Consider the following 543,464-nt stretch of genomic DNA (forward strand, 5'->3'; position numbering starts at 1 on the left):
AAACAAAGTTGGAAGATTCACACTTCCTGATTTCAAAACTTACTACAGAGCTACAGTCATCAAGACTAGATCATTCAGCACTGTAAGACAGGGCAAGAAAAAAAAAAAACTGGGTCATACCAGTATAAGAATAGACATAAAGATCAATGAAGTAGAATTCAGATTCCAGAAATAAACCCACTTACCTATGGTCAATTGGCAAAGATACCAAGACAATTCAATGAGGGAAAGAATAGTCTTTTCAATAAACGGTGCTGGGAAAACTGGATATCCACATGCAAAGAAATAAATTTAGACTGTACCTCACATCAAATATAGAAGTTAACTCAAAGTGAGTCAAAGACCTGAATATAAGAGCTAAAACTATAAAACTGTTAGAAGAAACGTAAGTATAAATTTTCATGACCTTGGATTAGGCAATGGTTTCTTAGATACAGAACGTAAAGCAAAAGCAACCAAAAGAAAAAACAGATACATTGAACATCAAAATTAAAATTTTCATGTTTCAAAGAACACTATCAAGAGAGTTAGAAGACGATCCACAGAAAAGGAGAAAATATTTGCAAGTCATATATCTGATAATGGTCTAGTATCTAAATTATATTTTTTAAAAATACTCCTACAGCTTAGCAGTAAAAAAGACAACCCAATGTTAAACATAATGAGATACCAGCTGGCATACTGATATGTGCTAGCCCAGCTACTTGGGAGGCTGAGACAGAAGGATCGATCAAGCCCAGGAGTTGGAGTCCAGCATGGACAACATAGCAAGACTCCCATCTCTAAAAATATAAATAAATAAAATTAAAACCATAATGAGATATCACATCACACCCACTAGGAGGGCTATAATAAAAAATCTGGACAATAACAAGTGTTGGTGAGAATGTGCAGAAATTGGAACCTTCATACATTGCTGATGGGAATGTAAAACAGTACAGCTGCTTTGGAAAACACTCTGGCAGTTCATTAAATGATTAAACATAGAGTTATTATATGACCGCTCCTGGGTGTATGACCAAAAGAATAAAAAACATATGTCCACACAAAAACTTATACATGAATGTTCACAGCAGCATTATTCATAATAATCAAAAAGAGGAAATGACCCAATGTCCAACAAATAATGAATAAAATAAGCAAAGACAGTATATCCATACAATGGAATCTTATTTGGCCATAAAAAAAATGAAGTACTGACACATACTACAATATGGATGCCCCTGACAACATTATGCTAAATGAAAGAAGCCAGATGCAAAGAGCCATATACGGTATGATTCCATTTATATGCAATGTCCACAACAGGCAAATTTATACATATAAAAAATACATTAGCAGTTGCCAGGACAGGGAAAATGGGGAAGACTGCTAACAGTTATGTAGTTTCTTTTTGGGGTGATGAAAATATTCTAAAATTAGACCGTGTTGATGGCTGTACACCTTGTGAATATTCTAGAAGCCACTGAATCGTGCTCTTTAAAAAGGTAAATTCTGGTCAGGTGCAATGGCTCACACCTGTAATCCCAGAGCTTTGGGAGATCGAGGTGGGAGGATTGCTTGAGGCCAGGAGTTTCAGACCAGCCTGGGCAACATAGCAAGACTCCATCTCTACAAAAAAAATTTTACACTAGCTGATGCACATGCAGATGATGGTGTGCATCTGTAGGCCCAGCTACCTGAGAGGCTGAGGTGGGAGGATCATTTGAGCTCAGGAGTCTGAGGCTGCAGTGAGCTATGATGGCGCCACTGCACTCCAGCCTGAGCAACAGAGCAAGATCCTGTCTCTCTAAAAAAAAAAAAAAAAAAAAAAGGTGAAGTGTATATCTCAATTTAAAAAGTAAAAACAACTAAATAATGCTTCATATTTTACAGATTCTAAAACCACTTTTTTTTTTCACTTTTTAACTTCTTAGAAATTGGGCTGCCTCTAACTGATTACATATTACTATTGCTGTTAGCCAGGTAGCAGTCCTGATATTATGGCATAAAAACCTTTTGTTGGCACCTTCCTGAAGAACCAAGAAATTAGCTACATTTATGTGCCTTCATTTTAATAAAATACAGGTACTATTAACCCACCTAATAATATCACCAATTCCGTGCCAGGCACTGTCCCAAATGCTTTATGTATTTTAATTTAATTCTCACAATAACTCCGTGAGGTGGGTACTGATGAAGAAACAGAAGTACAGTCTACAGGATCGACTTGTCCAAGACCACATGGCTAGTATGTGTGAGTCCCATCCGGGCTGTCTGGTCCAGGGGCTGTGCTCCTGACCATTTGGCATCACTGCCTCCCTTACCTGTAACATGCTGGGAGTGCAAGTCAGCCTTAAACAGCCTTTAAGGTTCCCGGAGTCAAAGTGGGCCAAGAGAGTAACTAAAGCTAATAGTCTTGCAATGGTTTCATGATAAAAACACTATTCACTTGGAAGTTTGATTCATATGTCGAAATATTGTTTGGCTATGTCTAAGGAATTTCACGGTGGAGAACTTCGTTTACTGAGCACAGATAAAAGGGAGTAATCTTTTTCTGCTTTGCTTACACGTGAGTAAAGCGAGCTGGAGCCTTAGTCTAGACCCTCATCATTTTTCCACCAGTTGACAGCAGAGACTGACCTCCCTGTCCTGTGAGAAGAGCTGAGTGAGGGGCAAGCCCAGCCAGGCTCAAGCATGGGAATAGATGGACGAAGTCCCTTTTACTCACATGTGAAGGATATAGACACAGAGGGAAAGCCACCAGAAGTCATCCCAGGAAAGAATGCAGGGCCACATCTGGCGCAAACGTTCTACCGCCCTGTCACTGACATCCAATGTTGATAATTTAATGCAAAGTAGATCATAGGAAGATTGGAAGGACTCCTGAAGTTTCGTGGTGTCTGGCATGCCCAGGCTCATGAGAGAAGGTGGATTGTGCCACCTCCAAGAAACTGTAAGCAGAGGGAAAAGATAGTGAAGGCCTTCCTGTCCCCATACCGCCAAGGCTCTTAACACACCCAGTCCTGCTGAGTCCCCTCAGATACCAGATGCCTGTTCAGAATGGTCGGGGAAACCCAGCTGGAGCCTGACTGCTTCCAGTGGCCTTAGTTCCTTGAGGGCAGAGTGGGGGTGAAGTCTGGACTCAGAGGCCTCCACTGCCTCTGCACATCCTCTTATGAAACCTTCAGTGGCATTTTCCAGCCATAGACAATAGTGGCTCCTCCCCTCCAGCCTAGGCCTCTAAGCCAAACACAATCCTATCAGAAGAGAAATGATGGAAGCAAAGGAGACAGCGGAAGACACACTCTAACGAGGCAGGACGCTGGCTCTGAATTGTGTAACAGAAAGGGGTGGGCAGAGGAGCTACCTGGGATCACTATTGTTTAATTCTTTTATTCTTCTTAAATTTTTGTTTGGAAATAACTTCAAACTTTTATAGAAAAGTTATGAAAATTAAAATAGTTTTTAAAATGCCCATATATCCTTTGTTTTTTGTTTTGTTTTATTTTGAGATGGAGTCTCACTGTCGCCCAGGCTGGAGTGCAGTGGCGCGATCTCGGCTCACTGCAACCTCCGCCTCCCGGGTTCACGCCATTTTCCTGCCTCAGCCTCCCGAGTAGCTGGGACTACAGGCACCCGCCACTATGCCCAGCCAATTTTTTGTATTTTTAGTAGAGACAGGGGATCACCATGATGGCCAGGCTGGTCTCAAACTCCTGACTTCGTGATTCACCCGCCTCGGCCTCCCAAAGTGCTGGGATTACAGGTGTGAGCCACCACGCCCAGCCTGTTTTTTTGTTTTTTTTTAAATAGAGACAGAATCTTGCTCTGTCATTCAGGCTGGAGTACAGTGGCATGATCATGGCTCACTGCAGCCTCAACCTCCTGGGTTCAAGCATGGAGTCCTGTTTTGTTGCCCATGCTGGTCTCAAACTCCTGGGCTAGAGTGAGCCTCCTACCTTGGCCTCCCAAAGCTGTGGGATTAAAAGTGTGAGCCACCCAGGTGGGAGCTAAACATGTGTACACATGGACATATACTGAGTGAAATAATAGATATTAGGGAATACAAAAGGTGGGAGGGGGTGAGGGTTGAAAAACCTATTGGGTACAATGTTCACTATTCAGGTGATGGATACACCAAAAGCCCAGACTTCAGCACCACACAATAAATGCATGTAAGAAACCTGCACTTGAGTCCCCTCAATATATTTGAATAAATAATTTAACTTTAAAAGAAAAAAATGTGAGCCACCGTGTCTGCCCCCATATGTCCTTCACCCAGATTCACCTATTGAGATTTTACATCAGCCGGGCATGGTGGCTCACGCCTGTAATCCCAGCACTTTGGGAGGCCGAGGTGGGCAGATCACAAGGTCAAGAGATCAAGACCATCCTGGCCAACATGGTGAAACCCCATCTCTACTAAAAATTAGCTGGGTGTGGTGGTGCACACCTGTAGTCCCAGCTACTCAGGAGGCTGAGGCAGGAGAATCACTTGAACCTAGGAGGCAGAGGTTGCAGTGAGCCATGATCGCGCCACTGCACTCCAGCCTGGCTACAGAGCGAGACTCCATCTCAAAAAAAAAAAAAAAAGATTTTACACCATTTGCTTTATTAATAGCACTCTCTCTCTCTATGTGTGTGTGTGTGTGTGTGTGTGTGTGTGCATGTTTAATTAAAAAAAGATATACATCTACAGTTTTGTTCTGTACCATTTGTGGGTGAGTTACATACACTAAGTACTTTGACTTCTAAATACTCCAGTGCATATTTTCTAAAAATGAGAATATTCAATTGTATAACCACAGTTCAGTTACCAACTTTAGTACATTTAACATTGATACAATAATCTCATCTACTCTCCATATCCCCATTTTGTCAGTTGACCCAAGAATGTCCTTTCTATTACATTTTCCTCACTCCACTACAGGACCCAATATAGGGTCAGGAATTGCATTTAGCTGTCATGTCTCTTTAGCCTCCTTGAACCTGGACATTTTCCTAGCTTTTCTTTGTCTTTAACGACAGGGACATTTTTAAAGAATCCAGTCCCCTATCCCCTGCCTTTACGTAATATAACGTCTTTCATTGTGAGTTTGCCTGATGTTTCTCTGTAATGAGATTCAGGTTCTGCATCCTTGGCAGCAATACTGTATCATGGGTGACATCATGTCCTTCTCACAGAATTACATCTGGGTGCACAGTATGTCCACCTGCCCCTTATTGGTGATGTTATTTTGAGCACATGATCAAGATGTTACGTGATTTCTCCACTGTATAATACTCCAATTGCTGTATATTTTTTCCTCCCTCACAACTTTTCCTGCACAACAATGAGCAGTCAGTGGAGAGACAATTTAGGACTATGCAAATATCCTGCTCCTCAACAAAATTTCCCCCTAGGGTTAGCCCTTAACAAGTTTTCTGACGATCCCTGGGGCTAAATGAGTGCCCCGGCGCCACCTATGGGGCTTGCAGCACACTGCAACACGGGGAACGAACCTCGGACCTCTCTCACTCTGCCACTTGTCTGGAGTCCAGGAACTACTTCAGCCCTAGACATTTTGAAAGATCCTATAGAGACCTAAGTTGCAAGCCTGAGTTCTAGTCCAGACACCGCCAATGACTCATGAGGAATCTTGGACAAGTCTTCTTAAGACTTATGTTCCTAGTGAAATGTAGGGTTGGCTGACAGAGATCTGAGTTATACATTCAAGTAATACTTATTGAGCAACTACAGGCACTGTTCCAGGATCCAAGCAAGACTTCTGCTCTCAGGGAAGCTTACACCCTCTGTGACTCAGACAGTGAGCAAGAACACAAGACGAAGAAAAAGATAAACATACCTCATAGTAAGTGCTATGATGACGATGAAACAGGGCTGTGAGAGAGAGTGCCTGGGTCCACTTCAGATTGTGTGGTTAGGAAAAGCTCTCTGAGGAGGGGTGCAAGCTAAGATCTAAAGGGTGATTGGAGCCAACCCCGACCTTGAGAAGTTTTGGAGGTAGAGCCTTCTAAGCAGAGGGAAGAGTCAAGGATGACTAGGGGTTTGGTACTTCTTCCATATCTATGGCTCTTTGGGGGTGTGGGGGCAGGGTCAGGAGACTCCCAGGTGTCCCTGAAGCAGAGCAAGAGAAGGATAAGAGAGAGGTGTGTTCTCCAGAATAACAGGGAGAAATTCTAGAGGTGTTGACAAATGAAGTGGCTTTTAAAAGATGAGTAAAGATTTTGAAAGGTAGATTATAGAACAGAGAAAGACATTCCACGTAGGAAAGGGGAAGAATGGGAGGCACACAGGAGTCATTGGCTATGGCAATTCTGAAATCCAAGTGGGCAAATATTTTGAGGGCCTCCTAGTCTGGTCGGGAATTATTCATTATTTTCTGATTCAGGTCCCTGGAAGCAGCTCCCTTGCCTGTTGTTCTCCTTATCCCTTGCTTCTGCCCTCAAAGAGGTTCTTCACATTTTAGTGTCCCTGCTGATGTGGGGCTTGAGGCATAAACCTCTTTGGGGGCTGAGCAGCCTTCTCAACTCTTAGGTGTGTTAAGAGCCTGAGCATTCTCTACCATAGATTATTGAAAGCCCAAGAGCCATTTAATGTCTTCAACAGTTATTGTTTTCTGTTAGTCTAGGCTCATCATTCCCCTGGCAATAAAACACTCTAAAAACCTCATTATGGGCCGGGCACAGTGGCTCACACCTGTAATCCCAGCACTTTGGGAGGCCAAGGCAGGCGGATCACCTGAGGTCAGGAGTTCGAGACCAGCCTGGCCAACATGGTGAAAACCCATCTCTACTAAAAATAGAAAAATTAGCCGGGCATGGTGGCAGGCGCCTGTAATCCCAGCTACTCAGGAGGATGAGGCAGGAGAATCGCTTGTGCCCAGGAGGCAGAGGCTGCAGTGAACTGACAGCTTGCCACTGCACTCCAGCCTGGGCGACAGAGCAAGACTCCGTCTCAAAACAAACAAACAAACAAACACACCTCATTATGTGTCTATCTATTGGAATGCAGGCAGCATCACTGGCTGAAAGCTATACCTGCAATTATTTTTGAGAACTACAGTAGTTCCACCTTATCCACGGGGGATATGTGCCAAGATCTTCAGTGGATGCCTGAAATCATGGATGGTTCTGAACCCAACATACTGTATACTGTTGTTTCCCATACAAACATACCTATGATGAAGTTTAATACACAAATTAGGCACAGCCAGAAATTAACAGTAACTAATAATAGAAAAAAACATAACTTGTATACTGTAATACAAGTTATGTGAATGTGATCTCTCTCTCAAAAATCTTACTGTACTGTGCTCACCCTTCTTCTTATGATCTGTTGACCTAATAACCGAGAAGGCTACTAGGGACTAAGGGTGGGTAGTATATATAGTGGATACACCAGACAAAAGTGATGATTCATGCCCCCGGCAGGACAGGGTGGCATAGAGTGGGGTGGTAAGAGATCTCATCACACTACTCAGAATAGTGTGCAATTTAAACCTCATGAATTATTTCTGGAATTTTCTATTTAATATTTTCAGATTGCCATTGACCACAGGCAACTGAAATCACAGAAAGCAAAGCCAAGGATAAGGGGAGTTCACATGCCCATGCCTTGCTCTCTCTCTCTCTCTCTGTCTCTCTCTATCCCTCTCCTCCTCCTCCCTCTGCACAGGCTTTGGTGGAAAAGCCACATCCTTAGAATTTTTTCCCTGGATCTTATCCAGCTAAAAGATTTTACTGGGCACTATATTCTTAATTTGATATTTTCCCTGAAGTACCTTAATCCATTCAAAGGTTTTAACAATGAATATTATGCCCATATTTTTAATATGATCCTTACCTCAAGGCTGAATTTTAATGGGCCTTCAATTCTAAATTTTATCTTAGTCTTCAGCGTCAAGAAGCAATTACCTCTTCAAAACCCTAAGTCCTTGGATTTTTGTATACTATGTATTTTCTTTCACTCCTTAAAAACAGGGCAATTCTTTTCTGAACTCATGTCTTTCTTGAAATAGCTTGATAAACAGAATATCAACCAATGGAGGCTACCAATGTTGTTTTCCAATATCTTCCCCTCTATTGAAATTCATTAAGTACATGATGTGACTCCAAAGTTATCTCAGACTATAGTTTTACCAAATGTTTTTCCACTGCACAACCTGAATCACTATCCTTCTAGTCACCAATGTCGGTTTCCTTGCTACCTGCTTGCTAGGCCAGTGCCTTGGATCTTAGTGTTTTCTTATTGATTTTTTTTTCCCCAAAGAAACCCAAGCTTCTTTGTACTATAGGCTGGCCTATGCTGCAGTAATAAATAACACACAATTCTCACTGACTTACAACAAAAGTCCTCATTCATGCAAAATTTGCTGCAGATATGGAAAATATTGCAAAGCTTATATTATCCATGTATTAGCACAGCACACCAGACTGGTTCAGACTTAAGCATCTTCATATCAGTGCATGCTCTCAGAATCACCTCAGTAAGGGAAGAGAGAAAATAAACAGAGAATCAAGCACTGGCTCTTATTCAACCTAGCAATGACCTACATCACTGCCACTCTCATTGGCCAATTCAAGTCTCATAAGCGCACCTGAAATAAGTAAGTGGCGTGCAGTAGTGCAATCTTCCCATGCACTCAGAAGGAGAGGAGCACTAGAACCATTGGAAGGTAACATTTACGTCTTCCCCTCTGCTGTTGGTAGGATCTTCTCTGTCTTGGGTGTTCTGCAGTTTCACTGCAATATGTTTCAAGTTTCTTTTTATTTTTCAAGTGTATTTTGTTCAACATCTTATAGCTATGAATTCATGTCATTCATCACTTTTGGACAGTTCTCAGCCATTATCTCTTCAAATGTTCTCAATGTCTCATGATGTTTTTAGTGTGTTTAAACCAAGACGCAAGTAAGTTCTATATAGTGCAATTGGTTTATATGCTTTTTAAGGCTCTTTAAGGTTTCCCCTCCATCTCCCTTTTTTCCCTTTGTAATGTAAACCAAGTTGTTTGTTCCATCGGTCCTTGGAGACTGGATTTTGCTGACTGGATCCTTGTGAAGTCATTTAAGGTGTTCCTCTATTCTCTGCATTTCCTGTCAATTGGGAATTAATCTTTAAATTGGTAGATGTAGAGACTTGTTTAGGTTCAGATTCTATTTGTTTACAAACAAATGCACACAATGTCTGATCGTCTTTTTTGGTGATGTGAGCAGCCACAGATGGTCATTGCCTAGATTCATTCATTCATTGAGGGCTAAAAAATGATATTCTAAATCTATCAGTCCTTCAATTACTGTGGAAAACTTTTTAAAAAGAAACTTCCCTCATCAATTATTTGGTTACCAGAGATTCAGTTTATGTAGGAGAAAGAGGATGAATCCTTTACTAAGCTAATTAATAAAATTTACTTTTTATGTTTTCATTGAGACAGGGTCTCTCTCTGTCACCCAGGATGTAGTACAGTGGCACAATTATGGCTCCCTGCAGCCTCAACCTCTTACGCTCAAACGATCCTCCCACCTCAGCCTCCCAAAGTGCTAAGATTACAGGTGTGAGCCACCATGCCTAGCCCTAATTAATAAATTTCAAAAGTCACAGAGGCACTGCCTTGGCAGAATCTTTACCATAAAGCAACATTGTCAGTGGGCCACACCACAAATGGGAACCACTGGAACAAATGAGGAGTCCTAGATACAAACAACTGCTTCCTCCAGCATCAGGCCTTAGCCCTTAGGCTGGGGCAAGACCGAGGCTGTGGTGTTCCTGTTTACAAGCATGAAGGAGATACTTATTTTCTCCACGAATGTGGAGCTTGGCCTCCGCAGGTCTTACATCTCTGACATAGCTGGAAATCAAGGGTACATCAATTTCCAAAAAAGCTTAGGAATATCGTCCCAGCCCAGTGAGCAAATAAAGCACTGTTTTTGGAATACTGGTTACAATATAGTTAGTTGCTGTAAAAAACCAAAAAGAAACAAAAAACACCCCAGACTGGGTGCCCACACCTATAATCACAGCACTTTGGGAAGCCAAGGCAGGAGGATCGCTTAAGCCCAGGAGTTCATGGCTGCAGTGAGTCATGATCATGCCACTGCACTCCAGCCTGGGTGACAGAGCAAGAGCTTGTCAAAAAAAAAAAAAAAAAAAAAAAAAAAGGGAAAACAGATACTGGCAACAATTAGCAGTCTCTGCTACAACTGCAGAGCTGTCTCTAAGGATTGGTTACACCCTCTCATTTCTCAAAGCATATTCTGTACAAGGCCTTCAGGAGTGATGTCTATAGGACAAGGGGTCCCCCTCTCCAACCTGGGCATAACTCCAGGGCCCATGGATAAGGGTGCTTCCCAGAGAACAGGCATTCTTATTCTAGGAAGCCCTACATCAAACATGAAGCTGCACCTACAGTCTGTGGTAAATATAGCTTTTATTGCAAATTTTTGAAATTGTTTTTTATAATTTTGCTTTTTAAATTATTTGGCTAGGAGTAATTCATTTAATTTACATTGGGCTCAGGTTTCTTGGCAATTATCTTGTGTATATAGAATTTCTTATGAAGTGTGAAACTCTAACTTACAAATTGTTTTCAGGTATAACAATTTTTATGAAACTTTATGAAATTGTTATAAAATTAACAATTATAGGTTTAACATGATATATAGACATTTAATTAGACATTTATGTATAATTTGCCATTTTTCATTTTATATTGTTTCAGGACTTTTTTTTCTTCTTGAGATGGAGTTTTGCTCTTGTTCCCCAGGCTGGAGTGCAATGGCGCAATCTCAGCTCATGCAACCTCCGCCTCCCGGGTTCAAGCGATTCTCCTGCCTCAGCCTTCCTAGTAGCTGGGATTACAGGCATGCACCACCAGGTGCGGCTAATTTTGTATTTTTAGTAGAGACAGGGTTTCTCCATGTTGGCCAGGCTGGTCTTGAACTCCCGACCTCAGGTGTTCCGCCTGCCTCAGCCCCTCAAAGTGCTGGGATTACAGGCGTTAGCCACTGCACTTGGCCAGGACTTTTTTTTTTTTTTTTTTTTTTTTTTTTTTGAGACAGGGTCTCACTCTGTTACCCAGGCTGGAGTGCAGTGGCACGATCATGGCTCACTTCAGCCTCAACCCCCAGGCTCAAAGTGATCCTCCCACTTCAGCCTCCTGAATAGCTGGGTCTACAGGTGTGTGCTACCACACCTGGCTAATTTTTTTTTTAAGAGACAGGGTCTTGCTATGTTGCCCAGGCTGGTCTTGAACTCCTAGGCTCAAACAATCTTCCCACCTTGGCCTCCCAAAGTGCCAGGGTTATAGGTGTGAGCCACAGCTCCTGGCCAGGACTTATTTTTATAGCCTTTGAAAAGATCTTAGACCCTGGATACTATGCCTCTACTCTCTAGTGGATAAAATAATCCATAGGCCAGGTGTGGAGGAAGAGGAGGTCAAATACTGCCCTACCTATGAGAGCAAGACTTGCTCCAGGGAGCTGGCCTGACTAGCAGCTTGCCATGGAACCCAAGGAGTGGGGAGTAGAAGGGCTGTGTCCCGAGAACCTAGAGAAGGACTAGTACTAATAAAATTAGTAAGGCAAGTCAGTGTGGTGGTACATGCCTGTATCTCAGCTACTCAGGAGGCTGAGGCAGGAAGATCACAGAGTAAGCAGGGAAACGGTTCACGTACTTGGGCCAGTCTGGAGAGGGGTGAGAGGTCAGAGAAAATTTTTCAGGTCTCATCTTAAGCATTAAAACTGATGATTATCCTTCCCTGAAACACAAACTCCCTTGGCTTCTCTGATACCACATCCCTCTAGTTTTCTTCCCACGTCCTGGCTGCTGAGATGGAGAATATGAGAGGAAGAATATGTTAAGGGGGTAGCTAGTGTGTCAGGTAACACTGAGACTTCCAAGGGGAAGTGTCCAATAGACCACAGGATCGGTGAGTCTGGAGCTCAGAAGAGTGGGTCCATGACTTTTATCACCAAACATCAGTTAGAGTGTTGAGTTGCAAGTACCAGAAACCATTTCTGGCTGATGTAAGCAGAAAAAATGAATTTATTATAAGGTTTTTTACGTGGTTCACAGAGTTGTCAGGAAGGCTAGAGAATTATACTCAGAGCTGTGCAGCCAGGAACAATTCCTGAAATCATGTGCAAAACTGGTCTGCTGAAGAAACTAGCAATGACATCGAGCCCCACGTGCTTCACCTTGTACCGCTGCTGCTGCTACTGCTGCCATGGAAACCCCACCTGCCTGCAACCAACACTGTCACCAGAAAGGAGGTTCTGGGCTTTTTTTTTTTTCCATAAATCACTACCACTAGGCCTGTAACCTGACTTCGACGGATGCCAGGAAATCAAGATTCTAGTATATTTAGCTTCTATAGGGAGGAATGAGCTGTGTCTCCCAAGACTCCTGAGGTGGGAAATTCACCAAAAATAGGAAAGGGGTTCAGACTTTATGCAGCCTAATTGAACGAAAAATATTCGTAACAATGTCCTTGACCCAAAAAAAAAAAAGGCTAGAAACCACTAGCATGGAGGAAGCAGAGAGGACAGCTAGGGATAGGTAACCATCCTTATAAAGAACTATATAAAGAACATTCTTGAAGTGTTTAGCACTTGGAAGTGTTAGGCATTCATATGATGCCTTTTCCCTAACTCCACCACAGACTTGTTGCCTGTGTTTTGAGAAACAGGCTGTGTTAACACAGTAAGAAGCCGAGACATGCTGGCATGTCCCCGTAGTCTCAGCTACTCAGGAGGCTGAGGTGGGAGTAGCACTGGAGCCCAGCAGTTTGACACCAGCCTGGGCAACACAGCAAGACCTTGTCTCTGAAGAAAACTAAAAATAATAAAAATAAGAAGCAGGCTGGGTGTGGTGGCTCACGCCTGTAATTCCAGCACTTTGGGAGGCTGAGGCGGGCAGATCACAAGGTCAAGAGATTGAGACCATCCTGGCCAACATGGCGAAACTCCACCTCTACTAAAAATACAAAAAATTAGCTGGGCGTGGTGGTGCACACCTATAGTCCCAGCTACTTGGGAGCCTGAGGCAGGAGGATCGCTTGAACCTGAAAGGCGGAGGTTGCAGTGAGCCGAGATCGCGCCACTGCACTCCAGCCTGGTGACAGGGTGAGACTCCGTCTCAAAAAACAAAACAAAAAATAATAATAAGAAGAAAAAGCAGAGAGGTGAGTTCTTCCCTAGAGAGAAAGGCTTCCCAGGCTATTCTTCCCCACCTTGAGTTCTTATGATGTAGAGATCTAGGGGTAAGAAGGCCATGTGATAGGTTCAACTACCTTCGCTGAAAAACACTCCAGGACGCAATTCTTGGTAAAGAAAAGTGCTGTTTTTTATTTGTTCTTGAATGTATAGGTTCTTTTAAGATCAGCTATACTTCCCTACTTTAAAATATCCTCCCTCATGCCCCAACCGCTTAGGATCCAACAGCCACTCCTAACAAGGGCCTAGGAGGAACTCATCCTACATAGCCAAGAAAGGGGTGCAGCTTGAGGAATGGGCATATGGCTCAGGAAGCAGCACCAGCTGATAAGAACTTTCCCCAAAGCAGCTCTGTTTGGCTTGTGAGTCTCCTTTCCCTGCCCTGGTCTGGACTCCCCCAGCTGTGTCCCACCCCCGGAATTCCCCTGTTCCTTATGTGGCCTGATCTTGAGAGTTAAAATCATAATTAACATCTTTACAGCTGGAGAGCTGAGAGATCACTGTTCTCAGCCATTCTCCCACCACAACTTTATAGATGAGGAAACTGTATCCAAGGTCACACGGCTCATAATGGAAAGAGCCAAAAATTTTGGTGTTCAGACTCTCAAATCAGATATCTTTCTAGTATATACCTCCTTACCTCCAAGAAAGCAACCAATAGCTGCCTCCAACTCCAGAAACAACCGGAGCAAGCAGGTGGTGGTGATCAGCACAGGTGGGAAAGGCCCTGATATAAGGAGTCATGCTGACTCCAGCTGAGCCCCAGCAAGGGAGCAGCCACCGCGCTCCCTGGTCTCCCTCCATCCGAATGTTATCAGCAGCAGGCACCCACCCTGCCAGGTTCTCCTCCTGGTTAGCAGCACTGACATGCACGGAAACACATCTTACCACAATCCCAGGCTCCTTCCCAACTGCAGCAGGCTCTAACTGGTGCAGGATCATGGTGAGGAGCTGCCCACCAGCCTGGTAATCCAGTTTAGCCAGACTGCGGCCTGGATGCTGTAAAACCTAATCCACACCCTTGGGCTGACTTAGATGGGGTCTCTTAGCAAACAGGCTAAAACCTCTGTGTTGTCTGGGAGAGACAGAGGGAAGGACTCACAGATGCTGTCCTCCCAGCAGGAGCTCATAAACATGGTTGGCATGAGGAGAACTGAGTTCAGGAAAAGGAAGGGACTCAGGAAATAGAGAGACAGACAGAGGAAGCAGGAGCAGCTGTGATTCTTCCTCCCTACCCAACTCCTGAAAAGAAGAGACCACAGACAGCCACAGACATTTCCCCCATCTAGGTTTCAAGGACAGCTCAGCCTGTGTGGGCTGAGAGGTAAGAGGAGAGAATCCAGAGACTTGTTTTTCTGGATTCTCTGAGAATACAGAGACTTGTGGTGTCATAAAAGCTAAGGGAGGAGGTTGTTTCACTGAGGGTTGGTGGGTGGTGTGAAATGCTGCGGAGAGGTCAAGACAGCTGAGCACTGAAAGGTATTCATTCTATTTGGCAACTGGGCAGTCACTGGTGACTTTTATGAAAAAGTATAGAGGGCTGAAGAACAGCTGAGGAAGAATCAGTTTAAAAAGGATCTTTTTAAAAGTAACTTGGTTAACAAGGAAAATGTGTAAGGGGTAACAGACTCTGAGAAATGCTGTTTTAATCTTGCGGAGAACTTGTTTGCAGGCTGTGTGGAGGTAACCAGTGGAGACAGAGGCTGGAGACTCCAGGGAGTGGGAGCAGTGGACTAAGCGAGGGAGCAGTCTTGGAGGACATACAACAGGATTCAAGATATAGAGAATTAAATAGGAGCAAGAATGGAGGCGTTGGGGAGAGTTACAGACACAGATGAATGAGAAGGGAGTGAGGAACAGCAGGCAAGGAAGCTCTTGCTTTAGGGGCTGTCTTCTGTGAAGTAGACAGTGAGCTCAGTCATTTGTGGAGGACAAAGATGGAGGCATGGGTGGGGAAAAAAAAGGGATCACAACAAGTTAAAGAATTTCCAGTCAATACTGAGAGCTCAACTGAGGCTGCCAACTGTGAATCTGTCATGCATAGCAGCCCAGGAGGTGGAAGCAGCAAATATGATGATGCCGAAAATGGAGAATGGCTGATAGTTTCAGCAAAATTGAAGGGGATATGCCTGGCGCAGTGGCTCACGCCTGTAATCCCAGCATTTTGGGAGGCCAAGGGAAGCAGATTGCTTGAGCCCAGGAGTGTTGATACCAGCTTGAGCAACATGGCGAAACTCCATCTCTACCTAAAGTAGAAAAATTAGCCAGGCATGGTGGCATGCACCTGTAGTCCCAGCTACTCAGGAGGCTGAGATGGGAGGATCACCTGAGCCCAGAAGGCAGAGGCTGCAATGAGCCGACATCATACCACTGCACTCCAGCCTGCATGACAGAGTGAGACACTCTCTCTCAAAAAATAAAAAAAAATAAAAAAAATTAAAAAAGTTGAAGGGCATGAGAAAGTTCAGGATGCTGATAAAAACATCAGTGTGTGATAGGCTCTGGGTTCATGCTGGGGAGAGGAAGAAGTCCAGGAGAAAGCTAAAAGACAAGGAGAGGAGAGAGAGGGCTGAGGCCATGGAAATGGACTAAAGGAGCAGGGCAATTTTGGCAGTACTGAGGGACGGAGAAGAAGCCCAGGAGGTGGTGATCCAGAAGGAGCAAAGGCTCAATTCAGGCGTTCAGAAAGGAAGACTATAAGTGACTCCACGGAGTGAGAGAGGGAGCAGAACAGAGCTCAGGAACAAACAAGGAGGCGCCTCCGTCTTAGCAGCCAGGCAAGGAGCTGTTGCTAGAAATGGGTACAGGGAGGGAGCCAGAGTCCGCTGGTGGGGGATGGCAGGGACTGCCATGGAACAGAGCCTATGGAGGGTATGGTTGCCACTCAGGTAGGGGTCCTAGAGGCAGGCAAGGTGTATAGTTAGCAATTGCTAGAAGTCAGGCAGGGCTAACCTAACCATGTTCTGTGGAAGAGTGCTCTGCAAGTTCATCCTGAACCAATTTTTTTTTTTTTTTTTTGAGACGGAGTCTCGTTCTGTTGCCCAGGCTGGAATGCAATGGCATGATCTCAGCTCACTGCAACCTCCACCTCCCGGATTCAAGCAATTCTCCTGCCTCAGCCTCCCAAGTAGCTGGGATTACAGGCATGTGCCATCACACCTGGCTGATATTTGTATTTTTAGTAGAGACAGGGTTTCACTATGTTGGCCAGGCTGGTCTCGAACTGCTGTCCTTAGGTGATCCACCCACCTCAGCCTCCCAAAGTGCTGGGATTACAGGCGTGAGCCACTGCGCCCAGCCAAAAAATAAAATAAAATTTAAAAATCCTGAACCAATTTTTAACTAAAATCCCCTTGCATCAACTGAAGCCATTTTACTGTCTTATTTCTCAGCATACCCAAGAAGTCAATTTTTCCTCTAGGACTGCATGCTGTCCCATAAGAATCTAGAACTCACCGTATTTCCACTGCATGATGTTGTCAAGGACAAAAGGACTTGGCTGACTTCAAAACTGGGCCATTATGGGAATAAGTCAAAAGCAGGATCAGCCCAAATGTTAATGAAGAGCCTCTGCAGGCAGTCACTTGGCTAGCAGGATTTTTTTTTTTTTTTAATTTCTAAGTCATGTTCTGGTTTTTGCATGCAAAAACAAAACAAAACCATGATACAAAACACTGGTGGCTAGGTCTAAAGGAAAAGCCAGCGAGAGGCAGGTGTCTAAAGGGAGCCTCTCAGCATGCAGGCTCTCTATGATGAGAAAGGAGCATGTGTCTCTCTAGCACATTACTAAGACCCCCCCTGGCCCAGCAAGCTGATCCGTGAGCCCAGGAGGCCACACCCAAGCTGGGAGCCTCACTCATATAAGGAAAGCCAAGCTTTTAACAGGTATTTCTGCTTTAAATTTGTGGTCTCCAATTGCTCCTGAGGAAGGATCAGGTCTGAGCCCGTCACAACACTCACCAGTTGCCCAACACCAAGTACAACAAAGTTCACAGGGATGGTGGGAATGTGGGCTGCACAAAGGAAAGATGACCTAGAGCAGGAATTAGTGACATGAGAACAGAGGGTACTTTGCCAAGCCAAGTGAACAGAGAAGGAGATTCAAAAATTGAAAGGGAAATGACCAGACCCCAAACCAGAAAGTCATGTGAGTCTCAAAGGGCAGAAGCCTAAGTCCAAAGATTGCCGGACTAGTAAAGCACTCAAGACTCAGTTACCCCAAACTAGAAAATGGGATCACGGAAGCCCATCTGCTTAGAACGTGGCATGTGCTGCTGAAAGAATGGCAAGCCAAGGGGCATGGTTTGCTTTAAAGTGAAGATGATCTCTCAGGTTGGGTAGAGAAGGAAATGAGCAATACCATCAACTCACAAAGAGAGAAGAAATGTTTTCTAATTAAAAAACTGCTCATTAGCAAAGGCCCTACAAACAAGAACATCCTTGAACTTCATCTCTTAGCAAAAATAAAGCCATGACCTCAGACTCCCCTGAAATTAGCCATGCAATGACAGGACCAGGGAGAGCTGTCTCAGTCCTGGCCACTGACATGTCAGGTTCATAGCTCCCCCAAAAATATGAGCAATGGGTTCCTTCTCAACCAAGCCCTTGCTTGGGAGGTAGCCTGACCTCCAGTATCCTCACAAACACCCTGCGAGGGCCATGCAGATGCATTCAGCATGCAGCCTCGAGCTCCTGTTCCCATGGCTTCCAGAATGCTTCTCTCTGCATTCTAGGAGAACTAAGGCTCTGAGGTTGCTTCACGGTCACCAAAGGACACTGGCTTTTTGCCTCTTGATTTTTCCCCCTGTCCACCTTAGACAAACTTCCCCCAGGAATGTCTAGATCTGGCCCCTGTTGGTCCCTGAGGCCTTCTCTAACCTCCAACAAAAAGGGCTGCCAGAAAAGTGTTGGCTTTTTTGGGGCTGTAGACAGCCTGGAGGCGGGCTGGTCAGAAGACTCACTTCTGATCTTTGGCTCATGAACTTGGAGAGGTTGAGAACTAGAATCTTTAAGCAGGAGGAGAGGCCCAGAGGAGTGAGCTGGTTGTGGGTTACTCTCTCCACCCACGGAACTCTGGACCTGAAGCAGACAGCAGCTGTCTCACAGTATTCACAAGCAGAACTCACGATCCATACCTCTGAATGAGGATGATGAAGGGTATGGCCACTGACAAGCACCAACAGTCACTTCTAGGAAGGCAGGTTCTCACCCTAAAGAAGTGTGATTAGCCCAGAGTAAGTAGCACAGAGGGCGGGCTCTGAAGTGGACATCTTACTAAGTCTGTAAGTGAAATCTGAACCAGAAGATTTAAGTGGTCTCTCCACAGCCACCCAGCTCAGTCAAGAATGTCACACCATCCACAGCATTTTCACAGCAGCCACCTATGTCAACATCAGGAAAGTGACTATGCAAAACAAATACCCTGAAAACCGTTAGAACCCAAATAGGCACAAATTGAGACCTATGGCCTCTAGAAGCCTCCACTAGTCTGCACATGGCAGGTGCCTCTATCCAGACAGGACAAGCAAAGGCAAACAGTGACAGTCTTTGGCTGTGCTGGGCCAGGGATCACAGTCCTGCCATATGTCTAAACCTCTCTCCCTTCTTTTACCCACTTCTGAGCCCAGGAGGAGTTCAGATGTATACATGGCTCCTGAGCCCTGGACACTAAAAGGTTAGACGGGTCTGCTTTCCCAGGCAGAAAAAAATTCACCAAGGAAAGTAGGTCTTCCCAAGCCTAACCAGGTGTGGTCTTGTCAAGTGGAGCCTATACATCTGATTACTCTGGTAATAATAAATACCTTCCTCTTTCCTGTTTATTACTGAAATCTTCTCTGTAGTGGATGTACTACGGCTCCCAAATAAATGCTGTAGATGCAAATGGCAAAGAAGAGCACTACACAGTTCAACAAGACTCATCTACCATCCACACTCTGAAGAGGATAAGCTGCAAGATGGGGAGGAATGGTCGACAGTATGGGACAACAGCTGCCAGAGTGCCCAGTCTCCTTTTGGCTCTCACACCTGAGAGATGCTGTTGGCCAGGCGAAATGACATTCTTTTTGCTCTTTCATTCTCCTGAAAGAAAAATATATATTTAGAATTAAAATAGCCAAATGTAGGATTTATTAACATGAAAAGGCTATGTCAAGATTGCAGTTCTGCCAAGTCAATGTATTTTATTCTACCCTAGGAATGCAGCAGTAAAACTTACTGAAGCCACTAAACATTGTATGCTAAGTACGGTAAACAACTGGGGATGGCTGGTCAGACCCTGGCACACAGTAGGCAGGCAAAATATTTCAGTGGAATTAAACAGCCCTGAATGGACATTTCTGGTCTACACAGGTGGGACCAGCCCAAATATCAGAGGAGCTCTCTCTGCTGCAAGCAATACCTCTCCTTCCTTACCTACACCAAGGGGCTAAGAAAGATCCCTTCCTTTCTCTCTCAAACCCAAATAGAAACCAGGCACTAAGACCAGGTAATTTCCCTTCTCAGGGGCATCACAATCACAGTGTGGTGTAACCAGCACCAAACTGGGAATCAGGACAACTGGTTTCTCAGCCCAGGTCTGCTGCTAAATGCTGGGTTACCCTGGGCAGGGACAGGTACCTTTCTGAATTTCAAGTCTCGTGAGTAACTGGCATTGATGAGTCCTGTACTGCCCTGCCTTCCCTGGGGGCTAAGGGGCTGGAAGTGAGGGTTCGTTGTCACCACCATCTTTTTGCACCACCCGAACAGCTTCACCTTAGGTTCTGCTTGGGTGCCCCTCTGCTTGCCTGATCACCGCCCACCTGCTGCTGGCTGGCAGTAACTCTTTACCATATGTCGTCGCCGCCTCTTGGGTTGGATGCCCTCCTGCATGTAGGGAGGCCACGGGAAGCCCTGGGGAGTGGAACATCCACTCTCACTAGACACCTCCTCGGAGTCTGAGTCCTCCTGCGTTGGCTGGGCAAACCGTTTCTCCGGGTAGATCTCCTTCAACCAGCCCTCAAAGAACACTTCCAGGCAGCGGCCAGCCTCTGCAACCTCGGAGTCAGGCTGATGGGGGAGGAGAGCAGTGATGGTCTAGCCTGTTTTTACCAGTCTATCTCTTTCGGGTCCCTCAAGAGCTACACAGAGCACAAAGCCTAGCGGGGTGTCCTGAGGTGTCTGGAACTTGACATTTTTCTCCTAGGACTCAGGAAAACTAGTTTGGTAGCAGCTCTTATAGCAGAAGTGACCCCAACAGGTATCCACAGATGGCCACTCACTAGTACCTCCCCTTTTTCCTGAGTCCATGCTAAGGCCTGAGTGTGGGAGAGAGCTTTTAAACACTCACCACAGCAGGCCCCCAGAATCTGCTCCCCAGTCCTCATGGCAGCCCAGACCAAACCTAACCTCCCAGCCCTACCCACCCATGACAGTCCTGGGGATGCAGGGAAATAGGAGAGCGGGAAAACAGGCAAGACATACATAATTGAACTTAGCACAGTTCCAGAACATGAGGCGCACATCTGATACCACCTCCTCTGGGGTGGTATAGTGAGCTGGGTCCTTCTTTTGCAGCTTCCTCCGGATGATTGACAGGTCCATGGGCCTCTTGATAATCTGGTAATAATGCCGGGCCTTGGGGGAGGAGACATGAGGAGAAGGAGGCAAAGGGAGTGAGAGAAGAAATGGAGGTGTGGATAAGAAGGAAGAAGAAATGGAAAATGAGGTGAAATATAAGTGAAAGAATAGGAAGAGGAATGATGAGGAGCAGCAGGAAGAAAAGGATGGAGAAAGAAGACAAAGAGCAAGGGAAAAGGAGGAATGTGTCACCTGTCAAGTAGGATCTGATACAGTAGCAGTTGTGGCGGGGGAGGCTGGAATGGCCATGGCCCTACGGTCCCCTGGACTATCCACAAGTTAATATTGTCACTACTCCCAGTGGCCATGCTCTGAGCCCAACCTGGGAACCACCACGCTCCTGCCCCATGGCCTGGGCCCTCTGAGCAGAAAAGACAGTAGCAGGCACAAAATTCAATAACTCAGAATTTTGTGAATCTAGAAAAACAGGGGTTAGGGGAGGCTGGGGTAGCAGTATAGGCACAAATCCACATGCAAGAAGAAGGTGAGAAAACAGCGTGGCCTTGCTTACCAGGGGGCTGACAGGTTCATGGAAGGGCAGGCTGAGGTTATTGCAGCACAAGGACAATACCAGCTTCTCACACTTCTGCAAAATCAGAATTGGCAACAGAGTCACTTTGTTCTGGTCTCACCTCAGTATGAACTAAAGATGGTGACCCTGATAACTCCCTGGCTCTGTCCCACAGGATGCCAGCTGCCATACTAAGGCACAATTCAGGTTCCCAAGCCAGAGGAAAACTGCTAGGAGAAGGAAAATTATCCAAACACCCCTGGGCCAAGTTGTCAGGCATAGGACAAAGAAACGTATCCAGAAAAGCCCCTCATCCCCTCTCAAAGGCCTCAGACCCTGTAGGCAGAAGGGGGCTGCCAAAGGCAGGGAACCTTGTTTCCAAAGACTCCTCCCTACCTTCTGGTCATACATGCTTAGGCCAGGAGATGCCCGCATTCCAGGCTGGTTATAGCGGGCATTCTCACAGTCGTACTCCATCTCGGGCTGGGTCAGGCTGCGGCACAAGGTACACACCCACTCTCCCCTGCAGGGGCAGGTGAGGCCATGTTAGGCCTCAGCACATTGCCCAGAGCACCCTTCCCTCTCCCTCTGCCCTATGGCAGGCATGAGAAACTGAGTCTCCGGCCTTGCCGTGTAAGAAATGGCTTTCTAGCCACAGGCTTGGAAGAAATTCAATAACTCAGAATTTTGAGAATCTAGAAAAACAGGGGTTAGGGGAGGCTGGGGTAGTAGTATAGGCACAAATCCACATGCAAGAAGAAGGTGAGAAAAGAGGTAGAAATGAAGTCAACCAAATGTCAAGCATCCACCTGTCTGTGTGCAGAAGATACCCAGGCCCATTAACTCACAGACCTGCAATTCAAGCAGGTCCAGAAGAGGGGAGTAAGCCCATCCTGGGAGCTCTGTGGGCCTGGCCTGGAATAATCATCCCTGGAAGGTAACCCTACTAGCCAGGTGATGGTCCTGGACTGGCATGACTCACCCTGGGAAGCTGAGCAAGGCTGGCACATGGCAGGAGAGGTGGAACACTTTGGGGCAGCGGTCACAGCACAGTAACTCTCCGCCATTGAGGCAAACAGCACAGAAGTCCTCATTCTCTATTGGGGCTGGGGGGCCCTTCTTGGCTCCTGGGGTTCGAGGAATGAGTCTGTGTTCTTCAGGAGATGTGCCCTCCACTTCTGGTGGCCGCTGCCCAGCCAAAGAAGTGACAGTGACCTTTCTTCCCTCCAGACCTGGGGCCTGGGTGGCCTCAGACAGTCTGTCCTGGCTGACCTTGGGGAAGAAGTAAGTCTGGGCAGCCAGAGCACAGAACCAACAAGCTCTCAAGGGAGGGGAGGGAGAGACTGGCAGGCCCTGCATGCCTACATGAGAGCCACTTATTCCAGGACCCCAAGCCAGCAAGCCCCATGAATGCTGGGATACCTCACTCCTGATATGCATCTCACAGGACCTTGCAGCAGGGGACAACGTCTGGCCAAGCTGCAGCCCCATCACAGACTCAGGAAAGGTCCCAGAGTCAGAATTCGGGCAGTAGCAGAAAGAATAAGCTCTTAGGCTGCGCCAGGGTTTGAGGCCAAGGCAAAGCAAAGTGGTACCTTAATGGACATGCTGGAGGACTCAGTGCCACACTCGATGATCAGCAGGAAGCTCCCATCCTGATCATTCTTCTGTGGCTTCAGTTTGAACACAGGCATCTCTCCTGAGGAGGCAGCACAGATCTTGAGTCGCTCCAGTCGCACATAGGGAATCTTATGCTCACTATTGAAGGCTCTGCAGCAAGACAGACACCCCGGGGTCTTGGTGGGATCCTCCTCTGGTCCCAACCTCTAAGTCAGAAACATCCATGATCCCTGTGATGATTAATATTGAGTGTCAACTTGATTGGATTGAAGGATACAAAGTATTTATCCTGGGTGTGTCTGTGATGGCACTGCCAAAGGAGATTAACATTTGAGTCAGTGGGCTGCGAAAGGCAGGCCCACCCTTAATTGGGTGGGCACCATCTAATCAGCTGCCAGCAAATATAAAGCAGGCAGGAAAACATGAAAAGGAGAGACTGGCCTAGCCTCCTGGCTGTATCTTTCTCCTGTGCTAGACGCGTCCTGCCCTTGAACATCGGACTCCAAGTTCTTCAGTTTTGAGACTCAGACTGGGTCTCCTTGCTCCTCAAGCTTGCAGACAACCTATTGTGGGACCCTGTGATCATGTGAATTAATACTTAATAAACTTCCATATATATATGTATATATATGTGGGTGTGTGTATATATATGGAAGTATACACACACACACACACACACACACACACACACATATATATATATCCTACTTGTTCTGTGCCTCTAGAGAACCCTGACTAATACAATCCCCAGCTGAATTGCTACTCCAGATCCTCTTGGATTTGGACTCTGAATGTGGACTCTACAGGTCCACATTCTGTCCTCCTGGCCCACCTCTGCATGGCCAGGCCCTGTCAGCCACTGGGAAGCCCTATGGTGTAGTCCTGGTCAAAGACAGGAGCTCCCTGAAGTGCAAGGGCGGCACCCAGAGCGCATGCCTCGTCGTGCAGGAGCCAGGACATCCTCCCACAACCATCCCAGACATCCACTTGAAGGTTGAGGGGTTGAAGAAGGCAGTTGCAGGCAAATTTCTTCCACTTGTAGTTAATTCATCAAGGATGCTTCATCCCTGTGCCAGCACCTCAGGACGTGAAGTCATGGGTGGGAGGGAGATTAGCCAGAAGGCTGTTACCTGATGCTCTGGTTCTCTTTTGCATCCAGCTCTAGGGCTCCTTGTTCAAAATTCTCACACTCTAAGGCAAAAGACAAACAAATACCTGTGACACACATTTGTGGCAACAAACCCCGTCATGCATATCTTCTACTTATATCTGCTATTCATACCTTTGGCCACACATCTGTCATACAGTAGTTACCTACACTATAGTCATTCATAGTGGTGACAAGTCTGCCATGGATCTCCTTCTTGAGAGGAGGAAGCCCACCTTCTTTTAAAAAGATGAACACAAGTAACACTCAAGAGGCTGCCTATGGGTAAGTGTTGGGTCAGGCACTGATGGGCCAGTTTCTCACCTTCAAGATGAGCTCAGAAATCACTTGTTCTCAGTACACCAGTGTTGCCTCCTCTGAGGAGTCTTTTTGTCCAGCCTCTGCCATGTCAGCCAAGTGCTGGGATTCCAGCAGTGCTTGAGAATCCAGCTCACACTCCATGGAAAAGAGGCTCCCAGGGAGTTCTCCCCTGAGTAGGCAGTCTATGGAGATGGGCAGGAGGCAGTGGTGGGGCAAAAGGATGAAACTAGCATCCATTCAGCACCAGGCACAGTCCTAGGCACTGTACATGGGCAAGCAGGGTCTAAAAAGTTTAACTGCATAAAATGCAGAGTTACATTATTGTGTGTAATAAGAACCAATGATTTTTCAGTTGGCCTTTCAGTCAGTGTGAAAAAAAAGGAGAAAAATTATTTCTTTCGTTTTCATTTATTACACGTATAGGAAACAGACTAATCATTACAAATTAAACACGCATCACACACTGAACGAAAAAAGTCCCAAATGATCATCAGGAAGTCACTTCCTGACTTCCCAACTAGCCCTCACCTTCCACAGAAGAACAAACTTAGCCTAGCCTGGTTGGAGAAGGGGCATGGGAAGCTGAGAAGCGAATCAGAACCAATCTCCAATGGTCCAAATTGCCTTCACTATGAGGCACAACACAAATCCACATTAGTGTCAGGTACCAGGAAAATCCTTACTACTCAGAGGAAGTTATCAAATGATTTCACTATAGTTATTGGTCCCAGTAGCCTAAGAAGTAGGTGCGATTGGCCCCATTTAGAGAGAAAGAAATCGGTTGAGGGAGGTTAGATATCTTACCCGGGATCATAGGGAGAGAGAACTGGTTTACTAAATTCCATCTATTGGACTCCAAAGTCAGACATGCTCTTTTCCCTATAACATTTTGTCAAGGCTAGCCCTCCTGGGCTGAGTTCTGTTTCCCCCTAGGTATAATGCAGACCCCCAGGACTCTTTGCATGGGGAGTGTTACAAAAAGAGTAAGTCCTGGCCATGCCTAGATCAGCCATGGCCACAGTGAGGGAAGCAGAACAGGTGTCACTAAGACAGTTCCGGAGGAGAGAAGTAAATTCAGCCTCAGAGAGATGCACTGCTTCCCCAGCTTAGAGCTTGTCTGCTGGCCTCTCTTACCTAGAAGTGCTGAGTCCATCTGCTCAAGTCTGTGGCCAACATGAAGGGCAGGCTGCTTGAGTCTCACCTTTTGGGTTCTGGTACTGCTGCAGAGCTGTAGACGTGCTGACCACTGGCGCCAGTGGAGGTTTCTTCACAGAGAGGTTAATTGGCTCCTCCAGTTCTGAGGGGATGGCCAAGTCCTTGGGAGCATCCAGACCGGGGACTATGGGACCTTGTCCCAGTAAGTCAGTGAAGCGAGTGGAATCCTCACTTTCCATCTTTCAAAAGTGAAATGTCGACAAGAATCAAAGAACTCAGACATGGTTGTCATTAGTGGTCTCAGAACTGTTAAGCTAAGGTCAGAATAAGGGTCCCAGTGGCCAATCTTTTGCCCATTGATGAACAAAGGAAGTTTGGATAGCATTTCCCCAGGACTTACCTTACACAGAGCATTCTCCAGGGAGGGATCAGCCCCATCTCCGGGACACAGGCTCCCTGAAGTTCGGCCAGAACTGGAGCTGGACCCAGTTTCTGGCTGCATGTCAGAAACTGGAGGGATGCTCTGCAGAGGACAAGTTGCCAGACTCGGCACAGCCTGGGTGTGACCAGACATTAGGCTGGGCCCAGCCTGAGGGTGATCACTTGCCAAGCTTGCCATAGCCTGAGGGGAGTCACTTATCAGGTTGGGAATGGACTGGAATGTGTTATGCACAAGGCTGGGCACAGTCTGTAGGTGACTGGTTGTCAGGCTGGGCATGGCCTGGTTTTGAACACTTGTCAGGCTGGACACCATTTTGCGGGGAGCACTCAGCAGGCTTGGTACTGCCTGGGGGGCACCAGCTGTCAGGTTGCTCACACTCTGGATCTGTGGCTCTAGGGGCCTCTCCAACCTGGTAGACGAAAACTCCATCTCCAGAGTGTTGGAAAAGCCCATGATGCTCACCGAGGTGGAGTGCTGCAGGAACAGGGACAAGGGGTAGAGTCAGGCTGCTAGCTGGGAATGGAGGGAGGGAGAGGAGGGACCCAACCCACAGGAACTCCCATGCTCCAATTCCACTCTGGCTTCAGAGTCTGGTAGCTGCCAGGAACTCAGGCAATGCATGAAGCCCTGTTCCTCTTCCTGAAACCAAGGAGGCTGCTAGGCTATGACACAGACAGAGAGGCACAAGCGGAGGACTATTGTGTGTGTGTGTGTGTGTATGTGTGTGTGTCACAGCAAGAGTGAGAAGGAGAACTTATTGCCTGACCTGAGGCATGTACACACACACACAGACACACACACAGACACACACACACACACACAGTTAGCCATATCCCTCACCCCAGTCTTGTACCTAAGCAAAGGGTCAGGCTGTGGGACTGCCCTCTAACTTCAAATTCCCCTCTGACTATACCACCAGTGGCTTCTCTTCCCGTCAAGGGGTGCTATAGAATAGTTTCTGCTATACAACAGTAGCAGGGGGTTGAGAAGGCTCAAACTCTTATCTGCCTCAGACCTTCTTTGAGAGAATGCCAAGGCTCAGAAAGTTCCAATCAGTCCTGGGGAACCTGGGTCAACTGCAGGGCCTTCTTATGGGGTTGTTCAGATCAACTCCAAGCACTACTAGCATTTGATGTAGGCTTTAACCAAGATATTTGAAGGTCTTTTCTGGCCCTAGTATACCTGCCAAAGATATTCCAAACCAGAGGCAGAGAACATCAAAGCAGCTAAATCTTAATATCACCCAATCCGTACAATCATTGGATAAGGCAGTAATGTTCTGACTCCAAAATTATTTTCTTACATCTGAGGAGAAGAGATGTAAAAGGTTTATAAAAAGAAGTTGAAGATACAGATTTCTGTACTGAATCCATTCCATTTTTCAGATTGAAGAGACAGATTTAGGGAAAAGGAGGGAGACTGGCTCTAAATATAATCTTCAGGAATGTGTAAGTTTCATATCCCTGCCCTTTAAAAAAAAGACTAAATATATAACAATTTCACATCTTTTGAAAAACAAAGAGAAAATGGGAATTAGGCATATCTATCTAAGTTTCCAAAATCAGTGTCTTGAACCTGTCATTTCTTCCTCATTCACATTTTCACAGGAAAATAAATACTTCAAATACATTCTCAAGTTTCAATATAAAGTTACTAAAGCTATTTTGCCATGAACACTGTCCTCATCTCAGTGAAAGTCACTCCTAGTCATTCACTTCTGCAAGTCAGATCCTATGAAGGAGGCATCAGTGAAGCATCCCTCCTGCCACACCCAAGCTAATACCAAGCCCCATCAATTCTACCCCTTAAACATCTCTCAAATATACCCACTAATTCTTCCCTCTGCTAATGGTGCCCTAGCCTAACCTACTTTCACATCTCCCTAGACAACAGTAGTAGCCTCTTCAATGGAGAAATATTTTCAAAACACGGATCCGATCACATCATTTCTTTTCATAAAACCCCGCAGTGCACTACATTCTTCTTAGAATAACTGCAAAAATCCTTAACAAGACTCCCGAGGCCCTGATGACCTGTCCTCTGTCCTCCTTTGTAGCCATAGCTCATTCAATAACCCTCTCCTCATTCACTGAACTCTAGTCACTCATTTTTTCCAGTTCCTGAAACATACCAAGCTCTCCCTCCACCCACTATCCTCACCCCCTTCAGATGGACTGCTTTCTCTGCACAGAGAATTCTCCTACCCCTGCCCTGTTCCACTTATCCTTCAGAACTCAGCTCGACTGACATTTTTTGCCAGAAAGCCTTCTTTCATTCTCTAGTCCAGACCAGGTTCCTGCTTTTATGCTCTCATATGCCTTGTACTTGTACTTTCAGCTTCATACCACAATCCGTGATATCATTTGATTAATGTCTGTTTCCCCTACTAAAGTGTAAACTCCATTAGGGTATGGATTTTTATCTATTTTGCTTACCCACCATATTCCTAGACCCAAGAGCAGTGTCTGGATGAATAAATGAATTAATGAGCTGTTTAAAAATTCAAAACAACACTAATACAGGACTGTTTATTCTACAAATCTTTAGCCAAATGAACAGCAGCTTAGGTCTACTGACAACTTAGTCTATGAGTCTCTCTAAAATAATGATTATTTTTATACAGCTAAAGTTTATTGAGAATTTATTATATGCAAGGCAATTTGCTAAATGTTTTACATATATTACTTTATTTAATCCTCACAATAACCATTAAAGGTTAAAAGAAACAATCCATGTGAACATTTAGAACAATATCTGGCATACTGTAGATGCTCAGTAAACCCCAGTTGTTTCTACTGCTGCTTCTATTATTTTTATTGTTATTATTGTTGCTGCAGACCTAGTTTTACACTTGACAAAGATGAGGCTCAGAAGGGCATCTTAAGTTTTTTCATGTTATTGTAAAACATAATTTTGTAGATTTCCATTTCTCTTTATTGTTTGTATACTGTATATAGAAATACAATTGATTTTTGAATATTGACTTTGTATAGAGCTTGCTAAAGTCACTCTGGGATTTTCCTTTGGATTTTCTGTGCACACAAATCATGTGCATCCATGAATAGTAAGTTTTTGTTTTGTTTTTCTGAACAGGGTCTTGCTCTGTCACCGTGGCTGGAATGCAGTGGCACAACCACAGCTCACTGCAGCCTTGACCTCCCAGGCTCAAGCAAGCAATCCTCCCACCTCAGCCTCCAGAGTAGCTGGGACTACAGGCGCATAACATCACATTGGCTAACTTTTATTTTTTATTTTTGTAGAGACAAGGTCTTGCTATGTTGCCCAGGCTGGTCTTGAACTCCTAGGCTCAAGCCATCTTTCCACCTTAGATTCCCAAAGTGCTGGGATTACAGGCATGAACCACCACACCCATCCTGAATGGTAAATCTATTTTTTTTCTTTACATTTGTTTTTCTTGTCTCACTCCACTAGCTAAGACCTCCAGTACAATATTGAATAGAAGTAGTGATAGTAGCCATCCTAGTCTCATTTCTGAACTCAGAGGATCCTTTCAATATTTCATCACTAAGTAGATTTGATGTAGATTTTTGTATAGATTTAGATCCAGATCTTGGTTGGGCATGGTGGCTCACACCTGTAATCCCAGCACTTTGGGAGACCGAGGCGGGAAGATCGCTTGAGCCCAAGAGTTCAAGACCACCCTAGGCAATATGGTGAAACCCCGTCTCCACAAATGATTGAAAAATTAGCCAGGCATGGTGGCATGGGCCTGTGGTCCCAGATTCTCTGGAGGCTAAGGTGGGTGGATTGCTTGAGCCCGGAAGGTTGAGACTGCAGTGAGCCAAGATCGTGCCACTACACTCCAGCCTAGGCAACAGAGGAAGACCCTGTCTCAAAAAAAAAAAAAAAAAAAAAAAAAAAGAGAATCCAGATCTTTGGTACCAAAGCTACAACTTAATTTTGACTTGTCTCCCTCCATACCTCTCTGGGCTTACTCCCCTTCACTATCTCTCATATTCTGTTCTATTTCTTTTCCTTCCCCCTCTTCTCCTCTCTCCCCCCTCTCTCATGAGCTCCTTCTCTCTCTTCCTGTCCTGCTTTCTTTTATCATCTCTTTCGCTTCTTTCCCTACCTCTTTCCCTTATAATTTAACTGCTTTAGTAAGGCTTATATTTTCTATTCTTAATTTTAAACACAGATGAGTTAAATATCTTTTATCTCTCCAAAGAAAAGTATGCTTTTTCTATTTTCCTTAGTAGTTTAATAGTGTTCAGTTTTTTAAAAAGCTTCCATTTCCTCCACAGTCTGAGTGCCAAGACAAGAAGGGTTGAAGAGAAGCAAGGTGGAAAGAATATTTAAACCAAACTGGGTAAGCTAGGAATGAAGCCCAGCTTAAGGGACCAAGGCCAAAAATCAATGGCTATCTCAAACATGCCCAGGCCTGCGTTCCTTAATGTCTCCTTGTTGTCCTGGTTATGCACTACCATAGCTTTCTAATATTCTATATTTCCTTATCTATGAACAAGAACACCCAGTGACTATTTCCTTCCGTTTTGCAATATATGACAGTCTAATCCTTTGCACTGGATTCTTTCTCCTTTCCCCTATTTGACATGTATGTTTAGTGTGGTTTTGGTGCTCATTTAATCTACCCATGCTGGACATTGAGAATTATATAGATGTCTCTTCTTAGTGAGATCCTTGTTGCCAAGCATTAAGAGCACTAAAATCCACGTGAGACCACCCAAATAATAATGGTCAGGTGCCATACGTCACAAGATATGCACAAGATAAAATCCCCAAGGACAAAACTTCCCAGATTAGGGGTAGAGATCATATTCGTGGGAAATTGGCTCTCCTGTCCTAATTACCTATTGCATATGTGAGTTAACATAATGATAGGGGAGAGGAAGACATGCAGACTGAGCTGTGGAAAAATTGCGGAAACTCCATGGCAGTTTATTTTGAGGTGAACCTGATGAACCTGGTCCCGTAATGCCCAGAAGACAATACGAGGTCAGCAATACATCCCAAGATATTGCATACTTGACTGATTTATTTCCTTTTCACAGCCACAGCCAATCTCAAGGAGGCCAATGCTATCAGGAGAGGGGGTGAAGCTCTGGTAGTATTAACAAGAATGTGGAAAATTTCCACGGAGGAAGGGACTCAGAGAAAGTGCTGTGAGAAAGCCATCCCAACCCCATTTTTACAGGCTATGCAGACATAATGGCATTTCTGAAACCTATATATGCTATGTGTTAGTTATTTTTATACTATATCAGCTCTCTAGAGTGAAGGGTTGTAAAATATTAAAACAAAAAGTACGTATTTCATGTACAAAAAGAAAAAGAAGATTTGAGAACCTTCATCCTAGTCTGTTGCTAGTGCTACAAGATGGGTGGGGGCAAGGGTAGGGCCAACCTTCAGAGCAAGGAAAGCAGGCTGAGTCTCCAGGGCCTGGGAGGAGAGGAAGCACTTCTCAAGAACATGATGGGATTGGAAAAGGGCTTGAGAGCGTGGCCAGGTTGTCTGACACTTGGTGCCTCCCATGCAGAAGGGAGCTCACTTGTCAATGGAGATGATACCACCCACCCTCTAGACCCCAGGATTGTTCAGAGGTCAAATGACAGGAGGTGAATGTGTATTTCTAGCTATAAAGTACGTAGAGGGTTATCACTGAGGTTTCTAGGCTGTCAACTATGTAACTGACACCTTGACTTCATCTTTACATACAAAACCTCTAGATTTCATGAAGGAAAAGGTGTATTTTGAGATTCACTACTGAAAATAAACTATTTTCTAGTTCAGAGAGGAAGAGTCAAAATGCCAAAACACATTCACTCTGATAATCAGCTCAGGTCATCTTTGGGGGATGGAGAGAGACAACCCTGAGCCTACAGAGCCCCCTCTTACCTCCCTTAACTAGCATCTCCTCTCGATCCTCGTTTCCCTTCCCCCAAACTGTGTGTCCCTGTCCCTGTCCCTTTCCTCTTGCCTCTTTTTTGTCTCCTTATCTTTGTCTGCCACCTGTCTGACTTATCTGAAATTACCTCACCTATTAATTTAATGGATTCAGTTAACCTATTTAACCTACCTGTCTTTACTACCTAACTTGACAACTTGCCTGACCTACGACTTCCCTGAATTGTCTGACTTTCAACCTCTGCTACTAGTCACCTATGTGACCCTGCACCCATCTAACCTGAATTCTGCTTGACCTGTGCTCTGTTACCTGCTGCCCTCTCTCTCTCCTCACTCTTACCACCCAGATGTGTTTCTAGAGTTCAGTGTGTTGACATTATTATTCTAATGATTGCCACATGGTATTGTCAAAATTCAGATAAAACATTGCTCTTTCATTTTAACAGGAAGGGAAATTGAGACACAGAGGGATTACCTAGATTTCCCAAGCTCATACAGGTCCAAGACTAGGAATCTGCGACCAGCCTTGAAAACAGGCTGGCTGGTCTTGATTCTGTGCCAGAAGCTAGAAAGCTAGTGCCCTAGTAAGAAATGATTGAGAAATCAATAAACAGACACTTAGTGCACATGCCCTGAGTTTAATATAAATTTCAGGTTCTTACAGCAAGATAATATTGCTGGGGATAAAGTAATGCAGATAGGGTGGTGTTCCACATAAATTAACTTTCCAGTTATCTGAAACATACCTCTTTCAATAACAAAATGCAATTGGCTTAAAAACATTATTTCAAATGGGAGTACTTCTAAAACACTTTACACACTCTTCTGTCTTATTAAGCAGAGCATAAGGAGGCTAAGGAGACCATTTCTTAGTGATATCAAGGAATTTGGATGAACCAATAAGTAATTCAGTGATGCTTTCGGGAACTTCTAAGAATGCAGGGCTTAGCTTGTTCTTTCAGTGAATGACCTCATACCGTGGCACTTTTCCAAGTGATGTTTCTTGTCTTCTCCCTTGTTAGCTGCCCTTATAGAAATCTTGACTCCCTGCCTCTACTCTGCTTACTACTATAATGTAGCTAAACTAAAACTTTCCCAAGAAAACCATATATTTAAGCTTGCTAGATCAAGAACACCGACTAGATACCCACATATGAGTTTATGATCTCCTACAGAATATAATGCATGAGTTTTGTGATGGCTGTTTTTGCTGCTGTTCCAAAGCTTTGCCTCATCACTTCTAGTTTCAGATTTCTGTTCTAGTGGTTAAAGTAATCAGAAACTGACCACTGTGTAAATATGCAATAGAAAAAGGGACCAAAGATTTGGGAGTTGTGTCTTGGAAACACACTGAAGGCCTTCAGTCTAGCTAAGGAAACAAGAGAGAGGAAAACAGATTGGTGAATTAAATCCTCAAAATATGTGAATGCGCCGGGCATATCACCTGAGGTCAGGAGTTCGAGACCAGCCTGACCAACATGGCAAAACTCTGTCTCTACTAAAAATACAAAAATTAGCCGGGTGTGGTGGCATGCGCCTGTAGTCTCAGCTACTCAGGAGGCTGAGGCAGGAGAATTGCTTGAACCCAGGAGGCAGAGGTTGCAGTGAGCTGAGATCATGCCACTGCACTCCAACCTGGGTGGCAGAGTGAGATTTCATCTCAAAATAAATAAATTAAAAAAGTGAATGCTTCAACAGCTTCAAGATTAAGTAGACTGGTTTAACAGTAGCAGATCTTGAAACAGAATCAGATGGCTGAGGAAGGGACTAACTTTTCTAGTAAGCAGTTTCACATGTTGATTTTTTTTTTTTTTTTTTTTTTGAGATGGATTCTTACGCTGTGGGCCAGGCTGGAGTGCAGTCAGACGATCTCAGCTCACTGTAACCTCTCCACCTCCTAAGTTCAAGTGATTCTCCTGCCTCAGCCTCCCAAGTAGCTGGGATTATAGGTGTCCACCACCATGCCCAGCTAATTTTTGTATTTTTACTAGAGATGGGGTTTCACCATGTTGGCCAGGCTGCTGGTCTTGAAATCCTGACCTCCAGTGACCCACCTGCCTCGGCCTTCCAAAGTGTGGAATTACAGGTGTAAGCCACTGTGCCTGGCCCTCACATGTTGATTTTTAATGGCAAAGTTGTTGCTCTTATTGACAATGAGTGTTCCTCCATTTCAAAAGAAAGCTCTTGTACTTATTAAGGCTGTCACTATGGATGTAACTATGCAGATATATGATAACTTAGTAAAGCCAAATGAGAAAAGGTTCATGGGTGGTGAAGGGAGAAGTGAAAAGTGCCCAGTGCCCTGATAATCCAGGGAGGACAGAAAAAGCAAAGAGGATCTCAGAATCTGAGGTAGAAGAAAGAGGAAAGGGGTAAGTGGATTCTAGTAAGTCTGAAGTGAAAGCCTGATGAGTGGAACCCTCAAACCCCAAGGCTTGGAGACTCAGGAGAATTTGGTCAAAGGTATTTTGCCCAGGCCAGTGTAGGAAACTGACTTAAAAACGTTATTTTGAATACAAAATTAGCCAGGCATGGTGGAACATGCCTGTAATCCCAGCTACTCAGGAGGCTGAGACAGGAGAATTGCTTGAATCTGGGAGGCAGAGGTTGCGGTGAGCCGAGATCGTGCCATTGCACTCCAGCCTGGGCAACAAGAGTGAAATTCCATCTCAAAAAAAAAAATTATTTTGAATAGGAGTACTTCTAAAACACTTTACACACTATTCTGTCTTATTAAACAGATAGGAGCAAGGACCTGTTTTCTCATGGGCCAGGAGACCTAGACAAAAATCTTAGGTTTGGATGGTGAATGAAATCAGGATAGAACTAAGGAGACAGGCTTCTTAGAGTGTGCTAAGTTCAGGAGCCAGACTTGGGGAGTGTTTGGCCTGACTCTTGAGTAGAAAGAGTGTATAATTCTGCAGATGCTGACCAGGACGCAGGCTGTGCCTTAAGAAAGCTTCACCAGGCCCCGGGAACATTCTGAACAAATGCTGCTGTCAGGGCTAGGCTATGAGGAAAAGATTGTCCCTGAGGTTGAGGACCCACAATCTGATCCATAGCAGTAGCTTTAGAGACTATGGAAGCAGGATGCCTAGTATTTACTCACAGTTACCAGGGTTTAATGAGTTTAAGCAAGTCATTGTCCAGCTCTGGGTTTTAATTTCCTCCTACACAGGTTAATGTAAATCTCACTGAGTTTTTATAAGACTCAAATTAAGAGATCGGGCATCAAAATGCTTCGATAATGGTATAAATACTATCTGCCTGGGTCATTATCCTTTACTCCTCTGTATCACTCTTAATAATCTGCATCACAGGAATGCCTACCGCTTCTGTATCATTTACTGGAAATACATCTCAGGCTCCTAAGCCATGAGCCGCATGCTGGTGGCCTCGAAGTCCTCTCTTGAAGATCTGGGGCTATGTTATGAGCAGCAGAAGAAAGGTCCCTCTTGCAGGTGAACTGGGACCCGGATAGGGCTTTCTGTGATGCCTACAGCTTTGACTCCATGAGAGTTTTTCATTTTTTTAAGACAATCTCGCTCTGTTGCCCAAGTTGGAGTGCAGTGGCGCAATCTCGGCTCACTACAACTTCCGCCTCCCAGGCTCAAGCAACTCTCATGCCTTAACCTCCTGAGTAGCTGGGACCACAGGCATGCACCACCACGCCTGGCTAATTTTCTTGTGTTTTTTTGTAGAGACTGGGTTTCACCATGTTGCCCAGGCTGGTCTCGAGCTGTTGAGCTCAAATAATCTGCCTGTCTTAGCCTCCCAAAGTGCTGGGATTATAGGCGTGAGCCACCATACCCAGCCAACTCCTTTGAGGAAAGGATTGTGTGTATTTTTCGGCAGTTGACTGGTTCAGAAGCATGAAATGAATGCATCAAAATGTCTCCCAGTTTCACTTGAGATGTAAGGGTTGCTGTGGTAGGGTTGTAGCCATGGTCTTTCTTTCAGAGTGGCTGAATCAAGATTAGGAAGCTTAGGCAACAGCTGGTGCCAGGCAAATACCAAAATTCATTCAAAAGGGGTTGCAGAGCTCAAGCCACTAGAAAATCCATTCTAGAACTTTCACATCTCATTTTCAGCCGCAACCTGTTTCCACCATCGGCTCACATAGCACCAACTCCAAGGTACTTGTACACAGATGTTCTGCTTCACCAAAAGTCCTCTTTTGGTGATATACAGTCAGTGTGGAACTCACAGAAAGGTGCGTGGTGCCACAGGTTCTTCTGGTCCATGACCTTCAGATAGATTCTTTTGACTTTCCTGGCACTCACAGGCCAGCACAGGCTGGGAGTGGGATGGAGGACAAAACACCTTTACCAGATAAAACAACCAATACCAAACTAGGCTGGGTCCTAAGACCTCTCCCCAGCAAAGCCTCGGGCTACTTCAAGGATTGTAAAGACAGGAAAATCCAGCAGGTAAGAGGCCAAATGGAGTCCTATTTCTCCCACTGCAGTGCAGAAAGAGAAGCAATTTAACCTAGTCATTGAACACAGAGCTGTCAAGGACCTGTGGTCTGGTCCTAACATTGCCCAATGGGTTAGGTGCATAACTCTTAGGTGGGTCACTTAACCTCTCTGTGTCTCAGTTTCCACATCTTTCAAAGGGGAATAAGAAAGTGGCTTCCTCATAGTATTGCTAGGATAAAGAGATAAAATGAAACAATCCATGTAAAAACCTATGAAAAAATTAGAACGATACTATACAAAGTATTATCACTCAATGGTAAAAGGCTCAGAATGTTGTTTGCTATCCTTGAGCTTCACACCCTCCACCCTGCCCAACCCCAGCTCCAAGGCAACAAATTTCCTCAAAAAGAAAGCCCTTTTCCTTATTGCAGTAGTTTTGTGGACAACCAGTGGCTCTCACTGTCAGGGTTGATCTCTCTCTGCCAATCCAAAGCTTCCTCTAAGCCAGGATGACAAACTTGAGGGTCGTTTTTCTGGGAGTTCAAGCCATGAAAAGCCTATGAAACACATGAAGAATGCCAGGCCATCTGCCCCTCCAAACCTCTACAGGAGTCCCTTTTAATAAGGGGCAGAAGAAGCTCAAAATGAGAAGATAGAGTTCCTAGGACCTTTGCTAACCCCATTGCCAACTTGCAGCCACACAAAAGGGCAGCACCCCTTGCTGCTCAGGGAACCCTGTGGGCCATTCACACAAGCAGCACTGACTCCATGCATGTATGTCGCTCAGCTCCTTTCCTCTGCTCTGTGTATAGGAACAGAACTGAACCTCATCAAATGAGAAGCAGCATTTTCTGCATGGCTTCCACTACAACTGAGCACTGGCAATGAAACCACCTTTGCAAAAATTATATCAATGAGCAAATTATGACAGTGAAAAAGATCTGATCTAACTTACCCACTCCCACCCCTTGCCTTTCCCTTAATCATTCCTGGGCCTATTGTAGACTGGCCTTTTGAGATATCTTCTCAACTTTTCTGCATGTCTGACATCCATGGCTTCACCCAGATCCATCAATCCCACTCCTGTGGCCCCACCCAGAAGCAACTCAGCTCAAATGGACAGCTTTAACGCATGATTTCATCTCCATCCCAACCAATCAGCAGCAAGCACCTATTTATAGCCACCCCCACCCCTTCCCCAAACTGCCTTTGAAAAATCCCAGCCTCACATCAACTAAACTCTTTCTCTACTGCAATGCCATGGTCTTCATTTGTGCAGCAGGCAAGAAGAACCCATCAGGCGGTTACAGCAACTCTCATGCTTGCTTCTGAACTACTGACATCTAGAGCTAGCTGCCTTCATGTCATCTTCTAATGTGTATTCAACAAAAGAATAGCAATAATTCAAAACTTAACTTCTTCCCCTAAATATGCTCTTTTTCCCATGCTCCCATTCCAGTGGGTAAAGACAGATCCACTGGGATGGGAGCATGGGAAAACACCTGGGTGTTAAGCCAAAGGGCTTTCTCTGCCTTACCTATCATCAATTAGACACTGAGGCCAAAACTCCTGTGATCTGATATCTCTTGAAATCTTTGCTTCCTCTCCATTCCTATTGCTATTGATTTCATTCAGCCTCCTGTTTCTCCTCTGTACTATTCTGGTCTCCCTTACCACAGCTAAAGTGATCTTTCAAACTTAATTCAAACCATATCCCTCCTTTCTGGAAGTCCTTCACTTACTCCTCACATCCCCCAAGACTGAATCCCAGTTCCAAAGCATAATTTAGAAGGCCTTACAGCCCCTCTGGTTTCAATCCATCCCATTCCCCAGTGCATCTCGTGATCCTATCAAGCCAAATTACAAATTATCTGAAGCCCCCCTAACTGCCCCAGGCTTTCTCTCCCTTCTGAAGCTCCCTAGTTGCCATTCCTTTTGACTATTTGTTCTACCCCTCTACCCTTCACTAGCCCAACTTCTCCTTTTCAAAATTTCAGCTTAAAATAATGTCCCCTAAGAAGTCTTCTGTCAACAGCCCCCTCTCCCAGAGCTAGATGCTCCAATGGGGTGTACCCCAATGACTATTATAGCACTTTACCACAATTTATTATTGTTGCTTAACTGTCTCTTCCACCAGACTGTACTCTCCAGCATGGGACCGACTATCTTATTCACCAATGTATGCCTGGCACCTAGTAGAATATGGGGCACATACTCAGATATAGATATAACCATCTAATGCATATATATATATGCATTATATATATGCATTAAATGATTAAATAAATGGATGAATGGTTAGGTGGCTGGCCCAAATACAAGAAGTTAAACATCTAAGAGCCACAAAGGGCCAATATACAGTACCTCAAGGGCCTCTATGCCAAGTCATTTTCAACAGGGTAGGACAGGCACAGACAAAAAGCCTCAAGAGTCACCAGCAATTTCCAAGCTGACATTTCATTTTTGCCATCCCTTCTTTTTTCTAAACTCTCCTCAAGTATCACGGAGACTGACTGTTCTAAGACATGCATTGCAATGGTACAGAGCTAGGGAAACTTGGTGAGGGGTAGGTACACTGAGCAACCAGCATAGCTGGGCTGCAGGGTCAGAGGGATGCTACAGGGCCAAGGGTACAGGCTGGGAGAGTTCAGAACACCTGACAGAGCTTCAGGTCCAGGGCTGGGTGGAGGCACTGGAGAGCTGAGGGCACCAGGCCAGAGAAGACAATAGCGTAAGTGAAACAGGGCCAAGGGACACTAGGAGGAATGGGTGGAGGACACGGCACAGCACTGAGGCTCCAGCTAGATGTATGACAGGGGTTGGGGGTGAAGGGGCAGAGGTGAGAATAGATAGTTGAGGATTTGTGGGGTTCTGGGTTATGTCCAGGGTAAGCGAACACTTTCAGTAAGCTAGTAGGTGGGTGGACAGAAAGGCCTCCAAGAGCTCATCTTCAAGAGATCTCTGTGTCTCAGCTGCTCATCTACCTCTGTAGAACATCCCTGCAGACCACTCACCCAACAAATTCCATTGATTCAAATCCTAAGGTATCCAACTCTGGGTTGTGGAGGCCACAAAAAATATTTTCCCCATCTTCACTGTGGACAGAAAAGTTCAAGCTTTGGATTCTAACTGATCTCATTTTAAATAAACCTCAGCTCTCTCGTCTACTAGCTGTAAGGCCCTGGACTTCAGTTTCCTTAGCTGTACAATGGGGATGCTCACTTCCACAAATGTTGGAGGTGAGGTGAGATAATGCTGGTGAAGCAGCACACACGGTTCCAAGCACAGAGTACATGTTCAATAAATTGGCTCTCTTCCCCTTCCTCCTTCCACTCTGCATGAAGCCCAGGAGGTCCCATTTTAAGTGTGCGTGGGGGAGTGGAAATGGGGAGGAGGAAGATCTAGGTTGCTGACTCACTACGGCAGAAGGCATGAATCAGGGCTGTGTAGCGTCCAGGGATGGAACAGGGACGCTCCTCCCCCCACCCTATCCTCCTCCTCCAAGTGCCTGGGGTCTTGGCTGGCAGTGGGTGCCATGTAGTTAGGGAAAACGGGCTCCTTCAGTACCTTTCTCACCACATTTGGAGAGGAGTGCTGGATGGTGCTGTCCACTGGGGGGACACTGAGAGGGGTTTCTTCCCCAGACGCCTGGGGCAAGGCAGCAGCAGTATTCTTGTCAAGAGGGAGAGCCGGCTTTGAGCCCTGAGATGCTGGGGGCTCATCTGTAGCCTGGAGAAGAAAATAAGAACTTGGGTGGATTTTACTGCAGACAGTGTAGCAGCAGCAGCAGTGGCAGCAAAGGCTAGTGCTCACCCTGCCCTGTGCATCATCACCACTTGCACATTGTGGACTGCTTAAACATTTTCCAAAAAGAAAAATACTCTTATCCCAACTCTTCCAAAGACTACATGCTAATGGGAATGTCTTAGGATGAAACCCAAACCAAGAATTCTGAGCTAATTTTGTGATATTCACTTTAGCAATCATAACCTAGTTTTGACTTACATTTTAGCTTGTGGCCCTCTATGAACCCTAGACCCTTCTCTGCCATCACATGGATTATTCTATATCTCCTCAAAAGAACTGGGCCTCAGGGGAAGACATTGAAGCATGATCTGAAGTTGTCAGTACTGAAGCGTAAATGTGAGGCCTTATATTCTATAATAAAGTAAAAATCTGTAAAGCTGCTTTGAAGATATAACTGTGATTACAGATTTAAAGGGGATACCACTATAGAAAAAGTGAGAGAAGGGTAGAGAAAAGAGGATAGAACAGGAGGTTCTGGGGGGAAAAAAAAGAAAATCAAGAGCTAAGAATGAAGATGTGAAATGTAGCAAAGATCCCAGGGGTACAAACTGCACCTCTTCAACTGTCTTTTAGCTGAGAAAAAAGAAGTGCACCATCCAATATCCTCCTATGGAAAGAAGACTTCTGTGGCATTACAGAAATGTCAGCAGACCTGAATCCAAGTCTTAGCTCTATCTCTCAATGTTGTATGATATGGAGACAAACTGCTAGCCTTCTCTAGCTCCCACTTATATACCTATAAAGCAGAGATGGTAATGCCTACCAAACAACACTGTCGGTAGGATAAATGACATGGTGCATATAAAACATACCCAGCTTAGTAGAAGTAAAAAAGTTTAAGTCTATATCTGTGCAGTATTATAAAAGTGCTGCCTGCCAGCATCTAACATGGACCCTCACTCTACTCCTTAAGCTCTGCCCTCCCCCTGTCTGGGATTCATAAGGTCCGGCAAGGGAGCTAGGGAGATGACAAGATAAGAGACAGCCTCTCTTCTGCTCTGGCACTGGCAGGAGTTCAGCACAGCTCAGAAGGTACCATCGGTGGGCAGAGTCCCTACTGTCATCCAGGAAGACAGGGCTAAGCCAAGCTACTCCGGAGTATACTGAGCCTAAATCTAATTTGGGACTGGGTACTATGCTCTCTGGAGCTTTTCTGAGGTGGGAGGTTGAGCCCAGCGTAGTTTTGAAATGTGAGGGCTGAGCTCAAGGCAGCCCTAAGGTGCAGAAACTTAGTATTCCTGTGCTGCCTTGTTTTTGGGGAGGCTGTGTTCCCTGAGTGATCCTAGGATGGGCAGAATATGCATGCCAAGCCACCCTGATGCTTACCTGCAGGGTCTCCTCCTGGCTCTGGGACTGGACAGGTGCTGGCTGCCTCACGATGTAGTTGATCTGCCCCACAATGGTTTGCTGAAGATGCTGAGGAGATTTGGTCTGACTCAGTTGCAGGCTGGGCTGTTGAGCCTGGAGAAGAAGCTCCAAGTCCTTCTGCATTTCCTCCAGCTCAAACTTGTGATGCATTATGTCCATGTTCTGAGAACAGGCAGGGCCAGGAGGGCTCTCGTGCTGACTAGAAGCCAGATGCTGGGATGGAGGAAGAGGTGGGTGTGGCTGCTGTGGGGGAGGGGGGAGGGGAGGTGGGGGACGGGGGAGGGGTGGTGGTGGAGGTGGTAGCTGCTGCTGTGGCTGCTGCTGAAAGTGACTGAGCTTCAGCTTCTGGTGGTGGCCAAACTGGACTTGGATAGAGGGTGTCTGTAAGGTGGGCTGGGCGTGGGCTCCTTGCTGAACATCCTGTGGGGGGACAATGCACACGGGCTGGGAAGTCAGCTGCTGCCCCAGCCGCTGGGATGTGCTCTCCTGCTCCACAGGGGGCTGGGTTTCCAGCCAGGGCTGCAGCAGCTTTGGTGGATGAGGGCTGCAGGCCAGCTCTTTCTCCCTGGGCAGCAGGGCAGAGCACTGCAGAGACCCCAGCTGCTGGGGCACCATCTCAGAGGGCTGCCTGAAGCTGTGGGCTGGGTGTATGCTGGGTGGGGGGACCTGGCCTTTGAGGGAAGGCGAGACTGGGGAGCAGTGGGAGCAGCACACAGATGAGGAGCACACTGCTGGAGACTGGAACTTGTGTGAGGGGTGGCTAAGAGCCTCTTGCTGAGCCACTGGAGACTGGTGGCTTTGATAAAAGGGTGATGACCCCTGTAAGCCTCCATAAGCAGGAGCATCTGCCCTGGACATTTGTCCACCTTCAGTAGTTATGCAGCCTGAAAATGCAGAATAGAGAGTTTTTCAAAAGTTTTTCAAGTTGCTCCCACCTTGCCACTTCCTGCTCCTGGGACAAAAGAACCTCATTCAACAATCCTGTACCAGGAACAGAGATTAAGAAACTCAACCCTTGATCTCCTAGACTCAGTCTAGAATGCTGCCAGTAATAGCACCTGTATGCACCTGCTTTGGGGGCCTAGGATATTTGAGAAATTAGTTCAGCTTTTACCAGATGCTCAGCCCTGACTGTGTTTCTGTCCCACTAGGGAAACCACAAGCTCTCTCAAATAGCACCCACTCATTTTTTTCCAACAGAACAGCCCAGTCAGACTCTGACAAAAAGAATCAACTTTGGGGTTGGGAGGGAGTATGCTAGAAAGTAGCAAAGGGTAGAGAGTCATGCCTGGGACCAATGAACAAGTTCCCAGATACAGGTGTGGGGAACTGTGTGTTGAGCAAGTAGGATGGAAGAGAGTGGGGAAGCTCTAATACCAGGTGATACGGTTTGGAGCTGTGTCCCCACCCAAATCTCATGTTGAATTGTAATCCCCAGTGTTGGAGGTGGTGCCTGGTAGGAGGTGACTGGATCATGGGGGCAGATCCCTCATGAATGGTTTAGCACCATCCCTTTGGTGCTGTTCTTGTGATAGAGGTCTCGTAAGACCTGATTTTTTTAAAGTGTGTAACACCTCCCCCTTGCTCTGTTTCTTGCTGCTCTGTCCATGTGATGTGCGTCTTCACCTTCTGTCATGATTGTAAGTTTCCTGAGGCCTCCCCAGAAGCCGAGCAGATTCCAGGATCATGCTTCCTGTACATCCTGCAGAATCATGAGCCAATTAAACCTCTTTTCTTTATAAATTACCCAGTCTCAGGTATTTCTTCACAATAATGCGAGAATGGACTAATACACCAGGTCAGTGCCAGGCACCGGCACTGCCCCCTGAGGCCTCTAGGTCCCTTGTGCACAAGTAGATTTATGGCTAACTCAGTCTAATGACTCCTTCCTCTCATTATTTTGGTGAGACTTACTTAGAGGAAGTCTGAGCTCCTTAAGGAAAATGTGTTTTATTCACCATTGGTTCTTTGGTGCTCAGCATGGGGCCTAAACAAGAGTAGGTGGCCATCAAAGGTCTGCTGAGTTAAATCAAAGGAAAGAGGGAAGAAAAGAAATAAACCTACATATCATTTGTCACTTTGCCAAGTTCAACAAATTTTCAATAAGATTAACAGCCTCAAATGAAGGCAGCAGCTGGCCATCAGTTTAACAAACTCGTTAGGCTGTCAACACAGGCACAACTTCAAGCTGTCTACATTCTGCCTAAAGACTGAATGCCAGCAAATGATTGCAGCAGGGAAGAAAAATGCACAAGGCCATGAATTATCTGCTTACATCTCAACTCGAAAGGATATGTCTGTGTGACACAAACATGCACACGCAGTCTCACTGTTGCTGAGATACCCCTGCTTGTGCCCACATGTGTATACCTTTGTGTGACCACAGACACACACATTCATCTGTACTGCCATACAGCATTCCGGAGAGCAGGGTGACTGTCTTGTCTCCTCCTCAGCAATAAAACCAATGTAACAGGACATTTACACAGAATGGTAAACTCAGATTTCAACTCATCCTGATACAAAGTCCTATATTGCCATTGTTATTTAATTCCTCATCCTCTCCTCTTCCCCCTCAAAAAAAAAAAAAAAAAAGGTTTGCTGAATGATTCCATGACCACTGGCAGTCCCAGGGAGTGCTTTCTCTTGGGCATATGCTGACCTACCCAGTAAGGTAAGCAATTAAGTCAAAGCCCACAGGGTGGGTAGGCCTGGGTGGGTGGGTCCAAGCTCACCAAGAGAAGCTAGCTGCTTGGTCCAGAAGTTAGGCTCCCAGGTGAATCTGATACTCCAAGGGGAGCCAGGATCTGTGTTACAACTTGTCTCCAGCAATCGCTGCATCTGAAACACAATCTGACAACAGCACCAAAGGTCATTTATTTGGGCATCTTGCACCTAAATGACAACTCCCCTTCCCTTACTCTTTGGACAAGCTGAAAGGCTCAGAGTCATGGCCCTTTAACCTCTGGTCATCCTCCATATTCTCATTCTCTTGCACCTTAGCACCTGTCCATCCTCCCAGCTGATCCCTTTCCTCTTATCAAGGCTTCTGGAACCTACATTCTTTCTTTTTTTTTTTAATTGAGACGGAGTCTCACTCTGTTGCCCAGGCTGGAGTGCAGTGGCGCGATCTTAGCTCACTGCAAGCTTTGCCTCCCAGGTTCACGCCATTCTCCTGCCTCAGCCTCCTGAGTAGCTAGGACTACAGGTGCCCGCCACCACGCCCAGCTAATTTTTTGTATTTTGTTTAGTAGAGACGGGGTTTCACTGTGTTAGCCAGGATGGTCTCGATCTCCTGACCTTGTGATCTGCCCACCTCGGCCTCCCAAAGTGCTGGAATTACAGGCGTGAGCCACCGCACCTGGCCTGGAACCCCTACATTCTTATCTTTTCAGGCCTTAAGTGATTTGTCATTCTCCCTCACGACATCGTTGACTGGCAGCTCCATTCATTCTACCATCACCTCAATTTAAAAGCCCAGTGGGGGCAGGCATTGTCTGAGCTCCCCATTGCTGTACTTCCACTTGCAGGTAAAATACCCTTCTGTCCTACTCAATAGCCCTCTTCCTCTCCCAACACTTTCATCTATTTCTCATCACTAACTCTCCTATTTATCCAGGGCTTTGGCAAGTGTCCAACTTACCCTGCTATCCTCTAGTTAACTAATGTCCCAACGAACATCTTAGCCTCTCATTTCATTGATCTCTTGCATGGCAACCACCTTGTTTTCAGTTTAGTCACCATACCTAGACCCTATTAATCATTTACAACCATTCTACCTATGAGACCTTTAAACTCCAACAACCCACCCTGGTCATAACAAGTTCATGCTCTTTCAGAGTATGTTGTTCAACCTCTCCAAGCCCTGCTCCTTCAGTCCACAGGACTTCCCAGCTTCCTTTCATTTACAGTAATGATATCACTAGTGTCCTAATTCCCTCCCCATCGCCAACTCCTACTCTTAGGTAATCCAGCCATACCAAAGCCATGTTATCTGGGGCCACTTCAGTGATTATTGATTTCAGCAGCACCCCTCAGCCCTTTCTCTTGTCACTTCTTTTCTTGTCATCTTTCTCTTCCACTGCACTCAATGACTATTTAAAATCTTTACTTTGGTGCTACTTACCAATGTTTTAACCCTCTTATTATCACCTCCTATTTCACAGAGAAAAAAAAGACACCATAAAGGATAAATTACCCCAACTTGTATCCCTTCTACCCTCAAACTTAACTACAGCATTGTCCCCTTCCTGTCCTCCCATCTCAGACGAAGGGACTGTCCTTGTGTTTAAGGTCAACCAGTTCACTCTATATCCTTCCTCCTGCTTTCTCAGTGTACTTACCCCACCACACACCCCTCCTCTCTATCTTCAACCTCTTCTCCCATATACATGTGTGCAAATGTTTTCCAAGCTTAAAAAAAAAGTTTCCCCCAACTCTGCCATCTTCTCAGGCTATGTTTTTATTTTTCTTCTTTTCACTTCTGTCTCTACTTCGTCACCACCCATCCTCAGTCTCCTCCTCATTCTAGCTTTTGACCCTTCTACTTCACTGGAGCTTCTTTCAGAAGATAGCCTGATTCCCAGATCCAGAGGCTGCTCGTCACTATTCATCTTCTTTCACCCATGCAGCATTGCCAAATGGACCATTTAAAATTGGAAACTGTTCATTTCTGTGTACCACACTCTGTTTTGCTTCTAACCTCTGACCATTGCTTCTCACTCTCCTCCAGTCATCATCTTCCTCTGTCTATGCTGAAAATGACGGTATTCCCTGGGTTCCTGACTTTCTCTCTTCTTGCTCCACACACTCTTCCAAGGTGATACCACTGATTTCCTGGTGACTCCTACATCTCCTTCTCCAAAACCAACTTTTCTTCTGACTTCCACACCCATATATTAAAACGGCTTTTTAATGGTAGGTAGCTTGGAGTTGGTTTTGGATGCACTACAGGCACCTTAGATTCAAAGTATTCAAATATAAACTCCATCGACTTCTCTCAAAATTCTTGCTCCCTCTCCTGGGTGCTGCCGTCCTCTCAAGCTTAATACTTCAACCTTATCTCCAACTCCTTTTCTCTCAGACCCCCATGTAAACCCCAGTAACTTTCTATGAGATGCCCAGCACACTGCTCATGTCCAGGGTAATGTCTGAATCAATTACCTATGACAAAGAACTACAGACTTTCCCAACTGAGCTACCTTTGGGAGGGCAGGACCATTTCAGCACCTGTGTCCTCTTTGCACTATGGGATTTGGTAAAAGATGGTGTTTACTTACTAACCCAAAAGCAGTGATTGAATTTGAAGGATGGATGGAGCTGCTATGTTATTCCTCCTTCCATCCTAAAAAGAAAAGGCATTTCCAAGGACTGCCTCATTGCCCCTCTGACAAAGGGGATGCTCTGATAAGCTTCAAGGACAGGCTGAGGAGTTGGGAGATTCCTCTTACCAGCTCTTTGCTGAAAAGAAAAGGGACACTGGTTTTGCTGCAGACAGCCCAGTTGATGAAATTCTGCACATGCTCAAACTGACGGTTGAGAACCATGATGCTCTGTAACTGCTGTTCCAGCTTCCGCTTTCTCTCATTAGTAATCCCCTGGGTACAGAGAGAAGACAGAGTCCTTGATCCTGTTACTGGACTGTAATCCACCTGCTTGGGAAGTCTGGTGGCTTGTGTGTGTCACTGATGGAATCAGATGAGACTACACCCCTGAGAGGACAGCAGGGCAGAGTGTTGTCATGGGATGCTGGCTGATGGAAAAGGGGAGGGGGAGATGGTGGGAGATTTTATAGTGCAAATATGGAATGGGTAATAAATGAAAGAGGAAATGAATAAATGTCTACATCTCTTGGGCATAAATTGGTGAAGAAGGTGGTTTGTTTCATGACTTTCTCTTCCAAGACTATAACCCTGAGCAGTTAAGGATGGAAGCTGCCTAAGAGACATAGCATCAAAAATCAGTTTGAACTGATTTTCTAGCCCTTAATGAGCCACCCTCCCAAAATTAGGCTGACATTTTAAAATACAGGGAGCAGCACAGAGCTATGGAAGCTGCATATCTGAATTATAGCCTAGGCTTCCCTAGGTCCTGGGACTAGCTTGATATATGGATGGTTTCTGAACCCAACCATCTGATCCATCTGTCTATACATACCTCTAATTCCTCTATTAGCCCATTGGCCTGTTTGTTCAGCTCATTCATCAGAACCATCTTGGCCATTTTGATCTGGTTTTCCACCTTCCTATGCTGATGCTTCACTTCAAAAATCCTGTAAACACAATGGGACAAACCATGGTAAGCTTTCCTCATGGACTATATGAAGACGAAGAGACAGCAAACATAAGAACCAACTTGGAGGCTGCCTACTGAGATCAGGGCCTAGCAGACACCAAATACAAAAAAAAGAGAGCCTTCCTCCACCATCCCACCTTTTGTACAAAGCCCCACTTGATCAAAGTTCAGCTTGGTTTTCTCTAGGTAAACCTCAAGTCTACACCAAGGTCAACCCAGTAGCCCACCAGTTGACACAGCACTACAGGTAGGACCAAAAGAGAAAGTATGGGAATGATTTACTGTAATTTGTTGTCTTTAAAAGGAGGATGCTCCAATAAATGTCGCCATGAGGTAAAAAGAGGCAGAATGCATACTAGTGGTTTCTGAGGGCCGGGGGGTGTTGGGGGAATGGAGAGTGACTAATAATGTTTATATTATTGGCATAATAACATATTATATAATAAACAAATTATATAATAAACAATAATAAACATATAATTATATAATAAACAATAAACATATAATGTTTACTGTAAACATATAATGTTTATATTAATGTGGCTTCTTTTTGGGGGGATGAAAATGTTTTAAACTTAGACAGTAATTATGTACAGTTGCACAATTCTGTGAATATACTAAAGGCCACTGAATTATACATTTAAAAAGAATAATTTTATGATATGTAGATTATATCTCAGTAAAGCTATTTTTAAAAATTTAAAAAGCATGGGCATTGAAGTCACCACAGACCTACCATCTAAACCCAGCACAGTTACTGGCTAGTTGTGTGATCTCAGATGAGTTACCAAACCTCTATGAACCTCAGTCTCCTCATCAGTAAAATGGAGAAAATCGCTAACTGAAAGAATGGCAAGAACTGAACAAAATAATGCATATATGATACCCAACCCAGTGCCTGCCACATGAGGTGCTCTCAGCACCTACCACTTCCTCTTCCTATGTAAAATACCAATGATTTCATGTGACTTGTAGATTTACAGAGAACACACAGGGAAAGGGGTGATAAAGCACAGATTGCCCCTGGTTTGTTTCACCCTCATAATAAGCAGCACTCTCTTCCCTAGTGTCTGCTTGGTACCCTTGTTCTCAAGCACCGACTTCTGGCTAGTTCATAAGGCATATGCTTTGACCCAGACTCACTCTGATCATCCTGACCTAGCTTGGTCTCAGCCACCAAGTGATGACTTAATGACCCCTCCCTGCCCCTGAGACCTCTAAGGCCAAGACATATGCCTTCTAGGACATATGCCCACATCTGCTTAACCACAGTTCCTCTTCACAGGCACTACATCTGACGGCCTGGTGTTGGAACCCCGGGTGTGCGGGAACAGAGCATTTCCAGCACTGGCAAGGCACTAGCCTGTGCTACCTGTCCTCAATTTGCTTTGCAGATGTCTGTAGACTGGATTTCTTATGTGCCACCTGTGTAGTCACACCTTCCAGAAGCATCCTCTGGTTTTGCAAAACTTCTTCAACATGTCTGCACCTAGGGGATGAGGCAGAAAAAAAGCTGAGAAGGGCTGAGTCCTACTTTGAGCATGCCAACCAAGCGGGAATCTCCACAGAGAACTGTCTCAGCCAGACCCATGGAAGCTGTGATGACTTTTAGGGAAAGTCTAAGGCACCACAGGCTCTTGGCCCATTAGGCCTTTTCCAGGGAAGTCCTACAACAGGAGCAGAGAAAAACTTCAGCCCAGGGGCTGCAGGTTGGCTTGGGCAGGGAGAAGATTTTGATGCACGGGGATTCCCAGAGCTCTCACAAGTAAGAAATCCAGAGCCCTCCCCAGCCCATTTCAGGCAGTCTGTCAGCCCCACCTGTGTTCTTTGTGTTCCACCACTAGGCAGCTATGGCAAGTGAGCATATCACATGTCTCACAGAATAGCTTGAGTACTTCCTGTGTGTGTAGAGGACAATACAAGGTGAAGTCTCCGGGACCACCATTCACTCCTGCCAGAGAAGACAGAGAAAGTGAGCTTCTCTTGCTCAGGTAGACAAACCTCTCAGTTAAGCTTTGCTGCACAGCCCTCAGCCTTCAGAGGACACTGAAGAAATACAGAGCTCGGGGGAAGTGGTATAAACAGAAGATGACTCTCCAGGGGCACAAGGAGGATTTTGGGCTGAGCTTGGCTGGATTTGCCCAGTTGTCCAGAAATAGCACACCATCAAGCCCAAGCATCCCACTACCTGCCAGAGGGTGAGGAAGGCGCTTGCTACTACTCCACATAGATCTCCTGCAAAATAATGAATCCTTCACAATTAACCTTAACCTGTTCATTAATCAGGATTCTGTTTTTAATGGAGCTGAAACCAGCTATCCAGCCTTGCCAGGCTCCAGGCTAGATCACGTGGATCATGAACTCTGGTTCCTGTGGATTTGACAGTTGTAGAACCCCTCCCACAATTCAAGGGCCTTGAGAAAAGACTTTCAAGAAGATTGTCATTTAAAACAGATGGTGGCCGGGCGCAGTGGCTCACGCCTGTAATCGCAGCACTTTGGGAGGCCAAGGTGGGCGGATCACCTGAGGTCAGGGGTTCAAGACCAGCCTGGCCAACATGGCGAAACCCCATCTCTACTAAAACTACAAACATTAGCTGGGCGTGGTGGTGCATGCCTGTAATCCCAGCTACTTGGGAGGCTGAAGCAGGAGAATCGCTTGAACCCAGGAGGTGGAGGTTGTAGTGAGCCGAGATCACGCCACCGCACCCCAGCCTGGGTGACAGAGTGAGACTCCATCTCAAAAAAAAATAAAATAAAAATAAAATAAAACAGATGGTGCTGGATAGACAAACAAACAAGCCCTAATCCAGACTAAGTTAATCAAGTAAATAAATTAGAAGGGTAGCATGATTACTCTAGAGGGGAAAGGCAGGGAGCTCAGCCAGCTTCCACAATAATTCAACACTTTCCTCCCTATACCATTTCATCCACACTCATCCACCCCCACCCCCAACAGGGAGGGACGAGAGTGAGTCACCCCTTTGACTCTGAAGGAGACTTCCTTTGGGAAAGGCTCTGAGACTGTCCCTACCTTCTCCCCCAGCAAGAAAACAAGATCGGAGAGCTATTCTCCAGGGATCTTAGGGTTCAGCCCTGCTTTAGGGCATGGGAGTGGGCAGGGAGAGGTGGGATTGGTACCTGGAGATCCCTTCTGGGCCCGAGGAAAGAATGGGCCCCCGGGGACAGGGCTGTGTCGGTGTTCCTCTGTGCAAGAGCTGCACAGCCAGCGATTGCAGTAGGTGCAGAGGATATGTGCTGCCCTCTTCTCCTTGCACTCAGAGCAGTTCTGGAAGCAGAGAGTTCTGGAGTTACTGATGTTATCCTCATTTGGGTCTGCCTCCACAAGTGGTAAATGCTCTAAAGACAGGGGTCCTGCAGGCCTATTCCTCCACCAGTTTGGAGTGTAATCTATTCTGCAGAGCTGTCTGGGAGTAACATGCCGGGGCTTGTGGAAGGAAGCATCCTTTGTAACCAAAAGAACAGTGGCTACTTCAGGTATGGTGGCTCACACCTGTAACCCCAGTACTTTGGGAGGCCAAGGCAGGAGGAGTGCTTGAGCCCAGGAGTTTCAGACTAGCCTGGGCAACATAGTGAGACCCCATCTCTACAAAAAATACAAAAATTAGCTGGGAGTGGTGGCACATGCCTGTAGTCCCAGCTACTAGGGAGACTGAGGTGGGAAGATCGCTTGAGCTCAGGAGGTCAAGGCTGCAGTGAGCCAAGATCGTACCACTACACTCCAGCCTGGGCAACAGAGGAAGACCCTGTCTCAAAAAAGGAGGAGGAAGAAGGAAAAGGAGAAGGAAGAAGAAGGAGGAGGAGGAAGAGGAGGAGAGGAGGAGGGGAAGGAGCAGAAGGAAAAGGAGGAAGGGAAGGAGGGAGGGAGGGAGGAGGAGAAGGAGCAGCAGCAGCAGCAGCAGCTGTCTCAGGGGCTGTTCACACAAGTCCTGTGCTGAAGCTAAGGATACCCAGATGCGTAAGCCAAGGATCTGATCTCACGCTATCCACAGCACACAGGATGGTACACATTAACTGAGTAATGCTGTAATTAAAAGGATGCAACACATGCTAAGGAAGCACAGGAAGCCTTCCTGGAACTCAGTCTAGGAGTGGCTAGGAAAGGTTTTACAAAAAGGAAACATTTGAGCTGGATACTGAATGACAAGTAGGTTCACCAGGCAGATAAGGGAGGAAAATGTTGTAACAGAGGGAAAGCACTGGCAAAAGCAGGAAATTCAATGTGCTTCAGAGAGGAGAAAGCCCACATATGAGAGTACACAGCAAGATGGTCAAATGCAACCAAGGAAGGGCAAGTATAGACCAGCGTTCAGAGTTGTGCTCCCACACCTGGGCTCTGCCTGATCTGAGGGTACCTAGGCCTCTCCTAGTCCAAATGTTCATTCATTTCGTAAGCAAATATCTTGCCCGGGCTATTATAAAACATCAAGAGAAGGGGAGATTTGGAAAAGTTGGCCTATCTGTGTCTGAATCACAGAGGCCACAAAACTGATGTGAATTCTGAAAGTTCTACTAATTAAACTATGAATTCCTTGAATGTAGAGTATATGGGTCGATCTCCCTAATATCCAGCACAGGGCCTGGCACATGTGAGACATTCAACACAAATCAGATACAGGAACAAGTAAGTAAATTTGTAAATTACTAATTTACTAATTTACCCTAGTGGAAAGAGGAACAGAAGGGCTGCCGGCCAATAAGTGATAAAAATTTCCTTAAGAAACTCAGGAAAAAGGTGATAGTTGTTAAATACAGGCAAGGTTAATAAACCCATTTAATCCAGGCTGGTACATGAATTTCAACTCAGGATGATTAAAAAAATAAAACAAAAGCCCAGTACTGGTATTTTTCAGCAAGAGCTGTAAGAGAGAGAAAAATAATTATATAGACAGTAAGCAACTCTTAATATACCTTAACTTACATTCACCTTCTGCTAAAGGGATTGACACAAAAAAAAGTCAATAATTTTCACTTAATAGAAAACCCCCTCATTGTTTCCCCCAACTCATGCATTTTTATTTTCTTCTAGATGGATGGATGGATGATTAGGAAAACTGATGGAGAAGTAACAAATCAGATGATGGAGTGATGGATGGATAGAAGACTTATGGACAGGGGCCTCACAGATTTCTGAAAAAGATCAGCTGCTTCTTTCCTTGTCCTGACTTACCCTGGCCATCTTGGGTTGCTCAGTAGGAACACAATGCAGAAAAAAATGTTCAGTTACATCCCTGGTAAGATATACTCATTCACACCCAGGACAGGAGATGAGCTCTGTGCAAGAAAGAAAGATAGCAGAGTCAGAGCAACATGGCTGATTATAACTAAGGCCTGGACATAAGGCTTTCTAATACACAACACCAAGATACATGGCAATACCCATGTGTGCCAAAATGAACTACACTTGATGCCATAGCCTGCATTTAGTATGTGGGTACCCTGAACATGACCATCCCATTGGGGCCTTCCCTACAGACCATCTGGTCTCCTCACATTCTTGTCTTTACCTGGTCCTACCTTCCTCCCCGCCCCATAAACCATGCTACTACAGGCCCAACCCTGCTTTGGTTCTGACAATCAGGTGCCTTCTTGCTGCTCCCATTCCTCATTCCACATCCCTGAGAGCACAGCTCCCATCACTAGCCAAGATCCAGAGTCAGTTTAGTCTGGGCACAGTTCCAGGTCATTAAGGTTACCACATAGCAGGATGACTTGGAAGATCTCGAAGCTACAGCCTCCAGGAGGCTTTAGTCAGAGAAAGGCAAGGCCTCCCTGCCCGCTCATCTAGGAGGTATTTTTCTCTTAGTACAGCATATACCAGTCAGTCTGCCTCTGAGGCTCAGAGGTCTTTTGGAGGGCTCTCTCCCCATAGTCCAAGTTAGATGCATCATATATATGTATATTTTACCTATGAACAGCTTGACCTACAATCTCTCCCCAGAGAAATACATCAGTCTCTAACATATTCTTCAGCATAGTGGGCTTCTGGACTATAAAAGCAGCAGAAAACTCCCACCCTGGAGACCACAGTGATTCTGCTGGCCCACCGCAAGGGCAGTCAACCTACTAGGAACAAGAAAATGAGCCTCTGGAGTAGGGCAAGGTACCTGTGTCCAGGGATGAGGGTGATCTGGAAAGGGGTTGGCTATGGCAGTGAATGCAGCAGTACCGCTACAATCTCCTCTGTCTCATCTCTTCAAAATACGAAAGAATGATATGATGGCAGTTGCTCCAGACTTATAGTCAGACAAATGTAAGTCCAAATACCAGGCTTACCAGCCAAAGACCTTGGGCAAAACACTTAATCTCACTTAATTGCCCTGTACCCCAGTTTCTTCATATGTAAAATAGGGAAAATAAGAGTTGCTGTGCACATTAAATTAGATAAAACTTCAGAAATCACATGGTCCTCCATGAATGTCAACTTTGGAGTTCAAAAGATTCCTCATATCCTATTCACAGTAATGCAATAAACTCAATTACCAACTCTCTGGTGATGAAAGTTAGTTTGAGTGGTAGATTCAAAAAATGGCCACAAATTCTTCCCCTCCCTGCATCCATACCCTTGCAATCCTACCATCAAAAGGTAAGACTCTCCACGAGCTTCAGGTCAGTGATGAGTTTTTAATTTTTAAAAGAGGTAGGACCCTTTGCCCTTTGAATCTAAGCTCACCTTGTGACTTTCTTTGGCCAACAGAATGCAGCAAAAGTGACAAGTTCCCCAAGCCTAGACCTCAGTGGCCTTATATAATTCTGCTCTTGTTCTTAGAACTTTAAGAGTGCCATGTGAAAAATCTAACCTGGCATTGAGACTGCTGGAAGATGAGAGATCATGCAGAGAGAGTTCTCAGTTGTCTCAGGCATCCCACCTGAGGCCATCATAGACCAGCCAGCCCCAACTAACCCACTAGCTGAACAGAGATGCAAGAGTGAACACAGTCATAATTAGCTAAGCCCAGGCCAAACCAGAAGAATTACCCAGCGAATCCCAGCCCAAACAGCCAAACTGTAGAATCATAAAATAAATAAAGTTTAGTTGTTTTAACCACAAAGTTTAGAGGTGGCTTGTTATGCAGTAAAAGCTAACTGATACATCCCAGGAAAATAGAAATCCACAAAATCATGAAAAATAATAGTTTAATACTCCCTCACCCCACCAAAAAAGAAAAGAAAAGAAAAGAAAAACTTTCTGAGTTTTTGCAGAGCCATGGGTGTTAATGACAGGACTGTATCTGGAATGTCCTGCATATTCTCCTGCCTGTCAAGAACAATGGCCAGAGGTGGAGAAGGATGCTCTCCACAGGTGACATCATCCAAGGGAATAAGGCTACTGTCCCTCTCTTCCACTTGGCTCACCCTGAGGTGACCTCCTCATCTACAGCAGGACAGAAATGCTGCTCTAATTGTTGAAAACGACTTCCACAAGACGTCCCTGGTACCAGATGCCCAAACATCAGTCATTGTAACATGGCCTCACGAGCAGAATGAAAAAAGAGAAAGAACTGAATAGGTCAAACAAGGCCTCATCACACATCCTCTCTGCTCCCTTGGCCTTAAAGCCAAAGTCCTCAGCTTGGCATTCAATGCCCCTTGCAAATTGACCTTATCTCTCTCTCATCTCATCTTTAGCTTTGCCTAACATACAACCTGTGTTTTTGCCATGCCCAACATCTCTGCTATCTCTTGAATACACCAAACTTTTGCACAACTCTGTGTCTGTGAAAAATGCTGTTTCCTCTTCCTGAAATATTCTTTCTTGCCCCTCTCCTTTTCAGATAAACTCCTATTCATCCTTTCATACCTGTTCAAATGTTCCACCTTTGAGCAGCAGGATTAATTTCCCCCGGGATGAGTTAATTAGTCCCTCTTCAGGGTTCCCGCAGCACCCTGAACATCCTTCCAGTACAACGAATATCACATTGCATTTTAAATACCTGTTCATACGTCTGCACACAAAAATAAACCACAGTTGGTATTAAAGGATATTACCTGGTTTTTAGCAGATTGAACAATTATAGAGTAAGTCCTCACTTAACATCAGTGATAGGTTCTTGGAAACGGCAACTTTAAGTATGATGACATATAATGAAACCAGTTTTTTTCATCAACATTATAACAAAAGTATGTTTACTTAAGGAACTGCTGTACATTGTTTTGCTTAAAATCACAGTTTTTAAGAATCTAGTTGATGATGGTAAATGAGGACTGCATTTCTGTTTTTTTTTGTTTTTGTTTTTTTGTTTTGACGTGGAGTCTTGCTCTGTCACCCAGGGTGGACTGCAGCAGCACAATCTCGGCTCACGGCAACCTCTGCCTCTTGGGTTCAAGCAATTATCCTGCCTCAGCCTCCTGAGTAGCTGGGATTACAGGCACCTGCCACTACGCCTGGCTATTTTTGTATTTTTAGTAGAGACAGGGTTTCACCATGTTGGCCAGGCTGATCTCGAACTCCTGACCTCAAGTGATCCACCCACCTCAGCCTCCCAAAGTGCTGGGATTACAGGCATGAGCCACTGTGCCTGGCAGAGGACTGCATTTTTCGGGAGTTTGTGTGTTCCATGTGTACTCCTTGCACTCACAGCACTGAAAGTAGTAAGAAGCCACCTGGAAGTTTTCTGGAAAAAAAGCCAGTGCAGGTTTATAAGGAAAGCAGAGGTGTGGGGCTTGGGAAAAGCTTTTAATTAAAAAATATGAGTTCTAGGCCCAGGGCTGGCAGTATCTAACTATGTAACCTTGGGTAAGTCACCCCCTTTCACTCAACCTTACTTTCTACACCATTAAAATGAGGGAATAGGAATGCAGGGGAGTACAAATTATCCAACCCATTTACTCTGCCTACAGCAGCCAGACGTTTTTTTCTCCTGGAGGCCAGGCACGGTGGCTCATGCCTGTAATCCCAACATTTTGGAATGCCAAGGCAGGAGGATCACCTGAGGTCAGGAGTTCGAGACCAGCTTGGTCAACATAGAAAAACCCAGTCTCTACTAAAAATACAAAAATTAGCCAGGCGTGGTGGTGGGCACCCTGTAATCCCAGCCTCGGGAGGCCAAGGCAGGAGAATTGCTTGAAGCTAGGAGGCGGAACTTGCAGTGAGCTGAGATTATGCCACTGCATCCCAGCCTGGGCGACAGAGTGAGACTCTGTCTCCAAAAAAAAATTAAAATAAAAATAAAAAATTAAAAAAAAAAAAATTCTCTTGGGCAAGATAGGAAGGAACAGACAGCCAAATGGCAACCTGGCTATCAGCCTTGTCAGAAAGTCAGGGAACAAGATCGTAGTTGAAAGGAATCCTGGATTTAAGAGATTAGCCCTCTAAGAGGGGCTGTGCAGCAAAGAGCAGAGGTGGAGAACCATCACAGTGGTGCAGGCATTGTCCCAGGGAGGCTGCGGGCCCCAGAGTGGATCCAAAGGACATGCACTCCCTTTGTGTCACAACACCTTTGTCCAGAAATTCTTCTCTTCCCTCACAAAGTCCCTAACCCCATCAAGCTGTGTCAACCTTGACTTTTTATTATTTTTAAAGAGATTCTCCATCTTTTAATGAGGATATCAAAACAAAGTTTTACTTTAGACAAGGCATATATCAACTCTTAGAGCTATGTATAATCAAACATCTACTTAACAATATTTAATATTAGTTTAGTTATAAATACATATTTAAATGACACTGCACATAAAATATTATTTAGATATCACGCTTTTTTCTATTTTATTCAGTTAATTATTATTCAAATGACAGCCCTACTCTTGTGTTTCACATATAAGAACACTGATTCTGAGAAATATAGAGACAGGGCCCCAAGTCCACATGATTATCCTCAGGAGATGTGGGGCTTCTGCCTCCAGAATGAGGAAGTCACAGACACCAGAGGTGTCACAAGTGCAAACACTTCTGTTCCTTGAGAGGTGTGGGATAAATTTTCATGTGTACACCACCACTCTCTGAACCAGGCACTTTACATGTGTAAAAAATTCCCCAGGCGAATACAATGTACAACCAAGTTTGAGACCCAGCACCTTAGAGAGAGCATCCCCTTCCCCTGTGGCTGAGCCTGATAGCTGTCTCCTGTATCATGCAGCTGAGAAAGGCAGGCTCACCCCGCTTTAAAAAGAGACTCTAAGAAGTTAGGAAAGACTCTGAATTCAGCTGTGATGTAGCTCCCCTCTGGCAGAGAAAAGGGCAGATTCCCAACAGACAGGTAGTGACCTGATATCCCTGTACCCGGGGATTGGCACTGAGCTGGGAGCCAGACTCCCACAGCTCAACTGCAGGACCCATGAGCAGGCCTAGAGTGCAGCCTGAGGTTTGGCACTACCAAGACCGCTGCTGGGACCTAGAACATGTGCTGAGCCTAGGACTTAGTGAGGCAGCAAGGAAGTGGGGCCCACACATGTCTGTTTCAGACATGAACAGCAGGGCCAGTGCAATACGGACACCAGAGAGGTAGGGGAGGAGAGAAATCCCAAAGAGGTCTCAGAAAGCTGGTATCGGGTCAGCTTAGGCCACCAAGTGAGGACACACTTGTTGCATAAGCCTGAGGCCAATGCTAAGCAATCCTCTGAGGGTTAGGAAGCCTTCATTCCACAGCTCTTGTCCAGGGCTCCAGGCAACTTGAAGCTGGGGTCCGAACTCTGATCCCAACAGAGCAATAGCATCCACTGGAGGAGCCTGATGCTCCTCCGCTAGTTCCAACCCGTAGACCCAAAGCTGGACAGAGCTTCACTGTTCATCCAGCCAATTCCCCACCACACAGATGATGACATGGAAGCCCTGAGACAGGGAGGAGCTTAGCTAAAATCACATGGCCCTTGTATAACATAGGTGATACCGTGAACCACTAAACAGTCCCTGATTACCTCTGTAGCCACAGGTAAGATGCTCTACCTCCCTATGCCTCTGTCAGACACTAAGCAACGAGAAAAAACACTCTAGTTGTATCCTCTGGCAGGCTGGACATCCTCACTAACAGTTCTGCCCTCCCACCCCCGGGCAGCCCCAGTCTACTGAGCACCAGGAGCACCAGCTAAGGCCCCCACCACACAGCCCCTGAAGGCTTCCTCCAACCCACCACTCAGAGCAGCACCACCTTCAAGAAACATGTTGCACCCAATCCCCAAATACCCAGACCCTGCTAGAAAGACAAATTTTTGTCCAAGTCACCCCTAAAGTGACTGCTGCTTCTGCCCCAGCTGCCAGCAGGCTTATCTGTGGCCCTGCTGCCGTGATTAGAGCAACACTGGGAGAGAAGTCAGAGAAGCGACAGGTGAGACCACCACAGGTCCCAGAGGATGGTGCTTACCAAGCGCCCAGGAACACCCACCCTGCATGCTGCAGCCAGGCAGGCTGCAAGGCCTAAGCCTCGGGGAGTGGATACTGGATAGGGTAAGGGGAGCAGCCTGGATCCTCTCCTCCTTTCTCTGATGCATCCTCAGCCAGGGCTGCATTTCTCTAGCTCACCTGAGATACTCCTGCAAGAAAGAGCTTGGTTGACTCCTCCTGTTTCTGTTTATCTCGAAGGCTCTGCAGCAATTTTCCCAAACTGAACAGCAAGAGGGAGACCTCAAAGAGGCGACTCTCTTCCTAGCTGCATCTCCTTCCTAATCCTCTGGGTGCCTTGGAATAGAAGCTCAGAAGGAAGAAAACGACATTTTCAACTTTCAGGAACTAGCTCTGTCGCCCTCTGCACAGCTCGGGAGACAGCACTCTCAGCCTTTTAGGACTCCATCCAAAAATCCTTCAGCCCTCCATGTTCCCCAAAATGACAGTGCTCATGTGTGGCTGGAACCTGCCCCGATCCGGCAGCTCATTTAAATAGAGCTCATCACAACAACAGTGTTGGTGGTGAAGTGAGTAGCTGCAGGGCCCTGGGGACCCCCTGTTTATACGTAGGAAGAATGATGCAATCTGGGTATCAAAATAGCAATCCAGAATGGAATAACAGGCTCACGCAGCAGCGGTGCCTGCACAGCCAGAGCTCAAGTTGACACACTCTGTCAGCCCCACACTGCTGCAGCACGCAGATGCCAGGCACACACTCTCACCGCATCATTTTAAAAAACAGCAGGAGCCCAAGATATCCCTCCATGCCCCCGGCACTGAAGGAGGGTGTGGGGGGGGGCCTTCAACAGACATTGAAATCTGTCTCCTACATACTCACCTGCTCCTGCCACTTCACCTGAAGTCCTTATCCTGTGACGTCACAGTCAGTTGCCATAGTGACCAATTGTCCGTCACAAGCAGAGGATTAGGACTTCGGATGGAGAAGACACACATTTATGATGCACAAAGGTCCTGGGAGGTCTCCCTTGGCAGCTAACTCTACCCACCAGGAAGATCCAGTCACACACAAGCAGGGAGGGAAAAAGGGAAGGATGAACAGGGTTGACTGGAGGAGACATTAGGATGGGGCAAGACTATAAGTACAGCATAATTTCAAAAGCACAGAGCAACCAGATGAGGGGGAGTGGCAGGGATGTGCTTGGAAAGACCGGCAGGAGAGTAAGCTCCTGAAGGGACCTGAATGCTAAGCTCAGGAGCTTGACCTTCATCCTAAAATAAAAGGCAGCCCAAAAAGTTTCTGGAGAGTGACTGAGCTGGGCTTTATGATTATCTTGATGGACTGAACACAGGGAGGTCAGGGTAGTTGAGCATTAATGGGACCCTAAATAAGGGTAAAAATGGAAAAAAGCAAAAGAAGACTCATTTCAAAGAGAACTGACAGGACACAAGCAAATTAGGATGTTGGGGCTAGTGGTGGTGTGTGAAGAACAAGGAATCAAGTGGAGGGGCTGTCATGAACAGAGGTAGGTAACAGGAGGAAGAAGAGAGCAGTGGCCAAATCTCATGTTATCTATACCTTCCTTTCTCTGGCATCCTTGCCCTCTTAATATCAGGCCTCATTCTGCCTTGCCTGGACCAGTGATGCCCAAATCTGGAGAGCTTGTTAGAAATCCTGAATCTACCAAACCCAAATCTCTTGTGTGTGGGTGTGGGACTGGGAATCTGTATTTTTAGCACGCATCACAAACAATTCTTAGGCATTCAGACCAGCACTGGTTCAAGGCCCAGCAATCAGGAACCAATGGCCTGGACAGCTGCGGTTGTCCAGCAGGTCTTCCTGTATCCAGTCCTGTCTCCTCCAATCATTCTTCTCACTGGGCCAACATGAATTGTTTTTTTCTTGTTTGTTTGTCTTTGTTTGTTTTGAGACAGTGTTTCATTCTGTCACCCAGGCTGGAGTGTGGTGGCATGATCATGGCTCACTGCAGCCTCAACCTCCTGGGCTCAAGTGATACTCCTGCCTCGGCCCCCCAAGCAGCTGGGACTACAGGTGTGCAACCAGCTTATTTATTTTTTATTTTCTATTTTTTGTAGAGACAGGGCCTTATTATGTTGCCCAGGCTGGTGCTGAACTCCTGACCTCAGGATATGTGACCATATTCCACTGATCAAAAACCTTCGATGGCTCCACTGTCCACAGAATAGCTTAATCAAGATCCTTCACAATTTGGCCCTAAATTTCCTTTCTGAACAGAATCCCCACTTCTCTCCTTCAAGCATCCCATACTCCAGCCAAAATTAACTCCCTCCTGTTTCTAATATTTGCCTTCCCCTCCCCTGCGTGTGCCTCATCCTAACACTATTCCCTACCTGGGAGTCCCTTGCACATTTTTCTGACTCTGCCTGGTTCCTCCACAGCTATTCCTACTTGGTGTCACCTACAGATTCAAACCACCCAATTTCCCCAGACAGAACCTAAAACAGGGGTCAGAAAACCATAGACTGCCTGTTCTTGTAAATAAAGAATACAGTAATGCCCATTCATTTCCATATTGTCTATGGCTGCCTTCTGCTTTTCTGCTACAATGGTAGAGCTAAGTAGTTGTAACAGAGACTGTATGACCCACGAAGCCTAAAATATTTACTATCTAGCCTTGTGCAGAAAGTTTATGACATCTGGCCTAAAGCAACAGCTCCTTAAATTGTGCTAGCCTCACCCTTTGGAGTTTAATTCTGATTACGGGGATTTTGCTTGTTCCAAGCCCACGTCCATCTTTGTGAACTCTAGTTCTGATAACTGGGTCACATCTGAGCTGGACCTTCAAGTTTGTGTAGGATGTTTCAAGCAAGAAAAGGCATTTCAGGAGGAAACAACATCATAAATGGAGAATTATAGATATGAAAGTGTGAGGTCTCTTTGGAAAGTCTTGTAAGGCTACAACATATAGACAAATGACAGGAGGTAAGGCTACAGCATTAGTTTGGGACCAGATTATGAAAAGACTTGGAGGCCATGCTAAGTGTCTGTTCTAAACTGCAAGCAATTGGAAGCCTTTAGAGAGCTAGAAGTGCAGTCCCGGAGTCAGAGGGAGTGATCAGGGTCAAAGCTAGAGGATTTGGAAGCATAACCACAGTAGCAATAAGTGAAGTGAGGTCAGGAAAAATATCACTGTAGGAAAGAATAGGGAATAAACTGAGGTCAGGCAGATATCCAGGGACTGTGAGGAAGAGCCAGACAGCCGGCCTGAGCCAAGAGTCAGAATCTGGCTATGAAAGCCAGGTGACTGGCTGGGGCTGGAGATGGATGCACGATCCACAGCCTTCAGAGCCCATGCTCCTAGGAACCACCTGGCTGTGAAACAGGCTTTCTGTGCCAAGAAAGTACCCACAGTATAATGCAAAAAGTACAGGTAGGATGAGTCTGGGCTCATTTCATCTGATAGACCCTCACTGACCGAGGTAGCACCTCTGTCTCTTTTCATCCCAAATCTTAAAGTCGATCCAAAAACTGATGCACTGACACACTCCATGCAAAACCACTGATCCCTTTTCCAGCTGGGCCTGGAGACAGAGAGTCATTTGGGGAACCAAGGGCAGCATCCTATTCTGGGTCTGTAGTTTCTACTGGCCCTCAAGCCCAGGAAAGCCCTGGACTGTCAGGCAAAGGAGCTGGATTTTTTTCCTGGCTCTGCAAGTGACCGATTATGTGGTTTTCAGCAGGATCCTAGCCCTTCCTGGACTCCTGATGCTTCATCTATGCAGGAGGGATTGGAGATTAAGGGCCTTCCCTGCCTTTTGGCCTCCACAGCACTCAACCCTAACCGCTCCCCCTTAAATCAGAAAGTTCCAGCAGACAAGAGGCCCCTCAAAGATCCCATCCATCAATCACAGCCATCTCGAGCTCCCTCCCTCAGCAAATCTGTTCTAGCTATAGCCTTCCAAGCAGCACTGGCAGCAGCAAGCACCTCCCCCAAAACACAGCCTGCCTCCTTTCCATTACCGGGGGAATTGCTCTCCCAGTAATGGGTCCTGTTCTGGGGTGCCAGTGCTACTCCCAGGGCCCTAGAGAGCCAATTAAGGCGAGGAAACTGTTCATGAACTAAAAAGCCACTCCACTGATAGGGCTCCAGGCTCCAGCTTCTGCACCTGCTGCACACCCAGCTCAGCAGCCTGCCCTTCACCTGGGAGACTTGAGTTACTGCCCACAACAGACTTTACAAGGCTGGACACACTGCAGCACCTGGAATGAGCAAAGAGTAGTCACCCACCTCCCAGGCTCCTACAGCTGAGATCTCACCTCTGGCCTCCCATTCCCACCCAAGACCATTAGAACCCCTGCAGCTGAGCTGCTCATTAAGATAAGTGTCATTTCCCTCTCTGACTCTAAGGTTGTAGCATCTTGCATCAGTTCCCTCTCTTTGGATATTCCTAAAGTCCCAAGGCCTGCCCACCGAGGGACCGTGATTGCTCCTCCTTTCAGCATTAGTAGTGTTCAGGGGATGCTGTCACTCTTCACTAGCTTCAAGAAGCATGGGACTATGGTAGTTATTTGGTGTTCTAAAATCTCATTAAGTCTAGCCCTGAAAGCCAGAAAGGGCTTAGAATTGCCCAGTCAATTAGTGCTAGTGTCCAGGTGAGCTCTAGGGTCTGTGACTTCCAGCTACATCCTCAACTTTGAAAATGGGAAAAATAAGATACTAAACAAGTAGATTCTGAAATCTGTATCTAAGTATCAAAGTCTTCCAGCCATGATTTGTCTTTTAATTGATTTGAAGAGAAACAATAAGTAATGTTCCTTTTCCTCACATGGGGAAGGAAATATCCAATCAATTCCCTCTTCCCTTTCCTAAAATGACAAATAAAACCACAGCAACTCTGAGAACCTTGAAGACAGAGCCAGCATATGGTAAGAGTCAGTTTCAGGGATGTTAGCTCCCTTCAGAGCTTGCTACATTTACTTAAAGTATCATTTTGGTACTCAGTGACCAACTTTCCAGACAGAATTTGACCTGGGACCATTCTTAATTAGCCAAAAAAGCAAATAGCCCCAAGGAGATATTCTCATTGGCTGAGAAAATCCAATTCCAATAGCTAGCATTTGTGTACCCAGCCATCCCACTGCATGGCTAGGCCACTGTATTCTCACCACATTCCTACCTTTGCTCTGGTCCCCATCATTAGCTTTTGAAGATCTTGCCCAGCTGGTCTCCTCAGTACCTGAGAGGTGACGCAGACCCATCTTCCTAGTTGCTGGGGAGAATCTCAGCTAGGCTGTGGCTGTATTAATTAAAGATTTGCACTTGATCCAGCAATTCAAATACTGAGTATACAATAGTCCCCCCCTTATTCATGGGGGCTACTTTCCAAGATGCCTGAAACAGTGGATAGTACCAAACCCTATATATACTATATTTTTCCTATGCATACATACCTATGATAAAGTTTAATTTGTAAATTAGGCACAGTAGGAGATTAACAATAACTAATAATAAAATAGAACAACTATAAGAATATACTGTAATAAAAGCAACATGAATGCAGCCTCTACTGTCTCGCTCTCGCTCTCTTCCCCCTGCCCCCCCACAAAATCTCTTAATATTTTCAGGCTGTGAGTAACTAAAAACTTGAAAAGCAAAACCTTGGATGCGGGGGGAGGGGACTACTGTATTTCCAAAGAAAATGAAATCAGCATGTCAGAGACATACCTGCACTCCCATGTTCACTGCTGTATTATTCACAATAGCCAGGACAGGGAATCAACCTAAGTGTCTACTGATGAATGGATAAAGAAAATGTGATATATATACACAATACTATTCAACCATTAAAAAAAAGGAAAACCTGTCATTTGTGACAACATGGTTGTACTTACAGCACATTGTAAGTGAAATAAGCCAGGTACGGAAAGACAAATACTGTATAAGCTCACTCACGTAGAATCTAAAAAAACTGATCTCATAAAAGCGGAGAGTAAAAGAGCAGCTACCAGGGGCTAGAGTGGTTGGCAGGGGGCAAGGGTAGTTAGGGAGATGTTGGTGAAAGAATACAAAATCCAAGTTAGATAGCAGGAGTCAGTTCAAGAGATCCATTGTACAGCATGATAAGTATGGTTAATAATATATTGTATTCTTGAAAGATGCCAAGAGAGTAGATGTAAAGTGTTCTCACCACCAAAATGATAACTATGTGAGGTGTTGTATATGTTAACTGGCTAGATTTAGTCATTCTGCAACGTATCTATACTTCAAAACATCATGTTGTACACTGTAAATACATACAGTTTTACATGTCAGTTAAAAATTTTTTTAATTAAAAAATATTTATATTTGCTGGCTCAGGCTGCAGGATTTGTTCTTTCTTCAAAGATTTTCCATGGACTCTCCTCATCAGTTTGGTATTCTAAGTGAGCGTGGACTCTCCCCGTGAGCAAAGTGCCACAATGTCGATCGCAAGCTTTGAAGACAGGTGAACCTGAATTTGACCTTACCGGGCAGTAGTTGTTAACCTTAGTCTATAAATATCCCAATCCTCATATTTTTCATCTATAAAATGGGAATACTAATACCTACTTTATAAGGCTGCTGTGAAGTTTACAAAAGATAATGCCTGTACAGTGTCTGCCAACCAGTAAGTGCTTGATAAATGCATTTTGTAACTCCCACTTGAAGAACAAAAAGGGACACATCACAAGTGAAAAAAGCCTTCTACCCAGGCTTTATTGATTAAGTCATTTATTCTATAAATATTCACTTAAGACCTCCTCTCCTGTATCATGTTCTGTGTTGGGCTGCGGGGTTACAAACATGAAAGGCACCGTCTGGTTGAATGAGAAGATGCCTACCTCATGACATCCCCTCAGTTCCAAGCCCCAGAGCAGGAGTACAGCCCTGGGGAGGCTCTGTTGAAGAATTAGAGTTGAAAACAAGCTGGACAGACCCTGAGCCCAGGCACAGCCCCTCTTCCATTCAACATAGCAACTGCTCGGCTCTGCCCAGCGAGTAGGAGAAACAGGTTTATAGAAATGAACTCAGCCCCATGCAGGGTGGCTCCATCTGGTTGGAGGCATTGAAGCTAGGAACTTGTTTATTCCTCAGCTTCTATCCGCCTCCCCTGCCATCCCTCTACCGGCTCCCACATTTTACTTTAAAAAAAAAAACAGATTTCTGCCCAGATTCACAGAAAGAGGATAAACGTTCCAGAAAGCCTGTGTTCCTACTCTGCTGGACAAACTGACTGCACTAAAAACTCTCTCCAAACATGGCTTCTCAAACTACAGACCAGAAATCTAAGTTCAGGTATTGGGTATTTCACTAGGCTAGCCAGAGACAGGTGACAGCTCTGCCTTTCATCAGACAGCTGATTTGGGAGCCATTCTTTTGACCCTTCAGAAAATATTCAGTGGGCAACTGATATCTGCCAGTCCTAGTACGTGGAGAACTTACCTGAGTTATTGATCCTTTGCTTGAACTTTAAACAATCTTCTCTTCACTGTATTATTATCACCTGTTTATTTGGCTGTCATTCATTAGACTATGAGCTCTTTGAAGTCAAGGGCTCTGTCTTTTCATCTCTGTACCCTAAATGCCATATAGCCTGGTACACAGTAGTCAATAAATATCCATGGGGGAGAGACAGACACACAAACCAACAAATACCACACCACATAGGGTCCTAATAGTTCCAAGTAATAAAGAGGAAGTTAAGCCAGGCACGGTGGCTCATGCCTGTAATCCCAGCACTTTGGGAGGCCGAGGCGGGCAGATCAGGAGATCGAGACCATCCTGGCTAACACGGTGAAACCCTGTCTCTACTAAAAATACAAAAAATTAGCCGGGCGTGGTGGTGGGCGCCTGTAGTCCCAGCTACTCAGGAGGCTGAGGCAGGAGAATGGTGTGAACCCGGGAGGTGGAGTTTGCAGTGAGCCGAGATCTCACCACTGCACTCCAGCCTGGGTGACAGAGTGAGACTCCATCTCAAAAAATAAAAAAAGAGGAAGTTTATTCAACTTTTTACCCATAAATGTAAATGTGGAAGGTAACCATGACCTAGCCAGACTGTAAGACCTACTAAAGAATATAAGAAGCTGGGCGCAGTGGCTCACTCCTGTAATTCTGGTACTTTGGGAGGCCGAGGTGGGCAGATCACCAGAGGTCAGGAGTTTGAGACCAGCCTGGCCAATATGGCGAAACCCCGTCTCTACTAAAAATACAAAAAAATTAGCCGGGCATGGTGGTGGGCACTTGTAATTCTAGCTACTCGGGAGGCTGAGAGAGGAGAATTGCTCGAACCCGGGAGGCAGAGGTTCCAGTGAGCCAAGATCGCGCCATTGCACTCCAGCCTGGGCAACAAGAGCAAAACTCCGCCTCAGGAAAAAAAAAAAAAAAAAAAAGAATATAAGATGCCACATATTATACATATTATATGAGAAATTGACTCTCTGGTTCCAAATTAAGCATGTTTCCATCTAACAGGCTTTTTCCCCCTATTTTACATGTTCTCAAATTCTAAATAACAGCACTTTTGTTTTTTTACCTTTCTTACCTTCTTTCTATAAACGAGGCATAGTACAGAAGGCTTTATGTACATGTCCTCATTTAATCTTCACAACAGTCCTATGAGTTAGTAACTATCACCATTAACCCCATTTTACAGGCAAAAAAAACCTCTTGGGCAGAGAGATGAAGTAACTTGCCTAAATTACACAGCTAGTAATGGCAGGCAGATCAGGAATGACACTCAGATGGCCAAATATACTGACACCAAAGCTTTTGTTTTTATTCTTCATTGCAATTAGAATAACTTGGCAACAAATACTATGATTCAGGTAATTGTCATACATATAGACAGAGATGGAGTCTCACTCTGTCGCCCAGGCTGGAGTGCAGTGGCGCGATCTCAGCTCACTGCAACCTCCACTTCCTGGGTTCAAGTGGTTCTCCTGCCTGAGCCTCCCGAGTAGCTGGTGCCTGCCACCACTGGTACCTGCCACCACACCCGGCAATTTTTTTTTGTATTTTTAGTAGAGACAGGGTTTCGCCATGTTAACCAGGCTGGTCTTCTCCTGACCTCAGGTGATCCACCTGCCTTGGCCTCTCAAAGTGCTGGGATTACAGGCATGAGCCACCAAAGCACCCAGACCATTAATATGAATTTAATGTTCTCCTTTTAGAGTCAAACACAGCCTTGACACATGCATAATTCATTCACATTAAAAACCTTAAATGAGATCAAAGACCTGAACTTAAGAGCTAAAACTATAAAACTCCTAGAAGAAAACAGAGGGGAAAATATTTATGACATTGGATTTGGCAATGATTTCTTGAATGTGACACCAAAAGCACAGACAACAACAACAAAAAACATAGATAAGTTGGACTTCATGAAAATTTAAAACTTTGTGCATCCCAGGACACTATCAACAGAATGAAAAAGCAACTCACAGAATGGGAGAAAATATTTGCAAATCATATATCTAATAAGAGATTGGTATCCAGAATGTGTAAGGAACTTCTACAGTTCAACAATAACAATGACAACCCCATTAAAAAATGGGCAAACTGAAACTCTGTACCCATCAAATAACAACTCACCATTCCCCCAGCCCCTAGAAATCACCTTTCTAGTTTCTATCTCTACGAAGCTGACTACTCTAAACATCTCATGTAACCAGAATCACACAGTACTTGCCCTGTTATGACAGGCTTACCTCATTTAGCATAATGTCCTAAAGCTTCATCCATGTTGTAGCATGTGTCAGAACTTCCTTCCTTATTAAGGCTGAATAATATTCCATTATATGTATATACTACATTTTGTTTATCCATTCATCTGTTGATTAACACTTGGGTTACTTCCACCTTTTGGCTACTGCAAATAATGCTGCTAGAAACATGGGTGTACGAATATCTCTTCAAGTCCCTACTTTAAATTCTTTTAAGCATATATCCAGAAGTGGAATTGCTGGATCATAGGATAATTTGATTTTTAATTTTCTGAGGAACTGCCATATTTTCCACAGCAGCCACACTGTATTATATTCCCTCCAACAGTGCACAAATATTCCAATTTCTCTACATTCTTGTCAACATTTATTATTTTCTGGGATTTTTTTGGTTTGTTTGATAGCCATCCTAATGTACTTGAGGTGGTTTCTCATCATGGTTTTGATTTGCATTTCCCTAGTGATTAGTGATGTTGAGCATTTTTTCTTGGGCTTATTGGTTATTTGTACTTCATCTTTGGAGAAATGTATATTCAAGTCTTTTGCCCATTTTAAAATCAGGTTTTTTTTTTTATTGTTGAGTTGTAGGAGTTCTTTATATATTCTAGATATTAACCCAACAATGCTGGAACTTTTTTTTTTCACGGCTTAAAACATGAGAAGTTTATTACTTTCAATGATTCCATGGGTTGACTGAGTAGTTCTTCTGCTTCAGTGATGTCATCTGGATTACTGAGATGGCCCAGTCCAAAACAGCCTCACTCATGGCTGGCAACTGGTACTGGTTGTCAGGCAGAAACCTCAGTTCTATTCTCCATGTGACTGCCTGGGCTTGCTCATAGCATGGAGATTGGATTCCAAGATGGCATATTCCTTTTCTTTTTTCTTTTTTTTTTTTTTTGAGATGGAGTCTCGCTCTGTCGCCCAGGCTGGAGTGCAGTGGTGCCATCTCGGCTCACTGCAATCTCCGCCTCCCGGGTTCACACCATTGTCCTGCCTCAGCCTCCCGAGTAGCTGGGATTACAGGCGCACGCTGCCACGCCCAGCCAACTTTTTGTATTTTAGTAGAGACAGGGTTTCACCATGTTGCCCAGGCTGGTCTCGAACTCCTGAGCTCAGGTAATCCGCCCACCTCGGCCTCCCAAAGTGCTGGGATTACAGGCGTGAGCCACCGTGCCCAGTCCCAAGATGGCATATTCCAAGCAGCAAACTTAGACATTGCAGATCTCCTGAGGCCCAGCCTTTGAAGTTACACAGTAACATTTCTGCCACATTCCAGTGGTTAAAGTAAGTCATAGGAACAATACAGATTCAAAGGAAACAAATAGACTTCACCTCTTGGTGGGATGGGTGGCAGAAAAGAATTGTGGCTATCTTTAAATCCCTATAGTGATGAAGGGCACCATCATCAAAGCTGACAAAAGGTGCCACCACTGCTGCAGAGGCCCAATATCATTTGGTCCAAAGCATAGACTGCCTTATGTTGATGCATTGAGACTGCCATCTCCTATTGCTGCTAATACCAACAGTGCTATTTACCATTACTGAGGAATTACGGTAAAGTCACAGGCACCATCCTTCATACTGTCAATACTGCTGAAATCAATGGTACCCAATACCTTGCATCCTCATTGTCCAACATGATTTTAATAAAACTCCTTTAGGGCCAGGTGCAGTGGCTCACGCCTGTAATCCCAGCACTTTGGGAGGCCGAGGCAGGCAGGTCACTTGAGGTCAGGAGTTCAAAACCAGCCTGGCCAACATGGCGAAACCCTGTCTCTACTAAAAACACAAAAATTAGCTGGGTGTGGTGGCACATGCTGTAGTCCCAGGTATTTGGGAGGTTGACGCAGGAGAATCACTTGAACCCAGGAGGCAGAGGCTGCAGTGAGCCAAGATCGCACCACTGCACTCCAGCCTGGGCGACAGAGTGAGACCCTGTCTCAAAAAAAAAAAAAAAAAACTCCTTTTGGGATTTTATTCACAACCCCTAGTGGCAGCCACCTATCACTCAGGCCTCAGGTCTGTCCAAGGGCTGTGGGGCCAGGGTCAGAGATTGTTAAGCAACACTGCATTAAGCCTGAGGGACTAACAGTAATTAGCCCTCTCCTCTGCCCTTAGGCACTGGAATTGAACCAAACCTGACCATCTCATTTATTTCTTTTAAGTTTTATTTTAGGTTCAGGGGTACATATTTAGGTTTGTTATATAGGTACATTGTGTGTCATGGGGGTTTGGTGTACAGATTATTTCATCACCCAGGTAATAATCACAGTACCTGATGGGTAGTTGTTTTGTCTTGTTTTGTTTTTATTTTATTTTTTTTTTTTGAGACAGAGTCTCACTCTGTCACCCAGGCTGGCATGCAGTGGTGCGATCTTGGCTCACTGCAACTTCCACCTCCTGGGTTCAAGTGATTCTCATGCCTCAGCCTCCCGAGTAGCTGGGACTACAGGCACGCAACACCATGCCCGGCTAATTTTTGTATTTTTAGTAGAGATAGGGTTTCACCATGTTGCCCAGGCTGGTCTCAAACTCCTGACCTCAGATGATTCGCCTGCCTCGGCCTCCCAAAGTGCTGGGATTATAGGCGTGAGCCACCGCACCAGGCCTGATAGGTAGTTTTTTGACCCTCACTCTCCTTCCACCCTCCACCCTCAAGTAGGTCCCAGTATCTGCTGATGCCATCTTTGCGTCCACATGTACTCAATCTTTAGTTTCCACTTATAAGTGAGAACATTAAGTATTTGGTTTTCTATAATGCTGGAACTTTCAAGATATATTTATGATTCACCATATTTATAAATTTAACTCACTGGATTTTCAAGAGTTCTTTAAGTAATCAGGAATGCCTATTTGCTAGATAATTGGAGTACTTACAAAGAAAATAAATTACATTTTATTTTATAAAAGCCAATATTAACAAAATGTGTAACTAAGTTCGCATATTAATCAAAGGCCCTTTAAATGGCATTGTTAAAATTTATGCCACTTATAAAGAGAGTAAGATTTGTTAATTAAAATTAAGATTAAGGAAAAACTAAGTTTATGTTTAAAAATCATATATTAATGTAAAAAAATCAAAATAGATCATATCTCTCCTGTACTCCAAACTCTCAGCAGACTCTGAGAGGCAAGGTAGCTTGCCCATGGGTTCAGAGGGCTTAAATATGTAGATAAACCAGACTATAGTTTTTAAAACTCTATTATCACAATGAAACACTAATTTTAAAAAATTATTGGACAGGACTCATGAAAATATGGGTGTGGACCTCAGCTTGAGAACATTTCACTAATTAAGAGTGTGGGCCGGGTGCAATGGCTCACGCCTGTAATCCCAGCACTTTGAAGTCCCCATTTTTAACCAGTGCTATAATGCCTCACAGAGAGCCTAGATTTGTGCTTCAAATCACTTGGGAAATACTGCAGAGAACAATACAAACAGAAAAGATCAACAACGGTATTTCTAAGTGTTGCCAACTTATTTGACTTTCTCACTGCATAATTTCATTCAATGGATATTCACTGTACCTCTGTGACATGTCCTGTGCTAGAATAATAAAATGAAGGGACCCGGTTCCCGTCTCCAGTGACTGCACAGTTCCCAGTGAGACCGTTTCCTAGGAAACCTGACATTCTGGAGGAAGACACAGGCTCCTCCCTGCTGGGCAGCAGCTTAAATACTGAATAGTTCACTAGTCAGTGTGATTCTATTCAAAATCTGTTCCTGACTAACCCTGGGAGGCCAGCCATTCTCTCTCTGCCTTGGAGATTTAGTGAGTCAGAACACATCCTCTCCGTCTGGGGAGGCAGCCAAACTTTGAATCAAAACCTTTCCAGGCTTCTTAGTCTGCCACCAATTTAAGGAAATCCCAAACATGAAAAGTTCCAGCTTACAAAACAGATATATTAGGCATCAAGAGGATTCACTCTGTCTCACAGATTCCCCCAAAGATTGCTTTCAGCAATGAGTGTCCCTTGGGCATTTAAATTCTGATTCTTTCTACACCCAAAATTCAGTTCCTATGAAACAGGAAGAGACCTGTTATGTAGTGGGAGGTGAACTTGTGGTGCCTTTGTACTTACCATCTGCAACAGTCTCATGAGCCTTGGCAATCTGCCCTAGCTCCTGTATCAAACCCTGGAAGCAGTCCTTACAGAGCAAATGCTGGCAGGATAGGAGATGAGAGCCCATACCTGGCAGGTCCTGATGGCACAATGAGCAGGTCATTACCATGGCCTCCATCTGTCCACTCTTAGGGCAGTGTTTCTGGCCAGCTAGTGGCAGCCCCATAAAGCTCATGCCCATGTCCACAGCCATGCCTGTGCCCAGGACTGGGGCTTTTCCACTGATATCCTCAGGTGAGAAGCAGCGTGTAGAGCGAGCCAGCTCCACTCCCTGTAAGTGAAGCACAAAGCAGAGTGATCTACTTATTTTGAGCAGAAAAAAATCTTAGGCCAGAGGGGCCTTCGAGAACAAGGCCTCAAAAGTCCAGGCCATGTTCCTCTCCAGAGCTGGAGGCTCATGCCTCAGCCTCAGTTCCTCACCTGGGACCAAAAAGAGAGTCTAGCCATCTCTGTCATGGAAAACAAAGCCTGGAGGTGTCTGCTGTTTGTCTGAAGGCGAACAAACCCTTCAAAAGTGTCCCATACCTGTGCCTCTCCTTATTGGTAGACAAGCTTGACCTAAGTTTCAATTTTGGAAAAAGGAAGAAAATTGCATTATTGACAAGTTTATGACAGGCACTTTACATACTGTATTTCAAAGGGGTTGAGACACTTTTACAAATTAAATAAAACCAAGAGGGACAGGCTGAGGAAACAGTCTTAGAGAGGCTGGGTCACGCACAAAGACAGATGGCAAATGGCAGAGTCCAAATTCAAATCCAGGTCAGTCTGATTCTGGACTCCAGTCTCTCTCTTTTTTTTTTTTTTTTTTTTGAGACAGGATCTCACTCTGTGGCCCAGGCTGGAGTGCAGTGGCACAATCACAGCTCACTGCAGCCTTGACCTCCCTAGGCTCAGGTGATCCTCCCACCTCATCCCACCTCAGCCTCACAGGTAACTGGGATGACAGGTGTATGCCACCACATGCGGCTAATTTTTTATATTTTTAGTAGACAGAGTTTCACCATGTTGCCCAGGCTGGTCTCAAACTCCTGGGCTCAAGCGATCTGCCTGCCTTGGCCTCCCAAAGTGCTGGGATTACAAGCGTGAGCCACCACACTTGGCCCATACTCTTTTTTTTTTTTTTTTTTTTTAAGATGAGGTCTTGCTCTGTTGCCCAGGCTGGAGTGCAGTGGCGCGATCTCTACTCACTGCAAGCTCCACCTCCCAGGTTCACGCCATTCTTCTGCCTCAGCCTCCCGAGTAGCTGGGACTATAGGCACCCACCACCGCCCCGGCTAATTTTTTTTGTATTTTTAGTAGAGACGGGGTTTCACCGTGGTCTCGATCTCCTGACCTCATGATCCACCTGCCTCGGCCTCCCAAAGCACTGGGATTACAGGCATGAGCCACCGAGCCCGGCCCACACTCTTAATTAGTGAAATGTTCTTAAGCTGAGGTCCACACACATATGTTCATGAGTTCTGTCCACTAATTTTTTTAAATTAGTGTTTCATTGTGATAATAAAGTTTTAAAAAGTATAGTGTGGATTATCTACATATCTACCACAATATGATTTTGGGGTAGTGTTAAGAGTCTAGGATTTAGTACACACTAGGCAGTATTACTTGTCTCAGGTTAATGAGCTGAGAGAGGGGCAGACTTAATACACAAATAATGTATTCTTGCCACTTGAAGTCTAAACAACATTGTGGCACAAAATGATGCATGTTTTACAGTACTTGGAACAGAGAAAGGAAGTGGGAAAACTGAGCCATCGTCATTGTGGCATATGTTTGCTGAACTTAGCTACAAGAGTGAGCACCACATTTAAGTCATAATGATAGTTTAGTTTAGAAAAACAGCACATACATGTGAAATTAATATTATTAATTTGATGGCTTTGTAGTTTTTTACAATTTGTAAACTATATTCAGTTTTATAGTTGTATAACAGCTAAAAGCCAAAGGAAGTTGTAGCTAGTTTTATATTTGTACTTATTTAAGAAACAAAATACAAATCATTTAATTCAAATCTGGGTCTCGGTAATTATGCAAGTTTGAGAAAAATTTCACTCCAGTCTGAAGTCTTTAGGAGCCAAGCCTTCAGGAAGGAGGAAGGGTGATGGGGCTGGGAGAGGCCAGGCTGCCTGGGGTCCAGAAAGATGCCACTACATAAAGCTATAGATAGACCTGCACTTCTAATTCCTCCTGGGAATTATTTAACAGAAAACTGCCATAGCAGCAGCATGATTAGAGACGAGGACAGTCTCTATTAGAAGGTTCAAGTATGCCTGAGTTTATTTCACTGGGCCAGTAGTTCTCAAACTTTTTGGTCTTGGGAATCCCTTTACATATGTTCACTCATTGAAGACCCCAAAGAGAGTTCATTTATGTGAACTATTGCTATTTACCACATTAGAAGTTAAAGCTGAGAAAATCTATTGCTATTTACCACATTAGAAGTTAAAGCTGAGAAAATTTTAAAACATTAATTTTCATAAAATAATAAACTTGTTATATGTTAACACGAATAACATACTTTTTGGAAAAAATAACTATTTCCTTTTTTCCATTTATTTATTTATTTATTTTTTGAGACAGGGTCCTGCTCTGTTGCCTAGGCTGGAGGGCAGTCGTGCGAAGTTCACTGCAGCCTCAAACTTCTGAGCTCAACCAAACTTCTTGCTTCAGCCTCCTAGGCAGCTAGCACTATAGGCATGTGCCACCACACCCGACTATTTTATTTTCATTTTTATTTTTGTAGAGACCAGGTCTTGCTATGTAGCCCAAGCTGGTCTCAAATTCCTGGACTCAAGTGATCCTCCACTTTGGCCGCCCGAAGTGCTGGGATTATAGGCGTGAGCCACTGCACCCAGCCTAAAAAAAAAAAATTAACTACTTTCAAAAAAATTAATTTAATGAGAAGAGTCACATTGTTTCTCATATGTGCCAAACTCTTTAACATCTGGCTTAATAAAAGACGGCTGGACTCCCATACCTGTTTCTGCAGTCAATCTGTTATATGTTGTTTTGTTTACAGTATATGAGGAAAATCCAGTCTCACACAGACATACAGCTGGAAAAGATAGGAGTACTTTAATAGCCTTATCAGGTAATTGTGGATATTCTTTGATACCACACCAAAATTCAACAGTGGTAGTAGTTTCTTAAATGTTATTTATAAGGTAGACTCTGAACCAAACTTTTCTTATTCTGTTATATTAAAATCTGCTGATCTTGCTCTTTGAACTAGTCTTTTCCCCAGGCACAGTTTTTTAACACCAAGCATTGGTCATTTGGAAAATACCAGTTCAATGACTTATGCAGATGTTCCAAATATCGACACATTTCATTACACAATAACAAAAAATCACATTCTTTAGAATCACCTCGAATCTCATCAGAAAATTCTTTTAAGCATTGAGAAGCTGCCAAATTCATGGAGGCAGCAAAAACTACCAGAATTCTAACTTTTGCTTGAACGCTTGAATTTTATCATTGGCAACAAATACTGTCATTTCACTTTTGAGAAAATATCGGACAAATTCCCAAGCCTGAATAACCACAGTTTGTCTGCCAGTTATTCTTTTTTTAGATGGAGTTTTGCCCTTGTTAACCAGGCTGGAGTACAATGGCGTGATCTTGGCTCATAGCAACCTCCACCTCCCAGGTTCAAGTGATTCTCCTGCCTCAGCCTCCCGAGCAGCTGGGATTACAAGCATGCACCACCACACCCAGCTAATTTTGTATTTTTAGTAGAGACAGGGTTTCTCCATGTTGGTTAGGGTGATCTCAAACTCCCGACCTCAGATGATCCACCTGCCTTGGCCTCCCAAAGTGCTGGGATTACAGGCATGAGCCACCGCACCCGGCCTGCCAGTTGTTCTTTCGTGTAATACTGATGTTTCACTTTTTATTTTTTTAATTATTATTTATTTATTTATTAATTTTTGAGACAGAGTCTCGCTCTGTCGTCAGGCTGGAGTGCAGTGGCGTGATCTTGATTCACTGCAACCTCCGACTCCCTGGTTCAAGCGATTCTCCTGCCTCAGCCTCTCAAGTAGCTGGGATTACAGGCATGCACCACTACGCCCAGTTAATTTTTGTATTTTTAGTAGAGACGGGGTTTCACCATGTTGGCCAGGATGGTCTCAATCTCCAGACCTCGTGATCCACCCACCTCGGCTTCCCAAAGATTACAGGCGTGAGCCACCACATCGTCCATTATGTTTCATTTTTTAAAAGGCTAGTTTAACTTGCAACTCAATAGCACAAGCACAGTTTCTCACTTTGATATGTAGCAGGAATACTTTTTCTTCACACAGAACATCAAAAAGAAATCTAAAAAAGTACTTAAGAATTTAAGGATTGAGATTTAATAAAAATTGTTACCACTTCATCATGGATGGACATTCTTAAGGTAAACTTCTTTTTTTTTTTTTAACCGGCAGATGCTTAGTGGTAAAGAATATAAGGTTTTGTTCCGGTTTGGGGCCCAAAACATCAGCAGTTTTACATAACATTGCTTTGGCACCATCAGTGCAAATGTCAACCCAGTGAAAAGATCAAATAACACGTTAGCTTTATTATTAAAATTGTTTGACCTGTGAACTCCCTGAAACGGTCTCAGGGACCCCCGACCCCATAAGGTCTACAGACCACACTTGGAGAACTACTGCATTAGACCTCGCATCACAATCCTGGGAATTCAGGGAGGTAGCATGGCTTTCTACCACCAACAAGTACTACACAGGGTAAGAATATAAAGAAACAGGCATCTCATTTATGTCTTAGAAGAGCAATTGAAGTAACTCCATGAAAGTAAATGGTTAATTTAAAGGCACAGCCACACAATGAGTTTCTGATTTGAGAAGACGAAGGGTCAAATGACCCCATTTCTGCCCCCTTCCTATGGCTGCTTTCATCATAACTTAGTTCTTCCCTCTCCTTCTTATCTCCCCTGACCTAGAAGAGTGTAGGGGACAGAGTTTGCAAGACTGTACTTAAGCCAAGGTAGTAAATTCAAACGCCTACAGGGGCTGGGCAATCTATATGAACGAAGTGCTTTACTTAAAAGAATGTGGGTCTAATGTCTCCAAATCTTAGTTTTCCAAAACCCAGGAAATTATTTTTATTTACATTTTAAAATGTTAACAAAAAGTTAAATTTTAAAACATTGCCTTGCCACAAACCACCTCCTTTTAACATCTTACCACATCTATATCTAAGAAAAGGAAAATATTTACTGGAGTACCTTAACCTTGCTAAGGAATGATGGAACAAGTCATTCCACATCACATTGGGAATAAGAATTTCAAAGATTGTTTGCATGAAGGGTACAGAACAAATTATCATAAAAATAACACTCATTTTAGGGAGAAAATGTGAGGGAGAAATAGTAGGTAATGAGAGTACCTACTCTTTGCTAGGCTGTGTTATATGTGATATATTATTTGTTTGCTTGTTTAATGTATGTCTTAGACATAGTCTTAGGGAAGGACTTTTGTTCACAATTGTACCTGCCCTTCGCTTGCCTGGCACCTAGCATAGGAACATAGTACACACTCAATTAATATTTATAAAAGGAATGAATGAATCTCATTATTTTTTCATTATACAGACAAGAAAACAGATTCAAAGAGAACATGCTATTTGTTCAATATAATTCAGTTAGTAAAAACAGAACTAGGAGGCTGGGCGTGATGGTCATGCCTGTAATCCCAGGGCTTTGGGAGGTCGAGGTAGAAGGGCTGCTTGAGGCTAGCAGTTTGAGACCAGCCTGGGCAACATACAAGACCTTATCTTTAAAAACAACAACAAAAAAAAACAGAACTAGGAAACGAACCCAACTTTCTGTGTTCTTTCCATTAATTTTATCCTCTGAAATTAAAGTAAAACCCAAATATGTAACTCCTTTTTTCTGCTATTGTATAAGCTGTTCTCAAAGACTCTAGAATTTCTCTTTTCACGTTTTGTTACTCTGAGTTTAATGGCAACAAGGTTTTCCACCCTAGTTTCCAATAAAGCTTTAGGAATGTAATTGCCATGTAGAACAATCTATCCAACACAGGAAAGAAAGACTCCTAAAAATTCCTAATCTTCCAATTAGATTATTTTTACTTTGTGCTGAAGAAAACCCCGCCTGATCCTATGGATTTCCCCTAAATGCCATATATCAAAAACTACTGATAAAGGCAAACAAAAACCCCCAAGGCTAGGGAGGTTAAAACGAAACTGGAAACTGTACATATTGCTGGTGAATAAATTGGTACGATCCTTTTGGAAAAAATACATAGTAACATAAAATGAATCACAAAAATGTTCATACCATATAATCCAGCAGTCTCACTTCTGGGAATTTATCCTAGACAAGTTATTCAACAGGAGAAGAAAAAATTATATACAAATGCTCATTCCATCATTGTCGCTAACAGCAAAGAATACAATAAGAATTTTTTAAAAAAACAAAATACACAAGAAAGTGGCTTAATAAAAGATAGTACATGCTGAAAATAAATTATTCTTCAGCTGTTAAAAATAATCATGAAGACTGGGTAGTGATACAAAAAACTGCCATGGTATTAAATAAAAAGAATACAAAAGGATTTGTATACTATGATCATTAACTTTGCAGACAGCTATGTCTCCATGTATACAAGGGTTGAAAGGTAATACTCAGAAAAGAAAATGGCATCACAGGGTGGAATGATTTGAGTTGCTTATACTTATATTTTTTTCAGAATTTTCTTTACTGTTGTACTGTCTATTACGTATAATTTTTCAAGTCTTTCTGAAGTAAATTGGGATTTCTGAGTTTTTCTCTAATTCTCACTTGGAAAAAAAGCAGAAACACTGCTTCTTCCCATCTTGATTAACAGTGCTCTACTTAAAAAAGAAAACGAACATATTTCCAAATGTCCACATCTAAAGATGGAGAGCAAGAAAACAGAGCTGGATCCATTCAGGATGCTGCTGCTATCTGAAGGACTGATGTCGAATTCAGGAACCCAGTGAGGAGAGAAAGGAAGAGGGATCACCAGGGCCTTCTTCAGGGTGATGATCTGTTCCCAAGGCCACCTGGAGAGAGGCCTGGGGCAGCAAAAAATCAGCACACTTGCCTGCCTCACCAGGCTGCTGTCTGGTATCATCTCTTCCGTTCATTTCTGAGGTATTTTCTGAGGCCCTCACACTCTGAGGAAGCGCAGATGCCTGAGATGTCACAAAGCCATGCTGTACTTCAGAAGAGATGTCACAGAGAAGGACACCCCTCAGGAGTCATGGCCAAAGGTCATGTCCCATGTGCCTAGTTGGGAGGGACAGGTCCCCTAATGCCAAATATCTGGCTGCTACTCCACTTTGCAGACAGAAAACTCAGCTTTGTCTGCTCTCTCAGACCTCTGTCAACCTAGGAAAAGTGACACACACTGAACAAACACCACATGAGCTGTGTGTTTAAGTCATGTGGTTGCCTTTTGAAGGAGAGGGAGCTGGATAGAAAACTGGATTGAGCCAGACAACTACCCAGGGTACTCCCTCTACAACCAGATCAAGCCATTGATGAGAAGAATGTTAGGTGAGCACAGAACCCAACGGGTAGTGCTGGGTCCACTCTGGGAGGCCTTCTGTTCAGCCGCGTGACCTGAGGGACAGAACGTAGCTCCTCTATAACCAAGGAACCTGGCAAACTATCCAAGAGGAGTGTCTTAGCACCCAGAACCCTACCTCAACCCCTTGCAGTGGTGGTCCTTATTGTAGGCCCCAGCTCTAATACCACTGATGGTTCCCTTTCATTCCCAAGGCCCTGCCCAGCTTACCTCCATTGACAGATCATCTTCCCAAGGTTAGGTTCCAGGTAACCCAGCTCATTTCTTGTGCACTTACTGGCCAGTTTTGATGTCAAATAGACGACGATGTCTTCTTTGATCTCCCCTCCTATTCTCAAGACCCCTCTTCCTGCTGGTCACATGCAGTAAGTGATTAAGGTTGATGGAGGGATGAAGATCATAATGCTGTAAGGCCAGAGAGGGACTGGTCACTGAGGTAAAAGCAGGGGATCTGGAGAGAGAAGACTAAAGGCTAGGCCCAGGCTCTGTACCTGACCACCTATGCAGCGTCTGACAAGTCACCCAATTCTTCTGTGCTTCAGTTTTCACACACGTAAAATGAAGCTGGTAGTGCTGTACCTTCAGGCAGATGTATTTTGTAAATTGCCAAGTGCTCTGAAAATGTTTGTTGTTATCCTTGTGGACTGAAGTGTTCTGGGAAGAAGCAGAATATAAAGTTGGCCTTAAAGGTTGAGGAAGATTCAGGACATGTGGTCAGGAAGAGGATGGGCACTCCGGGATGGGAAACAGCATGAGCAAAGGCAAAAATGCAAATGGGATATACCAGGCATGGCTGCAGTAGAAAGCTTGCGTAAGGGAGAGGCTGGGGTAAGGCTGGAAAGGCAAGTGGGCTATATTCTGTTGGTCATAAGGAGCTATTGAACTTTTTGATCAAGTAAAAGAATGAAAGTCATGTTTTCGGAATACTAACGTGGTGGAGGTGTGAAGGATACAGAAATTGGAGGAGGGTTAGAATGCAGGCAGAGTGAACAAAGGAAGGTGTTGTAAACTCCAGTTAAGAGATATGATGGGGGCCTGAATGAAGGCAGGGGCACTAAGGCTTAAACAGAGGAAGCACATTGGGGAGATACAGAAACAAAAGGATAGGGTGACAGTGTAGTAGAAGAAGAGAAGGCTTGGGGACAATTTTCATTATCTAGGTGGACAATGGTGCCACTCACCAAGATAGAGAATAAAGGAGAAGGCACCCGTGAGCAGTGCAGATTGAGTTCTTTGGATATGTTTACTTTGTCTGTAGAATGTCCAAGGAATACTAACCAGTAATTAAGTGACCATATGGGTGTGGAGCTCAGCAATAAGGATGTGAATTGAAGCCACCCAAGAAGACCATGTACTGTGAAAAGATAAGGACAAGGACAGAAGGCTGAGGAACATCAACATTCAAATGGTGGACAACGCTGGATGGAAGAACCTGAAAAGAAGACTGAAAAGTGACCAAAGAGTAGGAGGAAGGCAAGACTTTTTCTAGAAAAAGACGCCAACAGATTAAAGTACAACAGAAAGAACAAGTGATATGAAGAATAGGAAGAGTCCAATTTGGCAATTCGTTCATTAATGACATTAGTAAGAGCAATTTCACTGAAGTCACAGGCTGTGAGCTAGACTGCAGTGAACAATGGATGGGAAGGTGCAAATGGGCAGGATTTGCAGACTACTCTTTTGGGGAGCTTGGCTGTAAGGGCAAGGACATGGGAGAATTTTGGATTTTTTTTTTTTTTTTTTTTTTTTGAGACGGAGTCTCGTTCTGTCGCCCAGGCTGCAGTGCAGTGGTGCGATCTCGGTTCACTACAAGCTCCGCCTTCCGGGTTCACGCCATTCTCCTGCCTCAGCCTCCAGAGTAGCTGGGATTACAGGCGCCCGCCACCACGCCCATCTAATTTTTTGTATTTTTAGTAGAGACGGGGTTTCACCGTGTTAGCCAGGATGGTCTCGATCTCCTGACCTCGTGATCCGCCCGCCTCGGCCTTCCAAAGTGCTGGGATTACAGAAGTAAGCCACCACGCCCGGCCAGAATTTTGGATATTTTAGCTAAAATATGTTTTAGCTGAAGGGGGCAAGACAAAGAAAAATAAATAAATACACGCTCACACATACACACAGAGAATAACTGAGGGGATGGGATTTTAAAAACGTATTTCCTTTTTCCCATGGGATCTATTAATAGACTAGCGAGGGGATGGGATCTTGAACACTGGTTGAAGGAACCGACTTAAGAGCGAAGACACGCTGCTATTAGCGAAGACAGGGAGGTGAGGGTAAGTTCATTTATTCACTCAACAATCACTAGTTGAGTGTGGATTAAAAAAAACAGTCCTTGACCACATAAGGAATTAGGTCTAGTAGGGAAGACAAACGTAGGTCAATAAGTTACATAAGGGTTATACTAGATTGTGTGGTGGTACAGGTTGGGAAGCGAGCAACTGTCTGCATTGTGTCCAGGAAAGGGTCACAGGCGTGTTATGTAGATTCTGGAGAAAATTCAAAAATAGCATTTATTTTTACTTATTTACTTTTGTATGTGGAGACGAGGGTCTCACTATGTTGCCCAGGCTGGTGTTGAACTACTCGCCTCAAGAAATCCTCCCGCCTCGACCTCCCAAAGTGTTGGGACTACAGGTGTGAGCCACCGCGCCTGGCCTAAATGTGGCATTTAGAAAAAGTATTTACAACATCTGCATTAAAAGGACCATAAAGCAACCAGGCATGTAAGTCCCTGAAGCAATTTAAGTTGCTCAAACTTGAGAGGACAACCAAATGATAGCAAAAGGGCAAAAGAGAAAGGAAGCTGCAGTGCCCACTCAGAAGTGTGAGAGCGGGAGAAGGCATTTCGGGAGCCGCCCGAGCTTCAGGAAACCGAGCGAGACACCAGGTGGGCACACTGAGGATTAAAGAGGGCCTCGCGGTTCCGCACTGCGGCCGGGAGACAAACCAGTAGCCACTATCACCAGCCCGGGGCAGACCACTAAGAACTGTGGAGGCGCGCGGGGCGGCTCAGGGCTGGCGCATTTGGTGAGGAGCTCAGACACCGAGGCCCTTAGGGTCGGCTTAGGCGGTTCCCTGACCAAGGCGCCAGAAAAGGGCCTGGCTCAAGCAAGCACGGGCGGCGTGCAGTACAGCACACCTAGCCCCGATTCTTCAACAGTTCTCGCCCTCCGAGCCTAGCACAGCGAGCCTCACCGAAACCGTACACCGCCACCAGGACACTCCGTGATGGGGGATCACCACCCTCAGAAAGAGGAAGCGACTAGCAGGCGCGCAATCCCGCGAGACCAAGAGGCCCCGCCCGAAGCCCGGCCTCTGTGACCGGAAGTGAGGCGTTTTGCCCCCGCCCCCGTGGCCGATACCTCGCGAGACTTGGCGAAGGCCTTCCTTTTTCGTCTGGGCTGCCAACATGGTAGGTGTTTCGTTTCTTGCCTCCTCTTCCTTGCCGGCGGAGACCCCTAAGCTGTATTCCCATTGCCCCTAGTCATCCACTGTCTACCATGGTCGGGGCTTCCAGGCTGCGCATGGCCGCCTGCAGGGCAGGGTGGCCGGCGCGGGCCCGGGGCGGGGCTCCCGGAGCCGTGTGTTAGGCCCGCGGTTCGGATCTCTAGGACACGCGGGCCCCTGCGCTACCGTGGTGAGACCTCACGGCCCTGAACCGATCGGTACCCTCAACTTTCCCAAACGCTCCAGAAGTTAGGTCTTTGACCCACAGGCTTACAGGACCATCTCAGCTGGCAGGCATCGCCCCCTGCCCCTAATTCCTTAGGCCTTACCACCAAGCTTTTTCCAAACAGCCATCCAGACTGAGGAAGACCCGGAAACTTAGGGGCCACGTGAGCCACGGCCACGGCCGCATAGGTAAGTGCCGGCTTCCCCTCGGGGTGGGCCTTGGGCTCTCTTCGGGTGCTTAGCTAGGCTGGAGATCGGTAGCCTATAAGTGGGTTAGAATAAGACCTTTTTGTGGTCAAGTTGGACAGCTGTTGATTTTTTTCTGAGGATCCTCTAGTATTCCATTTCTAAGGAATTTCACATCAGTGGGGTAATAGGAATTGAGCAGGCACGGTATTGGGTTAGTTGAAGACATGGAGTACTGTGGGAATGCTGTGATGTGGAACCTGAAAAGATGTTTCACCCGGAATCCTAAAGTAATCGCATTGCTGAAAACCGGCATCGGTAGGGTGGGAACAGCGTAAGCGGGACACAGAAGTCTGGGAAACACTCTGCTTTTGTGCGAGGAAGTATTGAGATGCATGAGAAGGCTGTGTGGTGCATGTAGCTTTTTTCTGTGTGTGTGAGACTGATCACTGTCGCCCAGGCTGGAGTGCAGTGGCGAAATCTCGGCTCACTGCAACCCCTGCCTGCCGGGCTCAAGCCATTCTCCTGCCTCAGCCTCCCGAGTAGCTGATATTACAGGTGTGCGCCACGACGCCCGGCTAATTCTTTTTCTATTTTTAGTAGAGTCGGGGGTTTCTCCGTGTTGGCCAGGCTGGTCTCGAACTCCTGACCTCAGGTGATCTACCCCCCTCGTCCTCCTAAAGTGCTGGGATTACAGGCATGAGCCATCACACCGGCCCCACGTAGCTTTGTATTCCTGCAGGCAAGCACCGGAAGCACCCCGGCGGCCGCGGTAATGCTGGTGGTCTGCATCACCACCGGATCAACTTCGACAAATAGTAAGTGTCCTTGGACTGCTTTTATTGACACAGCTTGGGAGGTAGGGGCAGAGAGAGGGCTGGCTTAAACAAAAAGTTCAGAAGCAAACCTTGCCTATTGCTGTTTTTTACCAAGTTAACACTTGGTGTGAACTGAGAACCTGTCATCGAGGCTAGAGTCACGCTTGGGTATCGGCTATTGCCTGAGTGTGCTAGAGTCCTCGGAGAGTAACTGCTGACCTTATTCACTGGCTGTGGGCCTTATGGCACAGTCAGTCACCAGGTTAGAGACATGCTTCACATTCACCTACCCACAAACTAGTGGATGATAAATTTTGGCTATTCAGAAGACGTTTATTATAGGAGTACGTAGATTTTCCATAGAGTGCTGTTATGTGACTTGAATTTTAGTCTCGGCCCTGCCTCTGACATTGTCGGTGGTTTATCCTGGTTCCAGGAAATAAGACTAGCCTTTTCCTCATGATAGTCTTTGGTGGTTTTAAAACAGTTGTTTAAGTCAACAGATGTATCATATGCCTGACACTGCTCTACACCAGTGAATAATTTACACTGTAATAGGGGGTGGTAACTATAAAGATGATAAACATAGCATCTTAATTGGAGTGTGTATGAAGGTGGTTGTTATCTCTTCCTAGCCACCCAGGCTACTTTGGGAAAGTTGGTATGAAGCATTACCACTTAAAGAGGAACCAGAGCTTCTGCCCAACTGTCAACCTTGACAAATTGTGGACTTTGGTCAGTGAACAGACACGGGTGAATGCTGCTAAAAACAAGACTGGGGCTGCTCCCATCATTGATGTGGTGCGATCGGTAAGTTAATTGGATGTTTTTCTATACTTCCATACCTTCCCTTACAAAACTCTGGCTTAATCTAATCCACTTATATAATCTGTACTTCCCAGTTACCTACCAGACATTGATATTCTTCCTGTGGTAGAATTATCATAGGTAGTTCCCTATCCGTAGCAGTGCCTACTGTCACTGCCCAGGTTGTATCAGGTTTGCATTTCGTGCTTGAACTATAGCTGGTTTTCACCGAGCACAGCTCTTGGCCCTTCATGTTCTCCAGATGATAGAATCCTAATATGTTCCATTGATACTCAGTGCCATGCATTATCTGAAGAGATTTTCCCCCAAAACAGATGTATTATGTCTGTCCTTGCGGGGGTTCTGGTCCCTGTGTCAGTCTTAACTCTCATGAATACAGAGGTAGTGTTAAGAGGCCAGAACCCTAGGGACGCTTTAAATTCACTTCCCAGCCTATTTAATGTCCATTGAGTAGTTCTGGTGGTCAGGAAGGTGGTTGTCTTCTTTTGCTTAGCAGGGGGTATTTGAGCAGGAGGAGGCTTATGCTTTGCCGAGACTAGAGTCACATCCTGACACAACTCTTGTCCTGGTGTGCTAGAGTACTCGAAGAGAATCTACTGGTCTTGATTCACTGGTGGGGGCAGTCGGTGCCCCCATTAGTGCCCAGATCAGAAACATACATACCCTGCCTAGGGATTTAGAAAGTGGGTTGGCAGTCTTTCCTCATGCCCATCACGCAGTTGGTACCTACTACAGTGTATTGTAAACTTTTTTCTCTGTTCTTCTAGGGCTACTACAAAGTTCTGGGAAAGGGAAAGCTCCCAAAGCAGCCTGTCATCGTGAAGGCCAAATTCTTCAGCAGAAGAGCTGAGGAGAAGATTAAGAGTGTTGGGGGGGCCTGTGTCCTGGTGGCTTGAAGCCACATGGAGGGAGTTTCATTAAATGCTAACTACTTTTTCCTTGCGGTGTGAGTGTAGGTTCTTCAGTGGCACCTCTACATCCTGTGTGCATTGGGAGCCCAGGTTCTAGTACTTAGGGTATGAAGACATGGGGTCCTCTGCTGACTTCCCTCAAAGTATATGGTAAACGTAAGACCAACACAGACGTTGGCCAGTTAAACATTTCTGTTTATAAAGTCAGAATAATACCTGTTGAACACTGAAAGGCCTGCATGTATTGTACTCTGAATTTTACAGTGAATGAGAGAATGTACCCTAATTGTTCAACAGGGCTCAAAAGGAAATATTCCATTTTGATGGGTCACATTCTAAAGAGGGGCAGTGTGATAGGAATGAGATGGTCCTTTAGGACTTAAGTCCTCAGCCCAAGGTTTTTCCACGTGGCCCCCTCATCTTTTTTTTTTTTTTTTTCCCAAGACGGAGTCTCGCTCTGTCGCCCAGGCTGGAGTGCAGTGGCGCGATTTCAGCTCACTGCAAGCTCCACCTCCCGGGTTCACGCCATTCTCCTGCCTCAGCCTCCCGAGTAGCTGGGACTACAGGCGCCCGCTACCACGCCCGGCTAATTTTTTGTATTTTTAGTAGAGACGGGGTTTCACCGTGTTAGCCAGGATGGTCTCGATCTCCTGACCTCGTGATCCGCCCGCCTCGGCCTCCCAAAGTGCTGGGATTACAGGTGTGAGCCACCGCGCCATGCCTTTTTTTTTTTTTTTAAATGGAATCTCTCTTGCCAGGCTGGAGTGCAATGGCACGATCTCGGCTCACTGCAGCCTCCGCCTCCCAGGTTAAGCAATTCTCCTGCCTCAGCTTCCTGACTAACTGGGATTACAGGCGCCCACCACCATGCCCAGCTAATTTTTGTATTTTCAGTAGAGATGGGGTTTCACCATGTTGGCCATGCTGGTCTCTAACTCCTAACCTCAAGTGATCTGCCCACATCGGCCTCCAAAAGTTCTGGGATTATAGTGTGAGCCACTGCGCCCGGCCATGGCTCCTTAATCTTGATCCAAATTATTGTTACATCCAGAATGTGATGAATCAAAATCTCGAGATGGGGGTCCAGCAATCTGAAATTTCAGTATGCCAGGGCTTTTCTGTATGTCAAAGTGGGTTTGAAATAGTTAATTTTTCTTCTAGTCTGAAATGTATCGGGAAAATTTGGAAATCCTGAAGGCTGGAAATTGAAATAAGTTTTTCTAGGATTTGTGTCTCTTGCTATTGGAAAACTGATGGTGACCAATTCATGTTTACAAATAAGATCCTCAGATCTCAGGGTAAATTATGATTTGCTACAGTTTTATGGTTCTTCCTGTGATTTTGAGCTTTTTTTGACCCAAAATAATACAGTCTAAAACTCTAGACAAATAAGATGGCACTTAGACTCCTGGGCTTTAGTTAGTGGAGGTTTCCTTAGTGCACTGTGGGGTCATAATAAGCCGAGAACCATGGCCGTCCATGGGACACATCTGTCAGGACAACCTTTAGAGGATGTTGGGGATCAAATAGAAGGCACAGAGAAGCACTGAATTGGCTTACATAAGAATAGGCTAGAATTACAAGTAGTGAAACCTTGATTCAGCTGGACAATTTTAAACAAATATATCATTTGGCTTGTATCTTCTGTTGTGCTGGAGAAAGTTAGAAATAAGGGCTCTCCAGACCAGCCTGACCAACCTGGAGAAACCTTGTCTCTACTAAATACACAAAATTAGCCAGGCGTGGTGGCACATGCCTGTAATCCCAGCTACTTTGGAGGCTGAGCCAGGAGAATCTCCAGGAGGCGGAGGTTGCTGTGAGCCGAGATCGTGCCATTGCACTCCAGCTTGGGCAACAAGAGTGAAACTCTGTCCCCCCCCCCCGCCAAAAAAAGTAAGGGCTCTCCATTAGGGCCCATAGAGGACTTTTAATATGGAACCTGAATCCAAGGATCCCACAATAAGTGGTCAGTAGTTCATGATGAATTAAAAGACTCAATATTTGGTCTTCACCCAATACCTGTGTGACTTTTAGTCGTAATTTCCTCATCTTTAAAATTTCAGTGAAAGTGCCTACCTGAGGATTGTGTAGATTAAAGTGGAAACCGTGCACTTAATTTTTTGTTTTGTTTTGAGACGGAGTCTCGCTCTGTCGCCCAGGCTGGAGTGCAGTGGTGCGATCTCAGATCACTGCAAGCTCCGCCTCCTAGGTTCAGACCATTCTCCTGCCTCAGCTTCCCAAGTAGCTGGGACTACAGGCGCCCGCCACCGCGCCCGGCTAATTTTTTGCATTTTTAGTAGAGACAGGGTTTCACCGTGTTCGCCAGGATGGTCTCGATCTCCTGATCTGCCCGCCTCAGCCTCCCAAAGTGCTGGGATTACAGGCATGAGCCACCGCGCCCGGCCCAGGCACTTAATTTTTGTGTTTGACTTAGTAACTTAAGTGCAAACTATTACGGGAGCAGATGGAGTCAATTGGCCTTCATGTGATTGTCAGTGGGAAATTGGTCCAAGCAGAGGGAATCCTGGTTCAGGAAACTGGTTTGGGAAGGTGAGGCAAACGGGAAGTGCTATGGTGGAGAGAAAGATTACTCTGGCCGGGCTGTAAAGGACGGCTACAATGGGAGGCTGAAGGCAGAACCAAGAAAATGGGAGTGAGTATGGAAAAGGTACGATTCAGACGGCATAATGGACGGGACTTGGAGACTGAATTGTAGTGGGCCGACCACAAAATGATAAGGCATGGAAGGAAGTAGAGTTTGGGGGGAAGGATCCCTAGTCCCTTAATGGCTACCTTCTTCCCCAGGAGTTGTTAGGCCATCCGATCCCCTGGCCTGGGAAAGAAACACTGATTTCGTTGCTGGCTTGTTCACTCACCAGAAGCTACAGCTACTAACAGTTCTAAAAACTTTCATGTGATGAGGAACAGACGAAAATAGTTTTGAGCCCTAAGTCCGCCGATGCCAGTGCTTTCTTGAACCCGCATTTACTAAAATATTTTCATGACTGCCAAGCTTTGAATAGCCTGCTGTGTTCATGGAGGCTCATACTGGCGATCTCTCCAGTGGCTGGCTAAAGCTTGAATTGCAAAAGATCTAATTTCTGGTCTAATGTATATATGCCTTAAATATAGTTGCGTTCAAACATGGGAGCTGCAGGTGCAACTTGATTTTATGACAAATGTCTGCCACATAATTTGCACAAGCAGTGCTCGTCAAGGGCAGCTAAATCAGGCGAGCTTTCAATCAAAATAAATGTACTACTAAACCCTACTTAGCGGCTAACTAGCCCAAGAGCAGACAGCCCAGGGACGGACTGCAAGTCGGAAGCGCGGGCGGAAGCTGTGCAGCGCCCACCTGGTGGCTCCATCGGCCGCGTTCATCAGTCAGCACGACCCGACCTCAGTGGCGTCCTCACAACACAGACCGGAGCTTGGGTCTTACCCCGGCACCTGAGAACCACTTCCGGTGAGTAGCTTCTACTTCCGGAGACGATGACTCCCCCGCGTCCCAGACCGGAAGAAGCCCGGCGGAGACCGGCCTCGCTCGGCCACTTCCGGCAAGGGCGGAGCCGGCCAGTGGTGCGCGAGCGCAGATACCTCCCCTGGAGAGGCGGGATGTTCAACTCCACCCCTGGTCCTTGGGCGGCCGTGGGTCCCCTTCGAAGCGGAGGAATGGCCAACCTCGCCGCACTTCGAGCCCCTTTAGGGTGCGTTTAAGAACAGTGGGCGTGGCCTTTACGTAAATCTTCGAGTTGGGAACCTCCAGAATTTGTCTCAATTGTCTAAAAGGTAATGAGCGTCAGCGACATTCAAGGGCACTTTGGGCTAAAAAAGAAAGTGCTTGTACACGGATGGAAATATTCTGGAAGAACATAAAAGGAATTTCCTCTTAGGAGGTTAGGGAAATGAGCACGAAGTATGTTTTGGTGCAGTTTTTTGTTCAACCCAATGCATATTTTCATATTGAGAGGCAATGTAAATGGAGCGAAAGTATCTTGAGAAAAAAAAAAAACTACCAGAACTTGCCGTTGCTGAAAAGTAATATTTTCTCTTTCGAGAGTTTTCATGGCCTTTTAAATTACACCCCCACCTCCACAGGCAAATAAATTTGTTTTGGAATGCATACCACATCATCTGGCTCTAGAAACGTATTTTGTGTAGCTCCCCTAGCAAGAATATAGGTTAAAGCGTAAATTTAATTCCTGGCTCTATTTTACATCCCAATTTTTATTTTCCTCTCATTCCCACTTTACGTTGTTTCAAATAACCTAGTTTGTGTATCCCTGTAAGTCATTTTGGTATAAAGTAGGTTATAAGTGTACATGCGAAAAGATGTTTTAACAAAAATGTAACTGAGCTGTGACTAATCCCACTTATTTTCTTGGGTCGTGCTATGGTTTGTTCTCCTGTGGGGATGAGTGAGTTCTCACTCTGCTGGGAATGGAGAGCAGGTTGTTTAAAAGGCGTCTGGCTTCCTCAGTTTCTCTCTTTTGCTTCCTCTCTTACTACCCGATCTCTTTGCACACGCCCAGCTCCCCTTCTGCTTTCTGCCGTGAGCTGAAACAGCCTGAGGCCCTCCCCAGGTATTGCTGCCCAATCTTTAACTTTTCAGCCATCAGAACCATAAGCCAAATAAGTCTTTTTTCTTTATCAATTACCCAGTCCCAGGTATTCTGTTATAGCAACACAAAATGGACTAAGATGGGCCCTAATTCCACCGATTCCAATGGGAACCAGAGTTTGACTAATGCTGTTTAAGGGCAATTCTTCAAAATATTGCTTTTTAAAAAGCCCAGAATACTTATTTCAAGACTACAGTTTATCAGAGCATTTAGAACCGTGTAATGAAGCGGCCTGCCCTGCATTAAAAGAACTAACTTAATTACAGAATAGAGGAGAACTGACACTCTTATAGGTGAGGGGACTTCCCTGGTAGAGGAGATAGCACTGTTATCCCTGAGCAACTGCCCCAGTGTTGTCAGAAAGCCACTGTTTAAGGATACTCCCTCTCAATGGCCACAATACCATCTTTTACAGGAGTGTTTTGGAAACAGTGGGGTTTTTTTTGTTTTTTTAATTAATAGAAATGGGGTCTTTACTATGTTGCCCAGGCTGGTCTCAAACTCCTGAGCTCCAATGATCCTCCTGCCTTGGCCTCCCAAAGTGCTGGTATTATAAGCATGAGCCACCACGCCTGGCCATGTTGGGTCATTTTTGTTGTCACAGTCATGGAGGGGAAGGGACCAGGGATGCTAAATATCTTGGAATGGATGAGCTGGTCCTACACAACAAAGAGAAATCTAACTTAAAATCTAACTTCATTTACACATAACCCAAAAGTTGGTTTGTTTTTTGTTTTTGCAGTTTTCATATACTTCTGTTTCCTAGGATTCTAACTACTGTTTAAATCAGGGGAAGCTCATACTTTGTTTTGCTGAGAACGTTACCAAAAATTGTTCATTTCAGAAAACTCACCAATAACTACTCAGTAGGATCTGAGATGCTGATACAACACTTTTCTCCATCTGCATATGTAGCTGTTGCATTCACAGTAATTCTGTGTACAGTATAGGCATCTGATTATCTCTTCTAGTACAGTTGTACACAAGCATTTACATATTTAAATATTATAACAAAATATTTGTTTTATTTCTCCCCTTTTATATTACAGTTAAGGTATATTTCGGTAGCTTATATTATCTTTGAATTTCATTTCAGGGTAGTGAAGGAGGGAATTAAAGTATTTGCTATTAAAAAAAAAACTGTTGGATCTGATAGGGATGAAAATCATTGGTTTAGAGGTCCAGAGATCATGTGAAAGAACGTGGAAAGAAGCCCTGAGATCATGTGAAAGAACGTGGAAAGAAGCCCTGAATATTTTTTGTAAACCTCAAGCCAGGCCCACTGTCCACACCCTCCTCTCCCCATAAGGCTGCTGTGCCTTGGCCATGGCAATCACTCTATGGGCCCTTGCAGCCTATTCTAAGCCATTATATGCCAGTACTGATTTTCCGGATTGGGACCAGAGCTGCAGCCACAGTAGCAGGGAGACATACCGCTCTGGTATTCACGCAAGGGCATACTATATTTTAAAGATACATAAAAGTGGCAAAATTTATGAATAAGGCTGGATGTGGTGGCTCATGCCTGTAATCCCAGCACTTTAGGAGGACTGTTTGAGCCCAGGAGTTCAAGACTAGCCTGGGCAACATAGTGAGACCCCGTTAATGCAAATTTAAAAAAAAAATTTACACATATACATCTTGTGATCGGATCACATGTCTAAAGGTTCTTTGGAGCCACGCTGAAAAAGGAGGGGTGAAGGAGAATTGGGGAGGAAGGGAGAGAGAGCGCATGTACCTTTTAGCCTTTTAGGAATTAAATCTGGTTTTTTGGGTTTTTTTTGAGATGGAGTCTCACCCTGTGCCCAGGCTGGAGTGCAATGGCGCGATCTCGGCTCACTGCAACCTCTGCCTTCCGGGTTCAAGCGATTCTCCTGCCTCAGTCTCCCAGTAGCTGGGATTACAGGCGCACACCACCATACCTGGTGAATTTTTTGTATCTTTAGTAGAGACGAGGCTTCACCATGTTGGCCATGCTGGTCTTGAACTCCTGACCTCGTGATCCACCCGCCTCAGCCTCTCAAAGTGCTGGGATTACAGGCATGAACCACCGCGCACGGCCTGTATTTTTCTTATTAAGGAATCTGGTTCTATGACTGTCCTAAGCCCAGGCTGAGTTAAGAGCGACGAGTTCTGGAGGGAACTACTTCCCACTCTGAGTCTTCTGGTTGTAATCCTTGTCTTTTCTCTTGATCTGAACTGAAGACTCATGAGGCTTCAATCTCTGTCCTAGTCCTGGCAAATGGCAGAGCCAGAAAATGACTTTGCCCTCCCAGAAGACAAACCCTCCACTTTATTCTGTGAGGCTGACAGCAGGCCCAAACCATGGGCAGGTTGGGGCCTGTGCAGGCCTCAGTGGAGATGGGGAGAAGGAAGAGGGGAAGGAAACTTAGGATGGGATCATCTCTCAACAAGGGTGGAAGGACAGGAAAACTTTACTCATGGTTCAAATCCTGTCAGACCCAAACACAATACCAAAGAAAATAGTTGCAGCTTAATGCCTCACTTGGGAGTTTGCAAAGTCTCTGCTCTCCGAAAGCCTTGGTGGGTGAAAAGCCTAAATCGTCCTTATTTCCCACCTTGCTTCTCTCCTTCCTCTTCCATGGAATGTAACAGTACTTTCTGTATGAAAACCTAGGGTTCCAATGGAAAAACGATTCACAGAGTGACATGCAAGAGTCACAGGGAGTAGGTCAGGGCTGTGCCCAAGCCTGGGTTGGCATTAGCTGGGCTTTACTCTACCAATGTTAGGACACTCAATGACATCTTAGGGGCTTCAGGCAGAAGAGGAAAATGTTAAGATTTACCTAATAATGGGGCCGAAGGGCAAAGAGCATTCTTTCCATCACTGGAAACACTTAAGCACAGGCTGAACAGTTGAGGGAAGCTGAACTACTGCAATGACTGGGTATCTTCTAACTCTTAAGACCGGTCATGCAACTTAGGCTGGAGAACTCCATTTCAGGGGAGGTCAGTGACTCACACTGAAGCTAACCTCTTAATCTAGTACTCAGTTCCCTGTGTGATGGTGTTTCATCCCTGACTGGCCAGTCCCAGCCCATTCCCAGGAGAGAGAACTAGATAACAAAGCCAAGGAACACATGAGGCTCTGGGCCCAAACAACTGTACATTGTTTATTGAGAACACCCGTAGATGGGAAGGAGGGATGCCCTGTACCGCATCGTGGCCACCACTGACTGGGAGCCAGGCCCAGAGAGCACTGGCAGAGCTGGGGGTGGGCTTCCCATGACACACTGACCATCTTGGAGGGTGGGAGGAATGAGAGGACTAGGCCTAAGACCCTGGTGCCATGCTACAAATGGGGACTGATTGGCCTTTGCCTTTCAAAAACAGAGGGTATGGGTATGCGGACTACCAGAAAAAAATAGAAACTTGATTTTTTTAAAAGGTCCTCCTGTACATAACAAGACAGCATCTGCTCTCCAGGGCCCGGGACTGGCAGCGGGGACCTCAGGCAGGCAGGCAGGCCGAAGGCCTCCAGGGAAGATCAGTGGTTTGGCTGAGACAGTCAGCTGCACAAAACTGGCCAGTCACGAGCACCCAGCAAAACTTCATCCATGCTCTGGCAGGACAGGAAAGCACCCGGCCCCTTGGGAATATACAAATATTTGCCATATTCTCTTTGCTTGTTACAAAAAACAGTTAAGAAAGCTTACAGCAGATTATTTACAAACAGTATCCTGGGATATGATGAAGGCAGAGGTGGGCTGGCTTGGAGGATGGGATCTGTGGGGGCAGAGGAGCCACAGCAGCCCAGAGGGTCCCAGGCTGGGCCTTCTCCCCAGGCTTCAGGCTCTGCAAGGCACTGGACTCTGCTACTGAGAAGGAGGCTTAATTCTTCTTGTGGAGAAACTTCATTTTGTTGCCTGTGGGCCAGAGAGGACAAGAGAGAATGTTCAGTGTTATCCCTTCCAACCTCCACTCCCTCTCCTCCCTGTAGCCCTAACCCTGTCAGTGGGAGAGGAAGGATTAGGAAGACTGGATTATAACTGTGATCTGATCCAGGGTAGTGAAAACACGTGAGAGCTCTAATTAGGGCACCGGTATTAACCACTGTGTGGTTTTACGCAAGCCACTTAACCTCTTTGGTCTCAATTTCTCTTTAAACAGAAACATGCTATGATTCTCTGATCTGGCGGGCTGAGCACCCTGCAGGGAGGGGTGCATTTTGCAGGAAGGGCACTCGCACTGCTGTGTCTGCAGACCTGTTATGGTCTAGAGGAAAGCTCACTGGCTCTAATGGCCTTCATATTCACTCAGGAAGGAGTGCAAACAGAAAGACCTGATGTATGTGGGAACCTGGGATTCCTCTTTGTAATGCAATATGGTAAATACAGCCTGCCCTCCATATCCATGAGTTCTGCGTCCATGGGTTCCATGTTTATAGATTCAACCAACTGGAGATCAAGAATATTTGGGGGAAAAAATGGATGGTGGTGTCTGTACTGAACATATATAGACTTTTTTTTCTCGTCATTATTCCCTAAACAATACAGTATAATATCTATTTACAGCTGGGCATGGTGGCTAACGCCTATAATCCCAACACTTTGGGAGGTCAATATGGGAGTATTACTTGAGCCCAGGAGTTTGAGACCAGCCTGGGCAACATAGCAAGACATCATCTCTACAAAACAGATTTTAAAAATAGCCAGGTGTAATGGCATATGCCTGTAGTCCCAGCTACTCAGGAGGTGGAGGAGGGAGGATCACATGAGGCCGGAAGTTTGAGGCTGCGGTGAGCTAGGATTGCACCACTGCACTCCAGCCTGAGTGACAGAGCCAGACCTTGCCTCTAAAATAAAATAAATAAAATATACAATAAATAAAATAACAAAATTTATATTATATTAGGTATTATAAGTAATCTAAAGATGATCTAAAGTATATGGGAAGATGTGCACAGGTTATATGCAAATACTATGCCATTTTATAGAAGGGACTTGAGCATCTGTGGATTTTGGTATCCTTGGGTATCCAGGAACCAATCCCCCACAGATATTGAAGGACCACTACTGTGCAAAATGCCCTTGGAATTCTGGCTGAGAACCTTCTAGTCACTATGGGATGTCTACATCCTGTTCTGTCTACAGCCCCAGTATAACACATGTTGACATTGATTTAGAGTATTCGGGAACACAAATCTCCCAGCCCCTTCCTTCTTGCTGAACATCTATCTCATCAGTAACAAGGCTACTTACCCAAACCTCGGAGAAACTTATTCATTCCACTCTGCTCAGTGTCTGGGAGTTCTTCTAAGTACTGCTCCACTCGCTGCTCAAAAAGGCCTGGGTAAAAGAAACAGGCATAGGGAAGAGAACAGTCATTGGAGGAAGGGAAGGAGAGGCCTACATGAAGGGAACCATGGAGCACAGATGCCAAAAAAGGAGAAAGAAAACATCTGGGATGATAATTTGCAGGAGCATCTTACTAGAATTCGGGCTGGCTCATCAAAGCGATCATTAGTGACATCTTGCCGGGGTTTGCTGCTGCCACCCTGCCTCCCCATGCACATTCCCAAGCTGCACTAGGTGAGGAGGCTGCTTCTCAGTTCAGAGCTGCCCCAAGTGGACATCTCTAGCTTCCTTCAGACAACTCTACCATGTTGTTCCAAAAAGGTTGTTATACTAAATGGATAGTATTAGAGGACAGAAGAAATACTAACCCTGAGGTTAGACAGAAAAATTGTGATGAGATGAAAAAGCCCTCGAATGAGCTGATGAAATAGCAAAAAACAAGATAACCATCTGCCTTAAATGAAGACTGCCACCAACCTACGACAGCTGGCCCAATGCTCTCTAAGGGAATTCCCAACCCCTGGGTTCTCAGAACCCCCGAAATTGCTCAGTCTGCTCCTTTTCTCTGGATAGAAGGGCTTTCTCCTATCCTTCTCTTTGAGGAGGGGGTGGGCAACCAATGGCATGCTGCTCCTAGGTGGAGACGAGTCCTACCTCAAGCCATGTGGCTTAGCTTGTGCACAGCCTTGTGAAGGCATTTACTGGGACCGGAGGAGAAGAATGCTACCTTGAAGTTTCTAACAGAGGTAAAGGGATGTTAAGAGGCCTGGCCCTAGCTGATGTCCAAGAGCTTCCATCATAGTGCCTGGTTCTTCAGCCCTGCTGTGGGTGAAAAAATTAGAGAAGAGAGCTGATAACCAAGACTTACCCTTTGCCCGACACTTTCTTAGCTCCCTGTCTTGGATGAAGCCAGCAAACATCTGAGACTCCATAAAAACCTCAAGAAAGCGGCGGATGCTTTTGGAGGCCACAGATTTGCGGAAGGCCTCTCGCTGAAAGGCCCTCTCTCCCTTCTCACTCTGTGTCAGAAAGAGGGAGTAGTGCCCAACGGTCTCCACAAAGAACCGGATAAACACCTCCGACACCAGCCCATTGAGGGTATTACATTCTGGAAGGGAAAAGAAAATCTTTGAGGTTCAGGTCAAGAGCCTGCAAAGCCTTCCTCAATCTTCCTGGTGTAGTCTTCCTCTCCCCAACAAGACTTCCAGCCAGTACCACTCTTCTGTTCTGGAAGCTCTTTTTGAGACCGAGTTTCACTCTTGTTGCCCAAGTTAGAGCGCAATGGCGCCATCTCAGCTCATTGCAACCTCCGCCTCCTGGGTTCAAGCAATTCTCCTGCCTCAGCCTCCCAAGTAGCTGGGATTACAGGTGCACTTTTTGTATTTTTAGTAGAGATGGGGTTTCACCATGTTGGCCAGGCTGGTCTCAAACTCCTGACCTCAGGTGATCCACCCGCCTTGGCCTCCCCAAGTGCTGAGATTACAGGCGTGAGCCACCACACCCGGCCTCTGGAAGCTTGCTTTCTTGTGCTCATAGCCTTGTAACTAGCCTACGAGCTGCAGAAGGCCAGAAACTATGTTCTGAACATGGAAGTTGAAACATAATTGCTGGATGAATTAAAGTAGAAACCAGAGCACCACTTTCATCATATCCCTCACCCTAAGTGATTTTTCTGGCTTCCAAGGAAGAGGAAGTGCGTTTCATCTCCTGCAATGGCTTGAGGCAAGGCCTCAGAAGGAGGAATAATTAGTTTTCTGTCAGCAGAAAGTATCTTTGGGGTTGCCACATGTCTTTGGGTTTTCCTTCCTAAACTACCTGGGGTAGAAAAGACACTAGAGTGAGACCAAGGTCCTCATCAGCCAGAAAGGGTTTGGTGTGCAGAGGCAGAGTTCTGGCCCTATGGGGCCCTGACCCAGAGCAGAGGGAGCCTGGAGCAGAGCTGACCGTGCCCGGGCACTATTCTCACCATCGTCGGAGTCGCTGTCAGAGTCCTGGGAGATCAGCTCATTCTTCCTCTCCAGAGCCTGCTCCAGAGCTGCCTGTAACTTCCTAGGTAACAACGTGTCCTCGTCGTCCATCTGCAGGAGAAAGAAAGCACAGTGACAATCATAGCTGACACTGAGCACTTACTATGTGCTAAGACCTGTTAGAAGAGCCTGAGTAGATAATCTCATTTATCTCTCCCAGTAACCCTCATAACTATCATCAACCTCATTTTAAGATGAGGAACTGAAGCACAGAAAGGTTAAGAAACTTGCCCAAGATTACAGAGATTAAAAGTGGTAGAGGGTCAGGCGCAGTGGCTCACGCCAGTAATCCCAACACTTTGGGAGGCTGAGTGGGAGGATCGCTTGAGCCCAGGAGGGAGTTCGAGACCAGCCTGGGCAACTTAGCAGGTCCCTCTATCTGCAAAACACACACAAAAAAACAATTAGTCAAGTATGGTGGCATGCACCTGTACTCCCAGCTACTTAGGCTGACATGGGGAGGATCACCTGAACCCAGGGAGGTCGAGGCTGCAGTGTCATGACTGTACCACTGCACTCCAGCCTGGATGGCAGTGAGACCCTGTCTCCAAAAAAAAAAAAAAAAAAAAGGTGGTAGAGCCAGTGTGGCATTCACTGGCCTTTGTGACCAGGACCAGCCAGGGGTTTCTGATTAGGTCTCCCCAATTCCTCCATCTTCAGCTCCAGGCAGGAGGCACAGTTGGCTTGGGGCAGGGGGACTGTGGCCAGCCTGTGTCTCAGGAATGAAGTTAGACTGTTGTTTCGTCTCTATACTCTGTTTCTGTGTCCACATCACTATGCCTGGTACCCAGGGAGTCCTCAGCTCCGTCACTGGTGTGTAACAGACAATAGGTACATTTCCATAGGGGAGAGCATTGGGTTGTGCTCCTTTGTAGAGAGCCAGGAGGGTTTCCACAACTAACAAAGGCTTTTTGTAGTTGACAACAATGATCGCAAACCTGTACGTTACATAACAATGTGGGGGTTACACAAACATAGTTATTTGTATAACCCCCAGCAAACATTTCAAGGCAGGTGTTGTCACCACCTCTCCTTTAGAGCTCAGAAGAATTTAGAGGCCTAAGACCATGTGGCTCAAAGGGGGCAAAGTCCAGTGGCCAAGTCTATGGACTCCCAGGCCGTGTTCTTCAAATTCCCACACTGCCTTCTAGAAGCTCATGATGTCACTGGAAAGGCAGACCCTGCTAAGGTCAAGGATTCCAAGACCAGCTTCTCCCCATCCTTGACTAGTCTGTGAGTAGTACTGAACCCAGAGAGCTCAACAAACAGGTTGAGTAGTGTGTGTGATGGTGCAGGGTGCTCAGGAGCCCAACTCTAGCAAGCACCCACCCTCTTACCTGTCGGATGAATCGGTCAGATCCCAGATTCACCATCAGCGCCTGAGAAAAGGAGTCATTAGCAGAGTGGCTCAGGGCATGAGTCCCGCAATGCCCTCTGCCAGGCCTCCAGACCTCCCAGGTTCCCAGGGTCAGAAAACAGGAAGTACTCCAGCCGGGGATAGACCTCCCAGGGAGAAAGGATGAGAGCCTGGTAAAGAGGCCGAGGGGCCACAAGTAAGATCCCAGCACCTGCTTCCCCCTCCACCCTTCCCCCCAGCTGGTTCCCCCGGTGGCCCACCTCCTCCACAGGCAGCTCCTTCAGTTTGGGGAGGGAGCTGGAGAGCAGGCCAACCAGGAAGGGGGTGGGACAGCAGACGATGTCAATCATGGAGGCCGGGAGGACAGGAATGAAGGTGTGCTGCCAGGAGAAGGGGTAGAGCAAGGCCACCACCGCGTGGGAGCAGCTGGAGAGGGTACTGATGGGCAGACAGAGAGACAGAGTACCTGAGCCCAGGCCCAGGAACTTAGAGCTCGCTGGAGGCTCAGGACAGCCTTTGATCGTAAACCTCCCAGTGCAACAAAAATGCTAATGGGGCTCAGGGACCCTGCAGACTGGTGAAGTCCCCACTTTCCCACTGCGTAGCGCCTCAAGGACAACAATGCTACTCTCTTAGGGAAATTGTACCTGCAAACAGCCAGGAAGGTATGCAGCAACCCGCAGGACAGTCATCTGACAAAGATCTGGAAAAGGGCTGTCTCGGGTTTGGGGGGCACATCAGTGGGCCCGTGGCTGAGGAGGCAGGAGGTTTTGTAAACCCCTAGGGCCAGTGAATGCAGATCGTGGGTACCCTCTCGCACCCCACATCAGAACTAGGCAAGAGGGACAAAGAACTTGTGGAAAACCTAAAACATCAGCAACGGATCATGAGCTGGCTGGACCTACCCCTCCCCTCTCCAGCCAGAGGCAGACCCCAGGCAGAACAGGAAGGACATCTTTTCCAAGACCCCAGATTGGCAGAACTTGAATACCCGGCCAGGCCAAGAACAAGACCTTGGGATCGTCCCTCCCAGAATGGTCCTGGAATGTGCTCAGAGGCAGCTGCAACCACAGGAAACAATAGCTGTATTCACAGCCCCACGGGAGCTGGGCTGGGGGGGCAGGGTGGCAAAGAGGAAGCTCAGCCCTGAATTAGAGGGTAGAACCTTCAGGAAAAGAAACCTCATGGTCCAGGCTCTCTTAGGGGCCACTAAGGTCAGGCCAGGCCAGGGCACCAAAGCCGGGCAGTCAGGGGCTTTGTTGGCTGACAATGACCATGGCTGGCACACAGGAGGGGCCTCTTGGAACTGCTGTACCCAGCTCATTCCAGCTGTTGGGCTAGATTTCTTCACAAGGGCCTGATGGGCCCACAGAACACCTAGAACTGTGAGACACAGAAGCATTGAGGCTGTGATGGGAACAAGTGAGGGGCAGTTTTCCTTTCTAAACCCTGGTGCTCTATGGAAAAGTCAGCAGCTCTGGTTTTTCTTCCTCCTTTCTTCTCCTGGGCTGAGGATGGGCCTGCGTTCCTGTCCCTCTGAAGGCAATCGGGAGTTCTTTTCTCGGGCTCCTCTCAACTGCTCCCTCATACATGCGGAAGGAAATACCCCAGGGATTCAGGACTTATTGGAGGACAAACCAGAACGGGGATTTTCCTTCACTGCCCTCCTCTGAGCACCTGACATTTAAGGTGGCTTAATCAATGTCCAAATGACCACTCTAGAGAAACCACTTTTTGGGATGGATTCTTTGACCAAAACAATATGTAACATGTTGCCAATAACCCATCCTGTTGTTGTAGGACTTATTAAGAAATTATTTTACGCAGAGAGGAAAAGTTTTTGTTTCCTTTTTTTAAAAAAACTTTTAAATTTTTATTTATTTATTTATTTTGAGACAGAGTCTCACTCCCAGGCTGGAGTGCAGTGGCACAATCTCCACTCACTGCAACCTCCACCTCCTGGATTCAAGCAATTCTCCTGCCTCAGCCTCCTGAGTAGCTGGGACTACAGGCACAGCTAATACAGGGTTTCACCATGTTGGCCAGGAGAGTCTCGATCTCTTGACCTTGTGATCTGCCCACCTCGGCCTCCCAAAGTGCTGGGATTACAGGCGTGAGCCACTGTACCTCATTTCCTTTAAAGCAGCTCAAAAACGTTTCTTGTCTAGAAAGAAAGCCCCGGCTCTTACAGCCAGGCAGGCAACCTTTGATACGCAAATGCAGACCATTAGAAACTGGGTCCACCCAACATGGCAATTCCCACCGTTGTCCTCTTGCCCTTGCCCCCACAGGTGCCTAGCAGCATGGCTGCCCCGCATATTCCCACGTGTGTAGAACATCAGGCGCCCTACATTCGCATATTAAAAGGCTAGGATGGGAGGGCCAGCTTCCGGAGGAGGGGGGGCTACGTGAATGACATGCCTGGTCAAACCAATCCCCTAAGTGCTATGCAAATCAAACACCGCCTCCTCCAGCCTTCTTATAAAACTGGCTGGTATCCACAGCACTTGGGGTTCCCTCTCTCGGCTTTGGAGCCTCTCTCCCTCTGTCTCTGTACTTTCTTCTTTCTGCCTTTCTTCTTTCCTTCTTGCCTATTAAACTCTCCGCTCCTTAAAACCACTCCACGTGTGTCGGTGTCGTTTTATCTAAACCAGCATAAGAACCAAAAACCCTAGTGTTCCTCCACTCATCGGAGCCGTATCACTTGTCCCTTGCCTGTGTCACCCCCTAACCACCACTGACCTAAAACTTTTTTCTTTTTTAAACCTTGGCTGTCTAGAAGAGCTCCGACTTCTTACTTCCTAAACTGCCTCACGTCCAGTGACCATCACTTCTGCCACCCCTCCCATGGCCACCACCAGACCTTCTCGACACCTCTACCTCTAAAATCATAAATGCCAGCATTTCAGACCAAGACCTGTGACCCATCCAGCTCTTTTCTTACTCCTCCTAAACTAGCTCCCCCACTTCCCTGGCACCTCCAGGCCCTGCACATCATCTGTTTCCCGGTGTGGGCTGGCCAGCCTTCCTCACCCACTCTCCTCTCTGCACCTCAATGCCCCCATCGCATCCTTCTCCCCAGCCCTCCCATTGCCCAGCCCTGGGCCACTGCAGTTGCTTTCTCCAGGGGACACCCTCCACAGGACCCTCGCTGGCTGGCTCAGCATTCCTCACACTGTCCCCGGTCAGTGCTCTTGCCCCTTCCTCACAGCAGCTCTTTCCTCAAACTCAGCATCCCATTGAGATGGCTTTGCCTCCCCCTCCAGAAGAAATGCAACCATCCGCCAAAAATCTCAATTTCTTAACCTTTCCCCTTTACATAACCCGGCACCTGCACAGTCTTGGCTGTTGCAAAGGAAGAAATGTCCCTCCCTCTCCCCTCAGGCCAAGCCCTCCACAGGGTTCTCAATCCTGCCATCTGTGTGCTCCCAAACCCTGCTCCCTCACCCACACAGGGGTGCTACCTTTCCACCTAGTCTTCCATCTCCCTACGCACAGCCCCACTCCAGCACTGGTCTCCGGCGCATGCTTAGGCTCCTGAACACTTGCTGATTCGCTTGTGGGCGTGCCTTCCCCCCTCCCTTCTGCTTCCTTGCCCGGCTGGGCCCTACCTGAGCTTATCTGCCACAAAAATGACCCGGCGCTCCAGCAGCAGTGAGGCAAAGATTCGGATGAGCTGGCGCACACTGAGGCAGGTAAAAAGGCACTCAAAGTCCACGTGCTCCAGCCTTGAGTCCATGGGCCGCCGCAGCTCTAACACCTGCAGGAGAGCGATGGGAAAGTGGGCTGGGGCCAGCCAAGTGGGTGCTGCCCTCCAGCCCTCCACGAAGCAACTGGAGGCTGCTTTCCCCTTCCAACCTGATCTTTTCCAGGTCTCTCGTCTACCCTGCTATGCAGTAAACCCCTCTTCTCCATCCCTCGGACTACAGCTCTGCTCTCATAGCACTCGAACACCCAGCCTGTGGGCAAGAGGGCTGCCTGTGAAAGCGGGGAAGACTCCAGAAGGAAGGAGTTGAGGGGCCATCCATTGGGACCTCAGAAAGAGAGGACAGCTGACTGCTCTTAAGAGATAGGGAGAGGAAGGGAACCACACAGCCACATCTCTAGGGTCCTCCTGCCCACCTCCCCAGACAAAGGTCTAAGCCCTCAATGCTGACTAGACCCCACTGCTCTCCAGGCATCTCCGCATCCCAGGACTCTAATCCCTGCCATTGCCTCTGGAAGGGCAATGCTGGGGTCCTTGTTGCCCTGTCCCCCTCCCTTTCCTGCAGAAAGAGTTTCCTTCCAGAGGCTGTTTGTCCTGCTATCCTGGCCTTTATCTCCATCACCCTAAGTCCCGTGCCAGGCACAAGGAAAACACAAGCAAAGGGCTGGCCATTCTGCAACCTTGCCAGGAAGCAGGACTCTTATCAGGGCCAGGCCTGGCCCTCTTTCCTCCAAAGGCTGCTCCCAAGGTGAGTGCCACAGCTCAGAGAGCCACTTCTCTGGGGGAGTCACAGGGGTGGAAGGTAGTGAGTGACTCCAGCGGTGAGGGCAGGAGGAACTGCTGACGCTCAGGCCGTGCCAAAGCAGCTGTCCCTGGGGTCTGCCTGGCCTCCTCCTCGGTCCCGCAGCATGTGTGTGCAGCATAGATGTGCAGGCCTCCTGAAAACTAGGGTGAGAAACCAGTTCTCTCTCATTGCCCCATGGCATCAAAGGTAATGCTTTACAAGGAGTTTTTATACCCACGTCATCTCATTTGTTCCTCAGAGTCTAAGCAAGTGAAGGAGTTCTAACTCCTAACTCAGCATCCATCCTTCTGGGCCCAGAGAAGCAGCAAAATGGGCACAGGGCACGGTAACGGTCTGTGTCCACTGTCTCTCCCACCTGATGGTGTACTCCCAGAAGGCCCAGTGATCCGCCAGATGCTGGGTACACCCCAAATGGTCAGTGAATGTGGGCTCACAGAAAGAAGTACCACAATGATGCCAGAGCCCTTTATACCTGCTCCAGGCCCTGTCCCCGCCCCAAAATTCGCAAGTTCCCTGCATGCAGCCCAACAGGCTCTGCTTTCTAGCACCCAGCCCCAGTCCCTACTGTCCCTGGGGCCCAACCCTCCCCCTTCCCCCAGGGATTGAGAATTCACACAGGCCGCTCCCACTCCCGGCCTTGTTCCATGCATCCCTGCCTTCAAGGAGATCAAGCCCAGGGGGCTGAAGGAGCTGAGCAGTTACAGCCTGGGAGTCCAGTGTCAGGACAGAGGCAGATGTGACCAACATCTGCACAGGGACAGGCAGGACATCTAGAAGGGCAGCCAAGCTCATGTGGGTGGGGAGAGGTCAGGGAAGCCTCTCAGAGCACAAGGTACTTGACTCCCCAAAGAGAAAAGAAGAGAAGTGTCTTCTAGGCAAAAGGAAGTAGGGTTGAGGGAACACTAAGTATCAAGTCAGAAGACGAGAGCCCAGCGAGGTGGCCAGGGCCAGACCATGAAGAGCTCCCAGGCATGATGCTGGGCTATAAGGGAAGGGTCCCCTATCCTGTGCCCCACAGCCACCATGAAGCCTAAAGTTCCTCTAAATGAAGGGGAGAAAAGAGGCGAGGAGAAAGCCCTCAGGCTAGGATTTGCCACTGCTCAGCAAGCCTGGTATGCTTTTTTGGTCAGTCCCTCTCCCACTCTCTACAACTAATTTATTTATTCTTCCCTCTCCTAGAACCCAACATCCACCTCTTACTCTCAAAGGATGACCTTTTCTATTTTGACATATATATTTTTTTGAGATGGAGTCTCGCTTTGTCGCCCAGGCTGGAGTGCAGTGGTGCAATCTTGACTCACTACAATCTTCACCTCCCGAGTTCAAGAGATTCTCCTGCCTCAGCCTCCCGAGTGGCTGGGATTACAGGCATGCGCCACCACACCTGGCAATTTTTTTTTTTTGTATTTTTGGAAGAGACAGGGTTTCAACATGTTGGCCAGGCTGGTCTCGAACTCCTGACCTCAAGTGATTCCCCCCGCCTCAGCCTCCCAACGTGCTGGGATTACAAGCACATGAGCCACGGTGCCCGGTCTGACCTTTTCTACTTTGAGAAAAGCAAAGCCATCAGAAGAGAATCCAAAATCTACTAAGCCACTCCCTCCTCTCCTAATAAACACCAAGCCCTCCATGGAGCCTAACACCCACATCTTCTCAGTACTCTCTGCTAGCCCCTCCTCCTCCTGCAGCTCAGACCTCTTCCTCTGGCAGCCATTCCCACCAGCATACAAACAACCATCCCTAACAAGCTTCCCTAGTTCCACATTTCAATTGCTGCCCTCTTCCCTATTTCTCTCCACGGCCATGCAATCTTGAGAAGATGTCTACACAGGCTGTTTCCACTTCCTCACACCTATCACTTCTCAACTCACTCCAGCCCAACTTCTGGGCCCCTGTACTTGTCAAGATCTTGCCACGCCTCATCCTGACCTCTTGGTGGTTCCTGATCCGGATCACAGCTTCCTTTTTGAGGTGCTCCCGAGCCGCAGTCCTCTCCTGAGTGTTCCTCTCCTGCAGGGCCTCTGCACGTTGGGGTTCCCCAGGACTGAGAAGGACCCCATACTGGGCTCTCTTCTCTTCCCTATTTACAGTCTTTGCTACTAAATACCTTCTTTTGGGGGTCTCATGGGCATCTCAAACTTGACATGTACACATTTGGACTCTTGCTCTTCCTCCTCATTACCTGCTTCTCCTTCACGAGCTCCCATCTCAGTACGTGGCTCCATCATCTAGCCTGGGGCTCCAGCCAGAAAACTGGGAGTCAGCCTTACAGTCTGTAACAACTACTCCCTATTTACAATCAAACACAAAGTGCTATTGGTCCTAATTCTAAAATCCATCTACTTCCCTTCCCCTGTTCTACCACATCTTAATCCAAAGCTGCCATCATCTCTTACCCGTAGTGCCGCAACAGTATACCTGCTGGTCTCCCTGTTTTCACTCCGACCATTATCTACATGGCAGCCACAGTGGGCTTTGAATACATGTATCAGCTGGCCACAGGTGGCTCACGCCTGTAGTCCCTACAGTTTGGGAGGGGGAGGTGGGAGGATTGCTTGAGTCCAGGAGTTCAAGACCAGCCTGGGCAACAGGGTGAAACCCTGTCTCTATAGAAAATACAAAAGTCAGCTGGGTTTGGTGGTGCACGCCTGTAGTCCCAGCTACTCAGGAGGCTGAAGTGGGAGGATCGCTTGAGCCCGGGAGGGTGAGGCTGCAGTGAGCCATGATAGCACCACTGCACTCCAGCACCACTGCACAATATGGGTGGCAGAGTGAGACCCTGTCTCAAAAAAATAAAATGAAATGAAAACATACATCAGATCTTATCATACCCCTGCTTTAGATAAAACCCCAAATCCTTAACTTGGCCTAGCAGGGACATCGTGATTGGGTTCTTGCCTGCCAACCCACCCCTCTACCCCAACCCCATCAACCCTCTGACCAGCATTTGCACTTGCCCAGCTTTTGCCTTTGCAGATGCTGGTTCCTCTACTTGGAATAATCTTCTCCCATTCATATCCTTCTCTTTCCATCTCCCTCCTCCTGCTTCATTTAGTTGCCCCCACTCACCACTTAGGTCTCTGTTAAAGTGTTACTTTCTCAGAGGAGACCTTCCCTGGCCCCTTATTTAAAGCAGACTCCCCTGTTTCACACTCTCATAAGGTCCTGTGCTTTCACTTGGCTTGTAACACATTTAGGAATTATCTATTTATATGTAAAAGTGTTTATAATAGCAGTATCTCCCACTAGACTACAAACTTCATGAGGACAGAGCCACGTCCCTCTAACTCTGACTCTGCTCTGAGGTCTGGCGCAATCCCTGATTGTGAGATGGCACACATTCAGTAACTGTTCAATGAATGAACAAAAGGAAGGCAGGTGGAATGCAGTTTAGTCCAAATGGGTCAGGGAAGGCCCCTGGGAGGAACAGAGGGCTGGACAACATGTACATTCCTATTGTTTGCTGTTTTGGTCCCTAGTGATGGGGTACACCGACATGGTTGAGCAAGGAGGGACCGTGCTCTGCATCCCCCAAAGACTACGACCTTGGCCAGCATGGTCCTCCTGCCACCCCAGCCCGTAGCCCGAGAGAAGAGGGTGCAGAAATCCCTACCTCATTGCCAGCACCTGGCAGGAATGTCTTCACTTTGATGGTCTTCCCTGGGGCTGGGAAGGGCGACTCCATGAGACTTCTCATGAAAGGATAGACCAATGCAGCAGAGATCCCACGCCGGCGCTCCACCTCATCTAGGACCTGTGCCCACCGCCAGCAGCCCAAAGAGGAAGGGTGTCAGGGCACTGCCCTTCCCCCTCCTGGCAGAGAAGAGGGCAGCCAAGCATCTGACCAGGCTAGCCCAGAAGCTGGGAGACGGGAAGGTGGTCTTGCCAGGATCTGCACACTCTACCCTTCCCGTTTTCCTTGGCACTCAGTGACTCCTCTGTTCCCTAACTGGCCTTGCTTCAGTCCCCAAGAGCGGAGTAGCTGGGCAAAGGAAATACCAACCAAGAGTCAGCTCCCTGGGCGCTCCTGCTTCCCCAAGGACTCTGGCTCTGCCCAGGGCCCAGGGTGGGCTGTGACAGAGGCAGACACTGCCAGCACAGGAGCTGGGGAAATGCCAGCCAGCTGGGTAGAGAACCAGGCTGGGGAATGGGAGGGTGTCAGAGAGCTCACTGGTACTTGCTCCTGCATTCTGTCTCCCGCTCGCTCACAGTCACAGGTGGTTTTCTCATCTAAGCTGGCTGCAGATACTCCTGTGGGAGCTGTCAGCTGGGGGACGGGGAGGGAAGCCTGCCAGAGCCTCTTACCTTGGAAAACAAGCCGAAGCAGCCAAGGCGGCTGATGACACAGTACACCTCTGGCAACCGGGGCCCTTTCCCACTTGGCTGGGCCAGGACAAGGAGGAGGAGGAGAGAGACAGACACAGAGAATGCATGATTACCATTTCTGGCTCCTTTTCCTTGGGAACGGAGGAGTAAGGACTGCCCTTCTAGTGGAGGAAGACTCTAAGCCTCCTCTAAACCTCTCTGCAACCAGAGCCCTGAAGGAACAGCCACCACTCTCAGGACAGGCCTCAGCTCTGCAGGGTCTCCCAGCACCAGGTACCAGGCTCCTGCCAGGCTCCACACAGGCTCCACCCTTCCTCCCAGGAGGACGCCGACAGGGGCTGGCAAAGGGCAAAGCAGTTTGGCAGAGGCTACAGGGTATCTGTGGATTCATATCCCTGAGGCTGGGACCCCAGCAGATGGGAAGGACTAGGGTACATCCTTAGGAGCGAGCCATTGTAGCTTTCTAGCCCCACAGGGCACATTCGGCATACCATTCCTTTTTTTGCTTCTTTTCTCCCTTTCTTGATCCACCTCCATTCTAAGAGAGCAAACTGAAAACAAGAGATGGGAGCTACTATTTATGGAACATTTGCTATACCTGACTCCTGGGCTTGGAACTTTACAAGAGATTTGTGAGAGAGGGATTATTATCCCCTTTATAGATGAGGCAACTGAGTTCAAAAAGATAAAGCCATTGCCTAAGGCCACCTATCTAGAAGCTGTGGAGCCAAGAGTTTGCTTTGGCCCTGTTTGGCTGTCTTACCCCTAAAGCCTGCTGCTTTCTGACAGGAAGGAAAGAAAACAAAGACACTGGGTAGAGGTTTGCTATGGAGTAAAGGAGCAAAAGAAGAATGGGACTTAAAAGGTAGGCATGGCCGGGCGCGGTGGCTCACGCCTGTAATTCCAGCACTTTGGGAGGCCAAGGGAGGTGGATCACCTGAGGTTGGGAGTTCGAGACCAGCCTGACCAACATGGAGAAACCCCATCTCCACTAAAAATACAAAATTAGCCGGTCATAGTGGCATGCGCCTGTAATCCCAGCTACTTAGGAGGCTAAGGCAGGAGAATCGCTTGAACCCGGGAGGTGGAGGTTGCAGTGAGCCGAGATCACACCATTGTACTTCCAGCCTGGGCAACAAGAGTGAAACTCTGTCTCAAAAAAAAAAAAAAGGTGGGTAGCTAAAGGGGAGACATGCAATGAGAGCTCCCAGGCCCGGAGCCCCCATGCAGGCTGCAGTGCCTTCTCCAGCAGGACTCAGAGGCCTGGAGGGCCTGGCAAGTCCGAGTGGGGAGGGAGCAGAGCAGCAGGTGCTGGCCCCTCATGCAGGCTGCTAAGCAAATGCAGATGGGGCTATTTCATATTTCAGTCTCCAAACCTGCTGGCCACACGTCACAGATCTAAAGAGAAGGCAGAATCTGTTTTTGTCCATATTAGGCCTGAAACTCACTCCTGTCTCTTTCCCTCTCCCCCGCCTCCCCTAAAGCCCCAAGTGATTAAATCAAGTATGTGGGATTTGGGTTAGAATCATTGTGTCCAATCTGCAGGAATGCCGAGCTAGTGCCAGCCCCCTTGGCAGAGACCCAGCCCAGGCCCTCTCTGAGCACGCCAGGACAAACACGCTCTTCCCTGGGGGCAGCAGCCCCACTGCAAAGGAGCAGCTCTGCTCCATCTATGTTCCAGCAAAGGCAGCCTTCGCAACACTCCTTCCAAGCCTGGGAGGCCCAGGCGGCCAGAGGCGTGCTGGCCTCTGCCTGGCTCACCACCTGGCATCACTCCTGTGCATATGCCCTTTGCCCCTCCATGGGCATTCTACCTCCCCACACCCCCTCTCCCCAGTCCATCCTCTGGGGGTGATCCAAGAGTACAAATTGGTGACAAATGACTTCCCTTCTGGTTCTGTATGACCTTGGGCAAGTCATTCTACTTCTGAGTTTTGACTTCTCAATCTATGGATCAGGGATAATAATAACCCATGGGCTATTGTGATCATTTTCTTTTAAAAGACATACTTGAAGCATCTAGCTTGGAATGTGACAGGTTCTAAACAACATTTATTCCCTCTTATTCCCTTGGCCCTTCCCTCCTGTGTTGAAAGTCCAATCTCCTGTAACAGGCCATCTAAAGTTCCTCGAGAGGGAGATCCATGTTAAACTCATCTTTATATGAGCACGTGCCTGACTCTCAATAGGTCAGGGCTTCTGATAAGGGATGATAAGTGTTTCTGAATGAATGAATAACTGGCCCCAAATCCTTCCTTCAGGGCTCCTGCCCCCTTCATCTACCCTTAGACTGGTATCTGGGGAGGCTTTCTCTTGCTAAGGCCTGGAAACCCCAAAACATTGTCAACAACCCAGTAGCTCCAAGCTGGGAGTGCAGCAGGGGCCAGGCTCTGAGCCTCTACCCAATCTATTTCCCAGGACTAATGGGAAGGGAAATGGTGAGGGACTTCTCTTTACAAAATGGCTAACATTTTCAAAACCCAATCCCTTTCCCCTAGATTCAAGGTATCTCTCTCAGATTCCCAGAGAAGGTATGTCTCTGTCCCTGCCCAATCTCCAGCCCCACCACACCACAGACAGGCCTCCTCCCCACTACAGGCTGGCCAGGTATGGGGGTGAGGAAGGTTGTCCCTCACCTAATCTGATGCATATACACATACTGCTGGGGGCGATTCGATCCTGCAACCAGAGACCAGCAATCAGAGCCCATGATCCCAAGGGAAATGACAAAAAAGTAGAGAAAAACTAAAAAGACATGAAAACCCACTCCCTCCCCTTATTCCAGATAATCTCCGATCCTAAGGCCCCCTCAGAAGCACCACTCTGAGCCCTGCTCTCCCAGGGTGGCCTCACCTGTGAAAGTGTGTGTGTTGGCAGGGGGTTCGGGGTGGCCTCAGGAAGCATAACATAGGATTTCATACAAGCTAAAATTGCAGAAGGGCACACACACACACACACACCCACCCTGGCCTATCCCCTGCCTGCCGGCCTGAGGACCGAATGGCCTCACTCACCAGTAAGCGCCTGCAGTAGCCAAAGCGTCTGCTGCCATCTTCCCCAGTCAGCATGAAAGAAAAGGTCTCACTGGAACAAAGAGAGGTCTGGCATCAGGGAGGTGTGAGAGGACCTAGGAAACAGCCCCCAAGAATAGGGACCGTCATTTTCAGGGTGGGGTGAAGGGCCAGGTTGCTGTAGGAGAGGATGAGACTAGAGCAGGCCCCACTCAGGTGCCCACTGCTATGGGGGTAAAGAAGGCTATGCCCCTTCCTCCCTCAGGCCAGGCCAGGCCTCACCTGCTATACTCTGACACAGGAAGCCAGTCCTTGGCATCAGGGAAGCAAAACTGGGGAATGGCTTTGAGCCTTTCCTCTGCCTCTCGCATCTGCTTGGTGGGTCGGTCCAGCTGCAGGGAAGAAGGAACCAGGAGATGACATGCAACCTGAGGGCGGGTGGTGGTGGCTGAGAAGCCCCTCCTCCCCTGAGGGCCCTAGATGCCACTGACCAGCGGGCATGATCTCAGCAACTCTTGTCCCACTCCGAATTCTTACAGAGCCCAGAGTCATCATTCATTCAATAAATGCCAGTGGAGTGCTTTCTATATGGCATCTGACACGGTGCTATGTGCCAGGGCTCTTGGCTCTCAATGGAAAACAAAGGGGACAAGGTCCCCGACCTTACACATTCTGGTCAGCAGAGTGAGATGGTCAACCACAACATCTCAGAGGGGGGCTTAAAAAAGAAATAAGCAGGGTGGCCGGGCACGGTGGTTCATGCCTGTTATCCCAGCATTTTGGGAGGCCGAGACTGGCAGATCACCTGAGGTTGGGAGTTCGAGACCAGCCTGACCAACATGGAGAAACCCCGTCGCTACTAAAAATACAAAATTAGCCAGGAGTGGTGGCGCATGCCTGTAATCCCAGCTACTTGGGAGGCTGAGGCAGGAGAATCGCTTGAACCCAGGAGGCGGAGGTTGCAGTGAGCCGAGATAGCGCCATTGCACTCCAGCCTCTGCAACAAGAGCGAAACTCCGTCTCGAATAAAAAAATAAATAAATAACAATAAGCAGGGTGATGTACCAGAGCAAGCTGGGCAGGGGAGGGGCTCCATGCAGGCGTCTGGACAGACCTCCTGAAAGAGGTCCTACTTGAGCAGAGCCTGAGAAATGAGAAGGAGCCAGCAGCCATGTGAAGAGCTGGAGAAAGCACATTCCTGGCAGAGGCAATGGCAGAGAGAGAGGGGTTGAGTGTGAGAGGAAGAAGAGGGAGGCCAGGCTGGCTGGCGACAAGCAGGGAAGGCGGAGTGAGAGACAGGCTGGTGGGAGAAGGGCAGAGTGACAGCTAGTGGGTGCAGCGTTTCTCTTTGGGGTGATAAAAATGTTCTAAAATTGATTGTGGTGATGATTGCACAATTCTGTGAATACACCCAAACACTGAACTGTATACATTAAGTGGGTGAACTGTATGGTATTCAATTGTTCTGGATTTTATTATAAGCACATTGAGAGGTTCTTTCTCAGTCCTCATCCTTTGAACAAGCACTGGCCCAAACCCACCCCCGCTGCAGCCCTGTCTTCCCTCCTGGCTGAGAGGAGGCAGGTTCAGGGCTGTGGCAGCTCGGTGAGGACGTATGACGAACAAGATCTCTCTCCTTCCCCAGATAGGCCTGGCGGATAGAGGATGGAAGAGGGGGAATATGGGCAAGGTGGGGAGAGAGAAGGCCTCACCTTGGGAAACTGGTAGGAGACTTCGGGGAGGTAGGTGTTTCGCGATGGCTTCTTCTTGAGGGACACCACCACAAAGTACTCAAAAAGCTCCCGCTCCTGCCACTCCAGCAGCTCCAGCTCCAGCGTGCGATAGCTGGGGGCGCGCTTCAGCATCGACTGGATGTGGACCAGGCGCTGTGTGTGGGCTGGAGGCAGGTTGCACATCAGGGAATGGACCCTCACAGGCCTCATGTTAACTCCTCTACCCCTGGCTCAGGGCTCCATTGCTGTGGAGCACTTTTAAGTACGTGAGCCTAGTCTGATACCACCCCCAGCTCGCAGTGCAGGAGGACCGGCAGGCACAAGGTGCTGACCCCTGCACAAAGACTCTGCCCTGACACAGGAAGCTGCGGGCCTGGTCCTCCTGGAGCCTCTGGAGACTGAGCTGGGGCAGGAGGACTGCCGAGGCCAGGCAAACCCAGGGATGTATCTTGGCACCCACTCTGTCCCTGTACCAAAAGGACCAGAATACACGAACATCCACGAAGGCTTCATCCTTGGGCCCCTAGCAGGACTTGAGCCTTGTCCATGCTCCTACATCCAAAGTCCACTTGCCCATTTGCCTGGGGATGAGAGGATAATCATCCAGGAAGGCCTAGGCAGGGCTTCCCAGTAGAGAAAGCACAAAGATTTATCCGAGGACCCTGGAATGTGAAGGTTCCAGAACCTTTTCAGGCTCCTCTCTGGGGACAGGGGAGATGGGGGGCTGCAGGGCCTCCAGAGAAACAGTTTCCTCAGTCTACGGCACATTTCTTGCCAGAAGAGGTCCTTGTAATCTTCTGTACCCCTCTCTGACCCTCCAGATCTACAATTTTTTTTTTTTTTTGAGACAGAGTCTTGCTCTGTCGCCCAGGCTAGAGTGCAGTGGCATGATCTCAGCTCACTAGAACCTCCGCCTCCCGGGTTCAAGTGATTCTCCTGCCTCAGCCTCCCAAGTAGCTGGTATTACACGCGCCCGCCACCGTGCCTGGCTAATTTTTGTATTATTTTAGTAGAGATGGGGTTTCACCATCTTAGCCAGGCTGGTCTCGAACTCCCGACCTCGTGATCTGCCTGCCTTGGCCTCCCAAAGTGCTGGGATTACAGGCATGAGCCACCGCGCCCGGCTGAGATCTACAACATTTCCCAGGCAAATCTAGCACCCAACTCCCATGGACAATGGCTTGGGACAGTTTGGGCAGGTCACCACCCTTACATTTGGCAAAGGGAGACATCTGGATTTAACCTTGCAGGGCTGAGCTCACATGTCTATAAGGACAGACTTCCCTGTGGCTCCCTGCTCTATTGTTCTGGTATCTGGGCTGTCTGTCACCTCTCCACATCAGGCCGGTTAGGGACACTGCAACCACACATGCATCGGAAGGGAAGGCTGATTCCCTGCAGCCCTGCTGGGAGAGCTTCCGTACTCATGGGAGCTGTGCCTCACCTTTGAACCTGTCATCAGAGTCGCTCTCGCTCTCACTGTTTTCATCTGGAAAAGGAACAGCAGAGTACATACTTGCTGGACCTCACAGCCAATGTTTTTTGCTCCCCCACCACCCCAACTTTTCTCACAGGGGATGGATCTCTACCTTCTCTGGGCTACTCTGGGCCCATGGTCAGGCATCTGCAGGCAGGGAGCTGAGTGGCCTGGGGCCAGGCTCCTTCAGAGCTCACACTGCGAATCCTATATTCAAACCCATGAGGGAAGCTGAGGGCCTGAGTTGGAGGCTGAGCCAGAAGAGGGGCCTACAGGCCTGGAAAAGATGGACCCTGCCTCCAGGAGGTCAAGATTTGAAATGGGAAACAGACCGCAATGCTCAGTGAGTCTGGCCTTTCCTTTTGCAGAAGCCGATTCCCACACCCACCTCCCTACTCAGGGCCTCACAGCCCAAAGTCTGAAGGAACCCATCCCAGACCTTTCTTCCCTGTCTGCTCCTCCCTCCTATGTGGCCATTTCCTGGCAGGGCTCTACCCTCCACAGGTAAATTGATGCCTCTCCCATTCCTAATGCCCAAGGGCCCAAACACCTGAACCAGCTCTGGCACCAAAGCCTACCTCTCAGTGATGCTGTTTCAATGCTGGACATAGACAACTTTTTTAATCTCTTCTTTCCTCTCTTGGCATTGTAGATGGAGTTGATTCTTTGGACAAGCTGGGTGAGAAAAGCAGGGTGGGTGAGGTAACCTTAACACCAGCTGCCCTACTTCCAAGAAGGCTGAGTAGGAGCCCATCCCTGCCCTTAATGGTACAAGCTTTCTGCATTGCACCCGCTGGGTCCAGGACTGGTCTAACTGCAGAACCGACCTCAAGTGGTGACTCACCAGCCATGCATGGTAGCTCTCCATATACCTAGTCCCCCAGGAGTGGTCTCCTGCCCCAAGACAAGGACACTAAACTTAGCTCCCCAGAGGAAGGAACTGTGATCAAACTAGACAGGATGGTAGCTCCTGGGTCCCAAGAGTCATTGAACCAACTGAGACAAAGAGCTTCTGAGATGCAATAACAGGAACAAGGATTCTAGCCTTTCCCCTCTGGGCCATAACCTGGGGCCCCGACAGGAAGAAGCTAAATTCCCGATATACCCAAGCATTGTTTGCAGGCTAAAAATACCATCTGGCTAAATCCTGCTGCGTTGGGCTGGGGATTTGGGCCTGGCTGCCTATGTGTGAAAATCATTGCTGAAAATTCTTCAATGCTGAGAGTTATAGGAAGAACCCTTGTTTGAGTCCTAGGTCCTTGAAAGCCTGGAAATGCTTATGTGTGCGCATACCCCAAAATTCATACACCACACTTACTAACGGGGAACCTCGGCTAGCCTTTCCTTCCTCTAACATCTGAGCACCAAGGTCAGTTAATGCATCTTTATTGATAAGAAAGGGGAATTAATCAGATGAAAAAGAGGCCAGTGCACGGACCCAGAATTTATTCAAAGGGAATCGAGGAAGCAGTCCAGATTAGGGAAGGAAGGAAGCCAGGAAAGAGAGAGAAAGGCTGGCTGCCTGCCCGCCCACCTGCCCGTCTCCAGTGGGCTGCCTCTGGGGAGGGTACCTTGGGAATGCGGCGGGCCCGGCGGCTGGACAGCAGCTCGCTGGTGGTGCTGAGGCTGTCTTCATTGAGGCTGGAGGGTGAGGATGGCAGACTCAGCTGAGCCAGCAGCAGCATGTCGTCATGGCTGTGCCTCTTGGGTAATCGTGGCAGCCGGTGGCTCTTCCTTTCTGACCAGTTCCCACTGCGCAGGGACTGGCTGTTGGGTTTCAGGGAAAGCTGGCGTGGGGGAGAGGACGTGCGAGAGGGGCTCGCCACAGAGGCCTTGGCCAGTGTCTGTCTGCTGGGATGGGGACACAGAGGCCAAGGGCCGGCATCCCTGGCTCCCCGCCATCTTGCCCTGGAACTTCCATCCCTCTCTTAAGACTTTAGCTGCTAATCAGCCAGGTCAGGGATAGATTAGATACTTGCCTTCCCTAAAATAAGCTTCACTACTGCCAGCAAAAAACGAAAGCAGAGGCTAAAAACACCTGTGCTCTCATCTGAGTGGAAAAAGAAGGCTAAGTGGGAATTTTGGGGGGGGTCCTCCTGAGCTTTGGGACAAGAATTACTGGGCCTGGGTGATGGAACCAGTCTTCCGGACCTCTGCTCCCGAGCCAATCCTAAAAGGTTTCTGACAGCAGAGGCCATAACCTACTGGCCAGCCTGCTGGGCTGGGAGATCCTGCAGCCTGGCCCTCCTAACTGCTCCCATGGAGAACACAGGGGCTCTGGGCTCTGACCACCAAAGCTGGGCCAGGCAGGCCTCACACTGAATTGGATCCCATACCCACAAGGCCCTGGCTGCCCTCTCCCCAGCCCTGATCTACTCTCTGCCTCTCTCCATATGCGCTGACCTCTCATCCCACAGCACCATCCTTGTCGCGCACCCTGTCAGGAGGCAGGTATCCCACAGACACCCAACCACTGTCTGGTTCTGGAATTGCCTCTCCTCACTCTTCAGCAAATCCTCCTTCCTCCACAGCCCCCAATTTCCTGTTCTCACCCAATCAATCTGGCAATGCAAACTCAGGGGAAGCCTGTTTGAAAAGAGCCCTAATTAGAGGGTAAATCTTTTTTTTTTTTTTTTGAGACGGAGTCTCGCTGTGTCGCCCAGGCAGGAGTGCAGTGGAGCGATCTTGGCTTACTGCAACCTCCGTCTTCCGAGTTCAAGCAATTATCCTGCCTCAGCCTCCCAAGCAGCTGGGACTACAGGCGTGCGCCATCATGCCCAGCTAATGTTTGTATTTTTAGTAGAGATGAGGTTTCACTGGCCAGGCTGGTCTTGAACTCCTGACCTCAGATGATCCGCCCACCTTGGCCTCCCAAAGTGCTAGGATTACATGCGTGAGCCACCACTCCCAGCTATGGGGTAAATCTTTTATAAAAACAAACACCTTATTCCAAAGCCAGAAGAAATCATTTTTATATTATCATTTTATATTATCTGGCCAATGCTATATAATATCCAGGTCCTTCCATTTGCAAAGAGAATTAGAGTTACCTGGGGAGGTCAGAGAAGCCTCTCCACCTGCCTCCTGACACCCTGGACAAGGACAGAAGGAGCTGAAGTCCAAGAGCTTCCTTTGGCTTTTCACCTTTCCTGTCGTTCTGCCTTCTCCCCATCCATTCCTTAAAGATTCATGCTTACTCTCTCCCACAGGACTGGCTCCAGGTGTCACAGACACCTGTCTGGCTCTCCAAATGTGGTTTGGGGACCTACACCTGGCCCCCTAATGCCAGTACTGAGATGACTTCTGGCAGAGTTGCAGAATGCCAAGACTCCCACTAGGGCCCTGTCTTCCTGTTTCCCACAGGGTGATAAATAATCAGACAGGAGACTGCAAGGGCTCCTGGCTGAGTTTTGCAGCTCAGAGCTTGTGTAGGAAGGGAAAGAAGATAGGACAGGATGCCCCTCAGAGCAGGTGCCAATTGTCCACAGAGGTTTCAACATGGTGGACATCCTTGAGTGCACAGTCCTTTGCTGAGGAGACCTCCCTTATCAGACGAGATCGGGCGCGTTCAGGGTGGTATGGCCGTAGACCCTTTATCAAGTACTAGTGAGGGTAAAAGCCTGAGTGGAAGCTGGGCCCAAGTTTTGGAAGAGCAGGCCCCCACTGTGGCCCTCACGCTAACCCTACAGGCCGATGTCAGGGCTGAGTTACCTGTGTGGGCGGGCTGTTGTACTTCCTGTCCTGAGGACTCCACATCCTGTGCAAAGAGTCCAAGGAGTTCTCAGACAGTTGCTGGGATTTTCGTCCTGCTCTTCGGCTCTTTAAGTCCACATCCTCATATGGATTCTCCTTGGGCAGATCTCCTGCAGAGGAGGAAGAGTTAGAGAAGGGGGAGAAGGGAAGAAGGAAACACACGAACTCACACACACACAAATAAACAAGCAGAATTCCTGTGAACCAAAGAGAATGGCTTCTGCCTGGCCCCTCAGCTCATGAGTCATGCAGCTGCCCGTCTGCAGTGGGGAGGCTACAAACAGATCCTGGCTCCAAGTCCAGAAGCAGAGCCCACCCCCCCACCCCCCCACCCCCAGCCCAGCTCAGCCTGGCCTCTGCTTTATAAATTCAGGGATTGCACAAGACTGGCTCAGCCACCCCTGCCTGTGCCCAGCCAGAGGACAAAGCCAGCACCAAGAGTCTTTCCTTGGCTCCCTTCCCTCTGCTGCAAACACCCCAGAGATAACACAGTTCAAGGTAGGAAGGGTTTTCAGGTCACATGGCTGTCCCTTCACCCAACTCTCAGGGGATCTCCCTGGGGACCTACTTTGGAGGGTGGGCATGGAGGAACTCACAGAACTGTAGAGAGCAGGGCTTCACCAGGCCCCCCTCTCACCTACGATGCCGTTCAACAAGTCTTTTAGGGCAGGGTTTTGTGTTGTTCACTGAGGCAACCTCGGAACGGAACAGTGATTAGCAAGGAGGAAGTGTTCAGTAATGATCTGTTCGATGACTCTCCTACTGTAGTGTCTATTCCCTCTACCGCTGATCTCAGCAAAAAGAGAACCATCAACACTCCCCTTTTGGAACAAACTCTCCTGCTGTGACACAGGGGAGGTGTGAAAGGCTTGGAAGGAGTCTGGGCCAAAGTGTGGGGGTAAGGGGAGTTCTTGCTTCTCAGGACTAGTTCTAAAATCTCTGGCAGCGGGCATTGTATTGGCATTACCAGAAAATCTCAGAAAAGTCCAAAACAGAATCCCTGCCCTTGAAGATGTTGAGTGGCACTCCTTTCCACAAGCTGTATCTCCTGCCCCCACCCCTCCAACACACATTTTCTAAAATAGAGTAACACCATGGGCCGGGTCAGTCCTAGCTCAATCCTGGTGGCAGAATCCGTGGGGTGAACAGGTCCCTGGGGAACTCAGAACACAGCCCTCTCTGCACCCCTTTCCCTATTTTCCTGCTGCAGAGCACGACTCACTCTAGCACCTCTGCTCAGCAGCAGGATTGAGCCTGGGTGACCACTGAGTCCCACACTTGTCCTACAGATGTCTGAATGTGCCTTACGCCCCAGAGGAACTCAGACCCCACTCCTCAGGAAGCAGGCAGAAGAAGGAGCTGGAGGACGAGGAACAAAGGCTGCTGAGAGTGAAGCTTTCCTAGAGAGGGCACGGGAGAAGAGCCAATCCCTATATGCTTGCAGATTCCTCCATTTCCAAAGTGGAGCTCCCTCCACATTGTGGCATCTACTTATGCAGAACCACAACGAATTTAGGAAATGCTCTTACAGAGTTAGGGTGTGGGTGTGAAGAAAGGATTTCAGTGACAGCTAAATAGACTGCAGTGGGAGCAATACAAATCTCTGTAAACTTATGAGTCAAAGATGGGTCATTGGGATTTGGGACTGGATTAAGCTGATTCCCAACTCCAAGCAGAGTCCCCAGCAATGGAACAGACCTTTTCCTGTAACACAGTCATGCTATTAAAATGACTTGTCTCCATTCCAGAGCCCTGACTAAGCGGAGCTGGCCCAGCAGCCCTGTCGCAAGAAGCCAAATAGCAAACCCAGCACCCCCTGCATGTTTTCTCCAGCCTACCCCACTGTGGGGCACTTAGGGAGGTGTTGGGGATGGATTCTCTACTTCTTGATCCTTCCCCAACATATGCCCTGCAGGAGTGAGGAGGTGGGGGAACTAAGAAGGGAGAATGCCAGGACACAGTCTTCTGATCCCCTAAAACAGGACCAGAGCATCACTGTCCACATCACGGCAGGGAGAACATTTATGCCAAGCTCAACAAATCGAAACTGCCTTGGACTGCATGATCAGCCAGGGCCTTTATTATCATCCCCAACCTATAGGAAGCCTTGTCCCAATCCCAGGGGTTTCTCCAAGCCACTGACATTTGGGGTTGAATAATTCTTGTTGTGGTAGACTGTCCTGTCCATTTTTAGGATGTTTAGTGGCAACCTTGGCTTCTATCCACCAGGAGACATTAGCATCTCCTTAGCTATAACAGCCAAAAATGTCTCCAGACACTGCCAGATGCTCTCTGGGACGGACAGAGGGAAGGAGGGAGAGAGAGGGAGGGAGGCAGGAATGGAGGGAGGGAAGAGTGAAGTTGTCCCCCGACTGAGAACCACTGCTTTAGACAGAGCGTTCTAAACTTCCAATGGCTTCTGAGTGTGACATGAGTCCCAAGACTAGCCCTCTTTTTTTCCATCCTTCCCTCCTTCACCTCACTCCCTCCTTCCTTCCTTCTTTTCCCTACAGTAAGAGCTTTGAATATTGATACAAAATCCAAAGCTCCAAGAAAAAGACATAGGATACTGAGGCCCAGGGAAGTAATAGATGTACAAGGCTGGTGCACATCACTGACAACCCAGCGGAAAACAGCCAGCAACATCAGGTTCTCAAGATAGGTCCTGTCTCTGGAAACTCGATTTCAGGAAGGCCTGCTCCTCCCCAGCCCCTTGTGCCAGCCTCTCTTCTCCAGCAATGTTTAACATCCTGTCTAATGTAACAAAGCCACTAATCAGTTCTCCAGCAAATAGACGGCTGGCCGCAGCCCACACGCTGCCTCCCCAGCCTCAGCTTGGTGCCTTCACTGCCCTAACTCATCTCTCAGCTTCCTGGACCATTCCTGACTGCCCCGGAGGAGCTGTCTCAAATAGATTCTCCCAGTCATCTCTCCAGGTGGACAGGGGACCAGGGGATGGAACTGTACAGAGACAAGTGGACCCTGAGTCCTGGACCACTAAACTGAACCAGCTGAGAGCAAATAAGTATCAAAGCAATGGCTCAGAGTTGGAGGAGACGGTAGGCTGGGAAATGGTGTGCAGAACATCCTAGGGAGGACAGAGCTAAAGGAGCCAAGGCTGAATGGGAGATTCAGCAGGGGCATGAATGGGAGACAGGGAGCCTGGCAGACTGCACATTTCTACCTGCATTCCTGCCCACACAGCTTTCTTGGGACAGTCCACATGACCCTTGGAGAGGGAGGAAGAGGTGGACCCTCTTCCCTGAAGGCCTGGCCCTCAGCAAGCTCAGCTGGAGAAGCCAGAGGTCTCAACCTTTCCCAGCTTGGATGATGAAATAAGGGACAAAAGGCATCACCGAGAATTTCTGCTTTGCACTCTTCTAAAAGGGGATTATCAGAGCCCAAAGGTGTCACACAAATCCTCTTAAAGGAAGAATCCAGCCCCTCTGGGCCCTGCTCCCACTCCTCCCCACAACCTCCCACTCCTCTCCACAACCTTTCACTCCTCCCCATAACTCCTTTGGTCTTAACCACACATACAGCACTCCCCCAGCCCCAACCTAACTGGAAAAACCAGTTAGGAAAGGGGTGTGTGTATACGCACAGGCACTGAGAATTTCTCCAAACACAGTCCTAAGCTTCCTGGACCACACCCATTACTAGGGTCCTGGGTCTGCAGCTTCCCTCCCCAACAACCTCCGGTTCCAACCAGCTGTTTCTCCTGGTTCTCAGCCTTTTTCCCTCTCTCAGACAGGACAGAAAGGGCCAGGATAAGAGCCCAACTCCCTGGCAACAGATCGGACTGGGGCCTCTAAGGGGCTGGCTGTTGCCCACCCTCCAAGCCTTGACACCATTTCTCGACAGCCCCGGCACCTTCCCTGGGCTGCACCTCTTGGCTGTTTTGTTTCCCACTGCAACCTCCATCCCAGTGGGTGCCCTCTGCTCCTTACTGTTTCCCAGCCTGGGGGCAAATAAGGGAAGCAACCAGAGAGAGTGGAGGCTCAAAAGACTTTGCAGTCCAGGCTGACTGGCCCGGTCCCCGGCTTGCATCCCACTGAAGTTCCTGGAAACGCTCCCTCAGCCCAGGCTAGCTGATGGGAGTGGGAATCTGCAGGAATGCAGCTCAGGCGCCGAGGCCACTCCACATAATTCCTTAACAAGCTGCTTCCTTGGGTGCATTTTTAAGTGTCAGGCTCAGAATGCAAACATAAGGCCTTGTAGAATAGCAGCATCTTCCAGGGGCAGATGTGAGATGGGACAGGCGGGAAATAGCAGCCCCGGAAGCAGCAAGGCAGTAACTTTCTTTCCGAACTCCTTTTCTGCAAGTTAGCAAGGTAAACCTCAGTATGTTTGGGAGTACCCCACCCCGGCTCCTCAGGCATCATGCCTAGTGTAGCCAGGAGGCCAGCAAACCCCCCACAACCCCCATTCGAGTCCACTGTTCACAGACAGACATGTTTGTCTTGGGGCCAACTGGCCCTCCACCTATGACACACAGGACTCCAGTCCAATCACCAGGACCCAAGATGGAGATGAGCACTAGGCTCTCTGCCTCCCAACAGCTCCATTCCTGCATGCCTGCAGGAGCCTGATCCAGCGGGGTCAGAGTCATCCTTCACCCCACAGAGCACAGGCTGGGCCAAGACCAGAGAGACGGCTCCCAGGAAGTCCGAGCCACTGATCAGTCCTAAGCAAGACGGGAAACTGCCATTCTGAGTTCGGCAATAAGACACCCCCTGAAGCCTTGTGGGGAGCTCCAAACTCTCGGGCCTGTCCCCAGGGAAGGAAAAGGAAACCCACCAGAATCTAACAGAAAGAGAGTATTTTCCTCTGTATTTCCCTCTGGCCTCCCTAGTCAGGTCCCAGAAATTCAGATTGGGCTGCTATGGGGACATAAAAAAGGAAAACACGCACAGGGCACTGTCCTAACTGCAGACTCCGGAAACCACCCCCACCACCCCACGAGGCCAAAGCAAAACCTAAACATCCGATGCAGTATATTCCCAAACTGGTGCCTGGGTCGCTCCCCTCCCTTTCTCCTGCATCCTCCCCCTCTCTTCTTTCCTTGTTCTCTAAGTGCTCCAAAGATCCAGAAGCCAGGTGAGCAGCTACCTCTACCTTCTGCCCACACAGCGCTGACCCCTAGCTGTACTCAGCCACCCAAGAGGCAGCCAAGGTGCTCCCATATTTTTTTTTTAACTCCTCATGCAACACCCAGAGTGGAAGAGAGTCCTCCCTAATGAGTGGGGAGGCAGCTCTGCTGCCCCACCCCCTCCCTACCTCCTGTTGCAGGGTACATTCTAGTTTGGCAGAAACTGCAATGTGTCAGTTTGCTGCCCAGGACCCTGGGAGCACCCAGTGTGGCTGCTGCCGTGGGCAGAGAGGGCTGTGTTTTTCTGATGTCCCTTGACTATGCTGGGTGCTGGCAATCCTGTGGTCCTCCCATTCTCTATTATCTGACAAGGATTTCCTGTGGGGATACGTTCTTGGATCATCTGAACTGAAATAATTTGAGAAAGGGACGGCTTCAACCATTTCTCTCTGCCCAGAGTTCCACCATCCAGGGCTCTGTTCGGGACTTTTTGGGGCAATGTTTGGGGGGCAGAATTTTGGAAGAACTGTTCTGGGCAACACAGCTGTTCCCCAGGCCTTCTTAGGTCAGGTTTGAGAGAAGGGAAAGAGGAGGGCAAGTGTGTCTAGGCCTCTGCCTACTCACTCATTCGGGAGGACTTTCTTCCACTCTGGGATGTTGGTCTTGCATAAGGAGGTGAGAAGTACAGGAACAGCATTGGCTGCCTCTTGGGTGGCTGAGTAGAACTGGGGTATGGGCTGCAGTTGGGGCATCTTCCTTAACTGCCCACCTGGCTTCTGGATCTTTTGTTCTGATGCCCCTAGCTCTTGACCTCTGCTCTGGGTGGCCTATAGGTACAAAGCTGTCTTTTCCCCAGTGGTAAGGGAAAGGGCCTCCCTCCCCAAACTCTTTTGCAGTTCTAGGGACCTCATTCCCACAGTCTTCCTGCTGTGACCCAGTTTTGCATGGCTACATACTATACACTCTGTTCCTGGGAAAGCAGTGTCCCTGCACATCCCAGCATGGCTGCTGTCTCCCCAGAAACACTGGCCCAGCAAGTGGTAAGGAAACGGCTATGAAACCAATGGCTCAGATCAAATGAGGGAACAGACGGCCCTCTCTTCTTAAGATTCCAGGCTTCTGGCTCACGCCTATAATCCCAGAACTTTGGGAGACCGAGGCAGGCGGATCATGAGGCCAGGAGATCGAGACCATCCTGGCTAACATGGTGAAACCCTGTCTCTACTAAAAATACAAAAAAATTAGCCAGGTGTGGTGGTGGGCACCTGTAGTCCCAGCTGCTGGGAAGGCTGAGGCAGGAGAATGGCATGAACCCGGGATGCGGAGCTTGCAGTGAGCCGAGATCGCACCACTGCACTCCAGCCTGGGCGACAGAGCGAGACTCCGTCTCCAAAAAAAAAAAAAAAAAAGGAAAAAAAAAAAGATTCCAGGCTTCTGAGAATCTGGAGGTTTCCCTCTACCCTGGGCCACTTCTCTCTCTCATGTATTAACTAACACCACATTCTTCAGATTTAAGGCCCAAGACAGAGGCAAGACAGGGACATAGAGAGGGAGCCAGCAAGCAGGCAGCACACAGCCTCTCTCCTCCTCACTGACCTACATTGATACGCACACTTCACTTGAGCAGAATCAAAGCCCCTCACTGATGAGGATGCTAATAGAATTGAAATGAACGCCAAAAAACAAAACAAATGCAACCCAGGCTAGAGCATCTATCTTTCATCTGATCCGTGAACACAAGTTTGCCAATACCATGTCTTCCCACCTGTTGGAAGACAAATCCCAATGGAGTCTTGCATTTCTGCCCTTCTTCTGAACAAGAGGAACTGACAGTTCCAGACTGTATTTTAAAGGGTATTTATACAGCAAACAGCCTTGGAAGACAGAGATAGTGTCTCCCTTCAGGGCAGAGGCAGATTTGTTTCCTGACCAGAGTGATAAAGATAATGTCTCCTCCAAGGACAAAGGTTAGGCAGGTTTGCCAGCAGTCTCTGAAAAGACTGGGGTTTCCTACGCTTGGGCTCCCCAGCTGGGACATGGACCTGCAGTGTGTGCAGCTTCCACCTGGGCCTTCTCCACACCGCCCCATGGGACTTAGGCACAAGGGGAAACCCGTGTGAACACGAAGCTCATGCTGCCTGCTGTGCCATAAGTAATAAAGTCCTTTGTGACCCAGGGGTCTCGTGTCTTCTGCCAGCACCATGAAACTGGGGCAATGAAATGTGTTAGCTTGTACAATAGACTGAATGTTTCTGTCCCCCAAAATGCCTATGTTGAAACACAGGTGAGGCCTCTGGGAGGTGATTAGGTCATGAGTGCAGGGCCTTCACCAATTAGGGCCCTTTTAAAAGAGACCCCAGAGAACTCCCTCCGCCCCTTCCACCATGTAAGAACACAGAAAGAAGATGGCCATCTCTGACCAGGTAGCAGGCCTGCACCAGACACTCAATCTTATTTAATTCTAACAATAACCTTATGAAATATTACTTTTTTTTTTTTTTTTTTGAGACGGAGTTTCACTCATGTTGCCCAGGCAGGAGTGCAATGGCACGATCTCAGCTCACTGCAACCTCTGCCTCCCGGGTTCAAGCAATTCTCCTGCCTCAGCCTCCCTAGTAGCTGGGATTACAGGTGCCTGCCACCATGCTCAGCTAATTTTTTGTATTTTTAGTAGAGATGGAGGCTGGTCTCGAACTCCTGACCTTAGGTGATCCACCAGCCTCGGCCTCCCAAAGTGCTGGAATTACAGGCACGAGCCACCATGCCCGGCTCGAAATATTATTACTATTATTGTTGTTGTTAATATAGTCACATCATCATGTTATAAGAGAAAAACAGAGTCTTCACAAAAGTTAAGTGATTTGCCTCAAGGGCACACAGCTAAGGAAGAGGGCCTGCTGGACTTCAGAGCCTTCCAAAAATAAAGGAAAGGAACGATGTTGTTTTCTCCTTCTCGTGTCCCCAAAGGTCCTTTGGATTTCAGTTCATTCAAGAGCCAGGCTTTTAATCACAAAGCCACTCTGTCTAAGCTAAGGTGCTTCCCCTGATGTCCCATTCCAGGAGGAGTTCCAGAAGGTGGGACCATGCCTGCCCACAGTGAAGGAGGTCAATCTAGGTGTCTCCTCCTGTTCCTGTTCTTCTGCAGCCCCCTGAGATGACCCAGGCGCCACCTCTGCCATTGCTTACCCACAATATCTTCATAGGCATTTTCTTCTAAAGTGCTTTTGGATCCAAACTTGGGTTGGTTCTCAGTACCATTCTCAGTGGGAGAAGAGGGGTACAGGGACTGGAGACTGGATGCATCCTCAAACTCAAAGGATTTTCTGTGGATAACAAGAGCAAGAGTCATTCCTGCTGAATCAGATCTCTGCTGCCTTGCTGGGGAATGTCCATGGCAACAGCAAAGACCATAGGCCCTCCTTATAAAGGCAGCTTCTGAAAGAGCATCAAGGTGGGTCCAAACTTACCATCCAAATGAAGAGACAGATGGTCTGAAAGGCCCCAGCCTGGGTGCCTGCAATGTGCCTTATCCTGAATAATACCGCTATTAGATAACAACTACCCCAGCTTAAAAGCATGCTGTTCCAGGTGCTGCGTCAAATCCACCTTTACATGTGTTATCTCATTAATCTTCACAACAGTGCCACCAGTATTGTGACATCTTGTGAAAGAGGAGATGGAAGTGACAGAGGCATGATTCTCCCAGGCGACGTCTCACTCCAGGGCCCGAGCTCTTAACTATAATTTTGGCCTCAAGCCCTAGAGAATATCCTCCCTGAGAAGTGTCTGTGATTCCACTGGAATTGAGTGCCTGGTCTGCCTCTGGGGTCTCACATCCTCATCTGCATCCTAGCTGGGGACTCCTGCCACTGCACTAAGCAGGTAGGAAGGCTCAACACTGGGAGGGTCCCACTCAGGGCTGTCAGGGGGTTGGAAAAGCAGTTGTTGCTGGGTGGTTTGTTGAAGCAGGAAGGGCTGAGCCCTTAAAACAAATAAGACCACTGCCAAGGTGGAGCTGGGAGGACAATTTGCAGCCAGAAGCTGCTTCCAAGACCAAGCTTCCCTTCAGCTAGCTTGCTCCTTCCCATCCTTTGGACAACCTTCCTCTGTACTGTATGATTTCAAGACCACAGCTTGTTGTCTCCTAAGACACCCTGAGCCTACAGCACTCTCTGCCCCTCTCCTTCATGAGAGAGGTACGTCCTTCATCTGAGACCCCAACTGCACCCTCTCCCGCTCCAAGGCAAGTCCCCGCAGGCTCCTGGGGAGGGAAAGAAGGAAAGGCACTGACTGGATCCCTCCTCCCACCCATGAACACCTCCCTCTTCTTTGGGGCACCATCAGACCTTTCAGCCAATAAAGCCCTTTTTCTCTTGTTTACTAACAGCTTCTCCTGAGAGTCCTAGGGTGTAGGTAAAGGGCTAAAAGTGTCCTGAAGGCTACAGCTTGTTCTTAGCTTGCCTGCCCCTGCCCCGCCCCAAGCACTCAGCACAACCGAACACTCTTTATATTGACATCTCCTCCGTGTGCCTCTGTGACACATTCCCTCCTGGCTTTCAACTAACTCTCTGGCCACTACTTTTCAGACTCTTGTGAGGGGTTCTCCTTTTCCATTTGCCTTTTAAGTGTCCAGGTCTCTCAGAGTTCTGTCTTAAAAACTCTTTCTCACTCTGTACTTTCTAGGGACCAAATATCCATGGGCCATTGCCGTATCTACCATCTCTATCTTGATGACTCCCAGATTTCTGTCTTTGGCCCAGAGATTCTCAACTAGTTAAACATCCAATGGCTGAGCACAGTGGTTCGCAGATGTTGGCCCAGGACCAGAGTTAGTGTGAGAGCAAGTTTTCTTTGGCATATACAGTAGACTCAGCATCGTATGCAGGTAGCCCTCAAGTCAGTAAATAAGACACAAATCATGTTCAGTCAAATTATCCTTGAAAATCTCCCAGGAAGGTGTCACACTGAGGACCAACATGCTGTCTCTCATTAAAACTAATAGTTTCTCCCCAGGTTTTTTTTTTCTTTTTGGCTGAATGCCAGAAGAAACACTTGGCTTGGCTTGCATTTTACACACACACACACACACAAATTTTTTTGAGAGATAAGGTCTTGTGCTGTTGCCCAGGCTAGAGTGCAGTGGTGTGATCATACTCGCTGTACCCTCAACCTCCTGGGCTCAAGCTATCCTCCCTCCTCAGCCTCCCAAGTAGCTGAGACTGCAGGCACATGCCAACACTCCAGCTAATTTTTAAGATTTTTTGTAGAGATGAGGTCTCATTATGTTGCCCAGGCTGTCTCGAACTCCTGGTCTTAAATGATCCTCCCACTTTAGCCTCCCAAAGTGTTGGAATTACAGGTGTGAGCCACCTTACCTGGACTGCATTTTTTTTAAAATGAAAAAGTATATTAAATATAAGAATCACACGTGGTATAACAGACACAAACTTACCATCTCTACTCCTCATGGAACATGTTCACTGTGTGAAATGGCATACAGAACAGACTGCACTTCTGGAACTGTTTCTCTTTTTCCAAGAGCACAGATTTAAGTTTGCTAAGTTAATTCTTACATGAAGGGACTTCTCCATATATGGTATATGTGTGTATATATTATATATAAATGCAGTGTGGGGTGGAATATGTGTAAAACCTTCAGGCTGATGAACTCTCCCCCCACTCCCTTTGGTCACCTAGCCAACTGCTTTTGGCTCTTCTAAATTTAGCTCAGCAACTCCCTCTATGAGGAGCCTCCCTTCTCTCCCCCATCTAACTCAGATGCCCCTTCTCTGGGTCTCTGCGGCCTCCTGCACTGCCATGAGTCACGGCACGTATGACATTATCTATGATTTATCTGTGCACCAGACCACAAAGTCCTTGAATGGAAGAACCATGTCCTATTTGCCTCTGCGTCCTCTTGACCAGCACAATCTTGGTGCACAGCAGGCTCTAGAAGAATGTTTATAGAAATGGATGAACAAGGACAAAGCAAACACTCTTGGCAGGCCGTTTAAGAATTAAAGAGCCAGTGAGCATTCTGGGGTGGACTCAAACACGGGATTACCCTTAGCCACGGGCTGTTCCCGCTCGGGGGTCTGAATCTTTGAAATTTCTTCCTTTCTGCACATGGCAGGAAAGTTTATATATGAGATGGGATATGTTAGATGAAGCCTGAAGTGTGGGGACAGACTAAAGAATCCCCGGAAGTGAAACAAACCTGAATACCCATCAGTCGTGGGGTTAGATGAGAAAGGCAGTAAGGTGTAGGAGGATAAGTATTCCGAAGGAAGCTCACTCCCAGCCTACCCTGATTCAGAGAACAAGACGCCTGCCAGCTTTCACCAATTCCAATAGCTCCAGCTCCAAGTTACTGGGGAGACAGCCCTTGGTAATCTGGGGTTAGAAATCCTGAGACTGACCAGGAAACCAACGTGAGCCTCGGAACAGGCTCATTCCTGTTTTACTCCTTTTTTCATCAATCTCCCCAAGAATCCCCTCTTGATATAAGCCCAGGGTTCGTATACGGCCAGGAGGCCCTCAGGAGACAAGGAATTGTGTTAAATTTGCCGACACTACCATGTTAATGATAAAATGCAGTATTCAGATAATGCTTCATTCAAAGAAATTAATTTCTAATGCTGGTACTTCAGGTGGTAGGGAGGCTAAGATCCTACTAGTCCGCAAAGGACTGCCTGCTTTACCTACTCCCAACAGAAGATTGAGGAAGCTACAACAGGGGCAGGACACAGCCCAGCTCTACCCCAAAGGCCAAACCCAGCCAATACCTTCAGTGACCAGCACTCAGGTCCCAAGTATCCTGTAAGCATTCCCACTCATGTCCAAGTATCTTGTAAGAGCAGAACAATCTCATTTTTCACTACCACAACTACCACCTAACAATTATTCAGCACTTCAGAGCTTACGAAGCACTAATGACTGCGACCCATCCTACAATCTGTGTTTGCACTGTCCATTTAAAAGAAAGCCACGGTATTCAGCTACAACACACCGGAGGGGCATGCATTACCTGCTCTGGGACTTGCGGTGACCACGCATGTCCTTCTTGGGTCTCCGGGTGACTGGCGGGGCTGGGGTGGAGGGCAAGGGGGGTGGAGCAGCAGGTGTGGGTGAAGGAGGTAGACCATTACTGGGCTTACTCTTGGGGTTCTTGTCAGCCTCGTATTCAAAGGTGCGCTTGGGTTTGGGGACAGGGTTCACAGCGGGATCGAGGGAACTCTTCGATGGCAGCCGCTGGGAGCTAGGGCTATTTCCAGGGGTCCCGGGCTTAGTGGAACCACTGCCTTCCCTCTCTGGGGGTGGGCCCGCCTCCCCCGCAACACCAGCCACTCCGACTGCCCGGCTGCCAGCGCTCACACTCGCGCCCCCTGCCGGCTCCTCCAAGGAGCCCAAGGTTCCAGTCTTCCTTTTCCCCCGGTCCACGCTGTAGCAGCTGCTGGGGAGCTGGGGGAGCCCCCGGCCTGGCTGCTCCTTCAGGGCCTGTTCAATTTTCTGGATCCGGCTCAGCACTGCTGAGCTCTCCTTCCTGCTGCCATGCCCCCTGAGGAAGGCGCTGGGCTCACTCCGGCCCAGCCGTTTCTCCAGCCGGTAGAAAGAGTCCCGGACAGGGAGCGCCTCTCCCTCCTCCTCAGTCTCTGGGTAGGAACACTCGGAGAAGGTCCTGCTCATCCTCCGGAGGCCCTTGAAATCAAAGGTCTTTTCAGAGCTGCAGGGGGACGGCACCACGCTGGGACAGCCCAGGCTGGGGCAGCCCTCACTGGCCGCCCACTCGCTCCCAGAGCCCTCCCGCTTCTCTCCACACATGCTCATCCTGGGCGACGCCTCTCGGCGACCTTCCCATGCTGATATCTTCTCCCGGATGCCCAGGCTGTGGGCGCGGGTACCGGTACGGGTCAGCAAGACGCCCCGGGGGCCAGCTGCTGGCCCCGGGAATGGCGTGCTCTGGGCAAGGGGGAGGCAGGCAGCTACCCCTGCTACATCCTGGGCTGCGCCTTGGACACTTTCCTTTTGGGCTTCTCTCTTGCACGCCGAAGGGCTTCTGTCCAAATAACCGAAGCTGGCGGTCTTGAAGGGACAGGTGGGTGGGGAAGTATCTGGGGAGGGATCTTGAGGATTCTGGGGTGAAGGAGCTGGGGGGTGCCGGTCCTTGAGGAGCACCCGGGAGCTGGAGTGGCTGGGGTACCTGCAGGCTGAGGTTTCACTATCACTGAGCGGGTAGATGGGACTCCTTGGTGGGGAGAGAACTGGAGGTGGAGAGACTGACTGAGACCTGGGGGCAAAACAAAACAAAGGAAAAGAAAAGAAAATGGCAGTGAGTGGCTGACCAACCAGTGGCATCCTGTTTTATTCTTACAGAACTCAGCATCTTTTTCCTGGAGGACTCTCAAAGAGTATTCTATTCAAGTAATATACCTTGAAGGCTGTCTTCAAGGAGAGCAATAGCTCCTTAATCACAGCAGGCCAAACTCAACAGGCCTCTCTGCCCAAACCATCCCCAGGCACCCTGAGTAATGTCTGAAACAGACACCTGTTCTGTGCCAAGCAAGAGCATCCCAAGAGTCTACATCTGCCAGTAAGAGGACAGAAAGCCCAGTGGTGTGCTGCCACATGCTTAACAACCAGTTCTCAGAAGGTGTGGTGGCTCATGCCTGTAATCCCAGCACTTAGAGAGGCAGAGGCAAGAGGATCGCTTGAGCCCAGCAGTTCAAGACCAGCCTGGGCAACATAGTGAGACGCTGTGTATGGCAAAAAGAGGGAAAAAGGGACCAAAAAACCCAAAACCAAACAAGTCTGAACAACCGGCTCTCTAGGGGCAACAGCAGATTGGTAGCACTTGCCAATTTTGGTAGTATAAATATTCCAACTATGGCTGAGCTACCAATGTGACGTCACTGGCTGTGGAGTTGAGAAGAGATGCCACTAATCAGCTCTTGTGAACTGGTGCAAGGTGGTTCTTGAACACCACTCCCTGAAGTAGCCCCCAAATACACTCAAACCCTTTGATCTTTCCCCTTAACAAGCCTCTGTCTCCCCTGGGACTTCTGCTACTAGACATAACATCTCGCTTCTTCATGTTGGGTTCTGACCAGAATTAGAATCCCTGAGGGCCTCAGAAAGGTCAGAAGCGCCCCTCAGGAGTCTTTTCCACTCTATCATTGAGGAAGCCAATGGGGTGGGGAGGCCAACTCCTTAGGCAGCTCCACCCTCCAGCAGTGGCATCATCACATCCAATAATTGGCATCTACCATGTCCCAGCTCCAAATCCATATGCAGATCTTGGCAACTACAAGGAACACTTCTGAATAAATGTTTTTACATATGTTAACTCATTTAATCTTCCTGAAAATTCTATGAGGTTATCATGTTTATTATCTTCATTTTACAAATAAAAAACACTAAGGCACAGAAAGGTTTAATATCTCATCCGAGGTCACTCAGCTGGTAAGTGAAACCAGGACATGAACTTCCACTACACTGGGCTGACTCTCTGAAGAGGAAGCAGTGCCTCTGCCACTTTCTGAACTGCCAGGGCCCTGAGGCAGCTCAAGAGAAATCCCCACAGCACTCGGCACACCCCTGCCACAGCACTTGTAAGTATCAAGGGACTTCTTGGTCTTCCCTACTAGACCATGGTTTCTTCTAGGCCCAGGGACAAACAGATAGTGTCTGGAAGGTGCTCGGTGAATGATGAAGAGCAAAAGGAAGGGAAAGGTGAGCTTATTGAAGAGAACCATGAGCATACTTCCTCTTGGGCACACTTTTCTAGTTGTCTACTAGAGTAACCACTGTCAACTCTCAGATTTCTTTCCAAACAGTTTCAGTTCAAAAACAGCAGGATTTGCCAACACTGCACAGCACAAGGTCTACCTGACCCTAAGGCCGTGGCCCTCAGCTCTGGGCTGCCCAGCCTCTCAGGCTCCGGAATGCCATGCTATCCACAGGAAGGCAGCCAGCTGCCCCTGAGCCAGGCTGCTGTCACTGCTCGCTCACACACAGAAAACTGGAGTTTGGGTGAGTCAGGGATTGGCTGACAATTCCCTGCTGGGTCACAGGCCTCTGGCTGCCCCCAATCAACAGGAAACCTCAACATGCTTAAGTTGTTTTTCAAAGGGCAAGTCAAACAAGAGCCATCCCATGTGCATATGGGCACAGATGAGAGAAATTCAGTGCCCAGCCAAGCCAATGACCAAAGAGGCTCTGCTCAGTGAGGAGGTGTGAACGGAGTAAGCCTCCGCACTCCCTGGGGTAGGGAGCAGCAGGGCAAGTCGCCAGGCTTGAGGCCGGGGGAGATCCCAACTTCCTCACAGTTCATGGAGGCCTTAGGTCTCTCTTATTTTATAGAACCATAAATACAAAAGGTCATCAGTCTAGCCCCTAAGTGAATGAGTGTCTGTGCTACACAAAGACTCTGTTTTAGTTCTCAACTGAAGATGCATTTGACAGAGGACAATTTCATTTGTTTATTCATTCGACAAATACTTAGTGAGCACCTACTCTGTGCTAGGCCTGTTCTAGGTGCTAGATACAAGAATAAACAACACAGACATAAATTCATGTCCTCATGAAGCTTATATTCTTACTGGGAGATGGCAGGCACCTAATGAGACTCACAATCTCTTGGGAAGCCTTTTTAAACTATACATGCCTCACCTGCTCAGGCACTTTGATACGTGGTTCCCTAGGGCTGTGTCTCCCCAGCAGCCCAGGAAAGAATTCACCAGTCCATGGAACCACTGTTACTTATGGTAGTGTGGGGCATGGCTCCTTGGGATAGGAAAATGATTCAGGGCCTCTGGTCCATCTGATCCCAGCATGCTTTCAGAAAGAATGATTCTATAACTTCCCTTAGTGGCTCCAGCACGAATAAATCCTCACAGGTTAAGAACTTTCTCTCAATGCCTACCCTGCTTCAACTGAGGTTTCATTTCTCCCCTCTCATGCAGCATAAAATAGAGAGTAGACTGGCCCTTTCCTCTGAAGGTCCTGTCTTTGGTGTCACTGCTGACCTGGGACCCACGGCTTCACGTGCTACCCTTGCCCCAGCCTCCCCACACAGGCCAGGCCCAGTGCACTGTACCACAGAGGAACCTGCCTGTGCTGACCTGAAGCCCCATATCACAGAGAAGGCACCAGTCACTCATTCCAAGGTCTGGTAAACAATAAAGATAAGGCCCTGCCCTCCTGGGGTGACATTCTCACTTGAGGGTAGAATTCTCTGTTATCTGTCTGCATGTTTCTGATTCTACCTCTTATTAGCAATGGACTCACACTCTGAACATCCAGTTTCATTTCTTCAAAACTGTTCCATTTTACATCGCAGGGTTGTCATATTGAGCCAATGAGACCATGGATGCAAAATGCTCATGATCATTAGTACTGTTTTTTTTTTTTTTTTAATCAGGTTATGGCTAGCCAGTCAGTCTCAAGAGAGGGTAAGAACATCACAGCCTTGGGGTTCAAGTTTCAGTGTAGCCACTTATAAGCTTCATGACTTTGAGCAAGTAATCTTCTCTCCCTAAGCCTCAGTTTCCTTAACTCTAAAATGGGTGTTGGAAGATCACATATCTCGGCCAGGTGCAGTGGCTCACGCCTGTAATCCCAGCACTTTGGGAGGCTGAGACAGACGGATGACCTGAGGTCAGGAGTTCAAGACCAGCCTGGCCAACATGGCGAAACCCAGTCTCTACTAAAAATAACAAAAATTAGCTGGGCGTGGTGGCAGGCAACTGTAATTCCAGTGACTCGGGAGGCTGAGGCAGGAGAATCACTTGAACCCAGGAGGCGGAGGTTGCAGTGAGCCGAGATCACGCCATTGCACTCCAGCCTGGGCAGCAAGAGTGAAAACAAGAGTCTCAAAAAAAAAAAAAAAAAAAAGAAAGATCACAAATCTCAGAGAATCCCTGTGAGAAATAGTACCTGTCAAGCATTGAGCTTGGGGCCTAACACACAGTGTTCCATCTTAGCTTGATAATTACTAATATTCACAAGGGGCTGACTCTTCAGAGTAATCACCTGGGAAATTTGGTCAGTTTGCCACTGTCAATGGATCCTGAACGCTGTCGGGGCAGGGGGGCGGGAGGGCGGGGAGTAAATCAAATATGACCATGAATTCTCAGCAGCTCAGGCTATGGAAAGGTGGAGTCTATTGCTCTGTCACTCGAATCTTGGTTGATCTTGGTGATTTGCTTTGAGTATAATACAATGTGGCGGTGGAAATTGAAATTGTTCAAATTCTAAACTTGAGGCCTCAAGAGGCCTTGTAGTTTCTCCCTTTACCCACCTGGAATGCTGCCCTGACACCGTCACATAAGGAAGCCAGTCTAGTATTTTAGAGGACGAGAGGTCCCATGGAATGTGACCAAGGCACCTCTGTCAATAGCCAGCCTACAACTGCCGGACTCATGAATGAGGCCACCTTGGACCCAGACCCAGCCGGACACAGCTACATGAGTGCGCCCAGGGGAAACCAGCAGAGGAACCACCGGAAAACCCACAGAAATGTGAGAAACAAGCAACTGTGTTAAGCCACTAAGTTTTGGGGTGATTTGCTCCACGGCAGTAGTAAAAAGATGCAGGTGGGAAAGACCACGCCTGCGTTATCATTGGCCCATCCCATCCCAATGCAGAGCCACTGCCCTGGCCTTCCTTCCCCACTTCCCCACAGGCCAGCTTAGCTTCCATGACGTCTGGATTGGATCTCTCTCTCACTACTACAGGCTCTGATGCTCTTATGGGGGCACCCCCTGGAAGTGGAGCTAGTTCAGCCACCCTAAGAATCAGCTTCCACCAGTCTTTGCTCTCAGGCTGAAGGAGGGTCAGGAGAGTCTCACCTAGAGAGGGAACACTAGGGAGGCTTCAGGAGGGACACAATGGGAGCCAGGTGTCAGGATGTCTAGATCCTCGTGACAAAGAGTTTGCACAGCAGGTGTCATCCCCTGGCATGGATGGGAGAGAGTGCTCATTCCTGGGCTTCAGTTCCTCTCTGTCTAGTTATTTCCTAGTTCCTCAAACTGAGACTCAGAGGGAAAGTAAGATCATTCTCCCCTGTTGGACAAGAGGAGACCACGGCCAAGAGAAGGGCAGGGCCTGCCTTCGGATGCCACCATGGGAGCAAAGCCACTGACAGTCTCTAGCTTCACTTCTTCATGGTTCCTAGGCCAGCTCCTTGCTAGCCTTCTCTGCATCTGAACAAAGGAAGCCACCTATCACCAAGACCACAGTGTGCAACCCCACCAGGCCGGAGATACATTTTGGCTCTCCATCCATTCAACCAAATATATTGAGCACCAAGTCTATTCCAGGCACTATTTTAGGCTGAGGTGGGAGGACTGCTAGAGCCTGGGAGGTCAAGGCTGCAGCAAGCCACAATCATACCACTGCACTCCAGCCTGGGCAACAGAGTGAGACCTTGTCTCAAAAGAAAAAAAAAAAAGGATCAGCAGAGACTAAAAACAGACAAAGTCTCTTTTTCTATAGGTTACATTCTGGTAGAGACACATCAAGTTGCCTTATTTGTTTAGAGTGAGCAGGTAACATATCAACTCTGTGAGATGGTTTGGGGGCCAATAACGAAGAATAAAGAAGGGGAAAGGGATCAGAGATGAGCAGTAGAGATGAGTTGCTGTTTTACATAGGGAGGTCAGGGAAGCCCCTCTTGCCAGGGGACACATGAACACAACCCAAAGGAAGTGAGCAATGTGTCTATCCAGGGGAGGAATGTTCCAGACAGAAAGTGCAGTAGGGCAAAGATAACCGCATGCCTACTGTATTCCAGGGGCAACAAGGAGGCCAGTGTGGCCAGAGTGGAGGGAAACAACGAAGTGTGGGCTGGAGATGAGCCTGAGAGACACCAGAAGCCACATTATGGAAGGCCCCATGGGCCACTGATAAGACTTGGGCTTACACTCTCAAGAGAAGGAAGCTCTTGAATGGGTGTGAGCAGGACAGTGACAGAATCTGACTTCACATCAGAGGATGACAGGCAGGGAGGGGTACAAAGGTGGCAACAAGGAGACTATTTAGAATGCCACTGCAGCAATCCAGACAAACGATTATTATGATGACTTGGATCAGAAGGGTAGTGGTAGAGACGGATCTACTTTGAGGGCTGGGCCAATGCAATTTGCTGATGGGTTAGATGAGCAGTGAGACACAAACGGGAAGTCTAGGACAGCATCAGGATATTTGGCCTGAGCACTGGTAGAATAGAGTCTGGGTTATAAATTTCAATATGGGAGTCATTAGTGGTATATAGAAATATTTAAAACCATGTGGCCAAATAAGATCCTCTAGAGCGTAAGTGTAGCTAGAGAAGTCCAAGTGCTGGGATGTTCCAGTGTGTTGGGGTCTGGACAAGGAAGAAGAACTAGCCAAGGAGACCGATTGAGAAGAGGATTTAGTGAGAAAAGAAGAAAACCATGAAGAGCAATGTCCTGAGACACTTAAGAAACAGGGAGTGACCAACTGAGTCAAACCTGCCAACAACTAAGTAAGAGAAGGACTGAGAAATGATTTGAAACATGGAGGTCACTGTGACCTGACGAAGAGAGGTTTTGGTAGAGAGGTAGGAAGGGAAGCATGACTGGAAAAATTCAAGAAAAGGGAGGAGAAGCAGTGGAGACAGAGTTCAGACAACTCTTTTAGAGTTTTCCTAAAAAAGGAACAAAGAAATGGGATGGTAGCTGGAGAAGAATATGGCATAATGGAAGCATCTTTCTCTCTCTTTTTCTTTCTTTCTCTCTCTTTCTCTCTCTCTCCTTCCTTCCTCCCTCCCTCCCTCCTTTTCTTTCTTTCATTCTTTCTTCTCTTCCTCTCCTTCCTCTTCTTCCTCTCCTTCCTCTCTCTCACAGGGTCTTGCTCTGTCGCTCAGGCTGGAGTACATAGCTCACTGTAACCCAAAAATCCTGGGCTCAAGCCACCTTCCCACCTTAGCCTCATGAATAGCTGGGACTACAGGTTCATGCCACCAGGTCCAGCTAATTTTTTTTTTTTCACAGATGGGGGTCTCACTATGTTGCCCAGATAGGTCTTGAAGTCCTGGCCTCCAGTGATTCTCCTGCCTTGGCCTCCCAAAGTGCTGGGATTGCAGGCATGAACCACCATGCCAACCTTGTGACTGTAATTGGAATGATCCAGTAGAGAGGGAAAGGTTGTCAGTGCAGATACAGAGGGCACAAATGCAGGAATAACATGCTTGAGTAGGCAACGAAGAGGTGGGGACCCAATGCCCGTCTAAAAGGGCTGGCCTTACACTAGCACCCACTTTCCCATGTGCCTGCACTGGATGTCTGCTCTCACAGTCTCGTCCCTATGCTGCTTTATGCTTCAGTTGATCACTCCCTGTTTCTTGAGCGTCTCAGGACATCACTCTTCATGGTTTTCTTCTTTTCTCACTAAATGCTCTTCTCGGTGGGTCTCCTTGGCTAGTTCTTCTTCCTCGTCCAGACCTCAAAACACTGGAACGTCCCAGCACTTGGACTTCTCTAGCTACACTTAACGCTCTAGAGAAACTCATTCCAGAGGGGGGAGAAAAGGTCAGAGTTTGTTCCCCTCCTGCTTCAAGCATCTGGATCCAGCCCTCTCCCCAAACACATTGATCTACTTGATGACTATGTCCTATCAATTCTACTTCCTAACATCTCTCAGATGTGTCCCCCTCCTCCCCATCCCTACTGCTACTGCTACTGCTACTTCTTTGGTCTCTTAACTCCTCTTTCTGCCTTCAGTCTTAAAGCAGTTTTGGTCCATCCTCTCATCTTCTGACATTTTCCCAAAATGAAAAACTGATCATGCTTGAAACTCCTCATATCTACAGAATAAAATGCAAATTCACTGGCATTGTTGACGAGGACCCCATGAGCTGGTCCCTGCCTATTTTCCCCTTCATTATCCCACATTGTTTTCCCTCCATATCAATCTTGTATCCCACCCTTAGGCACATCAAACTCAGCTTCTTCACACCCTACCCCCTTTCAGGTAGAGATGGCCTATGCAGAGGCCTCCACTGGGGAAACATCTGTGATGGCATGTATAACACTGCATTGCACCAGACTGTTTCCTCTCCCTTTACTAGACTATGAGTGAGCCCACCTGAAGGTGGTAACAGTATCTTGTTAATCTTGATAGCCCCCTGCAAAGTGCCTAGAACTTAAAAGGAATTATTATTTGTGTTGAATGACTAAATGAATGAAAATGTAAATAGTTAAAAACCTAGGCCTCTTGTATGCCTGCTCACAACATTGTCTGCAGACTTCCTCGCCTTTCTCTTTGTGGTGTATGAGCTGAAGAACAACAGAGAAGGTACACAAAGCACTCGGTGCAGCCCAGTATCGCCGTCAGCCCCCAAAGCCCTCTCCCACTAGGCACGAAAGCTCCACTGGCTGGGTCCTGGTCCCATCACTTTCTGGGCATGCTCATGGGCAAGCCCTCTAAGTTCTCTGTGCCTCAGGTTCTTTAAACACAGACAACACTTACTCTGAGTGTCCTCACACACCAGCTGTGTGGCTAAGATGACGCAAATCTCTAACAGTGTTTGAACACTATAAATCATTCCATAAAGGTAAAATAAATAATTTTTAAAAGTAAATACAAAGCAGCCATCAGACACCCAAGACTGCTCTTATCCTCTCTCTGTTATTCTACAATCCCAGAGTACGCCCCTGGGAGGCAGACACCGTAGAACTGGGCACTTGTGCCGTGGCCTTGTCAGCAGGCAGCCAGTTCTGCTGCTCAACACAGGCACGGATGCCAACACTGCAGCATGCAACTGGCCAAAACCAACATTTTAAGGAGAGATGAAGTAAGATGAACAGATAAAAGAAAGCAGGGGAGAATGCAAAGGACATTTAAAAGAAACAGAGCACCATAAATGCACACACACACACAAATATGTAAGACACATAATTAGGATGGAAAGAATATGAGCTAAGGTATGGAAAGAGAAATAAATTTAAAGAAAAAGTATTGTGGGCCAGACATGGTGGCTCATGCCTCTAATTCCAACAATTTGAGAGGCCAAGGTGGGAAGATCACTTGAGCCCAGGAGTTGGAGACCAGCCTAGCCAACATGGTAAAACTCCATCTCTACAAAAGAAAATTTAAAAATTAGCTGGGTGTGATGGCATGCCCCCGTGGTCCCAGCTACTCAAGAGGCTGAGGCAGGAGGATCCTTGAGCCCAGGAGGTCAAGGCTGCAGTGAGCCATGGTTATACCATGGCACTCTAGCCTGGGCAACAAAGTGAGATCCTGTCTCAAAAATTAAAAAAAAAAAAAAAAGAAACAAGAAAAGAAAAAGCATCATGTGTATGTGTGCGCATGCACATAGACAGAAAGTGAGAGTTAAAGTGCATAATAAATATTCCCTCTGGCACTGTCTCACAGGAACACGCCCCAATCCCTGGGCTAGTGACACAGGCCCCTCTTTGGTAACACAAGAAGTATTTGTGCTAAGGAATGCCTCATATATTGTCAGGTGCCCCGAGGAACTTTTTTGGAGGGAAGGCTGTCTTTAGTCCTTGATGAACTTGGCATGCTCCAAGTTGCTCTGCTTTTTCTGGTTATAGGGCTACTACAAGTGTTAGTAACAAGAAGGGACTAAGCTGGAGCTAGTTGGGAAAAAGTCCTAGTAGTCCTGGAAACAGCCTGAGAGGTACCAGGATGTGTTATGAGTGCCATGAAGTGAGCCTGTCTGCAGGTGAAGGTTATACAGGGCTCAGTGTCCAAAATGCTTCCATCCCTACTAAGCAATGTCTAGCCTGCTTCAAATGAAACTGCCTGGAAGGTGGCCGGCCATTCAGCATTCTCGGGCTTCTCAACTAAGGGCCCTGTTGGCTTGGCAGCATCACCATCCTCCTGCCACTCAGTGACTGCCCCAATTCTGGGGATGGCATTCTCACTGCGCTACCCTAAAGCCATACTCTTGAGCGTGGAGGAGAAAAAGGAGGAAGAGTGCCTCAGTCAGCAAGTCCAAGAGTTTGTTCCCCAGCCTAGAGCAGAAACTTGCCCAGTAACAAGACATAGACATCCCATTCCAGAAAAGTCCTGAGAAAAAGCCAAAGGACAGGGTGATACTCACAACTTGGCTTTCTTGCTCCCAAACAGTTGTGAGCCCTCAACAGGGTCCAGGGCAGCCTCAGCCCCCAACTGGGGCTATATCTAGGCCACCATCTATAGAGATTCTCCAGGTCCCTACAGCTTGTCAGGGTTAAGTAAAAGGTAGTGAGAGTCACAGCATAAATTGAGTTGCCTTTTCAATTCCAGAAAGCACATCTAAGAATCTACGGAAGCCACACCTGTCTGCCCCCAAGCTGATTTCTAAGGAAGCACCAAGTGGACCGCTAAGCTCTTCTCTGGAAGGGAATGATGAACTTTCTAAGTAGCAGTGGCAAGTGAACACAGAGAGAATAGTGACACTGCAGAAGCCCTCTCTGAGGTTACTGATCCCTGACAGGAACATCCCCAGTGCCCTAGTCCAGTAAAGACTGGGCTGCTGTATAAAGCAGAGCCAGGCATTAGACAAAGCCAAGAGGGAGGCAAATCCGATTCCAGGAAACCATGCCAATGGCACTTGTGGTAGTTTTAAAACGTGGTCCCCAAATTCTTTGACATGCCTCCAGTCAAAATAACCCCTCCTCTTAAATCTGGGCTCTGTTACTGCTTGATTGATAGCATACAATACAAGTGATGTGGTGCTAATTTTCAGGCCCAGGCCTAAAAAAATCAGCAGCTCCTAATTCCTGTCTACCATGCTAGGAGCAAGCCCAGGCCATGTGGAAAGGGTACATGTAGGTGTTCTGGCTGCCAGTCCCAGGTAAAGTCCCAGCAACAGCTAGAATCCCCCAGACGTGGGGTTAAGACATCTCCAGGTGATACCAGCCCCTAGCTACTGAGCCCCCTGCCAAGGCTTGAAGTCTTTTACTTTTTTCTTTTTGAGAGACAGTGTCTCACTCTGTTGCCAGGCTGCAATGCAGTGGCAAGATCTCAGCTCACTGAAACCTCGAATTCTTGGGCTCAAGCGAGCCTCCCGCCTCAGCCTCATGAGTAGCTGCGAGCACAGGTACATTCCAGCACACTGGGCTAATTTTATTATTATTACTAGTTTTTGTGGAGACAGGGTCTTGCTATGTTGCCCAGCCTGGTCTTGAACTCCTGGGCTCAAGTGATCCTTATGCCTCAGCCTCCCAAAGTGCTGGGATTACAAGCATGAGCCACTGCGCCCAGCCAGCCTTGAAGTCTTTTTAGCCAAGGCAGACATCATGGAGCAGGGGCAAGCCATCCCTGCAGTGCTCTGTCTGAATTCCTAATCCATGGAGTCTGGGAGCATAAGAACATGTTGTTTTATGCCATTAAATTTTTTTTTTGAGGTGGGTGGTTGGCAGTAGATGTCTGGAATATATTTTGGCACCTACAAGAGAGGTGCTACTGAAACAAAATCTTAAAACAGTGACTTTTGGGCTGTCAGTAGGGGCGTAAAGGAGAGTAAGGAAATGCTATTAGAAGCTAGAGAAGAAGGAACCCTTATAGTGTTGAAAAGCTTGTCAGCTGTGGTAACATAGATAATAGGAAATATAGCTAATAAATCTGATGAACTACCTAAGGAGATTTGCAGGCAAAGTGCTGAAGGTGCCATCTGACTTGCTCTAGCTGCCTACAGTAAAAAAGAGAAAAGAGGTAAACTAAGAAGGAGCTGTTTCGTTGTTAAAATTTAAAGGAATCACAAATGAGAAAGGGCTTGCTGGTTTTCACTTCCAGTCCCTCTAGGCAGGAAAACATTCTCAAATTAAGAAATGGCTTCCAGATTGTGGTGGCTGGGCACGGTGGCTCACGCCTGTAATCCCAGCACTTTGGGAGGCTGAGATGGGCGGATCACCTGAGGTCAGGAGTTTGAGACCAGCCCGACCAACATGGAGAAACCCTGTCTCTACTAAAAATACAAAATTAGCCAGGCATGGTGGTGCATGGCTGTAATCCCAGCTACTTGGGAGGCTGAGGCAGGAGAATCACTTGAACCTGGGAGGCGGAGGTTGCAGTGAGATGAGATCGCGCCATTGCGCTCCAGCCTGGGCAACAAGAGCGAAACTCCATCTCAAAAAAAGAAAAGAAAATAAATGGCTTCCAGATTGTGGTGATGGTTTTATTGAGTATGTGTGTTTGTGTGTGAGTGTGTGTGTGAAAACTCAAACTGTATACTTTAAATTATATAATTTATTGTACTTTAATTGTCCCTCAATAAATCTGTTTAAAAAAAATCTAAAGTGAGACTGAAAAACCCTTTGTTAAGACCCCAAAAACTGGCCAGGTACGGTGGCTCATGCCTGTAATTCCAGCACTTTGGGAGGCTGAGGCGGGTGGATCACCTGAGGTCAGGAGTTTGAGACCAGCCTGGTCAACATGGCAAAACCCCGTCTCTACTAAAAATGCAAAAATTAGCCAGATGTAGTGGCTCATGCCTGTAATCCCAGCTACTTGGGAGGCTGAGGCAGGAGAATCACTTGAACCTGGTTGGCAGAGGCTGCAGTGAGCCGAGATCACACCACTGTACTCCAGCCTGGGTGACAGAGTGAGACCCTGTCTCAAAAAAAAAAAAATTAAAAAAAAATTACTTAAAGTGTTGCCCCATAGAACAGACAGACAGACAAAAGGCCTCCTAAGAATCTTATGAGTGGGTCCTGTAAATCCTCTCTGAAGACAGTAAGGCTCCTAAGAATCTTAAAAACCTTTGTCCCATAGCAATCTCCCAAGAAATCCAAATCGAAGTGGAGAGGGGCTTATCTGTTCTTTTTTTTTTTTTTCTTTGAAACAAAGTCTGGCCCCCAGGCTGGAGTGTAGTGGCTCCATCATGGCTCACTGCAGCCTCGACCTCCCAGGCTCAAGCGATCCTCCCACCTCAGCCTCCAGAGGAGCTGGGACTACAGGTATGCACTACCATGCCTGATTAATTTTTTTTTTGTAGAGATGGGGGGGGTCTCACTACGTCACCCAGGCTGGTATCGAACTCCTGAGTGCAAGCAATCCTCCCACCTCAGCCTCCCAAAGTGCTTGCATTACAGGCATGAGCTACTGCACCTGGCCAAGGGGCTTATCTTGAAGTGATTTGTATGTGTGCCTTTTGCTATTATAATGGATTATAAAATGATTCATAAGAAACCCATGAAGGTTTTTTTTTTTTTTTTTGGGGACAGAGTTTTGCTCTTGTTGCCCAGGCTGGAGTGCAGTGGCGTGATCTCGGCTCACCACAACCTCCGCCTCCTGGGTTCAAGGGATTCTCCTGCCTCAGGCTCCCGAGTAGCTGGGATTACAGGTGTGCACCACCATGCCCGGCTAATTTTTCTATTTTTAGTAGAGATGGGGTTTCTCCATGTTGGTCAGGCTGGTCTCGAACTCCTGATCTCAGGTGATCCACCCGCCTCGGCCTCCCAAAGTGCTGGGATTACAGGCATCAGCCACCGCACCCAGCCAACCCATGAAGTTTTTAAAGGAAATGTATCAGCTTGGAGTAAAAAGAGCAGAGATAGTACAAAATGAAGAAAAGACTTTGGGCCCTTAACATATTATGGGCATGAAGCAGATGGAGAAACTACTCACCTGCAATAATGAGCTACTTCTATGGAAAAGAAAAGAGGAGTCAGAGGGCAGAACCAAAAGCCCAGAGGGTGCAGCTAGAGACAAGGTAAATGAGTCAACACCTAGTCAAAGAATTAGCAACAGCTGTCCCACTGAATATAAGAAATACATCAAACCAGTGACTGCTGGGTACCTCTTATTTTCCCCTTTTTGAAAAGAAGCCTATTCAGTGGTTACCCTAAGCCTGTCCCACCAGTGTATTTTGGGTAGCAGATATACATTCTCTTTAACTTACAGGTCTTCACAGCAAGAGAAACAGTAGTTAAGGAGCTGCACACAAGGAATGAACCTGCGCCCCAAAAGTCTCATATACATCCGGACCTGATTTTTTTTTTTTTTTTTTAAGACAGGGTCTCAGTCTATGCCCAAGCTGAAGTGCAGTACAATCTTGGCTCACTGCTACCTCCATCTCCCAGGCTCAAGAATCCTCCTGCCTTAGCTTCTAGAGGAGCTGGGGCTACAGGCATGCACCACCACACCCAGCCAACTTTTTTATTTTTGGTAGAGAGGAGGTTTCACTATGTCGTTGCCCAGGCTGGTCTTGAATTCCCAGGCTCAAGTGATCCTCCCACCCCAATCTCCAGAGTAGCTGGGACTACAGGTGTGCACCACCACATCCAGCTAATTTTTGTACTTTTTGTAGAGATGGGTTTTTTCCATGTTGCCCAGGCTGGTCTCAAACTCCTGGGCTCAAGCGATCTGCCTGCCTCAGCCTCCCCAAGTGCTGGCATTAGAGGCGTGAGCCACCGCACCCGGCCCTATCTGTACCTGATTTTGGTGACAAGATTCCATTGTAATAGACTTCAAGCTGATGCCATGAATAAGAGGAGACCTGAGATTTTAGGGGAGAGAGTGAGTGTATTTTCCATCTGGGAAAGATGTGAATTGTTGCAATCAGAGGGCAGACTGTATTTTCCAAAGACAGGAACCACAACCTATCCCATTCCACATACCTTCTTATAAAGAGATGTTGATATTCCTCTCAGCAGGTGGTGGAAATTATCTTCCTTTCTCTTGAACTTGGGCAGCCCTTTGTTACTGTCTTAATCAATACAGCACAATAGAAGATAAACTATCTGACTTTTGAGGCTAGCTCATTAAAATGCCATGCATTTTTGCCTTGTTCTCTTGGGATTCTTACTCTTGGAACCCAGATATCATGCTATGAAGGCATGCTGCCAAGTGTGGAGGTGACGTGCAGGTGTTCCCTAGCTTTAGTCCCAGCTGACTGCCAGCATCAACTGTCACACATGTAAGCCTTCAGATGATTTCAGCCCCTAGCCATTGAGTCACCCATAACTTTCAAGCTACCCCAGCTGATGCTGCAAGGAACAGACACAAGCTTTCCTTGCTGAGCCCTACCCAAATTGCAATTGGTGGGCAAAATAAATATTATTCTAAGCCACTAAGTTTGGGGTCATTTGTTATGTAGCAATAAATAACCAGACCAGTACTGACAGCATCATGGTTGGATTCTAGGCAGCATCTCGAGTAACAGGGGCTGAGGCCACAGGGCCTCCTAAGGGGGGCCTGCCATGGCCAGGACAGGCCCTGCAGCACTATCTTTTACCCACAGCTACTCAGGAGATTTTTCTTCTCTTTAAGCTCTTAGCTTCCCCCGATCTAAGGCACAGGGTCCAAATCTGTGCCTAAATTGGCCATGGAACCTCCAGACATCTCTGGATTTCACTGTATCACAAACTGAGGCCACTCTCTGCATAAAAACCTGCAAATATGAGTTGAAATTAGGGCTCCACTGCCAATTAGCTGTGTGGGCTTACAGGTTCCCCATTTGTAACGTAAGTTACTAAGCCAGATATATCTCAAGATCCCTTCCAACTCTAACATCCCAACAGAGAATGTATCGGGCCTCCAAAGAGTTCCAGCTGAGTAGGGGAAATAAGACCCACACAAATATCCACTTTATGAGATACTATATGATAAGTGCCATTTGGCCGTTTTGAACTAAAGATTCTGAGTGAATGCAGAGGAGGGAGGGATTTGTCTTAGTTGGGTGGTCAAGAAAAACACTGGGAGAGAAGTGAATAATTGTATCCAGATTGGCAGAAATGTAAGGTTTGCATTAGAGAACAGTGAACTATTAGGGCAGAAAGAAAGACCAGGGCCAGATCATGAAAAGCCCTGCAAACCAGGCTAAGTTTGACTTTATCATGGATAGCAGTACTTTGGGGGCAGGAAGATCCCAGGAGTGCTCATAGGAAGGGAATGTGTTGGGATAATAAAATAACAGAAGGATGAAGAGAGGCAGGCTTGAGTACCTCTTCCTACTAGTTTTGTATCCTTAAGGAGTACCTCCTCTTTTCTGTGCCTCAGTTTCCCAATCTGTAAATCAAATGGGTTGGACTGAATGAGCTACAAAGCCCCCTTTCAGCTCTACCTTTCTAAGAAACTACAGACTAGATGAAAACAGAGTCCAAAGCTAAGATGACCCATTAGGAAGGTACTATAAGGACTCAAGTAGTACAACAGCCTATGCTCTAAGAGGCTGCTCTCCCATCTATCTAGTTGACTAATCAACAAATAGCTAATGGCTTCTACCTGCCAGGCATTGTTCCAGGCTCTAGGCACACAGAAAGACATCAAAGTCCTTGCCCTCAAGAATTATATATTCTCACACACTCAGATTTTCAGCATCCACCACAAGCAAAAGTTCTCAAACTCAAGGCTGATACAGTCTGTTATTTCCAAGTTGCAATGACCCAGGTGCGGGAGTTTCATAGTGAAGAAGCTGTGGAGGAAATCAGCAGGTCTTCAGAGAAGAGCCCCTGCTGCCTGCCAGGTCTTACTGCACAAGTGAAACCTCCTGAGAGCAGTAAGTGGCAAAGTTCACCCTATCTACACAGGTGAATTAGCTCTAAACATAATACTTCCTTTTTTGCAAGTTACCAACCTGCTTCCAGTCCCACCCCAGGTCATCAACACCAACACAGTAAAGGCTGACCTCTAGAATTCAGAAGAGGTTTGAGAATCCCACCCCAGACCCCCAGAGTGGGATGCAGCCATATCTTGTGAGCTGAAGTGGGAACAGCCTGTGGGGAGAGTGTATCTGGCAGGTAAGGATGAACAGTATGCTCATTCGGCCTCATCAACAAAAGCGAAGACAAGGAAACCTGCTCCAGGAGACCAAGATACAGCAAAGAACAAAACTGAGGCAGTCACATGAAAGGCTTAGATTTTCCCCTCCTACACATTCCTGCCAAATCAAGACTAAGCTGCAAAGGAAAAGGAAGGGAATAAATTAGCAACACACCTGTGAAAACCTAGGGACTAGAATCCAGGGTCTTTAACCCAGACAGGCTTGGTGGTAGCACCAGGTGAAGTCTTACACAAATTAAGGGTATAGTCCTTCAAATACACACCTTGACAGTTACACAGGGTCCCATCTGCCCACCCCCGCCAGTTTTCCTTGACCAGACCTCCCTCTTCCCCCAAAGCTGGATACAAATGCGTCTTAGAACCACTGGATTCCTCTGCCTTCATGTGGATGATGTGGAAGTCCCCGACGTAGCCAAAGTGTCAAAGGCCCAGCCTTCCAAGGCCCCAACACCCTCCCCTCCCCAACTAAAGCTCTGGTCACACCGAGGAGTCTCCTCCTTGGATTCATGTGCTGGCAATGATAAAAGGGCCCCAGGTCACTACCAAACACCTATTGAAAGGTCAAACTAAGAAACTCAGGTGCCAAGATCATCAATCCAAGTTGTAAATACCTTGGAGAAAGAGAATGGATCATCCCTCTTTGCCCTCCAGTGCCCAGCACAGAGCCTGGCACCCAGGAGAACCCTCTGAGTTCACCGACAATGCCTTCCTAAATGAACCAGTGATTTACTGCCTTAGCCCAAAGAACACACCCAGATGTGGCCAGGGGTGAAGGCAGCCAAAGAAACCACCAGATCACAATGTGTAAATAATACCTACACCCCAGGGGTAGTCTCTGAGAGAAGGGTGTCGCTAGCCACAGAGGCCTGCAACTTCACACCAAAAGCCAGGCTCCCAGGAAAGAAAGGAGGGAGGGAAGGAAGGAGAGAAGCGGAAATGTGGTAGGAAGGAAGAGAAGACTTAGAAGGGAGGCAGGAAAGGTGCTTTTTTTAGGCACATCTGAGGCTCAGATATTTACAATCACCATCTAGCATGTTATGATGGCAAGCATGCTGAGAAGCTAAAGGAAGAGCAATTTCTGAAAACACTTAGAAGTAAGTAGGCATTTACTCCAAAAAGAAACTGCAGCACCTGTCAGCAGTCTCGAGTCTGCTTTGAAACTTGATGTAAATACTGCCCCTCCCACCCCTCTACCCCATTCCTGTATGGTGGAAATTAGAAGGGAAAAAAACGAATATTTAAAGGAGTTGAGGGTTGCTGGGAATGGTAATCTCCATTTCAGGTCCTAAATATACAATTTCTTTAAAATTACAAATAAAATGACACAATCACATATATTTGTTTCACTCCTACAGTAGTGTGATATTCTAAAAAACTGGAACCTTAGTTTTCAGCCCCATCTGCCAGCTCAATCATGGTAAGAATGCCACTAGGCTGACAAGAGCCCAACAACATGGTTCCCAGGAGCAGGCAATGGGAGATAAAGACTCTGAGACCTTGACTTGTTTCTACCTTGGACACCAACATGTTCTGGAGGAGGTCAGTTTCTCCACCTGCTTTGCCCAAGAAGCTGTTCCTTGCCACTCCCAGCCTCACTCAGTACAGGGAAGCTGGTATGCAAACCAAGCCCAGTCTAAATGAGAGGGATTGCCTGGGCAAGGGGTGTTCCTATCAGTCTTGCTGCTGCAAGTGGATAGTCAGTTTGCTTGGCTAAGTCCCAGGATCTTACGTACTTAAGTCAGAGTCCATCAAACCCTGTTTGGCATAGTCCATCCAGACTGTTTCTATTGGGACAAAGTCCTGTATGTATGGTGTGGGGAACCCCTGCCTCCTTCATGACAGTCACTCCCCAGGGGCTACATCCCGTGCACTATTCTACCAACTATATCTGGACTCCAGTTCTGAATGAACCAAATGTTTACCACCAACTCTGACCAGACCCTATTGGACTCAGCCTAGCACTGCACAACCAGATATCCAGGAATGAACTAGCCCTATCCAAACCAAAGCTAAGCATCCTTCTCATAGCTATCCATCTTAGAGGCAGAGGCCCCAAAAGCCAAATTTGTCCACCTGACACTCAGCAGAAAGGGCTATGAAAGGTACACAGCTTTAATAAAAAAGACTAAAGGTTCTTTTAAGATATCAGTGTCCAGCCTTGGCCAAGACCAGAGAAGCCCTGGTGAGAGTACTGTGCATCTATCTGTGCATCTGTGAGTTCTGGAAGCTTTGATCTCATCCTCAAAAGGGGGTTAAAATTTATTGAGTAGCTTTATGTCAGCCATAATGCTAAGCACTGACATATATTATCTCATTTAGTCCTCAGAGAAACTCTGTAAGATAACTATTATTATTATTTTATAGATGAAATAATGAAGATTTTATAGAGCACAGGGAAACGTTCTGAGAGCTCACTATTTGGTAAGTGGTTAGAACCTGGATTTGAACCAAACCCATGATTCCAAAATCCACGGTTTCTCTAAACTCCTATAAAGCCTAGGCTGCTGCTAGGAGTTTGTGCTAATATGCGTAACTGCCTCTCTACCCTTAGCCCAATGTGGTCAGCCTCCCTCACTACAGTGCAGCTTAGCTCAGGCACAGGCCCCAAGCTCTCCCCACCATGGGAAAAGGTTACAAGCCAGAAGAACATCAGCTGCTTCTTGCTGGCCCCATCCTTAGAATGCTAGACACAAAGCAAAGCTTGTTTTAGGGTTACTGTTTGCTATATCACATGGAAACTTATAGAACTAGAAAATATCTTCTGCCTAATGGTCGGCATGAGCTGGCCTAGACCAGTCACCTGGATGACTGTCAGTCAAGATGATGACTATTTACATTTTGGAGGGATCCCACCCAGGACCTAGGTCCCTTGATGCCACCTCCCACAAGTGCTCCCTTACCCACCTGCTCAGAGTCCCCCGAGGGGCCTTAGTGCCTCCAGCTCCGTGGGTGATGCTGGAATTCTTGTTGGCAGTCATGGTCATTTCGGCTCTCTGCAAACCCAGAGCCCTGCAAAGACGACAATGCCGGTAAGCCAAGTTTCTATAGGCAGCCAAAAGCACCTTGAATATCTTCCAGATGACCTCCAAAAGTGCCAAGAGGGTGTCTGTGGCAGGTAGTAGAAACTGCTTAGCCACTTAATGTTTAACTCCATGTGTTACAGCTTAAGAGACCCCAAGAAACCCCTGGCCTGGAATACGGAGGAGTGTGAGCTAATTTGATTGTGAGTGCACCAATCAGCACTCTGTGTCTAGCTCAAGGTTTGTGAACACACCAATCAGCACCCTGTGTCTAGCTCAGGGTTTGTGGATGCACCAATCGGCACTCTGTATCTAGCTAATCTGCTGGGGACTTGGAGAATCTTTATGTCTAGCTAAGGGATTGTAAATACACCAATCAGCACTCTGCATCTAGCTCAAGGTTTGTAAATGCACCAATCAGCACTCTGTGTCTAGCTCAGGGTTTGTAAATACATCCGTCCACAGGCTGTATCTAGCTAATCTAGTGGGGAGGTGGAGAACTTTTCTGTCTAGCTCAGGGTTTGTAAACGCACCAATCAGCACCCTGTCAAAAAGGACCAATCAGCTCTCTGTAAAACAGACCAATCGACTCTCTGTAAAATGGACCAATCAGCATGATGTGGGTGGGGCCAGATAAGGGAATAAAAGCAGGCTGCCCAAGCCAGCAGTGGCAACCCACTCAGGTCCCCTTCCACACTGTGGAAGCTCTGTTCTTTCGCCCTGCAATAAATCTTGCTGCTGCTCACTCTTTGGGTCCACACTGCCTTTATGAGCTGTGACACTCACCGCGAAGGTCTGCAGCTTCACTCCTGAGCCAGCGAGACCACGAACCTACCAGAAGGAAAAAACTCCGAACACATCCGAACATCAGAAGGAACAAACTACAGACATGCGGCCTTTAAGAACTGTAACACTCACCGCGAGGGTCCACGGCTTCATTCTTGAAGTCAGTGAGACCAAGAACCCACCAATTCCGGACACAATTTCACAGAAAACAAAATAAACAAAGAAGCCCAAGAAACTCCATCTCCATCCATCTCTCCTCATTCCTTAAGTTAGAGTTTCCTTAAACTTCTATCATTCTATACAGTCCATGGTTTTTGCCATATTTGCATATCTCCTGACATACTATTTATTCAATATTTTTCTTGAATATACTTGAAACTGACTTCCTTTTCTTAAAAAGAAAAAAGTCACCTCATTCTAAACAATAAACTATTCATTCAACAAATATTTACTGAGCACCCATGTCCAGGGCAAATGTGATCCAGCGAAGAGTAATACAAAGTCTCTGACCTCATGCAGCTTACATCCCAGTGGGGAAAAACAGACAATGAGCACACATGAATTATCACGTGTGTGATAGTAAGTGTACCTTCGTGTATAATATGTAAGGTGATGGTAAGTGGAATGAAAAAAAATTAAGCAAGGTTGAGCCGGGCGTGGTGGCACACGCCTGTAATCCCAGCACTTTGGGAGGCCAAGGCAGGCAGTTCACTTGAGGTCAGGAGTTCAGACCAGCCTGGGCAACATGGTGAAACCCCTTCTCTACTAAAAATACAAAAATCAGCCAGGTGTGGTGGCAGGCAGCTGTAATCTCAGCTACTTGGGAGGCTGAGGCAAGAGAATTGCTTGAACCTGGGAGGAGGAGGTTGCAGTGAGCCAAGATTGCACCACTGCACTCCAGCCTGGGTGACAGGGCAAGATTCTGTCTCAAAAATAAATAAATAAATAAAAGAGAGAGAGAAAAAAACTTAAGCAAGGTAGAGGGAAAGAGAGTGGTGAAGAGGGTATCTTACTTTAAATAAGATGTTCAGGGAAAACCATTACGATAAAGTAACATTTGAGTACACATCATGAAATTGAGAGCTAGAAATGCTCATCATTTTTTCTAATACCCATTAAAATAAAAGTAATATACATTAAGGTATTTAAATATTTAAAAGTAAAAAATGTCTGTTCATGTACCATGTATTCTTAGCTAATATATCACCATGGTAAATGCACTATCCTTTCAGGAACACTATTTTATGCCAAGTAATAAAGGGAAAATGAAGATTAAAATTTAAGGGTACATTTGGGTTGGAAAGAAGGAAGTAAAATTATTTCCATTTGCAAATGGCATGATTTTGTATGTAGAAAATCCTAAGGATTCCACTAAAAAACCTATTAAACTGCTGAGTGAGTTCAAGTAAGTGTGCAGGATACAAAATCAATATTAAAGATCAATTTTGGGCCAGGCGTGGTGGCTCACACTTGTAATTCCAGCACTTTGGGAAGCCAAGGCAGGCAGATCCCTTGAGCCCAGGAGTTCAAGACCAGCCTGGCCAACATGGCAAAACCCCATCTCTACTAAAGATACAAAAATTAGCCAAGTGTGGTGGTGCATGCCTGTAATCCCAGTTACTCAGGAGGCTGAGGCATGAAAGTAACTTGAACCTGGGAGGCAGAGGTTGCAGCAAGCCAAGATTGCACCACTGCACTCCAGCCTGGGTAACAGAGCAAGACTCTGCCTCCAAAAAGAAAAAAAAAATCAATTTTATTTCTATATACTAACAATGAACAATCTGAAAATGAAATTAAGAAAATAATTCTATTAACAATAGCAGCAAAAATAATAAATCACTTAGAAATAAATAAAAGGAATGCAAGACATGTATACTGTAAATTATAAAACATCATTGAAAGAAATTAAAGACATAAAAAATGAAAAGACATACCATATTCATGGATCAGAAAATTTAATATTGTTAAGATGGCAATTCTCCCTAAATTGATTTACAGACTCAACAGAATACCCATCAAAATCCCAGCTAGCTTCTTTTCAGAAATTGACAAGCTGATCCTAAAATTTTATGGAAATGCAAGGGATACAGGACAGCCAAAACAATCTTGAAAAAGATGAACAAAGTTAGAAGACTCTGAGTTGCCAATTAAAGTTACCAAGACAGTGCAGTACTGACATAAGAACAGAAACAGAGATCAACACAACAGAATCCAGAGTCCAGAAATAATCCCTTACATTTATGGTCAACAGATTTTCAATAAGGATGCCAAGACAATTCATGGGGAAAGAAGAGTCTTTTCAACAAACTGTGCTGAGAAAACTGGATATCCATATACAAAAGAATAAAGTAGGGCCCCACCTCATACCATATTTAAAAATAAAGTAAAAAATGTAGTATAGCCCTAAATGTAAGAGCTACAATTACAAAAGCAACGCTGGAAGAAAACAGAAGTAAATCTTTATGACATTGGATTAGGCAATGGTTTCTTAGATATAACACCAAAAGAACACACACACACACACACACACACACACACACACACACACACGACATGAATTGTACTATGTCAAAGTAAAGAACTTTTGTGCTGTAAGCAATACCATCAAGAAAGTGAAAAGACAGCCTAAATAATGGGAGAAATTTTTTGCAAATCATGTATCTGCTAAGAAAATTGTATCCAGAATATATAAAGAATTCTTTCAACTCAATAATAAAAAAGTAACCCAATTAAAAATTAGACAAAGGATTTGGAACAGAAATTCTCCAAAGGTATAAACTTGGCCAATAAGCATACGAAACAATGCTCAATATCATTAGTCATTAGGGAAATACAAATCAAAACCACATGAGATATTACTTCACATCCACTAGGATTTCTATAACAAAAAAAGACAGATAAAAACAAATGCTAGTGAGACTGTAGAGAAATTGGAACTTTCATTCCCTGCTGGTAGAAATGTAAAATGGCACAGCCACTCTGGAAAACAATTTGGTAGTTCCTCAAAAAGTTATACTCAGAGTTACCATATAAACCAGGATGACCCACTCCTAGGTATCTGTTCAGAAGAAATGAAAATATATGTCCACACAATCACTTGTACATAAATGTTCATAACAGAATTACTCATATTAGCCAAAAAGTGGAACTAACCCAAATGTCCATCAACTGATGATAAACAAAATGTGGTATATATCAACACAATGGAATATTATTCAGACATAAAAAGGAGTAAAGTACTGATACATTCTACAACATGAATAAACCTTGATTCCACTTTTGTGAAATGTCCAGAACAGGCAAACCTACAGAGACAGAAAGTAAACTAGGAGCTGCCTAGCACTGGTTGAGGGTGGCAGAATGGGACATGGCTGATAGGAGTACGGGGTTTCTTTTTGGGGTGACAAAAATGTTCTAGAATTAGATAGTGGTAATGGTTGTACAACTCTTGTGAATATATTAGAAACCATTACATTATATCATTGAATTTTACAGCATGTTAATTACATCTCAATATAGACGTTAAAACTTAAAAGCTAAATAAATCTTTTTAAGTGCCTTGGAGAGTGGGTGTGAGTGACAACACAAACGACACATCAAGCACATTTCCAATGTCAAGGTGCACCACAGCCTAGGCGAACACCACCATCACGGAAGCTGAACAGTTTACAAACAGTAGTTCTCTCCCTCTGATTGGTATCCTCCATCACATTGGCCAAAATGAAGTATATCTGGATGTGAAAGTTAAACATATTTATTTATGGCCACTGATGACCTTAATCCTGGAGACCATCTTACCTATTACTTTGGTGCAAATAAGTGATTGGTTTTGATGATAAAAATAAGTCAAGTCCTAATTCTTGATAGCATTTATACTTCCTTCCTAATCTCAAGATGAAATGTACTAGCTCTAATTTTAACTTCGCATAAGCTCTCAGGGTTGTGGTTTTAGTGATGGTGATAGGGAGTGGTATGGTAACTGGAAAGAGAGGAAGCAGCCAGTAGGCAGGGGATGATTAGCTGATGGTGACAGCAATGAAACATCCCTCCAAGGTGAATACGGCAGATGCTTCTGGAAAAAGGAAACCAACTCTCAGCCTCACTTTTACCCTTCATAAAATGGAGTTGGTCCAGCTAACTTTTTTCTTTTTGGTAGAGATGGGGTTTCTTTATGTTGCCCAGGCTGGTCTCGAACCGCTGGTCTCAAGTGATCCTCCCGCCTCAGCCTCCCAAAGTGCTGGGATTACAGGCATGAGCCACCATGCTTGGCCCTATAAATTTAAGTCTATATTAATAGCATAACATTAGTGATGGTGATGATGATGATGATGATAAAGTCAATCTTGCCCCCAGGGCATCTATGCACACTGGCTCTAGTGAGATACTCTCTACCTGTATCAGCCCAGTGCCAAGTAAAGTGCTTGGCATATCATATTGCTATATGTACAACAGAGAAGGGAGAGAAAAGGCAACCTCTGGACATTTTCTCGGGCCAGTTTTCAGGGTCCTCAGGAAGCACAGTGCTATAGGAATCAACTTGCTAAGCACCAGTTTTCAACCGTAGCAGTGGTCACAATAACCATCACCATCCATGAAAACAACATTTGACCTGCTCTATCAGTTCCAGGGCAGGCCCTTGGAGAAAAGGCAAAAGATTTGTGGCATGACCAGAAACTGAAACATGTTTAAAAAACATGATGAAAAACATATTCTTTCTTTCCCTGAATTTCTGCTTTTAGGAGGGTAGACTCACTGCTCTGAAATGCTATCACGCAGTTGTATATGAGAACACAGAGCCAACATACTAAGAAAGAGAAATGTAGTTGACTCTGACATCTGGGTGGCTAAGAAGAAAAATCCTGTGAAGATGTAACCAAGAAAGAAGCGGAACAAAATTGCTTCCAGGCCCATGACAGGGACCCTTAGTCACATTTCTCCAAGAGTGCAGCTGCCATTCTCAGAAGTGGCCTGGGAATTCAGGCATCTTGAGCTGGCACTGCTGAGAACCTCACAAGGGCGCACTAGGTTAGAAACACAGATGCCTACTCACCAGCCCCCCCACCAACTGCTCTCTCTGGGCCAGGTCTATCAGGATCAGAGAATAATTTGGGACTTGAGGAGCTGAAGGCCAGGTTAACCCTTTATACCTGAAGCTCAGGCTTGAGGACTCTCAGCATTCTGGCTTCCTGGGCTACACCATTTCTCCCCACCTCCTACAAGCAGCCCCAGGCCCTCATCTATGCTTTTAGCCTGATATCCTGGCTAGTCAGACTGCAGGGAGAGAAGACGCTCCTAAAGCAGAGGAAATGCCCATGGGAATGGAGCAGAGACTCAAGCATGATGAGAGGCTTCTTTGCTAGTTCCCAGGCCCTCAATGGCAAAGTCTAGGCAGAAACTGCATGTTTAGAAAAGGAAATTGTTCAATTAGCATATACCATCCATCCAAAGTTCCTCAAAAACACAGCTCTGACAAATTATAGACAACTATCTGAAGAGTAACAATCCAGAGAAAGGAATAGAATACGGTACCTCTGGAACTTTTCTACAAACTGCATCCAGACAAACAGGCACAGTCGCAGGCCCCGAGGGGCAGTGGAAAAACACCTGCCTTGAGTCCAGCCCTGCCTCTGACAACTGCTAGTTATGTGACATTGCTCCAGTGAGTGTCAAAGACTCACTTTGTCACTATAACAGCCATAACAGCAATATGACCTACCTCCCATGATTGCCCTGTCTGGCAATAGAAGCTTAAAAAATGTTTGTTCTTCCAGATCACACTTCCCTAGGTATTTGGAAGACAACCTCTCCATTCCCAAGTCTGAGTCATCTTTCAGACTCCCTAGTACTATCATTCCATTCACTGACCCTATGTGAGGCACTGTGCGAGGTGCTAGGATATTAACATGGAAGACACAGTCCCTGCGCTGGAGAAGCTAACTGTGAAGGGAGACAAGAAAGTAAAAAGTGGACTCCAGGAAGCCTCATCAGAAGGTGACATTTGGATTAAGCTTTAATCTGTTACCCACAGTAAGGGGACCTAAGGAAAAGCAAAGGAGCATTTATTATGAGACACGCTGCTAGACTTTTAAACATGTAATTATGACAGCTAAAGTTACAAGCACTTCATGTGTATTAAGTCATTTAACCCTTTAACAACCCTGTGAGGTGGGTACTATTAATATTTCACAGGGTTAGTTACACTTTACCAAGGAAACCAAGATAGAGAGCAGTTAATTAGCTTGCTCCAAGTCACACGGCTAGAAAGGGGCAGGGATTTATGCCCAGGTGGCCTGCACCAGCTCTGGGCCAGGACCCTGTACTGCCTCCAACTGTCTTCTAATTTAGTTCTCACCATTCTACAAGGTAGTGATAATACGGTCTCCTTTTTTCTGATTAGGAAATTTAAATTCAGAGAAATTAAATGACTGGACCAAGATCACTCACCTAGTGAAGGAACAGAGCAGGAATGTAGACCCAGCTCTGTCTCACTCCATTGTCCACTTATTTTCTTTAACATTGATGGGGTGCTTTAAAATGCAGAGTCCCAGGCCCCACCTACTGAACGGGAATCTGTGGGGATGGGGCCTAGGAATCTGCATTTTAGTAAGCGCTTTAAACCAAGCTTATAAGCCCTTAAGTGCAAAAACTTGTGTCCCACAGCATGTTCTCTAGGGACTTAATGGAGTCACGACTCACCATCTTCCCAAGAATCTGCCTAGCTATGTGCAACTAAAAGATAGCACTCAGCCCCTCTTCCTCCTACCCCCATCCCATTAGCTTCTTCCACCACACAGAGAACCACTGGCCCTCAACCACAAAGGAACGCACACACCACGGGATCCAGTGAAAGCATTACCAATGGCTCATCTAAGCCATTTCGTCAGTCTCCAGGTGTGCTCCGTCTTCCTGTATTTTGAAATTACTTTTCCTGCCACCCACCCTGATCCCTTTGCTTGCTTTCTCCTCATTTCTAAGCTCCTGGGAAAAAGAGTTTATATCAGAAGTCATACACTGGTGGTCTGCAGAAGCAAAAACATGTCTCATTTGGCCTTCCTTTTATTTTTAAATAATTTGAAGTAGTTGTCAAGCTTAAGAAAGCAGGTGAATAGAAAGAAAAATTCAGATTCTAGCTTCTTTTGAAAAATGAGAAAATTTACCATCACTGTGTGCACTCCTATATGACAACAGTGGGCCAGAGCTGAGCACAAGTGGCCCAGTTAGATGCCGCAGCTCCCTCCACCGCAGCGCTGTGCCTCCTCATCCATGGCCTCCACCTGGTCCACTCGGCTCTAACCTGACCTCCCAACCAGCAGGTAAGTGTCGCAGCTCTCTAGCCTGCATCCCAGCAGGAAGGGTTAGGAGGCACGGCACTGGCAACAGCCACACAAAACATCCTGGACGGTTGGGCAGAAGCAGTGCAGGGCACAGCCTCCTGGCTGCTTGAAACCCCCATCAATTCCCCTCACTGCCACAGGAGGACAGACCTCCCGGAAGGCTGACAGCTTTTGCTCAGTCCAGCCTTCACCAGACAACTCTCTACCATCCTGAGTGCCCTTTCTCCCTCTGACCCGATCCCATCACCTGATCCACAGAGGCTCTCTCAAAGGTCCAAGAAGGGACCGATGAGAGGTCAGTCTCTGAAGGGAGCTCTTTCTGAGGGGTGCCCCACCTCTAAGAATGGACCTTCCTATCCTAGAGCAAAAAACCTATCTGTCCTTGTTTAGGTGACATTTCTAAATGTCTGTCTGATACTTTTCTGCAGGCATAAATGTGGATGTGACAGTATGCCTTGCTCTTGAAGCAGGAGACAGCTGAGCCCTGAGTGAAGAGGAAGAAATGCAAGCATTTGGAGGAAAGCCTCCCATTCTGCTGAGGTTAATGTCACCACTGAGAGGAAACGTAAACATTGCCCAGCACTCTGGTTTATAGCCGAGGTAAGAAGTCAAGACGCCCGAAAATAGGAAACCTCTCAACCACATGAGAGAATTTCTGCTACATCTATGTTCCACTACTCTCCTAAGCAATTCTGCTCACGTGGAAGTCAAAGTTTAGGCAGCAGCCTAAAGGGACAGAGAAGGTGGGAATGGGAACAGAGCTCTTGTGTGTGTTCTGAGAACATGGTGAGAGCCAGGAGAGGGCCAGCAATACAGTGACAGTATAGTGACCCAACAGTGTGCAGCTGTGGCCTGATTGCCCTGGGACCAACCTGCCTACTCATCCTGCCCAGCAAACATCTCCTCAGACCCTCTTTACCTTCTTGCCAACTCCTTCCTGCACCTCTCCTCATCCATGGGCCCTGGCCAAGGACATGAGGAACAGACTGGCAGCTCCCCAGAGGAGGGCTGCCAAGAGTCCCAGCAACCAATACTGGCCCTCAGATTCTAAGGAGCTTAACAATGCAACTAAATCAGGATGATCCTTCTCCGCATGGGATTCAACCTCACCCTCAGCACTTGTGTCTTCTGGATCCTCCCATCAGCCCCTGTTCTTCCTGAAGCAGCAAGGCCCCCTGCTAAATTCCTGTGGAAAAGCTCCCCTGCTTCCTAGAAAGAGCTAAGCTCACCAATGCTATAAGCAAAAGGCACAGCCCCTCTCTGCCTAACCTCCCGACTGATCGACGACTTGCCTGGTTCTCTAAGGGATAAAAGGGCTCCTGGAAACATACGAAGAACCTGAGCCCCTTTCCTTCTGTCTTCTCAGTGCTGCCTCCATTCTCTCCCTGCCATACCTCCCTTCCCGCCACCTGCCCACACAACCCAGAGCCGCTGCAAGCTTCAGTAACCTTAGATTAAGTTCCTTGTAAGTACCCAAACCAAGATTCTCAAAAATGTGAGCTTTCGCCTGTAATCCCAGCACTTTGGGAGGCAGAGGCAGGAGGACTGTTTGAGCCCAGGAGTTTGAGACCAGCCTAGGCAACAGAGCGAGACCCTGTCTTTACTAAAAATAAAAAATTAGCAGGAGGTGGTGATGCACACCTGTAGCCCCAGCTACTTGGGAGCCTGAGGTGGGAGGATCACTTGAGCCCAGAAGTCCAAGGCTGCAGTGAGCTATAATCATGACACTGCACTCCAGCCTGGGTGACAGAGTCAGACCCTGTGAGAAGAGAGAAGAGAAGAGAAGAGAAGAGAAGTACCAGGAAGGATTTTCTCAAGACTGTCCCATTCCCTACAAAACAGTAAACGCTTTTCTCCTTCACTACTTCTATACACATTGTAAATCTTAGATCTTCTCCATTCCAGCCCCAGGTCCAGAAAGCCCTTCAAGTAAAAATGTAGTGGGGATAGTGAGCCTGGTCAAGTGGAGAGGAACCAACATTTGTTTTGCTGGGAGGTCAGATGATAGATGGGTGTTTTTACAGGTCCCCGTGAGGCTGAAATCTCCCTCAATCAGCCACAGGAAAGACAATTTTTTGTTGTTGCATAATAATCAGAAAAAAAAGTAAGAACTTTTTCCATCTCTTCACTGTCCACTTATCATTCCCACATCCTCTTTCCCAACCCTCCTCCTCAAAGAAAGCCCTTTAAGTCTGCTTTTTCAACCTCAACCATTTTTCAATCCCTTTTCCTGCCAGATGGTCCTTCTCCACTTCAGTGCAGATCCTGCAGAGGTTTAAAGCTGGGTTTACACACTTCCTGAAAGCCTGAATTGGAGTGAGGGCTTGTTAGGCAATTTCAGGCCAAAGGAAATCTAGTTGTTTCTCACATAGTTTTAAAAACCTAGACATGGCTGTTTCTGCCATTCTGGAAACTCAGCCTCTCAGCAAGTGGCTTATCCTAGCTCTGTCAAGACTATGGCACCTACTCTGCCCAATATCTTGTCACCACTTGGAAAAAGAAGGCAGATTGGAAGCCTGATCCATAAAAAACCCTGCTCCTGGGGACCAACCACTGCCCTCTTTCGCTCTGGCAGGGAGAACATGGTGGGTCCTGCAATTTCGATGATCCAGAGGCCATAGTCCTATCTTAGAGCAGCACCTTCACTCTGGCCAGCCACATCTCACTGGATGACATTTCCTGCACATGCCAGGAACGTTCATGCCGCCAAGCTTTTGTTCAACCAATTCCTTTGATTTTCAGTGTCCCTTGCCCCCCATTCTTTCTTAAATATCCAGTTCAAGTGTCAACTTCTTCCTGACTCTAAGTCCTGACCTCCTTCTCACCCTTCCCACGCTCTCTGGTCTAGCTGAGCTCAACCTGACTGATGGCAAGCTGCCTCCTCTGCTCTAGAAGAAACTTATCATCCACAAGCTGCACCTTCTCCGAGTAAGACTAGGAAATAATAAAGGCTAAAGGGACTGGGCAAAATCCTAATACCTCCGTTTTACCACAGATAGCTTACGGAGACTACTCCACCTCTATAATGAGAACACAAAGAACAATGAGGAGCCATCTACAAAGAACAGTGGGTACTCAGAGCCCAGTGGTACTGGAAGTCTCCGGGCTGGGGTTTAGCTTTCCCTCCAGCTCTCAACTTCAACACCTCCTCCCTCATCCTCACTCTTTTAGCTGCCTCTGCTTCCGATTCCACTAAGAACAGATCCTCAATGAGCTACACTCATCACATGTACTCCCCACCAGCATCATGGCTCCTGTCACCCCATCTATTCAAAACTCTGAAAACCATAGCTCCCATTACTCAAAGTAAAAGACAAAATCTTTACAATGACTTATAAGGCCCTCCATTGTCTGGGTCCCTTTTATAACTCTGGCCCCATTTCAACTACTCTTTCTCCTTCACTGTCTCCACTCCAGCCACACTGTCCGATACCATGTGCTCAAACACACCAGGTATGTTCCTACCCCAGGGCCTTCACACCTGCTGTACCCTGTAAGTAGAACTGCCCTCCCTAGATAGGGTGAACAGCAGTTGGGCTCCACAGTCCAGGCCCATCTCTAGTTCCCTCTGGCCTTCCCAGTGAAGGGTCTGACCCACTTACAGCAACCACAACCACTCAGAAAATTCAAAAGGGGGCCTCCCCCTGTGAAAACCCAAACGATTCTGGGCAGGAGTAGCTTCAGCCCAAGAACTCAACTAAAATTGCTCTCTGAAAAGCTTATAAGACCAGGCCCAGTGGCTCATGCCTGTAATCCCAGCACTTTGGGAGGCCGAGGCAGGTGGATCACCTGAGGTCGGGAGTTTGAGACCAGCCTGACCAACATGGAGAAATCTCATCTCTACTAAAAATACAAAATTAGCCAGGCGTGGTGGCGCATGCCTGTAATCCTAACTACTCGGGAGGCTGAGGCAGGAGAATCGCTTGAACCCGGGAGGCAGAGGTTGCGGTGAGCCAAGATCGCGCCATTACACTCCAGCCTGGGCAACAAGAGCGAAACTGCATCTCAAACAAAAAGTGATAACCATAATGAAAAACACTGACAAATTAGACTACATTAAATAAGAACTTTGTTCATTTAACAAATGCCATACAGAGAGTGAAAAGCAAACCAAGAGAGTATAAGACAATGTACTCAGTAGACCATCCAACCAAGAACTCATATCCAGAATATATGAGGAACTTCTACAAATAAATAAAAAACAACTCAAAAGAAGAATGGCACAAGTAGAACAGATACTTCACCAGAGAGGATACCCAAACAGTGAAGAGATATATGAAAAGGTATCCAACTTTATTAGTCATCAACAAAATGCAAATTATAACTGAGATGTGATACCCATTAACATACCCACTGGAATGGATAAAATGAAAAAGAAAATACCTACTGTTGGCAAGGATGTGAAGCAACTGGAATTCTCAAACACCGACAGAGGAAGTGTAAATCAATACTACCACTTTGGAATAACGTTGGGTATTATATACTAAAGCTAAATATAGGTATAACCCATGACCCAGCAATTCCTTTCTTAGTTTTATACCCATCAGAAATGCATACACATGCATACTAAAAGACAAGTATGAGAATGTGCATAACAACACTATTCATAATGGCTATAAACTAAAAATTCAAATGCTCATAATCAGAAGAAGAGAAGGTAAATTTTGGTATTTTACATAATGATTACTATACAGCAATGAGAATGAACATCTGCAGCTACACACAATATGGATAAATCTCTCCATTATTCTGAATAAAAGAGCCAGAAACCAAGAATACATACTAGATGAGCCTATTTATAGAAAACAATAAAACCCAAAAATAAATCAATGCTATTAGAAGTCAGGAGAGTGGTTACCCATAGGAATACTAGAGGGAGATTCTGGGATATTGATAATAGACTGTTTCTTGATCTGAGTGTTGGTTACATGGGTTCAGTTGTAAAAATTTGTTGACTTGGATACATATATACATTCATGTTGTATGATATACTTCATTAAAAAGTTTAATATAGCAAGCAGGATACAGAGCTCAGCAGATTTGGGAACACTGGATCCACAGAGCAAAGTTATTAAGAAGCAGTAGAGAGGCCAGGTGCGGTGGCTCAAGCCTGGAATCCCAGCACTTTGGGAGGCCGAGGTGGGTGGATCACTTGAGGTGAGGAGTTTGAGACCAGCCTGGCCAACATGGTGAAACCCCGTCTCTACTAAAAATACAAAAATTAGCTAGGCATGAAGGCAGGTGCCTGTAATCCTACTCACGAGGCTGGGGCATGAGAATCACTTGAACCCGGGAGGCGGAGGTTGCAGTGAGCCAAGATCGCGCCACTGCACTCCAGCCTGGGCAATAGAGCGAGAATCAATCTCAAAAAAAAACAAAAGAAAAGAAGAGAAAAAAGAAGCAGTAGAGGGTAGAGGGTAACACTGGAACTATAGATCTTAGATCATTAGGGCTCAATTTCCCTTTGGAGGAAAGCCCTTTTTTCCTCAAATTTGGAAGTAGGAGAAGAAAGCACACCTATATAGCCAGGCTCTGCTGGTTCTATGCACGTATTTATATTTAGCTTGTGTAATCTTAGTTACAACTATGTGAAATAGTTGCCATTATCTCCATTTTATGGATGAAGAAGCTGAGGCTGAAAGGTTAAGTAATTTGCCTAGCGTTTCATAAGCAGCAGACCCCAGAGTCTGGAGAGGTTGGCATGAGGCTCTAGAAGTGATACCAGAGCACATTAGTCCTTTGGTCTCTGTCATATCTTGTGGCAGGAAGCCACCCTCCATCCCAAGTACACCCCTGCAGCCCCACTCTATCTGGATAAAGAATTAGAAAAGGGGCTGGGCATGGTGGCTCACGCCTGTAATTCCAGCACTTTGGGAGGTCAGGAGTTCAAGACCAGCCTGACCAACATGGTGAAGTCCTGTCTCTACTAAAAATACAAAAATTAGCTGGGCGTGGTGGTGGGTGTCTGTAATCCCAGCTACTCTGGATGCTGAGGCAGGAGAATCGCTTGAACCCGGGAGGCAGAGGTTGCAGTGAGCTGAGATCGTGCCATTGCACTCCAGCCTGGGTGACAGAGTGAGACTGTCTCAAAAAAAAAAAAAAAAGAATTACTAAAGGATATTAGCAGAAGGTCCAACGCCTGGCCCCTAAATTCTGGTTGTCAAAATCCCATTTTTCTTTAAGACATCTAGCTCAGAAGGCTCTGAGTCAACAACAAATAAGCGTAAGAGATGCCTATCATCATTCTTCCCCATCTAGGGAAAGGGGCTCACACACACAGACCCTGGTCAAACAAAGACCTTCCCCCTAACAGTGCAGTCTGCTGGAGCTGAGACTGCAGAGAAAGAGTCTGTCCATCCACCTGCCCAACTCCTTTAAGGGCCATGATGACGACCGAACTTGCCTCTTCTTCCTCCTTTAAACAGAGCGAGTGCTACTTGGCAGTTTCAGGTCTGTGCTTCTCAGACTGTGTGCTGAGGTGCCCCAAAGCACCATGACGAACTCACAGGGATGCTGCTAAATATTTTAAATCTTTGAGGGAAACAGAGCAACACTCAACATTTGTTGAACACCCCATGAGTTCACAGCTTCAACAACAGACTGCATTACATTCTTTTCGATGATGTCATTTCTTTCTGAGGCTGGGTTTTCAGCAGTTGCTGTGATAAAAAGCAAATACCATGTGAAAAGCAATGTGGAACAGGAAATAAGCATGGCACTAATCAATCTGGTTCCAAGGTCTGATATGCTATGCAGTACCTAGTACATCCCATTAGTAAGTGTGGTTAAGAATGGAATATAAATATTTTTCCTTTCCATTTCTTATATCATTTTTTTTTCAGATGGCTACTCAGTTGTTAGGATATAAATACTTAATTGTTTAAACCTACTTAAGGCCAGGCACAGTGGCTCACCCCTGTAATCCTAGTACTTTGGGAGGCCAAGGCGGGTACATTACCTGAGGTCAGGAGTTCGAGACCAGCCTGGCCAACATGGTGAAACCCTAATTTTACTAAAAATACAAAAAATTAGCCAGAAGTGGTGGTGCCTGCCTGTAGTCCCAGCTACTAGGGAGGCTGAGGCAGGAGGATCACTTGAACCTGGGAGGCGGAGGATACAGTGACACAACTGCACTCCAGCCTGGGTGACAGAGTGAGACTTCATATAAAAACAAACAAAAAACCTACTTATAAAAGAAAACTTAGGTATTTCTTTTGGGCTATGGACACTGTAAAAAAAAAATTACTGAAACACTAAGGCCCATGAACTAAGAAAGTTTGGGAGTCTCTGCAGCAGGTGTTTTTAAGTCTCTGTTCATGGAGCCAAGAGGAGTTCCCAGGGCAGGCCCAACCCAGCCCCAGAAGCGGGCAGGAGTCAACATTCAGGCCTGTGGCAGCACACTCAGGCTTCCCAGAGTGGCTGGTAGAATAGCCCCTCTGCCTGAACAGAAGTGCCTGCACACCAGTTATCCCTCAGCCCAGGCGCCTGCACATCCACATCAGCCTCACCCTAGGCTCCCAGGCACCCCTCTGAACTCCCTCCCTGAAAAGCTCTATTCAGCTCCAACCTCATGAATAAAACCCAAAGACAGCCCAGAAGCCTGCCGGCCAGCAGGGACCTTCCACACACGCTCAGACTTGGGCAATGTCCACAAGCCAAATCATTAATCCAAAGAGACAGGGAGCAATGGGAACCAAGGAGAGGGCTTCCACTGACAGACCATCCACTGAAAGGCCAACTCAGGCTTTCTGGGTGAAGATCTGCATGAAAATACCTTCTTTGTTCCCACGGGGTTTCTTGCCAGCTATGCGCCCCCCCTCCATTCTTCCTTGAAGTCATAATCCTCTGTTGGTGACATCACAGCTGTTGATACAATAGTCAACTGTTGTGATGTCACAGGACTCAACTTTTGTCATTTTAGGTGGGGGTGCTGGGGTGGAGAATGTGACAGAGGACAAGAATAGAATACAGTTATAGAACTGGAATTCGCTTTTTCATGCTAATTTCCCTGGTAATGAAGGGCAGTGACTCAGAAAAGGAAAGGCAAGCCTCTGGCGGCAAGGCTGTGTGTAGATTCGTCTATACCAAGGGAAGGATGGTGGGGAGGCAGGGAGGAGACAAAAGAAAAGAATTTCGAATCCAAGATTGGCCAAATATGAAGATGATCTCAGTCTGGCCACGTCCAGGACCTTCTCTTTCCCTCACCTATCGCCTGAGCCCGGAGTAAGGAGAGGCTCCAGGCTGGAACACTCCATGGAAATTAATGTGTGGGAGGTGGTATTCTGTTGTGGACTCCCAACTGGCAGAGGGACAGACTATCAGTTTGGACCGAGTCCTAAGGACAGTGACAAGGATGCAGAGGGCACTCAGAAGCATGTCACAGGAGAAATGACGGAAGGAACTGAGAATGTTTACCCTGGAGAAGAGAAGGCTGTGGAGCAGGGAGGGTGATCATTGGCTTGGGAATTCGGAAAGGCTCTCGTGTGAAAAAGGGATTAGATGTGTTTTCTAGGGTCCCCCAAGGAGACCTCAGAAAATGAGAGACCCTGAGAGGCCAAAATGAAGAAGAAGTTTTAATTCTTAAATTCCATTTGGAGACTATCAATTCTTTTTAATTCCTTATTTCTCAATTACAGAATATGTTCCAGAGGACAAGGACTGTGTTGTTCATCGCAGTATTCCAGAACTTAAAAGGAACTGGCACATAATTGGAGCTTACTAATATTCGTCAAAAAAATGAACAAATGAGGCAATGACAGTGGTCTTGTGAAGCTGCTGCTATTTACAGGGACTCACTCATTCCGCAAGTATTTTTTGCACCCCCTACCACACTCCACTCAGTTACATGCTGGGAATACCACAGTAAAGGCAGGTAAGATTAGTCCACCCCCTCGCCTTTGAGATGGGCATGGGTGGCACCTAAGGTCGCTTTCAATACTGAGATTCCTAGATTCTTAGAGTTGACTAAAAAGTTTAAAACTGAGAGGAAAGAGTACCTCAAGGGCCACAGATTAACCCTCCCTTCTACTATCACCACTAGAGATCTGGTAATGAAGGGCAGTTACTCAGAAAAGGAATGGTAAGCCACTGGCAGCAAGGGTGTGTATAGACTCATCTATACCAAGGGGAGTTGGGAGAACAGGGAGGGACAAAAGAAAGAGATCTAGATCGAGCTGTTCCTTCTTTCTGAGCTGGGAGAGGCCTCTCGGTGAGAAAGCACTGCCAGACCGGACGAGAGCAACCAGGCTGGGCACTTATCCAAGTACCCCTCCCCACCCGGAGACAGAGTGGGCTCCCTCAACCCAGCAATAAAATCTGTATGGCCCAGTTAGGTAATATAAGGTATTACATATGACCTCACTTCCCTCAAGGATCTTTAATTAATTAATTTATTTATTATTTAGAGATTAGGTCTTGCTCTGTCTCCCAGGCTGGAGTACAGTGAGTGATACAGTAATAGCTCACTGCAGCCTCAAACTTGGGCTCAAGTGATCCTCTTGCCTCAGCCTCCAGAGTGGCTGGGACTACAGGTGCATGCAACCATAGCCAGCTAAGTTTTTAAATTTTTTGTAGAGATATGGGTTTTGCTATTTTGCCCAGGCTGGTCTCAAACTCCTGGCCTTAAGTGATCCTCCTGCCTCCCAAAAAACTGGCATTACAGGTATGAGCAACCGTGCCTGGCCAAATGTGCTATTTTCTAATGTGGTTTGTAAACTGGTCAGGAAACAATTCCCAAAGAGGAATCAGATCTACCATCAGGTGAGCAGACCCCTTTAGTAGGTGTGACTAGCAGGCTATGGTCACAGCTTATACTTTCTCCCTTTTCCCAAAGTCCTCAATCTCCCTGTAGGAAGCTTGGGGAATGTGCCTCCTGCCCTCTTCTGGACTAGTCAGCATGCTCACCAAGCACACTAAAGCCACCCAAGTCACAGCTGACTCATGCCACTGCTCTTTGTAATGAGGTATGACATGTTTCTAAGCTCTTGTATATTTTCATATTTGTAGCCTACAATTAGGCATTTTTGAGGGATGTAGCTGACTAGGGGTTCTGTTCAGTGACCTATAATTATACACTCAGGCATCATGGTCAATCCAGGCAACTCTCAGGCCTGCAGGAACCTCATGGAAGAAGCCACTTGGCTCTAAGAAGCTCCAGAGAATACTGTAGTAATGTGGCTTAGAAGGGCCACGCTGCCCCTCCTTGCTGCTCTTGGAGGCACTCCCCCTATGTCCCCTTCATCTCCCTTATCACTCACTGCCTGACTCAGCAATGCCTGCCAAGCTCAAGTGCTGACACATTTGTGTATCTAGTGCCAGCAGAGAACCACTTTGAGGGACACAGTCTCCACTGCCAAGGTAACAGCAACGTAAAGCAACTTCTTCTTTTTTTTTTTTTTTTTTTTGAGACAAGAGTCTCACTTTGTCACCTAGGCTGGAGTGCAGTGGTGCGATCTCAGCTCCCCGCAACCTCTGCTTCCCAGGTTCAAGTGATTCTCGTGCCTCAGCCTCCTGAGTAGCTGGGATGACAGGCACATACCACCACTCCCAGACAATTTTTGTATTTTTAGTAGAGATGGAGTTTCACTATGTTGGCCAGGCTGGTATCGAACTCCTGACCTCAAGTGATCCACCCGCCTCGGCCTCCCAAAGTGCTGGGATTACAGGTGTGAACCACTGCGCCTGGTCATAAAGCAACTTCTAAAAACTCCCATAAGCGTCTCGTCTTAGAAAAAAGGGGTCACACACCTGCTGCTCATGGGACCCTGCAGTCAGCTGCTGTGCCTCCGCTCTGAGCCAGCCTTTTTGCCACCTGTTGCAGTGGCCACACTGATCCTAATCCTGCCCCATGCAAATGCCTACCACCCAGCTTTACCACTGTTCCCCTGGCTGGGAAAGAAGGACTGGTTTAGCACAAAAAATCTGTCCCTTATGACATTTCACATATACATTTGGCCCCAATAAAACTCATTTCTTGGGCCAAGTGCGGTGGCTCATGACTGTAGTCTCAGCACTGTGGGAGGCCAAGGCAGGCAGATCACCTGAACCCAGGAGTTCAAGACCAGCCTGGGTAACATAGTGAGGCTCCATCTCTACAAAACATAAAAAAGAAAGAAAGGGGCAAAAAAAGATTTCTTGATTTTTTTAACAGCAGCTCAAATCCTGGCATTTAATCAAAGAGACTGCCAGTAGCCCACCTTGTGTAGCTGTGAAGGGCAACTGTGGCCCATGCTCAAAGCAGCATCTGCATTAAGTAAGAGCCCAGTATCTAAACTACAATTACTTTGCAAGTTTCCCTTCTTCCCCAATGCAAAGTACTTTAGAGTACTTTATACTTTTCAAAAACACTTTCACATATTATCTCATTTGAGTCTACCAATAAGCCCAATAGGATTAAATGCAAAAGGTATCTTCTCCATTTCACAAAGGAGGAGGCTGGGGCTCAGGAAGGCTAAGCATCTTGCCCTCAGTTCACTCAATTAGTAAGAGTAGAACCAAGTCTAGAATTGCTCTGCAATCTTCATAAATCAACAATTAGTAGTCCTACTTCATAGAGACATTGTAAGGATAAATGAATTAACATATGTAAAGTGCCTGGAATAGTGTCTGGCTCATAGTTAGGACTATGTTATCATTATTAACAGTATAATCACCACCACCCAGAATCCTCAATTCCAAAGCTACAGCTCTTTTCCTTCTATCCTGCTGCATTTTGCTCAGAAAATAGTTTCATCTCACCTTGAGTGAGTCCAGACCTAATCCCTATAGTCAGTCTATGGAACCCAGAACTCACTGGGCTTTTTTTCTTTTTTCTAATTTATTTAAAAAATCTTTTTATGAGCAGGGTCTTGCTCTGTCACCCAGGCTGAAGTGCAGGGGCATCATTATAGCTACTGCAGCCCTGAACTCCTGGCTAAAATGATCCTCCTGCCTCAGCCTTCCCAAGTAGCTGGGATGATAGGTGTGCACCACTGCACAGACTCTATCTTGCCACTCCACGAACGACTCCATACTTGTGTGCACAGGGAAGTACGCACACCCCACCTTTTCTGCCAGTCTGACACTCATCTCCTAGCCTCTCTGATAGCACTTATGCCATGTTAGACACCTTTCTGTGGTTTGCCCTGCCTGCAGTACATGACCTTCACTTAGATCCAATTCTTCATTCATTTAGTTTCTTTCTTCAACAATCATTTCACAAGCACCTACCCTTTACTAAGCCCCATACTAGAGGCTTTTCCTCGAAAACATATCAAATGAAACGTGCAAGAGCAGTGGGATGCACAAGGAGCTGTGGCAGCACAAAGATGCCAGAAAGTAACCATCAGCAGGCAGCACAAAAGATTTCAGAGGAGGCAAAGCTAAAATGGGTTTTAGAGCAACTAGAGGGCTCTCAGCAGACAAGGGGAGAAAAGGACATTCCACGCTATGGGCAACAGTATATACACAGGAATACAAAGCAGAATCATACAGAGTATGGGGTATACAATCTCACACTACCAGCATGCAGGGGCTGTGAGTGTGTGTGTGTGTGCGTGTGTGCACATGTGTGTTACTGTGAGATATATATATGTATTCCATATATATAAAATAATGAATATATATAGGTATCTCTCTACATATAATAAGGAATATATATATGTATATATATATATACACACAGAGAGAGAGAGAGAGAGAGAGCCTTCTTCCCAGTTCTGGGCACAGCTTCAAAAACCCTTGGCATTTCCCGAGGGATGGGGGTGAGAGGAGCCTACTTTGTGATTCATAACAAGTCCCTCTACCATACCTGAATTTATGCTAATGAAGTGAGGATTTATTTCTTACGGTTCCAGAGGCTTGGAAGTCTTAAGATTGATGGCTGAATCTGGTGCGGGCCTTCTTCCTGCATCATCCCATAGCAGAAAGGCAGAAGGGCACAACAGTACACACAAAAGAGAGAGAGGGCAGGAGGGGGCCGGACTTGATTTTATCAGAAACAAACTCTAGCAATGACAGCATTAATCCATTCATGAGGGTGGAGCCCTCATGGCCCAATCACTCTGAAGGGTCCTACCTCTTAATACCATCACAATGACAATCAGATTTCAACATGAGTCTTGGAGGGGACATTCAAAATATGGCATGCCGACATAGTGAAACTTCCATAAAAGCCCAAAACTTCTGAGTTCAGAGAGCTCCCGGGTTGGTGAACACATCAAGGTGCTGGGAGCGTGGTGCACCCTGAGAGGGAATGGAAGCTCTACACACACACACACACACACACACACACACACACACACACACACACACACACCAAAATTTTGCCCTATGCATCTCTTCCATTTGGCTGTTCCTGAGTTGTATCCTTAATAATAAACTAATAGTAATATAATACTAATAGTAGGGTTAATAGTAAGTCAACTGTTTTTCTGAGTTCTGTGAGCCATTCTAGCAAATTACCAAACCCGAGGAGGGGGTTGTGGGAACCCATCCCTCCAACTTTATAGTGAGTTGGTCAAAAGTATGGGTGGCCCGGACTTGTGATTAGCATCTGAAGTGGGGACAGTCTTGTCCCCACTTAATCTGTGGAGATTATGCTAGCTCCAGGTAGTGTCAAAATTGAATTAAATTGTAAGAAACCCCAGTTGGTGTCCAGAAAGTTTGGCAAATTGGCAAATGTGAGAGAAAAAAACCCCACACATTTGGTGTCAGGAGTGTTGTGAGTAGCAATATATCATACTAATAGTAGAGTGAGTGTGAGAGTGTGGGTGTGTGTGAGAGAGAAGGAAACAGAGAGAGGGAAAGAAATTAGATATGGGATGGTGCAAAATGAGGCTAGAAAGGCAGGGACAGGCCTAGAGTGCCATGACCAGGGGACACCTGGGCGGCTCCAGCGTTCCAGCAACCTTACACACTGAAGCCTCAAGGGCATCTCCCTCCAAACTGCCTGGGGGTGGCAGGCAGCTGGGACAACAAACATCAAGCCTGCCTTTCCAGGGGTGAGTGGCAATCCCAACTCCTTGGGTATGCTTACAGCTCACCAATTTTCAATGCAAAATCCTTTAACAACTGTTTTCTCTCTCTTTCTGTCTTTCCTTCCCCTCCTCCTAAAGAAGAGCTGTTTATCCCTCTTCCCATTTCTGCCCCGCTCTGAGCCCTGAGTTTTAGTGCCAGTGCTTTTACACAAATCCAGCTTTACATCTTGAGTGAAATATAATTTCATAGGAATGTAATTCTGGAATGATCTCATTGAAAAAGCACATCCAGCAAAGGCCATGAGCAGACTTCAGGCCAGCCCATTCACACCCAGAGCCAAGAAGACTGCAGACCCCTTTCCCTTAAATGGAGAATGTGCCTGGGACCCAAAGCAAAGCACACCAGCTACCTAGGGATATTCTCCTGCCTACAGCCAGCCAGCCTGTCTGCCTGCAGACCATGGCCAGGGCCCACAGCAGCGACCACCATGAGCCACTCTGGCACCATACAAGGACAGACTCGAGGGCATCCAAGCAAACAGGCCTCACCCCAGAGACGTTGCCTCTGACCCCCGGGAGGGCTCTGGCTCCATGCCATCAAACATGAGCTGAAAATATTAACACTCCCCTGTCATAGCCCCATCAGAGACCGAAGAGTATCCAGAAGCCCAGCTTCTAAAGATCCTCCCCACACCTACCTGCCTTCCTAACTCTCGGAAACCCAATTACCATCTGACCCTATTGAGAGAGAGTCAGAAAGTGGGGCATTTGACTCTGAAACTAGATGTCAAAGCCAGGCCCAGCCCAGTCCAGCAGAGCTGAGGCAGAGCAGAACTGGGGAAGAAATAATGTAGTCTGATGGACGCTCAAAAAATCCTACTGAAAAAAATTACCAAGTTGGAATCTCTGGAAAAAATGTCCTCATTCCAAATCTGTTCCCCACCCCCAATGAATTCTCATAAAATGGACCAGAAAAGGAGGGAAAAAAAAATTAATGGCTTGCAGGGTCTATGGGAACTCTCTGTCTCTCTGTACTATCTTTGCAACTGTTCTGTAAATCTGAAACTATTCTAAAATGTAACATTTATGAAAAATAATGGCTTATCACAGTTTCCTCTGTAAGAAACAATGGGAAAAGCATGATCTTTGGGTATGAAACTCTGCCTCTACCAGCTATGAAGCTTTGGATGTGTTGCCTACCCTCTGTAAGCTTCAGTTTTCTCATCTGTAAAATGGAGAGAACAGTTCCAACCACAAAGTGCTGTTGTGCAGATTGAGTAAGATAGTGCATGCAAAGGACTTACCACTGCTAAAAGTGCTTTCTTTCTGGGCAGCAGCAGTTTCTCCGCTCAGTCAGCCTTCACGTTGGGTTCTTGACAACTGCAGCTGGAGACCCTACCTCCACCCTTCAGCCCTACCTGTCTTTATGACTAGCAGTCTCTTCCAGAAACGGCAGGACACTTTAATCCCAAAGCACAGTAATCACCTGAAAGGCTGAAGGCTGCCTTATAGCAAGTTCTGACTAGTGAAAGCACACCTTTGTTGACAGAAACATGTTCTCCTTCCTGCTTTCCCTTCCTCCATTAGAATCTAGTGTCACTGCCATTAGCTGAATGACTTTCCTAAGGGTTACAGGGATCCATCAGAAGGAAAGCCAGAAGCTGACAGAGTTGCGCTTCTGACAGAGAGGAAGTGTGCTCTCAAAATCGCCACAGAAGATTCTTCCCCTTCAGTAGCACCACTACCATCCACCATCTCATCGCCACCACCCCAACTCCTGGCTGTGCCCTGCTCCCCATCCTGGCCCCACATGAAGCTGGGCTGATAAACTACAAATCCACAAGTCAAGGGGCACAGCAAGTTCCCCAAAACCAAGACATATGTCTCAAGGCTGGGCAGGAAGTTGCCCCCAGGCCCTGAAGCCCAACCCCGGGGCCTCAGCCACCTTGCCTCTTGTCTATAGGATGCTGTTACTTGCTTCTCCCCTGGGGAGACTGAGATGAGTGGGCAGTCTAGGAACCCTATCTAGGTCTTCTTATTTTTTTCGTTTTTTTTTTATTTATTATTTTCACTTTTTTTTGAGACAGAGTCTCTCTCTGTTGCCTAGGCTGCAGTGCAATGGCGTGATCTTGGCTCACTGCAACTTCCACCTCCCAGGTTCATGAGATTCTCCCGCCTCAGCCTCCTGAGTAGCCAGGATTACAGGGGCCCACCAACACACCTGGCTAATTTTTGTATTTTCAATAGAGACGGGGTTTCACCATGTTGGCCAGGGTGGTCTCGAACTCCTGACCTCAAGTGACCCGCCCGCCTTGACCTCCCAAAGGGCTGAGATTACAGACGTGGGCCACTGTGCCTGGCCCCCATCTGGGTCTTATAAGTGGATGGACTAGAGACCAAGGAAAGAATCAGGTGAAGAAAGGTATAGCTCTGATGTCGTGTTATCTCCTTGAAAATCACTCACAAGAATGTCAAATACTTAAAAAAACAAAAAACTCTCCCAAGACAAAAGAGAAGTCCAATCTCACCCTGAAAATTTACTGTCCAAATAAGGGAGCAGTCAGTGCTAGAACAGTCAGGCTGTTCCAACTCCGAAAAGCCCTGGGAGAGAGGCAGTTCCCGGGCTTCAGATTCCACTGACAGGTTGTAACCCCTCAAAGCCACTAATGGGCACATTCTAGTGGCTAATTCCTCTGACCTTCCAGATGGCTGGGGTGGGGACACACCCCAGCTGAGACCCAAGGACACTGGTTCCTGGCAGGGAGTATGCAAAATCTCAGCAGCTCCAACCAGGCCAGATTAACAGCCCCATGCTCAAGGACAAGCTGCCGGAAGCAGGACCCAGGAGGAAGACGTCCTTGGAGCCATTTCTTCTTTAACCAAATAAGAGCCAAATATAGCCAAATATGAAGAAACAATGTCATCTTCTTTGAAATTTTTCTCCACTTTATCACCTCATACCTAGTTTACTGCAATGGTCTCTGGTTATACAGAGAGCACTTTATCCAGTGCCAGCCCATAGGAGGCACTAAATAAATGTTAAACAGCATTATTGTATGACAAGCTCCCCTTTATTCTTCTACCTCCAGTCCTCTCTGCTCATAAGTGACAGACTAAGCATCCTGGAATGTCAGTATCATCATGTCATTCTTCTGGGCTCCTTAACCGCCAATCACACCAGACTCAGGTTCCCTTAATTGGTTCCAACCAATCTCACTTTCCAATTCTTCCTTCCCTCTTCAGCCAGCCCTGGCCCTACCACCCTCCCCAGACCTGCCCACACAGAGATACACAGACTTGCACATGCACACAGACACACACACACACACACACACACCTACCTCTCTCCAGGCAGGACACCTTCTGCTCCAAACATGTCCACGTGTCCATTTCTGCCCCATGTTTCTGGGCTCAAATCACTGGCAGCCTGGAATGCTCTCCTTCTTCCTCTCTGCTTATCCAACTCCTAGTATGCTCCAAGGCCCAGGCCAAGGTCCCCTGAAGCTCAGGCTGAGAAGCCATTCAATCCACAAACAATGACCAAGCACCTGCCTTGTGCAAGACACTAGCCCAGTCACTGAGGACACAGGAAGGAAAACAACACAGTCCTACAGGCTCCTGACCGGTGGGAGGGGCTTCAACATGAACTGCTCTGCTCACCTGAACCATGCAGGCAGCAGAGTCAACCACCAGACATCACAGGCAGCTTGCTGTGCCACTTGTAGGGGTAAGGTGAGGGCAGCACATGAAACCCAACTAGATGGGGTCTTCTTACCTTTCAAGACTTCAACCTTTCAAAGAAGCCACCACGGCCTAGTGGCTTAGAATATATTCTATTAAAAGAACCTTCATTCTCTGTGACCACCTTGGGTAGCACTGCCCCATCTTGCTTTAGAATTTTATCAGCTAGGCTGGGTCCAACCTCATTCAATAATAGCCATGGTCAACTACCTCTCCTTAGTGCCAGGCAAAAGCCTCACATCCCTGCCCTAAGCCAGGGAACAGAGAGAGAATGATCTCCTTAGGGGTTCCTAGGCCTGATGCTACTTGACTACAGAGATGATGGGGGTCACATGGGAGCCAACCCTTAGGCCTCTTTAGGGAAAAAGGGTAATCTGCAATTCTGACCATAGGAGTAACTCCACCCTTCCCTCTCTTATTTAAGAAAGCTTATGAGAGACTGAGTGGGCTTGCTATTATTACAGGTATAATCTTGCATACCTTCTAAATTATAAGAATAGGTAACCCATTTAAGTTTACTTTGGTCCTTTAACTCCTGTAGTAACAAATGCCACGTGATACATGCCTCACATCTAGTCCTAAGCTGCTAGTGAGTTACAGTGCCTGGAGAGAAGCAGCTGCTATGAGCTTCCAGTGTGCCACCCCCACCCAGGCACCCCACCTTGGATAGCCAAGAGGGCTACCTGGGTAAAAACAAGATCCTAAGACAGACTTGTAAGCTCAACCCAGAGGGTAATCCTAATTCATTTCCCCCTGCCCAGGGGAGACAAATGTTGCTATATCAATGACTGGGGAAAAGGCCCACATATTTTTCATGTCTCACCCTCAGACTGGAGTGGCGTCTCACTGCTTCTAGAAGATTGGAACTATTACTGACTTGGTATTCATATGGACCAAAGGTACTTCCTGTTGGACATTCCTTAGGCCTGTCACATATGGTCCAAGAAAGCAGTAAGATGGAAAAGAGAGACCAGCTAAGAGCTACTCCAAATGCCCACACCATCAGATGATCATCCCAAGTGTCAGAGATATCTGTGAATCAAGTGCTCAAAGCTACACACATTGGGAGTGCTCTAAAATTCCTATCAATACAGTTACTCTTTTTCCCAGAACCAGGAGAGGCTCTCTTGATGTAATCTTAGATACCAGGGAATATAATGTTCAACCCAGGGAAAAAAAAGAGAGAACACCTAACCCATCCCTACTTATATTTCCAGCAGTGGAGACTCACAGTCTTCCTCATCATCCATCCTCCCTGTAATCTACCTGAACCTCAAGTCTCTGAATAAGCTTATCTCACATGTGACTTAGCTGTTGCTTTTTATAGCATGAACTATTCAGCCTCCTACTAAGACCATCTTTTCCAGAGAGGCTGAATGGGTCTCGGTCTCTACTAAGGAAGCTCACATCCTTCAGGAGCTTACCCAAAACAACAGTCACATATTTAGGCATGCTGGCTTGTACAGCTCAGGTCAGCCAGAAAGGCCACAGCAGCTGCTGACCATTATACCACATGTGAGCACTAACGGGGATCAATGAGTCAAGCCTTGAAAGGGCAGAACAGAAGGAAAGAAGTTACCATTGGCCCTTGGATCACCAGCAACTAGCTCGAAAGAGTCTGCCTAATGAGGACCGCATCCAGCCACAACGAGCACCTAGTCTTTGAAGCCTGTGGCATCCAGACAGTATCACTTCCTACTTGACTGCTTTCAGGGGGCCTCCCACACAGCCACCCCTTACACTACACCCACCTCCAAGGCTGAAGAGAAGACCTAGTGCACACTATCTTGAGAGGCTTAGCCACACATTTCAGTCCCCGTCCACATCCACCCTCCCCCTGCCCCTGACAGCTCAAATATTCAGTCTCCACATATGTGTCTATGTGCCTGTGTGTCTGTGTTTTATTTATACTACCCATGTCTGTTGTTAGCAACAGAAACAAAGTACTTTAAGGCAGAAAAGGCAAGTCTGCCAATTGGCTTGCTGCTCCCCGCCTGCTTCCAGCTCAGGGAAGGGCTGGTAAATGATCCCTCCAGCTCCAATCTACCATGTGTGCCTACAGCTCCCACGTACCCGGGGGCTGGGAGGCATGGTGCCAGTTTGGCCCACATTAGTCACTGCTGCATGGGGTGCCGGCCATCACCTCTCTCTCTTCTTCCCTGGAGGGCACACCCTGAACACCTGATTCTCTCACCTGCCTAAATGCTGATTACTGTCGAAAGGCAGAGCTTCAGAAGCCAGAATTCAAGAAATCCATGGTAAAGATGAAAGGGCAGTTCCTCCCCAGACTCAGACTCTGGAGAACTAGCCCAGGCTAAGTTCTACTTTCACGTCTTTCCATTCCCACTTCAGTTTTTCTGCTACTGATAATCTTCCAAGTTCCAATAGCAGGCTCCCTAATAACATTGACAGTAATTACTGATCACCACTTTGTTTTAGCTGAGAGAACAAAACATGAGATGTGATTCTTACATGTGGGGAGCTCACAGACGAATGTAGGGCACTGAGACACAACAGCCAACGATGCAAGTGTGGGACACAAACTAGAAAGACAGGACAATGGGGTGGTCGAGGGGACAGAGCAGCTCTGGACGGGGCTTCTGTGGGAGAGGAAATGTGAGCCAGACTGTAAAGGACAAACAGTAGCTGGACAGAATGAGACAGAAGACTGTTTGAGATGAAGAATGAGACTATGACTCAAGGTCCCAAGGCAGAGAGAGTGGCAAATATCACACCCATAGTGTTTTTCTCACATTCAACTGAGGCTCAGCCCTAGAAGGTATGGAGGAAGGAAAGTGGCGTGACTTGGTAAAAATAGAACCCTCCCCTCTGGGTTACCATGCTCTCCAGCCCCTCTGCACCTACCTCTGCCAAAAGCATGCTCAGGGTTTCCTTTTTCTTTCTTTTCTTTCTTTCTTTCTTTTTTTTTTTTTTTTTGAGACGAAGTTTCATTCTTGTTGCCCAGGCTGCAGTACAATGGTGGAATCTCGGCTCACCACAACCTCTTACCTCCCGGGTTCAAGTGATTTTCTTGCCTCAGCCTCCTGAGTAGCTGGGATTATAAGCATGCACCACCACACCGGCTAATATTTTGTATTTTCAGTAGAGACAGGGTTTCTCCATGTTGGTCAGGCTGGTCTCGAACTCCTGACCTCAGGTGATCCGCCCCGCCTCAGCCTCCCGAAGTGCTCGGATTACAGGCATGAGCCACCACGCCCGGCCAAGGTTTCCTTTTTCTGTGCTACTCCAAAATCCTCTCCCTTGCATGTCATGGAATGCAGCCAGCCTAACTCCCTAAACTCAAAAACATCCCATTGAAATTCCTGGTACTCAAGGCTCCTGCTCCCACGGTAGGACAAGCTTCAGGCTCCCCCAGGTGCAATGTGGGCCAGGAGCTTGAACTATTCCTGTGTTGGCCTGGGTCAAGCTGTGAGTCTGATTCTTTTCTCGCTAGAGCAGGAGAAGGGGGGCAGTATGAAATTGTAACTATGGTTCCTGGAAGCCAGGACAACCATCTTTCCTCCTTCCATTCATACTTACAGTCATGCATTCATTCAGCTAATATACACCAAACACCAACCATGCATAAGCCAATATGTTTAGTGCTGTTTGGACACCAAATGCATCAGATATGGGTCCATCCTCAAGGAGCTTCCACTCTGTAGGGTGAATACAACAGACATATAAATCTCATAAATACCAGGAAGACTATTTTAAGTGCCATTAGAAAGATGAAATTAAGTGCCACTAGAGAGATGCCATTAGAGAGATACAATGTTGAAGCTTAGGTAGAAGGAGATTACTTCCAAATAAAGGATCAAGAACACTTTACAGAGAGGGTGACCCTTGTGCTAGGCCTGGAAGATCAAATGGCAAAAGAATACAGGGATATTCCTACACAGATAGAACTACATGCACAAGGGCTTGGAAACAGGAAAGCAGAAGACGTATGAAGGACAACAAAGTGTTTGTCAGTCTGATGGGAGTTTAATTGAAAGTAGACCAGGGAGAAAGAGAGTTGGAAAGACAGAGACATGTCGGCTCTTAGAGGCCTCTGAGAGCCAAATTAGGGATCTTAGTTTTTCTCTGGGGAATCACAGAAGTTTTCTGAGAAAAGAATGATGGGTCAGAGATTATGCTTCTGAAAGATGAAGCAATACTCCAAGGTCTCGGGGCTACGGCAGAAAAATCTGTTCAAGTGGTCCACGAGGGCTAATGATCACAGGAGGGACAAGGGAGAGAGAGAACTGAGGTAAGCAGCAAGTGCAGGATGAGAATTTCTGCCTTTGAAGCTCAGGCTGAACAGAAAAATCAGTAGGCAGTGGCCAGGGTGGCTAAGAGGCTAACACAGGCAGAGAAGAGCTGGAGAGCCAGCTCTTGGGAGGGGACAGTGAAGGAGTGGGAGGTGGAAATGGACAGGAGACTGGGGAAGGGAAAGGAATCTCCGAGTTCAGCATCCTAAAAATGACACTGCTCCAAGTGATAAAGCCAAAGGTACCCGAAGAGGAACGAAGACGAAGTCCTTAGAGTTGGAAGGACGGAGGGACTGTGAGGCCGGAGCATTGATGGATTCTCAGTATGAATCCTCAAATCCTAATTATGCCAAAAAGAGGACATATGAAGAAGGTTGTTAACAGTTAGCCTGAAGTCAATAGGCAGGTAAGGGCACCAAGAGTGAGCAGAGGAGGGACTAACTTCTCATGGGAAAGGCTGCCAGCCCGGGCTTGGAAGCAACATGGGGAGTTCAGAGCGAGAGTTGGGAGGAGGTGAGGTGGCTTCACTGGAGAGGGTCACAAGGAAAGTAAGATCTTCAGGGAAAAGCCAGCTTTTGGCTATAACAAAGAGGTAGGAATGTTCTAGGAAAAGCCACCAAAGAAGGGGCAATACCACTTTTTGTCTATTACGCTGGGCAAGATGATAAAACTATTCCCAGAGTCAGGCAGGGTGTGGCAAGCTGGGCACTCTCATATACTGTTGGATGTTCTGTAAACCAGTACAATTTTTCTGGAAAACAATTTAGGAATACACACACACGCACACACACATATCCTCACAAGGATAACCTATACAAAGTTAAAAGATAAGCCACAGACAGGAAGAAAATAATTATAGGCACATAACTGACAAGTGATTAAAAATCAGAACATATAAAGAACTTCTAAAGGAAAAAGACGAAAACCCAACTGAAAAATAAGTAAAATATATGAACAGAGAATTCAAAGAAAATAAAATATTGCTCAATCTCTTTGATAAATTGGGAAAATGCAAATTAAAGTGATGAGATATTATATCATACTTAGACTGGAAAATACTGAGAAGCATGGGATCTCCAAGTGTTAGCAAAAATAAGGGGAAATGAACACTTACATACATTGGTGGTAAACACATAACAACTACTATAGAGAACAATCTGGAATTACCTAGTAAAGCTAAAGAATCATACTCCCCACCACATTACTTCCATTCCTAGGTAGCTGGCGTACACAAACTCTTGCACAGTCATTACAATAGTGTCTGTAATACACAAAAATTAGAAAGACTTTAACCATTTCTCACTGCCATATAATGGTGCATTATACACCAATTAAACCAAATGATTTTACACATGAAAACTTTTTAAAAATGACTTTGAATGAAAAAAAATCAACCTGCAAAAGGTTTGCCTGCAAGAATAGTATCATGTGTATAACATTTTAAAACACAATACTATACATTATTTATGGACACATGTATGTAAAAGGATAAGATATGCACAGTAATGAGGCTTTTATCAGTATCAGGAGGAGGAAAGGACTGCAGAAAGCTTTAGTCATATTTGTCCAATTTTTTTTCCTGAGCCTCCAAGCATGAGTACATATTTGTCAAACTTAAAAAAAAATTTATGTTAACAGATCTGAAGCCAATATGGTACAGTGTTACATTTATGAAATTTGGATGATGGGTACATAGATTTTTATTATATTAACCTTTTACTTTTCCATATACTTTTCCAAGTTTTAAAAGATATTGTTGGCCGGGCGCAGTGGCTCACGCCTGTGATCCCAGCACTTTGGGAGGCCAAGGTAGGCAGATCACGAGGTCAGGAGATCAAGATCATCCTGGCTAACACGGTGAAACCCCATGTCTACTAAAAATACAAAAAAATTAGGCGGGCGTGGGGGTGGGTGCCTGTAGTCCCAGCTACTCGAGGGGCTGAGGCAGGAGAATGGCATGAACCCAGGAGGCAGAGCTTGCAGTGAGCCGAGATCACGCCACTGCACTCCAGCCTGGGCAACAGTGTGAGACTCTGTCTCAAAAAAAAAAAAAAAAAAAAAAAAGATATTGTTAAATAATTTAAGTATATTACATAGCTTTCGAACCAGTAATTCCATTTTTAGAAACTTCTAGCAATAACTATCCTGAAGTTATACAAGTAGGCACAGCCATACAGATATGTAGATATTTGCCACCACATACCTTTTTTTTTTTTTTTTTTTTTTTCAAAGAGATGGGGTCTCACTCTATCGCCCAGATTGGAGTGCAGTGGCACAATCACAGCTCAACATAGCCTCCAACTCCTGGGTTCAAGTGATCCTCCCACCTTAGCCTCTTGAAAAGCTGGGACTACAGGCATGTAGCACCACACCAGCTAATTTTTTACTTTTTTCTAGAAATAGCATCTCACTATGTTGCCCAGGCTGGTCTCAAACTCTTAGCCTCAAGCAATCCTCCTGCTTTGGCCCACATAGCTTTTAATAACAGAAACAACCCAAAAGTCCATTGTCAGGTTAACTAAATAACAATTCATCCATACAATGTAATTCTATGCAGCATTAAACATTATAGAGTAGCTCTGTATGTACTGTCTGTGGAATATATCCAAGTAATATTAGTCAGAAAAGTAGGTTACAAAATATAAGTGAAAAATGATGGCACTTTGGGGAAAAAAGCAATATATGTTAACACATATGAAGAAGATCCCAAAGGACAAGATACACCACAAATTAACAATAATTATGCTATAGGGGATTATGTGACTTTTACTTTCTTCCTAATATTTTTTGTTATTGTCCAAATATTCCTCAATGAGCATGTATTTCTTTTATTAGAAAAGTCAATAAAGCTAGTTAATTTCGCGCAAAAAGAAAATAAGGACAATCTGGTAATAGCAGATGAGTTTTACTTGAAATAATGGAAAACGTAAGCAGAAAAAGAGGGAGATATCATAGACAGAAGTATAACAAAAGCTCTACCGAAACGAAGAGCCGGGAGGAAGAGCAAGGCTTAGAGGTTTTCATCCAGGTTGGGCATTTTCAGCAACAAGAACAAAGAAGGCAAGAGTGAGGAGGACAGCTGGGAGAGCTGTTTGTGACTGAAGAGCAGAGAGTACAGACAGAACTACACAGGTCTCAAATTCCACACAAAATTTTAATACGTTTTTCACTTCACAGATTCTGAACCTGCCACCAGCTCCTTTGGTGTAGTGTGAGCGAAGGAAAGATTCTTGGGTAGAACTTCATAAAGTCTGTCATAAGATCAGCCCCAGAGGAGGAGACTTTTCAGATCCCATCCCTCATACATATTCAGAAGGCCAAGGAAACACCCTCAGGATTGAACTATGATAAAGAAGGTGACCAATAGCCTGGACAACACAGGGAGACCCCATCTCTACCGAAAAAAAAAAAAAAAAAACATTAGCCAGGCATGGACAGGGAGGTGCATGCCTGTGGTCCCTGCTATTTGGGAGTCTGAGGTAGGAGGATCACTTGAGCCCAGGAGGTCGAGGCTGCAGTGAGTGGTGACTGTGCCACTGTACTCCAGCCTTGGCAATAGAACAAGACCCAGTATCAAAAAAAAAAAAAAAGGGTGACAAAGGAGACAAAAGCAATGACATCACAGTGGCCTTAGTTTAGCCTACACAACCAGCAACTCTGTTTCTCTAGAATTGGTGAGATAATGAGAAGCTGAAGAAACAGATGGGTAGGTGCAGTGGCTCATGCCTGTAATCCCAGCACTTACGGAGGCCGAGGCGGGTGGGTCACCTGAGGTCAGGAGTTCGAGACCAGCCTGGCCAACATGGTGAAACCCTGTTTCTACTAAAAATACAAAAATTAGCTGGGCGTGGTGGCGCACGCCTGTAATCCCAGCTACTTGGGAGACTGAGGTAGGAGAACGGCTTGAACCTGGGAGGTGGAGGCTGCAGTGAGCCGAGATTGTGCCACTGCACTTCAGCCTGGGTGACAAAGTAAGACTCCTTCTCAAAAAAAAAAAGAAAAGAAACAGAGTGAGAAAAAAAGTGGGCTGGTAAGCCAGCGGGTAATCATAAGCCAATCTTGTGTTTAGGCAAATACGAAACATCTACAACTTGAAACTAAACAGGAAAGTAATGGCTCTGTGGCCACCTATGATGCAGCATGGATGTTCTACTGGCACGTGTCTTCTTTCTGGATGTAGTACCCCCTCTAACACAGCCGCCACATGGTAGAGTAGTTGCGAAGAAGCCACAGGAAGGTACAACATCTAAGATGCCACGGGTGTCCATTGAAATTAAGCCATCCTTTTACTTTTACCCCTAGGCTTTTGGACTTGGACCTCATCCAAGGAGCTGGCTGCCTGCACTTTCACAGACCGTCAGCTTCATCCCCAGGCCCCAAATCCTGAATTTGCCCTATGTCAATGAAAAACCATCATCAGCTTTTCTTTACATTAAAAACTGATTGTGATCATAGCAGTTTTTCCTGTTTTCTGGGATCACTGCTGCAAAGAGGAAAAGTCACAAGAGGATAAAATGACACACACGCAAACTCTTCTGTGGCTGAAATTCCCCTCACTCTTCCTGCCTCTAACCAAAAAGGAGGATACAGACCAAGGAGCACTTCATGAAGGTAGTCGCCTCCCTGCCCTGCTGTTTTTCACCTTCAAGAAGAATCACTCCCTCCCAAGTAGGACCTCTCCCTGGTCACTATAATCCCATGATTTGTAATGTGGGCTTCATTCCGCAAAAGCCCAGGGCTGGTGTTATCTAGGAGTGATGGCAGTCATTTCCAGATCATGAGCAGTCGCACAGATAAGGCAAAGGGCAACTCCTGCCTAGCATGTGTGACCCAAGAGATGACAGAGAAGAGAAGGGAGGAATGCACTCCTTCACCTGGTCCCTCAGCACTGAGCCAGCCTCCCATTTGTACATGGAAGGAAAGGCCAATACCTGATACTTAAGAAAGAATTAACTGTTAGGTCAGCCCCCTTCCCTCCCAGGCTAGTATAAGGATTAAACAAAACAATGTTCTAATAGAAGCAAGAATACAAGTTACATGGCTCTAACTTGGCTCCAATTTCTAGCTGGTAGGAAGTCAATCCTTTTACCTGTTTTCCAAAGTCTATGGGTCTGCCTTTAGTTGGAAATACAGAATACAGAAGCTATTATAGAACTCGGGGTCTTGAATTACTGTGCAACTCTTCACAAAATTCCATCTGAAAGAAGTGATATTTAAGGAAGACTGTCTAAGGGGTATGATATAAATCCATGCCCCTGCATATTTTAGGCTCCATTTTCTAGCAGATCACCTGAAAGCTACACAGATGTCATTAGCTCAGCTCCTCACAGAGTGGTTTTCACTAAGTTGCAGTTTCATGTAAAACATCTGCATTTTGTCTGCAGTCTCTGTGAGAGCTATAGAAAACCAAGACTGCATAAGCACTGGTTATAAAAATAGCAAGGAAACTGTCGCTGTAGTGGTAAAAACAAGAAAAATAAATAAATAAAACATACTTCTTGGTTTAAAAAAAGTAAAAATTACTATTATATCATTCAATATTGCCTTACATATCCATATAAATTTCATTAAAACATAAAACTCATTTTAAAAACTTTGTCCTTTGAGAAAGTGGTATGTTGACTGCCAAGGAGAAGGCCATTCACAGCAATCACGTTAATGAACAGGATTAGGAAGGCCAGGCATGGTGGCTCATGCCTGTAATCCCAGCACTTTGGGAGGCCAAGGCGGGAGGTCTCTTGAAACCAGGACTTTGACATGAGGCTGGGCAACATGGCAAGAACCCATCTCTACAAAAAGTTTAAAAATTAGCTGGGCATGGTGGTGCACCTCTGGGGTCCTAGCTACTCAGGAGGCTGAGGCGGAAGGATCACTTGAGCCCAGGAGGTCGAGGCTTCAAGGCTGCAGTGATCTTGACTGTGCCACTGCACTCCAGCCTGGGCGACAGACCAAGACAATGTCTCAAAGAAAACAAACAAACAAACAACAAAAAAAAACAAGATTAGAACAGCTGCATGCTCTCCTTTTCTTCGGTGCTGATGTTATTTCTGTTTCTATGTTATTAACATGACTAAGGCCTCTCTTTACCAGTTATCTACTGTGTGCCAAGCATTGTTCCCAGGTGTTAATTATGTTAATTCATTTAATACTGTAACACAATCCTATGAGGTAAATGTTACCAATTCTATTTTACCAAACAGGAAAACCAAGGCCCAAGTCATACAGCTAGTAAAAGGAAGAGCCACAATTCAAACCAGGACTGATTTCAAAATTCGCATTCCTTCCACTATGCCATGGAAAGTACAGTAGGGTGTTTTTATGTCAACTGCAGCCAGACACATCAATTTTCTCCTCTGAGAGGACAGGATATAAGTCTGAAGAAACAATGTATATGAAAATATGCTCTATGCTATAAGGCAAGATTTATATGTAAGTAAGTATCATCATCCTCCAGGAGAAGATGCATAAAGCAGAGCTGACAGTTTTCTTTATCATTTTTTTTTTTAAGAGACAGGGACACGTTTCCCAGCCTAGGCTGGACTTGAACTCCTGGGCCAAGCGATCCTCCCGCCTCAGCCTGCTGAGTAGCTGTGACTACAGGCACATGCCATGATGCCAGGCCAGAACTGGCATTTCTACTGCACACACACCAGTAAACTCAGCAGGAAGTGAACTCTAAACATAGCCTAAGAGGAGAACTTTTCTCTCAACACTAAAACTCATAAAAACACGTAAGCAAGTGTGTGGGTCAGTCACTCCCTTAAACACAGGTGTCTGGCAAGATAGTGAGAAATCATCCCACGTCTAACGTCCATGGGCACAGACTCCTGTTTGCTTCAGAATCCAGGAGATGCTGGCATTTGGCCAGGTAGGCCTTCTTTTCTCTCAACTCCCTTTTAATCTCATCTCCTTCAGTGATGATCATTCTCAAAGAATTATTTCAAGAGACACTATCTTTGAGAAGAAGAATTATTTCAAGTTTTAATTTCTAGCTCATCTACAAATCCACGACTTTTTGAAATCAAAGCTCTCCAAAACTCTGGCACCTACAATGTGCTTCTTTCCTATAAGTTTGATGGCTATTACCTAGGAGACATGCATGCCTTCCCTGGTAGTTTAGAGACAAAGTTTGGAATATGATGTGCTCAGAAAAGGGGTCACTCTACCTTTAGTCCTGGGCATCAAGGGCTTTCTAGATGTTTAAGAGGGAAGTGGTCACCAGCAGCAAGAAAATGCTGGGGTGGGTTCTCTGGACCACTGCTTCACTCAGGGACAGCCACCCCTTCTCTACTCAACCCGTCCAAACCCTGTAAGTGAAGTGTAAAGAATGCAACACAGATCTTCACAAAGACTACCTACCAAAACAAACCCCAACCAGAAAAGCACTGGGGTTACTATGCAAAGGGATCCCTCAGGGATAAAACAGGAAGAGGGGCTCACTGCGTTTCCTCTCAAGGGCTCCTGCTTCAACCCCACCTATGTATCACAATTCTCTTCCTCTTCAGTATTAACCCCCTACCTCATTAATTTCCTCCACTCCAACCAGTGGGCAGCAATGTCCAACAGAGCACAATACATTTAAAACTGTTTAAAGTGGTTGTCTTGCATTTTTCTCACCTTGTCTTCTTCCACCACTGGCTAAGCTTTCAACCGATTCCACAGTGCCCCAGCTCTGCAGTAAAGCAACTACCCCACATCTTCAAACTCTTCACAGAATTGTGCACCATCTCCTGCCCTCACACACACCAGGCTCTCCCTGAGGGCGCTCTCTCCACCCTGGCAACTTCAATAGCTACGTGCATGGATCCACTCAAAACTCTTGGCTCACAACTGATTCCCTGACATCAATTCCACTTCCACTTGAGTCACCCACACTTTTGCACAAACCCTGAACCTTGGAGTACCCATCTCAAAACCTTGCCCTCTACTGTCTGACCACAGTTTCCCTTCCTGTCTATCTTTTGACCATTCACTACCTGACAGCTGCTCTCTGAACTTGGCCAGGCCTCTGTTCCCTTAAGCCTTTTTCCTAGAGTATATCAGCCACCTCTTGGCCTTTCCTTCTGCCAATCCAGGCTGAAATCCATGATTCATCACAAATGGATCCGTCTCAAATCCACAGCTCCTTTCTCTTTCCACTGTACCTACCTAAAAAGCTCTAACTATGGTATTCTCCATTCCTTTGTCAGCACACCTAAAAATTGCTAGTCAGATACCACACATCCAATACACTTCTAAAAGGCCTTTTGGAGATACATTCTGAAGCATTTATGGATGAAATGGTATGATGCCTGGAGTTTGCTTCACAAAATTCAGTGGTAAAAAAGGAAGAGTAGTGGACAAGAATAGAAATAAAACAAGCTAGTTCATGTGTTAATAGTCATAGTTATTAGTTAATAGTTACAGATAATGGTTGAAGCTGGATGGTGGACACAGCAGTGGTCATCTATTCTCTCTACTTTGGTTATGCTTGGTATTTTCCATAACAAAAAGTTTAACAATAAAACAACTTACGTGCAAGATTAATGGGGAACAATGCCAAAGGTCACACACAGATTACCTGCTAGTCACAAAATGAAAACTATAATTTCACGATGGAGAAATTTAGCTGATCCTACCTTAACCAGTAATCAAGCTTAGCATCAATAATAATGGGCCAGCCAAACATCATGTGCCTCTGATCTGCTGCATCATTCATAAAGGGTTGTTTTCTCCCTAAAATGCTTAACCTAAATCTAATCAGGTCTCTAGATCTAAGTTACAGTTTATAGAATACACAGGGGAGAGAGGAAGAACCTGAACAATACCCCAAAGAAACAATCAGACAAATCCATAATGTGAAAAGTGAATTTATGTTAAGAAATAAGAAGTGTCTAAAACTGAACTCCCAGCCTGGGCAACACAACAAGAGCCCCATCTCTACAAAAAAATAAAAAATTTTAAAAATAGCAGATTTAGCAGAGTGTGGTGGCACATGCCTGTAGTCCCAGCTACTCAGGAGGCTGAGGCCCCCACCATCTAACTAAAACTATCCAAGAAGACCCCGAGCAAGAACCCCAGAACCAGGCAAGTATTGTGGTTTTAAGCCACTATGTTTTGGGGTGGTCTGGTAGGCAGGACACTGGTAAATCCAGCCTTTCAAGAGCCAGCCCTGAGACCTGTCTCTGGAGTCTTATCTTGACACTCCTCAATCTACCCTGCCAAGGACAACAAACACGACCAACTGGGACTTCCCTGCACACTCTACGCTTACAGCTTCACTCCTGTCTTTGTGCATGCAAATCCTTCTACCTGGAATGCCCCTCCCTGCCCTGTCTCCTTATAAAGAAACTATGCCTCCTTCAAAATCTGTACCAGCACCATTTCCTCTGTGAAACCATGCCCTCCTTTTCCCCACTCTCCTCCCACCAGTAATTCAATTAATCCTTTCCTCCCAGTGAAACATCTAGGGTGGCATAAATTGCAATGCAGTATACTGGCTTTTCATATGTCTTGTCCAATAAGCTATTAAATTCCAAGAAGGTAAGTGCTATATGTCTGTGCACTGGTCCTGCAGGGGCCTAATGAATGTATGCTGATTGGAAGTGGTTTCTCCTGCTTCCTTACTTAGCCTATTTCTACTAAAAACATTTCTGGGCCAGGCACAGTGGCTCACGCCTGTAATCCCAGCACTTTGGGAGGCTGAGGTAAGAGGATCACGTGAGCCCAAGAGTTCGAGACCAACCTCGGCAACACGGCAAGGCCCCATCTCTACAAAATTTTTAAAAATTAGCCAAGCATGGTGGTTCGTGCCCATGATCTCAGCTTCTCCAGAGGCTGCAGTGGGAGGATCACTTGAGTCCAGGAGGTAGAGGCTGCAGTGAGCTGTGATAGCATCACTGCACTCCAGCCCGTGCAACAGAGCAAAGAAAGAGAGCAGTCTCAAAGAAAAATTCTGTTTAAGCCCCTGGCTGATGGAGCAGAAATGATGCTCGCTAAATCCTGCTTTTCTCGGTCTCCTAAACTCTAACTTTTCTGAGTTCGCAAGTTCACAACCCTTGGAAAAACAACCCTAGGTTGATCCAGCACTAAAAGCTGCCTTTTAAAATACAGTTAGGTGGGACCTGACTAGCTTAGTGTCTGGGACATAGGTAGGTACTCAATAAACATTATTTCTTTTCCTTCTCTCACTTCAAAAACCTTCCTGAATCTGTTCGCAAAGCAGCTCCATTTCCTCACACCTTTCAAGCTGCTCTTCTCCAAAAGCCACACCCTTTCTGGGTCTTAATACCTGCTTAGACTTTGGCCTACTGCCTCTCCTCAGTACCAGCTGCCCACCTGCTGCCACCTCAGCCAGGGTGAGCTCATCAAAGCAGGTAAAATTTTTAAGGGAGAAGCTTCTACGTCACAAGATCTAGGTCCAGCGTGTCAATACAATTGCACATGGGAAGCACTGGAAAGTTTTGCAAAGGGGATTCATGCAACTATCCCCAAACATTAACAAAAGAAATCTGGTTGTGTCGTATATAGGATAAGAGAAAACAAACAAAAAACAGGATTAGGAATCAGAAGACTTGGGTGAAATTTTTAATCTGCCTCTCTCACTAAAGGCTTTTTTTTTTTGTAAACTTAATCAGAAATATTCTTTTAAGCCAGGCACAGTGGCTCACACCTTGTAATCCCAGCAATTTGGGAGGCCGAGGCAGGCGGATCGCTCAAGGTCAGGAGTTCAAGACCAGCCTAGGCAACTAGTGAAACCCCATCTCTACTAAAAATGCAAAAAATTAGCCGGGTGTGGTGGCATGTGCCTGTAGTCCCACCTACTTGGGAGGCTGAGGCATGAGAATCATTTGAACCTGGGAGGAGGAGGTTGCATGAGCTGAGATCATGCCACTGCACTCCAGCCTGGGCTACAGAGCAAGACCCTGTCTCAAAAAAAAAAAAGGAATATTTCTTTAATGTCACAGAAAATGTTTTTAATTGTTATGGTACATCCTTAAGTGAAAAGAAGTTTACAAATTTTTAGTAAAGAAAAAATTTAATAGAAAAAAAGGTTATCTTAGGTTTTCTTGTCAACAAAATGTAATTCCTGCTGGGCACGGTGGCTCATGCCTGTAATCCCAGCACTTTGGGAGGCCAAGGCGCGTGGATCACCTGAGGTCAGGAGTTCAAGACCAGCCTGGCAAACACGGTGAAACCCCGTCTCTACAAAAATACAAAAATTAGCTGGGCATGATGGTGGGTGCCTGTAATCCCAGCTACTTGGGAGGCTGAGGCAGGAGAATTGCTTGAATCCGGGAGGCAGAGGTTGCAGTAAGCCGAGATCGTACCATTGCACTCCAGCCTGGGCAACAGAGTGAGAGACGCTATCTCACACACACACACACACAAATAAAGAAAATTTAGTTACTACTCCTCTCCTTACAGCAAAATTAATTACAGTTTAAATGTAAAAACTGGAACCATGAAAACACTAAAAGAAAACATGAATAAATTTTTTTTTGTGATTCTGACAAGTGAAGAAGATTTTTCCAAGTATGACAGAAAATTCAACTCCACAGCCGAGAAGCGAGATGAGGGGAAGCACCTTGAAGGAAAATATTTGCCTAAATAAAAATGTAAAACATGTGAAAGGCAAATAATTAGCATAAACAAAGTCAAAAAAATTTTTTACTGGGGGAAAAATTATCAGCAACACATATGGCAAAGAGTCCTAATGCCGTATGTATGTAAAATCTCTCACAAGTCTACAAGATAAAACAGTGACCAAAGAGAAAAATTAACAATGTATTTGAGCAGAAAATTTACAAAGGAATAAAATCAACTACCAGAAAGATAAAAAGATGCTAATTTCATTAATAACTGAAGACATCCTAAATAAAGTAACAATAAGAAATCCTTTTTCACCTATCAGATTGGCGAAGAGTAAAAAAATGTGTAACACCTGTGTTGGGCCAGGGTGCAGTGGAAAGAGGCACCTCCATACCCTGCTGATGAGAAGTACACTGATGCAACCTCTTTGGAAGGCAGTTTGGCAATATTTATTAACATTTATAATGAGCACACCCTTTGATCAGCATATCTTTCCTTCTAGGAATTCTGCCTAAGGAAATAAAATACAAGTACTAGGACACATGGGCAAAGACAGCTGGATACTGCTGTTCATTACAGTACTGCATATAATAGGAACAACTGAGAAACAATTCAATTGTCCGTCAAAAGGGGCTTGGTTAAATAAATTATGATACATCCCTCTGAAGAAATGCAATGCTGCTCCTTAAAAGCACATACTGAGGTGGGAAAATATCCTAGGTAAATTACAAGTGATATGTTTTTCAGTACAGTATAATCTTTTCTTTCCATTTTTTAATTGCAGTAAAGTATATAAAATTCCCCATTTAAAAGTGTACAATTCAGTGGCATTAACTATGTTCACAATGTTGTGCAACCATTACCACTATTTCCCAAACTTCTCCAAACAGTAACTCCGCAATGATTAAGCAATAACTCCCCATTCTCCCCTCTCCCCAAGCTCCTGGTTTACCTCTAATCTATTTTCCTGTCTGCCTTTTCTAGATATTTTATATAAGCAGAATCACAAAATATTTGTGCTTTTATATATGGCTTATTTCAGTTACGGCAGCATTTTCAAGGTTTATCTACATTGTAGTATGCATCAGAACTTCCTTCCTTTCACAGCTGAAGAATAGTCCACAGTCTGTATTACTGTGTTCATACATTTTCTTTGCACATTGTTTGTACAATTTGTTTATTCGTCAGTCAGTGAACATTTGGGTTGTTTCCACCTTCTCGCTGCTGTGAATAATGCTGCAATGAACACTAGCATGCAAGAATCTGAGTCCTTGTTTTCAATTATTTTGGGCATATACCTAGGAGTGGAATTGCTGGGTCATATGGCAATTTGGGGCTTTTTGGGGAATAATCAAACTTTCCCACAGCAGCTGCACTGCTAACACTCCCACTAACAACGTATGAGGATTCTAACTTCTCTACATTCTCACCAACACTTCTTACTTTCCATTTTTTTAAATTAAGAGCATAAACTTTTCGTGTAAAACTAAATGTACATAAAAATGCATCATTTAAAGAATCTTTATGGCTCAAGGATGTTAGTTTAAATATATAAATAAAAAATATAAATAAATAAAAAATTCAGGGCTACACAACTGTTAACAATAACTATTTTTCTGGGGCATGGGTTTATAGAAGATGCTCATATTCTGCCTTACGTATTCCCCATTTTGCAAAAGTTTTTAGAACACCTGGTGTTGCTTTTGTTATTTTAAAAAATGTCTTAAACAAAAGTTAGCCAGATAGATGGTTTGATGCCTGCCTGCTAATGTGAAACACAGTTTCAGTGTTACATACACAGCAAGGCCCTAAATGAGCAGAAGTGAGAAGACCTGAGTCCCAGTCCCCACTCTGCCACCCTGAGCACTCTGTATTCTTACCTCTCAACTCCCAGGCACCTAGGACTGAATCCAAGTTCCCAGTGAGTATCCGCAAAATAGACGACAGCTGTGTGGACCCACCCACATGGTCCTTCCATCCCGGGGACAGCACTGAGGCTACAGGAGCCCCAGGTGGGTTGTCTCAGGCTATGTATGGGTAGCCGTCTCCCTTTATCTAGTGTGCCTTACAAAGATTAAGTTGGGCAGCACTGTGCCAGGCAGCCTGTAATATCCCTTCCTACATTGAAACAGAATTCTACAGTTGTACTGAACTAATGAAGGAAGGTAAGAAAAGGAGAGCTCGGGGGAAACCTGCGAGTCATGGACTATGAAGGAAAAGGAAGGCCTTCCCCGCAAAGAAAGAAGCAAGCCCAGAAAAGAATTCAAGAAATGATGATGCCAAGGAGGACAGGGCAGCTGACATTGACTAATGCAAGTGTCTCACCTGAAGCCACAGGTGCTGAAGTAGACAGCAAAGGGCAGTGCCTGGAGCCACACTGCTCTGTGGGAACCATCCCAAGGTCACCTGCTCAGGCAGCAACAAGGAGAAAACCCAGCCTCTGTGGGAAGAGGCACTGAGGCCTGGGCAAGTGAAAGTCAAGTGAAATCCTTCCCCTCTTTCAGGTGTTCTCAGCCTTTCGGCTGCCAACTGTGGACTTTGCCCTTGAAATTCAACTCCTGGCCTAAAGAGATAATCTCCCAGGCATGTCCTGTGTAAATTTGGCTAATCAACAGAACACATTCTGTGCAGCCCCTGCTGGCTGTCCCTGAAACAGCCCTGCCAGCCAGTAGCAGTGCTGACTGGCGGGGGGAAGCTTTTCCTGGCAGAAATGCCACCAATCCTAATGAAATCAAGTGCCCAGGATGGGCATTTTCCAAAAATCAGAGAAGCATCTGTTTAAAGACGAGCACATACCTGGAAATCTCATCCAGAAGTGATACAGATTTGGTGAGAAGAGTCATTGAGAGCATGGACCTTTACCAGGCTTTGTTGATGTTTTAGAGTAAGCCACCTAAGAACATCTAAAGTAAAGCTTTGTAGACATGAAATTCTGGGTCAGTAAAAGAAAGCAAGCCAATTAACATCTGGCCCTCACACCCTTATTGGCATCTCAGCTGCCAAGCCTCTTAAGCAGTGGTTCTCAAAGTGGGGTTCCCAGCCAACAGTAGCAGCATCACTTCCGAACTTGTTAAAAATGCAAATTTTTACTAAAAAATTTCTACTAAATTGGTTAACAAGCTCTCCAGGTGAGTTTGGTGCACAGTCAAGTCTGAAAACCACTGCTCTACAGGCTCTAGAAAGCTCTGCAATCTGGAGTTCTGATCCCGCCCACCCTGAGACTTCCCTTACTTTCTGCTCTAAATGAATTTTGAGGGACTGGAATATCATCCTCCAGTTACAGCCAATAAAATAGGCGAGTTTCCTCCCACTTCATTTCCATCTTCTACATGGTCTCCTAGGTTTCTTTTCTACAAATCATATTCAATTGTGTTTCCTTCCTGCTTCCTGGGGAAAGTGATTCCCCGCTTTCTGGATGGTTCAATCCCTTAAAGATCTGACCTCAGCCAGTCTTTCCAGCCTCATCTTCTAACCCATCTGTGTGTCCCTGCTCATGGCAGATGACCATTTAATGTCTGCTCATTGTGAATCAGTGATGAAGACCATCTGAACAACACCCTGTAAAGGAACCTTTCCCAACTACATTATCTTTCCTTCAGAAGCAAGTCTGTTACTGAAACAGACTGGGAAGGGGAGACAGGAAAGCAGAATCCAGTGACTTACCTAAGAAATTCCTCTGTTTTCTAGCAATCTATGCTAAATCTGAAATTCAGTCTCACCCTGCTCTGCCCTTCACAAACTATTCCATCTAAGCAGGCTGATTGGGCTGACCACAGATCTCATGAACACCAAGGAATGAGAGTTTATAAACACTGCATACATTTTCATTTCAGAATCCCGGGCCTTCACTACTGATAGAATCCAAACAGGATCAAACCTTTAAAAAAAAAGAAGTATGGGCCGGACACAGTGTCTCACGCCTGTAATCCCAACACTTTGGGAGGCCAAGGTGGGCAGATCACCCGAGGTCAGGAGTTCAAGACCAGCCTGGCCAACATGGTGAAACCCTGTCTCTACAAAAATACAAAAATTAGCCAAGCATGGTGGTGCGTGCCTGTAATCCCAGCTACATGGGAGGCTGAGGCAGGAGAATGGCTTTAACCAGGGAGGCAACGGTTGCAGTGAGCCAAGACCATGCCACTGCACTCCAGCTTGGGTGACAGAGAATCCATCTCGAAAAAGAAAAAGAAGTATCAACCCATAGAAACTAGTCAATGTTCAATTTCCAAGAAGTGAAATTTGTGGCCTGATACATTTCTTTTCTCAAACATTTCCAATAAACTTGAAGACTCTAGAAGAGATCTGTACACTAGGAAATCAGGGTTTATTTACAAACACTAGTTTACTGACAAATTACTTACTTTTTCCAAAAGTAAATTCCATCTTCTTATACAATAGGGGGAACTGCAATCTAAGACATCTAACTACTTATGGAGCGTTAAGGAGAAAGGCCATTTTTTCCTGCCCAGAGGAAGAGATGTAAGTCAGGTTAACTGCTTCCAAGTCTGGCCACAGCCCCACCCTCCCCAGTTGTTTATATGGACTCGCATTCTCAGTATTTAACCGGGTACCCCTTTCAGAGAAAGCTAAAAAAACTCATTCAATTCTGCAAACATTCAAAATGTGACCATAAATAACACATAGTGATACAAAGGAAAAAACTCATTAGATGTTCTAGATAACCAAAGAAGAGCTGCATTTGATATACCAACCAGAGCGGAAGTGTGGCAAGAACACATGCTTGGAATCAAACAGCCTTAGATTTAGATTTTAAGCACGTTAGCTACTCCACATCCCTGCAGATGTTACAACATCAACAAATTAACTCACAGATCATTGTAAGGATTTACTAAAACAATGAAATAAAAATGCCTAGTATAACACAATGCTTAGAACAAACATTACACTAATGTCTTACCACTAACCTAAAATCTGCAGAAAATTTAAAAATACATAGTGCTTGATCCCAAGAAGTATGCAGACTATATTAATTCGACTTCCTTAGCTAAGCAGATATGTCTATGCCCACTTGCGATCCCTTTTGTTTCCTCATATTCTTATCCCCTTACCCCTTCCCCCTTCTTCCCCCTTCTTCCTCCTTCTTCCCCTTTCTTCCCCTTCTTCCCCCTTCTTTCTTCCCCCTTCTTCCCACTTCCCCCTTCCCCCTTTCCCCCTTTCCTCTTCTCTTCTCTTCTTTGAGACAGAGTCTTGCTCTGTCTCTTCTCTTCTATTCTTTTCTCTGAGAAAGAGTCTTGCTCTGTTGCCCAGGCTGGAGTGGCATGATCATAGCTCACTGAAGCTTCAAACTCTTGGGTTCCAGCGATCCTCCCGCTTCAGCCTCCCAAAGTGTGGGGGTTACAGGCATGAGCCACCATGCCCAGCACCCTACTCTTTTTCCTGATTCTTCTCAATCAGATTCAATGTTCCTCTCTCTCCCTCTCAAATTTCCATACCTTATCCCAAGTTGTGCCACCATCCTCCACCCCGACACCCTCTTGCTCCCTATATGCTAACAATGATGACTTCCTAGGTGTCCCTTCTGCATGTCAAGCTCTTTCCTACCTCAGGAGCTTTGACAGCTGTTCCCTTTTCCAGAAAGGAACTTTCCCCAAATCTGCACATTAACGGCTTCTTCTCATCCTTGAGCTCGCAGTTCAAACGTCATTCTCAGAGGCCTTCTCTAACCTCTCGTCCCTGTTACTCTTTTACATCACCATTATTTCCTTCCTAGCTCACAGCACTATCTTGATCTCATCTATTGATTTGTTTACTTGTTTACTGAAATGCTTCCCCACTCACTACACGTTAAGCTCCATGACAACAAGGACTTCAATGTCTTAGTTATCTCTACCTCCTCGGCATACAGAACAAAACCTAGAACAGAAGGAATGCTCCATAAATATTTATTGGATGAATAAATACATTCAGTTTCCGAAGCAAGAGAGGCAGTTAGATTCCCCCTCACTCCTTCGCTTTCCCTAACTGGTGACAGTGGAAGATGGAATCCCAGGGAAAGATTGTAAATTAAAAAGAGAACAGACTGAGGATTAACTTTTGGGGAACACCAAAAAATAAAAGCCATCCCAACCCCCCCAATGACAAAACATTAAGGGCTATCAGGGACCCAGGAGGATGGCACAGGTGTTGCAGTCTCCACCGCCTTTTTTTGTTTCTACAGCTTTCCAGAAGAAGCTCAGCTTCTTCCTGCAAGGCCATGTAGACATCTGGCCTTCAGTGTTTTTCAGATGAAAAGAAGTCTGGATATCACTGCTTTGAAAACCCATCTGGGCACATAAGCAGAATAGGCACCTACATCTAAATGGAGGGAAAAAAAACCCACCTGGGTTTACCAAACAGTTGTGGGTCCTGCAACTGGAGGGGGTAAGAAAGAAAATAAAAAGGCTTTTCTATTTCCACTTAATGAGATTTAAATAAAACAACAATTTCCGGTTGCTTTTTTTTTTTTTTTAGACAGAGTTTCACTCTTGTTGCCCAGGCTGGAGTGAAACAGCACAATCTCAGCTCACTGCAAACTCCGCCTCCCAGGTTCAAGTAATTCTCCTGTCTCAGCCTCCCAAGTAGCTGGGATTACAGGCACCGGCCACCACACCCGGCTAATTTTGTATTTAGAGACAAGGTTTCACCATGTTGGCCAGGCTGGTCTTGAACTCCTGACCTCAAGTAATCCACCCACTTCAGCCTCCTAAAGTGCTGGGATTACAGGCCTGAGCCATCGCACCCTGCCCTGGTTGCTTTCTTTTTAACCTGGATCCCTGCCACTTCCCCCTGGGTACTTATTAGAGTTCAGTTGACAAAACCAATAGCCCTTCTTACCTCCAATATCTTCACAACTGGCTCTCCCAGCACAGCCAAGCCAAGAGCAAACCCTGAGCATCAGTGATGACTCAAACGCAGAGAGGCAGGGACTCGGAAAGGACAGTGCTACCTGTTCCATTTATGTTTCAACCCAAAGGGATAAGTCAATCAGGAGGTTGGAGAGAGGCAGAGAACATAAGAAACTTCAGTATTTTCTTTCCTTTCTAGATTCAAAAGCCTCAATTCTCAGAACATAGCAGCCAGAGTCAAAGCCACAGACTGCAAACCAAGGTCACTGCCATTGCCAAGCTTGTCTCACATGTCCTAGCTATTTTCTTCTCACACTCATGTACCATCCTCCTTTTTCTCTTTTTTTTTTTTTTTTTTTTTTTTTTTAAGAGACAGTGTCTTGCTATGTTGCTCAGGCTGGAGTGCAGTGTGTATTCACAGGTGTGATCATTGCGCAGGACAGCCTCAAACTCATGGGCTCAAGCAGTCCTCCTGCCTCAGCTTCCTAAGCAGATGGGACTACAGGTGCCCAAACCCAGAGCACACTCCTTTATAGTTGCTGGGGTCATTCAAGTTCCTTAATTTCCTTTCCCTACTGGCATTCCTTTTTGCCAAGTGGCAAAGTATATACACACAAGTCAGACCTTTTTGTCCTAAGGTCTTTGCAAATGAGTACAAAGTTCCACGTGTAGTGTCTACAGTCCTCAGTCTTCACCATGTATTATTTATTATTATTATTATTATTATTATTTTAGAGACAGGATCTTGCTCTGTCACCCAGGTTAGAGTGCAGTGGCACAATCATAGCTCACTATAACCCTGAACTCCAGGGCTCAAGCAATCATTCCACCTCAGCCTCCCAAGTAGCTGGGACTACAGGCATGTGTTACCATGCTTGGTTAATTTCATGTATTTTGTAGAGATGGGGGTCTCACTATATTGCCCAGGCTGGTTTCAAACTCCTGGCCTCAAGCAATCCTCCTGCCCTGGCCTCCCAAAGTGTTAGGATTACAAGTGTGAGCCACTGTGTCTGGCCTTTACCATCTTTTAATTACTCCATCAGAACATATATTAGGTCACAAATTGCTAATAAACTAAATGGGAAGGAGATTCCAGCATAACTCTGCAAGGAAACTTACCTCCACTAAGGAGTACGGGGCACAGTTTTGGGAGCTCTATGCACCATCGAGGCTAAGCTTCTCCTGGTTCTACAAGGAGCTACTGTCGAACCTGAGCCCCTGCCTGTGGAAGCCTGCAGAAGTAAAAATGCTGAAGAACAGGATGTTTGACCATCATCTAGAGTTTGGTCTTCTAAAGCAAAAATAACCTTACATTGTAAACAGCCTCACTCAAAGAGAAAATTTGTGAAGCCTCTACTCTTAGGAACTCCCTATTCTGCCCTAGGCCTGTCTGGGCTCAGCAGGCCCATAAATTGGCACTGTTGATATGACCTTTCCAGGCTGTATTTCAACAAGAGATAACAACAAAGCTCAGAGCTTGGGTAGCACTCAAAGAAGATTTGAGGGACTTAAAACACATTGCTAAATTTGGCAGCAAAAGTTCCTGTTCCCTGAAGTTGCAAAAGAAAATCTCTTTATAATTTACACTTGTAGATAAGGAGCTACTCATTCTCTTTAGAAACAGATTAGAACCTCCTCATCCCAATCCACCACTCCCCTGAAAGAGGAGTGAGACTGCTGGGGCAAGTCTCACCTGGGGCTGGGATCAGGCTATCTCTTGGGAAGATGAAGTACCAGGAACTTACCTTGATGCCTCTTACCGCCTTAGCCACAAATGCCCAGAGACATTTGCCACTCTTCACTATCTAGAGCCATCTATCTCCCTCACCCTCCCATCAGCCTTCCCAATTCCCATTCTGCTCTTTGACACTGGGTCTGCCATGTCCCTATCCCTGTTGTTCATACAACACATATTACTCCTCAGAGAGGGGCCCGCTCAGCCTAGAGGCTCTTTTGATTCAGCCAGACTCCCCTTCTGGTTTATAATTTCTTTACAAAAGCAAGGTACAGGAGCTCCGATCTATATGCTGACTGGGGGACGCTTATCGCTGCTCTGCTGATACCGTCTGCCCAAGACACAGAAGAAGGGGATATGGCCTTGCATTTCTCAGCAGAACAAACCCAACAGACAAGCCACAAAGAAATAAACACAGCTGCCTGGCGTGGTGGCTCACGCCTATAATCCTAGCACTTTGGGAGGCCGAGGCAGATGGAATGCCTGAGCTCAGGAGTTCGAGACCAGCCTGAGTAACATGGTGAAACCCCGTCTCTACTAAAATACAAAAAATTAGCTGGGCATGGCAGCATGCACCTATAATCTCAGCTACTCGGTAGGCTGAGACAGGAGAATTACTTGAATCCGGAAGGTAGAGGTTGCAGTGAGCCGAGATCGTGCCATTGCACTCCAGCCTAGGTGACAGGGCAAGACTTTGTCTCAAAAAAAAAAAAAAGAAAAAAGAAAGAAAGAAAGAAACACTGCTGAGGCTGGGTGCAGTGGCTCACGCCTGTAATCCCAACACCTTGGAAAGCCAAGGTGGGCGGATCACTTGAGCTCAGTTCGAGACCAGCCTGGGCAACATGAAGAAACCCCATCTCTATAAAAAAAATTATAAAAATCAGCCAGGTGTGGTGCACATTTGTTACTCCAGAGGCTGAGGTGGGAGGATCGCTTGAGCCAGGGAGGCGGAAGTTGCAGTGAGCCAATATTGCACCACTGCACTCTAGCCTGTGTGACACAGTAAGGCCCTCTCTTGGAAAAAAAAAAAAAAAAAAAAGGGCCGGGTGCAGTGGCTCACACCTGTAATCCCAGCACTTTGGGAGGCCTAGGCAGGTGTATCACCTGAGATCAGGAGTTCAAGACCAGCGTGGCTAATATGGCGAAACCCCATCGATACTAAAAATACAAAAATTAGCTGGGTGTGGTGGTACACACCTGTAGTCCCAGCTACTTGGAAGGCTGAGGCAGGAGAATCACTTGAACCCAGGAGATGGAAGTTGCAGTGAGCCGAGATCGTGCCACTGCACTCCAGCCTGGGCGACAGTGAGACTCTGTCTGGAAAAAAAAAAAAAAAGGAAATAAACACTACTTGGTTTACAAGAGAATAATAAACAAAACATTAACTGCAAACCTTTTGTTCAGCAAGGAGGCAGGAAGTACTATTCTAGGCTCTTTACATTTAGCATTTAGGCTTTGTTACAGCCCCATGAGATAATGCTACCACTGCCTCAATTTTACGGAAGAGGAACCAGGGCAGGGACAAGTAACTCGTCCAAGGTTACAGAGCTATTAGGTGGCAGAGGCAGAATCTGAACCCAATCTGACCCCAGAGCCCAGGCTCTAAACATTACTCTCCTATTGGATGGCTCTTCCCCTAAGACACAGATTTGCGTCTGGGCACTAACTGGCTCACCCTAAACTCTAAAGGAGAGGGGATTGCTCAGAAAACACTGGCATTTTTCGCCACTGAGAAAAGGAAACAGTGATGGAAATATTTATTCAAAGACCTGGTCTAAGGCTACAGAGCCGAACAAATAAGTACCCCAAACATCTGTTAACCAAAATTTTCCCAGGGTACCAAGAGAAACCTACCTTCTTACTTACTAAAGGCTGAGGCCTCCTTGTACTGCCCTATGCATTGGAGAACAAGCTTCCAGCCTCCGAGTTCTGAGAACCAAGTCAAAATGCTTCCTAGAATCTGCTTGATGGGGTTAAAGAAAAGTTACTCAAATATTTTTTAAGCACCAACTATATATGTTAGCCATTTGGGGAAATAAAAAGTATAAAATATTATACTTGATTTCATACAACTTCAAGGAATCTAGTTGAAAACACAAGATATACACATTTGAAAAGTCAAGTCAGGGCCAGGTGTGGTGGCTCACATCTGTACTCCCAGCACTTTGGAAGGCCAAGGCAAGTAGATCACTTGAGGGCAGGAGTTGGCCACCAGCCTGGCCAACATGGTGAAACCCCGTCTCTACTAAAAATACAAAAATTAGCCGGGTGTGGTGGCGCACATCAGTAATCCCAGCTACTGGGGAGGCTGAGGCAGGAGAATCGCTGGAACCCGGGAGGTGGAGGCTGCAGTGAGCCAAGATCATGCCACTGCACTCCAGCCTGGGCGACCGAGCGAGACTCTGTCTCAAAAAAAATGTCAAGTCAGGATGTCAATGAGAACACTGAATCCATGCCTTCTACTTTCTGGAAGACGAGACTGAACCCTAGAGAAGTCAAGTTACTTCCCCAAGATCACCCAGCAAATTAGAGACAGAGCCAGAACTAAAATTCAGACCTGCTGACTACCTAGCTGGGACTTTCTACCGCTATATGTAGGCAGAGAAATTCACAGGAAGGATGGATTACTAACAACAGCAGCAGCTAACATTTATTGAGAGCATATTTGTGTCTACAACTAAGTCGAGTGCCTTACATAAATTAACACATTGAAACCTTACAATAACCCTTTGAGGTGGGTAATATTATCACTCCCAACTTACAGATGAAAACAGAGGTTTACAGAGATGAACTCACCAGAGGTCCACAGATAGAGAAAAAACCAGACTATGGACCCTCAGAGCTGGCTGCAAAGCCTATTCTATGCTCTAAGCTGCATCTGGAAGGGTACAAGGGCAGTATTTGTGGAAGCAGGGGTAAGGAGGGCTGAGGCAGAGGCCGGGGTCTGGAGCACTGAGAGCAGCTTGTGAAGGGCCTCCAATACCACACTGAGAAAGACCTCAGGGGCTCCATCTAGGCTGGCCAGCAGGAAAGGGGCAGGCGAGAAGCAGTTCTGGATGGACGGGTCTCCCCTGTCTGTGAGGAGTGAGCATCCCACAGCAGGAGGAAAGAGCTGAACCTGTGAAGCTGGGTTGACAAGGACTACCTCAGACTCAGGACTTCTGGCCTCTCCAGTGCGGGCGGCTGCCGTGTCCTCAAAATCTCATTGGCCCCTACTCCTTCCTCTTAAAGGACACTCTCAAGTACCCTCCTAACGTGTAGGCCAGGTCTGAAAGGGCAGTCCTCCTTGGCTGCTGGTGACTTTCCAAAGCAATTGTCTTTCTCTCCCTACCTTGTCCATGGCCCCCTGTGCCCTTTCTTTGATCATTCTGCCTGATGCAGCAGCCATAAGACATGGGGAGCTGTCTGTCAAGTGGCAGGAACTGAACACAAGCAGCTTTGAGAAGTGGGGAGGAAATCCTGTGTTATTAGGAAATCTTGTATTATTACACACCCAGGACTGCACAGACCCCAGACCAGACTACCTGGGGTCTTGACAGAAAGATGAACAAGATGCAAAATAGCAGCTACTTCCTTTTTTTTTTTTTTTTTTTGAGATGAAGTCTTGCTCTGTCGCCCCGGCTGGAGTGCAGTGATGCGATCTCAGCTCACTGCAACCTCCGCCTCCCAGGTTCAAGCTGTTCTCCTACCTCAGCCTCCCGAGTAGCCGGGATTACTGATACACACCACTATGTCCGGCCAGTTTTTGTATTTTTAGTAGAGACAGGGTTTTACCATATTGGCCAGGCTGGTCTCAAACACCGACCTCAAGCGATCCACCCACCTCGGCCTCCCAAAGCGCTGGGATTACAGACGTGAGCCACCGTGCCCAACCAGCAGCTACTTCTAAAAGAAGAATCTGGTTTGTTCCCAGCGTAGTAACATCAACCTGTTTGAGAGACACCAGCCCACTCTCTTCAAAATGCTGCTGTAAGTTGATAATAATACACTGGAAAGCATTGGACATTTACTATGTACCAGGCACTGGCCTATTTACAGGTATCATTTCATTTAATCCTTACCACAACTCTATCGAGTCAAGTACTATTACATCCATTCTACAGATGCCTCAAAGAAGGCTGATGCACGGAGACATTAAATAACCTGCCCAAGGTCACACAGCAAGGTCAGGTTCTAAAGCTAGGCCTCTAAGACCCCTGAGCTATAGCTGTTCATCACTGCAGTGCACTGCAATGCACGTCAGATACTCATATTAAATGCAAATGGTTCCATCAGAATTGCTCTAAAGCAGCACCACGCACTCACTGAGTACCTAAGAGTCACTGAGAGTTGAACAAACACACCACAGGCTAGTTCATTTTAAAACAATCTATAAAACTCAGTTGTCAGAACTCCATAAGGTAGCCTGTGTTCCAAGTCACAAGCACACCAAAAGTCAGTTCCTCGAACAAAACTAGAGTTTTAAAAATAGCTGACTTGATAGTTTTTTTCCAACTTTCCCATTTCCCCTTTCCTATGACTCCCTCCCACATACACCATCCTTTGACACTGTCAAGAGAAGCTTCAACGCAGGCCTAGAATCCTCACCCTCCTACTTCCAGTCCTTCAGTTGGCTCTCTTCCTTCATTCGAATCGTGCTTGAAATCAGTCTGTTGGACCCTCCTCCTTTTTCCCAGCCTAAGAGCATGAGATGGTCATTAACCCTACCATCAAAACTCAGAACTGCAGCAGGTCTACGCTGCTTCTCTCTTAATCACACAGACAGAGTGGGGGAGAGAGGGGAAGAAATAACTACAACACAACATCTATTATAATATGACATAGATGGGAGTAAGGCCCATACTTGATACTTCTGCGTTCCTTCCCAGCTCTTGGCCCAGACACTCCGTATTCACTGACTAAATGGGTGAACAGACCAACACTGCATAGATGGGCACCAGAGACGCCTCTGAGCCAAGAACAAACCAACAGAGGTGTTAACCCCAATGCCAGCCACCCCTACCCCCTCCAGTGCTTCTGAGGGCCTGCACGACACTGTCCCCCTGAGCTCCCTGGGGGCAGTCTGGCCTTCTGCTAAATTGTGTAGGCCTCCGAGGTCAGCCCTTCTCTCCATTACCACCTGCTGCTCCTGAGAACTGCCTCCGCCCAGGGCCCCTTGCCCAGTGCCTCACTCCTGCTTCCTTCCGGTAGTCTTCCTCCTGCCTCAGATCTTGTCTCCCGTAACCCTCAGTTTATCTCATTTTTTCCCAGTTACAAACAATCCTCCATCCACTATGTGATTTCCAACAGTCCATCTCCAGCTCACACACAACCCCTTTGGTGATGACAGGTCACACAGAGGAAGAGTCTGGAGCTTTGAGAAACTGTGGTGGTTTCGTGACAAGCCTGTAAGAATAGGTCTGCTTTGGTTAAGAAGGCTTCATACGCTAACTGCATATAATTCACTCTTTTATAAGGACAGTGAAATCTAACATTCAGGCAGTTTTAGATGAGAAGAGTATAGTGATAGTTTCAACAGCCTCCCCAACAACAGTACATTCATCACATCAGAGCCAAAAAAATAAGAGAAGGGGTCTTTGGAGAAATTCTTCAATAAGGTAGTCTGGACTCATTTAACACCCACCTCTCCCTTCAAAACACACACACACACACACACACACACACACACACACACACCCCAGGAGAGCTTTCTGGAGCCTATGGCTAGAAATAGAGAGCTCAGGTTTTTTCTATCAGCACAATATTATGTGGCATATTCCTCTAAGACAGATGCACCCAGTAGTTCCTCCGACCCACCTACTGAGACAGACACACACAGCACCTCCCCTCCAGGATGAAACAAATGCCTAGCCTCCCCAGCCCCTGCCTCCCCAGGAGAAGGCACACACTAATGCAAGTTTTCCCACAGGCTTTAAAGACAAATCTCTGCAGACTACGCCAGATGGTCTTTTTTTTTTTTCTTTTTTCGCTCTATGCCCTCCTGGCCCCTTCTCCACTTTCCATGGTCCCTCCAACTCAAAGAACTCAATTATCTGCCTGCAGATTTCCCCTTCCCCTCCTCGCAGCCTGCCCTAAACACACCCTCCTCCCAAGCCCATGCAGAGGCACAGAAGGAAGGTCAAGCCAGGGCTCGGAAGGGCTGCTGCCAGGCCTCCTCCAGCCTCAACTATGTGTTCCCCGGGCTTGGCTGCCTCGGCCGACTCTCTTAGGCCCAATGGTGGAAATGGGGACGTTTCCAGGGCAATGACAGTTAACAGCTAAGAGGAGTGACAGGAAGGAAGATGTATTCTTCAATCCTTCAGTCCCACCTGCCCCACAGGGAGGTGCTTCAGAAGGCCCAGGCCTCAGAGCCTCCCATCTCCCTGAGGTGCCAGGTGGACCTCCCGTAATGCAGTTCTTAGAATCAGATGCGGTGGGGAGTGGGGCACAGCCTCTCTCAGGTCTAGGCTACCAGTGGGGCCATGATACTTGGATTGCCCTCCTGAATCTGTACACCCTGCCCTTCATTCCAGGGAAAGAGGCTGAACCAGCAGAACCAAGGGTGTCCTTGGCCTGTTCTCCAGTGTATTTCAAAGTTTCATCTTCCCTGGGTGACTGATATCTAATTTGAGAGAGAGAGAGCCCAAGGGGAGAAGGTACAGGAAGCGGAGTAGAAGGAGGAAAGAGGGAGTGAGAACAGGAATGTTACTTTTTAATCCTTAAGGAACACAGACAGATCCAATTTGTGACTCAGCTCTGGGAAGCCGGACTGATGGGAGTCGGGGAACAGCTGCAGCCCCAATCTAAGCTGTGGGCAGCTTCTCCTTCAGGCCTTAGAGGCTGTTGTGACATGACTCAACTAGAAGGGGAGCTGCTTGTTTTGTTTCATTTTTTTAATCTGCCTACTATGGGTCTGCTCAAGGGCTTCTTCCCAGACACCACTCCGGGATATGGCTGGCAGGTTTTCCCTATCCTACAGTAAAGCTGGGGCTGTGGGTGAGGCGCTCTAGTATGCCATACGCCCTTTCGACTCAATGAGGACAGACCTGGGACTCTCCTTGCCTGGAGTCTCCCTTCCCCTGCTCTTCCATTCCTTGGCACAGTCCCACGGCATATCAAGAATCTCTGCCCTTGGAATTCCCACTTCCTTGTTTCTTTTTCTTTCCCCATAAGCTGTGGCCTTATGAGTTCCTGAAAGACCTGCCCAGCCCCCAAGAAGCCTTTCGGAGCAATAACACTTTCTCCCAGTTAGAACCCTGCCTTCTAAACCCAGAATGAAGGAGAAAGACCCCTTTGCCCACTGCAGAGTGTGCCCAGCAGGACCCAGCAGGATGAGGGAACCAGGCCTGGCCTCTTTTCCAGCTGCTAAAGTTTATGGTGCCACAACTCTACAGGCAGCTGTCGGACACAGGAAAAGCGACGGGTCTTTCGGAATACCTCTCCTCTATACCATACATAAACACATGAGTCAGGTGACCAAGCAAAGCTTCCTCTCTGCAGGATCGTCTATGAGGCTCCAGTTCTATGGCAAACATCACTCTTATGAAATGACCCAACCCAAGGAAAGCAACATTTGTTTCCTTAAACATCCTGAAGAAGTCTTTTCAGATTTTTCTCATGTTTACTTATAAATGCAGAAAGGAAGAAGGCACTTTATAAAATGAGAGAACCAGAACAGAGAGGCAAAGTGACTTTCCAGAAGAGAGTTGGGTCATTCCTCAAGCTTCAATTCACAACACGTTACATTAGATAGGACGTGACTTGTTTCAAACTACTTTCATGGAAGTTATCCCACTGGCTCCTCCCAACAGTCCTGTGAAGTTGTTCTTATTACCTCCATCTCACAGGTAAGAATCTGAAGCTCCTATTAGTTAAGATACTTGCCCGTGGCCACCCTATGGGAACAGAATCTAGCCGTCGACTCAAGTCTAGCAACCCAAATCCATTATTCTTTCTGCTATACCAACAGAAGGAGCACCAGCTCCTGAAAGTGGGTCTCTGCTAGCCCTCTTCACACATGTGGGGATGGTAAAATTGAAGAGCTCCAACTACACACGCAAGTAGAAAAGAAGGCTGAGGTTCTGGATTTACACTGCCAACTGAAGGGGCCACTGGCTCAGTGTTATGCCACATCCCTCCAGCAAAATGTAGGTTTCAACTAAGGAAAGGATCCCTGGAGTGTAGCAAGAGGAATAACTTCAGAAGTGGACCATCTGAGGTCCAGGGCCATGGAGTTCACCCTTGTGGACCCTCAGGCCACAACCATGATGTATACATGTACTCATTTTAGGGAGCCAGAACTGGGGACATGGCCAGTGCTTGCATTGGCAAGCTGACCCGAAGTTAATCAGAATGCCCCCTCATTGTTTTCCAGAATACAAAAGACATTCTGTTCAGAAAGTTCAAGAAGAAAAACTGAAGAACCAGGACAGCAGCTGTTCCCTCATCCCACAGAGAAACCAAAGGCATTTGCAAAGTTCCCTGAGGCCAAGAAGTGAATTTAAGACATAACATGGCTCAAGTGGAAGCACATCCCCTGATGGGTCTCCGTTGCAGGGAGTGTTTGCTGCATTCATCCTCCTCATAATATTACTGACAACCCCACTACCCTATCACCTATAAAACTGCCTTTCTGGGAGGGTCTCCTTTCCTAGGCCACACAGCTCACCATGTACCACTCCTCTAGGTCAGAACAAGTTTTACCAAAACAGGACAATCAGTGTAGGAGTGCGTGCCCTGAGATTTGGTCAAAATGTAACCAAAGGAATCCACCCGGCACAACTACAGTGCCTCATGTTCCCCAGCTCTTAGCAGCTGCTGCTGAGAGCTCACTCTGGGACATCTGGATGAGAAACCTATTTGCAGGCCCCCCAACCCCAAGCCAGCCCCCTCCTCCACCTCTTAGGAAAGTCTGTGATCGACCTTTTAATGTGGGAGGACAGCTTGATTCTTACCAAGCTGCCTGGAAGAGAGAGAGTGCAAGACCCCAGCTCAGGCATCCCTGTGACAGTCCCTCTGTCCTAATAAATGCTCTAGAGGGACTTGGAACTCACCACAGGCTCCTGGCTGAGCTTAATTAGCCTTTTTTTTTTTTTTTTTTCCATTACAGGTCAGACATAGCAGCACCAAGAGACAAAACAGACAGTGTTCACTAGGACGAACAAGCGGCTCAAAAGGCACTGGAGTTTCCCTGTAAGAACTACAAACACCACGGGAGTGATGTTAACTCAGATTTTTCCATATAAAAGATTCTTCCTGTAAAAATATCCTGTGCCTTTGTGCTAAATAAAAGTAAAATGATGCTTTTTAGAGTGAAGTCTAAACACCTCAGATTCAGCAAGAGTGAGATCAGCTAGATTTGCAAAGTCAAGAAAATTGGCTGTTTCCCTCCTCCTTAAGCTAATAGAATCCAACTGTTGGAGCATGACATCATTCCTGAGCCCCAAACCCCGAGCAGAGACTACAGACACTCGCCTGACTCCCAGAAAACAGCCGGAGAGAAGGGCCAGGAAAGGAGGCCAAATGATCCCAGCCCGGAGCTGCCCTTACCTGAAAGTCCCGCTGCTTTCCTGCCCACTCCATTCTCACACCGCAGCCGGCTAGGGAGCCCAGGGCCCCCAAATCCACTGGCTTAAGCTCCGATACCTGCTGCGAGCTCCCCACAGCTCCTTCCTCTGACCTTTCGTGGCGATCCTCGCAGCCAAGTGAGCAGAGCACTGCTAGCCGGCCAGGCCAGTTGTCATGGAGACCCTGTCCTCGCTAGGCGGGCGCGCGCACAGCGGCGCGCTCTTGGCCTAGCGCGTGCACAAGGGCGCTCTCTTTTTCTTTCTTTCTCACTGTCTCTCTCTCTCTCTCTCTCTCTCAGTTCTGGGAGATTTCCATGAAACAGCACTGTCTTTTGATCAGCTCGGTTTTTGCATGCATTCCACTCCTCCTACCTCCCTTCCAGTCCAACAGGGGCTCTGAACTGCTCCTGGGAACTTGCTTGAACAGCTCAGAGGGGAGAAGGGAGAAGACAGTGAGTGGACTTGTTTTCTTCCCCTCCAGTGTCTCATTTTTTATAACTTGGAAGAATCCCTGCCAGGCGGGAGGGAGCTAGCTGAAGCGCTTGAAGGGGAAGCCAGCCCTTCCTCTGGGTCCTGGAGCTCGGGTAGGAGGGACCCTGATGCGCTGCCTTGACTTGTTTGTGCACTTGGGATTTTTCCGGGCAGCAGTTGGGGCGGAAATGCACTCACATCCCAGGAGCTCGCCTGGACTGGCCTCCCTGCTTACCTTGCTGCCTGTCCAGGTTGTGGCGATGGCTTTAACCAGTGCAGGGACTCATGGTACTAGTGGTGGCGCCTAAGCAGTCTCTCATCTTCCTGAAATGGAGAGCAAAGACACTCGGTCAGGACCAGGAAGAATCCTGGGCAAGTCGAGAGTCACAACCCAGACGACAAACCTGATACAAATACAGCCTTGTCTCTCTGCCCTGCTAAGGGTCTGCAGCTAAGGTGCAGGCTTCGTGGGAGCTGCTGTCACAGTCGGTAATAATATTGCTCCTGTCAGACAATGAGCACAGTCCCTGGGACACGGCAGACCCCCTAAGTTTAGTCCCATACCCATCCCCATCCTGTCCCTTCCTCTCCCCCCTACCCAGCATACATTTCTGCTTTGTAACATTCTTTTTACATGTATCATTTTGTTTGATCCTCATAACCTTTTGAAATACACTGCACAGATATTTTTATGACCATTTTTTCAAGTTTATTTATTATTCTTCTTAAATTTCTTTTAGAGACAGGATCTTGCTCCATTGCCCAAGCTGGAGTGCATTGGTGCAATCATAGCTCACTACATCATCAAACTCCTGGGCTCAAACAACCCTCCTGCCTCAGCCTCTGAAGTAGCTGGGACTACAGGCATGCACCACCACGCCTGGCTACTTTTTTAATTTTTATTTTTATAGAGATAGGGTCTCACTATGTTGCCCAGGCTGGTTTTGAACTCCTGGCTTCACGCAATCCTCCTGCCTCAGCCTCCCAAAGTGCTGGGATTACAGGTGTGAGCCAGCATACTGGCCTTATGACCATTTTATAGATGGAAAAACTGAGACTCAGAGAGATTAAACATTTGATCTGCACTTATACAGTTAGGCAGTCAAAGAACTAAGAGATCAGCCAAGTTCGCCCTAGTCCAGCACACTTTCAACTAAAGTGTATTGCCACCTGATTTCAAAAACTGTCAACTTTTTGATAACTGGTTATGAGATAACACTGGGCTCCCAAGGGAAGGTGGAGAATCCTTGTAAGTTGTGGCGAGATAGGCTGACTACCATCCTTTCAGCCTAAAGACCTTAAGACAGCATCTCTAAGATGTAAAACGTCCTGATGCACAGCTCGGAGAAAAAGCCCTACCCTACAGCTATATATGACCTTACACTTTTCTAAACGACTCTCAAAATCTTGGCTCGTCTGTACAACATGACAGGTCTGAAAGTTAGCATTGGCATTATTATACTAATTTAACAGATTTTTTTTTTTTAATTCTACAACAGAAGTAAAATTACTTGCCCCAGGTCATGGAACCAGGAAATAAAATCTAGAAACAATCCCCAAGCCTTTCAAGTCTCTTGAGTACATTAAGCACAGTGGTTGCAACAGCACCAGGGGTCAGAAGACCTTGGCAGTGCCTGACTCCACCACTAACGGGCCATGTGCCATTGGGCAAGTCACGTGACTTCCCCCTTTCCACCTACAGAGCCTACTGACAGGGCTGGGGCTGAGCATCGGAAGAGATGCTGTCCGTGAAAGCACTCTCGAGTCAGGCACTGAACTAAGAACTTTACTCCTCTTGACAACTCCTCACCAAAAACAAACAAAAAACACTGGGACAGTTAATACCCTCCCCAGGATGAGGACACTGAGGCTTAAGGAGGATATTTTCCAATGTTGCTCCCAAAAACAGTGCTAAAGGTCCTGATGTTATTTATTTATTTATTTATTGACACGAGGTCTTATTATGTTGCCCAGGCTGGTCTTGAACTCCTGAGCTCAAGCAATCCTCCCACCTCAGCCTCCTGAGTAGCTGGGATTATAGGTGTGTACTATCACACCCACCCTGATAGAATCTTTAATGCAACATCCTATGCAGAATCTAGTGGGTTTTTTTCATTAATTTCCAGCATATCACAACATTCTCAAAACAAGATTCTGATTGACTTGAGTTTAAAAGGTAAATATATACCAGAAGTTAAGGTAGGAAAGTGTTATAAAATCCAACAGGAAATGACAGAATGGCACAAATCCTAAATGGCAGGCACTACTGCTTTAGTGAAGCAATCAGAGCTTCAAAGGGAGTGAACCTAATCACCCACTATAAATCCCCAACCTCACCCAAGCCCCAGCTGAAGAATCCCAAGTCTACAAAGAAAGACAAGACAGAAGGGCAAACGCAGTATCATCAAATCACTAAACTTCCGCCTCTTCCTTGTCCAAAAGGCATCCCTCTGCTCTCCTCCTGATCCTCAAAATGCACATTCCACTTGCCCAGTCTCCATCCTGAGAAAGAAGGGGTGATCCCACCCCTTTCTATAATAAGATAATATTAATAATACAGTAGTAACACCAATTAACACTTATTGAGCACCTACCATATGCCAGGCATTCTTTTAAGCAGTATGAGGGGCCAGGGGTCTGGACTGAGTACTAGAACTGATACAAGTCAGTTCCTGAAGTAATCCAAACTTAAGAAGCCCTCCAAACCAGACCCAGAATGCGGGCCATGCTCCCCCTAGTGGCATGCTGGAGTTATGGAGGTTCCTTAGGGCCTTGTCCTGGGGGAAGGGACAAAGGAAGGGCCCCATTACTGAGAGAACTGGAATCCCTGCTTGGGTAATGCTACTGTGTACACACTCCTTGAACTGGGCAGAGTCAGGGACAGCTGAATCCCGCCACTGCCTCTGCAAGGCTGGATTTAGACCAATCCTACCTGACCTTTCTGAAGGATAAGGATTTGACAACCTTATATAAGCTCTCTGCTGTCTGCTGAGAGGCCTGCAAGCATACATGTGCCAGAAACCTGGGAGACATCCTCGACTCTCCCTTCTTCTTTCTGCCCACATCCAACCCATTTCCCAACTGCAAACAATTCTACTTCCAAAATATATCTTTTATCTGTCCACTTTTCTCCACCTCTGATGCTACCCATCTCTCACCTTAATTATTGCAAAAACCTCCTAATTGCCCCAGCTTCCACTCTCCCCTCACAAAGTCATTAGAGCTGTCTGAATCACTTTTTTTTTTTTTTTTTTTTTTACACCAGATCAGGTCATTTCCTGCTTAACACACTTCATTGACTTCCCACTACACTTAAGATAAAATCTAACTTCTTACCAGGACCTACAAAGCCCAGCACGATTCTCCTCCTGCCTTGTTTCAGCACACTTCCTGCCCTTCCCTGTCTGTGCATCAGCCACATACAACTGCTTTTAGCTCCCCTGAGGTGTCATATTTTTTCCAGGTTGTTTCCCGTTGCTGGGACACTCCCCTACCAAGCAGTCTTTGCCTGGATAGCTCTTACTCACCTTGCCTCACCTTGACTCTCCTGTCTCTTGACTTTCACAATCCTCCAATCTAAATGAGGCTCCCCACACTTATCCTTCAGAGCACTCACCATGCTGTGTAATTATGCATTTGTACAGTTATCTGCTTAATCTCAGTCTTCCCTCACGAGTTCCTTAGGATACGAACCTTGACTATTTTGCTAACCACCAATATTCCCTGCACTTCGTGCAGGGCCTAGCTCACAGCTGGCACTCAATAAATATCTGCTGAATGAAATGCATAAAACCCCATTTCTTCCTGTCCGACAGGAAGAAGAAACTTAGAGCAGCTATTTCATGTCACTCATTGCCTCTTTTCATAGACTTACGAACTATAATTACATTTCTTTTCCTCATGTGCCTTGCCTGTGGGCACAACCAAAAATTCCTGTAAAGCCTCCCTGTGGTTTGTTTCCCAGAACTTTCCTGGTAAGGTCACTCTCCTGGGGCTGCCCTCCAGGGTTTTACAGCTGCTCCCATTACCAGTCCCCACTCACAGGCCTCCACCACCACCAGGTCATTGCCAGACCACTGTGTAGGAATGGCCCAGCTCCCACGATGACAAGGTTCTCTCAGGCCAGCAGCTCCAAGGACAAAACACCTCCTCTCCCCTCCATGGTGCAAGCCACTGTGCTTGTAAAAAAAAAAAAATTTTACTAAAAAAAAAAAGTCTTATGTTTTATAATTTGGAGATGGTTGTAAAAAGTTCAGAAAAAAAGGGTTCTATTACTAAAAAGAATTTTGAACACTACAGTCTGGAGGAAAAATGAAGGTCTAAGTAACACCAACAGCAGTGTGACTACATCCAACGTTCCCTCTTCTGGCCTACGCTCCCACCCAAATCTGAAATCCTCTGGCTTCATCTCTTGCCCACACCTCCCCTGCTACCAACCACCCCATTACAGGCACAACCACAGTGCACTGCCTGGTTCTTTGAACACTGCCTGCATTTTCCTCTCCCTCCCTCTATGGCTCATGCTGTTACCTTTATCTGAATGCCTCTCCTTCCCCCACTAACAAAATCTTACTGCCTTCAAGGTCCAACTCATTTATCACCTCCTCTGTAAAATATTTTTCAATCTCCTGATAGAATCTGTTTGTCTCTTCTGCAAATCAACAGCAGTTTAAAGATGCCTTTACTATAGCGTTGATATCACTTTATCACTGTTACTTGCACACCTGTCTCCCCCACAGACCTGAGCTCCTCGAGGTGTATCCACTTTAGTATTTCATTCAATGTATGCAATAAGTGTGTGTGAGATAAACGAATCATTGAAAACACTCTCCAAACAAACAAACAAACAGAAACAGCTATTTCCTCTCTAAGGTGAGGGAATTTGAGTGGATGGACCTACATTGTACAAGAAAATACATATATGTAAATCGGATTTTGGATTAGGTCACTAGAGGGGTTTATAGTACTTTCTTGTCTCTTTAAAGACAACTGAAATTCTGAACCTGAAAACACAGGAACAGAGTAAATCTTTTCAAGTCATTCCTTACTTTGGGATCAAAGAAATTCAAGTAAAATGGGCTGTTCTTTCAATATTATTGGTTGGATCTTAGAATGCCTAAGAAATGGCAGTCTAATTTCAAATGCCTCTGGGAAGCCTAGTTTCTAATGCCCACCAGACTGGGGTCCAGTGGTATTCCCACTGAAAACATCCAGTTCTACCAAATTAATGGGTGATCAGGTCAAGTGCAGTGGCTCACACCTGTAATCCCAGCACTCTGGGAGGCTGGGGTGGGAGAATTGCTTGAGCCCAGGAGTTCAAGACTAGCCTGGGCAACATAAGGAAACCCTATCTTTACAAATAGTAATTTTAAAAAATTGGCTGGGCATAGTGGCACACGCTTGTGGTCTCAGTTACTGGGGAGGCTGAAATGGGAGGATCGCTTGAGCCTGGGAGGTTAAGGCTGCAGAGAGACATCATCGCATCACCGCACTACAGCCTGGGTGACAGAGCAAAACTGTGTCTTAAAAAAAAAAAAAAGGTGGGGGGAATCAAACATATTCCTCTCCACCAATTCTCCTACACTGGGTTCTAGCTGCCATTTATAGAAGAGCCCTTAAGGGCTTTACAGTTTTCCTCTTCTGCCTGTGAATGGCAATGTGGTAAAGAGGGAAGCTTTTAAAATTCAAGAGTAGACAGCTAGCAGGCTGGAGCCCAGTCCTGGCTTCCAGCTTTCTGGAATGGTAAAATCCTAGGCAAGTCCCTGTCTCCCTTAGGGCCTTTGCTTTTTCCTCCACATGAGAGGGCTGGACCAGCTGTTCAAGCATCCTTCGGCTTGACTGTCCTACTGCATCATTCTACGCAGTCACCCAGTCCTACTGCTTTCTAAGTCCAAAGCAGCAGAAAGACTCCTTTCAGCAGAGCCCCGGGCTTGGGGCTTTGGGATCAGACAGAGGTCCATCACCAATGAACAGTAGCCTTTTTTAGAAGAAAAGAAAAGGGAGACTCAGGCTTCCTGCCTAAGGAGGGCTGGACAGAGAAGAAAGGTGCTAAATTACAGAATGGGGAAATTAGGAAATGGCCTCGAAGAGGACTAAGGCTCCTGCTGAGGTCCTTGCTCAGACTCACCCCTATCCATAAGTCTGAGACAAAGTTGCCTTTACAAAGCAGACATTGAACAGCTGACAATACCTAAGTTCTCTTGGAAGACAATCTGTCTACTGCAAATCAAGCATTCTCTACCTGGGTGCTATTAGGGCCTTCAGATCAACAAAACAAATGTCTTCCTCAAGATGGCAATCCTGGGCCCCCTCCACCTGGAAGCCACATCTGGCAGGACCTGCACAGTGTTGACCACTGCCACACGAACTTTGCTTGCACAGCCTTCCTAGGAAGGCAGAGAAATACCCATTCTGTGGTCAAGTCCTAGTGTTTTATGATAGGAAGTTTTCCCAGGTCCTTACTCCTGACCTAATTCCCCCTGCCTCTCCTACCACCAGCACCCCACCCCTGACCTTAAGGCTCTGAACTAGGGAAGTGTGGAATTCAGTCTATAATTCTTCTAGACCCCACAGCCCTGCAGTGAAGCAGCTACCACACACCTTCATGCTAGGTTGCACCCCCTCTCCTTCAGTCTGCCAGTCATCCAGCCCTAGTTCACCTCCGCTCAGCTCACAACCCTCCGTATAAAGCTCAATGTCCAGATACTCACAACATAGGTACTCACAGCTTGCTTCAGTTTCTTGGAGTCTCTGTGATAACGTTAATATATAAGCCAATTTTCTGAAATCTCTCAAATCCACAGGCCCCTGACCACTGTCCCTTATTAAGTCGGAGCATGTTAACACTGGGCCACATAAACATAGGCTTCCAGCCAGGAAAGACTGGATCAAGAAAGCAATACCCTAGATCCCCATGAAAGCACCATTTTACCCTTCTAAAATAGGCTTTCTGGCCGGGCGTGGTGGCTCACACCTGTAATCCCAGCACTTTGGGAGGCCAAGGCTGGCAGATCACTTGAGGTCAGGAGTTTGAGACCAGCCTGGCCAACACGGCAAAACTCCGTCTCTACTAAAAATACACAAACTAGCCAGGCATGGTGGCAGGCACCTGTAATCCCAGCTACTCAGGAGGCTAAGGTGGGAGAATCACTTGAAACCTGGGAGGTGGGGGTTGCAGTGAGCTGAGATCACACCACCGTACTCCAGCCTGGGCAACACAGTGAGACTCTGTCTCTAATAATAATAATAATAATAATAATAATGGGCTTTCCAAGCTTAGCTAGCTCAGAACTCTGAGTTCAACAATGACCTTAACCTACCATGATTAAAATCTTCAGGATTGGGGAGGCAAAGTGGAGGGAAAGGGAAGAGGTAGGGTATTAAGAGGAATGTGGACTCAAGCTGCTTTTCTATGATCTACCCAAGAAAATACCTTCAGCCTGGGAAAGAAGTACCCCTAAGAGTAAGATCTGGGCAAGGCTGTAGGAAGTGTGAGCCCAGACTGTGTCAACCTCCTCAATCCTAGCTCCCCTCATTCTCCCCGGCTAGACTGATTCTCTAGCCCTACCCCCCAGTACTCCTCAGAACAGGCTGCCACTCCAATGCCAGCCATGCCCCACTGCCTTGTGTGACTGCACCAAAGCTCATTCAGCTTAATTCTCCTGCTAGCTGTAATATTCTTTAGAGAAAGAACTATGTCTTAACTCTGAATTCTAGCTTAGGGCTGTTTACCACGTACAATTAATAAATTTTTAAATGAATGAACTAATAAAACCAACCAACTAATCAATCCAACTAAAAAGGGTATTAATAATGTCACCACAGAACCTAGACCATTTGATGCTTAACACCTCACAGTAGTCCAGAGTGTCCAAGATGGGGTGTGTATACAAGATGATTATAAGTGGTATATGGACAAACTTTAAGTTTTTAATACTTTTATATTACTTAATCTATAGAAGAACAAAGCCAGCTACTAACCTCATTATTACCAATCTCATTGATTAGATCAATACTAAAGAAGTTACGTTTTTTGTATGCTTTTAGTATTGTTTTATAGCAGGTAGAAGTTTAAGGAGAGGCGGGGCTTGGTGGCTCATGCCTGTAATTCCAACAATCTGAGAGGCCAAGACAGGAAGATCGTTTGAGCTCAGGAGTTTGAGACCAGCCTGGGCAACATGGCAAAACCCCCATCTCTACAAAAAATAAAAAACAGCCAGGCGTGGTGGCACACAGCTGTAGGCCTGGCTACTTTCAACACTGAGGTGGGAAGCTCACTTGAGCCTAGCAGGAGGTCAAGGCTGCAGTGGGCCATGATCATGCCACTGCACGCCACAGCCTGGGTGACAGAGTGAGACCTTGTCTCAAAAAAAAAAAAGTTTAAGATAAAATGGGATATTTGTGTAACCTCAAAGTATCTCTCCCAGAGTATTTATTAATTACAAAGGTAGAAATAACCTCACGGTGGAGAAATTGACACATATCACCTTAATCAAGTGATCAACGTTAACACCACAGGCAATAAAGACATAATGACACCACATACCCCGATACCATGTGCTGAGAAGGGCATTTCACCTCTGTGGTGCTCTTCCCAAATCCATGACCATGATCTAATTATGAGAAAACATGAAGTAAACCCAACCTAAGGGATATTCTACAAAATACCTGACCAGTACTCCTCAAAAGGGCCAGGGTCATGAAAGACAAGGACAGACTGAGGAATTGTCACAGATTAGAGGAGACTAAGGAGACGCAGCAACTAAATGCAACATGGGATCCTGGATTTGATCCTGGAATAGAAAAAGGAGTTTCGTAAGAAAAACTGGTGAAATCCCAGTAAGTCTATATCGATATCAATTTTAGTTTTGATCATTGTACTGTAGTTACACAAGATTAGGAGAATTTGTACTGCCATTGCAACTTTTCTCTAAGTCTAAAATTATTTAAAAGTAAAAAGTTTTTAAAAGCCAAATTTAAAGATAAGTAAATAAAATTATATACAATACATGGTTACAGGAAAAAATCATAAAGGTAGGTAAGACTGACTCAAGTTTGGGAAGCACTAAAGTATTTACCCTACACCCAAGAAAAGTCGCCCCCAGAATGAGAATCACTGCTGTTGAAGAATATTTAGTAAAATAGGGAAATGTTCACTTTATATTTCTTGGGGGTAAAATTAATAAATCATCCCTTTCTGTTAAAAAATATATATATCACATATATTACCCATAGAAAACAGTCTGTGTTAAAATAAAAATAACCTATGCTAAACAAAGCACAGATGACATTTATTAAATAGTAAATGGGATATGGCTTTTGGAAAGTAACTTATCAATTAAAATGCTCATAGACTTTGACTCAGTAGCCTCACTCAGGGAGAATATCCTAAGAGAAAATTGCTAAGTATGCAGAATAAATGTCTGTTTCCAGCATTATTTATAATAATTTTAAGAATTAGAAACAATCTCCATATCAGTCATTCCTAGATTAGTATTTTTTTAAACCGCAACCCAATAAAGAATGTTTTACATTGTAATCTAGCATATGCATGTGTGAGAGGGTGTGTGTGTATGTGCGTGTGTGTAAAAAACTGAACCAAAAAGGTTTCTCAAAACAACACTATCTTTACTGTATGTGATGCTCTCTGCTATTTTCAATCCTAATCTATGTTATTAAGAAATTAAGAAAACAAAGTACATAGAGCCCCACTAAGCTGATTTCCTGACCCAATAATGGATTATGGCCCTTAGTCTGAAAAACTGCACTAGATGGACTATTGTGCAGCCATTGTAAGAGATGACTATGGCTGGGTGCAGCGGCTCACATCTGTAATCCCAGAACTTTGGGAGGCCAAGGTAGGTGGTTCGCTTGAGGTCAGGAGTTCGAGACCAGCCTGGCCAACATGGTGAAACCCCATCTATACCAAAAATACAAAAATTAGCCAGGCATGATGGCGCATGCCTTAATTCCAGCTACTTAGGAGGCCGAGGCATGAGAACTGCTTGAACCCAGGAGGCAGAGGTTGCAGTGAGCTGAGATCGTGTTACTGCATTCCAGCCTGGGCAACAGAGCGAGACTCTGCCTCAAAAAAAAAAAAAAAATTAATTAATTAATTTAATTAAATTTAAATTTAAAAAATTTAAAAGAAACTACTATAAACCACAAACTGGTAGCAGTAATTTGTTCTAAGGAGAAAAGAGGGTGGGAGGAAAAGTTGCTTTTCACTGTGTATCTTTTTGTACCTTTTGAATTTATAACACGTTTTTTATTTAAAAATTAACTAGCTGGCTCACACCAGTAATCCCAGCACTTTGGCAGGCCAAGGTGGGAGGATCTCTTGAGACCAGGAGTTCAAGACCAGCCTGGGCAACATAGAGACCTTGTCTCTACTAAAAATAAAAAAAAAAAAAATTAGCACAAGCCTGTAGTCCCAGCTACACAGGAAGTTGAAGTAGGAGGATCACATTAGCCTAGGAGATAGAGGCTGCAGTGAACAGTGATCACGTCACTGCATTCTAGCCCAGGAGACAGAGAGAGATCCTGTCTCAAAAAAAAAAAGAACTAACTTTAAATGGCAATTACGAAGACTTTATTAGCATGGGAGACAACGCTAATTATGCATAATAAAGCTATAACTACATTAAAATGTAAAGACATATGCAAGTGAAAAAAACTTATACCAAGCAATAATCATGTTAGCAATTTTTTTCCTTTTTACTAAATTCTACATATTCTACACTGCTGCTATTGTAGATTTGTTTTGTCTTGTTTTGTTTTGTTTTGTTTTTGAAACAAGGTCTGGCTCTATCGCCCAGGCTGGAGTGGAGTGGCAAGATCTTGGCTCACTGCAACCTCTGCCTCCCAGGCTCAAGCAATTCTCCCACCTCAGCTTCCCGAGTAGCTGGGACTACAAGTGTGCACCACCACACCCTGCTAATTTTTTAATTTTTTGTAGAGAGGGGGTTTTGCCATGTTGCCCAGGCTAGTCTCAAATTTGTGAACTATTTTCTACCATTCAACATACATTTATTTTCTTAAATTAAATCAATTACTGGTAAGGACACAGGAGATTTTAAAGTTAATAGTAGCATTTTCTTTCTTAAGCTAGGTGGTGGGTCACTTAAACTATACATATAAAAATAGATATTCTACATATTTTAAATAATTTCTCAATTTTTTCCAACTTTACTGAGTTATGATTGACAAAAGTTCTAGATACTAAAGATGTACAGCATGATAATTAGATATACTAATACACTGTGAAACAATTATCACAATCAAATTAACACATTCATTACCATACACACCATTTTGTGTATGTGGTGGGGAGAGGTGAGGACACTTAAGACTTACTCTCTTGGCAAATTTCAAGTAAACAATACAGTATTAACTATAGTCACTATGCTGTACATTAGATTCCCAGGATTTATCTTATAACTGAACGTTTAGCAACATTTTTTTAAAGAAAAGATTTCAAAAGTGGACTCTTTCCCGCAACCTTCCTCTTTGACCTCAGACTCACGGAGCCACTCCAACAAGGTACTGAGATAGGATTTAAAACTGTCAGTCACCTGGATACTTTCCACCTCTGTGAAGAGAATCTAACGTGGACTGTACCATCCCCATGGCTTCTAAAGGTTTCCCTTTCGAACTCTGCAGGTGGGCTAGTTTCGGCGTTCCATTCACACTCAGGACTGTTCTTTTGTTTTTCCTCCTTTCCCTACCAAGCTATTATTCATTCCCTTACATTTTTAATTACATATAATCTCTTCTGAGCATATTCATCTTTGAATTTCCAGCAGGCTGTAATGCAGTACTTTCTTTGTACATAGCAAGTGCTCAAAAAATATTTCTTAATCAATATCATAGGCAAAACTCCAGAAAAGAATATATAAAAAGTGGCAAGGACTCAGAGAAGGAAGTATTGATCCCTGGAGATTAAGTACAAATCGCATCAAGAGACATCATTACTTTTAGTTAATGAGGTTACTATATAATTATTGTAGGGAATAAAATAGATAATACATGTAAAACACTCAGCAATAGCTAGTAAGTGATCCATAAATAACAGATTGGGGACTTAAAAAGTAATATCCACACATATTTACACAATATATATTTGTATATAATATATATATCATAAATAAATACACACATATGCACATACATATGGCAAAGAATGTCAGGGACATAATTTATCTGGACTTCAGAAAAATATCTCTTGATCTTTAAAGAAAAAAAAAATCAGAGATACACCGGCAGCTGGATGGACTGGTAACTCAGGACAGCTGGGTCCAAACAGTGCTATGAAATGAATCGGCATCAACCAGGAAGAGGAGCTCTGGAACTCCTAGAAGTTTAGGCACATCCCATCTGTTTTTATCACATTTATTGATTTGCATATGTTGAGCCATCTGATATGGTTTGGCTGTGTCACCACCCAAATCTCATCTTGAATTGTAGTTCCCATAATCCCCAGGTGTCATGGGAAGGATCCAATGGGAAGTGATTAGATCATGGGGGCCATTTCCCCCATGCTGTTTTCATGATAGTGAGTGAGGCTCATGAGATCTCATGGTTTTATAAGCTCCTGGCATTTCCCCTGCTTACACTCATTCTCTCTCCTGCCACCCTGTGAAGAGGTGCCTTCCACCATGATTGTAAGTTTCCTGAGGCCTCCCAGACATGTGGAACTGTGAGTCAATTAAACTTCTTTCTTATATAAATTACCCAGTCTCGGGCAGTTCTTTACAGCAGCATGAGAATGGACTAATACACAATCCTTGCATCCCAGGGATAAATCCCACTTGATCATGGTACATGAACCCTTTTTTTCCTTTTTTTGTGACTTGAGGCCACTGCTCATTCTTCTTCTTTTTTTTTTTTTTTTTTTTTTTTTGAGATGGAGTCTTGCTTTGTCGCCCAGGCTGGAGTGCAGTGGCATGATCTCAGCTCACTGCAACCTCCGCCTCCCGGGTTCAAGCGATTCTCCTGCTTCAGGCTCCCCAGTAGCTGGGACTACAGGTGCCTGCCACCACGCCCGGCTAATTTTTTTGTATTTTCAGTAGAGGCGGGGTTTCACCGTGTTAGCCAGGATGGTCTCGACCTCCTGACCTTGTGATCTGCCCAGCTAGGCCTCCCAAAGTGCTGGGATTACAGGCGTGAGCCACCATGCCCGGCTCTTTTTTTTTTTTAAGTTCAGGGGTGCATATGCAGGTTTGTTATACAGGTAGACTTGTGTCATGGGGGCTTGTTGTACAGATTATTTCATCACCCAGGTATTAAGCCTAGTACTCATTAGTATTTTTCCTGATCCTCTCCCTCCTCCCACCCTTCACCCTCAAGTAGGCCTTGGTGCCTGTTCTTCTCCTCTATGTGTCCATGTGTACTCAATGTTTAGCTCCCATTTATAAGTGAGAACATGCGGTATTTGGTTTTCTGCTCCTGTATTAGTTTGCTAAGGATAGTGGCCTCCAGCTCCATCCATGTTCCTGCAAAGGACATGATTTCATTCTTTTTTTATGGCTGCGTAGTATTCCATGGTGTATATGTACATTTTCTTTAACCAGTCTACTGTGATGGGCATTTAGGTTGATTCCATGTCTTTGCTATTGTGAATAGTGTTGCAATGAACATACATGTGCTTGTATCTTTATAATCAAACAAATTTTTTTTTTTTTTTTGGAGACAGAGTCTCACTCTGTCACCCAGTCTGGAATGCAGTGGCACAATCTCGGCTTGCTGCAGCCACCACCTCTCAGATTCAAGCAATTCTCCTGCCTCAGCCTCCCGAGTAGCTAGGACTACAGGCGCACACCTCCACACCCAGCTTTTTTTTTTTTTTTTTTTGTATTTTTAGTAGAGACACGGTTTCGCCATGTTGGCCAGGCTGGTCTCGAACTCCTGGCCTCAAGTGATCTGCCTGCCTCGGCCTCCCGAAGTGCTGGAATTACAGGCATGAGCCACTGCACCCAGCATCTTATAATCAAATGATTTATATTCCTTTGGGTATATACCCAGTAATGGGATTGCTGGGTGGAATGGTATTTCTGTTTTTAGGTCTTTGAGGTATCGCAACACTGTCTTCCACAATGGTTGAACTAATTTACACGCCCACCAACACTACATAAACATTCCTTTTTCTCCACAACCTTACCAGCACCTATAGTTTTTTGGCTTTTTAATAACAGCCATTCTGACTGGTGTGAGATGGTATCTCATTGTGGTTTTGATTTGCATTTCTCTAATGATCAGTGATGTTGAGCTTTTTTTCATATGCTTGTTGGCCACATGTATGTCTTCTTTTGAAAAGTGTCTGTTCATGTCCTTTGCCCACTTTTTAAAAATGGGTTTTTTTTTTTCTTGTAAATTTGTTTAAGTTACTTATAGATGCTGGATACTGGACCTTTGTCTTATTAGACTCAGTGTGCTGTTGAATTCTATTTGCTAGTATTCTGTTAAGGATTTTTGCATCTACGTTCATCAGGGATGTTGCCCTGTAATATTCCTTTCTCTTCCCATTTATTCTAGATCTCATCATGGTTACCCTTTTTATCAATGACTTGGATAAGACACAATTATCAAATATGTTTATGATAAATTAATTGGGAGGGATAATGAATATACTAGATATAATCAGAGAGAAAAGCCTCCACAAACTGGAACCATAGGTTAAATATGGCAAGATGAAATTTTTAAAGGGTAAAATATGTAATTTTACACTGAAGCTTAGAAAAATACTGCAAGACAACAGGATAAAGATGGTTATTAGTGAAAAAGACCTGAGGAAAGGTTCAATATGAGTCAACTGATGAGCAAATGTGATTTTGAGTTTAGCTGACAAAACACAGGGCCCAGATCAAATGAGATTCATGTCCTACTCTGCTCCATTCTGGTTAGAACAAAAGTGTTTCCAGGAGACATATATTATATTTGCAGTCCCGGGGTAAATGGAGTCTTGAATAACATTTCAGACAAATATATTGAAAGAAAAAAAGGAAATCAAGTCTTTTGGAGCCCCTTAAACTGAGAAGATAACACGTCTGATTCATGAGGTTGTAAGTTCTCCTGCAGAACAAGAAGATAGAAAACTACCGCTTTTATCCCCACGGAGTCATCTCTGGGGAATAAAGAACGCTCACAGAAAGAAGAGACAGCTGGGCCCTGCCTGACCTGCCCTTTGTCCCTCCTGCTAGTCACATCAAAACCTCCCAGCTGGGGCTCTGACCATCCGAGCTTTATCAAGGATATAGAGCAGCTCAGGAATCCAAACAATTCTGACCCATCATCTCCCCAAACCATGGTTCACTACAAGCAGAATCAGAGTGATATTTTTAACTATCAGAGTGAATTCTTGTGGATCTTTAACCTCCTATACTAAGCTGTCATCTGATAGCTGTTGTGAGCAAGGACTCAGGCTTAAATGCTGTAACCGAAACATTAGATGGTAGGAATGCAGCATTTCAGCTTCCTCAGGGATTGCTGGGATATAGACATACCAGCTTATCTCCTGAAAAGGAACCCTATGATGCTTCTTCTAAGGATCTGGGGAGAGAGAAGAGCAGTGGCCATTCAACATCCGGTTCTTATCCTAGGAACATGGAAGGCGGCCCTGATCTACAGATGAGTCATACTAAATAAACGTCAACATCCTACAGGAGAAGATGCCATTTTTTAAACTATCTTCTTTCTCCCCAAGGTTAAGAACTTAAAAGTTCCTAATCTATGCAATGATTAGCTCCTTTCCTAACAAGACATGCACTGGGCCCATCCTATGTTTCTGCAGAAGAGAGCTAGTTTGCCTTTGTGTAAAAAGAGGTCCTTATGAATGTTCATTCACTTAGAGATCAACATTGAACAACCTTTGCAATAGAGAAATCAATTAGACCCCACGATGCAAGGAAGGGAAGATGAGGGAGATGATGAAAGGAAAAGCAGAGGAATGTGGAGGGAGCGGGGAGAGTAGAAAGCAATTTAAGATCTTGAAGGACAGAAACAGGAGGAAGCTTGTTTGGAAGTCTCAGAGTGGCAAATTTGGGGGAATTCCTGAGCATTACTCCCAGGGATGTCAGGGAACATACTTGAGCACCACTTAGCCTTTTGAATTTGCAGGAAAGAAAGAATTCAGAAAGCCTTTATTCCCTCCCTGTCTGGGGCCCCTTACCCTGGGGTGATACATCTGCCTACACCCCACTTAGCTGGTTGGCTGAGCTGTGAACGACTGAGAGGAGGAAGGCAGAGTGAAAAGAACAAAGGGTCAAGGACTACTGTCCCCCGCACAGCTAGTGCCAGCAGAACACTCCCTTCTTACAAGGCCATGGGACTCCAGAGGCTAAAACTGGTAGATGCTAGCTCATCTCAAACCCGAGCAGATAAAGGAAGTCAACGATTTCACAGTTCTTCTGAAGGTGATGAAAGATTATAGCCACTCATCTCCAATGCAGACAGCCTCTGCCATCAGTAATGCATGACACAGCTCTTCTAAGGTAAAGGCCCAGAGGAGATGAAGAAGGGGTGCATACTCTGGGAAAATTTGGCAAGATGAGGCTTGACTCTCTCTGCGTGCTCCCAAGACAGTTACCAAGTTACCACTGCTTTGTCACAGAGGGTCCAAGACCCAGAGAGATGCGAGAGTTGTCAGAGGCTTAGAGACTTATGTGGTTGGGATTTGGGGGCTTGAAGTGGTTTTTGTTTTGTTGTTGTTTTAGTAAATAAGACTGTCTCAGCAAGCTTCTGAAGGGTGAACCCTGTACCTCTGTTTTATCCAAGATGGCTAGGAAGAGAGACAGCTCAACAACATCTGACTTCACCTTATGCTCTGAGGGTTGGGAGAGAATGGGATAGACTTTCCAAATAAAATTACAATTTGCCAGCCACAAACTTCCTTCCTCTACTATCCAGGTAATCCATTTCCTCCTTAAATCCCTATTGCACCAGACTGGAGGTGGGGAGGGGGAATGGGGGTGGACTGTGGCAATGTTGTGTGGAGGAGACAAGGACAAAAATGTGAGACATGGACCCAACTGCTGGCTATGGAACTTGGGATGGACCCCAAGGCCAAGGCCATTCAGACTAAACTAAGAGCACCATGAAGTTTACTACCTTGAGAACCTCTTGAGTTCTCAAGGAAGAGAGCTGTTCCTGCCTACAGTGGCTGGGGCAGAGATCTAAAGCAAGTAAAGGATCAGACAGACGCTGAGAATCTAGAAGGAGCACACAAAGCCTAATTCAGCCTCATGACCTTGACTTCCTCTTCCAGAAGTGCCTGGACACAGAGCAGTGCACCTTCAACAGCACAACTCGGCCGTTAAGGCTGCACCAAAATTCATTCAGGAGCCCAGCCCTGGGCAAAGCAAAGCCTCCTGCCCCCCAGGATGCAGCACTTCTCTGGTTTGTCTTCAGGGGCTCCAGTGCAGCTGTATCTGCGGGGAAGCTGGGGGTCAGGACGCAGACCACAAGAACCCACTCTGTGAGGGGTCACTGCTTTCAAGGACACCAAAGGGGACCCTCATCTCTGCGTTCCTTTCTTCCACCATGATCCCTCTCTGCTTCCTCTCCTGCCATGTGGGGTGGTGAGAATGGGGACAAGCAGGGCGGACCAAGCACTCTTTTAGTAGGAAACAAGGACTCGGAGGTGACCAGCTGCAGAGGTGAGCAAGGCTCCAGAAGGACTCCAGCTTCTGACCTGGATGGCTGAGTACCACCACCATCTCAGGGAACACTGACCAAACAGAAGATTCCACACTGCTTTGCTGCGGTCATGTCTGAGTTTACCCAAGAGGGGAAGCTGCTCCAACAGAGGAAGTTAATTAGACCAGACAAGAGCGGGGAGCAGAGATGGAAGACAGGGATGAGACAAGAAACAGTGGAGGACAAAAAGTAAAATGAAAGGAAGGAGGGAGGCAGGGAAGGGAGGAGAAAGTGTGTGTGGGGGGGGGTGTGTGTGGGTGTGTGTGTGGTGTGCATGTGTGTGGTGTGTGTGTAGTATGTGTGGAGTGTGTTGTGCGTGTGTGTGTATGGTGTGTTTGTGTGTGGTGTGGTGTGTATGGTGTGTTTGTGTGTGTGGTGTGGGTGTGTGGTGTGCTTTTGTGCATGTGGTGTGTGTGCGTATGTGTGGTGTGTGTGTGTTGTGTAGTATGTGTGGTGTGTGTGTGCACGTGCATGTGCAGCGTATGTTGTGAGAGGAGGTGGGAGAGGAGTGGGTGACACATCAGAGCCGTCACTGCAATGCTGAGCCCCTGGCTGTGGTGATGACTGGCCACAGCGCAATTCAGCAGTGGTGTCCTTGCAGTCAGCTTCCGTGGTCAGCACAAGGCAAAAATCATGTGGAGTCAAGTTATCTTGAAAATTCCCTTAGAAAGGCACCACACTGGAGACCCGCCAGTCTCCGGGGAGCCCCATTCAGTACTATTCATATACATTATTTTTGGGCACTCCTATGAATCTCAGAACTAGAAGGACCCAAGGAGTCCATCTTCTTTCTCTGTGGTTCTCAAAAACAATTCTGAGGAGCTGAACCACTGATACGGTCCGAATGCTTCTGAGTAAGTTTCTCTCAGCTCTCAGAGATTGGTTTATCACCTAATGTTATCCAGCCAGACGGACTTTCTGCCAAGCCCACACTCTCCTCCACGCTGCTGTTGTCTTAAAATTGTCTTAGGAGGGAGAGGCCTAGATCATGGGTCCCGCTCCACCACTAAATAGCTGTGTGTGCTGGGAACAGTCGCTTCCCCTTTCTCCCCCAATCTCCCCTTCTATAAAACAGAGCCAGACTAGATGAACTCTAAGAGCCCAGACAATGCTCTGCTGAATGAAAAAGTGCTTTGAAAAGTCCAAGTACTTCACAAACAGAACGTGTCAGTATTGGTTAGCTCTCACAGCTCAGAAACGTTGGTGTCTTCCATCTTTCCCCTCAAGTTCATCCTTCATGTCAGTCCTGCCTCATCTACTCTGGAATATTCTCTAGGACTCGCCCCCTTCCTCTCTCCTGTTGCTGACCTGCCATGTCCTTTAGCAGGCCTCCTCACTGCCTTTCTCTGGCCTCTCCAAAATTATCCTATTTTCATCGATCTACAGGAGAGATTTCCACAAAACTCCACCTTCACTGCATCACTTCACATCACCTATGTAATGGCAGGACTTCCAGAGCTCAGGTCCCTGGCTCTGCTCTGCCACACCTACCCCTCCAAGGTAGATCATCGCCGTGACACTGGAGTGAACATCTCTCCTTTCCTTATAAAGTTGACCCAACTTTAAAGACCAGAAAAATCCTGCCTCCTCCAAGGAAAGTTTTCTGTGGTTTTAAGATACAACTTTCTTGTTCTGAACTATAAATATATCCATGGTTCGTAAACCAACACAGTTAAGATCTTGGATATTCTCTACTTGTTTAACAAACACTGTCTCTCCCAATAGCTTATAAATTCCCTCAGGTCAGAAAATAAGCTTTATATAATATTTGCATCACAATGTCAGTGGAGCTGAAAATTCAGCAAGGGCTGCATTGCCTTACTGCCTGATGGTGGAAAGAAAGATCTTTGTTATCTCTCCAGCCCTTGACAACTCACAGGGAATGTTGGGGTACAGAGGAAGGAGAGAAGAGGTGGAATTAATACCCTCCCAACTCCTAAAGTATCTTCCCGCCTGTTCCTCCCTGCTTTCACCCACTCTGGTGGGGGAAAGAGCCCCCATCACAGGCTCCAATCCACCTATTCTCTGAGGCTGAGCCTGAGCCCATCAGAACAGCATGCAGACAGCTCTATTTAGCTCCATTCTTCATGTTCTGATCCGCCCGTGTGATAGCAACAGCTGCTCACAGTGCCTGACAGTAGTGGGAAGATAAAAGGAAGAAAGAGACACATAAGAAAGAAAAGCCAAGACCAGTAGTCATCTTCTAATATATATTTCATATCTGGGCCCTGGAGGGAAATCTGCTTCAAATTAAGCCCCATCTGTCCTCAAGCCCCCAAAGAGGCAGAGCACCCATGAGAAGGGCTCTATATCCTGCCAGGGCACAGACACCAGTGAAGATTGGCAGCTGCAAAGAAGGATGGCATCCTTGAGGAAGCCAACAAACTGGGAGGTGGAGCCTCTGGCTGACCAGCCCATTCTTAGACTCAGAGCCTCTGCCCCACAACACATGACCCCAAGACCTCCCTGATAGGTAAGAATCACATAAGTATGTAATGGGTGTAAAATGGGGAGGATTGTCAGGAGATCGGCCCAATTCCCAGAGGAAAGCATTCCTGGCCATCACACCCAAGGTACTCAGCAATGCAAGCATAACCTAGCATGCCTAAACCCACCTTCCCCACTACTCCTGGCTTCTGGCCACTCAGGAGCAAATACATCTCTGCAAAAGTCCCAGCTTTTGTGCTCCCCACAGCCAGCCCCCACCATCGTCTCTCCAGATCTTCTCCTGTTTATAAGATGCATTCACTCCTAATCTCCACTTCCAGACACACACACACACCCTTGGGTAGACACAGGGCAATAAGCCTACCTCTCAGGCTCAACTTCTGGGCTGCACACAGTGGGGTGGCTTGCTCCCGTAATCCCAGCACGTTGGGAGGCTGAGGCAGGAGGACTGTTTGAGCCCAGGAGTTCAAGACCAGCCCGAGCAACACAGCAAGACCCTGTCTCCATAAAAACAAGATGGAAAAATTAAATTCTGTAGGATTCACTCCCTAAATAATTAAAAATTTAAACTTAAATTTTAAAAAACCAGGCTTAACTTCTACCCAGTGTGTGTTCGTGCTCCCTTGGGCCCTTTCTGCTTGCAGGAGCTGATGATGCTGGGTGCACTCTGGAAGATTTTAAACCTGGTAAGGATGGTAATGCCTTCAGGGGGCAGGGGATGCCTTCACAAACCATTCAGAGTGTCAACAGAGCCAGACTGGGGAGACGTCCAGTTATACCAAGACCAAGAGGCCGATTCTCTCATCTGCCTCTAAGCTCCTTCCTCACAAAAGGTATCTGCCACACCCATCTCCAGTGCCAAAGATGGATCACAACCGACTGAGTCGACTGTCTCTCCTCCTACCCCTCACCCCCGCCTTCCAGAGTGACAGGGAGACAGGAAAGCAAGTTGGAAAATTTTTAAAAGAACCAACACCTCGGCCAGGCACAGTGGCTCACGCCTGTAATCCCAGCACTATTGGAAGCCGAGGTGGGCGGATCACAAGGTCAAGAGATCGAGACCATCCTGGCCAACATGGTGAAACCCCGTCTCTAGTAAAAAAATACAAAAATTAGCTGGGCATGGTGGTGCACACTTGTAGTCCCAGCTACTCGGGAGGTTGAGGCAGGAGAATTGCTTGGACCCGGGAGGCGGAGGTTGCTGTGGGCCGAGATTGTGCCATTGCACTCCAGCCTGGCAACAGAGCGAGACTCTGTCTCCAAAAAAAAAAAAAAAAAAAAAAAGAACCAACACCTCATCACAATCCATGAAAAGCTAGCTCCTGGCTATAGGACTGCAAGAAAAGGGAATTCCACCTTCAAACTCCCGGTTACCTTCCATGGCTGGTCTCAGTGGAACTGCGCTAGCATTCCTCCTCACAGAGGCATGAGGCAGCCACACCCCACACAGCCCCAGAGCCCAGAGGCAGAGTTGGGCAGAAAGGAATGCAGATAGTTTCCCAGAAGTGTCTGGCCGAGAAGGAAACCAAGAGCTTACCCACAGCTTCCTGGGCCCTGACCGGGAGGCACTGGGTTCTCAGAACAAGGATTCTGGCAATTCAGGGATGGTGAGGCCCTTGTATGTGAAACCCCACAGGAGGCGAGGACACAGTGGTGGGAAGAGGCCCTGACAGAACAAGCCTGGGCTGGCCCCAGACGGCTTCCAGTAAGCAGCGGCTGCACTTGAATGTGAGCAAGGGTCTTAGGGAGACCCGAAGCAATCCAGTCACAGGGGAGCCCAAGGCAGGCACGCAGATGTGAGGTCGGATCCTCTTAGCATAAGCTTTGGCGTCACCTGCTTTCCAGGAAGCAGGCTTCATTTTCTAACACATCTTGAGGGAGGAGGGCAGAACCGGAGGGGAAGCCCAACATCTGACAGGCCAGCAAAGCTGGTGAGCAGATGGGCTCCAATGCCTCCCAGCTTGATTCTCTCAGTCATGCTTCAGAGGTCATAAGGCTTTTTTCAGTCCTACTGTTAGTACCACAGCTCCCAGAAGCCTGTGCTTCCTCCAAATTATGACCCTGTAAGGCTCTGTTCTAGGATAAGCACAGGAGAAGGAGCAGAACACAGAAAGAGTTATTAAAGATGCCTTCCTGTTATATACTAAGTGTCCACGTGAAGGATATCAAAATAAAATAATAAAATAATTTTAATTTAAAAGTGGATTACATCATTAACTGTTTCCTTTGCAAGGAAAGGGCAATTCCTAATACAGATTCCATAAAATCCAGATGACACTTCCCCTTCTCATATACGACCTGGACTCTGAAAACCTTAATCAGTTGCTAGCATTAATACAAAATACACACAGAGACACATATAGACACACGTCTGTTCTTCAAAGCTTTGTTCGGGAAGCCAAAGATACAAGAACCCTTCCAACTTCATGTCCCTATGGGGATAACAGGAGGCACAGAGTTAAATACGGTTTTTCCCAAGCAAAGACCTTGGCTGCGAATAGGATTAAGAGTGGCTCTGGACACCCCCACAGGCAGGAAGAAGGCTAAGCACCTGGAATCTCCCCTTCCTCCACAGCACCAGTAAATGAACTGATGTCATCTCTCTGGTAGCCAAACATGTCTGTCTCCCAGCCCCTAGGATTTCACCCATCCTTACCTCAAAATTGCATAATAAGGGTCTGCAGCTGGTTAGTTCAGTTACTCACAGCCTGGTGCCAGTAAAGCAAAGGTAAAAAGTTGGCTACTTAGAGCCATTAGTTTCACCTTACCCTGTGGCCACAGATTTTAACTGTTTAAACCTAGATCAAAATGCATGCTGCTTTTTTCAGAGACACAAGACCAAAGATGAACTCAAAAAGAGCATCCCTGGGCACCACAGAAAGAAGGACAAAGATAAAATCAGCTGTGACTGTACTTCTTTGGAACGGGATGACACACGCTGATCCCCAAGCAAGAACATCTGGATAAGCTTTCCCACCCTCACAGGAAATTTTCAGTCACCTGGAACCTAGTACAGTTTGGAAAGTCATTCTATTTTCCTGAACTGTTCATTCCACAAGGAGATGCTGCAGTTTACACACAGTGCACTGGGACATCTTCAGTTTTCATAGATTAGCAGCATATGCGTCCTACAGGAAAGGTCTGTAGCTTTAAATTAGACGCTTTCCATCCTAAGACCTGATACAGCATTGCAACAAGAATGTATTATTTCCTTGTCAAAAATCAGAGGAGATAACTCCACTAACCCCACTAAACAGTAAGTTTAAAGAATGTGATCCTGTCATAATTACATCATGATTTTCAAAGTGGGAGAATTTCATTGGGTTTTAAGCTCAAGTTTTTCCCAGTGTGACACACAGTGCGAAAAAGAAAAGAGCTTAGGCAAAGTTAGGCATGGCACATTCCAGCTCCTCTAGCCGAGACTGAAGAAAACAGACCTAGCTTTCCTGACCTGCTCCCGGAAGCCCTTGGAAGCACTTTTCTTCCTCTTCATGCAATGGGAACAGAGTCAGTCTCTTCTAGAGCAACTTCACCAGCAGGGGCCAGAGGGTGAACAGACTGTGTTTTCACTAAAAGCTCCTTTTTCAGGCAGTCGCCCTTTATAGGTTGAAGACAGTTTTCCACAGAAACAACACCAGACATGGTAGCCAGATGTGCAGACAAGCTCATTAATGAACAACATGGCTGAAATACTGTTTATACATAATAAAGACACAAAACAATACCTCTGTAAATACTAGCAATAACACAAAACGTAAGAGGAATAAAATTATATCATTTTTGGCCAGGCATGGTGGCTCACACCTGTAATCTCATCACTTTGGGAGGCCAAGGTGGACGGATCAATTGAGCCCAGGAATTCAAGACCAGCCTGGGCAACATGGCAAAACCTATCTCTACAAAAATACAAAAATTAGCCGGGCATGGCGGTGTGTGCCTGTGGTCCCAGCTACTCGGGAGGCTGAGGTGGGAGAATTGCTTGAGCCCAGAGGGTGGAGGCTGCAGTGAGCTGAGATCACGCCACCACACTCTAGCCTGGGCAACACAGCAAGACTCTGTCTCCAAACAAACAAATAAATAATAATTTTTACGTATTTCAAATTGTGGTCCTGGAAGAAGGGCAGGTTAATTAAAAGATGGATATCTGGGGGGAATCTTTAAAAGCATTCTCAAGAACAATAGTGATGGCACTGATACTTCAAACCGTCTACTTTCATTCCCAAATGTCTGACTGTCCTTTCAGAAGTATTCTTGGTTTCACACTTTACCAGCTATGATCAAAGCTAGCTTTTATCCCACAGGCAAAAAGGAAAGGGGATAAGGAGGGTTTTTCGGGAGGCAATTAAGCAAAATCATAAGGACAGAAAGAGAAGGAAAGATGGGGATTAAAGAGGATGTGAGTAGGATCTGAAGAACACTTACCTGAGGGAGACCTCAATTACCTGTGATTGGTGAGAGATACAGAAGCCAGCTGGTTCATGACTACTGAGAATCGGAGTGCCAGGGAGGACGCACTGGATATTATGTGACAGATACCAGTTGGGTCACCTGCCTAGGACAACTTAAGATCAAAGAATGGGGGAAAATACCAAATGCCAGACACAGGCTCACAACTCTTATCCAGCCCCAGATCAAACTATTACTTCAACCAGACATCGTTGGCATTCACAAGGAACACGTCTACAGAGCCTACAGGGAATGCTCACTGCCTGTTCTCCTGAGCTGGCTGGCTGAGTACCGATCTATCTAAAGAAAATAAACTACCCCAGAGTTCTATGTCACCTAGCTCTAACAGTCTCAGGAAAGTAGGAGGCATCCTCATCGGGGATGTAGGTCACAGTGGAGTTAGGGCTTATGGAATACATAAAAACATGGTGAATATAGGGCTGGGGATGGTGACTCATGCCTGTAATCCCAGCACTTTGGGAGGCCGAGGTTGGTGGATCAGGAGGTCAGAATTTGGAGACCAGCCTGGCTAACACAGTGAAACCCCGTCTCTACTAAAAATACAAAAAAAAAAAAAAAAAAATTGCAAAATAACAGAGAAGTCCTACTTGAAAGTATACAGAATCAATTATGGAGCTCTTCTGCCCAGAAATATTCTACTTAGCTCCACAACTTTCTCTAGCAAGTTTCAGCAGCCTGAGAGCCTCCCAGGGTTGGGCACAGCAACAGTGAGCATGGGTCCTCATCCTCATCACTAACCCTGCAAAGACAAGCATCCTTCTGTACTTCTTTTTTTTTTTTTTTTTTTTTCTGAGACGGAGTCTTGCTCTGTCGCCCAGGCTGGAGTGCAGTGGTGCAATCTCAGCTCACTGCAACCTCCGCCTCCCAGGTTCAAATGATTCTCCTGTCCCAGCCTCCCAAGTAGCTGGGATTACAGGCATGCGCCACCATAGCCGGCTAATTTTTGTATTTTTAGTGGAGATGAAGTTTCACCATGTTGGCCAGGCTGGTCTCAAACTCCTGACCTCATGATCCACCCGCCTCAGCCTCCCAAAGTGCTGGATTATAGGTGTGACCCACCGCACCCGGCTACTTTGTTGTTTTTGAGACAGGGTCTCACTCTGTCACCCAGGCTGGAGTGCAGTGGCACGATCTCAGCTCACTGCAGTCTCGACCTCCCTGGGCTCAGGTGGTCCTCCCACTTCAGCCTCCCGAGTGGATGGGACTACAGGCACACACCACCACACCTGGCTAATTTTCGTATTTCTTATAGAGCTGGGGTTTCACCATGTTGTCCAGGCTGGTCTGGAACTCCTGGGATCAAGTGATCTGTCTGTCTTAGCCTCCCGAAGTGCTGGGATTACAGGCGTGGGCCACCATGCCCGGCCCTCAGTACTTCTTTAGGAGAATTTCTGCCCGACAAAGGACCACAGAACAGCAAAATACTTAGGAGATTGTCTTTGTCCAACTCATTCTGTACTGGAAGAAGCCAATGCAAATCTTTAACTGGAACAACAAAAAAAGTCTAAACTATGCAAGATCTGATTAAATCTCAGTCATTTCAGAAGGGTACAGGGATAAGGAAGAAATGTAGCTCTGTCTGAGTAAGTGTATTTGGGGAGGAGGGATGGGGATTACATAGGCAGAAGTTAAACCATTTTGTTTCTTCTTCAAAGGCCTGCCTCTCAGGAACACCAAGAGGACACCTACTCAGTTGTTTCCCTTTATTTTTCTTTTTGAGATGGAGTCTCGCTCTGTTGTCCAGGCTGGAGTGCAGTGGCACGATCTGGGCTCACCACAACCTCCACCTCCCAGGTTCAAGTGATTCTCCTGCCTCAGCCTCCTGAGTAGCTGGGACTACAGGCACCCGCCACCATGCCCGGCTAATTTTTGTATTTTTAGTAGAGATGGGGTGTCATTCTGTTGGCCAGGCTGGTCTCGAACTCCTGACCTTGTGATCTGTCCACCTCAGCCTCCGAAAGTGCTGGGATTACAGGCGTGAGTCACCGCATCCAGCCGTTTCCCTTTATTTCTTAGTTCTTGATGATAGGGTCCCCCAAATACCCTCCCCTTCCTTGCTGGAACCAAATCATACCACCCTCAGGGTACAAGAATTTGAACATAGCCATGAACAGAACCAACAATCAATAAATGTAGAGCTTGGACATGTTAGCAAACATCGAAGGTCTCTGGAAGCTACAACTTCCAAGGACCAATCTCCGCATGATGGAGAAATCAAAGCCAGGTGAAGATCTGGGCTGAGTTTCAAATATTCCTGAGTTTATGAAGGAGGTGGAAGGCGGGAAGAAGAATTCTGGAACTGAACCCGCAGAAGGCCAGGCCTCCCACATCCCAAGGGTGACAGCAAACAGGTGTGGACCCGCAGCAAGCCGAGGCATGGACAGGCAGTTATCTCCTTAAGTGATCCTCGTCAGAGAATTTCCATCAGTTTTTCTTACCACGTTTTATACTTTTTCAAAGTGACTACATATATTACTTTTATCTGTTTGGAGTCATCTGAGTTCCCTTCCAGTTCCACTAAGGATGCTCACACTAATGGTTCTCTGCCTCTTGCCTGTCTAGTCTTTCCTGGATCTCCCAGGCTTACTCTTCAGATTCCTATCTCATACCCACAGAGTCCTGTCTTCTTCACCATGAAATAAGTTCCCCTCTAACAAAAGGAAATTCAGACATATAAATGTGCCTTGCGCAAGATCCCACCACAAACTAGTAACACTGCAGGGATTAGAATCCAATTCTCTGAACTCACGTCCACCGCTCCTTCCAACTGACCACAACATCTCCGTTATAGGAGAAACATCTGCCCTACAGCACCACGACCAAGAATCAAAACAGTTTACTGCATGTCTTTTTAAGCAAAACAACACAGCCAGAATGTTTGGCAGGGACTAACTAAATATTTCCTCTGTGACCTAGGCCAGAGAGGAAAACTGTGGGAGTTGGGTAGGCACAGCACAGAGGGAAATCGAAGAGACCACTGCAAAGGCCAGCAGATGGGTGACAAAAGAGGAAAAATGCAATCCTAAACTGAGGACAAGCTGGGAACAAAGGAATCCGAGTTTTAAAAGTGGTTGAGATCTAAAGATAGGATTGTAGGTCTAAATGGGAATGTTATCTAAGAGGGAAAGCATTTACGGAAAACTTAGGAGGACTATCTTCATGACCTTGGGGCGGGAAAGGAATTCTTAAAGGACACAAAAAGTGCTCACCAACACAAAGCTTGATCAAAAGGATATGGAGCTAAAATCTCAGCGCAACATAGAAGCAATGACCATTCTTAGGCCTACAACACAGATGTATGCTGAAGCAACATAACACAGGAATCCAAGCCTACTCCCAGCACCAAGGTCTGGACTGAAACCTGGCCTAGAAAAAAAGCCCAAAGGCAAAACATTAACATTCCAGTGAAGAAAAAAGGAGGAAGAGAGAAAGAGAATAGATACTAATTTGGCCTAACAGAAGCTAGAATAAAGCTTGCAACATGATAAGGTAGACAGGAATCTATGAGAATGAGATGGAAGCCCTGGGAAACCAGGAGCATCATCAGTGGAACCAGAAGGAAATTCAAGGGACCCGAACAAGGATCTTTGCCGGGGGAACTGAAGAAGTCACTGTACGGAACTAGATCCACTGATTTAAAAAACAAAATGTAAAAACCTACCTGAATTATCCAAGAAAGAAACTCTCCAAAGGGTGTGAAATCTGTGAAAAGAGTGGAAAGGTTGTTACCACCAAGTAAAATTCACTTACACTTTCCAGTAACGTTTAAGAAAGGGCTTCAAATAGGATCCCTTAATTGTATTAGAGGCTCTGATATTGAGACTGTTCAACTGAACAAGAAAAGGTGGGCGGGGGGTTCCACAGAAGAGCAAAGAGGTCTGAGGCCAGCTTTCTACCCATGCTCAGGGCAACAGGCTTTCCCTCACTTCTGAGGTGACCACACCAGCAAACTGGGCCACCAGTGGTCCCCCTCCCCAGTGACCCCTCCTGTCCTCTCACAAGCATTACATACAGAGTGGGGAAGAGGGAAGGAAAAAACCTGGAGCTCTTAACCTCAAAGGGTTTCCATTCTACTCAAAGTGCCAGGACACACATTCCTAAGGTCCAGAACCCTTGCATCAACACCTCAGCTCAAGAAGCGCCCGGGAGCAGACCAGACTCTGGGTTGGGAACACTGTTCGTTTTGTTAGGAAGGAGTGCTGATAACTACAGCAGAGACAGGAGAATGAGAAAAGGACTAAGAGAACCCAGGGGAAGGGAATTTCAGGAGACAGATGAATTGCTTCCTGATTATGAACTGATGCACTTACTGGACAGTCTATGAGACAAAGAGTTAAGCTAAGGGGAGTTTTGGGTTTTTTTTTCAAGGCAGCTCTTCCCCAGGTGGAAAAATTGAGAGCACAGACAAAAGGAAGGAGTGACCTCCCTGGAAGCAGGGAAATCCCCCGCCCAATGCCTCATTTGTAATCAAGGGCAGCGAGAATGAGACTAATGTAAACAGGCCAGGGAAGCTAGCATGCCCTTCTCCAGAGAGGCCAACACACACACTTCCCCCAGCACAGTCCCTGGAAAGGCAGAAGTAGGTATTCTCTTGGACAAGAGAGAGGGGACTTGGGGAGTTCCCAAGGTGCTTTCAGGCTTTTCTGTTCCCAGGCACTCAGCATTCACCAAAATTCCAGGGCACCAAGACCACAAAAAAGGTGAAGCTAAGATTCTGCTGCTTGGAGGAAAATGCAGTTTGCAAAAAGACCCCACAAGAAAGGCTCAGAAGAAAATAACAGGGCTGAACGGCAGGACCACTCCCACATCTGAGCACCTAGGCCTGAGTCGGGCAAGCTTCCCACACCCCTCCCAGCACCAACGCAATGAACAGCTGCCCTGGAGAAAACAATGGGGCCTTTGTCTGTGCCTTCTCCTGTAGATCTCTTTTTGGAGAACCAAACAGGATAATTCCTTTACAAGAGGGGCTCTCCTAAATATCAGTCCAGGCCAAGATGAAAGTTTTTACCATCCACAGCATCCCTCTCAAATAAGACTCCTACCCGTTCCATATTGGGCAGGAAGGGTGCTGTGCAGCATCCAGCCCCACCCCCATAGGAAGCACTGGCAGACAGGTCCTTGCAGCCCCTTCCTGCAGCCCTCACCAGTCACACACAGGAGCTGCTACTCCTGCTTTCTTCCTGGCCTGGCCACGGAACTGAAAGCCTAAGAACTGTTCTCACTCCCCTTCTTGCCATCCACCAGAATATTCCATACTGAGTGAAATTACAATGCTTGTTGATACTGTTTTCATCAACATCTGTCAAAATGGACTCCCAACAGTAACTGTGATTTAAAAAAAAAAAAGGCATGAAACAAGCTGGACAGTCAAACTTCTCTTAATGTTGCACTACTAAATAAAAATTCCCAAACTGACAAATATCAAGAAACTTACGCTGTCATTTTCCATGATTCAAACATCTTAAATCTAACCTAACTATATAATAGACAAGTGGAAGGTTCTTTCTTTGCTGTCTTATTAGCCCATTTTCTTGACTTGTTTTTAATTTATTTATTATTTTGATTTGCAAATGTCTCTTCTTATATGTTGTGAAGATGATAATAGATTTGAGGTTTTTGTTTTTAGTCCCTTTGCCTAAAAAAAAAATTTAAAATTTTTCCTATGTTGGTCCAAATTAAGAAACAAACAAACAAACAAAACGTGTGTTTTTGTGAAGCCAGGTGCCTCACACCTGTAATCCCAGCACTTTGGGAGACCAAGCTTGGAGGATCGCTTGAGCTTGGGAGTTCGAGACCAGCCTGAGCAGCATAGTGGGACCTCATCTCTACAAAAAAAATCTAAATATTTAAAAAACTATCCAGGCATGGTGGCACACACCTGTATTCCCAGCTACTCAGGAGGCTGAGGCAGGAGGATTGCTTGAGCCTGGGCGGTCGAGGCTGCAGTGAGTTATAACTGTACCACTGCACTCCAGCCTAGGTGACAGAGTAAGGCCATGTCTCAAAATAAAAGAAAAACGTGTTTTGTAAAATCCCATATGCCACATTTCTCCCATTTTCCTTCATTGGGTAACTGGTAGCAGATGAATTCAGGACCCACTTCTTCCGAACCACCACCATGGACTACATGCCATGGCACAAAATTCCCTTTCCATGAAACGGAAACAGTCTGAGCAACTCCTGGTGTCTCTCTCCTCGATTCCTCTATTCTAACCACCATTCTTCCTCTCCCCAAACACCTCCAGATCAAGGGTACTTGGGTTTTCAGGCCAGTTAGCTGGATACCATGAGTTCCCCAGTTCAATCTGGAGTATCCCCCATTCTCCACGATTTCAGCACAAGGCGGCATCACAAAGTAGTAGAAAGAAATCTGGAATCAAATGAACCAAAGTTCAAATCCTGGATCTTCAGTGATTTACATAATTTCTCTGAGTCATGATTTCCTCCTCTCTGAGACAATCCGTTCACGAAAGTATCAAGTTGTGAACGGCACATAGTAGGTCTCCGGTGCTGACTCATTACTTCCTTGACAGGTTTCTCTCCTGTCCTCCCAAAAGATAGGCTTTTTAGAGACTTTTTTAAAAACAGGGAGCTGGAAATACTGATATCAATAAGACATTGTTCCACAAGGAATCAAAGTCGTGCAGTGTCCCTTACCTTGCTGTGCTGGTCACATTCCGATGACTGCCCTCAATTCCTTTCCAGCCTCTCTTAGGAAAGGCCCAGAACATCTATTTAATGGTATAAACCTCCATTTCTCCCTCTCAAGAGTCTGGAGTTATGAATTATTAGGTGGCTCAGGGTTCTCTAAGGGTAAGGCTTTCAGTGTCATCCTGGAAAATATTAAAATGTGGAAAAACCGCTCATCCCACCACCTCGTGTTTCTGTGTGGTATCGACTCAACCCTTTATGGTTTCTTTTTGGAGTGCATTCAATCTGCCCTGCGCAAACACCACATCAGGTCTCTATCACTGTGCTAAACAAATGTTCCAAATGGGAAAAAAATTGTCATAAATATTTTTTGGGACTGCTCACAGTCTTATTTCACTGCACTTATTTCAAGTCCTTCACTTATTTAAAGTCTCATTTCACTTATTTCATGATGGAGACATCATGAAAGCCAAAGAATTCCCTGTAATTCCCTGTACCAGAAAAGTGTCACACGTGCTACCTTTCCTGAGACCAAAGAGTTTATACAGTTAAATTCTTTACAGTAAGGGTGATTTCGTAAATGCATACATTCAGTTTGATTTAATGTTTAGGACTCTGTAAAGGCTTCTCATGTAAGCAAATTCAAAAATCAGGACAAAAATCCTGTACTGGCCTAAGGATCTCAAATTTTGGCTCCAAAATTAGAGTAGCTCTTCTTTTCTCTCTCTCTCTTTTTTTTTTTTTTTTGAAATGCAGTCTCACTCTGTCACCCAGGCTGGAGTGCAGTGGCGCGATCTCGGCTCACTGCAACCTCCACCTCCTGGGTTCAAGCAATTCTCCTGCCTCAGCCTCCTGAGTGGCTGGGATTACAGGCAAGTGCCACCACGCCTGGCTAATTTTTGTATTTTTTGTAGAGACGGGGTTTCACCATGTTGGTCTCGAACTCCTGACCTCAGGTGATTCGCCCACCTCGGCCTCCCAAAGTGCAGGGATTACAGGCGTGAGTCACCGTGCCCGGCCGGAGTCACTCATCTTAATAACAAGCTAAGGGCCCTAATCGAGCATGTGGCCAATGTGGAACCTTAGGCTGCAGCACTAAGTCCAATCAGCCCATTGCTACTAAGTACAAAACCTGCAAGAGGAACAGACTCTCAGTGGGCCTCAATTTCTTCCTCTAGCAGAATGTAAATAAGAATCTCTGCATTTGTAAAAATGTCCAGAAGATTACTAAGATGGAAAACAGTCACTGGGAAGGAAGCACCCCTTCAGGGGTCATTCTTGGCCTCACTTGCTCATGCCTAGCCCTTGGCAACAGCTACCTCCACAGATCTCCAGCCCCACCACCGCCTCTCCTTTCCAAGCCCTCCTCTCATATGGAATACACAAATCCTGTCACAAATAATACGCTGTCTGGCTGCCGTAAATCACCATCCTGCTCATGCCACACCTGTGCTTTCCCCCAAGGTTGATCCTGATATTCTCTACCTCCAGACCCTTTGCACACACCACTCCCTCTTCCCAGAATGGCTTCCCTCCTCTGTTTGCTAAGCCAACTCCAACAGTCCCTCAAGATGCCGCTCCCACGGCACCTCCTTTGGTTGCTTTCTCTGGCCATGGGCTTCCCTTGCATCTTCTCCTCAACATTCTTTGCTTTCCTCTGGTCAAACATCTGTATCATACTCCATTGTAAATGTCTGTTTATCTTATGTGCCCTAAAAGAATGTTATATTACCCTCCTTACATTTAATACTTAAATTTTTGCATCACAACCAGTAGTAAAGACGTACTTTCTGCCATATTCTAAATATTGGCATTTTATAAATATGTACAGGCCTGGCACAGTGGTGCATGCCTGTAATCCCAGCACTTGAGGAGGCTGAGGTGGGAGAATGGCTTGAGCTCAGGAGTTCAAGACCAGCCTAGGCAACATAGTGAAACCTCAGCTCCACAAAAAATCGAAAAGTTAGCCAAGTGTGGTGGTGCATGCCTACAGTCCCAGCTACTTGGGAGGCTAGGTGGGAGGATGGCTTGAGCCCGGGAGATCGAGGCTGCAGTGAGCCATGATTGCACCACTGTATTCCAGCCTGGGTGACAGCACAGAACTCTGTCTCAACAAAAATGTCTTATTAAAAATAAATAAATATTTACATTTTTAAATTAAATACAACATTACTCTCTTAAATGAATCTAAATGATCCAATGGACTCTAAATGCCATAGTGGATCATCTATTTAAAGAACATACATTTTATACTATGCCTTTTTGTTAACTCTTACTTCCTTTTATTTCATTTTCAGAATTGTATCCTAATATTTATGCTTCAAAATCTTTTACTGATCAACCTATACTTCTCTGCAATATATATATTAATATTATACATATATACATATAAATGCATAAATTTTTAAATTCTGCTATGATTATAACCTCAATTTTTTATTCTATTTATTTTATTTTTTTTTAGAGATAGGGTCTTGCTGTATCACCCAAGCTGGAGTGCAGTGGCATAATCATAGCTCACTGCAGCCTCAAACTCCTGAGCTCAAGCAATCCTCCTGCCTCAGCCTCCCAAGCAGCTAGAACTACAGATGCCCACCACATTGCTCAGCTAATTCTTTCTATTTTTTATTTTTGTAGGAACAGAGTCTTGCTTTGTTGCCCAGGCTGGTTTCGAATTACTGGCCTCAAGTGATCCTCCTGCCTTGGCTTTCCAAAGTGTTGAGATTACAGGTGTGAGCCACCACATCCAGGCTATAACTTGTAAATGTTAAAAAAAAAAATTCTTCTTCTGGATTGGGTTTTCATTATCTTTATTGTTTGAATATGCAAATGATCAAAACATAATTGGTTTAGAAATTGGTACTATTATTAAACATAAAAAGTAAAATTTTATTCAAAATGCATTAATTTTTCATTTTTATAGTGGTAAGCACCAAGAAATCTTGTTCACATAAATAACTAAACAGAAGTGAGAGTCTACAGCCATACTACCCTGAATGTGCCATCTCGTCTGATCTCAAAAGCTAAGCAGGGTCAGGCCTCGTTAGTACTTGAATGGGAGAAGTAAAATAAATTTTGCTATAGCAATATCAGTATCTTTAGAATCACAAGTCAAAATCATGTCATGACCTATAATCAAAAATTATTTTTAATTATCTACCAACTGACAATGCCTTCAATTTTGTTGAAAGCAAGAATTGGAAACCATCTGACTTAGAAAAGGATTTGCTACTCACAGTCATTCACTTTCCTAATAATAGTCCTAATTGTTCCTTTGCTTGTTAATCTGGAGGCTTTCACACATCAGGCACACAAACAGCAAGACTCCAGATTAATAATGACTATGTCTTCCTTTTGTAAAGTGAGAGAAGAGTGATTGAGAAAGGAAACACCTTGAGTGCAACTGAATTCTCAGACAGATCAGCCTTTGGAAAGGGGACATAGAAAGTCAAGGATCTAAAAAATATCCCCTGTCTGAAGACTACTAGCTTATCTGCCTCTCCCACCAAAACAGTGGCATTATCAAAATTAACATTAAATTATGTTTATTCGTGGATAATTACTGTTATATTTTAACAGAAAGAGACTGAAGACAGCCTAAATGTGCTCAATAAAGGTCTGATTAAATAAATTACAGAGTGTCTAGAAACCAAAAATACACGATTTCTCTTCAGGACTGAATCAAGTCCCTTCAGAATCAGGGCCCACACTTTATTCCCACAGCCTCAGCTCCTACAAGCCCTTCGAAGGTCCTCATGTGCATCATTCCCCACTGCAAGTAATGGTTTCTAGATGGGAAACCATGGTCCACAGAGCAACACAGACAGGGACGTGCCAGAGGACATAAGGACGGTAAGACCTAAAGTGTACTGCTGAGGCTTGTTATGAACACTCATGGAATTGCAACCTGGAAGCCTATGTCTGGGGAAAGGGAGAGGGGACAGTGTCTATGCTAAGAGAACAAGTAGCAAGGAGCCAGAAGAAGGCTGAGTGTGGTATGAAGGAATAAATACTCAAGAAGCTGGTAAGGCTGGTGACATTGGAAGGAAGATCCCCCCACCGGTTGCTGGCCCTAGAGGTCAGGGCGCTATCTATCCTTGGAAGAAGACAAGTGGAGGACAGTATCATCCGAACCAAAGCAGCGCCCAGGCTGAAGGGCCCACTGGGCAGACACTCCAAGAGAAGGCTCATGGTCATCACAATGGGGAGGAGGGGAGAAGAGGAGTGAGCCAAGACGCGGCTGCTTGCGGACGGGGCAGAACCTACAGATGGGAACAAATGAACCTGGTTTCATAAAACAGCTTCCCTCCTCTGTGCCCCAGAGTAGTCCTCCCAGTTCAAGTCCCCTTTCTCGTTCTCTTCACCAAGTCAAATCCTGCCAACCTGCCAAGGGCCAAGATGATGCCCCTTGTTCTCCATGCAGCCTCCTCAAACACTTCTGCTTATAGTCAGTTCTTCTACCTCTAAACCCTCATCATTCTCTGTTTATACCAGAGGCGGCCTGCAATATTTCTAAACCGCTCCATGATCCATTTGTATTTTGATATTAATCCTTAGCTCTTTGCTGTAGGTGTTTGATGCCTCTCTGAAGATAAGGCTTGTGACTTAGACATGTTCCTGTCCCACAGGGTGACCCCTCAATGCTTTACTGTGCGGGACACCTACTTGCTTACAGTTCCAATGGACACACTGTCTCCTGCCACTCATCCAAATGTCTATCTCTTTCACAAAATTAAAGGTTCATTATATACATGTGGATTCTGAATTCTTGGGTCTTTCATAGTCTTTGGCTTAGGGCTTCACACTTGCTAACCACTCAGTGCAACTTCTCCAGAGTCAGTCATTCAGCTGCTGCTCTACCTGAGGCTGTAGCACCAATGAGCCAGCTCTCCAGAGACACGCCCACATGGTACAAACCACGTGCTAGTGGAGAGCATTCTCCCATCATGGGAGGCTCTCCCTTCAAGCTAATCTTAACAAGAATGAAATGGGAATTTGGAATTTCGTTTCCCTTATACAAAGTCACTTCCTAAAATGGGGGGATTATAATTAGGTGATCATTAATTACACTCGCCATTACAAAATTCAAAATACCTCAATTCCTTTACCTTTTATAACGAACATAAAGTGGGATCTCAATAGTATATTTAAAAGAATTTCTCACAAATCTCAGTAAATACAATACAAATAAAATAGTTTGAAACTATGAAAGAAAGATCAGTAAACAGAGAAGAATGAATATATAGGAAAAGGGTATAAGCAGTCAAAGAAAACAAAGCTTAACGATAGAAAAGAAAAGAAAAGCTAATCCTTGTAATGGAATGCCTTCCTCACAGCAAGCTCTCAATATTTGTCATCAAATTTACAGAATGGCTGATATTGATTCTCAAGGCAATGAAACAGCCTATGCAAGTGCTGGCTGCAAAACAAACAGAAACGTAAGGTCCATACTAAATGAATTGATGAATGCAATAAAAACAGAAGTGATGCTACAGAAAAAACTAATCAGAAAAAGATATAAAATACAAAAATATATTTTTCAATAAAAGATTCAAAGCACGCACAAGATGACAAGCACAAGAAGGAATGCAGCTCAGAGAACTATCCCGCAAATGATCAAAGTCTTTGAACAAATGGCCTCAAATCTATAAAGTTTAATAGAAAAAAATGCTATCTAAAAACAATAGAAGGATTTGCTCTGAATACAAAAGATGTACAAAATCATCAACCAGAGACTACCACTATGACATTCTCATATTTTTAAGCATAAGAAAAAGAAAAAACTCAGCAGGCTGAGAAGACCCAAATCCAAATTTCTTCCAATTTTGCAAAGGATACAATTAAAGTCCAGAGATGCATATAAAACTCTCAGAGAAAGTATTTTTACCTCCAGTGTAACAAGGTGAGTAGACTCTTTGAGCAAGTGAAAAAGAAATATCTCTTAGAGCTTTGATCATACCTGAAGAAATTTACCCATCACACACTTCACTTTAAATTATGTCCAAGAACAACTTTACATGAGACTTAAACGTTTTAAGTTTTACAAATAAGACCAAAGAACCCAAATCAACAATTTCCCATTAAAAATAATAATAAAATGTTAAATAGCGAAACAGCAATTGTCAAAAAGACATTATTAATAAAATAGGACTGCAGGCACGTGCCACCATGCCCAGCATTTAAATACCAGACAACATTGAGACAACTGAGGACATTTAAATATGGCCTGAATAACAGATGATATTAAGGAATTATTGTTAGTTTGGTTAAATGTGAGAGAGTGGTTATAGATTTTTAAAGTTCTTATCAAATATGCTTCCCAAAATATTATTGGGTAAATAACATAATGTCCAGGAATGGAGGAGAAAGATAAAATTGGCAAAATGTTAATAATATTTGAAGCAGATAAAGAATATATGGAGTTCATTATACAGATGGGAACAATGGCTATCATTATTCATAATAGCCAACATACTGAATCAGTTCTCCTGACTTTTGTGCATATTTTGAAATAAGAAGTTTTTTAAATTAATATTTATTGGGTATCTGCTGAGTACCAGGTATTGCTTAGGTATTTGACACAAAAATAAAATGGCCTCAAGAAAAAAAAAACAGTAAAGCAGATTCTTAACCCAGGGTTTATCCAGGGAAATATCCATGATTTCTATGGGTGACTAAATCACAGGTACTGCCATTACTGCTGTTTTATTGCCTATATTCATAATAAAAAAGAAATACTAAATTTCAATCGGGGTGGATGAAAATGATGTAATTTTTTTTTCCTATCCAAGTTGCAGACCCTTCAAATTCTACCCATGGACCCCCAAGGGTTGCACCATTCTGCAAATATTCACCGAACACTTAAAATAAGACAGTCACTGCTAGGCACTAGGGATACAAAGGTGAAGAGAATACTACAGGCAGGGCATGTTGGCTCACACCTGTAATCCCAGCACTTTGGGAGGCCAAGGTGGGTGGATAACCTGAGGTCAGGAGTTCAACACCAGCCTGACCAACGTGGTGAAATCCTGTCTCTACTAAAAACGTAAAAATTTGCCAGGTGTGGTGGCAGATGGCTGTAATCCCAGCTACTCAGGAGGCTGAGGCATGAGAATCACTTGAACCTGGGAGGTGGAGGTTGCCGTGAGCCGAGATCACACCATTGCATTCCAGCCTAGGCGACAGAGCTAGACTGTCTCAAAAAAAAAAAAAAAAAAAAAAAAAAAAAAAAAAAAAAACCGACAGAAAGACTGAAGAGACTGATAAGGCCAGGCATGGTGGCTCATATCTGTAATCCCAGCACTTTGGGAGGCCAAGGTGGGCAGATCACTTGAGGTCAGGAGTTCAAAACCAGTCTGGCCACATGGTAAAACCCCATCACTACTAAAGATACAAAAATCAGCCAGGTGTGGTGGCAGGCACCTGTAATCCCAGCTACTCAGGCGGCTGAGGCAGGAGAATTGCTTGAATCCAAGAGGCAGAGGTTGCAGTGAGCTGAGATCGCCCCACTGTACTCCAGCCTGGGTGACAGAGGGAGACTCCATCTCAAAAAAAAAAAAGAAAAGAAAAGAAAAGACCAATAAGGCTGGGTGCTGTGGTTCATGCCTGTAATTCCAACACTTTGGGAGGCCAAGGCAGGTGGATCACTTGAGCCCAGGAGTTCAAGACCAGCCTGCGCAACAAGGTGAAACCCAGTCTCTAGAAAAAATACAAAAATTAGCCAGGTGTGGTGGCACGTGCCCATAGTCCCAGCTACTCAGGAGGCTGAGGTGGGAGGATCACTTGAGCCCAGGAGGTCAAGGCTGCAGTGAGCTGTGATCGTGCCACCTCACTCTGGCTTGGAGGACAGAGGGATACCCAGTCACACACACACACTCAAAAACTGATAAATTTCACATTAAATTACTAAAAATTTTTGTATGTGGAAAACAAAGTTAAAAGACAAACTGTGAAAAACATATGTAGTATATATGAGTTGTTCTTAATATTTTAAAAGTTGGTAAAATGCATTAAATAAAATAAAAAACTGCTTGATCTGATAAGGGGTTAATACCCAAAATATGTAAGGAATCAACTCAACAGTAAGAAAACAACTTATTTAAAAATGGGCAAAGGACCTGAACAGACGTTTTTCAGAAGAAGATATACAAATGGCCAACAGGTATATGAAAAAATGTTCAACATCACTAATCATCAGGGAAATGCAAATTAAAACTACACCGAGATAACACTCACACCTATTAGAATGGCTACCACCAAAACGACAAAAGATAACAAGTGTTGGAGGGAATGTGGAGGTTGACAGGAATATAAAGTGGTACAGCCATTCTGGAAAACAGCATGGAGATTTCTCAACAAATTAAAAATAGAACTATCATATGATCCAGCAATCTCACTACTGAGCATATATCCAAAGGATATGAAATCAGTATGTCAAAGAGCTATCTGCACTTCCATGTTCATTGCAGCATTATTCATAATGGCCAAGATATGGAGTCAACCTGAGTGTCTATCAACAGATGAATAAAAAAAGAAAATGTGGTTTATATACACACAATGGAATACTATTCAGCTATAAAAAAAGAAGGAAATCTTGTCACTTCCTACAACATGGATGAACCTGAGGACACTATGTTAAATGAAATAAGCCAGGCACAGAAAGAGAAACACCACATGATCTCACTTATATGCCAAATCTAGAAAAGTTGAACTCATAGAAACAGAGGGTAAAATAACCATTTTACCAGAGGCTAGGGGATGAAGGGATTGGGGTGATGTTGGTCAAAGAACACAAAATTTCAGAGAGATAGGAGGAATAAATAAGTTCAAGAGATCTACTGCACATCATGGCAACTATAGTTAATAACAATACATCACATACTTGAAAATTACTAATAGTGTAGATTTTAACTGTTCTCACCCTCAAAAAAACATAGGTATGTAAGGTAATGTATGTTAATGAGCATGACTTAGTCATTCTAAATATATATATATAAATCAAAACAGCACATTGTACATCATAAATATATACAATTATTTGTCAATTTAAAAATAAAATAACAAAAACATGTAAATCATAAAAGAAATAGAGATTAAACGGCCATTAAATATATGAGAAAATATTCAAGCTCCATAGCAATCCAAGAAATGGAAATCAAAACAGAAATGCAATACCATTTTTATCTTATCAGATTTGCAAATATCGATTATCTTCATTCTTTTTAGTTTGGCAAGAATGGCTGGAAACAGGAACTCTCGCTCACGCTAGTAGAAGTGTACAGTGTACACAGGTTAAAGACTTTCTGGAGGGCAATTTGGCTAAGCACATCAAAAGTCCTTAAAAATGTTCATCCCTTTTACTTCTAGGAATCCCCAAAATAATCAAGGAACTGCACTAAAATATGGGTATAAGGATATTCACCATAGCATTTCTGTAATAGTTTAAATACATGGGGGGGACAAACTAAACAATAACAGGAGATTAAAGTAGATCAAATATTTAGTATTTTGTGAATATTTTTTTATTTGTTTTAAAGTATTCATATATATTTTGGTATATATATAAACACTAATTATCTCTGTGTAGTAGGATTGTGGGTGATCTTTTTCCTATTTTCCAATTTTTCTAGAAAGACCATGAATTACTTGTATGAAATTCAACTAACTAATTAGGGGGGAAATGCCCCATCATCCCTGGGCTCCTGAAAGCCCAAAGCCACCAGTAGAGGAGAAAAACGTTATAGGTATAAAAGCAACTCCCTATAACAGTTGCTGCTTCTGGAGAGCAGAGAAGGCCTTGATTCTGCCTGGAGCTGAGTTTTGAAGGATGAATTTGCCAAAGAATAAAGTGAGGAGGGCAAGAGACTATCAAGTGCAAAAAATGAAAGCGCCTACTATGTTGACAAGCTACATGCAATTTCGGCGTGGCAGAAGGGCAGGGTGCAAGTGGAGGACTGAAGTAAAAGCCAGATCACAAAGACTTCTGAATGTCACGTTAAAGGGTGGAATTATCCTGTCAAAGAAGAATCAATAAAGAGCTTTCGTGGTTCATTAATATGAGGATCAAAAAAAGGTAAAACAGGCCAGGTTCAGTGGCCTATAATCCCAACACTTTGGGAGGCCAAGGCACAGGAAGATGGCTTGAGACCAAGAGATTGAGACCAGCCTGGGAAACATAGCAAGACTTTGTCTTTACAAACATAGTAAATAAACAAGTAAATAAGAGAAAAGAAAAAACAAATGATAACAGAAGAGTAATTGGGATAGGAATGTGGATACTGTCTGGGAAGAGGCATCAGGTGACCTTCTGAGATGCCAGAAATGTTCCACATCTTGATCGGAGTGGTGGTTATAACAATGTATGCAAATGTTGAAATCCATTAAGCTATACATTTAAAATTTGCGTACTTTACTGTGTTACTCCTCAATAAGAAAGCAAAGAGCTTTTAGCAAAGAAGTATCATAATTAAACTATTCTAGAAAGCTCATTTGTTCAGCAGCCTAGAAGACTGAACACCCTGAGGCAGCACTCTGAGAAATGAAAGCTGCATTCTGGCAAAAGAGGGTCAAGACTTTGGCTGGATTGGAGGCAGCAAGACAGTAAGGAGAAGGACGATTCATGACACATTTGGGAGGTGGGACTGATAAGCTTTTATGAGTGTGACTGCTAATGAAACTTCGTGATTAAAATTCATGTGAAAATCTAACCCCAAGGTGATGGTATTAAGAGGTGGGGCCTTTGGGAGGTGATTAGATCACCAGGGCTCTGTCCTCATAAGCAAGATTGCTGTCTTTATGAAAGAAGCTTCGGCCAGGCGCGGTGGCTCACGCCTGTAATCCCAGCACTTAGGGAGGATGAGGCGGGTGGATCACCTGAGGTCAGAAGTTCGAGACCGGCCTGGCCAACATGGTAAACCCCGTCCCTACTAAAAATACAAAAATTAGCCGGGCGTGGTGGCACGCACCTGTAATCCCAGCTACTTGGGAGGCTGAGGCAGGAGAATCTCTTGAACTCGGGAGGTGGAGGTTGCAGTGAGCTGAGATCGCACCATTGCACTACAGCCTGGGCGACAAGAGCACAAAACTCCATCTCAAAAAACAGAAAAGAAAAGAAAGACGCTTGAGGGAGCCTGTTAGCCTCCGCTGACAAGTGAGGACATAGCCAGAAGGTCCTACCTATGAAGAGCAGGCCCTCTCCAAACACCAAATCTTGGGCTTTCCAGCTTCCAGAACTGTGAGCAATACATTTTTGTTGTTCACAAATTACCTGGCCTAAAGTATTTTGTTATAGCATCCTGAATGGACTAAGACTATGGGGAAATCTGAATATGGTCTGAGTATTAGTTAAAATAAAAAGTTACTGAATTAGAAAAGTGAACGTAATTGAAAAATAAGATAGAATAAAAAACAGTATATATAGTATAATCTTACTTTGGTAGAAAAAGAATATAAATATGTACATCCGTATGCGTAGAGAAAGACCTAGAAAGGAGAGGACTAAGATTTTTCTCTGGGTGTTGGGAAAGTGAGGTTTTTATTTTTTTAGAATGTACTGCAAAGCAAACACTATATTTTTAATTTTTTTTTAGAGATAAGGTCTCACTCTGTCGCTCAGGCTCAACTGCAATGGCACAATCACAGCTCACTGCACCCTTGAACTCTTGGGCTCAAGCAATCCTCCCCCTTCAGCCTCCCAAAGTGCTGGGATTACAGGTGAATGCCACCATGCCCAGTTAATTTTTTTTTTTTTTTTGTAGAGACAGGATCTCACTTTGTTGCCTAGGCTGGTATTGAAGTCCTGGCCTCAAGCAATCCTCCTGCCTTGGCCTCCCAAAGTGCTGGGATTACAGGTGAATGCCACCATGCCCAGTTAATTTTTTATTTATTTATTTATTTATTTTTGTAGAGACAGGATCTCACTTTGTTGCCTAGGCTGGTATTGAAGTCCTGGCCTCAAGCAATCCTCCTGCCTTGGCCTCCCAAAGTGCTGGGATTACAGGTGTGAACCACCATGCCTGGCCATATATTACATTTTTAAAAGAACCTATTTATTTATGTATGTATTTATTTATTTGAGACAGGGTCTCGCTCTGTTACCCAGGCTAGAGTACAACAGCACAATCTCAGCTCACTGCAACCTCCACCTCCCGGGTTCAAGCAATTCTCCTGCCTCAGCCTCCCAAGTAGCTGAGATTACAGGCGTGCACCACCATGACCAGCTAATTTTTGTATTTTCACTAGAGACAGGGTTTCACCATGTTGGCCAGGCTGATCTCAAACTCCTGACCTCAAGTGATCCACCTGCGTCGGCCTCCCAAAGTGTTGAGATTATAGACGTGAGCCACAGTGCCTGGCCTAAAAGAGCCAATTTAAAGTTGAAAGTTGGAAATAATTTCTATTCTGTAGTTTTCTATTAAAGGAGCTCACAGACACAAAAAAAGTAGCAGCCACTGGGTATGATGGCTCATGCCTGTAATTCCAACACTTTGAGAGGCCAAGGTGGGAGGATCACTTGAGCCTAGGAGTTCAAGACCAGCCTGGGTAACATGACGGGACTCTATCTCTATAAATTATTTTTCTTTTTCCAGACAAGAGTCTCACTCTGCCACCCAGGCTGGAGTGCAAAGGCATGATCTCGACTCACTGCAACCTCTGCCACCCAGGTTCAACTGATTCTCATGCCTTAGCCTCCTGGGTAGCTGGGATTACAGGCCTGTGCCACCACGCCCAGCTAATTTTTGTATTTTTAGTAGAGATGGGTTTTGCCAGGTTGGCCAGACTAGTCTCAAACTCCTGGCCTCAAGTGATCCGCCTGCCTCGGCTTCTCTACAAAAAAAATTTTTTGAAAAAATTAGCCAGGCATAGTGGCCCACATAGTGGTCCTAGCTATTCAAGAGGCTGAGGTGGAAAGATCACTTGAGCCCAGAAGGTCGAGGCTACAGTGAGCTGTGTTCACACCACTGCACTCCAGCCTGGGCAACAGAGGGAGACTCTGTCTCAAAAGAAGAAAAAGAAAGAAAAGAAAAAAGAAAAGAAAAGGGAAGGGAGGGGGAGGGAAGAGAAGAGAGAAAAGAAAAGAAGAGAACAGCAAACCTCAAACGTGTAGTGTACAAGCTGGCTCCAGATGCCAAGCAAGGAGGAGAAGACTATCTCGCTTGGGCTGGCAATCTAAAGGCTCAATAAAGCACTCCTCTTGGGCGCCCATCTTATGTTCCTCTCTTTTATTCTGAGCAGCAGCCTCTCCAGATGACGGGAAAATTTAGCCTGATGGATCATGATGGATCATGCTAAATTTTCCCATCATCTAGAGAGGCTGCTCATCTGCATCATTCATTCTAAGAAAACAAGACACCATGCCCCTGCCAGCATCCCCACAGTGAGCCAACGGAGCAGGCAGATGCAAAGAGCCCGAGAAATACCAAGTGCTGTGCACCCTGTATCCACACAGTAGGCAAAAGCAACTTTCATAGAAAGAAGGAAACAGCACGCCGAGAAGGCTCTTCTTTGGGATTACATGGCAACAGAGATTCTCCTGGAAGGGTTTCTAACTTTAGGGCATCATCAGGGAAGTGCTGTCCTGATGGAGCTGCCCAAACTTAATACAAAGGAGCTAATTTTCATTTGTCTCAAATTTAAAGACAGGGATTAGGGAGAAGGTGTAAAGGGCAAAGGGAAGGGCCCAATCCAAACAGAATGAGGAAAGGGGATACATTGCTGCTGACTATACTCTCCTCTGGGAGGAATCCCAGCAAACTAGACAGCTGCCAGATCTACCTGGTAAATTCCAGTCAACCAGCTAGAGAACTGGAGAACCCTCTCCAATTCTTGTTCATCTTCAAAACTGTCTGAGCACCCAACATATGTTGCCTGTTACACATAAACATTCAACAACTGAACACAAACATAAGTGAACAGGCTGAACCAACTGAAGGTTTATGGACCAAGCTGTATAACCTTTGGGGCTAAAAGAGCTTAACATGAAATAGAATCAAATGTTAATGTTCCATTAATAACATTTGATGCAATATGATCAAAAGACTGAAGCTCTAGTACCCAGCACAGTATCTGGTGTTTAAGAAGTGCTCCTCAATAAATATCCATTGAATGTTAAATGATCCAGAATTTTTTTCTTGCATCCAAAACTTTCAGATCCAGTAGAAGATATTATTTAAAAGTCTGTGTTCTCACTTTTATGCTGACTTTCAAAGTTTTTTGTTAGAGATGGAAAAAGATTTCTGGGTATGGAAAAATTTTTAAAGTATCATACACTGCCAATTCACCGGCCTGGTACAGGCTGTATCAATCTGTTCTCATCAGCTCTGGTTGAAAACATATGTGGACTACCTGAATGGGCCTAGGCTTGAGCACAACTTATCCGTCTAAAGCATTTGTGGGCCCAGGAGACAGGTTTTACTTCCACTGGTCACACGTGTCCAAAAAAAAATGTGCAAGGTTGGTTGGAAGTCCCTGGATGCCTGACTCCCCAACCACTATATTGGGCAGTTCCCCTGACGGAAAGGCAGGCCCAGGCCCTCTCTGGGCAGCTGCTCCCATTCATTTCCGTCTGTTCCTTCAGTCTCTCCTCACTCTATCACTATTTTCTTTTTTTTTCTTTCTTTCTTCAGACAGGTCTTGACTGTCACCCAGGCTAGAGTGCAGTGGTGCAATAATGGCTCCCTGCAGCCTTGAACTCCTGGCCTCAAGCAATCCTCCCACCTCAGCCTCCCGAGTAGCTAGGACTACAGATGTGTGCCACCATGCCCAGCTAATTTTTTACTTTTTGCAGAGACAGGGTCTCACCATGTAACCCAGGCTGGTCTAGAACTCCTGTGCTCAAGCAATTCTCCTGCCTCAGTCTGCCAAAGCACTGGGATTACAGGTATGAGCCACTGCACTTAGCCCCATCACTATTTTCACACCAGTATAATGTTATCTTCTGTCCCTCCTGTCCTAACCTGGCCCAGGTTTCTTAGAAGAATTATCATCTGGATACTAAAATGTCATTTATAGCCGCATACAGAATTAAGGCAAAATACCAGGTCTCCTCCTTCTTATCCCCAAACTCTATTAGAAAGCTGAGTATACACATATTGCCTGATAATTTTATGTCATCTTCTCCAAAAACCACCACAAATCTCTAAAAACAGAAACAGAAATAACTAAAATGATACTAGGCCCTTAGCAATAATACCTGGATTGTTACAAGGGCCTCCTAACTCCTCTTAGCTTCTAGTTTCCTCCTCAATTCCAATCCATTTTCTATACTATCCATTCTGTCACCATCCCTGTAGAGAAAGACAGAACAATAGTCAAAGCATTTTCACATGCCTCCCACTCATTCCAAACTCAAAGTCTTCAAGATGACATTCAAGATCCCAGAGGATCTGATTCAGCCTGGTCTGTCTCCGATGGGCTCCTTTATAAACCTGCTGATTCCAATAGGACCACCTATTTCCAGCCCATACAAGGCAACATCTTTTCTGCCTCTGGGCCTTTGCTCATGCTGCCCCTAGTTACTCCCCAACCCCCAGAGTCCTCCTGGATTCTGAAGGCAGCACTGTGTAGAAGAAAGGGAACTAAATTAGGAGTCAAAACACCTGGATGCCAGACGTGGTTCTGACATCAACCGGTTGTGTGCCTTTGGGCAGGTCCTGCACCTCTCTGGGCTCAGTTTCCTGTCTATAAACAGAAAGATTGGACTAGTTCACCCTATAGCCCTTCCACCTTTAAAAAAAAGTATTCTTCGATTCCTATATGCTCGACCAAATCCAATCTCTCCTTCAAAGTCTGCAGGTCCTCCAAGAAATTTCTCTGAGCACTTCAGCCCACACTATTCTGTCCCCTCTGTGTGGAATCCAGAACAAATTACACAGTGCATTCAACCAAGATTCAACCAAGATTTTTGAGCATTTTCTTGGCCATGTTATGATAGCAAAGCCTTGGTAATAAACATAAAACCAGTTAGGACCCAGCCTGTAGTTATCACCTGTACCTCCCTTTCCTCTCCACTATTTTTACCCAAGTGAAGTCATGAACAGCAAATGAATGCAAAAGATACCATTTAGTCATTTATTTAACAAATATTTAAAGAAAACCTTCCACGTCCTATTCTAAAAAGTAAAGATATCAGTAAACAAATGGATCAAGTCCCTAACTTCATGGAGTTTATTTATTTGGGAAAGCAGACAGGAAAAACACAGAAATATGTAATATAATTTTAGGAAGAAAAAGAAAGGAGGGGATTAAAGAGTGACTCGGAGCAGTTTTACATAGGATGGGCAGAGAAGGCCTCCCTGAGGTGGCACACTCGAGCCCACACTCAAATGAACTGGGTGACAAACCAGCAATATTCAAGGAGAAGAGCATCCTAGGAGCAGGCAAAGGCCATGAGACAGAAGAGATGGGAGGAAGGCAGGAGCAGATGGGAAAGCTGGGGCTTAGACCACACAAGAACTTGGTAGTAAATGTGCATTCTACTTCTAAGTGTGATAGCATTCCATATGAGGGTAAAAAATATATATATTCTCATTGCTATGTGGAGAAGAGACTGCAAAGACAGGAGCAGAGGAGCCAGGACCAGCTGAGGATGGCTATTCTGAACCAGTCGAGGGCTTGGCTGGTCACCCAAACTAGGTTATTTCCTGGCTCTCCAGCTTATAAGCTGTGTGAGCTCAAGAAAGTCCATCTCTTGCCTCAGTTTCTACACCTTTAAGCAAGGATAATAAAAGTACCTATATTATAAGGTTGTCTGGAAGGCTAGATTAGTGCACATAAAACCCTTACAACAGCCTCTGGCAGACAGTAAACATTCCATAAATGCTAGTACTTCAAAGCCAGGGGATCACCTAAGAAAAGTGAAGACAGAGACAAGAAAAAGGCTGAAGACTGAGCCCTTGGGCGCTCCAAAAGCTCCAAAGGCCTCCATTTGGCCCAAGATTTGCCATAAGCCTGCACGTCCTAAACCTTGTCTGGGGTTCCAAACCCCCTGTATGTATCAGTAACTCAAAATTTAGAGCTTGATGATGTACTGCTTTATATCATTCTTTAGGTAACAATTATATGTTCTAAGTTCAGGTTATCATTTTCCCTCAGTTGTATTGTATATCTACTACCAGGCTTGGCATAGGGTTAGATAAACACTAACGTGTTTTTTTTGTTTGTTTTTTGTTTTTTGTTTTTGTTTTTTTTTGAGACAGAGTCTCCCTCTGTCGCCCAGGCTGGAGTGCAGTGGCGTGATCTCGGCTCACTGCAAGCTCCGCCTCCCGGGTTCACGCCATTCTCCTGCCTCAGCCTCCCGAGTAGCTGGGACTACAGGCGCCCGCCATCGCGCCCGGCTAATTTTTTGTATTTTTTAGTAGAGACGGGGTTTCACCATGTTAGCCAGGATGGTCTCAATCTCCTGACCTCGTGATCCACCCGCCTCGGCCTCCCAAAGTGCTGGGATTACAGGCGTGAGCCACCGCACCCGGCCACGTGTTTTGCAAATACTCATTCATGGATTATATCATGTATATTTCAAAGAAATCAATGTAAGGCATTATACTTCCTTTTAAAAAAAAGAACCATCTTCTCTTCAAGGAATAATGTGAATTATAAGTTATATCCTCAGCACTGCCCCACTACCCCCACTACCCTATCAGTCCCATCTTCGCAGAGACAGGCATGCTGACCAAAGAAGTTACACCATCTGCCATGCCATTTTCCCACCTGACTTCCTGTCCACATGCTTTGTGAACAAAGTTTTCTGTCTCTTCTTTCCTGGAAATTTCTCAAGCTGTAAAAACCTCCCATACCTAGCAACATGTCACACCTGCCCCTGTCCCCAGAATTCCCCATGGCCCTTAAAAAAGCCTAAACAATGAAGCCAAAATATTCCCAGAAAAACAGGAGCATCAAAACTTAGGAAGAAAAGAGGGAAAGAAAATGGGCATAACCCAAATAAACACCTAGAGAATCATCCAGCAGGGTTCTTCCCGCCAAGGTACAGGAATCTCAGTGCCTTCAACTAGTTACTATGAATATTTATAAAATGACCTTAGGAAGTCCTAGCCAGAACAATCAAGCAAGAGAAAGAAATAAAGGGCATCCAAATTGGAAAACAGGAAGTCAAACTATCTCTGTTTGCTAATGATATGATTGTACACTTAGAAAACCCTAAAAGATGCCTAGATCCTCCAAAAGACTCCTAGATTTGATAAATGAATTCAGTAAAGTCTCAGGTTACAAAATCAACGTACACAAATCAGTAGCACTGCTATATACCAACAACCACCAAGATGAGAATCAAATCAATAACTCAATCCTTTTTAATACCTTCAAAAACAAATAAAATACCTAGTAATATACTTAACTAAGAAGGTGAAAGAGCACTACAAGGAGAACTACAAAACGCTGCTGAAAGAAACCACAGGTGACACAAACAAATAGAAATACACCCCATGCTCATGAAATCAAAGAATCAATATCATGAAAATGAGCATACTACCCAAAGCAATCTACAGATTCAATGCAATTCCTATCCAAATACTAACATCATTTTCGAAAATATTAGAAAAAACAATTCTAAAATTCATATGGAACCAAAAAGGAGCCCAAATAGCCAAAGCAATCCTGAGCAAAAAGAAGAAATCTGTAGACATCACGTTACCTGACTTATACTGCAAGGCTATAGTAACAGAACAGCAATGGTACTGGTATAAATGTAGATACACAGACCAGTGAAACAGAATAGAGAACCCAGAAATAAGCCAAATACTTACAACCAACTAATCTTCAACAAAGCAAACAAAAACATAAACTGGGAAAAGATACCCTATTCAATAAATGGTGCTGGGAAAACTGGCTAGCCACACGCAGAAGAATGAAACTGGATCCCTATCACTCACCATATACAAAAATTAACTCGAGATGGATCAAAGATTTAGATCTAAGACATGAAACCATAAAAATTCTAAAAGAAAACTTAGGAAAAACTCTTCTGGACATTGGGTGAGACAAAGAATTTATGACTAAGACCCCAAAAGCGAATGTAACAACAAAAATAAATAAATAAATGGGAACTAATTAAACTAAAAGGCTTCTGCACAGCAAAAGAAATAACCATTAAACAGACAACCCACAGAATGGGAGAAAATATTTGCAAATTATGCATCTGACAAACAACAAATACCTAGAATCTGCAAGGAACTCAAATAATTCAGCAAGAAAAAAACAATCCCATCAAAAACTGAGCAAATGATATGAATAAACATTTCTGAAAAGAAGATATACAAATAGCCACGAAATATATGAAAAAAAATGCTCAACATAACGAATCATTAGGGAGATGCAAATTAAAACCACAATGAAATACTCTACCTTACTCCAGCCAGACTAGCCATTACTAAAAAGTCAAAAAACAATAGATCTTGACATGGATGTGGTGAAAAGCAAACGCTTATACACTGCTGGTGGGAATATAAATTAGTACAACCTCTGTGGAAAACAGTATGGAGATTTCTCAAATAACTAAAAATAGATCTACCATTCAATCCAGCAATTGCACTACTGGGTATCTACTCAAAGGATGAGTCATTGTATCAAAAAGATACTTGCACACATATGTTTATCGCAGCACAATTCACAACAGTAAAGATACGGAACCAACCTAAGTGCCCATCAACCAATGAGTGATTAAAAAATGTGGTATGTATACACCATGGAATACTACTCAGCCATAAAAAAAGAATGAAATAATGTCTTTTGCAGCAACTTGGATGGAGCTGGAGGCCATTATTCTAAGTGAAGTAACACAGGAATGCAAAACCAAATACTGTATGTTCTCACTTATAGGTGGGAGCTAAGCTATGGGTATGCAAAGGCATATCGAGTGGTATAATGGATTATGGAGACACAGAAGGGGGAGGAAGGGAGGGAGGGAGGGGAGATGAAGGGTTACAAAGACTACATATTGGGTACCATGTATACTACTCAGGTGACTGGTGCACTAAAATTTCAGACACAATTCATCCATATAATCAAAAACCACTTGTACCACAAAAGCGATTGAAATAAAAAATACATATTTTTAAAATATAATAATAATGAAACATTTAAAAATAAGTACATAAATAAAATGACCTCAAGTGATAAGGGTTTCCAACAGAACAAAGGTCCAAGTCAGTGAGGGGAAAAAGATTAACTTTTTCACTCTTTTTTTTTTTTTTTTTTTGAGACAGGGTCTCACTCTGTCATCCAGGCTGGAGGTCAGTGCCACAGTCTCGACTCACTGCAATCTCAACCTCAGGTGATCACCTCAGGTGATCCTCCCATCTCAGCCTCCTGAGTAGCTAGGACCACAGGTGTGTGCCACTGTGCCTGCCTAATTTTTCCAATTTTTGTAGAGATAGGGGTTTACCATGTTGCCCAGGCTGGTCTCAAACTCCTGAGCTCAAGAGATCCACCTGCCATGGGCTCCCAGAGTGCTGGGATTACAGGCGAGTGCCACAGTGCCTGGCCAACTTTTTCACTTATTTATTCAGTTTCCACAGAACTATCTGGTCTTCTGTTTTTCTTCCCTGTCCTACCCACCCATGCTCCCACACGCCTAGCCTGGGTGATAAGCTGCAGAAAATAACGCTGACCCACCAGGACCACAGCTCTTGATGTGGCTTCAACCAAGTCTGAGCCTCATATCCTGAGATCTACCCCAGCCCTCCAGGGACCAGAAATAGTGACAAATACATGGGAACTATGTAGGCGACTCAAATGTAGACAGAGCTGGGCACATCATACTGCTCCCAAATTGGCTTTCTTGCACAAACCTAACCTGAAATAGACAAAGGCTGCTAGATGTTATTTTGCCAATACCTTTTGGCAGAGCTGTTTCTAGCTAATTCTGATCACTGAGCTACTCATGGAGCTTTTAAAAATGGTCCATCTTTAATCCTACCATTTTGGGAGGCAAAAGTGGGAGGATTGCTTGAGCCTGGGAGTTCGAGACCTGCCTGGGCAACATAGGGGGACCCCGTCTCTAAAAATAAGTAAGTAAATTAATTAACTAATTAAAAAAAGTTTTAAATGGCCCTCTGCAACAAGATATAAAGTGGCCTCTACCCACGCCCCATGACTCTTAACGCCACTTTCTTTTTTTTTTTTTTTTTTGAGACCGAGTCTTGCTCTGTCACCCAGGCTGGAGTGCAGTGGCACGATCTCGGCTCACTGCAAGCTCCACCTCCCAGGTTCACACCATTCTCCTGCCTCAGCCTCCCCAGCAGCTGGGACTACAGGCACAATGCACACTGCCACGCCTGGCTAATTTTTTTGTATTTTTAGTAGAGAAGGGGTTTCACCATATTAGCCAGGATGGTCTCTATCTCCTGACCTTGAGATCCGCTCGCCTCGGCCTCCTAAAGTGCTGGGATTACAGGCGTCAGCCACTGCGCCCGGCCTGCCTCTTACGCCACTTCCTATGCAAACACTGTGGTCCTGAGTGCTATTCTAATTCAAAAGAGTGACCTGTCAATACACAAATGGGGGAAAAATAGCAAAACGGAATCCTCACAACTGATACAGCTGATTAACTGGACATGAAGGATTCAATTAATACACTTTGACCTTAAGTGCCCTTTTTCCATGTTAACCCACAGCACCAAATACTCATTTGCAAGTTGGGTTTTCTTTATCTCCAGGTATCTATGTACAGATTCGAGTGACTACTGAAAAGTACAAAGCTGTGATTCCCCTCCCATACAATTATACGATTTTCAAGAGAATTTCCGTTCCCCTGGGACTTGGACCCAGTAGAAGAAGCCTTTTGGGCCTAAGTACTTAGAATGCACCCATCCCTGGCTCAAGAGGCAAGACCAGACTTTCAAGAAAAGCTTCTCCAGGCAGTCCTGGAGAAAGACAGCTACTGAGTGGCACTTCCTAATTCAAGGGGATATTATGCTAACTAGAGTTCCCGGCAACAGAAAATGTAATCCAACATGACTAATAGAAAAAATAACTGACTAGGCCCTGTTTACTCACTAGAAAATATATCCCCACACGTTGAGCCTTAACAGAGGTCATCTCAGCTCCCAGAGACCAGAGTGTTGTAAAAACAGTTGCTTCCCAACAGCAACATTTGGATCAGGAGGTACCCAACACTCATATCCAAAACTAATTTCCCATCCAATTTCTTTTGCTGTTGTTGTTATTTTCAGACAGGGGCTCGCTCTGTTGCTCAGGCTGGAGTGCAGTGACACAATCTCGGCTCCCTGCAGCCTTGACCTCCCAGGATCAAGCAGTCCTCCCATCTCAGCCCACCATTTAGCTGGGACCACAGACACGCACCTCCACACTCGGCTAATTTTTGTATTTTTTTCGTAGAGACAGAGTCTCACTGTGTTGCCCAGGCAGGTCTCAAACTCCTGGCTTCAAGCAATCCTCCCAGTTTGGCCTCCCAAAGTGCTGGGATAACAGGTGTTAGCCACCAGGCCTGGCCTCCATCTAATTTCTTAACTTCATCCACTCATTGATTCATCAAACCCCTAACATTAAGCATATTCACTGAAGAAAGATAATAAGAGAATAAACAGATGCCTGTACACACCCCAGTGCTTTTTCCGCAGGAGATATTCAAAAACTGTAGGACACAAGAAAGGAAAAGTATATAAATGATAGTGATACAGAGCACTTCCCAGAGACCAGTGTCTGACAGTCTCAGGACACTGACTCTGATTAAAGGCACTTTTTACCCCACTCTAGTTAGCCGCCTCCAAAAGGAAGAATGGAACAAGACGGAAAAAATTTAAAAAATCTAGATTCAAACTTGTCCTTGGCTAAATTTACATCCAAGATCCCAACTTCACATCAAAGAAAGAAAAAAGCCACCCAAAGTGACCCTTGCCTACTCAAAGGAGTTTCCAAAACATTAACAAACAGGGACAAATTCCCAGCATATTCTAATTACTATGACCTTTTATCATTAAGAGTCCCATAAAAAGGGGCTTATTTCTAATGCTACTAACAAAGGGTTAAGCAGATTATTTCTATCATATTTGCATGGAGATCCTAAATTCCAGTTTAAACAAATGATTCCCAGACTTCTAGATAGGCCTTAATTGGGCTAATCTGTTACTTTTAGTGCAATCTCGCAAAGGCTGGATTCTTCTTAAGCCCTTAAAGGACTTGAGTAAAATTCTTTTGATGGTAATTTTTTTTAAAAGATCATCTCCAGAGTTTACATATATTCCACAATTACTTATGCTGATAGAAAAAAATATATATATTTTACTCCAAAAGGCTCCTTCCAGTTTGAAAGCTCTAATTGCCAACATATCTGATATGAACTTCCTGCATAAAACAAAACACAAAGCAACAAGTATAATCATAGGTCTAAAAAGAGAGACTTGTTAAGGAAAACAGAGAAAGCTCAGCTTGTTTAGCCAGAGGAAGGGAAGGAAAGGATGGGTACAGATGGGACAGTCTGTACATTTGGTAGCTGCCTTTGGAGTCCAGGAAAGACAATTTGTTCACTCTGTGAACATCTGTGCATTGAAGAGGGATAGGAAAACAGTAAAAGTAGGAAACATTAAAAGAAAACTTAAGCTAACTACAAGGAGATAATCTGTGATCATCAATCTGGAAACCTTCCTTAGAAAGTGTTTCCCAGGGAAATTGTGAGATCTCTTTAAGAGAGAGTAAATCTCTTCAGAAAGATTTAAGGATATTTGGAGGTGGAGGAGGTCAAAAGAGTCAAAGTTCTACCATACTAGCAGATTACATCTGAGTATCAAAGGGATATTCCAGTCCTGGGGAATTGTCCAAATGCCATCCCCACTAAAAAATAATTTAGACTATTTTTAAAGAGGATATTGCAGCCCTATTTTTCTTTTTCTTTTTTTTTCTTTTATTTTGAGACGGAGTCTCGCTCTGTCGCCCAGGCTGGAGTGCAGTGGCGCGATCTCGGCTCACTGCAACCTCCGCCTCCCGGGTTCATGCCATTCTCCTGCCACAGCCTCCCCAGCAGCTGGGACTACAGGTGCCCGCCACCACGCCCAGCTAATTTTTTGTATTTTTAGTAGAGACGGGTTTCACCGTGTTAGCCAGGATGGTCTTGACCTCCTGACCTTGTGATCCGCCTGCCTTGGCCTCCCAAAGTGCTGGGATTACAGGCGTGAGCCACCGCACCCGACCTGCAGTCCTATTTTTCTAAGCTCTTAGCTATCTTAGAAAACCTAAATCACCTGTTTAATAAATTATTAAAATGACAAGTACCAAATACAAAAACATTAACTATGTAAGCAATGCATCAAAAATGCAACCAAACATTTCTGACATTTAAATAAGTGCATTGCCAAAGTCTCTTCTTGAGGCCCCAACTCTCAAAACTAGGTTCAAGAGCATTCTCCCAGGAAGACATACCAAATGATCCCCAACCAACAATGAGCTTTGCCATTCTCTGGAGGAATGACCACATAACCTATAACCAGAGGCTACAGAGAAAATAAAATGACTTTCAGGTGACACAAAATACAAACTGGGAGAAGGAACCAAGGTGCTAATCAGGGTGTGACCACCTCTATCTGGCCCTAAGGGATTACCCTGATCTAGAAGAACTAGGAAAACTGAGCTCAGAGATCTCTCAAACATCAAATTCCAGGAACTTCTGAATAAATGGCAAAGCTGGAACTTTAACCCAGGTGTTTGTGCTCCAAATCCCCTACACTAAGAGGGGTCACATTCCTCAGAGGTCCAAAACCCAAACTGAGTCATATCCTGACCCATGTAGAGGTCCTGGTGATAATTTCACCTATCAAAACCCCATTCAGTAAGGCAAGCTCTCCAAGGTGTGAGAGGCTCTTAAAGGTAAAAATGGGTGTGGAGAACTGAGATCATATTTTGATTTCGCATTTTTTATTTGACAAAAAACCATGGGTGACTCTAACATTAATTAAAAGAAAACTTCTTTAGTTGACAAACGTCACTTTTCTGCCTGTCAAGCTGCCCCTCCTTAGTGAGCCCTCCTGCTAGGGGATATTCCTTGGCCAAACAACCAAGTCTCCAGAGCACTAGCAAGTTCAGAGGAAACGGCGTACAGGTTGCACAAGAAATAGCAAGAAATCCAGATTGTATTCAAAGCGGCAGACTAATTCTAGTAAAATGTCTCCACCCACTGCTGCCCTTCCTGAGCCCATTATCTGCCGAGAATCGAAGGGCCTGGCTATAAATGTGGGTGTCCAATGTCCTTATAAGCTCCATAAGCTGTATACATGAACAATACGATTAACTGGTAAGAAATGTGGAGGGGTAGGAAGACCTTTGCACATCTCTAAATCCTGGCTTTCCTATCCCTTCTAAATCCCCACGCAGGAACTCTACAAAGGCCTCCTGTTTTTCCTCCATAACACAAAGTGAAATAAATGTACATTTTATGTTAATCTTTCTCATAATTAAGAAAGGTAATCTAAATTCACTTTTACCTTACTAGTACCAAGTTTTAAAATTCAGCTTTTTTTTTTTTTTTTTTTTTTTTGAGACAGGGTCTCACTCTGCCACTCAGGCTGCAGTGCAGTGGCATGATCATGGCTTACTGCAGCCTCAACCTCCTGGGCTCAAGTGATCGATCCTCCCACCTTAGCCTCCTGAATAGTTGGGACCACAGGCACATGCCACCATGCATGATTAATTTTTGTATTTTTTGTAGAGACAGGGTTTCACCATGTTGCCCAGGCTGGTCTCCAACTCCTGAGCTCAAGCAATCTGCCTGCCTCTGCCTCCCAAAATGCTGGGATTACAGGTGTGAGCCACAGCACCTGGCCAAAATTCAGCATTTTTAAGAAATAAGAGAATATGAGAGGAAAAGGCACATCAACTTACATAAGATGTTTAGGGCGAGGAAAAGGTTTTAAACAAATTACAACATTGATCTACCTCTCAGGGTAGTCATGAAAGAAAAAAACCAAAGCATTGCGAAACATAGGGGAACATAAAGGACAAACCAGCAGTGGCACTGATCCACATACACATTCCATTTCAGCATATGCCTGGTAAGATTCAGCTCTTTCCTGATTCAGAGCGGCCCCGTGGTCACTGCAACTAGCTCTTTACCCAGTGAACCAAGCTACTCGCTGCAGGGTACAGTAAGTGAGACAGGAATTGAAACACCCAGATATCCTGGCTACATTTCCTTTTTGAACCTCCTCATTAGGAATTATGACTTGCACATGACTTGTGATGAGCATGTCACATTCCTGTACATAGATGTCACTCACCTTAATCTTCTAAAATCACTGCTTTACCCATAGCTCCTTTTCTCAAAAATCTTTAAAACCTAAACAATGTCTACAGGATAAAGTTCCAGCCCTTGAGCCAGAATTCAACCTGACCATAGTTCGGCTTCCACTGGACCTCCCACTGCTCTTTGGAGAAGGCAGATGTGAAAGCACCCATGTTAGTCTGAGAGCCAGGCATTGGAATTCCAGCTCTGCCACTTTACCACTTGTGTCATCCCAAGTCGGTTACGTATCTTTTTGATCTTGTCTTTTTAAAAACAAGAATTCCCTCATCTTTAAAACAAGAACAACAATACCTATGTCACAACACTGAAGGATGAAAGAGAGAGCTGGCAGGTGGCATAGAGCAGATGCTATTACTTTTCTCGCTAGGTCCAGTCCAAATGGTCTGCTCTCCATTCTCTTGAACGCTTTCCCCCGCAACTCTCCACCAGTTTCAGAAGCATACTTTGCTTCAAGGCTCTCCCCTCTTCTATGAAACCGCCCTGCCTCAGAATCATTTTCTCCTTGAGCTTTATAATTCTTAGATTCTAAGCCAAGTTTGTCCAACCTGCGGCCCATGGGCCGCCCAGGACGGCTTTGAGTGTGGCCCAACACAAATTCGTAAACTTTTAAAAATATTATGATTTTTTATGCGATTTATTTTAAGCTCATCAGCTATCCTTAGAGTTAGTGTATTTTACATGCGGCCCCAGACGATTCTTCTTCCAGTGTGACCCCGGGAAGCCAAAAGATTGGACATTCCTGTTCTAAGCCAATTGATCTGAAATTATCCTTCACTCAAATGTCACTTCTCTTTCCCCAAGGAGTCCACAAACTCAAGACCAAGGATTTCCCTAATTACCAAGCCAATCCAATCTAAGCGTTCAGTAAAAAAATACTTTTAAGGTAAGAGTTGCCTTGGAGTTGCTACCAAAATGGGTGCCCTTCTGGCCCAATTAGGGGATAACATTTCCCATACATACACTTGAACAATTTTTCTTCCCCCTATCTTGGGGAGTTTTTCCAAAGGTAATATTTGCCAGATAGCCTGGGCCCAGTGGCTCACGCCTGTAATTCCAGCACTTTGGGAGGCCCAGGCGGGTGGATCACCTCAAATCAGGACTTTGAGACCAGCCTGGCCAACATGGGGAACCCCATCTCTACTAAAAATACAAAAATTAGCCAGACGTAGTGGCAGGCGCCTATAATCCCAGCTACTCGGGAGGCTGAGGCAGGAGAATTGCTTGAACCCAGGAGGCGGGGGTTGCAGTGAGCCGAGATTGCGCCACTGCACTCCAGGGACAGAGAGAGACTCCGTCTCGAAAAAAAAAGAAATTTTTAAATAAAAAACATATGCCAGATAAATAAAAAGGAGGGTTACATCTATGTTAGTCACCTAGGAACTCTCTGCCAGACCAGCAGAATTTAAGAAGCCTTCACTTCATGCATTCAACAGGCTCTTCTTGAGTTCTGGCCTTGTGCGGTCCTTAATTCAGCAAGGGAGATAGGCTGAGAACAATTCAGTCTCTATCTTGGATTAGCTTTCTGGACCCCAGATTACGTCTAACCCTTTAGAAACCCCTAATTCTGGCAAAAAAAAAAAAATCAATTAAGGGATTCACCTTCTGAAAAATATTAAAACAAAACAATGCAGCCCTTTGGGTTTTAATCCTGTGGCCCCATCCCAAAATGGCCAGTTGCAGTGTGTGCACCTAAGAGGTAGCTGAAAACAGTCTTGCAGATGGGATAATGACCTCTTTGCCATTCCCAAGACCCTGCTATCCAAACAGCAGAAACACCTGGTTGGTAATAAAAGCAAGAGCTGGACTAAGGCTGTACTAAGGCAAATTTTCTCACTTAATGAAGAAGTTATTTTATTCATATTAATCATCAACTACTTTCATATAAAGATCCCAGGAAAATGCAATAAGCCCTCTTTAGAAACACTTGAAAACATTGTCTCTTGAACTCTACTCAGTTACTAAATTATTGGATAAGGTGCCATAAACGTTGACTAGAGTGTGGACCCTTTAATACTTAGTGCGTGTCTGCACAAGGGCAAAAAGTGAACCATCCACAAATAAACATAGTTTAACTTGCTGCAGTAATAGCATGCAAAGTTAATTTTCCTTTGTTTGAGTTCCGTGTGTGTGTCTGTGTGTGTGTGTTGTGCGTGTGTATGTGTGTGTGTGTGCGTGCGCGCGCGTTCTTCAAGGAGCCTGCATACAAGCTGCAACAGCTCCAGGTAGGAGCTCGAATGCCGCCACCGAGAGGCAAGGCGGTGCGCAGAGCCAGCTCCCAGGACGTCCCGAGATCGGGTCTCCGCTCGGCACCAGGCAGCTCTTCACCGCCGGACTCTGGCCGCGAGGTTCCCCACCCCCAACCGCGCGGCCCCCGCCGGGCCGGAAAGCAGAGCCGGCGGCTACTGACCGCCCGGGAGGGCGGACCCCACCAGCCCCGCTCCTCTGCGCCTGCGGCGGCCCCCACGCGCGTACTCACGGAGCTGGACACCGCCGCCGGGGCCGGGAGTCGGGAGCAGAGGGAAAAGGGCTGGGAGGGCAGGGGCGGGACCCGGCGCGGCACGCGGGAACCGGGGCCACCCGGCCCGGAGGCGCTTACCTCTGCGTTCCCCAGCCGGGCCGGGCGCGGCGCCTGGATGGGGTCTCGCCGGGAGCCGCGCGGCCCGGAGGAGGAGCCGCTCCTGCAGAGAGGGCGGGCGGCGGGCAGGCATCCGCGCCCCGGGCTGCGGCCGGGCTGCAGGGAGAGAGAGGGGAGGGAGCGCAGATTTGAGTGGAGGGGGCGTGGAGGATGTGCGCCTCCACCCAAGACAGAGAGGGTGGGCTGCTGGAGCCCGGCGGAGGGGAGCGCTCGGAGGCGCCGAGGCAGCGAGAAAGCCGCGCCGAGAGTGTGCGAGGGAGGGTAGGGGACAGGGGTGAGGGAGGCGGGGGCCGGGGGCAGCAGGGACGACAAGTTGGCCCCCAAACTGGACGGCCCTCACCTCCGCACCATCCGACCAAGAGTTGTCTGGGTCTGGAGCAAAGCACAACAGGGTCTGAAACTTTATGTCATTTTCTCATACACACGTGACCCCCCTGGAGTCCAGATGGTTTCAATCACTGGAGGAAAAAAGCGGCTCTTCTGGTATGCGTGAAAAGCCGGAGCTGGGAGAGTCTGGGAAAAGCTGCCTGCACCGCCCGCCGGCCTTCAAACAAACCGATGAGCTCTTTCCCTTCTCCCAGTTCTCGGGCCTCGGGGGAGCCCTACAAAACCCAAACGAAATTCAAAGAAGCTACTTTTGGTACTGCAGCAGTAGCAGAACTCCCAAAGCACTAGGGTTCCAAGGAGCCTGGTCTCAACCGAAAGCTCCAAAAGGGATTCTGAAATTTTACTTTAAATACTCCACTGGTTTGCAAAACCAAAAACTAGAAAAGGGTGCCATTTAATAATAAAGCAATGGAATACCAGCACTGAGAATCTGTGATTTATTAGTGGAATTTGAAGGAAATCATTAGCCCAGTATAACAATCAACTTGGAAAAGAAAAATGTAAATTACTTAAGATCCAAACCCATACTTAGGGAGATGTTAGAAAATCGTGTAATCCATTTTTTACTCACGTAAATCACTGTAAATAAAATTTGATATAGAAATGCACAACAGCAGCAATGAAAATTGACTTTTGAAGTTTCAGTTTTACATTGACTTTACAAATTTACATTTCTAAGGAACCAGTGTGTATGAACATAAGCAGGCTCCAAGGCCAGGACATGTTCCAAAATCCAAGCCAGTTCAATTGTCACATATCCTAAAGAGGTATTTACTCAGCTGCAGGGCAAGCATCAAAAATAATGAGTTTAAGATACATCCTGAGGCCGGGCGCGGCCCGTAATCCCAGCACTTTGGAGGCCAAGGTGGGCGGATCACTTCAGGTCAAGAGTTCAAGACCAGCCTGGCCAACATGGTGAAACCCCATCTCTACTAAAAATACGAAAGTTAGCCGGAGTGGTGGCAGGCGCCTGTAATCTCAGCTACTAGGGAGCCTTGAGGCAGGAGAATCCCTTGAACCCAGGAGGCAGAGATTGCAGTAAGCCAAGATCGCACCACTGCATTCCAGCCTGGGCAACAGAGTGAGACTCCGTCTAAAAAAAAAAGAAAAAAAAAAAAAGATACATCCTGGAAATAATTTAACTTGGTCAAGATCGAACACAAGTAATGGCAAGAACCAAACTGATAAAGTCTACTGTTCCTTTGCCAAAAAAGGATATTACACAGGAATTACTAGTATTAACTCTTTGTCTCCAAAATACTGAGGCCAAAGGACAGTTTGGCCTTTCTAGCAGAAGGCCTTATATGCGGTGTGATGCGGTCTGTGCATGAAAAATAAATCAATTCCTCGTTGAGTTGCTTCTACATTAGGAAAGCCCAAGATTTCAGCTGTTGTTGAGGCACATTGAAAACACAAAGGCCAAAAATCAGAACAGGTTTTACTCCAAAAATCAGAACAGTTTTACTTTAATCAGAACAAGTTTTTCTCCAAACTCACAATCTAAGTGAGTTTCTACTCTAGTTCACTGAAGTGCTTAAACACTTCAGGAGACCTGGGCCATATTTGGATGAACTTAGCCCTCTCCAGTCTTTTCCAATCTCTCCAATCTCAAATTAGGATGGTTCTGCCCCAAACGTGGAACAAGAGAACTCATGAATGTAAAGGCAAGCCACAGAATTTAGCCAGCCTCCAGGTAAATTCTACCTGCAGCTCTCTGAGCTCTGTAAGGAGGTTCTTAAGTCTCCCACTTTCAAAACTATTGGAACCTCTACTACTAAACTCCCGTTTTTCTTGTAACATCTCTAAGGAAAGACAACTCAACAGACAGCATCAAGATTTTCTCTAATCAGACCCAGGACAATAATTATTTTCATCATTGGCAGCTGCTGCTGCTGCCTCTTATATGTGCTGAAGCAATGTAAGAGGGCAATAATTAGATATAAATACTTGTTCTTTTTGTTGGCCAATTCCATTGTAAGTTATGCATGGAACTGTTTTAATTCTTAGGAAAAAAACTTCATTAGATCTGCTCTCTCACAAAGAAAAGTTAACATCCCTTAAATTGTCTAAATATAGTCTAAATATAGCCTTGAGTCTAAACTTCATATATGTGACTATTAGTTCATCTTAATACTGGCCAAATATTTATTAGAGACACTGACATCAGAAATGGTGTTAATGCTATATTTTAAATAGTAGTAATTTAGTAATTTGCGTTAACGTAATGTTCACATCACTTGACAAACAAGGTCGACTATGTATAAGAGATGGCCAGCTCTTTGAGGACAGCAACCTAGCCTGTCTTGCTAATAATTACATCCTATCTGCCTAGCACAGTGCCCAGCATGAAATAAGCGCACAGTAAATATATGCTGTCTGAATAAATGAAAGATAAATAAAAACACTCCTCATAAGGTTACAGTCCTGTTGTAGAGACTTGTGACTTATAAACAACAGAATGAAATCGCCATGGAAGGATACTAGCAACAAAAAAGAGGAAGGGATCATTAGCATTAGCCAGCTTTGGACTTTAATCACAGCATATATTCAGAAATGTGCAGAGACTGCTGAAAATAGGAAGCGCTTGTAGGAGGAATTTGGTAAATTTACTGCCTAATTTAGGGGTCTCAGATATACTTTCCCATGTTCCATTATTCAGTCCCATCAACACAGAGCCAAGACAAGATTTGAGCATAAACATCCTGGCTCTAATTTGGTTAGTTATGAATACTGTTCCTTTCATCCTCTCTCATACGTCTCCTCCACCCCCAAGCCATTTCCTCTGTACGGTCTTCTGTCAGTCTAATGAAAGTTTCCTAATCTTTAGAAGCAGTAGCTTTGGTTCTCTTTGTGCAGAGAAGTACAATATGCCCTGATTACATGGTTATATTCCATACAGATGCCTGGCAACACATCTTATAGCTAAGGGTCTGTTTAATATTTTAACCTTGAGAGCCTTATAATTCAACTACTTTGTTATATACCAAAATAGAACTTGACATCACAAAGATGAGCTTTACTTCCTTTTGCTATTTTAAATCCTGCACTTAAGCATGGTGAGTTGTCTGGGTTTTCTGGTTCATGGATTTTGCTTTGGCATGTTTTGTTTTTTCCTTTGAAGGACAGACGGGTTAAGATTTTCTAGGAAGATTTTCAGGTTTGCAGGTCTAGCACTCACGAAACAATGATTTCTTCCTAGGTACTCTGCCTGTAATATTATATGTATTCATTAAAGGGGCAGTGAGGATTGGGTTCAGTGGCTCATTCCTATAATGCCATTATTTTGGGAAGTCAAGGCAAGAGGACCTCTTGAGCTCACGAGTTTGAGACCAGCCTGAGCAACATAGTGAGACCCCAGTCTTTAAAAAAAAAAAAAAAAAATAGCCGAGCATGGTGGTTTATGTACACCTCTAGTCCCAGCTACTCAAGACATTGAGGTGGGAGGATTGCTTGAGCCCAGGAGGTCGTGGCTCCAATGAATTATGATTGCACCACTGCACTTCAGCCTGGGCGGCAAAGTGAGACCCTGTCTCAAAGAAAAGGTGTTGGGGCTGTGGGGCCTTATTTATGCTTCATGATCCAAACAACCAGTTTTCTCTAAAGCAGACAACTGGGAAAGGTGGTTGGCCTAGATGACTTTAAATGTTCTAGGCCGGACGCCGTGGCTCATGCCTGTAATCCCAGCACTTTGGGAGGCCGAGGAGGGCAGATCACAAGGTCAGGAGATGGAGACCATCCTGGCTAAGACGGTGAAACCTCGTCTCTACTAAAAATACAAAAAATTAGCCGGGCGTGGTAGTGGGCACCTGTAGTCCCAGCTACTTGGGAGGCTGAGGCAGGAGAATGGCGTGAACCCAGGAGGCGGAGCTTGCAGTGAGCCCACATCGCGCCACTGCACTCCAGCCTGGGCTACAGAGTGAGACTCAGTCTCAAAGAAAAAAAAAAAAAAAACTACTTAATTTTCTAAATTGCACTGAGTAGGAAGCCCAGAAACCAAAATTTGCATGCAAAAATTTTTGACACTGTGATTTGTTTTTTTAAATTTTACTATTCTTATTTTTTTGAGAAAGAGTCTTTGTTGCCCAGGCTGGAGTGCAGTGGCACAATCAGAGCTCACTGCAGCCTCCCGCCTTAGCCTCCCGCCTTAACCTCCCCAGTGGCTGGGATTACAAGCACATGCCACAACACATGGCTAATTTTTTAAAATAGAGATTTTTTAAAATCTCTATTCTATAGAGACAGGAGTCTCACTGTGTTGCCCAGGCTGGTCTCAAACTCCTGGCTTCAAGTGATCCTCCCACTTCAGCCTCCCAAAGTGCTGGGATTATAGGCATAAGCCACCACACCTAGCTGACATTTTGACCTAAAAAAGATTTTTTATATGTAGGTAAGATATACACCAGGTAAAAACTTCAGAAACAGTTTAAAAGAATATATAAATGATCCCCAATATATGGTGGTTCAACTTACAATCTTTTGACTTTACCATGGTGCAAAACCAATATTCCTTCAGTAGAAAGCATACTTTGAGTCCCCATACAGCATTCCGTTTTTCAGTTTCGGTACAGTATTCAATAAATTACATGAGATATTCAACACTTTATTATTTTATTTAGATCTACACAGAATTAAAGGAGAAAAATAAATGTAGTACTCCTGGTTAATATCGTTAACATAAGTTACAGGGTTATTAATCAAGATCTTAAGAGAATAATTAAGATATACTATAGGCTGGGCATGGTGGCTCATACCTGTAATCCTAGCACTTTGATAGGCCGAGACAGGAGGATCGTTTGAGCCCAAGAGTTCAAGACCAGCCTGGGCAACATAGCAAGACCCCATCTCTATATTATATTAAAGTACATATATATACTTTAATCTTGTCAAGCTGGTAAATCTCATTTGGATTTCAAGTATTACTGAGGTTTTAATATAAAATTAAAAATAAATTATTCATTTTCTTAAAATATATAAGGAATAAGTAAACTGAATTGTGTTACTTATGTCTTTTTTATAGTATAGTAGATTATATTTCCTGCCTTGGATACCATGCAGTGCCTTTTGTTCCCTCCCTACTAAGTGTACAGAAGACAGGATACATCCAATCAAAGTTCTCTTTCTATATCAGCTCACAAAAAGGTTCACTCCAATCCATTGATTTGATTTTATCCTGCTATGTTGTTTGGGGTTTTGTTCCAGATAGCAAGCTGTCTAATACTCATTTAAATAAAGTACAGTGGCTCACGCCTGTAATCCCAGCACTTTGGGAGGCCAACGTGGGCGGATCACCTGAGGTCAGGAGTTCAAGACCAGCCTGGCCAACATGGTGAAACCCCGTCTCTTCTAAAAAATACAAAAATTAGCCAAGCATGGTAGTGAGCACCTGTAATCCCAGCTACTCGGGAAGCTAAGACAGGGAGAATTGCTTGAACTCCGGAGGCAGAGGTTGCAGTGAGCCAAGATTGTGCCACTGCACATCAGCCTGGGCGACAGAGCAAGATTCCGTCTCAAAAAAAAAAAAAAAAGAAAAGAAAGTAATAAGGCAGCTTGACTGCTGATGCTGGGCAGGCTGGATCCGAGAGTAAATGAGAGATGAGAGGAGATGCCAGGTGGCCTTTAGACGGACAGGAGACAAGCTCAGAAAGGCTCATCCAACCTGGATGGTCCCCTCACTCCTCTGTCTTGCTAAGTCATCCTTCTTCCTTCTCTCATGGGCTTGAAGATACTTTTTTTTTTTTTTTTTTTTTGAGACGGACTCTCACTCTGTTGCCCAGGCTGGAGTGCAGTGGTGCGATCTCGGCTCACTGCAAGCTCCACCTCCCGGGTTCATGCCATTCTCCTGCCTTAGCCTCCCGAGTAGCTGGGACTACAGGTGCCCGCCACCGTGCCCAGCTAATTTCTTTTTGTATTTTTAGTAGAAACAGGGTTTCACCATGTTAGCCAGGATGGTCTCAATCTCCTGACCTTGTGATCCACCCGCCTTGGCCTCCCAAAGTGCTGGGATTACAGGCGTGAGCCACCGCGCCCAGCCTTTTTTTTTTTTTTTAAACACTAGTCAAATGAAGCAGTGGGAGCAGAGAAGAAACAAAGAAATCTGTAACTGGTTGTCATCAATTAGTTGTAAACATCACTGCACTTGAACCAGCCTGAAGATAATTTTTTATTGGAAGAAATTAAAGTCTAAAAATTTACTCATTTGAAACACTAGTTACCAATCTTTGTTCTAATGGTATCAGTCTTAGATTTAATGAATTATCTCCAGATAAAATAATGATCTATATTTGTCACTGAATTCACTGAATTTTTTTTTTTTTAAAGTGAAAGCAAGTTTATTAGGAAAGTAAAGGAATAGAAGAATGGCTACTCCACAGACAGAGCAGCCCAGAGGGCTGCTGGTTGCCCATTTTTATGGTTATTTCTTGATGATGTGCATCCCCCTTTTAGGTCATATAGGGTAACTTCCTGACTTGGCCATGGGATTTGTAAATTATCACGGCGCTGCTGGGAGTGTAGCAGTGAGGAAGACCAGTGGTCACTCTTGGTGGCCATCTTGGTTTTGGTGGGTTTTGTCCGGCTTCTTTTCTTTTTTTTTATTTTTATTTTTAACAATGTTTCTTTTTTTTATTTTTTTTATTTTTTATTGATAATTCTTGGGTGTTTCTCACAGAGGGGGATTTGGCTGGGTCATAGGACAATAGTGGAGGGAAGGTCAGCAGGTAAACAAGTGAACAAAGGTCTCTGGTTTTCCTAGGCAGAGGACCCTGCGGCCTTCCGCAGTGTTTGTGTCCCTGGGTACTTGAGATTAGGGAGTGGTGATGACTCTTAAGGAGCATCCTGCCTTCAAGCACCTGTTTAACAAAGCACATCTTGCACCGCCCTTAATCCATTCAACCCTGAGTGGACACAGCACATGTTTCAGAGCACAGGGTTGGGGGCAAGGTCACAGATCAACAGGATCCCAAGGCAGAAGAAGTTTTCTTAGTACAGAACAAAATGAAAAGTCTCCCATGTCTACTTCTTTCTACACAGACACGGCAACCATCCGATTTCTCAATCTTTTCCCCACCTTTCCCGCCTTTCTATTCCATAAAGCCGCCATTGTCATCCTGGCCCGTTCTCAATGAGCTGTTGGGCACACCTCCCAGACGGGGTGGTGGCCGGGCAGAGGGGCTCCTCACTTCCCAGTAGGGGCGGCCGGGCAGAGGCGCCCCTCACCTCCCGGACGGGGCGGCTGGCCGGGCGGGGGGCTGACCCCCCCACCTCCCTCCCGGACAGGGTGGCTGCCGGGCGGAGATGCTCCTCACTTCCCAGACGGGGTGGCTGCCGGGCGGAGAGGCTCCTCACTTCTCAGACGGGGCGGCTGCCGGGCGGAGGGGCTCCTCACTTCTCAGACGGGGCGGTTGCCAGGCAGAGGGTCTCCTCACTTCTCAGACGGGGCGGCCGGGCAGAGACGCTCCTCACCTCCCAGACGGGGTCTCGGCCGGGCAGAGGCGCTCCTCATATCCCAGACGATGGGCGGCCGGGCAGAGACGCTCCTCACTTCCTAGATGTGATGGCAGCCGGGAAGAGGTGCTCCTCACTTCCTAGATGGCATGGCGGCCGGGCGGAGACGCTCCTCACTTTCCAGACTGGGCAGCCAGGCAGAGGGGCTCCTCACATCCCAGATGATGGGTGGCCAGGCAGAGACGCTCCTCACTTCCCAGACGGGGTGGCGGCCAGGCAGAGGCTGCAATCTCGGCACTTTGGGAGGCCAAGGCAGGCGGCTGGGAGGTGGAGGTTGTAGCGAGCCGAGATCACGCCACTGCACTCCAGCCTGGGCACCAGTGAGCACTGAGTGAACGAGACTCCGTCTGCAATCCCGGCACCTCGGGAGGCCGAGGCTGGCGGATCACTCGCGGTTAGGGGCTGGAGACCGGCCTGGCCAACACGGCGAAACCCCATCTCCACCAAAACCAGTCAGGCGTGGCGGCGCGTGCCTGCAATCGCAGGCACTCGGCAGGCTGAGGCAGGAGAATCAGGCAGGGAGGTTGCAGTGAGCTGAGATGGCAGCAGTACAGTCCAGCTTCGGCTCGGCATGAGAGGGAGACCGTGGAAAGAGAGGGAGAGGGAGAGGGAGAGGTCGAATTCACTGAATTTTACCCAACATGCATCCCTGAAACCAGACTTGTGAAATGTAATATCATTTTGTCATTCTCCATCTTACTGGCAAAACAGAAATCCATAGTTCCCCCCCAAAAAAATCACGATTGTATTTGTAGCTCCTTATTCATTTGTTTATTCATTCAATAAGCATTTATTAAACATCACAAAACTGTTTTTGACACTGGGGGGAATAAAAGTAGTAAGTTGTGTAAGCAAATTTAAAATCTAGTGATAAAGGCATTAATAAACAACTACTCAAAAATAATAGCATACAAGAGATAAAGAGGAGGAAATATGGGAATTTGCAGAACTAGTAGAGATTCTTACTAGAATTTAGAGAAAGAGGGTTGGAACTGAACCTTCAATGATTGTCAGAATTTCTATTTCAATCATTAGAAAAGAAGGGGAGAAAATTTTAAGCCAAAGGAATTGCCTAAGACATGAAAATGAGAAACCAGCTGTAAGAACAGTGACTGGTCCTCATTTGACTGAAGTAGGAAGTTAAAAAGGTAAATTAAGTGGGAATCAGTTTGGTGGTTCCTCAAAAAGTTAAACATAGAATTACCATGTGACCAGCAATTCCACTCCTGGGTATATACCCAAAAGAACTGAAAACAACTGTTCAAATACTTGTACACAAAAGTTCATAGCAGCACTATATACAGGACCAAAAGGTAGAAATAATCATGTCCATCAACAATTGAATGAATTTTTTTTTTTTTTTTTGGAGACAGAGTCTCGCTCAGTCGTCCAGGCTGGAGTGCAATGGCGTGATCTCAGCTCACTGCAACCTCCACCTCCTGGGTTCAAGCAGTTCTCCTGTCTCAGCCTCCCAAATAGCTGGGATTATAGGCACCTGCCATCATGACCAGCTAATTTTTGTATTTTTGTAGAGATGGGGTTTCACCATGTTGGCCAAGCTGGTCTTGAAATCCTGATCTCAGGTGGCCTCAGCTTCCCAAAGTGCTGGGATTACAGGTGTGAGCCACCGTGCCCAGCCATGAATGGATTTTTTAAATGTGGTGTATCCATACAGTGGAATATTATTTGACCATAAAAAGGAATAACATTCTGATACATGCAATGTGAGTGAGACTTGAAAACATTATGCTAAGTGAAAGAAGCCAGACACAGAAAGTCACATATTGTATGATTCCATCAATCCATAGAGACAGAAGATAAATGGTTGCCAGGGCTCCGGGAAAGAAAGAAATGGGAGGTAACTGCTTAGTGGGTATGGGAGCTCCTTGAGAGTGGTGAAAATGTTTTGGAACTAGAAGTGATGATTGCACAATATTGTGACTATAATTAATGTCACTGAATTATACACTTTAAAATGGTTTTTATGTTGTGTAAATTTCACCTCAAACATTTTTTAAAAAGGTAGACTCACTAATGCTCACTGTTATACTTCCCAGTCCACAGAAGTCTACCATCCCAGTCACTGTGCAGTTAGGCAGGGCCATGTGACTGTCCAACCCTTGTCTAGCCAACAGGCTGTGAGCAGAAGTGACACGTGTCACTTCCAGGCCAAAGCATTGAAGAAGGGGTAAGAGATGTCCATGCCTCTCTTCTCTGCCACATAAACCCAAAGCCATGTGAGACTGTAGCGGACTGGATCCCTGAATAAACCAACACCTCCCTACTGATCCATGCTGGCCATGCTGGATATGTATGAAATATCCTCATTGTCTTAAGCCACTGAAATGTGAGAAGCTGTTATTGCAGCATAAGCTTAGCTCCTCCTGACTGATACAGGATCAGATCTAGGAAGGATATGAAGGCAATATGAAGGAATTTGAATTTGATTCTGAAGGATGTGGAGAGACAATATTTTTGAGAAGAGTGACATGATGTGCATTTGAGGAAAATAACTCTAGAAACAAAAGTAGCTCTTAACCTTTGGTGCATGTCAAAAATCACCCAAAGAGAACTGTAGTCATCTTCCAATTCCTTTATAAATTCTTTAAAGAATAAAATATTTGTCCTCTGGAGAAAAAAAAATCACCCAAGAAGCTTTCAAAATGCAATGCTCTGGTCCAAGACATCTCCAGATATCCTGAATCAGAGTCTCTATGCTAGGTACATATGATTGAAAAAAAAATTATGGGAAATTCTAGACTAGAGGTTAGAGGCAAGGAGGAGATACCAAGTTCAGTCAGAGATGACCAAATTCACATGCTTAGTGAATTTAAATAAGCATTCTAATAAAATAATGGAATGATAAATGCTTACGGAATTTTGATTCAAATAGTAAGTTATGAAAAGGTTAGTCACATTAACATTTGTACAGTCAGAGTTATTACTTTGAACATTTAGGTACCAATAGAATGGCGGTGGTAGTTTTCATGCATCTACTCTATTGCTAACTAAGCAGCAGCCTACCCCAACATTTCCATTATGCTGGGGAACATGGTTGACATACCACAGACAAAGGACAGAGCCATCTTCAGTCTCCTAGAAGGTCAAACTCTTACATCTCCTTTCCTTCTTTCTTCCTTTTTCCTTTTCTTTTAGGATAATTGGCATTCTACGCTCTTCTTAATTCCTTCCTCCTAGGTACTCATCAGTCAACTTTCAACTATCAAGACTTGAAGAGCCAAAATATTTAAGAGCTCAAAAAGCCTAGGTTACAGATGCACTGGAAGCTGTCACTTTGAACTGTGTGTGTGTGTGTGTGTGTGTGTGTGTAGTTTTTACTACCAAATGTGATTTATTATATGTAATTGCTAAGAGCCTCAGCTTTCCAGAATAGAGATTTCAATACTGTGAAGAAATAAATCATTTTCTGACAATAATTCAGTTTGTGTTGCAAAATGCATCTTCAGAGCATCTCAAGATAAAGTGATCTCCAATAAACAGCACTAAAGCTGCCTGACAGAAAAACTATCTTCATTTCTAAAATTGACAAGCCTTGAAGCAGGAGGATAGCTTGAAGCTAGGAGTTCGAGGTCACAGTGGCTATGGTCACGCGTGTTATCTCCTAAAGGTAGCAAGACTTCGTCTCTAAAAAATAATAAATAAAACTGACAGGCTTCACTACAAACCTCCTCCTAATACTGAATACTGCTCAACAATCCTTTTATTCCTAGTGATTTCGATCCTCTTCTTGTTCCCCACAGCAACTGTCCCAAGCCTGTCTGTTCCCAAAACTTCCAACTACTCACTCTCAGGAGGTAACCTTGCCTTCACCACTGAGAAAGGAGAAATGTAAATTCCCTCAACTTTCCCCTACCATGTCCAAATGTATCTTCATTCCCCCATCTCCTGTCTCAGAAGCATGCTTACTCTACTTATTTTGAAGAACGACCCTTACCCATGTTGAATCTCCTGTTTCCTTCATCTCATGTCTTCCTGTTTCCTGTTCTTCCCCTTCATTTTTTGTGAGTATCTCCTCCAGTGGTTTTCTGTGAAAGGCTGCAGAGGAGGTAAATTTTTTTTTACCAGCTGGGAAATATAATGTATATATTTTTATGTCTTTGGAAGCTTGTAGGATATTTTCCTGAAAATTCATAGTGATGTGCCTTAGTATGGGTACTTTTTCAAAGATCGTTCTAAGGCACTTGTGGGCCTTTTTAATCTGGAGGCTCATGTTCTATAGTTCCAGTAAATGTTCCTGTACTGTTCCTTTAATAATTTCATCCCATATATTTTCTCAAATTTCTCTTTCTACAACTCCTGTGACTTCTATGTTGGACCTCTTTGGTTGACCTCCTAATTGTCCATCTTACTGTCTTTTTGTTCTACTGTATGGGAAATTTTGTAAATTTTTTCTTCTAATTCTTCTATCAATTTTTAAAATTTCAACTATGATATTTTTAATTTCCAAATGCTCTGTCTTGTTCTTTTTGTTTGTTTGTTTTTGAGACAGAGTCTCGCTGTCACCCAGGCTGGAGTGTAGTGGCATGATCTCGGCCCATTGCAACCTCTGCCTCCTGGGTTCAAGTGATTCTTGTGCCTCAGCCTCCTGAGTAGCTGGGATTAACAGGCGCCTGCCACCACAGTTGGCTACTTTTTGTATTTTTAGTAGAGACAGGATTTCACCACGTTGGCCAGGCTGGTCTTGAACCTCTGACCTCAAGTGACCGATCCACCCACCTCGGCCTCCCAAAGTGCTGGGATTACAGGCATGAGCCAGCATGCCCGGCCAGTCTTGTTCTTGTTGTTCCTTTTCTCTAGAGCATCTTGAGCTTCTTACTTAACTTCTCTATTCTCTTAATATCTCTATCAACTCCTGTCTCTATGACCACTCTTTTTCACTGGCCTTCATTTACTATCTCCTTCTCTGTATACTCTTTAATTGGATTTTTTTTTCTTGGCTCTCTTCTACACAGCCCATCCTGGACATCTTATCTACTTGCATGGTTTCAATTAAATTTAGCTGATATTGCGAAACTATTATCTCTAGCTCTGACTTCTCTCTTTTAATTTCTAGACCTGAACTTCCAACTACCTTGTGGATATCTGCACCTAGATGTTCCACAGACACCTCAAACTTTACATTACATTGCTGGCTTCTGGCATCCTATGCTCCAATCTCATAAACAACTTGTTATTTCCCAGAAAATATATGAAAGGTAACATCTCTGATGGGCCCAACTCAAATGTCACCTTTTTAATAAAGCCTTCTCCGACTTCTTCCTACTCCTTGGGAGAATGGATTACTCTCTCCCTTGGCACCCAAGGCTCACTTCATAGCCCATAACCATTGTTCATAAGTATTGCTCACCATGAGCCAATCTGCTGACTGCCAGATTGTGAGCCTCTTGAAAGCATGGGTTATTTATCTATCAGTATAAGTTCCATCTTTAACCTCTAGCAAATGGCTGTTACTCAATAAATAGCTGTTGAATTACAATAATTTCAGGTGAACATACAGTATAAATATTTGACAATGTAATCATTAATTAATCATAGAATGTAACCAGAAACCTAACCCACTAGAAAAATATTATGTAAGTTTCAAAATGCATCTATGGTTATTTTTAATTTTAAAAGATTATCATTTTTTGGTTGGGCACTGTGGTTCATGCCTGTGATCCCAGCACTTTGGGAGGCCAAGGTGAGTGGACTGCTTGAGCCCAGGAGTTGGAGATCAGCCTAGGCAACACAGCAGGGCCCTGTCTCTAGAAAAAATACAAAAATTAGCCAGCAATAGTGGTGCATGTCTGTGATCCCAGCTACTTGGGAGGCTGAGGTGGGAGGATCTCTTGAGCCTAGAAGGTTGAGACTGTAGTAAGCTGTGATTGCACCACTGCACTCCAGCCTGGACGACAGAGTGAGAGTCTGTCTCAATCAATCAAACAATTTTTAAAGATTATTTTAAAAATAAACATTCCCAAGCTTATACAAAGGCGCATTCTTCATAGTAACTTGCACAGAGTTACTTGCACAGAATTCAAAAAGCTAATTCAGTTTTAAATCATCTGCTCACCCAGATGGGTATCTGAACAGCTCTTAGAATACAGAACACATTTTGTTGTTGTTTTCATTTGGGATAACTACAAATAAAACCAAAGAAAAGGCAAAAAGAGATCTCTTTAGAATATATGACCCATATAAAAATATTAATAGTGGTTAGCCAACAAGCATTCTGATAAATTTCTTTTCCAAAAATGTCAGGTGATTAAAGAGTGAAGAAAAGAAAGACACTTCTGAACTCTTAACTAGAGCACTGCTACTAAGGGCATTATGAAGCTGAATGAAAAATGTTCATTCCTATGCAGGGATTAAGTGTCATTAGGGGCTTTTTGTTTACTTTAGTTTGGTTTGATTTTCTTTTTCAAACTAAGCCCTAATGCCAAATCTTACATTTTTTTTTTCTTTTTCTTGTTGAACCGATGCTATGTTAAGATATAAGCACAAACATCTCATAAGTGTTTTAAAACCATCCAATTGTTTGAGAAGGCATACGTGCTGGGCCTATGAAGCCAAAACATTAGAGCTAGGAAATTTGATGAAGATAATAATTGCTTACAGACCAGCTTGTTTTAACTTGCTGAACAAAGAATACAATTTTATATCACATTTTCATCAGAGGCTTTTTCTCTACATAATCACTACTGTAATGAGCACTTTAAAAAGGGAGATTATCTACAGGTTAAGGAGTAAGGAAGTTATCAATTAGATTCCATCGTCTTCAAAATTTCACTTACTCAAACTTCAGATTAATAGAAAAACATTTTTGGCTGACTTAAGCGATGTTTTGAATCTTTACAAACTATTTGTTTAGTGTGCACAGCATAAAATCTAGGAATGAAGACACCCCATTCTTTCCAGTACTGCCCTCAATGGTTCTATAGCCTTGGCTAGGTCAGTAATTTCTTTGTATCTTAGTTGACTTCTTAGATTTTCCTCTATAGAGATACAGTTCCATCTCTCTCACATCTTCAAAATGCATTCAGGCTCTATGCCTGTGTCAGAAGTTGCTCTCTCACTCCTTTCATTCAGTTACTTTGATCACTTGCAGACCCTCTAATTCACGATTCAACCAACATTTATTAAGGGCTTTCTCCATGACAGGCAATTCAGTGAAGGTGGCGATGGGGTCAGTCCCTAAAAGGATACTAATACTAGTTTACTAACAGTAAAAAAAAAAAATCCTCTTTGGACTTCCTCTGTTTTTTTTTTTTTTTTTTTTTTGGTTTTTTTTTGGGGGTTTTTTTTTTGTTTTTTTTGAGACAGGATCTGTCATCCAAGCTGGAGTTCAGTGGTGCAAGCACAGCTCACTGCAGCCTCAAACTCCTGGGCTCAAGCAATCTTTCCACCTCTGCCTCCCAAGTAGCTGAGGGTGTAGGCACGAGCCACCACATCTGATTTAGATTTCCTATTCTTTATTTCCTCTAGTATATTCAGCTAGAAATTCTAAGAATTAAGTTGTGGTAGGTTTACAGGATTGGGTTAAGGCAGTCATTCAGTGATCGATGGTTACAGGACCAGGCAGTCTAGGAGTCAACATGGTTTCAAAACAGAGATAAGTCACAGAATGGAGCAAAGTCACCAATTTCACAAGATGAAGATAACCCTTCATGCATGGTACCAATGATGACCCTTGGTTTGCTGAATCCTTTGGCTTTATAACTCTACCCTTTAAGGCAGAACTCTCTAGACCTACTCTGCAAGCTATGTTGACTTCTGATTCTCTTAAACAGGGAGCCATTCATCTCAGCCCATAAGTCTTCAATATCAGTGTGTTAAAGCCAGAGTCATGTCTTCCAACTAAGTCTGAAACCTTGTAAAGAGAGGAAAGGAAGATGGGAAGAGATCTATGTTGTCCAGAAGTACTAAGGGGCCATTTTCTAACAGCAGAACTTAAATTTGAGACTCCCAACTCTGGATATTTGCTCATTCTTCCCCATCTACCAATCCCATTGGTACCTGTGTGACAACCTCCTCCGCTTTGTCTCTGACCTGTTGCTTGCCATGATCCTTGCCATTCAGAGGCCATTTGGCTCTGATCCATGGCCTTGTTGTAATCTTGGGTCACAGATATGCTACCAATCTGAAATGCTTATCTGGTTCCTGACCCCCAGCCTAGGCCTGATCACAAACTAAATTATTCTCTTGCCACCTGTCCCATGCCATGCATATCAGTCTCATCACAGTTTCTTGTCCTGCTTCCCCACCCACGGCTGCCTATAGTTCTAGTGCTGGCCAAAATTATAGAATCTTTTTTAATTCATTCTGGAAGGACAAAGTAATTAAGAGATGATTAGTTTATGTGACAACAATATGCAGAAAGGATATAAATTTGCTCACAATTAACTGTAGTATGTGCATTGTTATTATATCTTTCCACACCTCAAGCTTTCAGTCTCTAAATTAATACATTTGCCACCACATTCTCTCAAAGATATATTTATGCATACTTAATTAACATGTACTCTGGGAGTGCAATAAAGCTATAATACATTCCTGCATTTCTAACTACATAATGAGTATTTAAAACATTTAGAAACAAATTGGCTCCCAATAAGGAATAAAAATGTTGAGTAACTTATTTTTCAAATATAATGTCTATGCCACTTAACTGAATATTTCTGAAATGTTATATAAAAAGAAAAATATTATAATTGAATCAAGAAAAACATACTATTCTGAAGAAATTCAGTGGTGGGTTCTTTTTCATAGTAAAGAAGGATTTTGGAAATGGTGACAACTATCCCATAATTAATAAGTTTTGTATGTTCAGCTATAATTACATTGAATTTTCTGAAAGAGAGACTAATGTGAACAATATTCCAGGAAAGGAATATTCTTTTTTTTTCTAACTTTTTTCGGGGGGAGAACAGAGTTTCAGCTCTGTCACCCAGGCTGGAGTGCAGTGGTACAATCATGGTTCATTGCAGCCTCGACCTCCCAGGTTCAAGTGATCCTCCTGCCTCAGCCTCCCATGTAGCTAAGACTACAGGTCCACATCAGGCTAATTTTTAAAATTTTTTTGTAGAGACAAGGTCTCACCATGTTCTCCAGGCTGGTGTCAAACTCCTGGGGTCAAGCAATCCTCCCACCTCAGCCTCCCAAAGTGCTGGGATTACAGGCGTGAGCCACCACACCCAGCCTAGAAATATTTTTCTGACTACATCTTATTAGGTTAACTTGCTTTAAGGCTTTGCCTTTTCTACTAGTGAAGCACTAAAATATATCCATTTTCCTTTTAATTTAAAGACACAAAGATTTTCATTGCTCTTACATGAAGAGCATTCTAAAGTGTTAGAATAAAGTATACTTCTAAAATGTAAAAAAGTTAAAGGAGATTCCTCACCTCAATTCTTAGGAGATGCTGTATCTGGAAAGGGTAAACAGAAGCAAACAGTTTCCTGAAATTGTGCCAAGGCTACATGTCAACTGCCTGGCAGGAAATGCTTTGGAGAACCTAGATAAACAGACTATCATCTTTCTCTGGCTTTTTATAAAGCAAATGTACTGAGTTAAACTAGCATCATAGACACAATAAGCAGAAAAGGGCACCGAGAAATTTTAGGTGATAGTACCTGTAGGATTTATGACAATTAAATAAGTGGTCTGTCTGTCACTTTTAACATACATGAACATCACTGCTCAACAAACATGTACTCAATACATGTCTGTTGGATTTTTGCAGTAAATTAAATCTTACCGTTCCATTAATTTTCATCATGATTTTGGTGAAGATTTATCTTTTTTTTTGGCAGGGGTGGAGACAGAGTTTCACTCTTGTTGCCCAGGCTGGAGTGCAATGGCGCAATCTTGGCTCACTGCAACCTCCACCTACCGGGTTCAAGCGATTCTCCTGCCTCAGCCTCCCAAGTAGCTGGGACTACAGGCATGTGCCACCACACCCAGCTAATTTTGTATTTTTAGTAGAGATGGGGTTTCTCCATGTTGGTCAGGCTGGTTTTGAACTCCCAACCTCAGGTGATCCATCTACCTCGGCCTCCCAAAGTGCTGGGATTACAGCATGGTGAGCCACCACGCCCAGCCTGTGAAGATTTATCTTACAATAAATTTTCATTTTGCAGCAGCTCTTAATATTTTGGCATTATAGAATGATAAAGCTTTCTTACATTTATATAGCAAATAATTTTTCAAAATATTTTGCATTATCTTCATTTTTTTCTAACATCTCATTTCACAAGTGCTAGCAATAATGCTTAGGCAGGTTAAACAATTTGGTTGTAGTCAAAGATTAAGTTAGTCAGAGAACCAGGTTTAGAATCAATTTGCCTGAAACATTTGCTAGTATTTTCCCTCTCTCCCCACTGTATAACAGAAAATGGATTTGAAAATCCCTCTACTATCTTTACTAAAATAATCCTCCTACCTCACCTTATTTTACTTTACTTAACTGCAAAAAGGATGATAATATATGTGTTAACTGATAATATCTACTGTCAACCAAATAAATCTGTCTTGCATAAAGTCTACTCAGCCCTTCCATACCTTTTCTCTCTCCACCAGCCACATGTTCTATTCAGCTCCAATCCTAACCACACATCTTCTCTTTCTTCTTTCTCATACTAGAAGGATCCTCTGCCCCACATACCTTATGCTCAGTCTTGCCTGGTCACAAAGGGGAGCAAAACTTCCCTAATCAAAGGAATAAAGTAATATAAAAGGTGACATACCTCTCTACCTGCTATAATATCCTTTAGCCAAGGCACCTCAGATAACAATTTGAGCCACCTCAACCCTGAGGTCCCTCCCCATGATCCACAACCACCATCTGTGACTTCCAGTATACACCCAATCTGCCCCTCCCTCCCAAATGGAACATCTTAGCCTTCGTTACTATTGGGGATGGGGAGAAAAAAATAAACTTTGTGTGGAGGCCAGTTATGTTCTCTGCACAAAATGTGGAGAAGGAGAGAGCATTCTGGTGGAGTAGGAAGCCGCTGGAATGTCTCTCCCCAGCTAGACAACATTTGCACAGCAGCATCTGTCTGATGTAATTATTTTGGAACTCTGGAGTCTATTGAAGGTTTGTGACTTCCAGGAAAAGGCTTGGACCTAAATTGTGGTTAATTTTGGTCAATTTCGGCTCTTAGTGTAGTAGACGCTACCCATGACCACCCCCATGGCAGGCAGCTGTACACATTTCCTGAAACAGCTTGCTGGAGCCAGGATGGGCAAAAAGGATCTTGTCCTTCAAATGTCAGTGATCTGTGCTCTGTCTGCTGATTGCTGCTTCTGATCATAGATGTGCAGAGAAAGAGGCTGGTGGCCATTGTTGCAAGAATGAACTTGGACCCTTACCTAACGCCTATACAAAAATTAACTCAAAATGAATCAAAGACTTAAATGCAAGACCTAAAACAATAAAATTCTTAGAAGAAAACATAAGGCCAAAGCTTCAAAACGCTGAATTGGCAATCATTTCTGGGATATGACACAAACGCACAGGCAGCAAAAGAAAAAATTGATATATTGCACTGCATTAAAATTAAAAATTTGGGGGCACCAAAGGAAACTGTCAACAGAGTAAAAATGCAACCCACAGAATGAGAGATATTTCCAAATCATATATCTGATAAGGGATTAACATCCAGAATATGTAGAGAACTCCTAAAACTCGACAACAAAAAACAACATAATTCGAAAATGGGCAGAGAACTTGAATAGACATTTCTCAAAATAAGATACAAAAACAGCCAATAACAATATGAAAAGATGCTCAACATCACTAATCATTACGGAAATGCAAATCAAAGCTACAATGAGATACCACCTCATACCTATTAGGATGGCTACCATTAAGGAAAACAAAGGCAAAATAAAAGTAACAAATGTTGGTGAGGATATGGAGAAACTGGAACACTTGTACACTCTTGGTGGGAATATAAAGTGGTATAGTCATTGTGGAAAACAGTATGGTGATTCTGCAAAAAGTTATAAATAGAATTACCATATGTTCCAGCAATTCAACCCTGGGTATATACCCAAAAAATTGAAAGCAGGGTCTCAAAGAGATATTTATAAACCCATGTTCATAGCAGCATTATTTGCAATAGCTAAAATGTGGAAGCAACAAAAATGTCCATCAATGGATGAATGGATAAGCAAATGTGGTATGTGCATACAACAGAATATTATTCAGCCTTAAAAAGGATGGACAGGTGGTTCCAAGATGGCCGAATAGGAACAGCTCCAGTCTACAGCTCCCAGCATGAGCGACACAGAAGACGGGTGATTTCTGCATTTCCAACTGAGGTACCGGGTTCATCTCAATGGGGCTTGTCGGACAGTGGGTGCAGTACAGTGGGTGCAGCCCAATGAACATGAGCCAAAGCAGGGCGAGGCATCGCCTCACCCGGGAAACGCAAGGGGTCAGGGAATTCCCTTTCCTAGCCAAGGGAAGCTGTGACAGACAGCACCGGGAAAATCAGGTCACTCCCACCCTAATACTGCGCTTTTCCAATGGTCTTAGCAAACGGCACAACAGGAGATTATATCCCGCACATGGCTCGGAGGGTCCCATGCCCATGGAGCCTCGCTCATTGCTAGCACAGCAGTCTGAGATCAAACTGCAAGGCGGCAGCGAGGCTCAGGGAGGGGCACCTGCCATTGCTGAGGCTTGAGTAGGTAAACAAAGCGGCCAGGAAGCTCAAACTGGGTGGAGTCCACCGCAGCTCAAGGAGGCCTGCCTGCCTCTGTAGACTCCACCTCTGGGGGCAAGGCATAGCCAAACAAAAGGCAGCAGAAACCTCTGCAGACTTAAATGTCCCTGTCTGGCAGCTTTGAAGAGAGTAGTGGTTCTCCCAGCACGGAATTTGAGATCTGACAATGGACAGACTGCCTCCTCAAGTGGGTCCCTGACCCCCGAGTAGCCTAACTGGGAGGAACCCCCCAGTAGGGGCGGACTGACACCTCACACGGCTGGGTACTCCTCTGAGACAAAACTTCCAGGGTAACGATCAGGCAGCAACATTTCCTGTTCAGCAATATTCACTGTTCTGCAGCCTCCACTGCTGATACCCAGGCAAACAGGGTCTGGAGTGGACCTCCAGCAAACTCCAACAGACCTGCAGCTGAGGGTCCTGACTGTTAGAAGGAAAACTAACAAACAGAAAGGACATCCACACCAAAACCCCATCTGTACGTCACCATCATCAAAGACCAAAGGTAGATAAAACCACAAAGATGGGGAAAAAACAGAGCAGAAAAGCTGAAAATTCTAAAAATCAGAGCATCTCTCCCCCTCCAAAGGAACGAAGCTCCTCGCCAGCAACAGAACAAGCTGGATGGAGAATGACTTTGACAAGTTGAGAGAAGAAGGCTTCAGATGATCAAACTTCTCTGAGCTAAAGGAGGAAGTTTGAACCCATCGAGAAGAAGCTAAAAACCTTGAAAAAAGATTAGACGAATGGCTAACTAGAATAACCAGTGTAGAGAAGTCCTTAAATGACCTGATGGAGCTGAAAACCATGGCATGAGAACTACGTGATGAATGCACAAGCTTCAGTAGCCAATTCAGTCAACTGGAAGAAAGGGTATCAGTGATTGAAGATCAAATTAATGAAATGAAGTGAGAAGAGAAGTTTAGAGAAAAAAGAGTAAAAAGAAATGAACAAAGCCTTAAAGAAATATAAGACTACGTGAAAAGACCAAATCTACATCTGAGTGGTGTACTTGAAAGTGACAGGGAGAATGGAACCAAGTTGGAAAACACTCTTCAGGATATTATCCAGGAGAACTTCCCCAACCTAGCAAGGCAGGCCAACATTCAAATTCAGGAAATACAGAGAACACCGCAAAGATACTCCTCGAGAAGAGCAACTCCAAGACACATAATTGTCAGATTCACCAAAGTTGAAATGAAGGAAAAAATGTTAAGGGCAGCCAGAGAGAAAGGTCAGGTTACCCTCAAAGGGAAGCCCATCAGACTAACAGCGGATCTCTTGGTAGAAACTCTACAAGCCAGAAAAGAGTGGGGGCCAATATTCAACATTCTTAAAGAAAAGAATTTTCAACCCAGAATTTCATATCCAGCCAACTAAGCTTCATAAGTGAAGGAGAAATAAAATTCTTTACAGACAAGCAAATGCTGAGACATTTTGTCACCACCAGGCCTGCCCTAAAAGAGCTCCTGAAGGAAGCAATAAACATGGAAAGGAACAACTGGTACCAGCCACTGCAAAAACATGCCAAATTGTAAAGACCATCAATGCTACGAGGAAACTGCATCAACTAACAGGCAAAATAACCAGCTAACATCATAATGGCATGATCAAATTCACACATAACAATATTAACTTTAAATGTAAATGGGCTAAATGTGCCAATTAAAAGACACAGACTAGTAAATTGGATAAAGAGTCAAGACCCATCAGTGTGCTGTATTCAGGAGACCCATCTCACATGCAGAGACACACATAGGCTCAACATAAAGGGATGGAGGAAGATCTACCAAGCAAATGGAAAACAAAAAAAGGCAGGGGTTGCAATCCTAGTCTCTGATAAAACATACTTTAAACCAACAAAGATCAAAAGAGACAAAGAAGGCCATTACATAATGGTAAAGGGATGAATTCAACAAGAAGAGCTAACTATCCTAAGTATATATGCACCCAATACAGAGGCACCCAGATTCATAAAACAAGTCCTTAGAGACCTACAAAGAGATTTAGACTCCCACACAATAATAATGGGAGACTTTTAACACCCCACTGTCAACATTAGACAGATCAACGAGACAGAAAGTTAACAAGGATATCCAGGAATTGAACTCAGCTCTGCACCAAGCAGACCTAATAGACATCTACAGAACTCTCCACCCCAAATCAACAGAATATACTTTCTTCTCAGCACCACACCGCACTTATTCCAAAATTGACCACATAGTTGGAAGTAAAGCACTCCTCAGCAAATGTAAAAGAACAGAAATTATAACAAACTGTCTCTCAGACGACAGAGCAATCAAACTACAACTCAGGATTAAGAAACTCACTCAAAACCGTTCAACTACATGGAAACTGAACAACCTGCTCCTGAAGGACTACTGGGTACATAATGAAATGAAGGCAGAAATAAAGATGTTGTTTGAAACCAATGAGAACAAAGACACAACATACCAGAATCTCTGGGACACATTTAAAGCAGTGTGCAGAGGGAAACTTATAGCACTAAATGCCCACAGGAGAAAGCAGGAAAGATCTAAAATTGATCTAAAACCCTAACATCACAATTAAAAGAACTAGAAAAGCAAGAGCAAACACATTCAAAAGCTAGCAGAAGGCAAGAAATAACTCAGATCAGAGCAGAACTAAAGGCGATAGAGATACAAAAAAACCTTCAAAAAATCAATGAATCCAGGAGCTGGTTTTTTGAAAAGATCAACAAAATTGATAGACCACTAGCAAGACTAATAAAGAAGACAAGAGAGAAGAATCAAATAGACACAATAAAAAATGATAAAGGGGATATCACCACCGATCCCACAGAATACAAACTACCATCAGAGAATACTATAAACACCTCTATGCAAATAAACTAGAAAATTTAGAAGAAATGGATAAATTTCTGGACACATACACCCTCCCAAGACTAAACTAGGAAGAAGTTGAATCCCTGAATAGACCAATAACAGGCTCTCAAATTGAGGCAATAATTAATAGCTTACCAACCAAAAAAAGTCCAGGACCAAATGGATTCACAGTCGAATTCTACCAGAGGTACAAGGAGGAGCTGGTACCATTCCTTCTGAAACTATTCCAATCAATAGAAAAAGAGGGAATCCTCCCTAACCCATTTTATGAGGCCAGCATCATTCTGATACCAAAGCCTGGCAGAGACACAACAAAAAAAGAGAATTTTAGAACAATATCCCTAGTGAACATCAATGCAAAAATCCTCAGTAAAATACTGGCAAACCGAATCCAGCAGCACATCAAAAAGCTTATCCACCATGATCAAGTGGGCTTCATCCCTGGGATGCAAGGCTGGTTCAACATATGCAAATCAATAAACGTAATCCAGCATATAAACAGAACCAAAGACAAAAACCACATGACTATCTCAATAGATGCAGAAAAGGCCTTTGACAAAATTCAACAGCCTTTCATGCTAAAAACTCTCAATAAATTAGGTATTGATGGGACGTATCTCAAAATAATAAGAGCTATTTATGACAAACCCACAGCCAATATCATACTGAATGGGCAAAAACTGGAAGCATTCCCTTTGAAAACTGGCACAAGACAGGGATGCCCTCTCTCACCACTCCTATTCAACATAGTGTTGAAAGTTCTGGCCAGGGCAATCAGGCAGGAGAAAGAAATAAATGGTATTCAATTAGGAAAAGAAGAAGTCAAATTGTCCCTGTTTGCAGATGACATGATTGTATGTTTAGAAAACCCCATCGTCTCAGCCCAAAATCTCCTTAAGCTGATAAGCAACTTCAGCAAAGTCTCAGGATACAAAATCAATGTGCAAAAATCACAGCATTCTTATACACCAATAACAGACAAACAGAGAGCCAAATCATGAGTGAACTCCCATTCACAATTGCTTCAAAGAGAATAAAATACCTAGGAATCCAACTTACAAGGGATGTGAAGGACCTCTTCAAGGAGAACTACAAACCGTTGCTCAACGAAATAAAAGAGGACACAAACAAATGGAAGAACATTCCATGCTCATGGATAGGAAGAATCAATATTGTGAAAATGGCCATACTGCCCAAGGTAATTTATAGATTCAATGCCATCCCCATCAAGCTACCAATGACTTTCTTCACAGAATTGGAAAAAACTACTTTAAAGTTCATATGGAACCAAAAAAGAGCCCACATTGCCAAGTCAATCCTAAGCCAAAAGAACAAAGCTGGAGGCATCATGCTACCTGACTTCAAACTATACTACAAGGCTACAGTAACCAAAACAGCATGGTACTGGTACCAAAACAGAGATATAGACCAATGGAACAGAACAGAGCCCTCAGAAATAATACCAGACATCTACAACCATCTGATCTTTGACGAACCTGACAAAAACAAGAAATGGGGAAAGGATTCCCTATTTAATAAATGGTGCTGGGAAAACTTGCTAGCCATACGTAGAAAGCTGAAACTGGATCCCTTCCTTACACCTTATACAAAAATTAATTCAAGATGGATTAAAGACTTAAATGTTCGACCTAAAACCATAAAAACCCTAGAAGAAAACTTAGGCAATACCATTCAGGACATAGGCATAGGCAAGGACTTCATATCTAAAACACCAAAAGCAATGGCAACAAAAGCCAAAATTGACAAATGGGATCTAATTAACCTAAAGAGCTTCTGCACAGCAAAAGAAACTACCATCAGAGTGAACAGGCAACCTACAGAAGGGGAGAAAATTTTTGCAATCTATTCATCTGACAAAGGGCTAATATCCAGAATCTTCAAAGAACTCAACAAATTTACAAGAAAAAAACAAACAACCCCATCAAAAAGTGGGCAAAGGATATGAACAGACACTTCTCAAAAGAAGACATTTATGCAGCCAACAGACACATCAAAAAATGCTCACCATCACTGGCCATCAGAGAAATGCAAATCAAACCCCCAATGAGATACCATCTCACACCAATAAGAATGGCGGTCATTAAAAAGTCAGGAAACAACAGGTGCTGGAGAGGATGTGGAGAAATAGGAACACTTTTACACTGTTGGTGGGACTGTCAACTAGTTCAACCATTGTGGAAGAGAGTGTGGCAATTCCTCAAGGATCTAGAACTAGAAATACCATTTGACCCAGTGATCCCATTTCTGGGTATATACCCAAAGGATTATAAATCATGCTGCTATAAAGACACATGCACACGTATGTTTATTGCGGCACTATTCACAATAGCAAAGACTTGGAACCAAGCCAAATGTCCATCAATGATAGACTGGATTAAGAAAATGTGGCACATATACACCATGGAATACTATGCGCCATAAAAAATGATGAGTTCATGTCCTTTGTAGGGACACAGATGAAGCTGGAAACCATCATTCTCAGCAAACTATCACAAAGACAAAAAACCAAACACCACATGTTCTCACTCATAGGTGGGAATTGAACAATGAGAACACTTGGACACAGGAAGGGGAACATCACACACCAGGGCCTGTTGTTGGGTAGGGGAGTGGGAGGGATAGCATTAGGAGATATACCTAATGTAAATGACGAGTTAATGGGTGCAGCACACCAACATGGCACATGTATACATATGTAACAAACTTGCACGTTGTGCACACGTACCCTAGAACTTAAAGTATAAAAAAAATTTAAAAAAAAATGGATGGACATTCCGCAATATACTACAACATGGATGAAACTTTACGACATTATACTAAATGAAATAAGCCAGTCACAAGAAGAAAAATACTGTATGAGTCCACTTATATGAGGTACTTACAGTAGTCAAAATCATAGAGACAGAAGACAGATTGGTGGCTTCCAGGGGCTGGGAGTAGGGAAGAATAGAGAATTATTGTTTAACAAGTACAGAGTTTCAGTTTTACAAGATGAAAAGAAGTATAGAGATGGATGGTGGTGATAGTTGCACATTTTGAATATATTTAATACCACTGAAGTATACACTTAAAAATGCTTAGAAAACTATATTTTATTTTGTGTTTTTTTATTTTTTATTTTTATTTTTTGTTAAAGAAAGATTTATTCTTTTAGAGATGGGGGTCTCGCTATGTTGACCAGGCTGGTCTTGAACTTCTGGCCTCAAGAGATCCTCCCATCTCGGGCTCCCAAAGTGCTCGAATTACAGGTATGAACCACCATGACCGGCCTATTTTATGTGTATTTTACCACGATTTTAGAAATTGGAAAAAAAATGTGGAGGGTATGGTATATGACTGGAAAAAGAAGTCACAAAACTGAGGGATATAAATACTTCAATGCAAACAGTAATATAATCACAGTATAACTTACATTTATTAAATAGAGTATACCCATAATTATAATTAGGTAAACTTAGTATAAGCTAGGAGATATAAAATTTTCTCTAGAACTGGTATAATACTAACCCTGGAGATCTGGCTACCTACTCTACTTGTTAGAGCTTCCTGGAGTGGAAATACATTCCAGTATCAATGCACAGAAGAGGTTTAATAAATGTCCATGGAACAAATAAATAAATATTGATGGAAGGAATAAATATAAGCTTTATCCTAAAAGAATATATAAAAGTAAGCCTTAAGAGAGTCCAGAATTATATCACAAAAAAGTTAGGAGGAATATAAAATTGGAAGGGAACAGGAATTGGAATATATTAATTTTTGAAAACTGCTGGATCTGTCGGGAAATACGGTGACCTTTTTTAGGTCACTAAAACTCTACACAAGGAACACTTCCAGAATGGCATAGTGAGGAGGCTGGCAAATCGTTTAACATAAAGCCGCAATAAAACTGTACAGGTAGTCTCTGACTGATAAAGATTTGACTTCGGTTTTTTCAACTTTATAATGGTGCGAAAGCAATATACATTCAGTGGAAACCATATGTTGAATACCCACACAACCATTCTGTTTTTCACTTTCAGTACAGCATTCAATAAATTACATGAGATATTCAACACTTTATTATAAAATAGGCTTTGTGTTAGATGATTTTGCCCAACTTTAGGCTAATGTGAGTGTTCTGAACATGTTTAAGGTAGGCTATGCAAAGATACGATGTTTTCAGATAGGTGTATTAAATGCATTTTTGACTTACAATATTTTCAACTTAAAATGAGTTTATCAGGATATAACTCCTTCCTAAGTCAAAGAACATCTGTACAAAACTGTTAAAACAATCATTTCAGGATTTTGAAAACTGAGACTGGGCTCAGTGGCTCATGCCTGTAATCCCAGCACTTTGGGAGGCCAAGATGGGTGGATCACCTGAGGTCAGCAGTTCAAGACCAGCCTGGCCAACATGGCGAAGCCCATCTCTACAAAAAATACAAAAAAAAAATTTTTTTTTAAAAACTAGCCAGGTGTGGTGGTGCATGCCTGTAATCCCAGCTACTCTGGAGGCTGAGGCAGGAGAATCACTTGAACCCGGGAGGCAGAGGTTACAGTAAGCAGAGATTGCGCCACTGCACTCCAGCCTGGGCAACAGAGCACGACACCATCTCAAACAAACTAACTAACTAACCAGAGGCACATGACAAATTAAAAAGCATTTATAAAGGAAAAAAATCAAACTATTGAACCTTGGTAAGAAAAATATGAATCTATGGTATTTTGAGTTTTTGCAATCCCTACACTCCCTACCCCCAGCTCCAACATAGTAGTTCTATCAGGACAGTAAAATCCATGAAAATCAGCAGCTCTGCAATGTAATTTGGTGCATAGGACATTGTCAGAAACATGTGATCTTGGTAGTAAATGATCAAGGAAAGTCAATATCATTGCTGGTTGAAACTGTAGTGTTGGTTGGGAAAAGTAACAGACCAGCCAGAAATTTAATAGGCAGATCTAGGGAAAAAGACAGCCATAGTGGAACCTGATACCCTTGGTGGTCTGGAAGGCTGTGTACAAGGGCACGGTTATGCACATGCCCAGGAGAGACCACAGTGGGCTACAGATTTCAATGGCTGAATGTGAAGCCTTGCATACATAGAAATAAAATTGGGGCAGACTTGCCTGAACTCTATTTCTTTGTTCTTGTTTTTTTAGAGATAGGGTCTCACATGGTTGCTCAGGCTGGAGCACAGTGGCACAATTACAGCTCACTATAACCTTGAACTCCTAGGCTCCAGCAATCCTCCCACAGTTAGGACTACAGGCATGCACCACCATGCCCAGCTAATTTTTTAAAAATTTCTTGCGAAGACAGGGCCTTGCTGTGTTACCTGGGCTGGCCTCAAGCTGTTGGTCTCATGCAGTCTTCCTGTCATGGCCTCCTAAAGCACTGGGATTATAGGCATAAGCCATAGCCACATGGCCTTGACTGAACTTTAAAGGTGTTCCCCAAACTATACACAGATTAATTAGCAAACAGTAGAGCCTTACTAGGCTCAAGATGTTTAAGTACAATCTCTTCCCAGTTATTAGCCTACCACTAGCTATGTTGACCCAGGGGCAATTCCTAGGAAAGAGATTTAAAAATAAAACCAAATTTGGCACAGCAGCACACATCTGTAGTCCCAGCTACTCAAGAGGCTGAGGAGGGACAACTGCTTCAGTGCAGGAATTCGAGTCCAGCCTGCACAACATAGTGAGACCCCATCTCATAAAAAATAAAATAAAATGAAGTAAAATAAAATAAAAACAAGAATTAGAAAGGAAAAAATTAAGAAAAGATGTCAGTAGCTACACACTAGAGGAAAGAAAGACTACAGAATCAGCCCCGTTAACTCACTAAACAAATAAACCAACAAACAGCAGCAATATCAACAATCCTTAGGTAGGGATGGAAATCAGAATCTGGAGTTGCCATCATACATTATTTAAAACAGCGATCAGCAAACTACAGCTCATGGCCCAATTATGGCCTACTGCTTGTTTTTTAAATAAAGGTTTATTGGAAGACATCTACTTTCATTCATTTACATATTGTCTATGGCTACTTTCACATTACAATAGAGACCACATTGACTACAAAGCCTAAAATATTTTCTATCCAGTCATTTATAGAAATAAATTGTTGACCTCTGATCTAAAATGTTCAGTTTTCAACAAAAAATTGCAAGACATACAAACAAAAAGTGGGGCCCATATATAGAAAAAGGTGCAGTTAATGGAAACTTTTTCTGTAGGGGCCCAAATGTTAGACTTAGCAGACAGACTTCAAGGCAGCTGTTGTAAATATGTTCAAAGAACTAAAGAAAACAAAATTTTAAAAATTAAAGTATGGCAACAGTGACAATATAGAATATCAATAAAAATAAATTATAAAACAAAACAAATTATGGAGTGAAAAGAAAATAATTGAAATGAAAATTCACTAGAGGGGCTCAAGAGCAAATTTCAGATTACAGAAAAAGAATCAGTAAACTGGAAGATAGATAGATCAATAAAGATTATACAATTTGAAGAAAAGAAAAGAAAAAGAATGAAGAAAAATGAACAAGCCTCAGAGATTTGAGAGATACCACCAAACATACTAACATATGTATAAGGAGAGTCCCAGAAAAAGAAGAGAAAGAGAAAGGGACAGAAAAAAATGGCTGAAAACTTTATAAATTTGAGGAAAAACAAATCTACACATCCAAGAAGATCAAAAGAACTCCAAGTACCATAAACACAAAGAGGTCCATACCTAGAAACACCAAGGTTAAACTGTTGAAAGGCAAACACAAAGAGAAAATCTTGTAAGCAGCAGAGAAAAGTGGATCATCATTTACAAAGAAACCACAATCAAATTAACAGATGACTTTTTATCAGAAACAACAGAGACTAAGAAAGCAGGGATCAAAGTGTTTAAAGGAAAAAAAATCTGCCAACTAAAAATTTTATATCCAGCAAAAATAGCCTTATAGCCTTTAAATGTGAAGGTGAAATAAAGACAGTTGATAAACAAAGACTGAAAAAAATTGTTGTTGCCAGCTTGCCTTACAAGAAATATTGAAGGAAGTTTTTCAGGCTGATGGAAAGTGATTTTAGAGTTACTCAAATCTACAGAGAGGAATGTAGAACATCAGAAATAGTAAATATATTGGTTAATATAAAGGACTCTATACATATGTTTCTCACTTTTTCTCATAACTTCTTTAAAAGCCATAAGAGCATATAAAGCAATAATTGTAACACTGTCTTGTTGGATCTGTAACATATATGAATGTAATATAACAGCATGAGAAGGGGGGATATGGAGTTATATTGGACAGAAGTGTCTATATTTCACCTAAATTAAGTTTATATCAATCAGTAGATTGTGGCCAGGCATGGTGGCTCACACCTGTAATCTCAGCACTTTAGGAGGCCGAGATGGGTGGACTGTTTGAGCCCAGGAGTTAGAGGCCAGCCTGGGCAACATGATGAGACACCATCTCTATAAAAAAATGTAAAAATTGGCCCAGCACAGTGGCTCACGCCTGTAATCCCAACACTTTGGGAGGCCAAGGCGGGTAGATCACAAGGTCAGGAGTTCGAGACTGTCCTGGCTAACACGGTGAAACCCCATCTCTACTAAAAATACAAAAAAAAAAAAATTAGCTGGGCGTGGTGGTGGTGCCTGTAGTCCCAGCTACTCAGGAGGCTGAGGCAGGAGAATGACATGAACCCGGGAGGTGGAGCTTGCAGTGCCCAAGGTCATGCCACTACACTCCAGCCTGGGCGACAGAGTGAGACTCCATCTCAAAAAAAAAAAAAAAAATTAGCCAGGTGTGTTGGCGTGTGCCTGTGGTCCAGGCTACTCAGGAGGTTGAGTTGGGGGGATCACTTGAGCCTAGGAGGTGGAGGCAACAGTGAGCCACACTTGCACCATTGCAGTCCAGCCTGGGTGGCAGAGCAAGACCCTGTCTCAAAAAAAAAAAAAGAAGAAGAAGAAAGAAGTAGATCGTGACAAATAAAGATGCATATTCTAATTCCTAGAACAATCACTAAAAAAATTTTTTAAAGGCCGGGTGCGGTGGCTCATGCCTGTAATCCCAGCACTTTGGGAGGCCAAGGTGGGTAGATCACCTGAGGTCAGGAGTTCAAGACCAGCATGGCCAATATGGTGAAACCCTCTCTCTACTAAAAATACAAAAAAATTAGCCAGGCATAGTGGTGGGCACCTGTAACCCCAGCTACTTGAGCAGCTGAGGCAGGAGAATCACTTGAATCTGGGAGGCAGAGGTTGCAGTGAGCCGAGATCATGCCATTGCACTCCAGCCTAGGCAACAAGAGTGAAACCTTGGTCTTGAACTCCTGACCTTAACTGATCTGCCCACCTTGGCCTCCCAAAGTGCTGGAATTACAGGCGTGAGCCACCACACCTCGCCCAAATTTTAATATCTTTTCAAAGAACCAACTGTTGGTTTCATTGATTTTTCTCTATTTTTCTACTTTGTATTTTATTGATTTCTACCTAATCATCATTATACCCTTCCTCCTGCTTCCTTTGGGTTTAGTTTGTTCTTCTTTTCCTAGTTTTTCTTTTTCTTTCTTTTCTTTTCTTTCTTTTTTTTTTTTGAGATGGAGTCTTGCTCTATTGCCCAGGCTGGAGTGCAGTGGTGCAATCTCGGCTCACTGCAACCTCCACCTCCCAGGTTCAAGTGATTCTCCTGCCTCAGCCTCCCGAGTAGCTGGGATTACAGGTGCATGCCACCACATCTGGCTAATTTTTGTATTTTTAGTAGAGACGGGGTTTCACCATGTTGGCCAGGCTGGTCTCGAACTCCTGACCTCAACTGATCTGCCCACCTCAGCCTCCCAAAGTGCTGGGATTACAAGCATGAGCCAGCATGCCTGGCTCCTAGTTTCTTAAGGTAGAAACTTAGGTTATTGATTTGACCTATATTCTTTTCTAATATAGACATCTAAAGCTTGGCACTTCCCTCTAATCACAGTTATAGCTGCCTCTCATACATTTTGATATATCACATCTTTGTTTCCTTTCAGTTCAAAACATTTCCTAGTTTCCCTTGTGATTTAGTCTATGACCCATGGATTATTTACCTATGCGTTGTTTAATTTGCAAATATTTGTAGATTCCCCAAATTGTCTATTGTTGATTTCTAATTTAATTCTATTGTGGGTAGAGAACATACCTGGTATGATTTCAGTCCTTTTAAATTCATTGAGACTTGTTTTATGACCTAATAATGGTCTGTTTTGGAGAATGTTCTGGGAGTATTTGACAAGAATGTGTATTGTGCTATTGTTGGATGGAGTTTCCTATAGGTGTCAAGGTGGCTGACAGTATCGTTTAGCCTTCTATATCTTTGCTGATTTTCTGTTTGTTCTATCAGTTATTAAGACTGAGGATTGGGCTGGGCACGGTGGCTCATGCCTGTAATCCCAGTACTTTGGGAGGCTGAGGTGGGCGAATCATGAGGTCAGGAGTTCAAGACCATCCTGACCAACACGGTGAAACCCTGTCTCTATTAAAAATACAAAAAGTAGCCGGGTGTGGTGGCACGCGCCTGTAATCCCAGCTACTCAGGAGGCTGAGGCAGGAGAATCACTTGAACCCAGGAGGCAGAGGCTGCAGTGAGCTGAGATCACACCACTGCACTCCAGTGTAGGTGACAGAGTGAGACTCCATCTCAAAAAAAAAAAAAAAGAGTGAGGTGTTGAAGTCCCCAACTACCACTGTTGAATTGTCTATTTCTTGCTTGAATTTTGTCAGTTTTTGCTTTGGTATTTTGAGGCTGTGTTGTTAGGGTCATGTACATTTGCAAGTGCTATATCTTCCAGATATAATGATTTGTCATTTTTGTGACTCTGATATGCCCCACTTTGTCTAGTGATATTTCTTGTCTTCAAGTCTATTTTGTCTGATGTTAATACATTTACTTCAGCAATCTTTTTTTGGCAAGGGGAGTCGCTTAAAGCAACACAAGTTTATTATCTTAAGGTTCTGGAAGTCAGATGTCTGAAATGGTTTTCACTGGACTACAATCAAGGTATCTGCAGGATTCTGTTTCTTTACTCCAGCAATATTATGCTTATAGTTTACATGGTATATCTTTTTCTTTAACTTTCAACTTATTTGTGTGTTTGACTATAAGTTCTGTTTCTTGTAGACAGACAGTTGGATCTAAGCCAGTCTGACAATCTCTGCTTATAGAATGGGCTGTTGAGACCATTCACATTTAACATTATTATCGAGATGGTTGAATTTACATTTTATCACAGTGGTGCAATCTCGGCTCACCGCAACCTCCACGTCCCAGGTTCAAGCAATTCTCCTGCCTCAGCCTCCTGAGTAGCTGGGACTACAGGCGTGCGCCACCACACCCAGCTAATTTTTGTATTTTTAGTAGAGATGGGGCTTCACCATGTTGGCCAGGATGGTCTCAATCTCTTGACCTCATGATCCACCCACCTTGGCTTCCCAAAGTGCTGGGATTACAGGCATGAGCCACCATGCCTGGCCATCTGTATTTTTTAAAGTTTTATTTATTTATTTATTTTTTGAGACAGAGTTTCACTCCAGCATAGGCCAACATGGTGAAACCCTGTCTCTACTAAATATACAAAAATTAGTCGGGTGTGGTGGCATGCACCTGTAATCCCTGTTACTTGGGTGGATTAGGCAGAAGAATCAATTACTTGAACCTGGGAGGCGGAGATTGTAGTGAGCTGAGATTGCACTACTGCATTCCAGCCTGGGTGACAGAGTGAGACTGTCTCAAAAGAAAAAAAAAGGATATTACAAGTTGACAAAACTTTAACTAGACTGACCAAGATGTTAAAAAAAAAAAAGCAAGAGAGGGAAGGCACAGATTACCATAATCAGATCTTAAAGAAATAAAAAAGATTGTGAGGGAATATTACCAATAGCTTTTTGTCAACAAATTAGACAACTTAAGTGACTGGGCAAATTCTTAGACACCAAGTATTGAAACTGACTCAAGATGGAATAGAAGATCACTTGAGTTCAGGAGTTCAAGACCAGCCTGGGCAACATGGCAAAACCACATCTCTACTACAAAAAGTACCAAAAAAAATTAGGTGGGCCTAGTGGTGATGCATGCCTGTAGTCCCAGCTACTCCAGGGGCTAAGGTGGGAGAATCACCTGAGCCCAGGGAGTTGAGGCTGTAGTGAGCTGTGATTATGCCACGGCACTCCAGCCTTGGCAACAGGAGTGAGACCTTGTCTCAAAAAAAAAAAAAAAAAAAAAAAGAAGGAATAGAAAATATAAGTAGACCTAAAACAAGGAAAAAAGTTGAATTAGTAATTAAAAATCTTCCCACAAAGTAAAGCCCAGGCCCAGATGGTTTTAATCAAATGCTTAAGAATAATACCAATTCGCTCTCCCTCTCCCGTCTCCCTCTCCCTCTCCCGTCTCCCTCTCCCTCTCCCTCTCCCGTCTCCCTCTCCCGTCTCCGTCTCCCTCTCCCTCTCCCGTCTCCCTCTCCCGTCTCCCTCTCCCGTCTCCCTCTCCCGTCTCCCTCTCCCGTCTCCCTCTCCCTCTCCCGTCTCCCTCTCCCTCTCCCGTCTCCCTCTCCCTCTCCCGTCTCCCTCTCCTTTCCACGGTCTCCCTCTCATGCCGGGCCAAAGGTGGACTGTACTGCTGCCATCTCGGCTCGCTGCAGCCTCCCTGCCTGATTCTCGTGCCTCAGCCTGCCGAGTGCCTGCGATTGCAGGCGCGCGCCGCCACGCCTGACTGGTTTTTGTGTTTTTTTGGTGGGGACGGGGTTTCGCTGTGTTGGCCGGACTGGTCTCCAGCTCCTAGCCGCGAGTGATCCGCCAGCCTCGGCCTCCCGAGGTGCCGGGATTGCAGACGGAGTCTCATTCACTCAGTGCTCAATGGTGCCCAGGCTGGAGTGCAGCCTCCCAGCTGCCTGCCTCCCAGCTGCCTGCCTTGGCCCCCCAAAGTGCGAAGATTGCAGCCTCTGCCCGGCCGCGACCCCGTCTGGGAAGTGAGGATCGTCTCTGCCTGGCTGCCCATCATCTGGGATGTGAGGAGCCCCTCTGCCTGGCTGCCCAGTCTGGAAAGTGAGGAGCGTCTCTGCCCGGCCGCCATCCCACCTGGGAAGTGAGGAGCGCCTCGTCCCAGCCGCCATCCCATCTAGGAAGTGAGGAGCGTCTCTGCCCGGCAGCCCATCGTCTGAGATGTGGGGAGCGCCTCTGCCCCGCCGCCCCGTCTGGGATGTGAGGAGCGCCTCGGCCCGGCCGCGACCCCGTCTGGGAGGTGAGGAGCGTCTCTGCCCGGCCGCCCCGTCTGAGAAGTGAGGAGACCCTCCACCTGGCAACCGCCCCATCTGAGAAGTGAGGAGCCCCTCCGCCTGGCTGCCACCCCGTCTGGGAAGTGAGGAGCGTCTCCGCCCGGCAGCCACCCCGTCCGGGAGGGAGGTGGGGGTCAGCCCCCCGCCCGGCCAGCCGCCCCGTCCGGGAGGGAGGTGGGGGGGTCAGCCCTCCACCCGGCCAGCCGTCCCGTCCGGGAGGGAGGTGGGGGGGGGTCAGCCCCCCCACCCGGCCAGCCGCCCCATCTGGGAGGGAGGTGGGGGGCTCAGCCCCCCGCCTGGCCAGCCGCCCCGTCCAGGAGGTGAGGGGCGCCTCTGCCCGGCCGCCCCTACTGGGAAGTGAGGAGCCCCTCTGCCCGGCCAGCCGCCCCGTCCGGGAGGGAGGTGGGGAGCTCAGCCCCCCACCCGGCCAGCCGCCCCGTCCGGGAAGGAGGTGGGGGGGTCAGCCCCGCCCGGCCAGCCGCCCCGTCTGGGAGGGAGATGGGGGGGTCAGCCCCCCGCCTGGCCAGCCACCCGGTCCGGGAGCTGAGGGGCGCCTCTGCCCGGCCGCCCCTACTGGGAAGTGAGGAGCCCCTCTGCCCAGCCAGGAGCCCCTCTGCCCAGCCAGCCGAACCGTCCAGGAGGGAGGTGGGGGGGTCAGCCCCCCACCCGGCCAGCCGTCCCGTCCGGGAAGGAGGTGGGGGGGTCAGCCCCCCGCCCGGCCAGCCGCTCCGTCCAGGAGGGAGGTGGGGGGGGTCAGCCCCCCCGCCCGGCCAGCCACCCCGTCCGGGAGGGAGGTGGGGGGCTCAGCACCCCGCCCGGCCAGCCGCCCCGTCCGGGAGGTGAGGGGCGCCTCTGCCCGGCCGCCCCTACTGGGAAGTGAGGAGCCCCTCTGCCCGGCCAGCCGCCCCGTCCGGGAGGGAGGTGGGGGGGTCAGCCCCCCGCCCGGCCAGCCGCCTCGTCTGGGAGGGAGGTGGGGGGCTCAGCCCCCCGCCCGGCCAGCCGCCTCGTCCGGGAGGGAGGTGGGGGGGTCAGCCCCACGCCCAGCCAGCCGCCCCGTCCGGGAGGGAGATGGGGGGGTCAGCCGCCCGCCTGGCCAGCCACCCGGTCCGGGAGCTGAGGGGCGCCTCTGCCCGGCCGCCCCTACTGGGAAGTGAGGAGCCCCTCTGCCCGGCCACCACCCCGTCTGGGAGGTGTACCCAACAGCTCATTGAGAATGGGCCATGATGATGATGGCGGTTTTCTGGAGTAGAAAGGGGGGCAAGGTGGGGAAAAGATTGAGAAATCGGATGATTGCCGTGTCTGTGTAGAAAGAAGTAGACATGGGAGACTTTTCATTTTGTTCTGTACTAAGAAAAATTCTTCTGCCTTGGGATCCTGTTGATCTATGACCTTACCCCCAACCCTGTGCTCTCTGAAACATGTGCTGTGTCCACTCAGGGTTAAATGGATTAAGGGCGGTGCAAGATGTGCTTTGTTAAACAGATGCTTGAAGGCAGCATGCTCGTTAAGAGTCATCACCACTCCCTAATCTCAAGTACCCAGGGACACAAACACTCTGCCTAGGAAAACCGGAGACCTTTGTTCACTTGTTTGTCTGCTGACCTTCCCTCCACTAGTGTTCTATGACCCTGCCAAATCCCCCTCTGTGAGAAACACCCAAGAATGATCAATAAAAATAAAATAAAATTTAAAAAAAAATTTTAAAAATAAATAAATAAATAAAAAAGAAAATTAAAAAAAAAAGAATAATACCAATTCTACACACTCTTCCAAGAAATAGAACATCCTAAATCATTCTATAAGGCCAATATTATCCTAATACCAAAAGACACAAAGACCAGAAACAAGAAAACTAGAGATCAATATCCCTCATGAATATACACAGAAAAATCCTCAGTAAAATACTAGCAAACCAAATTCAACAACGAAAGATTGGCTTAATATCCAAAAATCAATTAATTCAACACATGTTAATAGAATAAAAAATAAAAACCACATGATCACATCAATGGACGTACAAAAAATGTCTGACAAACTTCAAAACTCATTCATGATAAAAACTTTCACTAAACTAGGAATAGAAGGAAACTTCTTCTCAACCTGAAGAAGCTAATTAAAAATAATTTTTAAAGATAGATGAGAACTTCCTTAACCTAATAAAGAGTATCTACAAAAAAAACAAATATCATACTTAATGGTAAAAGGCTGAATGTTCTGCCTCTAAAATTGGGAACAAGGCAAAGATGTTCCCCTTGCCACTTCTATTCAACATTGTACTAGAGGTTCTAGCCAGTGCGATTAGGCAAGAAAAAGAAATCCTGATTGAAAAGAAAAAAGTTAGCCTTTCTTTATTCACAGAAGATCTGATCCAGTATATAGAAAATCCTAAAGAATCCACAAAAAAATTCTTAGAACAAGTAAATGAGTTTAACAAGGTTACAGGATACAATATCAATATGAAAAAGTCAACTATATTTCTATACACTAGTAATAATTTCATCTGAAAATGAAATTGAGAAAACAATTTCATTCACAACAGCATAAAAATACTTAATAAATTTGTTAAAAGAAGTGCAATATGTACACTAATCACTACACAATATTAGTAAAAAAAAAATAAAGAAAACTGAAATAAATGGACAGACATTCCATGTTCATAAATTCAAAAACCCAATATTGTTAAGATTGCAATTCTTCCTCAATTAATCTGTGAATTCAATATAATCTCTATCAAAACATCAACAGTTGTTACACAGAAGTTGACAAACTGAATTTAAATTTTATGGAAATAATGACTGTACTAGAATATAAAAATAATTTTGAAAATGAAGAACACAGTTGATATACTTCCCAATTTCCAAACTTACTACAAAACTACAATAATCAATACAGTATAATATGGCATAAGGACAGACATATAGATCAATAGAACATAATTTAAAGTCTAAAAGCTAACTCTTACATTTATGGTGAATTGATTTTTGACAAAGTTGCCAAGGGAATTTAATGAGAAAAGGATAGTCTTTTATACAAATGATACTGAGAAAATTGAACATCTGCATGAAAAGAAATGAATCTAGACCCTTACCTCATAATGCACATAAAAATTAATGCAAAATGGCATAGAGTTAAATGTAAAAACTAAAATATACAACTATTAGGAGGAAACATAGAAAAAATCTTCAAAAAAAATTTTCATGACCTTAGGTTAGGCAAAGATTTCTTAGATATAACACCAAAAGCACAATTTATAAAGGAAAAAAATTAATAAGTTGGAGTTCATCAAAACTTTAAATGTTAGTACTTCAAATTACACCACTAAGAAAATGAAATACATGACACAGCCTGGGAGAAAATACTTATGAATCATACATCTGGTCTGGGTGCGGCAGCTCAAGTCTGTATTCCCAAGAGAAATGAAAACATGTGTCCACACAAAGTCTTACTATGCATTATCAGTCAAAATAGCCCCAAACCAGAAACATTTCAGATGACCATCAACCAGTAAATGGATAAACAAAATGTAATATATTCATATAACGGGATAGTATTCAGTCATAAAAAAGAATGAAGTATTGATACATGCTACGACATGTGTGAGCCTCAAAAACATTATGCTAATTAAAAGAAGCCAGGCAAAAAAAGGTCACATATTATCAGATTCCATCTATATGAATTGTCCAGAAAAGGCGAATTCATAAGACAGCAAGCAGAAGAGTGGTCACCTAGGCCCAGAGGCAGGAGCTGAGAACTGACTGCATATGGTGTACACTAGGGATTTTTCTCAGGTAATGACAGTGTTCCAAAACTGCATTTTGGTGATGTTGACAACTCTGTAAATTTACAAAAAATACTGAAATATACACTTAAAACAGGTAAATTTTATCATATGTACATTATACCTCAATAAAGAAGTCTTTTTTTTCTTTTTTTTTTTTTTGAGATGAAGTCTCGCTCTGTCACCCAGGCTGGAGTGCAGTGGCGCGACCTTGGCTCACTGCAAGCTCCGCCTCTCAGGTTCACGCCGTTCTCCTGCCTCAGCCTCCCCTGGGACTACAGGCTCCTGCCACCATGCCCAGCTAATTTTTTGTATTTTTAATAGAGACGGGGTTTCACCGTGTTAGCCAGGATGGTCTCAATCTCCTGGCCTCGTGATCTGCCCATCTCAGCCTCCCAAAGTGCTGGGATTACAGGTGTGAGCCACCGCGCCCAGCCAAGAAGTCTTTAAAAAAAAAAAAAAAAAACTCTACATAAATTTCAACTGTTTATATTAAATATCTTTCAAATACTATTCCTTTAATTTCTGACTTTTTAAAATGACAAGATTTCAATCATTCCTGCTCTGCAACCAATTTTTTTAACTCCCAGTCAATTTTAAACAGATTGTGAAAGTTAATTCTCAGAAGTTTGATTCATTTTCTTTAATCTACATCATCAAGATGACAATTTTGATAATGAGTTTCTTTCATTCCCCCAATAACCCAGTGAGATGATGTAATCAGGCAAAATGAATGATCTAATGACTCAGTCTGTAATACTACCTTACAAAGCTGTGATGATTCCAAAGCTCTTAAGTCTGCTGGAGAAATAACAATACCATTTGTCAAATAAAATGATTTATACAGTTTCTGGTATGTACAGTATAAATCACTGTCTAACTCTGGCACGGTACCCACTTTTGCATCCTGGGTTTTTAACCCTTTTTGGCCCCCTTCACATAAAGAAAAGGAATTTACATTGCTCTTCACTGGACTTGTTTTTTCTCCTCAAAAAGTCCCAAATACAGCACCAGTCTCTTTCCCCATTTCACAATTAAAGACCTCTTCCAACGCATCTCCTCCAAAACATAGAACCCTGACAACTAACTTTCATCTGTTCTCATTAGTGAATTTACCCTTGTGAAGATAGAAGTCATTAAAAACTCATATCAATAGTTTATTTTTCTGTCAATACTGACAGTCTATTTCCCTGTTGACCAGGCACATTCCTAATTAGTTGCCCTATCTCCATTTACAATTCCATTTTCAGTTCTCACCAGTGGCTTTCATTTGGCGTGGGCTGTATTTGATCCACAAGGGGCCTGATGGTAGGTCATGTTCTATCATTATTCCCAGCCAATCTTAAAAAAGATAAAAAGGAATCTCTCAAGTCTCTCAATCTGTGGTTTACAGGATGAATCTTTAAAATTATAAATATGCACATATAAAAATATATTTACAAATAGAAAAATAAAAACAAATGCAAAGATTTAATTTAGAGTCTTTTGGTTTCAGTTTCATTTCAAGCATCTTCTTTCCCATAAATTTCTAAATGTTAAATTCTGAGAAAATGTAGTTACAATTGAATATTCATTACATTCATTAAAGTTCATGTAGGTAGGTGTTTTTTTAATAGAAAAGCCAACTCTTTTTTTTTCTTAAGATAGGTTCTTACTCTGTTGCCCCGGCTGGAGGGCAGTGGCACGATCATAGCTCACTGCAGCCCCAACATCCTGGGCTCAAGCAATCCTCCCATCTCAACCTCCCGAGTAGCTAGGACTACAGGTATGAGCCACCATGCCAGGCTAGTTTTTTAATTTTTTAAAAAATAGAGACAGGGGTCTCACCATGTTGCCCAGGCTGCTGTCAAACTCCTGGCCTCAAGTAATCCTTCCACCTCAACCTCCTGAACTTCTGGGATTACAGGTGTGAGCCACCACAAAGCCACCTCTTTATCTGGGCTAACAGAAGTCTATTTAACTTAAAAATTAAATCAGAGTAATTTCAACAAATGGCTACTGAACACCCGCTACTTAACAGGCCCTGGAATGTTTAGGGACAAATAAGGAACAGTTTCTGCCTTCAAGGAATTGAAAGGCTATTGGGAGAGAAGAAACCATAACTACACATAATTTAAATTAGATTGGGAAAGTACACAAAAAGAATTTTTTTAAGGCTATGGCAACAGAGGTGGCAACTGGGAACCACTGGGAAAAGTTTCAAAGAGCTGACCTGACAAAAAGAAAGTAGTGCCTCAACTGGAATGACTAAAATAGAATGGGGAAGAGAGACAAATAAGATGACGTGTGGCTATGATACTGGGTAAGTGAGAGCATATTTTGGGAGACCAGGCTGAAGCTTAAGATAATAATACTAGCTAATATTTATTGAGCACCTACTATGTACCAAGTACTATAAATGCACTTTATAGATATTAACTTACTTGATATTCACAATAACCCTATGAGGAATGTGCTAAAACCTTGAAATCCATAAAAAATAAAGAGGACCAAATTCTGTCCCACTCCAACCACACTTATTGTAAAAGCAGTTAACAGGTATCTTATCTACCTCTTCTCTCACTAATTCCTAGGCCATCCTTCAAGGCCTAGCTTGAAAACTACATTCTCTGCAAAACCTTTCTTGATCCTCCCAGCTGAACATAGTCTCCTAAGCTTGATAGCATTTTATCTGTGTCAATCTTATGGCATGTCCGAATATTTTGTTCTTGGTATTATAGATTTTATGCGCATTCTTTCCTCTTTTTTATTCTCCTTTAGTCTGATCCACATTCTGTTCTCCACAACTCCTAGGGCAGTGTCTGGCACATACTAATGCTAGCTAAGTCTATGGAGCACTTATCTTTGCCGGGCACTGTGCTGAGCATTTTACAGGAATTATCTCACAGAATCCTAATGGCAACCCAATTCACACATTCAAGGGCTATTTTTAGTCCTTACTGTGACAGACAAAATAGTAAATACTAGATGCACCTTAAACTCTAAACACTACAGATACAGTCGCTTCCCTCAAGAAGCTCAGTCTAAAGAAGTTAGTACTATTGGAATCCCCAGATATAGAGATGAGGAAAAGTGAGGCTCAAAGAAGTAATATGTTTGCCCAGAACCACAGAGCAAAAAAGTGGCAGAGAGCCTGGGCAACATAGGGAGACCCTGTCTCTACGAAACATTTAAAAAATGTGCGGGGCGTGGTGGCTGAAGAAGAGGATCGCTTGAGCCCAGGAGGTCGAGGCTGCAGTGAGCCGAGATCGTGCCACTGCACTTCAGCCTGGCTGACAGAGTGATACCCTCGTTTCTTTATTAAACAAAAAAGAAGAAGAAGAAGGAAGAAGAAGAGGAAGAAGAGGAAGAGGAAGAAGAAGGAGGAGGAGGAGGAGGAGGAAGAAGAAGGAGAAGAAGAAGGAGAAGGAGAAGGAGAAGGAGAAGAAATGGGAAAAAAAAGATGGCAGAGCCAGAATTCAAACCAGCTCCCCCGAGTGGATATACAGGACCCCATGCACGTATAACCACTACGTTCTAAAGGAGGCACTTGATAAACCCTTATTGAAGGCAATGTTTTGGAATACCAATAAAATGAAAAAAAAATCATCTCAAGAATAATGTAGGGTTTCACTCACTGTTATTCTTTTTTATAAGGGGAAAGCAGGAAATTTGCAAAAGTTAAGTAGCATAGAAGGAGGTCGTATTGCTCGGCTACTACTCACCTGGTACCTGATAGTTGCTCATCAAGCCATCTGTTGAGACTAGGTGAGGATGGAGTTTCTCTCCTTTTTCATGAACCACAGAGGAGACTTAAAGGAGGATTTCTTTGTGTTCCTTAAAGTGACCCCCACTGAGCGTGTCCCTCAAAGGGGACCTTCCTAAGCATTGGCGCTTTGCTTTGCGCTGGGTGGTGCGGCTGAGTCACTAATTAGCAGTGAGAGCCTGGGCTGTATCTCCTACCAAATAACCAGCGGAGTGGAGTGACAGGTCCTTACTTAAACATGGTTTAAGTAAGCATTCACAGTTCCTTAAACATGGTGCAGTCTTCCTAAAAGATGGAGTCAGACCCCAAGAGAACAGGTCTCCAAAAATGTGTGAATCTGTACTTCCCACTGGAGGGGAGAGAGAGCTGCGCTGAGGGATTATGAGAGACCCTACAACTTCTCAGGCGCCCCCTGCCCCGGGGGCCAGGAACATCTGCAGACAGCCCCGCCTCCGTCTCGCCTCAATCCCGAGCTGTTCCCTTCTCCAAAGGCCACCTTGGCAGCCACACAGTTTGGCCTAATCACCTCCTCAAACAAGAGTAGCGACACCCCAAAATGTAGACCAAGCAGAAAGAGGCGCGGGAGGCACTTGCCTTATTCCCCATGATGTTTTTGTTTTGAGACGAAGTCTTCCTCTGTCGCCCAGGCTGGAGTGCAGTGGCGCGATCTCGTCTCACTGCAACCTCCGCTTCCCGGGTTCAAGCGATCCTCCCACCTCGACCCTCCCGAGTAGCTGGGACTACAGATGCGCGCCACCACTCCTACTGTGTGTGTGTGTGGACACGGGTTGTCGCTATGTTGCCTACCTAGCTGGTACCCCATAATTTTTTAGCTCAACAGGAGACCTGCCTTTATACCCACCAAGTTAAGCAGCGCAGTAGCCCTCTAAGGGCCAGCCCCACGCCCAGAGGCTCCTCCGACAGCGTGGACAGATGCCCTGGGCTGCTGGCTCGACTCAGTCCTCAGCCCCCAGCCCCCGACCCCCGACCCCCGGCCCCCAGCGCCCGGCGCCCCGCCTCCGGCGCTCAGCAGTTAACCAGGCAACTCGCGCGCAGACGCCAAGGCTGGGACGCAGAAGGCGTGTTTGGCCGCCCCGCCTCTCCCGCCTCTCCCGCCTCTCCCGCCTCTCCCGCCTCTCCCGCCTCTCCCGCCTCTCCCGCCTCTCCCGCCTCTGCCGCCTTCCGCCAATGGCCCAGCTGCGCCGGCGCCGCCGGGAGCGCTAGGCCTGGTCCCTCTTCCTAGGATAGCGTTGCGCGCATGCGCCTTGACGAGTGAGCCGGGTGAGGGGGCTCCCTAGGTAGCGGAAGGGGTAGATGAAAATGGAAGGGGCGGGCGCGCTAGGCCTCGTCCTGGCTGGGCTCCCGCTGGAGTGTGCGTTGGGGGCGGACCAGGAGCGGTGGTCTCCAGGGAGGTCGAGGCTGGGGCTCCCACCCGGATTTGGAGCAGGGTCGCCGCGGCCCAGCTGACCCGCCGGCGTTTGTACGTTGTGTGCCCACTCAGGGAGCCATGGACAACTGTTTGGCGGCCGCAGCGCTGAATGGGGTGGACCGACGTTCCCTGCAGCGTTCAGCAAGGCTGGCTCTAGAAGTGCTGGAGAGGGCCAAGAGGAGGGCGGTGGACTGGCATGCCCTGGAGCGTCCCAAAGGCTGCATGGGGGTCCTTGCCCGGGAGGCGCCCCACCTAGAGAAACAGCCGGCAGCCGGCCCGCAGCGCGTTCTCCCAGGAGAGGTGAGGGTCGCTGTGCCGGGGGCCGCCCCAGTCCTTCGCGCCGCGGTAGCCCGCTGGGAGCCAGGGGTGCGCAGCGCAGAAGCAGCTGAGGAAACCTCCCCTTAGCGGAAGCTGGAAAGGATCAGGACAATGAATGGAAAAGTCCTTTCAAAACGCTTTACATTTGACAGATTCTTGTTGGGTAGCTGTAGAATAACGGTAGTGTTCAGCCCTGGTTGGTTACTTAAAAAAAAAAAAAAAAAAAATTTAGCCGGGCGCGGTGGCTCATGCCTGCAATCCCAGCACTTTGGGAGGCCGAGGCGGGCGGATCACCTGAGGTCGGGAGTTCGAAAGCAGCCTGACCAACATGGAGAAATCCCGTCTCTACTAAAAATACAAAATTAGCCGGGCGTGGTGGCGCTTGTCTGTAATCCCAGGTACTAGGGAGGCTGAGGCAGGAGAATCGCTTGAACCCGGGAGGCGGAGGTCGCGGTGAGCCGAGATCGCGCCATTGCACTCCAGCCTGGGCAACAAGAGCGAAACCTCCGTCTCAAAAAAAAAAAAAAAAAAAAAAAAAAAAAAAAAAAAAAAAAATCTTACAGCTATCATCTGATAATAGAGGAAAGCCTGCAAACCTGCCTCTTAGATCCTGGATAAATTGCATGTCTATCTTTTAGAGTTGGAATTCTTTCTCAATAACATCGTTCTTTCTGACATAAACTTGCAGAGCCTTTCCAAAAGTAAAAAGGAGACTATTTCCAAAATGGCTTCATTCTCCAGCAGGGAATCCTAGAGCTAACCTGTGACGTGCCATTTATTCAAATAGAGAGAAGAGAGACCCCCAACCCTTAGTGCTTCCTTCAGAACAATGGCTGAATTCATGGACTATACTTCAAGTCAGTGTGGGGTAAGTTGGTGTGAACCAAAGCTATGCCCCATCACCTGCTGATGGACCACATTTGGATCTTTCTGGAATTTACGGAGAATCTGGAGACTACCTGTTTCTCCTGCCCAGCCTTCACGGTCAGATTGTAATCAGTCAAGGACTTAAACCAGGGGGTAAATGCAAGTTAGAATTCACCCAATAAATGTTTATTGAATGCCTAACCCTGTAGCTGACAATATAGCAATGAAAAGTCAGAAAAGGTCTTCTGCCCTCAGTGATCTTTCAGTCTAGTGGGGGGAAAATAGCTTATTTGCCGAATTTCATAGCAAATAAGTTAAATATTAGGGGTTTTTTTTAACTTTTTTTTTTTTTTTTTTTGAGACAGAGGCTTGCTCTGTGGCGCAGGCTGGAGTGCAGTGGTGCGATCTCGGCTCACTGCAAGCTCTCCCTCCTGGGTTCACACCATTCTCCTGCCTCAGCCTCCCTAGTAGCTGGGACTACAGGCGCCCACCACCACGCCCAGCTAATTTTTTTTTTTGTATTTTTAGTAGAGACGGGGTTTCACTGTGTTACCCAGGATGGTCTCCATCTCCTGACCTCGTGATCTGCCCGCCTCAGCCTCCCAAAGTGCTGGGATTACAGGTGTGAGCCACCGTGCCCGACCTTTTTTTTTTTTTTTTCAATTGAGACAGAGTCTCACTCCATCACCCAGGCTAGAGTGCAGTGGCTCAGTCTCGGCTCACTGCAACCCCTACCTCCTGGCCTCCTGGTTCAAGCGATTCTCCTGCCTCAGCCTCCCGAGTAGCTGGGACTACAGGCACATGCCACCATGCCTGGCTAATTTTTGTATTTTTAGTAGAGACAGGGCTTCACCATGTTGGCCAGGCTGCTCTCGAACCCCTGACCTCGAGGGATCCGTGCATCTTGGCCTCCCAAAGTGCTGGGATTACAGGCTTGAGCCACCATACCCAGCCAAGTCATCTTTCGATACTTAGGGAATGTTGAGGGCAGGCCAGAAAACATTCAAGGAAATTACCTGCATGGAAGGCACTGTCTTCTAGGAATTACAGCAGACTCTGGCCTCATGCAGTCTTAACACTTCGTGAGTCCTACATGGTTGTAAGGAGGCTGATCCACAAAGGAGATGGAAGAGAATACCTTGTTTCTGCCCTGCTTTTCAGTTTCATATGTTAAGATCTCAAAAAACTCTAATCTTTCTACATCTTTTATAAGAATCCCTGACTCCAAGAATAGGATTCCAACCAAAGAGGAATACTTCAGGGAATATTTTTATCTTATTTGTGTTGTTCAGTGGTTTTACAAAAATCAATAGCTTCAACTCTACTGTAAAGTGATTAAACCCTTGGTTCATGGTTCAGCAAAAGGAATAATATTTGTCTTTGGTTTGAGGTTTAGCAAATTGGTGTTCTTCATTTTGGTTTTCAGTTCATGCTTCAGTTCAAGTCTCTGTTATGAAATGGAGCCTCAGAACCTCTTGGCTTTCTAGAGATAGAATTAAGAATTGTGTACTGGGTTTGCCTCCACAGTTTGAAGCAGCCACTAAAACACATCTTTAGGTCTGTGTCCTCAAGTGCTTTCCCCAGCTTCTCATTCTTCTGGTCACATGTTTTTTAGACAGTGTCCCTACCCTGTGTTCAAAACAAGCAGGGCTGTGATGTCCTCATCATTAGTCATTATCAAGGGCAAGTCTAAGGCTAACTTTGAGGGGGAGGAAGGAAGCAGACAAGAGAAATGTAACTGTTTTCCGATCTTTCGGAAGACTCTTCTTAAATTAGAGACTTCTCCCTCCACTCCCCCACGCACAGGAAGCACAGAGAAAAGGGCTGCAGAGCAGCTCTTGGGTTTGTTTCATTTCCTGCTGTGTTTCTAAATCTCAGGAAAATGTACCCCTCTTTTCCTGTGTCCTTGTCTGAGACTTAGACAATAAACATGGAACTGTTCATCCACATTTTTTAGGGGAGGAAATGAAAGGATATGTGCATTGGACATGGGGGCAAAGATGTGAAATTTGTTTAACCTGGCAGAGAGCATGGTCCTGCCCACCTTTAGTTAGCCAGGGTTCTTGCCCTATGGAGGCAGCAGGTGGCAGCACGGGGATGCCAAATGCATTTCTTTCTCTGCAGCCACTTTGGGTGGGCTAAGGTTTGTTGCATGACTTCAGAGGCCTGTCAAGAGGGCAGGTAATTCACCTTTGCTCTCTTGCCTCCCTGCTTAACTGCACTTTGCCCAAATATCAGGGTTTTTTGAAAATTTGACAAGACAATTTGGTTAGCTAACATCTTTGACATTACGTCTCTAGAAATATTATTCATCTGTGCCAGAGGAAGGAGGGGCAACCCATGTCTATCGTTATCACAGAGGCGAGTCGAAGCTGCACATGTGCTTGGACATAGGGAATGGTCAGGTAAGTGTACTCAACTGTCCTGCACCATGCCTTCAGTCTACCAAGATATGACACCCTATATTCAAGAGCCCCTGCTAGACTTTGTGTCACTGGATGCCTGTGTGACTTGGCATTACAGTGCTTAACAGAAATGTGTAAATTCATAGCCTTAGAGGACTTACAGCAATGAACATGAAATAGGAGGTTGTCAAAAATATAAGATTGATGCCACTGTAGGATCTTTAGTTGAACCTGCAGTCCTGGGCCATGGGATTCTCGGGCAGGTTTGAAGAAAAAAGCTGCCAAGCCTGGAATGTGGTGTATGCAATGATCGCCCCTGTGACTATCCCCTGCATTCTATCCTGGGCAACATAGACCCTTTCTCTATTTTTTTTTTAAAAGAGCTCCAAATATCCTCTTCTACATCTAGGGATAGGGGTTTTTTTTCTTTTTTTTCTTTTTTTTTTTTTTTTTTGAGACAGGGTCTTACTCTGTCACCCAGGCTAGAGTGCAGTGGAGCAATCATGGCTTACTGCAGCCTTGACTTCCTGGGCAGGTGATCCTCCCACCTGAACCTCCCAAGTAGCTGGGACTACAGGCACATGCCACCACACCCAGCTAATTTTTAATGTTTTTAATAGAGATGGGGTTTTGCTATGTTGCCCAGGCTGGGGGAAAAGATTTTTAATAATTACATTTTTTACTGTAAGGTGATAACTGTCACGTCTTTGGTAATTTTTTTTTTTTTTTTTTTTTTTTGAGAGGGAGTCTCACTCTATCACCCAAGGTGGAGTGGAGTGGTGCGATCGCGGCTCACTGCAACTTCTGCCTCCCAGGTTCAGACAATTCTGCCTCAGCCTCCCAAGTAGCTGGGACTACGTGCACACACCACCAGCCCAGCTAATTTTTGTATTTTTCTTTCTTTTTTTTTTTTTTTTTTGTCGAGACACAGTCTTGCTCTGTTGCCCAGGCTGGAGTGCAGTGGCTCAATCTCAGCTCACTGCAAGCTCCGCCTCCCTGGTTCACGCCATTCTTCTGCCTCAGCCTCCCGAGTAGCTGGGACTACAGGCGCTTGCCACCACGCCTGGCTAATTTTTTGTATTTTTAGTGGAGACGGGGTTTCACTGTGTTAGCCAGGACGGTCTCGATCTCCCGACCTCGTGATCCGCCTGCCTCGGCCTCCCAAAGTGCTGGGATTACAGGCGTAACCCACCGCGCCTGACCCATTTTTGTATTTTTTAATAGAGACAGAGTTTCACCGTGTTGGCCAGGCAGGTCTTGAACTCCTGACCTCAGGTGATCTGCCCGCCTCAGCCTCCCAAAGTGCTGAGATTACAGGCGTGAGCCACCATGCCTGGCCCATGTCTTTCATAATTTTTAAAAAGAAAGTACAAGGGAAGTGTGGGGACAGGGGTCTCTTTTAACAAAATACTTTTTGTAAAGGTAATAACAGTTATGGGCCTCTCACTACAAACTTACCTTTTACCACATGTCATTCTGGGGAAGCCAAAGATTCTGCTTATTGAACTGATTCAAAGGAGGAGGTGGTGGTGGTGGTTTCTGAGGAGACTAGGTTTTTGCTTTTGTTTTAACCTACCCTACTTGTACTCAAAGATAGCAAACCAAAGTCCAGAGTCTATTCTGGAGTCTAAGTTGGATTCCTGACTTCTTTGGCCTGTCAGCCATTTTGGGGTGTTAGAGGGAGGAAGTTTAGGAAAAGGATGGGAGAGTGGGCACAGGGACATGAGCAAGGGCTGAGTGCACACTCGAAGCACCTCCCACACGCCTCCCCTGGCCTGGGAGGTGAGTAGTGGTGCCAGAGCTTGAGTCCTGAGCCCCCTTTTCTGGCCTAGCCTGAACTCTTACCTAAACGCACCTGACCCTAAAGGGTGCACTTAGGTACATGTGGGGAAGAGTCGTTCCCATCTCTCCCTTTAAAATGTAAGTTCCCTCTAAGGGAAATTGGCTTTATCAGTCAGCCTGTTCCCTTCTAGGACCACCCCTACTCCTAGAAGAAGCACAGAAGAGAATGTATTGAGAGCCTAAGTGTCACTTTTGCATTTTAAATTTTCCCTGCAATCCAAGAGTGCCATGTTACAGACTGGAAAACCAAGGTTCAAGAGAAGTTAATCTGTCTTAGTAAATAGCAGAGATAGGACTTAAACTCAGGTGTGTCTGATTCCAAAGCCCATGTAAGGATGAAAATTATAGTAAACACCTGACTAAAAATACCTCACAGAATTCACTTAAAAATGCCTTAATGACTTAGATGACAACTTAGAAAAAGCTGACAGAACAATTACTAACTCCTAATAAGGTAGAAGAGAACTTCTCTTTACAATCCAAAAGTGAAAGCTTGGGCACAAACCAGTGTTCTACTTGTCTCTTCAGAGAAAAGACAGAAAAAAGACATCCCTTGGTCCTGGAGGCAGCTATCAAATATCAGAGCATGCTCCAGAGGCATCCCAGCCTGTGAGTACGGAACTGCTTACGCACTGGGTTTCACCACCGTTGCAACTCCATGAACCAGTTAACATGGTTCTTAGAGGGCTATTTGAATTGAGTCTATAGTATTTTTAAGTTGAGATGTTCTTACACTTAAGAAGGGCACACAAAATTTTGGTTCAGTGTAAAATTAGGTTTTCGTGGTATTCTTCCTTCACTGTAAGCTTCAGGGATACTCTGTGCCTGAACTCATAGTTGTGGTTGGAAAGAATGTGAAGTATTCACCTCTCAGTTCCTACAGCTCATCTGGGCTGGCACTGGGTCCTGCTGGAATTCCACCATCTGTTCAAGCAGCAGGAGGGGCACGATACTCCTGCTAACAAAGTGAAAACCATTGCTGAAATTCCGAAACATACACATTTGGTGAGGTCAGGTTCCAAAACATTTGAAGGCATTTGTTCTTATTTTCCACAAATGTTTCTCTGTAAAAACATATAATGAGTTTTTCATTTTTAGGATAAAGTACTCATTAGTTCATGAAGCCAGGGGATCCTTTTTGGAACTTGGAAGGGCTAGAATTCTGAGGAAAGGAACTTCATTCAACATGGTGCCGCAATACATTTACTTTTTGTTTGTATACAGTTTGCTACGAGTCAGGATTTGGAGTATACTAGAGTTAGTAACAATTAAGAATATTCTGCTTCTAGTACAAATATAAGTTGTTAAGGCTTAGACGCCTCTCAACACTTGCTGACTTTTGGTAATGCTGATGTTCCACCGTGTTGGAGTTCTACAGCCACATGCCAACCTTACCTCTATGTTTCCTTGTGTGCAAATGAAGCATCCTTGGCTTTCTGCAATTCTGATATAACCATATTTTCTAAAAGTGACTTTTATTTACATGGTTGACAACCAATAAATAGTTAATGACATTGTCGTACACATTTACGTCAGTTAAAGGATGGTAGACTTCCAATTTTGCAGTAACTGGACAGGCATGAAAGAATACAACGTAAAACAGCTTTGGAAAAAATTGGCTTCAAATCCATCTGCAAGGTAGGAGGAAGAGGGGAAATTTCATAAAAATGTAAACATGATCATTTATTCCTCTGAGTGCAATTTGCTGGCCAGTAGTTTGGCTTTTCCTGTGTGTGGTAGTGGAATCGACAGCTTCTGCCTGTGGCCCCTTCTCAGCATTAAGCAAGCTTGTAATGGCATCCCAGCTGTCACTCTGGCCCTTAATTACAGGCTCTTTTCTGGTTTGTGACTTTGTCCTTTTACCATTTGAACTGAGACCCATCCTCTGCCTGCACACCTGATGTAATCTACCAGCCATGAGTGAAGTCTACCCTTGGAAGACTGATTGTGCTCAGTTCGGCTCTAAATAAAATCTTTCCATTAACTCTGGCTTCCAATGTTTTGTACTCTGGGAGAACCAGTCCTCCAAGGGAGAGTTTTGTCAGCCAGCTGAATTGCTGCTTCAGTGACAAAATGGAATTCACTCAAATTGTTCTGAGCTTTAGGACAAAAGAAATGCCTGTCATCTTCCTGATAGTGAACTTAGCAAAGCACCGTTTAAAAGAATGGCTCTCATCACTCCCGAGTACCTTGTCATTACTGCTCATCTGTGCTAAGTGCCACTGTCTACTTCTGATCCCCAAAACAGTGGCCTCTAGCCTTTCCTTCTGCCTAACTCCAAGTAGAGTGTTCTTTTTATAATCCTTCATGTTCATATAACACTTTAGCATTTACAGAGCGTTTTCACATGCTTATTTGTGAGGTATTATCACAGTGCTAGAAATAAGGAAAGGCTGAGACCTACCAAAATGACAGTGTTGTACGTGAGCAGGCTGAGCCTTGAAAGCAGGACCTCTGTCTCCCACATTAGCGCTGCATTCCATCACACCTCTGCAAGGACAGGTAGCCTGCTGGGGGGCCATGGTGGCACTAGGGTATAAAATCTCTAAACTGCTAATATCCTCTTTTCCTTCTAGGCTGAGAACATCTCTAAGGACCTCTACATAGAAGTATATCCAGGGACCTATTCTGTCACTGTGGGCTCAAATGACTTAACCAAGAAGACTCATGTGGTAGCAGTTGATTCTGGACAAAGTGTGGACCTGGTCTTCCCTGTGTGATGTTGACCATCACTGCCATCACATCACCTTTTTTTAAGTAGTAAGAATAAAGCCACTGTATGATTCTCTTAATAGCTATACATTAATCCTGTTTTTAGTGCTGACTGGGTCAGCCTTCCCAGGAACTGGAGTCTGTCTCTTTCAGTGCTTTTTTTTTTGGTTTGTTTGGTTTTTTTTTTGAGACAGTCTCGCTCTGTCGCCCAGGCTGGAGTGCAGTGGCGTGATCTCGGCTCACTGCAAGTTCCGCCTCCCGGGTTCACACCATTCTCCTGCCTCAGCCTCCCGAGTAGCTGGCACTACAGGCACCCGCCACCATGCCCGGCTATTTTTTTCGTATTTTTAGTAGAGACGGGGTTTCACCATGTTGGCCAGGATGGTCTCGATCTCTTGACCTCGTGATCCCCCCACCTTGGCCTCCCAAAGTGTTGGGATTACAGGCGTGAGCCACCGCGCCCGGCCTCAGTGCCTTTTTTAACTTGAAGGTGTAGAGGTCCTCCACGCTTGTTTGCCTGAAAGTAATATGATGCTGTCTGAACAGGTTTTACTGCTTGCTTTCCAAGTAAAGGTTAATTATGATAATAAAGAGATTTGGAAATGAAGAGAATTCATTTTTATTAAGAGGTGAAACAAAATGTCACTCATGTACAACTAGGCTTTATGGGAAGGGGGCAGAGTGGCTGTGGACACATTTGCCCAAAGCAGGCTGACCCCCTCTTCCACGGAAGAGGCATCTTAAAGCAGTTTCACCAGGGCCCTGGCAGGGAGCCCCAGGGCAGGACCCCACATTCCTATAGCTCTCACAACAGGTGCCTTCCTGCTGCTTATCTGCAGGGAGGTCTTCGTGGGGTGGAGATACTGGTGGTTATTTGACTGTTACCTGTGGCGTGGCTTCTGCCTCCTTCTGTTGAAGAAGGCCTTGTCAGCCACTCTGTATAACTCTCCTCGAATATTTACCATGTTTATTCTTTACCTGTAAAAGGGGGAAAAAATCCATACATTGTTATGCTGACTGCAATTTTAAGAATCAAAAGTCACTGATTTTAAAAAGTCATTGATTGTGGCCGAGTGCGGTGGCTCATACCTGTAATCCCAACATTTTGGGAAACCAAGGCAGGAAGATCACTTGAGCCTAGTAATCAAGACCAGCCTGGTCAACACAGTGAGACCCTATCTCTACAAAAAGTAAAAAATTTAGTCAGGTGTGGTGGCATGTGCCTAGCTACTCAGGTCCTAGCTACTCAGGAGGCTCAGGTGGGCGGCTCACTTGAGCCCAGGAGTTCAAGGCTGTAGTGAGCCATGATTACGCCACTGCATTCCAGCCTGAGTGACAGAGTGAGATCCTGTCTCAGAAAAAAAAGTCATTGCTGTGTCCCAAATGTCTTGAAGCTGCCACAGCAGTACTGTGACATCTCCCAGTTTCGTTGCCTGGTGATTCTCTCATTTTGAACACAAACCTTTCCTTGGGAAAGGTGCCAGTATTTTATATAATGGAAATAAAGTTTAAGTAGGGCTATATTATCATTCTTAGTGAGGAATAGACTCCATATTCAGAGGGCCTAATAAAGCAGACCCCTACCCAATACCATAGAACAGAGGGTCATTTAAACAGGGATCCTTGCACCCCCAAGAAGCCTGTGATTAAATTCATGGGTTCCATAAGCCTTCTGAAATTATATGCAAAATTGAGGGTATGTGCATTTTTCTAGGACAAGGGGTCATAGGTTTTACTGTTCTCAAAGGGGATGTGACCCAAAAGGTCTAAGACCCATGTGAGGAGTCCTTAGGAAGCCCCTTTCCAGCCATTCTGCTTGACCTAGATCCTCAGGGCTCTTAGTCTAACGGGAATTCTTGTTCCACTGACATATTGCAAGGCTTTGACTGTGCTTTCTGTGTTCAGCTTCCCCTGGCGGGGTCCGCGGTGGCTTCGTGTGGGTTGCTTTCGAGACCAGCTCCTTGGTAGTCCCCACTACTACAGTTTGTGCTCTCTGCTGTTTGTGATCCTTTTCTTCTTTCCAGATGTTGGAATATCTTGTTCCTAAACCCAAAAGTCAATTACTTAGGTTGAATATGCCACCATTTTGATGGGATAAGTAGAACTAAAACAAGGATCACTGAAGTACCTGTAAGCTCAAGCATTGTCTTCTTTTCATTTATTATGTATTTGAGACAGGGTCTTGCTGTATCACCCAGGCTGGAATGCAGTGGCATGATCATAGCTCACTGCAGCCTCAGCCACCCGGGCTCAAGTCATCCTCCCACCTGCCACCCGCTCTTCACTACAGCCCCCAGTAGCTGGGACCACAGGCGCACACCACCATGCTCAGCTAATTGTTTAGTTTTTTGTAGAAACAGGGTCTCACTATGTTGCCCAGGCTGGTCTTGAACTCCTGGGCTCAAGAGATCCTCCAGCCTCAGCCTCCCAAAGTGTTGCAGTTACAGGTATAAGCCACTACACCTGGCCTGTTTTCTTTTGCCATCATGCAATGTGTCCATGTAATGTTTTCTATTTTTAGAGAAAAAAATTGTTATCATTTCTGGACCTTATGCTTTTGGGAAACATTACCTGATACCCAAGATTTGGAGTTGTGAAGAAGTTATTGGATGTGTCTTCTAAACTGCCAGTAGGGCAAGTAAAGGTAACTGACTGCCACCAGTTAAAGGAGCTTCGACACCTTCACTGATCACTGATAACACAGACCACAAAGAAGAGATTACAAGCTGATAGAAAACAAATATTAAGAAATTGAACTGGGTGCATTGGTGCACACCTGTAGTCCCGACTATTTGGGAGGCTGAGGTGGGAGGATTGCTTGAGCCCAGGAGTTTGAGGCTGCAGTGAGCTATGATCGTGCCACTGCCCACCAGCCTGGGTGACATAGTGAGACCCTGTCTCTAAAAATAAAAAAAAATATTGGGGCAAAACAAAAATAATGGGAGATGTGACTTCCTGAGGAATAGACCCATCTAAAAGGGAAGGAATGCTTTTTACGTTTCTTTTAAAACTACAGATTGAATCCTGTTTCAGTCAAAGGAGGCAGAAAGTACCTCCCTGCCAGCAGCTCACAATCTGGCCTCCCTAGGACTATTAGGATCTAATTGTAACCTCTCACTGCCTGTAACTGAAAGTAAGGGAAAGTGTGGAGGACAGAGAAACCTATGCAAGAGCTTTTGTGAGAGGCAAAGCTCAAAATTGAGTGTCAAGCATCAGCACTCGACAGAACGGATATCAAGTCCTGATAGCAAGAACTGATTAAACATCAAGCATGTTTAGGAGAAGCAAAACAGCACGTTTCCTTTAAAAGATACAAAACCTGGAGGGGAGAAAAGCAAAGCTCTGGTGTTTGCCTTGTTTCAGCCCTGACCCTGGTTTTCTGTGCTTCTCTTCACTAGTGAGCAGGTAGTCCCACATGTGTGCTGAGGGTGGGGGATGGCCATGTCTCCACACCCCCTCTCGGGCATGCTCTCCATATATTTGGGAACATACTGATGATGCTCATGGGTCAGCCCCAGGAACTTTCCCTAGAGCATAACACAAGATCCAGTATTTAACAGGAAACCCAGGCCAAGTACCTGAAGATACTATAGTTATCTTCTTTATAGTCAATTATTAGAATTTATTTCAGGGGAGAAAATAACTTTGGAGTGGATCTCTTTAAATGTGATGGAGAGAGACTGTAGGTGTAAGTGGCTTTGGGCAGTAGCAGTAAGAGCTGTGTAAACTTAGGGCCAGGGGAAATTTGTTTGGACTTAATCAGGTTTGGAACCCTTCTAGAGTTTGCTATGGAGCAAGTCACAGCAATGGGAACACAGACGTGGTATCTAGGGTATGTCTGGCCTCCATGGCCCCTCTGGTTGTCCCTCTCCCCTATGCTGGGCTTGGCACTGTCTCAGTTGCTCCCCACAGACCCCTCTCTGTTGGGTAGGTACAGCTCTTCTTTCTCCAAGCTGTGCTGGAGCAAGAGGCATTGGGAGCTATGGAGAATTTAGCATGAAAACTCTAGAGTTCGGTGCCATCTTCTTTATGCCCTCTCTACAAGTGATAATATAAAGAAAATGGTGCCAAACTCTAGAGTTTTCATGCTAAATTCTCCATAACTTCATTTCTTTCGAATGGAGAAAGAAACCGGCATTTCTTTCTTTTCTTTTTTTTTATTTTTGCAGACAGAGTCTCGCTGTGTCGCCCAGGCTGGAGTGTAGTGGCTTACTCTGCCTCCCAGCTTCAACCGATTCTCATACCTCAGCCTCCCAACTAGCTGGGATTACAGACGTGCATCACAATGCCTGGCTAATTTTTGTATTTTTAGTAGAGACGGGGTTTCACTTTGTTGGTCAGGCTGGTCTCAAACCCCTGACCTCAAGTGATCCGCCCCCCACCCCCACCCCCCGGCCTCCCAAAGCGCTGGGTGAGCCACTGTGCCCAGCGAAATCGCCATTTCTGAGTGGCTGCTGCCAAGGCTTGCCATTGCAAGATTGGAGTAACCCATCTCACAGAAGCCCGGGACCCACCTCCCCATTTTATGTTTTCAATACAAAGTTTCCTCCTGGAGAGTGGAGGAAGAGCACAGCTGGGCCTATGAGAGATAGGGGAAAAATCCTCATATAAATCCAAGTGCAGCAGACACACTCCTCCCCACCCCTCCCAAAGCCCAGGGGTTCAGAGGAGTCACCAGGAAAGCTTCTCATTACCAACAATTTCTCAACTTTCTGGAACTGAACACTAATAAAATCCTTACCCTTGGGGCAAGATTGAAATCTTCATTGGTGCCAGCTTGGTGGTTCACGCCTGTAATCCCAGCACTTTGGGAGGCCGAGGCAGGCAAATCACTTAGGCCAGGGGTTCGAGACCTGCCTGGCCAACATGGCGAAACCCCATCTCCACTAAAAATACAAAAAGTTAGCCAGGCATGGTGGCATGCACCTATAATCCCAGCTACTGGAGAGGCTGAGGCATGAGAATCACTCGAACCTGGGAGGCAGAGGTTACAGTGAGCCAAAATCATGCCACTGCATTCCAGCCTGGGCAACAGAGTGAGACTCTGTCTCAAAACAACAACAAAAAAAACCCTCATGGGCTGAGCAGTCCTTCTGGTTCAGTGGCTGTCCTAGAAATAGGGCTATGGTTTCAACCAGGGACCCCCAGTGGGTCCCAGTGTGGGCAGTGCCTAGAGATCTAAGCCCTTAGCAGTGGTGTTCCTTCACCTCACAGCCTCCCTGCCCCAGATACGTTCAGTGACCCCAGGACTCCCAGAATCTTGTCAAGGGCCAGACTTTTCCAGGCCACCTCCTTCATACAGCTGACAGGCTTCTGCTCTTTCCAGACTCCATTGGGAATTCAGATAGGATGGGCTCCCCGAACCTAGCAGGGCCCGCCACACAGTTCTCAGCTGGAGGCGATGCAGTGTGGGGCTGGCTGCAGACTGCCAGCAGCAACAGAACACGGCTTCCCTGTTGGCCATGAGGGATAAGAAGCACATCGCAGTGCCCGGGTCCTCCCTGCTCACTTACTGAGGGAATCAGCAGGAGAGTGGGGCCTCACGACCAATGCTTAAGACCAGTTTCTATGCTTCAGTGCATCAACTCTGATCAACACCTGGAGGCATTTGGACTGTTCATCTAGAGAAAAACCAAGGCCTCCAAGAAAAAAGGAGGGGACTAAAAACAGACAATGGCAGTGCTCTATCAGTAGAGACTAGTGAAGAAAGAAAAAGGCAGGTATTAAATAGGGATGCAACCTTAGCACAAAGATCAGTTCATGCTTCTGCTCCTTTGGACCTCATAGCTGAAATGGAAACCTGCTATTTCCCTCTTGCCACAGCCTCCTCTTCAGCATGACCAGACTCCCAAGGATTACTGCAGTCCCAACAGAGTGGACACGTGCATCAAATTCCTAAGGGACATGTGGGAGGGAAGGGAGCCGGGGCCCCAGCCCCTGCCTTAGAAGGCAAGCCCACTCCCCTGGTATACCTGGCTTCCCAGGGCATGGCTCAGGCCCATTTCTCTTCCAATACCTCCACTCAGGCTGGCAGAGGCCACTCTGCCTCAGAGGCGTCTCAAGAAGGATGGGATCTGTGTTGACTGCACTGTTCACCATCAGTCTCTGGGGAGGGCCCATCTCCAGATCATTCTCCACACCGTCTTGTTCACAGGAGGAGGATGAGGAGGAAGAAACAGCCAGGGGAGCGTGCATTGCTACTTTCTCCTCTTTAGGACTTTCCAGGGGCAAAAGCTGTGCTGTGGGCTCCAACTCTGGAAGTTCTCTGGCCATGACTTCTGAGGTCGTGGTTAGAGGCCACCAAGTCGTGCCACATGGCGGGCAGCCACAGAGGCAGCCCTGGCACAGTAGCTAGCAGCAGGCATGATGGTGGCAGAGAGGGCACCGGAATGGAGCATCCGGAGGAAGCTCATTAGTGATGCGCCCAGTGATTGGCCCTAGCAGAGAGCAGCAAGGGGCCCAGTGAAGGGGCCTGGGGTGCTCCCTGGTGAAAGACTTGTGCAGCCTCTCCACAGCCTTCTTCCAGATGGCCAGGGACACCGACTGGACCCCACCTAGGGGCACTTTAGCAGCTTTGCCATTCCAGAAATGAACAGTGATTTCTTTTTCCTTTGATGCTACATAACAAAAAACAGCAACATTTTGTTATAATTACCAATTATCTCCTTTTTTTCTTTTTCTTTTTCTTTTTTTTTTTTTTGAGACAGGGTCTGGCTCAGGCTGGAGTGCAGTGGCACAGTGATAGCTCACTGCAGCCTCAACCTCCCAGGCTCAAGCCATCCTCCTGCCTCAGCCTCCGAAGTAGCTTCCACGTCCTAATCATGGGATAAAGCCTCTCCTACCCACACAGGCAAAGGCAGAGCTTCAGCCTGGCCCCACTGCTCTGGCTGCCTGGCTCCTCACATGCACCTCTCCGTGGAGAGCCTGCCAGGAACATCCTTCACCTGCACCATAGTTACCTCCACTTCCCAAGGACTTGCCTGAGCCTCCCTGCCTCCTGGACTACAGTGGCCTGCAGGGGCTCACTTTTCTTGTCAAAACCAAAATGCATTCTCAGTAGAAGCCTCATTCTATCATTCTCTGAATTACAGTGGTGCTGACTGACCCTGCAGAAGAGGACTGTCTGGTCCCTGGAGGACCTGGTGAGGGCTGGGTCGTGAGTAGCTAAACCATGGTTTAGCTAACCAACATAGATATGAGAGTTTTAGGCCATTTACCCTGATTACAATTTTTTTTTTAATAATCTGAAAGATACACTGTGCATCTTGAGGCATCTGTTGCTGCCCTCAAGATTAAGCAGCAAGCAAGGGGGAAAAATTCTCTTCTTAATGCCTTAGAAACCCCTAAGCTGTAGACGCAGGCTTGGCTCTCTCCTCTGGCCTGATTACAGCCTGGCTCCTTCTGGGGACTGATGGGTCAGAGCAGCTTATCTTACCTCTCTGGGGATCTCTCATCTCCAAGCCCAAAAGAACAGTGCCAGGGCCATACTGCTGTTGGCCTGGCTCCCAGAGTGCCAGCACCTTATCACCTGGTCTCAGTGAGTATCCTACAGATGGTGAGAGAGGACTGACATCCTCTTCTAAGACCACTGTCTGCTGCTGGGCTGGCAGCTTTGGGCCTGCGACAAGAGGAGCCTCGAATTCCACAAGCAGGACCCCCTGTCTCTCCAGCTGTGGGAAAGAAAACACTCAGAATAAGACCTGGCATTACAAAGTACAATAGGGAGCACCCAGGTTCCCTACGATGCCCCCCAAATCAGGCCCAGGGGCTGCCTTCCAAACAGTGACAGGCACCTAAAGAAGGGACAGGGCAGATGCTGCTCCAAGCCAGTCAAAGCCAAGACAGACAGGCTGTGTGGCGCGGTTGTGCTTCCCTGAATCTCTTCCTGCCTCGGGCAACTCTTGTGGATCACTTCCTGCCTCTGCCTTTCCATTCCCTTCCTTTGCCTGGTTTTCTTTCCTCCTACCAAATTTTTGACCTGCAATTGCCGGGAGTAACCTGGGTCCTCCCTGGACCTTTTCTCAATGCAATCTCCTCCTCCCAGCACCCCCAAGAAGCGTCGCTCCTGTGTCCAAGACCAACCAGGGATGTGTCCAAGACCAACAGGATGGTTGTTCACCTATGAGGCTCATGTAGGCAAGGAGCGATTGTGGCCACAGAGCCGCCCTCAGCACTGCCCTTGCAGTCAACGAGGAAAGGGTTAGCTAAGCAAATGAATAGCAAAAGTGAGAGAACAGTGCTGCAGCTACTTAAAAGTACAAGCTGTTTCAAGTACTCTGTGATTTAGAAGAGAAATAAACTCTGGTTATAAATTATTTTTACCAAATCACTGGACAGAACCTATATTTGAGCAAAGCTTTGCTAGAATTTCATTTTAATTCACATATTAGTTACTTGAAATTTGACTTTTTCTTGTTTTTTTCCAGACGGAGTTTCGCTCGTCACCGAGGCTAGAGTGCAATGGCGTGATCTTGGTTCACTGCAACCTCTGCCTCCTGGGTTCAAGCGATTCTCCTGTCTCAGGTTCCCGAGCAGCTGGGACTACAGGAGCCCACCACCTTGCTCGGCTAATTTTTGTATATTTAGTAGAGACAGGGTGTCACCACGTTGGCCAGGCTGGTCTCGAACTTCTGATCTCAGGTAACCCACCCTTCTTGATTTCCCAAAGTGCTGTTATTACAGGTGTGAGCAACTGCACCTGGCCGAAAACTGACTTTTGATTGGAAATTCTGAAATTCATATTTTTAAAGAATTTACACTAGTCTTCCCTTCATGAATCTACATTCACAAAGTAAGTCTGACTCTGAAAAATAGAAAAAAAAAGAAGTGAGTAGCCACTGAAGTACAGGCCAGGCCTGGCCCCCAGCATGGCGAGAGTGTGCTTCTCTGTGTACCAGCACACACCCGTGCATGTGAGCAAACATATCTCATTCCACCTTTCCCTTAGGCTAGTGTTCATTCAACACACTGAATTTTCCGCAACAAAGTACTTTTAAAGTACATTTTCTTCTCTGTTATGCATTGAATTGTGTCCCGTTACCCACCTCCACCCTCCTCCCACAGGCTGGAGTGCAATGATGCCATCAGTTTGGGGCTCAAGTGATCTTCCTGCCTGAGCCTCCCAAGTAGCTGCAACTACAGCCATGTGCCACCATGCCTGGATCATTTTTAAATTTTTTGTAGAGACAGGGTCTCACTACGTTGCCCAGGCTGGTCTTGAACTCCTGGCCTCAAGCAATCCTCCCACCACCACCTCTCAAAGTGCTGGGATTACAGGCATGAGCCAACATGCCTTGCCCCCTGCCAAATTCATATGTTGAAGTCCTAGCCCCCAGAATGTGACCTTATTTGTGGATAGGGGCATTGCAAATGTAATTAAGATGAGGACTGAATATGGCAGGTCCCTAATCCAGTGTGATTGATGTCCTTATAAAGGGGGAAACGTGGGCAGACACACACTCAGGGAGAAAGCCCCATAAAGGTAAAGGCAGAGATCAAGGCGATGCCTCTATAAGCTGAGGAACACCAAAGCCTGCCAGCAAGCCGTGAGAAGCCAGAAGCAGGGCATGGGAATGATTCTTCTTCATAGCTCTCAGAAGGAACCAACCTTGCCAACCCCTGGACTTCCAGCCTCCAGAAATGGGAGATGACACATTTCTGTGGTTTAAGCCACTCCATTTGTTGCACTTTGTTAGGGAGCCCTAGCAAACTAATACACTCAATGGTATTACATGTTCACTTCTACAACATGGCCATGGGAGAGCTGTGCTTATGCAAGAAACCAGCCTGCTAGATGCACACAGCTAAGGCATGTCAGGTATGACAGGGCCACCCAGAGGAGCACGCCAGGGAGATACTGGGAGTCAGGGACTTGCCTCGGGAGCGGCCTTTATTTGGGCCCGGTAGTAAAAACCATCTGCTTCCCTTCTTGCTAGGACCCATGTGTTGGCAGCATCTCCAGCTCTTCCCAGCCAGCCAGGCCCCTGCCATGCTGGGTCGGCAACGTGGAGACACGGGCAAGAAGAGGCGTGCCTGGAAAAAAGCAAATGGAATTAGTGGATAGAGAGCAACAAGCCCTAAACACATCAAGAAACACGTTTCGCAGGTACATCTGAGGTACACCACAGCACATGAGGCATGCGGAACAGAAATCCATATGGAAAGTGGCAATCTATGACTTCCGGAAGGATAAGGTAAACCTCCGGGAGGGGCAGAAGGAGAGGACAATGAAGGGAACCATCCTTGGTGGATTGGGAGTTGGTTCAAGGCAACCAAAATGTAATTCACCTTGATACATTCAAGTTAATTGATGCTTGTTCCTACACTAGACAACAGACTGGAAAAGTGTGGCTCAAGCCTGTAATCCCAGCACTTTGGGAGGCCGATGTGGATGGATCACTTGAGCTCAGAAATTCAAGACCAGCCTGGGCAACATGGTGAAATCCCATCTCTACCAAAAATACAAAAAAGTAGCTGGGTGTGGTGGTGTGAGCCTGTGGTCCCAGCTACTTGGGAGGCTGAGGTAGGAGGATTGCTTGAACCTAGGAGGTAGAGGTTGCAGTGGGCTGAAATGACACTACTGCACTCCAGCCTGGATGACAAGGTGAGACCCCCATCAAAAAAAAAAAAGAAAAGAGTGCCAGGGGCCGGGAGCAGTGGCTCACGCCTGTAATCCCAGCACTTGGGGAGGCCGAGATGGGCGGATCACGGGGTCAAGAGATTGAGACTATCTGGACAACACGGTGAAACCCCACCTCTACTAAAAATACAAAAATTAGGTGGGCGTGGTGGTGGGTGCCTGTAGTCTCAGCTACTCAGGAGGCTGAGGCAGAAGAATCGCTTGAACCCAGGAGGCGGAGGTTGCAGTGAGCCAAAATTGCGCCACTGTACTCCAGCCTGGTGACAGAGTGAGACTCTGTCTCAAAAAAAAAAAAAAAGTGCCAGGTAGGTCAATCCTAAGGTGGCGTGTGGGATTCCAGGATGAGGCGTGGAAGCTTGGATAGTAATGCCGAGGGTGTGAAATTGTAATGCCACTTGATGCTGTGGGGTCAGAGGGATGAGGAAGTGTTTGGGCAGGGACAACCCAGAGGAGCTAAGGGGCTGTGGGACAGAAAAAGGAGATGCTAGTTCCAGAAAATGTTGTGGTCAGGGCCAGTTGGCCTAGGGGAGTTGTTGAGTCAGGGTTTGGGTTTTTGAAGAAGCCATTTTACTTTGTGGGCAAGGCTGAATGCAAAGGGGGCCTGTCTGCCCCCTGCTGCCATCAACATGCCGTCACTGCACCCAGGCCGTTCGTGCTGAGGAGCTCCTGCAGACCCATGCTGAGCTGCCCTCAGCCCCCCTCAGCCTCCTTCCTGTGCTTGTTGGCATCTAAAGTCCCATGCTTAACTCTAGCCTTGAACAGGATGGTCCACCGGGTGGATCACGAAAGGGAGCCATTAAGGATCACTCAAGCTGGCATGTCCCTAATGTGGGCAGAATGGATCAGGCAGCAGGAATGCGAGTCCCTGGAGATGACACGCTCCACATGTGTATATAGGGCTGTGGTGCCTTTGGCCTCTTGTATTCACACTTTAGAAAGCAGACTGAGGATCCTATTCAGGAAAATCCTGGACAAAGGAGGGGTACCGAGGGAACCTGAAGAGGGACCTGGAGACCCCACATTAGCTGATTTCTCATATGGTGGCTGAGCAAGTCTCATTTTTTTTTTTTTTTTGGTTTTGTTTTGTTTTTGAGACAGAGTCTCGCTCTGTTCCCTAGGCTCGAGCGCATTGGTGCTGTCTCGGCTCACTGCAACCTCTGCCTCCCGAGTTCAAGCAATTTTCCTGCCTCAGCCTCCTGAGTAGCTGGGAATACAGGCATGCGCCACCACGCCCAGCTAATTATTGTTTTTTCTTTGAGACAGAGTCTCACTCTGTCATCCAGGCTGGAGTGCAATGGTGCGATCTCGGCTCACTGCAACCTTTCCACCTTCCGAGTTCAAGCAATTCTCTGCCTCATCCTCCTGAGTAGCTGGGATTACAGTCACCCGCCACCATGCCTGGCTAATTTTTATATTTTTAGTAGAGACGTGGTTTCACCATCTTGGCCACGCTGGTCTCGAACTCCTGACCTCGGGTGAACCACCCGCCTTGGCCTCCCAAAGTGCTGGGATTACAGGCATGAGCCACCATGCCCAGCCAATTTTTTTTGTGTTTTTAGTAGATGGGGTTTTGCCATGTTGGTCAGACTGGACTCGAACTCCTGACCTCAAGTGATCCGCTTGCCTCGGCCTTCTAAAGTGCTGGGATTGTATACAGGCGTGAGCCACTGCGCCCAGCCAAGTCTCAGCGTTGATGGTAAAATGAGCTATAAACTTGGTAACTGGCTATCCCTAACTGCCTTCTCTCACTCATGCCAACTGCAGCATCTGCAACTCTGCTAAAGCCAGATCAACCCTGGAGGACTCTGGGAGCACAGTGTAGGCTGGAGTGACAGACCCCACACAGATACGCCAATCATAGGCCAAACAATGAAGACCCCTTTCCACCTTCTCAGGAAGCAAGTCTGTCCACCAAGGTCTACCACCAACAGCCAAGAACAAAAGAAAAAGAAAAGGGCACCCACTTCCCCCAGAGGGGCAGAGACAGGTACCTTGCAAGGGGCTTGTGCCCGGTGAGCCAGGGTGCTTGGAGGGCAAAGGGGTAGGTGAAGGAGAGGTTCCAGGGTGGAGCAGCACCGTCCCAGCCAGGGGCCTTCAGGCTTGTGGCCACGCTGCAGTATTTGAGCAAAGGCATCCTGGGCCCCGTGGAGGATTCCATGGCCTTCAGAGGATCCACCTGAGAATAGGCACCACCATTACCTGAGCTGCAGCTTGAAGCAAGCGGTGGCCACCTGGGCGAGGCAGGGCTCAACTCTGCAGTTAGCTGCCTCTGGGGACAGTTGAGTCCATGCACGGCCCCACCTGCTCCCACAAACTCTCACAGTTTCCTCTTTGAGTCACCTGCCTTGGGAACCTCCACTCAGGAAACAGGGAAGGGATTGGAAGAGCAAGTGCTGTGAGTTTAGAGCAGCCCAGCTTTAAATCCTCCCCTACAGCGGGCTGGCTGTGTGCTCACTTAACCTCTGCTCTCCAGTTACACTCAGGATAGAATACATGGAAAGCACCTGGCGTATTCAGCAGCTCAACTTAGTATTTTTCCTCCTTCCTCCTCCCCGGCCACCTACAAGGCTAGTTCTGGCCCCAGGCAAGCTGAGATCTCAGGACCGTCCATCCCCTTTCCAGCCCTGTTCAGAGGAGACAGCTGCCACCAGGGCCCAAGATCAAGCCGCACTGCTGCAGCCCACCAGAGCCCCGTGAGGGTCTGCCCCTGCCCAAGTCCACAGGTCTGACCCCACAAGGACTTACAGCCCCAAACTCCCAGCCTCCACCTCAGCCTCAGGCTCCTTCTGACAGTCGGGGCTCAGGGCCTCAGCCCAACCGACTCCTGGTTGCCACGCCGGTTACCATGGGTACAGCCTGGGGACGCTGTCGTCTGTGGCCAGTGAGTGCACCGAGCATGCGGAGAGGGGGACAGGAGGCCTTGGGAGGTAGGGGTGGGGCAGGAAGTGATGGGGGAGGGGGTGTTCTCCAGGTTTCCTTTTGGAGAGAAGAGGAGGAGGAAGAAGGGAAAAAGGCCAGTGTAGCCTCAGTTCTCCGAAGCTCAGGCTGCTCCACTGCTGGAAGAGTCAGTGGTGGTGGGAAGCCCTCATGGATCCCAGGAGATTCCTGTGAGGGAGGAGCCACCTCCGCAGAAACTGAGGGCCTCCTCCCTGTACACACTAGAGGCAGGAATGGGGGAGCCACTGGCGGCCTGGGGACTCTAGGATAGAATTTGTCCCTAGTCTAAACCAAAATAACCAAAGGTGTGGGCCTGTTTGTCTATAACAGGCAGGACTCTGTTGAGGAGCAGAGGTGTTGTGACCATTTGGAGTGAGAGGTGTGGACAATGGCAACAAAGGAACAGAAGTCCAGATTCTGCTTGTGGGAGGGGCTCGTATTTGGAGGCCTCTGCCAGTCACTGTGCACTGGTTATGTGCCTGTTATGCAGGCACGTTTGGAGGTGTCTCCCCCACATTCATACCCCGCTTCTACCAGGTCCTGTTTCAGTTAGCAGATCCATGTGAATAGGGAGTCCAGGGTACCCACCTCCAGGGGTAGAGTGGGTGTCAGTCACCCCTTGCATCCCCGTCCGGCCCCAGGGGTTGGTCAGGCAGTGGCGTGTTCCTGAACCTCTCCAATCAGCAGGAATCTGGAGACTTTGGTTGGGAATCCTGGGATATAGGCTTTCTCTTTCTTCCTATGCCTGAATAAGAAAGCTGATAGTTCTGAGAGCCTCTGACAGCCTTTTGGGAACACTGAAGCTATTCCCAGAGAAAGAGAGGATAGACCTCAGGAAATAGAGGGTTTGTTTGTTTGTTTGTTTGTTTGTTTTGAGACAGGGTTGCCCAGGCTGGCCTCAAACTCCTGGGCTCAAGGGATGCTTTTGCCTCAGTCTTCCAAGGAGCTCGGACTACAGCCATGCACCCCCACACCCAGCTGAAAATAGGTTCTCGGTGACAGTACTGAGTCCTGCCTGCAGGCAGTGCTGCTACTCTAGGCCTCAGCTGTGTGAGCCAGTAATTCCCCTTATTGATTATGCCACTCTGGATTGGGCTGTTTCTTACTTGCAACCAAAAGCCTCTTAACTGATGACTGCCCTCCCGAAGCATCACTTCATAGTCAGGAGAATGACTGCTGCCCAGGACCGTATACCAAGGTGGAGTTATTTGGCACACAAAGAGTCTAAGAAAGACCCATGGCCAGGCGCGGTGGCTCATGCCTGTAATCCCAGCACTTGGGAGGCCAAGGCAGGTGGATCACGAGATCGAGACCATCCTGGCTAACACAGTGAAACCCCGTCTCAACTAAAAATACAAAAAATTAGCTGGGCGTGGTGGCACACGCCTGTAATCCCAACTACTCGGGAGGCTGAGGCAGGAGAATCGCTTGAACCAGGGAGTCAGAGGTTACAGTGAGCTGAGGTCGTGCCACTGCACTCCAGCCTGGGTGACAGAGACAGACTCTGTCTCAAAAAATAAAAAAGAAATTAAAAAATACCCACGAAGTCTCTGGCAGTGAAAGAATGATTCTTGAATGAGACAGTGGGATTCCAGTGGAGGAGGGGAAAAGGAGAATATTCCAGTTTAGGTAGGAAGTAAGAGAGAAGAGAGAAGGATACATTTGCAAGACTGTGATTTTCTGTTTGGGGGAAATGGGTTCAGCACGTGCAAAATCACATTGAACTTGCTTAGGAGTCACATTAAAGCAGACTCACATCAGAGTTTGGGTGTGAGAGTAATTCTGCTTATAGATTACAGAGGCATCATCGCTAATCCCATCAGATGTTATCTTACATATAGGAAAAGGCCAAAACTCGGGTCATTTATCTTTTAAGGAATGTAGTGACTCAGGCAGGAGACGACGGGGTGGAGGAGGGAGAGGGGCGTGTACTCTGTCCTGCCGTGTCTTCAAAGCTTCTTTCTGAAGAGCGAAAGAGCTGCCTGAGGTAAGAGTCAGGGGCTTTGTGAAATGTTGCTGGCAAGGAGAAATGAGAAAACACGGCTTCTTATGTTTGCTGCTTTGTTTTGCAGTAGGGAGCTTTGAAAACTAAGCTGATAAATTTAAACAAGGTGGCGTTCAGAAGGAAGTCATCAGGCAGCTTAAGCGATGAAGTGACATGAAATACTTTCAGAGAGAGTGAGGGTGGAGCCTGTTGAGAACGCATCCCAAGAGGCCAGACAGGAGACTGCTACCAATAACCCAGACACAGGTGACGGGATTGGAATAAGAAAACAGTGACAACAGATATTCACCGACACCTTCCTGATTTGAGGCTCTTTGCTGGGTACTAGGAATAGAAGATGAATAAGGCTGGATGAATTATCTTCAAGGAGCTTGCAGTCTACTGAAGAAGACAGAGACAGGTGTGTAAAGTGTCTAAAGATAGCAGGATAGCAACCACAAGAGAAATATTTATACAAAATAAAGGAAGATGTAACGGCTAGGATAGGAAGTTGGAGAGGACTTCATAGAGGCATAGCAGTGGAGAGGAGTGTGATAGACAGTGTGGGAATCATAGAGGCATAGCAGTGGAGAGGAGTGTGATAGACAGTGTGGGAATCATAGGGGCATAGCAGTGGAGAGGAGTGTGATAGACAGTGTGGGAATCATAGAGGCATAGCAGTGGAGAGGAGTGTGATAGACAGTGTGAGAATCATAGGGGCATAGCAGTGGAGAGGAGTGTGATAGACAGTGTGGGATAGGTCACTGACTGGGCCTTGGGACAGATGGGACCTGGGAGTTAAAGGAGAAGGAAGAGCTGAAGCTGGCCATGGAAGCAGAAATAGACACATTTTGAAGGCAGACCCCAAGATACGGGGCAGGGACTGTCCTTCCCAGGTATGAAGGAAAGGCCTGGCAGCTCCAAGTTTTCTAGCTTAGAGAACCTAGAGAATGGTGATGCTATGGACAAAACAAGATAATGATAATAATAATCAGTAATGATGGCCAGCCACAGTGGCTCACACCTGTAATCCCAAGATTTTAGAAGGCAGGGGTGGGAGGATTGGTTGAGGCTAGGAGTTCGAGACCAGCCTGGGCAACATAGCAAGACCCCATCTCTAAAAAAAAATGTTTTTGGCTGGGAGTGGTGTCTCATGCCTGTAATCCCACCACTTTGGGAGGCCGAGGCGGGTGGATCATGAGGTCAGGAGTTCAAGACCAGCCTGGCCAACATAGTGAAACCCCATCTGTACTAAAAATACAAAAAAAATTAGCTGGGTGTGGTGGTGGGTGCCTGTAATCCCAGCTACTCGGGAGGCTGAGGCAGAGAATTGCTGGAACTCAGGAGGCGGAGGTTGCAGTGAGCTGAGATTGCATCACTACACTCCAGCCTGGGCAACAGAGTGAGACTCCATCTCAAAAAAAAAAAGTTTTTAATCATTATGAATACTTATTACATGTCAAGGTCTGTTAATCATCATCATAAACACATGGGAATTGCTGTTGTTGTTATTCTCATTTTGTGGAGAAGAACCGAGACATAGAGAAGAGGTAGCAGAGTTATACTGCAGATACAGGTCTGGTCTCGCTCTGTCGCCCAGGCTGGAGTGCAGTGGCGTGATCTCAGCTCACTGCAAGCTCCGCCTCCCGGGTTCACGCCATTCTCCTGCCTCAGCTTCCCGAGTAGCTGAGACTACAGGCGCCCTCCACCAGGCTGGCTAATTTTTTGTATTTTTAGTAGAGACGGGGTTTCACCGTGTTAGACAGGATGGTCTCGATCTCCTGACCTCGTGATCCGCCTGTCTCGGCCTCCCAAAGTGCTGGGATTACAGGCGTGAGCCACTGCACCCGATCTTCTTTTCTTTTTTTTTTTTTTTTTTTTTTTTGAGATGGAGTCTCGCTCTGTCACCCAGGCTGGAGTGCAGTGGCGCGATCTCGGCTCACTGCAAGCTCTGCCTCCTGGGTTCACGCCATTCTCCTGCCTCAGCCTCCTGAGTAGCTGGGACTACAGGAGCCCGCCACCATGCCCGGCTAATTTTTTGTATTTTTAGTACAGACGGGGTTGACCGCATTAGCCAGGATGGCCTCAATCTCCTGACTTTGTGATCCGCCCGCCTCGGCCTCCCAAAGTGCTGGGATTACAGGTATGAGCCACCACGCCCGGCCACAGCTCTGCCTTCTTAGACCCTATACTAAGCTGCCTGAAGAAGTCTGCATGCAGGAAAATGATGCATCTGAAATAATTTCAAATAACAACAAGGTTTTGTAAACTACTTTCGCTTTAGCCCCAAGACACTTTCCCATGGTGGTGACTTCTTGTCAATCCCCAATAAATAAAAATCTCCAAATGTTGACAAATGAAGAGAAGTTCATTGTGATTGCTCAGCACGACGCTTCAGCGAAGTGACGACCGGCATCAGGTAGTTAGCAGTCACGCTTCACAAGCTTCCGTGAGAGTTTCTCACAGCTCAGCCTCTGGCCAAGCATGTGAGAAGAGCAGGGTGAGACATGCAGAGACTCTGGGGCCCCCTGCTCCCCTAGAGTTCGTGAAAGAAGCAGAGCAGCTCCTCAACCTACATGAGATCATGTTTAGTACAATTGAAACCCAAGCGAGTAATACCCAGCATAGGTTAGCATTTGAGCTATTTCCTGCCCACATGGAAATTACATTTAGGAAAAACTATTGAATGATGCCGTAAGAGACCCCATTTTGTGATATTATTCATTTCTATTTGGAAACAGCAACTCAAACAATTCTGAACATAGGGTCAGCATGGTGGCTGGTGGTTGCTATCATGGAGGAAACTTTTCCAGGGTTATTCTTGGTCTCAACTTTATCAGGGTACAGAAGAGACTGCAGGTAGTTAATGTACTTGATCGCAGCTCTGAGGGTTTCCACTTTGCTGAGTCGCTTCTCCAAATACTCCTCTGGCAGATGATGGCGGAGCTGGGCGTAGCCTTCATTGACACATTTCACCCGCTGCCTTTCCCGCTCATTCCTTTTCCGGATGAAGGCTGGCCGGTAGGAGTACTCGCACCCTCTGTAATTTGGATAAGGCATCGGGAAAGAGAAGGGGCAGGGTTCACTGTAATTTCCCAGGATAAGGGAGTCGCTGGGAAAAGGCAGCAGTGGCAGCTCCTCAGAGTAAGGGGATGACACCGGGGCCTCTGGGTGCACGTGGAAAGTGACCATGGGCTCCAGATAGAAGGACCTGGTCAGTGGCAAGCGGGCAGAATCGGGGAAGATAGGAAGTTTGTCAGGTAGACTAGAGTTGCCTCTGTTGTCCATCATTTCCTCTTTAACCTGCAAACATAACCAAGTTTAACAATGTGGTCAGATAGAGAGCAGATATGATCTACTTTCTTGGAGATCAATGTTTTATTTTATTTTATTTTTCGAGATGGAGTCTTGTTCTGTCGCCCAGGCTGGAGTGCAGTGGCGTGATCTCGGCTCATTGCAACTTCCGCCTCCTGGGTTCAAGCAATTCTCCTGCCTCAGCCTCCTGAGTAGCTTGGGATTACAGGCGTCTGCCACTGCACCCAGCTAATTTTTGTATTTTTAGTAGAGATGGGGTTTCACCATGTTGGCCAGGATGGTCTCGATCTCTTGACCTCGTGATCCGCCCGCCTCGGCCTCCCAAAGTGCTGGGATTACAGGTGTGAGCCACCACGCCCGGCCGGAGATCAATGTTTTAAAGACTTTTCTGCTTTGATGACCAATTTCTGAGCTCATGTGGACAATGAGATGGTGTTATAATATTCTGTGTGTAGTAAGAGGATTTTTGATGGTACACAGAAACAGCACTAAATAACATTGAATCGCCTTATGAGAAAGTTATTCTCCTTCCGTTCTTTTTCAATCCTTGTGGTTATAAAGATACAACCTTAGTCTGCTGAGAATGTGTCTTCCACACCACACCACTAGAATTCTTTTTTTTTTTTTTTTTTTTCCTTTGAGACAGGGTCTGGCTCTGTCACCCAGGCTGGAGTGCAGTGGTGTGATCATGGCTCACTAGAGCCTTAGCCTCCCAGGTTCATCAATCCTCCTGCCTCAGCCACCTGAGTAGCTGGGACCATAGGTGGCCATCACCACGCCTGGCTAAGTTTTGTATGTTTTTGTAGAGACAGGGTCTTGCCATGTTGCCCAGGCTGGTCTCAAATTCCTGAGCTCAAGCAACCCGCCTGCCTCAGCCTCTCCAACTGCTGGGATTACACACAGGGAGCCACCGTGCCTGGCCTAGAATGCTTTCTAATCCTCCTAAGATCAAAGCCTTCAACAAGCAATAGCGTCTAGTTAGAATTCAGTGTCTTTACTAACTTCTATTTATTGTGAGTTCTAGTAATTTCACATTTATGGTAGCGACATAAAGTTCCTTTTTTTTTTTTTTTTTGAGACAGAGTCTCGCGTTGTTGCCTGGGCTGGAGTGCAGTGGCACGATCTCGGCTCACTGCAACCTCTGCCCCCCGGGTTCAAGTGATTCTCCTGCCTCAGCCTCCCAAGTAGCTGGGATTACAGGTGCCCGCCACCACGCCCAGCTAATTTTTTGTATTTTTAGTAGAGACGGGGTTTCATTATGTTAGCCAGGCTGGTCTCAAACTCCTGACCTCATGATCCACCCACCTTGGCCTCCCAAAGTGCTGGGATTACAGGTGTGAGCCACTGTGCCCGGCCATAAGGTTTGTCTTAAAACTAAATCTACTTGAGTAAGAAACGTGATTTGATTTAAAGACAAAGAGTGAGTAAATAATAGTACAGGTGGAACAAAGATATAATGGTGATCGTGAAGACATGTGCAAATAAAAAAAGTGTGGGAAAGGCTGAAACACCAAGATACTCAAATATATGCAAGGGAAATTATGAATTAGTTAATGATCATGCAACCTCAGAGGCATAGCCTTCTTAAAGAATACCTGATGTGCTAGAGGCAAAACCAAAAATGCAAATAAAAAAGGAATCATTTGCTCTTAAATGTTCACTATGGGACTCCTTTAGGTGAGAAACTCCTACACATTTAAAACATAGTCAATACACAAGTTTTTACATATGTAGAACTGTAAATATATTGAGTAAAGTGCAGCTATGTTTAGGTTTTTAGATTTTTTTATTTATTTTATATTTTTATTTTTAGAGGTGGTGTTTTGTTCTGTCAGCCAGGCTGGAGTGCAGTAATGTGATCATGGCTTACTGCAATCTCAAACTGCTGGGTTCAAGTGATCCTCCTACCTCAGCCTTCTAAGTAGCTAGGACTGCAGGTGTGCACTACCATGCCTGGCTTTTTTTTTTTTTTTTTTTTTTTTTTTTGTAGAGATGGGGTCTTGCCTTGATGCCCAGGCTGATTTTAAACCTCCTAGCTTCAAAAGATCCTCCCACGTCAGCCTCCCACAGCACTGGGATTACAGGCATGAGCCACTTCACCCAGCCTATAATTAAGTTTTGTTGGTTTTTGAGTGTGTGTGTGTTTGTAGAACTCAAGGATGAAGCAGTACAACCCAAGAGGTTCCACAGCAACGCATTTCTTCTTTGTGAATAGGTCTATATCCTTCTCCTGTTTTAAACTACTGTTACTTTTTGCCTTTGCCTGTAATCACGTAGCAACAACAGATTTTACAGAGGCACTGCAGTGTAACCGGTTAACTTGGAGGCGGGGGGAGAAAGAGCTTGTTCTCTCAGTCATAACACTCTCAGGTTTCAATATGGCCTTAGCCCTTCCTAGCTATGTGTCCTTAGGCAAGTGTCTTAACCTCTCTGAGCTTTCGCTTTCCCCATGTCCAAATGAGCTACTAACTATTCTGCAGGGTGGTTGTGAGGATAAAGTGAAAAAACTACAGTTGACCCTCCATGTTGGTGAGCTCCACATCTGTGTATTCAACCAACTATGGGTGGAAAATATTCAGGGGGAAAAAAGGGATGGCAGCGTGGGTACTAAATAAGTACTGACATTTTTTCTTGTCATTATCCTCTAAACAATACAGTGTAACAACTATTTGTATAGAATGTGCATTGCATTAGGTATTATAAGTAATCCAGAGATGATTGAAAGTGTTTGAGAGGGTGTGTGTAGGTTCCATGCAAGTGCTACGTTATTTTCTGTAAGGGAGTTGGACCTCTGTGGATTTTGTTATCTGAAGGGGAGTCCTAAACCCAACCCCCCAGGTACAGAGGAGTGACCGTGCCTATAATGCACCCAGCATTTGCCTCTTTCCTTTCTTTAGAGATGAATGAATCCTTATGTAGCGTTCCTTTCTAAACTGCACCTTATAGAAAACCTGGTTTATGTTTTCCTTAACACTGTAGAGTCACAACACTGATCTATCCTAAACACACGTGTTGAGAGATGAGGAACATACCTAAAATGGAGAAGGGAAAGCAGCTTGAAGTCTAATTGTGGGCCTCCATCAAAGAAGGAAATATGGTGTTAATTTCTCAGCAGGTTGATTTTTCAGCATCTTTAGGAGTGAGGGGTTATTATCTGTGCTTGGCATACTAAACACACACACACATACACACACACACACACACACACACACCCCAGTCCTAATGTTTAGGGCAAGATTAGATAATATTGGCACTTGTTTCTCTACCTGAATACAGCAAAAACTCAGCAGGCTGCACTGTGTAGTGGGAAGAGCAGCCCCTAAGACCAGAATTCAAGTATGAAGGTCAGGGGACTAGGGAAACAGCAAGGGCAGCAGGGGCAGGGGTGCCGGGAGGGAGGAGTGGCCAGGGTTAAAGGGTTACAGTAAGTCATGGTGAAAGAGGCTGGAAAAGAAGTCAATGCCAGGAAAAGCTCTTCTTAAAAGCGTCGGGGCGGGGGGATGAGATAAGTGGGATAGGTCCAATTAAAAATCGAAACAGAGGAACAGGAAACGAAAGATTCCAAATTACTGACCAAATGACCTAAGATAACTAACAAAACAAAAATCTCTGGAAAACTAAAAACTAGCCAGGATTCTGTCAAAAAGAAAAAGTTACTGAGAGAAACAAGTTAGGAAATTCCCAAGCCAGGAATTCTAGAGGGTAAGAGAGAAAGAACGGGTATGGCGGAAGCTGCAAAATGGTGGCAAATGGGTGTGGAGCCCGTATTACTGCACTTCCGACAACAGCAGAGCCATATTGTTGCCTGTAGTTAACAAGCTGGAATTAACAGGCTACCAAAAAGTAAAGCAGATGTCATCAAACCTAACTATACAAAAATCGTTCTTTTGGTGATGGTTTTACCCTAAAAGACCATTTAAACAATATCTTAAATCTTGACCCAGATGAAATCTGAGTAATTTGTATATGCCACAAGTAATTAAAACTTTCTAGGTTTTAACAATACTTTTCGTAATTCTTGAAAAAAGAGCATGGTGTCTCTGGAGGCACATGGATGAGAAGTTTTTTTCTGTTGAGCATTTCCAATAAGTTCACCAATCAATGTACTAGCATTTAAATATGATCACCTTTTATTCAAAGAAGAAAATTTAAGGCAAGAGTAAGAAAATGAAATAAAATGCAGCAACAAGGAGAATCAAGATAGAAAGCCTAGTGGGGTCTGGATGTGTTTGTAGGAATTGAGTATAAGTTTTTAAAAGAAAGCAACACAGATTGGTAGTGCTGGGGCTCCATGGTTCCAGATACAGACACAGCTAACAAACACACCTATGTGGGGAAAATCTCAGATTCTGCCTGAGAGCGATTCTGGGAAATAAATGATGAGGTCTTAATGATAAAATTGGAAGAGATTCTGGATGCTCTGCTGAGCATGAAAGCTTCACATTTCAGAGATAGAAAAGATAGGTAGCATGTAAAAAATAAAAAGCTACAACTGCCGATATGATTGAATTATGGAATGTTAGAGCTAGAAGGAAACTTAAAACCTCCTCATAGGTTGTGATATGTTGCTAAGGTTACAAAGCTAGGAGCAGAGCAGGGGCCAGAACCGAGTGTCCCGACTTCCAAATCAGAACTCCTTCTGCTCTTCTAGATGATTTAATTGCCAGCAAAACCTGGATCTTCCATTATATGGGGAATAATTGGTAGTTTGAAATAATGGAATAATCCGATAGCTGACAAAATTCAGTATTTATCAACTGTACCTAGGGATTTTCTTAAAAATCATGTTCTTATTCTTCCCCACGGGCCACTCTGGAGAATAGTCTCTTACCTGAGTTTTGTCGTCAGGATGCTGTATTTTGGGCTGAGTTGGACTTAACCTGATTTATAGGTGATCATTTAATAACAATATGCAAAGTAGCTTACAGTTAAACAGAACTGCTCAGTTCTGGTTTGGCTGTTTTTCCTATCTAATGTGTAGATATGACAACAGATAACCATACTAAATAGAAAGGTGTGCTTACAAAACTGGATACTTGTAACAAATTCTTTTGTTTAAAGAATGTCCCCCATTCTTCTGGGTTATATGATATTATATCAAAATTATTTATGGAGCAATAGACTCATAATGTGCAAATATTGGCCAGTATTCTTTCAGATAGAGATTAAGGCCAGAACTAGGAAGGTCAATACGAACTTACATCTTTTTTTTACTTTTTATTTTTTTAAAGCCAGTCGGATTTAGCAGTGGGGACTTTAGTGACACAAATGTGGATGTTAAATTCTGATAACCCAGTATCATAGGAACTAGCCAATACCTTTTTCTTAAATAGCCATTTTATTTTTTCTTCTTAAGTATACTTTTATCTTTTTAAAAATATAAATATTAGAAGCATTCCTTCTCTCCTTATTTATTTAGAGACAAGATCTCACTCTGTAGCCCAGGCTGGAATGCAGTGGCATGACCACAGCTCATTGCAGCCTCCACCTCCCGAGCAGCTGGGACTACAGGTGCGAGCCAACCTGCCTGGCTAATTTTTGTATTTCTTATAGAGATGAGGTCTTACCTTGTTGCCTGGCTGGTCTTGAACTCCTGGTCTCAAGAAATCCCACCCAAAGTGCTGGAATTATAGACTGCTGCACCATGCCGAGTTTAATTTTTTTTTGAGACAGAGTTTTGCTCTTTTGCCCAAGCTGGAGTGCAATGGCGCGATCTTGGCTCACTGCAACCTCTGCCTCCAGGATCAAGTGATTCTCCTGCCTCAGCCACCCAAGTAGCTGGAATTACAGGTGTGCACCACCACACCCAGCTAATTTTGTATTTTTAATAGAGATGGGTTTTCATCATGTTGGCCAGGCTGGTCTCGAACTGCTGACCTCAGGTGATCCGCCCACCTTGGCCTCCCAAAATGCTGAGATTATAGGCATGAGCCACCATGCCCAGCCCCAACTTTAATTTTTAAAGCAATTGTAGGTTCACAGAAAAATTGAACACAAAGTAGAGCTAATTCTCATACACTCCCTGCCCCCACGTGTGCATGGCCTCCTCTGCTATGAACATTCCACATCATTATGGTACTGTGTTAGAACTGATGAACCTGCATTGATACATAATCACCCAAAGTCCATAGTCTACATTAGGGCTCACCCTTGGTGTTATACATTTACATTCTGTGGGTTTTGACAAGTATATAATGACATGTATTCACCATTGTGGTATCACAGAATAGTTTCACTGCCTAAACATCTTGTGCTCTGCCTATTCATCCCTCCTCCTTCTCTAACCCCTTGCAACCACTGATATTTCTGTCTCCATGGTTTTGCCTTTTCCACAATGTCAGATAGTTGTTAATTATGCATATAGCATTTTCTTTCTTTTTTTTTTTTTTTTGAGATGGGAGTCTCACTGCGTCGCCCAGGCTGGAGTGCAGTGGCACAATCTCAGCTCACTGCAAGCTCCGCCTCCCGGGTTCATGCCAGTCTCCTGCCTCAGCCTCCCTAGTAGCTGGGACTACAGGCGCCTGCCACCACGCCCAGCTAATTTTTTTTTTGTATTTTTAGTAGCGACGGGGTTTCACCGCGTTAGCCAGGATGGTCTCGATCTCGTGACCTCATGATCTGCCTGCCTAGGCCTCCCAAAGTCCTGGGATTACAGGTGTGAACCACCGCGCCTGGCCGCATATAGCATTTTCAGATTGGCTTCTTTCACTTAGTAGTGTGCATTTAAGGTTCTTCCATGTCTTCTCATGGCTTGAAAGCTCATTTCTTTTTAGCGCTGAATATTCCGTTGTCTGGTTGTATCACAATTTGTTTATCCGTTCACCTACTAAAGGAAATCTTAGTTGCCTCCAAATTTTGGCACTTATGAGTAAAGCTGCTATAAACATCTGCATGCAGGGTTTTGTGTGGACATGATTTCAACTCATTGGGTAATTATTATGGAGCACAATTGCTGGACCATATAGTAAGGGTATGTTTAGTTTTGTAAGGTTGCTGTACCATTTTGCATTCCCACCAGCAATAAAAGAAAGTTCCTGTTGCTCCACATCCTTGAGAGCATTTGGTGTTATCAGTGTTGTAGATTTTGGTCATTCCAATAGGTGTGTATTGGTATCCCATTGTTGTTTCAGTTTGCATTTCCCTGATGACATATGATGTGGAACATCTTTTCATATGCTTATTTGCCATCTGTATCTCCTCTTTGGTGAGGTGTCCAGGACTTTTGCCCATTTTTAAATCAAATTTTTTGTCCCTTATTGTTGAGTTTTAAGTATTCTTTGTATATTTTAGATAGCAGTCCTTTATCAGCTATGTAATCACCACCGTCTAGATCTTCTCCTGTGTTATCTTCTGAAAGTTTTGTAGTTTTGCATTTTACATGTAGGCCTATGATCTATTTTGAGTTAATTTTTGTGAAGGGTATAGGGTATGTAACTAGATTTCTTTGCATGTGGATGTCCAGTTGTTCCAGCACCATTTGCTGAAAAGACTATCTTTTCTCCATTGTATTGCTTTTGCTCCTTTGTCAAAGATCAGCTGACTGTATTTATATGGGCCTATTTCTGGGTTCTCTATCCTGTTCCACTGATCTGTCTTTTTTGCCAGTAGCATACTGTCATGATTACTGTAGTTTTGTAGTAAGTCTCAAAGGTAGTGTTAGTTTTCTGACTTTGTTGTTCTCCTTTAATATTGTGTTGGCTATTCTGTCTTTGGCCTTTTTATAACCTTTAGAATAAGTTTAATATCCACAAAATAACTTTCTGGGATATTGATTGGGATTGCATTGAATCAATAGATCAAGTTGGAAAGAAGCGCCATCTAAACAATATTGAGCCTTCCTATTAATGAATATGAAATATATCTTCATTTGTTTAGTTCTTTGGTTTATTTAATCAGTTTTGCAGTTGTCCTCATATAGATCTTAGATACATTTTACTAGGTTTATACCTAAGTATTTTATTTTGGGGGTGCTACTATGAATAGTATTGTTTTTAATTTCAAATTCCACTGTTTGTGGCTGATATATAGGAAAACGGTTGACATTTTTTAGAGACAGGGTCTTGCTGTGTTACCCAGACTGGAGTGCAGTAGCTATTCATGCAGCAATCATAGCTCACTGCAGCCTCAAAACTCCTGGCTTCAAGTAACCCTCCTGCTTCAGCCTCCTGAGTAGCTGGGACTACAGATACATGCCACTGCACCTGGTTTGATTGACTTTTGTATACTAACCTTGTATCCTGCAAGCCTTTATAATCACTCATTAGTTCTATTATTGTTGTTGTCAATTCTTCTGGGTTTTCTACATAGACAATCATTGCATCAGTAAACAAAGACATTTCTATTCCTTCCTTCCCAATATTTATACCTTTTATTTCCTTTTCTTGTCTCCCTGCATTGGCTAGGACTTCCAGTACAACTAGGACTTCCAGTGCAATGTTGAAAAGGAATAGTAAGAGAAGACATCCTTGCCTTATTCCTGATCTTAGTGGGAAAGCTTCTAATTTCTCATTATTAAGCATATGATGTTAGCTGTGGTTTTTTTGTTAGCTCATTTCTTTATCTAGTTGAAGTTCTCTATTCCTAGTTTCCTGAGAATTTTTATCATGAATGGGGTTATTTTGTCAAATGCTTTTTCTGCTATTGATAAAATTCATGTAATTTTTCTTCTTTAGAAATGTTATTTTCAAATGTTGAACCAGCTTTTCATACCTAGGATAAATCCCACTTGGTCATGGTTGAAATTAAATTTTTTAATACTAACAATAAAATTGATAATTTATATATTTATAGGTGCTTAAAATTTTACTAAACCCCAAAACCCCATTAATGGCTCCTAAAACCTCACTTTTATGAATTTAATTCTGATTTTTTTGGGCCAAGAATTTCTCAGAACAAGTACTCCTTCAGGAATTTGAAATCTCCCAATTTATCAAAATATTAGTATACTTTTCAGAGATCCACCCCCAAATTCATATATTCTGTCTATACATGCAAACACATAATTTACACCAATATTTTACGGTTACATTGGTATAAAACAGTAGTCTCAGAACAGGGTACAAAATGTCTTTATATCTTCAATCTCATTATAAAGCAAAAGAGGGAGGAGGAAAAAACTAGGAGACATAGATACACTGATGGCTGTTTCAAAAATTATTTTTATTGTTACATTCCAAAGAGGACATAGGAAGAAAAAAGCCAGTTATCCAATAATGGTTAGACCTTTCAGAAGAGGCACCCACAACCCCAGCCCTAGTTCAAAGCTGCACACATTGGAGCCCAAACAGCTGCCTCTCAACACGACCGGAAATGCTGACAAATGTGTATATATTATCAATCCAGGGAGGCTTGGGTTTAAAATAAGATTTCTTTATTGCAAGTGTCCAAGTCCTTAGGATTTGTCCTTAAAGGTACCAGAAGATGAGTAAGACCACACACACCAAGACTATGTTTAGTCTTTAGAGTAAACTAGCAAATGGCCAGTTTGTTCTAGGATGCATTGCATCAGACATCACAGTACATGAAGAAAATCTGCTTTTTGTGAAAAGCCACCAGGCATTTTAGATCCCGTTTACCATGAAGTGCAGGCACAGCAGATACCCAGATAATACAGTCAGTGCAAAAGTCAAATGAGTAAGTCAGCTCTTTGATGAGGCTGGCTACACTGCAAAATATAAATGAAACTCGAAAATAGAAGGTGAGGTCTATTTACAAAAGTTTGTTTAGTAAAGTGACTTGAAAAAAGTTGTGAACCACTTCCCAGGCATCCCTCCCCTCTCCCACCAAAACAAACAAACAAAAACAACAACAACAAAAACCCTGAAAATTATCTTGAAAATCAAGTTAAAACTATGTGGTGAAAAAGAGAGTGCTTGTTCCAGGTAAAGGACTTCAAGATAATTTACAGGCAGATTTATTTTTATTAGTAAAAGTCACATATAGGAAAAGACTTATTGGCTGACTTTGAGCTGTGTGCTTTTAAAAATGTCTCTATTATTACGTTAACAAGAAAAAAAAATCAAGCAAGTTTTTGCTTCCAGTTTTGAATCTTCCAGCAACAGTTGGTGAAATCAACAAGGTATTAAAATGAAACCCAGCAAAACCCAGTCAATTCTTTCCAGTTGTCTGCCTGTTTCTTTCTAGTTACCTTGAATTCAATTCCCAATTAGCTGAGGACAACATGCCGGTCAAAGACAGACTTTCGCTGCTCTTGGACTTGAAGCTTCCAGCGCTGCTGGGCATATTCTACCTTGTTCAGCACGTTGGCTCGACTGCGGGAGCGGGCTAGCACATCGTGTGCATTTGCAAAAGGCTGGTGATCCTAAAAGTCCAGGAATGGAGAACATCAGAGATGGCACAGTCAGTGTAAAACATAGACACAAAACAGTGACCAGCCCGCCACAGAAATAGGGGTAGGTGGACTTTTCAAACAACAGAGCATCTATTTAGCTAAGCACTCCTAAGCGCTCAACTACCAGATAGAGTATGAACTCAAGTACAGACCTAGGTGGTTCAAGAAACATAAGCGATGACGGAGTATTTGTGAAACGTTCCCATGGATTGCCATTTCCAAAGATATTTCCCTTAAAGAAGTGGAGACCAAGCAAAAAACAGTGGTCATTTGTGTTAAAGAGAAGCCTTCCTTAACTGATAGGGAAAAGAAAATCTATTTTCATGTTAACATCTCTCCATGTTATAGATACGGAAAGTAGGGTCTTTCCTTGCTTTATTCGATACTATAAAGCTAATCTGTGACAGAGGAAAGATCTGTCTTTTAATTTCCTGTCTCCATTAGAATTGTTTTCTTGCCAGCTTGGGGCCACATCACTCTGGGAGGGTGAGCGACAGAGTCTTATCTTGGGTTGTTTTTAATCTCTCCCTGTACCCTCAACACACACACTAAATGGACTAGCTTCCAAAAGCTTCCTCATTTCCTCACTTCCCCAATGTGTAATGAAAAGAGACACAGCTCAAGTGCTACAATCACCCTATTCAACAAAGATTGAATCTTCCATTGGTAAGCACCCAGTGGCTTCCATGTAAGTTGCTGCCTTGGGAAAGAGGCTATTGAAGGGTTGCCCAGGTATCTCTATAGAAAACCAACCTAACCTGGTCAAAGTAAACGAGTACAACTGGATGTTTGTAGTCATTACACAGGAAACCACCATGCTAATCTATCTATGAATGAGATATAAACACAGCTGTCTAAATGACAAAAAGCATTCAATAGTAATTTATTGCTTTTGTTTGCCTTTTCCTTGATCTCTTTTTCTTGAACCCCGTGTTAGCAAAGCTTCTCAATGTTCCAACAGAAGATCCAAGTCACAAGTTGTACGTCTTATACTAAACTTTGCCTCTAGGAGAGAAACAACATTATTTTGCTGTGCATGTTTGAAAAAGCTCTATTATATATCCAGGGCAGGAGTCAGCATGTATATGGAAAGCTATATACATAACCACATAACTATATATACAACTATAATTATAGGAATTAGAACACCTGGTCTTGTTTTTATAGCAAGGCATTTATACAATGTCTACATTTGAAAGATATCAAAGAGTTTTTATAAAGAATCTTTCCTCCTCTTCTTTGTCAAAATTCCTTCAACTTTTCACTTTATTTAGGTAATGGCTTGTACAAATCCTAAAACTCAAGTTATTTAAAAAGTGGATTTTTTTTTTTAAAAGAGATGGGGTCTCACTATATTGCCCAGACTGGCCATGAACTTAATTTTTTTTTTTTTTTTTTGAAATAGGTTCTACCCATGTTGCCCAGGCTGGAAGGCAGTGGCTATTCACAGGTGTGATCACAGCTCACTGCAGCCTTGAACTCCTGGCCTCAAGTGATCCTCCTGCCTCAGCCTCCCAAGTAGCTGGGACCTATAGCCTATTTTTAAACTTTTAACCTTACAAATGAAAATAATAAAGGCAATTTCATGAGGCTTAAAATGTTTTTAAAAATGTAAGAAAAAAGCTAAAAAAGAAAAAAAAAAAGGAGGCAGGCTAAAGTTATAGAATTGCTTGATTTTCCATTATGGAAATAAATTGACCCAAGGTCATTTAACAAATTAGCATAAAGACTAAAACTTAGCCTGCCTAACCCTGACTTGGTGTTATATTGTCTCAAAACAGATTTTGGTCAGGTAGATTAAAATGACACTATAAGAATATGGTGCTTCAGTGAATTTGTGTATAAAATATCATCCCCTGAGTCAAGGACCAGAGGAGGAAAATATTATCACCATTGGTTTGTTTTCACATAAGCAATACTGGGAAGAAGGATGTACCTGATCAGCAGAGGACCTCTCAGTCGCCTAGTGCTGTTGTCTATTCTTCAAGGTAGGGGAGAAAAATCTTCCTAAGGAACAAGTTCAAAAGACTAAACAAACCAGCTAATCCTTTGGGTCTGCTCTCTATCCATCAGAATGAGATTGAACTAGCTGCTCATGGTCACAGATGCTGGGGGAATGCAAATAGAGATTTACCCTTTTTATGTTTGTTCTTTTCACACCTGGTAAAATTACAATACAAAACATGTTTTACTGTAATGCTTTGGTAATAACGATGATGTGTCATGGATATATGATATAGTAAATATTGTGACTACTTGCAGTGAGCTTAACTATTTGTACTCACTTTTATTTGCTTTAAAATGCTCTACGCTGAACAAAAACAGAAAAAATGAAAACTGATAATTCAACAAAAACATTTTTAAAGTATATAAATAGCGCAGAACTCACATCTTGGATAAGCAACAGTTTTAAAAATTAAAATTCACTTATTTTTGTAGAGTTGTTACCATAAATTCACAGCTCTGGTCAGAAAACCTCTCTGCCTAGAATCAGTTTAAAAGACATCCAAGAGTCAGCCAGGCCTCACAGAGACAGTGTTCTCAAATAGTCAATACACAAGCAGAATCAATCACTGGTGGACAAAACAATTACTGAGCATGTGATCCCACCAATTAAATGCCTGCCCTACATGTTTTCATCTCTACATCCATTTCTCTTATGTTTTGTGTTATTATATTGTCTATTTCTGAAATCAGGAACAGATATTTAACGCTGTAAAGGAAGGATGTCGTTTAAGACTTTCAACGTCTATGCCTATAGATGCACGAGCCATTCCAGGGTAAAAGGACTTTTGACTGGTTGGCAAGGGCTCACTCTGGGTTTGGCTTTTGAATTGAACCTTAAAACTATTCTGAATTTTACCCATTTTAAGGAACATAGTCCAATATAATAATCCATGAGAAAAAGTAATTTCTAAAAAAATAATTATATATAATAATGAAAGAATGGAAAATTCAGCTGGGTGCGGTGGCTCACGCCTGTAATCCCAGCACTTTGGGAGGCCCAGGCAGGGGGATCACGAGGTCAGGAGATTGAGACCATCCTGGCTAACACAGTGAAACCCCGTCTCTACTAAAAAAAAAAAAAAATACGTGTATAAGAATGCTTGTGATTTTTGTACATTGATTTTGTATCCTGAGACTTTGCTGAAGTTGCTTATCAGCTTAAGGAGATTTTGGGCTGAGACAATGGGGTTTTCTAGATATACAATCATGTCGTCTGCAAACAGGGACAATTTGACTTCCTCTTTTCCTAATTGAATACCCTTTATTTCCTTCTCCTGCCTGATTGCCCTGGCCAGAACTTTCAACACTATGTTGAATAGGAGTGGTGAGAGAGGGCATCCCTGTCTTGTGCCCGTTTTCAAAGGGAATGCTTCCAGTTTTTGCCCATTCAGTATGATATTGGCTGTGGGTTTGTCATAGATAGCTCTTATTATTTTGAAATACGTCCCATCAATACCTAATTTATTGAGAGTTTTTAGCATGAAGGGTTATTGAATTTTGTCAAAGGCTTTTTCTGCATCTATTGAGATAATCATGTGGTTTTTGTCTTTGGCTCTGTTTATATGCTGGATTACATTTATTGATTTGCGTATATTGAACAAGCCTTGCATCCCAGGGATGAAGCCCACTTGATCATGGTGGATAAGCTTTTTGATGTGCTGCTGGATTCGGTTTGCCAGTATTTTATTGAGGATTTTTGCATCAATGTTCATCAAGGATATTGGTCTAAAATTCTCTTTTTTGGTTGTGTCTCTGCCCGGCTTTGGTATCAGAATGATGCTGGCCTCATAAAATGAGTTAGGGAGGATTCCCTCTTTTTCTATTGATTGGAATAGTTTCAGAAGGAATGGTACCAGTTCCTCCTTGTACCTCTGGTAGAATTCGGCTGTGAATCCATCTGGTCCTGGACTCTTTTTGGTTGGTAAACTATTGATTATTGCCACAATTTCAGCTCCTGTTATTGGTCTATTCAGAGATTCAACTTCTTCCTGGTTTAGTCTTGGGAGAGTGTATGTGTCGAGGAATGTATCCATTTCTTCTAGATTTTCTAGTTTATTTGCGTAGAGGTGTTTGTAGTATTCTCTGATGGTAGTTTGTATTTCTGTGGGAGAGCCAAATCATGACTGAACTCCCATTCACAATTGCTTCAAAGAGAATAAAATACCTAGGAATCCAACTTACAAGGGATGTGAAGGACCTCTTCAAGGAGAACTACAAACCACTGCTCAAGGAAATAAAAGAGGATACAAACAAATGGAAGAACATTCCATGCTCATGGGTAGGAAGAATCAATATTGTGAAAATGGCCATACTGCCCAAGGTAATTTACAGATTCAATGCCATCCCCATCAAGCTACCAATGACTTTCTTCACAGAATTGGAAAAAACTACTTTAAAGTTCATATGGAACCAAAAAAGAGCCCACATCGCCAAGGCAATCCTAAGCCAAAAGAACAAAGCTGGAGGCATCACACTACCTGACTTCAAACTATACTACAAGGCTACAGTAACCAAAACAGCATGGTACTGGTACCAAAACAGAGATATAGATCAATGGAACAGAACAGAGCCCTCAGAAATAACGCCGCATACCTACAACTATCTGATCTTTGACAAACCTGAGAAAAACAAGCAATGGGGAAAGGATTCCCTATTTAATAAATGGTGCTGGGAAAACTGGCTAGCCATATGTAGAAAGCTGAAACTGGATCCCTTCCTTACACCTTATACAAAAATCAATTCAAGATGGATTAAAGATTTAAACGTTAGACCTAAAACCATAAAAACCCTAGAAGAAAACCTAGGCAATACCATTCAGGACATAGGCATGGGCAAGGACTTCATGTCCAAAACACCAAAAGCAATGGCAACAAAAGACAAAATTGACAAATGGGATCTAATTAAACTAAAGAGCTTCTGCACAGCAAAAGAAACTACCATCAGAGTGAACAGGCAACCTACAAAATGGGAGAAAATTTTCACACCCTACTCATCTGACAAAGGGCTAATATCCAGAATCTACAATGAACTCAAACAAATTTACAAGAAAAAAACAAACAACCCCATCAAAAAGTGGGCGAAGGACATGAACAGACACTTCTCAAAAGAAGACATTTATGCAGCCAAAAAACACATGAAAAAATGCTTATCATCACTGGCCATCAGAGAAATGCAAATCAAAACCACAATGAGATACCATCTCACACCAGTTAGAATGGCAATCATTAAAAAGTCAGGAAACAACAGGTGCTGGAGAGGATGTGGAGAAATAGGAACACTTTTACACTGTTGGTGGGACTGTCAACTAGTTCAACCATTGTGGAAGTCAGTGTGGCGATTCCTCAGGGATCTAGAACTAGAAATACCATTTGACCCAGCCATCCCATTACTGGGTATATACCCAAATGACTATAAATCATGCTGCTATAAAGACACATGCACACGTATGTTTACTGCGGCATTATTCACAATAGCAAAGACTTGGAACCAACCCAAATGTCCAACAATGATAGACTGGATTAAGAAAATGTGGCACAAATACACCATGGAATACTATGCAGCCATAAAAAATGATGAGTTCATGTCCTTTGTAGGGACATGGATGAAATTGGAAATCATCATTCTCAGTAAAATATCGCAAGAACAAAAAACCAAACACTGCATATTCTCACTCATAGGAGGGAATTGAACAATGAGATCACATGGACACAGGAAGGGGAATATCACACTCTGGGGACTGTGGTGGGGTGGGGGGAGGGGGGAGGGATAACATTGGGAGATATACCTAATGCTAGATGACGAGTTAGTGGGTGCAGCGCACCAGCATGGCACATGTATACATATGTAACTAACCTGCACAATGTGCATATGTACCCTAAAACTTAAAGTATAATTAAAAATATATATATATATGAAAAATTAGCCGGGCGCGATGGCGGGCGCCTGTAGTTCCAGCTACTTGGGAGGCTGAGGCAGGAGAATGGCGTGAACCCAGGAGGCGGAGCTTGCAGTGAGCTGAGATCGCACCACTGCAGTCCAGCCGGGGCGAAAGAGCGAGACTGCGTCTCAAAAAAAAAAAAAAAAAAAAAAAGGAAAATTCAGAAACAATTTCATACAGGATAAAGATGAAACAAAAATATCCAGCCAGGCGCAGCGGCTCACACCTGTAATCCCAGCACTTTGGGAGGCCGAGGCGGGCTGATCACTTGAGGTCAGGAGTTCAAGAGCAGCCTGGCCAAAATGGTGAAACTCCGTCTCTACTAAAAATACAAAAAAATTAGCCGGGCGTGGTGGCAGATGCCTGTAGAACCAGCTACTTGGGAGGCTGAGGCAGGAGAATCGCTTGAACTTGGGAGGCTGAGGTTGTAGTGAGCCAAAGTCACGCCACTGCACTCCAGCATGGGCGACAGAGTGAGACTCCGTCTCAAAAAACAAAAACAAAAAAAAATTCTCTAAGCTACACTGAAAAACAGGTTTATGGACTAAGTCAATTTCTGGACATTTTTGAATAAACGAATATTAAAACAAAAAGGAGACCATGAAGCAATTTATACAGATTATGCCAACTATATATATATATATATATATATATACACACACACACATGCTATATATATATATAAACATATATAATGTACACACACACGTGTGTGTGTGTGTGATTTAAAGACAGGAAGAGAATCTGGAGTGATGGTAGTCATGGTTTTATTTTTCTCTAAAGATCTCAGATTTTTTTTTTTCTTTTTTTTTTAAACAGGCTTCTTGCTGTGTTGCTTAGGCTGGAGTCCTATGGTGTGATCACAGTTCTGCAGCCTCAAACTCCTGGGGTCAAGTGACACTCCTGTCTCAGCCTCCTGAATAGTTGGGACCACAGGCATGCACCACCACACCCGGCTAATGCTTTTATTTTTTGTAGAGACAGGGTCTCACCATGTTGCCCAGGGTGGTCTTGAACTCCTGGGCTCAAGTGATCCTCCCACCTTGGCCTCCCAAAGTGCTGGGATTACAGGTGTATGCCCCCACACCTGGCCCACAGATTTTTTTTTTAAGCAGTAGAAAAAAAGGAAATATAAAACATCAGCAGGTTATCAAGTTGTACTTCATTAAGAAAATAACATCATGATCTTCACACTTCCCTTGATGAAAACCTCTCTGCCTTCTAAAATATTTGGTGATATTGACAGAGAAGGTGTTTCAGGCAGGAGAGCTTGGAGAGAAAACCATCTCTGATACTTTTCTCAATGTAAACAGGGAATGGCAATAAAATTGTGCCTTTGGTACTGAAAGCAAGGCCCTGTATAGCATGCTCACCAAAGATCGTCGTTTAAATCACCACATTTATGGCTTCATCAAGCAATTTCTTCATAAAGAGGTATATACTGAAATCAGAGCTGTTTTTAGCTTCTCTAGTTGAGGATCTGCTTCAGCATGTGAACATCTATATATGACTATTTTTCACTTGCACTTCACATCAAATGATGACAGGGACTGGCCATGAGCAGCTAGGGCAGGCTGGGAACTTACCCCAATATCATCATCACTCTGTATCAACTGTGCGTGTCCAAAGAGGCGCCTCTTCAGTATGGGCTCAACCAGAGTAAGATATACCATGTACAGAAGTAGAAGGCCCAAAATGGAGAGATAAATTATAATGGTAACCTAAAGGAAATTGAAAATTAAGTTACATCTTTGTTCAAGCCCATAAATCAGAACTTTGTATGATAATAGTAAAACTGACTGACATATCTGCTAAGCCTATAGGATTTCTATACAAACCAGATAGCAATATAAGAAATAAACTCAACTCTTCACCAAAGTATTATTTAAGAAAAAAGAGGAAAGATCTTTGGGATCTTTTTGCAAGTCTTCAAGACTCCAACTTCACCTACTGCTAATCACCTGTCACCACCACTGCTAGCACAGCAGTTTGTTTCTTTTCCCAGCTGAACATAATGTCCTAAATTCAGCTACTCTTTAGCTCAGTTTAGATATACAAAAGTATTTTCTAGGCCGGTGATTTTTTCTTGTGACCTTAATTCATGTACTGAGAAAAAGTACAGTGTGACACACCCACTAGAAGGACTACAATAAAATAAATAGACAATACCAAGTATTAGCAAGGATATGGAGAAACAGCCCTCATAGGCTGTGGTGGGAATGTAAAATGGTACAACCACTTTGGGAAACAATCTGGCAGTCTCTTAAAAAGTTAAACATAATTTTACCATTCTAAGGAATTAACCCAAGAGAATCGAAAACATATATATCCATACAAAGACATATGTGCAGATATTCACAACAGTATTATTCATAATAGTAAAAACCCAGACATAATCCAAACGTCCATCAACTGATAAATGCATATTCATATAGTGAAATACTATTCAGCAATAAAAAGAAATGAAGTACTGATACATGCTACAACTTGCATAAACATCGAAAACATTGTGCTAAATGAAAGAAGCCAGTCACAGAAGACTATATATTATATGATTCCATATACATGAAGTGTCCATGTATGCAGAGACAGAAAGTAGACTAGTAACGGAGTGGGGCTGGAAATGGGAATTAACTGTAAATGGGCATGAGGGATCTTTTTGGGGTAGTGGGAATGTTCTGAAACTGGATTTTATTTTTTTTTTTTTGAGACAGAGTCTCACTGGAGTGCAGTGGCATGATCTCAGCTCACTGCAACCTCTGCCTCCAGGATCAAGTGATTCTCATGCCGTAGCCTCCCAAGTAGCTGGGACTACAGGTGCGTGCCACCACACCTGGCTAATTTTTATATTTTTAGTAGAGATGGGGTTTCACCACGTTGGACAGGCTGGTCTCGAACTCCTGACCTCAAGTGATCCACCCGCCTCGGCCTTCCAAAGTGCTGGGATTATAGATGTAAGCCACCATGCCTGGCCTGAAACTGGATTTTAAAATGTTTTAAATCTACTAAAATTTATAGAATTGTATACTTATAGTGAGTGACTTTTAGGGTACATAAGTTGTATATTTTTTACAAATCTGTTAAATAATAGTACAGTGAGGATTTATCTAAAGTTCAGCACCCTGCTCGAGCAAGAGCTCTTCCACAGGGTCAATCACAGCAGAAATCTTTGTGACTATTATAACTAACCACCCCACATTCCCCACAGGGCCTTTTGGGGGGAAAGGAATGGGAAGTGCCATGTAAAAAAAATTTAGGCCAGGCGCGGTGGCTCACACCTGCAATCCCAGCACTTTGGGAGGCCAAGATGGGTGGACCACGAGGTCAGGAGTTCGAGACCAGCCTGACCAACATGGTGAAATCCTGTCTCTACTAAAAATACAAAAATTAGCTGGGCATGGTGGTGCACGCCTGTAATCCCAGCTACTCAGGAGGCTGAGGCAGGAGAATCGCTTGGACCCAGGAGGCGGAGGTTGCAGTGAGCCAAGATTACACCACTGCACTCCAGCCTGGGCAACAGAGCAAGACTCCATCTCAAAAAAAAAAAAAAAAAAATGGGAAGAAAAACCATTAGCCACTATAATAAACTAACTGAACTCATTAGAAATACAAATGGTGATGAGAGTGATCTACATCCCATTTACTACAGCAATAGTCCACAACCTTTTTGGCACCAGGGACGGGACCAGTTTCATGGAAGACAATTTTTTCATGGACCAGGGGTGGTAGGGGATGGTTTGGGTATGATTCTAGCACATTACATTTATTGTGCACTTTATTATTATATTATAATATATAATGAAATACTTATACAGTTCACCATAACATAGAATCAGTGGGAGCCCTGAGCTTGTTTTCCTGCAACTAGACGGACCCATATGGGGGTGATGGGAGTCAGTGACAGATCATCAGGCATTAGATTCTCATTCTCATAAGGAGCATGCAGCCTAGATCCCTCACATGTGCAGTCCACAACAGAGTTCATGCTCCTATGAGAATCTAATGCTGCTGCTCATCTGACAGGAGGTGGAGCTCAGGTGGTAATGCGAATGATGGGGAGCAGCTGTAAATAAGATGAAGCTTTGCTCACTTGCCCACTGCTCACCTCCTGCTGAGTGGCCCAGTTCCTAACAGACCACAGACTGGGCTGTGGCCTGGGGGTTGGGGACCACTGTCCTACAGGAAGTGAAGAGGGGAAATCTTAAAATCCAGAAGTAATAGTTCTAGAATAATTACTATATATTTAATTTTTTCAAAGGGCTGGAAAGGCAAGGAGAGGAGGGCTTATAAATGCTGCTCTCTCAGCCTCTGGCACACATGGCCTACACAGAAGCTGGGATATCTTTCTGGAATATGCTAATTACACATAGGGCATTTTTGTGCCATTTCACATATCTATCTAACATACCCTAACTAATCCACAAACCATCTCAGGCAGGCAGAACAGGCCCATTATTGCTTTTGGGGTAGGGGTCCAAATTTTTCTGTCTTGTCTAGAAACCATCCAGAAGCAGAAAAGAGGTAGATAGACAGACAGACAGGTAGATAGAGGGATATATATTTTACCTTGATTGTGACAGAGCTTCTTTCTTCATATTTGCATTCACAGCGTAGACAGTATGCTTCTACATCAGGCCCCCGCACAGGCATGGGCTCCACAACATGAAGGCAATCACTGAAAAAACAAAAATAAAATGCTGCTTAAGCCCAGCTAGCTCTTCTGCTTGCTCTGACCAAAAGTTTCCTGAAATCTAGAATAATCACTAAACTTACCCAATGAAAGAGCATAAAAAACAAATAATCAATAAGATAAAGTAAAATAATTTCTGCTGTCAATATTAGCATTTTGGAAAGTTTTAACCATTTAAGAAGCCACAAAGACACACATATAGTAGTGTCTATTTTCAAAGCTGCTACTGTTAACAGTTACAAAAATGCACCCAAAAAATGCCAAATGGGATGAAAAACTACTTAACAAATCCAGTCACCTTTAGACTTGTTCAGTTACTAAGGAAAACTACTTAAAATGGTTTAAAGTGATATGGGACACTGTTCAAATATAAGATTATCTCTTTTGTGAATTAACATCATTCTTTTTTGTTGTTGTTTTTTAAGAGACAAGGTCTTGCTCTGTCACATGGGCTGTAGTGGAGTGGTGCCATCATAGCTCACTGCAGCCTCAGACTCCTGGGCTCAAGTGATCCTCCTGCCTCAACCTCCAGAGCAGCTATGATTACAGGCGCCTGCCACCATGCCTGGCTAATTTTTAGATTTGTTGTAGAGATCAGGTCTTGGTTTGTTGACCTAACTTGTCTTGAATACCTGGCCTCAAGTGATCCTCCTATCTTGGCCTCCTAAAGTGCCGGGATTACAGGTGTGAGCCACCGTGCCCAGCCAACATCATTCTTAACTGCCAGTGTGGTGTATGAATGACTAACCATGTTTAACAGCCTGGTAAATTCTGAAACTCTGAAAATTGAACCCTCAAAGCCACACACAGGAAGAAACAATCACTTTTCTTAATGAGCAAATCTGAAAAAGCAAGGAGAAACAGAATAACAAAAATATTTTAAAACAAAAACTGGTTATTCCAAAGAACTAAATAAAAACTAACAAAGGGATGAGTGTTTTTGTTGAATGTTACTTATTTCCCCGACCCCATTTTCAAGGCTAATTATTTATGGTTTGTGTAAACACAGTGCTATCAGATTTTTCCTAGAAATCTGTCAATTCTAAGCAATAACTAAATTATTATTCTCCTCAACTACTAAGAGTCTATGGCTCTGATCACCTTCAGCAAAATTAGGGAAAGCTTTCCTGTCCTCCTGCCAGCTGTTGGACAATTTTCTTTCCTTTTGGCATCTCTTCGTTAGGCATTCCTGGCTGCCTCAAGCACTCTACTACACCATCCTATCTTATCTTACCCATTCTCTTGGGGACACCCAATACTCTACAGAGTGATTCCTTCTCTTTCCCTACCAAAATGTACTTTTTGGAAGCAAAGTTACAGCTTGGTGGGAGGAATAAGTTCTAGTGTTCTATATCACTGTAGGATGACTATAGTCAACAATAATATATATTATAGTTTCAAATAGCTAGAAGGAGGATGTTGAATATTTTCAACACAAAGAAATGATAAATGTCTGAGATGCTAAATATTCTGATCAAATCACTATATCTTATATGAATTGAAACATCACTATGTATCCCATAAATATGTACAGTTATTGTGTCAATTAAAAATTAATTTCAGCCAGGTGCAGTGGCTCATGCCTGTAATCCCAGCACTTTGGGAGGCCGAGGCGGGAAGATCACCTGAGGTTGGGAGTTCGAGACCAGCCTGACCAACATGGAGAAACCCCGTCTCTACTAAAAATACAAAAAAATTAGCCAGGCATGGTGGTGCATGCCTGTAATCCCAGCTACTCAGGAGGCTGAGACTTGAGAATCACTTGAACCTGGGAGGTGGAGGTTACGGTCAGCCAAGATCGTGCCATTGCACTCCAGCCTGGGTAATGACAGCGAAACTCCGTCTCAATTAAAAAAAAAAAAAAAAAAAAAAAGCCGGGTGTGGTGGCTCACACCTGTAATCTCAGCACTTTGGGAAGCCGAGGCGGTTGGATCATGAGGTCAGGAGTTCAAGACCTGCCTGACCAACAGGGTGAAACCCCATTTCTACTAAAAATACAAAAAATTAGCTGGGCATGGTGGCACATGCCTGTAATCCCAGCTACTCAGGAGGCTGAGGCAGGAGAATCGCTTGAACCTGGGAGGCAGAGGTTGTAGTGAGCTGAGATTGCGCCATTGCACTCAGCATGGGCGACAGAGTGAGACTCTGTCTCAAAAAAAAAAAAAAGTTAATTTCTAGAAATTCATATTTTCATGTTCTGTTCCCTCTAAACTGTGGCATTAGAAAAAATAACCAAAACGGTATATGATAGAAGTTGTTAGGTTATTCTTTTTTTTTTTTTGAGACAGAGTTTCACTCTTGTTGCCCAGGCTGGAGTGCAATGGTGTGATCTTCCTCAACGCAACCTCTTCCTCCAGGGTTCAAGTGATTCTCCTGCCTCAGCCTCCCTAGTAGCTGGGATTACAGGCATGCGCTACCATGCCCGACTAATTTTGTATTTTTAGTAGAGATGGGGTTTTTCCATGTTGGTCAGGCTGGTCCCAAACTCCCAACTTCAGGTGATGTGCCTGCCTCGCCCTCCCAAAGTGCTGGCATTACAGGCATGAGTCACCGCACCTGGCCCAGTTTATTCTTAACAGGTAATTTAATTTTAACAAAGGTAGTAATGAAAAATTAAATTTCCACTGATGGTATTTCAAATACGGGTAAGGCCCCACAACTCTCACCATAAAAGTGTGTGATATCTGTTCCAAATATACAGAAGACCAGGCATGTACCCAACTGGATGCAGGCACAAAATGGGCAGAGGGAACTATATCCCATAACAGGTGTTACCTATCTGAGGATCAGAGAGCTCATCTAGCCTCAGGCTTAGAGAAGGTCACAGAGTAAAATCGTATTTGAAAAAGGATCAGGCCACGCATGGTGGCTTATCCCTATAATCCCAGAGTTTTAGGAGGCCAAGATGTGAGGATCACTTGAAGCCAACTTGAGACCAGCCTGGGCAACATAGTGAGACCCAGTGTCGAAAAAATAAAAATTAGCCAGGTTGATGGTACATACCTGTAGTCCCAGCTACACAGGAGGCTGAGGCTGGAGGACCACTGGAGCCTAGGAGATCAAGGCTGCAATGAGCTATGATCGTGCCACTGCACTCTAGCAATAAAAAAAACAGAAAGGACCAGAATCCAGGACTCCTGCTTCCTACGTCAGTTCTTTACCTCTGAACCCCGGGAAAATGAAACTGATCTATTTAGTTTCCTACTTCAGCTTCAGAAGCCTTGGCAACAATACCTAAGAATGACTTGGGAATTTTAAGTGCTAAGTAAGTATTGAGTATTTCTTTTGAAGGATATATTTTAATAACAAAAAGATACTGAATGCTGTGCAAAAGTTGTGCCCAGCTGGAGAGAAAGCAGGAAGGTTGATTTTGGCTGACCAGTCATTACAAACAGAGCTAGACCTAGTCAGAGGTTAACCACTTAAGGAACTAGGCAACACCTCCCCCTAGTGCCAAAAGGAACACATCATTAGCTTTAAATCACCCCAAACACAAACTAGAGCACTCCAACTACTCTTAAGTTTTAAGTCAGCCAGCATAAGTCAATGAAGACTTAAAGATAAAAACTGGACAAAATGAAAGGCCTAGAAAACAAAAGGTAAAACTATATCTAGGCCCTCACAGATACTGGAGGCCTCGTAAAGCCATAATCCTGGTGAATCATAACTTGCCTGCCCTTGTAAAGTCAGTTAAAAATTTTCAGTGCCAGCTGGGAACTTATCCCTAGAAAAATGCTAAGCTGCAGAAAAGAAACAAGGGAGAGTGGGAGAGAGGGAAGAAAAACCCCAAGCAAGCCTTATACTCAACTGTTTATTTTCTTTGTTTCTTTGTTTTTTTTTTTTTTTTTTAAACAGAGTCATGCTCTGTCACCCAGGTTAGAGGGCAGTGGCACAATCTCAGCTCACTGCAACCTCTACCTCTGCGGCTCAAGCGATTCTCTACCTTAGCCTTCCGAGTAGCTGGAATTACAGGCGTGTGCCACCATGCCCAGCTAATTTTTATATTTTTAGTAGAGTCGGGGTTTCACCATGTTGGCCAGGCTGTTCTTGAACTCCTGGCCTCAAGTGACCCACCTGCCTTGGCCTCCCAAAGTGCTGGGATTACAGGCGTGAGCCACCATGTCCTGCCTCAACTGTTTTCAAAGCTATTTTTACTAATAACCAGGGATTAATGACATATGGTCCTGAGTCTGAAATAACGAAAAGTTAGTGAAAAGATTAGTGCTAACCACTTGAATAGTGAGTTCATTTGCTACTCAAAAGACAGGCATTGCATTTCATTACTGATAACAGAATAAACTGTAAGCACTGAATAAATTTGGAAAATTTATAGAAGTAACATAAAGATTTATTTGAACTTTTTTTTTTTCTTTTTGAGCTGGGGTCTTGCTCTGTCGCCCAGGCTGGAGTGCAGTGGCGCGATCTCGGCTCACTGCAAGCTCCGCCTCCCGGGTTCAAGCGATTCTCCTGCCTCGGCCTCCCGAGTGGCTGGGATTACAGGCACCCGCCACCAAGCCCGGCTAATTTTTTTTGTATTTTTAGTAGAGACAGGGTTTCACTCTGTTGGCCAGGCTGGTCTCGAACTCCTGACCTCAGGTGATCCGCCTGCCTCGGCCTCCCAGAGTGCTGGGATTACAGGCGTGAGCCACCGTGCCCAGCCTGAACATTCTTGTATCATATAAAGTAACTTCCTGATATAAAACCTTTAAGAATATGGCCAAATCGCTTGTTTAATATGACACCACTTACAGTGGAACATAGAGGTTCACAAGAAGTTCTCAAGAACACACTTAACAAATATGAGACTGAACCTAAATGCATATCAGGGAAGAACAGACAGTGGCATCAGAGAAACTAAACATACTTGAAGGCTGCCTTTTCTTTTTTAAAGTCAGGTTGGAATACTGTTAACTGAATGAATTTAATCTTGCTTTCTAACTCTTCGATGGCTATTTAGCTATGAAATCAGGTACACGTGAAAGCTCCTACCATTTGGAACTATTTTTCCTAAATTCCTATCCCATCCATCTTCCACCGTGGTTACAAACCATAAAACATCACAATTCTATGGGAAGGAACACATTCATCCTGCTGTAATACAACTGCATCCCAACTGCTTCATGGCACACGTAGAAAAAGCTATTTGTCAGGTCTGCTGGGATAAGCAGAGAAGGCTGCTGGTGGCTAGTCAGTCAGGATCCCCCAGTCATCACAGGCCTGCCTGACTGCCCAAGGACTGAACAGGTCCATATCTTGGCACACCTGTAACTTCTTCATTTACACCAAATGGGAAACTCTGACTACATAGCTCATTTCCACTTCTTCTTGAGCCTTCTGACACTTTTAAACATAGCTTCCCATACTTGGCAATACATCATCAAAACCTACAAGTTGTAAAAATTATAACCCAGATAAACGAGGCTTGCTAACCTTCCACTGAAAAGCAAGAGGGAGAAAGGTCCCTCACCAAAACTTGAGGGAGTACAGGAAGATAGCTATGGGTAGTTTAGGTGCCACAAACCCAGTCATACGCTCCCATGAAACTCTGCCTACATGGGTCTTAGTGTTTTGGCTGTATACCTTTAGGCCTGCAGGCATCATGCATGTAGGGCCTCACTCACTTTTTCAAATGGAAGTAGAATTTCACATTTTTGCTTCAAATGAAATACTTAAAAAGAAAACTGTGCATTTGATGAACATTCTGGGATAACACTGACAACCACAGAAACAAATGTGACAGGTAATTCAGTAATCCAGATACTTACCAATCTTTCTGAGATATGTTCTTATTATAAATATGCCCAGAATTTTCTTTATAGGGAGGGCAGATACATTTACATCTGACATCCTCGAAATTCTGTAACCAAAATGGAAACAGTATAGTGCGTTGACAGTTCATCATCAATATTTTTAAAAACTGTACCATATACATTTTGCCAAGCATCCTCTTTAGAATACCAAGTATTCTAAAATCATTCATTTAAAATTTTAACAGACACAGTTTTTAAAAGCCACAGTCCTTTATGGTAATGCCAATGAATCATTATATATTACATGTAGTTATTTTGAAATAATACCTAATACATGATCTAAGACTTATTAACCATATTTATGGGTCACATGACAATCAAATTATGTTAATGTTATTACCATCTATCTGCCACTAGAAAGACACATAGTAAACAGATAGTTGTGCCTGTAAATAAGAATATTCATTACTAAAGGATGGGAAAGAAACTAAAAATTATTCACAAAAAAGGTCACAATTCTACCTATCATCCTTTCACCCTCTGGTAGAAGGCACTGACATTGATAAAAGGGGTTGGGCCAGAGTCCCGTAGAAGGGATGAAATGTTAGAGGCACCCACCTACAACTAGAAAGGAAGTACACACAGGAAGTAGCCTGACTCTGAGATCAGTTTAGTATACTCTTCCCAGGAAACTTTGCTTCTAATTCCTGGTTGACAGACAGAACAACTACCAACAAAACAAGTTTCAAGAGGTGGAGGAACAGGTGACTAAGTATCTGAATAGAGAAAAGAAGAGATGCTTCCTCAGCAAAGGGGAATCTGTTTGAGAAGGAAGTGGCTTATCATTCCCCAGAGGACCTTGCCCACTCCTCCTATATACAGTGATATGTCTGGCAGAGCTATTGACAATTCACAAACGTATTCAGCAACCACTTAGTGAGCATTTGCTCTGTGTTAGATCTTGTGCTCAATAAGGCGGATTCAGATAAGCATAAGACATGGTTTCTGCCCATAATCAGGACACACCCTAGTAAAGGAGACTGAAAAATAAATACATGATCACAATACATAAAGTTATGAGGCAAGATATGCAGAGGGCGCCAGCAATGTTTTCAAAGTCAGGAGACGTGCTGCTGTCCCTGTTTCTGGTAGGAGGTAGAGATGGTTTCAAAAAGAATCTCTGAATCAAAAACATTTGCCTGCCTGTAACCTTTCCCCACTCCTACATTTAAAGATATTATAAATTAAAGCTCTTATTTTTAAAAACGCAATGTCATTCTGTTTTCCCATCATACTAATGTGAATCCCTTCTGTTCTCCCCCAGTGATGAGCTAGCTCATCAAAGAGGAAGCACAGGTATGCATGGAGCTAGGGCAGGTATGGAGAGCTGGGGCACCAGAGAACAGCATGAGGGAACGAGAACAAGAAATCGAACCAGGGAGGCCACAACCTCACCTCTCTTGCAGTTTGGTTATTCCCTTACCCACTAAATTATCAGGAAGAGAGAAAGCAAGAAAGGCACCAAGGGACTCGTGGAGGGAGTTAGGTGAGAATATGAAGCAGGTGAGAGATGCTCTGTAGGTCCTACTGGGAGGGAAGTAGGCCAGGAGGGGCAAGATCCCACCACAGGAAGGGAAGTGTTCAGGGGTGAGCTGAGCTGAGTCGGCCCTTGACAGGGAAGGCTCTGTCAGATGGGGGCTTCCTATCATTCTGGCTTGGGGCATGCAGGGCCTGTGAGGCTGGCGGAGGGCGCAGGTGGGCTGTCAAGAGCTTAGGGTGGAAAGTTAAAGGCTCTCGGAGGTGAAAAGGTTGTCAAGTGTAAGATGCGTGCAGCCGGGGCTGGGAAGGGAAATGTTAAGGCGGTGGGGGGCTGCTGTCCGGACTGTGGGCACTGTCGGGGCTGGGGACGACCGTGGGGCGCTGACTGCCAGGCTGTCGGGGCTGAGGGCGAGAGTGCCGCCGGGCAGTCGGGAGGGGCGGGGCTGGTGGCGGCGGGGGTCTGCCGGAGCTGTGAGGCCAGGGGTATGGCTGTCAGGAATGGGCCAAGCAGCAGGTTGGCAGACCCAGTTTCCGCAAGGCCGGTGGTAGGGGAGGAGCTTCCGTCAGGAGCGAGGCTGGGCGGGACTCACCTTGGCGGCGTCTGACAGCTGCGCCAGCAGCAGCACGGAAAGCGCCAGGCACGACAGGCTGAGCAAGGAGCCAAGCCGAAGAAGGCCTCCCCACAGGGTCGCCATCGCTGGGGGCCCAGCGGTCCCACAGCCCGGAGCCCCCGCGACCGGCTCCCGGCTCGGGCTCAGGCACAGGCTTGGGACCCGGCTGGGGATCCTCCGCCCGCACTTCCGTCTGGACGCGAAGGCGTCACCGGGCGCGCCGGGTCAGATGCAAAAAGCATCCGCCCCGGAAACGGTTACCAGAGCGAAGGGCCGGGAGGCTGGGCAGTCCTGGTGCCCGCCTTGGCCTAGCCCCGGCCCCGGGACGGAAGGGGGCCTCTGGGGTGGCAGCCTGGGCCCAGTAGAGCTTTGCATCTCTTGGATATCTTTCCCGGGCGCAGAAGCTGCGGGGCTTAGGGAGTCGCCATTGCGCTGGAAAGTCCTCCCGCCCACGGAGACCCCAGCAAACTCCGAGTGTCGCACAGTGGCCTCTGGCGACCCGTGCGGGCCGGAGCCGTTCGCGCGCAGGCAGGGCGGGTGCTGAGCGTGGAAACGGGGCTGGAATTGGCCGAGCCATGCCTTTCCGGGATGCCCACCGCCAGTCAAAGGGTTGGGGGTGGTCTCTGCACCTTAAGTACTAACCTGCCGCCCACGCGCCTCCTGACCACAGCACCCCGTCGGCTTTCTAATTCTGAGCTGCCCTCGTGGGCGTGGCCTCCCTGTGGAGCTCCCCATGTACCTCCCCTTGGTCCAGCCTGCAGCTAGGAAGTGGGTCACAGCAGCGGGGCTGGGCTGGGCCAGGCCAGGCTCCGGGAGATGTGGAATTGGCGAAACAACTGCCCCAGTAGTATCCTCCGCCTAGGACTCCAAGAGTTGGCGAATTGGGGCGCTACGCCCCGGTAAGGCAGTGCCTGTTCAGGGCTGCCGACTGGTCTCCCCAGGGCTGTCATTCTCAGCAAGTACTTTAGGAGTGCCTTAGATCGGCACATTCTCCCATTGAAATATTTTTGTTAGTGGAGACAAGGGAGATAATGGCAAGGACACAGGGATCATCACAGCCCCTAGGGATTTGTTGAATGACCTTGGGCAAATCACTTCCCTTCTCTGGGCCTGTAGTTCTTGGCTGAATATGAGGGAATGGATTTCAAATTATGCTCCATGTAATACCCGTGTTTTTACCTCTAAACAGATTTTTTTGTTTTGTTTTTTGTTTTTTTTGAGACGGAGTCTCGCTCTGTCCCCCGGGCTGGAGTGCAGTGGCGCGATCTCAGCTCACTGCAACCTCTGCCTCCCAGGTTCACGCCATTCTCCTGCCTCAGCCTCCCTAATAGGTGGGACTACAGGCGCCCGCCACCACGCCGCCCGGCTAATTTTTTTTTTTTTTTTTTTTTTTTGTATTTTTAGTACAGACAGGGTCTCACTGTGTTAGCCAGGATGGTCTCGATCTCCTGACCTTGTGATCCGCCCGCCTCGGCCTCCCAAATTGCTGGGATTATAGGCGTGAGCCACCGCGCCCGGCCCCAACAGATTTTTAAAAATCGTCTTTTCCCAATTTGTGGAAATGTTTTAACAGAATGCTCTCAATATTTTTCGCCCATGTGATTCTTAGATTCATGTGAATCTAACACAAGAAGGTATCTGATATTGTTCCCAACAGGAACCAGGGTGGCAGGGCTATATGTCCTCTCACCAGACTGCCCAGTGAAGGTGCTGTCACTTTGATGAATTATCAAGGCTTTGTAGTGGTTGTTCTACTGGACAAAGGACAAACTGGAGACTCCCTGGATCAAATGTGTTGGTGAGGTACTGAATCTGATTGCTAAAAGGTGATTCAGCTGCAAGTTAGGCATCAGTTTAGGGTTTTCTAGGCTTGGCGTCTAAAGGGAGTGCCTGCTGTAGCTGAAACCTCATAGGCCTTCTCTTCCTTCCGAATTGTTTTCAAGGCCTTGGGGGTACAGAGACTTAGAGAAAATACATAGTTGTGCCTCAGACTGATGGGCCTCATATGTTTAATGGAGAAACACCAAGCACACTCAGTCTGGGCAGAATTTTAGAGCTCCATAGTATAACCACTATCTAGCTACATGTGGCAATTGAGCATCTGAAATGTGGCTAGACTGAATTGAAATGTGCTGTATAAAATATACACTTAATTTCAAAGACAATATTTTTAAAATGTAAAATATTTCAATAATTTAAAAATATGGTTTAAATATTTTAGATATATTGGGTTAAATAAAATATATTAGTAAAATATTTCACTTGTTTTTTGACCTCTTAAATGTGGCTACTAGAAAATGTTATAGTGCTGTTAGGAAGTGCTGTTCTGGAATACAGAATGTGACTGCCGTGAGTGGAGTGTGACTATGAGATAGTTGCCTGACTGGAGACAATGAAGCCTCAGGCCAAGGTAAGGAGAGGGCTGACAAGGAAGAGCCGAATGTTTGGGGGAGGTATATGTCTGCCAAAAAATGAACATAATTTCAGGTGACTCAATAGAAGTGGAGGGATCAGTTTCTCTTGTTCTGCCCTGCTCTTATCTAGATAACTCTTACTTTTCCTTTAGGTCAGGGTTCTTCTAAGCCAGAAAACCTTCACTGACTGAAGTGCACTCCTTTCTATGTTTGCATAGATCTCTTTCTTAACTTTACCCCATTATAGTAAAATTATGTTTTCACATTTGCCTTTATACCCAAACCTCCACCAAAATATTGTGAGCTCTCTGAGGGTAAGGACTTTGTCTTATTATTGTTATACCTGGAGACAGATTAAAACAATATGATGTTTGTGGGGACCAGGGAAAAGGGGAATGGGAGAGGCTCCTCTGGTTAGTCTAAAAGAAAAGTATCAGGCACCTACTTGAATCCTCATTTGATTTCTTTCTGACCATGAGAGGGGATGCTGAGATGCCCAAAGATGTGCAAATGGCGGGATCCGGCGCCCCATAGTAGGCAGGGGAGTGAAGATTTCTCACCTCGAGTCTTCCTAGACCTTCAGGTCACACGGGAGTTGTTCTGTTTATGGACGGCGCTGGCCTTAGTACTCACTCTCCCTCTATTTTCCTTGCTTCCTTATAACTAGGTTTCCCTACTCACTTCCTCAAAAAGACTGATGTAGGTCCACATGTACCCTCCCAGCTGGCCTGGGTCCTCTCACTTCTTTGTCAGGCCTGAAAAATTCCCTGGTGGGGGGATGGTTAGAAAAGGAAGAGGAACCCTCTTTGTAAGTGTGCAAGTCAGAAGGGGAGGGAGAAAAGTGACAATTTATGTACCTGGGACAAATATATCTTGGACCCAGGTTTTGCCACCTGTCTGCATCCCCCCATGCCCTTTCCCCTCCAGTGATCAAATAGCTCTCTGGATGCCCCTTAATTCTTCCACCCCATCCATTCTGATCTACCCAGCACTTGCCTAGGCAACACCAGTCCAGGAGAACAAATGGAGTTATGCACAACATTGGTGATTTCCTTGTATTGTGGCTCCAGTGGTTATGGCTGGGGACACACACATCCTTCCAGTTATTTCTGAGCATACTCTGGAAACGTCTTATGAGCCCTCTTCTTTATTGTGTGCACCCGCTAGGATGCTCCCTCCTACTCAGCCCTGTTTAGTGGGATTTTTCAGCCCACTGTAATGCCTACTGCTGCCTGTAAAGCCACCTAAGTGCATCACTTGCTGGTGTTCACCATGATAACAACAATGTATGGGGACAGAATATGTTTCTAGAGCTGCTGGTGCCACTACTGATAAGTTACTGGGTTCCCTGAAATAAAACACCACAGTGCAGGTGAGTACCAAAGTGGGGAGAATTTTTAGTTCCTTTCAGAGGTGCTAAATCAATATTGTTGATTTCCCAGTACCTTAGAATATTTAATGAAAACAGGTCAGGTGCAGTGGCTCACGCCTGTAATCCCAGCACTTTGGGAGGCCAAGGCAGGTAGATCACTTGAGGTCAGGAGTTCAAGAACAGCCTGGCCAACATGGTGAAACCCCATCTCTACTAAAAATACAAAAATTAGCAGGGCGTGGTGGCAGGCACCTGTAATCCCAGCTACTCCGGAGGCTGAGGCACGAGAATCGCTTGAACTCAGGAGGCGGAGGTTGTAGTGAGTCGAGGTCACGCCACTGCACTCCAGCCTGGGCGCATGGTGGCTCATGCCTGTAATCCCAGCACTTTGGGAGGCTGAGGCAGTCAGATCACTTGAGGTCAGGAGTTCAAGAACAGCCTGACCAACATGGTGAAACCCCATCTCTACTAAAAATACAAAAAGTTAGCCAGGTGTGGTGGCAGGCGCCTGTAATCCCAGCTACTCAGGAGGCTGAGGCATAAGAATCCTTGAACCCAGGAGGCGGAGGTTGCAGTGAGCTGAGATTGCACCATTGCACTCCAGCCTGGGCAACAATAGCGACACTCCGTCTCAAAACAAACAAACAAAAAAAACTTAATGAAAACAGTCCCTCCTAAGATTTTCAAATAAATGAAATACCACATTAATCATATTGTTTTATTTTTATCATTACATTAAAAATCAAATAGTATCACTAGGTTTATAATGAAAACCAGCAGACCCCGTCCCAGCCCTCCACACTCTCAGTTTCTACTCCCTAGATATAATCTCTGTTCACCCAGCTACCTCTTCTGGTATTTATCTCCGTATTTCTAAATAGCATGCTTATACTACTAGTTCTTAATTTTTCAGTTTGGGCCATTATTTTACTTTTTCTATAGGAAATAAGATATGTGTTTATACTCTGAAGACTGCTAATACACACATGTATTTCTCCATCTTCCATCCTTCAGTTTATCTACATGACCCTATATAGGTAGAGTACTATTCATTATACTATTATAAAGGTATGTAATTGATCCAGTTAGCATAATATGATTATATTTCCTTTATTTTGATTGAAGTTAACTATTGCCTCTTTCTCCATGCAGCTTTCTTAAGTACCTAGCATTCAAGTGTCTATAATCTATTCCAAACTGTCCTTTCAAAACATTGAAACACATCAAGTAGTCTATCAATCAGTTTATTTTTTAAATTGGAGACAACTCTCTAGGAGCCCATCATCCTCCTTCACTCTGGACTAGTTTTTCTCTAATTCTACTGCACAGCTTTTGTCCTGAAATAATTTTATCCTTTCTACCCTGTTTTCCACTTCTTTTTGTTTTTCTGAAAGATTTCCACCTTCCAGCTTTTCTTTTGAATTTTAAAATTTCTGTTATGTTTTAAATTTACCAGAGTACTTTCTTGTCAACCTCTCTTTTAATTAAAAACATTTTTTATTTTTGTAATTTAAAGGTTTATTGTAAATTGAGAAGTACAAATTGGATATATTTATGGGGTACAAAGTGATGTTATATGTATACAATGTGGAAAGATTAAATCAAGCTAATTAACATATCCATCACTACAAATACTTCTTTGTGGTGAGAATACTTGACATTTACCTTCAGCAATTTTGAAATATACAATACACTATTATTAACCATGCTATACTCTTTATCTCAAAAAATGTATTCCCTTTATCTAACTGAAACTTTGTACTCTAACCAACATCTCCTTGTTTCCCCTACCACCCCTTCCCCCTACTCTCTGATAACCATCATTCTACTCTGATTCTATGAGTTTGTTTTAGATTCTACATTAGGAATCATGTGACTTTGTCTCTCTGTGCCTGGCTTATTCCATTTAGCATAACGTCCTCCAGGGAAGCACTTTCTTGTCCACCCCCTTCCCCTTTTTAAATAGCAGTCTGTTCCATTTGGTGGATGCAGTATCTTATTACTCTAAGAATATTTCTAATGTTTTCTTTTGTTTCTTGAATTGTCTGTGTTGAATTTTTAAGGCTTGTTTCTGTTTTGTGTTGGAAGCTTTTCTTAAACGTCTAGAGATCCTTGGCCATCCATTCATATGTAAGAGTGGGGCACTAGAAAGCCGATAGAAAGTTCTGTGCACACTGGCCAGTGAGGTGGCTCACACCTGTAACCCCAGCACTTTGGAAGGCCAAGGCAGGCAGATCACTTGAGGTCAGGAGTTCAAGACCAGCCTTGCCAATATGGTGAAACCCCATCTCTACTAAAAATACAAAAATTAGCCGGGCTGGTGGCGCGCGCCTGTAATCCTGGCTACTTGGGAGGCTGAGGCTTGAGAATCTCTTGAACCCGGGAGGCAGAGGTTGCAGTGAGCTCTCCAGCCTGGGCAACAGACCAAAACTCTGTCTCAAAAAAAAAAAAAGTTCTGTGTACATACTCAGGACTTGTAATTGGTAGGACATACTGCAGTATTTTTCAAACTTCTGGTTGCAAACCCATTAGTAGTTTGTGAAATCAATATAATCAGTTTTATTTCCCCCAAATGACAGAACAGAATAGAAAACACCACCTCAGAATACATCTACATAGAAAGGGAATTATTTTATGAAACTTTGGTTTCTTACACATATCATATATACATATTATGTACTGGTTTGATCCCATAAAATGGGAGGTTTTTTTTTTTATTGTGGGTGTTTTTTCAAAGAAATTTGAAAAAGTACAACTTAGGCTAATCAAAGAGATCTCCAACTGTCAGGACAGGTAGGTCTTTTCTCTTAGAGAGGTTAAGTTCCGGTCCAGTGCGGTGGCTCATGCCTGTAATCCCAGCACTTTGGGAGTCTGAGGCGGGCAGATCATGAGGTCAGGAGATTGAGACCATCCTGGCTAACATGGTGAAACCTCATCTCTTCTAAGAATACAAAAAATAAGTCAGGCATGGTGGCACGCGCCTGTAATCCCAGCTACTCGGGAGGCTGAGGCAGGAGAATCATTTGAACTCGGGAGGCGGAGATTGCCACTGCACTCCAGCCTGGGCGACAGAGCAAGACTCCGTCTCAAAAACAACAACAACAACAACAACAACAACAACAACAACAACAAAAAAAAAAAAAAAAAAAAACGGAGATAAGTTCTCCTGGAGTAAAATTCTCTATACTTTTGCCTGCCTGCTAGTCTGATAGACAGTACTCATTTATTCAGGTATTAGTTGAGGACTTACTATGTGCCAAACACTGTTCCAGGCTCTGGGTATACATCAGACAAAACTGTCTCCTGGGACTAGATTCTAGTGAGGGAGATAAACAGTGGGTTATATAGTATTTAGGTCTTGCGCTAGGTAACACAGCAATGGAAGGGAAAGCTGAACATATGCATATAGATGCTGGTAAGAGGATGGATGTGGTGGATGAATGAAGTAGAAAACAAGGTCATCATCTGAGAGTGAAAATGGGGAGGAAGTGTTGGAAGAAAAGAGAAGGTGTGAAATAATTTAGGACACAGCACAGCAAACTATAGCCTTTGGTCAAATCCTATTTTGGTGCAGTCCACAAGCTAAGGATACTTTTTTACTTTTAAACAGTTGGGAAAAAATTTAAGATGATATTACATCATGGCATGTAAAAAATAAATGCAATTCAAATTTCATTTATTTACATATTGCCTCTGGCTACTTTCATGCTACAGTGACAAAGCTGAATAATTGCAAAAGAGACTATGACCTGCTATGCCAAAAATATTTATCTGGCCCTTTACAGAAAAAGTTGGCTGACTCCTGATCTAGGAGGATGGGAAGGTATATAGAGTAGGGAAATATGATTATCAGGCAGCATTAAGGCCTGAAGGTTATGGACATGAATTTAAAGTAAGACTAAACAGCATAGTTGCTGCACAGAAGTAGGTACAAAGGCAAAGAGCTGGCTTTAAAGTTGTGATTTTGCAAACTGAGAGTGACAAAAAGGGGTAGACTAAGTTAAAAGTACATGCAAGTTGCATGATTATAATGATTGATCCTGGGATTTAAGTTGATTATGACAGGAACAGAAGGAACTTGGAGATTAGGGACAATGAAAAGGTGGTAGTGAAAGGAGTGTTGGAGTTAAGTTACTAGATGTCTGGAAGACAGACTGTGGTGGTCAGATAATGAGATAGATTATGGAGGGGTTACAGTTTTTGGTAATAACGAGAGAGATCTAAGGTATGACTGAGAGTGAATGGATGAGAATAGCAGAGAACAAGGTCAGTGGAAAACTACTCTTCAAAGAACCTATAGTCAGGGTGTTGAAAGATTAAAAATTGCCAAGAATTAAATCAGGAGTAGTGCTGCGGGAAATGAAATGAGCAGTGAACTCAACTTACTGAGAAATGAGAGGGGATGACCCAGGGGTTTGTAGATTTTGTAGATGATAGCAATGAAGAGAAGAGATATTATTTGATAGTATGGAACTCAAAGCTGAGAGTTTTAAGGGAAGATAGGAATGTGTCTAGAAGTAGTAATGAGAAGCAAGAACATCATCTACCCCATCTCCAGGACCAGTAATAGGAGGACTATGGGAGAGAAAAATCAGCTTGAGAGGGCTGTAGTGAAAGCAGTATCCTAAGGTAGCAGCCAAGTTTCAGACTGCTGGGATCCAAGCCAGGGAAAGGTTTCTGACTCTTTAGAATGCTGAGCTTTAGGCTGGGCACAGTGGCTCACGCCTGTAATCCCAGCACTCTGGGAAGCCAAGGTGGGCAGATCACTTGAGTCCAGGAGTTCAAGACCAGCCCAGGCAACATGGTGAAATCCCGTCTCTACACAAAATACAAAAATTACCCAGGTTTGGTGGTTCATGCCTGTAGTCCCAGCTACTCAAGAGACTGAGGTGGAGAATCACTTGAGCCCAGGAGGTTGAGGCAGCAGCAAGCCATGATCACACCACTGTACTCCAGCCTGGGCAACAGAGTGAGACCCTGTCTCAAAAAAACAAACAGAGTGCTGAGCTTTAAATCCCTGTATTCAGTAGGATGTCTCCCCTCAGCTCCCAGTTGTTGGTGGTGGCTTCAACTAGTTCATCTTCCCCAGGAGATAACGAATGAACAAATGAATGAATGAATGAGTTTATAAGGGGCGAGGATCTCAGGACTTTATAGTCTTTCAAGTAATCATCTTGTTTTTAGCCCTCCACCTACTACCTCTTGCTTTTCAGATAACTGATGCCTCCAATTCCTAAGCCTTTTCTGGGGTTCTGTGGTACAAACATGCTTGCTTATTGCTAGTAACACTCCACCAGCCCCTGCCCCAGACTTCTGCTTTCTCTGGTCTACTCAGTTTGTTCCTTGTTTTTCGCTTTCCGGATTCAAAGATTTTGTTGACATTGCCTGGATGCTGCCATCTTTTCTCTCATATTCTTTGTCCTTAATCATTTAACATTCCTTTACTGTCATTTTAATGGCATTTCAGGAGGAAGCCGTGTTTCTAGTCCACCGTTCTTTTTTGTTGTTTTTGAGACAGAGTCTTACTCTGTCACCCAGGCTGGAGTGCAGTAGCATGACCTCAGCTCACTGCAACCTCTGCCTCCCAGGTTCAAGCGATCCTCCCACCTCAGCCTCCCGAGTAGCTGGGACCACAGGCATGCGCCACTACAACTGGCTAATTTTTGTATTTGTAAGTAGAGATGAGGTTTCTCCATGTTGGCCAGGCTTGTCTTGAATTCCTGGCCTCAAGTGATCCACCTACCTCAGCCTTCTAAAGTGCTGGGATTACAGGCATGAGCCACCACACCGGGCCAATCCACTGTTTTTTAAAAAGTTGTCAAGAGTTTTGTTAAGGGGTCAGACATGTCTGACTGGTTGACTTTTCCCAGAATGCTGCTTAGTCCCTCAAACACACAAATTCCTGATGGGTCCACCCACTAGGCTTCTGGTATACACAGACAGATCTGAATCCCAGTGGTGGAAACAACCTAGGCTGATTCTGAGTTTCCCACTGCATTTCTTCTTCTAATTGTCACTCTTTTCCATTCCTGTCCTTTCCCTCATCCCTTACCTGCTGAACATGAATCTTACCATTTCTAAAATTCCACTCTTCCGGGGGCATCCACAGCTGGATCCTCTTCTTCACTGCCATTCCTCAGGCCTTAGAACAGGTCCCCTTCTTACACCCTTGTGCTCCAACTGGTCTTTATGAAACCTGTTCACTTCAATATACTTTTAGGCCAGGCTCACGCCTGTAATCCCAGCACCTTGAGAAGCTGAGGCCGGTGCATCACTTGAGGTCAGGAGTTCAAGACCAGCCTGGCCAACATGGTGAAACCCTATCTCTACTAAAAATACAAATATATATACATATGCCAGGCATGGTGGCGTGTGCCTGTAGTCCCAGCTACTCAGGAGGCAGAGGCACGAGAATCACTTGAATCCAGGAGGCGGAGGTCGCAGTGAGCCGAGATTGTGCCACTGCACTCCAGCTTGGGCAACAGAGCAAGACTCCATCTCCAAAATATATCTTATCTATATATAGATATAGATAGGTATATATAGATCTATATATAGATATATACTTTCAATTCTCCAATTGTTCCTGTATACCATAGAGAAACTCTTATGAGCTCAGTTTCTGCAGGACTTACAAAACAGGGTAATTGCCTCCTCATTATGGTCAGCTCCAGCACCATTCAAATTCTCTGTCCTTACCCATTTCCAGAACAAGCAGGATGAAAATCACTTATCACTATAGCACCCACCCTCAAGCACAAGGTTATCCAATGTTTTCAAGGAGTCCAGCATTTCATAACAGAACCCCCTGATTAGTTTGCTAACTGATGAAAGCAGAGTTAAATTCCTGTTATGCAGGTTTAGAGTACAGGAGATTCTATGTCCCCATATCCTCTGCCCCCCAATCTATCCCTTGGCAAACACAAGTACCTCTACTAGAATAACCATACTCCCTCTTCCCAACCCACTTCTCTTGTTTAAGGGCACTGGCAGTGTTTGTGTATGTCAACAACATCGGAGTATCTGGGGTCCCTGGAGAGTTAGATTTTCTGTATTAATTACAGACTGGGAGATTACTCTGGCTCCAGTAAAAGCAATACCAGGACTGAAGTCCCCTCTCTGATTATGGTGGCTGGGATTTTCTGGAAGAGGCATAGGTCCAGAAAAGAATGTAAAAAAGGTACTAGAAAGAAAGAATAAGGCCTATAGCCATCAGGCTGCTAGAACCTTTGGACAAGTCACTATTTAAAAGCAGGTAAAGACCCAGCTTTTTGTCCATCTGGTCAGGCACCTGGTGGCGTGAGTCTTTCAGAACATACTGGTCAGGCGGTGGCTCACGCCTGTAATCTCAGCACTTTGGGAGGCTGAGGCAGGAGGATCACTTGAGGTAAGGAGTTGGAGACCAGCCTGGCCAACATGGTGAAACCCTGTCTCTACTAAAAATACAAAAATTAGCCAGGTGTGGTGGCGGGCATATGTAGTCCCAGCTACTTGGGAGGCTGAGGCAAGAGAATCGCTTGAACCCAGGAGTCGGCAGTTGCAGTGAGCTGAGATCGCACCACTGCACTCCAGTCTGGGTGGTAAAGTGAGAACCCATCTCAAAAAAAAAAAAAAGGAACATACCACAACCCTTCAATAAAAAGGTCTCTGAGAAAACAGTTGTCACAATGTCCATGTACTTGCACTTGACACCATGTGAGAAACAGCCTCCAGTAGGTCACTGGCCAGACAGGTGAGTATGAAATAAGACAACACTGTATTATAGCTCAGGATGCATTGATAATAGAAGTTTGAAGCAGCAGCTGACAGACGAGTCTAAGCAATAACACACAGACTAGTTTGTCTCTGCTCTTGAGAACAGCAGCCTGCAACCCTTCAAACAAGCCATAATGTGTGAGTCAACAAGAAGCTACATTTGATTGACAATGCCATTTTAATAAAGATGTCCTACAGTCAAAGAATTTGGCATGAGAAATTATGCCCAGGCTGGGGTGCAGTGGTGTCATCATAGCTCACTGCAGCCTCTGAGCTCCTGGGCTCAAGGGATCCCCCTGCCTTAGCCTCTGAAGTAGCTGGGACTACAGGCATGCACCACTGTGCCCAGCTAATTTTTAATTTTTTTGTAAAGATAGGGTCTCATTATGTTTCCCAGGCTGGTCTCGAACTCCTGGCTTCAAGTGAACCTCCCACCTTGGACTCCCAAAGTGCTGGGATGTGCTCAATATTAAATGTCATGAAGATACTGTTAAAATAATAATTGTGCTCAATAGTTGTATCTTTATACTATTCTGAGCCTTAGGTTTCTTTTCTGTAAAACTGAACAATACTACCTTCTTTGCAGGGGATAGCATAGTCCCTGGTTTACAGTAAATGCTTTCCTCCAATTGAATCAAGATATACCTCTCTGCTACCTCCATCTGTTAGAAATGCTTGCCTTCTGGTACCAGAAAAAAAAAAAAAAACACCTTCCACATGACAACTCTGAAGACAATAATCGCACTACCATTGTGTTTTTCTGGATGTGCCACACATTGTATACATGTCCCTGCCTTACAAATGACATCTCCTATACACAGAGTCCTTAATATTTCTACATGCAATGTATAATCAACTAAAACATCAGTATCATCTTAATGTGAATTTCTGTTAATCCAAGTTCTCCCCCACTATGCAAGTGCAATAAATATTTAAAAATGAAGGTAACAATATATATATATATATTTTTTGAGACAGAGTCTCGCTCTGTTGCCCAGGCTGGAGTGCAGTGGCGTGATCGCGGCTCACTGCAAGCTCCACCTCCCGAGTTCATGCCATTCTCCTGCATCAGCCTCCTGAGTAGCTGGGACTACAGGTGCCCACCACCACTCCCAGCTAATTTTTTGTATTTTTAGTAGAGACAGGGTTTCACTGTGTTAGCCAGGATGGTCTCCATCTCCTGACCTTGTGATACACCCATCTCGGCCTCCCGAAGTGCTGGGATTACAGGCGTGAGCCACCGTGCTTGGCCAACAATATACATTCTTAACTGTGTAAATTTTAATTTGTTGGTTTTATTCTTTTGAGATTATTATGAATATTGATTCTGTCATTCATTGCTTAAGGACCAGGCAGGTGAACCACTTGACATTTTTTATCATCAGAATAAATTGACAAAAACAAAACAAAATATTTTGAGGTGGAATGGAAGTATCTTGAGTAGTAGTAAAACCATAATTCTAGATGGTGATAATCATTGTCATAATGAAAGCGTGTTGCTTGTTGACTATTTAACCATGCTGTTTAAGTCATATTAAAAACATCAATACTTAAAAGGTAAGTTTCCATCATCTTGAAAATACATTTATTTGATATGCCATTTGGACAATGACTTTAACTATATATTAAGGTTCATTCAACTCTTTCCCTTCCCAAACCTCTCCTGTTTGAACTAAATATTTCCTTTTTTTTTTTTTTTTTTTTTTGTTTGAGACAGGGTCTTGCCCTGTCACCCAGGCTGGAGTACAGTGGCTCAATCATGGCTCACTGCAGCCTAGACCTCCCGGCTTCAAGTGATCCTCCTGCCTCAGTCTCTCAAGTAGCTGGGACTACAGGTGCATGCCACCACTCCCGGCTAATTAAAAAAAAAAATTGTAGAGAAGGGGGTCTTGCTATGTGGTCCAGGCTGGTCTTGAACTCCTGGGCTCAAGTAATCCTCCAGCCTCAGCCTTCCAGAGTGCTGGGATTACAGGTGTGAGCCACCGCGTCCAGCTATATTTCCTTTTCTAGAAGTGTTCTCTCGGACTGCTGACAGGTCCACCATAAAAGATTGTTCCCGTATATGAAGTTCTGAGTGACTACCATATGCCAACCACTCTATATGGATTTTCTTATTTGACACTGTGAGGTAAGCACTTTAATTACTTCTGTTTTATAGATTACAAAACCAAGCTCAGTGAGGTTTGCTAATGTGCTCGACATACAGTCAATAAGAGACACCTGAAGGGCCAGTAGCAATGGAGGAACAGGAGACCCTAAGAGAAAAATGCTGATGCAATTAGACTTTACCTAGTCTCCCCGACTTTCCAGACTGGGGCCCTGACACAAAGACTTTGTCAGACAAGCACACAGAGGGGAAGATTTCACTTTATTGTTACATCAGTCTCACAAATGAAACCAACACAGCCAGAAACACTGAAAGGATAAAGTGCCAATGCAGAGAGGCCTGGCAACAGAAGGAGGAAGGAATCCAGTTCGTCTCCTCCACGTCCCCACCCTGGCAATATATTTCTATTACACAAGAGTGAGGGCAGCTGACATACCAGGCAACCCATTGTATAGACACTTTGAGCTAAGAAATAGAAAATTGTACCAGGTAGGGTCTGTGCAGGGCAAGAAAATAGAAAAAAGTCAGAAAATGTTATTTTCCCGAGTCAGGCATGGAAATATCAAATGATAAAACCAGTATTTTTCAAACTCTGTTATTTGAGATAGACATCTAATAAGGAATGAGACAGGTCTGGTGCTTCATGCTACTGCCTATTTTCAGAACTATGACACCCTTTCTCCCACACCCTCAATGTAAGGTACCAGAATTTTTTAGGACTCCTGGGAAAAACTGACCTCACCTTCTTACCTTCTCAGCCCCCAAAAATTAGACCCAGTGCTCCCTCATGCACATCAAGGAGATATGAGCTAGGAGAATAATCAACTTGGAGGCATTTAAAGAAAGTGAATGAAGGCCGGGTGCGGTGGTCACGCCTGTAATCCCAGCACTTTGGGAGGCTGAGGTGGGCGGACCACAAGGTCAGGAGATCAAGACCATCCTAGCTAACACGGTGAAACCCGTCTCTACTAAAAATACAAAAAATTAGCCAGGCGTGGTGGCAGGCGCCTGTAGTCCCAGCTACTTGGGAGGCTGAGGCAGGAGAATGGCATGAACCCGGGAGGCGGAGCTTGCAGTGAACCGAGATCGTGCCACTGCACTCCAGCCTGGGCAACAGAGTGAGACTCTGTCTAAAAAAAAAAAAAAAAAAAGAATAAACCAGCAGGAACCTTCAACATGCCTCACTGTGGCTAAGAGTCAAGGCTCAGAGTAGAACTTTCAAGTAGGGAAGTAAAGGGTGAGCTTTACTTCAACTTAGTACCAGGATAAGAGGCAGGCCAAAGTATTGCCATGAAAGGTAGGGAAGGAACATGGAGAGGCCTCAGTGGAAAGGTACAAATCCCCGCTAGGTAAGAGAATGGGGTGTTGCTAGAGGGAGTGCTGAAGGCTGGTAACCCCGGGATCACCCCTCATGAGCTTTAGATGTAGCCTCCCAACCATGGCTGTGCTTAGCTTCCTATCTAGCTTCTTTAGGTAGAGGCTGATAGGAAGGGGGCCTAGGGAATGACCCCATGACAACTGACTGCAGTATGGCTGCCTAGTTGTTCAAATGATAGTCACCAAGTTCCTAGGCTTTAGGGAGCTTCTGTGAGGCCCAAATCATTCAGAGTTCCAAAGGGCTGTTCAGTAGGGGCAGTTGCTGAACACCAGACAAGGTAGTTGGTAGTACTTGGCAAAGTTCAAAGTGGGATCCTTTAAACAAACACTCTGAGAACTACTGCTATGACACAGGGTAGACTTGGGAATATCTTAAAGGGATACCCACAGCTAGCTATTTTTCTGACTTGTCCAAGCACTTCTATGACCAAACTGAAGGGGAGATTCCATTATAGACACCTGTGTGCCTAATGTGACACCCCAGTCAAAAAGCTTCAAGAAACCTTGTATTCTCCCCAACCTTTGACAGGGGTCAGGAAATACTGGGCAGTTATAAAAAGTTGTCCTTAACATTGCCGGCTCCTGCTCTGCCTCTTTCCTTGTATCAGGACAGAACTGAACATCTCAATTCCCTGCCTGAAAATGTCATTCCCTGCCTCCCAGAAAGGTTTATCTAGATAGGCCTCTCCACCAATTGATTCTACTCAGTCTACTCCCTTCTATTCTGGCCTTGCTCTTTTTTTTCCCCCATCTTTCTCTACTCCTGGTTTCCAGCTACTTCAGTCCTTGACAGACACATAATAGGATGGGCAGAAATGCTGATCGGATCTTGGGAGTAATCAATGTCTGACAGTGACACTCTGATTTACTTAAGCCTTCAATTCCATATCAGAGAGGGATTAATATTCCTCTGTCTGTGGTTCCTCCTTTCCTCCAAGAGGTTCACAGTGAGAAACCATTTCATTCATCTTTGTACGCTCGTTTTTAGGCACCAAGATGAGGGCCTAAATGTGACAGTTTGGGGCAAGGAACTTTTAGTGGGCTTGGCACACAGGAGGGAGAGCTACCCAAATCATCCTAGCATCCATCTCCAGAGAATATTCCTCCCATGCTCTGCCTTTTTTTTTTTTTTTAAACACATTCTCACCTCTTTGCCCTCCTGTTAAAGGCTTGAATACAAATGCAGCAGCATGGGAGTCTTGGCTTGGAAATCAGGTCTGTGTTCTTGGTCCCTTCAGTCACTGACCTAATATATGAACTTAGACAATTCACTTGCCTCTCTGGACCTTTAAATGAAAGTTAAACTGTAATGGATGATGTCCCTGGGCTCTTTCACATAATCCATACTTGAGAAATCAATGAATCAATTTGAAGAAACTCTAATTCTAAGACATAGGTATCCTGGCACCTGTTTGAAACAGCTGAAAGGAGGTAAAGGTCAGGTTCCTGTTGATTATACATTTAGCTATAGGAAAAGAAGCACATATATCTATGGAGACACAGAACCTGGCAGCCCCTATACTTGACTAATAAAAGCAAATTCCTGGAAGAAGCAGAGAAATAGGCCACAAGTGAGACTGGCAGTGTCAAAAAAGGTCTATAAGTTAAGTGATCAAAGTAGTAAAAAACAATGGCCATAACCAGACAAGAACTCTAAGCATAGACTATAGTCTAGAGAGGTCTGAATGGGAAGGAGCCCCTGGGGCTTCTATTAGATGGAAAGACTTGGTCCACAGCAAGTCACTACGGCATTTGGTTCAAACCCAGTTTTCTCAATCTGTCAACCCGGTGTGTATGCACACGTGCAGACATGCTGCAGGCTGTAGTTATGCTTCTGAAGTGCTGAAATGAGAAATAAATATCAGGAGAAATAATGCCAAATTCAAAAAAAGTTAAGCTGAAGGCAAGTAAAATTTTGCTTTCAAAGCTAGTCATTTCCCTACCACTCTGTGTGGCATCACCATTGCTCATTCTGATGTGTGCACTACAGAGTTTTGTGGGGTGATGAACTCTGGGTGTGGGGAAGGGTGGATTTGTAGTATAATTGAAAGCCAAAGACAGGATACAACCCCATGTCCTGTCTGAGAACCACCACCACCCTGCTCACAGCTGATGACAAATGGATGTGACTTGATCTGACCCATTTGGGCACTCACTTGTCTTCATTCAAAGAGACTGTCTCCACAAAAGGGATTTCTTCCTTGTCTGTCTTCCCCATGATCAGCCGGTGCTTATCCAAGTTTATGATGCACTGAAAACAGGTAACTTGTCAGTGATACCACTATGAGTTCCTGTGTAAGAGGATACCTGCCTCAGAGAGGAAGTATCAAGGGGTAAGTGGAGTCAATCTTACCTTCAGAGATCGGAGAGTCTGTAGACCAAGGGACAAGTTTTTCTCATTGTCATCTAATAAAAACAAAAAAATGATTAAGATTTAGCCATTTCCATGCTTGCTTAGAAGTTGGCCTAATCACTATTAGGTTCCACCCATCCATCCAATAACATCCAATAAACATATATTGAGCATGTGTTATTTTTATTTTATTATTATTTTTTGAGATGGAGTTTCGCTCTTGTTGCCCAGGCTGGAGTGCAGTGGCGCAATCTCGGCTCACTGCAACCTCTGCCTCTCAGGTTCAAGCAATTCTCCTGCCTCAGCCTCTGGAGTAGCTGGGATTACCAGCACCCACCACCACACTTGGCTAATTTGTGTATTTTTAGTAGAGACAGGGTTTCGCCATGTTGGCCAGGCTTCTCTCGAACTGACCTCAGGAGATCCACCCGCCTCAGCCTCCCAAAGTGTTGGGATTACAGGCATGAGCCACCGCGCCTGGCCGAGCATGTGTTATATTAAGTAATTTTCCTAGATCATTAAACTTACAAGGCAATAGAGCCAAGATTCAAACCCAGGTCTTTTTTACTCTAAAGGACAAAGGCCTTTACACAAAAACCAAGAACTTGGAGTAGTCAAGAGTAAAATGTAGAGAAGTGTGGAAACTGGTGGGAAATTATCAAGGGATTTATGGCAAAGGAGTGAGTAAGTTGCTCTCTGTCTCTAACTAGTTCATGGAAAGCTCTCAAGGGACATTTTCACCTGTACATAAAAATGTGTTTTCTTGCTCCTTTTTTTTTTTCTTTCTTTTGAGACGGAGTTTCGCTCTTGTTGCCCAGGCTGGAGTGCAATGGCGCGATCTCTGCTCACTGCAAGCTCTGCCTCTCGGGTCCAAGCGACTCTCCTACCTCAGCCTCCCAAGTAGCTGGGATTAAAGGTATGCGCCACCAGTCCCGGCTAATTTTTTATTTTTAGTACAGACGGGGTTTCTCCATGTTGGTCAGGCTGCTCTCAAACTCCCAACCTCAGGTGATCTGCCCGCCTTGGCCCCCCAAAGTGCTGGGATTACAGGCGTGAGCCACTGCGCCCGGCCTCTTGCTCCTTGAATTTTTTTTTTTTTTTTTTGAGACGGAGTCTTGCTCTGTCGCCCAGGCTGGAGTGCAGTGGCGCGATCTCAGCTCACTGCAAGCTCCGCCTCCCAGGTTCACACCATTCTCCTGCCTTAGCCTCCCGAGTAGCTGGGACTACAGGCGCCCACCACCACGCCTGGCTAATTTTTTGTATTTTTAGTAGAGACGGGGTTTCACTGTGTTAGCTAGGATGGTCTCGACCTCCTGACCTCGTGATCCGCCCGCCTCGGCCTCCCAAAGTGCTGGGATTACAGGCATGAGCCACCGCACCTGGCCGAATTTTTTTTTTATCTGACCTCCACATTTGTTTTACTGATTGATTCTCAACATGTCTTGAATGTAGCTCAGGGCCCATCTATTACTTTGGAGAACAAAAATTGGGACAAGGTCTACAGTACAGAAAAATGGGAACCATTTTGAAAAAGTCAATATTTACAGGCATGAGATGACATGAGGTTTTGTTGGGGGTAGGGAGAGGGTTTCCGTTAGGGTCCATAGGTCCAGCCCTCAATTCTGCTTACCAACCACAGCTGCTGGGCAGTCCAGGCGGAGGGAGCCCAGTGTGATCACTAGGTGCTCAATCTGGCCCACTACTTTGAGATGCCGGGGTAGAGAAAGCTTTTCTCCTTCATGCTTGTGGGATCTGACATGCTCCTTGAGTCTGTACCAAAGAGGAAGATACCAAAATCCCCTTGACAGAGATTCCTGGTAGAATCCTGCAATGCCTACCTTCTGACCTACAATTGGAATTCTCCAGGGATCTCCTGGGATTAATCTACAGAAAAGTGCTAGCCATCCTACATATGTTGTTCCAGCACTTTGTCCTAAACATGCCAGGGGGATATAAAAACACTAAAGACTCATCTCCCGTTCTCAAAAACCTTACATCACTTATGTGTATTGGTGAAGAGAGGGGAACTGATATATTCAGAGAATCCTATTCTGTATCCTACTGTCCCCACTATTGTGTGAGGCAATTGAGTTGACACATCCTTTTACCCATCTGTGAGTAACAGATACTAGAGGTCAGATTAATCCTAATTTTATAAGGTGCTTTGTTCAATGTGTAATTTTCTCATTGTCCTTTCTATTTCACTCTGTCTTCATCAGTCTGTCTTAGACTATAATGTTAATGGAGGCAAGTACTTATTTGGTAAGTGCACTGATATTCATATCAGCAAGGAATATCATGGAGAAAATCCTTGTTAATTTAACTTGTCTGTGCAGGGGAGGAAGGAAAGAAACAGTACCAAGGTTTCACATGTTACATAAGCTGATTGGAATAGCTAGCACCCGAGCTATTATGGGTTGGTGGATAAATACTTAATTATGGACTTTCTGTGCCAATACTTCTGCTTTCCTCTATTTCCTCTCTTTTGGTGTTATAGCCCATCCAAAAGAAAAATAATTGCAGTTTTACAGATGGTTATTAATTCCTCTGGAATCATGGCAGTCTGCTGCCTAATTATGCACCAGGACATTGTTAGTCTTTCTGGAACCATCATGTTGCACTATACTTCATATTTTTACCACACAAAAAGCTCAGGGCTGGGTGCAGTGGCTCACGCCTGTAATGCTAGCACTTTGGGAGGCTGAAGCGGGCAGATTGCTTGAGCCCAGGAGTTGAAAACCATCCTGGGCAACACGGCAAAACCCCCTCTCTACAAAAAATACAAAAAATTAGCTAGGCATAGTGGCGCACACGTAGTCCCAGTTACTCGGGAGGCTGAGGCAGGAGGATCACTTGAGCCCAGGAGGCGGAGGTTGCAGTGAGCTGAGATTGCACCACTGCACTCCAGCCTGGGCAACACAGTGAGGCTCCGCCACACAAAACAAACAAAAGAAACTACTGGCTAATTACCCTTATGATGGCCCAGGCCCAGTAGCAGCTGCAGTCCTATTCTCAGTTCTGATGGATGTTTCTTGGGGACCTGCAATGCATCCTCCAGAAAGACTCTGAGTAAGCTAAGCCCCACCACATCCCTACTTTTACTCATCTGGATGGAGTATACCAACAGGACAGCTCTTTTTAATTTGCTATCTAGTGGATCAGGGCAGGGCACACAATGAGCCAGAGGTCTCAGGCTCTCTCATTCAAGTTTAGAAGTCTTTGCTCAAAACTTAATAGGGGGAGTTAACAGAAAGCCAAAGGTTTCCCTGCTCACTGATTTCTCCCACTTGCCCGATAACCCACTACTCCTCCCCTCTACTAAGGATTCTGGTTCCAGCTGAGATCTGAACTCTGCATACTTCTCTTTGAGCTGCTGTAGAGACCCTCACCATCTCTAACCATAAAATAGAGTGAAGCGAAGAGTACAGTCACATCTAAGTTCCACTCAGCACAAGTGGCTACTTACCCCAATCTGTCCACACAGGCCAAAGAGATGAGATTATATAGGCAACCTGTGTCAACCAAGGCTTTCACATCCTTTCCAGCACACTGTGGGGAGGAAATGTACTGTTCAATAAGAGCCAGAGAAGCAAAAGGGAAAGGAGATGCTGACAGCAAGCAGCAGATGTCATATGAAAGGCAGGGTTGGAGAGCATCCTCCCAATTATGGGCTATAGTGTCCCATCTTTACCCACTGCTAAGTCTGCCTTTGACTGGCTCTTGTTCCTGCTGAATCCAGAGCTGACAGAAGATCCCCCAAAAACTCTAGGTGTTTCATGCTATACACCAAATAGCTCTTAATCTTTTTTAAAAAAATCACATACCCATTTGTAAATCTGATGAAAGCTTTGTTCCTTCTTCCCATAAAGATGCACATGCTTACAAAATGTTGCATACACTTCCAGTGTTGCATGGAGTGCCCCTTTTAAAACTCACTTATGAATTCCATGAGACCCACACTCTATAAAGTCAGGAGGAGAGGGCCCCACATCCTACTTTGCAGAAAACCCTGGAAAAGCTGTTCTCAGAACATTACCTGGCAAGAAACCAAAATCATGTCATCCTCCTCAGACTTCTTTAGCCCCTCAGACTTAGCCTGATTGAGTTTGTTCGTCTTAGAGGCCCAAGGGACACGGCCGCTTCGGAGCTTAGACAGGTTGGTTTCCATGAGGCGCCTCTGCAGAATATTATGAGGTTGCTTGAGGGATAGAAAGCAGAGACTTCTTAGTGACAGGCCACATCCCTCTTTCCCATTGTCCCCCAGGTGCCATAAAAATAATGAAGGAGCCTCCCATAACTGAGCTCTATCTTTGCTTCTTATTTATACTTCCTTCAAGTGAGGACTTCACTGGTATTGTCAGAGCAGGTACCATAAACCAATTTGCAGTAGGCCACCCTGAATGAATGAATATGCAAGATATGACACTGGGAAATGTGGAGAGGGCCGATAAATATTCTAGGGCTTAAGAGAACTGAGAACCCTTGTGATTTGGACTAACCTAGGCCTGCTACCTTTCTTCCCCTTACAAGAGCATTTCAAGGGAAAAGTGGTCTTAGTCTAAAGTAAGTAATCTCTGTATCTTCCTAGGTGACAGCAAATCACTGCCTTATAGAAAGGGCAGCTCATTTTCATAGGCTGAAGAAACTTAGCTAACACAGGTATTCAGAAGCTCTGCCTACTTCTGTGTCAAGTCTCACTCTCTTATCTTTCAGATGCAGCCTGCAGAAGCCTTAGTGGCTGGCTGTCCTGTGGACTGAGTCACCCATGGGTGGATAGGGTGAAAAGACAGGAATTCACACTTGCTGAGCAAGCCTCTCAGCAGACACACTTTGAAACCTGACAGAACACACAAGAATCATCGATGCTGGCATCCCCTGGACCTCAAAACACTGGTTTCTCCTGCCCTATCTTGTCATCCATTTCCCTTCCCTTCAATGGCCCAAAAAGTGGAGGTATGAAGGGGAAAGACACTGACCAAGAAGCAGGGGACTTAATTAGACCTTATATGCATGCCAGGATGCCTAATGTTAAGAAGCAGAATGAGAAGTGTGAGTTTAAGTCTACACTTTGATAGAGCTTAGGAGAGTTCCTAGGGCAGATATAATCATGCTCCACTGTTTCTATTCAAAGTGGCCTCCAGAAAGTTTAAGATATCTCTTGAAAAGAAATCCTTTGACTGGAGAAATTTGTATACACAAATATCTTATGTCCCGGCTACAATACCATTTAAAATCCCTCAAAGGAGAGTGTTTAACCTAAAATCCCTCAAAGGAGAGTGTTTCACCCCAAGTTTCTATCTAACATATACCAGATGACACTCTCATTCTATGGGGAAGGAAGTCACTCTTAGAAGCCCAGAGCCTAGAACCTTTCAAGGGGAGGGGCTGGCACTGGAGGTCTTCAGTGTATCTGCCACCTTTCAGATTCCTAAGGAAGAATGCAGTCACAGCCATGACTCATTGTAACCCTAGTGAGATGAAGAAATGGATTCCCAAAATACACTGATTCTTGGCAAAGCACATTCTAAATTGGTATCTTTGGGAAAAGTGGAGGGAGAGGCACTTGTAAAGAAAATGAGAGCTTCTTAGCTTGACTAGGAGCTAGAGGAAGTGCTAACTCTGTCAGATTTTGTGATGCAACACTGGGATAATGCTTTGCTCGTCAAAAGAAATGAAAATGTTTCATTCGAATCTCTCTCACCAATAAGAATGGATTCCTAGCTCAAGCCATACTAAAGCAGGGTGTTTGTTTCTGTTACATCCATGATTACCAGGACCAACTCAGATAAAACTGGACTTGTAGAAGTGAAGATTGGAAGGAGTTTCAAAGACCACCTAAACAAAGCCCTCTTACCTAAAGTTTGGGGATGTCTTCCTACATTGGTCTTGCTAAACACTTTATATGGTTCTTAATCTTGCAAAGGAACCTAATCATTAGTGGACAGATGAGACAAACGAGGGAAGTTCTGAAATCATTATGCTTGAATTCATCCCTTTTCTGTATTTTCCTCTCTTTCTACTGGATTCTTCTTCCAAAAGTTATAAAACATACTAAAAGTTCCTAGATATTGGGGAGAAAACTCCTCCACAAAATGTCAGATCCTGCTGCCTTTACTCTACAGCCTCCTTTAATCACCCTCCTTATCTGGAATGGTCTTTTTAAAAAAAGACTAAACCATGACATCTATTTTCTGATATCCCATATTTTCTTCACTGAGATCACTTCTTATCCCATACCAATAATTACCTCTGATTTCCAAATACAATAGACATTTTCAGCCTTAATTTTACCAGACTTTTCTAGTGCATTTGGCCCTGCTGACTATTCCTTTACTTGTTCTTTAGTAACGAAAAAAGGTTCAAACACATGCTCAATGTAAAATACTTAAGTATCACTGAAATATATAAAATAAAAAGCAAAGGCCAGGCACGGTGGCTCACGCCTGTAATCCCAACACTTTGGAAGGCCGAGGCAGGCGGATCTCTTGAGCTCAGGAGTTCGAGACCAGCCTGTCCAACATGGCAAAACCCCGTCTCTACTAAAAGAAAAAATACAAAAATTGGCCAGGCATGGTGGCATGCACCTTTAATCCCAGCTACTAGAGAGGGTGAGACAGGAGAATTGCTTGAACCCAGGAGGCCGAGGTTGCAGTGAGCCTAGATCGCACCACTGCACTCCAGCCTGGGCAACAGAGCAAGACTTTATCTCAAAACAATAAATAAATGAACAAATACATAAATAAATAAAATTAAAAGCAAAAACCTCCCCAATCTCTCAAACCCTTCTCAGTCCCACTCCCAACAAATAATGACCATTAAATTTAGAAATATATCTTTCAAAAAATATTAATACATTTATAAATATATAAAAGACTAACCATACTATAAAACTGTTCTGAAATTTTCTATTTTCATTTAATATATAAAAGCATTTTCTGTCCAGGTGCGGTGGCTCACACCTGTAATCCCAGCACTTTGGGAGGCCAAGGCGGGCGGATTGCTTGAGCCCAGGAGTTCAAGACCAGACTGGGCAACATGGTGAAATTCTGCCTCTACAAAAAATACAAAAATTAGCCAGGCATGGTAGTGCACACCTGTAGCCCCAGCTACCTGGGAGGCTGAGGTAGGAGACTAATTTGAGCCTAGAAGGTGGAGGTGGTAGTGAGCCAAGATCACACCACTGCACTCCAGCCTGGGCAACAAAGCGAGACCCTGCCTCAAAAAAAAAAAAAAAAAAAAAAGTAAGACTAGATAGATAGTGATGAAAACAGTTAATTAAGAAATAGCAGTATCACCATTTACTTGGAGATATGGAGATCCCTAACACAAGCAACAGCTTTAAATTTTTAAAAGTTTTAAATTATTTACATTTTTAAAAATTTTAAATAAAAATATACCCCATGTAGCAGAAAAGAGTTCAGCCACAAGAAAAGCCAACTTACAGTAGTTTAAATGGAGATTTATTTTTCTGACATAACAAGAAGTCTAGACATAGAAGCTGCTGATACTAACTCAGCAGCTTAACAACTTCAGGGCTACTGACTCTGTTAATTCTCTTGGACATTCCTTCATGGTCACAGATGAATACCCCAGCTCCAGGCATTATATCCACATTCAAGAAATGAGGAAGGAGGAGGGACTACACTAACACCATCAATTGCTTTTATCAGAAAAGGAAAAGCTTTCCCAGAAGTTCCTTCAGCAGTTTTTTGCCCATATCTTCTTGGTCAGAACTCATATGGCCATTCCTAGCTCTAACAGACATTGGGAGAGAATTTAGCTTTTATAATCTCTATAGAGGAGTTCAGCATATAGAAAAGGGCTAAGGATGGGTGATAATTTAGCCAACTAACAGTGTCTGCCAGATGCAAAAACTAAAGCATGTGCACACACACAATGTAACTTAGGCAGGTATAATGCCAGGTTATCTTATAACCAGCTTAGCATCTATTTTCTTATGTCTGCCCTACTTTCTGCATTTTAAAACAGCACATCCTTGACAGACAAGTTTGTGGTATAAACATACCTTAACTATTTACTAATGGGCATTTAGATTATTTTCATATGTTTGCCATTAGAAACAATGCTGCAATAAACTCAACATTTCATTTATCCTGAAACGCTCCTCCACTGGCCTCTAAAACCACCTGTTTATTCTGTTCCTGTCTCTCTCACTGGTTCCTTTGCCTATGTTCATTTCTTAAATGTTAGTGTTCCTCATCGCTCTATCTTTGGTCCTTTGTCACTCTACATATACTCCCAGGGCAATTTTATCTGTTTTCATTGCATAAATTACTACCTTTATAATGATGACTCTATCTCATGTCCAGATGTCACCTCAATTCTAGACCCATAGATCCAACTGCCTTTTTCAACTTCTCTACTTAGATATTCCACAGGCACTTCAAATGTAACTTATCCCACTGATATTTTCTATCAAACTTGCGCATTCTCCCTTATTCCCTATCTCGGTGGGTGAAATTCTGCCTCCTCTTATTTTCTTCTTCATTTACGTTACTGCTAAGCCCAATCTCCTAACATTACTTTCATGGTCCTCTTCCCCCACAGTGGTTCTCTTGCTAGTTGTAACAAAGAAAAATCCTCAATTTAGCATTCAAGACCTTCCACTACCATTCATCCTCCTTCCCAATCTCATCTTTTTAATTATTACTCCATGAAGGCTTTCTGCTTTCAGCAAATTACCACTTGTCACATATTAGCTTGGGCAAATCACTAACCTCTATGAGCATTACTTTTCTCCAAACCTTACTCTCTTGATCAGTCATAAAGGAGGTTTGAGCTCCAAAGACTTGTTCAGTTTTAACATATTGGGTTAATTCCTTTCCAGCAACCTTGGTAAGTGGCACCACCATACATCCATTCTTGATTTTTTCATTTCCTGACCTCCCATCAAAAGTGCTATTGTACTCTGAAACACACCTGGAATTGATCTGCTTCTCCCCATCTTTACTACCTCCAATCTAATCCAAACCACTATAATTTCTTATCTGTACTGTCACAGCCTCCTAACTTGCACTCTGCCTCTTCTTTTACCCTTCTCCAGTCCATTCTTTGCATGGAAACCAGAGTAAGCTTTTTAAAACATAAGTCAGGTAATACAGTACTTTACTCAAAACCCTTCAATGGCTTCCCATTGTTCTTCAGAAAAAATCCAAACTTTTTACCCTTCTCTATACAGCTCTGTACCAACTGGCCCTTGCCTCTCCTTCCATATACAAACCACTCTCCCTTTATTCATTCAAATTCAACACCATCCACACTCACTTCCTTGCTCAAAATTTCTTTCCCATTCCAATCCCTTTGCACCGGCTGTCCCCTCTGCCTGAAATGTTCTTCCCCTAACATTTCTAATAATTAGGTCCCTCTTATCTTCCAGGTCTCTGTTCAAATGTCATTTCCTCAGAGATACCTTCCTTGACCATACAACTTAAAGTAGGTAGGTCACCTTTTTAGTTACTAACAAATCTCACTATTTCTTTCATAGTAATTATCAATATGAAATTATTTTGTGTATTTACTTGTTTATATTTCACCCCTGCCCTACCAGCATGTTAACTGCACAAGGGCAGGGACCGTGACTGTCTTGATTTCAGCTATATCCTCAGCTCTTGACATAGTACTGAAAGAAATCTCTACCCCTTCTTTCTTCAAAAAGCCTTTTTTTCCGTTTTTTTTTTTTTTTTTGAGATGGAGTCTCACTCTGTCTCCCAGGCTGGAGTGCAGTGGCGCAATCTTGGCTTGCTGAAATCTCCGCCTCCTGGGTTCAAGCAATTCTCTCACCTCAGCCTCTCCAGTAGCTGGACTACAGGTGCGTAGCAGCACACCCAGCTAATTTTTGCCTTTTTAGTGGAGATGAGGTTTCACCATGTTGGCCAGGCTGGTCTCAAACTCCTGACCTCAGGTGATCCACTTGCCTTGGCCTCCCAAAGTGCTGGGATTACAGGTGTGGGCCATCACACCCAGCCAAAAAGCCTTTCTTGATTAATATCATTGAATTCTTTCTTTCAGAATCCCTTCAATACTTGTATATTAAAGAGTTTGTACTATTTGTATCCCCAGTCTATGACTGTTTTATAAATATGGTTAAGTGGTTCTCATTTGTTTATTGACATATTGGCTTTCCAAGGGCTGTCCTGTCTTTCAAGATACACAGTACTGACCAGGTGCACTGGCTCTTGCCTATAATCCCAGCACTTTGGGAGGCTGAGGCAGGACTGCTTGAGGCCAGGACTTTGAGACCAACCTAGCAACACAGTGAAATTGTGTCTCTACAAAAACAATTTTTTTAATTAAAAATTTTAAAAATTTAAAAATTAGCTGGGCATGATGGCACACGCCTGTAGTCCCAGCTATTTGGGAGCTGAGGTGGGAGGATCACTTGAAGCCAGGAGTTCAAGGCTGCAGTGAGCTATGATCACGACACTGCACTTTAGCCTGGGTGACAGAGTGAGACTCTGTCTCAAAAAAAGAAAAAAGGAGGCCAGGCACAGTGGCTCATGCCTGTAATCCCAACACTTTGGGAGGCCGAGGCAGGTGGATCACGAAGTCAGGAGATTAAGACCATCCTGGCCAATGTGGTGAAACCCTGTCTCTACTAAAAATACAAAAATTAGCCAGGTGTGGTGGTGGGTGTCTGTAATCCCAACTACTGGGGAGGCTGAGGGAGGAGAATCGCTTGAACCCGGGAGGCGGAGGTTGCAGTGAGCTGAGATCGCACCACTGCACTCCAGCCTGGTGAGAGAGCGAGACTCCATCTCAAAAAAAAAAAAAGAAGAAAGAAAAAAGGATACACAGTACTAATTTGCTAGACGGATGCTGCAGATACCCTGGTGGCCATTTAGACATAATTTTTAAGTCGTCTTTCTGACGTGGATTCTGCTTTATGCTAAACTTCAACAAGGCAGCTACTAACCTAAGCAGTCCCTGCTTCTCTACTCTTCCTGAAATGTGGCTGCTAGAGGCATCTAAACTCTAACCAGGCAAGTTCAAATATTCTGCCTCCATCACCATCAAGAGCTTCTAAAGGAAATGAACACTATGGGAAGTGCTGTATTCTGGGTGAAATAGCTACAGTTCCTCAATCTGGCACCCACACTGCTTAAACATCTCTTCTAACCAAACTATAGAGTTTGAAGAAAAGAGAGGTGAGAGGAATCAGACTATAGTGCAGGATACCATAGAATCACAATTTGAGCAAGAACTTTAAAGGCACTCTCTCAATCCCTTTACCCAAGCTACCCAGACAGAAACTAATGGATTTCTGTGGTCCACAGAATGAACCAAACTAGAAAACAGAGGAAATGGTAGGGGTCTGCTTTCTTTGTAGCATTTATTCCCAAGAGAGAAATCCAAGGTCACTAGCTAGCCACAGAGCCACAACTAGAGCTTAGTTAGAACGAGGGTCATGGATACCATTCACTTTTTCTTTTACCCCAAAAGGGCCTGAAATCATTCTACTCCATTTTAGTCCTCATACACAGTCTATAGATAAACATGGACTCCTGAGTCAAGCCCAGTATACATGTCTCTATCTCTGACCTTGGAAATCCAAAAGGTCACCAATATTTGTGCCTTCTCTTTGCTTACTAGCTGAGTATATAACACGTGACCCATTCTACCCCATGGAAACACAAACAGATTGTTCTTCAGTTTGCAGTTGCTCAAAAACATAAGGCAGGCTGTTACACTGCCCCAGGCCTTCTGTGTTCTATTTCTTTGCCTTTGCTCATGACCCAACAAACAACCTATTCCTCATTATTATCTGTTTTGTGGATTAGTCTGAGATAATGGTTTCTCAGCTGTTCATGGAGGCTGCATTTTGTTAGAAAGGATTCACAAATGGGCAAGGAATTAGACCAGATAACCTGTAAAATTCTTCCTACTCTGAGGTTCTACAAAGCACACTCTAGAGGCAGCCTTCTCTCCATACCATCTCACAGTCAGCTGGCTCAAAGGGAATGGTAAAGGTGTAAATAGATGCCGGTCTCCATCCTTATCATCACATCAGGTTAGAGAAATCACTTCTTCCACTGGACTCCTCTGGCACATTTGACTATTACATCTTGGCAACTAGCACAGGCTTTCTGGTGCTGTTACTTATCTTCTTCTAGAATTGTCTATTCAGCATCTACATTTAAGTAACTAATTGGGACCCTAAACTTGTTCAAAAATCAAACTCTTCATTCTTTTTTTTTTTTTTTTTTTTTTTTTTGAGACAGAGTCTCGCTCGCTCTGTCGTCCAGGCTGGAGTGCATTGGCACGATCTCGGCTCACTGCAAGCTCCGCCTCCTGGGTTCACACCATTCTCCTGCCTCAGCCTCCCGAGTTTCCCGAGTAGCTGGGACTACAGGTGCCCGCCACCAGGCCTGGCTAATTTTTTGTATTTTTTAGTAGAGATGGGGTTTCACCGTGTTTGCCAGGATGGTCTTGATCTCCTAACCTCGTGACCTGCCCGCCTCGGCCTCCCAAAGTGCTGGGATTACAGGCATGAGCCAGCGCGCCCAGCCCGCAAACTCTTCATTCTTATTTGCCATCCTCAACCTGCTCCCCCCTGCAAGTCTTATCCACTTCAGTAAGTGATAATTCTGTTCTTCCAATGGCTAGGTTAAAAACCTCGTGGTCTTCTTTGATTACTCTTTCACTCTTAATCCAATGCATCAATTACATTTGTCAGCTCTGCCTTCAACATATATCCAGAACCTGATCCTTCCTCGTCTCCTTCACAGCTTATCACACTGCTCTGAGGTACCATCACCTCTCACTTCAACTACTGTATAATAGCTTCCTAATCAGTCTTCCTGCTTCATCTACTCTTGCCCCTTTACAGTGTAACCCACATAGTAGCCTGAGTAGTCTTTTTGTAAAATAAGTCGTATCATATCACCCCTCTGCTCAAAATATTCCACTCGTTTCCAATCTCAGGTTAAAACCCAAATGCATAGGTATGCGCTGAAAAGAGTGGAAAATAAAAAAATAAAAAATAATTTTAAAAAACCACCCAAATGCCTGCACAATGGCCTCCTACTACATCTCTGATGTTATCTTCTATCACCCTTCCCCTTGCTCATTTTGATCTAGCTACACTGGTCCTCTTACAGTTCTTCAGTTATATCAAGCACAGTGACGCCTCTGTCCTTTGCACTTGCTGTTCCTTCTGCCTAGAACACTCTTCCCTGAGAAACTTTGCTCCTTAATTCCCTTCAGTATCTCCTCAAATGTAATCTTATCAGATAGGCCTTCCCGGACAACCCTGTACAAAATAGCCAGACTCCACCCCACCCCAGTCACTGCCTTCCCTATTCCCCTTACCCTGATTTATTTTCTCCATGGAAAATATTTATTATTATTACCTTATATACATTTACTTAATTTTACTTTCTGCCTCCTCCTCCAAGAATGAAAGTTCCGTCAAGGCAGGAACTCAGTTTTGGTTCACTATTATATCTCCAAGGCTTAAATTATTGCATGACATATGTAGTAGGTACTCAATAAATATTTGTATATTAAATTAACTGATCTGTCCTTCCCTGCCCCCTAACCTATAAACCTGTTTATAATGAGAAACTTTTCTGTCTTCCTATTTGTGTCCTAGCCCCTAGACTGTGTCCTGAACACAGCAAGTATTCAAATAATGTTTGCTATTATGAGGATGCAATCACGACTCTGCAAATCTTCAGTTTGTGCCAGATCTTGGTGTTATACTGGTATTTCACGCTTCTCTTCTAAGCCTCTGAAATTCTCCAGCCCATGATTTGTGGTGATACGGATAGCTAATCTATAGGGCACACCACACAGACCTGCTCTAATAGACAGAGATTCTGTTCAGGTATTTTATGGTAAGTTTGCTTTACTGTGTTCAACCATCTTTCCCCCAGCGTCATTCCTAATTCTAGTCAGTTTTGAAAAAGCATTTAGCTATGATCAGAAGCAATCATATGTAGGAAAGAAAAACTCTATTGCCAGACAAGTAAGAATATGGCCTAATGTATACAGGTAAGTATAATATCATTTAGGAAAGACAGCATATTACCACATAACATGACTGTTTTTAAAAATTAAAAAGTCCTTAGCACAATGAGAAAAACTTTTATGAACCTGGTAGCTAAAACAAGATAAATTACAACAGGCAAATTTCCAAGAACGGAGATGTTTTTCTCCAGCTTCATTGAGTTAAAAAAAAATAAATAAATCAGGGCTGGGTGTGGTAGCTCATGTCTGTAATCCCAGCACTTTGGGAGGCTAAAGTGGGCAGATCGCTTGAGACCAGGAGTTCAAGACCAGCCTGGGCAATATGGCAAAATCCCATCTCTACAAAAAATACAAAAGTTAGATTGGTGTTGTGGTGTGCACCTGTAATCCTAGCTACTCAGGAGGTTGAGGTGGGAGGATCTCTTGAGCCTGCGAGGTCGAGGCTGCAGTAAGATGTGGCTGCAGCTGCATTCCAGCCTGGGCAATAGAGTGAGAACCCGTCTCTTAAAAAAAAAAATCAAATATAATATTACTCACTCATATCTCTGGTTTTAGTTCTTAATCTAATACAGAATGAACAATACAAGATAAAAGGATAAAAGCAAAAGGGCCAGACAAAAATATAATTTCCACAGAAGACTTTGTATCAGCCAACTCCAGATACACAGGAATAGGCAAAGGCACTTTCCTGGGGCCAAGAGAACATGACCCCCTTTGATTTCCTATGGTTGCCTTCTGCCAGTCCTAAAAGAGCTGGCAGGCTGGTATCAAGCAGTGAACATTACAGAAACAGCATAGTAAGAGGTAGATAATTCAGAAATCCCAGCGGTATAATTCAAATATAGGTTGCTGGTATGAGGAAAAACAACCTACAATCTTCACAAACCCAAAAGTCAATAACAACTAATTTCTCCTCTCTCTTCCTTATCTCCCTCTGATGCTATCCTCTCCCTTTTCTTGGACTCCTTCTATCGAGATTATACTATAAACTACTCCAAGTAAGAACTATTCAATTAATTTTAGCATCCTCCAAATTTCCCTTGCAGTGAGAGAAAATTGAGTCAACACTGGTCTATCCCAGATGTATTTATAAAGTAAAAGAATAATAATGTACTTCTAAGGTCACTTCTAAGATTGTACTAAGGCTGCAACAACAGTTCCAAGAGAGTTTAAGCATGCTGCCTCACCCCAGCGCTTGCGGCTCTCCTAGCCCTACCTCGGTCTGCCTTGGTTTCTGTAACCTGGCTGTTCTGTGCAATCACTTGTACATTACAGGTGTGAAAACAGTGAGAGAGGGAAATCAACTCCATGACGGTGGGGCACAGAAAGCATGAACCATGATTCAGAGCCTTACAGTCAACTGTCATGTGTACGTGTCATACTCAAGGCAATATCCCGCTTCTTGAGGCTCCTTCCTCTTTGCAGCCTGCTGCCTGTGCTGTATGCTGTCAGCCCTTTGTGACTCAACTGAGACAGACTGGAGTCAGGAAAGCGGATGGAATTCTTACACAGCATGAAGTAGTATAAGAAATCCTAGGCAGAAGGAAGCTCAGGTAGCTCTCAGGGCTAGGAAACTCCTCGACAACGAGGGACAACCAAATCCAGCATTAAAAACTCTGTATTTTAATTCTTCTCTTAATATACTACTTCCTTCTTTATTGATTGCTGAGCATTCTAGGAACTAGGATAGGATTATTTGGCCTGAAGGAAAGAATACTTCTCGAACCTGATTTGTTAAATGAATCGAGATTGCTTTAAAGTGAAAGAAGGGAAAAGAGAGTTATCTCTTTTGCAGGAGCACATTTCAATCACTTATCACTCTGGGTTAGCATAAATCAGATAAACTATCCTGTGGGTTGTGCAAAAAGCAAAACAAAACAAAAAAAACACAACTTGTAAAAAAACAGAGCAAGGTAACTGAAGTAGACAAACCCTGCACAGAAGTAACTAATGGCAGGGAGGAGAAAAATTATACTGTGTATAATTTTTGTATATTATATTATACTGTGTATAATATAATGTACCTGTGTATCATTAGAGCTGTTAAATTAAAAAAAAAAAAAAAAAGGAAATGGCTGCAGAAACTCTGCCCTCCTGGGGCCAGAAATGGCAATTTCAGTGAACTAGGGCCGACAACCACATCCAAAATTAAATATTTCAAAAGCTTAAAATAAAAAGTACTAGAAAAATTATGCAGAGCACATATTTCATTTGTTAAAAGACATTTAATTAGTGTTTCATATATTACCACCCAAATGAATAAAGCGATTGTGAAATTCAAGAAAACAATCAAACTACAAGAAAACTCCAGATAAAACTACAAAGTTAAACATAAACTTGGCCCAGGACGGCTACAGTGGCTGAGGGATGACAAATACAGTTCTTTATATTGGTAACCCTTAGCCATCCATCCCATTCTATAGAAAGAGGACAGTACCATCTTTGACCCCAGGCCCCCTGTCCTGAGGTGCTTCTACTTCATGCCAGGAACAACTGTGCTAGAAAAAAAGACTGCACCCACCCCAGCTCCAAATGCACACATGAGCTGGTCGGTGAGATGCGGCAGCCTGGCTTCCTCCCTCTACCCACTCCATGGGGGCGGGGCTGGAAGAGGAGAATGATGAAGAGATGTTGGGGGTTCAGGAAACCTTCACATCTGGCCCCTTTTCTCTCTCCCCACTCAGGATGGAAGGTCAAAGTTAGGACCAAAACTAGAGAAGTGGGTTTTGCACAGGGGGACAATGGATTCAACAAAAGTCCTCTGGATCTGGCAACTGTCAAAAAACCCTCTTTCCACTCCTTTCCCCCTCACGGAAAGCCATTAGGAATCACCTCTGTCTGGGTCATAGGAACAGCCACACAGCGTAGGAGGCACAAGCCCCGTGAACAAAATTCGGTATTAAGAATAAGGAAAAAGAAAGCAGACCCGAGGGCAAGAGGGCAGGGCAGGACCTCTTCCTTCTACTGGAGAAGAGACATCCAGGGAGGAGGCACAGCCGAGGGGAGCGCAAGCTAGAAAAGCTACGACGGAATCCCCACCGAAACCGCAGCAGGGGTACTGGAAGGGGAGGAATCCGCGACGCAGCGACCGCGAGCCAAGGGCAGCGGCGGGCCGGGCCGTGACTCAGTGAAAGCCGCAACGGCCGGGCCTCGGAAAACCGCGGGCGCGAAGCCGCCGGGGCCGGGGCGAGAACGGCGGCGGGGGCTCACCATGTCCTTGGACGAGCCCAGCTTCTTGAGGCCGTCCAGGGGCAGCAGGTCGGCGGAGTCCTTGTGGATGAACTGCACCGCCTGCTTCATCCGGCGCTGCTGTCGCAGCGACGCCGCCTCCCGCATGTCGGTCTCCTTGCGGCCGCCCTCAGTGAGGAGCCCTGAGTAAAACATCGCTGAGGCGCCGGCGGCCCGGTAGCCCACGGCCCCCCGGCAGCCTCAGCCTCGAGCTCCTCCAGCGCCGCAAGGGCCCCGAGCCGCGCCTTTTATAGCCGAGCGTGACGTCGCGGGGAGCAGCCAGTGCGCGCGCGGGGGGCGGGGCCGGCACAGAGTCCACGCCCCGCGCGGCTCCCCCGCGTCCGACGTCCCGCGTCCGGCGTCCCCTGCTCACCTGGTGGCAAAGCCGGCGAGGAGGCGGCGGCGCTGGTGGGACTGACTCGGCAGTCCGAGAATCCACCGCGGCCTCTTCACCCAACCGCCCCCTCCTGCGTGGGGGCCCCGCATCCCCTGGACTGGCGTGGGCTCTGGGGCCCGATGCCCTGGCAGCCCCGGCCATCTCTGCCGCTGGCCGCGGGTACCTGCTCACCTGTCCACGCCGTGGCCGACCCGGGGATCACCGACAGCCGGGCCATGCCTCGAGTCCCGCCGCCCGCGCCGCTGCTCGGCTTCTCAGAAACGCACCTCCACGCCGCCAGCCGGGGCTCCAGCGTCCACCGCCCGGGCCCGGAGGACTGGCGACTCCCTCCGAAGTTGGGAGCGCTCGGGATTTCTCCAACTTCAGGTCGGTCCCCACCCACCGGGCCACGTGACTGGGGAGGGGGCAGCCGGTGCAGGCGTGTGGAGGAGGCTTTCGGGACCTCCTCTCCGGGGCACCCTCTGCCTGCAGCCCGGCACCCGGCCCGCGTTTCCGAGCCGGGGGAGCAGGTGAGTCGGAAGCCCGCGGGTGGGCGTGGGGCGGGGGAGTGGCGAGGGTCCCCCGCCTCCGCGGGAGCGCACGCGGCTGCGAGCCCTACACCTGTTCTCCGACCAAAGAAGCACCTGTTTTTCTCAATAAGTGCTAGGGCTTACCATCTAAAGGATCGTTCACCATCTCTCCAGCGTCCTTAGTAGGAGCGATTGGAACCCGTTTTTCTTCCTGAATAATCCATACTTTCAAGCCATTCTAATCGGGCCTTCAGGCATCCTGGATTCTGGTCTCGACATTGTGATTTGACACAAATCACATTTCCACTCTGGAAACCACAACTACTCCCTCCACCCCATCACACAGGAGCAGACCTGGATAAGAAATATGTGTACTCTGCAAAGAACCAATGATAAAAGTAACAATATCGACGCTTACTGAGCGTTTACTATGTGCCAGGTACTAGACTAGACACTTAAAATGCAGTATCTCATTGGATCCTGGCAACAGCTTGTAAGATAGTATTCTCATCGCCCCCATTTTACAGGCAAATACCTGATACCTTCTGTCTGGCCTCCTGAATGCTCCTTGGTTCCATTCCAATACGTTGTTCACTGTGCTGCCAGAGTAATCTTCTCAAACGATAAGTGTGATCATCTCACTTCCCTGCTAAGAGCACCTCAAAAGGCTTCCTATTGCTCTTAGGAGAAACCCACATTCTTGCATGGTCTGCTTAGACCCTGCATATTCACTCTGTACTTCAGCCTCATGGGCCTTCTTCCAGTTCCTTCCAGTCACCTGTTGCCAAATGGCCTGCCTTTGACTGTCCTGTTCCCTCTGTGTGCAGTGCCCCCTCCTACCCTCTTCAGGAAACTCTTATGCTTCTTCCAGACCTCAGCTCCATTATCATTTCTTTAGGAAAGCCTTCTCTGACCTTCCAGAGAGAGTGAAGTCTCTCTAATTATATACTATCTATCTCTTGGGCATTTGACACTTTCTGTGGGGGTAGGGGTAGGGGGGTACTAGTTGTTGGATTAATATTTGTCTCCTCCACTGATTGGAACCTCCAGGAAGGTGACTGAATCCATTTTTTGCTTAGCATTGATGCCCTAATATGCAGAGGGTTCTCAATAAATACTAGTGAAAGGATGGCAAAAAGTTAAGGTCATACCAAAGAAATCAAGTGGTAAAGCTGGCATTTACTCCCAGAACCTGTGCTGGACTACCTAGACCTGGAGAGACTGGGTTTGGCCTCATGAAGCTGCTTCTTTTACTCTGTTCTGCCTTCAACACTTGCCCCAGTTTCAAAGACTGTTTGTGGGAAAACAAATCCAGAAGGCTGCTCACTTGGCTTCAAGGAAGCCCCAGGGCTGGATTCCTCCCTGTGTGCCCATCCCCTACTTTCCCCTACACATGGAGGACAGAGTCTCTAGGAGACAGGTGGGATTGCTGTTCACCTTCCAGTCCCCTGGCACACTTCCAGCAGTGAACAACAGTGGCTGCCCTGGCCCCTTCTGTCCCATCACCTGGATCCCTGCCTGATCACTCCTCCAGGTGCAGATCACCCAGGGAACAGTGAAAGTCAGCTTTGCCTTGTCTGTCTAGGAGAGGTGCCTCTGAGTTTGGCAAAGCATCAGGGCAGGTCCAACAGTGAGGGCCCCTAGGGCTTGGGCTGGGACAGTGACTTTCCTCAGGGAGGAAGCCAGGCAGGTAGACACTCTCGGGGGGAGTTGGAATCCCCACTCTCCAGGCTGCTCAGCTCAGACCTGCAGCCTTTTTTGCTGAGGATGTCCTGACAGAAGAAAGGGGCTCTTTTCAAAGCTAGATCCCCCTGGGAACACCAGGAAGCTGAATCTCTCTAGTTGAACTGGAATTTGCCCATATCAAGTGTTGCTGAAAAATAAATGGTGCCTGGCTGGAACTGGGAATCTTTTTGTGAATTCAGAGCCCTTTGGTGTAGTGGGATTTGTGTTCTGCAGTTGGGTCTGTGGCTGCAATACCTGTTGGTCCCCTCACCTGTCTGAGACCTTCCTGGACAGATTGATACCATCACTGCCCTCAAGGTTCAGTGTGGTGAGGCCAGCTACTTCCTCCCACCACACATTATGAGTATTCGCAGACTACAGACTGCCTGCTTAATTTAAGGAGAGTTATCTCTGGGTGGTTTATCCTGTTTGCCCAAATGACTTTGAGTAAATCACTTCCTACCTCTGAGCCTCAGTTTCCATATCTGTAAAATGGATGTAGTGAGATTGCATATACAATTGTGCTTTGTAAACTCTCTAGGCTGTACCAACAGAAAAGATTATTATTAATTCTCCATATAGCCAATCAACGTCCCCTGCCTCATTGACCCATCTTGGAGGAAGTAACATACAATATGGTTGTTAAAAACACAGGTTTTGGAGTCTAATACACTAGATTTGAATCCCTGCTCTGCTGCTTACTAGCTATGTGACTAGTTAGTTACTGCACCATTGTGAGCTTTCAGTTCTTCATCTAGAAAATTGTGCCAATATCTCTACTTCTCAGGGCTGCTGTGAGAAATAAAACGATAGACAGTGTAATACATTGGTCATGTAGCATAGGCTCAGCAGAAGGTAGCAACCATCATTACCTGGAACAACTTCAGGAAAAACTGTAGGTTGCAGAACCCTCGAATTGGGGCTGGCCTATCCTTTCTCCAGGCTTCCCTACAGAGCTTCAGACACGAAGCCAGACTTGAGTATCTTACCCTATCCCTAGAGCAGAGGCCTGCTGAGGCAGGGGCTGGCCAGCTCTCTTCCTCTCTTCAGTGTCTCCAGATTCTGGACTTTCCATGTGCAATGGCTCTATCCTAAAGTTCTCTGCATCCTCCCTTGGCTGTTACAGAAGATCTGTACTTGAAAATCATACTAGAAAATCCAGTACTGTTTCAGTGTTAGAATGCTATTCATGTTATTCTTCTTATAAGTGACAGATACCCAGTTGAAAATTTCTTATGTGAAAATGCAAATTTTTGGTCCCCTTAATTTAAAAGTGCAGGGCTTCAGGCATGGCTGGATCCAAAGACTCAAATGACATTATCACTGTGTTTCAGCTCTGCTTTCCTCTGAGCTGATGCCCCTGTAGGCAGACCCTTCCTGTCTGATGGCTATTTGTGGCTCTAGGCTTACAACCTATTCTCCTAGCAACCCTCTTTTGGGTCTTCAGCTAACAGAGAGGCCTTTAAGAATGAGAAACAGGATGAGTGCTGAGGGTTGGAGGCCTGAAAAGTAGAGGAGAAGAGCAGAGAATAAAGGGGAGACTGCCAAGAAATTTTCCTCCCCATTCCCTCCGTACCCATGCATATTGCCCTTGGCCATACCCTGAAGTCAGAATGGCCACTCCTAGGACCCTCATCATGCACCACCCCATCCTTATAGTTGTAGGATCCCTTTCCCCCTCAGATGTCCTCTCCACTACCCCAACCCCCTTTGGCAGGAAGATTCTTCAAACAGCTATCCAGATGTGTGCCAGGATCTCTGGCTACATGGTACCCCTGACTTGGCACCCAGCCCTAAAAACTGTGTCTGCTTTGGCAGTTAAAGCAAAGATAAGAGATATTTCTGTCCTCTTCCTTCAGAGTGATTGCCAACATCACCATGACCTCAAGAAACAGGGCTGATGGCAGCCCTGCTGGTGTTTTCCAAAGTTGCCTGGGTCTTTTGGATCCATTACAGTCACCAATGATTTGGTTCCATTTCCCGGGATGAGAACAGGCTTTGACCTCAACTCAGACAGCAAAAGAGGAGAAATAATGGAAAGAAGAAAAAAAACACCAGTATCTGAAGGAAGTGTGCCTGGTGGAAGTGGGGAAGTGAGGAGTCTAGGCTTAGCTTTGAATCTGGTTCCACCCCTTGCTTGCTATGGGACCTTGGCCAAGTTACTGAAGCTCTCTGAGCCTCAGTTTATCCATCTTGCAGGGTTCTGTCTCATTTGAGTGAAATAATATATAAAGGCACAAAGTGGGCTCTCAATAAATATGTCCTGTTCCTCTTTCCTTCCCCTCTCCAACATAGGTAGAGAACCCAGAAAAAGAGTGGCCCTTCTGAGCCTAGTGGGAAACTCTGCAGTATAGAAACAAGAACTCTGAAGATGGCAAGTCTCTCAGAATACAGCAAAGCGTAGGCCTAACCCACCTGCTCCATATCTCTTTATGTCAGCCCCAGCCAAAGGGGACAATGCCTGCAGCGTGGCTCACACTGATGGGTAACTTCTGTCTACCTCAGGAGCACTGAGGGCTCTACCTCCTTCCCCCCAGTTAACTAAGCATGTTGCTCAGATGTGATGCTGTGCATGCTGGGCAAGCCACAGGGGCTGGGGGCCAGTGACAGCAGAGAGGTGAAGTGCTCTGTGGAACATGTGTAGACTCCCAGGTGTGCAAACATGTGCACACACTCACGCTCATAGTGTTCCCTCTGACCAGTTTTCGCACTGCTCTACACTGCCCAAAGAGAAAAGTCATTCAGGATTATTTAAAAACTTTAATTTGTAAAAAAAATTTGAAACTTACAAAAAGTTGCAAACATAAGAATAGTAGAAAAAACACCTGTATATCCTTTTCACAGATTACCTGTTACTAACATTTTACTCCATGTGTTTTTCAGGTGCTTATTGGCCATTTGTTTATCTTCTTTGGAAACATGTCTATTCAGATCCTTTGCCCATTTTTAACTGAGTTCTTTGTCTTCTTATTATTGAATTGTGAGAGTTCTTTTTTTTTTAATACTTTAAGTTCTGGGGTACATGTACAGAACATGCAGGTTTGTTACATAGGTATACACTTGCCATGGTGGTTTGCTGCACCCATCAACCCATCATCTACATTAGGTATTTCTCCCAATGCTATCCCTCCCTCAGCCCCCTACCCTGCAACAGGCCCCGGTGTGTGATGCCCCCACTCCAGTGTCTATGTGTTCTCATTGTTCAACTCCCACTTATAAGTGAGAACATGCAGTGTTTGGTTTTCTGTTCCTGTGTTAGTTTGCTGAGAATGATGGTTTCCAGCTTCATCCATGTCCCTGAAAAGGACATGAACTCATCCTTTTTTATGGCTGCATAGTATTCCATAGTGTATATGTGCCCCATTTTCTTTATCCAGTCTATCATTATGGGCATTTGGGTTGGTTCCAAGTCTTTGCTATTGTGAACAGTGCCACAATAAACATACGTGTGTATGTGTCTTTATAGCAGAATGATTTATAATCCTTTGGGTATACACCCAGTAATAGGATTGCTGGGTCAAATGGTATTTCTAGTTCTTGTTCCTTGAGGAATTGCTACACTGTCTTCCATAATGGTTGAACTAATTTACACTCCCACCAACAGTGTAAAAGCGTTCCTATTTCTCCACATCCTCTCCAGCATCTGTTGTTTCCTGACTTTTTAATGATCGCCATTCTAACTGGCATGAAATGGTAGCTCATTGTGGTTTTCATTTGCATTTCTCCAATGACCAGTGATGATGAGCTTTTTTCATATGTTTATTGGCTGCGTAAATGTCTTCTTTTTAGAAGTGTCTGTTCATATTCTTCGCACACTTTTTGATGGGGTTGTTTTTTTCTTGTAAATTTGTTTAAGTTCTTTGTAGATTCTGAATATTAACCTTTTGTCAGATGGATAGATTGCAAAAATTTTCTCCCATTCTATAGGTTGCCTGTTCACTGTAATGATAGTTTCTTCTGCTGTGCAGAAGCTCTTTAGTTTAATTAGATGCCAATTGTCAATTTTGGCTTTCGTTGCCATTGCTTTTGGCATTTTAATCATGAAGTCTTTGCCCATGCCTGTGTCTTGAATGGTATTGCCTAGGTTTTCTTCTAGGGTGTTTATGGTTTTAGGTCTTATGTTTAAGTCTTTAATCCATCTTGAGTTAATTTTTGTATAAGGTGTAAGGAAGGGATCCAGTTTCAGACTTCCACTTATGGCTAGCCAGTTTTCCCAACACCGTTTATTAAATAGGGAATCCTTTCCCCATTGCTTGTTTTTGTCAGGTTTGTCAAAGATCAGATGGTTGTGGATGTGTGGTGTTATTTCTGAGGCCTCTGTTCTGTTCCATTGGTCTATATATCTGTTTTGGTATCAGTACCATGCTGTTTTTGTTACTGTAGCCTTGTAGTATAGTTTGAAGTCAGGTAGTGTGATGCCTCCAGCTTCGTTCTTTTTGCTTAGGATTGTCTTGGCTATGTGGGCTCTTTTTTGGTTCTGTATGAAATTTAAAGTAGTTTTTCCAATTCTGTGAAGAAAGTCAATGGTCGCTTGATGGGGAGAGCATTGAATCTATAAATTACTTTGGGCAGTATGGCCATTTTCACAATATTGATTCTTCCTCTTCAAGGACATCTTCAAGGAGAACTACAAGCCACTGCTCAAGGAAATAAGAGAGGACACAAACAAATGGAGAGTTCTTTATATATTCTAGCTACAAGTCTCTTGTCAGACATGACTTGCAAAATTTTTCTCCCATTTTATGAGTTGCCTTTTCACTTTCTTGATGGCTTCCTTTGACTCATAAAAATATTAAATTTCATTTGCTTCCCTGCAAAACACACACACACACACATGCACACACACACACTTTTTTCTGAACGATTTTAGGATAGATTACACATACATTATGATCCTGTACCACTAATACTTCATTGTATATTTCCTAAAAATAGAGATTTTTCTCTTATGTAACCACAATAGAGATAGAAGCTTGATAAATTTACATTGATACAATACTTTTATCTAAGCTACTATTCATGTTCCAATTTTGTCAGTTGACCATTTATAACACATTCCTCCAGTACAGGATCCAGGCTAGGAGCAGGTATTGTATTTGGTTGTCATGTCTCTTTAGCCTCCTTTAATCTGGAACATTTCCACAGCTTTCTTTGTCCTCCATGACACTGACATTTTTGACATTCAAAATGTCAAAATTCAAAACTGTCAGTGTCATTAAAAAGGGTTGACTGGTTAACTAACACAAAAACCAGTTAACCCTTTTTAGTTACTGGTTTCTGTGTGTGATATAATTCACATACCATAAAATTCACCCAATTCATACAATTGTACTTAATGTGTACAATTCAAGTTTTAAATAAATTCAGAGAGCTGTGCAACCATCACCACAATGACTTCTAGAACATTTCATCATCCCAAGAGAAACTTGGTACCCGTTAATCATTCCCCATTGCCTACCAATTTCTCCAGCCCTAGACAACTAACTTGTAATCCACTTCCTGTCTCTATGAATTTGCCTATTCTGGACATTTCATGTAACTGGAATCATATAATGCATGGTCTTTTGTGACTGGCTTCTTTCACGTAGCACAATGTTTTCAAAGTTCATCCATACTGTAGCATGTATCAGTATTTAACTATGGCCAAATAATATTCCATTGTATGGATATACCACACTTTGTCTAGCTGTACATTAGTTGATAGATATGTAAGCTGTTTCCACTTTTAAGGTATTATGACTAATGTTGCTATGAAATCTCATGTAGAAATCTTTTTGTGCCTTTTATTCATCTCCTGGAGTAGAATTGCTGGGTCACATGGTAGCCCGTGTGACCTTTGAGGAATTAACAGACTGCTCTCCAAAGCAGCTGCACCATTCTGCATCTCCACCAGCAGTGTATGAGGGTTCCAATTTCTTCGCATCCTCTTCAACACTTTTTACCATCTGTCTTTTTTATTATAGCTATCCTAGTGAGGGTGAGATGGTATCTCATTATGGTTCTGATTTGTGTTTCCCTGATGACTAATGATGTTAAGCATTTTTTCAGGTGCTTATTGGTCATTTGTTTGTCTTCTTTGGAAACATGTCTATTAAAATCCTCTGTCCATCTTTTTTTTTTTTTGAGATGGAGTCTCGCTCTGTCGCCTAGGCTGGAGTGCAGTGGCGCGACCTCGGCTCACTGCAAGCTCCGCCCCCTAGGTTCACGGCATTCTCCTGCTTCAACCTCCCGAGTAGCTGGGACCACAGGTGCCCACCACCACGCCTGGCTAATTTTTAGTATTTTTAGTAGAGACAGGGTTTCACTGTGTTAGCCAGGATGGTCTCGGTCTCCTGATCTCATGATCCACCTGCCTCGGCCTCCCAAAGTGCTGGGATTACAGGTGTGAGCCAACATGCCCAGCCTCCTCTGTCTATTTTTAATTGAGTGATTTGTCTCATTATTATTGACTTGTAAGAACTCTTTACATATTGTAGCTGTTAGTCTCTTGTCAGATATATGATTTACAAACATTTTCTACCATTCCATGGGCTACCTTTTCACTTCTTAATAGTGTCTTTTGAAGCACACAAGCTTTAAAATTTCACTGATGTGCAAGTTGTTTTTCAACTTCCCTCCCCTTTTTAAAATAGAGCATTCTTCATTTTGTGTTTGTCTGCATTTTCCTTGTATTGAGATTGAGGTGATGCATTTTTGGCTTGAGTACAGTATAGGTGATGGTATGTTCTTCTCAGGCTATCACATCTGTAGGCACATGATATCCATCTGTCCTTTATTGGACATGCTAATTTTGATCATCTGGTCAAGGTATTGCTTGATTTCTCTGCTGTATAATTACTGGCTTTTTTCCTATCTCATTCATGATGTTTAAAAAAATGAAATTCACTCTTTTCAGTCTGTCTACACTCCGTTAGCACATTGCACTTTGAGTTCTGTACTCTCCCTGGCACATGCTGCACAGTGGTCAGACCCACCTTGGCCAGGCCTGTGTCCTCATGTCTCAGAAAGGGGCTTTGTTTCACTGACCACAGGTTTCATGCAAATTATTCACACCCTGCCACAGTGAGTGTCTTCATTGACCTTGCCTGCCTAGAGACCTGAGTACTGCCTTCCTGGACTCTGAAGTCGGATGTTGCCATGCTGGAAACATCGAATAGAAATAGGCAGTTCTGGAAAACATGTGCTTCTGGGCTCAGCAAGGAGATGTACTGTGATCCTCACATACCAGGGGCTGAGGATTGGAACTCAGAAAAAGATGAAGGATTGAGAGGCTGCGCTGTGTATGTGCACTTGTGTCTGTGCCGTCCCTGACCTAAGAGAAGCTCAGGCGATTGGAAGAGCTCATTTTACCTTCCCAGCTCAGGAGGACGTGGGTGTTTGGAAGGCCTTGTGTGAGAACCCAAATCAGGCATCATAGCCTTTCATTCCTACTTCAAGCTTTAATTTTTCTGTTGCTAGGACATACCCCACTAGAAAAACTGTGACTAAAGAACTTTCCATCTCAGTGAAATGGGGAAACCCAGCAGAGAGTGAACCCCTTTAAAGAATGTGTCTTGGGTTTAACTTCTAAAGTCTCAAGAAGTGAAAGGTAACGATGAGGATGACAGTTAACATTTATTGGGCCCTTACTACATGCCAGGCAATGTTTCAAGAGTTTTCCAGGTATTAACTCATTTAATTCTCAAAACAGCTCTATCTTGTAGGTATTATCATTATCTTTATTTACCACATGAAGAAACTGAGGCACAGAGAAGTTAAATAACTTCCACAAGGTCACATAGCTAATAAGTGGCAGAACTGGGATACAAATCCAGGTACCGTAAAGGACATAATGGGAGTCTTGGAGAATATGAGCATTATGAATCATAAATCTTAGAGAAGGCACCTATCAGTGTGATAAATGTAGATAATGCATTTTCAGAGAAGTACATTAGGAATACTGGGCCCGGGAGGTACTGGGTGAGTGATGCTGTTTGAGTCATCCCAGTTCCTCATGGGGAGCCTTAGTGATGGTTTATCAAGCCTCTTTTTTTTAATTTTTTTGTTTTTTGTTTTTGAGACAGCATCTCACTCTGTTGCCAAGGCTGGAGTGCAGTGGCACGATCTCGGCTCACCGCAACCTCCGCTTCCCAGGCTCAAGCAATTCTCCTGCCTCAGCCTCTCGAGTAGCTGGGATTACAGGCATGCGCCACTACCGCCCGGCTAATTTTTGTATTTCTAGTAGATACAGGGTTTCACCATGTTGGCCAGCCTGGTCTTGAACTCCTGACCTCAAATGATCCACCCGCCTTGACATCCCAAAGTGCTGGGACTACAGGCATGAGCCACCGTGCCTGGCCCTATCAAGCCTCTTATACTTGGCACCTGCATTACTTAAAACTCCAGTTTAGGTACCTGATGTGGCTGCTAAAAGCTGCCTTCTTCAAGCCAAGTCACCTGGAAGTAACATTGGGGTTCCAATGTGCTACACTGTCCACAGTTTTATAGCATGATCAGGCATCACACACACACAGCTGCATTGACAGTGTGTGCTGATGACCAATTTGTGGTCACACAGGATAGGTTACCCACAAGGCTGCAGAGGGCCGCACTTAGCAGGCTTGGCCAGGGTTCACCACAAGCTCACACTCTGTACCTCCATGCTGTTCTGCTGTGCATGCTGCTTCAGACATTACTGGGCTCTGTCTTCTCTGGGGCATTGGTTCCAATTCCTGCTTAGCAGCTGTTAATTTTTTTCAACTGCCACACATGTAATAAGGCAAAGCCAGCACCAAAGCTCAAATTTGAGGTAGGCTTGCATTTCTACTTTTTGCGTTTTGTAGGGAAAAGACAGAAAACTTCAACCTGTGGCCCAAAATTATCCTTCAGTCCTAGGATACTGTGTAGGATCAGAGAACAATCCAAGGCAGGGGAGTGTGGTAGGGAGCTCCTGGAACTACAAAGTGGTAAAACAGGCAAGATTATAATTGAGGAGTAGATTTTGTCCTCATCATTCCTTCAACTCCTTTTCCCTTCTGACTCAGGACTATATATCCAGCCTACCCTGGTGCCTAGACCGTAACAGTGAATGCATGAATATGCGGTGTTTGTATGTGAGATTCAGAGTGTTGTTGATAGTTTGAAATGACCTAGATCAGTGAGTTTGGACTTGGTCACTAGTTTTTCTCTGCCAAGCAGAGAAAAAAGGAAAATATCTAAACAAAATAAACTCCGAGGGCTGTGTCAAACAACATGCGACCAATCAGTTCTCAAATCACAGCCCTAGTCCCCAGGGCCCCTTGGGTAAGATCTTGTCTTGAATTATGGGCATGTAAGGTCTGAGGCAGTGGGACGGGAGACAGAAACACAGGTCGACTCCATATTGCAACCACTAGGTGGCACCTGTTTGAGGAACTGCCAAATGGCTCGTTCACAGCTTGAAGCTTTGGTCAGCTTGGCTTGACATGAAATGCCAAGGTCTTGCTGGGCGGATAAAGGAGCTTGCCAGGGCCAGTGCTGCCAGGCTTGGTTTGAGGAGCCAGTGCTCTAGGAGGGGCCTGGATTCATGACTCTAATGATGAGCTCATCCTAAGACAGCAGCTCCCTCCCACCACCTCCTCATTCTCTGTCCTTTAGCCCTTCCTTGTTTATACCACTCATCACTACTTGACTTTACAGTATATGTTCATTTGTTTATTGTCTGTCTCCCCAGACTGGAACCTAAATTCCACAAGAGCAGGGAGCTTCTTTTGCTCCCTGCAGTATCCCTGGCTTCTACAATGTCTAGCACTTAATAGGCTCTCCATAAATATATGTTGCATAAATGAATGAATGACCAAAAACATAATAAGAAATTATTAGTAACTAAGGTCTGTAGTTGCATCCCCTTTATGAGACACTCTGAAAACCAAGCACTACTGAGTTACTGTCATTGTTTGCAGTAGGTAGGTTTAATTTGTATCGCTTTTATTCAACTAAGGCAAACTGCCTATATTAGAGTGGTTTCATTTTCTAAATCTATTTTGATGCCACTGTGTTCTCTGGAAAGTGCTCCCTGCTGAGTAGTGATATCTTCATGGCTATATCACTGACATGGATCACAGGAGCAGCCCTGCTGTGTTAACAGGCCCCTAAGGATGGTCTCCTGCAGGCTGATCGAGACTGCCTGAAGGGAGAAGGAGGCAGGGCACTACAAATATTAGGACACCTCTGAGCTGGGCTCACAAGCCCCTGGAATGGAAGATGGTCACAGAAATGAAGCCTCACCAAGGCCTCTAAGTTTCTGTGGATGGGCCCCTACTGGCCACTCCCAGGACCTTAAATCGTAGGCAGCTGATGGCTTGCCTAGCTAGAGGGCCATATGTAACAAGATTCCCTCAACTTGGTGAGGAACTGCTTTATTCCAGCCTCAGCTAGTCCATTTGCCTCCCAAATGCTGGCTAGAAGTAGTGCAGACTTGGGTAAGGCTCCAAGACGTATCCTGCTGTGTGAAAAGAAGCAGAGATGCTGACAGTAAGAGGCATCTCTTCAGGGCTAAGAAGATTACAGCTGGGCCTGGAATGACCCCTGGGTTTTCCAGCACATAGGCCCACCAGCTGTGGTGGTCAGCTGCAGGCAACAGCTCCGGTGCATCTTCCTGCAAAGATCTGCCGGAGGGTAAGCAAGTCCTTGCACTGTGCTGTGCAGCCACTGCCTTTTCCAGGTTGCCACATGACATTTTAATATCACCTGCAAACCTAAATCCAGTGAGTGCCTACAGACGACACACTTAACAGCTCAGGGCATGATTCAGAGGAAGCAATTTTCCAAAGTGAAGATAATTGTCTGTTAGTGTGAAAAGGCAAACACTTTTTTATTAGCATTGGAAATTCAAGGGAGATGTTGTTAAATCCGTAGATGCAGCACTTCAGTAAATGGCTAAAGAACAATATCTACAGCTAGAAGGAAGGACTGTACAGATCCATGCCGATTCAGGGTTCACCCATAGAACTAGCTCTCTTGGAGGGAAGATGGAAGCTCAGCTCTGACCTCTTCCTGTTTACTTAATACGCAGCTCCTCAAAGTCCTTGTTCCTGTGCCCACACAGGAAATCCCAGAATTAAGAGTTCCCTGGTCTTCTTTTATTTACATGTTTCCCAGGTGACCTTAACCGGGGTAAAGTCTCATGCCTTTACTCTGTGACATTAAAACTTATATTCCAGCCCTGACCTCTCCTGGGGCTTTGTATAACCATTTGCCTATTTGAACCCTCCAGTTGGACATATGATAGGCACCTAGAACCTAGAATGGCCAAAATGGAACTCTTAACCATCTCCCCTTTTCACTGTTATATTACTGCATAAGAAGTCACCTCAAAACCTATCAATCATTTAAGATAATAATCATTAATTTTGCACACAAATCTCTAATTTTTCTGTGGTTCAATGAGGACTGCTCCATGAAGTGTCAGCTGGAGCAGCTGGAGAATCCCTTTCCAAGATGGCTTACTCACGCAGCTGGCAAGTTTTGCTGGCTGTTGCCTGGAAGCTCAGCCTGGCCGGTGGGTGGAGGGACTGTGGTTCCTCTCCACATGGCCTCTCCACAGGCTGTTATGGCTTGCTTCCTCATGACGTGGTGACTGAGTTTCAAGTGTGAGTGTCCTAAGGAGAGGAAGTGGAAGCTGCTAGTGTCTTAAGCCCTGGGCCTCGTAAAGCATTACTTCTGCCATGTTAATATTGGTCAAGCAGTCACAGAGCCCAGAGTCAAGGGGAGGTGACACAGACCCCAACTGTCCATGGAAGGAACCTCAAAGAATTTGCAAACATGTTTTAAAACTGCTGCATACCCCGAACCTGCTCCTCCTAGTCTTCTCCATCTACCAGTTTCTTAGGCAACTAGGAGTCATCTTTGACTTCCTTCTTTCCCTCAGCACTTCCATACAATCCCCATCAGCAAATTCTATTCACTGTCCCCCAAAACACGTCCAGAATCCTTCTACTTCTCTCATCTCCACTACAACACCCTAATCCAGACAATACCTTCATCTGCCAACTGGATGGCTGCTTGTTCTGTTGCAGTAGTCTGTGAATAACTCTCTCTGCCTCCGTGCTGGCTTCCTATTCACACAGTAGCCACAGCTACCCTTTTAAAACATAAATCAGATTATCTCACTCCTCTGCTTAAATCCATTCAAAAGTTTGCAACATATTTAGAAATAACTCAAACCCCTCATTATAGATTCCAAAGCCCGATGTGATCTGGCCGTGTCTGGTTCTCTAGCCTCATCTTGTACGACCTGCCTTCTCACTAGACTACAATATACACAAATGGTTGCTCCTGCCTGACAGCCTTTGCACTTGGTTTTCCTCTCTCTGGAAAGCTCTTCCCCCTAATTTTCCCAAGACTGGTTTCTTCTTGCCATTTAGTTTTCAATTGAAATGTAATTTCCGCATAGAGGCCATCTATAATCCCCAATCCTAAAGTAGCCACACAATCATCTGTTACAGTAACCTATTTTAATTTTCAACATAGCTCTTACCACTAGCTGCTACTTTTCATGTTGATTTATCTGTTCTTTGTCTGTCTCTTCCCTCTAAAATGTAAGCTTCATGAGGGCAGGGACCTTGTCTGTCTTATCGCTGCATCCCCAGGGCCTAGAGTACCAGGCAGAAGTTTGATAAATATTGATGTAGCAGGTAGAAATAGTATCTCCAGATAGCCAGCCCCCAACAGGATCACAGCATCTCTTAAGGTAGTTGAGGGAATAGAGAGGAAGCTCCTCTTTATACCTCCTGTGCGTCAGTGGTTTGTGCGTGTACCAGCAACACAGCTCTGGTGCATGGGGCTGCCCCGTGGAGGATGCTCCATAGTGACCGGGTTTATGCAGCCTCCTTCCAACCCCCAGAGTATTCCCATCCCTAGCCTTCTTGTGAAATCAGCAAGACAGGATCACACAGTCATGAGCACAAAGTTGCTAACATGCCTGGACAGAATGGTGCAGCTCAGCTCATCTCACCTTCACATCAGTGCGGTCACTAACTCGGGTTTATGTGACATTCGAATTTTCATCTTATGGTTAGACTCAGAAATATAGGCCAAGCTCCAGTATAACAAAGTCCAAGTGCTTGTTTTAATGCTATTTTTTTTTTTTAATGATGATGTTCAAACTTTTGAAGAGAAATCTGAAAATGAATATTTAGGGCCCATCCAAATAAAGAAGTTTGATTAGGACTTTTTAAGAATCAATGTTATTAACAGGTTAAAAAAAGCAACACTGAGATGAAAAGCAAGTTTAACCATAATGAAGTTCTCTTTGTTTTCTTCAAAAATGCTTGTTAAACATTTTTTTAGTACTTTGGTATGGAGAATTGGCTGTGCATAGAATTGTTATTGAAATAACAAAACACTATAGTTGTAGGTAGTCCATCCATTAGGGAAGTGGTGGCTTGTTTGATTGGATTCCTTTTTATTCACTGTAATGAGATTTTTGCTTGGGGATTTAAATGTTTAAAGATTCAATAACATTGAAAATTCAAGTTCAAGAAATGATCGTGAGGCCCTGCTGGCCTGACCCAAAGTGAGATGATCGTGTGGCATTCAGGGGGTGTTTCTGGCAGTGCTGTTACTGTTAAAGAATGAGACCACCCTTCAAGGGGCTGCTCATGTCCACGGAGCAGAGTCCGTCTCTCACATTTGAGACTGGGGAAGGAAGGCATACATGACAGGCTGGGCCTCACCACACCCACCTGGACCTCAGATCCCTTGTGATGGGAAGCCCACTTGGGGCGTAGAACCCTTGGCAATACTGACTCAGGGTTGGTGAAATCTCCTTTTCATGACAATTGATGATTCTCATCCAGTGAGGAAATTACATTTCACCTGAACTCCCCAGTCCCTCAGGCAATGGCCAGCAGAGTGTCGGAGGGCACAGCTGAAGGTGCGAGAGTCAGCATAGTGCATTTGCTGCAGGGTGGAAGCTTGCAACGAGGAAGGCTGGCAATAAATGTACATTATTATGTCTCCAGAAGTGCTTAGTTTTTATTTATTTCTAATTCTTTCTGCTTTTTTTTTTTTTCATGAGCACTGCTTAGAACTCAAGTTCCTGGGATCAAACTTGTATCACACAGGCTGGAGAAGGCTGTGGAGAAACTGAGTCCTCCCAGGTCTCAAGGTGGGTGGAGGGAGCCTGCAGGGGTCTCCTTCCCTCCCCTCTTGCCTGTTCTGCCTGGTCAGAGCCTGCACACGAGTGCAGAGGGCTCCCTTAGAGAGGGCCGGGCTAGAGGAAGCTGAAGTTTCAGAATAAGCAGCTTATTCTGTGGCCTCCTTTCCACTACAGACTCCTTGAGGAGGAGTAAGACCCCAGAAGGACAGGTGAGTCTCACCTAGGCTGACCAAAGTCCAGCTCAGCCAGCCCTTGATCTATCCAAGACATCCGCCCACAGCAGTGAGAAGCTGATGCCACTCAAAGCCATTCTCAGTCTACATCCACGATGCTGGGAAAGAAAAACCAAGTTCAGTTTACCAAAATATCTGTATTATCTATAAAAATTGAACTCTAATGAGTCACTGATACTGGAGGCAGCAATATCCGACTGTGCTGACATGCAGAAGGAAGACAGCTCTGTCCCACCAACCCTATAGCAGAACATTTGTATTGAGTGGCACGTGGGCCGAGTCATTTGTAAGGTCTCAAAAACCTGGACACTTTGGAACGTAGCAATCGGATGAACGATCTTGGAAACATCTCTCGGGACTCCTGGGCTGTGTACTTGAAATAGTTCTGGGGATGGGCCAGGACATCAAACAGAGCCTTGATAAGTTTCTTATCCTAAAAAGAACAGAATTTTTGTTACTGGGCCAAAATATTTAAATACGCTGACATTTTGCCCATGGAACTATAATGACCCAGTATTAGGCCGTAGCTTGCTTAGCTGAAAAACACTTGCAAAAATTGTTTCCTCTGATTTTTATCTTCTTTCCAGTTTTTATTTTTCCTAATTAGTTTTAAGAAGTATGAATTACTTTTATAAATAAAACTTTAATATGTAAAATCCTGTTTTCTTTTTCCCAACCAGATGAATGCAACACTGGGATTTGGGAGTATTTGTAGGATTAGTGATACCACAAGTGTTTATTGCTAATTATTTATAAGTATTTAAACTTTGGTGAATTTTAGGCTTGAAGTATACATAAAGAGCCAAGGATCCTCAACTATTTGGAATTAATAGAAAAACATTATTTGCTGTTGGTTTGGATTTATAAGCAAATTTCTCCCTGCCCCTCCACAAGTTTCCAAATTAAAAAATACAACTTCACTTGACAACACTAAAGACAGCAACCTGATTTTTTTAAAAATTAAGTCTGGTGAAGGTATAAAACTGACCTTGGCCCAGGACAGGCTCTGTGTCTGAAAGGTGGCAACAAGGAGCAGGAGGAGAAGCCTTCTCCAACAGTACTCGGGAAGCTCTGTGGATAACTGCCATGTCCACCTGAGCCAGGCACTCACCTTAAGTATTTCCTGATGGTTCTCAGATGCATAGAGCCTGCCATCTCGAACTATGTCTTCAATGAGTTCCTGGTAGTCCTCTGTTGGAATAAAGAACATGTTTTGCATTCTTATGATTTAGTTGCTTCCAAACTCACTCTTTCACTTTTTGATAAGGTTCTGAGAAATGCCCCTTCTGTGGCTGCTATCACTTAGCATTCTGCTACTGAGAAGACAGTCAGAAGAAAACTTCCACAGACTCCCACCACCACCTCTCTTCATCTACCAGCATCTGCACCCATCTTCCCCGTCCCCTCTTCCCTCAGACGAGCCTCTGTGCATCCAGTCCAGGCTCATCCCTCCACTTAGCATGCCAGGTCCATCTTCTCTCCCCAAATCAACAGCATTGTTCTAGTAATTCTGCTCTTTCTTTCCTACATGATACATTTTTCTCTCTATTGGTCTCTCCCACCAGCATGCAAAAATGCTGTATGTCTCCGACTTTAAAAATCCCTCCCTTGACCTCATTTCTCCCTCCAGCTTCCATCTTACTTACCTGCTCCCTTTTGCAGCAAAAATCCTTAAAAAAATTGCCAGCACCCACTGTCTCTAATTCTTTTCCTTTCTTTCTCTCTTAAACCCAGTCCCATCAGCTTTGGCCCCCATCACTCCTCCAAAACTGCTTGGTGAGACCAGCAATGACCTTCATGTTGTTAAATCCCAACGGCCAGTTCTTGGTCTTCATCCTCCTTGATGCATCAGTAGCTTTTGACCTGGCTGGTCACTCCTCCTCCTTGATCCAGTTCTTCACTGAGCTTCCAGGACACCATGCTCTTTGGTTTTCCTCCTACCTTACCAGTTACTTCTCTGAGGCTTCTTTGCTTTTCTTCTTCTCTCTGACCTATTACCGAAGGAGGGTCCCAGGGCTTAGTCTTTGGTCTTCTCTTCTCTGTCTATACTCACTTCCTGTTGAGCTCATCAGGCTCTCCTTTCCCTCTCACCTCCCCACCTCCCACTTTTTTCTCTATCCTTGTATTATGTAAAACAATGAAGCTTCTTATCCACCAAGAAAGACTCTTCTCTCCTTTATTTGAATGGGGCTGGAGGGTGGAGAATTTGGCTGGTCGGGGAGGAAGAAAACTGTGTGTGTTCTCTCATTACTATTTTTTGTCCTGATGTACACATTAAATGCAGTGCATGCTGTACTTCTCCAAATGCCAATCTTCCCCCTTTGAAGTCTAGCTTATTTCCTATAGGCATCATTCAAATTAAGCATATGCAAAGCACAATCTTTTCCAAATTCCAGACACAAAAAAAATGCCTCTTTGTATGCATATCATGTGCGACAAAGCCAAACACATTATAAGAACATCATTGAAATTGTGTGAGAGGAACTCTTGAAAAGTTTCTCTCAGTTAAGGGATGGCAAATGGAAAGTAATGGTATAATAGTCACAATTACTAATTCGATATGTTTACAATAGCATTGGTACTCCATTAGTGTGGTGTCTTTCTTTTATTTTAGTGAATATAAAATATGAGAATACATTTTCATCTTGAATTCCTCTGCGGCAGTATCTCTCCTCTTTTTGATGATGGGACTTACCATTAAGAATGTCGGTTGCTGTGCTGCGTTCTGGTGTAATAGAAAACTAGACAGCTGTTTGCCACTCCACCAAATGCTTCCCGACTGCTATCGTTTAAAAAAATATTTCTTCTGCTTTTAAGAACTACTGTGTTTCCTTACTTGCTCCAAGTCATTAGAAACCCAGGAAAGTTACAGGTAAGAATCCAGGCTCTGGAGTCCCACAGTCCTGGTTCAAACCTTGCTTTGCAACCTTGCCATGCTGGGACCTTAGGTCAGTTCCTTAAATCCCTAAGCCTGAATGGCCTCATCTATAAAATCAGGAAATAATCAAGTCTACTTTATGGAGTAATTGTGAGGAAAGCACCATGTAAAAGTCACTTCAGCATGTACCTGGCAGTCAGCAATGCTCAATGTGTGTTAGCCCCAGCTACAGTTCTCACCGTTGTCCAGCGCTCAGAGGGCCCGTCTGTAGCAGCCTCATGTGCACCTTCTAAATGTGATTTCTATCCTTCTGGGTTTGAAAAGAAGATATCAAACTTTTTGGAAATATATGTTTGAAAAAAAAAACTCTGAGTGAAGGCCTCGGGAGCTTCTCTGTGGGGAAAATAGCAGTTTCCAACTATTCTCTACTGTGACACATACAAGACTCACTCTCGTGGGCATACACTGCATTATGCGTAATTTTCCCCAGTTGGAGCTACAACTCTTTTTCAATTTAAAAAAATCAAGACATTTTCATGTGTCACAAAGGCAGAGTTGAGAACAGCCATATTTATTTTGAAGTCTCAGTGTCTTTTTGCTTTCTTCCTGATTCCAGATAGGAGAGGTTGCCAGTTGGTTGCTTTTGGGTAGATGAGGCTCTCTGTCTCTCTCAGCAGAGCCATGTGGGAGGCATTTGGGTCCACCCCAAGAGATACTAAAACTCCTTGTCTTGGGTGTTTGTTTGACATTATTTCAGGCAACTGTAGGACAAAGATGATGATCCGTGCTTTTGTTACTTTTTAGGAAAGCCATAGAATATTGTCTTCCCAAACAGTTTTGGCATTTGTCATCCTAAAATCCTTCAGTGGCTTCCTCTAAGATTAAGTCTATCCTCCAGAGCTTGGCCCTGAAGGCTCTTCACAGCTGAACCCCATTCCCTTCTAGTCTCCTCTCTCACTGCCAAGCCCCACACACCCAACCCACTGACCAAATAAGACCATTCGTCAGTCCACACGTACACCGGGGTACTTCATCCTTTGACTTATGTCCTTCCCTCTTTCTGAATGTCCTTCTCCCCCATTTATGCTCAAAATGTATATGTTATTTCAAGACCCACATCTCTCAAGACTTTGCTCTATTCCTTCTAAAAGCTCATGTAAAATTAACTGCTGCTGCTGCTTCCATGCTCACATAGGGCTTTGGGCTGTCATAGCAGCTATAACAATATATATATTTTGTGTTTCTGTCACTAACCATGTTGTTTCCAGCACTTAGGCCAATGCCTGACATAGTAGATGCTCATTAAATATTTGTTGGCTAGGTGAACAAATAAGCTCAGGAAGAAACAAATGACTCCTCTCCTACAGGACTGTGTAGTCCTCCAGGACAAAGATCCAGTTCATTTTATGCTCCTAGTCAATGTTTTCCAACCAAGTCTCAGAGCTAGGTAGAGCCCCAGGGCTCAGATGGGCCACCTCTTCATCTAACATGAAGAAAATTAAAACAGAAGTCATCTGACTTGCCCAAGATCCCACAGTGAGTCAGTGAAAAAGCCAGGACCAGAACTCAGGTCCTTCCCTGCCTCAGGATTCTACCTAATAAAAGCCACAATCATCAGAAGTTAATATTTACTGAACAATTGCTATGTGCCAGGCACTGCCTCAAGTCCTTTAGGAACTCTCACTGAACTCTCAAATAAGTCTAATGATTGATTATCCTCATTCACACATTAAGAACTTGAGGCTTAGAGATGGTGGCATACACAGTCACAGAGAAATCATAGCCAGGCTAATCAGTCTGACTCCAGTGCCCATGTTCTTACTCACCAAGCTATGCTCACTTTTAATATATTTTATAAAACATCTTTTCCTCCTATTGTCAGTGTCCCCAAATGCCTGTTAAAATTTGGCACTTGTGAGTCAGCAATGTCTTTTCCCCTCATCTTGCCTGCCTTTCTGAGCATGTGTGCTTGTCAGCAGTTTGCCAGCTGGCTCCGAAGTTGGCTCTCTTCAAAGCAGAGAGGCTCTTTCCATGTGCTGCAGGCTGTGCTTACCATCATATGTCACGTATGGGACCTGGAACCCTCTAGCGCTGTTCCCTTCATTGGACTTAAACTGAATCCACAGCTTCTTTGACCTGGAGGTGAAGGCGATGGGGCGTTCGTAGGTCTGGCAGGTTTCATATGTTGTCACAGAATTGGATGAAGCTGCCAAGGGAAGTTGGAGAAGGGTGGGGTTCAAGACTCATCACTGATCAGGCATAGAGTAGATGCTCATCTTTCTAAACACTCAAACCATACAATAAGTTATGCTCAAAAGCTCTTCAGGCCCAGCTGAGCCATCATAAGTCAAAGGTCCTGGAAACAGAGTAGATTCAGCTGGTAATTGTGGACCCCCAGGGGAGGCTACGCCTGAAAGACCTGGGGCTTGGCAAGCAGCAGCAGCCCAGGCTGTACCGTTCACTGTAGGAGCTGGGTGAGGGCCTCCCATTCCAGAACTGACCTGCTGTCATCTAATCGTCATCACCACCATTTGCTGCCTAAGATCAGGCAGCGTGCTAGGCAATTTATGGACTTTGTCTCATTTAATCTTCTGAAAACCACAGAAAGTTGGTGCAACCGTTACCTTTTTAATAGAGAGATTAAATACTTGCCCAGGGTCATATAGCCAGTATGTGGTAAAACAAGGATTTAAACCTATACTTGACTTCAGACATTTTAACCACTAATAAGAAGAGCAAACGTTTATATAGTGGCTCCATGTGTCATCATCATTCTTTGTTTCTTTGTTTATTTGCTTGTTTTTTGAGACAAGGTCTGGCTCTGTCTACCAGGCTGGAGTTCAGTGGCATGATCACGGCTCACTGCATCCTCCACCTCCCAGGCTTAAGTGATTCACCCATCTCAGCCTCCCGAGTAGCCGGAACCACAGGCATGCACCATCATGCCCAGCTAATTAAAAAAAAAATGTATAGAGACAGGGTCTCACCGAGCCTGGTCACAAAATCCTGGTTCAGCCTCCTCCCTCAGCCTGGGATTACAGGTGTGAACCACTGTGCCTGGCCTATTCTAAGTGTTTCACAACTATGAACTCCTTTAGTCCTTATAACCTTATAAGGTAGCAACTGTTACTAGCCCCATTTTAACAGATGAGAAGACTGAAGTGCAGAAAGATTCAGAATGTGTGCCCGAGATCATAGAACTAGTAAGAGGTGGAACTGGGACAGAGATCCAGGCAGTCTGGCTGCAGAGAGCCCCTCATTACACTGCCCATAAACTGTGTTGACAGCAGTCTTCCTTTATGGACACTGGACCATGAATCAGGATAGGAGGACAGGTCCCCACCTGGCCAGGCTCGGTCAGTCTCCAAGCCATCAGTTGCAACTCAGTATGAGGCCTTGTCTGGGGCCAACACTGCATGATCCTCTCTGGCTCTCTGGGTCCTTGTGGAAGAGGGTCCAAAACACCCCAGTGAGCACAGAGGGGAAGACTGACCTGCAGGATCACTACCTCTGGGGCCCAGCAAGACGCTTCAGTGTGTGGCTTTCATTTAAATTTTGTTTCTCACCAACTCTATAAACTCATGTTCACCTCTGCTCTAATATGGAGGTGACATTCTAGGCCTGCCTCCTCACATTGAAAGCCTGAGGAGCAGGTCATCAGGCTTCCCAGCTGGCCTGAGAAAGGGAGGGAGGGAGGGAGACGCACAGGTTTTCCGCATCACCAGATAGTCTCCACAGTCGTCCTCTATGGGCAGGAAGATCTCAGGGACCACGATCAGGATGCGGCGCTTCGGGGGTGGGTTGATGGTCCACGTACACTCGGTGTTGGCTGGGTAATTGCCTGGGTAGTTTGGGGATTCAATGTACCCAGTGAAATCTCCCAGCTCCCCTCCACATCTTCTGTCTGAAAAAGGAGATGCCCCGAGTTATGGCACGACACTGTCATCTCTGTCCTGACCACCGATAGCTTGCTGAGCCCCGCAGCACTCCTGTTGCCACCCAGGAATGGGGCATGAAAATGACACCATCTGGGAATGAGTCTGTCATTCCCAGAGGGCCCCCGGTGGGAGCCAAACCATTAACTCCCCACAAGGAGTCTACCCCTCTGAGTTCCTGAGGCACTGTTTTCTCATTAGCCCGAAAGTGTTCACGGTCAGGGCAGGTAATTGTGAACAAAAGGATAAATTTAGCTTTCAGTATTTTGTTTACCAAGTCCAAGTGCCAGAAGAACACATGAGACAGAACTTCTAGGTCTCTCAAAATAGGGGGAACAGAGCTCATTGCTCTGCAGAGACTATCTGACCCTTTTTCAGAGAACTTTGATGAAGACAGACATATATTTTTCACTTTTCTCTCTGGTTAAGACCACATTTTATTTTTTATTCATCTTTAAAAAAAATTATTATTATTTTGAGATGAGGTCCCTCTCTGTTGCCCAGGCTGGAGTGCAGTGGTGCGATCATGGCTCACTGCGCCCTTCACCTCCTGGGCTCAAGCCTCCCAAGAAGCTGGGACCATATGCAAGTGCCATCAGGCCTGGCTAATTTTTTTTCCTCATTTTTTTGTAGAGACAAGGTCTATGCTGCCCAGGCTGGTCTGGAACTCAGGCTCAAGCTACCCCGGCCTTGTCCTCCCAAAGTGCTAGGACTACAGGCATGAGCCACTGCACCCAACCCACATTTTATTTTTAAGGAAGGAAGAAAATTCTAATTAGCTATCAGTAGGTATGGGGCATGCTGGATACCTACGTCTGGCACCAAAGACAGAGGCTGCACACATGTGCACATGCTTGCACAGACCCTCCTTCACCCACAGCACCCAGCTGCATCTTCCTTCATCCCAGAAATGTCACCCAAAGCTCTGAGAGCTCAGAAATGAGAAAGACACAGTCTTTGCTCTCAAGGAGCTCATTATTTAATACTGTCAGGTAAATCTGTGCAAGAGAAGATGTTGAAGGGATTACTTACTTTTTCCCTCTCTAGTTACAACTGGGATTTATTATTACTAGAAAAAAATAAATAGGCTTTTCTTCTTGGAAGAAAAGAGGAGGAAGGGGGAGCCATGGGGCGGAGAATTGCCTTCAGTCCTGAAGGGCTGCCCTAGGAACTCTGCCATAAGGCTCCCATGGGGCCAACCAAGGGCCAGGTGGTGGAATACAAGGGAACATTCATCTTGTTCTAACACTGTGAGCTTTCTAAAGTCCAATCCACCAACAAGCTAGGATATCATGAGGTAGCAAGCTTCCTGTCACAGCAGGTATTCAAGAAGAGACTAGATGGAAGGCTACTTATAAAGATGTTGTTAAAAGGACTTCCTTGCAATAGAGAGAAAACCAGATGATCTTTCAATCATAAAGTTCTAATGATGTACTGCCCCCCTCAGTCCCAAGCTCCTCCAGTTTAGGGGGGGGCCTCCTTGCTCCTCTGATTGCTATCTTAAAGATTAGCTGGGATTTACTTTTGGCCTTTACTACAGAGTTTTTGTTGTAATTTTGGTTATAAATAATGGCTTTAAAAAAAAAGCCTAGACAGCAAGTCCTTAAGTGATTTGCTTCCCTCTTCGTATAAAACACAAACCGGTCTCCTCAGCATCCATCCGAAGCTTTGCCTCCTGGTCTGCCTGAGACTCCCTTCGGCACATTCTAGCCTGAGGTCCAGGGGTCTCCTCCCAAAAGGCCTTTGCTTGCCTCGATCTGTGCTTCCCCCAGCTGCTCTCTCAAACATAAGGCTCTTTCTCCTACTCTTTCCCCACCCTCTCCATCAAAACCTTCTCACACCCTCCAGAAGCCTTTCCTCATCTCTCGAGACAGAGTCAATCGCTCCTTCCTCTGCAGCCTCACTGCCTGAGCTCCTTGCAGGGTCAGCGATGCTGACTAATTCTGCCTAATATCAACCAAGTCTCAGCAGAATGCTGGGCACGTAACAGGTCCTCAAGCAATGCATGCTGATCAAGGCTGGACTAAAATTATGCCCCAGGGAGGAAATTAAGGCAAGTACAGCTTGGAAGTGTGCCTGAGGAAGTAGCCAGGATCAATAAAGATGAGTCGCTCTGCACAGTCAGGCCCTGCTCTCTCTCCATGCTGGTCTGCATGGCTGTGAGCTGGGCTCATAACATCTACATGGTTCTGAGTGAACCTGGGACCTCTGCCCCGTGCCCCCTGCTCTGAGTTGGACCCAGACACATATCTTCTTAGCCAGAACTATGAAAAGCCTTAGAGAGGGACCTACTTTTACACTGGGTTATGTTTGTGGAGCCATCAAAGTCAGTCGTAGTATTTCCTGGGCAAGAAACACAATTATTTTTTCCAAATTCAGGCTGGTATGTTCCCACTGGGCAACGAATACATCGGTGAGTGGTGGTGTTGTAGAAATGTCCAGGTGAACATTGAACTGTGGGTCAAGGGAGGGTGAAAAGAATGAAAAAAAGAAAGATTATTTTTAATCAAATGCAGCACAAAGATTTTAAAGTTTGTGAAAGAAATGTTTATGTGCAAATGAAGTAGGGCTTTCCTACCAATCTGGGGCTAATCAACACTTAATTCCCTAAATAGGCAGTGTGGATGGGGCTCATGAAATAGAGAAATACAGAGGAACAAGATATGTGTGTATCTCCAAAGAGTTTATGGTTCATGCAGAGTCAGGCATCAATGATCACAACTCCAGTCTTCATGCAGAGCACGTCTGTGAGTATAGGGGGCAGGCAGTTGCAGAACTGAGGTTGGGTTTAGAGTTGGGCTCCCTGGGAAAAGGCAGCTGGAGTGGGGTTCTGGAGAAGGGGTATTGGGGGGAAGCTCTAGGTCAGGGCACTGAGATGGAGGAGGGCTAGAGGAAGGAACCAGGGGAACCTGTGTACCAACTGGCTCATCAGTGCCTGATCATCCCTTGTCAGCCTGTCCAAAGGGGCTAAGGTGGCTGGAGGACAGCTTGTCCAGTGAGTTCCAGTGCCCCCTGCACATCCTGCTGGGGCGAGTGGAGCTGGGACCTGAACCCCCAGCCACTGGGGCACTGCATCAGGCTGGGCTTGACTGGAGCCTCACCAGACTCCCATGATACTTAGACGGGAAATCCAATCCTAGAAAAAAGCAAGCTGCCAAGTACTCACCTCTGGTTTCACAGTCCTGAAAGGAAGTAGCTCCCTGATGTTTGGTGGCAAGGCCTCCTCCACAGGGGAAGCAGGAAGTTCGACCAGCTTCAGGCTGGAATGTGCCCAGGGCACAGAGCTGGCAAGGTGCAAAGCCATCTGCAGAATATTCACCAGGTTGACACAGACCTGGAAGGACCAATAGCCTTACGTGAGCAAGGCCTCCAGGCAGACCCTTGCTCCCCACTCTCCAAATGAGATCAACTTCAGTCCAACCTGTTACCCCGTGCTGACCGCAGTTCCCATCTCAGTCAGAGAGCACACAGTCAATGCTGTGGTGCTTCTGACCCTGAGTCAATGGCACATGAGTGCCTGCTGTTTACACACAGGGCTACACAGCACAGTGCAAAGATGGAAACCAAGAAGTCAAGTGTCAACTGCTTCCAAAGTATGGGAAGGCCTGGGTAGTTCTCAGGCTTAGGCCTACACACTGCCTAGGCATCCCCTGCAATGCAGGAGAGAGAGTTCTCTGCCCTGGGACCAATTTGGTAATTAGACCCAGAAGTACCCCTTTACCCAGCTGATTACAGCCTATTGATATAAAGAGTGATCCGGGCTGGGCTTGATGGCTCACGCCTGTAATCTCAACACTCTGGGAGGCTGAGGCAGGAGAATCACTTGAGCCTAGGAGCTCAAGACCAGCCTAGGCAACATGGCGAAATCTCTACAAAAAAATTTAAAAATTAGCCAGACATAGTGGCACATGTCTGTAGTCCCAGCTACTCTGGGACTGAGGCAGGAGGATCACTTGAGCCCAGGAATTCCAGGCTGCAGTGAGCCATATTTGCACCACGGCACTCCAGCCTGGGTGATCCAGAAAGACCTTGTCTCTAAAAAAAAAAGAGTGACCCAAAGAGTCTCCCCTGTTTTAACAATAATATTTACTAAGTTAGATCTTACACATGTTATACCTGGGACAAGAAACACAGTCATAAACAAACAAAAGGATTTCTAAAAGCACATGTTCCTCAGGAATTAGTCATTGGCAAGATGCTATCAAAATCTGCTATCTATCTCTTATATTCTTAATCATCTCTCCTCTATTAATCATAGTGGTCTCATTTTCCACCATAAGTTATAGATATGATGGCATTTCAAGAACACACACCATTGGGAGGAGCCTGGAGCCTGTCAGACCTGGGTTCTGATTCCACATCCTCCACTTGGCTGTGTGACCTTAAAAGAGTCACTGTAGCCTCGTGGAGTTGTAATGATTATATGAATTGTGAATAATTCATATAATATACTTAGCATAATGCCTGGCATAGGTAAATATTCAATACATGGTAGCTATAATAACCATTATTACTAATATTCTTATTGCTGTCATTTTTTTTTTTTTTTTTTTTGAGACAGGGTCTCTGTTGCCTAGGCTGGAGTGCAGTGGCACAATCACAGCTTACTATAGCTTGACCTCCTGGGCTTAAGCTATCCCTGCACCTCAGCCACCTAAGTAGCTGAGATTACCATGTGCCACCACGCTCAGCTAATTTTTTTTTTTTTTCTACAAATGAGGTCTCACTATGTTGCCCAGGCTGGTCTTAGGGTTAGGGTTAGCCACCTGAGCTCAAGTGATCCTGAACCCAAAGTGCTAGGGTTACAGGTATGAGCCACCATGCCTGGCCTAAATTTTTCTTAATAAGGTCACATAGGCCGGGTGCAGTGGCTCACGCCTGTAATACCAACACTTTGGGAGGCCGAGGTGGGTGGATCACCTGAGGTCAGGAGTTTGAGACCAGCCTGGCCAACATGGCGAAACCCCATCTCTGCTAAAATACAAAATTTAGCAGGGCATGGTGGCATGCACCTGTAATCCCAGCTTCTCTGGAGGCTGAGGCATGAGAATCACTTGAACCCAGGAGGTGGAGGTTGCAGTGAGCCGAGATTGCACCACAGCACTCCAGCCTTGGTGACAGAGTGAGACTCTGTCTCAAGAAAATATAATAATAATGTCACATACAAGGGTAAATTCATGCCAAAATGTCACCCCTTATCAACCTTGCAGTTAGTTTTGGAGTTTTATAACAGACCAAAGATACGATAGGAGTCACACAGTCAATATGAGGATTTGATTTTTAAGCCAGAAACAGCCTTGCAGTTCAGTTTGGAGTTATTTAGGTGGGAAGTAAAGCTGAGGCTGGGAGTCACTCCAAGGACAGCCGTGGGAGCAGCACAAGGGGTCTTCACTCTGCCGTGGCCATCAGATATAGATCACCATTCAGATCACACCTGCCACTGGAGCCCACAGAGTGTCAATACAGCCAGCCCTTCTCCCATTTAATAAAAGGAAGACATTTAATCATAAAGTAAATAGGAAAGCCCACAGAGCTTGAGGTTGACTTCAAAGTTAACATGTTGTAAGAGATAATTAAAAGCTCTTCACAGAGGAGGCCCCAGTTTTAACAAAATGAACGGATATATTTGTTTTAAATAAAAAAGCTAAGAATTTGAGACCAAAGCTGGAGAAAAACCCAGACCTCCTCTCTTCATTTTAACACTTTCAAAACAGTACCTATAGATAGGGAAATCACTCAGGTCTCAGGTGTATATATTTCCAGTGAAGAAAGCACGCAGTTTCAACACTTACGCTCTTCTGCTAGTGTATTCTACCCCATCTTCATTTATTTGCTCAAATGAGTATCTGCCCAGCATGTGTCAGGCACTGACCTAGGCACTGGTGAGCCAAAGATGAATCGAGCCAACGTGGTCCCTGCTTGTAGGAAGCCCCAGGTGAGTGTGCATTGTCTGGAGTCCTTGAGATGCCTTCTGTCTAAACAATGACATCAGAGATGGGAGGAGTAGGAAGGAACAGACAGCATCCTTACCTCCACATTCAGACATATTCCAAGCTTCTGGGGTCTTCAGGGCCCCAGAATTTCCTGGTCTTGGGCATGGTTCACAAGTAATTTGTCCTTCCTCATTTTGGAAGGTTCCATTTGGACATAAAATGCAGCGTTCTTGTGCTCCATCATAATAGGTCCCAGCCCTGCAACTGACTAGCCAAAAGGGAAACAATCTGGTCAGTGTGGACACAAAGGCCAAGGAAGGATGATGTGAGTTCTAGAGATGAAGGCAAATAGATGGCACTGACCACACCACCCGCCGCATGCAAACTCCCTGAATATGCAGTGCGCCCTGCCTTGGTTCTCTCTGCACACCTCTGCACAGCTTGATCCTTATTGCCCCGTTAGAGGTGTTTACAGCTCTGTCTCTCCCTAGACCAGGAGCTCCTTGAGAATAGGGATCACAAGGGTTCGAATTATTTTTGTAGCACAAGCACTTGATGGTTGAAGAGAGATTTTTAAAAATCCTGGATCTCCCTACTTCACAGGGCTGTTGACACAATTATAGAGGTGAAAATCATTCATCGAACATAGGTCTAGTGCTGGAAGAACAGAGTGTTATTAATTCTGTCTGGTGGCATCCTGGAAGGTGTCCTAGAGGAGGTCACATTTGTGTCAGGCCTTGAAGGATGAATAGGATCTTCGCAGTTGGGAAAGGGGGCAGGTTCTAAAAGTTCATGCATTAAATAAGGAGGAGAGGAAAGAAAAGGTTGGGAATAGACTGCAAAAGTTCTTGAGTGCCAGGCATTTGGATTTTATTGTCACAGGTAAAGGAATCATTGAAAGGACAGGAGTCAGGCATGGTGGTGTGCGTCTGTAGTCCTAGCTACTGGGGAGGCTAAGATGGAATCACCTGAGCCTAGGAATTTGAGTCTAGCCTTGGCAACATAGTGAAAATGAGACCCCTTCTCGAAAAAAGAAAAAAGAAAAGAAGAGGAAGATGTCCAGAAGCTGTGTTTTGAAAAGTTCATTCTCTGGTGGCCGGCTGGGATGGGTGGTGATCTCAAGACTCTTACAAAATAGCACACTTCAGATTCACAATAAATAATACAACAGGCTGTGTGCAGTGGCTCACACCTATGATCCCAGCACTTTAGAAGGCCAAGGTGGGTGGATCACCTGAGGTCAGGAGTTCCAGACCAGCCTGGCCAACATGGAGAAACCCCGTCTCTACTGAAAAAACAAACAAACAAACAAACAAACAAAACAGAAAAATTAGCTGGGTGTGGTGGTGCACACCTGTAATCCCAGCTACTTGGGAGGCAAGGCAGGAGAATTGCTTGAGCTCTGCAAACACGGAGGTTGCAATGGGCCGAGATGGTGTCACTGCACTCCAGCCTGGGCGACAGAGTGAGGCTCTGTCTCAAAGAAAAAAAAAATCAATACAACAAAGTATAAATGCTGGTAAATAAGGAAATTCATAAATGTTGCTTCTGATTCTATTTCTAGTACTGTTAAATGTAGATTTGTACCTTATTTTAGGCTATGAATATGAAGCAAGCATACCAAATTTGGCTCCCTACTATTCAAACATCATCAGAGTCATCGCATTTCTAATGACTAACATTTGTTGAGTACTTATACTAGACACCATGTCAAAAGCTCTACATAAAGTGTCTCATTTATTCCTCAACACAGCCCTAAGGATCTAGGTGCTATTATTAGCACCGTTTTACAGAAACAGAGACTGAGAGAGGTTAATAATTTGGCCAAAGTCCCACAGCTAATTTGTGAAATACTCCTATGGTACTGTAAGATGAAGAGCTTTGAGTTTAAAAGGGAAAAAAGTTATTTAACAAACGGGCAGATTTAAGTGCAATTGAAGACTTTATTAAGGATTCTCTATGGGGCTAGGAGAGTTTGACTGGAACAAACATTCTCTATATGTAAGCTGCCAAGAAATAGAAAAAAATTACATGATAAAGTTAACTATTATAGCTCTCCAGTGTCTGTAACAAGGGAGATCGGTTTTCATCCTATTCTACAAATGCAATTTGCATATATACTCTTAGGGTTAAACATGGGAAAGTTCTCTGTTATAAGAAATAAAAATGTCTTTTCATTATTCATTCTATAATCTTAAAAAAAATCAGGCTTTTGGATCATGGTAAGCAAAAATATGCCACATTTTAAATATTATTTCTATAATTCAATGTAACCAATTAATAAAGTCTATCCAAATATCTAAATCTTAATACTCATATTTCTTGGATTTTCTTTTACAACATTCATGTATCATTTAAATACAATTTTATATATATAGATTTTTTGAGATGGAGTTTCACTCTTGTTGCCCAAGCTGGAGTGCAATGGCGCTATCTCAGCTCATTGCAACCTCCGCCTCCTGGGTTCAAGCGATTCTCCCACCCCAGCTTCCCAAGTAGCTGGGATTACAGGCAAGCACCACCATGCCGGGCTAATTTTTTGTATTTTTAATAGAAACAGGGTTTCACCATGCCAGCCTGGCTGGTCTCGAACTCCTGACTTCAGGTGATCCACCTGCCTCAGCCTCTCAAAGTGCTGGGATTACAGCCATGAGCCACCATGGCCGACCACAATTTTATATTTTTAAAAAATTAAAAGTGAACCAAACTCTTGTTTTATTGGCAAACAATATTATAATGAGACTGATGGCAAATAGAGTATAATTCCAGACTTCTTCTCTAAATGCAGCCCTACTGGATAATGGTTTCCATATCGCTCTGGTTCCAGCCCATCTCTCATGTAAAGCTGGGCTGAATTCTGTATTACGAATTCACGTTTTACCCTGTGTCCCACTTGACTCTTTCAGTGTCTGTAGCAGGCCAGTAAATCAGAGAATAACTCCTTCATGGCTCTAAGGAGCTCACCTGTCATGAAGCAGGTAAAACCAAGGCTGTCCAGAGCCCCTCTGCTCAGCCATTTCTATTTGAAGAAGAGCTGTTTTTACAATACTCATCCACGGAAGGGAAAGTGCCGATATGGTGACAATGATTCCAACAGCCCCATTAATCATAACTTAGAGTCACATCACCATGGTCTGTTCCATCATGGTTCCTCTGGCAGAAAACAGATGTCCTCAGCAGGTGGACAACACCAGGCCTGGTTCTTACTGAGCCAGGGACCAGGATGGGCTCCTGCTGCTCTGCTGTCCCTGCTCCTGAGAACTCTTTCAACCTCCACAGCCTTTGCAAGGTGACCTTTAGAGAGACCTCACAATATCCCACCTCTGTGCCATTTCTTAACTGCTCGAAGTGCCAAGAAACCCTTCAGGCTGCCCTGTGGAAAAGAGGGCACCAGTTCTTTTTCCTCACAATGAAAGGCCTGCTTCACATAAACAAACTCATATTGTCAGTCACAGTGTCCATTTTCCTTCCAGAGAGAAAGACATGCAGAAATAATTCATGCCAAGCACCTCCCAAATATATTTGATTCTTTCACAAGGTAAAAATGAGCTAAACACTAAAAGGCAACTCTGAAATATCATGAAGGGATGCCTGAAAACCACTCTTTGCAAATGTGCTGAGAATCTGGCCTGCAGAGACCTCAATCACACGTTCCAGTGGCTTCTCTCTTCTCCTTCAGCAGCCAGCTTGTTTTGCTGCCCAGGACAAAGGAGTCAATTGCCCCCAGAACACTTCACTATCACAGCAAAGCTTTTGTGTGCCTTCAGTGACCATTAAAATCTCATTCTCAAATCCCACACAGCTGTTTTTTCCCCTTCTTTAAAAAAGATACGAGAAAGCTTTTCTGATGCAAAAGGGACAGACCAGCAGGATGAGGATTAATGGCGACAAAGAAGCTTGAAGCCTCAGCCTCTTTTCAGCACTGTGGCCTTTGAGTATTTCAGGCTATGGACAAACACTATGGTCTCTCTGTGGCTAAGATGATGAACCTAATAAAAGGGGTCACCCTCTAGTATTTGACTGCTTTCTTAAGAATCACGCCTTGACTTCTGAAGAAGAGCCATAAGCAGCCCACGTGGATTCCCAGGGTGCCCCAGGGCTGCTGCTTTGTCCCAGTCCAGAGGCGCTGATGCCCCAGGCAGAGCTGGCCTCAGGATCCTGGTTTGAGCTCTCTTTAAATGACTGCCCCCATGATAACAGGGGACAGTGCCTTCTTGGGCTGAGAGATTGATTTTTCATTGTCCAGGTTTTTGACCTGTGCTCAGGTTTGCTCTTTAAAAACATTCCTATAGTTGAGGCAGAGAAATGAGCCCAGCTTGATGCCTTCTTCCTTATTGGGTTCCCAAATGCACACTATGTTCTTTTCATGCCTAGTTAACTGGAGCTGAAATTTCACTTCCTTTAGAGTGCCTTTTTTGCCCTCAATTTAAATATTTCTCCAAAGATTTGCCCTTTGCCCTCTTTTCTCTTAATGTTATCTACTATCCTTGGGATTTCATCTGTTGTCCCTGTGAAGATTCATTTACTCATTCATTCAATACGTACTTATTGAGCACTCATTATGTGCTGAGTACCGTTCTAGGAGCTGGAGACACAGCAGAGAAGACAGACATGACCCTGTTCTAATGGGGTTCTCAGGGCAGTAAATAAATGAGCAATAAATCTCAATGAGCAAGCAAATAAGTATGTAATAGAATGCAAGTAGTAGTATGATGAAGAAAAGGAAAACAGGGGAAGAGGACAAAGAGGGGGTAGGGATGGAGTTTGTATATATGCTATTTTAGAACTGTGGCCAAGAAAGGCCTTTCTGAACAGAGACCAGAATAAAATGTGGGAAACAGGCTGGGTGCTGTGGCTCACACCTGTAATCCCAGCACATTGGGAGGCTGAGGCAGGAGGACTGCTTGAGCCCAGAGTTCAAGACCAGCTTGGGAAATATAGTGAGACCTCGTCTTTCCAAAATCACCTTAAAAAGTTAGCTGAGCGTGGTAGTGCATGCCAGTGGGAGAATAGCTTGAGCCCAGGAGGCGGAGGTTGCAATGAGCCAAAATCACACCACTACACTCCAGCCTGGGTGACAGAGCAAGACCCTGTCTAAAAAACAAACAAACAAAAAAACACAAAACAACAACAACAACAAAAAACAGGAAATAGCCTTGCAATGAGATTGCCTAAAAGCAAGAAAGGCAGTGTAGTAGGAACACAGCATAAGGGGGTAGGGCAATAAGAGAGGAACTTTAAAAAGCAAGCAAGGGCCAGATCACATGGGTGCTTGAAGGCCATGGTAAGGAAATTAGACCTTACTCAAAGTATGTTGGAGGTTTCAAATGGGGCAGTGACACAATCTGATTTATGTTTTTCTTTTCTTTTCTTCTTTTGTTTGGGAGACAGGGTTGCGCTCTGTTACCCAGGCTGGAGTGATCATGGCTCACTGCAGCCTCAACCTCCTGGGCTCAAGTGATCCTCCCACCTTAGACTCCTGAGTAGCTGGAACTACAGGCTTGCACCACCATGCCCAGCTAATGTTTTAACTTTTTGTAGAAATAGGGTCTCCTGGGCTCAAGTGGTCCTCTGTCTCGGCATCCGAAAGTGAGCCACTGTACCCAGCCTGATTTATGTTTTTAAGAGATGTCCTGGCTGCTGTGTGGAGAACAGACGGAGGCCAGGCAAGGCTGAGGAGAACAATTCAGAGCCTGGTACAACAGACTGAGCTAGAGATGATGGTGGCTTGAAATAGAGCAGTAATAATAACGGAGGAGGAGAAAACTGGTCAGATAAAGGAAATTACCTGAAGGCAGAGCTGACAGGATTTGCACACGGACTGGATGAGGAACGCAACAGAAAGGGAGAGGTCAAGATGACTCAGGCTTTTGACTTGAGCAACTGGGTGAGGCGAGGTGCCCCTTACTGAGATGCTGGTTTGATTTGGGAGGGAGGATGCTGGTTTGATTTGATTTGAAGCTTGAGAGGATAAGAAGCTTTGTTTGGAAACACTGAGTTTGAGATGCCAGTTGGCCATCCAAGTGCGGATACTAGGAAGGCACGGGTTCTACTGTTGGTCTCTGAGGCGGAATACTACACCTCAGGTGTTGACAAGATGATCCACCGGGTGGGAGCACGTTTCTACACCCATGCCTACGAATTTTCACCTAAAATAAGAAACAAACGAAGCTCCTCTGGTTTAGAATATGGTGTAAGAGCAGCCTCCCAGCCAGTCTCCATCTCTGTGAGGCACAAGACACATGTGAGGAGCCAGGGTCGCCAAGAAAAGAGAAGCACTGGCACCCACAACTCGGGCGCAGGGCACTGACTGACTCTCGCCTCTCAATACATAGAGAATAGTTACAGCTTAGCTATGCCTGGGTAATGAGATGTCCTGACCTATATGATCGTGTTTTTAACTAAAGCAACCACCACAAAATAGAAAGCAGCTTTGATGGATTCCCGGAAAGAACACCCGACTGAAGGGCGTAAACGTGACGCGAGCCCATGCGCACCACAGGAGAGGGCCCATGGGCGCATCTTCTGCTCCTAGCACAGCAGCCACGCGCGTCCGCACTACAGGAGAGGGCCCGTGGGCGCGTCTTCTGCTCCTAGCACAGCAGCCACCCGTGTCCACAGTGGAGCGGAGGTTTCCCATCCAAGACCCCCAGTGGGTGCCTGGAACCTCGGAGAGTACCACACCCTATATACACTAGGGGTTTTCCTATGCGTGCTTATTCATGATAAAGTTTCATTTATAAATTAGGCACAGCAAGAGATTAACAATAATAAAATAAAACAATTATCACAACATATTATAATAAAAGTTATGTGAATGTGGTCTCTGTCTCAAAGTATCTTATAGTACCGTACTCACCCTTCTTGTGATCTGTCAATCTGATAACTGAGATGACTACTATGTGACTAACATGGGGGAGGGTATACACCGTGGGTACGCAGGATAAAGGGAGGATTCATATCCCAGGCAGGATGGGGAGGGTATACACCGTGGGTACACAGGATAAAGGGAGGATTCATATCCCAGGCAGGATGGGGAGGGTATACACCGTGGGTACGCAGGATAAAGGGAGGATTCATATCCCAGGCAGGATGGGGAGGGTATACACCGTGGGTATGCAGGATAAAGGGAGGATTCATATCCCAGGCAGAATGGGGAGGGTACACAGCGTGGGTACGCAGGAGAAAGGGAGGATTCATATCCCAGGCAGGATGGGGAGGGTACACGGCGTGGGTACGCAGGATAAAGGGAGGATTCATATCCCAGGCAGGATGGGGAGGGTATACACCATGGGTACGCAGGATAAAGGGAGGATTCATATCCCAGGCAGGATGGGGAGGGTACACAGCGTGGGTACGCAGGATAAAGGGAGGATTCATATCCCAGGCAGGATGGGGAGGGTACACAGCGTGGGTACGCAGGATAAAGGGAGGATTCATATCCCAGGCAGGATGGGGAGGGTACACTGCGTGGGTACGCAGGATAAAGGGAGGATTCATATCCCAGGCAGGATGGGGAGGGTACACAGCGTGGGTACGCAGGATAAAGGGAGGATTCATATCCCAGGCAGGATGGGGAGGGTACACAGCGTGGGTACGCAGGATAAAGGGAGGATTCATATCCCAGGCAGGATGGGGAGGGTACACAGCGTGGGTACGCAGGATAAAGGGAAGATTCATATCCCAGGCAGGATGGGGAGGGTACACAGCGTGGGTACGCAGGATAAAGGGAGGATTCATATCCCAGGCAGGATGGGGAGGGTACACAGCGTGGGTACGCAGGATAAAGGGAAGATTCATATCCCAGGCAGGATGGGGAGGGTATACACCGTGGGTACGCAGGAGAAAGGGAGGATTCATATCCCAGGCAGGATGGAGCAGGACAACACAAGATTTCATCACGCCACTCTGAAGAGTGGGCAATTTAAAACTTACAAATTGTTTATTTCTGGAATTTTCCATTTGATATTCTTGGACCATGGTTGACCCAGGTAACTGAAACCACAGAAAGCAAAACTGCCTATAAGGAGGCACTAGTGTATTAGCTCTTTGTCAAACTACATCATGAGACAGAAACAGTAACGATTTAATCTGGTCTGTCAAGAGTTCACCTAAAGCACTAGCAATAGTCAAAAAGACTATAGGACAAATGGATTTGCAACCACCACTATCAATAATGAACCTCGCCCAATTGTAAAGATTCTACTTTAAGATGCTAGCCAGTTATTTTTAAATTTGTTTATTTAATCTTTATCTTGTTCTGTCTTTTGTGATGAACATAGTGTACTAGCCAATAGTGTAAGTATATAGTTTATACATAAGTAAACTATATTTTACTTAGAGGGAGAGAGAATGTGTGTGTGTGCATTCTTAAATGTTCAGCATCTCTGGGACAAAGGAGCTGGAGAGGGCAGTTTCAGAATCGCCAGCATGTGGTGGTATTTAAAGCTATGGCACTGGGTAAGGTCACCAAGGAGAGTGTGAAGACAGAGGAGGGCACGAAGGATTCAACCCTAGGATAATCAGAAAGTAGGGGAGGAACCGGAACCAGCATTGAAAATGAAAAGGGAGCAGCCAGTGAGGTATGGAGAAGCAGAAGTGTGTTGTGTCTGAAACCCACAGGAAGAAAGTGTTTCCAGGAGAGGGAGTGATCAGCAGAGAGGATGCCTCATGAGGAGTGAGGAAAGGCAACTGGATTCGGCATCACAGAGGTGGTTAGGAATCTTGGAAAATGTTTCTGTGGAGAGGTTAGGCATGAAAATCAGACTGAAGAGAAATGGGAGGTAAGGAGGCAAAGACAGTATGACTACGGCTCCTTCAAAGAGCTTCGTTCTACACAGAATGGGGGACACAGAAATGAGGCAGTAGCTATAGAGATGCATGAAGTCAATGGAGGGTTTGTTTGGTTTTTAAGACAGGAGATGGGTTTGTGTGATGTTGGAAATGATCTAGCAGAGGAGAAGAATTCTGAGATGGGAGGGGTCGATGAGGACAACAGCAGGGGCAACATTCTTAAGAAGCTGAGAGAGGACAGGCTCCAGCTTGAGTGCAAGATAGAGGGGGGCCTTAGAGGCATGGGCTGTCCATCCATTTTAACAGGAGGCAGGTCTGAGCCTGTGTGGACAGACTCGGGATTAGGCAAGTTAGGCTGGACATGAAGAGAAGAAGTTGTTTCGCTAGACTCCCAGACACCCATGGACACCTCTGCCTAGAAATCTTGTTGCCCAAGGAGCACTTCTCTCCCTGGCCTCTGGCTTTACTCCTCTTACAGAAGCATCTCTATTTTCCCAGGCACCAAGGCTCCAAATCACAGCTCTCCCTGGCTTCTCTCCTCAGTGCCCTGTCACTCAGCGGCAGCATCCTACAGCTGTGTCCCTTCTCTCTATCCCCTATTCTTCGTCCCCATGGCATGAATGTCCCTTAGATCCTCACCGTCTCTTATTTGGATTGCTGCAGTAACCTTCCAAGATTCCCCTGGCTTTCTGTCCCTCCCTGCCTCCACTCTTTCCATTCTACCATCAGATGCACCTTTCTAAACTCCTTTTCTGATTGCTTCACTCCCTGGCTCAAAAACCTCCTTGCCTTGCCTTCCTGCACTCCTCTCAGGTTCTCTGACTCAATATTCAGGCTTTAGCCTCCTTTTATGTATCTTTTTCATCCTTTCTCATGCTCTCTCAAGAGCCTATTTTTTTCCTGCTTCTCCTATAAATCTCTTCTGATTATTTCTTCCCCAGTGATCACATTCATTTCATCATTCAACCAACCCCCTGGCTTTTTCTCAGTGCCTCCTGCATATGAAACAGGGCATGGTGAGACGAGGGATGTATAGGAAGCAAGTGCCAGGATCACAGGCCACATCAGAATCCTCTGAGCTCAGCCCACCTCTTTCCTCTTCTCAGTCCCCAATCCATGTCATCCCCAAATGCTGCTCATTTTCCCTCTTAAATATTTCTCTAACCCATGACTGTTTCTCTATCTAGGACCTGCGTGTTCTCAATATCTCATAGGCAACACATTCAAAACCCCCCAGATTGGTCTTTCTGCCTCTAATTCTGCTCCCTCCAGTAAAGTCAGAGAGATCTTTCTAGAATACACATATGACCTGGACACTTCCCGAGTAAATCCTCCAATGGCAGCATGTCACCTAGAGATAAAGTTGAGGCTCCTTAGCAACATATCCAAGGTTGCTGCAGAGGAACAGCAGTAAGCTGTTACAAAAGGAATTAAATGTTCCTAGTCTCTCAAGAACCCAGGCACTAAAATACTTCCCAGTTTGCCAGTTGTCTGGATTGTTTCTTCTAAAAATCTCAGCAAGTTTTCAAAACAACCAAATACAGTATATATAATACATACATACATACATACATATATACACACACATGCATACACATACATATATATTATCCAGTGTATTTCTTAAATAATTTATCTTTTAGCTGGTATTATGAAAGTACAATAGCTAGACATCCATGTCATATAGTTAATTTTCTTTAGACATGAAGAACTTTATGAAGTACTACAGAGCTTAACAAATTTGTTCCTTGGACCCTATAATCATTTTTTTTTTTTGCCATCTTGTTAAAATTGATCACAGATGGTACAAAGGTCACTTGGAGAGCAGGCTGTCCCCAAAGTCCCCAAATGCCAAATTAATGAAACTTTACTATATAAAATAACAATAAGAAAGAAAATATACAATTGGTCAGAAGTGATTATTTTCTCTGGTGTAAATTGGGACTTTAAAATTTATTTTTTAATGCTATACAAAGGACAAACAGTTCAATGCAAAAATAGGCAAAGAATATAGATGTTCCCAGAAAAAGGAATCCAAATGACCACAGGCATAAGACAGCATGCTTAGTCTTACTAATAAAGAAAACCAAGTTAAAATGACTATTTTTTTTTTTTGCTTACCAGATTTGCAAAAATGAAAAGGATCAATGATAAATAATCCATGTTAGCAAAGATGTAGGATGCTTCCAACGTTGGAAGCGACATGCATAGGTATGATCTTTTGGGAAAGTAATTTGGCAGTATCTATTAAAGTTTTAAATATGCAAGTTCTTTGAGTCGGCCATTGTACTTTTGCAAGTCTATCCTTCAGAAATATTGGCCATGTGTACAAAGAATGATATTCACTGAGCGCTATTTGCCATAGAAAAATTAGCAATAACTTCTATGTTCACCAATAGGGGTTGGGCTAATCAATACTGGTGTCTTCAAACAAATACAGCCTGGGAAGCTGTAAAAGAAATGAGGTTGCTCCACTATCATGTTAGAGAGATGTTCTTGATCTAACTACAGTTAAAAACAACACATAGCACTATTCAAATTGTATTGATATTTGTTTTTTATTTTGTTAAGATAGGCTCTTGGTCTGCCACCCAGGCTGCAGTGCAGTGACACAATCATAGCTCACTGCAGCCTCGAACTCCTGGACTCAGATGATCCTCCCCCCTTAGACTCCCGAGTAGCTGGGACTACAGGTGCTACCAACCAACATAGTGAGACAGAGTCTCACTATGTTGCCCAAACTAGTATTGAACTCCTGGCCTGAAGTGATCCTCCCACCTCGGCCTCCCAAAGTGCTGGGATTACAGATGTGAGCCACTGCACCCAGCCTATTTTTTTAAAAAGATATATTTATTCATACGTAAACCTACAGTCTACTTTCAACACAGTAGCCAAAGTTATCTTTTGAAAACATGTCAGTTACTCCTATGCTCAAAGCCCTCCACTGGCTTCCTTTCTCATCAGATTCGGGATCAGGGTCCTCCCTGGTTTCGAGTTCCCTCTGCTACTGCTCTGCCCTTGCTCTCCCTCCCTGCCTCTCTCAGCTGTCATCCTTCTGGCCTTCCTTCCAGTACCTTGGGGTTTTCCTATTTGTTGTTCTCTTTGCCTGAAACTCTCTTCCCCCAGATATCTCCATAGCTTGCTTCTTGCTGTCCTTTGCGTCTCTGCCCAAATGACACTTTGTAATGAGGCCTTCCCTGACCACAGTCTACACTTTGGGGGGAGTATGCTCCTCATCCCTCACCCCTCACCTTGGTCTGGCACTTTCCATTCCACTTCCCTGCAGCCCTGCTCTCCATATCCCTGTCGCCCTCTGCTACATGATAGTAGTATCTTTCCTCGTTTATTGGTTGGTTGTCTACCTTCTTCCTCTAAAATTGTAAACTCTGTGAGGGCTGAGATGTTTGCTTTATTGCTGGAATCCTGATATCTAGAATGGTACCTGGCACACAATTGGTGCTCAATAAATATTTATTGAATGAATATATAAAATTTCCTTTTTATATGTGCATAAAAACAGTTGTGGAAAAATCACACAGCAAACTATAACAGTGATTACTGCTGGGGAGTTGGATTAGGGAGCTGTGGAGAGAACTTTCATCTTTACTGTATACATTTCTGTGCCATTTGAAACAGGCACTACTTTCATAATTGAAAACTAAATTTAAAATATTTAAAAAGATAAACATAATGGTTCCATCTCTCCCCCCAGGAGAGATGGAAGTGACTCCATTTTTTTTTTTTTTGAGCTCTTTTCTGCAGATACTGAAAATCATTTCTAAAAGGAACTATCCTAAGCTTGTCTCCACTGTACCATCCACAGCTCAGAAAACATCAGCAAGCCTGGTCTTTATGAAGTCCTAACACCATCAAATAGACCAGGACTAGAAGACAGACAGACACACACACACACACACACACACAGCCTTGCCTATGCCACATGCTTCCTGCTGGATAAAAAGCCTTTCTAATTAACACACCTGACACTTCTTTACACCCACTTCCTCCCTCAGCAGCAAGAGGGAATGTCACTGGTAACTCCTTGAGCCGTTTTCTCTGCATGGTAAAATCTTCAACATTGCTGTCAGACCTGGACCTGATTTGATGCCGTGAGGGCTACAAAATTCATCCAGTGTTTGGGAGCTCCTGAGACAAGACACATTGGCTCCCCTAGAAACAAATCAAACCTAATTTAGCATGACAAGCATCTCAGGGACACATTCACACACCACCACAGCTACACAAACCCTCTACCGAGTGTCTTTCTTTCTCTTTTTTTTTTTTTTTGAGACGGAGTCTTGCTCTGTCGCCCAAGCTGGAGTGCAGTGGCACGATCTCAGCTCACTGCAGCCTCCAACTCCCTGGTTCAAGGGATTCTCCTGCCTCAGCCTCCCGAATAGCTGAGAGTATAGGCACGCGCCACCACGCCCAGCTAATTTTTTGTATTTTTTAGTAGAGGCGGGGTTTCACCATGCTGGCCAGGATGGTCTCGATCTCCTGACCTCGTGATCTGCCCGCCTTGGCCTCCCAAAGCGCTGGGATTACAGGTGTGAGCCATCATGCCTGGCCCCGAGTGTCTTTCGTAGGCTGTTGTGGTCATGAAGCCCCTGTTAAGTAACTCCTGCTCCTTATCCTTGGGCCTTTACTCCCCAGGAACATACCCATGGTAGTATTAGTGATACCCTCAATGGGAGCCAGTCCATGGGGCCCTTGACACTAGGTTTTCTTGACTTTTTAACTGGCCACAAAGACTCCCTGGCCCGTCCGTGAGGCCTCACCCCAACAGGATAGCAGATGGGGGAGGGGTGCAGTGTAACCCTGAGAGGCCAGGAGGGCCCTGACAGTTTCTGCAACTCATCCTGGAAAGTAGGGCAGCCACAGCCAACTCTCCCCACTATTTTAGTACGGAAACTGGAACTCTTAGAATTTTAAATGAGAACAGATCAACCAGCTGGGCTGTTTTTACTTTTTTCCACTTTGTTTCTTTTTAAGAGAATCAGCTGGAATGAAAGTCAAGACTATCTGGAAACCAGCCTCTTGTAGACAGTTACACTTGATTTTGCACTTGATTTTCACTAAGTTTTGGCAAAGCAACAAATTTGAGCTGTGGGCCTAAGGCTGACAATTCTCTGGAACAAGTGCCCCTGGATTCAGCTTTGCTTACTTAGAAATACAAATGGGATTCTTACTCCTTAGCTAAGCTTGGGCCTCATGATTCTACTGATACTTAGGAAAAGGACATCAGTTTATCCTGGAGAAATCTAATTACTGAAATTCACCCTGCTTGGGACCAGAGCACAGGCTTTGGAATCAGAACATCAGTGTGATCTTGAGCAAGAGAACTTAACACTCTAAGCTTCAGCTGTTAAATATAGGTAATAATACCTACCTGGGAAGGTTACTGTTAGGATTAATTGAGATAATGCAGACATGAGACTTACTGTTATGCTTGTGACAGATAAGAACTCAATAAATCATTATGATTATCACTATAAAGTGAGACCCCAATTTTTCCCATCTAAGACTTTTCAGATAAAATCTCCTATAATTGCCCAGAAGAGTCCCTTGTGACAAATCTCTAAACTGACCATCCTAGAACCTCGTGTCCTGGACCCTCTTGCTAGCTTTATCAGAGAGACAGAACTGATATTGCTCAAGTGCCAGGTCTCAAATTTAATTCTGAAGCACCACCACCAACACAACCCATATAATGGAACTGACACTATTAGGAGCCCTGGGCTGAGGCTCTGGGTCTCATAAGGCAGCCAAGCAGCCCCCTAGCTTTGCCTCTGCACAGAACTATGGACAGGAGCTTATTCATTGCCATAGTTGGTCAAGCCAGAGGGAGACCATAAGAGTAGCTTTGATGACAGAGTGTGGAGAAGGCTCGAGGGTACCTTACCCCTGCAGTCCTGCCCCAGCCAGGGAAGACCACTGTCCCTCAGACCTGTAAAGGGCAACATCCCCTCTTCTCATCAACCTTGCCACTTCTTTCCTGTTCCTCAAGTCAACCAACATTTTAGTGCCCACCACAAGCCAGATACTATGCCAGGCGCTGAGGACAGGGAGATGAATGAGATCAGTCTCACTCCAGGGAGCTCTGAGCCTAGCAGGGACGACAGACACAAACGCAACAGTTACTGAAACAGAAGGACTGCCCGGAGTGTTCTCTAAAGTGAACCCTGAGAAGGGAGGATGGGCCAGACTTGCCTTCGGTTACCCTGAGTGTTTATGGAGCCCAAGGCTGTTCTGTTAGCAAGAAGGTCCCAGGCCACTCACCACATTGGTTTTCTGCATGACCCTGGCCCACTCCACAGGACTCTGCCTGGCGTTCAGATGTTCTGGGAGGCTTTTTAGCCACGTCGAGGTTCATGCCTGAGAGCTGGAGGTGAAACTGCTCCCTGTGGACGGCCTTTCTGAGCGTGCGGATGGCTTTACGGAGCCGCTTCTCGGTTCGCTTTACGATGCAGCTCAGGTCACAAGAAGCTACAGAAACAAGAGGGACAGCAGTGCGGGAGGAGATCAGGCTGCAGCGTGTGACAATGGCCAGATCAACTGCAGGCCCTACCAACACCCCGAGCTCCCTGTGGACCGAATGGGGAGAAACCTGGAGGGGGCACCTAGCAGGCTGGGCAGCATTTGATTCAAACAGAAATTTGTGGATCAGAATGGTAGCTTTGGGTTTTTATGAAGCAGAGAAAACCATCAGGTTCCAAACCAATTCAGTTTAGTTTCGGGGTGAAAAAAAACAGGAGATACTTCAGTGTTTGCATTATTTTTCCCCCAAGAATGATAAAAAGTGAAAGGCAAAGAAATAAGGAGCAAGCCGTGAGAAGCCTGGCAATGCAGACTGTTTTCAAACCAACCTGTCACCTCCTTTTGGTTAGTTTCAAGCTCAAACTCAACAGTGATAAACATTTCCTTAGGGGTGCTTGGTCGGCCAGGGGCTCCTGGGACTTGCTTGCCAGAGCTGCATGTAAGGTTTACGTAGCGGAAGCTCTCTTTTACTGAGCTGTGCTTCTCTGTATGAAGAAACAAAATTATCGGAAGCCAAATCCTGGCAAAGCACTCAGCTGAACATTTGCTAGAGCTCAGTAAACATTTCATTAAAACAACTCTCAAGGGACTAAGTGATTATCTCCAGATGCCAAGACACTGCAAGCCCTTAACTTGGAGCACAACGACATTTTAATGTTGAAGAGCTAGCATTGCCTCCTATATAACTTTACAATTTAGCTCTTGAAAATTCTTTTCATGAATAAATGGTAGATGTTTCCGACTGACTAGCCACATATGTGGAAGACAAGAACCAGGGATTGTCTTGCATTCCTTACTGACGGTTTGCTAACGTGTGCTTACATTCTCACAGTCGGTTTGCGTAAAGCTGGATGTGCCGAGCAGGGGCTGAGGCTTCAAATAAGGAATAAGCACAAGAGTGGAAAGGAAACCAACTACTGCTTTCAGGCAAACTGACCTTGGAGTCATTCTAACCTGAAAGGAAAGCTGGAACACCCGTCAGCAGTGATGTCTCATTTTTAAATAACCAGGAGCAATAAATGGTACAAAGCATCAACAGAACCTAACAATATCATGAAGGCATCTAGGATGAGAGTGGAAGTGTTGCATGACAGGGCTTTGCACATCCTTCTTCCTGACTTGGCTGTCTCCCCTCTCACCATGGTTTCCAGTGAATCTGTTAACCCTCACCAAAGAGCAGGTCCACATATCATCCACTCCATGAATTTGTCTCTATTTCAAAATCTTTATTGAAATGAAGTATTGCCTGTATCAGATTCTTCTTTAACATTACAAGGACATTCAAGCCATAGGTCAACAGGGGCCACAGGAAGGAGGCAAATTTATTTCTTCTCTACATTTTTCCCCTAAAGATTTATCTTACTTTTTCAAAAGGGTAACTTCAAATCTTAAACTGAACAGATTCTCATTTTAAATCTTTTTCCCTTTTGATGTTTCCATATATATTTTTTTAACTTTTCATTTTGAAATAAGTAGATTTATAGAAAAGTTGCTAAGATAGTATAGAGTTCCCACATAACCTTCACTCAGTCTCCCCTAACGTTAACATCATACATTTATCAAAACTAAGACATTAACACTAGTACAATCCCATTAAGTAAACTATAGGCCAAGTCTATTTTTATCATTGTATTTATTTCATTTTTTTGAGACAGGGTCTCGCTCTGTCACCCAGGCTGGAGTGCAGTGGTGTCAACACAGCTCACTGCAGCCTCAGCCTCCTGGGCTCAAGTGATCCGCCTGCCTTGGCCTCCTGAGTAGCTGGGACTACAGGCACAAACCACTAGGCCCGGCTAATTTTTTTATAGTTTTTGTAGAGATGGGGTTTTGTCATGTTGCCCAGGCTGCTCCTGAACTCAAGCAATCTGCCTGCCTTGGCCTCCCAAAGTGCTGAGATTACAGGTATGAGGCACCACAACTGGTTTAAATCTATTTTTAAGCAATGGCCCCTCCCTTCACCCCTGAGGTTTAAAAGTATAAATGCTCACTATGGTTAATTTGGCAAATGCAGAAAAAAAATTAAAATTACCCATGCCTCCCACCCAGATGTAACCACTACTAATGATATGGTGAGTTTTCTTTTTGTTTCTTCTACCACAGTTTTTCTTACACAATTTGGATTGTATTAGATATACAAAATGTTTCTCTCCTGCTTTACATCTCAGCATTATAACAAGACCATTTTCCTGTGTCATTAAACATTCTTTGAAAACATAGAATTAATAGCTGCATAATATTCCATCAAATGGAGGTACCAAGTTTCTTAAAATTACTTACTTAAAATAGGCAGTCAAAAGTGACTAGAGTGAGCTTTAGGTTTATTTGTCTGTGTGATTTGAGAGTAGATTGGGAAAAGAAGCCTCCCTAATACATGAATCCTGATCCTTTTTATTTTTAATTTCCAAAAGAATTCTATAAAATAATACTGGAAATGTGTGCTGGGAAAGAAAAAGGAAAGTTAGATTCTGCTCTTCTCAATAAGGCCAGTTCTACTTGGATGGTATTTGCTTTGCTGAAGCCAATGGGGTCACCGCTTCCAAAAACTAGACCCAGCAGGAATGCTGGATATTAGATCTTTGTTCATCAAAGTTATCCTTTCTGAGCCAAACCTTTTTTCATTTCTTTGGCTTATATTTCAAGCAAAATCTGAGATCTAGAAAATTTAACCCAATATGATCACAAATTGCTAATTCATCTGAAGCCCTTATTGACTTCTGTGAACTCGTGGGTTTCCCCAGAGCCTCACCAACTATACCATGCAAAGGAAGCCCCGAAGTGTGACCCCAGAACTATACAAGCATGCTAGGTTATGCTCTTCTTCCTCTTGGGATGAGTCCCTGGAAGTTCTGGATGGTTCAATTCCATCTGCAGTGTGCTTGGATCGGCTGGACAGCCCCTGGCCCCCATGGACCTCCAGCTCGGCTGGCTGCAGGCCCCTTCCCACATGCAGGCAAGCTCCCTACACCAACCATCTGATTCCATACCTGGTAGTGCTGGTCGCAGACCCTCGGGAAACAGCTCAGCATTTTTCAAACTACACTTGCCTTCATTTAGCTTAAAGGTTACACTTGTCCTGATGGTGGTGACATCTTCAGAAAGAAACAAGTGAGAGATGTTACCTTCAGAGGCAAAGGAATGGAGACACCAGATGGGAAGCAGCAAGCTGTCCATTGGCGGCTCCCACCACACACAGCACACCCTGAGACCCTCTCCTACCCTGAGGCTAAGAGTGGCTTGGATCATGGAGTGCCCATTGCCCTGGACTGGGGCCACCAGGAGCCTCCTAAAATTGCAGTTACCCCCTCATGTGAGAGGCAAATCCAGTGTTCAAATATAACTGAGGCCAGCCTGGCGAACATGGTGAAACCCCATCTCTACTAAAAATACAAAAATTAGCCGGGCATGGTGGCACATGCCTGTAATCCCAGCTACTCGGGAGGCTGAGGCAGGAGAATTGCTTGAACCCAGGAGGCAGAGGTTGCAGTGAGCTGAGATTGCACCACTGCACTCTAGCCTAGGCAACAGAGTGAATGAGACTCCATTTCAAAAAAAACAAAAAATTATCTATCTATCTATCTATCTATCTATCTATCTATCTATCTATCTATCTAAAACTGAGGGTCAAAAATAGCCTCCACAGTGAAATAAAACATGAAGTCATTTTTGTGCCTTCCTGAGAAAAAAGGCCAGAATCCCCCAGTTCAAATCTGGATAAGCCCGTTTGGCGAAATGGTGAAGAGCAGATTTTCCTAAACAAGCCCGTCGTGGGAGGACAGGGCTGAGGGAGCTGTTGTTCCAGACACAGATGGCACTCACTAAACATGGCTAGGCTCTGAGGTCTGAGAGGGAGTGAGGGTCCCACTTCGAGGGCCTGATGTGCAAAATTCTGTTCTCCTCCCAGGGTCAGTCAGTCTTAACCATACGGTAGGTTCTGGAGTCAATGCCCTACAGCTCTTTTAAGTTGTGGTGAGAACTTGAGCAAGTTACTTAATCTCCCTAAGCTTCAGTGTCCTCATCTGTAAAATAGGCATAATTATAGTACCTATATTACCAGGCTGTTGTAAGGATAAAATGAGATAATGCATTTAAAAAAAGGAAAATGTTTAGCTCCTTGCCTAGTACATAGTAATAACTGCATAGCCATTAGCTATTTGCTTGCCCCCCCGTGGGGTGGCCCAAATCACCAAGGAACTGTCACTGAGGGATTTGGTGAAACAGACCATGCTGTATGCCCTGGCTGAGTCCAAACGTGCATTGAAAGGGGCAGTGAAGGATAGTGCTTGAGACTCTGGACCCAGACTGCCTGGGTTCAAATCCCAGCTCCCCTATTTCTTATCTAAACCACTTTGAGTAAGTTATTTCACCTCTCTGAGCCTCAGTTTCTTCATCTGGTTAATGAGAATAATAGTAAAATTTCCCCAGAGGGTTGTAGTATGGCTTAAGTCAGTTAATTTGTGTACTATGGTAGCTGGCATATTTGGATTGCTCAGTCAACACATACAAGCTGTACTGTCTTGCTTTGAGTCTCTAGCTTTGCTCATATATGTAATATGAACATCAGGATGTAATATGAACCTCATTCAGGTGTTCCGATGACATAATGACAATGGCGTCTATATCCGGGAGGACACAGCCTCTTAAAAACCTTGGATTTCATTCTTCATCTTTTGACAAACAGGAAAGGGTTTGGGCCCCTTTCTCGGCACAGAATCCCTGCTGCCCCTGCTTTGCCTATTTCTATCCACACCATGTGCCCCAGGCACATTCCCTGGGCCTTTGAGGTGCTCTGGAGTACAGCCTGCTGGTCCTGGGGTTCTGTGGGCCTCTGCCCAGGATGATGACCCACCAGGGCTGACCACAGCCTCCTAACACACAGTGGCCACACAGTAAGTATCTGTTACATGGGAGAGTCACATTCCGGGCACCAGGACTGCAGGCAACAACACCCTGGAACATGCTCACAGCATCAAGGAAATTAACAGAAAAAAAACAAAGCCAACATCCAAGAACAGCACCCCGTGAATGAAGCCCCTTGAACACAGTGAGCCCCCAGAGAGAACACGCAGATTTGGTAATTACCCCCAAAAGCAGAGTCATTTGATTTTTGTTGTTTGTTCCTGAGAGGAGAGGAAGAGCCGCAGGTGACAGAGTAGGCCCCTTGCAGTCCTGACAGACAGAATGTGAATTGTCAAATGCATAAGCAAGGTCACAGGCTATCCTGGTAGCAGCTAAACTGTCCCCCCACCCCACTCCGCATGGGCCACTAGAAAAATGCCCAGCATATGGGGTCTCAAAGCATGGACCTCTCAAAGCATGGTGGTCGGGGCATCTGGCGGAGGACCTGGAAGCCCTTTGAGGGAATCTAACACCTGGAGGCCAGAGAGGCCTGGCCCCAGCGTGAGGACCTGCCCCGGGAACTGGGCCCCACTCACCTGAAGAGAGGTGAATGCCAGAGTGACATCTGAGGAAGCACCTGTCTCCTCCACCACTCTTACCGCAGTGCAGGGACACACGGGGTGACACACTTGTGGGCAGGAGCCCCTTCACTTCTAGACAGGACGAAACAGACACTTACAGAAGGAGAAGGACATTTCCAAGTGTGACAAGGATGGTTGAGTCCCATGCACCAAAGGCCCCAAGAAAAGAAGGTAGAGCTGATGCCCGGCACAGAACATAGATGCTAGGCCTTATTCCCACCAAGGGAAAGGAGCCCCTGATATGCCATTTCTTCATGCAGAAAAGCAACCAGGAAAACAGAAGTGAGTTCCAACCTACACAGAAGCACAGAAGGAAACACCAAAGATCCTGCAAAGTATCTCCTGTTTTTGAACTATTTAAAGAACAGTTGCTGCAGCTGGTGGGGAAGTCAGTGGAGGGACGGTCAGGTGGGACGTGGGAGCACGCAGAGCTGCACTGCCTCTGGGCCAGTGGCCAGCCTGCTGTCTGAGTCTGAGCCTCGGTTCCCCTTACCCACACAGTCTTTTTTATTCCAGTGGAGCTTGTACCCAGGGTGGCACTGGCATTCATAGCTGCCCACTGTGTTCACACAGACCTGCTGACAGCCTCCGTTGTTGATGCTGCACTCATTGGTGTCTGTGGAACAAAATACTCTCCTGTCATAGCAGCCTGTCACTGAATGGGCTGACATGGTCCCTCCCTTGAGGAAGGAGCAGCAGGGGAGTCACAAGGTTGAAACTCACTAACCAAAGGAAGACACTGAATGCCTTTAGCATGAGCGCTCGGCACCAGCTGACTGCACACCCCACTCCCCACCCAGCAAATTTCCTGGCAGGAGGCTCGATAGGGCCTTCTCAAGCTCCATTCTTTTTTTTTTTTTTTTTTTTTTGAGATGGAGTTTTGCTCTTGTCACTCAGGCTGGAGTGCAGTGGCACTATCTCAGCTCACTGCAACCTCCGCCTCCCAGCTTCAAGCAATTCTCCTGCCTCAGCCTCCCAAGTAGCTGGGATTACGGGCATGTGCCAACACGCCTGGCTAATTTTTGCATTTTTAGTAGAGATGGGGTTTCACCATCTTGGCCAGGCTGGTCTGGAACTCCTGGCCTCAGGTGATCCACCTGCCTTGGCCTCCCAAAGTGCTGGGATTACAGGTGTGAGCCACCACACCCAGCCTCAAGCTCCATTCTTGACCAATCCATTCCTCCACTAGCAACACTCAGAAGGATCCGCACTCTACTTTCAGATGTCCAAACTCAGACACTGCACAGACTTCTATTTTAAAACTCTACCATCCTTCTGAGCTGCCTAGCAAGGGAGGCAGACAGAACTGGGACTCCCTGTTTAACCATTTACACAGTTGAGGCACAGAGAAAGGGAAGTGACTACACTAATTCCCATCAACCTGAGACTGAGTCCAGGTCAAAAGGTAGCTCCACCTAAACCCAGACATACATCCATACTCAGGGTACATTTCCTCGAGGTTTCCTGATGGACTGGGAAGAGTATGTCTTTGGCCATGCCAAGGATGTGTTGAAAGGGAGAAGGGAGATAACTGTCAGTAGCAAAGCACTAGTGCATATATATATATATATATATATATATATATATTTTTTTTTTTTTTTTCAGGTGGAGTTTCGCTCTTATTGCCCAGGCTGGAGTGCAATGGCACAACCTTGGCTCACTGCAACCTCCACCTCCCGGGTTCAAGCAATTTTCCTGCCTCAGCTCCCAAGTAGCTGGGATTACAGGCATGCGCCACCACGCCCAGCTAATCTTGTATTTTTAGTAGAGACAGGGTTTCTCCATGTTGGTTAGGCTGGTCTCGAACTCCCGACCTCAGGTGATCCGCCCGCCTTGGCCTCCCAAAGTTCTAGGATTACAGCTGTGAGCCACCACACCCAGCATATCCAATCTTCTAAAGCACAAGACTCAAGGACTGGGCAGGAAGTATTTAAGCCAGTGGTTCCCAAATCCTATAGATCCTCAGGAAGATGACCTTGGAAGCCCTAGACATTCTGAATTGGAATCTGAACCTGTATTCTCAAAGATTGCTGGGTGAATCTGATGGCTGGGGGAGTGGAGTGGGAGTTAGTTGGTAACAAATCCAGTTTATGGCATAGCCTGCTTGACCATGAGGTTATGAGACATGAGAACATTTTGCAAAATGGGCACAGAGCGGAGACAGAAACTTCATAGTTCTGCTTCCAGCTCAAAGACCTACTTGTGGGACTCAAACCAAGGCTTCACAGCCAGTTCCTATGACAGCAGGGCTGTGGAATTGGTGGGTGCCCCCCAAGCCTCTCTGAGGACTGTGACTTTACTATCTGCTGAAATGTTCCAATAGATAGGGTATCAGCTCCTGAGATATGCTTCCACTCTCTGAATACAGCCGCAAGTCAATCAAGTCGATAGAGAATTCACAGCTGGAAGAGCTCAGTTCTTCTCTCTGCTCCATTTCACACTCGGCGTGTTAAAGGGATACAAGTGGGGAGAATTCCTTTAGCAGATCCTTCTCTCAAGTTGATGGACTCACCGCTATTGCTCAGGGACTGCAATGTACCTTTCATCCCCCAATGTAGGAAAGCAAACCTCAGGGGTAGGCCCTGCTCCCCTCCAGGCCCAGCCTCATTCCCCTCCCAACTTGACAGGGGCAGTCTGCTCACCTCCACAGTGGGTGAAGCCATACAGGGTGTACCCTCGGTTGCAAGCACAAGCAAATGTGCCAGGGTGGTTGATGCAGCTGTGGTCACAGGTCCTATCCAAAGAGCACTCATCCACATCTGTAATGGTCAAAGGGAGAGGGGAGCTGAAACCCACTCTGAGGGATGAGTGAAGAATAGGTTTATGATAAATACCAGTTGCTGACCAACACCAAAAACAATACACACAGGGTAAAAAACATTATCTATCCATTTTCCTCACTCACTTGTGTTAAAGAAAGTGTGGAGCAGCCCACAAGAAGTATACTGACTGCCGCGGCCCTCATTTCCACATTCTGTTGCAAACTGCACTTCCCTCAAAACTCAGTTGGTCTCTTTCACCCATGCGTACTTGCAGGGCTAATTTAAAATGTTTAAATGAAGCCAAATGAGATAACATACCTAAAAAGGGTTTTGTAAGCTACAGGTGCTAGCTATGCATTTTTATTGTCATATAACTATTAGTAAAACAGCAATATTAATTTATTAACTACGGCAAATTGAAAGGAGAAAACACTTGGTTTGGAGGTAAATCTAGTTCCCATCCCTTTCTTATTTTCTCAGAATTAGTCTTCTGACCCCAAGAGGCCAGTTAATCCTAGGTTTTAATGCCCTCTGCACTGAAAGAATGCATTAATACTAATATCCTCACTAATTTTCTCTTTGCAGACCCTGAAATGTGGTAGTTCAGCTCTACATTGGATCCTTTTGGCCGATGCCTTGGTTTTGCTCCTCCCCTATGTGCCAGTCCTATGCGTCTGCTAGCCTCCTGGTTCAGTGTGGAAGCTTCCTTGGCTGCAGCGGGGGTCATGCACAGCAGCCTCAGGAGGCTGCATTTGTCCATTTCATCATCTCTTTTCCCTGGGTCTGGCCCTCAACCTCTTTCTTGTAGGCTGGAATTTGAGTGCTTCACTCCCTGAACTCTGGAGGATTTTAACATAGTTACGACTTGTGTCTCCAAATGGATAAACCAGGACCAGTGCCGCACTCAGTCGAAGCCAACTAGACCACTGCTAGACCACTTTTTTCAACACCGAGTGTGCCATGAGAAACTATGTTAATAAAAAGCAAAAATGTGGAAGGAACAGGAAGAATGAAAAAGCAAAATAAAAAAGGGCAAATTCTTGCAAAACCTCTTCATCCCTAGCTTTTCCCAGAAATCCTGGCATTTCTTCAGTAAATTTGTTCTGTGCAAATATTTGTTCTATCAAGACCGATCAGTGAAAAATGAGAAAAACCTAGTTTCTTTCCTAGGAATTGATGCCATTTTATGAAATCTGTTATTAATATCAGCCAGTTGTCGAGAAAGTGCACTTGTTCAGTAGCTGACTTTGGCTGCTCAGTATGGGCTTTTGCTTTGCCAAAAATAATGAGATCACTTTTCTAATTCCTTTTTAATGTGTTTACACAGCTTCAACAGTATTGCCTGCTCTATACACTAGGAAACATTATGTGGAAAAGCAAATTTGCTTTCCAAGTCAAACTGAAGAAAACCACACAATAATTATCTAGAATTAACTTACTGAATTTAAAGAGGAATATACTTGAACTGCCTGACAAATTATGCATTAAGAACAAACCAAGAGAAAAACAAAACAAACATCACACCATAATATTTTTGTAAAAAGGTAATGCTACATCTTTGTTATCTAAGATGAAATCTGATATTCTGATTTTTTTTTAATTCTGATTTTTTTTTTTTTTTTTTTTTTTTTTTTTTTGAGATGGAGTCTCGCTCTATCCCCCAGGCTGGAGTGCGTGGGCATGATCTCGACTCACTGCAACCTCTGCTTCCTGGGTTCAAGCGATTCTCCTGTCTCAGCCTCCTGAGTAGCTGGGATTACAGGTGCCCGCCACCGCGCCCTCCACCATGCCCCCACCTATTTTTTGTATTTTTAGTAGAGACGGGGTTTTGCCGTGTTGGCCAGACTAGTCTCAAACTCCTGGCCACAAGTGATCGGCCTGCCTCAGCCTCCCAAAGTGCTGAGATTCCAGTGTGAGCCACCACACCCAGCCTAATTCTGAGATTTCTAACAAAATAAATTAGTCCTTATTCCCAAAAATGGAGCAAGAATACATTACAGCACATCTTTCCTGAGAACTTCTGCATATCAAAGGGAAGGTGCTCATCTAAAAATAGAAAACAGCTTTCCCCCACCCAAAACAGCTGCTAATACTAACAACAACTGCTACCTAGAGAAGTCTCCTTGCTGCAGCCCTTATATGGGAAGGATGTGTTTGAGAAGGGGTCTGAAATCCTCTCTAAGGATCAACAAGCATCTCCTCCCCACAAGCCCTCCCCCTCCCTCTCTGCCTTCCCTCTCTTCAAAGATCAAAGGCTGATCGTTTAAAACAAGTGCTGGGCCAGGTGCGGTGGCCCACGCCTGTAATCCCAGCACTTTGGGAGGCCCAGGAGGGCAGATCACCTGAGGTTAGGAATTCGAGACCAGCCTGGCCAACACAGTGAAACCCTGACTCTACTAAAAATTCAGAAATTGGCCAGGCGCAGTGGCTCACACCTGTAATCTCAGCACTTTGGGAGGCCGAGGCAGGCAGATCATGAGGTCAGGAGTTCAAGACCAGCCTGACCAACATAGGGAAATCCCGTCTCTACTAAAAATGCAAAAATTAGCCGGGTGTGATGGTGCGCACCTGTAGTCCCAGATACTCAGGAGGTTGAGGCAGGAGAATCGCTTGAACCTGGGAGGCGGAGGTTGCAGTGAGCCAAGATAGCTCCACTGCACTCCAGCCTGGGTGACAGAGCGAGACTCTGTCTCAAAAAAAAAAAAAAAAAAAAAATTCAGAAATTAGCTGAGCGTGGTGGCAGATGCCTGTAATCCCAGCTACTCGGGAGGCTGAGGCAGGAGAATTGCTAGAACCCAGGAAGGCGGAGGTTGCAGTGAACCAAGATGATGCCACTGCACTCCAGCCTGGGCAACAGAGTGAGACTCTGTCTCTAAATAAATAAATAATTAAAAAATAAAAAAAACAAGTGCTGTAAGAAAGAGACCAATTGGTACATAATCTTGATCATGGGTTAACTGCAAGTTTTTGCTAGGGAGGTATGTTAACTAAATCTACAGACTTTTGCCACCAACTTTTGTGATAAATTCAATAACATTAAAGGAAATTTTAGAAAAGGAAAATTATTCATAATCTCAACACCCCACTGGAACCCCGTTTGCATTCTGTTTTCCATTCCATTTCTAGCAGTGAGCTCTGCTGTCATCACATCCATGGGTTCTTTAAGGTGTTCTCTAACCATTAACAGCTTAATTTCCAAATACACCTGTGAGCTACATCAGTGTTTTTATTCTACCTAATAGATGAAATGAGTGAAGCCTAGGATGGAGATTGGATTAGTGGCCCTGTCAAGAAGCCTGATAAGCCAGTCTCTGCCAGGAGGGTGCTACGTTCTCTCTGCTCCAACCTGTGGGCCATTGCGCAGCACAGCTATGTTTTCAGCACATACCTTGGCAAGACTTCTCATCTGTTAATAATTTAAATCCTTTCTTGCAGCTGCAGTCAAAACTGCCCACGGTGTTTTTGCAGAAATGATCACAACCTCCATTGCGGGTCTGGCACTCATCAATATCTGCAACAGGAAAGCATTGGGCATATCAGAGAGCAATACTTGCCTCATTTCCCACAATTCCCTGAAGGGCCATTGTGTGTGTTCATTAGTCTCCGAAATTAAGAAAAAGACTCACAAAAGCATTTAAGAATGTTTGCTGATGTTTTTAACCTTATACATGTTTTCTTATCTGGCTTAACCAGTTTTGAAAGACAAGTGTTTCATCGTCTTGAGAATGCTGACTTATGATGCCCTTGATTGGCATTAAGGAAACAAACTCTGGGAAAGAATGATGATGTCCTGTTATATTCTCATCTTTATATTGCTCTCTCAAGGTAAGATGGGTCCCTTTAGTACACTATGTTTTCAAGTTTAATGATTAAAGCTATAAAGGACTACAGCATTTGTTTTGGCAAATTACACAATGATCAAATAGCCTCAATGTTTTAAAATGATTCCTGATACTCAATCTTATCTTTTCCCAGTTTCGTCTGGCAATTGGTTATCTACTTTTTATCATGCTAAAGGGCTAATCCTTTGTACTCTTGCCTGTGAAATATGAGCAAGTCATTGGGGTCACTCTTCATCAGTAAAAGTTAATGGTACAGTTATTCATTAAGTCCTCTGGATAATCATCTTGACTGTTATTTACATAATAATCTCTAGGCTATTATGTATGATATGTTGATATTATCTCCTGCAAATGAATGCTTCCTTTAACTGCCTTTTTCTAATAAGGCCACTGTCTGAAATGAATTATTTGATGCTTGTAGAGGCTGACCTCCTCAACAATTAGTGTAATTAAGTGTTGGTTCTAATTAAGCTTACTCAATTATAACCTTCCACTAGCCCGGGGGAAAAAGCTCCCATTGATATGAATCATAAGCAAATCTGGAGTCACGTGGGGTATGGAGGGTAAGTTGCCTTTATCCCCATATGTTAGCAGCATGGGTCTTCCCTCCATAACAGGGCACCCAGCCTCCCTGGGGAGGTGAAGGCTACCTTTACACGTCTTCCCATCCAACTGGAGAGTGAATCCAACAGGACAACTGCAGTGGACACCTGTCGAAGTATCCTTACAGGTGCGGTCACAGCCTCCATTGTTGACAGCACACGTTTCTGGCAAGGAGGTAAGAAAAGACAATTAGCTTCCCAAAGAAGTGCTGATACAGCTGACGAAGGTCACAGAAGCCAAGAAGCATGGTGGGGTACTCATGGTTATACCCCAAGTCTCTGCTACCTGCAGATGGGCTAGAGGGAGAGCAGGTGCAGCTCCTCCCACCCACCTAAATGAGTTCTAGTTTCTGAGGAAGACTGTCAGGGTGACCAGAGGGATAAAGATGTCTCCCAATCTGCAGAGTCACTCCCCCTACTGGCAAATTTAAAGCCACTGAAAGTTCCTGCTGATCTGCAGCCAGCAACCTAAGTAGGCTAGAGGTGAGTGCAGAACAGGGCAAAGGGGATGGTCCTTTCTTAATCTTGAACCTTCTCCTTTCGATATGAGTAATGGGCAAAGCAAGAGTGGGTAAGCATCGCCACCCCAACCACTGCCTTGTTGTAGACTACTGACTTCATCCTTGCAACCGCCAATTTACTCAAATTTGAAGTTTCACTTTCCCTGAAAGGAGAAAGCCCTGTCATAACCACGTGAAAAATAAGCCACAATTGTTAAATTGCAACTATGGAGATGAGGAACAATAAGCAAACAGCCTTCTAGTTCTGTATCTCATACAGTTAGTCCAAGTAATAGACAAGTGCTATTCAACATTCATTGAATTGTTAGCATCTAGGCACCCAGAAACATGATTTTTCTACCATAGCTACCTCACTTTAAAGGCTGGGGGTGGGGAGTGGTGGCGAGGGTGGTGGCTTACCCCTGTAATCCCAACACTTTGGGAGGCTGAGGCAGGAGGATCACCTGAGCCCAGGGGCTCAAGACCAGCCTGGGCCATATGGTGAGACCCCCATCTCTACACAAATTTTAAAAAATTAGCGAGGCCTGGTGATGCACACCTGTGGTCCCAGCTACTCGGGAGGCTGAAGCAGGAAGATCACTTGAGCCCAGCAGGTCAAGGGTGCAGTGAGCCATGTTTGTGCCACTGCACTCCAGCCTGAGCAATACAGCGAGACCCTGTCTCAAGAAAAGAAAAGAAAAAAAAAAGAAGGAACCCTGAAGGGAACAAGCTTAATCCTAATTAATTATGCAGATAGTACATGTATGTTTATCTCTATTCCTTTCAAAACCTCACGAATATGAGAATAAATTGATTTTTTAAAGTATAAATCCTTAAGGACAAAGAAAATAGAAGAAAAGACAATAGATAAAAGATGTCAAACATTCTGGAAGTGACATGTTAGCAGGAGAGCAGTATCTGGCGTAGAAGAAAGCTAGATCCTAGCAGTCTGCAGAGGGGGTGCCAACAGCTGGTAAACTCCTGTGAGCCCCAGAATCCCAGAAAGACTCAGGAATTGGAGGTATCAAGTTATTCTAGAGGCAGAAATGAGGACGGAGTTAAAAACAGGAAGATTATGGAGAGTCTACATATGAAAAAGATAAACCCCAGAGCTCCTCCTTAACTCCACATAGTCATGTGACTACCCTTCTCCTATTCTGGCTATAGCAGAGAAGTCTGGACCAGAGAGGTACCAGGCTCAAGGGCACCAGGAATAGCAGAGGAGGAGAAGGTGTCACCGTCAGGTGAAAGTCTATACCCTGAAAAAGAGACCTCTAACCCTCATCCCTCTTCCCCCAACTCCTTCAGCTCCCTACTGGCAGATTTAAAGCCATTGAAAATTCCAAAAGCTATGTTAAAATAACAGCCATTGAAAGTTCCAAAAAGCTATGTTGAAACAACACTGCAACCCAGGATGCTAGCAGCCAAGCCTACAGGCAGGTGGTTGAAGGACTCCTCTCCAGCTAAATTGACCTGCCCAAGCAAAAAGACCTAACGATATTAGCATTTGAGGATCTCCAAATGAAATGGCTAAGTCACTGCCTCGTCACCCAAACATGAAGCCCACAAATCAATAGAATATCCAATTGGCTTTTTAGTATTTTACTGTTAAATATGAAAAATCCATCAAGAATCACTAGACATTTCTGGAAAGCCTCTAATATGGAATAAATACACCAGATCAAACCAACAGGGAAAAAGAAACCTGGAGGAAACAAAGATAATCTAGAGAACAGAAGAGGAGTTAAAATCTCATAATTAATTTCCTCAGGGAGACAAGAAAAGCATCCATGAAATAAGAGCAGGTTCCTAAAACAAAAGGCCAAAGTAAAATTCTTGAAAAATTAAAACATGGAAACGAAAACTTTATCCTGTGGAAAGATTAGAAGAAAAAAATGAAAACTCTCCTAGAAAGTAGAACAAAAATACAAAGGAGAGAAAAGAAAAAGAATAAAAATACAAGGGAGAGAAAAGAAAAAAAAAAAATTAGAGGGTCAATCCAGGAGTTACAACAGCCAGCTAACAGGAGTTCCGGAGGGAAAGAATAGAGAAAATGGAGTGAAGAAATTTATCAAAGAAGACGGGTGTGGTGGCTCACGCCTGTAATCCCAGCACTTTGAGAGGACGAGACAGGTGGATCACCTAGGCCAGGAGTTCGAGACCAGCTTGGCCAACATAGCAAAATCCCTTTTCTACTAAAAATACAAAAAAAAATTAGCCAGGCATGGTGGCATGTGCCTGTAGTCTCAGCTACTGGGGAGGCTGAGGCAGGAAAGTCACTTGAACCTGGGAGGTGGAGGTTGTAGTGAGCCAAGATTGCACCACTGGACTCCAGCCTGGGCGACAGAACGAGACTCTGTCTCAAAAAAAAGAAAGAAAAAGAAATTTATCAAAGAAAAGAATGTAAGAAAATTTCTCAGAACCAAGGGACTTGAATGTTCATATTGAAAAGTACTAAAAATAGGTGGGCAAAATCCCACAATAAGGAACATTATTGTAAAACTTCAGATCACTGGGAAGGAGGAGAAGATCCTGGAAGCTTTCAGAGAGAAGCTTTCACAGGTTTCACACAAAGGATCAAGAATAAAAATGATTTTAGACTTCTCAAAACAACTCTGCATTCTTGAAAACAATGGAGCACTAACTTCAAAACAGTGATGGAAAATTCTTTCCAATTCTGAATTCTACACTGAGCCAAATTCTCAATAAAGGGTGCAGGTAGAATATAAAGGCATTTTCAGGCATCCAAATTTTTAAATACCTCTATCTCATTCGCCGGATAAACTAATGAGAGACAAGACATAGGATCCACCCAACAGGAGAGCAGCAAAGGGAATTGTAGGCTGATGGTGAATGCCCAGATGAGAGACATGCACTCAGCCAAGACAGCCAGGCCCTGCTAGGGCAGGCTGGAAGCCTCTGAGGAAACTTTTTCACCAAGAAAATTGATTTGATTAGCTACCTACACTATATTTGAACACATTGAAAAGTGTTTTACAGCTTTGTCTGAAATTTGCAAAAGAATTGGTAAGAGGTACTTAGAAAACTAAGCAAACAAAGATAATATAATCATAGCACATTACATGACTCAGGTGAATCATATTTAGATATTCAAAGTCAGAATAATGTAAGCACATAATGTTGATTTAAATTGTGAGACAACTATATTAAGGGTATAGGGAGAGGTCAGATGTGTGTGTGTGTGTGTATTGCGGGGGGAAGCAGTGAGAGCTAAATCCTAGTCTTTCATAATAGGAAGTTAAAAGCTACCATCTAAAACAGACACATCAAGAAATAACTGTAGGGCCAGGCATGAAGGCTCACACCTGTAATCCAAACACTTTGGGAGGCCAAGGTAGGCAGATCGCTAGAGCCCAGGAGTTCGAGACCAGCCTGGGCAACGGCAAAACCCTGTCTCTACAAAAAATACAAATATTAGCCAGGCGCAGTGGCACATGCCTGTAGTCCAGCTACTCAGGAAGCTGAGGTGAGAGAATCGCTTGAGCCTGGGAGGCGGAGGTTGCAGTGAGATGTGATCACACCACAGCACCCCAGCCTGGGGGCAACAGAGTGAGACTCTGTCTTGAAAAAAGAAAAGAAGAAAAAAATAACTGTATACCCTTCATTTTTTCAGAAATATGGGGAGGAGGAGCCAGAAGAAGAAACAGCTCGAAGAATTGACTATTGTTTCCTCTGGCAAATGGGATGAGGAAATGGGAAGTTATGAGACAAGGAAATGATGAGTTTCATTACAAGCCTAGAAGTAATTAAGCTTCTATGTTACTCATTTGTACTATTTTCACTTAAGACAATGAAAAGTTGTAATTTCTAAAGAGCAGAAAAGAGCTCAGAAAGGTTACCTGCTTGGTAACCAATGGCTGTATGACATGTTGCCTGACTGTTAAATCCAGAAACTGTCAAAAGATGGGTTTTGTTTAGGTTGAGCCAGACTTTCTCCAGAAGGAGTAACGCGCCAAAGGATCTGTCTGACTCCCACCCCCATGGCCACCACCTCTATTTCTGCTCATCTCCAGCTTGACTGCTGGACCTTCAGGCAGGCCTTCCCTTGTCCCACAGCCAAGTGTTGCCCCTCTCCATTCATCTCTTCTACTATTATCATCAGCTGAGTCAGAAATAGAAGACTCAGTGGACACAAAAAAAGACCAGCCGCCATTCTGAGCTAGAGGCTGCTTCAGAGGAAGACAGCTGACTTCACTGACCACCCAATCAGTCCCAGGCACTGGACTCTGGGCACCTTTCCATATTATTATTTTAATTGAGCATCCCAACTGATATGGTCAGGCTTTATGTCCCCACTCAAATCTCATCCTGAATTATAATCCCCATAATCCCCTCGTGTCAAGGGAGAGACCAGGTGGAGGTGATTGGATTATGGGGGCGGTTCCCATGCTGTTCTCATGATAGAGTGAGATCATGAGATCTCATGGTTTTACAAGTGTTTGGTAGTTCCTCCTGCATTTATTCTCCTTCCTGCCACCTTGTGAAGAAGGTACCTTGCTTCCCCTTTGCCTTCCACCATGATTATAAGTTTCCTGAGGCCTCCCCAGCCATGTGGAACTGTGAGTCAATTAAGCCTCTTTCTTTATCAATCACCCAGTCTCAGGCAGTTCTTTACAGCAGTATGAAAATGGGCGAATACCCTGGCCCTAAGAGGTAGACTTTATTACATCCATTTCAAAGAAAGACCAAGAGACAGAGCCTCAGGGCAGTTTGCCAAGTCTTACAGCTAGGTGGGGGCTGCATTGGGACGTTAACCTGATTATTCTGATGGACACGAGACCAAGGGTCTTGCTTGGTTGGTGATTAAGCAACAGAACTGGTGAAGAACAGACACACACCCTGGTTCACAGGAGCTGCTCACCCCGGTCCAGCTGGTCTGAGGGCATGTGGCTCCCAAGTTCAGGTCTGATGCAATAAGTTGGGGAGGGAAAAGGACAATTGCAGTGGCCAAGGAAAGGGAGTGAAGGTGCCTACCCATGAGCAGCCGCCGTTTCACCCGTTTATCCCCATCCACCACTGATGTGGTGTTGCTCTCTGTCACCTCCAGGACAGTGTCCTCTCGCTCTACAAGAGAAGCAAAAGAGCACAGTTCTCAGACTGAATGAGTTAGATTGCTCATCCCCATACAACTGTGTTTGCTGAAATCCCAGACATAAGAGGAATGAAAGATATGTGACTCTGTTCACGCAATAAAAATGTGTTGTAATGAGGCTCTGCGGGAGACACAGCCTGTTAAAGGGCCGCAGACCCTTAGCAAACATTAAACATGGAAAAGATTTTGGAGGTATATTGCACTGACCAAAGAGACACTAGGGAATGCAAGCTTCAGTCCCCTGAGTCGAGGACAAAAAGAGCCTTGGGCCTGGAAACCTCTAAAATGGAGCTAGTGAAGGACACACCGTGAAGGGCAAGGCAGGCATCCCGCCAGAAATATACGGCCCTGGCTCCTGCTGGCCAGAAGTGCCGCATCATTATAAACAGCTCTAACTTCGTGCTGCCCTGGCCTCCTGGGAGGTGTTGTGCCAGTCTCTGGAATACCAGCGTTAGGAGCAGCCTAGTCCAGGAGAGGAGGAAGGGCTTCCCAAGGTCACACAGGGAGAGAGGGGCCTTCCCCACAGGCCTAGACCACTCCCACTGCAGCATGCGAAGCAGCATAGGGCCTGTTGGGGGGGGCAAATGCACAGGAAACAGCCTGCATCTGTGCTAAACACCATTAAGGGGTAGGGGTAGGGACAGGCAGGCTAGGGCAGACCCTCACTCAGTGTTGGGGTTACCACTCACCAAGGCAGCTCCTCCCATCTGTGTGCATCTTGTACTGTGGATGGCAGCTGCACTCTGGGCCATCGGCTGTATCGTCACAGGAGTGCTGGCACCCACCGTTCCCATGGTTACAGGTCACTGACAGCAAAATGAATCAATACATAAAGCACTGAGATTTCCACAAACACAGGGCTGTGTTTGCTCCAGAGAAACTCTGATTTTCATTCTGCAAGTATTTGAGCACCTAGTGCATGCCAGGCATGGTGCACGAAAGACATAACTCCAAGTCAGACCCTGTGGTGTCTGTGTAGGCAGATAGTTACAATACAAATTGTAGAAATGCTGAAACATGGGTTTAAACAAAGTCATACAGGAAGAGGGAGATGGGAGAGTTGGGGGAGAGATTTTTATTATATAAGGGAAATTATACCAAGAGATTCTAGACTACTGCTTTGTTCTATCTAGAGAAGTTTACCTATTAATACAGCTGTACTGGGGCTTTGGGAAATGCTATAGCACTTTATGCTGGAATAAAACAGACAATATTTAATTTGTACATATATGTCAGAATTTCTCTCATCAGATTCAATCTAGATTAGTTAGAAGGAAAGATAATCACAGGATGATTCTGCACACAATTAACGTGACATTAACTGGTAATTATCAAGACTATATATGAATGTATTGATGATAGGCCAAAAAAAAAAAAAAAGCCAACTACAAAACTATCTATTCATCAAACTGTTAACCGTGGTTACCTCTGGCAAGGGAAACGGGAGGGGGGAAACTGCATGTTTTCTTTATATGCTTTGGAGTGTTTGCATTTTACATAGGCCCTTTGTAATTTTTCTAATTCAAAAGAACTAATTACATATTTGTGGTGTCCTGTGATTATAGCTATGTAAAAATTGTGTATGCATATGAACAACAACTAAATAGGAATATGAAAAAATTGAAACAGCTGGTTATGTGGTGAGATTCTAGGTCTTAGTTTTTTTCTTTGTTAATTCGTCAAATGTTAAATAATATATGTTAATGTTAAAAATGTTATAATGTTAATAATGTTAATGTTAAAATATGTTAAGGTTAAAACTAAAAAAAGTTAATAATATAACAATATTATTTGAGCAGTGATATCTTAAAGACATTTAAAATCTTTAAAAACAAGCTTACAGGTGCCCCCCGCCCCCCGCCCCCTTCAGCAACTGTTCCCTGAAAGACTATGAAATGTTGAGGGTCTCGCCCCGCAGGTGAGTCTTGGAGGGCCTGGTCTTCCTTTCGAAGATCTGGAGGTGGGAAAATGGTCTCCACTCTGCTAGCTCACTGGAAGCCCTCCGGGACAGCCTGACTTCGAGGGGCCCTAAGAGCATGTCAGAACCTGTTGCTTGAGTGTGATGGTGGCACCAGCCTTGGCTTGGACAGCTTTGGGGTGGCAGTCTGCTTTGTGAGGGAGACAATGGAGAGAAGTCCCTCACCAGTGAAACTGTCCCCTCATCTCCTACTCACCATAAACCACCATCCCCACCAAATGGCAGGGGTCTTCTGTCCATGGCTTTGGGAAGGTTCCTAAAGGGAACCCCTCAGTGCTTCCCCTGGCATAAATCGTGGTTTAGGAACACCATGAATTGCCAGTGGTTTCCTGTTCCCAGGTGGAGTTTTGTTACTACAATCGTGGTGCAGGAGCTGCGGCCCGATGGTGTAGGCCACTCATTTACCCACTCATTAAACACAAGTGTACTGAGCATATCCCATAGCAGGCACCAGGGGAGGACTGAGAGGAAAAATGAGGCAAGGTCCCTGACTTGGAGGGGCTCATACCTGGGGAGACAGACACATCAACACACAAGTCAACCCAGAGCTATACAGCTGAGGAAAGTGCTGTGGGAGCCAAAGTACAAAATGGCTGCCCTGTCTGAAGCACCCAGGAGGCTTCTGATAGCAGAGGATGGTAGCATGGGATTAAGAGCACAGCTTTAGAGCTAAACAGACCAGGGTTTGAACACTCATTTGCCACTCACTCCCTGTGTGACCTTGTTGCTTCACCTTCTGCACAACTTTGACAACTGAAAATGAGTGTAATAATACTGAGCTCACAGTGCAGTGCTTGTAAGAATTAAATGGGATATGGCACATCTTGAGACAAGCCTTTGCACAAAATAAATTCCCCACCAAAAGGTAGCTATTATGCTTATCCTTATTAGAAGTTAAACAGAATATTGAAGGTTGAGTGAGAGTCCACCACGCCAGGAAGGAAGGAGGGCTTGGGAAAGGCCTGGAGGCATCAAAGAATTTGGGCTGTTCTCCAAAGGCAAGGGGAGTAGTGTCTGCAGAAAGGAGGCAGATGAGGTTTATAAGGGAAGCAGGGCCTGGTGGCAAAGAGCTGTGATTGCCAGATGAGGACATTTGGTTTTATTCTGTGGGAACAGGGAGAACTGCCCCCCAACATTCACACTCCTTACTCCTGAATTTCATTTCCTCCTGATGAGTTCCTTTTTAAAATATCATTTCCCTTCCCTAAGGGAGACCACCCTTCTGCAGTGAACAAGTACTTGGTAGAGGTCAGTATCCCAGGCTAACTGCCTTCCCTGCTGCTGCAGCCGTGCCATGAGGTGGTGCTTCTGAGCTGGGCCACAGAAGGCAGCCTGTGGAATAAGACGGTTCCCATGGCAGGTGTGCACTGGCCCATACTTACAGATGCAGTCTCTCTGGTTCTTGGCCAGCTCAAAACCAGGCCTGCACTCACAGGCGACGCTGCCCCTTGGGGCCTCCTTGCAGATGTGACTACAGCCGTGATCCTTATTCATGCAGCTCAGGCCCTCTGAAAAACAGCAGTGTGCAACAGGTGACTAGGCTGTGGTCAGAATCCTGAGCCCTGGGAGAGCGGCAAAGGGCTAAGGGGTGGCCCACAGATCTGTCTGCCTAGGTCTCCATCAGCCCCACATTTGAAAAGTATATGTCATTAAAGTCAACCTAGGCCAATTAATAGACATGAAAATTTTATTCTGTCACCCAAGAGATATGATGTCTCAACTCTCCTAACGAGTTGGGAGCCTTCCCAATACACTGGAGCTCTCTATTGCATGCAGGATCAGAGCCTGCTGACCCCAGGAACTGGTACTCACGCTCTTATCTCTGCCATGTCTTTACCCAAGAGCTGATCAAGAATGTAAAGAGAAAAGGAGAATCCTCCTAAGAAAATGTTCAGATAGAATGATCAAGATTCTCAATTTTTTCACATACTCTTGAAGATAATTTTCAAAACATTTCAACGCCCCTCTCTGCCCCCACCAATCCCACCCTTCTGAGGTGAGTGTGACTGTGGCATTTTGGCATCCTCGTATGGGCCACATGCCCAGGGATCTGTCTTCTGTGACCACCCTCAGCCACTCCCTTGATCCCTCCCTCAGGGCATAAGCCTCTGACAGACAGCATCACACAGCAACAGCAACAAGAACAGAGGGAGGGAGAGAAGAGACAGAGAGAGAGAGAAGACAGAGAGAGATAGAAGGAGGGAGTGTGCTCGTGTGTGGTAGCTGCTGTACAATTCTTTTGAGGTATACAGTAAATTCTGATTAGGCTTAACCTTGTAGTATGATGGTGGGAAGGGGAACAGCTGCTTCTGTTCCTGCAGGGCTCGGCACACATCTAAATGAGGGGGCACAGCAAGGTAACTGCCCGTGTGGTTTACCAGCATTCTGCCTCATCTCAAAACTAATTCTTTGAGATCCTGCTGCCTGCTAGCATCCTGAAGGAATTCTTTTCATACCCTAGAATATTTTCAAGACATCTGCTCAGTTTATACTTTATTATTAATTACCTGTTCCTATGTTGCTTCTTTGCATTCGTGCAATGTAACTCTAAAACATCTCTGAGAGTAGGGACTTGGTTGTCATTGGCTCTCTACCAACGAGACACTCTAATACTAGTAGGGCACTGTTTTCAACACGAGTACAAAAAGGTTGCTTTCACTTCTCTAGAATCCAACACCCTTCTACATTGTGCCCCTAAAACCTTAGCCAACAGGTTCTAGTGAAGTCAAAGTTCTCTCTCCAGCTCCCACTCCAGAGCTGTCAAACTGTGCTTAAACGGAACAATTGTTTTAATACAAACAGATGTCATTCCTATTCCAAAAGACAGTGCAAGGGTTAATATATCCCATACTTTCTGGAGTCTCTCTTAAAACCCTCTTGCTCTTTTGCCTGACAGTTATGAGCTGCCTGCACTCCAGCACTCAGTCTGCTGGTTGCTGGGATTCATTCATCCATGCCAAGGGTGGCTGTCAATTAACACAGAAAGAGACTTGCACTGGATTGGTGGAAAGCTTTCTCTTGCTCTGGCTGGTAATTCCGAAGATGTGATTTGCACCCCAGTACTGAGATGGCATGGGAGGTGACAGCTGCCTCTAGAAGCAGTGTCCTGTCTTTCTGAGAAGGCCCAGAAAGCGTTGTGTTTGTCCTTGGGTCAGCAGAGCATGGGAAGTAACTAGTGCTTGGGGGTAAATATAATACTGCCCAAGAAATGGGGGCAGGAACACCTGGAAAGTACACTCCCAAACAGGCCAGCTGCTGCTGCTTTTTCACTCTGTTTACAAGACTGTTAAGACATTTGCAAAGTGACCTTTACTGCCTCAGAGTAATTCACCTACACAAGAAATATTTCGTAAGAATGCCTGTATGCCAGATGCCATTGTGATACACAGAGAACCTACCACCTAATGTCCTACCATATCAAGCTACACCTGAAGTTACCAAGACATAATAGAGACTTAAATGGCTCTGGAAATGCTGACAGCTTTTCAAGAAGTGACCTCAAAGCCTTTGTAGCACTCTGACTTAATGCAAGACCACTGCTGGGGTGAGCAGATTAATCTGTTCCAAACTAGGCAGCCCAGCAAATGGCCCTAGCTCTTTCCAAAATTGGTCTGGTTGTCACGTCCGGGATGGTTCGTTCACCAGAAGGGAAACAGCTCAGAAACATTGGAAATCCCCCATTCTGGTGCACCCCAAGATCAGGGCTCCACTGAAGATTATTTCTGGAAACCAAACAAAAATATGCCTTGTGAATTGGGAGGAAAACATGACATAAAACGGGTAACAGGTCCTGCTGAAAGCACAGCCTCCACTTTGCCACCCTGACACCTTCCCTGTTGCCCTGAAAAGACATCAGTACACCATCTAAATATTCTCAGAACACACAAAACAAAAGAGGAGTGCTCATTCTGAGAGCCTGAGCACCCATGAATAGGAACAAAGGCGGGCCGGGGGTGACGTGTTTCTCTCCAGCCTACCCTCATTATATGGGTGAAAACACACAGTCTCTTTATCACAGCTTTGGAGTCTCTAAGGATAAAATAAAATAAAATAAAAAATCAGTATCTTGAGCTTTCCCTCAGAGTCAATGATTATGATGCCCTATATTAAAGAACATTTGGTACATAATTATTAAAAACAACAGCAATAGAAAATACTAGCTTCCTGTGTTACCTTCCTTTAATCACTTTGAAGGTATCCACTGTGGGTTTTGTTTTGTTTTGGTTTGGTTTGTTTGTTTTGTTTTTTTGAGGTGGAGTCTCCCTCTGTCGCCCAGGCTGGAGTGCAGTGGCGCGATCTCAGCTCACTGCAAGCTCCACCTCCTGGGTTCACGCCATTCTCCTGCCTCAGCCTCCCGAGTAGCTGGGACTAGAGGCGCCCACCACCACGCCCGGCTAATTTTTTGTATTTTTAGTATAGAGATGGGGTTTCACCGTGTTAGCCAGGATGGTCTCGATCTCCTGACCTCGTGATCTGCCTGCCTCGGCCTCCCAAAGTGCTGGGATTACAGGTGTGAGCCACCACGTCTGGCACCGCTGTGGGTTTTTAAGCCTACAGTTTCATAGAGTTTAATGTGCATATCAGAGAGGAAATCCTAGAAGAAAACTTTTTACAGGCTGTTCTATTTGAAGAATCAAAACCCTAGGATGCAAAGGTTCTCCGTTACCAATTGCTATAATCTGTTGGCTGACACTCCCATGAATTTGCCAAGCAATCAGGTTGAAACACAACAGAAAATCACAGAGAGCACTTCCAGACCACAACTCAAATTCTTGGATTTTGGTTTTAGTACCAGACAAAAATGTTCGCTTTAAATACTCTTTAGGGGATCCAAGAATGTCTGAATTGTAGAAAATTTAGAAAACACAGTTTGCAGAAAGGAACTGCATTTGTATTTGCTTCTGTTATGAGGAGCCTGTGTCTCTAATCAGTCCGGGGGCTTGCAGGAGGGGAGAGTGGGGCTGAGCCAGGGCTCTGGAAGTACAAGGATAAGAGGTGATCTTAATCGCTACCAGCTGCTTTGTAACTGGGTGGGACCCAGACTGTGAGGGCTCAAGCGATGGCTTTAACCTGCAGTTCCCACATCCCTCCCCAGCCACCTGCAGAGGAAGCCAAAGTGACTTCCCAGGAAGCAGCTTTGAACAATCAAAAGGAGAGATGCCCTGAGATTCGGATCACTCTGTGCCACTGGCCTCCTAATTCATTCCCATCTCGAATTTGGCCTGCATTGGACAAGAGTGCAGGGCACACCAATGACCCCAGAGAACCTGGCAGGAAAATGAAACCCAACTGCTACTTTAACAAGGGCCACACCTGGCACAAGATAGGAAATCTGCCTGATCAAAGCCAGTACGTGTGACTTCCCCGCCCCGAACGCTGAGAATGAGCAGGCTCTGGGTGATGATAACCATCAAACCCATTGGCCCCTGGGGGTTCCTCTGACAATTTTTCTTGGTACCCAAACAGGTATTCTAGTTAAGTATAAGGTGTGAGCTGCCATCCTTGGAAAATGAGACAAAAATCATCTTCCATGAAGAAACCCTTGAAAAGTTACCAAGACCAGGATTAAAACAATCTATAAATTTGTGATTAAATAGTAGAAGAAATTAAAATGACCTCATTCTTAAGTAATGGGAAAGAATAAGCAGCACATGGCCAAAGGGGTTAATAGGCTAGTATTTAGGGCACTTCCCCTAAAAATAGGCAGATGCAACTCCAAGAGAAACACAGCCACCAAAATGTGACTCTTTAGCTTAAGAAAGAGCAGGGAAGAGTTAAAAGGATGACATTCAGTTAAAAATAAATGATTGGCCACATGTACTTAATGGCCCTTCCTCTCAAGAATCTACTAAGTAACAGAGGAATGAAAAAAGGTATAAACTCAAAGCAAAGAGAACGAAAAGAAGGACATCAGAAGAGAAGAGTTTACGGCAAATTTACAGAGGAATGATAAATGGTGACATAGGCGAAGGAAACCACAGCACGGAAAGTCCAGGGAGGGAGCCCTTCTGCCCCTCGGAGCTCAAAAATGCAAAACATGGAAGGGCCAGATCTAGCTTGAGGCTGAAAACAGGGCACTTCATTGAAAGTCTGCATGGGAAGGATCCAGCCTCCTCCCTACACACCCAGAGCAGGGAGCAGGCTCATACTGGTGCTGTGGTTTTCAGCACCTTTTTGAAAAACTTGGCAGATCATCCACTATATTGCTGCTGAGACATCTAGTCATGTTTGAAATGTATTCTATGTAAAGATTAGAATCAGAGAACGTGAGAGTTTGAAAGGACCTCAGAGCTCACCCAGTCCAGTGCAACTATTTTGCCAAGTGAGGAAGATGAAGTTCAAATAACTTGCCCACGGTTACCCGGCAGTGGAGTCTGGACTCGTCCTCAGGCCTCCAGACTTTCTATACCCTGTGCTTCCCCTCTAGAGTCAGTGTGTGTGTGCGCGTGCAAGGGAGGGGGTCTCAGATGTGACTCTGCCCCCATCCACAGCTGGGCAGAGGTACCTTCCGAGCGGTGAATGCAGGTGTGCTGATTGTCACTCAGGAAAAACCCCTCCTTGCAGCAGCACTCATAGCTCCCCATGACGTTGACACAGGTGTGCTGGCAGCCACCATTGTTCTCCAGGCACTCGTCCACATCTGGAAGGAGAGAGGGATTAGCCTTTGCTTTGGTGACTGTTTCAATGCCCCACCTCACCCAGCAGCTCAGGGGCCCTGCTAAGCAAAGATGAGGTTCCTCTTCATGTCCCTACACCACAGAAGCTTTCAGAATCAAAGCCGGTAAGGTCCACAGACAACTACCCAGTCCTTACGGGTCTGGGGCTCACTTGGCCAGGACCGCCACATGGACACAAGATCATCAGCTCAGTAAATATTTGTTGAACATCTTCTCTTTCCACAGCATGGTGCTAGAGGAGACAGCAAAATATAGATAAGGAAGATAAAATTCCTTCCCTTGGCCAGGTGTGGTGGCTCAAGCCTGTAATCCCAGCACTTTGGGAGGCTGAGGCAGGTGGATCACCTGAGGTCAGGAATTCAAGACCAGCCTGGCCAACATGGTGAAACCCCATCTCTATTAAAAACACAAAAATTAGCTAGGCATGGTGGCACATGCCTGTAATCCCAGCTACTGAGGCAGGAAAATCACTTGAATTTGGGAGGTGGAGGTTGCAGTGAGCCGAGATCATGCCGCTGCACTCCAGCCTGGGCCTCAGAGCGAGACGCCATCTAAAAAAAAAAAAAAAAAAAAAAAAAAAATCCTTCTCTCTAGGAGCATGCCCTTCAGCAAGAGACAAATATACAAATGATTCTGATATAAGGTATAAGAGGTGGTACAAAGGAAAGAAATCACATCTGGTCATGGGGTATCGGGATGAATTAAGGATAAGCTAATAAAAGATGGGCCCTTAGGATTGTCCAATTATAAATCAGGAAAGAAGGGATTATAGGTGGAAGAGAGTGTAAGCAGTAGCACAAAGGCTGGGAGGCATGAAGAACATTCAGATACCAGTGGGTCAGCCCATTTGGTTGGAGCATAGGGCACATGAGGGAGGTTACAGGAGATACAGCTGGGAGGACAGACTGGGGTCACACTGTGGGATCCTCAATACCAGGCAATGAAGTGCCTACTTAATTTGGGAAGCAGCTGGGAACCACTAGAGTAGGGGAGAGAGTCTGGCCCTTCACTTTGAGAAATACAAGGCAGCAGCTGAGGGCAGGACAGAGGGAGGGGAAGAATGGGCAGTCTGGGAGTCCAGCTTCACACATGCATCTGCAACAGCCACAGCTAGCGCTAGTGGCGACAGCACTGCGGCTGCCAGGGATGCTGGGAACCAAGCCAGAGAAGAAGACTGGGCGGACAAGGTGCCTGCAGGGCTGGGAGCCTTGTGGGCTATGGGGTGGGCATCATTAGAGGATGGAAAGTTGACACCAAGGCCTTCCGGAAGGGACACATGGAAGGCCAGTGCTGGGTACAGAAATGGGAATGGAGATATGGTTGCCCCTGACCCCCAAGGCCTTCCGGAAGGGACACATGGAAGGCCAGTGCTGGGTACAGAAATGGGAATGGAGATATGGTTGCCCCTGACCCCCAAGGCAGGCAGGTGATCTGTCTGAAATGCTGAAATGTAGGGCCAGGTCCAGTAGGCAGTGGCAAACCTCAGTGGGGAGCTTGGAAGAGAATCTGGTGGTGTAAGCACAGCTTTGGAAATCATTTATTTGTAGTTGCCTGATAAAGTGGTGGAGGTTGATGAGAGAGCCAAAGGCAGGAGTGTGGGAAGGGAGCAGAAAGGACACAGCCAGAGGTAGAATCCCGGATCCTGCCAGGGGCAGGGAGGAGGCAGAGGAGATGGCAGGAGTCCCAAGAGCCTCCAGGGAAGGAGCCAGCAGAGAGGTAGGGAGGGAGGAAGCCTTCTGCCACACACTGTCAGGGCGGCCTTAGGGGACCTTCCTCCCACTCTGCCTGTGATACCCTGTGCACAGCTGTATTGCTACACCTACTGACTTGCAGCCTCAAAATCCTTTACTCATCTACCTCTACTAGATTGCAAACTCCTTGAGGACAGAGATTTTTGTTTTAATTAGCACAGCCCTGGAATACAGCAGGTGCTCATTAACTATTCAATGCATGAACAAACAAGCAGGAGAGGATAGCATCACCCGAGCCAGAGAAGAGAAACTTCCAGAAAAGTTTCAGACAACAAAGGCTCAAAGAGAAGGCTGACATAAAATCAATTTATTTTCTCCAGTCTAATTTCTCATGTGCCAATCACTAGCTCCTGGGCATATCCATAATAATCATAATAATAAAACCTCACATTTAAATATCTGTTATCTGGTTTCAAGCTTCAGATCTTATAGTCCTCTGTCCTCCCACACTACTGAGCAGATGCCTGACTAAACTGATGGGACTCAAGCCATCCCCTGAAGCCTAACAAACTTGCCCTTGTCTATGCCAAAGGGTGAAGGAAGCACATTCCAGAGGATGAGCCATGCTGGAACACACCTGGCCTAGGTGTTCCACAGCAAGACTCAAGGTGAGCAGGAGAGGTCTGTCTCCCTGAACACCAACTCCTGGATTGGCTGCGAGTAAAGATGTGCTCCCCTCTGAGCTACCACACCCCCACCCCACGTTTAACCCCCAATTTCTTTTCCCCAAGGCAATCAGAAATGTGTCATTCAGCTAGCTGATGCTCTGTGGCTGGATAAACACAAAAGTGTGTGTCCACATACGCAAATATCTATCACTAAGCTGGTGAGCTTCTCCAGACCATAAAACAGTGGTTCTCAACCCTGGCTATGTGTCAGAACCCTGAGGCCTGGATGCCACCTCCAGAGATACTGACAGAGCCAGTCTTGGATGAAGTCTAGGTGATGGTTTTTTTTAAGCTTCTCAGGTGATTCCAGTGTGCGGCCAGAGTTAAGAACAACTGCTACAAAGCCAAACAGCTATGATGAGCTCCCAGACACTCCAAAAATAGAAACTGAAGGCAGATGGGGTGAGCTGTATAGAAGAGCTGCCTTTCGTTTTTCAGACTTGCAGGCATTCAGGATCTTGAAGTGCTCTGTGTTTAGTGCCAAAGCTAAGTGGTGTTTGTACCTTGTGTCTTCTAGCTAATATATTTGTGGCTAATGTGTGGTTAGGAGGCTGAGGAGACTGAAGGGGTCATCCCAGAGAACTCAGGAGAAGTTAGGGCTCTGAGCTGCTTTTTTGCCACAAACTGGGTCAGCCCTTTCACATCTGAATGTTGGGGAAGTGTCTATGTGTGCCGGTCCTATTCTTCCAAATGTACTTCATTTTCTTGTGCCTTCCTTTTAAAGAGTCCTTACCCCATTCAGAAATACTCAGTAGATGCTCAAGGTCTCTCTGCAAGGCAGATCCTTGCTACTGCGTCCACAAAGACATCCCACAGAGGGGAAATGCAGATACTCTGTGCTGATAATATCTGTGTTATTGGCAAAGGCAAAAAAAGACTCTGCCTTCAGGGTTTCCAAGCAGGCCAATACTCAGAGCCGCCCACCAGTCCTGGCCCAGGTTCCTAGCCCCTGGATGGTTCTTGCTCTTAGGAACCTTATACTCCCCCCCGCCACCCCGGGCTGTGGATTACAGCACAACAGTAATGATGAAGTCTGCCATCAGATATGCATCCTCCAAATGCCCTCATTGGCAAGTCAAAGGGAAATTTCCCCCTGAAAATGGAAAAAAAAAAAGAGCAACCCATGTGGTATGCCTCCCAACAAATCACACACTGAAAGTGATTTCATTTGTCTGAGTTTTTCATTAATACTGATTCCTGCTCTCAGGATTGTCTCTCAAATATGCCTTTTCGTGGTACTGACTGCCTAGAAGATTACTGGTTCCCTCACCTGCAATCAAGTCTTACTGACAGCTGCAGGCTTGGAAAGCCACGTGATGTGTCACCCAAAGCCTGATCTCTCACACAGGGCACCAACAGGAAATAACAGAGTCCATCAGGATGGAGCTCCAGGAGACACTGAAGTGGGATAAAGGTCATATGAGGGTTAAGTCCCAAATGGAAATAACCTCTCCTCCACTCCAGAGCCCCAACACACAACACACAAGTTCTGTCTGGACTTTTTCTAGTTCCTTTTATGCAGATCTCAAAGCATTTAATCAAAGGGCCATTCCTACCACACCATAAGGGGGCGTCTGAATGGCCGTCCCCACAGAGCCAGGGCCTGGCTCCGCTGCTCCTTAGTTGGCCAAGTAGACCTCAGCAGGTTATCCATATGAAGGGTCGTGAGTGTCAAAGGACGCTGATGCCATATTTTCCCATGATGTTCTCCTGTACAACTAATACCAGCCTTAAAAAGCAAACCACAAACACCTATCTGCCAGGAGTGCTGCATCCTCTAAGACTATCCAACACTCAACCCCATGCAGCTGCTAGCTGCTTCTAAGTTCTGTTTTATTCCTGGCATAAGGAATGAATGTAAACAACACTCTTTGTAGTCTCTAACTCAGGGACTAAACTCCAACAGATGTTTCTATTTTGTGGAATACTAGGAAGATGTTCATGGAAGATTTGTATTTTAGTTTCTCTCTTTTTCAAGAAAAAAAGGGGGGTCTAGCTGGCTGTAACCCCAGCACACATTTGGAGTCTTCAGGACAAGGAGTTTTTCCAAATTCTAAAACAGAAACACTTACAGCATTGAAAAAAAATGGTTATAAGTCAGGACTCTCAACACAAGACCAAAGATCTTAAAAGGTGACAAGTCAATGCTAGTAAGTCAATAAATAGTAATGACGATGTCACCCATCTCCTTGGACCAGCAGAAGATTTCTGTTATGAATGATCACATAAAACTGAAACATTTTACCTCATTTTCTATCACGGAGTCTGACTTCCAAGGGAGCAGAAAACACAAGGCTCTGAGCCCGTTTTTGTCTTCATGAGGAGGTCTTCACCAAGGGAAAGAAAGGGGTGGGAGAGTGAAGGAGAATTGCCATTTCCAAATGCCTTCCTTACCAAGACAATTATGACCGTCATGAGCCAACATGAAGCCATCAAAACAAGTGCAACGATAATTGCCTGGAATATTCAAACAGTCATGGACACAGCCTCCATTGAGCTCATTTCCACATTCATCGATGTCTGAGGAATAAAACAGAAGTAAACCAGACAGGTGCTATTTCTTTGATGTGAAAACATATGCACTTACCTTTTAACCAGCCATTCCACTTCTAGGAATCTACCTGAAAATACATCCCTAACAATAGGAAAACAAATATGCACAAGGTTATTCACTGCAGTGTTGTTTCTAATGACAAAATACTGTAAACAACCTAAGTTTCCATAGATAGAAAAATAGTTTAATAAATTATGGTACCTCTACTCCATGGACTACTATGCAGCTATTTAAAAAAAAGAGAGAATGAGGAAGATCTCTGTGAACTGATTTGGAGTAATTTCTAGGATATACTATTAAATGAAAAAATCAAAATTAAAAGAGTATCTGTAATATGTTATCTTCATGTAAGAAATAAGAAGATATAAAAACACACACAAAATTTCAGGATACGTTTTTGCAGAACTTGACAAGCTTATTGTAAAATTTATATGGAAATGCAAAAGACTCAGAAGAGCAAAAACAATTTTGAAAAAGGAGAACAAATTTGGGGGACTTTAACTCACTATAAACCTACAGTTATCAAGACAGCATGGTACAGGCATAAAGACAGATGTATAGATCAATGGAACAGAACTGAGAGTCCAGAAATAAATCCTTCTACTTAGGGCCACTTGATTTTAAACAAAAGTGCTAAGGTAATCCATTGGGAGAAATGCTTGTCTTTTCAACAAATGGCACTGGTTTAATTGGATATCCATATTCAAAAAGATGACTTTAGACCCTTATCTCATCCCATACACAAAAATCAACTCAAAAATGGATCAGGGATCCAAATGTAAGCATTAACAATATAAAGCTTTTCAGAAAAAATATGTGATAAAAATCTTTAAGATATTGGGATGGCTAGGCATGATCTTTGGGTGCACTTTGGGAGCCTGAGCCAGGAGGATCAATTGAGCCCAGGAGTTGCTGACCTGGGCAACATAGTGAGACCCCCATCTCTACAAAAAATAAACAAAATTAGCCAGGTGTGGTGGTGCACGCCTGTAGTCCCAGCTGCTTGGGAGGCTGAGGCAGGAGGATTGCCTGAGCCCAATAGTGAGACCACAGTGAGCCAAGATCGCACCACTGCATTCCAGCCTGGGTGACAGAGCAAGACCATATCTCAAAAAAAAAAAAGGAGAAAAAGAGAAAAATCTTTAAGACATTGGATGAGGTTAAAATTTCTTTGATATAATACCAAATACACAATCACAATTTTTAAAATTAATAAACTGGAGTTTATCAAAATTAAAAACTTTGCTCTTCAAACGGTATCATTAAGAAAATGAAGACAAGCCACAGATTGGTAGAAAATATTTGCAAATCACACACCTTATAAAGAACTGAAAAAAAACTCTTACAACTCAATAAGAAGATAAACAGCCTAATTTTAAAATGGGCAAAATATTCGAATAGACATTTCAGCTACAATGATATGCAAATGACAAACAAGCACATGAAAAAATGCTCAACGCCATTAGTTATTAAGGATATGCAAATTAAAACCACAATGAGATGCCATTTCACATTCACTAGAATGGTAATAATTAAAAAGATAGACAATAACAAATGTTGACAAGGATGTGGATAAATGGGAACACATACATTGTTGACAGGATGTTGATGGGTATGTAAAATGGCATAGCCACTTTGGACAAGAGTTTGGCAGTATCTTTTCTTTTCTTTCTGTAAATGTACAGTTGGATATAATTAAAACAATCATAATGTTGTGAAACCATCACCACTATTCATCTCCCTAACTCTTTTTATCTTGTAAAACTGAAACTCTATGCCCATTTAACAATAACTCCTCATTTCCTCTTCCCTCTCTTCCCTCAGGCCCTGGTAACCACCATTCTACTTTCTGACTCTATGATTTTGACTACTCTAAGTATCTCATATATTTAGAATCAAACAATATTTGTCTTTTTGTGACTGGCTTGTTTCACTTAGCATAATGTTCTCAAGATTCCACCATGTTGTAGCATGTGACAGGATTTCCTTTTTTAAGGCTAATATTCTATTATATCATGCCTGTCATCTCAGCCACTTGGGAGGCTGAGGTGAGAGGATCGCTTGAGACTAGCCTGAGCAAGATAGCAAGATCCCACCTCAAAAAAAAAACCAAAAAAAAAAAAAAAAACCCAAAAATATTATTTTGTACATAACACATGTTGCTTATCCACTCATCTGTCGATGGACACTTGGGTTGCTTCCACCTTTTGGCCACTGTGAATAATGCTATGAGCAGGGGCACACGAATATCTCCTCCAGACCCTGCTTCCCACTCTTTTGGGTATATACCCAGAAGTGGAATTGCTGGGTCCTATGGTAATTTTTTTTTTAATTTTTTGAGGAACTTCCACACTGTTTTCCATAGTGGCTATACCATTTTAAATTCCCACCAACAGCTGCACAAAGCTTCCAATTTTTCCACATCCTCACAGACATTTATTATTTTCTAGTTTTTTGATAGTAGCCATCCTAATGGATATGAATAGTAGCTCCCATTTGTAGTTTTGATTTGCATTTCCCTAATCATCAGAGATGTCGAACATCTTTTCATGGGCCTATTGTCCATTTGCATATCATCTTAGCTGAAATGTCTATTCAGATATTTTGCCCACTTTTTAATTGGGTTATTTGATTTTTAATGTTGAACATTAACAGTTCTCTACCTATTCTGGATATTAATCCCTTATAAGATACATGATTTGCAAACATTTTCATCTATTCTGTGAGTTGCCTTTATATTCTGTTGATATTATCTTTTGATGTTCAAAATTTTTAAATTTTCAGGAAGTCCAATTTGTCTATTTTTTCTTTTGTTGTATGTGGCTTTGGTGTGATATCCAAGAAATTATCTCCTCGGCAGTTTCTTAAAAATTTAAACACAAATACAACATATGATCCAGCAATCCCACTCCTAGGTATATACCCAGAAGAAATGAAAATTTATGTCTATACAAAGACTTTCATGCAAGTGTTCACAGCAATATTATTTATAATAGCCCCAAAGTAGAAACAATCAAAATGCCTATTAACTGATAAATGGGCAAAAAAAATGGTATATTCATACAATGGAATACTATTAAACGATAAAAATGAATGAAATGCTGATATAAGCTACCACATGGACAAACCTCAAAAGCATTTTGCTAAGTGAAAGAATCCAACACAAAAGACCACATATTGTATGATTCCACTTACGTGAAATGTCCAGAAAAGGCAAATATACAGATACAGAAAGTAGATTACTGGTTGCTTGAGGCTGGGACTGGGAATGAGGATTAGCTGTACAAGAACATGGGGAATCTTACTGAGATGAGGAAAATGTTTGTATTATGGTGATGGTTGCACAATTCAGCTGATTTACTAAAAATCACTGACTTGCACAATTAAAATTGGTGAATATTATAGTATGTTAATTACACCTCAGTAAAGTTGTTAAAAAGTTGCAACTTTTCTGAAATCTCAAATTATACATTTATCTGCTTATTAGTGCAAAATAAATATAGAAAGGTAAAACCAGAAACTGCAGAGATTGGTGACCCACAGGGCACGGGGAAAGGGTGGAAAGAATGAATACAATTAATTGTATACATACAATTAATACATGTTTAAGGAATAAGGGAAATGCATGGAAGGAGGGGATGGAAGTGAATAAAAGTGGAATACGAAAAGAAACAAATGAACCTAATGTATTATAAACTAATAGTATAACCATACTGAAGAGGATGAGGAAGAAAAATATTGACCTAAATAACACTGTGAAAAACAACATCTTGCTTGGATGCTTTAAGGCTAAAAACAAAATAGCTGTATGCTATACTCTAGTAAATATTGTACTTTAGTTAGTAAATCTGCTTTACTCACAGGGTTATGGACTTATAATTCTGTAAATATCTCTCCTGTGTATTAGGACTGAACAAAGAGGTAAACACATTACAGATAATGAGCGCCAGATTTCTCACTGTTGGAGAAAGTTACGAATAAGCAAAGAGAGAATAGAATGAATCCTTTTTTTTTTTTTTTGAGATGGAGTCTCACTCTGTCACCCAGGCTGGAGTGCAGTGGCACGATCTTGGCTCACTGCAACCTCCGCCCCCCAGGTTCAAGCGATTCTCCTGCCTCAGCCTCCCGAGTAGCTGGGATTACAGGCGTGCTGTAATTTTTGTACTTTTAGTAGAGACGGGGTTTCACTATCTTGGCCAGGCTGGTCTTGAACTCCTGACCTTGTGACCCACCCGCCTCGGCCTCCCAAAGTGCTGGGATTACAGGCGTGAGCCACTGCATCCGGCCTAGAATGAATCTTGTGGTAATGGTTTGGAATCCAAAGTATCAGTGTAACTAATTGTTTTTAATATATATACAGATGAATAAATAAAAGGAATAAATATAGATACGTGTGCATGCGTGGATGAGTATGCGTACATGTATTTCCCAGGTAGGAATGATGACACCCTAGTAGCAATGACAACACCAAGCATCCAGATCTTGGTTTCTATAGACCACTTCCATTAAAAGGAATCAGAGCTCCTTGGAGAAGCGGTTCATTCCAGGCCTAGGGAGGAGAAGCTATAAGATGATTCTAGAGCATGTTGTGGTACCAGAAAGTTAGGAAGTCCTCAAAAATGTGATGTCAAAATGACACAGGAGACAATGTGTGGGGAGCTTCCAATGGCTAAAGCAAACAATTTGAGCCAAAAATAAATATAGATGTAATAAAGTAAATATGCATCAGTACATAGTGGTATAAATTAATAAATAAGTGGGGACGAGGGAGAGATCTTCCTTACAGAAGAATTTCAATTAATACATGTTTAAGGAATTAGAGAAATGCAAAATTACCAGGAGACACACATCACAGTAATAATTATTGCAGGCAAGATCCACAGTTGGATGCTAACATCAGTGGGTGAAGATTTGAGGAGAAACAGGATATTGGCCTCAAAGTATCTCCCCTAAGAAATGTATCTATTGCAAAGGGGAAAAATATATAGTAATTTTGTAGCAGAGAAACCCAGTAAACCCCATCTTGCTCAGGCAATCAAGGTTAACATCATCAAGAATGGGACATGTTAACATCATGTGCCCATGATGTGCTACCCTGAAAAGGATACAACAGCACCTCTGTAGCAGCCTGGCCAAAAACTCATAACCTCAATTTTATCATGAAAAAAACAAAGACATTCTCTTGTATCAATCATTGTTTTTTGAGACAGCGTCTCATTTTGTCACCCAGGCTGGAGTGCAGTGGTGCCATCATAGCTCACTGCAAACTCCTGGGCTCAAGTGATCCTCCTGCCTCAGCCTCCTGAGTAGCAGGGACTACAGGCACACATCACCACGCCAGCAATTTTTTGTTTTGTTTTGTTTTGTTTTGTTTTAGAGACAGGCATCTCACTATGTTGCCCAGGCTTATCTCACACTCCTGGCCTCATGTAAGCCTCCCTCCTTGGCATCTCAAAGTGTTAGGATTACAAGCATGAGCCACTGCACCTGGCCTCATATCAATTCTTATAATGACATTAAGACAAATGAAGTGAGCAGTACTCATCAGAAGTGTCAATGTCAGGAAAGACTGAGGAACTGTCACAGACTGGAGGAGACAAGAGACACAACTGCTAAATCTAATGTGGGACTTTACTTGGATTCTGGAACAAAAAAAGAATGGTAGGGAAAAATGGTGAAATTTGAATAAAGTTTGTAGTTTACTTAATAGCATTGTGCCAGTGTTGATTTCCTGGTTTTGATAATTGTACTATAGTTATGTAAGTTGTTAACATTAGGGTAAAATGAATGAAGGGCATATATATACGCAGATGAACTCTGCACTATTTTTGCAACTTTTCTGAAATCTAAAATTATGTCCAAATAAAAAGTTTTTTAAAAAGAAAAATATAGGCTGGGTGCGGTGGCTCATGCAACAGCACTTTGGGAGGCCAAGGCAGGCGGATCATGAGGTCAGGAGATAGAGACCATCCTGGCTAACACGGTGAAACCCCGTCTTTGCTAAAAATACAAAAAATTAGCGAGGCGTGGTGGCGGGCGCCTGTAGTCCCAGCTACTGGGGAGGCTGAGGAAGGAGAATAACTCGAACCTGGGAGGCGGAGGTTGCAATGAGCCAAGATCACGCCACTGCACTCCAGCCTGGGTGACAAAGCGAGACTGTGTCTCAAAAATAAAAAAATTAAAAAAGAAAAGAAAAGAAAAATATAGCATCTTGTACAAAGGCCAACTTTAGATTCATCCCTGTTAAACTTTATTCAATCTCTTTAGTTTTTTTTTTTTTTTTTAAGACAGAGTGTCTTGCTGTGTTGCCCAGGCTGGAGTGCAGTGGCGCAATCACAGCTCACTGCAACCTCCACCTCCTGGGCTCAAGTGATCCTCCCACCTCAGCCTCTGGAGTAGCTAATACTATAGGCACGCACCACTACACCCAGCTAATTATTTTGACCTTTAGTAGAGAGAAGGTCTCACTATGTTGCCCAGGCTGGTCTCAAACCCTTGAGCTCAAGGTATCCTCCTGCCTCAGCCGCCCAAAGTGCTAGGATTACAGGCATGAGCCAATTCAATTCCTCAAACTGAGAAGTAAGAACCATACAATAAATAAGCAAATAAGCAAAGATCATTTAGAATAAAAGATTATCTAAAGCAACGTCTGAATCACATTATTTTTAAAACCACTTATTTAGGGCTCACACATTTCTCCAACATTTTGGCAGAAGAAAACTTTATGGAAGATAAAATTCTAGTTACTCTGAGTAAACCTGGTCCTCATCCCTGAACTTAAATATGAGTAGTGAAGCTGGCAATAATCACAACCCAAATGATACCATAGGTTGGTCCCAAGAGGCTTAAAAATTAATAGGCCAAGAAATGGATAAAGGAGTTACATCTTTGTATATCTACATCTTTGAATTCTTGCAATCCTCATTTCCTCTCCTTTTCCTTCTTGGGAGAAAATTTCCATTTCTGTATTCCTATACCAAGAAATCCAAACTAAGAGGGACATCCTGGCCGGGCGCAGTGGCTCACGCCTGTAATCCCAGCACTTTGGGAGGCCAAGGTGGGTGGATCATCTGAGGTCAGGAGTTCGAGACCAGCCTGGCCAACATGGTGAAACCCCACCTCTACTAAAAATACAAAAATCAGCCGGGTGTGGTGGTGCACACCTGTAATTCCAGCTACTAGGGAGGTTGAAGCAGGAGAATTGTTTGAACCTGGGAGGTGGAGGTTGCAGTGAGCCAAGATTGCACCACTGCATTCCAGCCTGGGTGACAGAGCAAGACTCTATCTCAAAAAAAAAAAAAAAGAGGAACATCCTTACTTACTAGTATTGTAAATACTACAAATATGCAAAAGATCAAATTCTTCTAGGGTTTGAGTTCAAAATGACAGTACAAAGGATGTATGCTCACTGTTAACAATGACTATCTGTGGATAAATGGATGGGAAGCTCTTTAATTTTTTATTTTACACATTTTGTATTATTTGACTTTTTATAACAATCACATATCATTTTAAAATAAATTTATATATATATATGGCACAATGCCAATCATTAGTTATTTTAAACTAAATAATAGACTTTTAACAATTCAACTATAAACTGTTAGCAATTCAATTTCATTTGAAATATATCAAACTCAAAAGCCAAGAGTAAGGAAACTCTTGCCAATTGTCATTTAACATCATTTACTAAAAGTGTACTTTATCTAAATAAAGTCAGTGGAATGGTTTTGTGCCACCAGAGAGCACACAGCAACTGGAGGACGTGAGTTATCCACATAGTAAAGAAGTGAACATTTGTTTCCAAAGCAGGGTACCAACATGTGTGAATTCCAGTACAGCAAATAGAATATTTAATACCGGAAGTGTGTGGTATGGAGGAATCAGCAGATAAATGTTTTGGGGAGAGATAGCTTTTTGGCTTCCCATGACATGGCAGGGGGAGCGGGGAAGAGAGAGAGAAAGAGAGAGAGCGCGAGCTACTTCATGGATGGATCACCAACCCCACTTGCTATGCACCTGACCAGGACCACACCTTCTCCAGTGGGAGCGGTGGGAGCCTCACTCCTCGTGCACAAAGGGGAGCTCCCTGAATGATTTCCCAAGGGGTGTCACCAGATCCAAACTTGCCCGTCATAATCCCATCTGTTATTCATATTTGCTATCTATATTTTCTTTTGGTCTTCCCTTCCTTTGTAACAAAGTTCATTGTAAAGATCCCATTTCTTGTCTCAGCTATGCTAAGACAAGGAGATGGGTGGATAGGGAGGATCAGGTCATTGCTACAACACTGCAAAAACATCTGACAGTCACTTACCTACTTGGTCATCTGTATATTCTGCATCTAGATATTTCATTTGTGGGTTTGTCTGTTTGTTGGAAAAGACTTTGTGTCAAGGTGCTAGTAGACTGAGCCCATCTTACACAATCACTTATTTAAAAATAAGGATGTCTATTCAGTGTCTACCATGTACCAGGCACTGCTGAGCATTATATACTGTTCCAATATTTAGAATCTTTATTACTCAGAGGCCACAGTATGAAACAGATTGGTTTGAAACATCAGGGTCTGAACACTAGGCCATTAAATGGCACCAGAATAGACACTCATTAAAAGTTTTCCTCCTCTGGGTGGGCATAGTGGCTCATGCCTGTAATCCCAACACTTTGGGAGGCCGAGGCCAGTGGATCACCTGAGGTCAGGAGTTTGAGACCAGCCTGGCCAACATGGTGAAACCCCGTCTGTCCTAAAAATACAAAAATTAGCTGGACATGGTGGCAGGCACCTGTAATCCCAGCTACTTGGGAGGCTGACGCAGGAGAATCGCTTGGTCTCACACTCCTGGCCGGGGACGAGGAGGCTTCAGTGAGCTGAGATCGCGCCATTGCACTCCAGCCTGGGCAACAAGAGCAAAGCTCTGTCTCAAAAAAGTTTTCCTCCTCATCTAAAGAAGTTAATATGTTTTTCGAAGTGGAAAGAGACTTGGAAGGACTTTCTTACTCATTGTGTAGCTTTAGATCCTGCAAGTATTCAGAAGATCAATTCCCATGGGAGTTAAGCCCAAGTTCTAAAGAGTTTAAAACCTCTCGAAGAGGAAGGGGCCACCAACATACTTGTCAAGGTTGGGTCCAGGAGCAAGGAGGGATACTCAGAGATGAGTTCAGTGCTCCTCATCTAATTTCTTCCTGCAAGGGATGACTATAGACAGTGGGATTTCTCACTCATCCAAAGAAGGACAGCAGCAGGCTGAGTAAATATGAGAAACGTGGGGTTGGGGACAGAGCTAGGGGTGGAGACCTGACTTTCTTTCACTTGCAGGCAACTTGTGTGATCATGGGCACAACTCCTCTGGCCCTCAGTGTCCCCATCTGTGAAATGAGTAATAGGATTGGCCCAGAGCTACCTGAATAGCCCAGTCAGCTCCAATGTGTCATGATTTCCATCTCCAGAACAGTCTCGAGTGTCCAGTCTCTGGCCAGTTCTGAACTTCACAGTTCATGACTCTAGTCCAGATTATAAAATGGCAGAGTCCAAACCACAGGTTCTCAGACCTGCAGCTCTATGGGCTAAAATGCCCCTCTGCACACATCTCTCCAGAGTGAAACTGTAACTCCAAACGAGGAAGGTCCTTGGTGTACTCTGAAGCTTGGCACGTCACAATGCCAAACATTGTGGCCAAAGCCATAAACAGGATGGAGCCTCCTGAGCTGGTAGGGGAGGGCAGGACTCTCTAGCACTCAGACTTCAGGGCAAAGGTACAAACCGCCCCAGGGAGGTGCAGGATCAGCCCTGCTCTGGCAGGCATGGCTCTCCTGATCAGCATGGATGTTTACTTTCTGCCCCAAAACTGAGTGGGACCCAAAGATACTAACACATCTCTTTTCTTTTCCAGAAGCTAGACAAAAGGACATTTCAGAGCCAGATAAAACTGTGTGAGCAGCTCTGGGGAAGACCTAATGTTTCCAGTCCAAGATCTGAAATATATTTCAGAGAGCAGGTGATGTGATTCAGGGGCTGGGGGAAAGGGAGAGGAGGGGCAGCACTTTTACCAACATAAGTGGCCACTGCAAGAGCTAAGGAGGTAGGAGCTTCCCTACAGTCCCCCCAGATGGTCCCCAAGGCACTTACCCTCACACTGCCTGCCTTCCCCTTGGTAGCCAGGCTTGCAGGAGCACTTGTAGGAGGTGGGTGTGTTCTGACACAGGGCGTCGGCATGGCAGTCATCTAGCCCTTGGGCACACTCATCTACATCTGCAAAAGAGCACAGCTGACACCTGGTACAGGCTCCCAGGCCATGTGTGATCTGGCCTCGGCCCTGTCTGGCATCATCCCCACCAGCCCACCCCGCTTCACTCCTCACAAGCTACAGCTGCTTGGGATCCCTGGGATAAACCAAACTGTTTCTGGGTCCCTGTTTCCAGGAACAGCCTGGGCGCTCTATGTGAAATTACCCCCACCATCACCTACTGGCCTTCAGGACTTAGCTCAAATCCACCTCCTCCAGGAAGCCTGCCATGACCCCCATTGTAGCTGCCCTCACCAAGTGCTCGCATATGTATGGCTTTGCATGCACACATCAGGCAGGGTTGTCACTGTTTTCCTTCCTCTCTCTCCACTAGACAATGTCTTGACAACAGACTGCGTCTGTGTCCCTTATGCCAAGCCAGCGCAGTACCTGGCATATGAGTAGGCAATAGTACCTACATGCCCGCTAAAGGAGGAAAGGACCAAACGGACAGAAAAGCTCTGAACACCAAGCAGCTGTCTGTCAGCTTTCTCGGAGCTTAGAGCAAGCTTGTCCAACACAGCCCGTGGGCTACGTGCAGCCCAGGACAGCTTTGAATGCGGCCCAATGCAAATTCATAAACTTTCTTAAAACATTATGAGATTTTTTTTTTTTTTTTTTTTTTTTTTGCTCATCAGCTATCGTTTGTGTTAGTATATTTTATGTGTGGCCCAATTCTTCTTCTTCCATTGTGGCCCAGGTAAGCCAAAAGATTGCACCCCGCTGGTTTAGAGTATTTATGGGAAGTCTGCCCCGGGATCGAAGCAGATGTCATCCAGGGCTCTCAGATGCTGCGAAGCGGGGATGGTGTCCCCATGGCCGGCCCCCTGCATTCCCACCCCTGCCCATCCTCTCAACCTGGAAACCCGCCTTGGCAGAAGTATTTCCTGGGTTGACACTACTCCAGGATATTAATTAAAAACAAAAGCATTTTGAAAGTATTGCAAGTCCAGTAAGCACAGCACGTCCAGAGTCCTCTCTGGAAACCAAAGTTCTCTGCTGAAAACCTAGGCTTGTTGCTGCTTCAGGGTAATTCCCAGATCGGAACAGGCGCTGTTCCGCTGACAGAAAAGTCTCTGGAGCCCACCCCGAAGCCATCAGCAGAACTTGCCGGCCCCCAAAGAAAGAAACGGCAAAGCTGCCACCGCCTCGCGGATGTGCCCGGCCCGGCCCTCAGTTTCCCCGCCTACGCTGAGGCGCGGGACCCCAAGGCCAGGGTCAGCACCCTCCTGCCCGCTCGCCGGCGACGGTCTGACTAGCAGGCGCTCTGGAGGCACCCGGACCGGGGCGGGAACTGTCAGCAGCTCCGGGTCCGAGGCCGGGCCGAAGGACTCAGGGCCCCAGCGATCGTGGCGCCTTGGCCCGGCCGGCGGGTGAGGTCCCGGGGGGAGCAGAGGCCCCCGCGGAGCTGCAGCCGCCAGCCCCGAGCCCCGCGCGCCCGGCTCTGGACTCCGCCGGGGACCTAAACACTCTTCCTGGCCCTGCCTGCTGTGCCAGGTGCGCCCCCGCGGCCGGACACTCACCCTCCTGCGGCCCCGCGGCACGGCCCCGACCCGGCGGGACGGCCCCCGCCAGCAGCAGCGGTGGCAGCAGCAGCAGCAGCACCGCCCAGGCCGCCCCGGGACGGTTGCGGCCCGCGACCCCCATGGATGGCTCAGCGGTTGCGGGCAGAGGCGGCGGAGTGCGGGCGGTGGCGGCGGCGGCGCGCGGAGGTGTGTGCGGACGCCCTGCCCGCTGCCGCTGCCACCCCCGGCCCGGCCCCGCCCGCCCCCCGAGCCCCGGCCTCATTTTCACACGGTCCCTCCCGGGCCGGGGCGGGAGGCGCAGGCGGGAGCAGTGCCGCCCCGCCCGGCCTCCTCCCGTCCCCTCCCCGGCCTCGGGTGGAGGGGGCGCGGCCGCGGTGGCCCGAGCGCGGCTGTCAGCCTGGCGGGGCGGCAGCACCGTGCCTCGCGCCCCGCGCAGCCCTGGCACCCAGCCCGCTGCCCCCCGCATCCCCGCTCCGCTCCAACGCTCGGAGCCCTCGGTGCCGCGCCTGTTCCAGTGTGCTACAACTCGACCCAGGCCCTCTTGTGAGGACAAACAGCCCTTCTAGATTGAAATATTCGGGGTCAGGGCGCCCAGAAAGTGTTCCGTATAGTCCCCAAACCCCAAAGCCATCTTGAGGCTTTCCACGTGGGAGGTGGGAGGTTGGAGTGGAAGGAATTGGGGGTGACTTCCAATTCGGGAAAACAGCTGTTTGAATGGAGAAGGTGACCCTGGCTTCTCTGCCCACCCCAGCACACCCTCTGCACCCTTCTCCACACTGCCCACCCCAGGCCCTCTGGGATCCTCCATCCCACAGCCCTGAGGGCACTGGTCCGCTTGTCCCACTGTGGGGCACGCTGGGCCTAGAATCCCTGCAAGCTACTTATGTATATCTCAGGGCAGCCTAAGGGGAAGGGGGCTAGAGGTCAAAGGTGAGCCACCAGAGACAACAGACGCAGCCCCGACTTTGCCGGAGTACAGGTGGCATTTATGATCACCTGAACTCATAAACATCAGGTCTGGCTAGCTTCAAACACAGGCAGTGCCTAGCACCTAGCCCTCCATGAAAGACAGTCCTTGCAAGGGAACAGGTACATAGGGCCTTCCCATATCACACTTGACACGGATGGCTGGAGCCCAGTACACCCACCATCACTCCAGGAACAAATATAGTAACAATTTCCAGACACAACCAAACATCACACTTAGGGATAGTAATGTTCTTCACTGAGCTTCTCCGTATTTATTCAATTTTCTCCTGCAAATATGTACATACACATATGTATATATGCAGGCACACGCACGTGCGCACACGCACACACCATTCCTTTGGAGATCAGAAAAAAAATAGATGTCACCAAAAAATCCCCACCTAGCTCATGCACAAAAACTCTTATGTCTTCTTGGGGCCTATCCACAGCCCAGAGCTCCCAGCCTCTGCACCCTCAGTACCCATTGTCTGCCACCCCAGCCCCCGAACATGCCCACGGGGGCCTGCCTCTTTGGGCTGTGGCTAGTACAGCTGCTTGATGGAGCTATCTGAGAAAATAACTTTTCTGTAGTTGTTTTTCTTTTGACCCTTTCAGTGAAGGCAGGCAGGTTGCATCCCTCTTTCTGTCTGCGCCTCCCTCCCACTCCCTTTTGTTTGGTGCTGAGAGAGACACTCAGCTATTTCTGGTCATAAGGGTGGTTTTTACACATTTGTAAATCTTCAGTTAGTGAAACGTTCTCTCCACCTTTGTCTTTGTGTCCTTAATGGTAGCCATAAATTACTGCCTTCTTTTCTCTCTGCTGCATCAGGCTTCATTGCTTTTGAAATGATCAAAGTTATTTCTTTTAAAATCCAACTAGAAACTGCCCATTGTGTGGCACAGACCTCTTTAGCTCCAGTTAAAGCATATAAATACATAAAGCTGCCCATTAAACTCTAGGGGGAGCCTCCTGCAGCGCCCTTGTGCCTGGCAAAGAAATCACACATGTGCTATTCTTCCCCTTTACCTTTCCCTAACTTGATCTTTCAGTAAGGACATAAATTAATAATGATAAGAATCAGCGCCTTTTTGCCTAAGACTGTCAGCTTTTGTCATGTTTCCCAGAAAAGTCCACCACTGGCACAGACCTCAAAAAATGTTCTGTATCCTATTTTGTTTGCGCTGACATCCTTACAAACGTGCTTTCAGCTGTTGGCTCCCAGATTCCTGGGCAACCTTTTTGACACTTGAGATTAAAGTCAATATGGCTTACAACCGGGAATTTCCACAGGGCGAAGGCTCCAGGGGAAAACTGTGTCCAAATGTCAGTGTTTTTGGTGTCAGGAGGAACTTGGTTGGCTCTACTCTGGCTGCAGGCTGCCCTCTATTGTGCAGCTGAGGTCCCCACAAACTTCTCAGAAAGGCCTCAGACACCGTCCCTGGACTGAGGCTAAAGCTCCCTCTTCCTCTCCCTGTCTCCTCTCCACAGGCTGAGAGGCCATGAACCAGGCCTCAGGGGTGCGAAGAGGCAGTCCAGCCAGCCCAGTCACACTGGTGTGGGCCTTTGAGGAGGCTGAAGAAAGCCTGGTAGTGGCCAGCCATGCGTGCCCCTGAACTACACATAGGTAGGTGCCACTCTGCACTCATGGGTGCCCACCTTTCTTGACTCCCCCCCACCCCCAGCAGCCTCTGACATGTGGACTACTTCTCCCTGGTGGAAACTCTCCTTACCCTTGGTTGTCATCGTGGCAAACTCCTGGTTTTCCTCCTACCTCTCAGGAAATGCCTTCTCCACCATCTTCTAGGAGTCCTCTTTCTATACTCTGTCTCTGGATGGTTCACTCATTCCCTTGATTCCATAATGTCAATCTCCAGCCTGGATTCATCCCCTTGGTTCAATCCCATGTATCCAGTTGCCTACTAGATACCACCTTGATCTTCCCTAGATCCCTCTGATTCAAAATGTTCAAAACGAAGCTCATGACCTAGAAGAAGCTTCTCTGCTTTCTCGAATCTCTGCCTGGTTCAGCCCAGCCACCCCTCCACTACTGCCTCCACCATGTCCATCAGGGTGACCCAGAAGTCCTACAGGGTGTCCACCTCTGGCCCCTAGGCCTTAAGCAGCCGCTCCTACACAAGCGGGCCTGGTGCCCATATCAGCTCCTGTTGCTTCTCTCGAGTGGGCGGCAGCAGCAGCTTCCGGGGTGGCCTGGGCACCCGCATGGGTCTGGGTGGAGGCTGTGGTGGGGCCAGTGGTATGGGGGTCATCACAGCCATCATGGTCAGCCAGAACCTGCTGAGCCCCCTTAAGCTGGAGGTGAACCCCAACATCCAGGCTGTGTGCGCCCAGGAGAAGGAGCAGATCAAGACCCTCTACAACAAGTTTGCCTCCTTCATCGAGAAGGTGCGGTTCCTGGAGCAGCAGAACAAGATGCTGGAGACCAAGTGGAGCCTCCTGCAGCAGCAGAAGACAGCTCAGAGCGACATGGACAGCATGTTCGAGAGCCACATCAACAAACTTCGGCGGTAGCTGGACACTCTGGGCCAGGAGAAGCTGAAGCTTGGCAACATGCAGAGGCTGGTGGAGGACTCCAAGAACAAGTATGAGGATGAGATCAATAAGCGTACAGAGATGGAGAATGAATTTGTCCTCATCAAGAAGGATGTGGATGAAGCTAACATGAACAAGGTAGAGCTGGAGTCTCTCCTGGAAGGGCTGACTGACGAGATCAACTTCCTCAGGCAGCTGTATGAAGAGGAAATCTGGGAGCTGCAGTCCCAGATCTCGGACACATCTGTGGTGCTGTCCATGGACAGCAGCCGCTCCCTGGACATGGACAGCATCATCCCTGAGGTCAAGGCGCAGTACAAGGAGATCGCCAATGGCAGCTGGGCTGAGGCTGAGGGCATGCATCAGATCAAGTATGAGGAGCTGCAGACACTGCCTGGGAAGCATAGGAATGACCTGCGTTATGCAAAGATGGAGATCTCTGAGATTAATAGGAACATCAGCCAGCTCCAGGCTCAGACTGAGGGCCTCAAAGGCCAGAGGGTTTCCCTGGAGGCTGCCATCGCAGATGCTGAGCAGTATGGGGAGCTGGCTGTTAAGGATGCCAACACGAAGCTGTCGAGCTGGAGGCCGCCCTGCAGCGGGCCAAGCAAGACATGGTGCAGCAGCTGTGCCATGGAGCACCAGGAGCTGATGAACGTCAAGCTGGCCCTGGACATCAAGATCGCCACCTACAGGAAGCTGCTGGAGGGCGAGGAGAGCTAGCTGGGGTCTGGGATACAGAACATGAGTGTCCATCTGAAGACCACCAGTGGCTACTCAGGTGGGCTGAGCTCGGCCCACGGGCACCTCACAAGCCCTCTACAACAGGCCTTAGCTACAGCCTGGGCTCCAGCTTTGGCACTGGTGGAGGCTCCAGCTCCTTCAGCCGCGCCAGCTCCTCCAGGTCCATGGTTGTGAAGAAGGTGGAAACGCGAGATGGCAAGCTAGTGTCCAAGTCCTCTGATGTCCTGCCCAAGTGAATGGCCATGGCAGCCCCTACCAGCCTGCCCCTCCTGCGGCTGCCCCAGGGCCTGTGGAGGAAGCTGCTGTGCAGTGGAGCACAGGAACAGGAGACTCACCTGAGGCTCAGCCCTAGCCCTCAGCCCACCTGCTGGGGGAGTTTACTGCCTGGGGCACCCCCATTGGCCATGCTTCCAGCTACAAAACAATTCAATTGTTGCTTTTTTTTTTTTTTTTCAAAATAAAATCTCAGCTAGCTCTGCCAACTGTCCAAAACAAACAAACAAACAAATGGAGCTCATCTTCCTCAAACCTGCTCCTTCTCAAGTGCTCTCTCCTTTAGACAAGGGCACCACCATTCTGTTAACACCAAGTCAGAGGTTTGGCGGTCATCTGGGACTCCATTATCTCCCTCCCCACCACATCCGAACAATCAAGAAAATTCTACCTTCTTATTATCTCTTAAAACCATTCTCTTCCTCTGTGCCCATTGCCTGAGCTCAGGGGTTCGCCATCCCTCATCACCCCTGGGGGCTGTGTATCTATCCCTTTCCTCCTTCCTAACAGATACTCACTCCTCCTGCAGACAGCCCGTGTCCCTAGGAAGGAAGCTGCCCCATCTCTAACTTCAGGCTCTGGAGTTGACTTAAGACAATTGATATCATTCATTCCATTCCCCCTGCAACAGTCATTGGTTCAGGGATGAGCACGTGACGGCTTTCCAATCGGAGCAAATCTCAGGCCCTTTGCTTGAAAGGCTGGAATGGAAAGGCTCTCTTTTCCTCTTTGGGATGTGGCTGTGGTAAATGAGAAACTGTGGCAGCCATCTTAATACCTCCTTCCCTTGCCCAAAAGAGGGTAAGTCCAGAGAAACCCTGAGAAGCCAACCAGGAGACACTCTGGTTGCACCTAGTCTGCGATTTCTTACAGGTCTCTCTGTCTAGAATCTCATCCCAATTCAGTACATTCAACACAGTGGCTGCCAGAGTTAAAAGTAAGTTTCATCATATCACTCCCAGTCTTCCTCAGGCTAACATCCAAGCTCCCTTGGTACAATCACTCTGGAGAACTGCCGGGCAGTATACACTAATATGGATCATGCATGCCCACTTCTCAGAATATACCCAAGAGAAATGAGTGTACATGTTCACCAAATTCATATACGAGAACATTCATAACGGCTGTATTTACACTAGCCCCAAACTGGAAATCACCCACATGTCCATCAACTAGATAATGAACAAATTGTGGGATATTTGTTCAATGGAATACTACACCAAGCAACAAAACGAACAAACTCTGATACAGGCAACCACACAGAGACATCTTATGAACATTAGGCCTAGTTAAAGAAGCCAGGTTAAAAAGGGTGCAAGTAGTATCATTCTGAGAGACAGGACTAGCTGGATTTCCTAGGCCGACTAAGAATTCCTAAGCCTACCTGGGGAAGGTGACCACACCCACGTTTAAACACAGGGCTGGTAACTCAGCTCGCACCCAACCAATCAGGAAGTAAAGAGGGCTCACTAAAATACAAATTAGGCCAAAAGCAGGAGGTAAATAAATAGTCAAATCATATATCGCCTGAGAGCACAGGGGGAGGGACAATGATCGGGATATAAACCCAGGCATCCCGGCAGGGAGCGGCAACCCCCTTTGGGTCCCTTCCCATTGTATGGGAGCTCTGTTTTCACTCCATTAAATCTTGCAACTGCACACTCTTCTGGTCCGTGTTTGTTATGGCTCGAGCTGAGCTTTTGCTCGCAGTCCACCACTGCTGTTTGCCACCGTCGCAGACCCGCCGCTGACTTCCACCCCTCCAGATCCGGCAGGGTGTTCACTGCACTCCTGATCCAGCGAGGCGCCCACTGCCGCTCCCTATCGGGCTAAAGGCACGCCATTGTTCCTGCATGACTAAGGGCCCAGGATTTGTCCTAATCGAGCTGAACACTAGTTGCTGGTTCCACGGTTCTCTTCCATGACCCACGGCTTCTAACAGAGCTGTAACACTCACCTCATGGCCCAAGGTTCCATTCCTTGGAATCCGTGAGGCCAAGAACCCCAGGTCAGAGAACAAAAGGCTTGCTACCATTTTGGGAGCGGCCCGCCCCATCTTGGGCGCTCTAAGAACAAAGACCCGCCCGTAACAATTCTATTCACTTCTATGATGTTCTGCTGGGTGTGGTGGCTCACACCTGTAATCCCAGTACTTTGGGAGGCCAGGGTGGGTGGATCACTTGAGCTCAGGAATTCAAGACAAGCCTGAGCAACACAGCGAGACCTCATCTCTACCAAAAAGTTTTTAAAAATCAGCCAGGGGCCGGGCAGTGTGGCTCAAACCTGTAATCCCAGCACTTTGGGAGACTGAGGTGGGCTGATCACCTGAGGTAAGGAGTTCGAGACCAGTCTGGTCTACATGGTGAAACCCCGTCTCTACTAAAAATACACAAAAAATTAGCCAGGCATGGTGGCATGAGCATGTAGTCCCAGCTACTTGGGAGGCTGAGGCAGAAGGATAGCTTGAACCCAGGAAGCAGAGGTTGCAGTGGGCTGAGATTGCACCACTGCACTCCTGTCATGGCAACAGAACGAGACCTCGTCTCCAAAAATAAAAAATAAAAAATCAGCCAGGTTTGCTGATGCATGCCTGTAATCTTAGCTACTCCAGAGGCTGAGGTGGGAGGATCACTTGAGCCCAGGAGGCAGAGGTTGCAGTGAGCTGAGATTGCATCACTGCACTCCAGCCTGGACAACAGAGCAAGACCCTGTCTCAAAGAAAGAGAAAAAAAAACAGAACAGGCAGAACTAATTAATAGTGACAGAAGCCAGAATTACTACTACTGTTCCCTCCAGGGATGTATATTGACATTTTGTTTATCTGGGAAGGAATGTGAAGGAACATTCTGGAGTGCTGGAAATGTTCTAGATCTTGATCTGCATGGTGATTTTATGGGTTTATACATATGTACAAATCTGCTGGAATGTTGGCTTAAGCTTAATGCACTTCATGCTCTTGACTGTATGTATGTTTTACATCAGTAAGTTGAAGCAAGTACTGCCTAGCTCAAGACCTTTATGATCTGATCCCATTCTATCTTTCCAGCCTTCTCTCCTACCACTCCTTTACCCGCAGACTACGCTCCACTGACATCAAACTTCACATACTAGTAGTTTGTCATTTTTCTTATACATATCTTCTTTTGCTGACACTGTTCCCTCTGCCTGAAAGACATGAGGAAGTGGGTCTCAACAAATATTTGAAAAAACAAAATGCAACAACATCTAGATTAATAAATATCACTATACTCCAAGGAAAAACACATTTGCTGAGATGTCCTCCCAAAAAGCAATGAGGCATGCATGAAAAAATTTGAGTTGGCTGGGCACAATGGCTCACGCCTGTAATCCCGGCACTTTGGGAGGCCGAGGCAGGTGAATCACAATGTCAGGAGTTCAAGACCAGCCTGGCCAACATGGTGAAACCCTGTCTCTACTAAAAATACAATAATAATAATAATAATAATAATAATTAGCGGGCTAAGTGGTGGGTGCTTGTAGTCCCAGCTACTTGGGAGGCTGGGGCAGGAGAATTGCTTGAACTCGGGAGGCGGAGGTTGCAGTGAGCCAAGATCGCTCCACTGCACTCCAGCCCAGGCGACAGAGTGAGACTCCATCTCAAACAAACAAACAAACAAACAAAAAAATAGAGTCTTCAGATTAGCAGGCACTGAGAACTAATAAATAAAGGAAAACTATCTGCTCTTGCACACACATTAATTTCTCCCCATGAATGGCTTCCTTATCTTCTGGAAAAACCTTTTCAATATGTCTGAGCTGGCTATGAGGTAGTAAATCTTTCTGGTTGCTTACCCGTCCCCATCTGTTCTTTCCCTCCTTCCTAACAGACACTCACCCCTCTCGCAGGCAGCCTGTGTCCCTAGGAGGGAAGCTGTCCCATCTCTAACTGCAGGCTCTGGAGTTGGCTTAAGACAATAATGCCTATTATTCCAACAGTCATTGGTTCAAGGATAAGCACGTGATGGCTTTCCAATCAGAGTGAATCTCAGGCCCTTTGCTTCAAAGGCTGGAATAGAGAGACTTTTCCTTTTTGGGATGTGGTTGTGGTGAATGAGAAACTGTGGCAGCCGTCTTGACACCTCCTTCCCCTCCTCAAAAGAGGTTAAGTCCAGAGAAACCCTGAGAAGCCAACCAGGAAACACTCCCTACCTCAGGACCTCCAGTTATATGTGCCAATATGCTTCCTTATTGTTTGTACTGGTGGGTTTATTTTGATTTTTAAAATTGTGGTAAAACATACATAACATAAAATTTACTGTTTTAACCATTTTTAACTGCACAGCTTATTAGCATTAAATACAGTCACATTGCTTTGTAACCATCACGGCCATCCATTTCCAGAACTTTTTTTTTTTTTTTCTGAGACTGAGTCTTGCTCTGTCACCCAGGCTGGAGTGCAGTGGCGAGATCTCGGCTCACTGCAAGCTCCGCCTCCTAGGTTCAAGCCATGTTCCTACCTCAGCCTCCGAGTAGCTGGGATTACAGGCGCCTGCCACCATGCCCAGCTATTTTTTTTTTCTTTTTTTGGTATTTTCAGTAGAGACAGGGTTTTGCTATTTTGGCCAGGCTAGTTTCGAACTCAGATGATCCTCTCACCTTGGCCTCCCGAAGTGCTGGGATTACAGACGTGAGCCACCGCGCCCAGCCATCCCCAGAACTTCCTTCATCCTGCAAAACTGAAACTCTACCTATTAAACAATAACTCCCCATCCCACTCCACCTGACAACCACCACTCTACTTTCTGTTCCTATGAATTTGACTACTTTAAGTATTTCATATGAGTGGAATAACAAAGTATTCATGATTGGCTTACTTAACTTGGCATAATGGCTTCAAGGTTCTCCTGTGTTGCGCATGTGTCAGAATATCATTCCTTTCTAAGGCTAAATAAGATTTGATTGCATGTATGTATCACATTTTGTTCATCCATTCATCTGTCCACAGACACTTGGGTTGCTTCTCCCTTTGGGCTATTGTAAATAATGCTGCTATGAATATGGGTGTGCAAATATCTGTCCATGTCCCTGCTTTCAATTTTTTTTTTCAGTATATACTGAATTGCTGGATCAGATGGTAATTCTTTTTAATTTTGGGGAGAACTACCATAACGTTTACCTTACCAACTACACCATTTCATATTCCCACCAGCAGGGCATAAGGATTCCAATTTCTCCGCATCCTTACCAACACTTGTAATTTCCCAATTTTCCAATAATAGCCATCCTAACAGGCATGAAGTGGTATTTCATTGTGAGTTTTTTGCATTGAGTTTCCTATTGTTTTAGCCAAAAAAGTATTCCTATTTAGTTCTATATACGTCTCCATTAGGCAATCCTTTCCATAAGGTGGGAGAAAGGTAATTTTGTAGGGTTGAATCCTCTCGGGGGCTGAAATAATAAATTATTATTTTAGTCACAAAAGTTGATGCAATCTTGGCATGCATGCCAGGACCCTCTATTTCTTCAATGTTTCTAAAACTGCACCTACATTCTTTTTTGCTTACAGAAGTTTAAAAATCCTTCCAATAAATATTTACTTAAAATGATAATAGTTAACATTTGAATGAATACTAAATATCAGATACTATTCTAAATACTTCACATGTATTTATCTAGTCTTCCTAAAAACTCTGCGAAATAGAACCATCACACTCTGTATTTTACAGATATGGACAGTGAAGGGAAGAGAGGTTAGGTAATTTGTTAGTAAGTGGCAGACCAGGACTCAATGCCAAGAAGCCTGGCTTCCGATCCCCCTGCCTAACCAACGCGCTCTACAGCCCATCGTGTGCCAGGCATTGTGCTAGGCCCTATGGGAGACACAAAGATTAGAGGCAAACTCTGCCCTCTCAGAGCTTACAGTCCAGCAAAAAAGGTGAGACATAATGGGTGTTCATCTTCCACACCTCTTCCAAAATATGAATATGACAGTGTCGGTTTAAAACTCCTTAAAGCCCCTTCACCTACATTACCTGTACCGTAGACCAACCTAAGGGGCAGGAGCAGCTGCATAATTTGCAAGGCCCCGTGCAAAATTAAAATGCAAGGTGTCTTAACCAAAATGCAGGGGGAAGATGCTATTAAGAGCACTAAAAATAGTTTTTTCTTTTAAAAACATTACTTGTAAAACATAATAGGGGTAACACGAGTAAAAACATAAATTTACAAACTGCAAAAAGGTAGTATTTTGGTGTCATAATGTTATGCAATACAACAAATAAAAATGCTCCATTAGGCCAAGAGGAGTGGCTCACACCTGTAATCCCAGCACTTTGGGAGGCCAAGGCAGGAGGATAGTTGAGCCCTGGAGTTTGAGACCAGCCTGGGCAATACAGTGAGACCTTGTCTCTCCAAAAGATAAAAAAATTAACTGGGTGTGGTGGTACCCACCTGTAGTCCTAGCTACTTGGAAGGCTGAGGCAGGAGGATCGCTTGAGCCAGGGAAATCGAGGTAACAGTGAGCTATGATTGCACCACTGTATTCCAGCCTGGGGGACAGAGCAAGAGCTTGTCTCGAAAAAAAAAATTGCTCCATTCATGTGGGATCTTGGTTCATCATAAGATTTTTCTGGCTCATTTTTCCACAAAATCATTTCCACAAATCATTTTCTGCAAAAATCAAAGAGGTCGTCAAAATGTATACTTTTAGGATCTTCATTTTCAGTCAGTATAATTGAAGGTATATCAGTTGTTCTTGGCAAATTAAAGGTGACAATTTTTTATAATTTTTAATTTTCAGAAGGATCTTGCTAGGGATGTGATTTCTAGCGGATCTCTCATTGGATCTACCTGTTACTGGATCTGTTTCAGTACATCTAGAACTGATCATTCTTGTGCAATTATTTTTCTAAAAAGATTTAACTTTTCATACAAGTCATTTTTGTGTAAACCTGAATTTAATTTTAATGTACACTTACACAATGTCATTTTAAGGTTTTCTTTGACATTTCTTGTAACGTGGAGGTTAAATAAGAAGCTGAAAGTGGTTTCATGATTTGTATGTAATTCAGAAGTCCTGTTTATGTATAATATTTCTGTATCTTCAATGACAAGGAAAAATTTATTTTAAAATTGTCTTCCTTGTTAATAACTGCTTAATCTGAAACTTCCTACGAAAATAGGGCTCTTTTCAATCTAATGCAATGATTTTTATATTCGGTTTCTGTCTCTAAGCCTGCAGATATTTGCTTTGTTATGTTGCAGCAGTTTTAAAAATCAGAGGCTGGGCATGGTAGCTCGCGCCTGTAATCCCAACACTTTGGGAAGCCAAGGCAAGAGAATCACTTGAGCCCAAGAGTTTGAGACTAACTTGGGTAACACAGCAAGACCTCTGTCTCTACAGAATAAAAACATTAGCTGGGTACAGTAGTGCATGCCTGCAGTCTCAGCTACTTGGGAGACCAAGGCGGGAGGATAGCTTGAGCCACTGCACTCCAGCCTTGGTGACAGAGGGAGACCTTGTCTCTAAAAAAAATAAAATAAATAAAAACCAGAGATTCTAAACTCTTCAAAAAATTCTGAAACATGCTGCTATGCTTTATTGCAATATCCTTGTGTTTGCTTTTATTTTGTAATAATTTACTGACTAAGTTTACTGCGTGAGAACTAGCAATTCCTGTTCCAGTGCTCAGGCCAGAGAGTTAATATTTGTGTAGCTATCAAAGGAACACAGTCTGGGAGTGAACAGGCAAGCAGCTTCCCATGCACTGTCCCCATGCAGAGACCCGCTTTCTTCTGTGGCCACTGTGGCTGTTGCCACAGTCTTAGCTGATGTGATGGGCCCTAGGCCCAGCTCAGCTGGCTTGGAGCCCTACAGTGCCGTGGACTTCTCCTGAAACATACACACATGCAGCCAGCAGCCAGGCCTGTCCCTATGTGTGCTAGTGCTGTCACCTGGTGTGTCTCCACTACTCATTTGCATGTACCATTGTCCCACCAGACTTTAGTTACAAAACACAAGTTGAAAGATGAAATTTAGAAATCTCAAGATGGTAACAGCAAGGCCTAACACCAAACATGGGGCCCTTCTGAGAACAGGGCCCTATCTGTCTGGCTGTACAGGTTGCACACTCTGAAAGCCAGCCACACTCATGGATATGGCATTCGAGAACCCTCCCCCCTCCTTTTTTTTTTTTGAGACGGAGTTTCCCTTTTGTTGCCCAGGCTGGAGCACAATGGCGCTATCTTGGCTCACTGCAGCCTCTGCCTCCCAGGTTCAAGCAATTCTCCTGCCTCAGCCTTCTGAGTAGCTGGGACTACACCACGCCTGGCTAATTTTCATATTTTTAGTGGAGACGGGGTTTCACCATGTTGGCCAGGCTGGTCTCAAACTCCTGACCTCAAGTGATCTGCCCGCCTTGGCCTCCCAAAGTGTCAGGATTACAGGCATGAGCCACTGCGCCTGGCCATCAAGAGCCCTTATAATCTGCCTCTTGTCTTTCATCCAAGCCTTGTGAGGCCCCATCTCTCACACAAGTGCACCCCATTTCCAGCCCTCCCAAACTGCTCCACAACTCCAAGCCTTTGTCCAGCCCCTCTACCTCGAACGTTCTTCCTGGCCACAGCTCATCCTTTGAGACTTGCTGTAGTATCACCTTCCCAGAGTCTTTCCTAACAAACCCCCTCCTGGCCTGGGGTGGACACTTCTCTTCTGTGTCCCCACAGTCTGCTGCACAAATTCTAATCATAGCATCCAACATACAGTCATAGCCGTCAAAGTCCATGGCTGCCTTCCCAGGTTATGGACTTCGAGCCCCATAAGGGCATGTGGTCTCTATGATTCACCTCTGCATTTTCCAGGCTCAGCTAGGTCTGGAACACAGCAGACACTCAGAAAAGGTTTGTTGAAAGAGTAGATACAGGTTCTCAAGAATAAAGTATTAGGATCTGAGCTCGTTTTATTATTCTCGTAACCGGGAAGTCATAGACACTACCTAAAGAAACGGCCAGTAGGCCAGGCACGGTGGCTCACGCCTATAATCCCAGCACTTTGGGAGGCAGAGGCAGGCAGATCATGAGGTCAGAAGATCAAGATCATCCTGGCTAACACGGTGAAACCCCGTCTCTACTAAAAGTACAAAAAAAATTAGCCGGACGTGGTGGCACACACCTGTAGTCCCAGCTACTCAGGAGGCTGAGGCAGGAGAATCACCTGAACCCAGGAGGCAGAGGTTGCAGTGAGCCAAGATTGTGCCACTGCACTCCAGCCTGGGCGACAGAGCAAGACTCCATCTCAAAAAAAAAAAAAAAAAAAGAAAAAGAAATGGAGAGTAAAGGACATCATAGAAGGTTATAATTATAAAGGCAACTACAAGAAGAAAAATCCAAGATTCCTAAATAGCAGAAGAGCCATGTACACAAAACTGACCTCAAGACAAAGAAATGATGGAGGCCAATTTATATGGAAGAGATAAAGAAGACTGTCAAAGAGTTACCCTACCCCTGAAAAAAGCAGCAGGCCCAGGCAATTTCACAAGGGAAATTTGAACAAACTTTTAAAATGTAAATATTCCAATGTTTTTTAATTGTTCCAAAGCATTGAAAAAAACTTTCAAATTCTTTATGAAGCAAGTATACCATTGATACCAAAACTTAATACTGTACACAAAAAAGCAAGCTATAGATCAATATCACTTATGACCATAAGTTAAGAACCCTCAATAAGAATTATCAATCAGATTTCAACATCATAACCAAGTGGGATATATTTCAGGGTGCAAGTATGGTTTAATATTATAAAATCTACTTACATAATTAATCACAATAAATTTGAATATTATAGATTTGAGAGGGAAATCATATGATCACCTCCATAGACACTAAAGGCATTTGAAACAATATTCTTGATCAAAACATTCAATAAGGTAGAGAAAGATACCTTCTTAACATGAAAAAAAAATTATCTCAACCCAATACCAACATCAGACTTAATGGGGAAACACTAGAAGCGTCTCCATTAAATTCTGAAACAACAAAACAAAGATGGTCATGTCAACACTATTTAATACTTTACTGGGTGTGTTAGGTGAATCAACTAGATTAAAATAAACTAGTGGTATAAAAATTAGAAGAGAGGAACTATTGCAGGAAATATAATTGTATATCTTGAAAACACCAGGAAATATGCTAAAAATCTACTACAGCAAAAAGAAAATACAACAAAATTAGTCAGGAACAAAATTAATTTACAAACATCAAGTTTTATCAATATAAGTAACATGGTGCAAGAAAAGACCTTATTTCTATTAGAAACAAAAAAAAATCAATACCTGGCAACAAACTTAGCAAGAAATAGTCAAGGCCCATGTGAGGAAAATGTATAACATGCTACTAAACATAACCCCCCTCAAAAAATTTAAACAAATGGAAATATAACACGCTCTTGGATAGAAATCCTCAACATCATAAAGCTGTAAATTCTCCATCGCTTAATTTAAAAATTTTAATGTAATCCAACAAACATACGAACAGGCTTTTTTGGCTAAAAAATTTGAGTCTAAAAGTTCATATAGAAAAAGAAAGAAGCAAAAGTAGCAATAAAAAATGTAAAGAAGAGCAAGGAGCAAGGGGGAGGTGGGTCAGTACTCCTAGATGTAAAAGGATGTTATGAAGCCTCAGTCATCACAACAATGTAGTGCTGGCCTGTAAGTTGGAGACAGATAGAGGCTAATGGAGTAGAATATCACATTCAGAAATAGTCTCAAAATCATATATGGATACACTATCACAAAGCTGACATCTCAAGTCATTGGAGAAATTACGGACCACTAAATAAGCAGTACTGGGACAAATAAGCAGCCACTTAGACAAAAATAAAGTTGAATCCACTCTTCATGGCTCTCTAGGTTAACTTCAAATGCGTAAAAAATTTAACTTTTTTAAAAAAACCTCACAAATGCTAAAAGAAAAATGAAAAAATACCTTTCATCTTGTAGTAAGGAAAGCCTTCTATCACCCAAAATCCAGAAGCCATATAAGATCAGAAAGTTCAACTGTACCAAAACGAAAAACTACTCTGCATGTTTAAAAAACACTGAAAGTAAAGTTGAAGAATAAATATTAAACCAGGGAAAAGTTTTCATATCAAATCACAAAGAAGTAATCTCCCTAATATATAACAGGAGTCACTAGCGGTCAATAAGACTTCTAAGTAACCCAACAGAAAATAGGCAAAGAACATGGATAGACAAGAAATATAAATAAATTTTAAACACATGAAAATATTCTTAGCCTCATGCATAATGAATAAAATACAAAATAAAACACTAAGATAGAAATATTTACTTACTGAGTACATTGACAAAAATCCGAAGTTTGATAACACTCTCACAGTGAGACTGGGAAAACAGGCATTTCAAACATTGGTAGTGAGAGTGTATATTGACATAAGTTCTATAAAGATAAATCTCAAATTATCTATTTAAATTTTAAAAGTATTTATCTTTTCGGCTGGGCACAGTGGCTCACGCCTGTAATCCCAGCACTTTGGGAGGCTGAGACGGGTGGATCACATGAGGTCAGGAGTTCGAGACCAGCCTAACCAATATGGTGAAACCCTGTCTCTACTAAAAATACAAAAATTAGCCGGGTGTGGTGGCAGGCACCTGTAGTCCAGCTACTCGGGAGGCTGAGACAGAAGAATTGCTTGAACCTGGGAGACGGAGGTTGAAGTGAGCCAAGACTGTGCCACTGCACTCCAGCCTGGGCAACAGAGTGAGACTCCGTCTCAAAAAAAAAAAAAAGTATTTATCTTTTCACCCAACAATTTTACTTTTGGCAACTTATTCTACTGATAGACTCTTATGTGCAAAATGACGTATGTACAATGCTATTCACCACAGCATTGTTTACAGTAGCAAAATATTAGAAACAATTCAAATGGCCATCAAGTTGACTAGGGAACTAGAAATATAAATTACATGACATTCATAAAATAGAACATTAAGTAGCTATAAAAATGAATGAAGGTGCTCTATATGTTCTAATATGGAAAGATCTCCAAGATACAGTTTTAAATGGGAAAAAAGTACAGAACAGTGCATATATTTTGCTACTTTTTGTGTAAAGAAGGAAGAAAAACAAGAATATGTACTTGTATTTGCTAGTATATACATAAAGAATCTCTAGAAAGATACATAAGAAAAAGAAGATGGTTACCAAAGGCACGGATGGGAATGGATAGATGGGATCAAGGATGGGAGGGGGACTTTCTCTTTATACTTTGAGTTGTTGACATTGTGACTATATTATCATGAGAGGAGGAGAAGCAGGAGGAGGAGGAGGAGAACTGGAGTAGAGGTGATTTTTATTGTCATAACTACCAAAGTACTTAAAACTGAATGAAGTCCAGATCACAGTCACTTTTGAGAATCTCATTGCTCATCAGGTGGGATTTTTCAATGTGAGATTTGCTCATAGTTCATTTTCAGCCACAGAGTACAGCACTGACTTTCAACTGCTGCCTTAGAATTGTTGACATGATTATGGTGAATTATACTCCTGACCAATTTGGGCTAAACAGGCAACAGATAACATCTTTTAAATTTTTGTGGCAACATTGGTAACTATTGCCCACAGGCTGTGAGAAAAGAATAGGCAATCAAAACTACACACACACACACACACACACACACACACACACACTTTGGCCAGTGTGATTCTATATATGGTTAAAATCATCATATAAGATTGCTGATATTGGCTGGGCGTGGTGTCTCAGGCCTGTAATCCCAGCACTTTGGGAGACTGAGGTGGGTGGATCATGAGGTCAGGAGTTTGAGACCAGCCTGACCAACATGGTGAAATCCTGTCTTTACTAAAAATACAAAAATTAGCCAGGCATGGTGGCGGGTGCCTGTAGTCCCAGCTACTTGCGAGGCTGAGGCAGGAGAATGGCTTGAACCCGGGAGGCGAAGGTTGCAGTGAGCCCAGATTGCACCACTGCACTCCAGCCTAGGCGACAGAGCAAGACTCGGTCTCAAAAAAAAAAGATTACTGATATTAGGAATGCCGTAATCCTTTTAAATTAGCTCACAGAGCCTATTAATGAGATAATGAGTTAAGATGTGACCTGTGAGTCCTTATAATTATCTACAATTCAGTTATTGCAGGTAATTGTCTACCCTTTCACTTATTAATAGGTCAACACAAAGTCAGCTTGTTAATTAGCTATTTCTGAAATATTGTTCATACCAGTAATCAAGGGAAAAGAAAAGGAACAGAAAAAAGAGAAAGAAAGAAAATAGAGTTTGATATGGTTTGGCTGTGTCCCCCCTCAATCTCATCTTGAATTGTAATCCCCATAATCCCTTCATGGGAGGGACCCAGTGGGAGGTAATTGAATCATGGGGGCAGTTTCCCCCACGTTGTTCTCGTGATAGTGAGTGAGTTCTCACAAAATCTGATGGTTTTATAAGCGTCTGGCATTTTCCCTGCTGGTACTCATTCTCTCTCCTGCTGCCCTGTGAAGAGCTACCTTTCACCATGATTGTAAGTTTCCTGAGGTCTCCCTAGCCATGTGGAACTTTGAGTCAATTAAACCTCTTTTCTTTATAAGTTACCCAGTCTCGGGTATTTTTTTCATAGCAGCATGAGAATGGACTAATACAGAGTTCATATATCTTGTATCAAAAACTAGGCATCATATGTGACAAAAGCAGCAGGGACTTTATATAAATATATTTGTAGAAAAAATAGCCCATTTTTATCTTGCTACCATGACTCCAAAGGGGTGAAGCCAAAGTTTCTACAATGAACATGCATTACCTTTATAATTAATAAAAGAGGCCAGGCGTGGTGGCTCATGCCTATAATCTCAAAGATTTGGGAAGCCAAGGTGGGAGGATTGCTTTAGCCCAGGAGTTTGAGACTAGCCTGGGCAACATAATGAGACCCTGTCTCAACTAAGTAACTAACTAACTAAATAAATAAATAAATGAAGCTAGGCACAGTGGTGTGTGCCTGTAGTCCTAGCTACTCATGAGGCTAAGGCAGGAGGATTGCTTGAGCCCAGGAGTTCAAGAAACAGTAAGCTATGATCATACCACTGCACTCCAGACTGGGTGACAGAGCAAGACAGGAAAAAAAAGAAAGAAAAGAAAAGGAATTTTAAAATGTAAACAAGTACAGGCTGAGCATGCAGACAGGCCTGATGTTAACTCTGATTCTGTCATTTATTATCTACAGAATCTTGGGCAGGTTGCTTTAACCTCTCTGAGTCTCAGTTTTCCCACATGTAAACTGAGGATAATCATACCTGCTTTCCAGGGCTGAAGTGAGCCGTGGATGGACGATGTTTGTGAAGCACTGAGTGCAGGCTGTGGCACAGAGTGGGCACACAGTAAAAAGGATTCCCACCCCCCACCCACCCAGTGGAGGCAAGACCCATGGAAGTCAAGCCCAACCTGGACCACAGTTCCTGAGTTTCTCCATTCAGGCTATTCTGTGGCTGTGTAAAAGAACAGGTACTTGTCCCTGCTTGTTGGAAGAAACCTGGTTATTAATCCATACCCATCCCATGATTGTAATTAGGACACCTGGAATTTTTGGAAATAAACTAGCTCTGTCCAGATCCCAGAAGGGTGTTTTCCTTATTATGCTAGTGAAAAGGTTTCAGTGCAGGAAATGGAAATGGCTGTAGATACTGTAAGCAGAAAGGTCTACAACAGAGAGAACTAAGAGCTTACAAAATGATTAGAAGAGCTGGAGGGGTGAGCTCTAGACTGAACTTCAGGAAGGATTTTTAGGAGACAACAGAACTGACCCAGCTGGGAGGCCACTACTTCTCAGCAACCATGGGACAAACTTCAAGAACTCACTAAGTAGTTCAGATACCTGAGCTTGAACTCTGTCGCTTGTTATCCATGTAACCTTGAACACATTGCTTGAATTCTCAAGAATCAAGACAAGGAAGTTGGCATCATAGCCACTGCTTCTCTGTACCTATAATCTGGTTAATAGATTCATCACCACAATCTTTTTTAATCAAAAACAAACAAAGCTAAAACCAATTGGGAAACAGCCTCTGCCTCATCTAAACTTTTCAAATCTCACATGAGTACATTTCACTAGTAGAAAGTCATGTCCAGAACCCTAGCTGCGAGGGAGCTTAGAAATGCCATTTTTTAGCTTGTCAGGCTCTCAGTGCAGAAAGGCATACGAGAAACAAATTTATCACAGAAAGTCATTCTCTTGGAAATTGGGGCAACCTCAGCCAACACCTATTTGTCTGCATAGGCTCCAAGAGTAGTCATGAGTTTATGCTCATTACGCTCACTGGAAGATGTAGTAGGCATTTGGCTGCCTTGTAAGTATACATCACTCCTTCTCTCTAACAATGCCCAGCTTTTAATTTATTAATTTCATTCGGATATCTACCTCTCCTCTAAGCAACACATGCCTTCGGAAAACTGACCCCAATTCCAGCTCCAGGGGTGGAACCTAATTAAATTAGCACATTCCATCTTTCTGGTCACAGACATTGGTCTAAAGGCAGGCATGTTAACAAAGCCAGAAGAATCATGATGAGAAGCAAGAATTCAAGAATTTTGCTTGAATTGCTGACACAAAAGCACTCTCATGTCTGCTTGATGTAATCAAGAAAACAAGTAGTCCTTGCTTCTGTCTTGCTACCATGGATGAAGCCAACCTGAGGAAAAAGCTCATACACAGAAGAGGGAAGAGCCTGGAATCTCAGAGAAATAGAACTGGGCCCTGCTCAAACCTTACCTGAACTCTATATTAGAGTTATGTAGAAAGAAATTGATTAATGGGTTTAGCAGCAGCTAAAGTGAATTGGAAAACAGATTGGAAGAAAATATCCACAATGAATAACCAGATTCATGGAGAGGCAAAGGGATTGAAAATACAGATATGAACATAAAAGACATACAGAATACAGTGCTAAGGTCTAACGTATGTGTAAACAGAATCCTGGAAGGACAGGAGAGAAAATTTGAAAAAGCAGTATCTAAAGAGATAGTGGATGAAGAATTTCTAAAACTGACAAAAGACAAAGCCCCAGATTCAGGACACATTGTGAAACCCACGCTGAATAAATACCACATTCAGGCAAATAATAGTAAATTATTTTTAAAAAATGACAAAGAAACAATATCAAAAACAGTAAAGAATCGAGAGATTACCTTGACCGGAACAACAACAATGAGGCTTCCAGGTAACTTCTCAGTGGAAACTGTAGAAGCCAGAGACAATGGAATATCTTCAAAGTTCTGAAAGAAAATAAGTGCTAATCCAGAATTTCATACCCAGCTAACATGTCCTTCTAAAGGATGAGATGATTTAACTCCAGCAAACCCCTGTTAATGGAAAATACTGAAGGGTGTTCTTCAAGCAGAAGAATATAGGCATTCTAGACACAGGCATTAATGAAGAACATCAAAAAAGGGGGAAGGCTAGATAACTATTGTATTTTTAAAATAATAACAATAATGTAATAACATCTAATGGGTTTAAATATATACATTTAATATTCAATATATTTTTATTACATATATTTATTGTTGTACATAATATATATATGTATATATATATATATAGAGAGAGAGAGAGAGAATTAAAATATATAACAACAGTAACATATAAGTCCAGACAAGAAATGAAGTTATTCTAAAGGTCCTTACATTGTCTGGAAAGAGAAAGAGTAATAATTTAGATTAGACATTGATAAGCCAGTGAATATTATAATTTCATGGGTCACTACTAAAGGAAGAGTAAAGGAATAGAATTACCAAGCTAACAGAAGGGGAAAATAAAATAATTGAAGAATTCAAAGAATTGAAATTATACAGATTGTGTAAGTGTGTCTTGGACACAGCTTAAGCTAAAACTAATAAGAAAAAGAACAGCAAATTAAACCCAAGGAAATAACCCAAGTAATTAATCACACTGGTTTATTAAAAGAGAAAAAAAGTACATAATTATCTCAATAGGGGCACAAAAATCTTCTGATAAAAGTCAACATCCGGCCGGGTGCGGCAGCTCAGGCCTATAATCCCAGCACTCTGGGAGGCCGAGGCAGGCGGATCATGAGGTCAGGAGATCGAGACCAGCCTGACCAACATGGTGAAACCCCGTCTCTACTAAAAATACAACAAATTAGCTGGGTGTGGTGGCAGCCACCTGTAGTCCCAGCTACTCGGGAGGCTGAGGCAGGAGAATAGCATGAACCCAGGAAGCGGAGCTTGCAGTGAGCTGAGATTACGCCAGCCTGGGTGACAGAGTGAGACTCCTTCTCAGAAAAAAAAAAAGTCAACATCCATTTATGATAATAATGCTTAGCAATCTAAGAGTAGAAGGGAATTCTCTTAATCTGATAAAGAATATCTACCCCAAACCTAGAGCAAACTCACATTTAATGGTGAAAACTTAAAAGCTTCTCTGCAACAGGGAACACAGTAGAATGCCTGCTATCATCACTTCAACATTGTACTAGGAATCCTAGGTAAGTCAATAAGACAAGAAAAAGAAATTAAGTCTAAGGGTTGGAAAGGGATAAAAATGAATTATTCACCAACAGTATCAGTGTGGATTTAGAAATTTTTTAAAAGTACAGGCATACCTCAGAGATATTATGGGTTCAATTCCAGACCACCACAGTAAAGCAAATATTACAATAAAGTAAGTCACACAAATTTTTTTGTTTCCCATTGCATATAAAAGTTATGATTGGGCAGGAATGGTGGCTCACATCCGTAATCCCAGCACTTTGGGAGGCCAAGGTAGGTGGACTGCTTGAGGTCAGGAGTTCAAGGCTAGCTTGGGCAACATGGCAAAACCGTCTCTACAAAAATTACAAAAATTAGCTGGGCATGGTGGCACAAGCCTGTGGTCCTAGCTACTTAGGAGGCTGACAGGTGGAAGGATTACTGGAGCCCAATAGGTCAAGGCTGCAGTAAGCTTAGATCATGCCACTGTACGCCAGCCTAGGCAACAGAATGAGACCCTGTCTCAAAAAAAAAAAAAAAAGTTATGTTTACACTACACTATAGTCTATTGTGCAATAGCATAATGTCTAAAAATGTACATTCTTTAATTTAAAAATACTTTATTGCTGAAAATGCTAACAGTCATCTGAGTCTTCAGCGAGTTGTAATCCTTTTGCTGGTGGAGGGTCTTGCCTCAATATTGATGGCTGCTGACTGCTCAGGGTGGTGGTTGGTTGCTGAAGGCTAGGGTAACTGTGACAATTTCTGAAAATAAGACAATGAAGTTTGCCACATAATTGACTCTTTCTTTCACAAAAGATTTCTCTATAGCATGCAATGCTGTTTGATGGGATTTTTACCCACAGTAAAACTTCTTTCAAAATTGGAGCCAATCCTCTCAAACCCTGCCACTGCTTAATCAGCTAAGTTTACATAATTTTCTAAATCTTCTGTTGTCATTTCAACAGTGTTCACAGCATCCTCACCAGGAGTAGATTCCATTTCAAGAAACCACTTTCTTTGTTTATCCGTAAGAAGCAACTTCAAGTTTAATCATAAGATTACAGCAATTCAGTCACATCTTGAGGCTCCACTTTTAATCCTAGTTCTCTTGCTGTTTCTGCCACATCAGTAATTACTCCCTCCACTGAAGTCTTGAACCTGTCAGAGTCATGCATGAGGGCTGGAATCAACTTCTCCCAAATTCCCATTAATGTTGATATTTTGACCTCCTTCCATTAATCATAAATGTTCTTAATAGTATCTAGAATGGTGAATCCTTTATAGAATATTTTCATTTTGCCCAGATCCATCAGAGGAATCACTATGTATGGCAGCTATAGCCTTATGAAATGTATTTCTTCAGTAAGACATGGAAGTCACACCTACTCCTTGATCTATGGGCTGCAGAATGAATGCTGTGTTAGCAAGCATGAAAACAACATGAATCTCCCAGTACATCTCCATCAGAGAGCTCTTCAGTGACTAGGTGCATTGTCAATCAGCAGTAGTATTTTGAAAGGAGTCTTTTTTTTTTTTTTTTTTTTGAGCAGTAGGTCTCAACAGTGGGCTTAAGAGATTCAGTAAATCATGCTATAAACAGATGTGCTGTCGTCCCAGCTTTGTTGTTCCATTTATAGAGCACAGGCTGAGTAAATGAGCACTGGCTTCAACTTAAAGTCACTAGCTGTATTCGTGCCTAACAAGAGAGTCGGCCTGTCCTTTGAAACTTCAAAGCCAGGCACTGACTTCCCCTCTCTAGCCATGAAAGTCCTAGATGGCATCTCCTTCCAAGAGAAGGCTGTTTCATCTACCTTGAAAGTCTGCTGTTTAGAGTAGCCACCTTCATCAGTGATCTTAGCTAGATCTGGATAACTTGCTGTAGCTTCTCTATCAGCACTTGCTGCTTCACCTTGCCCTTTTACACTATGAAGATGGCTTCTTTCCTTAAACCTCATGAACCAACCTCTCCTAGCTTCTGACATTTCTTCTGCAGCTTCCTCACCTATCTCAGCCTTCACAGAGCTGAAGAGAGTTAGGGCCTTGCTCTGGATTAGTCTTTGGTTTAAGGGGATGTTGTGGCTGGTTTGATCTTCTATCCAGACCACTAAAACTTTCTCCATATCAGCAATAAGGCTATTTGACTTTCTTATCATTCATATGTTCACTAAAGTAGCACTTTTAATTTCCTTCAAGAACTTTTCCTTTGCTTTCCCAACCTGGCTAACCGTTTGGGGCAACAGGCCTAGTCTTCAGCCTATCTCAGCTTTTGACATGCCTTCCTCACTAAGCTTAATCATTTCTAGCTTTGAATTTAAAGTGAGAGACTTGCAACTCTTCCTTTCACTTGAACACACAGAGGCTACTGTAGGATTATAATTTCAATATTGTTTTGTTTCAGGGAATAGGGAGGCCTGAGGAGATGGGGAGAGATGGGAGACGGGCCAGTCAGTGGAGTAGTGAGAATATACACAACATTTATTAAATTTGCGAGCTTACATAGGCATGGTTTGTGGTACCCCAAAACAATGACAGTAGTAACATCAAAGATAACTGATTACAGATCACCCTAACAGATATAATAATTAACAGGTGTGAAATACTGCAAGAATTACCAAAATGTGACACACAGACATGAAGTGAACACATGCTGTTGGAAAAATGGCACCAACAGACTTGCTCAATGCAAGATTGCCACAAACCTTCAATTTGTTAAAAAAAAAAAAAATGCAGTATCTGTGAAGGACAGCAAGGCAAAGTACAGTAAAACAAGCTATGCTTGTCCAGATAAAGTCATTACAATTAATATGGCTAACTGTACTATTGTTCACAAATATTCTACGTGCCTCCCTGCCTTGTTAAACTTAAACATACCTATGTGATTACTTTGGCTAAGTGGTGTGTGTATCTTCTGGGAAGAAGCTTTAGGAGCCAGCTCATGGTTAACCATGTTCTCTGTTTTCTGTACGTATGAGAATCTTGAAGCATGTGCTGAGACAGATCCTCTATCAGTCTGGGTCCATGAGCGACTTCAAAGGGCAGGGCTTCCATGCAGATCTGTAGTGGATTTATAGTGTAAGTGAAAGGCAAATGCTGTTTAAAGAAGTGAAAGTTTTTGTTTTTTACTGTAGCATAACCTAGCTTATCCTGATGGACACACTTGAGGTTTCTGGATGTGAGAAACATCAAATGTATTTCTATAAAGTAACAGCAACAAATAGGAAGTTTAAAAAAAATTTTTTTTTTGAGGGACAGGATCTTGCTTTTTTACCCAGGCTGGAATGCAGTGGCATGATCACCACTTACTGCAGCCAAACTCCTGGGCTCAAGTGATCCTCTTGCCTCAGCCTCTCGAGCAGCTGGGATTACAGATGCATGCCACCATACTCAGCTAATTAAAAAAAAAAATTTGTAGAGACAGGTTCTTGCTATGTTGCCTAGGCTGGTCTTGAACTCCTGGGCTCAAGTGATCCTCCCACCTTGGCCTCCAAAGTGCTGTAACTACAGGCATGTGCCACTGCACCCAGCTGAAAGTAAAAATTTAAAGGTACTGTTTGTAATAGCATAAAAAATAGTGAGTACCTTTGGGACAAATATAATAAAATATGTGAAAGACCTCTACCCAGGAAACAATAAGACATTAGAGAATTAAAGAAGATCTAAATTAATGAATATAACATATTCGTGGATTCAAAGACTCAATATTACGAAGATGCCAACATTTCTCACATTGATCTACAGATTAAATGCAATCTCAATAAAAAATATTAGCAGTGTTGTTCATGGAAATTGACAAGCTGATTCTACAATATATGGAAATGCAAAGAATAAAAAATAGTCAAGACATTCTTAAAAAGAAGAACAAGATGGAAATACTATTAAGCATCAAGACTTATTATAAATCTACAGCAATTAACTTTGATATTGGCACATAGGTAAACAAATAGACCAATCCCCTTTCTGCGGGTCCAGAAAGGGACCCACATATGTAGAACCTTCTTTTTTGTTTTTTGTTTTTGAGATGAAGTCTTACTCTGTTGCCCAGGCTGGAGTGCAGTAGCACGATCTCGGCTCACTGCAAACTCCATCTCCCAGGATCAAGCGATTCTCCTGCCTCAGCCTCCTGAGTAGCTGGGATTACAGGCACGTACCACCACACTCAGCTAGTTTTTGTATTTTTAGTAGAGATGGGGTTTCACTATGTTGGCCAGGCTGGTCTTGAACTCCTGACCCCAGGTCATCTGCCTGCCTCAGCCTCCCAAAATGTTGGGATTACAGGCATGAGCCACTGCGTCCAGCCTGGACCCTTCATTTTTGAAAAAGGTAGTGCTTCAGAGTAGTGGAGAGAATTGGGTCCTTTTTTCTTTAAGTTTTTCTTCTCTTTACCTACTGTCTATTTCTTCCATGTTTTAGCCATTGGATATCCATATTTAAAAAAAATAAATAAAACAACAAAACACCATATACATTTTAAAAAAATCAATCCAGGTGGATCATGGATCAAAATGTGAAGGGTAGAACAATTAATCCTCTAAAGATAATATAGGAAAATATCTTTATAACCTTTTCTATGGTAAGGAAAGATTTCTTAAATAGGATTCAAAAAACACTAAACATAGAAGAAAAGATTGGATTACGTCAAAATTTAAAACTTCTATTCATCAAAATTCACCATTAACAGAGTATAGGCAAAGCACAGAGTGAAAGATACCGTGATATGTATTACCAACTAGTAGTTATATCCAGAATATATAAAAAACTATTATAAGCCAAGAAGAAAAGAGCTGAAAAACTAATAGAAAAATGGGCAAGAAACTTGAACGAGCACTTCATCAGAAAGGATATCCAAGTAGTCAATACACATATGAAAAAACATTCAACATCATTAGTCATCATGGAAATGCAAATTAAAACCACAACAAGATACCACTGGATTCCCACCAGAATGGCTAAAAATAAGAAGATTGATGATATCAAGTGTTGTCCAGGATGCAGCACAAGAAGAACACTCATCTCATGCTGATGGGAGTGAAAATTGATATAACCACTCTGGAAAAGAGTTTGACACATGCTACCTGCCAGCAATTCTTCTCCTATGTATACATGCCCAGCAGAAATGTATGTACACTTGCACAAAAAACTCTCAAAGGATGTTCTTAGCAACATTATTCATAATAACCAAAGACTGGTAATAACCCAAATACCCATCAACAGAAAAAAAAAAAAGCTTCATATTACATGGTATATTCATACTATTCAGCAATTAAAATTAACGGACTTCAGCCGGGCATGGTGGCACATGCCTGTAATCCCAGCAATTTGGGAGGCTGAGGCAGGAGGATTGCCTGAGCTCAGGAATTTGAGACTAGCCTAGACAACATGGTGAAACCCCATCTCTACAAATACAAAAGTTAGCCAAGCACAGTGGTGCATGCCTGTAGTCCCAGCTACTTGGGAAACTGAGGTGGGAGGATCACTTGAGAGGCTGCGGTGAGCCAAGATCATGCCACTGCATTCCAGCTTGGGCAACAGAGTGAGACCCTGTCTCAAAAATTTTAAAAAATAAAATTAATGAATGTCAGCTACATTTTAATAAATGGACGAATTTCACAAAGTTAATGTTGAGCAAAAGAATATACACCATATGATTCCATTTGTAATAAGTTCAAGAATAGGCCATTAGCTCTCAAAGTGTTGTCCCGGGCCAGCAGCATCAGCATCACCTGGTAACTTGTTAGAAATGAACATTCTTAGGCCGGGTGTGGTGGCTCACATCTGTAATCCCAGCACTTTGGGAGGCTGAGGCGGGCGGATCATGAGGTCAGGAGTCTGAGACCAGCCTGGCCAACAGTGAAACTCCGTCTCTACTAAAAATACAAAAATTTAGGCAGCCATGGTGGCGGGCGCCTATAATCCTAGCTACTTGGGAGGCTAAGGCAGGAGAATCACTTGAACTTGGGAGGCAGAGGTTGCAGTGAGCCGAGATCACACCACTGCACACCAGCCCAGGTGACAGTGTGAGACTCCATCTCAAAAAAAAAAAAACAAAAAAAAGAAATGAACATTCTTGGGTTCTACCCTAGACCTATTGAACCAGAAACTTTAAGAGTGTGTCCCAGAAATATGTTTTAACAAATCTTCCAGGTGATTCTGTTATACACTTAAATTTGAAAATCACTGGAAACAACAAAATTAATTTATGGTGTTAGAAGTTGGGATAGTGATGGTTTGGGGTTTAGGAAAATGGGGAAGTGGAGCTCGGGGGCATGAGAGGGTTGTAGGGTCCCAGTGCTGTTCTGTTCCTTGGCCTGGTTGGGAAGTATTTCCAGCCTGTGATGATAGTTCACCGACCTACAAGTACACTTGGGATTTGTGCACTTCGTTGTTTACGTCTTATGTTTCATTTTAAAAAACTAAAACGCTTACTAGAAAGTGCTAGATAATAAAACTGAGGAAATCTTCCAAAAACAAAGCAAAAACAAAAAACAGAGATGGAAAAAATGAGTGAACAAAGAGATGCAGAACATATAATTTCTCAATAATAGATGTTCCAGAAAGAGAAACAGAGAAAAAGAAGGGAAAACAGCCAAGGGATAACTTGAGAAAAATTCTTAGAACTAAAGCCCATGAATTTCCAAATAAATTGAAAGGGCCTGTTTCTCCATGTTGGTCAGGCTGGTCTCGAACTCCTGACCTCAGGTGATTCACCCACCTTGGCCTCCCAAAGTGCTTGGATTATAGGCGTGAGCCACTGCACCTGGCCCAGGATTGCTATTTTTTGTAGCAAATTTTATAGAACTGACTCTTTATGAGCATTCCAACTTTCATAACAACACAGCTAAAAGCAAAACATGATACTTTGATTGTGTGATCAGATGGGTCGATTAAGGTATCTCCATCTCCCCAGAAATGATGCCAAAGATAAGCATTTATTAAAAATGAAGGGATGCTCACAATATCATGTTAAATGGAAAAAGCAGACTACAAAATGATGTGCATATTAATTCTGCTTTAAAAATTAGATGTAGAAGTGTGTGTGTGCATAGAAGAAAGTCTGAAGGATACACACCAAAATGTTTGGAGTTACTCTTTCTTCTTGATGGGTGGAGAGGGGGTATTTTCTTCCATTTGTTTATGTTTGTAGCCCATATTTCTGCCATCTCAGTATCCTCAAATCTTCCAGATTAACGGGGTCATGCTTTCTTTTAAGATTGAAATAAAAATGGCTGAAATATTCATCCTATGTCTTGTACAAAGTCCATGGCCCTCCCCCAACATCGCTGCAAATTTCCTGGTGCTTAGCTGTCATGTTCACTCCAGTTTCCTCTTCCTGCTGCTCTCGATTTCCCTGGCATCCTGCTTTCTGCAGCTGTTCCCTTCTCTCTGCCCCTAGTTAACCCAAATATGGAACACTGCCCCTTTTCTTTGACTTCCCCCAAGGAGTATCTTACATGAGGCACTGCTGAGGGGCTACAGCCCTACATGGTACTATAGACAACTTAAAATCTACAGGAACATCTCTGTTCTGACGTGTCCTGGCTGACCCTGCTTCTGGGAGATTTTCACTGGACGCTCACCAGGGGAGAGGGATGGCCTCACTTCTGCCCCCTCCAGGCTCCACTCTGTGCCTTCAGGATACTCACCTGCCACCAAGAGGACACTACCAAATCCTCAGGTTCTTTGTTTTCATATGCAGGGTATGAGGCCCTCCCTCACAAAATCCACTTCTTCCAGCAATAAGATCTTGTCTTTTATGTTGGAAATTTCATCAAGAAACCTTTTGAGAGTCATCTCCTCCAACTTGAACAAGCAGCAGGAGTCGGTTCTGGTTGTCTTCCCACTCCGTGCATAATGATTGCGCATTTTCTATCATGACTGTGCATTGTTTTTGTAATTCAACTATTTTCAGCAAGAGAAGTATCAAAAGAAATCAGGAGTGGTTGTTGAAGCAGCATCCACCTGTGAGCAGGTGTAAACATCAAGTCCCAAGGGTCCAGCAACTACCCAAAACCTCCTGCTTTGTGCCAGGCTGAGGGAATGTTCACTAAGGCAGTGTGGCGGGTGGAGGCCAGGGCAGGCCCAGAGTTCCCTGGGGCTGCTGAGCCCAGTGTGGGCAGGTTGGCAACAGGACTCCAAAGAGACATGTAGCCAGTACAAACCATGCCCCAGCTAAGCGTGATGGCTTCCCCTTTCTTCCATATTGATATCACCTGCTCCAGGCCTGGCACAGGTGCAGCGCCTTCCCCAGAAGCCTTCCCTGACAGCCTCCTTCTTCACAAGCTCTAGTATTTATCAGCGTGTGGCAAGTTAGTTCACCTCCCCCATGCCTTGGTTTCCCCACCTATAAAATGAGGATAAGAATGTTTGTAAGAATCAAATGAGTAATACTTGTAAAGTACTTGTAACGGTGCTTGGCTTAGAGTTAGTACTCTATCATGTTAGTCATCATCACCATCACCATTATGATTTCCACTATGCCCATGGAATCTGCCCTTGATCAAGACATCCACTTGGTCTTGTGTGGGAGGCTGCCTAGGGGAAGCAGGGCCTGATATTATTTATTTCTGCTCACATCCCAGCCAGCAAAGGTGCCAGCACTGAATTTATGCTCAGTACCTACCTGGCTGATTAAACTTTGGAAAGAAGCAGCAGGCCAGTTAAGAAACCACATGCAAGCATAACTGTCCTGAAACCCTACTTAGTTCTGTGACGTCCCTTCTTAGAAATTCTGAGTTTTCTTTCCCTAGACATGGTCACTATTTCTACCTAGATTCTTTCATAACCCACTCATCAGAGAAATGTAAGAACCAAACAAGTGAAAGTAAGACCTTTATCAGGAAAACTATAAAACACTGATGAAAGAAATAGAAGAGGATACAAACAAATGGAAAGCTATCCTATGCTCATGGATTGGAAGAATTAATATTGTTAAAATGACCATACCGCACAAAGCAATCTACAGATTCAATGCAATCCCTATCAAAATATCAATGTCATTTTTCAAAGAAATAGAAAAAAAAAATCCTAAAATTCATATGGATCCAAAAAAGAGCCAGAATAGCCAAAATGATCCTAAGCAAAAAGAATGAAGTTGGCAAGCCAGGCACGGTGGCTCACGCCTGTAGCCCTGGCACTTTGGAAGGCCAAGGTGGGCGGATTGCTTGAGCTCAGGAGTTCGAGACCAGCCTAGGCAACATGGCAAAACCCCGTCTCTACCAAAAATACAACAATTAGCCGGACATGGTGGTGCATACCTGTAGTCCCAGCTACTCAGGAGGCTGAAGCAGGAGGATCAGTCGAACCTGGGAGGCAGAGCAGAGGTTGCAGTGAGCTGTGATCACACCACCACACTCCAGCGTGGGCAGCAAAGCCAGATCCTGTCTCAAAAAAAAGAAAAAGAATAATGTTGGAAGCATCATACTACCTGACTTCAAAATATATTACAAGGCTATAAGTAACCGAAACAGCACAGTATTAGTATAAACATAGACATGGACCAATGGAACAGAATAGAGAGCCCAGAAATAAAGCTACATATTTATAGCCAACTGATTCTCAACAAAGGCACCAAGAACATACACTGGGGAAAGGACACCCTCTTTAATAAGTGGTGCTGGAAAATTTGGATATTTATATGCAAAAGAATGAAACTGGGCCCCTATTTCTCACCATATACAAAATCCATCTTGAGTTCAAGATGGATTAAATACTTAAAAGACCTGAAGCTATAAATTACTAGAACAAAACAGGGAAAACACTTCAGAACATTGTTCTAGGCAAAGATTTTATGGCTAAGACCTCAAAAGCATAGATAACTAAAACGAAAATAGACAAATAGGACTATATTAAACTAAAAAGCTTCTACGAAGCAAAGGAAACAATCAACAGAGTGAAGGGGCAGCCAGCTGAACAGGAGAAAGTATTTGCAAACTATTTATCTGGATATTAGTCCCAGATAATATCCAGAATATGTGAGGAACTCAACTCAACGGAAAAATAAACACATTAAAAATGGGCAATGGACACAAACACAATTCTCAAGAAAAGACAAACAAAAAAAAGAAAAAAACAAAAACAAATCAAGAAAAGACAAACAAATGGCCAAGTCTGTTAAAAAAAATACTCAACATCATGTAACAAACCTGCATGTTCTGCACATGTACCCCAGAACTTAAAGTATAATAAAAAAAAAGTCAACATCACTAGTCATCAGGGAAATGCAAATAAAACCACAGTGAGATATCCTCTTAACGTCAGTTAAAATGGTTATTATTAAAAAGACAAAATATACAAATGCAAGTGAGAATGTGGAGAAAAGGGAACTCTTACACACTCTTGGTGGGGAATGTAAATTAGTACAACCACTATGGAAAACAGTATGAAGATTTCTCAAAAAACTAAAAATAGAACTGCCATGTGATCCAGCAACCCCACTACTGGTTATCTCTGCAAAGCAGACCCTCACCAGATACCAAATTTGCTGGTGCCTTGATCTTGGACTTCCTAGCCTCCAGAACTGTGAAAATAAATGTTTGTAGTTTATGGTATTTTGTTATAGCAGCCTAAGGTAACTAAGACATCTATTTCTAAACACTTAAATCCTCCTTTGTAGGACAAAGTTTTGCCAGCACAAGGAGTGTATTAGGTAATCAGTCTGGAAGTGAAGACCCAACCAGACATACAAAAGGGCTTTGAGCAACGGCACAATTATTGGAATAAGTGTGTGCTCCCAAGCCAACTATCTTGAGAGGAATATTGCATTTGCTACAAAACCAACCTAGTTGTTTCCAGTCAGTCCTCTGCAGAAAAGCTATACAACCATGAAGATTGAGAAGCAGCAGTTGAGCAGTGGGTGGCTTAACTTTGTCTAAAAACAAAAACAAAAGTGAACACAAAGTCTGAGTTACCTAGTAAGTAGGGATTTGAATGAGGTGAAGTGTTAAGTTCCAAATGTGTCCTATGTCAAAGCAGCCTTGGAATCGCATATTTATCTTTATCACCAGGGCTCAGAGTTTGTGTTGGAAATAGAAGAAAACACCCAGATACATGTTTTCCACCTAAGTGCTGTAACGGAGGGAATATAGTGTGGCTCCAGTGGGCTCATAGCTCAGAGGCACCCAGGTCCTTCCCAGGAGAGTCAGTGGTTTCTTGCTGTTCTAGTTGCCCTGGCCTTGAGTACAGCCCTCTGATCACAGCCCTGGGGATTCCCTCCATCTGGTCACCCTGAGCCAAAGCTGGAGGAGGTTGGTGAATGGCAGTTCTCAGGCCACATCTCCTGATGCCTGGCAAGAAACACATCAGGTGAAGCCAGAGGACAGAGATGACTGGCCCATGCCAGGCAGTGGCCACGTGGCTCTCTGTACCATTTAGGATCTAAGCAGGGTAGCAGAAGCACAGTGAGTGATTCACAAAAGGGGGTTTGTCTAGCCAGGTGTGGTCGTGGGCGCCTGTAATCCCAGCTACTCTGGTGGCTGAGGCAGGAGAATTGCTTGAACCCAGGAGGAGGAGGTTGCAGTGAGCTGAGATTGTGCCACTGCACTCCAGCCTGAGTGACAGAGCAAGGCGCCGTCTCAAAAAAAAAAAAATCTGTAGTTTTGTACAAGATGAGACTTAACCTTGGGTACTTCTTGCTGAAGCTTTAATGCTTTGTAAATAAAATCGGATGTTTATTAGAAAAGGTGGTTTGTCATAAGGATTATGGGAGCTGGTGAAGAATTCTAGGGGAGACTGTTGCCTTTTACATAGTGGTGGCCCTGGAGTCTCTGCTGATCAGCAGGGCTGGAGGTTGGGAAGAAAGCTGCGTAGAAGCAGGGAAAAGGGAGGACAAACTGGAACCTGTAAGGACAAACCAGAGCCTGTTCCTGTTTCTGCCTTACCAGAAATAGTCACATGGCCCTGCCCAACTATAAAAGCACTGGGAATATTGTGGGGAAATATATGTATATTCAGTAAGCAGAAATGCCTCTCAATCAAATATTAGTTATGTGATAATATAACTGAGGAGGAAATGGAATCCATGCTTGAATGATTCTCTGAAAGGTATCCTTTCCAGGTTTTTTTTTTAATCATATGATATGTTTTATTGCCTGAAGAAGATTTAGAGAGAATGTTTCTTTCCAGCACTCTGGACTTCCCCAAGAACAGGGTTGAGAACAGGAAATTCCCTTCAACTTCCTTCTTTAAGGTCAAGCAAACCTTATGGCCCATCCCTAAGAAATGTCTCCTGGAGGTAGGGTGTCCAACTCACCCTGATTTGCTCAGGACTTCCCAGGTTTTAGCACTGAATGTCCTGCATCCTGGAGAATGCATTAGTCTCAGCTGGATACCCTACTGAAAGAATATGAAATAGATCTAAGGACTTTGGAATAACTGCAATAATTTGAATCTATTAATTGCTGACATTTTTATAACAGCTTTATTGAGATATAATTCACATACCATCAGCTGGGGACAGTGGCTTACGCCTGTAATCTCAGCACTTTGGGAGGCTGAGGTGGGCGGATCACTTGAGGTCAGAAATTCCAGACTAGCCTGGCCAACATGGTGAAACCCTGTCTCTACTAAAAATATGAAAATTAGCTGGGCATGGTGGCGCATGCCTGTAATCCCAGCTACTGGGGAGGCTGAGGCATGAGAATCACTTGAACTTGGGAGGTGGAGGTTGCAGTGAGCTGAGATCGTGCCACTTCACTTCAGCCTGGGCAATAGGGCGAGACTCTGTCTCAAAATAATAATAATGATAACAATAATTCACATACCATAGAATTAACCAATTTAAAGTATACAATTCAATGGTTTTTATTATATTTACAGAGTTGTGCAAACCATCACCATGGCTGTCTTTGGAACATTTTTATCAGCCCAAAAAGAAATCCCATATTCACTGTAGTTACTCTCCATTTGTTCCTCAGCCCAACACAACCCTATTCTCTTTCTGCCTCTACAGATTTGCCTCTTCTGAATATTTTGTATAAGTGGAATCATACAATATATGGTCTTTTCAAGGGTAATTCATGTTGCAGAATGTATTGGTACTTTAATTCTTTATCTGGCCGAATAACATCTCATTTTGTTAATCCATTCATCAGTTGATAGACATTTGTGTTGTTCCTACCTTTTGACTATTATGAATAATGCTGCTATGAACTTTCATGTACAAGCGTTTGTGTAAACATGTGTTTTCATTTCCTGTGGGCTGATTCCTAGAACTGCTGAGTTATAAACTAACTTTTATGTTCAACCTTTTGAGGAACTGCCAGACTATTTTCCAAAGTGGCTGCACTCGTTTACATTTCCACTAGCAATGTATGAGAATTCCTGTTTCTCCACATTCTTACCAACACTTATATCTGTCTTTCTGCTTATAGCCATTCTAGTGGGTATAAAGTGGTATCTCATCGTGGCTTTGATTTACATTTCCCTGGTGGCTAACAATGTTAAGCATCTTTTCACATGCTTATTGGTCATTTGTACATTTTCTTTGAAGAAATGTCTCTTCAGATTCTTTGCCCATTCTTAAATTGTGTTGTCTTCTTATTACTGCATTCTTTATGTTTTTTGGATACTGGTCCCTTGTCAGATATATGAGTTACACATATTTTGTCTCATTCTATAGGTTGTATTTTCACTTTCTTGAACAGTGTTCCTTGAAACATAAAGTTTTTAAATTTATGGAAGTCTAGTTTTGTTTGTTGCTCATGCTTTTTTTTTTTTTTTTTGTAGAGCCAACTGATCTTAGACAAAGCAAACAAAAACAAAAAGTGGGGGACACCCTTTTCAACTAATGGTGCTGGGATAACTGGCTAGCCACATATAGAAGAATGAAACTGGATCCTCATCTCTCACCTTATATAAAAATAAACTCAAGATGGATTCAGGACTTAAATCTAAGACATGAAACTATAAAAATTCTAGAAGATAACATTGGAAAAACCCTTCTAGACATTGGCTGAGGCAAGGATTTCATGACCAAGAACCCAAAAGCAAATACAATAAAAACAAAGATAAATAGCGCAGACTTAAACTAAAGAGCTTTTGCATGGCAAAAGGAACAGTCAACAGAGTAAACCACCCACAGAGTAGGAGAAAATCTTCACAATCTATTCATCTGACAGAGCACTAATATCCACAATCTACAATGAACTCAAACAAATCACCAAGAAAAAAACAAACAATCCCATCAAAAAGTGGGCTAAGGACATGAATAGACAATTCTTAAAAGATGATATACAAATAGCCAACAAATATATGAAAAAAACACTCAACATCACTAATTATCAGGGAAATGCAAATCCAAACCACAATGTGATACCATCTTACTTCTCCAAGAATGGCCATAATCAAAAACAGTAGATGTTGGCGTGAATGCAGTGATCAAGGAACACTTCTACACAGCTGCTGGGAATGTAAACTAGTACAACCACTATGGAAAACAGTGTGGAGATTCCTTAAAAAACTTACTACTAGGTTTCTACCCAGAAGAAAAGAAGTCATTGTACGAAAAAGATACTTGCACATGCACGTTTATGGCAGTACAATTCACAATGGCAAAATTGTGGAACCAACTCAAATGCCCATCAATCAATGAGTGGATAAAGAAACTGTGGTATGTATACATGATGGAACACTACTCAGCCAGATAAAGGAATGAATTAATGGCATTTGCAGTGACCTGGATGAGATTGAAGACTATTATTCTAAGTGAAGTAACTCAGGAATGGAAAACCAAACATCGTATGTTCTCACTGATATGTAGGGATTAAGCTATGAGGATGCAAAGGCATAGGAATGATACAATGGACTTTGGAGACTTGTGGGGAAGGAGGGGGCACCAAAATCTCACAAATCACCACTAAAGAACTTACTCATGTAACCAAACACCACCTGTACACCAATAACCTATCGAAAAATAAAACATAAATAAAAAAAATAAACATAAATTTATAGAAGTCCAATTTTGTTTGTTGCTTTTTTTTTTTTTTTTTTTTTCGTAGAGACAGGGTTTCACTATGTTGGCAAGGCTGGTCTCAAACTCCTGGCCTCAAGTGATCCACCCACCTCAGCCTCCCAAAATGCTGGGATTACAGGTGTGAGCCACTGGGCCTGGCCTAATTTGTTATTTTTTTGTAGAGATTGGGGTCTCACCATATTTACCAGGCTGGTCTTGAACTCCTGACCTCAAGCAATCCTCCTGCTTTGGCCTCCCAAAGTACTGGGATTACAGGTATGAGCCACTGTGCCCAGCTTGTTGCTTGTGCTTTGAATGTCATAGCTAAGAAACCATTGCCTAATCTAAGGTCATAAAGATGTATGCCTATATATAGCTTTAGCTCTTACATTTAGATCATCAATCCATTTTGAGTTAATTTTTGTATGTAATGTGAAGTAAGGTCCAACCTTATTCTTTTGCATGTGGATATCCAGTTGTCCTGGCATCATTTGTTGAAAAGACTATTATTTCTCTCATTGAATTGTCTTGGCACCCTTGCCAAAAGTTATTTGACCATATATGTGAGGATTTATTTATATGCTCAATTCTATTCCATTGATCTATATGTCTATCCTTATGCCAATACTGTACCATCTTGATTACTGTAGTAAGCTTTGAAATAGGTAAATACAAATCTTCCAACTTTGTTCTTTTTCAAGCTTGCTGTGGCTATTCTGGGTCCCTTGAATTTCCATATGAATTTTAGGATCAGCTTGTCAATTTCTGCAAATAAGTCAGATGGGATTTTGATAGGGATTACACTGAATCTATCGATCAGTCTGAAGAGTATTACCAGCTTACCAATGATCCATGAAAAATGATGTCTTTCTATTTATTTAGGTCTTCTTTCATTTCCTTCAATTACGTTTTGTAGTTTTCAGAGCATACATTCTGCACTTTTTTTGTTAAACATGCCTAAGTATTCTATTCATTTTGATGCTATGATAAATGGAGTTTTCTTAATTTTCAGTTTATTGCTACTGCAGTAAGTTTTATTTTTGTATATTGATACAAAAATACAACTTATTTTTGTGTATTGATCATGTATCCTGAAATCTTCTAAGTTGTTGTTGTGTTTTTGTTTGTTTGTTTGTTTGAGATGAGGTCTCACTATGTTGCCCAGGCTGGTTGCAAACTCCTGGATTCATATAATCTTCCCACCTCAGCCCCCCAACTAGCTAGGATTACAAGCATGTGCCACTGCACCCAGCTCTTCTGAGCTTTTTTATTAATTCTAGTAGTTTTTTAGTACATTCCTTAGGATTTTCTACATACAAGATCATGTCATCTGCAAACATAGTTTCACTTCTTCCTTTCCAATCTGGATGACTCTTATTTAATTTTCTTGCCTAATTATTACTGACTTATTTTTAAGAATCATTTATTTGCTAGGTCTTTTTGTCTTTAGCACACACCAATAACTTGGTGCTTGCTTTATTTATAAGAAAACTGAGGAACAGAAAGGCACACTACCTGGATGTATGGGTCCTACAACACTCTAAGACTAAAACCTAGCTGTCTCAGTGTCCCAGACTAATGTCCTCTTTGAAGTTGGACAGCATTATTCTAAATAAAGAACTCCCCCAAGAGAATCAACTACAATTGTAAATTCAGTAAATTGAAATTTGTTGCAAATAAAACCAAGCACCAATTTTAATTCAACCTTCAGATTGATTTTTGCTACAAAGTTGCACAAATCTACATAATCTCAATTATGCTAGAGACTGAGCTTAGTAAATTACACAACCAAGTGAGCCTCAGTGGTAGGCCGAGGTCACACATTTCCAGCTCTCACCAGAGGTACCTCCAAACCCCAAAACTGCATAAAGAGGCACAAGTCCAAGTCCAGAAAGAATAGCTTTTACAAAGATTTGCACACACTTTTGGCTAAAGGTTTATTTATTGGAAGGCCTGTCCCTAATGTGTTCTGTTTTTGGTTCTCAGTTTTAACATCAGTGAGAGCACCAACATTTTGGGGAAGTGGAGCTTAAGCATTCAAAGAGCTGCCAGGCCTGTGACAGCCTGTAGGGGTAGGGAAGCTAATACTTGTCCTTAAGGCCAGAGCTTACCAAGGACAAGAAGATCAGGAACCAAGATGGCAAGTAATGTACAGTTTGGTCCAGTGATGCCCTTGGCCCAGCTCTGCAGCAGCCTAGAGCTCTGGCTGAGAAACTCAAGCAATTGAAACCAGACTCTAGGCAATTAATCCTGCAGTTCTGAGGTTGCTATAACTATCCCACCTGTTCAGCTGGAGTTAAAGGTCAGACCCTATAATAAACCACCTTTCGGAAGTTGAGATCACCACGACCGCAGCCTAAGGGCCAAGTCAGAAGTGTTCAGGTCCTACCCCTCCCTGGAGCCAATAGCAGGCTTTATGTTCAGGGTCAGAGAAAGACAGGAAGGAACCTCGAGTTCCAGGGCTTCTTTTAAGTGTGCCAGCCAGCCCCAGCTCCCTCAGAATTAGTATGAGAAAAGGAAGTTCAAAATAGCTCGAGACTGTAAACACAGGTGACTGTAAGCCTGTGAGCATGGATGTACACACCACCTCCCAAATCTTAGTTTGACTAACATCACAAGTCTGTGTTGTGAACTAAAGTGTAGACCAAGTATCCCTAAGGCCTATACAACACCCTTAATACCTCTTCTTCCTTACCCCAGAAGCAATCCATCACCAGATCCTCCCAGTCTTTCCTCTGAAGCAATCTAGAATCCATTCCCTTCCCTCCAGCTCTACCATCACTCCTAAGCCAAGCTGTGCTCATCTCCGCTGTGGCTATTCACTAGGATGCTCACATCTCTTCCTCAAAATGCAAATCTGAACATATCACCCATCTCCAGAAAACCCTTCCATGACTTCTCAGGTCTCTAATGGTAAAGATAAAACTCCCCAGGTTGTCTCCATGGCCCAGCACAGTTGGTCTCCAGCCACAGAGCAGGTCCCTGAGTTTTCACAGGGTTTATCATCTGCCTTCTGGAGCACACTAGCCACCTCTTGCTTATCCTGCCCAGTCGCTATGATGCAGTTGATTTAATGCATCTATGTGCTATTCTGTGGGATGTCCAGATTGTCCATCTCTCTCTGCATAATGACTGAAGGCAAGAGAGTTAATATAACTATGGGGGGAAACTGCAGATGAATATCTTTGTCTGTTCCACATGAATGCCAACTGTTCTGATCCTCTTGTTCCATTGGAATAGAAAAGAACACACGTGAAGTTTTTAGGTATCCAGTGGTCATGGTGTGCCAGGACATCCCCTTCAAAGTAAAATGCAAGTTGATGCCCATTTCATCCTTCCTACCACAAAGAAGGAAGCACAGCACGTGGCAGGGCTCTTTGGATTCTGGAGGCCACACATTCCACACCTAGAAATTCTTCTCTGGTGGTACCGAAAGTTGCCAGCTTTACACGGAGCCTGGAACAGAAAAGGGCTCTATAGGAGGTCCAGGCAGCTAGGCAAATAGCTTATCTTTTGGATCATATGATCCAGCAGACCCTATGGCATTGGAAGTGTCAGTGATAGGTAAGATGCAATACAGACCTCTTTGAAAGCCCCAGTGAAATAATCACAAAGCAGGCCCCTGGGTTTCTGGAGCATGACATCTGCATATACCTTTTGAGAAACAGTTCCTGGCATGTGACTAGGCTCCAATTTAGACGCAATGCTTGACTATCAAGTGACAATACGTCTAGAACTGCCCATGATGGACTGGGTTCTGTTAAGTCAGCCAAGTCCTAGTTAGGTAGGGCCTGTAGTACTTCATTGCAAGATAGAAATGGTAACCAAGCTTGGTTTACTGGTGGGTCAACTCAGCGTGTGGGTGGAAGCCAAAAATGGACAGTGTCTGCTCGACAGCCACAGTCAGGGGTTTTCTTGAAAGATAGAGGCAAGGGAAAATCTCCCCAATGAGCAGAACTGCAAGTGCGGCAGCTGCTTGTGGAAGGAGAACTCTACACAGGAGACATGTTCCTGGGCAGCAACCAAGGATCTAGCTGCCTAGTCAAGAGGCTGGAAGAAAAAGTCTGGAAGATTGAGGACAAGGAAGCATGTGGGTGGACATTTAGAAATAGGCACAAAATGTGAAGATTTTGTATCACACATTAACACCCACCAGAAAGCATCCACCACAAAAGACAACTAACAACTGAGTAGATTAAATGACTCAGCCACTTCATCACTGGCCATCCTGGAACTGGCACAACAGTCTCATGAATGGAATTGGTCACAGTGGCAGAGATGAAGGCTACTATGTATGCGCCTAAAAGCATGGACTCCCACATACCAAAGCTGATCTAGCTATTGCTGCCTCTGCCAGCAACAGAGATCCATGCTGAGTCCCAGATATAATACTATTCCTCAAGGAGACCAGCCAGCCACCTGGTGGCAAGTCAATTGCATGAGGCCCCTTCCATCCTGGAAAGGCCAGCAGTTTATCCTCACAGGGATAGAGACGTATCCTGGGAATCAGCTTGCCTTTTCTGCCTACAGAACCTTAGCCGGCACCAGTATCCTCAGAAGTTTACAGAGTAACTGATCCACAGGTATGGAATTCCATCCAGCATAGCATCCAACCAGGGACCCACTTCACAATGGAGGTGAGCAAGTGAGCCTATGACAATAGGATCTACTGGTCATATATATATACTGCACCATCCAGAAGCTGCCAGCCTGAAAGAGCACGAGAATGGCTTACTGAAGGCACAGCTAGGGCACTCGCCTGGAGGCAATAATCTGCAAGGACTGGATGCCATCCTTCAGGACCCAGCACATGCATTAAATCAGAGAGCTATAATCACAGCTAAATTACAGCTTCCTGCTATGTCCCCTACAGGAAAAATGCATGGGTCAAGGAACCTAGGGGCAGAAGCAAGAGTGGCTACACTTACCATCACTTCCAAGGACCCACTGGGGAATGTTGTGCTTCCTGTCCCTGAACTCTAGGTTCCATAGGGTTGGAAACACTAATCCCCAAAGGGGGCATATTCTTGCCAGGGACACAACTACACCCGTTAAGTCGCACTGAACTACAGAACTCTGGCTGCCACCAGGGTACTTTGGACTCCTTTTATCTAAGAATGAGTAGACAAGAAAAGAGTCACCATCATGGCAGAGATGACTGAGCTTGAATAGCAGGAGGTGGTCACGCTGTTTTTATACATCAGTAGGGGCTAAAATAATGTGAAGCCCAAATGATCCATTTGGGTATCTCTTGGTACTCCCTTGTCCAGTTGTAACTCTAAGTGGACATTTGCAGCAACCCTGGTCAAGAAGAGTATGATGACCAAGGGCTTGGACCTCTCAGGAATGAAGGTTGGGGTTATACCACTAAGCAAGCCAAGCCCCACTGAAGTGATAGCTGAAGGTGATGGGAACTTAGGATAGCGCAGAAGGGAGAAGGTAAGTACCAACCATGGCCCCAAGACTAACTTCATCAATGGTGATTGTAATTTGTTCCCCAAAGCTCCCTCTTCTAGGTTTCCTGTCGGGAAACCATGGAAAGAAACATGGGTGCATTGTGGAAAAGAGGATCTGTGCAGTATAAGGGGCAGACTGTGCAGGTTGTGGAGCTGCATCACTCAAGTCTCCTTCAAGAAAACCTGACAAAGTGCCCAGAGGAGTCATAATTAATGGCAGCCCCCAGCTGCTTCCCCTGTGAATGCAGAAGCCACACTTCCTCTAGGCTCTGCTTCTAGACAACAACTGAGCACAACAGGATTACTGGTGTGCCCAGTCCTGCCCAAAGTGGACTCCTCTCATGAGCAGCTTTTTGCTCAGGGACTTCCCATCAACTTGACTGAGATTCTTCTCAGAGCTGGTCTATGGTCTAAGACTTCCTTCCCAGTCCTTCCTCCCTCTGTCCTCTCCCAGGGGTCAGCCTGGCCTCTGGATCTAAAGCCTCTCCCTGCCTACTCTTGCTCCCTTGCTCTTTAGCCCTCACAGATGTTTCCTTTGTCTTGGCATCTGCTTCTCAAAAAAACCCAAGTTGACAGAAATAATATATGATCTCTCAAAGATAGAGTACCTCTACTAAAACATAGGGGCTGGCCGGGCGCAGTTGCTCACGCCTGTAATCTCAACACTTTGGGAGGCCAAGGCGGGTGGATCATGAGGTCAGGAGATTGAGACTATCCTGGCTAACATGGTGAAACCCTGTCTCTACTAAAAATACAAAAAATTAGCCGGGAGTAGTGGCACGCACCTGTAGTCCCAGCTACTCAGGCTGAGGTGGGAGGATTGCTTGAGCCTGGGAAGTTGAGGCTGCAGTGAGCCAAGATTGTGCCACTGCACTACAGCCTGGGTGACAGAGTGAGACCCTGTCTCAAAGAAAAGGGTGGGGCAGGGGGGTGGGCCAGGCTTGAGGGGGAAGGATGGGAATAACATACCAAAAAAAGTTTAACTGTTTTCCATGATCATAATTGGTAGTAGAAGCATTAGTATTGTTATTCTGAGATGGCTGTGTTTATAATGTGGGATAAAGCAAATGGTTAATTAGGGGATCTTCTTATTCTACCAATTTCTCTGCCCTTCAAACCTAGGGTTCTCATTATGGAAAAAAGAGATACAGATGTAATATATAAGAAGTTAAGCCAGGCATGGTGGCTCATGCCTGTAATCCCAACACTTTGGGAAGCCAGGCAGGAGGACTGCTTGAGCCCAGGAGTTCAAGACCAGCCTGGGCAATGTAGTGAGACCCTGTCTCTACAAAAAATTTAAAAATTAGTTGGTTGTGGTGGTGCACACCTGTAGTCCCAGCTACTCAGGAGGCTGAGGCAGGATCACTTGAGCCTGGGAGGTCAAGGCTGTGTGAGCCATGATCGTGCCACTGTGCTTCAGCCTGGCCAACAGAGTGAGACCCTGTCTCCAAAAAAAAAAAAAAAAAAAAAGTAAAAGTATGTTATAGTTTGGTTTGATCCCTCCAAATCTCATAGTGAAATGTTGTTGGAAGTGGGGCCTAATAGGAGGTGTTTGGGTCATGGGCGGACACGCGGGGACACCCCTCAAGAGTGTCCTGGTGTCATACTCATGGTAATGAATGAATTCTTGCTCTATGAGTTACTGTGAGAGCTGGAAGGAGCCTAGCATCTCCTTCCACTCTTTTTTTTTTTTTTTTTTTGAGACAGAGTTTTGCCCTTTTCGCCCAGACTGGAGTACAATGGCACAATCTCGGCTCACTGAAGCCTCCGCCTCCTGGGTTCAAGTGATTCTCCTGCCTCAGCCTCCCGAGTAGCTGGAATTACAGGCGCCCACCACCACACCCAGCTAATTTTTGTATTTTTAGTAGAGACGGGGTTTCGCCATGCTGGCCAGGCTGGTCTTGAAGTCCTGACCTCAAGTGATCCATCCACCTCGTCCTCCCAAAGTGCTGAGAATACAGGTGTGAGCCACTGAGCCCAGCCTCCTTCGTCTCTCTCACCCCTCTCTTGCTATGTGATTCTGCACACCCTTCCTCTTCCACCATGTGTGGAAACAGCTTGAGGCCCTCACTAAATGCAGGTACCGGCATCATGCTTCCTGTAAAGCCTACAGAACGATGAGCCAACTAAGCCTCTTTTCTTTATGAATTACCCAGCCTCAGGTATTCCTTTGTAGCCGCATTAAATGGACAAAGGCACCCTATAATCCTGAATTGGAATCAGAAAGAACACTGTAAAATCATGGGGCACCATAGATACATGTGTGTATACACACTCATGTATACATACATATTTATATATGCATTTAACATATATAATTCCAAGACCTTCACTATCTTTAAAAATACATATTTACTATATATGTTTCTAGATGTCTATATTAAATGTATAAAAATGTTATATTTAAATATAATCAAAGCTCTGTCTACTGAATAGGCCTAGAACCAATGATCTACCAGTAACAATGAGAATTTCCAGTGTCCAATTATGGTCTTGCAATACCATTTCCCACTTAAGGAAACCAGTGCTTTTTGGAGAAATGACTGATTCCAAGTCTAGGACAGAAAATGATTAAAGTGAGCCTAGAACATCTTGCAATACCAGAAAACAAAGCAGATATCAAAGACAACTAGAGTTGTGTCAAAACAACTCAGGAACCAACTTAAAGAGGCTCCCAAAGGCCAAAGGCAGGACAATAAAGATAATAATTGCAATGAGATGAAGCCTATCAAATACATTTAAACTCATGAGTTCATAATATTGTTTAAAAAATAGTCACCTTCTGAGGATAACAAAGAACCAGTTCATATCTTAAAAGTTGGGTAAATAAAAGGAAAGAATTAAGCACTTATCTGCCTTTCCCACACAAACTCTACTGGGAAATCAAACAGTAGATGAGAGACAATGTCTCCTTATAAAATTATTCCATCTAATAAATGAAGAAAAAATGATAGATTAGAATATCCCCATGCTGCAATCCCCAGTGAATTACTTGCTGGATGTAGGCATTGAGCATCAGTGGCTGCTAACATAACAAAAGTGAAAAACAGATGTTACGTGCTTCTTGCTAAATGAGCACACCACTACCTAGAGTCTTATCAAAGGGATCAACCTGAGGCAAATTGTCTAGATCTAGCTGCTGATCTGCAGGAAATGCTGAGGATAAAGGAGTATATTGAACTGCACCACGGGCATGAAATTAGCAAAAACCCAGGCTGTGAAAATCTACAGATCAAATGGCTTAAAATCTTCAACAATTTGTAAGAAAAGGAAAGGGATGGAGGGGACCCTTTAGATTAAAAGAGACTTAAAAGATATATCAAGTTTTTTTTAAAAGGACAGTAAGACTATAGCATGTAGGGATGCACATTTGGGTGACAAAACAATAAAGAAACTCAACGAAATTATTACTTATAAAAGTTAAGATGGAAGAAGGGAGGTGCTGGGACTGTGATGGGGAAGGGGGAACATGGAGGACCCTGGGGGGCTGGCAAAGTTCTATTCTTGACCTGAGTGGTGATTATAAGGGTGCTTGCTTTATAGTAATTCACTGAGTTCCTTTGCTTGCTTGTTTATTTACCAGTCCCTGAAATCACAGCCTGGGAAGCCCTGAAGTAGAGCAGGTGCAGAAGCTGAGGCAGGCAGGGCTGCTTGCTGAGTGAACCAAACACACCTGATTTACCCAGGGCCACTGGAGAGGCCTGGCTGGGCCCTACACAGAAGAATGCAGTTGACTCAAGTGTCCTTGAAATCTTGAGCTACTAAACAGGTCTGTTCTCTTATATCACACATCATTCCAAAACAGATTTGCAGAAGATTACAAAACAAAACACAGTAGAAAGTGAGTAGGATCAGCTGTTAGAAAGAGCAAGGAAATAGTTGGTCCCAGCACCTGCCTTAGGGTAAGCTCAGGTCTAGGCCCACAATATAAACACATACAGCTGAGTTCCATGCTGCCCTTCTTGCCCAGCCAAGAATCCCACTTCCTGCTCCAGAGGTACTGCCTACCTTCCTTCCCCTTTCCTCGGCCATCTCCGAAAGAACTAAAGCTCTGTCCGTGGGCTCCAGGCAGACGGCTGCAGTGTGGCCTCTCACCCCCTCTGCAGGCAGGAAGCTGCGCTGCAGCTCTCTGGGCCCTTTCCTCATCTCTTCAGAAGCATTTACCACCTGCCAGGCCCAGGGGATGGAGACAGGCAAGAGATCCCCCTCTTCCCTCTGGGAGCTCACGGTGCAAGGGCTGAGCCTGACACGAAAGCAGGCAATGACAATCCAGAGAGGAGATGCCAGCATCTAAGAAAATGAAGGAGCACAAGGATGGAATGATTAACTGCCTAGGGAGATTGGGGACACTTCACAGCAGGTGACTGCTAAAGTAAACCCTGTACAACAAACACAAAGTGGGTGAAGGGGAGGCATTCCAGGCAAAGGGAAAATGCATGCAAACCAGGGAAGCATAAAAGAGGGCACTGATTGGTCTGAGGTGCCTGACTTGATCACATTACACTTCTTCTGGAGCTTCCTGCCAAAGCAGCCTGAAGAATAAAAATGAAGGAAGCTGGACCTCTCATAAAGGTCTCCCACCTGCCATCCCCAGGAAAGCAAACCTTTCTTTCAAGAGCTTCCCCCGACCCCCAGCTTCCCACACCTGGTCTCTCTTACCCTCTCAAGAAAGGGCCCATCCT

At 44.9% G+C, this 543,464-nt stretch overlaps 9 protein-coding genes, 1 long non-coding RNA gene, 2 other non-coding genes and 1 pseudogene across 50 annotated transcripts; 6 read left to right on the forward strand and 7 right to left on the reverse strand.

The window, feature by feature from the left end:
• Positions 1 to 13,304: 13,304 nt before the first annotated feature.
• TRIM66 (tripartite motif containing 66) lies at positions 13,305 to 83,829 on the reverse strand. Of its 12 annotated transcripts, XM_063608362.1 has the most exons (28): positions 83,715 to 83,779; positions 81,008 to 81,170; positions 80,727 to 80,921; positions 79,241 to 79,276; positions 75,911 to 75,988; positions 73,351 to 73,488; positions 73,000 to 73,201; positions 64,239 to 64,358; positions 55,602 to 55,746; positions 52,971 to 53,074; positions 50,921 to 51,068; positions 49,599 to 49,731; positions 49,153 to 49,269; positions 47,643 to 47,757; positions 46,937 to 47,083; positions 44,222 to 44,339; positions 41,445 to 42,370; positions 39,879 to 40,040; positions 25,963 to 26,478; positions 25,609 to 25,801; positions 24,070 to 24,130; positions 22,915 to 23,089; positions 22,302 to 22,591; positions 21,716 to 21,842; positions 21,320 to 21,394; positions 20,653 to 20,805; positions 20,020 to 20,238; positions 13,305 to 19,272 (listed from the first exon to the last, which is right to left on the reverse strand). In XM_063608362.1, exons 10-28 carry the CDS (start codon positions 52,977 to 52,979, stop codon positions 19,213 to 19,215), a joined length of 3,744 nt encoding a protein of 1,247 aa, XP_063464432.1. In that variant the 5' UTR covers positions 52,980 to 53,074; positions 55,602 to 55,746; positions 64,239 to 64,358; positions 73,000 to 73,201; positions 73,351 to 73,488; positions 75,911 to 75,988; positions 79,241 to 79,276; positions 80,727 to 80,921; positions 81,008 to 81,170; positions 83,715 to 83,779; the 3' UTR covers positions 13,305 to 19,212. The 12 variants fall into 12 exon arrangements, with proteins under 12 accessions (XP_063464432.1, XP_063464430.1, XP_063464437.1 ...); XM_063608360.1 differs by lacking the exon at positions 64,239 to 64,358 and having other exon boundaries at positions 83,715 to 83,829; XM_063608367.1 differs by lacking the exons at positions 55,602 to 55,746; positions 64,239 to 64,358; positions 75,911 to 75,988; positions 79,241 to 79,276 and having other exon boundaries at positions 22,302 to 22,507; positions 83,715 to 83,774.
• Positions 83,737 to 86,961, forward strand: RPL27A (ribosomal protein L27a). The gene is made up of 5 exons (XM_003818132.7): positions 83,737 to 83,931; positions 84,317 to 84,380; positions 85,120 to 85,195; positions 85,831 to 86,005; positions 86,791 to 86,961. The coding sequence occupies exons 1-5, from the start codon at positions 83,929 to 83,931 to the stop codon at positions 86,917 to 86,919; spliced, it is 447 nt and encodes a 148-aa protein (XP_003818180.1). The 5' UTR covers positions 83,737 to 83,928; the 3' UTR covers positions 86,920 to 86,961.
• Positions 85,341 to 85,470, forward strand: LOC112441280 (small nucleolar RNA SNORA3/SNORA45 family). The gene has a single exon (XR_003029217.1). It is a non-coding gene; the product is annotated as a small nucleolar RNA SNORA3/SNORA45 family (small nucleolar RNA).
• Positions 86,552 to 86,682, forward strand: LOC112441279 (small nucleolar RNA SNORA3/SNORA45 family). The gene has a single exon (XR_003029216.1). It is a non-coding gene; the product is annotated as a small nucleolar RNA SNORA3/SNORA45 family (small nucleolar RNA).
• Positions 86,962 to 94,664: 7,703 nt separating the features above from the next.
• Positions 94,665 to 272,751, reverse strand: DENND2B (DENN domain containing 2B). 9 transcript variants are annotated; one of them, XM_034932101.3, is made up of 23 exons: positions 272,669 to 272,751; positions 272,290 to 272,424; positions 240,441 to 240,481; positions 212,409 to 212,497; positions 151,822 to 151,926; positions 131,189 to 132,448; positions 127,348 to 127,484; positions 119,028 to 119,179; positions 116,888 to 117,103; positions 115,895 to 115,991; positions 115,284 to 115,328; positions 113,819 to 114,003; positions 112,389 to 112,498; positions 112,110 to 112,179; positions 109,075 to 109,152; positions 108,383 to 108,523; positions 103,870 to 104,018; positions 100,519 to 100,696; positions 100,239 to 100,280; positions 98,841 to 98,952; positions 97,743 to 97,982; positions 96,779 to 96,865; positions 94,665 to 95,443 (listed from the first exon to the last, which is right to left on the reverse strand). In XM_034932101.3, exons 5-23 carry the CDS (start codon positions 151,899 to 151,901, stop codon positions 95,409 to 95,411), a joined length of 3,414 nt encoding a protein of 1,137 aa, XP_034787992.3. In that variant the 5' UTR covers positions 151,902 to 151,926; positions 212,409 to 212,497; positions 240,441 to 240,481; positions 272,290 to 272,424; positions 272,669 to 272,751; the 3' UTR covers positions 94,665 to 95,408. The 9 variants fall into 9 exon arrangements, with proteins under 9 accessions (XP_034787992.3, XP_063464440.1, XP_063464439.1 ...); XM_063608370.1 differs by lacking the exon at positions 131,189 to 132,448; XM_063608369.1 differs by lacking the exon at positions 240,441 to 240,481 and having other exon boundaries at positions 272,669 to 272,724.
• Positions 272,752 to 316,698: 43,947 nt separating this feature from the next.
• On the forward strand, positions 316,699 to 325,834 carry AKIP1 (A-kinase interacting protein 1). Of its 8 annotated transcripts, none has more exons than XM_063608371.1 (6): positions 316,699 to 316,935; positions 317,156 to 317,383; positions 318,189 to 318,269; positions 320,569 to 320,673; positions 323,044 to 323,124; positions 325,092 to 325,834. In XM_063608371.1, the coding sequence occupies exons 2-6, from the start codon at positions 317,162 to 317,164 to the stop codon at positions 325,233 to 325,235; spliced, it is 633 nt and encodes a 210-aa protein (XP_063464441.1). In that variant the 5' UTR covers positions 316,699 to 316,935; positions 317,156 to 317,161; the 3' UTR covers positions 325,236 to 325,834. The 8 variants fall into 8 exon arrangements, with proteins under 8 accessions (XP_063464441.1, XP_008969646.1, XP_063464442.1 ...); XM_063608372.1 differs by having other exon boundaries at positions 316,712 to 316,926; XM_063608373.1 differs by having other exon boundaries at positions 316,753 to 316,952.
• Positions 325,835 to 325,979: 145 nt separating this feature from the next.
• Positions 325,980 to 338,734, reverse strand: C9H11orf16 (chromosome 9 C11orf16 homolog). Its single transcript, XM_008971393.4, is given in 6 exon segments — positions 325,980 to 327,270; positions 331,200 to 331,844; positions 332,663 to 332,897; positions 335,103 to 335,259; positions 337,858 to 338,042; positions 338,612 to 338,734. Coding segments are annotated over 5 exon segments (1,404 nt in total). The 5' UTR covers positions 338,025 to 338,042; positions 338,612 to 338,734; the 3' UTR covers positions 325,980 to 327,070.
• Positions 338,735 to 343,047: 4,313 nt separating this feature from the next.
• Positions 343,048 to 346,835, reverse strand: ASCL3 (achaete-scute family bHLH transcription factor 3). The gene has a single exon (XM_034932110.3). It carries the CDS (start codon positions 344,076 to 344,078, stop codon positions 343,533 to 343,535), a length of 546 nt encoding a protein of 181 aa, XP_034788001.1. The 5' UTR covers positions 344,079 to 346,835; the 3' UTR covers positions 343,048 to 343,532.
• A 6,407-nt stretch (positions 346,836 to 353,242) lies between these two features.
• On the reverse strand, positions 353,243 to 373,954 carry TMEM9B (TMEM9 domain family member B). Of its 5 annotated transcripts, none has more exons than XM_063608378.1 (6): positions 373,630 to 373,740; positions 370,853 to 370,944; positions 368,091 to 368,138; positions 364,964 to 365,072; positions 361,984 to 362,118; positions 353,243 to 354,423 (listed from the first exon to the last, which is right to left on the reverse strand). In XM_063608378.1, exons 1-6 carry the CDS (start codon positions 373,720 to 373,722, stop codon positions 354,268 to 354,270), a joined length of 633 nt encoding a protein of 210 aa, XP_063464448.1. In that variant the 5' UTR covers positions 373,723 to 373,740; the 3' UTR covers positions 353,243 to 354,267. The 5 variants fall into 5 exon arrangements, with proteins under 5 accessions (XP_063464448.1, XP_063464447.1, XP_008969648.1 ...); XM_063608377.1 differs by having other exon boundaries at positions 372,967 to 373,685; XM_008971400.3 differs by lacking the exon at positions 368,091 to 368,138 and having other exon boundaries at positions 373,630 to 373,954.
• Positions 373,955 to 386,877: 12,923 nt separating this feature from the next.
• Positions 386,878 to 407,865, reverse strand: NRIP3 (nuclear receptor interacting protein 3). Its single transcript, XM_014346702.3, has 7 exons — positions 407,565 to 407,865; positions 394,402 to 394,563; positions 393,832 to 393,914; positions 391,996 to 392,135; positions 390,366 to 390,418; positions 390,169 to 390,263; positions 386,878 to 389,854 (listed from the first exon to the last, which is right to left on the reverse strand). The coding sequence occupies exons 1-7, from the start codon at positions 407,736 to 407,738 to the stop codon at positions 389,839 to 389,841; spliced, it is 723 nt and encodes a 240-aa protein (XP_014202188.2). The 5' UTR covers positions 407,739 to 407,865; the 3' UTR covers positions 386,878 to 389,838.
• A 16,817-nt stretch (positions 407,866 to 424,682) lies between these two features.
• On the reverse strand, positions 424,683 to 496,673 carry SCUBE2 (signal peptide, CUB domain and EGF like domain containing 2). 9 transcript variants are annotated; one of them, XM_014346705.6, is made up of 23 exons: positions 496,375 to 496,666; positions 494,695 to 494,817; positions 484,406 to 484,531; positions 479,421 to 479,555; positions 474,298 to 474,423; positions 471,627 to 471,743; positions 470,820 to 470,909; positions 465,373 to 465,489; positions 464,269 to 464,391; positions 460,761 to 460,877; positions 458,612 to 458,734; positions 458,074 to 458,190; positions 457,721 to 457,807; positions 455,626 to 455,730; positions 452,971 to 453,126; positions 452,384 to 452,590; positions 437,409 to 437,579; positions 434,545 to 434,712; positions 433,671 to 433,832; positions 431,150 to 431,347; positions 429,497 to 429,649; positions 425,677 to 425,756; positions 424,683 to 424,998 (listed from the first exon to the last, which is right to left on the reverse strand). In XM_014346705.6, exons 1-23 carry the CDS (start codon positions 496,637 to 496,639, stop codon positions 424,846 to 424,848), a joined length of 3,219 nt encoding a protein of 1,072 aa, XP_014202191.3. In that variant the 5' UTR covers positions 496,640 to 496,666; the 3' UTR covers positions 424,683 to 424,845. The 9 variants fall into 9 exon arrangements, with proteins under 9 accessions (XP_014202191.3, XP_054950063.2, XP_063464444.1 ...); XM_055094088.3 differs by lacking the exon at positions 437,409 to 437,579 and having other exon boundaries at positions 496,375 to 496,673; XM_063608374.1 differs by lacking the exon at positions 452,971 to 453,126 and having other exon boundaries at positions 496,375 to 496,670.
• Positions 464,398 to 472,724, forward strand: LOC117974847 (uncharacterized). Its single transcript, XR_004664992.3, has 3 exons — positions 464,398 to 464,705; positions 465,340 to 465,500; positions 469,459 to 472,724. It is a non-coding gene; the product is annotated as an uncharacterized LOC117974847 (long non-coding RNA).
• A 1,834-nt stretch (positions 496,674 to 498,507) lies between the features above and the next one.
• On the forward strand, positions 498,508 to 507,313 carry LOC129393342 (keratin, type II cytoskeletal 8-like; annotated as a pseudogene).
• Positions 507,314 to 543,464: the final 36,151 nt, after the last annotated feature.

The sequence above is a fragment of the Pan paniscus genome, chromosome 9, assembly GCF_029289425.2.
Source record: "Pan paniscus chromosome 9, NHGRI_mPanPan1-v2.0_pri, whole genome shotgun sequence".
Classification (NCBI taxonomy): Eukaryota; Metazoa; Chordata; class Mammalia; order Primates; family Hominidae; genus Pan; species Pan paniscus.

Coding starts and splice junctions, on each gene's coding strand:
- AKIP1 (XM_063608371.1), top strand. CDS start 317,162: ATGGACAACTGTTTGGCGGCCGCAGCGCTGAATGGGGTGGACCGACGT. Junction 317,384..318,188: donor AGCGCGTTCTCCCAGGAGAG/GTGAGGGTCGCT, acceptor TTATTCAAATAG/AGAGAAGAGAGACCCCCAAC. Junction 323,125..325,091: donor CTCCAGAGGCATCCCAGCCT/GTGAGTACGGAA, acceptor TTTTCCTTCTAG/GCTGAGAACATCTCTAAGGA.
- TMEM9B (XM_063608377.1), bottom strand. CDS start 373,071: ATGGCGACCCTGTGGGGAGGCCTTCTTCGGCTTGGCTCCTTGCTCAGC. Junction 365,073..368,090: donor CTGTGTAGCTGGGACTACAG/GTATGTACCATC, acceptor TTGTTTTTTCAG/TGATTGCCTTCATGTTGTGG. Junction 362,119..364,963: donor GAAGCTCTGTCACAATCAAG/GTAAAATATATA, acceptor AATTTCCTTTAG/GTTACCATTATAATTTATCT.
- DENND2B (XM_055094079.2), bottom strand. CDS start 167,896: ATGACTTCAAGGAAGAATGGAGGGGGGGCGCATAGCTGGCAAGAAACC. Junction 115,329..115,894: donor TGAAACAGCATCACTGAGAG/GTAGGCTTTGGT, acceptor TTCCTTTTCCAG/ATGAAAACAGTGAGAGCGAG. Junction 114,004..115,283: donor CTCTGATGACAGGTTCAAAG/GTGAGGCACAGC, acceptor ACCTGCCTCCAG/CCCACACACAGCGCCTGGTC.
- NRIP3 (XM_014346702.3), bottom strand. CDS start 407,738: ATGTTTTACTCAGGGCTCCTCACTGAGGGCGGCCGCAAGGAGACCGAC. Junction 392,136..393,831: donor GCCTGTGTGGACAGATTGGG/GTAAGTAGCCAC, acceptor TCTTTGGTACAG/ACTCAAGGAGCATGTCAGAT. Junction 390,419..391,995: donor CTGCCCAGCAGCTGTGGTTG/GTAAGCAGAATT, acceptor TGTTTTTATTAG/ATGACAATGAGAAAAACTTG.
- ASCL3 (XM_034932110.3), bottom strand. CDS start 344,078: ATGATGGACAACAGAGGCAACTCTAGTCTACCTGACAAACTTCCTATC.
- SCUBE2 (XM_014346705.6), bottom strand. CDS start 496,639: ATGAGGCCGGGGCTCGGGGGGCGGGCGGGGCCGGGCCGGGGGTGGCAG. Junction 474,424..479,420: donor CTGCATTCACCGCTCGGAAG/GTACCTCTGCCC, acceptor GCTGTTTTTCAG/AGGGCCTGAGCTGCATGAAT. Junction 464,392..465,372: donor GGATGGGAAGACGTGTAAAG/GTAGCCTTCACC, acceptor TTCCTGTTGCAG/ATATTGATGAGTGCCAGACC.
- TRIM66 (XM_063608360.1), bottom strand. Junction 25,802..25,962: donor TGGAGAATGCTCTGTGTAAG/GTAAGTCCTGGG, acceptor CACTTTTGAAAG/ATGGAAAGTGAGGATTCCAC. Junction 19,273..20,019: donor AGAGGCGGCGACGACATATG/GTAAAGAGTTAC, acceptor TTTTTCTTTCAG/GAGAATGAAAGAGCAAAAAG.
- RPL27A (XM_003818132.7), top strand. Junction 84,381..85,119: donor CCACGGCCACGGCCGCATAG/GTAAGTGCCGGC, acceptor GTATTCCTGCAG/GCAAGCACCGGAAGCACCCC. Junction 85,196..85,830: donor CGGATCAACTTCGACAAATA/GTAAGTGTCCTT, acceptor ATCTCTTCCTAG/CCACCCAGGCTACTTTGGGA.